Here is a 489,515-nt window from a genome sequence, read left to right as displayed (position 1 = left end):
TGTTTTTTCCTTCTGTTTCCTGCAGCAGTGTGTCAAAATTTTGATCTATCTCAAAATAATTACATATCCCAAGACGTAAAGCCACTAAAACAAAATTTTACAGTATACTATGTCAAAGTCATTATTTCAAGATACCAAGTCAACATTTTTGAAAAATAAGTGAATATTTGAACAGAATACATCACAATTTCAAAAAAAGGAATGTAATTTTTGGACGTACTGCTACAGGAAACGGAGAAGAGGGGGAAAACGAATTGGCACTTAGTCTCTTCTACTTGGTGGGAATGGGCTTCCATACAGGATTGTATAGCTGTTGATGGAAGTAATTATTCAAGTCCTATCAATCCTAACGGTGGGTTGATATTAGAGGTGGGTGATATAGCAAAAATATAATATTGCGATACTTTAAGAAATTTTCACCATATATGATCCATCACAATATTTATTTTTACAGACATCTGATCAGTTGGAACAGAGAAAAAAGAACCAGCAGAGCTACATTTTAAAAAATACTATCAAATGCTGTGAATATAATGATGATTTATACTCAATATTTAGCATGCCGTGTTGCACTGAATGTGGTTAAATGGGACTAATTTTGCTCTCTTTATAATGAAACATACAATTGGTCAGTGTTCTACAAGAACTGATATGTTCAGAAGAGCATATTGTATTGTATTCTGACATAATTTATCACAATAAATATATATATATTGTCATATCACTCAGCCCTAGCTGATATCACAGAGTGGGATTCTAATTGTTTAATAGGTGTTCTGTGACTGATACCACATGCATTTGATGGTTTCCTAATAGGATCTAAAAGTGTTATACAGGAAACTAGTCGTCTTTAATGATAACCGTAGAGTCAATTTCTAATTAGGAAGCAAAAACACCAGGTTTAAACCTACGGAGCCCCGCTGGTGACATAAATTAATAACATAAAGTAAATAAAAATAATGCATGGCCACTACTTAGTAAGGCATGGGAACGAGATCGTAATGTGTGGGCACGACTTAGTAAGGAATGATCTCATTCCCATTAAGTGGTGACGATGACTTAATTATCTAATTCCCAGGCTTTACCAAGTTGTGGACACGTATTAGGATTTTGTTCCCACGTGTTAATAAGGCGTGGCCACAACTTAGTAAGGCATGGGAACAAGATAATTAAGTCATGGCCACGACTTAGTAAGGCATGATCTCGTTCCCATGCCTTACTAAGCAGTGACCACGACTTAATTATCTCATTCCCAGGCCTTACTATCTCGTTCCCACGTGTTAATAAAGCGTGGCCACGCATTATTTTTATTTATATAGGATGTCACCATCAGGGTTTCGTATAATTCTAATGATTGTAATGTCTTGTTTTCAGCAGGGTGATCTACTTCAGATGAGTGGAAACGCAGGGCTTTTCAGGGCTCTATAATTTTTTCTCGTTCTTCTGCTGGAATACTTTCGTGTCAGATGAGTGTGGAGCTGTGTTGTTGTGTAACTCATACAGCCCACCACGCGTCCAGATGGCTGCTCTCTCTCACTGCTGCTCGGACACATAGATGCTGTTTTGCTGAGAGTGGAATGCAAGAAAAGCAACACATGCTTTTCTACTGTGTCCATCCCTCTCTCTCTCTCTCTCTCTCTCTCACTTCGCTTTTGGTTTTAGTTTTATTCTTTCTCAGGGTGGAGGGCAAGAAAACGCTTTTTTTGTCGTGGACGTTTGCAGCTTTTTCGTCTCCTCGTTGTGCGTTTGGTTTTTGACACTCATCTGGAGTCACTTTGTTTTTGACAGTTCAGCTGGATCCATTTTTGGTAGCCCGCCACGCTGCCGTCGACTTTTACTCGCTATAAAAGTCATGTTTTCACACGATTCCTGTGAAAAAAGATGAGGTTTTCCTCATGATTCGCCTTAGACCGAGCCGTGGAGCCCAGCTGGCCTCATCTGTGGTTGTTTCCAGTAGAGTCCCGAGAGCAGAATGGGCAGCGCTGCTAGCAGAGCAAAGAGAGTAGCACCTGCGCTCGTGACGGAAAACAGCAGGAATGTGGATGGAAGTCGCCTCTTCAGCTCGCACAAAGCTCAGACCTCAGATCTGAGAAGATCCCAGCAAAACCGTCGCAGACAGAGCCGAGAATCGGATTTTTTATCCGACGGGGAGAAGCTTGAGGAGGAGGTGGAGAGGATCCTCGAAGCGTGTGAAAGCACAGACGGGGGGCTGAAGAAGAGACTCTCTCAGAAAGGTCTCTTCAGCTCTGAGACCTGCGGGCTCTGCTACGGCAAACGCGGTCAGAATGGGAGCGAAACCATCCACAACAGAGGGAACATCAGACTGACTCAGAGTGAAGGAGCGAGGAGGGACTTTCATAACTCTGAGAGACACGGCATCAATCCTGTAAGTAAACCAGCCCAAAATAACCGTCAAACTACAGAGCCCTGCTGGTGACATCTCATGTACATAAAAATAATGTGTGGCCACGACTTAGTAAGGCGTGGGAACGCGATCTGGCTTAATGAAGCAATAATGAAATAATTAAGTCTTGACCACAGCTTAATAAGGTACGGAGCCCCGCTGGTGACATCCTGCATAAATTAAAATAATGAGTGGCCATGACTTTGTAAAACATGGGAATTAAATATGTGGCTATGACTTAGTAAGGCGTGGTCATGACAATTATCTCTTTCCCACACCTTACTATGTCGTGGCCACGCATTAGGATCTCGTTCCCACGTGTTAATAAGCCACACATTATTTTTATTTTTGTCACTAGCGTGGCTCTGTAAAAAGGCATGATCAATAGTATTATTAAGCTAATTGAGTTCCCACGTGTTAATATACATACATACATCATCTAAACTGCTTATCCTTCTGGGTCACAGTGGGGTGCTGGAGCCTATCCCAGCTGTCATTGGGCGGAAGGCAGGATACACCCTGGACAGGTCGCCAATCCATCGCAGGGCAGACAGACAGACATACACACTCACACCCCCTAGGGGCAATTTTAGCATGTCCAATCAGCCTGACTGCATGTTTTTGGACTGTGGGAGGAAACCAGAGTACCCGGAGGAAACCCACACAGACACGGGGAGAACATGCAAACTCCACACAGAAATGACCCTGGTCGCCCCGCCGGGAATCAAACCCAGGCCATTCTCGCTGTGAGGCAACAGCGCTACCCACTGCGCCACCGTGCCGCCCCTTACGTGTTAATATGGTGTGGTTATTTATGTGTCATGTCACCAGCAGGTCCGTATCAAGCTGATGTCAGTCTACATAATTACATGATATAATACAATTACAGTCAAATAAATGATTTATATTAAACATTTACTCTGGCCAAAATGAAAACTTTACCAAATTAAATATACAAGATTTTTTGGTTTAAAGACTACACTCTTAAAAAAATGGTTCTTCAAGTGTTCTTTATTCTATTTAGAACCAGGAGTTCTATACAGAATATACAGATTGACGGAGAACGTGTTCTGTGTAGCACCAATAAAGTTTGTGTTATTGTTATGATGTCAAGCTAACATTGGAAAACACTTTTTGGTGCTACATAGAACCATTTTTAAAAAGATTCTATATAGAACCATATACACCACATTCTCCATCAGTCTGAAGAACGATTTCACCATGCAAAGAACCATTTAAGCATGAAATGGTTCTGTATAGAACTCATGGTCCTAATTAGAACCATTCCCTTTACTAAAGAACCGTTGAAGAACCATCTTTTTGATGATGTATCTTGAAGGTGGAAGTAAACTTTGGAAAACTATAAGTGCTTTTGTTGGATACTTGTTTTTTTTTCAGCTGCGTGGCTTACTCTCAGAGCTTAAAAGTTTATAAAAAGTTTGTAAAAGTTTATTGACCAGTTGAGGTCAGTGCTAAATCAGTAATGCTAGCTAGCACCCCAGGTGTCTTTATTAGCCTCTATATTAGGGCATAGTGCCACAGGGATTCACAGTGGTTGAATGCTGTATTTCTGTAATGCATGCTGAATGCTGCATGAGAACAACAATGAATGAAAACACAAAAATAATAAAAAAGCAGTGAGGATGAGAGATGCAGTGATGTGCTACAAAACATAACAAACAACCTAACAAATAGGCCAGAGTGCCCTTTAAATAGGCAACTAATATAGGCCACTGTAAACCACATCCAGTCCTTCAGTCTACTTGCACAGTCTGGTATTTTTTTCTACTGGTCTAATACTCCTGATTCAGCTCCAGAAGGACTTGAGTATTAACTAATCATGTGACTCAGGAGCAGGGAAAACCTGAAACTGTAGTGCAGGTGGACCTCGGAAGGGAAATACTGATATAAGAGTTATCAAATTTTCCATGCATCTTATAAGCCTTGATGTAATATGCCTGGGAATTTTAAGAAGAGGTTAATTTGTAAAGATATGCTTTTCCACAGAAGCCAGTGATAGGAGATCCAGTGAGAGCAGATCCAGTGTGCACAAAGGCAGCTTCGTAAGTAGCCTGCTTTCTATTAATTATTGATCAGTCAAGCTACACTACCAACAATAGACTGGCCTTTGGCTAATGAAACCTCAGGTGTAGTATGACCAAAGCATGCTTGATTTATCTAAGCTTTTCAGGAGAGAATGATTGTAAAGGCTGATTCCCTACTAAATTCTCCATTGCTTTCCATTACATCTACCTTCACATGGTTTGGACAAACTGATGCAACGTTACTGACGTACTAAACAAAAAAAAAACTCATATTTTCTTCTTCTCTAGAATTCCCGGACTTTGTGACCACCCTTCTCTGGCAATGGCTGTCTTTTATGATGCCTCTGAAGAAGACTTAATGAACACAATAGAGAGAGAGTTTAGTTAACTTAATGATCCTTTGATGTGGTTTATCTTGGACGCAGTTCCTGTACACAAAACTTAACCAGAATCTTAAAGCAATATAAGCCTTTTTTATATAAAACATTCAATGCCATGTAAAGGGAGGAATTTCTATATAAAACTATATTTTCAGAGAAGTTACAAATGTCTTTTTTATATGATATTTGCAGATGTTTGCCAAATTTCTTGTATCCTGTATATATTTTGCGAAAAAGAGCAATAAATTCATTTATGTAACACCTTTGAACAGATGGCTTCCTATACAGGGAACAGTGTTTCATTCTGCCTTTAATTCATTGCACCGTGCTATACTTTTGATTTGCATTCACTATGGAACAAAAGATTCAGTATTTCCTTGCCTACGAGTTTGGCCATTTAAAGGAGGGGAAAATGTACAACGTCTGGAATATATGTTTAAGTTCCATTTCCTGGCCACAGTTTCTCTGCAGCCCTCCACCCAGCAGGACTGGAATGTTCATCAGCAGAGTTTGGTTTTAGTGGCTGGATGAAGGCCCCTTCAGCGCCCTGATGTTGGCTTACCAGATTGTAATTGTCTCCGCCCAGTGGTGAGGAGAGGGAATACAGCTTTGTGGTCAAATATTTAGTGGTTTGGCTATGAATATGGGTCCAGCCTCAGTTCAGAAGTGTACTCACTGTCTTCTACGAGTTTCCCCCTAATGTATCTCCTACTGTTGTTTTCTTCTTTATTTAGCAGGTCTAGTGGGGTATTTCGATTTACAAAGAATTTCTCAATTCCATTAGGAGAACAGGTCAGGGAACTTTTAAATGGAGAACCTTCAATTTGGGCTAAAGTCACTCAGGTTTACCAAGAAAGTAAAGCAGGTTAAAGGAGAATTCCATAGATGTTTCAGAATGTCAGTGTATGTAATTGGTTTAGAGAAGTACCTCTCCTTACTGAGTAATAACCAAAGTCACGCAGTGTATTTTAAAGAAAAATGTTCCATTCTAAAGAAATGTATTAGTATTGCAATATTATTGTTAAGAACACTGGTTACTTAGATAAGAAAAAGTAGTTTTTCGCACTGTTGACATTGTGACCAACTGTGTTTTTCTTATCACAACAAGCAGTGAAGCTAGATGTCGCATATTTTACAAAATAAGAAGATACTATTTACAAAAACAATATATTGTAAGTCAGAACTTTGTCATAAAACCTACATTGTCATAAAACCTACAGCATTAGGCAACATGTTTGTAACTGTTTACTGTAGTAATTTTCTGTGAAGTAGCTTGTAGAAGCTGTTGAGGCTGTGGTTTTTAGTCCAACCAAACAGGAGCACACCTGATTCTTTGTGTTTTTTTATTTGGTTTCAGTTAAACAATTGATCATACACTCACTGAGCACATTATACCTTGTATTGTCTATTTTATTATGTCCTTATTGTGTCTATTTTTACCCTGTTCTTCAATGGTCAGGACCCCCACAGACCACTGATGAAGAACTAGAGGATGACCAACAGAAAATGTGCTGCAATAGATGAGCTACTGTCTCTGACTTTACATCTACAAGGTGGGCCAACAAGGTAGAAGTGTCTGCAGTGTTTAAGGAGTGAACACAGTGTTTAAAAACTCCAGCAGCACTGCTGTGTCTGATCTACTCGTACCAGTGCAACACACACTAACACACAAACACTATGTCAGTGTCACTGCAGTGCTGAAAATGATCCATCACCCAAATAATACCTCTATGGGGGTCCTGACCTTTAAAGAACAGGGTAAAAGGGGGCTAATAAAGTATGCAGAGAAACAGATGGGCTACAGTCTGTAATTGTAGAACTACAAAGTGCAACTGTGGAGCTGATGAGTGTAGATATAAGGTAGGTGTACCCAATGAAGTGCTCAGTGAGTGTACTTGGTCCTGTTTTTGGATTGAAAACCTGCAACCACTCCAGCCCTTTGTGGATGAGGTTGGAACCCCTGCCTTAAATACTTCGGACCACGGGTACATGTCAAAGCCATTGTGAACGATTCTGAATCATAAGTTTCTGAACAAAACAATCTGAATAACTTTGTTTACTTCTCAACAAGGGAATTACACGGAGATTTCAACCAGTGCTACAATGATTTAGGACACCGCTGTGGCCTAGTTTCAGTACAACCCAGCCTGTTGCAGACTTTTTTCCTTGTAATCGTCAGAAATCATTCATGAAGTGATTATAAAACGCCTTCATATGAAACCAGCGAAGATCTGTAGAATACAGGCAGTTTCATTTCTGTCCACAGCGTGTCGCTGTTGCAGTTCTAATCCTAATCGTCTCGGCATGAAGCGCCGTTAAAACCGGGAGGGGCGGGAACCATTTAGAAAAGCTGATTGGTCGCGCCTCCCACTAGCCCGGTCAATCTCGCATTTTGATTGGTTCGTGAAGGCGTAGTTACTGGGCGTGTAATGCCTGCCCTCCCCTTTTTTCTTTCACCAAAGAGGAGGATGAACAGTTCGTCGTTCTATTCGCACGGCAGCCTGGAGCTCAAGGATGTTCTGGATTTCAGCTTCTTTCTTCAACTCAAATTTGTATTTAACCTACTGTGTTATACTTAAAAGTCGTGTTTTATGATGTCTCTTTATCTGTATTGACTGTGTGGCGGCCAGTGTTTATGAATAGTGTAGCTTTCATGAACATAAAAATGAATGGAGTCTACATAAATAACAACAGCAAAAAATGATAGACTCTGTTTTAAAACGAGTGTTTAAACACTATGTAAAACGCGGTTTACTATGTAATTATATTGTTTATTGTGTGTATTGTTTGCTTATGTTCCTATGTATAGCAGGACATGTGGCTCAGTGTTCGTCTAGGATAAAAGAGTCCAAACAGATCCAGTGGAAATGTGACGTCTCCACCAAATTTCCTCTGTCCTGAGCCCTGTCGGCTGTGAGTGGAGTGACTAATGTGGACTGGCCGCCTGATCTGGATTAGTGCTGAATGTGAGAACACAGATCCACAGCCCCAAGCACACAGGAAATACTCCAGAGCTGCGTCAGCAAAACTGGACAGGAAACAGCGTGACTACAAGAAGGCCTGGTGGCATCTCTTAACATCTTTTTTAACACCATGCTTCCTCTCTTTGACCCTGTTAAAATGTCAGTTTAATTTGGGAGGTTCCTCCCACAAAACCATCAGCAGTGAAGAACCACAAGAATAGAGTATTAATTTGTCATTTGTTTACTGAAAATGAGTATTAAATAAAAGAGAAGCAACAACATGATTATCACAGTGTATATAATTAATTCATAAGCTCATTTTAATCACAATTTCCTGTATTTAGGCAGTAAAGTATAGAATATTTATTTCTGAAAGAATATACATTAAAATATATACAGAACACAGATTAAATTTTAAGACAAACATGGTACAAAGACTTTGGCAAAAATAAGAGTGCATGAATCATTGTAACAAGTGAGTAAACAAAACATTGCATTCATTACAGAGTATACAAAAACGAGCAGTAGAAGGGAAGAGAAGAGAAGGAAGAGTCCAGTGCATGTTCACGTTTGTCCATGAGATAATTAGCAGCCTTGTCCTCCAATAGAGTCCCAGTATAAAATGAGCTCAGCTCCAATCCAGTTCAGTTTGAGGCTGGTAACAGCATGCTGATTGGCAAAGCTGAGCCTGCGGCCAGAGCCTTGGCTGTAGTTATCTTGTTGAGGTTCCGTACCTCTGTCTGCCAGGAGGGGACCTTCTTGGTGGTCATGTGTCGACGAGCATGCTTAGTAAGGTGGTCACTGCGCATGAACCTTCTGTCACAAACAGGGCAGACAAACTTTTTCTCACCGGTGTGTGTTCTCCGGTGGCGGGAGAGCTCATCAGAGCGTGCAAATTTTTTCTCACAGCCCTCCCAGTTACAGCTGAAGGGCTTCTCACCTGCAGAAAGAGTGAAAAACACTATTAGAGAAATGCAACACTTACAGTACTTGGTCTTCATCTACACCAACACCAAGCAATGAAGGCCAAATTCAAGTCTCCCCTACCTGTGTGTGTTCTGAGATGTGCCTTGAGATGAGAGCTTTTGAAATAGGTCTTTCTGCAGCCAGGAAAGCTGCATACATAGTTACGTCTGCGGGAGAAGTCCATTTGCGTGGCACTGCTTTGTCCTGATGGCACGTAGACAGGTGCAGGGGCAAGAGGCAGCAGCTTGGTGTTTCCCAGAGTAACAACTGTCTGCTGGGGACACTGTGATGTCTGAGACACTGAAGGCTGGGGCATCACCAGCATCACTGTGCCCTGGGTCACTGGAGAGCCCATGAAGAGCGGCTGTGGCAGGATGGACTTAACCCCAGAACTGGGCCTCGGAGCTGGACTCTGGATGAATGCTGCTGAGATGACTCCTGGCTGAGCCACTGGAAACATCTGGCAAATGATGGGCGGACTGGAGGTGGGAGATGGTGAAGAGGGAGATGACTTGGAAGGGGCTTTCTCATTAGAGGAGTGGGCGCTGCTGTTGGGACATGTGACTAATGCAGTGCTGTCTGTCTGGGGGCGGCAGGGTGAAGTGGCTGGTGATGGAACATCTGGCTGTGGTGTCTGTTGTGGTTGCTGCATCTGTGTAGGGGCTGGATTCTGATGGTGGACAGTTTGTGGAATGTTCTGGTAGAGGGAGCTGTCAGCTGTGTGGCGGATGACGCTGGTTGCCATGGCTCTGCAGGGTGGGGAGGACGGCTTGTCAGTAGCGGGAACCTGAAGGGTCTTCTCAGTAATGGAGGCTGCTGCAGGTCGCTGGAGTCTGGAGCTGAAAACACTGGGGCACTGTCGGGTCAAGGGAGAGTTTGGCACTGGCAGGGAAGTGGAGGTCTCAGCAAAGTTGGGGCTGTGAGGTGGGGTCATGCACTGTGCAAGAGAGAAGATGCAAAGTGTTAACCAGACAAAGCAAGATCTTCAATATGAATGAGGAACAGCAGTAGTACACTCAGTGTCTTCATGGATGTGCTGAAAAATTGCATTGTGCAATCTGACCTACGTAACAGACAATAAAAATTATCTCCACTGCTATGTCCTTGTTTATCTTGGGGTGTCAGTACTGCGTGGGTGAGCTTAGTAATTGAAACTCAGGCTGAAGTTCACCCAGGAGATGACGCTTATCTATAGAATGCCACCTGTCAGGGCTACCATAAAACCAACCCAAAGAGTTCAGCAAACAAATCAGACCCTGAAAAGAACCATAGTCTGCACACTATAACACATGAGGCCACCTGTCTTTCTATCTCGTCCAGCAAGTGTTCACACATTAAGGAGACCTTACAGATGATTATGGTTGGCTTACATTGTTTTCTTAAGCATGCTTGCATCAGTTCAGTTCCCTTACCAATGAAGAGAGTGAGACAAAGTCCCTGGGGGTCTCTGGAAGTTCAGGTTGCATTAGGGAGTCACAGGAATCGGATGCTGGGGTGAGAGGACGAGGTTTGAAGGTGTTGGGTCTTGGGGACACCTGACACCAAGAGCTCATGCAGACAAGGGCTTCGGCCGCCTCCAGGTCATTGTACTCCGGTACGCTGCATGAGGACTTCTCACTGTCATGCCTTCTCCTTTCCAGATATGCCCCATGGACCTCCATCTGAGCTCCCTGAGAAACACGAGAACACTCAGTAAACATGGTGTATTCTCCTGAAACAAAACTTTTTGTCCCTAAATAAGACTCTTTTTTTCCCCTGTTTTAACCCCTAGTAGTAGCTTGTGGTAAGAGTGAAAAGACTTTGAGGATACACCCTGCTCCGCATGGCCTTCTATCATATGCTTGTCTCCTCCCTTCGCCAAATAAAGCGCAAACAACATGCTCGCCAGCTAGCCATGTGAAGCAGTCATGAACAAAAAAAATCCCCTTTGCGCTTCGTGCCTCAAGAAGCCAAATTATTCCCTATGCCAGAAACAGTTATGATTCACACCAAGCCCCTCCCAAACTGCCTCACTACAGACACATTTAAGAACTGAAGAGTTGTTTACACACCACAGTTAATGTCAGTTTCAATTACATCAGGTCCACCTTTGTTTTTTATTGCAGTTGTATATGTAAATTTCATACACTTCATCACTATAAAGTTACAAATAACACTTAAAAATCACTTACATAAAGCCTGACACACCGTTATAAAAACAAGAACATGATGTATCATTTGGTTTAAGTTAGTGATAAACAACAAAAGGATGGTTTCGTTGTGCCAGTCCACAATAAACAGCAAAAGCAGATGTCAGTGTTGCAAAAGGGAAAAAAAACATAATAATAATAATGAGAATAATCATATATATGGTATACTGGTTCTTACCTCAGACAATTCTTCCATATTCTTTAACTGTCGTCTTGACATCCGTTCAAAACGTATGAAAAATAACCGTCAAGACGAGGAATAACAGAACAAAGGAGTGAGTGCTACTACGCCCGTTCAGTGACGACTGAGACCGGAATTCAAATTCCCTTTTTACCAGTAAGGTCCTGCCTCAGCTGAGTAAAACAAGTCAGGAGAAAAAAAAGAAAAACAAAATTCACAACAGAGTGGCGGGTGGCAACATGCTACCAATCAGAAGCGACTGTGTGTGAGAGCTCGACCAATGGCGTGGCAGGCGACGCGTGATCAGTGCGTGACTGCGGCACGATTGGCTGAGGCGGGGTGCGTGGCTGTGGGTGGGCGTGTGAGGGAGTCAGCGGTGTCGGAGTAAACCCGGTGAACCGAGCGCGAGGAAACTGGGCCAAAGGTCGTGTTCCCGAGCCTCGCGGTGCCTGCTGAATAATAAGGTTGGTTCGTCTGGTCAGCTGTAAACGAGGAAAGCACCGTTTCACACACACAAACACACACTTCCTCTGAGGGCGAAACGAGTGTTTTATAACCGCAGGATAGCGACTGGAACACGGAGCCAGCAGCGCTTAGCGTGGGACTTTAAAGTCTTCAAAACATGAGGTGAAACGGGTAATAATGGCGTGTCAAACTCTGACAACAGAGAAAGGCATGAAGCCTGTCTGCTCTATTTTAGCAACACTGTTGTACCTCCGGGAGGTAAACGGGTCTCCTGCTTGTTTTATATAAAGCGTCTGAAAAGAATTCTCGCCTCCAAAAACAGAAAATACACTGAAAGAGTAACGGTAAACACAGTTGTTGGTACTTCTTTTTGAGGCATGTGCCATGTAAAAAATGTGTCACGATAATTACCAAACTTTCCATCATGGTTTACACGGCAAACAAGAACACTCAGCCGACATAGCATTTCTTTTGAACAGGCAACAAAAAATGCCCAGCCCAACGTTACCCCACAGCCCACCCTCCCCGGACACAACCACTCCAACAAACACAACTTCTCTAACAACAACAGCAACTATAATTGTCCATTTTGTCCAGGAGCCTGGCACGCTCTGAGAGCCACTCTGCATGGCCACACCCCCGTAAGCTCCCCATGGCAGTGCAGCTTGTGGATGCCGCACAGCCCCCCCTAAAGGGTCAATGGTCCCAGCCATCCACACAGCACAAACATAGTTCCTGGGGCGTGCGGAGTCCTGGCCTGTCCACTGTCCCGGCCAGCACAAGTGTCGCGGTGTGCCCACTCCTTGGTGGAGTGACTCCTTATCTGACACTCGTGACACCGTAGCGGGAACTTGTGAAACCAGAGCTTCTCTGCTGGTCTAAGACATCTGTGGCAAAACTACAACTTGATTGTCTAAAATGCAGTGATGGTACAATATTGAGTGTGTTGAATGTCTTATTATTGCACACGTCTATTCTTGGTCTTCATCTAATCATTGGTTTTAATATTTTGCATCATGTTCTGTCACAGCTGTGATAAAAATATATTGTATACTTAAGGAAAGTCACAAGACCATGGCCAGAGGACCTCTTTGCCTGTTATTTGTGATGAGATAAAGACAGAAGTAGCTGTAACAACAAGGTAACAAGACAAAAACAAACCCTTTAGCAGTTTGCAACTTATATAGTAACATACACTACTTGCAAATGATGAAACATACATTGCCTGTTACCCATGTAGGAACCATAGCTTAACATGTGCATGTAGCATATTTAGAGACATTTACTGACAAGTTTAACTCAGCATCCCTTTGCTTCTCCTCTTAGCCGGATATCAGCCCAGCGACTTATCAAAATGTTTAGACCACCATTATTCTAGGAATCCCATGTTGAGCTTGTGGACTTATCTTTATTTATATTCATGGCTCCTAAATTAATCTGCAGTCTCAGTTTAAGATTAGAATACATAGTCAGTTACACTGCATTAACCTGTTGGCACTCACTCTGTACGCTTGGCAACAGCACTTTTTATGGCAGAGGCATATTCTTTATTATAGGCTATGAGTATATAAGGAGTAAGCTACCTAATCTGATATCACGTTATTCAGGTTTAGATAGTATACAGCACTCTGTGTTGTGCTGCATGCATTCCAGGAAGATGAAAGAGTTTATATGGTGAAGAGATGTCAGTCTTCGATTTGATTGTCAATATTTTATGTGGTAAAAATGCCATTATTCTACAGAGCTCTAATTATATACTACACAGACTGGTTCCGCTCAGAAAAATACAATTTTTATTTCAGAACAAAAGACTGCAGCATATCACATTTTTGTGTGCAGAGTAGTGATCTTATAAAACAATGTAACTGAGCTAGAAACAATACAAAAATAGATTGGAAGCAAACAGATCACAGACTGTGGTTTCCATGAAATGTAAACGAGTGACACTCAGATGAGATTGAGGGCCATACTGGCATATACGATTGTATCCAAAAGTTTGGGTACCCCTGGTAAAATTACATTTTTGTTGATTTTCTATGTGAAAAATAAGTTAACATATCCTCTACAGGAAAGAAGCTTCTGCACATATTTAATGCACAATAACTGTTTATTTGCTGAATTTAACATATATAAAAAGTTATGCCACACTGGATTGTTGTATTTTTTCCAATATGTTAAACTTAGCAAATAAATAGAGCAAATAAATTGCGCACTTAAATTTGCAGAAATATGGCATATTTAAGTTTACTCCCTGTAGAGGATGAGTTAACTTATTTTCACTCAAAAAATGAACAAAACAAGTACGTTGACTAGGGGTATTTGAACTTTTGCAGAAGACTGTAGTTTTAAATCCCCATACATTGTATGAAACATTGTTTTTTTATTTTTCAACACTGTTGAATTTACAGCTACATGCTTAATAAAAAGATTTGTTCACTTTTCAAAGCCTTGATGCCCTAAGCTGATGTAGATTATGTCAATACTTAGTGAAACAGATGATCAATTGTATCTTATTCCGGCTGTTTCTAAGAGGAGAACATATGGATGTGATATCTAGAAAAAAATCTGAATGCAATTTGGATACGTGCCTATCTATTAGTGCTACACAGTACATTGTTTATTAAATCTAAGGACAATTATGTCCCAATATGCAAATTTTCTTAACCATATGGGAAATATTGACCAATAGTGGATGTCCTGCGGAGTGTTCTCTGAATGTTTTGATGAATCAATGCATGCATGTGATCTAACAAACACAAACCATTCTGTCTTTAACAATGTCACATTAAATGTTTCTCAGTGTGATTTTATTATATTGCAAGGCACGTTGCCAACTTAGTATATAGCACACAGCCCTGCAGTCTGCTGTACTTCTCAAATTCAAAGTACAGATGTTTTCACTTTAATGGGTCTTTATTCCTGCAGATGTTGGTTTCTTGGTTCCTTGTTTATCATACATGAATTCTGTAAGGTTGTGACATCAAGTTTGTGCACTCTCTCAAAAGTCTGTGCTCAATAAAAAGGACACTATGAGGGTGGAAAAACCTTTGATCATAATTTTCTGTTCTACTGTTGCAGTCAAAGTATTATTTACAAACAAGGCATGTGACAACACTAGAGAATGGTATGTTCATTTAATATAAAGAATTTTCAGCTCTGTACATTATATATTTATATTGTGGTAACCTGTAGGCTGATTGTTTATAAGCTACATTGGTACACTTGTTGAATGGTCTCTGGTAGATTAGATTATTTGTTGACCCTTGCTGTCATCACCGCAGTATTTCCCTATAGCTAACCCAAGCCTAAGCCTCTAACCATTCATACATATTGATATTACCACCCATTACATATTGATGTTTAACAAGATAATTGGTTCATGATCCCATTGTCTGTACAGTGTCAACAACATTGGTTCTCCACATAATTGGATCCAGTCAGTTGCAGTAGGCAGAACATGGAGTCCTCAAAACGTGACTTGAGTACTGCTGATCTACTGGGATTCAACCAAACAATGTGGGCCTGCTGGATGCCACTGCTGGTGGTTAACCTTAACCCCTTAAAGTCTCAGGCTTATTACATACCCAGGCTTATTATTTAATGACCACAAGGACTTCAGTGCAAACAGGCTGAATTATTTTTAGGTTAGAGAATTGTGTGATAAAACGTTGGGCTCACCAGTAGGCCCTTGCCATGTAAGGGATTAAATAAGCTATTGTATTCTATGTTTTGCCATTTTTTCCATGTGTAATTGTTTCATTTGTTTCAGATGTTTTTGCTGTTTCCTGCCCAGTTTAAAGTTGGCAATGAACAAATTTGAATGAACAACTAAAGGGTGGGGCGGAAGATTGGTATAGTTTGGTGATTTTCCTGCTTTAACACATCCACTTAACCTGATATTTAACTAAAGAGTTAAATAAGGTGTGTTTGAGCCAGAAAACCGCCAAACTGTGAGGGACTCCTGTGGCACAAACTGTGAGTTGCCACCCCTGTATAGTAACATGTTAAGACCCAAAACAAAAACCAGTTACCTAATCACCTTGTTTCTGGCTTTCTGGACCTGTCTGAGTCAGTCTGCTTAGGAGGTGTGGTAGCCGTGGGGAGGCCAGTCCTCTTCCGGAGTCACGTAATCACATCGTGCAGAGCTAAATGGTGCAACAGTGTAAGAATGTTTGCAGGAACATAGCTATGAGACACATGCGAGGTGGACGCCATGGTGGTGATATAAGTGGGGCAAGTGGGCAAGGAAACTGGAGGAAAGGTTATGCTATGCACATCCCCTCTTCTACTCCAGGGGGGTCAGCAGAAAAAAAGAGAGAGAGCTATTCCCAGTATGGCTAAATTTAGGCTAGCACACTGCTTGTGACTCACATGGAGTGACAGCCTGAATTACCTGAATTACCTTTCTTCCAAACCCGTCCATATTGACAGCTTAGGTTGCAACGTCGCAGTTTTTAGAACTTTCCCTGGGCCCTGAGTTTGGGGGATGCTTGACCTTAGAATTAGCAGATGCCCAGAGGCAGCAGCAGTCAGTGGAAAGTGTCAGCCTGGGTCAGCGTTGGCAGCATACGTGCAGCAGGCCTGATGACAGGTTGATGTACTGATACTCCCGCAGTAGCGCCTTCCCTCGTGGATACATATGTGGGTGAAAGGGCAGTGCTGTGTGTATATTGTCGGAGGCTGAACTTGAGAGCAAATTTGCAGCCAGTCTTGTTCTCCTAGGTGAGGTGCACGTAGTCATTCTCTGAAGGCTACGTTGTTTAAACGTGCAGCCCGGTTAAATTTGTTCAGTTGAAATGGAAAACAATCACCTTGAGTTATCCTAACTTAATTTATGTAGTGTTTGTTGACTACAAGTCATACAAATAATCACACAGAAGGGAGTCGTTGCCCATAAACCATTTGAGCAAACTCAACAATCAGGTTTTACTGTGAGGCACTGTTTATATGAAAGAGAACTTCATAAGCTTTTCACTGAGCAATATTCAACATTCACGTCAGCTATATTTATCTTTCAGTACATATGCATTTGATTTAAAGAAAAGGAGGATCAACAAGGAAATAAATTAACTCAACATTGCAGTAAATTGTGATTTGAAAATGTATATATACAAACTATATCTAGCCATGAGCAATTGTTCACTTTAAGTAAGGCATTGTATTTACTTGATAGACACAATTTTGGCACTAACTGTTTTGATGGTATTGGTGTATTCATGGGAAAAAGATGTACATATCTAAATCAAGTAAAATCAGAATATTACATTTTTCATTGTTGGCCTTGTACCGAGTACATTTTTACATAGAAGACACTGTAAATCTTTGTACATTGAACTAGCACTGATATGTCACTGCACTCAATACCTCCTTTTCTCTCGTTTTCTTCACACTCCATGAGCCTTGACTGCTGCAATCGAGAGCTGTGTGTCATAAAAATCAGCTGCCGTTTTATGAGCGTTCACAAGGACATATGATAACAACATTAGGCTGTTCTGTAAAATGCTCCTATTTACATTAGGATAATAACTACTCACTCGCAAGAGTGAAAGGTGGTGTCCAAGTGGACTGACCCTTCAGTGGTTTAGTCAAATATGCCCACAGCATGACAGCAAGAGTAGATTAAATCTGTTAATTATTTTCCATTACTGTGGAAGGTGGGCTTGGTGCTCTGCCTGATCCTTATGCCTATCTTGCCTTAAACAGAGAGCATACTTTTTGTAATAAAGTTTAAATCTGTTTTATCTGTGCAATAACACAGAGTAAAAAAGAAGGGAATTTTAGAGGCTCTGCGTTAGTTGAGGCAGAGGCAAAAGCTCAAAGCACGGTTTCTCATGAAACAGGGATATGTCTCAACATGTCATGACACTATAATCAGAGCAGCCAGAGTGCACGCTCCTGGATAATGATCAGTTGTAGTCATTAAGCAGGTCATAAAGACATCACTTTTGTGACAGTTTATAAAACTGCAATCTTAGAACACTGTAGCCAGAAAATGACCATTAGCAAATGATCAATTAGTGGAGACAATCATGGTAATGCAGAACTTAAAAGATTAGAAAAAATGCTGACTTGAAACATACTTGACCAACTACCAATTGGCTTCTATTATAATTATATTTTGTCAATCAATATTCATAGTAATCTGCTGTACACTCTTTGCCTCAAAGTGTTCTTCAAGTGATGCTGTAGAAGAACCACCTTTGGTTCCCTAAAGAGCAGTGTTGTAAAAAGATTTGCGGGTCAAAAACTTTTTAAGGAAGAATCTTTACGTAATGGAAAGGTTCTATATCAATCTAAGAAGGAATTCACCCGATTTTTTAAATGTCTGCATAATTAAATCATTAAGATGTGTTCAAAGTCAGTCAGAGTGATTTGAAGGCTTACCAAGTCAGAATTGTTCATAATAGTGGTGATACACCAGATAACCTGAGTTCAATGCCTCTAAAAGCTCCCTCAAAGAGTGTTTTAATATGGATGATTAGACAGTCAAAAGCAACAACTTATGTAGTACAGATAGGTTGGAAACAAGTGTGTGTTGGCAGTAACTACATTCCAGTGAAAGATTTTTTAATGAAAAACATTTGAAGCTGATGTCGGCAATGGAAGTAGAAGTTGTTGGTAGTATATTATGAATGTCAACAAAACTTATTTTCCCTTTAATTTAGCAGGAAAAATGTTTGTTAATACACTGAGAAGACCTACATTTGAAATGTTTGTAAGGGGAAAATGCATTTATGCATACATTTGGTATGTTATTGCCAAAAGTGTATTTGATGGAAAAAAGTTGGGAAAAAAGTTTTCATTTTACAATTTTATAATTTTTGAAGAACGTCAGTGTTAACTTCTGAAACTTCTGATCAGTTTTCATATCTTCAACAGTTACACACCCTATAAGACCCTTTATATCAAATCATTTTCAGGTTGTGTTCATTTCATAACTTAATTATCAAGGCCTTTTTTGAGTAGTAACTTTGTATCAGCTCTCCTCAGTTATAAACCACCTCATCTGTTTGTGTGTTCTTAGCTTGCAAGCACAGCTTGTGTGAACCATATATAAACAGCTGCACTTTGAGTTGAATGTGGGGCAGTCCATGAGCCACAAGGACCCCAGGGGCACTGACACAGCAGAGAGGCCTGCATGTCATGTATATATCCCAGGCCCGATATAGCTCAGTCACACACAAAATGGCGTGCTCATGGACGAGAATGCTGTCAGCAGTGGGATTTCCCACAAGAGACTTACCAACAATTAAGGTCATGGCAAAAAAAGGAGGAGACCAAGATTCAGGCTATAATCTTGTATAGTATATTTAGTGTATAGTCATGTACAGTCAAAGCGGCTCACAGTCACTCTAATTACTGATTTGTCAAGTTTACTCAGATTATCTGTGGAAAAAAAACGCAGTTGCTTTACATTTAAGTTGCTAGAAGTGAAAGGGAAGGTCAGTTTCCCAGACATAGACTTAGACTGGCCCTAGACAGCGAAGAGTTTCAGTGAAGTCTGGGTATTTTCCATAACAATCCAATTCTGGAATAAACTGGGACAATTCGCATGAGTCATGACAATCTTTTTCCTTACCCACGAGTAAAGTCAGCCAAATTTGGCTGAATTTAGCCAAAGGTTTTAGGGCGATTTACTCTGTAATCTTTGTTACAGAGTAAAGCATTTGTTCAAGCAAGTAGGCCTACAAATCAACAAGTCAGTGTTGCTCAGCCATACAAATATAAATGTAGTAATCGCTGGGCTGCTTTGGGCATTGCGGGGTGTAGGGTGTGTCTGTGTTGTGAGGAAAAGTACTAGTATAATCCCGTATGACTTTACAAACTCCAAGAAACTCATTCAGTGGCATTACACAAGGATAATACCATTACTCTGCATGGACACGAATGGAAGGATAGACACAACTATGTTCCTCTATAGGTTGTTTTCTTTTTCAGATCATTTTACAAGTGAAGTGTTTTGACATTGCTCACCACTCTAGTCTGGCGAGGCCTGTTCCATTGTAAGGCAAGTCATGAGGCAGTCAGGTTTACATGTAACACAAACATACCATATATGCACTCCATATCCCTGCTGACCTACATTTGAAGCGCTAATTGTGTCAACTTCCCTACAGGTCAGAAACATTATGGCGTCTCTGAATGTGCTTGTTCCTCGTTACAAAAAACTGCCTCAAGCAACACTGACCACAACAAACCATTTCATGCAGGATCCTGTTGATGGTCAGAGACACCATTTTCAGCACATTTCCCATTGGAATTGAGTTATCCCAGAAATGTTGTATTAAAGTATTAAACAATTTTTTATGCTGTTGGTGAGATTTGTCAAAATAGGAAAGAACTTTAAAGCACAAGAAGAGGATTGGAGAAATGCTGCTCAAGCCTGCAAAGAAACAAATGGGTGGCAAATGATAAATAAAAAAGCTGGAGAGGGAAAACAGAAAACAGATGGCTAACCACAGAGAACCATGGCGTCAGGAGTTTGGCTGCCTGGTTAAAATCTAACCAGATCTCTCTCCTCATCTTATCTGAAGTCCATTGCTCATAGTAAGTTTGTAAACATTTGAATCCCCGCTCTTACCCACACCTTAGCTCACTGCCTTTGCACGAAATCACGCATCAAGTTATGTGGTTTTATGGGGGATGCCCAGATTAATGTCAATCTTCAACTCACCATAAATGGGCCTTACTGTACTTGTGTGCTGGTGTCATGCTCTAGTACAAATGCAGACACTTATATTACAACATGTAGTTACCTATTGTACACTGAATACATTAGTTTATTAGGTCTAACTGTCATTGGCCATTTTATCAGGTACACTTACCATATACAGTACTGTGCAAAAGTCAGAGACCACCCTCACACCTGCCATTAAATACCATGTACAAACACCATATTTCATTAGAACAGATGCAAGCATACATAATTACAGTAAAAATGAACAATTATTTATAATATGTAATTTAAAATGTTTTCAAAAAAGTAGAGCAAAGTTGATTCCAGGCACATAAACTTGTTAAATTCCAGCGCTAGCACACTTGATTTAATTTCAAGTATTGATCAGTCATCCCAGGTATTGAGTAAGGTATTGAGTAATAATGTTGAATAATATTAGTGATTTACTGAGCAGTTAGATGCTTACTGCCCAGATAAATAGCTTTTTCTTCTAGTTTTCTCAGCTGCCTAAAACTTTAGCACAGTACTGTACATTTAACAGGAAGTTACACATAAGTCTCAGTAATGAAATATTTTTCAGTCTTCGCTGTGTCCACCCTTTTCCTTTATTACAGCTTCCATTCTCTATCAAAAAATCCGCAGGGATATTTTTCCACACCTCCCAAGTTCAGTCTTAGAGCTTTCTTTTTCTGCTTCTTGCAATCCAAGTAATCCCAAAAACTTTCAGTAATGTTGAGCTCTGGACTCCTTTTTTGTGTATTTTCTTTTCTCAGTAATAGCTTCTAGACAGCTACACACAGTGTTGTGAATGAACGTGTTCAATGAACGCCGTTAATATTTTTTGTGAACGTTGAACTGAACAAATGAGTTTACAAATAACAAATTACTCGCGAGCGTGCACGCCACTCGTTCACGTGTGCCCTCAAGACAGCAGGTACAGAAAATGTTGGACAGTGCATTCGGTGAGAGTATTACTGACTTAAAGGCTGCGGTATAGAATTAATTTTTAATTTTAGAGTAGCAAAGATTTTGGGTTAGTGATGGGTAGAAAAAGGTTCCATTGAAAAAGAATAGTGGGCTATTTATTGAAAAAAAAACAAACCTGAACTAGTTCATTTTCATTAGTATGAACTGAACTTTGAACTAGTTCATTTTCAGTGTGAACCGGCACAACGCTATCTACACATCCTTTCAGACTCATAGTGTTGAGTTTCTTCTCACAGTGGAAGGAACAGAAACACCTGTTTTTTTCAGATCTGAGGCAAAAGTGGACCATGATTTTCTCCTTTCTCTCAAAAATTAAAGCTTTGTGCTGTTTATCTGATGGTGACAGTTCTACCGACGGATCTACCAGGTCTTGCACAGTTGGAGTCCAATTTTTTCTCTATTAGTTATTAACTTTTTGAACTCTAGTTTCAGATTTACTAATTTACCTTTGACTTTCCCCTTCCACAAGTGGATTATTCGGCATCTAATTTCCTCAGAAATGTCTTCTGAAAAATGATTAACTTGTACTTAATGGCTGTTTTGACTGGAAATTAAATGAAGAGTGGCAAGAGGCTCCTAATAAACAGAGGCAACTCAAGACACAAGATAGTTCAGGACAGAAAAGCTAGACTATGTTTAGATACATGTTGCTACAACAACAAGAATGTAAAAACTGAGCTTGTGTTAGAGAAACGGGCTACAAGTGTGGCAATGCAGCATTCTGTCCTTTTTAATGAATGCTTAGTGTGTGAATACTAGTTCTCTATAGCTAACGTGCTTTAAAGTAACAACTAGTATGGTGTTTTGGAGTGAAGGGATGTGGAGATAGAGGGGCATTTGAGGGCACTGCTGCTCTGAGCCTCTGTTTACACACCCACTTCCTGTCCTCCAGACAGATGGGCCATTGGATCACAGCCCTTGTTTCCACGACGACTGCTTTGGCTGCAGCCAATAGAGAACCACGCGACACATGGCCCATTACAAGAGCCAAGCCAAACTGGCTTTTATTGAGACTTAGAGAAAACGTGTGTATATAATACAGGAGTAACTTTGCTAATAACTAAAGCTATACAGCAGATAGTATTTGAACTTGTGTTCAGTTCAACTCTAATTAGTTGCCAAGTGACCTTAAGATCAATTCTTAGGTCATGTAGCTGTATGGATCAAAAGGCAAATTCCAACAGAACAACAAACAAACCAGGAGAACAACAAACAATAAACCCTTTGCATAAATACATGATAGTTTTATAGAGTTTTATACTGATTTCATATAAAAAAAAACATTCAGCATAGAACAGTATATCACAGAAATAAACATTTAGTTTGTAGAACAATGTAAAAAATAGCCCATCCCAGTATATCAATAAATATATAGTCAATAAGTACTTTGATATAAAAATCAGTGGATATGTATGTTTGAAAAATAACCCTGATGCTATACAGTTTGTAGTTAAAATTGGCCCCAAAAAGGGCGACTTGAGAGACTGTATAATAAAATAGGACTTTGGAGAAAGTTTAGCTCTAAAGCTAAGGAATAACCTATTTGACATTCTAAAATGTAATACTATCAACTTGACATTCTGCACTCAGAAATTCTTGCACATTTTGTCTTGCAAGGTGGTTTTTGGTTCAGTAACAGCAGATACTTTCCAGGAACAACACACTGCAAGCAATAACACACAGAATATGTACATATATCATGCTTTGTCAGAACATTTAGAGCCTTGGGCAACCATGGAGCTATTTTGGCAATTTCCAAACATGTTAATAGGACAACTGGATCAGAATTATGCAAATGAATGATGACCTGTGTTCCTGCACAAAAGAATGCATCAGGCTTGTCACATTAAGCATGATTTGTTTGACTCCTGTCAAAGATGGGGTTTACTCGTTTCTTCTCAGAATATCTTCCCTCTGTCACATGCAAGGATTGCACAACTCTGCTTTAAGACAGACTACCTGTTTTTCGGATGAAACTGATTTGTCCCAACAGATTTGTACACACAAACACTACACGCTCAAAGTCACATATGTACACAAACAACACTGGTGACACAGTACCTGACAGAGTTGCTGAACATGGGGTTATGCTGTACGCGCTAAATACTGCTCAGTGTTTTGTATAAATAAAGAAACCAATGAGAATGCCCCAGAGTCCCTCTATCTACAACAAGACCTGCACTTGGCCCCTTTTACTGCATGCATTCAGCTCTACAAATTAAAATTTCCAGTGCTGTGTCTTTCAGAGATGAATAATACCGACAGAGTATGAAGTGGACATCTTCTTTTAGAGTGACTCTGTTCTGCTTTGTTATTCTTACCAAAATATATCATATGGCTCATACAGGTGTTTACAACAAGATCATACGTTTTTGTGTTCAAGAGAATTCACTCACACTTATGCATAGATGTGCATACATATTACATCTCTTTAGCCATGTGTACCAAAGGGGTGTTGGGGTTAAAAAAAAAGGGTTCAAAAGCAAAGGCCTAGGCTACACATAGGAAAATACAGATGTGGAGTGCACAGAATAAGGCCTAAGGTACCTCCAAGGCCATAAAGACAGAGTCATGTAAACAAGTCCATGGGGTGGGGGGTGAAGACCTTTTAAATCTCAGTGAGGGTCAGCTTCACCATGCCCCCCATCTCCTCCATATGGATCTGGAAGGTGTCCTCATTGGAATAATGCTTGATGATGTTGTCGTCCATGTTCACCAAGATGCTGCCATGATGAAACACAAAATGGTAAGCTTAGTTTTCCTTTTTTTTTTAGCAGTAGAAACAGATCTTTTTCTGAAGAGATCCATGGACCTTACCCTTTTTTACACTTCTTGTAGACCTTCCCCAGCTTCTCGAGAGGAACTTCATACTTTTCTGAGATCTGAGAAGAAAGAAAAAAAGAACATTTCATCTCTTTTCACAAAGAAGACAGCATTAAAGGGTTTGATGACAGTACTACTCCAGCAGTTTCTTAAAAAGGAACAGCTACGAGTATTTGGTGAATTATGTGACCTCCCCACGCTATGACTTAATGGAACATTTGTAAACCAGAGCAAATGGGTGCACTGCCAACTCATATCATAGATTGTCTTATCTTGGCATGGAGGCTTATTATAGTGCATTCCCAACCCCCTGCCATCCCCCCGTCAGCTCCTTCTGCCCATTCTCTTCACTAATGCCGATGTAATGTGTGTGTAGAATGTCATCATCTACATGCACATACGCACAGACATGCACACCCATCCCCCTCACACCCACAAACAAATGGAGGCACGCCATTCCTCAGTTCTGGCCTGTCTGCATGCCATCTTGTTGGCAAGCCCTTTTCTATGACACCTAAAGCCATCTGTGTGCCCTGCTACCTAGATCCTTCTTCATAACAATCGTAAACAGGCCCAGCACCACAGAAAGGGGAGGGGGGCAATGCCCCCTTAGTTGGAATATTGCCACCCCTCAGTTTTGTGTTCCTAATTTGTCCAAGGTAGCCTGCCCTTAAAACTTGATTCACGGAAGTAATGTGGTCCTAACTGACCAAGCTGTTTAGACTTTCCAATCGATATTGCCTAATTTGAGATATGAGATCAGATGTAGCTGCATGCTATCGTTTTCAGGCTGGCTGACATCTATTTTCTGTTGATGTGTCAAAGCTTGTCATCCCAAAGATTTTTAATGGATCTGGCTGAGATCATAGTAAAGTTATTTTGCTTTTCATGATTGGAAATACTACATATTTTAACTTTAACAGTTGTTGTAGAATAGTAGGAAGTACTACTGGCCTCCAGGAAGCAAACTGGCAGTTTAATACCCCAAGCAAGCACACCACGCTACACCAATCCCTGGGCAAGACTCCTAATGCTATATTTATACATCTGTAACATGACTGCCAACATGAATAACTATACGTCACTCTATATGAGTCAAATGTATAATTGTAAATGTAATATTTGGTCAGCAGGCTCTTAAGGACAGACATGTTATATTATGGTTAGTTATGAAAACAGATACACCTGATATCCCCAGCATTCACTGAGTAAAGGTAATAGTGTGTGAAAGTTGTTTCCTCTTTTACCTAATTAAGCTCATATTAATCTATAGACCTTTAGGAAATGATTCAATGCATAGCGACATCTCTGAATCCACCTCAATTTGATGTGATTTTGGGGAATTTTAACTTTTGAAAATAGCCTTACATTCTTATTTTGGCCAAATAATGAGCACATACTTTACTGAATATGATTATAATTGGCTCTAACATTCTAAAATTGATGCTGTTAAAATCTTCAGATGAATGATTCATGATGCCTCAATGTATTTTTTACACCCATACTAATTACTCATTATTAATAAGAACCCTACACATTACTCATCCACACATATGCACACCCTAGTCTGTGCAGAAGGCTCCTTCAGTACGAGTTTGGTCTGTTCTGGAGTGTGGAGTTAGCGGGTTGTGGAGCCGTGCTGGGCTCTTATTGACAGCACTCCTCAAGCTGTCCTTTGAGCCTTCTGTTTTCTGTGGGTTCAGTGACCTGATTAGACCTTAGCCCCTCCAACCCCATGCCAGTGTGCCCCACACGTTGATCAGTGAGGGGTTTCAGAGCAGATCACACGTGTCAGTTACACTCCCCTGGACCCTGGCTCACACTCTGTCTCTTCCCGGGAACTGTTTGGGAGACGCTCTGCTGTATTACGATCTGAGCCATGGCTTTAGATAGCCTGTGTAATTACTGAGGAGATGGCAGCAAGGAGGAAAGAGGGATAGAGATAGTCTGTGTATGCACACGTATGCATGGTGGGAGATTTGACAACAAGGCCACCCACAAAGATTCTGTCCCACGGTTTAGACAGAAGTCTACCACTATACTTATTTGCCTCTCTCTAGTGGTGTGTCCTTACATGACCCATCTGCTGCAGCATTCTTTAACATTCAAACTACAGCTTTTCAGGGAGAGAGAGAGAGTTTTCATGTAAAAAACCACTGTGGTCATTTGTTTTGTTCACAGATGTACATATTTGAAACCCAAATCGCCAACTTACGCACTGTGTTCTCACCACTTTCTGCAGTATTGAATGGTTGTGATGCAATGTCAGTATGCTTTTGGAGGCTTGAACAATGCTAATACATTAAACAATGATGTCTGAATCCTCTCACCAACATTGTGAATAATTCTGACTGTAAGTTTCTCTAGAATGGGGCATTTGTTTGTTTACTTTGCTTACATCTGAATGATTGAATTATACAATTATAACTCTTAAAAAAAAGTAATTGGAATTCTTCCTTAAATCAATGAAATAAAACTTTTCTAAAGGTGCTTATACGTGAAATATCTTGCCACAGCCCTTAAAGTTGCATTTTTGTTATATCTGCAGTGGGGATTATGTTTACATTCTGTCCATAAACAACCTTGTATTTTGCAGCGAGGGAAAACTAATATGGCAGCCAAGAGGCTTCATGTTGCTATGCACAGAACAATGTGATCAGCTATCAATGCCTCTAATATGTACATTTATGGTTCTAATCCATCAGTGGCTTGCTCTGGTTCTGATGGTGGAGGTGGGCAACTTTTTTCAGTCTGAATCGGATAGTGACTGGAGCCTCAGGCTCCGCTTTGTCGCTGTGTAATGATGTGTTAGCTTATGTTCTGACACTACAAGAGATGAACTCACCGCTTCCACTAGTCCTTTCAGTGTAGGAGTCTTCAGCATGAGAGCATCAAAAACCTCCTCGCTCTCCTTGCGAACGTACAGCAAAACTGAAAGGGCCAGAAAAATGTGGTCAGATGTCATGACACACAAAGAGACAGGCACACAAACAGGCACGCACACACTTCCTCTGGACTTCTCGAAAATGAGGTCAATGCTACGAACCCAGAAAATAAAACAACAAAAACATTTACCAGCAAAAGTAAAGTCAATGTCATCTATTTTGCTGTGGCCAAGCCTTCATGTGGCTGGGCAGCATTTGATCTGCTCTGGGTGTCCTTGGCTCCAGTGATTCTGCACCTCACATACTGTTCCCTTCAGTTCGGGACGCTGCCCAAACCCACAGACTGACAGCAAATCCCCCCGTATTGCCTTTGACCCAAGACTGCAGGAGGAGAGGGCAGCGTTCCAATCGGCTAGGCTAGTGTGTTTGGGTGGGTAGTGCACAGAAAAGGAAGTGTTGTGGAGCTCGGCGGAGGGTACTAAAGCCGGGGATTACACACTCAGCTTCCCAAAGCAGAGACTTTGTGTTGGTTTTGGCATGAGGCCTGGCCAAACACACACACACACACACACACATACGCCCACACATACACACCCACCCCTCAGCCTCTAACCCGAGCCAAGGAGCAAATAAGAGGGCCAGAAAAAAGCCAACACGTGGGGAAGCCGGCAGGGCTCCTTTGACCAGCTACTGCTGCTCTTTTATTAAGCTTTAGCTCAATGACTGTTTGTTGCAATGTTTGCATGCATGGGTGAGGGATCTAAGCATGTACTGATGTGAATTTCTGAAAAACAACAAATCAAGTTCTTCAAATCCTTTATAACAGAAAACCAAATAACACTCAATCCCAGTCCTGGGGACATTCTGCGCTGCAGAATGTTTCCTTGTTGAAATGTTTATTCTAATATTATGTTGTATTTTCTATACTTCTTTGTTTATTACATTTGTTAAATATGCTGATTTCTGTAATGCTAGTGCAAGATTTAACCCTCAACCTCATCCCAGAGCTGAAAGGTAGAGAGATATTAGGTAGATGAGTGTGTTTCTTGGAAAAACCACATCATCAGCCATTGACCCAAATGGTGCCTCCACTTTTCCTGGTAGTGACACTTTTATTTTTTATCAATTTTGAGAAAACATGATGTGATAGGAATTAATGTATAAAGTTTCTAAGTTCTGTATAGCAAAACTGAAAAACATATATTGTTTCACAAACCCCATCAACATTAGCTGACCTGTGTACTTGGGGGATGAAAGAGAAAACATAAAACTGTGCAAAGCAGGGGGTCTCCTGGGACTGTGGTTTGAGAAACACTGTCCTATATCATTTTTTATTACTATTGAGATATTTATTCTAATTTATATAAGACATTAATTCTACATGTTTTGCCAGCACTTGATATTATTGTTGATATTGACCATGCAGTGTATATAAAAAGTTGAACTAGCATCAACTGCGCTTCTTTTGTGGGTCAAAGGTTGTAGCAAACACAACTGTCTGTTTGCTGAAGTGCAGCTATAAGCATGCAAGATTTAACCCTCAACCTCAATACTGTTCCACAAAATACTGGGTCCACATACATAAACAGAGGAATGGAGAAGCAAGCAAATGCATGAGACACAGATTATTTATAATGTGAGCTACCATCCTAATGGGACTGCACCATGGTGACAACACACACAAACACGCACACACACACACACACACACACACACACTTTTATTCAAAAGATTTGAAAGCACCTGTCATATTCAGTAATAACAATAATAACTTGTATCACTTGCATGTCTTACAATGCAGATTTAAATATTATAAACTAGAAGGTATTCTAGATTTTTTTGAGTTTCATTCAATTCAAGTATTTCAAGAACAAGAAGAAATTATTAAATGACAAATAATATACTATAATTGTCTGTTTACAAAACATTCAGTCAAGCTATGTACCTCGAGATTTAATCAGGACGATTGAAATATGACGTATTCTGGATATTAACTTTATTATATATTTTTCATTTAATATTAATGTCATTCTTGACACTGTATAGCTTTATCAGTCACTTTAAAATCATTTAAAGTGCTGTTCATCTCTTTTTTTTACTGCTTCCTACAAATTATTTGAAAACTGTGGAGCTGCGTAAGACTAAAATTTCATTTCCCTGAACTACGTTATCGATTTCAAACTTTTTAACCACAGTTCCAAACTTTTAAACAGTGGCACACAAAATTTATAACAGCAACAGAAAAACACAACACACCTCTCTTTGGTTCATCCACCCTGGCCAATTTACTGGGAGGAGATCCAAACTCCTCCTCTGAGTAGGGTAATCTCTTCATCCCAGAGCTGAAAGGTAGAGAGAGATTAGGTAGATGAGTGTGTTTCCTGGAAAAACCACATCATCAGCCATTGACCCAAATGGTGCCTCCACTTTTCCTGGTAGTGCTGAAAGTTCAGCTAAAGTTGACTTTTGCTCTACAGTACATATTACGAACCCTCCCCTTCTTCTCTTTAATGAACAAGCCAATATTAGCAGAGGGGGGGGGACTTACCCATCTTCTGCATCCTCAGGAGAGAAAGGCTGTAAGGAGGGAAGAAGACAGCAGAGGAAATATAACATTACTCAGTTGGCAGGGACACAAAAGAACATTAACAGTTAGCATGAAATGCATTGCCAGCTTGTACTAAAAGCATGATGAAGCCTCTAACTGCATTCACGTTTCATTTAAGGGTGCATTACATACTGCTTTAAAAAATATTTCCACACTCAAGAACCTTATGTTTAGGAAATGACAGAGAGTCAAGGGACAGTCAGTGAACAATATGAAAAGAAAAAGCTTTTGAATGCAGCTTGTTAATATTAAAACATCAGCATGCTACATTACCACATATTTGCTTTTTAATGGTTTTGATATTCAGCAGACAAAACAGTGACAGTAAACTCAAAGACACAGGCTATATTTAGAGCCAGGTAAGTTTGTTTTTTGAAAACATCATTAAAATGTTTGATGGGATCAGCAAGCATCACAATTTCCAAATTTAATCAAAATTGTATTTCTTAACTTTTACTTGAATTAATTTGTTTATTCATTCAGTAAAAAGGATCATGACATATTGTGATTTGCTGAATAATGTAAATGCAATTAGCTTTCAAACGTGTAACTAATCAGTTGCTTCTGCTTATTATTTCTGTTATTATATGATGTTACAGTGGAGTAGTATTTTTAAATAAAATGTAATCCTTTAATTAGCAGTCATCTTACATTTATTTTAATTCACGTGCCAGCTATTTAGGACAGATACAGGGCCAGAGATGATGAGGATCATAGCGTTCTCCTCTGTACACTAAACAGTAAATGATCGTGCCTCAGTGTGCACATGATGCAGGAGGAGGACTTCTTCACCAGCTGCTAGGTGACTGAACCCACTTGGGGTTCAGCGGGGTTGCCATTAGAACTGCATCACCACCCTGTGCTAAAACAAATATTTTTCTGCCTATGATAGGACAGCAAACAGGCAGGTTTATTTTTGGCTTCAGCCTGATCTGGGGGTCAATACCACATGAACCCAGCAGGAAAACTACGTTCTGACCTGCAAGTGTGTAGCCAGAGAAGTCAAAGGTCAATTTCAGGGAAGCCTCTCACCTGTGCTCTAATAGAGCACGTGACATCAGCAGTAGAGGAAGGGTTGAATCGAACAGATTAGGAAATTCAGTGTGGGGGAGATGGCAAGAACACAATACAGTGGGGCAAAAAAGTATTCAGCCACTGATTGTGCAAGTTCTCCTACTTAGAAAGATGAGAGAGGTCTGTAATTTTCATCATAGGTACACTTCAACTATGAGAGACAAAATGAGAAAAAAAAATCCAGGAAATCACTTTGTAGGATTTTTAAAGAATTTATTTGTAAATTATGGTGGAAAATAAGTATTTGGTCACCCACAAACAAGCAAGATTTCTGGGTCTCACAGACGTGTAACTTCTTCTTTAAGAAGCTCTTCTGTCCTCCACTCGTTACCTGTATTAATGGCACCTGTTTGACCTCGTTATCTGTATAAAAGACACCTGTCCACAGCCTCAAACAGTCAGACTCCAAATTCAACCATGGCCAAGACCAAAGAGCTGTCGAAGGACACCAGGAAGAAAATTGTAGACCTGCACCAGGCTGGGAAAAGTGAGTCTACAATAGGCAAGCAGGTTGGTGTGAATAAATCAACTGTGGGAGCAATTGTAAGAAAATGGAAGACAAATACAAGACCATTGATAATCTCCCTTGATCTGGGGCCCCACGCAAGATCTCATCCCGTGGGGTCAAAATGATCACGAGAACGGTGAGCAAAAATCCCAGAACTACACAGAGGGACCTGATGAATGACCTGGAGAGAGCTGGGACCAAAGTAACAAAGGCTACCATCAGTAAAACACTACACCGAGAGGGACTCAAATCCTGCAGTGCCAAGCGTGTCCCCCTGCTTAAGCCAGTACATGTCCAGGCCCGTCTGAAGTTTGCCAGAGAGCATATGGATGATCCAGAAGAGGATTGGGAGAATATCACTGCTCTAGAGGAGATCTGCATGGAGGAATGGGCCAAAATACCAGCTAGTGTGTGCAAACCTGGTGAAGACTTACAGGAAACGTTTGACCTCTGTCATTGCCAACAAAGGTTACGTTACAAAGTATTGAGTTGAACTTTTGTTATTGACCAAATACTTATTTTCCACCATAATTTACAAATAAATTCTTTAAAAATCCTACAAAGTGATTTCCTGGATTTTTTTTTCTTTTCTCATTTTGTCTCTCATAGTTGAAGTGTACCTATGATGAAAATTACAGACCTCTCTCATCTTTCTAAGTAGGAGAACTTGCACAATCAGTGGCTGACTAAATACTTTTTTGCCCCACTGTAGCTTTATACTGACAACAATATAAACCATGAAGCATTATTAAATGTAAATAAATCTTAAGATATTAGGCATGAAAAGCAATAAGCCTCTCCTCTGCAACCATGTTAACATTTGCATCCCTAAAAGCTAACTTAGCAACCTAGCTTATCTCCAAACATGGCTATCCGTGAAAGAAAAGAAGTCAAAGTATGCACACTTTGAGTTGCTACTCCTTACAAGCACCTGGTTTAAGATTCTTCACCAGAGCTATCAGACTCCTATCTGATAACAGCCAAAACTGTGCCATAAAGAGCTCACTCCATGACATGGAGAGAGCACGCAGTTCCTGCATGTTAGCAAAGAACAGCTCTCAGGTCACGGTGACCTGACTCCTGGTTTTGTTATCTCTAGTATGAGTTTGCAGGAACTTGTACTACTTACATGAAATCCACCAACACACTCACATAACACTCAGCGAGTAGCGACATCTGTAGCAAGAGTCAAGTTCATTTGATTCCAGTACAAGGCAGCTTTCTTACTGCATAAAAGCTAGGATCATTATATTCTACATCATAGCCAGGTTGCAAAAATCCATTGAAAATCACTACCTAATTAATGTTCACTACATAATTACTGTAGCACAAAAAGCATTTCATGTCTTTGCTATTGCAAATAACTCCTCTTGCATTAGTCAGACTCAAGAGACAAAGACCAATACGTGCAACACTGGAGTACATCATGATAATATTTGCTCTATCTACTATCTGCTCTCTTGTACAGTGATGCTCAGATACTATGTGTAGACAAATAAAGCTTATTAGGTCACAAATTCAAGACTTTTTGAGTCTTGTAAAACAGTGTTTCTCAGCCCAGTCTTCAATTATTTTCTCTAATCAAGCTAAAATCAGTGGTGGGAACAAGTCATTATGTTGCATGTAACAAGTAACTTTCAAATCTTTACACTAAAGTCAAGTCCCAAGTCTTATACTTTGAGTCCTAATCAAGTCAGACTGGTATACAGTATATAGCCTGACAAACTTTTGTTTATCAGGCTATATGCTGTGTTAGAGCAATAATAGTTGTGCTCAGAAGTGCATACAAATGTACACAAATGGGGGCAGATAATGAGAATGCGACTGACAATATTCTGAGTGTAGCCATGACATCTAGGCCTACAGGGCTGATTTTAGCTCCAAGCAGTATAACATTGCTGTCAGAACAAAACCTTGCATCTCTAAAATGCTAACTTTACAGGAAAAGAAAAAAACTTCTGAAAATTGTAATAGAAGTGCATGTAACAATTTTTTCCAAGCCATTTTGGGCCATTACAATTGGTCCATTCATCATTACATTTTCAAAAAGGCCAAGGATGACTGGACTGCATGACAGCAACGATAAGCAGTTGCTTAGGGCCCCTCAGCCTCCAGGGAGCCCTTCAATAATCACAAGACACAGTGAATTAATGATTAGCATGGTACAAGCAGTTGCATAGGTCAGAAAAGAACACAGAGTGCAACTGGAAAGGTGTCCAAGCAAAGATCTTTTAGAAGATACTTGTACACAAAATACTATGATTAAGTGGGGGGATGGGGGGTAGGTAGAATGTCACCTGTTCAAATGTTCAGTGCACATCAGATGGTCTGCAGGCTGAAACTAAGTGCTGTAGGCTGTTAAAGTTGTCTTTCTGATTTTGTCAAGTCATGCCTTAAGTCATCAAATGTGTGACTCAAGAATGACTCAAGTCATGTGACTCAAGTCCACAACTTTAGGCTTTAGGTACACCTCTACTAGGTACTCTCAGTTCATTATGGCTTGCTTCAGTTATGTTGGGAGCTGAGACAGAGCCAAAATGAGGACCACATGATGGGCTTTGATGACTGGGCTGAGGAACACTGCTGTACAAGTAAGAGAACGGTGCATCGTGACTGACTCAGATATTCTTTAGTGCTGTGTTGACCACTTATTTGATGCAGTGGCAGTAATGTGACTGCTTTCAGGAACATGTTAGTTTCGAGTGTGTCTTGGATAAGAGGAAGTTGCTGATACTCACATGACGCTGGAAGCTGGCAAAGTGAATGTCTGGAATGAAGAGGACAGGCTGTGTTTCCAAGTCTGTCATCATCTTGAAGGTGGTGATATCACTGCGCTTGTGCAGGAGGGGCACCTTGACATCCACGTCTGGAGAAGAATGAAACATACACACATATACAGAGAATTAACTCTGTAGAACAGTCAAAACTGCTGTCCTCTAGGGGTGTAAAAATGCAGTGATGCATTGTGATGCATTGATCTCAGGACATTGATTTAGTTGATTTTGAAATGGTGGAATTAATTATAATTATTTTTAGCCAAAATGTTCAGGACATTTTTATGAAAATCCAAAAAATTTAAAATTAAAGCCTCATGATTCATTTAATTATTTCCTATAGGACTGTAATCAAACTGTAATTGTAATCAAACCAAACTGTATTGAGGTCAGAAAAACTCCTTACTGTGCTGTACAGCTACTACCAAAGGAAAAAGAATGCTTAAAGAAACACTCCACCCAAAAACACTAATATGACTAAGGATGCCTCAAAGTTGGGAACCAGTTAGCATCGTCATTGTTTGCTTCTGAGAACAAAGATGACGCTAACTGGCAGCTGGAGGTCACACTCACAGGGAGCCAGTCCGGGGTTAACTTCAGGACATTTGCCCTTCCGACGTGACTGCTTGCGCTCCTCATCACGAATCTTGCGCTCAGCGCCCTTGTCACAGAAGACCTTGATCTGGCAGTATGCGCGGTGGATGGGCTTGTTGCTGCGGTTGTTGTAGCTGTAGGTGTCAATCTGCAGGTTGAGGGGGAGACCCTTCACCCCCTTCTGAGAGGAAAAGTCTGTGCTCAGGCAGTTCACCGAGATGAAGATCTGAGGAAAGTCAGGAGTTGGCGAGATATCAGGAGAAATTCTCAATGGAGCAACACAAATCATGGTAAAGAATACACTCAGCATTTGGTGTGCTGGACGGGTTGCAAGCTTAATTGAAATTTCACATTAGATTATTTCACTCATTTTACAATGGAACTGTATCTGGAAAGGAAACTATGAACTCCTTAAAGGGACATTCCACTGATTTTTCAGAATTTGTGCATAATTAAATCATTAAGAAATAACATAGTTTGTGGTTTTGATGTGAAATGCTCCCATCTAGAGAAAACATATCAAGTCAGAATTCTTAAACTTTCAGTGCCTCTAAAAGCTTCATCACAGGAAGTCATAACACAAAATGGTTACAAATATGATACCTGATGCCTGATACATTGTTTTATGATTGTTTTGAGATAAAGTTTAGGTCTAAAATGTAAAAATACACTCATGGCAGGGAGGTGCATGGCGGGCATTGTAAGGCAGAATAGACCCCAACTAAGAACGTTTTTTTAGATATATCACAAATTTAACCATTACAATCATACATGTAGAAACAGAGAGGACATATATAGGTTCACACTTGGTTTTGGATATTAAATTAAATTGTATATTATAGTATATGTGCATTGTAGACGTTCTGACTACTAGTTCCTATCACCACCACTTTAAAGAAATCTGACTCAGCATCCTTTTCTACTTCACATCAAACCACTCCACCAAGATAGAATTATACAGGAACGTAAAAAAAAAAAAAAGTGGAATTCCCCTTTAGTGTCATGCAGGCCTATCACTTGTTCCATCATTTACTCACTCACAAACAATTTTAAATTATTACTCACAGAATGTAAACATGTCTTGAGTCATGTTTTTATTTAGATGATGACGTACACTAGAGGTAGATGCATGTCTCCCTCTTTTGGCTGTTTTGTGCAATTACATTTTGCTGCCTGGTGCCATGTATGGCTGTTAGATGTGGAATATGTTTGAAATACTAATAATAAAGTTCAGAATATACACACAAGAATGTATGAACAACTGTAGCCCTTTATATAATAAAACCTATAATAAACTTAAATTATTGCAAATATTTCTACAACTAAGTTGACAAAACATATACTGTGCTGAGCAGAGGTTTTAGGCACCTGAGTAGTAAGCAGTAAGTATTTATTTGCTCAGAAAATACTCATATTAGAATGAATACAAATATCTAATACAAAAAGTAGTGTTTTATGTATGTCAATATGTTTAGCCATTTCCAAACATCCCCTTGTTGTTACTTTTTCAAAATATGCATTTTCTTGTTACTTTATTTTTTATTTATGTTTGTTTGCACCTATTCTAATGATAAGAGGCATTTTACAGGCAAAACATGCCAAGATAAACTGTTTTAAATGATGTGCTTAAGTGCCTAGAACTACTGCACAGTCCTGTAAATCAAGCAAAAAATAATAAAAAAATGTTGTAAATTGAATAGATAAAGTCTTCACAAAGCATCATAAAGAACCAGACAGAATGTCTAAAACTTCAACAGAGTTAAACATTCCAACAGGTGACCTGAAGCCACTGCCTGTTATTTCTGAAGTGATCATTAGGGGGCGCAACAGACATAATTATGTATATTCCACTTGACAAGTCAGTCTGTTTCTGTTACTGCATTGTGGCTGTACACAGGTAAGTCAATAATTCAGAGGACACAACAATCAATAGCATTTCATTTATAATTACTATCCAACATGAAGTCGTAATATGAGTGTTCTGTAATTATTACATTATCACATTAATAAACACGAATAAGAAAGATAATATCTCTGACTCACTCTCTCCCTCTGTCTCTCTTTGTCTGTTTTGTGCACACATAGACACACACAGTAAACAGACAGCACTCCAGTGCCTGTGCACACGGATGAGTATCCTATGACCCCATGCATATCTTATGATCTACATCCTGGATTTTAGCACACATCACATACTGCTTCATTTTGGATATGACTCATACAAATACATTTTGCATTATCCTACATAAACAAGGTTTGGGCTAAAAAGGACACTAGGCCACTGACCACTTCAGGAGCTCAAATCTAAGTCAAGCGAAAAGTGGCTGAGCTGATCAGTGGAGGAAGATTAAAGACAAAATCTGGCTGTCACTTTGTGACGAGTTGCAACAGACTCATCTTGACCTACTCGTTGAACGAGATTCCGTAAAAGCTGTCAGTGTCTAAGCTCTGGGTCTTGGCTCTTCTACTTTGTTTCCTCATTCTTGTTTGTGCTGTTGCATTAGTGAGCTGTGTCTCACCCAAACGTCTCTTTCTGAATGCATCACCTCAGCACACAATAGGCCTGACAGGTGAAAAGGGCTGAGAAGTGATTCTCACCAACTAGTGCACTAACACTCACACCCACATACACGTTTTCTCAGCCACACAATAAGTATCTGTCCAACACAACCAGCTATACTTTCTATTTCATGCATTCGGCATAAACTATTAGTCAGTATGAGAAAACGAATTTAAACAAAATACAAGGCTTAGAAATTCCCCAGTTTGCACTTCCTTGTTATTATTCACTCCTGATCACACCTTTCTAACCTGGAGAAAGAGCTTGCTGGGTGTGTTTTACCTGAATGACGCCCATTGTTTGACTAATCACAATGTCCCCTACGTTGCACTGTCTATTTTGAGTGTAAATCTCCACCATAGTCCTTCTTTCCTAAAAGGTCAGGCTTATTTTAGGATGGTCTTCTACATGCACGCTAACATGGCAACCTTGCAATTCAAAAAGAGGACACTTTTCATTCCGCTGTAAACGTCTGATGACCTGTTGGTCTGTAATCTGACTGAATGTGCTAGTATCTAACTTGCCTAAATGTCTTAAGGTAATGTGACGTACCATTAAAAAAGGCAAAGCAAGCATGTGGTACAAGCATACAGTACATGCACCATACGTATCAATCCTGAATCATGAAATTTGAAGGTCCAGTAAGTAAAAATTTTAAGACAAGTAAATAACACCATAGCTAATGACTGTAGGTGTGGAATTTCCCATAGAAATGAAAATAAAGGTTCATGACTGCTGAGCTTTTTACCAAACCAAAGGTGGTCAGTACAAAGCTGAATTTTGAACTTCAGGTTTGTTTTGTCACTTTGTTTCTTACCTGATTTGAAATTTGAAATAAAAGAAAAAAAAGGTCTTTACTAATGTACCACAATAAATTCATTCATAGTCCAACTACTTTTACAGTTCATCCCTGTTTTGGGGTAGGTAACAATGGAACTCTTTAAATTTGATACAACTTGCTCGACTTGTGAGTAAGCAGCAGATTTCTCCACTATTGCTATTTGTAATAGACAAAATGAGTATCTTATATCAAAGTTTGAAAGGTATAACACAAACAACCACAGAGTTATAGAGGCTGAGTACAAAAAGTACTACAACCCTCCCCAGACTACCTATCGGAGTGATAAAATTTGCTTTAAGCCCTACCTTTGCCTCCTCGTTGATGTCCCATGTGAAGGATATGGCATTGTAGGCAATCTCCTCGATGTTACTGATGGTATTGAAGCTTTCTTTGTAGTCAGCTGTGGACAACAGGAAATGCTATGGTTAGTAACAAAATTGGGAGGGATTGAAAGGCCAGAATGATGTTCCAGGAGAAAGGTGGAAAAATGTAGGGATAGACATGAAGTAATGCTGTGAAAGAATAACAACTTCTGCTAGACTTGGTGCTGTGAGCTATTAATAGGGGACAGGTAAAACTGGAGCCACTTCTTAAAGGGATCTTAGGCGTCTCTATAAACGGTGGAATTACACTGTCCAGCAATGTAAACACAAAAACTCATTCATCTTTGAGTCGTGTAATGATAGTGCCTATCCATCCATGTTTTAATTCAATGACATCTTTACTGTAACTAGAGCCAGACTAAAGACTTTTAGCCACGCTATAGACCACTTATATCTAAGTTACCAAAACCTGTATGTACTGAAAACAGTCTGCATTGACATGTAAATCTCCAAGTGAGCAAAGTTCACTGACAGTTGGAGCTAGCTACCTCACTGGAGGCAAAAACAACACAGAGAAGCTTCACAGCCTTCGGTTATGTTGTCTTCTGACCTTTGTTGTACGTTGAGCGTTTAGACTGATCGCAGGCTCTCTCTTTTTCCAGGTACATTTAGGCCGTTTGCCTTGTCCCCACCTGCTGCCCCCATTGACTTCAGTTTGTGGATGGTAAACAAATAGGATCATTAAGCTCTCTCAACCTCCACATCCCCCCTCACCCACCCATTTCCACTGTAGCATGACTGTCCTTTTTCATCTACAGAGGGTTCACTGAGGCAAACTGACAGAAATCACCTAATCACCTAGGGGAATCTCTATATGTTATTATAGAGATATATGCTTATGTTATTCATTTATAAAGACATCATATGCATAACTTGTACTTCCAATTTCACTTGAGTACTATGTAAGAAATTGTACCAAATTAAAGCGGTAAGAATGTGGTTGGGGTTTCTCTTTTGAATGTGGCAAGATTATTGTGAGGCATATGATTACGATAAAACAGAGACAATGGGACTGCTGGTGAATGGAAAATGGAAGTCCGGCTATGATGACTCTACTGAGTCGTGCTCTCTTGTTTACCATTTCAATTGAATGATATAAACCATGAGCAGGCTTCAAGAGGGTAAAGAAGAAAGAAAGAACCTCCTCACCAATGTCGATGCACCTCTGTTTGGCTGTGTGCTGTCTGGAGTGCCAGTACTTCCAGTGCTTCAACTGGTCATCCCTGCATTTCTCCTCACCAAATACTACCATCACAACACTCTAAAAAACATGGTGCATAGTGAAGGTCAGCTATAGGCAGTACAATGGTTCATGTTACCACAGAAATACAGTACTGTGCAAAAGTCAGAGACCACCCTTCATTTATTGAATTTCCAGCCAAATTTTTCTAGAGATATTTCTGAGAGTAACTTACAAAAAGGAGTAGGGATGCTAAATGAGTGAAGACCAGGAGGTTCCAAAACTGAAGTTCAAAAATGTAGTAAAAGATTTAGAAAATAACCATGTAGAAGACTAACAACCATACAGGACCTGGTAGACCACCAAAGTTGTCCCCTTCAGCTAAACACTACTTAAAGCTTTAATCTTTGAAAGACAGGAGAAAATCAAAATCTGACTTTGCACAGTACTGTACATACATACTCCACTCACCCTGACTTTACAGATGGGGTGATGCAGGACCTTGCTATTGTCAGTCTCCTTTAAAGTGATGGGGTAGAACTGTCCCTTGTTGAGGTACGTCATGGTGCCGTCACCTGACTTCTGCCGGAGAGACTTTGAGGCTTCCAGTGTGTATTCAAAGTTATTACTGTGAAACAAACAAAAACACATCTGTCTTATGACATTCAGTTAGCGAGCCCCATTGACACCAGAGTGCTCATAATTAAATACACTCACTGAACAATTTCCACTATGTTTGCTGAGATATGAAAATGGCCTTTTCATATTTGCTGGAGGTTTACATTCATTTGCTTGTAGGCTTCAATCATAACACTCTAACGGCCCTGTCTGATTTGCATAGGCCCTGACCGAGTCTGCTGACATAATCTGTTCACTCCCAGGGGGGCTGCCCTCAAGAGAGGTGTCTCTCTGGTGTCTAATGCGTGGTGGCTTACCCCGACACGGTGTCGAAAGTGGTGTACTCTTCCTGCGCCATCCGTAACTGGAGATCCCCTGGGAATGAGAACACCTGCAAAGCACAAAAGAGCGGGCGAGAGGACCCGGCATGAGTGCAAACAGCCACGCCGCGGCCCTGCTCCCAGCCATCTAGAGACGAGAGCCGCAGGACAAACAAAAAAAAATGGCTCTCCCCCACTCCCTGTGTGTGCAGGGTTTTGTTGGGGCTTTCTAAAGTAATCCCCTCCCCAATCTAGGTTTAATACAGAAAAGGGGAGAGAGAGCCAGAGAGAGAGAGCAAGAGAGAGAGAAGGCCCAGGCTATTGTTGAGAGAAAAATACAGCACTTTATTGTGCCAGCGAGACAATGGCATAATGACATGCTAGCCGCTATTCTGGCTATGTTCAAATAACATTACAAGCAGCGCACCGCCCCGCTCTGGAGTCTCCTGTAAATGCGATATCATATGAGGGTGGGAGACAGGGGGACTCTGAGTGTGAGAAAAGAAGAGAAGAGAAGGATGGAGCTGCTGGGACACAATGGGCAGCTAAAGGAATGATGGGATCGGCTCCATGACCTACCTCCTGAGTGCCATCCTTGAAGGTTTCTGGAAAGGTAGAATCGGGTGTGCGAGGCTGAGTGTTGGGGCTAAACTGATTGTGAGTGAGCTGCCGGTCAAAAACCACTGCATGATTATCCGGCTCTGAACAATGGTGGTTAGGGACAGTGATGGAGAAACCATGTGATGGCCCTTCTGTCTTGACCGGGTAGTTGGGCACCGCAGCGATGGACACTGTGACAGTGGTGTCAGGTGAGGGGAAGAGGGCCTTCTTGTCCTGGGCTGCAAGTTGGTTCCCTGGAAGGACGAGGTTCCCTGGAAGAACGACCCCCTTCAGCACCTGGATCCTGTTGTCGGCCGACGTCATGGAGGTCTCAGGGAGCTGAGCCATGAGGTTCCTGCTGAAAATGAACACAGACGTCAGACAACAGGAACAACTGTACCAGCCATAACCACTGCTTTGAAGAACACGTCACCTTTTGTTAGGATCCACATCAGAGCCCAGGATGTCAGCCTTTGGCTGGGATATTGTCCTCTTTTCCCGTGGCACCTGGGGAAGGCAAACACAGCCTCTGTCAAGCCTGTTATATAATCTGGTGGGCATACAGTGCTCTCTGTGCCCTAGTTACTAAATCGGAAAGTTGAAGTTATACTCTTACAGTGGCAGATCAGGCTAAATTTCATGCTTTCATTGTTAAATGCTAACCAAAAAATGAATATATATGGTCAGTTTTTTAAAATTAATTTTGTGCTTCTGAACCTTGTCTTGCCACTATGTCCGTGCATGGAAAATGGAATGGATCCACACATGAAGAGATCATGCAGGAGGTTGGAGGTTGTCCGTTGCATTTGAAAATACTGAGTAAAATACCTGGTCTTCTCTTTTCATAGCACATAACACAAATTCCATTGCTTGTACCACTGCATAAAACATCTGAATTTATGTTGTCACTTGTTTTACACCTTAACCCATTAGATTCCCAGGCCTACATACTAAGGCTTATTATTCAATAACGACAAAGATTTCAGTGCAAACTGGTGGAGCTATTCTTAGCTTATAGAAGTGTCCAATAAAACTTTGCGCCTGCTGATGCACCCTGGCAATTTAAGGGGTTAACAAAGGAGACATGGCATACTGAATCAGGCATAGCAATTAGCACTTAGTTAATGAGCACAGATTCAGTTCTCAGTTGCTGCCTGACCAGACACACCCAAGATTTTGCCCCTGGACATTATCAAGATCATTCACACCCAAAGATGTTGAGAGTTTCGAGGCTGTCCTGGGATCAGTATTTGCAATTTCCACCTTGACATATGGATACAGAGAAGCTGATCAGCAGTCTTCAAGATTCTTGATACATATGGGTCCAGGTCTCATACCTTGTAGTAGTCGTAAAGCAGGCCCAGAGCGGCTGCACTGTCTTCATCTCCATTGATGCTCATCATGGCCTTGGTGGCAGCAGTGAGAGGATTCTCCAGGAAGGACTTCCAGGCTTCATCCTCACTGGTGAAGGCACGGCGCTGGCTGTAAGCTGGATCATTCTGTAGCACCAGCACCGCCCGCTTACTGTTAAGAACAGAGAGGAGGATGAGAGAGAAGCAGCAGTAAACATTTGTAAAGGTATGTACCAACAGAGACAAGGGCTCAGGAGGAACCAATCAGAAGTCCCAGGTGAATATGGACGCCGAAGGAACAAAAGCCTTATTCAAGTGAAGGAGTCATACTGGCTTGTTGGTGTCACACTGGCTTATGGTAAACTAAAAAATGACAAACGAACATTGTTGTTGTGCAAAAGCAGTCAAAGGTCCTCTTTATCACTCTGATCTACCGCTAAACCTGTCCAAATGTGGAGCAAATCTCGGCAGCTTCCTGTCTGACAAGATGCTTTACTGGCTCTTCCAGTAAGACGGAAAAAGATCACGGTTTCTCACTGGTTAGCTGTCAGGAATCTTGATGGAGTGATCTGCCTTGACATTCCACAAACCACTGCTTTGCGTCAAAGCCCTTTTGTTTATTTTTTAAGAAGTTATTATTATTCATTTACACTGTCATTCTCCTCTTTCTCATCATCATCGTCACATTCTTCATCTACAGCTAGCTAATAAAATTTGACGTTGGGCATTTTTTCAGTCAATTAGCGTATTTCACTAGCATTTGAATGGACTGTACTGAGACTGTGTGCAGCTTATGAAGAGGTGAAGGGTGAAGGGAGGAGGTTACACAAATAACGCCTTCAGACTGAGATACACCTTCTCCAGTTTGATGCCTTTTCTTTTCTGATGAGCATAGAAAGAGAAAACAATTCACAACAAAGGGGACTGAGGATTTTCTTTTTATGACACAAATTAATGCATTTGTCTAAGATCTTGTAAATTGGTTTCCATTAAAATGATCAAGTAAGAGCTCAGTCATCTCTAAAACACAGTGTGACTTGTTGCTATGGTTCATTTTAATTGGATGTGTCGTGCTGACTGACAGGTCCCCATTCACGTCAATATTATAATCGTGATATCCAACGCTGAGTTGCTATGACGAAAAAACGGCGCGTCCATATAGGTTAAAGCGAACGGATTAGCGCGAGTAATCTGATAACTAATTGTGCCATTCTTTAACTTTCTGTTTGATTTTAACCCTGCAACCCGATAGATCCGTTATCCTGCGACAATGAGCTCTGAACGGACACGCAATCCCGCTACTAAAACAAAAGGGGCGACCAAGCGCGAAATGTGTAATGATGAGGTTTAAACGGCATCCTGACCAAATCCAGGAGGAAAAAAGTTTCTGCTGGGATTCCAAGTTACAGGATCTCACGGTCGCCTGAAACTTTGTGAAGAGAGAGAGCGAGAGAGAGAGAGAGAGAGAGAGAGAGCTGGTGCTCGAAGATCAGCGATTTGTGTGACAAGTGTAGTTATTTGCCTGTGTGTTGTCGTGGCCTGGTGGGCTACAAGTCATCCACCGTCTCTGTGACGATATGACATCGAACTGTGTTTATATGTGCGAGTTTTAAACAATGTACAAAAGCGCTTAAACACACTTTGTCCCCGACAAGAAACAGGCAACGCCTAACAGGTGTACAATTTCACTGGAGTCAACAGCCTCCCAGTCTGTGCCCTGGAATTCAAAAGCATAAATATACACGTTTAAAAAGTCTTAATGTTCATCCCGTCAGTCTCCAAATGTAAAGTTATTAAGTGCTGTGAGCTGACAGGCTCCGCGGGGCTGAATGACATCAGTCCCTCCACAAGCCAACGACACTGGCGAGGCGACTCCGTGACACAACACAAGACAAGCGGACTGACTCAAAACCAGACTCGTTCAGGCTGAACCTCCAGCTTAATTCTCCATTAAAACAACCAGAGCAGCTCTAGTGAGGCTGCACTGAGGCGCGCACTAAGGGCGCGTGGCCGAGCTGGTTCGCGCAGCAGGTGCAGCTCCACCTGTGAGGGGAACAGGTGAAGAAAAACCGAGCAGCTTCTCAGCCCCTCAGTCAGTCTGACGTTTGCTAAACAGCCACTACGCGCTTTCAGAGACGAAACTTCTCCTTAGAAAACAGCTCTGCTGATTGAGCCTCCGAGCTAAACCGACATTTTGTACAAAATACGTTCAAAACGCGCTCGCGCCAGTCAGCGGACGCGCTCTGTCTGTACAGTGGACCTCGGCTAGTGAGTGTAGACACTTACTTGTCATGCTCCTGTGACATCTCGCTCGGTCGGACTGGACTTTCTAGTTGGTACTGTAAATCCGACCCGTCTTCTTCTCAAGAGAAGCGAGGGAATGAGGGCTACCTTGGAGCTGCGTGTGTGCGAGAACGGGTTTTGTTGGCTTTTCTTGCTTTTTGGGATATACTCAAAATTTGGGGCCGGTTTTACCTGTGACTGGCCGTGGGATTGGGTTACACCTGAGGGGCGGAGCCTAATAATGCAACGAGCCTGGAGGGAACCTCTGATTGGTTAACAAGGTTCGATGAGCGCCCTAAACGCTAAGGCTGAGAGCCAATGAGGGGGCAGGACTAAATTATAGCGGGACTTCGTGGAGCTGAACTGTCTGTGATTCTCTGAGCATTTGACAGGCTGCAAAAATTATAGTTACTTTACCTAGTTATGCATACTCAAAAGGGGAAGTTCACCAGTGTTCAAAATTTCTGTCTGTGTAAATAAAGTCATTCAGAGTGGTTTGATGTGAAATATTCCATTCTAGAGAAACTTATCAACACAGAATGTCCCTAAATACTACCTTACAGAACATTACACAAAATAGTAATATGCTGTCTGATGCCTGATACATTGCTTTACAATTTAAGATAAAGTTTTGGAATAAAATGTATTTATTAAAATACTTTCATAACAGGCACTTGCAGTGTGGCAAAAAGTATCCAATGAATGATTATATTCTTGGATTTGCACCTATTTTCCCATGAACACTACATACAGTCATCTTAAAGAAAAAAATGGTCATATTTATAGATGTTTGCAACTCCTGGATCCAACCACTACCACTTCTGAGTAAGCTGGTATTCTGAGAAACTTTCTAGTTTCTCTACAATTTACCATTTAACATCAAACCACTCGTAATGACTTTGTTTCCATCTCAATGATTGAATAATGCAGAAATACTGATCTTTGAAATTCAACTTTCAGTAAAGCCCATTTCCAAATGATCAGTATTTCTTTAGTACTTCACTTGTACTCCAACTTCTATTCCTACTCAGATAATCAGGGGACTAGTGACCATTAAAGTAGTACAATCTGTTCACACAACTACAAAATCTATACAAACACAATACATGCATATTGTCGCTGTCCAAAGAAAAACATTTACATTTTTGTTGATTCTTTCTACGTCATTTGAACATGGCAGTTCTTCTTTACATTGTGTGAAAATTTTATGATAAATGGACCAATAGAAAGCCCCAAAATCATTTAGAATGTCTTTACATTAACTTACATTAAAAGTTAAGGGTGTTTTTGCCCTCTCCTGTAAAGTTACCATTTTGGAGATACTTGTTTTTCTTTGGACAGTGACGATATGTGTATACACACTTGTAGGCAGCAGGATCTCAGCCTTCATTGTGTAGACCTTTCAGCCTGTGTGATATATACTGTAATTCTATACCTTAAATTTAGTTTATCTTAGTTTGAGGCAGAGATGTGTATAACAGTAACATGTATAAATGCGCTAACTCCCATACTGTTTGACAAAAACACTTTATTATGGTATCAATTACTAAATTATAAATAATCACTTGTGCAATATTGCATGGGATATACAGTGAAAAAACATTTCCTGCCTGGAGCCAATGAATGAGTTTCACATTTCCGCCTTTCGACCATTGCATATGAAAGGGGGAGTCACTTTCTGCTGAAACCACAATTTAAAGAGGGGCTATTATGTGTTGGCAAAGGGAGGGGATCAAGTCCTTAATGATGCACAGTTTCCCTGAACTGCTACCAAATGTCATTCCAGTAGGTTTATTGTGTCAAACCCAAATAATCCACCTATAAAGTTAAAGATGATCAGTCTATTAGCCTTGAGTAAAAAGTATTTTTTGGGCCTCAATCTGAGTCATCGCCATGAAAGTGTGAAAAGTTCATAAATATGCCAAATCTTGCTGTGTGGCAGTTCTGAGTATCTGCTTAGAGGCGTAAATGAGAAATTCACAAATTAATGAAATCTAGTTGAAGAGTTTCTTTCCAAAATGCTATATAGTAATTTGTAACAATTTTTGATTAATAAATAATAGAAGTGGTATTTATTATTACATAGCACCAATATTGTATGTATAAAGCCCACTCTCAACAATGTATATTATGAAAAAAAAGAGTCTATAATGTATTTTGGAAGCAAACCCTTCAGTTATTAGTAAATTAGTCTTTTTGGCAACACTTTTGTCCAGTTAAGTCAAGTAAAGTGGTCTTTACTGTCATTCCTCAACATAACTTATATACATTATAATAAAATGTCATTCTTCAGACCACATGGTGCAACACACAGCAACAGTACATTACACAGAACTACACAGCATGCAGATACATGACAGTAGCCACGTTTACATGCAGCCTGATAATCCGTTAATAATCCGACTAATAGCTCAATCGGAATAGAACACGTCCATGTAAACACCTCAATCGGAATAGACTAGTCCGATTGAGGCCATTCGGAATACAATTTCTATCCGATTGAACGAGGTGGGTAAACTTCTAAATAATCCGTTAAATAGAAGAATAATAGCCATGTAAACGCCTGAATCCGATTACATTCCAATCGGAACGTGTAAGTATGTTCTGCGCATGTGCGTCGCGTCATGGCGAAAGTTTATACCGTTCAGCATGGCGGAGCAGAAACGGGTCTGCAGGGGAGACGAAGTTTATGCTCTGAGCTTTAAAAGACGGCGGTGGGACGGACGATCAGCTTCTGAGTCTCAGAACACGACGTCTTCCTCTCGCCGCTTCCTTTATAAGCACATGTGAAGCACGTCTGACATCATTTTAAAGCAATTAAAACACAAGCGCGCCAACTGGAAACTCATATCACGCGGACTGGACCTCACGTGATGTTCGTTGTCATGGTAACGTTTACTCTAAACGCTACTCCACGTATGCGCGTCATTTTGCATCGGATTACTTGTAGTGAGCGTGTAAACGAAGATTTTCCATCAAATCGTTGAATAGAGTGTGCATATAAACACCTCAGTCTGAATCTGTAATCGGATTGTATTCAATCGGATTGGCAAAAATCTTTGCATGTAAACACAGCCAGTGTGAAACGACTACAGAATATACAATAAGTACACCAGACAATCAAAACTAGACAGGACAAACAAAACAGTATGTGCGATTGGGCGTCATATATATGTATATACACACATACATTACATATGAATTGTCATCACGCAGCATGTTAATGATGAAGGAACTGGTGCAAACCTTGTCACTGTAAACTGTACAGAAAGGTTGAGGTCTCATAGCAGATTCATAGAGTTTAAGAATTTAAAGTGCAGCTGTACAGTGATGGTAAAGGGGTGTGTGAACAGTCTATGGAGGATGCTTTAAGGGGTCTAGATTAATCCAGGTATATGTTGTGGGGCATCAGTTCGTTCAATATTCTTACCACCTTTGGGACGAAACTTGCTGTTGAGACTGTTGAGTCTGGAGGTTTTAACATTATAAGGCTATCCCCTGTGGATGCTTTGTAAATGCTTACTTTACTTTGCGTTTAACTAAATATCCATTAAATTCTGCTTACTTTTTCCTAACACAAAACCTAACATTCACTCTCACCCTTAACCTCAACCCAAAACCCATTCCTAGTCCTAAACCTTCACCACAGTTTCACCAGAGAGTTGGGTAATGCTTTGAACATTTGTAGAGCATCTGTAGGGCACTATTCAAATAAACTGGGACCATAAATAAATATTCAAATAAACTGGGACCATAAATAAAATAGGACTTTTTTTGGTAACATTTTTATTTACTGATAGCTTTGGTGCTACTAGCTCATTATAATCTGAAAACTAACCTCCTAGAGAAGTGTGATGAACAGCATTAACTGATCTCAAAATCTTTTATTATGCATTATGTGCGATCAACAAAGTATAAATGAAAATGAGCAAACTGAAAGGACCAATTAAAAACGCAAATATTTTGTACAAACTGTATTCAAGTAAAAATGAATTGAACACATCAAATGACATTAAAAACCAGCTGTACTGAAAATGCAAGCATATATAATCTGCTACTTTCCACAGCACCTGCATGCAGCTTGAAGATTATTTGAGTCATGATAAGCAGCATATCTAGACTGCATTAGTGCACTTTCACTATTTTCTATGACAGGTAGCTACATTTAAAAGAAGTGTCATCACTCTCACTGAATGACACAGTAAAAGTACACAATTTATTGGGTATTTTTACTGTGTCATTCAGTAAATTAAAAAAAGAGAGATAGTGAGAAATGCAAAATACCTTTTCTTAGACATGTTGTCTTGAAAGCAATTCCTGCTCCTCAATATAGACAGGTAGAAAAAACAAAGCGTAAATATTAAAAGGGGTCTGTCAACATTGGTTTTACAACAACCACCTAATGTTTTTATTTCAATTGACTAGATTAAAGCAGAAGCAACAAGAACAAACAAAAGAAGACTAAACCACCAACAATGTTTATGTCATAAACATTTGCAAGCAAATCTACTAAAGAGCAGACAGAGTGGGATGCAATCCTTAGGGATCTTCAGGGATTCATTTGCATATGTTTTGAATTGGAAAAAACTTCTAGTTAAAAGCAGGAAGATGTAACTGTTTGACAGTTACCAACATGCAAGACATTCAAGCCTGCGCAACATGTAAAAAAATAAGCAGGAAAAAGTTGAGGACATTGTTAACCGAATTTACATCAGCTAAATATTTTTAGTTTTATTTCATTTTTATTTATGTACTGCATGTGGGGCATTTTTATGTATTGTGTAGGTTAGATTTTATTTAGCATGTGACACTTTTTTATTTGTGTATTTAGTTGCATATAGTATGTTTTTACTTGTGTAATTACTATATTGTACATTTTTATTTATGTATTTGCAATGTTGTACGCTTCGAACTATGTATTTGCTATGTTGTGTTCTTATTTACATTTCATTTATTTGTTTGTGGTGTGTGTTTATTTATGTATTTAGGTGTATGCGGTACATTTTTTGTGACCACAGCACTCCTCGTGCCTCATTGATGACCACTCTTCAGATGTTAAGAACACAGGGAGTTCTTTATTTGGAGAACTTCACAACATCCAGATTATCAGAGATTAAACCTTAAAAATGAGACACTGGTAAGAGAAAACAAACAGCATTTGCTCTTAGGAGAAGAGGGTTTTAGAGATAGTATCTAAAAGCCGAAACCCCCCAATTCAAACCCACACACACACACACACACACACACACACACACTTCTTCTCTTCAGTGTCCTTCTGAAGTGTTTATTTATCCCAACAGAAGGACACCTGCTTAAGCTGGCTGAGTGTTTATGTTTGCGCTCAGGTCCTGGGATGAGCTCTACCTACAGGAAATCAAGAGAAGCTGTGACATCACCTCTACACACCCTCAGGTTTCAGACTAGTGAGATGATTCACAGCATACAGCAGGTATAGTGTAGCTGCAACTTGAGTTTGAGTTCAATACAAGCAGTGTGCATTTTACAGTGGAGATTCTAGGGGCTACTTTAAAAGCAATGATAAAGTCATGACCTAAAGTCAATTGAACATAAACCAAACAACATACACCCATTGTTATTATTAAATTAGTAATAATAATAGTAATAATAATATTCTGGTCTGCTACCAGGGGTTGTTTGAATTTTAGAACCAATGAACATCAACAAACAAATAATGCCCAGTTAAGCCATCAAGGAAAGGATTCATTCGATCCTCAACCAGCAGTGAACAGATTTTATTAAAACATGTACATAAAAGACTGCTTTATTCTTTTAAAGGTGTTGGTATTCAATGATAAAAGAAACTTGGCTGATCTCAAGAACAGTTAAAGAGAAGAATAGTTAGTCCACCTTGCCCCGAGACCACGACAAGACTAAGTCCAAATGATGTCAAGACCAAGGCAAGACTGAGACCATTAATTTGGGTCAGAGACCGGACTCAAGTACTACTACACAAGTATTCTGAATACTTGTATTCCATTACACCCCAAGCCTGTTATTTAATAATTCTCCCAGCCATATCAGAAAGGCCACGCGTACAGTGGACTCCACCATTTCTCAACACTGTCACTGGATCAGCTCCCTCATTACATAGTTACATGGCTATCTGCTAATGGTGAGTTTAAGATCTGGGCCGATTCTGGCTAAGAGTATCCTGGACAAAACCAAGTACGGCTGCCTTGAACAAATTGATTTCACTGAACATCAGTAAGTTAACAGTAAGTTGCCAGAACAATAATTATATTGTTGTTGAATTAATATTCTGTTGACTTATTATTTCATTGCCACCCCAACATTGTATAGGTCAATGTATAGTGGCACATGGTAAAATTGGCAGCAGATAGTCGTGTGAAATGGTATCGAGATACAGTGTATAAGGTGGACTGTGACTGCATAAGGCATTTGTCTTTCTCTGGTCATCAATTATGATACTGAACTGCATGTATAAAAGAGTTCAACTTGTGGACCCAAGACATTCTTTTATGCATAGGCTCCTATTTTTTGTATTTGTCAACCCATATACAAAACCTCCTCCAACCATGTAGAAATATTCAGGAACAAGTGAGACAAACTTTGTAAGACATTATTAAAGTAACAAGCAACATAAGGCAACCAACACCCATGCCGTACACCCTACAAAGCTATGCTGTTATACACAAATGCACACACATACACACACACCCTTCATGATGCCCGGGGCACTGTGATGGTTAAGCCTAATGAAATGAAATCATACCGTTTAACAACAGCACTTTTCTCAAATGGACATACTGATATGATTGTGACTTGAGTTATTTCTACACATACTGAGCAAATCACAAAACCTGCCACAAACTTTAAGGACACTATAATTAAATTTTTTTTGTTGTTTTTTTTTTGTTTTGTTTTGCCAGTTGCAAAAGCCACACATAATGTAAATTTCTGTCCAACTGTACAATTATCACTCACGCTCCAGTATGAGTGGAGTATAAAAAGAGCAGACTAAGACTATGGGTAGCAGTGAATACAGAAATTCTTGGGATTTAGTGCAATTTAAGGTCATCGATTCATTACAGCATAAAAGTGGGATTAGCTATTGTAAATCACACTACCTCTTGTAATATTTGGTGAAATTCAATATATAGGCCATGTGCGTGCACAGCACATCGTGGGAGGTTTTAATCTAGTCTGAGCATCTTAGTTAGCCAGCTACAAAACCTGAATCGTGATAATATCTACCGTGCCAGCTGGTTAGTTGTTCTAAGAATAATGGCAGAAAACCAACAACAACAAAAACCACCAATTCCATCACCAACTGCAAGTGCCCACTGCCAAAAGCAAGAGAAAGAAAGATGGAAAAACACAAATTGTTCAGAAAAGAATTTAACAAATCTAGAGCAAAAATAGGAGGGAACATTAGTGTAGTTTTCGAATGTTTGAGAGACCTAGTGTAGTTTAAGGGCATGAAGAGTAAAGCCAACCTTGTTCTACATCTGCTAGATAGGCCATTATTTTGTGTAGCATGTGCTGTTCTAAGTGTAGATTAGAAAAACACATGCTATCTTACATCAGTGAGCTTATGGTTTAGAGCTAAGTTTAAAAATGGCAGCTAACAAGCTAACAAAACATTTACAGTGATAATTAAAGCTAAGCAGGTTAGTTAGTTGGCTGGCTAGTACAATTACCATACTTGGCTGAGTATACTTTTTCAGAATTGACGCAGGAAGCCCTCATTGTACCAGCATGCACAGCATTTCATTCTGTTGTAATCATATTGTACTAATATTGCACAATGACAGAAGGATTGAGTTGTGCCAATGCTACAAATTGGATGGTTGCACAAATGCACATGCAAACAGTCTTTCCAAAGACGCTTATAGGATTGAGATCGAGTGAGTAAGCAACGTTCAGATACACTGTAACGGTCAGCCATCCTTCAGTGAATTCACACAGTGGCAAACTGTGAGTATTTCAGTAGGACCTTCTGTCATGAATGTCAAAATATGGTCAAAAAAGGGAAAAATTCTGCTAATCATGCTGCTGATCATGCTAATTTCTGATAGCACCCATATGGGATGTTAGTGCTAGTATGTCAGTGTGTTAGCATTAAGCTAACAGCACCACACATGAACATTTTTTTGGCCGTTCTAGATTAAACACAGATATTTAAAGCTTGTAAAAGACATTCCATGTTTGACATGAAGCTTGTAATAGACACATTAACATACATTTTACCTTCCAGCAGTTTTAAAGTGACTCCTTCAGTAAAACGCGCTGTTGTAGAGCTGCAGCTGTTTTCTATTTCTTACATCTGACTGAAACACATTAGTTAGCCTACCACTCATACTGGCAGTCAGTAGTGTATTTAGGACAACCAGAAGGCCTAAAGTGACTTTTTTTTCACAAAATTGGTCCCTCCCATAGGAAAACACTGGTCGATTCCACTGTCATTTCCTAATTATGTTAGTGGTTAAAGGCTTTGAGGCAAATGTGTCTACACAATTTGTCCAGCATCCTATTAGCAATCGCAGAACTGCAGCTATGATATCTAGTGACCTCTAGCAGATAAAGAGATCTTTAGATTAATAGCAAGGCTCTCATTAACATTACAAAATATGGCAGGTTACGATACATGTTGTATGTTGGGCGGTTGTAAGAAAAACAAACATGCCCTTACTATGAATTTCTACGCAGTGGGTACACCCCAGTAGAATGGCTTTTGTGGTTATGGTTTTTCTTTTGGCAGTTAACAGTTCCCCTAGGATGTGCGATTCCTATCTATTTGTTCTGTCTGTTTACTCAATAGGATCCAACTGTTGATCAAGGAAAGTTTCTCTCTCTCTCTCTCTCTCTCTGTCTCAGCCCTCGACAGTCATGCTTAGTTGCTCACTCAGCACCTTAGCCTTGCTATGCTACACCAGGATGTCAGGAAAATAAGATGCAAATGGGGATCTCTTTCAAGGCTTGTCAAGGCTTATCATGACTGCCTTCAGGGGGCATTACCTACTGCCTCAAACTTGATCTTCAGAGCCAAATATCATGATCCATACAACCTAGCGTCACTCCACCAAAAGGCCATTAACCATGCTGCATCCTATTTGCACTATGTAACGGTGCTTCAGTCCCTGCACGCTATTTAACCAGTTATGCCCTCCAGACAAAAGCCAGCGCCTGGAGTCAACACAGAAACACAGGTGAGTCTTGATCAACTCAAAATGTCAATAGAGCAACCGCTCTCCCCGTTGTTGTGTATGCAGAGTGTGTTTTTTCAGGATTCAAGCGAATAGGCTGGCCTCAGAAAGAGCCTAGATGGGATGGACTATGCTGCTTTTTTTGAGAAGCTTTCCTGGGAAGATGTTATCAGCATGCTTACAGTGCAAACACAGCACGACACCCGTATGCTACCCACCCCCTCTTTTCCCCCCTTCCTTTAACCATGAGGTCAGCACTGTGCCGAGGCGTTCTGGGATTTTGAGCGCCTGGCCGCTGGTTTGTTGTGAATTTATACATGGCTGAGAATGACACTGCCTTCAGGAAGGAAAGAGAGAGGGGAGAGGGAGAGAGAGAGAGAGAGAGAGAGAGAGCATATAGTGTGACTAGTAGCCCAGCAGTAAGCCCATAATGGCCTAAATATGTTATGTGGTTGTGTGATGTTCTGTCAGGATATAATGAGACCTACAAGAGGTCTTGCCAACTGTGACTGGCAAATATTGACACTATTAATACACATCATCATCGGTTTAACCCTTGTTTTTTTCTTTTGGCTGTTGAGCAAATCCTGAGTTCTACCTTTCCTGCTGAAACAGCACAGGTCTAAACATGTGTTACGCACAAAGCAATACACTCACAAGTCTAATACATATCAATTTGGACAGATAATTTACTTAGCCTTAAAAATCACGCTCATTGCATGAGTACAGTTTGTGCATTTACTGTTAAATGTGATAGTTTTAATAGTTAAAGTACAGTCATAGGTTTGTGAGAGCATTGTTCGTGTATGTTTTTGATGTTCCTGACAGACCACAAGTAAAGGATATGCACAGACATAAGCCGCACATGCTAGCATAAATATATGTGTATTTGAATGTGCCGTATATTTGAATGTGCGTGAGAGTGCAGAATAGGACCGAATGAGTCAGAAATACATGCTGAAAAAGTGCTACAGGCCAAGATATTTTCATGCAGAAAATGTTAAACTGCAGCAGGGCATATCCAAATCATCCATCCATCCATTCATCTCTCTATCTATCTTCTTATCTATTTATCTATCTATCTATCTATGCTTGATTTTATATACCTGTTAGCAATGAGTGTGGCTGAAACACCTGAACTCAGTAATTAGGAGGGATATCCACATACTTTTGGCCATAAAGTGTAACTAAAATGTGATCAGATCTTCATTTAAAGCATTATAATAAATTAAGAGAACCCAATAAAATAAACAACACTGATAATAATATGGTTTTAATTTTTTTACTGAACAAAGTGATCCAATATTAAATGTCTTTCTTGGCCAAAGTATGTGAACCTCTGTTTTCAGTAGCTGGTGTGACCCCTTTGAGCAGCAATGACTTCAACCAAACGGTTCCTGTAACTGCTGATCAGCACTGCCCATTGACTTCTTGGCCCATTTCTCTTTACAGAACTACTTTAACTCTGTTACGTTGGTGGGCTCTCTTGAATGAACACCACACCTTAGGTTCTGTCTCAACATTTCTATTGGATTAAGGTCTAAACTTTGACTCATTCCCTCATTTCATTTTTACTACATTTCCTTTGCTTTAACAATTCTTTGTAGACTAACTTGTGTTTTAGTGTCATTGTCTTTCTGAAGAGCCCATCTCTGTTGGGCTTCAGTTCATGGATGGATGCTCTTACATTCTCCTCCATCATTTGATGGAGTCACAGCTCCATCAAATGATGCCATGCTGTCCAATAGCAACAAAAAAGCTCCAAACCCTGACACTGCCACCACCATGTTTCACAGTTAGAATGAGGTTCTTATGTTGAAATGCAATGTTCAGTTTTTGCCAAATATAGCATTTCTAGTTTAAGCCATAAAGATCAATTTTGCCTTGTTTGTCCACATAATATTATTTCAATAATCTTCTGGCTCATCCAGGTGATTTTAAAAAAACTTTAAACAGGCACTAATGTTCTTCTTTGGGAGTGGAATCTCCATGCTGTCATTCCATACATACAGTGTTTACCTGATTGTGGACTAATGAACGCTGACATTTGCTAGTTAAAGAGAGGCCTGCAGACCCTTAGATATTACCCTGGGGTTCTTTGTGATCTCCCAGAATATTATATGCCTTACTCTTGGAGTCATTTTTGTTAGTTGGCTGATCTAAGGAAGGGTATCAGGGGTGTTGAATTTCTTCTATTTGTACACTATCTGCCTGACAGTGGATCGTTGAAGTTCACACTCTCCAGGTGTTCTTTTGGAACCTCTTCCAGCCCAAAGAGTATTGGCAGAAATTTTTCTGAGGTCCTCAGAAATCTCATTTGAGATATGGTACGCACTGACAAATGTGTCTGGTAACGACCTGATTTTGATGGTGAAGGAGGGGTAGGGTAGGGTCAGAGTCACAACTCATTGTTATCCAACTGATTGACCCTCCAGACCCTAATTATCTCCTAAACCAAACTGATCATTCTAGAGGTCCACATACTTCTGCCAACAAAGATCTTTGATCTATCTACCCTACTTTTTTCTCTAACTCTCTCTCATCTCTCTCCCTTTTTCTCCCTCTTGTTCCCCCTCCCCCCTTCTCTCTCCCTCCCCCTCTCTCTTCCTCCTTTTACCAACACATCACATGATCCACAAAGAGCATTTCTCTGTCTTCAATGACCTGATTATTTAAAAGATAAAACAAAATCTATTGATGACATAAGTACATTTTAAATTATCAGCATGTAATCCTCTGAAATTAGTGTGATAAGGCAAAAGAAATATGCCGTTCTCAGAGGTCAGAGGACCTCACCAAGAAAATGTATTCGTGAATTTCTGAATGTGACACACTGCTGCTTGATGTCAGTTTGAGAGCTGATTCTGCTTTACAAGAAGTTTGTGGAATGCTGAGGAACAGAGCACACAGCATTCCTCTCAGTTTCCTTAAAACGAGCTTCTCTACATGCACCTGAAACAAGACGTGTGTGGAAAATTCAAGTCATTTAAAATAAATTTACCTCCAAAATATGGGATTATTTGTTAATCTTTACATAATAACATGCATAACATTTCATATTTCTTATAAACCTCATGACTACCTAAGGTTATACTGTATGTAAATATTCAATATTTGTAAATTCACAGAGCACTTTATGCCTCTTGTAGGTATTTTGTAAATACAGTCAATTTAATAGTTACTCTAATATACTCTTTCAGATATATGAGGTTCTTATGGCAGCAACGATCAATAGTACTGTAAAGTTTCCCTTCATTTATTTGCTTTCCAGTCAAAACTATCATCAAGTACAATTCATTCATTTTTCAGCATCAGGAAAAAAATCTGATATTTGAAAGACATTTACTCAGAAGCCTCAATTCTCAAATGTATATGTTTTTCAATATTTAGTGTGTCCACCCTTCGTTTTTATTATAGCTTCCTTTTTTACAACTTGCAGGGAGATTTTTCCACACCTCCAAAGTCTTAGGAGTCACATTTTCTGCTTCTCACAATCCAAATAATCCCAAACACATTCAGTGAGAACACCAGCAGGTTCTATGATTTTCAAACGCTCTTTTTTGTCTATTTCTTTTTCTCAGTAACAGCTTCTTGACAGCTACACATCCTTTCAGACTCGTAGCATTCAGTTGTCTTCTCACAGTTGAAGGATGGACAGAAACACCTGTGGGTTTTTTCAGATCTGAAGCAAAAGTGCAGCTTGATTTTCTATTTCCCAACGACAAACACTTTAAGTACTGTTTAACTGGCAGCTTTGGTGGTCTTTAAGAGTATTATTCACTCTTTATTACATTTTTTAACCTCAGTTTTTGAAACTCTTGTGTGTTTTACTCCTTTGACTTTGCCCTTCCTTATGCAAGTGGATTATCTTACATCTAATCTCCTCAGTAACACATCCCAAAGATGAACGGCTTGTAAGTAATGTCTGTTTTGAATGGAAATGAAAGAAATGATAGCTGGTCTTTGACTTTTGCACAGTTCTGTATGTGTCTGATTGGTGCAGCAGTGGTATCGCTTTGTATCATCCTTTGCACTTCCTGTGCACACGAGTGTCATTGTGAAGATAAGTATGAATGTGAATTGTTTTCCAAGGTGTCTGACTTCTTGTGAAACGTCTGTGAGGCCATGTTCCGCACACACCCACACATGCATGTGTGTACACATATGAACCCACATGTGCGCACGCACACACACCCACACACACTCCGAGCAGGTTTAAAGTTCCCTCTGACCACAAAACAGGTTCAAGTGGTAACCGTTTCGCTTTCTGAAAACACATACTTATACACAGTATACAATCCCTGCACTCCATCACGTTCAGCAAGCGACACATGACGCTGAAAGACTGGCGACATGATCCGAATATGGAGGGAAAGGTGCAAAAACAAGTCATCGCACGCTCAGGACACACCCTATCACTCCACTCAGAAGACGTCAACACCTGAACTGTCACAAAGTGTAACCCAGCAGAATCCCATCCAGGCTGAATGGAAGGACTGTGTGGGACATTCCTCCAGTGAAGGGCTGAGATTGTGGTCTGCAGAACAAGCCGCAGTGCAGAGAACGTGTTCCTCTGCCCAGCCCGGTTAAGCCTCTTTTACAGCCCAATCCAGTTCTGAGCCACCGCTGATTTATAAAGCACACACTCGCTCTGTTCATTGAGGGAAGATAACGCACTGGGTGACCATACTGGTTTGAAGAGTTGATGAATCCCTAACACATTCTGACTTTGGATAGAGGCCCTCTCGCCGAGTCCCTAAAGGTAGCTACTGATGGATGGAGCATATTGACTTATTTTGCTCATTGTATTCCACCATATTGTACTTCTGATTGTACTGTGCTTGCTCTCATTTATGCTGTTAAAAATTTTTTGTAAAAGTAAGTAAAACTGGTTGCCTTAAAATTTTGAGTTTACTGAACTTTTTAAAAATTACTGATATTTTCTTCTATTATTAACTGCACAAAATAAATAGAAAATGTTGGCACTTTTTGTAAAAGTATCCCTCAAATTAGCAGAATATATGTTTTCTTATACACACACACACGTTATCAAAGCCGCTTATCTTCCTGGTTCGGTGCTGTAGCCTATCCCAGTGGGCATTGGGTGTGTTATATTATAATAAGAAGAAATTCACATTGCTGCAGTCCAAAAAAACTTTACTGGACAGAGCAAAAACATTCTTTACTTTAATAGAAGTTAATATAAACATGTTTCATTTCAAGTAATTTTGGAGCATTTCTGTTGGGACACCCATCAACAAATTTTCCCACAATTTAAAGGTCAGTTGCTGTGCTTGAAAGATAAAAATTAGAGGTGCTTTGATACAGATACTGATACCGCGCTCATTTACTCGACTCGACTTCGATACTGATACCAACGTCCGATACCAGCTGATACCGTGTGACGTAAGCCAAGTGTCCACAGCCGCACTAATGAACAAACGACTCAAGCTGGCAGTGAACGAGGGCCTGTTCACACAGAGAAGTGTTACTGACTCCGTGGCGGCTGGACACATAGGCATCGTCACTTTTAACCTTTTTCCATGGTAGATTCCCGCCAGGAATTCACTGTGCCATTTTAGCCCATTTTTACACACACACAAACACAATCACTACTGTTTCCCCAGTATGGGCGGACACACGTGGGCTAGCAAAATGGAGGCAAAAAAGTCAACATTTGTGGAGCTAAAGTCAGTATATGCCGACTTCACTCTGTTTAACTGAACAGAGCCGCAAGGTATGAACATTAATACGTTGACATTTTAAACTGTCTTTGTAAAATAGGCTGTAGAGAGACCATATTGTCCTACCAAGTATCACCACTAGGTGTAGTTTTGGTGCACAGTATGGTTAGCCAAGCTGCTGAAGCTCAGTTTCTCAGCGTGTCTTCTCGGTACTCGGTGCACATTGTGTTTTTTTTTTTTTTAATGAAAGAAAAAGCTTTATTGGAAATTGTTCATAGACAGAGCTGTCTGATTTCTAAAATCACACAGTGTATGTCTGGACATTCAACTACAGTTCCTCAGATGCATGAGCCTCAGATGTGATTTCTGCTGTCACTGTGCTAATTGTTGTTAAAATAGACATGAGGAGCTTTAAAACTATGAAACGTACTTTACAGCTGTACAGAAATGCTTTTCTGATGTGGAACAGAACTCTCCTCAACTGCAGTGCTACTCAATCCAAGGTAACTGATGTAGCATATCTAGCTAATGCCCATCATTTAAAATTAGCTAGATTGTAATAAATTATATGTTAAGGTATAATGCACTCTGTTACACTAACAACTACTTATTTCTTAGTAGGTTACTCAGTATGATATCAGAATTGTGCTGAACTGAAAAAAACATGGGATTGGCTGAACTTGAATTCCGTACCAAGTGTATTTGGAAAGTGTGTGACACTGTAAAATCTGTTTAAGCCCTTAACAAGCCATGGGCCCTCCAGCGGCCCCAAAGTTATATCGCACACTTCTTTAACCTAAGAATAGCTTGATCAGTTTTCATTAAAGCCCCTGTAGCTGCTGAATAATAAGCTTTAGTACACTGTTAGATTTTTCATTCATCAAGGTACAAACAATGTAAAGGTACCTTCAAAGCTACAACAGTGGTTTTAACAGTGGTCCAACTGTGTACTGTAAATAAGCTTTTCCCAGGTGAAAAGTATGTATTTGTACCTTTTCATAACCTAATATCTTAAAACAGAACAATAAAATAAAAAGTCTGGAGACAAGACAGGCTGTGTGGACTCAGTACAACTTAGAAAATTTAGTTTCAATGGATTATGGTACAATTATAATTATAATTCCCTGACTAAAGGTACTGAGACGTACCCTTGAGAGTACCACCCCAGTGGCAAGAGGGGACCTGCCCCAGTGACAGTTCAGTACCTTTATTTCTGAGAGTGTATGCAATTAACCAGAGATTTCAATGGGTTAAACTTTATTTACTTATTAAACATTTTAAGCAAAACCCTTTTAGGGTGTATTATGTTGTTGTCACTTGTGTTCACTATATACATTTTATTTTATTTTTTATTTCACTTTATTACTTTATTTCAACTTAATCTATTCTACATTGTAAAAAATAAAATGGGGGAAAAGATTTAGATTTAAAAGCATTTTAATGTTTGAACTCTAAAACTGTTTAGAGCTAAATAGCTTGAAGTCTTTTTAAGGTATAAGAAAAGTACTTTACAAATAAATTGAAAAATGAAATAAAAAAATGAAAATGAAAAATAATATACTTAAATATAATTGTTCATTATGCTTTATGCACAGTCATATTCAAAAGTTTGAACACTGAAAGTAAGGGAACACATACTCTACAGAGAACAAACTTAAATATGGCTTTTTTCTGCAAATATTAGTGTGCAATTTAGTTAAAACATTTGGAAGAAAATAAAGCATAAAATAAAAAAAAGTGCCATAAATTTCGCACAGGTCACATTTGATATATATCAAATGTGACCTGTGCAATATTTTTTTTTCAACATGTTAAGTGCATGTTCTCTGTAGAGGATGTGTTAACTTATTTTCGCTTGAACTTACAACTGTAAATGTGTCAATAGTTTCATTTAGTGTAGTTGTGGAATGATGCTACACATTTCCACTACACACCATCATTACTCACACTCTTCTACGTATCACTGTTTCCTCGAGTCTGGAATTTTCTTCTGAGAATGACTTTTCTTACGGATGCCCAAAAAAGCAGCCACCAGCTTAAAAGCTTCCTGATGTGACCTTGAACCAGGGGAAGAGTTTTGCTGGTGGTAAATGCTGAGCTGGATTTCTAGACATTGTCACAATATCATACCAGCTTGATGAAGCTCATTTGTGTTCAGCTGAATTGCTGGACCCCAGATAAAAAGATGGAAACAACAGCGGTTACAGGCCCATGCAAATCTCACCTGGAGCAGTTAGATCCTTATTTGAATTGAAATTATATACCAGGGGAAAAAAGGGGATTCAAACAGTCCTCATTATCCAGACATAATAAAATAATCTACCCAAATAATCAAATGAAAATATGTACTGTCACGCTTTCATGCATGTTTTCTGAAGCTCATCACAAATAAAGATTCCTAAATGGTTCTTGACCTGGACTTATGGTTCCATTATGTGGAGGTTCTTCACTCATTTAAGAAAGTGTTTCTTTAAAGAACTGTTCATTGAAAGGTCACCAATAGTGGTTCTCCTATGAGAGATATAACAATATATCGTATTGTGTTGTATTGAACTGCATTACAGCATTGAATATTGTATCCTATTGTATTCTTTCCTTTTTCATAAATAATGCTACTTCTTTCAGTTTTAACAAAAAAATCTTACATCGTGCAGCTTTAAGGAAGAAAAATGCATTCTGATTCCCGTTTCACGTTAACTTTAACATATTAAGGTAATTTTAGCCCGTCTTTCTTTTTGTTGTATCGAATTGAATACCCCTAGTATTCCTTTTTAACAACATTGTGGCATTTTCTGCATATTTTATTACACAAGTTCCATTTATTTGCTGAGATCCATTTGATTTCCTTGTTTTCTGAATATGGTACACTTAGCAAATAAACAGTAAGTGTGCATTAAAAAGTACAATAAAATCTGTAGAGAATGTGCACTTATTTTCACTTAAATAAAATAAACTAATACGACTGTATGCAAATACATTGTTTTGTGACATCACAAATAGCTAAACCCCTTTAAATCCCAGGCTGAATACATACATTCATTATTCAGTAACTACAAGGGGGACTTCAGTGTAGACTGGCTGACCTATTCCTAGGTTATAGAAGTGTGTAATAAAACTTTGGGCCCGCTGGTGGGCCCTGGCCATTTAAGGGGTTAATTTCTATATATTGAGTGCTTGTACTGGGGAGTGAATGGAACATTTTAAAAATTTAACACTGTTTACATACATACTATGTCAAATTCTTTCAAAAAAGTGAGGAAATTATGTCTCTCTATTATATGGGTATTACAATATGGGTATTATAAGAGCATTATAGCAGAAAGGTGCTTCTCATCTAGGCCTATAAGGTTGAAAATCCTTCATGGTGCACATCAAAAGCCATGTTCTTTTAGGAGACCTCAACAGGTTAGTTATGCACCACAAAAATGTAACACTTCCTAAGAAACCTGTGCAAGACATTGAGGGAGGGTACCGCACAATAAGTTTCACACATGCAATCCAACCTCTCCTTTTCTTTTGGTACAATAAAGAGCAATAAGGAGAATCACTCAGGCCACAAAAATTCTTAATCCCCTCTTTCACAGAGAAAGAGAGATGCAGAGAGAACAAGAGACAGCCTGGAGCACCAGCACTGAGACACAGACCAAGCTGACCTGGTAAAAGTAAGACAGATTTATGTGAAGGAGAAAGAAGAAGAAACCTGCTGCCTTTTCTGCAGGTAGCAACATGCAGGCAGCAGTTTCACTTGTACAGCAGCCAAAGTCTTTGCACTGAGCTGATCATCGGCGGTCGCCTTGCAGAGAGAAGGAACAGGCCCTGCACACACACAAACACACACACCTGTCTCACCTTCCAGGCTGTGCGCCACCCCTGTGGGTGTAGCAGAGCAGAAGAAAGAAACTGTCAAAGGAGCTCTGCAAGGAAAACAAGCTCTCATAAAGAGCTCTTATAGAAAGCTGCTAACCACTCATCCATTATACTGAACTCAGACAGGAGGAACCGACTCTTTCACTTACTATTGTCATTTGTGAGGTCAGGTCTCCTCAGCCCACAGTACAGCAGTGGTTATAGGATTCAAATAAAAGCAAAATCCACTTGAGGCTGCGCGTTACAGTGATTATACCACTGTTAAAGGGCCCATATCCTACGTTTTTCATTTATTTTATTTTTCCACATGAGGTCCATATATCAGAATCAAAATCATTTTTTTGCCAAGCACCAGGTGTACAAGGAATTTGTGTTGGTGCAGGTGTCTACATAAAACGAAATCCAATAAAATATATATAGAAAAAGATGTAATATATAAGCATAAGACAGACAGTACACAAACAAACTGCAAGTAAAAGGATGTGCAATGGGAGATAAGTATAGATAATTTGTAGTACTACTGAGGCACATACATATAGTATGTGCAGCTAAAAGAACAGAGAAGCAAACATAAATGTAAATGTAAACATATTTATGAAATATATATTGCAACAAGTTGAGTGCATATGTGCACTGACTACAGTTTAGTGAGAAAGGTTTTTATTCAGATTGATTATAGTATGTGATATACAGAGGTTATGTACATTATCATGTGTGTAATAAAATGCATGTGCAGCAGTTTAAAGCAGAGGGATGTGATTAGGGTCCTTGTTCAGGAGGATGATGGCCTGTGGAAAGAAGCTGTGGTTGGTCTGAGTGTTCAGGGCTCTCACTCTTGGCCTCCGTTGAGATGGAAGTCGCTGGAAGAGAGAATGAGAGGGGCGTGAGTGGTTAGTCATGATTTCTCCGCCCTCGTCCTAGGTGAGTAAAGATCTTCGAGGGTGGAGAACCAACAGCCGCTGATGTTCTCTGCACATCGCACCATTTGCTGTAGATTACACTTGGTGTGTGAAGATGCCGAGCCAAACCAGAAGAAGATAGATTTTATGATGGACTCACTTTTGCATCAAAAACCATAATTTATTTTTACCTGACCAGTTTCAACCTCTCTTTATGTCTTTGAATTAAACAGGCTGTTTTTGCTACTGTGCCCTTAAGACTGACATATGTAAATTATCTTTCTCCTGATTGGCTACCCTATATTGTGTCACATTCTAAAAGCAGGCTGAAAAACTTCAGTGTCAGTAGGCGGGGCTATAGCCTTAAACAGTGAGGTCAAACAACTTTAATTAAATCACTGATGCGCAGCCTCAAGTAGCTTATTGTTTTTTAAAAACAGCAATAAAACACAACATGATAAAACGTGTTCAAAGAATAGTTACTTTATTATTGATATTAATCAATTGTTCTACCAAAGTTCATTAACAGTATGCTGTTATACGATATAGATTTAAATATTACAGATGAAAAAAAAAGTATTTTCAGATTTTTTATTCAACATTTCATGTGTTTTTGGAATACTCGAATTGAAATTGAAATAATACACAGTAATTAGCAATTGAGCCCTGGCAACGAAAAACTGTATCTATGATATTTTTGTAAAAATCACATAAGCATGGTATGTCACTGTATTGAAAATAAAGGGGTCAGTAAAACATAAATAAAGCATAGTTTGGCTTTTTAATGTAAAAGATTGTACAAAAAAATAGAAAGCAGAATATTTGTTAATATATGGCTTTTCGTTTCATTTGTTTTCATTTCATTTTGATTATTTAATTATTTATTATTTATTTAATATTGAGAAACGTATGCTAGAAAATTATTTTTATTCACTTTTTTTCCTTTTTTTCATTTGACTATTTTTTGTTAATTGATTCATTTGAATCATGTTATTTGAGTATGACCTAAAAGTAATAAAAAATTTGTTGATTGATAAAATGAATACAAATCTAGTAGTTATTGGGACTGTACTGCTTTATCAGTCAGCTTTTTTAACAGTGTCCTTGTTACCTACTAATCATTAAGTTGCATGTAACTAGCACATTAGCATAATTTAACAGATTTGTCTGTCACCACAGTTTTAAATGACAGATACAAAACTTTGAGTGGTGATTTCAAACCACTGAACAGCAGTGTACCAAGCAATGAGCAGAATGGTTTAGTAACTCAGCACAGAATTCAGATAATGTGTGCAGTCATATGTTTGTATATTGAGCAATAGATAACCACTGTGAGTGTGGCTCAATCATTCAGATTAGAGAACCAAAACCATCTATTTTAGTTTGTCGATATCTTAACAAGATGTTTTTTAATAGAAATCAGTGTGTTTTCTTTGCTCATTTACAGTAAATGTAAAGATCAACTAGGTTCATATTAAGGAAAACAATATCACACACAGTCAATTGCAAAGGTTTGGGTGAAATAACATGTTTTGTTGATTTTTTAATTAACAATAAGTTCAGCACATCTTCTACAGAGAACACACCTTCACCTTTTAATACAACATATTGTAAAATTAAATAATAAAAAATAATTTTCCATTTTATGTTTTTCCCTCAATATGTTAAACTCAACAAATGAATAGAAGTTGTGCATTGAAATGTCCAGAAGTGTGTTCTCTGTAAAGGATGTGTTAACATGCTTTCACTTAGAAAATCAACAAAACGTCATTTGACTGGGTGTGTTCAAACTTTTGCATACAACTGTACAAATGTTTGTAACAATACTTGTGACAGTGCTAGCTTGGGACTAAAGCCAAAGTCCACACAGTTCATTTTTGGTTGTGATGTGAGCACTCATCAGCACTCAAACTCTTCAGCTCTTTAAACCACCAGTGGAAGAAGATAAGGGGTCCCCAAACTTGTGATGAACAGTTTAAAGGTTCCTACACAAATCCTACAGAGAGAAGGCAAAAAGTTGTTGCAAGATTGCCTATCCGTGTCAGTCTGGGCTTGAGTTGATACAACATGTTAGGTCTCCTGAGTCATTTCTGGTAACCTGATGATTGACTTTCTTAGCATTAGAACACACTTACAGTAAAGATATAAATAGTCTAAACTCCTTCAACTGCAAGAACCTGTATGTGGATCCACACTCCTATAAATACTCAAAAAGGGATTCCAACACTTTTTCAAAATTTCTGCGTAATGTAGGTGCTGATAGTTAAACAAAGTCATTTGGAGTGTTTAGATGTGAAATGATGCATTATAAAAAAAAATGTACTATTGAGATTTCTTTATAATAGTGGTGATAGGACAGTATATGAACAGAACCAGGACAATGTGTATGTGTACAATGCAAACACAGCCATGTTATTTATTTATTTTCCAAAACGTCAAGAGAACCTACATATGTCTTCTGAGTTTTTGAATGTAATGTTAATAGTGATAAATTATTGCAAATCCAAAAAATATGTTTTCTTTGGGGACTGTTTTGCAACTCCTGGCATGTCAAATGAATCTTTAAAAAATAGGTTCAAGGCCAAAAGCTTATCTCAAATTATCATAAAACTATGTCTCAGGCATCAGGCAAAGTATCTGTAAACTTTTTTTTTAATAACTTCCTGTGATGTAGTTTTTAGAGGCTATTTAGATGTCTGGTTCTTATTACCACCACTGTGAACAATTCTGACTTGGTCAGTTTCTTTAAAATTGTGCATTTCAGATCAAACCTTGAATGACTTTGTTTATATCATAATTATTTAATTATGCAAAGATTTTTAAAAATTGGTGAAGTTGCCCTTTAACTTGCCTTATCAGTTTTACAGTAGTTACAAATTTATCTGTAGTAGTTTCTGAATAATAAGCTGATAATAATAAGTTTATGAGGTTAATACTTTTTGTCAAAGTGCATGGCAGCTCAAAAAAAACGTACACATTTTTAATGCACTGATTGACATCAGCTTGTTTGTTAAATAAAATCAACCATCTTTAGAAGAACTTTACTTTAAAGGCATGTACACAAACGTTGGTCCGCATGCTAGCATTATCTGTACCAGGCTAGTGGTTTAAGCACCTTCTTGGCCACTGATGAGTGGTGCAGTTCCTTTGTAACTCTGCTGTTCATCAGGATTTCTGGGTCATTTAACAAAGATGCTTAGAAAGTTGTTTTGCGACAGCGCAAAAACAAACAAGTTTCTGTTGAGCCAGTGCCAACTCTCTTTACCCTTAGGGGGAAGAACGCAGAGGTGGCGCATTAATAGCTCTGAAGGCTTTATCGAACATGTGATGATTCACTGTCATAATGACATGAGCACCTAACACGGATGAGATCATTCACCAACAGCAGGTGAGAACACATGACAGCCTGCAGTTCGGCAGCACGTCGTACTTGGCCTTCTGAAATGACTGAAAAAGTCTGTGCTAAACTTTGCTTAAACCAAATAACTTGTAGTCTACTTCCTTGTTTTCAGAAAGGCTGCATGTGGTAACAGTGGTGAAAGTTTTGATTGAATGGTACATCCAGTGCATCTAATAGACATATTGATCACCAGACACCAGTTGTTTTTTTTTAAATTACTTGAAGTTACTGTTCCTCATCTGTGCACAATTGTCAGTGTTATCCTACATAGCAAACGAGTGATGGCCCACTTTAATCCAGCCCACATACCTCCTTGATATAACAGCAATGACCTTGTCCAAATTCAGGTGCCAGAATGTTAACCTGTTTCTAGTGTTGAGGCAGATGTGTTGGACTACCCAATTTTTTAGGTAACAAAAAAGCTATATAGGCCATCATACTGCCACATCTAAGCCAGAAGTGGCCCAGATATTGCGGGCCAAATAAACATGTTTTAATATGAGCCACTTTTGGCTCACATGCAGTTTGCCAGCAACAAAAGTGGGCCAGCAGTGTCATACGTTTGCCAGAAGTGGCCCACATCCGCATGCTATCTGGGATGTTGAAGTTTGGGGAATTCCACCAGTTTTTTCAAACATCTGAAGAATTCGATCACTGAGATGTAAACAAAGACATTCAGAGTGGTTTGATATGATAAAACTCAAAACAATCCAAAATGATCAGTAAGCCTACATGTAATGTTGATAACAGTAAAATAGTGGTAAATCTGAAAAAATAAAAATTTCTTTGTGGACTATATTGCTTTATAACGTCCTACATGTTTCCCTCCAGCAAAAATGAACACAATACACTTTGGGCCAAAACTTCTCAAAAGTATCATATAACAGTGACAGTGTATTCGTAACCATTTCATGTAATAACTTTCTGTAATGTAGCTTTTAGATGCATTAAACCCCTCAGACGGTTCCCATCATCACCTCTGTGTACAAGTCTGACTAAATACGTTTCTCTAGAACATCAAACCACTCTAAATGACTGCATTATGTAACACTTTACTTGAAGCCTGCTATATAACATTGACACAACCATCTATAAACATGTCATAGCAGATGTCATACGCTGTCATGGGATGTCATAACAGGTTATGTTCAGTAATAAAACAGTGTCATGTGGCCATTTAAAGTAATTGTCATGACAGATGTTGTAATATTTGACACCACGATAGTTTACATCACATTAGTTAAATTAGTTAGATCTACTCTAGTTGGCTGTGGAGTTTCTTTAAGCTTAAAAAATGTTCTTCACACTCACTGATCTCACTGCAAAAATCGATCTCAAAAGAGCCATTCATTAAAGATTCCCTAGGGAGCCAAGATCGTTCTTCTTTAGTGCAAAGAACCCTTTTCTGAGCCTTTATATTTAAGAGTGTGCACCATGTTATAGCATGACTGCTGATACAGGATAGGAATAAACTTTTTTTGTAGAGTGTTCTGATCTGCAATGCACTTCCATTGTGATTAGTTCTGTGATTTGCTCTGGTTTGGATTTCATGATTTACAATAGTCTGTGACGAAAGGAAGTTGTTTTGTGAATCACTCACTGTAACTGTAGATGAACACTTACACAGTTTTACACAGCTTGTTTTAGCATTTATCAACAAATAAACCATGGTTGAATATTAATAATATATGAGACTGTAAAACATTTATATTTAAAGATCACAAAATTGGTACCATTACAAGAAAACCATTAAAGACAGTTGTGAGAGTCTTATCCTGAACTGATTTACAATGTTTTACAGTTTCATACGTAATTCATATCCAACCATAGTTAATTTTGTGATCAGCACTAAAACTAACTTATGATAGAACCTGTGTAAGACTAAGTGTTATTCTACAGTTACAGCAAGTGATTCATAAAAACATTCAGAGTAAATCGCTGGACTAATCACAATGGAAGTGCAATGTAGAAAAGTACATTGTACAGTGATCATTTATTCCTTCAACATTTTAAATGTTCAAAGAACCCTGTTTTTAAATAGTGCAAGCTGACATGAACCTGAATCTAAAATTCAAACCTAAAATGGCACATTTTAAACCTACAATCATCAAACTCGTGTTTAATTCGGAGTGATTACTCAGAGTGGGTGATATCTTGGGATAAAAAGCACAGGTGCTCTTTGTTCCTGAAAGAAGTCGTCTTGTCATCACTCAAGCAATAAACAGATGTAAATCTATTGTTACTGAGAGTGAACCAGTTGGACTTGTCAGGTACCAACCCCTTAACTGCTCCTAGGGCGATGCCCATCCCAAGATCAAAATCAAAGCTCTGCAAAAGACTTTCCTCAACTGTCAGACTGATACCAAGATTTTTTTTTCCACTGCTGACATGCTTCTTATTTTCCCGCTCTCAGAAAGGCTGGATGTTGTGGAGAATGCCAATGCATTTTGACAAAAAGCAATGTGAGGTTCCAGTATCACAAAGACACACACACACACACACACACACACACACACACACACACTCCAATCTTGATTATAAATTGGGGGTTTGCTGGTCACCATGGAGGCCAATGTTGGGGCATTACCTCTGACATACAGCAGGTGGAGCTGATGGTCATAACAGTAATACAGCAACACTGATCCAGTAATTAAATGGGACAAGATTTCCCTGCTGAAGCTCTTATTACGCTTCCAAGGTTTAATTACACAGCCTTAAATTCCAATTCTCAGTAAGATCCCTGCTGGAAAAATCAGAGAAACCAGTTTTTCTTGCCGTGTAAGACCTGCACAGTTCCCACGAAATCTGAAGTGTCCAGGACATTTATACTGACACAAAACAGTGATTTATTAACAGGAAATTAATATTTGTTACACAACTGTTTTGAAACAACAACACACATGCTTAAAAGCATATACATGCTTTATTGCAACATAAATGCAACTGAACTTAACACAAACATATTTGGGTTCTTTGTTTGAGTGTAACTAAGAAACATAATGTTAGAAAAAATCTGTTTGGAATAAATAATAGAATATATTTCTTCTTTTTTGATGCCCAGACTGCATTCCAAGACCCTCAGAAACACTGGTGGAAAAGAATCACAATTGACCTAATCAGTGATGATGATGTAGATGGGGGTTCTCAAGTATGTTGACGATAATGTTGATAGGGGTTCCAGTGTATGTAGTGACACCTCTTGGATTTCATAGTAGTAAACACATACTGCTGTGCAGGGGGTTTCAGCGTCAGCTCTATGGCTTTGTCCAGACTGCCAGCCCAAATCTAATTTCTGGCATATCCAGATTGATTTTTGATAGTCTGAACAGCAAAAAACCACATGAAATCTGATTTTTGCTAATGGATCCAAACCACATCTGAAGGTTGTTTGAAATGCGGTTTGAAAAAAAACGATTTAAAATGGTTTGAAAAAATCTGATTTGTACAGGTGCGTCTTAGTCTGGACGCTCTGGCCACTCAAATCGGATTTCAAAGTGTCTTTTGCGTCATTCACAATGTGACAAACAACGATGATGTCAATTCCAAAGAGGCGGAAGTGCTGGGATTGAAGAAGAGCACCAAAGATTTATGCTTATGCCAAAGAGTTCTTTAGAGTTTAGAGAGCGAGATGATGGACCTCCATCTCTCCTGCATCTGCGTTTAAAATCCACATCAGCAGTGTAGCTACAAAGTTATTTACGCCTACGTAATTGTAAAAAAAATAAGAAAAATAGTAAAAGTATTGTCTTCTTAACTTGCTTAATCCAGCTAGGGTCGCAGTTGCAATAGAGAAATGCAGAGAGGTCCAGACGACCCTGTTGGCCGCAACTTCTTCCAGCTCATTCTGGGGATTCCCAAGCCACTCCCAGGCCAACCTCGAGAAATAATCCTTCCAGCGGGTTCTGGGACAACCTCAGGGTCTCTTCCCAGTCAGCCATGCCGGGTAAACCTCTAACAGGAGGCCACCAGTGGGCATCCTAATCAGTTGCCCGAACCACCTGAATTGGCTTCTCTCAATGTTGAAGTGTAGTTGCTCTACTTTGAGGTCCTCCTGGATGGCCGAGGTCCTCTCCCCTTACCTGGAGGGGGCAAGCCAGCCTTTTTTGGGAGAGGACCATGAACTCAGACTTGGAAGTGCTGATCTGCATATGAACCTTTTCACACTCAGCTGCAAACCACTCCAGCGCACACTGGAGGCATCCATGTGATGGAGCCAAAAGGACAATGTCATCTGCAAAAAGCAGAGACGCCACCTTCCAGCCTCCACACACAATGCCCTCCTGACCTCGGCTATACAGAGATCGAATGGATATCTCAGGAACATGGTCATAAGCCTTCTTCAAGTCCGCAAAGCACATGTAGACTAGGTTTCCAAACCCCCTCAGCAAGGGTGAAAAGCTGGTCTATTGTTCCACATCCAGTTCCCAAGGTCCATGCAACATTGCAGAGCTGTGTCAGCCATGACAGCCCCACCACATCCAGAGCTTAAGCATTTCCTGGCGAATCTCATCCAGCCCCGGTGCCTTGCCATCGAGGAGCTTGTCAACTACCTCAGTGACATTACGGAATGTAATTGCTGCACCACTTAGACTGGAGTAGGAGAATTTGTACAAGAAGCTGGCAAATAGGATTGCTACTTCAGCTCATACTAATGTTAGCATAACTGTTAGCCTCTCTTGGATTGAAGTGAAGGCGCTATGTTAGCATATCTGTTAGCCTCTCTTGGATTGAAGTGAATGCGCTAGAAGTGCTTCAGCTGACACAAACTTGGTTGTTGTCCATTTTATTTTCAGAATAACTTAAAAATGAAACAAGGTTTTAGCTATAAAAAAGAATTATTTTAATAAAACAGCAGTGAATTATTATTATTATTATTATTATTATTATTATTATTATTAAATAGACCAGGAATGTCCTACAAATTATATTAACAGTAAATTATAATGATAAACTATAACTATCACTTCTATAACCTAGTATTAAAATTATTATTTAAATTATTATTTAAATGATCACAAAATACATAAAATGTGTGTATCCACCGTTAATATGGTAATTTAGAGCTGACCCTGAACTTCTCTACAAAATATATTCATTAAATATAAATATATTTATTTTCTCAATTTTTATGAATTTTAATGTTCAAAACTTAAACATTAAACCTTGTTACCAAATGTATTGTTCAGGAAAAAAAAAGAAAAAAAAATGCTGTACATTTCAGAAAAACAGCTCATATAGGGGGGCTCCCGAGTGGCGCAACCGTCCAAGCGTTGGCCCTGTCATCAGGAGATCGCGAGCTCGATCCCTGGTGATGCTACAGACATCCGTAGCCGGGAGTCCAAGAGAGCACAATTGCTCAGCTGTCCAATGACGCTGCGTCAGCGGCAGCTCGTAAAGATGCGGTGGCTGGCCTCACAGGTCTCGGATGAAGCCTGTGTTAGCCTTCACCCTCCTAGCGTTGATAGTATCGTGTGATTGGGGGAGTCCTAACTAGCGGGTGGAATTGGCGACGACGAAATTGGGGAGATAATTGGGTTAAAATACAAAAGAAAAAAAACAGCTCATATAGTATCTGTTTTGACAGCGTGAGGTGGGAAAATAACACTTCTGATAAGCACTTATTTTGATTAATACTTTGTAAGAAATCGTCAAAAGAAAAGGTACATTTTTAAAGAGTGGCACGGAAACTGCCTGCTAGCTAATGACCTGCAACCTCCATGTTTTTTGTTTACCTCCCACATGAATCACATGAACGCGACCGGTCATATGACCCAATTCCTTCTCTGACCGCCCGACTTGCACTTCAAAGCAGTGTAAGCAAAAGATTTCCCAGATTCCAGTCACAAGGACCAGCATGTGCAGTAGCCGAGCAGTTCTCCACTGGGGTCCTGCTGTTCACACTTTAATGTTATCCCCGTTTCAACACACCTGATCCAGCTAATCAGCTACTTTATAAACTCATCGTGAGTTAAGTGGGTGTGATATCGCAGGAATGACACTTAAGTGCAGGATAAAGTGCCTTCAAGGCCAGACCAGAACCAGTCTGCTGCAGTTTAAAATGCTGACGAGGTGAATTCGAGTAAATTGTGATGCTAGTGATTAACCACTAGGGGGCAGCATTTATACAATTCTCATCACACATTATCCAATTACTCAACTCACACTTCTTCTCTTCAGAAGATCTAAAGTGGCACTTTAGTACACGTTCCTCTTATTCTGAATAGGTTAATATAACAGCTGAACAGCAGAAATATCCACATCTTGCATTTCTAGTACTGACTAATTCAGGATAGCTGGCGGAGGCATCCACTAGGCCCAGACACAAAAGTGGTTTTGCTTTAAATAAAATCAGGCCTGTTTTCTTTCAAAATACAGCAGCATTGCTACCATTTGCTATCAGTACTGTGTGTATTAGTGTTGGATGTTGTGGTCTTATCAGCATCAAAAGAACACTGGCCATAAGGAGCACAACCAGCATGCAACTTAATAAACTACATAAAGCTGTATTTGCATGATGACACCTGCACCGGGTGCATCTGTTCCCACAGCTGACAGCAGCCTTCTGCTCAGAAGTGCTCCTCTCTGTGGAAACCTGCATCAGCCTGCATCATGCACTGTGCTGATGCACACTGCTGATACCTAAGATGTATAGACTGATAATGTCTTTGCAACAGTGTTCAATGGTAGATGGGAAAAAAAGTGCAAGGTTTGAAAAATGGTAATATGCTGGAACTGTTATATTACATGCATAATTACTTAACCTCTATTTGTTTATATGCACAAATGTGAGCGTTGGAGAGGAATAGCAGCTAAAGAGAGCTGATGTTTTTGAAGTCACCTAGCTGTGTCACTCTATTACCTCCTCAGTTTTGCCTCTACATGACCCCGTCTTTGTGCCTTTGGCTGCAGGGTTGCCTTTGGCTCCATGCCTTATCATAGCCTGCAATCTCCAAACTCCTTTCACCGATAATTATAGCCATTCTTTTGTGCTGCATGCTGAAAGTGCTTGAAGCACATGGAGGTGCTAAAGAGTTTATTGTCAGGCTTTTACAAATTGAACATTTCTTTCATTACTGTGTGTTTAGATGAGTTTTTCTAACCTATCAACCACCTTCATTTTCTTCTGTACATTAAACACCACACACGCACCCCCTGCTTTCCCTTCATAAACTGCCTGGTCACCATGGAGACCAATGCTGACTGGTAAACTCAGCCTGGCTCAGTTCATAAAATTCATAAAATACATAGACAACAGTAAACTGAAAAGGCTACAGTGCATCTAACAAAGTAGTTTAAATGAAAATGGGATAATATAGCCCCACGTAAACCTACATACAGTGAGGGGAAAATAAATAGTTCTGTTTATAGGGCAAAAAAGAAAAGCTTTAAAAGCAACAGCTTGCTGCGATAATAGGGTAAGAAGACCCCTACTCTAGGTAAGAAGTTTTTTAGAATGTATGTCAAATAATTTGTATACTTTGCTTTTTTTTTCCAAAAATTGTGGTATTAGTCAGAGTACAGTGCTAAAATATTATATTTTAAAATGAAATTGAGGCCTTTCTCAAGTAATGTCTCACTGGTTCCACTTCATTTTAATAAGTTTAATTTAGGCAAATTACAATAAAATAAAAACCTGAAATGTTCGGTTTGATTGTTAATTTACAAAGTTATATTATTTTCACGTAATTGAACATTATTATTATTATTATTATTATTATTATTATTGTTGTTGTTGTTGTTGTTGTTATTACAGCAATAATAATAACAATAATTTAATCAGCTGTGGCTGTGGCTGTTTTTTGTGTTTTTGTTGTGAAATCCAAAGTAAATATTACACAACTGAAGAAAAAAATATTAGACAAAAAAAAAAACAAAAACAAACAGCAACATTTTTTCCCAAAACCAAATGTACCCCCCCAACCCCCCATCACAGATTCCTAAAGCTTGTATCAACTTCTCTTTTTTCACCAAAATACCCTATAGCAGTTACCGATACTGTCTGTCTGAGAGATGAGTGGAGCTTAAAGTGCTTCTCACTAGAGTTCAGCATATGAAAGCAGACAATGCTAATTAAAGAAAACCAGTGGGGCTGCTTTATGCAAATGAGATTGTGACAACTGATCCCACTGTCCCTCATTTCTGAAGGAAATTTTAGCACTTCTTCTAGCCTCTCTCTCTCTGTGTCTTTCTCCCTCTCTCTGTCTCTCCCTCTCTTACCTTCTCTGACCTCTCTCTCTCCTTCTCTCTCTTTCTCACCTTCTCTCACCCCCTCTCCTTCTCTCTCTCTCTCTCTCTCTCTCTCTCTCTCTCTCTCTCTCCTTTGCCCTCATTCTCTCTCTCTCTCTCACTCAACCCCCCCCCATTGGAACAAGTGATTTCATGACTGTGATTCACTGGAGGAAGTGAAGCCTTCCCAAGCCCGCTTGTTTACAGGGAGTAGTAACCATGGCAACAGCTGATTTCCAAACAGCATGGCTAGTCTTGAAGAATGAATCCTTAGAGCTGCTCTGTAGAGAAATAGCCTTTAAAAATCCAGTCTGAGGGAGTTGTGTTTTGTCTTATTTCGATTTGGTTTTTACTGTTTACCAAACCGACTAGTTCAGTTACAAGAAGGAACAAAGCCTCCCTCTTGAAGAGTGAGAGTGCTATTTTTTATTTTATTTTTGTTGTTGTTGTGTTTTTGTATGTTAACTCCAGGAGTGATTGATACCCTTTGGACTTTTGGTTTTTACTTTCATTAATATAGAAAAATGTTTTTTATTCTATATTAACAAAACAATGAGCTGAGATTCAGTCTTTATCTCCCACATACAATCTCGACTTGTCATTACAAAAGAAGGCGTGGGTTGGCCGTCAGCATTGCTATAGTAACCAGTGAGGTGGTGCTTTGCCCACAATGAGAGGAGGAAGAAGGTAGGGAGGAAGTGAGGGTGGGATGAAAAGGAGAAATAGTAGTTGGACACCTTAGAAAGGTGCTTAGTGAACAGATTGCATAGTGTAGGAAATATTTCACACTCCACTAGTCAAAGGTTTGGACACAACTACCCATATTTTTTTTCTCTCTTTGTTTCTTTTGTTCTTTGTTTCTTTCTTTCTTTCTTTGTCAATTTCCTTTTTTTTATTTTTATTTTTTTTTGGGGTACATCCCAAAATAGTTTTGCCAACTCCACTTGATAGTTAGGTTTCCTCCATCACACAGTGCAACAACCAAGCTGGGAGGGTGAAGGCTAACGTGAAGTTCCATCGCATCATTTTGAACTGCTGCTAGCGCAATGTCATTTGACAGGAGAACACTAACTGTCAATTCTTTACATTAGCTCACCGACCCCTGCAGTGGAGAGGGAGGGCCGCAATCCTCTGATAAGGCCAGCACTTAAATGTTTTTTCTTATTTTACTATTTTATACATTTTAGAATAACAGTGAAAGCACCAACACCTTGAAATAACATGTGTGTTCTTAAACATGTTTAATTTGCAGTTAAGCATAAGCCTTTACATCAAAATGTCTCTAAGACTATGAAAAATACATATTAAATCCCAAGCAGAGCAGGTGTTTCCAGATGTGCTGTCCAATCACTTCTGCAGAAGCACAAAAGAACAGGCAAAGTTTTGGACCAGAAATGCAGTGGTCAGCCATGGAAACATGGAGTGCAGAAGATGTAAAGTACTTTAGGCTTCCTCTTCAAAATTGGAACACGTCCAGCGCTGCTCTCAACTCAGAACTGGCAAAAACCACTTGGACCCTCATATGCCCCGTAGTCCAGAGAGGTCTTGTCAAAAGTGGTCAAAGCCAAGCAACTCACCTACACACAAAAACACAAGGACTGCAGTGCAGGAGAATGGCAGCAGGCACTGACTGATGAGTCAAAACTTTAAATTTTTGACTTTAACAAAGGGCAGTTTGTCTGCCAAAGGGCTGGAGAGCACTACATTTATCAGTGTCTGCATTCAGTAGTGAAGCATGGTGGAGATGCCCTGCTGGTTTGGGCTGGATTTCTGTAAATGGAGTTGGTGATTTGATCAAAATGGATTTGATTAATGGCCCCCACACTGCTGGGAAGTACAGGCAGAATCTTATCCATCATGCAGTTCCACCAGGGAGGCATCTGAATAATCCCACATTCATTTACCAGCATGACAATGACCCCAAACACACAACTAAAGTCATCCAGAACTCCAGCAAAAAGAGGACCAAGGAGTCATACAGTAAGTGATATTGTCTCCACAGAGCCCTGATCTCAACATCACTGAGTCAGTCTAGGATTACTTGCAAAGACAGAAGCAACCTAGACAGTCAAAGTCTGCAGAAGAATTGTGGCAGGTTCTTCAGGACACATGGAACAACCTACCAGTCGTGTACCATAAAATTTAAAACTGCACACCAGTGTACTTTAAAAAATTGGTGTTGTTTTAAAAGCAAAGGGTGGTCACACTACATATTGATTTGATTTAGGGTTTTTTGTGTTTACTGCATTTTCCAGGACGTTTATTGTAACATAAAAACTACATATACTCAGATGTACTGATTTGATATTGATTCAAGTTCGTTTTTTCCAAAAGAAACATTAAGATCCTAAATATCAATTCTACAGCGTCAATCCATTCATCCTTACTGCTTACCATGATGATTCCATGAATCACTATCCATGATTTCATGAAGAATTTGTCTGTAGACCACCCAAAGACAATTCAGGTCAAAAGAAACAAGCAGCAATGAAGCACACTGACAAAAAGGGAAACAAAAATCCGAAGTTATGATGGTTTTTACCTCAGTGTAGGTGCATATTTAATGTGCAAGAACAAAATACGGGCCATTTTAATAAGAATTAAGACAAAACCATTCCATAAACCATGTGTGAATCCATCCCGCAGTGACAGCGATGGAGGAACAATGTTGAATGATTCATGAATGAAGAGTCAGGGTGAAATCACTACAGACTGCTTCAGCATAGTGTGGATAAGTGAGAGGGAGAAAATCTGCATGGACGAGTGTCCCACACACACATTAGCATGAGCCTGATCCCAGATGGGAGTCGTGACTGATGGGGGTGGATGGGAGGCTTGGAGTGGTCTCAGTCTGCGTGTGTGTTTTTGTGTGTGTGTGTGTGTGTGTAGTGTAGTGTTATTTCTCTTGATGTTTATCATGTAAACCAACAGCATGTGCTAATGACAAAATGAATCCACTAGACTGTTCAGAACACAGTGCAGCACAGAACATTATCATATAGACAGTTATAGTATCACTTTATTATGACGGCTCCTTATAGCTTATCTACAAATGTCTAGTTTATAACAAGTTAGAACCATTTTAGGACCAGTCAGGACCAGCGTGAGGGTTAAGTTTTGGGTTCAGGGTAAAGTCAACCCAAAATCAAAATTTTTCAGTTTGTTTTTCAGTCTCTGGTCATATTAACTATAATTTAATATACAGTTTTAGCAATAAGAGTTCTATATAGTACAAACCAAAGGTTCTAACAAGGTTGTAACAAAGCAGCTTTTTCAGGTGCACTTTATGCTGTGAATCTCCTGATCTAAAACATCACAAAGGTGTTCTATTGGATTTATATCGAGGAAGTGGGAGGGCCAACAAAGAACACTGAACTCACTATCATTTTCCTGAAACCAGTTTGAGATGACTTTGTGACATGGTGCATTATCATGCTGGAAATTGACATTAGAAGATGGTTACATTGTGGCCATGAAGGGATGCACATGGTCAGCAACAATACTCAAATAAGCTGTGACATTCAAGCAATGATACAAGTAAAGTGTGCCAAGAAAACATTCCCCACACCATTACACCACCTCCACCAGCCTGGACAACTGACATAAGGCAGGCTGGGTCCATGGATTCATGCTGTTGGTGCCAATATCTGAAACATCTATATGTTATATAATATTTGTCAGACCAGGGTATGTTTCTCCACTCTTCAGCTGTCCAGTTTTGGTGATCCTGCGCACATGGCAACCTCAGCTTTCTGTTCTTGACTGACAGCAGTGTGACCCAACTTCTGCTGTTGTAGCCCATCTCCCTCAAGGTTCAACGTGTTGTGCATTCGAAGTTGTTGTTTTGCTCAGCACAAATCTGAAAAAGTTTGATAAAATTCACCAGATAAATAGTCTGTTTGTGACTTGCAATAAAGAATCGACAATTTGCAAAATTATTATTGACATACCTCTCAGCCAATCATAATCACCTCTAAATATTCTTTCCTCTTTCAAGCAAAACAGTGTTGGTAACAGGCGTCATTCAGTGCAGCAATGCTTTACTGTTAAACCTTTATGACCCACTACTTTTATAAGGCTTCCATAGTGACAGGCAAAAAAACAAGGTGAATAAATATTGTGTGCATTAGTGTTCCTTGTCACATGCTATCAAAATTAGAAATAATCAATTAGCATAGTAGTTTGCATGTATCATTTTAATTGGCTGCATTATAGGAATGCACTGTATGTTGTGGGAAGACAAATCAGCAGATTTTCTTAATGAGTTGACCTTTGATGATTTGCCATAATATAGCACTCTTTTTGATTGTCTCCTGAATGAATTAATGTAGATTTCTCATTTATGTTTTGTCTAGCTTTTTTTATTCACTTATTTCCCTGGTTTGATTCATGTAAGAATGGTTTCCAGAATCCCTTTTTGTTCATTTTAAATTAGCCAACATTCATATTTTGTCAGTTGTCAAACATGTATGTCTGCATGGAAGATCTTTTGAATGAAAAATGTTTCAAATGTTTCTCCTCTGTGTGCTTCCAAAGTTTCCTTTGTATTACTCAGCTTTTAGTCTTGTTTGTTCAAGTGCTGCAGATGACCCCAAGTAGCCTGAACTGAACATTTGACGGATGTAGCAACAATGACTGAGGAACGCAGGACTTTCTCAGAATTTTGTAAACAAACAATTTCTCCACTAAGCAGTGCAGTTTGTTAACAGTGAGCTATGTTTGCCAAGCAGCAATATGATTAGGGATTATTCCGTGTTTTTTTAATGATGCACTAATACAGAATTCAGTTGATGTGTGTGTGGTCATATTTGTATATTAAGTCATTTTCAATGGCTTTAGTTATGGTTCAACTGATTGGACTTTAGTACTGTTTTATACTAACAAAGCCCCCATGCAATCACTCCCTCAACCATGGAGAAAATGAAATGATGGAGATGGTGTCTTGATATGCAGTGCCATCTGTCTCCAAATCAAAATAAAAATAAATTCTCGATACAAAGTTCAGGTGTGTCAGTTCTCATTGTTAGCTCTATGACCTTTGTGATCTTCTTCTGCCTTCTGCAGAATGCAGTGACGCAATTATTAAATCACCCTTCCATGGGTCATGTGACCCATGGCTGCAGGATCTCTGCAGAACAGCCAGTCTGGCCTGCCGATCAGTGTCAGCGGGTCATGCTCTCTTTATAGGCTGCAAGCACTGTGAGGAATTTGAGTGGCACTGTAAAAAGGAGTCAGTGAAGATTTAATAAACGTGGGGTCATTAGAGGTCATAACCTTTGACTGTTTCAGTTACCAGTTTCCAGTTTACCACACACACATACATACATACATACATACACACATACATACATACATACAAACATACATACATTCATACATACATACATACATACAAACATACAAACACAAATCCTCCATTGAAGACATATGTCTGCAAATTTTCATGCAGAGTACTGTTTATTTGCTGAATTTAAGATATCGAGGGAACAATACCCAGTTTATGGGCTATACATTACCCAATTTAGGGCTATCAATACAATTCATGACTAAGTATCCACATTAAAGTTTTTTTCATGACCTATATGAGCTAATCCTCTCTGTCCATTGCATAGAGATAAAAGTAGCTATATTAACATATATTCTAATATATAGCTTACTTTGGGTGTCTATAAAAAGGCATGTGTAGTTTGGAATAAAAAATTAAGTGAATTCTGTATTATCTTACAATTTTACAGTATCTTACAAGTTATTTTTTGTGACCTACAACTGTAGAGAAAGATATATATCTTAAAGATAAAAACATTTTGAAATCTGTGAAAATCAGTGCAAGGACAACAGGGAACGGAATGGTGTAGCTTTATGTCATGAAAAACACTGTAGCATGTTGCTTCATCTAATGCTTCAGTCAAATGACAATAACAGATGGGAAATCATAATCTGAAATCACAGTAAACGTGTAAAATGTGTTCAAAAACAAATTTAATTCTCTTTTTGCACGTTATGTAATGTATTGTATAATATATAACAATGTAACAATGTATTTAGTATTTAGATCTGTGTTATGTTGTTTTTTTGCTCAACTTCATGTAGATGAGTCATAACGTTCTTGTTCAGTGATCAATAAAGCATAACCATAAACATAACAATACATGAGCCATTCATGCTGTGTAGGGTGTGAAGTCAGTTTCGATAAGCAGTCATTGGGACAATAAAGCTATATAGGTCAGTGCAAAATGCACCACATGCCCCAGTCTACAGAGCGATTCTGCAGACTTTGCACATCAGAAAGCTTTTTTCTGCTACTTATTATATTACACAGGACTGTGAATCACTGCCTCTGCAGCTCTGTAAAGCATGCCATGGCTTTGGCTGGTTGGGTCTGTAGAAGAGAGCATTAAAGAATGGAAAGTTCTTGGCCACACCCTGCAACACTGTGTGGCTAACCCACAGTGGAGTCAGCGGCTGATTCGACTGTTGTGATTAAGGCCTTTTGAATGGTTATTAAATGGCCAGGCGTGTCCCCACTGCTGCCCAGAACTCCGCTGACTCAGCCGCATGCCGGCCAGTGGAATGCACCCAAGAAGCTGTCAATCAGAATGTACCACACTTCCCCCAAACTCAGTGGTGACATTCCTGTTCATAAGGAAGACGTTCACTTAAAGGGCCCATGTCTTGGAAAACTTTGCTTTTTAAATAAAAGAGTTTAATGTACTATGTATACACTGGTATTCAAAACATGTAGTTTGTTCCATTTTGAATTCACCATATATTTAAAAATGCACACACACACACACACACACACACACATATATATATATATATATATATACGACACAATATATTTTTGAAGAAAAGCGTAATAAGTGACTGCTGCTCCATTTAAGGTGGAATGAAACATTCCAATAACAAGCTGGCTATGCTAGTTCACATAGGGAGGGTATCAGCATGAGTATTTGTCAGAACACAATCTCCATTTTTTTCCTTTTTTTGTATGAATTGAAAAGGCCAGCTGATGTTTACATTGTGTCAAAATTTTATGATGAACAGACCAACAAAAATGACCAAAAAAATACTTTGAATAAAATCTTGTTACATTCAATTACATTAGAAGTTAATAAAGTTTCTGTTCTTATCCTGTAAAGTTACTTTCATGGAGATAAAAAAAACATCTCTAGCATAATGCTATTTAAAAATGAAATAAAAATGACAGCCATGTATTTTTTTTTATTTCACAGGAATCATAATGCCTTCTCTGAAGGCCTAGAAAGTCCTGTGTGTTCCCCACTAATATCATTCTTAAATGCACCTTAACAAAAACAGCCAGGTTAATTCTAAAGGGACAAAGAAAGGTCAGACAATGGTCAATGGTCTGTTTTTGGAACATAAAGCCACACAAATGTAATAGGTGGATTTTCAGGACTTCCTAAATAAATAAATATAAGAAAACTGTACAATATGAGCCCTAAAAGAGAACTGCAGTGCATTCCTAGAATTCAAAGATTATGGGTTACATAAAGCTAGAAAAGTTTGAGTTTACTTTGCATTGTTTGAGATGGAGGGTATTTTGCTGAGTAAGGAGGCTCCAAAATCAGAAATTATGGTAAACTGCTAAATCTGTCTCTTTAGTGCAACAAACCATGGGTTTAATGAACAACCTGTAATCCCCCATTCTTTCTTCTGGGCTCTAAGTCAGAGTCTTTTGCCTGCAATGTTCAATTTGTTTGTTTGATCTTGTACAGTGTTCACTTTCACTGCAAACTAGGAGTTACAAGCTCTCTGTACATTTTCTTCTTTAAATCCTTCTGCGATTTTTTAGCATTGCTGCTGACACAGCACTTAAATAGTTTCCAAGAATTCCTCTTGGGAAGATGTTTGTATGGCATGCTTTTTGTGTGTGTGTTATGCAAGTCAAGGTTAAAGTCAGTGTGGATGAGTGGGTGCAGAGATTTATGAGAAAAGCTGTGTGTGTGTGTTGGGGGGGAGAGAGAGAGTGAAGGAGAGATAGAGGGGAAGAGAGAGAGAGGAAGTGAGAGTGAGCGAGAGACACCGAGGAAAAAGAAAAGTGCTCAAACCTACACACCACTGTACTACAGTCAAATCCATAACGGCTGGTAGGAGGTCGCCCACCTGTTGTGTAACAGCGTTCCGCCTCCACATGGCCCAGCGACTCACTGCTCACACACGTTCTGCATCTTCCCACATGCTCTGGGCCGTATTCCGAAAGCATCTAAGAGCAGAAGAGCTGCTCCAGAGTCAGTCCAGCTCTTTAAGCTCGTATTCCCTCAGATCAGTCTAGACAGAATGGAATCTGATCCTGAATCAATTTTTGCCTGTATTGTTTCCTCTCACCCCATTCATACTTTGCAATCACAAACATTTCAGAACCTCGTAAAATGCAGAAAGCCATAATAACAATGATAATTCACTACTTATAGTTCAATCAACACTAAACACAAACTGCTTTTTACAGTTTTCTGGCTGTTTTGGAGGAGGACCTTCAACTGAACTATGCACAACATTAATAGAATGTATTTCAGAATATGTTTGGTGTACAAAACCAGAAGCAAATTGGATTTTAGCAACTAAGCAATCAAGTCAACATTTATAAAAGTATTTTTATGTGCATTGTCTTTACAGCAGCATTGTTTTCCCTTTCACCCTCATCGCTCGCTAGCAGGTCAACACACAGTCACAACATTTCATAGAAAGCCAAGTGATGGCTCAGTCAAACAACATAGTGCCCTAAGCTACATTCAAAAAATGCTGAATGAATGCACACCTACAACCTCCTCCAAGTGGATGTGGCTCTGAAAAAAACAGTTCAAAATAGCTGAATTCTGTATTATTTCGCCATGAACAAAGTATCACATTTTAAATGAAGCAAATGGCCTGTATTACTCATGCTCTACATAAGTTTCATTTAAAGCGAGGTACTGTCAACTTATTTTCTTAACAACTACATACAACCTGATCAGCAGAGAGCTAACAGGCTAACAGCCTCCTCTATTATTACACTGTCTTAGGCTTAGATAAGATGCTTTCGGGAAACTCCCACGACGCTGTGAAAAATCCCACAATACTACGAGCTCTGACGAAAGTGATCTCCTTCAAGCTAACCATCTGACGAGCTTTCACAGGGTAATTAGAGTGACCAATGTTGATATTCTATCTGATATGTTTGAGACTCTATCTCTCCCATTTGTATTGCTTTCCATGCAAGCAATCACTTATCTCCACTGGCCTAACCTAGCGAGTACATGGCTAGCTGAGAATGACGGAGAAGGGGTTTTAATATGCAGTCCTATCTGCCTTTACAAACAGTTGTGGGATTGTCAGGAGCTGCAGTCCAGCTCATCAATGACATGGAATAAGCCTTGGCAATGAACGTAGAGAGAAGGAGTGAGAAGCAGGGAGAGATATATTTCTGCTGGCATTTTCATGCGTAGGTTGTTACAGCACATTGACATTAATGAGAGGGCATACATGCCTGCATCTGTGTATGTGAAATAGACAGAGTTTGTTCAGAATGTTAATTCCGTCATCCTTGGAAGTGGAAAGGACATGCATTAGACATGCACACGCACTAATGGTGAAGAGGTGTAAGTCATTATTGTAAAAATTTAAGTAAACTTTAAGCAAACTGTCATCAGGAGAAATTAAAGCTGTCTATAAACCCATATTTTTTGCTTTGGTGAAATGAAGGAATATTATGTTAAAGTTAAAAATGTACTGTTCACATACATGGAAACTACACTGCAATCCAACAGTCTATTTTGAACTCATCATGATTGTGATGTCAAAACCATTTTGCGCAATCTCCCATTCAGTCTACAGCAGTTTAGCCCACTATTTTGCATTGAAGTGATAAAAAGTGTTGTTACTGCAGACTATAGATGGGCAACGTGACAATCTGTTATTACTATTGTGATAAATTATGCTACTATATGATGTTTTGAGCATACTGTGCTTGCCCTTCAGTGTTTTAAATTACTGATTATTGCATGTTTCACTAAAAAGAAGTAGATAAAAAAGCAGATAAAGTGGTGCTTGTCTAAGGTTTCACAGTATTGTTCAAATTCTGTCAATGCTAATGCTGATCCTGTGCCATTCCTTGCAGTGCTGTGTAGTATGTGAGACATTCAATAAAAAAAATAAAAACAATATTGCACTCATAGTTTTGATAGCATTTTTGAATGTGGCACTACTGTTCCAACTTCTGAAATCTAGTGTTGTAGACAGCACCACTAGAGATAAATCCAATCGAGACCTGGACACATTGAGTCTAGGTCATGATCAAGACTTTGTAGTACTCAAGTCTGGGTAATGAGACCCAGATCAAGATTTTTTAAGAATACGAAAATAGAAGGAAAAAAGGGGGAAAACTGCAAATTGTTTTCAGTTTATTGTACATTTCATTATCATTCATTATACATGGTATAAATAAATAGTAGCTTATTTTATGTTTTGAAATAATATATTATAAATATAACAGTAAATATATAATATATAGCCTAAAAATATTATTAATTATTATTATAGTCTTACTTCAACACACAAATTATCCATTTTTTATTAAATGAAAACACGGCAATAATGATATTCTGATCTGCCCTCAGCGGGTGTTTGAATTTTGGAAACAATGAACATCAACAAACAAATAATACCCTGTTAATCCATCATGGAAAGAAGATCCTCAACTAGCAGCAAACAGGTTTTATTTAAACATGTAAAGAAAGGACTGCTTTATTCTGTTCCTGACTGAGACAAGACTCAGTCCAAGTTATGTCAAGACTGAGATAAGACCATTAATTTATGCTCAAGATGGTACTTGAGTACTACAACACTAACCAAACCTTTGAAAACTAAATATTATGATATGTATAGCGAATCAGGAAAAAGTCTTCAAGTATCATGATATTATACTTGTGCCATGTTGCTCACCCATACCATTGTGAGTTGGTTGGAGAAGATTTGGAAAGTGGCCAAATGCTGAGCTGTTTCTTGCTGTGGGGAAGCCGATGTATCATTGCAGCTTTTCAAATGATCCAGGCATTCAAAAGGAGTGGCTGAAGTTTATTTTTTCCAGTGTCCCTCAGGAGTTCAGTCCGAGCTTAATAGTCTGTTCTGTACATTTCAGTTCTAAATACCTTTAGAATGTGGCGCGTGTCATTTCACTTGTGAATTAATCAGCCAGTCAGAACAGAGGCCATTTACATGTAGGCACAGCTGGTTTAATTTCAGTAAAGGTCAAAATGTATTTATATAAGCCTAGCGCTTTTTACAATAGCTGTTGTCACAAAGCAGCTTTACAGAAAATCTGGGTTCAAGCCCCAATAGCAAGCCAAGGGCAACAGTGACAAAAAATCTCCTTAAGAGCAAGACAAAGAAACCTTGAGAGGAATCAAGACGCAAAAGGGGAACTCATCCTCCTTTGGTAGCAAAACAATAATACAACAAGAGCAATATGAATAAAGAATAAGAATTTACAAAAAATTACATTATTCAGTATAGAAAAAAAGAAGAGAAACCAGCCTGTCATTGGACAGAAGTATTTAGATTAACCAATCAGAGTAACAATGAGAAATAGATCAATGTTCAATGCAAACCAGTGACTAATGTAGGAGCATATGACAGTGAAAGTGAGACTTAAATCCATGAACTTCAGTGACTACTGTTAGAAGCCTATCATGACGATAAGTTAGTATAAACATGTAAAGTTCTCAGTGTATTGTGAGGCAAGTGAAACTATGTCTATGATTAGTTCTAATGAAGTTTGACTATTTTTGGTATACAAACATTATACATGGACTATTTACAAGTAGAATATGGGTAACCAATAATAGAAGGTATTTTAGATTATTATACTATTGGGTAGGACTGATTTGGAGGAAATATCTAATTGCGATTTTTCTGACCAACATTGCGATTGCAATTTAAATGCTATTATTGTCTATAAGTAAGCTCCATTCCTTTTTCGTCAAGACAGCGATGCGCTACATTCGTAATGTTTCAAACTGCCATTTCACAGGCTCCACATTATTAAGACCAGAATACACTGACCGGACAAACACCAACAAACATGAAAACTCTAATGTTTGATGCCGTCCTTAGAATGTCCAGAAAAAGAACTGACAAGCCAAATGAACCAGAGTGAATGAAAAGATAATATTCTAGATTCTCTTTACGATCCAATTAGGCATGGCAACCAAGTGTTTGTGTTTGCTCATGTTTGTTTGGTTGGTATATTTTTACTTTTAGGTCAAATTTCCCTACATAAAACTCAATAAGACAGTGCTGAATAATGTAGGATATGGAAAATTGCAATAGTTCAATTTGCTATTTCAATATAAAAACCTGATTATTTGTTCAGCCATAATACTGGGGATATGGCCAAGTGAGTACCATCTAAAGGACTGCATCAGAATATTATACAGAGAGCCCTGTGTGTTCAGATGGGTGGGTAAGAAGCATGCACACTGAGAGAACTGAAGAGAAAGGATGTGGCTTTCGAGCAAGAAAGATTCGCTCGTATTGACTGGTATGACACAATTAAGTCATGCCGGCCCTACGCATAACCAAACACACACATGCATACAACCCCACTGTTTTGGCTTAAGTTCAACATGAAGTGCACCAAGCACTTGGCAATTGAATTATGTGCAAAGCCAATTAAATATTCATGATAAAATGACACAAGTGCTGCTGCTTCCTGAGTGTAAAAAGCGATACCAAGCACACAGAGCCTTTCAGAATTAGCCTAAAGGGGAAGGCTTTGTGATTAAATGAGGAGTAGAAAAAATGGAGACAAATGCTAAAGACAGTGAGAGAAATGAGTGATAAAATAAACAAATTAAACAAATTTTTATTTTGTTTTAGCACTGTTTGCCCAAAAAGGTGAGGCAAATTAATTAAAAAGGCAAGAGTGTAGCCCTTTTAGCATATACAGCAGAGCAGAGGGCTTACAGTAAGTTATGCTCATGGTAATTGAATGTGATTACAGTGGTGAAAGGGCAAAGAACTGAGGCAGAGTAATTATGGCCCATTCGCTCACACACACACACACACACACACACACCACGGCATGAAGACCACCCCCTGCTCATTGAGTCAGACTGCCTATGTGAACTCCCCAGTCCCATCAACCCACACATCTGCACTGCCCCCACCTCCCTACACACACACATCAACTCATGCTAGAAAAGCTTTTTGTCAGATGTGGGTAACGGTAACTAATTAGCTGCATAATAGCCCTTTCACCACTGCCTTTGATTTACCGTACAGTGCAAGTCTATAATGTAGTCAGTATAAAAGCAAAGCTAATCTGGGTAGCTCTAATAGTGAATACATCTTCTCACCCCTCATAGTCTTATCGTTCCTATGAATTTTGTAGGTTACACAAAACAATAGTATAAGACTGCAAAAATAGTAACGAGTTACATACTTAACAGATTAGAGGTGATTGTAATAATACTATACAGCCCAAAGCAGAAACATGACAAAGCTCACCATAAAGATAAAAAGCAATATAACCTACCTTCTATTGAAACTAAACTTTTTCACTTAACCCAAATGTAGTCGATCAACCAAGACGTATTTGGAGTCCTATAACTGGAGCTGCACAGTTAATGTTGCTAACAAACACTGGAACTTAGTAGTCAACCAAATAGCCCAAAACGTTTCTGTAAAAATACATTTGCAAAACTTCTCTCAACCTGCTCAAACCACATCCAGGTCTTTGTTAATGTCGCGCAGACTGATGTGGTTTAGAGCACAGAATGACTTACTGTGAACTATAAAAATGGACAAAAACTTCACCACTACATGCAACCATTTCAGGACTGGTGCTAGATCAGATTCCTCAGTGTTTAATGATGATTTTAAATCAGTACTCCTAGTTCTTATAAACACAGATTCTGTTTGGCTGCCTACAGTTTTGCTCATTTTCATAGTTTACAGTAAGTAATTCTAAGTCCTAAACCACATCAACAAGTCTACGTAACCTTAATGAAGACCTGGAGTTTTTACAGAAACAATGTGGGCTATTTGAGAGACTATTGAGTTCTAGTGTTAGCAATGTTAGCTTCATAGCTCCAGCTCTAAACTAAAGAAGCAAAATTTCTACTTTAAACATGTCTTGGCTGATTAACTATATGTGAGGTAAGAGGAAAATTGGGTAAATTACATTTTTTACTGACCATTCCTTTAATCCACTCCAGCATGTTTAGTGCTATACATCACACTTCATACTTAACCCGCACCTATGGAGGCTTAGTTTTTCTCCATATGTGTTTCTGGCAGCATTGTGTCAAAATTTTGACTTTGTAGCTAGAAATAATGACTTATGTTCTCAAAATATTTGCTTTGCCTCTTGACATAATTACTAATTCTCTCAAAATATTGAGTTAATATCTAATAATAATGCCTTAATATCTCTCAATAATATTGTACTATGTCAAAATAACTTATTTCCTCAAAATATTGGCTTAGTATCTTAAAATAATGACTTTATGTCTTGCAATAATTACTTAATATTTCAAACTAATGACTTATTTTCTAAAATATTGGCTTTGTATCTCAAAATAATTACTTAATATTTTGTAATAATGAATTTCGATGTTGAAATAATGACTTGTTTCTCAAAATATTGACTTTTTCTCCTCTGCCTGGTAGGAATGAGCTTTCATACGCAACAGCATCAATATCATGCAACACACTGCCAGCTTTTTATGTTCAAAATATCATGAGTGCATAATTACATGCTTATTGATTAGACTCAGAATACAGAGCAGAGTTGAATAAGGGTGAAAGCTGGCCAGGAAAAGGTAAATGCATCAACCCTACTGAATCTACAAATGCTCACAAATGAAATTGGGATGAGACACATACCACACACACTGATAACATGATGACTTAGCCTAAGCAGTCACGGCAGAGCTGACGTGTTTGTTTCTCTGCGTCAGCATGCTGATGTAGCCTATTGATCTCCTGCACTGCACCAAACTTCTATCCTCTAGGTCAGTACTATCACTGGTGACCTAACTCTGTTAGGACAACTGGCCTTACTTCAGAAAATTTACTGCTATATTTGAAGCGATAGTTCTGCAAAAAAAAGTATGAAATTTTCCACATACCCCCAAATACATATTAAACAAACAAGTACTTTAGCAGCTTTTGTCTGAAAAAGGTGAGGCAAATTAAACAGTATAAAGTGTAGCTCTCTTGGCATATAGGCTTACATTAAGTTATGTTCACAGTAATTAAGTGTAGTTCATCAGTAAAGATGTGCTAATAAAACAGATAAAAGCCCAGACAAAAAATGTCTACTATTTTTTGCTGTGTGACATACTTTTCTCCATTTTTTAGAGATAGCAGTGTGTTATACAGGGTCAAATAGACATAATCAAGTCTGATATATGTCCATACAGCCACATATCATAAACAATCAAGCATATATTTCAGTATATGTATGTATATTTTGTGTACATATATCTAAGTATCAAATGTTGTACATATATGCATAATATACATATGTCTGATACATTGTTGAATATATCCAAGTACAGTTACAATTGTTACTATGTTATCTGTTCACTTCTATATATTAAATTATTTAAATGTGTGATGGGACAATACATTACAAAGTGCATGTTTTAGATTTATGTAGCTATTATACTCATTTTCATTTCATTAGGAAGTATGTGGAAGAAACAAAGATGCATTCAAATTTGTATTCTATAATCCAAGCTGAAGATGGCACACATGAGTAATATAGGTCATATGAATAACACTTTCTATCATATTTTGTTCAATATATGTGTTAAACATTTATGTTTGGATATGTTGATGCATGATTGAAAGATTTGTCTCATAACTGAAAATGGCCAAAGTTGTCTTATATGTCACATATATGTCCAGGGAAAACCTTATGCTAATATGTGTCATATATTTTAAACCTATATATTGTCACAGATCAGATTTCTGCATGGGATATTTGAGAATTCTTGACACAGTTTGAGGCAAGTGTCTGGTGATTTTTCACAGTCTGCACAATGCTAATTGATGCTTCCATTCATTGCTAACTATATTAACTTTGTACCTCCAAACTAACTTTGGGCACCAAACAGGTCTTGGCTACATTTGCAAGGCAACTTTAAAAAGATATATAAAAGTTATTTTATATAAAAAGGTATTTATTTCAAATGTAAATTTGATTCCAAACTGCTCCAAACTATTGCTTCAATGCCTTCTTGCACAATTCAGATGTTCTGCTAGTACTCATAGCAATGAAGCATGCACCTTTCTGTCTAAATTTACAACCAACATGTTTAAGTTCCAATCCTTGCCTGTTCTTTATGCCTTTAAGACATGCTGTGTTGCTGTATAAATCATGAACTGATCCTCATCCCTTTGGATGGATCAAAGAAGCTTTAAGAGGGGCTATCCCTCCCCTCTTTCTGTGGGTTTTTGTCTGTGCTGACAGCAAGTCAGCAGTATTCTTCCTCTCTGAGTAAGAAGAGTAGCTGGACTCCAGCCAAACAGGGTGTGAACACACTGAGGCCAACAGAAGGTTGAGTCAAGCCAACAGATGTGATTAAATGCAAAAACCACTTAAGAGGCTGATGAATCAGTTGAATGAAAGGGTGTTACAGCTCACCATCACTTATGACATAGGTTGTGAGTGTGTTTTTGGATGAGGTTACAATATTCACAGAGTGTCTCAGAGATTTTGTATCACCATCTGAGAGAGTTACTTTGCTCTGACATGAATGGCTACGTGTTCGGACAACGTCAGGCTGTCAAACACTTTCTACGCATCCTGCCACACCCCCCATTAAACTAACACTGATCCCTCAGAGGCAGTCTGGGGAATCCGAAGCAAGCTTTGACTTAAAAAAGCAGATGTTCGTGTATTCCATTGTCACAACTCTTGAACAGGATTGACTGGTGGCTTATGAGTATGTTAGTGAAACAGTCCTGTCTGCTCTTCTGGGTAATCAGGCCGAGATCACCATTGTCCTCCTTTTGGACATCTGTGCCCTGCCACACCCGGCTCTGATCTGTGCCTTAACCATTATTCAGTGTGTCTGACAACAGAAAGCCCAGCCAACCCGAATGAGTCATTTCATGCTCACGTCTGTTCTCCTCTCCCTGCATCCCTTCCATTCACCAGAATGTTTCACTACAGCACCACTGTTCTTTTTTTTACTTACTTACATATTGCACATGTAAGTAATGAGTTATTCTAGGATATTTTGGATGATTTTTTGGTGGAGTTAGGAGGACATTGACTTGATATACAGTACTGTGCCAAAGTCAGAGAGCACCCTTTTTAAAATGTATTTGATTTCAAGTCAAAATCACCATTAAGTACAAGGGGTTTGTGTTGTTTTATTTATCACTGATTATGTATTTTGTTACTTTCTGTTTGTAAAGCGTCCTTAAAAGTGAAGATGAAGTTCTTCATTTTCACAAAATTAGAGAGAAAATTGGTCTCCTATCAGCTTGTGCAAGATCAAGTAGACCAAGCTCCACTCTTTAGATTTGAAAAAATCCACTGGTGTTTCTGTCCATTCTTCCACTGTGAGAAGACAACTCAGCGCTATTGGTCTGGAAGGACGTGTAGCTGTCAAGAAGCTCTTAGGAAATAGACAAAAACAAAAAAAAAAGAAAATAGTTTGCCCTAGAACACCAAAACTGTACATCTGAGATGTGGAGTAAGGTTTTATGGACTAAATTTATAAATGGAATTACTTGGATTGTGAGAAGCAGAAAATGCAACCAACTTGTACGACTGATATATTTAGTTGACTTATGTGTAATTTTCTATTAAATATGCATTTTCTTTTATCCTGACGCTGCAAAATGAATAACTTGCCGTTAAAGGTCATTCTATTTACAGTAATGTACCAAGAGATAATCCAGCACTGATGTACCACATAAATGAAGGCTGTGTAAGCGTCATTGTTTACCGATTGAAAGAGTTTATTCACTTGATTGTATACTGTATTGTTTGGTAGAACACAGGTTTAGAGCATGTTGGAGAGAAGAATTTGGCCGGTAAGTGATCTGATTAGTACTGTGTGTTAACTCTTTCAAAAATGTGACTTCTGAATGGACAAAGATGTTCAAGCATGTGAGAAAAAAAACACCATATAGGCTCACAGCATGATCTGTGGGGGGGATACAAACGACAATTATCACTCTCTCATATATCGAGGGTCACTGCCACGTCACACTCTCAGTTTCTGTTGCTCAGAGACATGAGAATGAGAAGCAGGTCCAGGCTGAGCTGATACACAGAAAGGGGAACTCAACTGATTTTTCAGAAAATGTACATAATTAAATGGTTGCGATGCAAACAAAGTCATTCAGAGTGGTTTGATGTGAACTGTTCTGTACTAGAGAGACTTACCGAGTCAGAATTGTTCACAGTGGTGGTGATAGGAACCAGACATCTGAAGAGTTTAATGCCTCCCTCACAGAAAGTTATTCCATGATATGGTTAGATATATGCTGCCTGATGTCTGAGACATTGTTTTATGACAGTTTTGTGGTCAAGATTTGTCTTAAAATGTGTTTTAACTGATTTTTAAAAATCCATTCAAGGTGGAGGGGTGCATGCAGGGCATTGTGAGGCAAAACAGTCCCCAAAGAAAACTTATTTTCTCAGATTTTATTTTACCATCATCAATATGACAAATAAAATTCAGTAGGTTAATTTGTAGTTTTGGATAGTAACTAAAATGGCTATATTTGTGTTGTCGACATTGTGACCCCTGGTTCCTGTCTGTAAGTTTCTCTAGAATAACTATTTCACATCAAACCACTTTAAATGCCTCTGTTTATATCCCAAGGACTGCATTATTCAGAAATGTTGAAAAATTAGTGGAATTCCCCTTTAACTTGGAGAGGTGAAAAATTTTACTTTCAAAGTAAAGCACAGTGTATAATTTAGTTACGTGTCGCCTCTGTCTTTTTTATAAGTCATACTCATGAACCTGCATTAGTATCTGTACAGTGCTGTACTCTCGGCTAAGCAACGCCCCAAAACCCATATTTGACCTTTCCTAATCACATCAACAACCAGTGAGCTCACAGGCCTCTTTGGCCTAAAAGGACAGTCTTGATTTCAGCGAACTGAGCTGTGGCAGGAGAAAACAAACACGAAACATCCATCTGAACTGAAGCCCATTCACAACAAGCAAGCCGTCTTCATTTCAAACGTTAAATTAACCCAGTCTTAGTTAAATGACCTACTGCAGAGATGAAAACCTGCTCCACTCTCCATTCCTCATGATGCTGATGATGCTGGACGGGGGAGGGGGTCGCCATGGTAACAGTGACGTTGTTCCCCTTGCTCTAATTGGAGGAAACCCCGTGTACGCACGGTCGCGGCCTTCACGCCAATCGAACATGAGCGCTCGGTCCCGCCCCCAGGCCCCGCGCTGAATGCCTATTGGGCGATATTTTGAACAATAACGGGTGACAAGGCGGGAGCGCGAGCGCTGATTGGGCAGGACGGTACGCGTAGCGACGGCCTACAACAACACTTTCGGTTGATGGTGACTAATGCGTTTTTTTATCATCCATCCAAGTCTAAAGAGGATCAATCCGGCGGAGCGGAAATCATCACTTCTGAGGTTAGGAGCTTTTTATCAGGTTATATCTAATGCTCATGTCTTCTGAACGATGATTATGCTGTTGTATAGCAGTGCCAAGTGTTTGTGTTAAAGGGCCGGAGAGCTGGATTCGCTAGTTAGAGTCAAACGTTAACGGAGCGTCTGCTTTGCTAACTCGGTGCTCAACAATGAAATTGAAGGAGGCTGCCGTCGAGTGCACGACTTACCCAGGCTGAGGGCTCGATACTAATGGAAACAGTTCGCTGTTCACCAGAATGTGCTACTGGCTATCGTTAGCTAAGACTATTCGGTAGTAAGCTTAGGCAGATATTATCCCTGTTAGCTGCCTGGCTAACTTAGCTGTGCGAGCCAGCAAACCAAACCAGGGCTCGCCGTGAGTGAAGACCGTATAGGTTAGCTGCTGGCTAGTCAGGTTTCTTGTAGCTGTAACGTTAGTTGTTGTCGTGGGAAGACCAGAGTAACTGGCCCAAAAGTGTAACATGTTAGGATTTTCGCTTAAAACGTCTTTGGTCGTACGTCTTCAAACTGCTTCATACTGTTTTACTGCTTTTCTAGTTAGCTTTATTGCTTTTTTTCAGGTGTCTTGGCATTTATAACGTTAGAGGGTAGTTTTCTTGGTTTACGTCTGTTACACAAGATGAAAATAAAACATTAGTTTGGAGTGCGCAAGTAAGTTAAGTTGGAAGTTATTTTTTATAACTGACCAAACAATCAGAAACCTTTACTGTCTCCAGCACTGAAGGGCGCGGATTTCACCTGTGTGAAGGACAGAGAAGAGATAGCTAACTAGAAAGGCTGGGTTTGGTTTCTGCTGAATTTAGTGTAAGGGTCCCTCAGTCACCACGCAGCACCTCACGTACTTTTCGGGTAATTGTTTAACTAAATGTAAAGGATTTTTGTTAAATGTGGGCACAGAAATGACTGAAAATTATATCGAATAGTCATATTTTCGTTAAACATTACCGTTTTACATACTGTAGTATACAAAAAAGAACTGGTTAGATTGGTTAGTGCAGCAGTCACAAATCCTCTGCCTGTAGCAACGGTTGCTACCTTCACTGACTCCAGTAACAGCATCACTTATGTTGGCTTTAATGAAAGTGAATAAGCAGGGGCATATTTAGGATGTTCATCCATGTTCTGTGTTCAAAACTTGGGGCCCCCCATTTACATGTTGACATTCTACATTTTTGCCAGTACCAAGTATTTGTGATCTGAACAGTAATTTAACCTAAAAACTTGGCTTTCCACGCAGTATATTCTGAAATCTGTATTCAGATCAAGGGCAGATGTGTAAAGTTATGGCTAGAGCTGAACTAAACTGCAGGACAGTATAGACCTGCAGGTGCAGTGCAGAGAACTCCCAGTTCATTTCTGCCTGTTCATGGCTGCTGATTGATCCAACTTGAATGTGTGGTCTGTACCAGTCCAATTCAAGTGTACCATGTGCCATCCATTGAAATATGGTGTGGTGCACCTACAGCACTCTTCATCTGAATCATCCAGTTTCATTGTCTGCTTTTATGAGTGTTTATTATTTGAATATTCCAGTAGCTACTTTACTGGCATGCACTATGTATGTGAATTTCATGTTTAGATTAGAAAGAAACCCAAAGTTACCAACATAATTTCTTTCTTTCCTTCAGCTTCTTTGAAGACTAAGAAGGAACGTTGTCCACTCCAGTCATTTGATTAGCCAACAGACCACTTCTACTCTCTCAAACAGCTGTTAGGCTTTCGTGGCCCATAGACTTTTGTTGCTCAAGCACAGATAAATTAAGAAAGCAAACACAGAATGGATAGAACAGAGCTTATTCAGAAGGCCAAATTGGCAGAGCAAGCCGAGCGTTATGATGACATGGCGGCTTCCATGAAGGAGGTGACGGAGGCTGGGACCGAGCTGTCGAACGAGGAGAGGAACCTGCTGTCCGTTGCCTACAAGAACGTGGTAGGTGCCCGGAGATCAGCCTGGAGGGTTATATCCAGCATTGAGCAGAAGACCGAAGGGAGCGACAAGAAGCTTCAGATGGTCAAAGAATACCGGGAGAAAGTGGAGTCTGAACTCAGAGACATCTGCAATGATGTATTGGTGAGTAAATGATGTACATATTTACTGTTAGTCTTTTGTGAAAAGCAAATGCTTAGATCAATAGGATCAAGCGTTTGTTCTTTGATTAAAGTTTAATATTGCTGAGCATTTTTACTTGCTGCCACTTTTTTCAAAGGCGCTTCCTCTTCCTAGCCTACAAGGACATGTATTACAAAAGAAGTGTCCTCTTTTTTTGTGATGTAAGAGCAGCCTAGTTTTTTCCTCTCACTTGAGAGTAATGCCTAAATTAAGTGGAGCTTGTCCTTTCTTGCTGTGGGGAGTCATTTAACAGCATTGTAACATTTGGTATATTTAGCGTTGTAGGCCTATTTTATGTTGCCTGAATGCTAGCATTCAGCAATACAAGCATTATTAAAAAAGAACTTGTATTCCCAAAGTAATTAAAGCACGCACTTCCCCAGGGGCTGTTATATTCTTGGCATTCATATCGATTGTTCTGAGTGAGAGGTCAAATGGCACGTTCCAGGTTTCTTGTAAATCATTCTATTTTTAGGGTCACTTCCCCGTAAAAGGATGTGTCTACCTCCAGTGAGATAAATATATGAAACGCATAATGTTCTTTGGAAGTCTGATTAGCTGTTGCTGTAAGTGGCTAAAGTTCATTTTTGTGGGTGTGTTCAGGTGAGATGGTTGGAACTGAACATTGATGACAAAATGGGTGTTGGTTTATACCAAATGTTCTAGTACCATGTCTCAAGTCCTTTTGCTCTTTTAGCCCTTAGAAATTTTGTTCAGCACATGTCAGGATTTCCTGTAGTGTGTATATAGTATAGTGGGGTGCGTGTTAGGGAAATTCCCCTGGTTCTGAAAAATGGTCAAGAATTTTCCCAAAGACTCATCTGATTTGTGTTGTAGGACTAGAGTGCATGTGGCTGTGCAAACTTGAAGCCAGTAGGTGTTGAGCATGATGCATCAGAGATATGTCCCACAAGATTTGTCTTGTCAGTGTCAGTGTCTGTCACTATGACTCTTTAGTCATGTAATTTGAGAGCCTTTAAGAAAGTGGAAGTAAATTATTGACAATTCAAAGGTCGTTAGTAAGATGATCTGTATTGAATGCCTCACTAGAGATTTGAAACCATTTTAGGTGATCTGTTTAGACTGCATGTGCTCTACACTTGGTAATCATCATTGGCTTTAGAACAAGCTAGATTTGATCCCCCTTTTTCTGCATGGCTTTGGTGAGCACTCGTGCTCATGTACTCCCTGGCCTCTGGTCTATGAGGCCTGAAGGGTGTGTCACTGACTCATCCTCAGTGTTGGCTCTGGGAGCAGGCCAGTCCACACCCTCCTCCTGTCCAGACAGCCAGCAGCATGCGTTCAGTTTTTACTCGCCCTTAAGAGCAGGACAAGGAATGCTTCAGGGCTATGTAGTTAATGCTGCAGTGGTCAGTAATGCGTATTAGTAGCTGATTGGTATGTCAGCAATAAGATGCTTGTTGCCAATTACAGGAACTTTCTCACTTTTTGGAGCAATCTTGTGGAATAACAGTCGCTCTCAATCTTCTCGGTCGTAGCCAAGGTGTGTGTGTGTGTGTGTGTGTGTGTGTGTGTGTGTGTGTGTAAGACCCCTATGGATCCTTACAGAGCAGGTACTATTTGGGTGGTGGATTATTCTCAGCACTGCAGTAACACTGACGTGGAGTTTTTAAACACTGTGTCCACTCACTGTCCACTCTATTAGACACTCCTACCTTGTCAGTCCACCTTGTAGATGTAAAGTCAGAGACGATAGCTCATCTGCTCCTGCACAGTTTGTGTTGGTCATCCTCTAGTCCTTCATCAGTGGTCACAGGACGCTGCCCACAGGATGCTGTTGGCTGGATATTTTTGGTTGGTGGACTATTCTCAGTCCAGCAGTGACACTGAGGTATTAAAAAACTCCAGCAGCACTGCTGTGTCTGATCCACTCATACCAGCACAACACACACTAACTTACTGCAGTGCTGAGAATGATCCACCACCCAAATAGCACCTGCTCTATGATGGATGAATGGACAATGAGCATAGAAACAAGGAGGTGGTTATAATGTTATGCCTGATCGTGTGTGTGTGTGTGTGTGTGTGTGTGTTACATTTCCTGATTTCTGCCTCCACAACTCAGAGGAGCTTTTCTCAGAACTAGCTCCAGGGGCAGAGTGAGTTTAACTTTCTCTGCTCTGGGATGATACCCAAGGTTGGGCATGTTTCCTTTTCCAAAATGATGGACTGGAATGTCATTGAAGTACTTGCCATTTAATGCAGAGATTTCACTTTTTAAAGGTGACATACCCCTTTTCCACAAGTTAGCACAGTATCCTTGGGTTCTCATTGAAATGTCTGTGACATACTTTGGTCAAAATACCCCAAGGATCAAGCACCACAGCACCCTTCTCACCCTGTCTAAACAGCCCCGTTCAGAACGGCTGGTTTGTGTGCCAGTTCCTTTAAATGATAATGAGCCACTGCTCACCCCACCCCCTCCGCGGGGAGTGCAGACGTGAGTACGGCTTCGCACTACCATGGAAACTGTTGAGCAAAGCTTGCCCATTTGCCAAAGTAAAGATGGATGGAAAGCATGTTTTCCTCTAGCACAACATGCTAACATTGCTAACCCCTGATTAGCTGAGTGGAACACAACTGTAACTTTGGCTGCAGACGACCTAAATGTGGGACAGGGGGCAGATGGCCTCAGTGATTCGTGACAAATCATAAACTTCTTGTGAATCTGTATAAAATCAGCAGCAAGAAACACTCCTGAGACATCTACACCCGTTCTCTCATTACGAGGCTGAAGTTGGCTTTCTGTTCGCTGGCTTCTTGTTCAAATTTTCAGGTACCAGAATGTAACTGCTGCACCTTTTAAGGTGGAAAATTCAAATAATAAGCTGGCGAATAAGAAGCTGACTTCTAAATAGCATCAACATTATTGTGGATCCTGCAGAGTAACACCAATAACGTGCTAGAAAATTATGTCTGCTTTAATATACTACCTCAGCTGTTGGCATTAGCTAGTGCTAAACTCCTAAATAAACACATAGTATAACTATTTTTTTAATAGTTACATTTCCTTCTTCTGCAGTTTTGCCATGGACAGTTTGTGTTGATCCCCTTTAGTAAAAGTTTAGTTGCTAGTCCTGCGTTGTACTGACCCAGGTTGGAAAACAAGTCAGACACAAAGTGGTTAGGTTTTGACGACTGTAGCCGGGACATTGCCATCAAAAATAAACTTTACCCACTCAAGTCTTCTGTCTTCTAAGGCTGGGGACAGTAAAATGAGCCTGCACTTGATGTAGGGAGGGGAGTCAAATCTGAATGGCTTGTTGAATCCCATGTTTTCTGACCTAGGCAGCCCACAGTTTGCTGGTAGACACTCCAGATATGCAAGTGTGTGTGTGTGTGTGTGCGTGTGTGTGTGTGCGCGCGCGCGCGCAAACACTGAAAGTAAGGTTTTTTTTTTTGTTTTTTTTCAAATGTTCACTTTAAACAAAAACATCTGAGAGTGCTATCCAGTCATTAGTGGCAAGCAGTTGTCATCACTGTAGGCACACTGTGAAAAAACAGCTGGTTTTTGTATCACCCTCAATTTCTTGACACAGTGCCTGAAAAATTGTTTTGAACTCTCTAGTACTTTTCCCAGTGACCATATTTCACCTTTCTGTATTATCAAGGTTTTTATTATAGCGAATTATGTTGAAGTACAAAAAAATCAAAAGAATAAGTGGGGAAAAGTGCAAATTAACAGTAATAATAATAAATCTGATTTATTTTTTTCAGTGAATTATTCAAATGAATCTTGCCTTGATCTTAAAATATTGATTAGTGGAGAACATTTGATAGAATATTTGAAAATGAAAGTATACAATACAGTTGTCATACTGCTGTTGTTGGTGAATGGATAGACTTCTACCTCTCTATCTAGTGATTAGAAGTAGTTTAAGCCTTTGTTACTAATACTGGACTGAGGAACAGAGCAACTGTTATTTTATTAAAAGTACTTCAAACATACATTACTGATATTGATCATTGGTCATTTTTGTTTAATTCTCCAGGCCTACCAAGAGGTATGGTGAGGGAAACCATGGTGAGCATACAGAGTATGTCTTATCAGTTGATTGAGGCAGAATCACACGCCTGTAAAATGAGTCTTTCCATTTAAGTGGCTAGAAAAAAGTGCAGGGGCAGCACACATTGAATTGTAGTCAGACTACAGTTGGAGTTTTTGACTCTGAGTGATGGTCTGAGCTACTGGTCATGCTTGGACTACTCTGTAGAACTGTTAGATGTTATCTCTAAAGTGAGCCTGTTCGTCGCTTGACCATGGCTGCCAGAGACAGCCATCTCAGTTTCTTCAGAATCCCATGAATGTGAAGAATGAAGGAAGTCTTATGGCAAACCTCCTAGACTCCACTGTACGAGATGGAACAAGTCTAAATATGCAACAACCTTTTTTTCCTCTCTAAGGACTCTTATTTCTTTGTGTGCTTCTGGTTTGACATTCAGGACCTGCTAAGGCTGAAAATTATTATGATGGTTTTCCATAATGTCAGTGGGGTCATGAAATGATAGGCCAACTCATTGAAGCTAATTTAGATGCAGTTTACTTGAGTGCACTAGCTGATTTTCTTGTTCAGAATTTCGTTGGTGCCCATGTTTGCCTTGTGGCTTTTATTTACAAGAATAGAAGGTGCTGCTTTAGTATTTCTTGAACTGTGGCATCCATTACCACTTAAAATTGTGTGTTTGTGGTGTCAGGGATTTTGTTCAATGACTCCTATTTTGGTTTTTCACCCATGCCACACCACTTAATCAAAATTTTCTTTTTTTTTTTCTTCATTATTTTCCCAATATGGGCAGCTGGAAAAAAAAATCAAATTTACACCTTTCCCCTTACCTTAAATGTAATGTAACTGCCGAGACATGTTTGGTGTCTCAAGTGTGCCTTTTTTTCTTTTTAATTATAATTTTTTAAGCTTTGCTAATGTAGCTTACAAGCAATGAGCTTATATCCCACCATTTACCATCATACGTGCCTAAATCTCAAACTTGCCTTAAACTGTGTTGAGTTTTTAGGTAATCATAAATAGACTTGCTTAAGTGGTTTCTGATACTTACTGTTATCTATAAAAGTGGGTAAGCTAAGAATAGCAGTCACAGCTATCTTGAAGCCTTATTCTTTGTAAATACTTTTTGAAGGTTTTTGTTCATAGATAACTGCATTTAATAGTATTAGAAACCATATTTTACTTTTTTATAGTTTAATACAGTTCCTTGTGCTTTTTGAAAGACATCTGTGAAGAGAACAAAACGCCTTAATTCAGACTTTGTATTAAGTTTTACCCAGTCATGTATTCTCTTTGGAGAAAACATAATTACTGACTGTTGGTTTTGTTTGCTAATGATCACTGTTCTTATTGATCAGTATTGATCTTATTTAAAGTTGCAGGGACACAGTAGGGGTTGTGTAGGCCAGTGGTGGAGAGTTCAACAATGGCTGCAGCACTGCTGTCTCTGATCCACTCGTATTAGCACAACACATACTAACACACCACCACCACCACGTCAGTGTTGAGAATGACCCACCACCCACATAGTATCTGCTCTGTGAGGGTCCATGAGGATCCTGACCACTGAAGAACAGGTTAAAAGGGGGCTGACAAAGTATGCAGAGAAACAGATGGACTACAGTCTGTAACTGTAGAACTACAAAGTGCACTTGCATAGTAAGTGGAGCTGATAAAATGGACAATGAGCGTAGAAACAAGGAGTGGTCATAATGTTATGCCTGATTGGTGTACTCATGCTGTATTCAAATATCTAAGCTGTTAAGACAGTTCACTAAAGAGGAAAATGTCTGTGGATACCAAACTCCTTTAAGGTGCAGTGTACACATGCTGTTAAGAACACATAATGAAAGCATAGTGCTCAAAATTAAGTTATTATTAAGGCTGGCCTGAACAGCATTTTATATGCTTTGAATACTAACCAGTACCTTCTCAGTACTAACTTTAAAACACTAAAACACTAATATTTACATTACATAAATAACTACAATTTTAAGTATGTTCCAGTCTGTATATTCCAGTTTTCAATTTGTAAAACACAGTTACACATACATCCCTTTTTACGATTTTCTGCTAGTTTCTGAGAAGGAGACCTGAGTTTTTGCTTGCCTAGATAGCGGTAATGATGCAAGTTCAAGATTTGAATCTTTTAAATTATTTGTTTAGCGGTGTGTTTTCATAGTCCATTTAGTTGCTTTAAATGAATGGATAAAGTTCATATACCATTGCTAACTTAGTGGTCCAAGTTCAGTATCTTAGCTGCAACATTGCTTTTGGAACACAGCTAAGGTTTGGTGTAAGAGTGTCATCCCTATCCTTCCTGCGGCAGGGGAGGTGCGTGTGTGTGTGTGTGTGTGTGTCTTGTAATAAAGAAATGTCATGAACTTCTGGAGGAGGGTGTGTAATACTCAGCTCTTGATGAACATTGTCTTCTAATTTCCCTTTCACTGAATGTAGAGGAAGGGGGGGTTGCATCTGAGATACTGGGCCTGCGTTGGAGTCCATGACGATCTGTCTCATCCTTGGGGTGTCTGTTAATTTCGTATTCAACAGTGCCTTAAAGCTGTTACGCTTCACTCTTGCCCTGATGGATAGACACATTTTGAATCTAGATCCTTGATTGTTGCCTTGAGTGACTAGACTTGATTTATCTCAGTGTAGATCCAGTAGTGGGCGTTGTGGTCAAAATTCGTCATTGTATAAATAAGATTACTGTGGTATATATGATTAGTATGTTGTATTTATGTATAGTTTTTCAAATCAAACAATTTTCTGGGCTCTGCAAAAACTGTGCTAAATGTTTTTACATCCAAAATTTCTCTGACATTTAGTGTTTATCTACGGCCATCAAGGCACTGCTGAAATTTGTTAAATATTACAAGCCATTTCCGTTATTGATATTAGCTGAGAGGCTGTAAAGGCTCTCTGCTTGTAGCCTGAGACTGTGGCATCACCTGAAGCAGCTGTCCAAAAGTCATTTCTCTCAGACATGCATCTCTTAAACTTCAGTGTTCAAAGAGGGTGCTGTAGGAGTTGCATACAGAAAGCCAGCTAGTCTCTGTGCTAGACTAATGGCTAACTCCAAGAGACCGGCTTTGTCTTCCACTTAGCTTTCATTCATTAACTCATTACAAGCTAGACTAAATTACCTTAGACTGCAGCTCACTACACAGAAAGTGAGGGAATTACCTTGTTTAGCATTATGTACATCAGTTTTACTAAATGTGTAATGATTCACAAAATTTATAATTCAGTTTGATGTGGTGTGTCTTAATTTGTTACTTCTGCCATGTATAGTAATGGAATCTGAATATTTCACATTTTCTTGTTCTTTCGCAATGGCCTTTATATTAGAATGTTAATGTTAATATATTAATGTTTCTGTTTTCAGTTTGTTAAACTATTCAACATAATAAAAGTACAATATTGTACTGGTTGCAACATAAAACACACAAAGGCTTTGCTTTATAGGGATGTACATGAACAGGTGTTCAGATTTGCTTTTCCCCCATTATCAGTAATATATAAGCGGTATTAAAATGCAATATGTTGTATTGTTACATGCCTAGGATATATTGATATGCAAACAGTCTTAACAGCTTTGAACATGGCATGTGTAGTTTGGAATAAATGTGAAATCATATTATCTGGTAAGTTTTATGTTTTTGACTGAGAACCATGGAAAATGTCATGGTTGAGATTAAGGTGGAGCTGTATATGAAAATATTTCCAATCCAAAGATGACAAATTTGTACAGTACAAGTTGTGAAATTCCAAGTGATCATTCTGTAGGCCGATAGTATGTTAAATCACATGTCTAAAACACAAAGATAAATCACCAGAGCAGACAAATGATTCATGCATATGGATCATCGTCTTTGCTTGCTGCACACCATAAATGTATGTGGTCTTTCCTTTTCTTGAAATTTATTCAATGTAAAATATTTTCTTGCAAGATTTAAATACCATTCAATAAAATATGAAAATGTGATTATTTAAATAGCAAAAATGCTTATCCCGAAGATTTGCTTCTCACCCTGTATTGAAGAATGTTCTCCTATTATGCAGAATACAACATTGCTCTCAGGTTAGCATGCAGGTTTGCGTGTTCTTTGTGCAGCGTTAGAAGGACAGTGTTTCTAGATCTGGGGCAAAAGCTGGGTCAAGCGCTCCGGAGGGCTGTAACTGCCAAGAGCGTAAGACAGAAGTATAGTGATGTACATCTGCAGTCCGTTGTGTTTTACATAATCGTACTTGTACACTCCATATGCTGCCTTAATTCTGTTAAGTACATTGTTGTGGTTCTTTTCTATTAGAAACTTTGACCTCGTTTAATTTAATCTTTCATGTCTTCTGCAGGAGCTGCTGAGCAAATATTTAATTGAGAATTCCACAAATCCCGAAAGCAAGGTCTTTTACCTGAAGATGAAAGGAGACTATTACAGATACCTTGCCGAAGTCGCCTCTGGAGATGACAGGAAAGGTAAGAAAACAAACCAAGCATTTTTCTTCATCTGTAATGTAGGTTATCACTCCTCAAACTATAGTTGGCTTTACAGGCACTCTTGTTTTGTTTTTGTGAGTAGACCATGGCCTACGGGTTGTTAAACAACAAGGATGCTATCAGAATCATATTTTGTTATTTGCCAGATGTTAAGATTTGACCGATATTTCAAACCAGTATTTGTTAATGTATTTATTGTATTCTGGAATAGCAGAATGTCTTGGTCAGTGGTTCTCAAACCAAGTCCTCAGGCCCCCCCAGACAGCTATCATTTTTGCTCTGTCCCTGTATGTTAAGTTATGTTGGGGCAAAAATCTGACCGTCTTGGGGTCGTGGAGAACCGGTTTAAGGACCATTTGTTTAGGAGGCGCATGGCCACTGCGCTAACGTGTCCGTTTTATTAATTTCTACATTTTTATGTATCAGTATTAGTAGATATGTACATGAAAAGTATATGGGGATATCTGCAGTGGTCTGTAATCCCCGTGTCAGTGCATCCCTAGTCCATCCTGAACAACAAAAAAGGGAAAGCACAGGGCTCCTAAAACTGGCATTAGTACTATAGGTACTACTTTATTAATACTAGTTTATTAATAAAATTGTTTGTTTATTTACACTGAATAGCAGTATAGAGATACCAACATATATAATATATGACAGGTTATATATACAATACACAATGCAAGTAGTTTAGAAATGATCAGGGTATACAGGGTTAATTTTTCCCCAGTATCTTTCCCGTTTTTCTTTTTGCAGTCTCAGAATAAAAGTCAACTTTTCCATACCTTAGTTCTTGATTAACGTTGATTTCTCTTTTATGGCTCATTGCAGCTGCAAGCTTTTGTTGAAAAGGCTCTAAACCTTTTGGGGTTATAGCTTAGAATAGTGCTTTTAAATGTGCCATGTCTAAGTCTTTTTAATGTTCTCCATTCACAGATTTAGCTGGTTGAATCATTTTTTGTTCCTTAAAAACTTGTTCATTAAAAGGCAAGAGTCAGCAAACTTGAACATTCTAATGCTAGGTCACTATGCCAACACCTATGAGTGAGACTTTGTGTCTCATTCAGCACCAAAAAGAAAGGAGACACTGCTAATTTTGTCTTGGGCAACTGCCTTGGGTAAATTTTGTCTGATATGACTCATGATTCTTCCCGACAGTGTTTTAAGGAAAAAAAAGAAACAAAAAAGGTCATGAACATTGTTTTTTCCTTTTTTCATGGGACAAACAACTTCTTATCCTGTCAGTCATTGTAAATGGCCATTAGTCCACTATAGCTGACTTTGTTTTTTTGTTCCCCAGCCACCATAGACAACTCTCAGGATGCGTACCAAAAAGCATTTGATATCAGCAAGACAGAGATGCAGCCAACACACCCCGATTCGCCTAGGCCTGGCCCTGAACTTCTCCGTCTTCTTCTACGAGATCCTGAACTCCCCAGAGAAGGCCTGCTCCCTCGCCAAACAGGTACACTAAACTCAGCCATAAGAAAGAAATCTCTCATGTCTGTGGCTTTTTGGGCAGCTATTTAGGGTGTGGTTTGCTTGCAGGCATTTGATGAAGCCATAGCAGAGCTTGATACACTGAATGAAGAGTCTTACAAAGACAGCACCCTCATCATGCAGCTGCTAAGAGACAACCTCACAGTGAGTGACTTCTCCCCCCCCTCTTTTTTTTTCCTTTTCTTTTCAGTACATGAATGGTCTGACTGTCTAGTTCTCAAAATTGGCCAGCTGTAAAAGGTTTTTAAAAGTTGGTTGTCACAACAATCATAGGGTTTCTATTCCTATCAATGGTTGCTGTATTGACTTACTCAGACAAATGAATGCATTTCTTTGTGCTTTCAATGGATTCAGACAAACAAACAGCAACATAATTTGACAAGATCCCACATCCCAATAAAACCGAGACATTTTATGTACAGTACTGAATACAGTATCTGAAACGGGGCAGTGGATTGTTCTTGGGTCACTTTGGCAATATGTGGCAAGCATATTCATACGCATATTGCTGCTGTCGGAACAAAACCTTGTATGTCCAAAACTGCAAGTTTTCAGAATAAGGAAAAGGCATTCTCAGCTTTCAGTGGATTTTAAAGTAAAAAGATTTTATTACAAGTAATTGTGGGCTGTTTCTATTGGTCTGTTTATCATAAACTTTTCACACAATGTCAAGGGCAGCAGGATTTTTCACATGATGTTTTTAAAAAAGAAAACTCTTAAAAACAACTACTTTTCATATTATTATTATTTGGGATTCCCATTGTTTTGTGGAGATAAGAACATCTCTGCTAATTATGAGCTGGAGGTTTTTCCTCATGAACATAACTTTATATACCACAATAAGATCATAATTATATCATATCCTCTGTTAAGGACAATGTAACAGCAAAGCTTAAAAAGAAACCATAACTAAGCAAGAATAAAATCCTAAGGACTTTCCACTGAATCACTCCCAAAAAAGAAGTGCCAGAAAGGGTCCTTTGCCCAATTTCTTAGAAGAACTACCTTTGGTTCCGTAAAAAAATTTGAATGAATGGTTCTGTGAAGAACTATTTTTTGTAAAGGAAATGTGAGTGTGAAGAAACATGTTGAAAAAAAAAGTTGAAGAAAAAGTTGAAAACCCCCACATAATATAAAGGTTCTATACCAGTTGAAGATTTTTCTTAGAACCTAAACTGATATATAATCTACTTTTATGTGGAGGTTCTTCAAACCTAGAGGGTGAGCTGGAGGGGCAACATGTTATTTGACCAGGGGTATTCATATCTTTCCATACACCTGTAGATAAAAGTGGAATTAAGTGCAGCATTAAGTCTTAATTTCCAGCTAAGCCTGTTGATTGACCTTGTTCCCCTCCTGTTTTTCCCTCGCTTTCTAGTTATGGACATCTGACAACGCAGCGGAAGAGGGAGAGGGAGGCGAAGGAGGAGAAAACTAAGGCTCATGAGGAGGAAAAAAACCTTTTTACACATCTCCATTCCTTATTATTCTACCTTAATTCTTCTAGTAAAGAAAAACCCACTGTCATTCAAGAGCTGTTTATGGAAAAAAAAATCCAATCATTTAGTCTTTTCACAGTGCAGCTTTTGGATGAGGAAAGATTAATTGGGGCGCAAGACCTTCCATTCCTTGGTTTGTGTTTGTTCTGGCCTTCTGTTGCGTGCCGTCTCTGCTGTAGAAAAGTATGACTAGCTTCGTTTTATACCAGCATCTTAAAATTTAGTTAAAGAGAGAGACATGCTTTTCGTTAGATTTTGTTCCAGTTGATTATGTTTAAGACTTGTTGCAGGGATATTTAATATTTAGATAACAGTTCTCTCACACACAATACTGTTCTCATATATCACCTCTCACGGTCGTATATCGCACCTCAGTACTGCCGTGTTATGGGTCATGCCACTGAAATCCATGGTGAGTCTCACTTCTAATACTGAGCAGACTCTCAAGACTGCCACGTACAGAAAATGGAGGTTTCTAATTTAAACCCTTGTGTAGTTTATGGATGCCATCAGATAATGTGTTTGCTCAGTGTGTTTGGTAAAATATTTACTCACTGTCATTTTCATGAGGCTGTTAACATTGGCGTGGTCACTTTTGCTTGTGTCCTTTCTTAAAGGGGAGGAATCAGGAGCACTAATTTGGTTGTTACATTGTGAACTGAATTGAACTGAGAATTAGAACTTTCTTTAAGTAGAATATTCAGAATCTATAGAACTGTGATTTGTAGTGATACTATCCCCATTGATACTAATTAATTTGTCTCTAAAACTGGTAGCACCCAATCTCTCAGTACTTGGGCGTGTTCAGCAGGGCATAATACCGCACAACACTTAGGTAGAATCAAGTTTTATAGTTTGAACTTGCTTATTTAGTGTATGTGAGCATGTGTGACCTGTTACTAATATCACTGCAGCATTTCACTACTGAACATGGCCAAATCAACTGACATCTCACAGTTTGGTGACTTTGTTATTATTATTTTTTTTTTATTTGCTTTGATGGCTGCTTGAATTCAAAGCTCACATCCCACTATGGTTATGATACACATTTCACCTGAAGCATGAATTGGAAAGGAAGCGGAAACAGCAGTTTGGCACTTAAGAGATTAAATGAATTGATGGAAGTTGAATAAGGTATGACCCATGCATGTCCTTGTTTAAGTACACCGGAATGGGACTTGGCATATGTGCCAAGATCAGGGTCCAGTTTAAGTACTTTTCATTGCAGATTTGTGCACGTGTGAGGGTGCGTGGTTGTCCAGTGAGTGTTGGAATAGATTTGGACCACTTATTGTGTTTTGCTAATCATCAATTGTAGTCTCCAAAAGCCTTGTGGACATGTTTTACTCCCTGTGTAACACTTATGTAACATGAATAAAAAGGACATTTTATAAACCAAACTGGCTTGACATTTGTGATTTGTTTAGAGCTGGTTCAAGAAAACAGGTTTTCTGCAAAATTCAAAATCACTGGAAGGCTGCTTCATTTACATGAACTAATATTTGTGTGGTCAGCAGCTGTAGATCGATGAATAGGATTTAGTATTTTCACCTCAGTGTCAGTACTTGGTTACAGTGATGCGCGTGCTTCAGCGCCACCTGCTGGACTGTTAATGGTGGCAATGAAGACAAAGGGACAAGAGTTCCTGTAAAATCTTCGTTAGTGTGGAACCTATCCATAGGCTTGTATTGACTAAATGAAAGTAACCGTCCACAATTCTGTTGATTGTAGTTATAGTACATATGATGTACTTACAATAATGAATGTTTACATAATGTAGGTTGTCATAATGATTTGACGTATCTCAAAATACAGTGCAAACAACAGCAAGAAATGTAAGTAAAATGTTTGTGCATAAACATACTATGTCTCCCATATGACCTGCAGTTTTGTTTTTTTTTATTTTTTTTTATTTTTTTTGTACCTTTTGTGTCCAGATGTTAACTGACACTAAACTCCTTTTCAGAGTAGACATCCGGTGCAATTTCTGCCTGTTTTCCAACTGAAGCGGTTCTTTGAACACTCATAATGGACAAAGGCAGTAATCTTTTATGCCTTGGTGGTAAACATTGCATTCATAAATGTGGAAGGTCTTTATCTGAATTTTTTTTAATTTGCACCAAATTAATTTATTTGCAATAGACTTTAGTGCACTGCTAGGCTCACTGACAGTTGTGTCCCTGCAAAAGCCAAAAACAATGAAGACATTAATCCAGATTATGGACGCTTTAAAATATTACTCTTATGTTTTTTGTGTTACTATGTGTGTTTTGTTATTAAACCAATAATAATAATATTTTTATCTGTTATTTTCACCTCTATTTTGAATTGTTATCTAAACAGGTTTGTGAACTGTACACTAATCAGATGTAATCAAACTGCGTGTACATCTGTTAACTAGAAAGGGCAAGTTTGTGAATGAACCTTAAGTTGGCTTGAAAAAGCTAATTGCGTTAAAACATTAAAATGGTGGAAGACTGTTGATGGTTGCTAAAATGTGTTAAGCAGATCCTGCATTATCCAAGGTGGACGATAATGCGTTGCCAGGTGCTAGAGTAAATGAAGCTCCACCTTAAATTCTGTGCCACCTTATTTTAGTGCTACCTTAAATGGAGTTCCACCTCAAATTCAGTGCCACCTTAAATGTAGTTCCACCTTAATTTTAGTGCCACCTTAAATGGGGTTCCACCTTAAATACTGTGCCACCCTAAATGAAGCTCCACCTTAAATTCTGTGCCACCTTAATTTTAGTGCTACCTTAAATGGAGTTCCACCTCAAATTCAGTGCCACCTTAAATGTAGTTCCACCTTAATTTTAGTGCCACCTTAAATGGGGTTCCACCTTAAATACTGTGCCACCCTAAATGGAGTTCCACTTTAAATTCTGTGCCACCTTAATTTTAGTGCTACCTTTAATGGAGTTCCACCTTAAACTCTGTGCCAACTTAAATGAAGTTACACCTTAAATTCTGTGCCACCTTAAATTCAGTGCTACCTAAATGCAATGTCACTTTAAAAACAATATCACCTTAAATTCATTATTTGTGCTGATATTGCTGTGTATTAGGCTGGAAGCGTGTGAGTCTGTGTGTACTGTGTACGAGTGTCTGTGTGAGAGATGTGCATTGTGACATCCCGTGTGGCAGGTAGATTTGAATGTCCCGAACATTCCGCCCATTCATTTACTATGGGAAAAATATCGTCTTTGAACGATTAATTTACCAAAACCGTACGGATCCCTTTACATTTTATATTTTGAGCGTAGAATAATAATAATAAGAGGATTGCGAAGAACAGTAAGTTGGATTTTTCAAGCCAACGTAATTCAAAGTAAAGCTGTGCACACATATGAAACACATATGAAGCCCTTTAGAAAAATAGACATACGTCCTTCCTCCGGTGGGTCTGAATGTTTCCAAGTTAAAATAAAAAATATCCTGATATACTCGAACAGGAGAGGTGAGAGGACTCTTATTTTGAAGTTAGGATCCCTGATCCTGACTCGGAAGTAGAATGTTGCTCACCCCGGTGCGTTGTTTTGCCGTTCATATTTGAAGCAGCATGTTCAACAAGAAAACACGGAGGAACTTCAGACAGCGCAGAGAGTCCAGCGAGGAGGATGAAGGACAAGCAGGAGGCCGTGAAGACAGTAACCAAACGGACTCGTCGAAGCATTTAAACGAGCCGCGTAGAGGGATTTGGTGCAGCTCTAAACCGAACACAACAGCTCCTCAGCAGAGCGCCAGATCAGACTCCAGCGGAGCGGAGGACTCGGAGGAACCTTCAGCCTCGGCCTCATCCAGGAGGAGCAGAGAGCCGCCCAGCACTCAGACTCTCAGCTTCACTGAAGATAAAGACGGTGAGAGTCAGTCAGCTGCTCCACCTCTCAGCCTCGCTCACTGAGCTCACTGAGACTCGTAGAGACACGGACGGCTAACGGGCTTTATAAACAAACAAACACCTTAACGTTAACTTCATCACTTCTTTAGGAGAGGCGTGTTCGTAAACACAGGTTCGCTCCCATGTTAAATGTAAATTTGTATAATTGTGGTCTCAGAACCACCAACTTGGTCCAGAAAGGAATTTATTAACGGAACTAGATCTGGACAGTTTGGCAGTATTTATCTGTACCGTGATAAATTACATGACAGTATGTCACAGTATGCTTTTCTGAGCATATCGTGGACATGGTCAGTATTTAAAAACACTTCCCAACTGCTTGTTCGACTAGAAAGAGAGCATAATTAGTCTTAGTTAACTGGATTTAGTGTACTGTAGTAGAGCTTGATCGATATCGGGCTTAAAAGTCCTATACCGCTTTCGATATTTGAGGATTTAAAAATCCGATAACTCTAATATATCCACCGATATTCTTTTTTTCTTCATTTGGGTAGAATAGTATGGGAGGCAAATCCAGCCAAAAAAGAAATTAAAATTAAAACCATAAAATGTAAATGCAAACCTCTTTTTGCCATTTCTTTTTCCAAACATCTGCGCCAATATCCTGCCATAATTGAAAATGAAATGAAATACCTACATTTGCAATTTCATTTTTCACATGAGCACGAGCCATTTATGACAAAAATAAAAAATAAATGTAAAACAGCTATTTGTCATTTCATTTTAGTCGTTATTCTGGTTTTTCATGGCCAAATCTAAAATAAAAAAGCTAATAGAGAAAAGAAAATCCAAGCTTCGCTTTGGCTTTGGCTTTTCTTCATGAAATGCAGAATACACATCAAAACTAAAATCAAAATGTAGTGTTTACGTTCATATTTCTTTTTCATTGCGACAGGCTGCATATCTGACAAAATGAAAATGTAAAATGGATAAATCAACAGCAAAGTGACGGTTTGCGATTCAGTTTTTCGGCGTTGACGCACCAGAATGAAAAGGCAAATGCAAACGAATGTCGGCGCCACCTGCTGAACATTTACTTTACATTTTCCACTTTTCTTTTTCGTTTACAAACTGACCAACATGCAAATATATGTTAATTAGCACTGGGCGGCGTTACGGGGTATATTTTAGGACGTCCTTAGACCTCCGAGTCAGAACGGCGTCATTCCTCAAGCTAAACGACTTCGAGTCTCGAGAAAAACCATCGGCATGACTCAGATCTGGTGAAACTGAACGTCAGCACAAACACCGTCAGACCAAACGGCCTCAGTGAAAAGGTATTAGACCAAACACAAGGCCGGTCGAGCATATACTGGTTCGTGTAACTTAGAAAACTATTATGTATCTCTATATAAATGCCAGTATAACATTACCAGTTTTTTTCTGACGGTGTTTGTGCTGACTGAGTCATGACGATGGTTTTTCTCGAGAATCGAAGTCATTTAGCTTGAGGAATGATGCCTTTCTGACTCGGAGGTCTATTCCCATAGAATAGCAGCAGGATAAGCTGCCGTATGTGCTGTTGCTAGAGACTTTATAGAAGTGACAAGCTAGGGAGAAAAGATAGGACAGTGGTTTGTTTACTTGATAGATCTGCCACACTGTTTCATAAATAAATCTACAGTCAAGTTAGTCAACAGCTTAGTCTACACCACTCACCACTCAACTACCGTAATGATGAACATAGGCTAATTGTGATGTTTGCCTGACAGCACTGGTGTTCTAACGTTGTCCTACCGAGCATGCACATATCAGTAGTATAGCATGGAGACTTTTTCATTTTAACTCGGAACAAACTTAGCGTCATATTATTACTTAACCCCACTGTGAAGGTGATTTAGACTATCAAAATATCCTCATTATTCTTTTAATCCTGGTAACATTTTCAGATAAGGACATTCGCCAGCCTCTTACTCATTTTTTCGGGAACATTTAAACAAGACACTCACTTGAGATTTTTAGTTTTAATACTGGCAAGATTTTTGGATATGGTGAGTTAAGCTGTTATCCTACCTAGAGGTTTTAGGGATGGAGGTACCTATAAATTTGCCCTACGGTAGGACATTTCGACAAAGTAGTGCAATTCGTCACATTACTGCAGCAAAAGCAGGCATGGCTGACATGAATGTTGCCAGGCTTATTAAGGCTAAGAGAAGACGTGATGGGGATATTTTTATTATTATTTAAATAATGCATTTTACACAACAGTTATCAACTTACCATGAACTTGCATGATTTCAGCTCGACTTCACTTGAGTCAGCTGATTGTGATTTGGGGCATTCTGAACATGTGTTGCCAACAGGGAAGTTGCAGAGCACCCTCTGATGGGCAGACTACACAATGACAACACACATAACATGGCTGAAGGATCTGACCTCCATCTTTTTATTTATTTTTTAATTGTCATTCATAGGTGGTTATAAACGCTAATCGTAATTTATCTGTGATTAGCTCATATCGGTTGGGCTCTGCACCGTAGTATGTGACATGTTCAATACAAATAATTTAATTTAATAGTTTCTGATATCATTGTTTAAATGTGGCACTACTTTGTCTGTTCCAACTTTTCAGATGTCAGAAAAATAAATAAGACATATTGTGAAAATGTGAAAAAGTATTGTGCCCACTTCTAAAAGGAACACAGTTTTAAATACTGTGTTTAAATAGACCCAACCTTGTTTACACCTACCTTGTTGGTCCACCTTGTAGATGTAAAGTAAGAGACAGTAGCTCATCTGTTGCTGCACAGTTCGTGTTGGTCATCCTCTAGTCCTTCATAAGTAGTCACAGTATGCTGCCCACAGAACACTGTTGGCCAGACATTTTTGGTTGGTGGACTATTCTCAGTCCAGCAGTGACACTGATGTGTTTAAAAACTCCAGTAGTTCTGCTGCATCTGATCCACTCAGACCAGCACATCAGTGTCACTGCAGTGCTGAGAATGATCCAGCACCCAAATAATACCTGCTTTGTGGTGGTCCTGTGGGGGTTCTGACCATTAAACAATAGGATGAAAGGGGGCTAATAAAAATATGCAGAGAAACAGATGGTCTGTAACTGTAGAACTACAAAGTGCACCTATAGGGTAAGTGGAGCTGCTCAGTCATACAGTTATCCAATCAACCAGTTGTCATGTGGCAGCAGCACAGTACATAAAATCATACAGACTCAGGTCAAGAGCTTTATTTCTTGTTCACATCAAACATCAGAATCAGGAAAACAGTGTGCTTTAAGTGACTTTGATCATGTTGTTGGTGTCGATTTTCTGCTATTTTTATACGCAATAGTCTCTAGAATTCACACAGAATGGTGTGAAAACCAATAGTGAGCAGGAGTTCTGTGGGAGGAAATGCCTTGTTGTTGAGAGAGGTCAGAGAAGCATGGCAAGATTGTTTGAGCTAACAGGATGGCTAAATTACTCAAATAACCACTTTTTACGACAAAGGTGAACAGAAAAGAATCTCTGAATGCATAACATGGCAAACCACGTCAGGTTCCACTTCTGCCTGCCAAGAACATGAGTCTGAATCTACAGTAGCCAAAAGCTCACTCAAACTAGACAGCTGAAAATTCAGAAACGTCATCTGGCTGGATAAATCTTAATTTCTGCAGTGACACACAGATGATAGATACAGAATTTGGCATAAACAGCTTGAATCCATGTGAATATTGTTACCAGTCGAGCATCATTTAAATGCCTCAGCGTATCTGAGTATTGCTGCTGCCCATGTGCTTCCTGTTATGGCCACAATTTACCCATCTTCTAATGGCTTCTTCACGCTTGATAATGCGCCTTTTCACAAAGCACAAGTCAAATCTCAAACTGGTTCCAGGATCATGACAATGAGTTCAGTGTATTTCATTGCGTCCCCAGTCAGATCTGAATCCAATAGAGCGCTGTTAGGATGCGGTAGTGTGGGAGATACTCAGTATGAATGTGCAACTGATAAATCTGTAGCAATTATGTGATGTAGTCATGTCAGCATTGACCAGAATCTCTAAAGAATGTTCCCAGCAGCTTGTTGAATCCATGCCACAAAGAACTCATGCTGTTCTGAAAGTAAAGAGAGCTTCTACCCAGTATTCGAATGGTGTTCCTAATATATACAGTCATATGCAGACGTTTGAGCACCCATAGTTAAATTACATTTTTTTGATTTTCTAAATTAGTAAATGAACACATCCTTTGCAGAGAGCACATTTCTACATATTTTAATGCACAATTACAGTTTATTTACTGAATTTAACATTTTGGGGGATTTATTTATGATTTATTTTTTCCAACTGCTAAAAAAAGCATATCGCTGCTGTCAGAAGAAAACCTTTTATCTCCATTTTTGTAGTTTTTCCGTTTTTGACATAATTTGAAAATACCTGTATATATACAGCTATATATACATATACACACACACTCGTTCATTCATTCATTCATAAAAGATTTAGAGGTTGCAGGGAAAATTCTAATGTAACCAATCCTGAATTTGGTCAGTTTCTCTTAACGCACTCCAATGATACACTTAATAATGCATCTGTTTGTATGACTTGTTCTTGCATAAGCTAAGTGTTTGCGCTTAATAGGAGCACTCTGTCTGAGTTGTGGTTTAGTGTGTGTTGCTAAAATGAACCTCTATTCCACAGGTAATGAGGAATGTGACTTCAAAGTGAAAAGGTCTATCAATAAAGCTGTGATTTTCCAAGCTCGCAAAAAAGAGGAATCGCCCATCAAGTTGACACCTCCACAGCAAAGTGTGACCCATTCCTGATTTAATAAGCAAAGCTATATAGTTCTATAACAAAATAGGCCTCTGTTTGGTTTTTATACACATTGCACATCCACTCTTTTTTAGGTTCCAGAGATGTGGATCTTAATGAGTGCTTGGCTAGCAGTGCTGGCAGTTCTGCTGAGGAGATGCCTCCAGATAGCGACAGCGACAGCAAAACTAAGTCTACGTCTTCCAGCTCTTCCAACTCTTCTTCTAAACCACAGAAAGGTACTGAAGCCAGTCTCATTTTTGGAACTTCAGGGATTACTGAATAAGCAAGTGACATAGCTTTCCATGGTGTGTCCTCTGTAGTTAACATCCCTGATGCCAAGCAAGTCCATGCAGCTAAGGAGCAGAGGAGGAGAGCCAGAACCCAGCGAGATTACATTCCACTGGATGGTGATCGGGAAAGCACTCCAGGGTCTGTAGACGGAGAGGAGGACCAGAGCGATAGGGAACATGACAGTGATGATGAGCCAGACGATCATGAACGCAGAATCCAGTTTGCACCCAAATCCAGAACGCTTAGAGAACGAATGGCTCAGAAAATGGGTAAGATATGGAATATAATATAATATACACAGACCGAGGAATCATAGTGTCTTTTCAGGTGTTACCTGTCATATACAGTAATAGAGCTTTGGAAAGTAAAGCCATTTATATATTTTAATATCTGTATTATATTTGTTTTGTTTTATTTTTTGTGTGTAGGTGAGAGTGGGAGTGAAGGGAGTGGCTCTGATAGCCAGGTGGAGGAAGACCAACACCTATGGGAGGAGCAGCAGATAGGGAAAGGAGTTAAAAGACACCAGGTAAATATCTTCATTCTGGAAGAAAAGATAACGTCAGATACTACTAAGGTGATATAGGGATTTTCCAAGAATTCAATCATAATAATGATTGTACTGACTGGCTTTTGTCTTTAGAAGCAAAGCAGAGATCATTTCAGGCCTCTCAGGCAGAAGAAAATGGTTGACATCCCTGAGACACTCCCACCAGTCAGCATTGATATTATAAAGAAAAGAATCACTGGAAAGTAGGTCCTTATAAATTCTTGCTTGAGCATATAATGATGGTTATTAAAACAGCATTTTTTGCACCCTGTATTTGAATAAAGGCTTCTCAAGGGTGTCATTCCAGAGTTATGATATTGCCAATGGTTGAGGACTCACTGTAAGGTAGTTTTTGTACTAAAGCCTTTCAGGCAGCAGAAAGATTGATCCTCAAAAAGGGGAAAATAAATCATGTAGCATCATTGATTCTTTGGAAAAAGAACTTCTCTAAGCCTATGCAGATGAGTTGAAGTACTTTTTGAGGGGCATTTTGGGCAGTATGGTTAGTATGCTAACATCCTGGACTCTTCATAACCTTGTCCATGACAGAACTTATCAAGTGCAGACAATAGCCAAAGTCTTCACCTGACATGACTAAATGGTTATTAACCTGTGGAACGAATTATCCATAACCTGCTGACTTTCATAGCATGTCTTTGCACTTCTCTAGACTGGAATGTTTGAAGGAAGTCCACAGGGCACGGGAGGCTGAGCTCAGGAGGATGCAGCTGGACATGGAGAGTGCCAGAAGCTCTCTAGAGAACCTGGAGAACCACTCTGCTAATGAACAGCTCCTCTTTTACCGCAGCATGAACGTCTTTTCTCGGAACCTGCTGGAGTGCCTGTCTGAGAAGGTCAGGAGAAGCATCCTTATCTCAGAATTTAGGAATAATTTTAAGCACTGTATGACAACTAGGAACTTTTCAAACTCTGACTTTTTACATTCCTAGTGCTTGTTTGGCTGTTATGTGCATGTAAAAATTTACTAAAAAGATTTTAAGCATTTATACAGAAATGAGACAGTTTTTTGGTTGTTGCAACATGTTTAAAAGTGGATGTATACTAATGGCAAATCACCATAGTGCCAAAAAGTGAAAGTGAAATACTGCTGTATATTACTTAAGAAGTAATAATACAATGAATACATCTGTCATCACGTCTCTGTCTTGGGCAAAAGTGTTGAGTTTTCAGGTAGTTGTAATGTGATGTATTGTGGTTTTTCAGATGGCCTCAATAAACTCAGTGGAACTGGACATGCACAGTCTGTATATTGACCAGGCAGAGTCGCTGTTATCTCAAAGTAGGCAGGCAGTACAACAGGAGTCCACACGCCTTCAGCAGTTAACCTGTAAGTGGAAGCATACACCATATGTCTGTTTCATCTGGGATTTAAAAAACATTTAATGCAGGTTGAAATTAGAAAAGTGTTTGTCATTCATGGAGATTATTAAGAGTTTTTATGCTGATTCTTGTGGAGCATTTATCATTGTTGCATTTTGGCCTGTCATGATCATGAAATATTCTTAAATGGCATATAAATAATTGAAATTAACGTTTGCTATATTTACTTAAGTTCTTTGCTATGTTTACTTAGTAGCTAACATTGATGGTACTGTCAAATCCACACTGTTGGGCACCCACACACTCACAAATATCTACAGTTAGACAGAATCGTGTGTAAAGTCCAGCAAAACTTATTTCTTGAGAGTGAAAATATAAGCAAAAAAATGGTTCTGCTAGCATACAAGCTAAAAACATTAGAATTAGCTACATAGATAACAAATAAAAACACGACTCATGCTGCCCTCTAAACATGTTAGAGCACCACGTTAGAAGTGTGAACTTTTTTGTTTGCATGATGTCTCAATGAATGCATTTACTGCTTTCTTTTGTTTACATGTATTTGCCTCAACCCAACACACACATTTGGGTACATACATATTTAGTTTGTTGCAGCTTAGTATTATTGTGAAATCTAATGTGGAAATAGATGATTGTAATCATCTCAAATAATTGCAATTATGTAATAAAGTCACAGGTATAGTTGCATTGATCATCTACTGCTGTCTTCTTGAAGATTTCACGTCCTTTATGTGGAAAATACTCAAGTTTTCTTCTCTTTCATTTGTTATAGACAGCACCAATACAAACAGTAACGGGGAGGCATTGGGGACTGGCCCACATAAAGACAGGTGAGTTAGCTTTCAGTCAGTTGATGTGCAGAACTAGCTGTCTTTTTGTGAAATGTTGTTTATGTCCCCATTTCTGTTCCTATTCTAGTGTGCGCTTAGAAGATGATTGTGGGAGTGTCCCAGCTGATTTGGAACCAACAGCAGAGCAAGAGGCAGAGCTGCAGAGCAAAAGAGGTGGGGCTTTTTAAAAGGGTTTCTTGCATTGAAACAAAACTGTCTCACATTTTCACATTCACATTTTCTCAAATCAAAATCTGTGGATCATAGCTTTAAAAAAAGGATTTGGATAACATATTTATTGTACTAGGGAAGAACAGTATGTTTAGGTGAGGCTGGGCTACCGCCTTAAAATATCTTAAATATCTTTAATGTATTCATTTTACTGCATTTGTATCCTGTATCCTGTGTGTGTGTGTGTGTGTGTGTGTGTGTGTGTCAGCTCACCATTCCCATACAAGTATACAGCTGTATGCAAAGGTTTGGGCATCCTTGTCACGCTGGTCAAACACTCCTGCACATTTTAATGCACATTTACTGTTCATTTTCTGAATTTAACATATTTGAAAAAAAAAAACTAAGATATAAAATGTGGCCTGTGTAAAATTATGGCACTTTAATGTTTTGTTTTTTAAAATATGTAAAATTCAGCAAATAAATAAAAATAGTGCTATGAAAATTGCAGAAAATGCCATATTTAAGTCCCTGTAGAGGATGTGTTAATCACTAAGAAAATCAACAAAACATATAATTTGTCCGAGTGTTTAAACTTGACTGTATGTACTGGGAGGACGTTCACTTGCAGCTTTATACTCATGTAATGAAACTGAGTGAAAATACTGTGTGTTCAGACAACAGATGTTAATGCTGAATCTGTACTGTTCCTCCACAGCTGACATACTAAAGAGATCTCAGGAGATTTTTGCTGATGTTCAGGAGGACTTCTCTGATGTGAAGAAAATCTTGTCCAGGTTTGATGAATGGCGGGTCTCCTTTCCAGAGTCTTACAACAATGCCTACATTGGTCTGTGCCTTCCTAAACTTCTAGCTCCTCTGATACGACACCAGCTTATTGGTTGGGACCCTCTGAAGGTATCTTCAATCACTGTTTTCTTCACTACTGCTACTTTCTGCTACTTTATTCAGTAGTTTTTGTTTTCATATTAGTTAATTTTCATTTATTTACCAGAAAAGCAAAGTTTTTTTTTTTGCTAAATACATATAGGAATGCACTTATTTGTCTTTTCTGGGCAAATAACAATAACTGAGAATACCTTTGGAAGCCAATGGTATTAATAATTTATAATTTTTCTTTAAAAGAAATTCACACTATAATCTCTATATAAAGTGCTGTGAGGTTAGATGATGGCTTATTACCTAATTTTACAGTGCTAAATCAGACATCAGATACGATCCTTATTATAAACATTTAAATAGTTAGCAAACACTCTTATCCACTGCAGCTTACAATGGCACACAAACATAATGTTAGGAATCCTCCCCAGGGGCTTGTATTGGTTTAGCAGTGGCATTTCTGTCTGGATGGGGAATCTCCAGTGTTATCCTTTATGCCAGTAGTCACCAACGCTGCTCCTTCAGATCTACCATCCTGCAGACTTCAGCTCCACGCCTGATTGTGGTGCATCAAGCTATCAGCTGTAATGATCGACTGTAGTTCCCATACCAGGCCAATATTAATAATAAGTCAGTTTTCCCATTTATTGACCAAAATCAACCGCTGATGTATTGTGCACCCATAAATCTAGTCTATTTTGTGATTTGTCAGTGCTGGACATGTGATTCTGAAAAACTTGCATGAGCTTTATAAATTATTCTCTCATAGGCAGAGGGCGAGGATTTTGAAGCATTGCCATGGTACTCTGCTGTGGAGAAGTTCTGTCATGGGCAAGGCTATGAGGAATCTGAAAATGCTGATAAGAAAACGCTGCCTGCTATCGTAGAAAAGACTGTCCTACCCAAAATTCAAGGTAAGTGCCTAATTTCCAAAGCTAAGAAGGGTCTTAAATCCAAGTATGTGATTTGTCACTCTGAATAGAGGGCACTCTCTGTCTTTCATTGTAGAACGTGTATCACCATGTTGTTTTCAATTGTCAAAAAGTGTTTTCAAATCAGTCAGTTTAGTTTGAGTTTGTTTTGAAGTATTGTGATGTTTTATTTTTGCCATTTTGCCCAGTCCTACTTTCTTCACATTTTACTTTAAATTCGTCAAATCTTCTCTAACAATTTAATTAATAATCCAGTATTTTAATGTTTTGCTTTGTACGCCCCCAAAGGTTTTGTGGAGCTTGTGTGGGACCCTTTGTCTTCGCAACAGTCCCAATGTCTCACAGCACTTTGCCAGAGAATACAAGAGGATTACTCTGTTTTTGCTAGTGGACAAAGCAAACCTGCCAAGGTATTATACTGCAGTTCTTTTTGCTGGTTTAAATGAGCTCTTTTGGAAAGTTTAACATAGTTTGATATGTTTCATATGATTCCCACAGGCCTTTATAGAAGCTGTTGTCCAGAGATTGAGGAGTGCTGTAGATAACGATATCTTCATCCCACTTTACCCAAAAATGTAAGCATACAAGAGGCCCTTGTTTTCTTTGGCATAGCAATGTTTAAATGGAACATTGAAACATTGGAGTTCATGCTGACATTTTGTTATTATTAATAGTTTGTATTGTAATTATTTGCATTGTTATTGTTTATATTGTGTAAATAAAAGGCTTTAAGGTTTATCTTTGCCATCTTTCCCTACTAGGTTATTACAATAACCCCTAATAGGTTAACACAATGTCCCTCTCTATTCCATCAATGCAAATATCAATTTGCATATATAGCATATGCCTGTGATAAGATTTGCTCTCTTACATTGATTTTTCTTATGCAGTAGAGGAGAGTTATTGATAAATTAGGTGGAAAATCAAATGAAATTAGTGAAATTAGTGGTGTTTTCATATACGACTACTGCAGTAATATCACTGGTAGTAAAACGTATTAGAATTTATGGTACCAGACATTGGAGGAAAATGGGAATTGTTTGGCTAATGTGAAAGGTTATTGTTTTAACATTGTGTAAGATCTTTTAAAATTAATTCTGTTTAACTATTTGCATCTTTCAGCTATTTGGACAACAAGTCTTCACTGCAATTCCAATTTCAGAACCGACAGTTTTGGTGGGCTGTTAAGGTACAACGTTTTTCTTTTAATCCTCCACTCAGACCAACAAACACAACAAATGAACTGACCTCTGTTGGCACTGAGTCCGGGGCACTTGAATATAAAGACCTTCTCTCAAACACTAGAAGTAGAATCAGAGACAAAGTCCTCATTCTCACTTATGAAAGACCCCAGCAAAGAACTAAGCAGTGCAAAGACAAAGATAAACAGGTCATCTGAAGTTGGTTAGATTACAGACATGTCATTTACTGGAAGTCATACAAGGAGACACAAGCAGCTACACTTATCAAGTCATGAATTACCAACTGAATAGTACACATTTAGGTGAATAGCAGTGTGATATTTTGCCATCTTTGTTAATTTGACAGATATTTCTGATAGAGTTTAATTTCTCGGCCATGTCCTTGCACTGACACCACCAACAGTTTAAAAATCAGATGCTCAAGTAAAGTTTAATGCTTGTATTATTTGCCTCAGATATTCTTGTTCTTTGCTTGTGTGATTACTTTGGATTATTTCAGGTCCAGATAAATATTGCCCAGACTTTTGTACTTTGTTGCGGTAGACATTATATTTTTGTTTTTTTTTTCAGCTGCTTGGAAACATGGCATTATGGGATGGTTTGGTTGCTCAGAGTGTTCTGAAGGAGCTGATGCTGGACAGACTTCTTAATCGGTACTTAATGATGACCCTTCTCAACGAGTCCAGTCCAAAGCACGTCATCCAGAAATGCAAAAAGGTACTTGTGCTATGTATAGCATAAAACAGATAAAAGCTGTTTTGAGCACATTAGCTTTTCTTGTTAGTAATTGCATCTGTAAAGTGACTGAATGTTGTCCAACAGGTCACTGATTGTTTTCCAAAGTCATGGTTTATGGATCTCAGTGCTGGATCATCTCTACCTCAGCTTCAAAACTTCAGCAAGCACCTTGTGCAGACGACACATTTGTTATGTAAAGACAACAAGGACACAGCCAGCTGCAGGTCTTGTGAAACAAGTTTGTTCTTTGACACTTTACAACAAAGGCTTTGAAAGGCACTTTCTAAGGAACCAAGAGAGAGATTGTGTTCTCTCGCAGTAATTTTGCGTTTCCTTACAAAACATTTGCATAGATTCACAAACCATTTGTTTGTGAAGCACAGCTCTTGAGACTATTGTAGCCGAAGTGAACTAACAATGTAAGATAGTGGTATGTTACAACACAGCTAGAGCTGCCTCCTTCCTAAACTTGCATTAACCCTTGCTTCAGCTCTGTATGTTAAAATCTTAAACCAGTTAAATGATGCTGCAGCCTGTTACCATGTTAATCTACATATTTATCATTATATGACTTTTTTTTGTTTGTTTTACTTATTTTAGCTCAAAGTGAGTTTTTTTTCCATGGTTGTAATTCGGCTCTTTGGGATGGGTCCCTCTATTTGTACGGACATTGCCAGTGTTTTATTGTTAGAGCTCTTCATATTTACTGGCCACTATTAAGCTGATTAATCGAGTATTAGTCAATTAACATGAATAATTGACTGTTGCGGCCTGATAACAGTTAATGGGAGCATAGATTTCACTCATATGTTCAGTAGTAGGTGTCATCAAAACTACTTGTATTCCATGGAAAGCAAAGAATTGGATAGCAAACGCAAAACATTGGCAAGAGAATCTGTTCTAAAGGAATGCAATGTCATATCGGCTCAGCTTTCTTACCTATTTCAATATAAAGTCAAGTTAAGAAACAGCCCTTTTCACTCATCTTCTCCCACATGATGTTCTAGACGTCACTGTAGGCTCTAACTCTGTTGTGGTTTCTTCTCCTACAGGGCTGTTCTATCAGATGTGGTGATTCTTCTTGGGACCATCAAGGCATTTGAGAGTATGAAGGCTATTGCACAATCCTACAACTGTCAAGATTTACTGGAATCACTTCATAAGTCGGAGTTGTCATGACGGTGTGACATGAAATATATTTTTATAACCAAGAAATAAATGTAATTTTGTGATGAATAAATAGTTTTTATTTATTTCATCTCTTCATTATGAAATTTACATAGGTGACAAACATCTGTTTTATTCTGTTTTCTGCTCAAAAAAAGGTCTGGCTCAATGTTTAGGTCTCAAATTCAAAATCAGCATTAAACTGTTACACTCTTTGTATACTCTTTCAACTCAGATTCATCCACTTGTTGGGGTCCAAAGCACACCAAACATTGCAGAATGTTTTGTGCAGTTACATATTTTCACCAGAGAGGTTTCCAATTCCCTAAATGTTACATAGTGCAGGTTTAAGAATAACCCAGTAAAGCACATTAGCTTTGATCTTTCAAGTACATTATTATTTCTACTCATAACTATAGTAAGGTGCACATAACGTGTAGTATTCCATTAACTGAAGCATTGAAGGAACAACTAAACCTATTACTATAACTTACATATAGCATAAAAAAATCACATTGTCTCGGCCTGCTGTACAGGCCACCACAGAAGTAAGGATGAGAATGTAAAAGTCCCCCTTTATGGTCACTGACCCTTACTCATCAAAGTTGCTTAGAGACAAGTGTGAATGATGTATAAACTCCTCCATGTCTGATTCAGAAAATGCACAGTAATTTGGAGCGCAGTTTATGAACCAGCTTCGGAGTCTTTATATTCAGCAAAATTTAAATATAATTTAGTTGTATTTTGTTCTTTGTGTTCTCAGGGGTGACTGAATGTAGGTGTGATAATTTTTCCACTTTTTTTTTTTCTTTCCATGAGAAAACCAACTTTACCGCTCTCTGCCCCACAGTAACTCTCCACAGTAAAGCTGGACTGCAGTTGATTAACTGAGGTGACTGAGCATCCTCTCGGCTGCAGGTGGTGTCAGTCCTGACTTGTGAATTCGGGTGACTTACGAGCTTTTTCTAAAGTTTAGAACTTCAGCAGCTGACCGCTCAGATGAATGAAACAGATTCAGACTGAGCAGGCTGATTGAGAACATGTTTACAGTCTTTATTCTATCTGTCTGCTCAGACTGCAAGCAGGGACGTTGAAGAATGTGAATAGGCATTTTTTTTACGTTGAAAGGTCATTTTCAGCACAAGTGCCCACAAAATCCATGAAAATTCACTTGTAAGCAGAGCTTGATGAAAAATTTCACAGAGTTTGGCATATTTGAAAAAGAGGGATAAAACCAGCTCAAATAAACCATACATGAGTTACAGCTTGGAGGACCCTCAGTAGCTTTTTATAATAATAAAAACATTCTTATCTTCACTTAAAGTAACAAGTTTATTTTGTCCATTAACAAATCCCTTATTTGCCAAAATCCTGATAACAGTAGCAGAATTTCTTGTTTATTTTAATGAAATAAGACAAAAATAGAAGCATTCTCACTTTTATTTTATGAAGCGAAAAAGCTGGGCTAGATGTCCATGTCCGTCTTCATAGTGAGGTGCAGAAAGTGTACACACTTAAAAAGATGGTTCTTCAAAGGTTCTTTAGTAAAGGGAATGGTTCTATTTAGAACCATGAATTCTATATAGCACCATACGCTTGATTGAATGGTTCTGTGCCTGGTGGAATGGTTCTTCAGATTGTTGGAGAATGTGTTGTATAGAGTTTCCCTGCTTTAAAAAAAAAGCACCAAGCCATGCAGTCTGCCTTCACAAACATTTGTGCAAAGAATGGGTCATTCTAAAGGGCTCCCTGAATTCAAGCATGGTACTGCAATAGGATGCCACTGTTGCAACAAGTCAGTTTGTGAAATTTCATCCCTCCTAGACATTCCACAATCAGCTGTGAGTGGAAGCGTTTGGGAACCACAGCAACTCAGCCATGAAGTGACAGACCATGTAAAGTTACAGAGAGGGGTCACTGAGTGCTGAGATGCATAGTGCATAAAAATCACCAACGCTCTGCTGACTCAATAACTCAAAACCTCCACTGGCATTAACATCAGCAAAAAACTGTGCATCGGGAGCTTCACAGCACGGATTTCCATGGCTGAGCAGCTACATGCAAGCCTTGCATTACCAAGCACAACGCCAAGTGTTGGATGGAGTGGTGTAAAGCACGCCGCCACTGGAGCAGTGGAAATGCTTTCTGTGGAGTGACGCATCACGCTTCTCTATCTGGCAGTCTAATGGATGAGTCTGGGTTTGGTGAACGCAAGAAGAACATTACCTGCCTGACTGCACTCTGCCAGCTGTAAAGTTTGGTGGAGGAGGGATAATGCTATGGGGTTGTTTTTCAGGGGTTGGCTGAGGCCCCTTAGTTCCAGTAAAGGAAAACTTAATGCTTTAGCACACCCAAACATTTTGGAACAATTGTATGCTTCCAACTTCGTGGGAACAGTTTGGGGAAGACCCTTTTCTGTTCCAGCAAGACTGCCCCAGTGCACAAAGTGAGCTCCATAAAGTCATGGTTGGGTGAGTTTGGTGTGGAAGAACTTCAATGGCCCACACAGAGCCCTGACCTCAACCCTATCAAACACCTTTGAATTGTAAGCCAGGCCCTCTCGTCCAACATCACAGTCTGAACTCACAAATGCTTTTCTGGATGAATGGGCAAAAATTACCACAGACACACTCCAAAATCTTTCAGAGAGTTTCCCAGAAGAGTGGAAAGTGTTATAGCTGCAAAGCGGGGACCAACTCATTGTATAAAATGCATTTCACAGCATCAGTGTAAAATGTATTCAGTAAGACTGAATTAACACTTACCGCATAAACTGCATGAGAGGAGGAATATGGCACCGGTATGTGTCTCCTTGTCTCCAGCAGAAGAAGTGAAATTTGTGGGCAGAGTTGGGTTTACACTGATCAACACTGTCAAATAACTCCAACACTGATTACCCTTTAAATCGTAACAGTAGAAGAACCCTTTTTGGTGCTACATTGAACCAGTTTGAAAATCACCCTTGAAAACCATATTTTTAAGTGTGTACACCTATAGGTGGTCTATTCTTTCTTCAGCTCTTCTTCTGTTTCTAGATCCCACACCAGCACCGGATGCGTGTTGTTGTCATCGAACACAATCTGGACAGTTTTCGTCTGCGCCAAGTCTTGTAGGTCAGCGTTGTTGGTGCTCTGCTTGAGCTGCTCTGAAACAGTCTTCTGGCAGAGTTCCTGGAGCTCTCGAGTCTGTGACGAGGAGTTCGACGTGTCTGGTGAGGAATCTCGCCGAGGACCCTCCGAGATGCACTCTCGGGGTCCATGAGCGTCTTCAATCACGGACACATCAGAACAGCACAGAAGGCAGAGATAGCAGCGCAAAAGCGAGAATTTCTCTATCAGTCCTCTCCCCATCATTGTCGAAGTGAAAAATGAAGTGTTGGCACTGCATCTATTTATATACTACTGGATTTGGGCTCTTGATGTGATGACGTCATAGTGTCGTTGTTTAAATATGGCGTCACACACATACCATTTCACTTAACAGCGCTGATATGTTCTTAATAGAGAGTATTCCGATGACGTCACAATCGCGAGGCCACCATTTAGGTCATTCAGCAGAATTGTGGCTGTTTGAAATCAGATAAAGCCATAAACAACCCAGCAAAGGCAGTGAAACGCGTTGCACCAATGAATTTGACTGTACTGACTCATGTGATGACAAATGAAAGATAAAATGTACACGGCTTATTTCCCGCGGCGTTATTATTTCGCGTTCCAAACCGCATACTAGCACACTAAATAGTATGCAAAATAGCGCGTATACGATAAGAAGTGCACTCATTAGTGTAGTAGGTGAAGTACAGAAATGTGTGGTTTGGGATAGATCAGCGTTAGATCAGCCTGGGAGACGCGTTCAGCAGCTCCAATTGCTGACTAGCTTCGCTGTGCTACTCGTTAGGTGCTCACTAAACGTCTCCAAGCGAAAGTTTGAGGTATTTTTTGATTAAAGACAATTTATTGAGGTAAAATGATGCATTTATTGAGGTGAGCCGATGCTGAATCCATATTAGCTAACTGTCGAAATTCGTTCTGCGTTTAAGGCACCTCAGTGTAACTGAAGCACTATTTAAGATGGAACGGAAGATTCAAACGAGGAGCTGCGAAGAGGAAGCTAACTAAAGCTTATATGTATGAGTTTATTATTTAAGAGCCTTGACAGCTTTGGTAGGCACTTTTATTAGTTTTTATAAAATATCACGCACTGTAATGTTCTGAACTCTGGAGATGTGCAGGCTATACAAATACAAATCTTCTCAAAGCGTTTTCTGGACACTGCATCTTAAGTGTTTACATGTCTTTAAATCTTTTTAGTCATTCTGGCCTATTTTGCTTGGTTTATATCCACCTGCAGTGTTCTAACTGCAGTAAAGGAGAGCTCTATCAGAGCACAGTCAGAGTTACAGCTCACCTACCAACATGGCGAGGTGGTCTTCTTAATGACCTAATCGAATACTATGAATATAGTATTAACAGACATAGTCTACTTAAAAAGGTGTATATTAAACAATTTTTAAAAAACAGGTGATTGTACAGAATCAGCTGATGAGAGAAGGGATAGTGGTGGTAAAGCTGATGTAACACTGTGAACTATAGTCGACATGCTGGTATTGAACAAAAGCTGTCTGGGTGACCAGAACAGAACAGTCCAGTTAAAATACTGGGGCCAGATTCATGAAAGCGTCTTAAGAAATAAAATCTTCTTAAAAGTGTATTTTCTCTTAACTTCATTCTTAAGAAAAAGGTTATGAGAAATTGTTATTCTTCAAATAACTTCTTAAGAATTATCTTTTCTTAACTATTTTCTTAAGAATAGAACAAGTGGTATTTTTGAAAATATTATGTTCTTAAATGTTTTCTTAACCTTATGAAAACCTCTCATTTGTCTTAGGCTGTACGAGTTCTAAATTTATCTGAATTTATTATAGACACTACTAGCTACTCTAATACACTAATAGCTACTCCTGTCCACCCTTGTCTGTCACCCCACAATTATCATATTTTCCAATGAGGATTTTTTTACCTGTTGGCTGTTTCTTCCACCAGTACCTCTAGTTCTTGTTTGCTAATTTTTTTGAACACTTGGTTTGATGTTTTTCCTCCATTTTGTTGTACTCTGAGTGGATTAAACTAAATAACGGAAATAATATCTTGTGTCATTTATGGTACATGGTAAAAGGCAACATAGCATACATAAGAAAACAGTGAACATTTTCTTAAAAATTCATAAGAAAATAATTAAGAATTGCATTTAAGATTCTTACAAACTTCTCAGTGTTTGTGTTAAGAACCTTCACAAGTTTTTTCTTAAGAAAGCCTCTGGAATGCAGCCATAAATTCATTCAAAATTGCTGTAAACTGAAAAAAAGTGTGCTAGATGTGCATGTGTCCATAGTGAAAAGTAAAAACCCTTTCCCAGCAGGAGGTGGCGAGCTCCTGGCAGTGATTCCCCTCCTCTCCTCTCACTGATGTGGTATTCTTTGGTACCCTGATGGTAAAAAAATTCTTTGAGTCTAAATCTGTCCTGGTAAGGTAGGATACATCAATGCAGTTCAAGGGACCTTGAAGAGAACCTTTGGTTCTGTTGTTGATCCTCCAGTGTTTCATGTGTCATTATCTGTCTCTGCAGCAGTGGTCCGTTCTTCTTTCTTCTTCATCTGTTTTTTTCTTCCTGTTTTGCCTGTAGATTCCATATGAGGACAGGACATGTGTTGTTGTTATGAATCACAATCTGTACAAAACTCACATGTATCAAAACTTATAGAGCAGTGCTGGTCTCCTAGCAGTAATCTGGAACTCTCCATTCACCAATGAGTAACTTCACTGTTCCAGAATCTCTCTGAATAAAGTCTAAAGAACCCTCAGTGACTTGGCCTTCTTGATCTTGGACGTGTGCTTGGGGTGTGCATTTTCATTCAAAGGTATGTCAGCAGAGCACAATAGAAGGCAGTGCCACCATGAGCTGTTTAATTGTAGTCATCTTACCTTCCTCTAGATCCCAAACCAGCACAGGGCATGTGCTGTTATCAAACACGATCTTGATGAAGCTCAGATGCACAAAGTCTTGTCCCTTGGCAGTGTTTTTCATGCTCTAAACTCAATGACAGGTACTTTTAGGTGCTATCCTTTAACTGCCTTGAAACAGTCTCCAATACCAATATCAATGCCATCTCTGATTACTAAGCTGTGTTTAAAACTAGCCGCCTAAATTCTCCGCTCTAACACACCAGACACTGAAAATTATTACAGACACACAATTTCACAGTAGCATTTTATTTTCTAGGACTATTAGGGAAAGCGTAGTTAAACAATCTACAGTTAACATAAGCAAAGTTGCTAAAAAAGAAGAAAACATGCTTTTTTTTAAAAAAAAAAAAAATGCAATTTTGCCTAGGTGTCGGCCAAATTACAGTTAGCCTAAACAGAGGTCATCACAATAAATAATGACAGTAACTTGATCTTCATAGAATCACACATATCTAAACAGTGTTATTCAATACTTGAGGCGTCTGCTATAAAACTGAATTTGTAAGTTATTTCAAACTCCCCTACGGTCAACTAAATAAAATGGCTTTGGACTTAATTCAAGACTATTTTATATTGATTAATATAGTTTGCTAATCCATAAGTCCAACTTTGCAGTAATTGTCCTTGTCTTGTGTTTTAAGGGGACAACAAACAGGTTAAGAGGAAGAGGAGGAGGAGGAATCCTCCTCCACTGGGCGAAGAGTGTGTCGTTTCAGGAGCGTCTTTAGGATCTCCATCTCGCGCTCAGCTTCTTTCAGCTTCCGCCGGAGGCCTTCATTGGTCTTCAGAAGAGACTGATTCTCCTGAGTACACAAACACACATAACAAGGATTACTAAAAGAAATGAAAGAAGCAATTATAGAATTCCTCTGCTATAAAAGTCTTCAGCTGTGTAGCCGCACAGGGCCTTTGTTGTCATATTTTGCAATTTCTAGTGCGCCACATGTTTTCAGTGGTAGACAGGTCTGGACTGCAGGCACTGTAGAGGGTGAAACGCCTAAAATCATTGCACTTGCTCATTGGCTCATTGAGGAACAATGTTCTTAAATTGTTGGGTTATTTGTTGAAGCATTTTTTTGTAAAGCGGTGAGACTTGACCCATCTGTGCTCATAAATTCCTGGATGATGAATATCTTTATTCTTATTAAGTGTGCTGTCCTTGACCTGCCATTATATATATATATATTATATATATATATATCACTGTTGTCTGAAGGAAAACCTCGTATCTCCAAAATGGTAATTTCACAGGAGAAGGAATGTAAGTCATGTAATGGAATGAGACTTTTTTCCAAGTCATTTTGGGTAATTTCTTTTAGTTAATTCATCATGAAATTTTCATACATTGCAAAGAGCAACATGTATTTTCAAATTATGTCAAAAACTGAAAAATGTCAAAAATGGAGATACAATACTATACTATATGTAAAAATGACAAGTCAAACATTTTCTTCAGCAAATTTTGGCCTATTATTAACTATTTGGTTACGAGTTAACAATAAGAAATACAGACAATATCATATCACCAGAGTGATACAGTTAGTGTTCATAAAAACCCTATGAATTACAATTCAAGGTCTACTTATTACTGATAAGGATAGATGTTTGTCATTTGAATTCATTACGTTACACCACCAACCTTCTCCAAAGATTCATAGGTTGACTTGTTCTCCTCTCCAGGGTTCAGGGTGGTGGAGGTCTTCTGGGCAGCTCGTTTCCGCTGAGGTACAGGGCTGGGGCAGGGGGTGAGTGATGTGGGGCTGGGGGACAGTAGGGTGGGCTGCAGTAGGCTGGGTGTTGAAATTGCCTCTGTCTGGGTACTCCTGTGCACTGTAAAGGTCCTCGACAGTGCATTTGCTACAGAGGGATTGTTATATGATGCAGAACTTGGGCTTAACTGTTTGTGCCGCTCAACGTTGTCTGTCGGAGCATCACATGCGTATATGAACTGTGTTTCATCTAAAACTACAAGAAAAAAAATTGTTTTGAGTCCTGAAATCAGTACAAAATTAAACTAAAAATGTTCAGATGTGGACTAACTCCTCAAGGTGTATCTAGTTATTCTGTAGCATATCATTTTTTTAGTCCTTACCATTTAATTCACAATAGAATACTAATTGTTTTTTTGTTCTTTTTATTGCTTTAAATGTTGTGCAAACTCACCATCGTGAACTCCAGGTGCTGTGGTGTCTGTAGTATTAGACGGGGGGCTCCATTCTGCATTGCTGCTGGTTTTAGCATTCTTATTACACTCAAATGCCACTTGATCTTTGCAGGATTTATGGCAGTTCATTCCACAATCTGCACAATCGGAATCAAGAGCATCAGGTGAAGTAAAAGACATGATATAAAGCTGTTAGACCTTGTGAATTGGCCTTGCGCTAAGCCCTACCCCCCTTAGGTCCTGCTGCTACATCTGACAAGCTTTCGAGCCTTGCATGTGAGCTCTAGGAGTTTCCTATGGCAGGGATAGATGATTTACCATATTAAATTCTTACTTATTTTAAAGCAATACATTCAAAATCTCAGGAGTTAGTATACAAGTTTCCCTGTACACATTTGAGGTTACATAAATAATATCATACCTCTCAGCAAGAGGACTAAAAGGATAAAAATACAGGTTAAAGCCTAAAGATCATAGTCAAAAGTGAAAACTAGTGAGTCTGTCTGCATTGTTCCACTGCTGAAAGACATATAAGCCTGTGTATGATTATATGCATTTTAAGAGTAAGGTTTAGTGTGTATGACCCATTGGCTTATTTAATACTCTGTTAGCTAAGCTAGCTAGCAAGCAGCAATACACATTTACAAAATGCAACAATGACACTGCCAATTAGAATGTTTTTCTACCTATCATATTAATTTAATTTCATTATCAGTGCTAAAATGACATCCAAATCCAAAGAGTTAACAATAACAAAAAAGACTTTGAGAAAGCAAGGGTTGCTAGTCAGCTAACTGTTATATGGTTAGATAGCAAGATGTCGCTGCTGTCGGAAGAAAACCTTGTATCTCTAAAACGGTAACTTTACAGGAGAAGGAAAAAATACATTTTAATTTTAATGTAAGTCAATGGAACCAGACGTCAGCCATGTCATTTTGAGTCATTTCTATTGGTTCATGAAAATGAAATTTACACACAATGTAAAGGACAACATGCACTTTCAAATTGTGTCAAAAACTGAAAAATGACAATAAATGGAGATATGAGGTTTTTTTTTCCGACAACAGCGATATACCAGTTAGGTAACTTAGCCATGTATTTTGGAGCAGATAATTTACTATGTGCTACATGTGATTTTTTTTCTTGGGTTTGACAGACTCTCTAAAGTCGTGCGTCATTCTCAACATCATGTCCACATTAGGAGCTCTGGGCCTAAACGAATTTTCTCCACGATAGTGTTTTCAGAATTGCTACTGTTGCATCCTGTGGTAAACTAAAATGTCCCCAAAGCCATAAAGTTTTGTGCTGTGTACATTCTTTTGTCAAGTGTCACTGGATTCTCTGAATTACAAGATCATTTAGCAGTCAAAATATGAATAATGCTACATGCATCCTCAAGCAAGCTAACACTCCTGTGCATCATAGGAAAGTAAATCTACTATTAAATTTCAATATATTTACCAACACCAGCTCCTTAAACTGCAGCCTAAAACATCATGTTGCTAGTCTTATTGTGTCAGTTTAGTGCGCAGTAATGATAGACTGCATGTGGCAATAGTTGTATTTTACACTCTTTAACAAACTCATAATTTAGGAAATCCAGTGACATTCAGAGGAAAAATGTCCAAATGGCAAGACATTTTGGCTCTGGAGTATTGTAGTTTACTACAGTACACAACAGTTGCGATTTTCCAAAATGCTATTCATTTCTGTAAAAGAGAATATCAGCTTGATCCAGAGTTCATAATATGAAGCCATCTATTGATAATACAGTTTTCCACACTGTTTAATCCAGATCTTACACTTACCACCTTGCTGCATATTGTAAAGTTCTAAAAGCTTGTCAGAGGTGCCTGGTCCTAGTTACAGTTGCTAAGCTACGATTGGATTAAATGGTATTTATGGGAGGGGCTTAGTGAAGGGTCAATCATGCTACATCTACTGTTTTATCTATGCAGGTATTTAATATTAAAGGAATGAATATCCACCTCTGCATCTGTATCCTTGTTTAATGACGCCCCACAACTATGAAAGGAAAAACAAACACATTACAGCAGGACTCAGCAAGGTCATTAAATTAGGATGCTACATGACCATTAATGTGTGTGAATGTGACTTACAAATCCAGAGCAATTATCACAGAAGGTAGGCCTCATGTATGTGGTCTCTTGGAAGTTGTGAGAGAAACCCAGGCCAAGTTTGGAACAGATAACACTGGCCCGCATGAAATAGGCTGTGATCTCCTCCCTGCTGATGAGCCCATCTCTGTGGTGAAGATACATCAAGGTAAAAAAAAGGGTGAAACAGCTTCTTTTCCGGTCCAGGTGTAACCATGGATCATTTATGAAAGCAAACCTTCTGGTAAAAGTCCTGGGCTTCAACATGTGTAATGTCTTCTTTACTGAGATTTATCAGGCCCAAATTTGATAGAGATCTGGGAAATTTGTACAGGTTTCCTTAAATTAGTAGCGTTGATAACTATAGGTAATCAGTTTGTTTCACTTTTTCACAACTGTATACATTTATTGAAAAATGACTCTGAACTTGTGTAGGATGCTATACCAATTAAAATGATGGTGTCGATGGTGATGTTAACATGTTCCAAGGTGAACTGTAACAGCTTAATGTCTAACAGCCTGTATGGCCCAAATCACTCCATGTAGCTAAATTAAATCGTATCCTTGAAAATGTAGTTTAGTCATAAATTATCTTTCAATATCATTTTTTTTCATCAACAGTAATTATGGCCTCATTTAGCATCTGTCATTTTAAACATACTTGTTTGTAGCATTGGCTCTGCTTTCATGCATTAAAGATTCCATGTTCACATGCACAGCAGGCAGCAAATTACAATTGTATCTGACACTCACTTATCCTTGTCCGTAACACAAAATGAAAAAGGAAAGCTTGCGGCGATTTTCTCAAAGTCTTCCTGGGAAATGAAGCCTCTTCCATCATGATCATAGTTTGTAAATACAGACTGCCAGAAAAGACAACAAGACCAAAATCAACATGTATTATACTTATAAGACATTTCTTGTTCTAATAAGAAAACAAAAACAGCCTCTTTGTAAACCCACATATTAATATAAACAGCCTTCAAAACCAATAAGGGCCTCTGTTCGAAGCCAGAGGACACTCAAAGAACTGACTATTTTGGGTGATGAACCACATACATCAACCATTCTTTGGACATGCTTGCTGATGGTCTTGGGGTCGGGTTTGGGAGCTACACCTGAAGCCCAGTCTACCACCACTGGAGGCCTGTAGGGGGTTGCTGGCTGGTGGAATAAAAAAAGAAAACAGATGCATGAAGTAATACACTGTATTGTGTATATATACATGCATTTTTAAGATGCTATACACTGTACAGTTTTATTATAGCTGTACACATACTGGTTGCACCTTCACTCACAGGAGCTCTGTAGTTCCTTGGCTCTCTTGCATATGACAGCTCATAGATTTCATCCTCAGTGTAATACAGGTCAAGAGACAGCTGTATGGGAGAACAAATAGATGTTTCTTGGTCATTCTTAATCTCATGAATTCATGTTATGGTATGAGAAACACTGCACATCAAGCTCTAGAGGAGTTTTAGGAAAATACCCTTAGTTTGAACAAGAAGTAGGATCAAATTCTAAAGTTCTCTTTTTTGCAAGATGAGACACTTCTGTATGTCACACTGCCCCAAATTACAAGGAAATGTTTTGAGTAAACACTGTTAGATTATCAGAATACTTCAGAAATTAGTTTATACGTCTGTAATTGACAACACTTAGCTTAAAATGCTCGATTTACATCTAGACTATACAATATTTAATTACCTGATTAATTAATTAAAACATTACATGAAATAACTTTTTTATACCACTGGGTAGTAGTTAATTCTGGTGATGATAAAGCAGATTGCAGCCTATGTAGTCTAATTTATTAAACTACTGACTCCATTTATCCATATAAACTTTGATATTGGGAAACAAAATGCAACCCCTAAGCCCATAACCTATAACTGTTCACTGTAATAGTGTAATGACTAAAGACAGTACTGACAGTCAGTAAGTGAACTAGGTCTTTGTTTGCATCCAGGAGAGGTGGGTTCTGCTGTAGCTGGACAAGCTCGTTGATGTGATTATAGAGTGCCTGAAGCTTCTGCACGTTGATCTTGCCGTTTTCCACGTAGTCAGTCATGGCCTCGTTCACAGCAATCAGGTCCTTGAGATGAACCCCTAAGATGGGGATCTTGAAGCCCGTGCACTTGCTGTACATCTGCCTATAATTCTCATAGTTTCTAGATGATGAGAGGAGATCAGTCATTTCATTCAGAACCTGTGGAGAACAACAACACCAACATCTTTGAGCGATTTAACTCCAAATCATGTGTTCCAAAAATGATACAGGACTGATGTTAACATTATTAATTATCGATACCATTTCTTTTAGATCAAATACAAGTACATGATTTTCAGCCCTCACCAATATCTACCTATATAAAAAAATATATATATATTCCAAATGTATTTACCTTTTTTTTTGTAATGAACCAAACCACATTCTGCACATATTACAACAGCATGACTCTGTAGTAAAAAAAGTTGCTGTGGGTGCTAAAACTGGCCTGCCTGCAGATCAGACCTGTCACCCAGTGAAAACATATGGCACTTTATGAAATGAGAAATATGACAAAGGACACCCCGAAATTGTTGAGCAGCTGAAATCCTGTATCATGTAAGAATAGGAAAATATTTTGCTTTCAAAACTACAGCAGTTGGTCTCCTCAGTTCCCAAACGACAGAGTGTTGTTAAAAGAAGAGGTGATGAAACACAGTGGTAAACATGCTCCTGTCCCAGCCTTTTTGGAATGTGTTGCTGGCATCAAATTCAAAATGGGCATATGATTTTCAAAAAACAATAACATTTCTCAGTTTTAGCATTTGATTTGTTGTCTTTGTACTATTTTCAAATGTATTGTTTAAATGATTTGCACATCATTGCATTTTGTTTTCATTTACATTTTGCACAGCATCCCAACTTTTTTGGAAATGGGGTTGTATTAAGACACTCACACAAAATGTTTTTCAAATAAACAAGATGTCCAATTACTGTACTGCATTTTCACAGTGTATCAATACCTACACAACACTTGCTTTTGCCATGTTACAGGTTCATTTGCTAATATTTAAAGTTTAGATACTGGAATACAAACTCATTTCGAAAGGTATTCGTCTAAGTGCATTAGACAAAGTATTTTGAGCTATTTTCATACATTTTCAAATGTATTTAGTAAATACATTTACATACATTTATTTTTGTATGGTACATTTCTATGTGTAATATTACCCCATATTTTTTAAAATAAACGTATTTTAAAGATCTTGTTCTTTGGTGACTCACACCATACATTGAATAAACCACTATGAAAGACAAAGCTTACGATTTATACACTTAGACTGTACGAAATGCTGACAGCCTATGTGAAACGCAGCCTCAACAGACAGCTCTGTCCATGAACAATTTCAAATAAAGCTGTTTTATTCAAAATAACACGCTGTGTACCAAGTACTGAGCAAAATATACTGAGCAGCGCTGCTAACACTGTGCACTGAAGCTAAAAGCCAGGCAAAGGTAGGACAGTACAGTCTCTCTACAGCCTATTTCACAAAGACATTTTATAAAATTACGTTTATACCTCACTATTCTATTCAGTCAAAAAGAGTAAAGTCAGCATAGGTGGACTTTGGTAGGAAATGTTGACTTTTTACACCTGCGTTTGGTCTGGCCTATGTGTCTCCATCTGTAGGAAGGCGGTTGTGATCTGAATCTGGTATCTGAATGTTGATATTGGTGAGGTTTTATGAGTATGAGTAAATGAGCACGGTATCGGCCTGATACCCAACGTCAGTATTAGTGCCAATGCATCCCTTATATTAATATAAACTAGAATTTTCAGACTCATGATTAAACATACGCCAGTCTGTGAAGTCAATATTTTTTAAATCTTCAGTTTTAACAACCCCAGAGACAGGTTTGTAACAATAGTTAAACTGTAGGAAAGCATTATAATTAGGGGTGTAAACCTCTTCACAGTGATTCACTTATGATTCTTTTGGAAATAATTCAGTGCATTATGATTTCATCTCAATTTCACCACAATCCAATTTGTATTGGCATAATTCAGAATCATTTATAAAGATGCACTGAATTGTAGCAGAATACAGACAAACAATAAATACATAAATAAATGAAGAGTAGTCCATTTTTCCCATTTTGGTCAAAAATTTAAACAAACTTGAACAAATATTACTATAATCAATATAATCTTTTCTTAAAGAGTTAAGAAATAACTAAAGGTTTGGTAGGAGAACCATGCCTGAATCTCCTGCTCCTACCAGTCTAATGTCATATAAATTTCCAGCTCTTCCTTCTGTTTTCCGAGATGAAGTTTCTGCACCCTACCACCAGTTTCTCAGTCCTCATTTAGTAACCAATTAGTCATCAATTAGTAACATTTCTTGTGGGGTCCTATAGGGTTCAGTTTTAGGGCCTTTGCTATTCTCCTGCTTTTCCACATGTTACATCTAGGTAAAGAAACTTTTTTAAGAAACAATTTTTAAGCTATGCTAATGACAAGCAATTATACCTTTCCATTCCAAGATGTGACCTTAAGTCTGCAGATGCTGGCTTTCTGCAAATACCTTCTATAGAGAAAACATTTTTCTATAGAGAAAAAAATACAGAAAACATGGAGAGGCCTCTTTCTATTTTCTATTATGTTTCTAAACTGTGGTACTTAATTTCACCTTTTATTAAACAGTAAAGGTCAATACACACTTAAGAAATTGTGGAAAAGGCATGTCTTTAATTCATCTTTAAATTCCATTTCTACCTCTTTTTTGTGTTTGTTTTTCAATTCAATCTGTCATTGCTTCATATGGTTTTAAATGACTATTCTTAACGTTTATTTATTTATTTCCCTTATATTGCTGTTACTGAACAGCACCTATAATAGAAGAAAATAATTATAACAGAAGAAAAATTAATTTCATCATCATCATCATCACATCACCATCATCACCATCATCAAGGGTCTGGTTTCAGTGCAGAAACCACTCAGAACTCCAGCCCAAGTTCTCAGAGTTCTCTCCCTTCCTATGATCAATCTCTTATCGTATTACCACCACATGTAGAAATAGCAAATGGTGTATTTGTGTATAAATTAATCAGTTACACATGGATGCAACTGAATGGTCATCTTCATAACGATACATCACAATGCACCCCTAATTACAGTCGTGAAACATATTATAGTATCCACGTCAATGAAAAATCTCACGAACCGTTACAACATTATGATAGTTTGCTAAAACAGACACATACCTTGGTGGTCTCATTTGGCACATATGTACAAGTGTCTTTCAGTCTAGAGATGGAGCTGTGACAGAGGCCTCCCACCACCGCCATTAGTGTGTTAAAGTTCTGCATCTGCTGGAGGTTCTGCAACAAAAACCTCAATGTCAGCTGGTGAACGAAATGAATTAGACTAAGTGGAGAAACACTGCAACAAAAACTATACAGACAGTGGCTTGGTATTTGGGATGGTGTGAGGATTTCAAGAGTACTGCCTGTTAGTGAACACTGCCTAGAACACTTGCAGGAAAACAGCTTTGTTAAAATGACCAGTGTACAAATACTAGGATGCAGCAGTCTAAGAAAAAGGAAAAAAAAACAAAACATAGTAATCTTTGAGATAAAACATCAGTGGCTACCAATGCTGAGTATAGATTATAATGTACTATTGTTATAATATAGGCCTATACGACTGTTTAATGACAAATACAGTGATCCTCAATCATGGTCCTGGAGCAGCATTCAGGGCTATATTATTACCCACTACACTTATTACTCCAAACTGGAAAGAGCTTGACAGAGCCTTATGAAAATCCCTGCTTTTTTTACAATAACCCTCAGTTTTAGTAAGTTACTTACTGCCGACATAACGTTTGATTGTTGTTCAGAATAACCAGTTTATAGAATTGTCTTATAGTGGTTATCAGTGCTTTATCAGTGGGATTTCCTTTATCAGTGGGATTCATCACCCATGGTGATGGGTGATGAATGCGGACAGGAGGTACTGAGGGGAAATCTCACCAGGGGGGGTGCCAAAGTGCGATGAAGCTCATGAAACCTAAAAGAGCCAACCCAAAAGCTCTTATTCCCAGTTATTATACACACCGACCAAGAGGACACTTGCACGGTCTGAGGGCAAAACGACAGGGGCTCAAGCCCCCTTGTGGTGTATCTGTGTATGTGCCTGACCACTGCCCTGCATGTTGGAGTATTTCCTTGCTCTAACACATCCACTTCAACTCAGGAAGGCCTGGTTATTAGTTGGATCAGGTGTGTAAGGAGCACAGGAAAATCTAAAATGTGCAGGACAGTAGTGCTATAGGACCAGAATTGAGAACCACTGGATAAATGTATTATGTTTGGTAAAACACAAAGATTGCGAGTGATATTGTCGATATGCTGAGCATGTTACCTGCGCAACATAGATGAACTTTGTGAAAACCTCAGCCCGGAGCTGAGCAGTTGGTCGACTGAGCACCATGAGTTGTACCCATGGGAGATACCGTTACACAGCGCAATGGAACGTTCCATCGTAGGGTTCTCTGTCAAACACTCATTTCGGATGTATTTCTGGTAATCTGCAAACTGGAATAAAAAATTGACTTATTATTTCAATAGTAATTATGTAAATATGTTGTATTCCTAGTAATGACTTACAAGGCCAAACTGTCCTATTTGGGGAAGATACATAAGACGAGCAATTCTCGAAATGGAAAATATCAAGGAATCCTGAAATGTTGTTGGCCACACAAGTACAGCATCATTAAGATGTAATGCTACATGAAAAACTGATGCTTTTAAAATGCCTTTTCACTCAGCCTTTCTGATTCTGATTCTGATTAGCCTTTCTGAGTGCTGGTAAACAACGTAGAAATCAACGTCACTGCAAGAGGACGAATCAGCTCGACTCCATCATTATAAAAAATCATGCAAGACCCACTTTAATCATGGTCTCCTAGTCACTGCAATCAGCTGGTTAAGGAAAACAATAATTATGGCCACTCCTTGTGAAGGTGCTACCAAAGAATAGTCCACTCACAGATATTCTGCAGAAGGATTTGAACTCCAAGTAAGTGAGATGTTCTGCTAACTCCACCGGCTCCAGATGGTCGAAAAGCAGAGACACTTTCCTCTTCTTACTACTGGCCTTGATTTTCTGACTGGCTTTGCGAGACCATTCTCTGTCACCCCTAAATCATACCAGGGTTTGTAAGTACATAGGAAGCTGTGGTGAATTAAATACTAGCATACATAAAACATAGAACACTTGATCAACAATTTACAATCAAAAATATACACATGTACCATAAAGACCCAGATACGCCCTTTTCAGTTTAGGGTTAGGTCTTAAAGGGTTAACTGGTAAACGTCTATACAGCAAACAAAAGTCACAATACATTGTGCAGAAACAAGGGTTAACATCATAATACTTACGTCCATTTAGTTTGCAGTAAAGGACACAGCTTCTCTTGCCCATGTTCTCTCATAAGCTCCCTGAACTGCTCTAATGACTCTGCCAGACAGCTGTGCAACCTGAACATAGTCCAGAACTCACTTATCCAGTACCTGTAGATAAAAGACACAGTGAGTTGACAGGTATGATATACATATGGTGCTAATAAAGATTTGGGTCTGTATTCTTCAGAGCTGCCTTTGTCTCTGAATTTTCAGACAGGGCCGTTGTCGTATATTCATGTCGTGTCCAAAAGTTTTAACACAGGACACAAGGTTCTCAAAACTGATGCCTGCAGTTTGTTGATGTGAATTGATATCCAGGCTGTTCTTAATTTAATTTATTCAACTCCTGTCATGAAATGAATCAGTAGTAACTAAACTAGTTATGCATTTAAGGGTACATGTTCTTGGGCCTACAACAGGTGAGGCATTGCACAATAGAGATAAATAATCAAGATGTCATTTCTAAACAGCATGTTTTGTGACATTCCTTGCTTCTGCAATTTTCTGATTTAATGTTGAGGATCTAAGTGAAAGGTAGTTCAAACTGCTGAATTAACTACACACTTGCAAAGATGGTTCCTCAAGGGTTCTTTAGTAAAGAAAATGGTTCTATATGGAACTATGAACACTAAAAAAACCCTTTGCATGATTAAAAGTTTCTTTGCATCGTGAAAGTGTTCTTCAGACTGTTGGAGACTATGCTGTAGATTGTAACAACAGAATTTAACTGTATAGAGCCCTTTTCAAAAATGTTCTATATAGAACTTTACACAAGACATTCTCCATCAGTCTAAATAACTATTTCACCATTCAAAAACCCCTTTAATTAATTATGCAGAAAGCAGAAAACCCCAAAGTTAATTTTATGTTTAAGAGGTAAACAAATCTATGTAATGGATACAAGTTTCTTTTAAGTGCAATATTTAACTAGCCTTCACATAAAGCAAGTAGGTAAAATGCTAAAAAGTGCAACAAATACAGCCCATTACTAGGCAATATTAAACATCTATGAGATCATACCTCAGAAAATCCTAAGGCTGAATCTCAAATGGCTCACTGCTCCCTATATAGTGCACCATGCGATTTTGGCCTTTACACCCAAATTTTACACTTTCCAATGTCCAGTATGAAATTGTGCACACACAGCTGAATCCAAAAAGGGTCTTTGTTGGACAGACTGTGCACTGTTTAGATGCAGTAATCATTATTTAAGACCTAGTACTGCACTTTGTAGGGAGAATTCGCCTAAAACAGTTGGCGGCAGTGTTGCGTCACCTGACCCGAATACTGCTCACTGATTGGCTGACCGGATTTATCAAGTTCCGCTCGAGAACATCACTGGCGTTTGACTGTTTTGCCGTAAAACGTGAACTTGAAACACCTTGACAATGAACAATAAAGGCTTTTGTGACAAAACATGTTTAGGGTTCAGACAGCGTTGTGTGTTAAACACACCACAGTCAGTTCATTTTTTAAATTATGTCGTTTATCATTCATGCAAACGAACCCCTCAATAGCTGTGTCTAGCTTATCAGAGGGCCTCGTTTTCCTGAGTATTCTCTGTTTTCAGAGAGAAGAGCAATACTTACCTAATGAAGTAGCACATTTTCAGACTTTCTGCAGACTTGTCATCCTCCAGTGTATTTTTGAAGGTAAGAGATAAAAGTTAAGAAAAAACAGCCAAGAAGTTGAGAACAAGTACAAACACACTAATAGCTACAGGTCTTAGAGAGCTGCAGTGTTATCTTGAAGCTCTCTGTGCTTCTTCTGCTCTGATACAGTGATTGTTGGTATGTTTTACTGTTAAAGGTGAATTAAGGTATCTTGCCTTTGGGATTATTGTATATGTGATTGTGAGCTGTTATTTTAAAGGGTGTGATTATTTTTGTGATTTGCTTAGATGTGCTTAAATCTCACACTGTGATTGAACATTAGTTTTAAACTATTGTTAGATTGGAACTACAGAAATCAGCAGAACAGAACAGTCAGGTTTTAGGAACAGAGCCCATGCTGGTATTAACGCATGAGAACAAGATCCTAATGCGTGGCCACGGCTTAGTAAGGCATGGCAACGAGATAATTAAGTCATGGCCACGACTTGGTAAGGCATGGGAATGAGATCTGTCTTATTAAGCTGTGGTCACAACTTAATTTTCTCGTGGACACGCATTAGGATCTTGTTCCCAAGCCTTACTAAGTCGTGGCCAACATTAGGATCTCATTCCCACACGTTAATACGTCATGGCCACGCATTATTTTCATTTATACAGGATGTCATCAGCGGGGGTCCATAATTAGGGGCCCTAATTATCCATTGAAATAAAGTCACTCTCACATTCTCACACATACGTTGACATATGTAAAAGCTGATCCCTTGTGAAAATACATGTTTTTTATAAACACATCCTCTACAGGGAACAAATTTTAATGACATTTATCTGCAGTTTTAGGCTGCAATGCAGTGACACTGACGTGGTGGTGGTGTGCTAGGGTGTGTTGCGCTGGTACAAGTGGATCAGACACAGCAGTGCTGCTGGAGTTTTTAAACATTGTGTCCACTCACTGTCCACTCTAGACACTCCTACCTTGTTGGTCCAACTTGTAGATGTTAAGACAATACTCCAGCAACTCTGCTGTGTCTGATCCACTCATACCAGCACAGCACACACTAACACTCCATCACCACATCAGTGTGACTGCAGTGATGAGAATGATCCACCTCCCAAATATCTGCTCTGTGGTGGTCCTGTGGGGGTCAGCTGATGAATGGGATAAAGAAAACCGAACAAATTATGCAGAGAAATAGTCTGTAATTGTGGAACTACATAATGCAATAAGGAAACCTGATAAAATAGGCAATGAGTTCAGATATAAGGTAGTAGGTGTACTTAATAAAGTGGCCAGTGAGTGTAAGAACAGTATAAGTAAGTACCATAACAAGAATGTGAAGGGTTTTGTTCCATAAAGCAAAATAGAACATTATTTTTTTTCATGATATACATTGTTGGAATGGGTTTAAAACATACAAGAAGTATCAGTGCTATGTTATAATTGTTATAATTAATTATGTTAGTTAATGTGTTTTCCATTTTACATGTACATCCAGAATTGTTACAAATGAATATACTGCATTTTGGAATGAAACTCTTCATGTTTTGTTTTCAGTAAAATTATCAATATGTTAGTAAGAAGAATACAGTTAGAAGAACACAGGTTTGGTTCCTGACTCCAGCCACTTTGTCTAACAAATAAACATTTACTGTCCAGATAAATAGCTTTACAGATCACTTAAACAAAGAAAACCTCTAATGGCTGAAAGGATATAGCACCACCAGCTTGTTCAGCAGTTCTTTGGAGGACAGCAGTAGTCTATGCATGGTGAGAGTGATGTTCAGTAAATGGCTGCTGTGGCAAACATTACCATCAGCATCTGTAGAGGGAAAGGCAGAGAGTAAATATTATGAATGAAATGTATAGATTTTTCAATATATGGACATGTTTGTATGTATAAATAATTACTTTCCTTGCAGATTTAAAGTGAATTCGACTGATTTTTCAGACATTCTCCAGAATTCAATTATTGAGATGTAAACAAAGTCATTCAGAGTGGTTTGATGAAATGGTGCATTGTAGAGAAATTTACTGACTCTGATTTCTGCACAGTGGTGGTGATGGGAACCAGGGGTCACAATGTCTACAACACAAATATAGTCATTTTTTTACTATCCAAAACAGCCAGTAAACCTACCTTCAGAGGTTTTATATGTAATGTCAAAAATGGTGCAATAGTAGTAAATTCAAATAGTTTTCTTTGGAGACTATTTTGCCTTACAGCACCCTACAAGTACCTCACCACCATGAATGTGCTTTTGAAAAAGGCATTTTAGGCCAAAACCTTACGGCAAAAGCATCATAAAACAATGTTTCAGATATTAGGCAAAGTAACGTAATTTCATGTAATAGCTTTCTGTGATGTAGCTTTCAGAGGCATCAAAACCTTTGGATGTCTGGTTCCTATCACTGGTAAGCTTCTCTAGAGCAGAGCCTTTCACATTAAACCCACTCTGAATGGCTTTGTTTACATCTTAATGATTTAATTATGCAGACATTTTGAAAAATCAAGTGAATTTTAATTTGTTGATTTATCTTTAATGTTGCTCAAGTCATGTGACCTATGTGTCAACATGCATGTGTCACGTTATTGTTTTGAGTTCATTTAATTCACTTTTCTCTGCACTCAGCTTGTGAAGTGTGGGGTTGGGGGGGGGCAGGGAATGGCGTCACTGTATTGATCTGGCCCCCTAAGAGCCTCAAAGGCTGACCATCATCTGAGGGGGCCCCATTTGGGGAAGTGACCTTTCTGAACAGAATGGCATCCAGGTAATCCTTCATATGGCCCTGATGTATTCTTTCACATTTCAAAAGGGACTCTGAACCACAGGGTCTCTGGCGTAACTCTCTGATGTGAGAAAGGAGCAGCTGGACTTATCATTACACATTTTGAACCCTATGACAATGTTATCAACAACAATGTTTTCCTTTTCTGAAAGATAACGTTATTAATAAGCTCTTTTTCACCTAATTTTGACATTATTTAAATGTATTTCTTGTAGTCACTCTGTCCTGAGACAATTTGTTCAAAAACAAGTCTCAGAAAAAAGGAAAGGAGGCTGTAAGAAATGCAAAGAATGGACACACTTAATACTGAAAACCTTGTTGCATTAAGTTATTGAGGCTTCTTTGTAATTTTCTGTTAAATATATTCTGTTAACATGGTGCTGAAAAATGAATAATGTGTATTTATTAGCTGTTCTGACTAGATTAAATAAATGAAGCGTGGTCTCCAATTTTTGCACAGTGCTGTAAAACATCTCACATTGTTTATTTCTGATGAAGTGCTGTAAACATTATCTGAAATTATGTTTGAAAGGTGTCACGAACTCCTAAAGAAAAGCAATACTAGCAGTGAGTCATGTTTTTTTCCTAATCTTCTTTCTTTCTTCCATTTTAGTGGGAAAAAAAAATCAAGCAGGTGATTCTATTAAACAGGTATCAATGTTCGTATGTGAAGATTTCAGTGAGAAGGACTTAATGTAAAAGCTACTTTATAATGCTTGACATATATAATATGATAATATCTCATGTAAAACAAGCCAAACCACAGAACAGTCAGAGCTACCAGTAAACTACTTACTATTTTTAATATGTTTGAATGTAGTCTGTCCCCTTTGTATAAACAGAATACATTTTAGATCAAAACTGAAGTATCAAGCAACAATGAAACAAGTAGGCCTTTACATTACCCAGTATCAACAGCAACACAAAACAGGCATGACTTTACTTACCAAAAGCCTGGATGCATGTATGAATGAGTTCCTCCCAGGTAGCTCCTTTGGTAAACTGGCCCAAAGCTGTCATGATCTGGCCCTCTGAGTCCTGGGCTTGACTGAGCTGGGTTGGATCCAGTAGCTGGTAGTGTGTAGAGCCTCCAACAGAGAGCCATTTAAAAGATCATTCAGTGGAGGGAATGTGAGAGTGGGGGGAAGATGTGTGCTTGCGCATGCGAGAGATTGAGTGAACAAGTGAGTTAGGTTATCCATCAATAACCTGCTGGTTTTAAATAATGTATCAGTGTTCACCAAAATGGCTTAGAAACATGTAACTAGAGCTAATATATTACAAAAACATGTTTATACAATTTCATGCATTCATCAATAACTAAAATGCATAAGTAGATGTATAATAAAACATGGGGACATCAATGTAATGTAAGAGTAAAAACTAGAAAACTGCATTTCTCTAAGAAAATGCAAAGTGATTGTGCAATTCCTCTGTATAGCGAGGGTGTTAGGAGGGTTAATATTGTATCCTCTGGTGGTTACTAGGGGTTTGTGTTAGGGGTTGCTATGGTATCCTAAGTGGTTGCTAAGGTGTTGAAAAGTAGGTGGTTGGTGTGGTACCCCAGGTGATTGCTTGGTGGTTGCTGTGGTATCTTTGAGTGTTCATGGTTCTATATAGAACCATTTTCTTTTCTTTACTAAAGAACCCTTAAAGAGCCATTTTAAATGTACAGCAGTCATCAAAGTCCAGCACCACCAAGTGCTCTAATCATATCTCAACACGACCATCAGTGTAGGCATCAGAATCCAAGGAAAGACTTGTTTGGACATCCACCAGGGTGTAGTTTAAAAGGTTATCACACACTTCACCAACAGTAAGAGAAACAGCTTCAGTCTCATCACAGAAAAGCTACTTAATAAGGATTTGGTAGGTTACTTTTATCTCCACTAGGGTATCTAAAGTCTAAAGCACAGGTCAGTTAGTCCAAAACTTGTTTTTAACTCTGACTTTGAACCAGTTGGGTATAATGATCCATATACATGTGCGATTAGGCACATCATGAAAAATCCTGGCTTAAATACATTGATAACTGTTACATGCAGTGGTGGTCATGACATATCACCATAGTAATAATGTGCTGTTAAAAGTGTCAGGATATGCCATAATGATATACCATATGTAACTGATTTTTCTGACCAATGTTGCGATTGAGATTTAAATGCAATTATTTTCTCAATTTTTTCATGGGCTGGATCCCCCCCTAATAAATGTGGCAGTTGAAGCTATTGATGGCTGCCATGTCACAGCCAGCCAACACATCATTTTCAAGAGACTGAAGATGATGGAAATCAGCACTCATGTGATGGTGCAGTCTTATGCTGTGCTGTGCCGCCACATTTGTGAGCGAATCCACACGTATAGAAGTCTAGAGCACCAGATGTCTCTGACTGTGCCAGGGCTGAAAAATTAAGTCTTTATATTGAAATCACAATTTGAAAGCATGCGATTTTCATATCGCTAAAGCTGCAATTTTAATTAGATCTTATATTATCAACAATGATGCCTTAAGTTTGGGACATTTAATCTAATAACATGGAGCTTAACATCTACAGAACATCTATGACAGAATATCTGCATGCTGTAAACGCAACAACACACCTACAACTAACTGGCATGTTCACCGTTGATGCCCCAAGTTACAAGAGGTGGATATGCTGGTTTTCTTGGCCAAAAAAGCTTAATTTATAGAAAATAATCACAAAATTAATTTTAAAAAGTGGAAATTATATACTTTCCCCAAATCATTCAGCCCTACACTGTACAGATGCATCTGACCTTATTCAAACAGACTGAGGTTTAGAAATGTGAAACAAAACTAATTAAAAGATGTTCAAAGAATGTACCATGTGACTGAGTGAGGAGCAAAAGAAATATTGAGTTCAACACTGATCTACAAGACTGGAATTTGAGCTTCGTTCAGGCTGAAAAAAAAAAACACTCAATCAGGAGCCACTTTCCAGCTACAGCACTAAAACAATGAAACAGCTGTCTAGCTATCTACTGGTTGCACTTAAATGTTTAAATATTAATATACCAGCTATAACACAAGCAGAACAAGGGTGAAGTTTAAAATAATTAGGATTCTGTAAAGCAGAAATATACAAATTATAAAATATATCTTCCCTGAATGTCTGTTACAAGCAGTTATGAGCTTTAAATGACTATATTATAAGCTTCACATCTCTGTGTACTGCTGTTATGGCAGCCCTGTTAGTTTGCCTCAAACATAACACTGCAAAACCCATAGAGTCCCTTTCTGGAAATGTTCATTTTTGCAATGGTGAAAATTGGATGAATACAGGCTTCTTGTGAAGCAAATTAAAATGTTTCTGCATGAAACATGACCACGTAATGACATAATCACAATGTGTCTGTATCTGACTAATAGGATAACGACTCTACGGGGCCTCCGCCTAGTACGTCACAACCACTTGACACAGAATCAAAGATTGGCTGAGTGAATCTACAGCTTGGGCTGGTTGCAATCAGCCCCATCTTTGGCAATTCTTATTTTATTAGGATTTTTTGATGGTGCTATTGCCAAAAAAGGAAACCTTACTTTGGTGCCTTTTTTCTTTGAAAGAGAGGGATGGCTTAGCCCCTCTAGCCTACTTATACTAGCCACCCCGGTTGACAGCATGGAAGACACTACAGTTTGTGTAGCAGGGGGTCTCCAGGACCAGGGTTGGGAAACGCTGATCTAGGCCATTAAAAAGAAAGCAATTTTGCATTTTTAGCGATTTGTCTGCACCAGCTACGATTTAGTACCAGCAACACTAAACACAAAAATAGTTAAGTAATAAAGGGCTTTCTGCAGTATTTTTATTGTCCATTCTGTTTCACTCCATGGGTACTAGCAACTGTGCTCATCTCAGTTTGCATCAAAATGCATCATATAATATGAGCTTTGAAACATTTTTTCCCCATCTAGGTTTGACTGTAAAATTATACTGTACAGCTTTTATACAGTCCTCTGTTCTTGCCAACAGACCAACTACTAGAAGAGCTAGAAACTGCTGAGTTAGGAGGCTAGCTCTGTTAAATTACAGTTACATTAATTCATTATTAGCTAGGTTATGATTTTGACCAAAAGCTCTCCTTTAGAGTACCCCCTTAAGGGTCTGACCATGGTATTTCCAAGCAAGACAGAATTTCATTTTAATCATGGCATGGGAGGATCAAGTTAACTTTGTATTTTTGTTAAATATGACAGCAAAAGAGCCCTAATCACTCCAACTCAGGCATACGAGCCGTACAGTTCAGATCACTGTTTGTGCAGGGTTCAAATTACTTTGTGCATAGTTTTTGGCATCACAGAGTCAGCCTCTAAAGAGGCAGAGCATTACATCCACACAACTCGAAAAGCTCACTGTTGTCTCATTCTTTAATTCCTTTTGTCACAATAAAAATAACCACTAACAAAGACTTCATTTGGATTACAATATTTACAGATGCAAACAAAATAATCAGTTACTCCTTCACCTCATATTGGCTCTTGTTCCAACCCCAGGAATGCACAAAAACATGGGCCTATTGCTGTCGTTAACTTTTCTGAGGTATAGAGACTACTTCAAAAGTATTAGTAGACGTGATCACTTAAAGTTCATCTTCATGATCATAACCCCTCAGGAGGAGCAATAGTTGTTCAAAAAGTGCACAAGATCCATTGATCGGAAGAACTCATCAGCAAATGCACACCATTCTCTAAAAGTCAATAGAATCCATGATGAGTTTCCACAGATTCCAGTGAAGAAGCCAGACTCACAAGAAGCATGTTTCTTATTCCAGAAAGTCGACATGAACGTACATCTGCTTAGTTTTGTGTGTGGATATGGTCCCTGAGGGGATATTCTGAAAGTGAGTCAGTTATTGTATGTGCATGTATTTATGTCCTGATGAAGAAAACGCAAGTTTGCTTGCTAGTCCACTGTTATGTCGTATGCAGTCATATACAGTACCCATTGTCATTCATTATGTACCATTATATTAACTGGTAATCATTATATTTGCAGGTGTAAAAACACATCATTAACATTATAGGGCATCATAAGCTAACTACACCTACAGTAGATGAAGCCAAAAAAAAACAAAAAAAACAAAAAAAACAAAAAAAAAAATGGACAAAGGCAATTAAAATGTATATCACAGCTTGTAACCCTGCATCACTTACTGCATATACTATTGTACTCTAGCGTATAAAACCAGCTGTATTTCTTCTGTCCAGAACCTCAGTGTGGGAACAGAGTTCACATTTTAGAAAAATGAAAAGTAAAGGATGACACTTACAGTCTTTTTGATCTCGATGTTCGAACTCTTTGTCACCTAGAGCCAGAGACTCTGAAGTTATGCACATAAGTGTAGCGACAAAACCAAACCCACCCACAAACCCACACCTAGAAAACCAGCTATCTGCTTATCTCTGCTGTTTTTTTCTCTTTACTTTTCCTTCTTCTGTAATGGGAAAAACTGTATCCTACCACCTCAGGCTCTAGTTCTGTAACAGCACCTTCACCATACAATAAATTCTCTGGTGTATGCTGTTTGGAGCATCCCTGCAAAATTAGGTCTCATTTAAAAAAGGGAAAAAGTAAAGGTGGATAACATGAGATGGTGTACAACTGGATGACCAGTGTTCCACAAAGACAGTCCACCATGCTGACCCGGCAAAGTCTACAAACTTAAATCAGGGTGATTTTGCTGTTCAAGGATGACCAGATAAGCACTGGCCTTAGGTCAAAGTTCAAAGTTACTTTTACGGTGAAAGTCTCGCATTTTGCTCTGTTCAAATCTACAGAGTACACTACCCAATAAAAAAAAAAGAAAAAAGCAAGATTGAAAATACTGCTACAGTACATGTTTCAGACATATTTAGTAGTAGTAGTTGTCTCTTATCTAGAGGTAAAATTCATACAATTTCACCAATAAATAATTTTTTTTAATTAAAATGACCTTTAGCCAACAGAATTATTATAGGACTGACAGTTTTTGTAGGTGGGTTGTGCTATGAAGTAGGGATGTGCATGGGCACTCGAGTACTCTGTGAACTGTTTGTTCAGGGTGGCAGTACTTGTGAACAGTGAAATCCCTATTTGGGTTCTCGTTCTGTATGTACGCATCATCAGTTCAGTAATACCCTGCTTTCATGTTTTCACAGGACTGTACAATGTTCTTGTTTTGAGTAGCGCAGCTCTATCGCTAACTAGGCTAGTTACTGTAGCTAATGTTCAGTCCAGAACAGAAAAAGTGGAAATATTTTTCTTTGGTAAACTAACATTTGGGCACATTGTCCACTGAGGAGAAAATATCTCTTGTAAGACACTGAGTCCTCATCAACATCCAGCTGTACCAGTTAGCTATAGCTTTACCTACATCTGAAGGGCAGAGTCCAATACTCGTCCAAAATGCAAAGCTAAGGACTTCTCTTAGATTTTCTGAAAAACAAAACATTTTTTTCAAACCTATTCATCTGTGTGCTGCTAAATTTTTGTGCTACTGATATTTTAGCTTCTCAACACCAGTGCTATCACTTATAAGAGTAAGCCTCCAGCTCCAGCCCACCGTTAATTCTGGATTTTGGCTGAGGTACTGTTTTCCTCTTCGCCGTGGTAAAACAGATATCCGTCCATTAACTCTTGCAGATACTCGAATATCAAAATAAATCAGAATGCACATCCCTACTGTGAAGTAGCTGAAATTGTATATAAAGAGGTTTTGCTGGGCCATGTACAGCCAAGTAACACACCCTGTATGTAAAACAGCATCTGCTTGCTGTGATGCTATACCTCAGCAGTGTGCGATTATCTTTATTTGAGTCATTCTGTTCTAAATGCATTAAGCCTGACTGTGGAGCTCACTATAAATGTGTTCATGAACTGCCTGAAGCGACCAACTGCATGGCAGGAACAGTTCTGTTTTTCAAAGAAAAAGCCTGAGTAGGTATTGAGGTTCAAAAACAGAGGGAAACTCACAGAGCCTGAAGTGAATATTGTACTCCAAGAAACTGGAAATGTAAATCAGCAGAAACAAAACAGATTTTCTTAATGCAGCTGCCACTGGCAGAGGATCTATGCTGTCGACATTTGGAAGATAGAGCGGCATGTTTTTAGATATGGCTGTCGGATCGGCTTCCCCTGAGAGACTGGGTTGAACACAGTGATCGCGATGCCATCCACTGTGTCAGTTTAGATTATTAGAACACATTATAAAATAAATTTAGTGCAGCAAGGCCATGGAAAGAGAGTTAAATAAAAGATTACCACTCTGCCTCTCAAGTTCAGACAACTGCAGAAAAACTTCTGTCACTGGACTTTTCAAAGTGCTATGCCCCACTGATCATCATGGCACATTTTGAAAAATGACCGGAAAAAGCTGCTTAGCATGGGGCAGTGACTGGAGAGGGATACCCGCCATGAAATCATGGAAAACACTCCTGAAGCGCCACATCATCCAACCAATCAGAAAACAGGGGCAGAACAAAATATTTATGGGTGTGGTCAACTTTCGAACAGCTAGCCTATTGGCTGGATGGCTTTGCGCTTTTGCTTGCAAAAGCTAGAGGACTTTGCGTATCCACTTGGGGGTAGCAGCAGCTCATTTCTCCTCAAATGTGTGAACACAGGATCACACAGACGGTGGATCACAGCTCCACGTTTACATTTCATCGACATTGTACATTGTCTTTATATACGGTTTCATTCAGATTCTATAAAGTCTTTGTTTTACCCTTAAAGTGATGGTTCATCCCTACCAACGGTGGCCGACGCCATAAAGCTACGACAAGGATTGAGACACTTTTCCAGGACAGGGATGGAAGGGTTCCATATGGCTCTATAATCACTTTATCACAGTCTCGGATTCAGGCTGTAGACCACCAGCAGGGGTGCAGCAGCAGTCAGGGGGTGGGGAGTCAATACTTGTCCTAGAGTCTGAAACAGTGTCTGGTGTTTGTCTGGCTGAATTAAGGGTTCTTCAGCTTCACTGGGTCTGACATTCAGAAGACTGGAGAGGTGAATTCTGATTTATAAACCACCTTCTAGTTTCTAGTAGCAGCACAGCTCTCCTGCTCCCCTCACTGCAGCAACCTCTGCTGTGGAGAGAACAATGAAGCACCATTAGAAACATAAGCAATGTAACAGATTTAGTAAAAGAGCCTGCAAATAGTTGCAATAGTTTTTGTTTTTGTTTGTTTTCTTTTTCTTTGATTTTGTCTTTGAGTTGGAGGCATGATTTATTTAAAAAACTGAAAGCAAGTCTCCTGAAAATAATGGAAGGGTGGACATAGTAAATGAAAAATGAAAAAAAAAAATTGTTATATTTGGTTGCTGAGGCTTCTGTGTATTATTTCTGTTAAATATATTTTCTACTTTTTTCCCTGCTGTTAAAAAATGAATAGTTTAATGACCATTTTAACTGGAAATTAGATCAAGAAAGTGTGGCCTATGACTTTTGCATAGTACTATCTAAAAAGAAACATCTCACAGCACATTGGTATTGTTAAACAAACCAGTACTACCAAAAAGGACAAGCCAATGATAAAGTAGGATATATTGAGAACAGTGTGTCCTACCTTCATGTCTCTGACGTCGCAAACAGTTGATTTAGACCATCTTAACAACTTCTTATCTGAGCAGGATGATAGACAGTACATCTGCTACTCATCTCCTTAAATGTTATCCCAACTCCTTTTTGGCGCAGTCATAATCCACATGACAAAGCACTGAGTTGACTTCATAAGTTCTTCACTTGCATTCCTTGGCAATTCCAGTGACATAAAACGCTACCAAACATTTTTTAAGTTGACTTCTGATCTTCACTGATTTTTACTTCTTGCTGTATTCAAGCTACGCTTTGTTATTTTTGTACTGTTTCGTTTTAACTTGAGTTCAGTTTCCTGGAAAATAATTCCAGAAATAAATCCGAAAGTCATATCCATCTGTTCCAGCGTTTGTAATGTACGATCATTTCCCTTCAAGGGAAAAAAATAAAATGAAAGGTTTCCTAAGGAAAAAAAACAGTCTGTTCCTATTTGCTCTCAATGTTTAAATAATAATAATAATAATAATAATAATAATAATAATAATAGCAATAACAACAACAATAACATCAACAACAACAGATCCATAACTTATTAAAAATGGTGTAAGCTGTCCAAGAAAGTTAACGCTTTCATATACCTTCTTTTTGATATAATGACTTGTGCTTTCCAATAAAGGGGAAAAAAAACAAACAAACAAACAAAACTTTAAAAAGTAAAAAGAAGCAGCAGAATTTTTGCAGGGGTGATGCGCTGTTTTTTTAAATAAGAGTTTAAAAAGACCCGCAAGTTATTTTCTATCTGCATTTTGGGGAGGCTTCGCTGCCGTTGGACAGAGGCTCTTCCAACTCATCCTCCTCAAAGCCATGAAATGTGGAAGTGTCGCTTTCTGAGGTTGTACCAAACAGCTCCTCGGCTCCAGCAAAAGTCTTCTCATCTTTCTCCTCATCAAGCCCACCTACCAAAAAACATCATAGAAATGTTGGATACTATTTTTACAATACTGTGTATTTGTTACACTGTAAAATATTTTCACATGAGTAAAGTGAATATTTTGCACAGTAGCAAAATTTCTGGCAAGATTTAAATGTTCTTGCTGCTTTTACTGACAACTGTAATAATGATATGTAATGATGCACTTTAACTGTAATAAAAGATGTTATCACAGCTGTATACCAGCTTTTTTTTAATATCATTAAATAAACATAATCCAATTATCATTGTTTTCCATTTGACTACGCTGAGCACAGATGCAATGTATGGGAAAATCTGTTATATACACATACAAATGTCTAATTACGTATACAGACATACGTAAATGTTTAAACACGTCCGGTTAAATGTTTCATTAACATGTGCAAATGTTTGTTCCCTATAGAAGATCACTTAAATCTACAAAACATGTCATTTGACCAGAGACACCCAAACCTTTGCATAAGACTGTCTATTATATCGTCTGATATTATTGTAAGAAATATAGATATATTACTGAAATGGAAACTTTTTTTTTTAATACTTATTTTATTTGATTAATGGACCATTTTTTGGTCATTCTGTCATGAAATGCTCACACACTGTAAAAAAATGTTATTTTCCCCCTCTCCCACAGCACTGCCACATATTACACCTGTTTCAGTAAGCACACAAAATTCCTCAGCAATAACAAAGGATGAAGAGTAGATGAAGTTGTAAGATCTATGAAGCATTGACTTGAATGCTGAAAACAGTGACAACAGAAACTGAGAAGGCAGAGGAAGCCAAAATTGGCAGATCTGAAAACAGAGAACTGCACCTGTAGTTACTGCAATAAACCTCTAAGAAGAAACGGCATAGCAATTTGAGGACATTTTACAGGGAGTAATCTTAGTCTAAATAGCTAGAATGGTACAAGTAACGTTTTCATAAAACCTGGACATGATGCATCTAGATGACGTGTTACGTACGACAGCTGGAACGGAGCCAACTTTGAATGAAATATTTTAACATTAATGCTTAGATTGGCACTAGAAATATGACATCTTGGGTCAGAGAGGCAGAAGCAGAACTGCATGCTGGCATTATTAAAAAGCACACATACCTGAGCGCCCACACTTGAGGCACTTGCCTTCTTTCATTTTGGAGCCTGGATTTACTTGACAAACGTCACAGAAGTTGTTGCGTGTGTGATCTGAATCTAGACTCTTTTGATCTAAGAGAGTGGAATGGAACAATTAGAGGAATACTTGTTTTAAAAAACCAAAAGGCACAATAGACATAACAGATATTCAGTTTACCAGATGCCACTATTACAATTAAACAGCTCATAAGCCTCTACTACAATTTACACAGCTCAATAATATGTCGGCTGCCCCAGCTAACGGTGATATTTATATTTGGTCAGGAAAGAAGACTCATTGTGAGAGATTACGTTTGCGACTGTGGGGACGGTGGTTGATAGGTGGAGACTGTGAGGGCTCAGAGTCCCTGGCCTGGGGCTCTTCCTTTTCAGCAATATGGGTGTGACCATAATGGTAGCTTAAGCCAGTGCGATTCCTATAGCGCTTGCCACATACTAAAACAAAGCAGAAAGAATTTATCAGCTAGAGCACACCATCACAAAGTCCTCATTGCATGCAAAACCTGTGGACTATTTTCTGATATCTGCAATGATTCTTGTGTGTCTAGGCCTAATGTGTGACAAACTGTTTATAAAATATACGAGAACACCATGCACGCTTATTAGGGCAGGCAGATGAAAGCCATATTTATACTTTCTGATCCTTTCTTTGAATCCAGCTTTCCAGACTGAAAAAACCCACATACCTGAGGCTCCAGCTTTTGAGTTATGCTTTTGTTTGTATCTGCCTGAAACAAAGACGACACAAGATAAATATATAAAACAAGACAAAATTTGAACAAACATGAGAAGAAACATGTTTAAGTTTATGCTTAAGCCCATTTGGCTCCTTTTTCCAACAAACATCCACTACATTACTGACAGTGACTTGGCTCCTTCAACATTTTGTTTAACTGCCAGGCATCAGGTCCCAGTATACTTTTCAATGAGCAAATGTTTTCACTTTCCTCAGAACTTGTTACTTACTTTCATAGACATATGGCTTGTCCTGGTCATCCAAGTCTGCCCTCCGACGTCCTGAACCTCGACCCTGCGAAGACAGAGAAGTAAAAGAGAAGATTCACATCTATAAAACACAGTCATCACAGATTAAGTCCACTGAAAGGGATTACTTCAGACCACAATGCAATAATATTTTTTTGATTCTCTGATTTGTTGAGTCTTTCTGTGCTTACCAGAACCCACTAAAAAGGTAAGTGCAGTTTGTCCAAAAATATATATATTTTTAAAGACACAAAACAAGCACTCAATTTCAACCTGTAAAAGAAGGGACCACAGACCTTTGACATCATGCCTTTTTTCTTCATCAAATGCATTATTAGCTCTGGCAGAGCACAGACACACACACACGCACACCGACTGGTCACTTCATACAGTACACCACTTTGTATCTACACTCTTCGTTCATTTTATCAGGTTATAAAGGTGCACTCTGTAGTTCTACAATTACAGACTGTAGTCCATTTGTTTCTCTGCATACTTTATTAGTCCCCTTTTACCCTGTTCTTCAGTGGTCAGGACCTCCACAGGACCACCATAGAGCAGGTATTATTTGGGTGGTGGATCATTCTCAGCACTGCAGTGACACCACATGGTGGTGGTGTGTTAGTGTGTGTTGCGCTTGTATGAGTGGATCAGACACAGCAGTGCTGCTGGAGTTTTTAAAACAGTGTGTCCACTCACTGTCCACTCTATTAGACATCTTGTTTGTCCAGCTTGTAGATGTAAAGTCAGAGACTGCACAGTTTGCTTTAGTCATGTTCCATCCCTCATCAGTGGGGACGCTGCCCACAGGATGTTGTTGGTTGGATGTTTTTTGGTTGGTGGACTATTCTCAGTGCACCAATGACACCCAGGTGTTTAAAACCACCGGTGCTGAGAATGAGCAACCACTCAAATAATATTTGCTCTGTGGTGGTACTGTGGGGGTCCTGACCACTGAAGAACAGGGTAAAAGGGTACTAACAAAGTATGCTCTGTGTGTATGTCTGTCTGACGGTTAAATTTTGTTCAATAATGATAATTCTTTGGCAAGTAAACTAAAAACTTAAATAGCGAAAGGCTACAATTTTTTTTTAGTTACAGCCCTTAAAAGTCACAAAACATCAAAAGGTGAGTTCCACTATGTGGTATACACACACTGACATTTGACTTAATGAATATAAGAGAGACCAGTCACTCACTCTGCCTTTGCCCCGATGTTTTCTTTTTGGTATGTCCACTTCAAAGTCCTCATCGTCATGGTAACCATCTTCATTGGCGTCAGCCTCCAAAACTCTCTGTAATCGATAATGAGGTGAGGGACAGAGTGAGAAAGAGAAGGAGTAAAAGCATGAGAGTGGTATCAAAAGACAAGGGCATTTTGCCCTAAACAAATATGCTAATATGGGATTTACTTTTGTCCCCATGAGATCCCATGTATTTCTGTTCACTTGGCCAATTCAACAGACAACAATAAAAGTATTTCCCCCTCAAGCATTTATAAACCAAAGCTGTCATAGGTGGGATGCTAATCAGCTCAGTTTGGATGAGAGTTGTGCAATTTTTCTCCACATTAATACAGTATGGAATTTATAACACACAACGGTGGACCACCTTGCCTAACCTTGGTTTCACATCCCACACATGGTTAGATACAGTGGTCAACTGTTTAAAACAGCCAAAACAATCACAGCTGAAGTAAACTAAAAGCTTGTGTCCCACTTAACAGTAAAAAGAACATAATTTAGTCCATGCTCTTCTGCAAGCTTGGGTTTCTACTTACTGCTTGTGAGAGCAGCTCCCTACCTGAATCTCCAGTAGGCTCTCTTCATCTCTCGAGCTGTTCCTCTTGTCCAGGCCATCTCCCCTCAGCAAAGCCTCCAGTGTAGTACTCGGTGTAGGCAAAGCCTCCTTACCTGTCAAGTCCCCACCAGGATTAATAGAAACAAAATTGTTGTCAGAACACATGCACAGAAATAAACTGCAAGTCTCACTCATGACACTCATGACAAAAGGTAGACTGTAAACTCACTCATCTGTAATCAAAGAGCTTCCTTTTACAGCAGACAGCATTAAGTGTCAATAACTTCCTGCAAGTAGTGGGTGGTATGACTAAAAAATTATCACGGTATAATTATACCAATATATATATATATATATATAGTGTGTGTATGTTTGTATGTATTTTTTTATTTATATCATAGTGTGCATGAATGTATTTTTTAATAAAACCAATTTAGATACTTAACAGGGGTTACCTGTGATTGATTTTCTAGGGTGTCAATGAGTCACTTATTCAACAACTTAAGTAAATCTAACCTTTTTTTTTATTGTGCAAAACATCAACAAGAGAACAATATATAGATAAATTTAAGTCAATATTGCTTTCTAACCATATTCGTAAGCACGTAGCAGCTTCTCTGTGCTTATGTATCTATGTCATCAAAGGCATTCACACTGATAAAACCAGCTACTGATAGCCGAGGACCAGGCCCTTTTACCCTCGATCATCTTATGCAGCTGACCGAATAAGAGAGCCCCGCAGGCGGAGGAAGGCTAAAGAGACTGGCCAGTCCTTTCATTTTACTCGCTCATGTCTTTGAAAACGAATTAGACTACTTAAGACTGTAACTGACTACACAGTGGGAGGTGATCTACTGACTGCTGCTTTTTTATTTTTACTTGAAACATGACAAACATCTCTGACTTTTAGTGACTCAACAAACAAGCTAATGTTAGCATGTTTTGCACTGTACTTTGTGCCTTGAAAAGGAGTTCAACTGGTACACCAGATGAACTGGTATAATGCTCAACAGTACTTCAGATACTTCCATCTTCAACAATTTACAAATCAATCACATGATTCCCAGTGATACAATGACACTGAAACATACAAGAATTTTCAGACATCTAAAGTTGGGACCATTTAATGATTTATTGATAACAGTGGAAACAATAGGCAGTTGTTTTTTGCAGTAATACACATTTTCTGCTCCAGTCTGTTACCTGAAGCTGAAGTTCTGCAGTTTTCTTAACTGACCCATACACAGCAGCGAGTTGTATTGTAAGCAAGGCTGTGAATGAGTGTCACACAGTGGTGCTAGCTGCCACAATACAACATTTTTCTTTCTCAGTTTTAGTTTAGTGGTCATGACTTTGCCAGGCTTTGCAACCCCCTATTTCCACCAAAATACTAGGCTTTAAAATAACTGGGCTATAAAATAATAAAAAATGATATTTATCAATAATTTTACCACAATTGATCATTTTTTTAGTCCCAGTCCTATAAGTGTCCAATTGTTAACTGAAGCATTGAAGCTTTGAAGCTGTATAAACTGCTTGATTTAACACACTGAAGACTGAACTACTGTAATCACAGGGGAGGACTACAGTGATGGCAGGAAGCTTTTACCTATATGTAGACCATAAAGATGAAGGCTTGAATCCATGGAAGTGTGCAATCTCCTCTTCTTTCTCCAGCAGCGGGCTGGGTATGTGTACATCTGGCCTGCTGCCAAACCTGAGGCAATCATGAAATAATTTCAAATTGCTTGATGTCCAACAGTAAAACATTAACAATATCCAGCATGATCAGTGAGGAGATTAGCATTCAAGTTCTGTACAAATATTCCACAAGACAATATTGTCAACATATAAACCTGAAGGTGGTGGACAATGATCTTATATTGTTATTAGTACTCACCTGGTCCGCGATGGTGACGCTCCATCCAGATGTAGCAGTTGTTCTGGGCAACACCAGTTTGTGAGTCGAGGAACGGCAAGCGGACGCTGCGCTCAGCACATAGTCGAGCATTATAGCTGCGACAGTGCTCAATGGCCTCTCTGTAGAACTGGTCACCCAACCTAACGAGAGACAGTGAACATACCTGGGTTTGTCTTTTGAAACCCAAAGTTGCCTTATGGCTGTGAATTGATTTCAAGAGTAACATCGTTTTATTTTAAATAATTCATTTTAACTTTGTTGAAACAACATACTGTGATACTTAAATTACATCTTCATTTCTTTTTCCATTATAACCTGAACTGTATTGTGTGAATAGTATTAAATAACATAGGTCTAGCATGTAATTTGATACTTTCATTTCAAACTATCAAATTAACATCACAGTAAAATCACAAATCTGGGAATAAAAATGTGCAAATGAAAAGGTTTTTCAACTTTGTTTAGCCAAGTACCACCATACAATAATACTAATATCTGCTAGTGCTAATGGTTCACATCCATCATTTAATATTACTTTAACTAAAACAGGAGGGGTCTGGACATTATTTATTTAAAAGAAAATAATTAAAAACACTCCAATGCCTATTCCCTCCCTGTTTTCATTCAGATGATTTTCTCTCATCTCTTCATGTATTTTCTCTGTCTCTGTGTATGTCTGAGCTGTTTGTAGACTGAGCAATTAATCAAAAAAGCAGAATCAGGTCCTCATTTAGAATGAAAACCTGCAACCACACTGGCCCTTTGCAGATAAGATTGGACACTTCTTGCCGAAACTACAATAAAATATTTCACACTGGAGCAATGAGGCTAATGTAGCTAAAAAGTAATGGAAGTGTAGGTCACCTAAAATGTTTTTTGTGACACAGACTTCTATTATATTAGCATTATAGCTCCAGTGTAAAACAAAGAAAGCAAACTTTGGACAGCAAACATGCCTTGTCTGACTGGTGCGTTTGTACATTCGAAATCTACAGAACAAAGCTGAAGATGAGACGAACACGTTTGACTACATGCCTCCAGACCTCTGTAGTTTGATATTTTACACAGATTCAGAGTCTGGTTTTTGCCAGAAAATTAAAAAGTTTAAAAAGTGAAAGAAAGCCTAAAGGATTAATCACATTTGTGCTCAGCAACCAATTAATTGGACCGATTGTGGATGTAAAAAACCACAAACAACAAAATTTACAATGGAAGCAGGTAACTTTAAAAAATGAAAACTTTTGCAAATGTTTTAAAATAAACATACACAGGGTCAATCACAAGCCCCACTTTCATATGTACATTCCAAATACCCATTAGCAGCATGACGACTGTCAAGTTTGAAATGAAATGTTTATTCACAACAAGGCCACAAATGTGCACTTCAATTAAAACTGGTATAAGGCATGATTACATGAAAACAATAGCTAATACTTGGTTCTGATCAAAATGATCTGAAAATCAAAATGAATTTATTCCATTGTTAAGTTAAATAAAATGTTTGTTCTAAACAAAGCCATGAATGTGCTGCACTTACAGTTATTTGTGATTAGACTTTTAGTAAAAAAAAGGTCCTTGAAATCATGATAAACCTGGTTCAAATCTATTTTTTCTATGGAATTTACTGTTTATTGATCTTTTTAAAAGGATTTTTAATGATATGAGGTCTTCATGTCTTTTGAAGCAACTTCTCATCATGTTTTGCGACACATAATAGCAACAACTGTATTAAATTTAAAATAAAATATCTAATTTCTGGGGCTGAAATGTTAATCGCTGATACGGTATGTTTGAGTTAATGGCTTTTTAAAAAAAGTTTTACAAGTTTTATGCAATATGCAGGAAGTCTGTCACTTCATTTAAGAAGGTGACTGTGACATAACAGAACAAAAATATGAGATTATTTATAAAACTCAAAAGTACTGCAAATGCTTTGTTTCTAAACAGTTTATATTACTGAGAACTTATAAAAAAAAAAGTTAAATGTGTCAAGGAAATGAATTACTTTTAAAATAAATCATGGTCGCACCACATTACGTTTTTTAAGGCCAGAGCCATTTCATCTAGATGAAAAAAACATTAAAATAACATTTGAAAGCCTGTTGAAAATGCTTATACATCACTGACCCACCAGCATTATATATCGGCTATAGGCCACTCTGCTCTCTAAATATCGGCATCGGTCATTGAAAAACTCATATTGGTCAACCACTACACTATACTCCCACAAGTATTATGATTATCCGATATAAATATCTACTTTGGCAGAGTCACCGTTTATGGTTTGTAATTTAACTAGTTTGAAAACAAGCATGTTAATGGCACAAGGTCAGTGTTTTGCTCATCCACACGAAAATGCCAATGCAGGTGCATGCAGGTTTAAAAAATCTCCACTTTGGAAAGTGTTTTTAAAAAGCATCATTTTCACGTGGATGCAAAAAAATAATAAAAAAAAATAAAAATAAAAATAAAAAATAAAATGTTTTCAAAAAACAAATACAGAACAAAAAAAATACAGAACACATATTTCAACATATTCCCACAGTTGTCTCTAAATTCATACAAGTGCTCCAAGTTTCACTAACTGGTGCCATCATGGCAGACAGTTAGGCTAATAGAAGGAAAACTGTCAAATTCAAAGAGAGGAAACACTACTCTGTGCACTGCTGTCAGCCTCCAGAATACCTGCACAAGCCAAGGGAAACCTCTTTAATAATAGAAACTTGGCCAGCTGAAGGGCAGACACTGTCCATTAATCTTTTCTACTGACGCTTTCAAGAGCCACCGTCACTTTAATGTCTGAAAGATCTCTCAGTGACTTAAAATTGTTTCTTGAAGAAGCTGCGTGATAGCTGCTAGGGTTAATATGCTGCCTCCTAGAAGTGCACCAAGACAGACAGGCTACATGAGTGAGACAGGCAAACTGAATGAATCTGCTGATTGTCTGTGGCCTCCACTAGCAGAGCGGTCTTGTCAACTGTCTACTGCGTCACATGTCAGAGTCCAATCTCTCCATGCTGGAGTTACATAAATTTGTTTTGCATGTTTGGAGGCGCACACCTACATGCTCACACACACCCCTTCGGACCATCCGTTTCCAACCACGGAACCACAAAGAACCAGCAGATAACGGTTTCCTTGAACAACCATTCTATAACATGTTTATACCTTTTTTTCACTATTCCTAGAACCTGGCTAACTATCCAATTATGAGAAAAGGGGTCAGAACACAGAGTGTGTCTATAAGAATTTGAAAGCACTGAACAGACAACAAAAGTACAGTTTAATCACATGAGAAACTGACACTTTCTGTATCAATGCTGGCGTATCTCCCACCAGTGAATTCACAGTCTGGGCGGTGAGACTCAGACTGTATCTCTTGAGACCGTGCAGGTGCATTCTGGCGTTTTAACAGGAAGTCAGTCTAGCTGCAGCAATGCAAGCTGAGGGATAACGCATAAAACGTCTCCAAATGCGAACACCAAAGAGTTCAGAAAGAAGTGCAAACCAAAAAAAAAACCAAAATGTAAACAATCTGGAAGAATAGTGCAAACTCTGAGGAGATTAGAACGTTTAAACAGTTAAAGCTTGCTATTCACTATTAAGCCATGCAGACCACAGTGCAACCTTGGTAGCTCTGCAACCAATTATTGTGATATGACTCAGCCAAACCCAGTGTGTCAGGGTGTTAAGGCTTCAATCTGATAGTGTCAACTCCATCCCCCACTCATACTAAAATAGACAGCAAACAAATCTTCATGTTCACCCATTACTCCATACGTACTACAAATTTAAATATGTTGTGTGTGTCTTAAATTGGTAATAAAAAACTGAACTTAAGTGCAACTGGATATGCCCACTGCAAGATCTGACTTTCTGTGCAAGGAAAGATCAGGCAACACTGCTATTTCTATGACGTTTGCTTGAGCGAGGCTGGAAGATAAACCAGAAAACAAAGCTTTGAATGCTAGAAGCCACTGGTAAAGTGCTTTCCAGCTGGGGCCGGCATGAACGGAGATAAGCATGAAAATGTGTGACAGTTAGGGCACAACTGATGCTGAAGCCTGCGTGAACAAAGACCTGAAGACTGCCAAAATCATCGGTCTGAACCATCTTGCTTTGCTAGTGCCTGCCTTTCCTACTGCCCACTCCTCACTTGTTTCTCCCTCCAGCTGACTGTCATTTTGAAAGTTACTCCCACTCTTACAACTCCTACAATTTATAGCTTTTCTTCATGACTGCAGTTGAAATCCGGATTAGATGACCTGGTCAATGGTGTGACCACTGGATCATAGTGCAAAAAGCTAAAGCAACTGACATCTTACACCAGAGCTGACGTCAATATGAACTGATTTTTCTGAATTTTTTTAGCCAAACGTTCTGCGTGCCTGAACACTGATGGTCTCTTTTGCAATTTTATGAACCTTCTAGAGTAGGGATGTCCCAATGCAGTGTTTGTTCTACCTCGGCCAATCCAAACTGACTACTTTAAATTTAAGTATCAGCCAATATCAATGCGATCTTTCTGTTTTTTATAATATACCGGTAATACAGCCCCTCAATTTAGACAGGATATGCTAGCCTGCCTATTAACACTGTGCACAGTGCGACTTTCTGAACTGATATTGTTTGTTTTGGTCTAATTTGTTTTTGCATTTTATATTACCTTTTTAGTGTGTGTAATTTTCTTATGATCCTGTATGACTGACCCCCCCAGATAATTTGGCTACCAATCACTTTAAAATTCTGCAGTAAAATCAATGATATAAACTCCAATATCAGACTTTTTATGGACTACTGCAAGACCCATTTTGATAGTAGTGCAGTGAATATGCCATCTCATAAAATTTCACATTGCTCTAACACGCAACGCAGTCTGCTCCTTTCTCTTGGGCCCTTGAACGAGCTGTTGCTGTTAATTTTAGTTTTAAATCAGAAATAGCATGGCCACCACGTTTGCTTCTATAGATATTTAGACCACTTTGTTAACACCTGAAAACGTGCCTCACTGCCGGAAATTGTGTACAATGTCCATTTTTGGCACCACTGCAATAGTGCCATAAATAGAACGCAAAATAAAAACAAACGATCAGAAGTGGGTTGTGTTTAACATAGTCGATACCTGGTCCAGTAAAATATACTAGGATCTGCTTTGGTCCCCATCCACTGAATTGGATTGGCACATCCCTATTCTACATCTATGTGATTTGCTAAGTTGCAAATTTTTACAGTTCTAAAAAGATTTTTCATGATATATCTGCACATTTCTAATTTCTGTGAACTTTGTAAACGTGCAAAGGAGTAATGAAGTTAACTGCTAAGTCCACCAGTTTATCTAGAATCCACTGCTACTTTTGACAATATGAAAGACATTCCTTCCAATGCAAACATACTCTCTCACACCATTCTAGAGCTTGCCTGCTTCAAACTGCACATCTTTTCTTTCCGTCTGTTTCCCCTTATCTTTTTACTACAAGAGCCGTTTACTTCCCTATCCTAAGGTCACGTGACCACAACTTCACAGCTCTCATTCCGTCCAGCTACGGAGTGCCTGGGGAATGCTGGCTAAATTCCAAACGTCTACACGTTTAAGAAGCACACTGAATTATGGACTTTGCGTGGAAGACTTTCATGTATGCTAGAGGCACCAAACTTGGTGCACACTTTGACAAGCAACTAACCCTGGAATTTAGCACTGAGATTTTAAAAGTGGATTCCACTTCAGAAATCATAATATGAAACACGATTCCTTAACATGAAGACAATTTCAAAGAGAGTCAACACAACAGGAACAGGAAGCAGGAAAAAAAACATTCAGCCCCTAAACCACTAAACCTAGCTCTTTACATCAACCAACCCTTTACTAACAGAACTTTCTCCTTGTCCAAAAACTCCTATGCAAACGTCGTATCTACACTGAACATAATGGGGAGAAGTGCAAATATTTACTCACTTATAATGCTGTTTGTAACACAATAGCAGGAATGAGAAACTCCCTCTGGAGCATGCCACTGGCTGGAGTGTTACTTTGCCTCATTCTGACTTGCCAGGTAAAGAGTCTGATGTGATAATGCCACTGAGGTTCTACTTCCTCAGAAAGACAGGGCCCGAGTTTCGGACAGTGCCAGCAAATGTTTATGAAATGAAAAAGTGCATGCAAGTACACAAATGCACATAACTACCTGGACACAGTGGATGACCATATTAGGTGGTATTCACAGACATAAATGTATCACACTATGCATCACGCTGGTGTTAGCAGATATATATGGTGTTCTAAACCAACAAAATGAAACCAGACTCAATCTCAATCTGACTCAGTCTTAGGCCCCAAAAGACAGATGCATTCATCAGTTCATTTTCATGAGCAGACGTTCCCTGTGGTTGTGCAGACATCTATTTTACTAACAGCAAAACAAGATATTTCACACTGTTTTTTATACAGTAAAGATATTCAAGGCACTTTATCTTAAGAATAAGTATGTTAAGCGCAAGCACTGTAAAATATGCTCACCTGCATTATTATCAATATGAACAAGAAAGTATCAATCATCGGTACTGACCCAGAATTTTCACATTGGTCCATGTTGTGTTGATGACGCCAAAACAACATAAGACTGAGCCTTGCCCATCTCTGTGTGAAGGGTATTAAATTCGGAGAAGACCCTGCCTTCACTTCGGGGAACACATCAAATGAATCTGAGTACCGGCCTTGTTTATTTGAGGCGGAAGGGAAGTGGTTTAGGATGTGTATTATGGTTAATTGTGATTTTTAACAGATGGACCTCCTGCCTGCCCTCTGCACCTCTATACAGCCGTCCAGTGACGGCCACAGCTCACGATAATCTACCGGTCCTCTAAAGCTAAAGGTTAGTCCTGGCCTGTCTGTGCCAATAATCTCATCACAGCAGTTCAATGATCATATCAATGATGACCCACAGCACAAAGCATGTCAGTCTTTTTCTCGTCCATAGGTAAAACAGATCCAGAGAGACTCTCCGGCTAAGAGGTAGTCTGCCCTTCTGAAACTACAAGCTAAAAGGACCACGTCGGTATTCTGCATTCAGGTATTCAGTTAATGCCTGGCATGCAATTTGGGCAACTACCAGAATGTAAATATCGGGAGGGAGAGATTATAACCTCCAAACTGCGAACATCACTGAGGCTTCAACAAACCTCCTACTCTTTGTGGCCAAATAAGACATAAACACACCGTCGACTGTAAGCTAGCGAGCTAGCTAGGTTAGGTAGCTAGCTGTGTTTGTTCGCTAGCTAGCTATGAACTTCATTCTGAAGGAAAAAAGACAAAACGCACGTCTGTCTGCAAACACACATCATCCCAGCGCCGCTTCAGACCCTAAATACATGTAAAGGCAAATTCCTCACAGCAGCCGTTTACGGATGGATCACCGGGGGGTGCCAATACTTCCATTAAGTCCTAAAATCACTCTCTGATAATGTCATTCCTCGGAAATGAAGCCGCTAACCTTATTCTACCATGTTAGCTACGACAACGTTCGGTTAAACTGCTGTCGGCTCTAATTTTGCGAGTCCTGTTTATTAAAAAACTGGAAGCCGCTGCTAAACAGCCACCAGACACACCGACTCGTCCGGCAGCGATAAAGAGCCCAATTTAAGAAAAACTGCACAGAGCACAGTTGCAGTGTCGAAAGCGAACGGCGACAAGCGTTCGCCCTTTTGCGCCGTCATTGCTGTACTTTTTTTCACGCGAGCTGCGCTGAGCCGTGCTGAGGTCTGGAGACTGTGCTCCGGTAAATAATCTCTTAATTACTTACGCGTTTAGTGGATTCTGAATGACAGCCGCCATTTTGCCACACTGTAACGGAATAGCAGCGTTGGAAACTCTCGCAGCGCTGGGGGGGAATCTCGAGGCCCGCAGCCAATCAAAAAGCCACTGGAGAAATTCCAACCAATCCACGAGTGGCATTTGTGAGCGGGGCGTGTCATTCGGAGTGAACTGTCAGCCACAAAGCACCGTTTCTGAGAGGCGTTTTTAAAGGGAATCTCTTTTGTGCAGTGAAACTGACTAAATGTGTACAGCAATTTACTGAACAGCGCTTTAAACGCTTTATCTATAGAAATAACTGTTAAGACAACATATCCGCAGAATACATCCACCAAATACAGTCTATAGAGTAACTCACTAGGAATATAATTAGACTGAAAAGTGAGATTTGGTGTATTTTTCAATCTAACTAACTCACACAACTACACAACTCAAATCAGATCTACTCTCTACTGTTCCAGCTGCTAGGCTGCTAAAGGGGATCCTGTACATATTTCAGTCCAACTAAACCTGCAGGGAGATTAATTACACTGATTTAAAAAAAGAAAGAAAGAAAAATCTGCATTATTTAGTAGTTGAGATGTAAACAAAGTCATTTGGAGTGGTTTCATGTGAAATGGTTCACTGTAGAGAAACTGGCAGACTGATATTTAGGGGTCACAATGTTTACTATGCAAATATAGCCATTTCATTTACTATCTAAATTGACCAGCGATGCTTCATGTATCCTCTAAGTTTCTGTAAGTAACTTTGATAATGGTAAAACAGTGCTAAATCAATCTAGTGTATTCATAACCACTTCATGTGATAACTTTCTGTGAGGGAGCTTGTAGAGTCACTAAATGCTTTGGACATTTGATTCTTACCATCACCACCGTGAACAATTCGGTAAGTTTCTCTAGAATAGCATATTTCACCTAAAACCACTCTGAATTACTGTTTACACTTTCACTATTGAATTACAGAGATGTTTGGAAAAATCTGTGTAATTCCCCTTTAAATGAAAGCTATCGTTCAGACTTTTGTCAATGAAATATTTGTGTACTGTTTCTCACAAGAGAATAAAACGACTGAAGAAAGATTAGGGCCACTCACCACTCACTAGGTATTTAATATGCCAAACTACAAAAAGGGATTAATTTGCTTCATCAACATAATTTTAAATTCCAAAATAGAAAAATGTTACATTTTGGCATGACGCAGGTAATATTATTTGCACTTTTGTGATTCTCCTGATAGGTATTAGACTAAATATACACCGATCAGGCATAACATTATGACCACCTCCTTGTTTCTACGCTCATTGTCCATTTTATCAGCTCCACTTACTATATAGGTGCACTTTGTAGTTCTACAATTACAGACTGTAGTCCATCTGTTTCTCTGCATACTTTGTTAGCCCCCTTTTACCCTGTCCTCCAGTGGTCAGGACCCCCATGGACCATCACAGAGCAAGTACTATTTGGGTGGTGGATCATTCTCAGCACTGCAGTAACACTGATGTGGTGATATAGTCATACACTATATGTCCAAAACTTTGTAGACACCTGCTTATCCAATACTTCTTGTAAAATCAAGGCTATTAATGTGGCGTTTGTCCTCCTTTGCTTTAGTAACATCCTCTACTCTTTTGGGGAGGCTTTACATTGGATGTTGGAACATTGCTGTGAGGATCTGATTGCATTCTGAGCATTAGTAAGGTCAGACACTGATGCTTGATGGTTAGTTCTGGTTCACAAAAGCAACTCATCCCAAAGATAAGGTGGAGCTCCGTCACTACAGAGAACGCACATGCTCTTCAGCCCATTGTTGGAGGGGCCTTATACCCCTTTAGCCGATGGTGATCTTAGGCTTATGTGCAGCTGCTTCAGGTGCCCCATTCTATTAGCAGCGCTTTTTTATATGGAGATTATTCAAACTGTGTGTGCGCAATTAAACACCTGTGTCAACAATGTGGGCACCTTAATGTAGCTGAATTTACTAATTAGAGGGGGGTGTCTACAGACTTTTAGTGATATAGCATAGTTGTCTAATCAGAATGAAAAAAATTGGATTGCTTTTTACATTCTGATAAATTTAATAGCTAAATAAATCAGACACAAAGAATTATGTGCACTAAAAAGTGTTGAGTGATTCTGACAGCAATACCATCAGAAAACCTGCAGATCAAGCAGATGATCAAAATATCAAAATATATTTTTTGGCTCGTAATATTTTAAACACACATATGAAAATGTGTTCATTCGAATTTACCCTTGATAAAAAGTGACAGAGTTGCAGTGACTGTGCGGAGCTGCATGATGCATTCTCCCCTCAGGGGAAACATGGATGACAGGAGAACAGTGAGAAAATTCTCAAGAGAGGAGGCACTGGGGAGAATCGTCTGGAACGACAGAGAAAAAAAGAAGTTCCCCCGCCTCTCTGTCTGATGACTTGTCTGTGGCTGGTCCACTGACAGAGAAGCCACAGTAGCTGATATTTAAGACACTTCTGTTAAAAATGTGAAGAAAAAGAGCGATTAGCAGTGGTAGTACATTGAGATTAAGATGAGTAACATCATGTAGATGAATGACTCACTTAAATGGCTAGAAATGAATGAATGACAGAAAAGTATTTACTTCTTCTTCTGAGCCAAGAGAGTATGGATGAGTCCGTACACCAGTAACAGTGCAATGTTACAGTAATTTTACATTCATCTATCAGTCTGTAGTTTAAGTCAGATAGATTTTTGTCAATCAACCCATGCTACACTAAATGTCCAAAAGTTTGTAGACACCTACCTATCCAACATTTGTTCAGAAATCAAGGGTATTAATCTGGATTTTGTTCCTCCTTTACTGCAGTAACAGCCTCTACTCTTCTGGGAAGGCTACAATAAACAGGGTTGGGGTTTAATGGAACAACAGGTATTGGGAATATGTATTCAGAATACAGAAATTAAGTATCTGTATTTCAGTCCAAGTTACATTTTGTAAAGGCAGTGTTCAGAATACAGATACTTTTTACATTTTCTGAGAATACTTTTAGAATACTTATCCACTAAAAGAAAAAAAATACAATCTTCAAAAGAAACACCATCAATGCCTGTTTATTAACTATTACAGAATTGGTGCACAGCATGTAGCAAACATGCTTGTGAGCCAAATTCTAAAGAATTTCAATTAACAGCTTCTTTACAAACAGTGAAGTTCCTATTAAAGCCTGAGTAGACTGATAAATCAATGTAATGAGCCAGTTATTAATATCAGCATTAATGAGCTCTTTTGAAGGATGATCAAAATAATAATTTCCTCAGAAGTAGACATGTTTGTGACAAAATAATTGCATTAAGATAATTGCCAACCACTAACAGTGAGGAACATTGTGAATTAATAAAAAAAAGTTATTCCCATGTGCCTCACCGATATGTAGCGTAAATGTATTCTAAATGTATTCTGAATACGTTACTTTTTAAGTATTGTAATGGAACTGAACACATTTAGGATAGCGTATTCAGTATTCAGTCCCCACTACTTTTTTAAACTATGACAACAGATGATCCAGATTGGAACATTGCTGTAAGGATTTGTTTGCATTAGACAAAACATCATTAGTGAGGTCACATAAATGATATTGGATGATTAGTTCTGCATCATCCCAAATGTATTTGTTAGAGCTCCATCAGTCCAGAGAATGCAGTTCCACTGCTTTACTATGCTTGGCACTGTGTATGGTGACCTTAGGCTCATGTGCATCTGCTCTGGAGCATCCCACTCTATTGCCTGTTGCAGGAGTGCCTGGATATTTCTGGACATATAGTGTAGAACTATATTTATCATTTGGATTATGACAGCTGAGCAGCAGACGGCCTCCGCTACCAAATAATCTACAGAATAAATCTACTTTATCTGGCCAAAAGTATACGGACAATTATTAAGTTTTAGTGTTTCAGTAACACCCACTGCTAACAGCTGTATAAAATCAAACACATAGCCAAGCAATCTCCTCAGACAAACATTGGCAGTAGAATTGGTCATACTAAAGAGCTTCGTGACTTTAAATGTGGCACTGTCATAGGATGCCAACTTTGCCACAAGTAGCTTTGTAAAAATTCTTCCATGCTAGATCTGTTCTGGTCAGTTGTAAGTGCTATTATTGTGAAATGGAAGCATCTAAGAGCAACAACAGCTCAGCCATGAACAAGTAGACCACACAACTCAGAGCAGGGCAGCCGAGTGTTAAAGTGTATAGTGTGTAAAATCACCCATTTATTTTATCACTCACTCCAGACTGCCTCTGGAAACAACGTCAGCACAAGAACGGTGGATCGAGAGTTTCATTAAATGGGTTTCCATGGCTAAGCAACTGCACACAAGCCTAAGATCTCAATGTGCAGTGCCAAGCATTGGCTGGCCTGGTGTAAAGCACAGCTCCACTGGACTCTGGAGCTGTGGAAACGTTTTCTCTGGAGTGATGAATCACTCTATACTATCTGGCAGTCTGAATGACAAATCTGGGTTTGCCAGATGCTAGGAGAATGCTACCCCCCCAGTAAAGTTTGGTGGAGGAGGGATAATGGTCTGGGGCTGTTTTTGGGCTCGCCCCTTAGCTCCAGTGAAGGAAAATTTTAATGCCACAGCATACAAAGACATTTTAGACAAATGGCTTCCAACTTTGTGGTAACAGTTTGGGGAAGGCCCTTTCCAGCATGACTGTGCCCCCTGTACACAAAGCAAGGTCCATAAAGACGTGGTTTAATGGGTTTGGTGTGGATGAACTCTGCTTCAACCCCATTAAATAGGCACAAATTTCCTCAGACACACTCAAAAATACATATTTAGCATCAAGTGTGAGGCACCTCTTGTTTTAATGCAACTCATTGCAAGAAAAGAAAAAGCTATTTGTTCTTAAACTCATTAATTCAGCAAACCAGCCAATGGCCAAGTACATAGTGAATAGTTACATGAATGTAGACACCCCTTTTAATTAGTGAATTCAGCTATATTAAGGTGCAAATGTTGCTGATGCAGGCATTCAATTATGCTCACGGTTTTTTCATCCCAACAGTCTGGAGCTGCACAAAAGCCTAAGGTCACCATGCCCAATATCAAGCATTGGCTAGAGGGGTATAAAGCCTCCCAGCATTGGGCTGTGGAGCAGTGGAACAGCGCTCTCTGGAGTGATGGAGCTCCATCAATCTTTTGGGATTAGCTGAAGTGGTGTTTATGCTTCAAAACTAATCATCCAACGTCAGTACCTGACCTCACTAATGCTTGTGACTGAATGCAATCAAATCCTCACAGCAATGTTCCACCATCGAGTGTAGACCTTTCCAGAAGGGTAAAGGATGTCACTGCAGTAAAGAGGGAACAAACTCCACCATTGATTTCAGACAAAATATAGGAAGAGCAATTGTCTACAAACTTTTGGACATATAGCATACCCACTGAGTTTACATTTCTGGTACTTCCACCGGAATGTAATACAATGTGCAGAACAACTGAAACAGGTTCTATCATAATATTTCAGTATAAAGTTTCTTTGCATTTCAAACCTTTGCCATCATCCCTTTATGATAGTCTTATTTAATGGCTCCATGGTTTCCAAATGTAAATCGTTTAAAAACCGGCTGAGAACAGCTTTAAATTTTGTATGGTCTGCAGGACAAAGACATTGTTTACCATGTTCTACACTTAAGACGTATCGCCAAGTTCTGAAGAAAGCACATGAAAATGCCCAAAATAGTTTTTAATGGAATAAATGTCTTTACACGTTAAAGGTCAAGGGAAATATTACAACATGCTACAGCACGTCAAAGAAGAAGTTTCCAACAGGAAAGAGGATCCAGTCATGTCTGTAGAGAGTACGGAAGATTCCAGACAACAGAAAATAAGCTCTATTAGGAGAGCAACAATTAAAATCAAAAGACCACTTTAAAGAAACGTGAACCGTATCTCATTTCAACAAGCACGATAACAAATGAGTTAACTTCCATGAAATAAAATCATCTTATTGGCATTTGGAGAGTTGCAACCTGGCTACAATAAAAATGAAGCAAAAGACATGAGACATTTTTTGGGTTTAGTAATACAAAATGCCAGTTATGAATCATTGTGGTTCTTATAGTCCAGTTCATGTGGCATCTTCAACAGATGGCAATGCTGTGCACATCCACAAATCAACAAAATGCAAAAACAATGAACAAAATTAAACCTTCCAGTTCAATATTACTTACAGAGCTCTGCTGCATCTCCACTGTCCGTACACCTTACGATGGTTTAATACATTTGTAAATGACTGTAACCAATAAATAAAGCTTTTTAAAATAGGTTTTCTTTTTGTATGGCAAATGTACAAGGGATGCCGTTTATTTATTTGTAGTTATACACAGTTCGATATAAATATTCACCATATGGCACCAAAGTTTTTCCTTTTTTTTTTTTTTCCATTGTCAGTAACATTTTTCTTTACATCAAATACCGCAAATAATATACAGAAGGTCATCTTACACATAAGGTTACTGATCAAATGTTTAATCGTAAATATTTCAGAGTGGTCAACTCAAATAACCAGTGGACTCTGGAGCATTACGGAGTCTCACCAAGCACAGGTACCTCCATGTTCAGAATGTCCTTGTTTTCATCCCAACACAAATACACAAAAATAAGTAAACTTTCTTAGACGTCAAATCTTCACTGCCATCAGAATTGACTTAGACAGAGATTATCTGAGGGACTGTAGTTCATCGTTTGCAGATGAAGAAAGAGGGACTTGTCCCTGAACCATTTCAATCATATTTCATCCAGTAGGACTCAAAAGTAAGACAGTTCCCTTTCTCAACCATTAATAAGCCAACACAACATTCAGCAAAGCAACCAATGGCCGTCTACATAACAAGTAGTCACATGAATGTACATACGTAGTTCCTTGTCTGAGTCTAAATTTCTGGTAACTGCCTAAAATAGTTTAACTCTAACAGGATGTGATCCACAATGACTTTTACTGGCATGAATTTAAGTCCCAAACAACTGGTGCCCTCAGCCGGGTTATCTTTAAAATAGTTTGTAAACAAAGAGCCTCTTTATATAGCTACAATCTACTGAACCTAGAAAATTCCTGAACTGTTCTCATTGGTGCTGGATTCATGTAGGTCTGTTACAATTTTTACATAACTGCTTGATCCACAGCTGTTTCAAAATTATATGTTTATGTTCCAACAAATATAATGTGAATTTGATGCACTTCCGTCAGCTGGGTTGAGACACATACAGAAAGCACATGTGAGACGCATCATGGGTCTTACAAAAACACCAGAAGTTAACTTCTTTTTTCCCTCCCCAGTGTAAAATCTACCTAGGTCTTCCCCAATCACACGATGCCACCAAGCTGACAGGGTGACTAGAGGAGACCTAGGTAGCAGCTGAAATGCCTCCTCCAAGACACCACAGTATCTTTTCAAAGTATAGCTAATGCAACATCATTGGAAAGCTTAACATACCTGTTGAAGAACACTATTTGCCAATTCTGCTACATTAGCTAACTGCTAACTGAAGCTTATGTTGGCCATCACTGTGCTAAGTGATTGGATGAAGGGAGGGCCATGAGTGAGGCCAATTATGCTCTCTTGGACTCACGGCCACAGATGGCTGTAGCATTGTCTGGAATGTTCCAACATTAAGGTCAACACTTAGACGGTTACACGACTTGAGAGCCACAAAAAATTCTAACTTGTGGTGCTGTAACATCTTTAGAGGGCAGCAGTGAGCAATGTTTGTCTATTTGATGTTTGTTCATAACACCTTTAGACCACAGCACTGAGGAATGTTTGTTTGAGCTCTGTCTGTTATCAACTTGGAGCTACTAAGTTTTCACAGCTAGGAAGCAAGATAGCTAATCAGCCAATTACCCCACTTCAGTACTTCTATAGTCTGTACCAAGATCCAAACATTAGGCCTCATTCACCAACCATTCTTAAAAAAAATTCTTCTTAAAACCCACTTTTCCCCAGTTTTTACAAAGATTCTAATATTCACCAGTGTTTCCTTATTTGTGATTTGTTCTTGGGTAAGAACAGAATCTACACACTCAAGAGCACAAAGGAGCAAACAGTTCTGTGCTTTAAGAACACATCATGATTCTGACAGACTTTTTTTAGGACCTCTCTCAATAACAAATTTAGGAAAAAAAGCAGGAAGATATTGGTGAATGAGGCCCATTAAACAGCAATTAAATGTCAGCTAAAATTTCAGGATTGTGACAGGCCTCGAAGCTTGTTTGACTCAAAAGATCCTCCATGAGTTTCTTATGATATTATGCCACTGGGTCAACTTTTAGAGACTGCTTCAGATACACTTTTGCATCAAGGCTATCAAATTAATAGTGTATTAGGACTTACCAATGAATAGATTCAGTGGTTTAATTTGTCAAACCTGTGTAAACTGTGCATACACATGTTTTTACGCATATAATCTAAGAAAACTGTTGTCTTGTGCGTGTCAACGTGTGTACATTTAGAAGTACTCATAATTACTGAAATTAAGTGCTGGGTCAAATGGCATCTCGTCTCCATTGTTCTGGTGGCTGTATGTTCTATGCCTACTCTGATAAATGAGGCCCCTGAAGAGGAGTGAAAAATTGTGACATGGGACAATGTAATGAATACCAAAAAGTGACAATAGCAATTCTTGAGATAAATAGAAACAATATTGTTTTGTCTGGTCAGATCGGGCACCATGTAAAATAGGGCCCAAAGCCCCTGGGTAACTAGAACACCGAGGCATGCGCGGATACCCGACCAGATTTCAGGAGATAAGGAGGACATGCAGGTCTCTTGTCATGACTCAGAACATTTCAAGTAACACACATGACTGTTTTCAGTCCTGTTGAATCGCCTAAATTCTGTGATTCGCTACTCCCCTGTGACTGAGTTTGCTCATTTTTAAAATCATACTGCGTTGTGGGTATTGAGTCAGTTCATGTCGATGGTGTTGAAAACCCACTCTGTGAACTTCTTGAGTTTAGCTGAAGCATTATGAGATTCCTCCTGCAGTCGCTGATTGTCCGCCCTCAGGCTCTGAATCTGGGCCTGCAAGGAGGCCTTAGCATCTTTCTCCTGAAAGAGTGATTGAGAGAGGAAAATATATGAAATCAGAAATTTCAGTCTACCATATGTGCAGTGCCCACAATGCAGAGATTATGAAGTACCTCTGGAAAGTAGGGAAGACTTATATAACATAGTCAAAGCTGAATTAGTCACTGTAGCAGCAAAAGTGAATGATGCACTGGAGTACTTTGGTACAGACATGGAATAACCCTGAAATTTTCTCTCTTTCACCTTTTTGAGGTCCTCCTGCAGCAGTTTCACCATAGACTCCAGCTGAGTGACCTTCCCAATCAGGCAGGCAGGACTCTCACTGAACAAGAGCAGAAAGACATGAGAATATTAAAATAAGATAAAATATTTGTTTTATACTAATATAAAATGACATTGCTTACTGCAATGGTTTCAAATATGCAACACGTAGTAAAATAACTGTCATACATAGCCTGACAAAAACCTTTAAAAAGCCAGTATCCAGCATTTTTCTTTATTTATTTATTTTTTTTTTAGAAGTCCACATACTACATTGGTGTGGATTTATATACCCAAAACAGTATCTTTAACTCTTAGAATTTAACAGATTATTTTTGTTACTGTGTCTTTAAGACATATGATCTACGTAAATGATCGGCTGTCCAGTGTTGTGCCTTTTTCTTATAACTTAAATGTGAACAGGTGGAGCTATAGGCTGAAAAGGCAGATATAAGTAAACAGATCGGTTTTTGTGAAAGAAATGAATACAGAACAGGCTGTTTTTGCAGCAAAGTTTCCATATATGGACATACTGAGTGAGATGGGAACAGTATGTTTCGGAACTCTTATTTGAAAATAGTGAGGAAAAGAAGATTTGGATCCCATTAAATATATAGTAATTCTAGGCCAACTGAGAAAAAATTAAAAACTATTTATCTGGGCAGCAAAAATGTTGTTACTTGTAAAAACACAATATAACACATGAATATCTGGCAATTAAACGCTGGGATAGGCTCCAGCAACCCCGGCAACCCAGGAGGATAAGCAGCTTAGATAAAGAATGAATGAATGAATGAATGAATGAATGAACACAGGAATATATACATTAACATATATATTTATAATATAATATATACATAATAATTAACACAGTAATAAGTGAACAAGAACGTTAATAAAAGTAAACAAGAATTTATTGTTATTTAAAAAAAAAAGTGATCTATCTTGTCAGATGGTAAGAAGAACACAGGTCTGGTTTCCTCCTCTCTTCGAAGCAGCTCCAGTTACTGCATGGAATTGGTGAGTTCCATCATAAAGATGCTCTATTTAACTTAATGCATCAAGTAGCTAAAGCAAGTATTAGATAATAACTTCAAATATTAAACATCATCGAGGAGAGATTTGAAAATGGCTAACACATTAACAGATGTAAAAAAACACAATTTACTATACATAAAGGTTCACTTAGTGTTTTATGTTCTTAGCAAATAAAAGAAAAAAACTTTCAATAGAATTTTCTCAGGCAGCTTAACACTTTTGCAGTTTTCTAGGTGTGACATATATACATTGTGTAATAGAGGGATTACATGAAGACCAAAATTTGCTGAGATGCACTGAATGTGAGATACGATGTATATGATATGATGAATAATTGTAAGGTGTAAGGCAGGCATGTACCTGGATGAGACGTGCTGCTGTGGAGCAGTCTGCAGCTCAGCCTTTTGGGAGCTGGAGGTGAGTGCGTCTGACCTGGAGCTGGCATCTTTGGCCGCCAGGAATGTGGCCCTCTGAACTGCAGACAGAAACAGAAAAATAAAAAAACAACTTCAGCTGCTGTGACAGTTCTTTAGAATTCTCAGCCTCCGCAACTGTCACCCTGTGAGGAGCACATCTCTTTGCATCAGCTCTGGAGGCTAAGAGAACTTTTCTTGTACGCAAAGGTAATTTTTTGGTCAGCATGCCAGCAAACTCTGAAGCAGTGTGAGCATCTAAGGTACACAAATATACAGAAGTATGACATTCCAGGTAATATGAAAGTATAAAAAAACAAAAATATGCCATTTGATCCATTATTAGATGTATTAACATGCTTCAAGATGGACATTCATTGATATAATTATCACAGTGTATTACATTGCCAAATATTTCTGTATTGTGTTTTCATATTTCAGATGTCCTTCAATTCATTTAGGACAGTCCATTACGCAAGTACATTTACATTCTTCTCCAGGCTGGAATTTATCTTGTATGTTCAAACAAAGTTGCCATGATTACCTTCAAAGGCCTTGGCTGCATCCACCAGGTCAGACCAGTCGAGGCCACTGTCTGCACTGGCGTCTGGAAGGGGGATGAGAGGGGGTTCCTGCAGGGGCTGTCTGCGTGGCTCTTGCTCAAAAACACTGCTGTCTGTGGATGTGAGGTCTCCTGGAGACAAAGAGCAGGAAAACCACCATCAGTCTCTCTGCCTGACCTAAAGCCCCTACAACCTACCACATACTCCAGCATGAATGTAGCTTAAAGCTACTCTATGCAAGTTGTACCTCTGTAGTGGAAATGTGAAAATGCACACAATGTGTGAAAGAACACTGTAATATTGTTTGTGCTTCAGACCCCCACAAGCAGATGAATCTGATGATTGCGAGTGCGTTAGAGTATTCGACAAAAACTCAGTGAACCGCATGCCTTCTGAGGATGTAAGTAAATTATCACCAGTATCATGTTGATTTTGCATTTGAGACCTAAACATCAAGCTAAAGTTGTTTTAGTGTGAAAAATTGTTAAAAACAGAACTAAACACTATCTAGATAAACCTGTGGTGCGAATGTGTAAGCATGTAGCACTTTCTCTGGTCAAATGCAGTGCTACATGTTGTTTCACATCCGAATTTCTCAAGTCATTTGTCTCATATGTGCTTCCTGTACACTTGCGCTTGCATCTCAGGGCATTAGACTGTGCTGTAGTGCAGTGAATATTACTGTTCTTCACTCTGTCAGTAGCAGCTGTTTTCAGCGTTCTGTGCTGACTTGATTGAAGCAACAGGCCGCAAGACCACGCTGCTGTTTGATACAGCTAACTCATGGAGGGGCACCCGAGTGGGGATAGTGGACACACTAGCCTGGCTAGCGGGCTGCTGTGCTGTAGGCTAAACCAAGTCTCACAGAGCCAGTATTGGTGCTGATACCAATATGCCGATACAATCCCCTTTTAAATCAAGCCCTGACAAAAGTAGAGTTAAAATAAGCAAACGTTAAAGAGGAGTCTGAAGTTGAGTAGTCAGGCTGCCAAAACATTTTCCCTGCTTTGATGGTTTTATAAGCATGAGGAAATATGGTTTCTCTAATTTACTAAAACGCTGTGTTCTTTACAAAGAGACCCAGGATTATAAGGCTTATGTGAAGAAGTGCTCCCAGAAGATACAGACTGAGCTGCCTTTAACCCACATAATCATAACCACGAGAGTGCACTGCACTAAATCCCAGTTTGACACTGAGCTCATAAATCTCAAGACTCAACATACAAAACCAGAGTGCAGGTTACTTATCTAGAACAATCCATTCAGAAAAAAAAACACATAGTTTGCATGCCCCCTGTCAAATTACGTTTTATTGATTTTCTAAGTAAAAATAAGCCAACACATACCTCAGAGAACGAATTAAATGTGGCATTGTCCTGCTCATTTTAGTGCACAATTCCTGTTTTTCTGCTGAGTTTAACAAATTGGATTAGAAAACTTTAAAATATAACTTTTGTACAGGCCACATTTCATGTTTTCCCCCCCAATATGTTAAATTCAGCAATTAAACAGTAATTGTGCGTTAAAATGTACAAAAGTGTGTCCTCTGTAGAGCATCTAACTGGAGGCCCCCGAACTTTTGCATATGACTGTATACATGACCCATCCACATTACACTGAAGAAATTCCCTGAACCCACAAGAGAACAGTAAAATTCTTTGTCAGTTTTAAAGCTTTGTCCTGTAGCTCACCCAGAGACTTTGCTCCCTGTGTGTAGGAGTTTTGCCGCAGTGGGGCGCTGCGTGTGGTGGGCGAGCGCGGCATGGTGGAGCGGCTGAACAAGCTGTCACTCTGTATGCCAGACACGGGCTCCCTCTGGACACTGAAGATGCTCTCGTCAGAGAAGGTGCGCTGCAGGGAGCGGGGATACGGTGTGGACGCTGAGAACAAAGGCTGAAGAGAGATACCAGCAAAAGTCATAATAGAGCTGCTGTATGTGTAATACTGTATGGTATTATGCTGATGTATTTTGTCTTCTATTTCAGTGCACCTCAAAAACAGACTTGCCAGTCCGTAATATATCAGTCAGTAGTGGTGTCTGAATAAGCGGGTACATTGTGCCTTCTTAGGGATTCCTATCCAACATGTGTGTATCTGTCCACAAATGGTGAACACACACCATTTGCCCATATCCTCTATAACTAAACAACCTAAATCTGCCCAAAAGGTCTTGTGTAAAACAAGCTGGAAAAAGATATAACTATGGCAACTTTGTTATTTTACCTAAGTGTATTAATTTACACAATACTGTCAGAGGCCACCACATATTTTATTTAATTTCCAGTCAAAACAGTCATTAAATATGAGTTATTCATTTTTCAGGAGATACTTCTGAGGAGATTTCACTTGCATAAATAAGGACAACATCAAAGAAAATTTAGTGAAAAGTTTCTAAAACAGTTTCCAAAACTATAGCTCAAAAAATAGTATACGAAAAAGTGGGACCCCTAACAACATTACAAGACCTGGCAGTCCACCAAAACTGTCAGCATCAGATAAACATACTTAAAACTTTGACCTTTCAGAGAGTGGAGGAAAAAAATAAATCAAGTTCCACTCTTGCTTGAGATCTAAAAAAATCCACAGGTGTTTCTGTCCATCCTTCCACTGTGAAAAGACAACTCAACAGATATGTAGCTGCCAGGAAATAAACAAAAAAGAAGAAAATTTGCTAATCAAACAAGGAAGCTGCTGGTGATTTCAGAACAGTGAACTGTCCATCGCAGAGTCCAGACCTCAACATCACTGAATGTGTTGGAGGTGTGGAAAAATATTCATGCATACTTCTTTCTTATTCTTATTACAGAAGCTGTAATAAAAGAAAAGGGTGGTCACACTAAATACTAAAAACTGACCTATTTGACATTTTCTCTTAAATATGTGTTGTGAAAAGTGAACATTTCTATTTAATGTTCTATTTAATGGTTTGGAAATATATATTAATATATTAAAATATATTAATAATATATATTAAAATCACTCTCTTCATAGGTGGGTATATAGCATGTATCTGTGTAAACTAGTGATGCATGTTGACCGATGCAAATATCCAGTATTTTTTAATGTACATCTGTCAATGCTGATACATAAACATTTACAAAATGCAGACAGTGGGGCAACAGCTACTTAGAATTAGCATTACAGATACACACTTTTAAAAACTTTAAAAACCTTTAATTCTATAGGATTACAAATGCAGTAAAATGAACAAAGCACAGATATTTTAGCACAGTAACTCAGCATCGCCCTCTGAACAATCTGCTACTGGAATACAATAAAATTTGAAAAATTTTAAATAGTGGTCATTTTGTTTCTGATCATTTTATTTTTCTAGTAATTATCTGCCAATGGCAATATGATTCAGATATCATTATGCATCCCCAGTGTCCACACACCACTACAACAGTGAATTTAGTTCCCAGATTAGCAGTAACTTTTGATGATGTCATGCATTAACAAATTAAATGCATTTGCACAAAACAGAACAAACAAAATTAACACAAAATGATACACACAAAAATAATGGCAGTATGTGCAGTATGATTAAAAATGAGCAAATCAAATTTAAATGATTCTACAGGCCTGATGATGTAGAATCACTAGTATTTTATTCAATAGCAATGCATACGTAAATAATATGTGTCAGAACTGCAAAGGATGTCGCAATAAACCACTTAATCACGGGTAGCTGGTTATACAGATAGATCACATCCAAATACGAGGACTTTCTCTAGACAAGCTATTGAGAACAAACACAAACATGCACTACATGTACAGAAACAGGAAATTAGAACAGCAGAAGTTACAAAAGTTTAACCACTGGCAAGCTCCAAAGAACTTCTTTAGGTTACTTCACAAAATGTTTAACAAAATGATCTTTGTTTCAGAGAAAAACACTTTTAGCACAACATCAATGATAGATAGACTCTTTGCATAGAAAAAGCCTGGAGAAGAACTGTAAACTAACTGCTCTAAGAGTACTGTAAAGCACAGAGGCAGAAACATCAAAGTCTGTAGCCGCTTTTCTTTCTGCTGTCAGTGAGCTTGTATTTATTGAGGGGATCAGAAGTATAAAGGCATTTTGAAGGCATATCTGCAAAGAAACGGTCAAACAATAACAAACTGAAAAACAGAAGCTGATTTTGAATGAATACTTCTGTGCTTTTTTTTTTGAAGAGTTTAGTATTGATAAAGAGATTAAAGTAAAAAATCAAATATGTTAATTAAGCTCTAATTTTTTTTTCCGGTGCCATCAGGAAATCCTACAAGAAATAGATCTATACTGGCATTTATAGTGCCCGAATATCCATTTCATACATGCTTCACCCTGGTGAAGGTGACGGGGTGAGCTAGTTGTGTCTGCTGCAGTACCTTAGCTTTGCTGCAGGTGGGTGGAGGGCTGTCTAGCGTGATGAGTTTCTTTAGGTCCTCCTCTACGGTGGATTTAGGAGCGTGTTGAGGGGACTGGGTCACCCTCATTGTGGCCCGCAGCTGGGGCTGCCCACCCAAATGCCCATCACTTTGATGCCGCCTGAATCAGGGAAGAGGAAAACAAAGCAAAAGGCCACTTATTAACAGCACTGCAAGCTTTTCATTGGCGTTATCAGGCTGATGAAGGGCAAGAAAAAATGTTGCTAGCGTACTGGAGGGTTCTGGCGGGCACTAAAGTGAACAAATCAATAACCGCAATGTCCTGTATGGCTGTTGAACCTGGAACAGCAGAGTGAAGTAGCAGTAAATGTTCTGCAGAGCCAGGGAAGGGTCCAGTATATGGATTTATGGTACATTGTGTGGTTACTAACAAATAGTATTTATCCCTAATGAGAAATGTTGCAAGCCACTACAATCATCCTCTACCAGGAACATGGGAAGTCGGGGCTGCAGCACCCCCACATTTCAGAACTGCAACTGCTAAAAAGAATTAAACAAAAATAAAATGAAGAAAAAAAAAAATCAGTATATAATACAAATTATTACAGTATATATACAAATAATTTGAGCAGTAAAGACCTGTGTGCTTGTTTTAGTTCCTTAGATTGTAAGGAATTTTATTTTAGATTTTATTGATATATTTTCAAAATCTGCAGTTGCCACGCACTGTTTAAATTGATGCTGCAATTTCATTACAGCTGAACTGCTTCCCTGGGCAACTGCTAGATGCTTTGAGGGAACAGAAGCAGTTTGAGGGCCTATAACCCAAGCAGTTTGAAGTGCAGAGAGGGAATTGTTTGTAGAGGTGTAAGATGGTTCTGAGCCAAAAAGCAGCCAATTTTTTTTACTTAAAGCAAGTATAAATATTTTAACAGTAAAGTTACGCAGTGGAAAGTTATACCCTTGTTTAATATCTCGAATATATATATATATATATATATATATATATATATATCGCTGTTGTCAGAACAAAACGTGGTATCTACAAACTGATAACTGTACACGAGAACGAAAAAATTACATTACTTTTAATGTAAGTCAATGGAACCGGACTCCATATATATCTTTATACACACACAAAATATATATACACACATATAAACACACACACACACACACACAATTAGTACAATAGTAGATAAATACTCTACAACTTCAAGTTGCTGCCTGCTCACAACTGTGCAGGCATGTCAAATTGCAAAAGTGCATAATAATGAACAATAGCATCTCCAAGGCAACGTAAACAACCTAGTGCCAGTGGCATGCTGAGCGACTCCACCAATTATGCTAGAAGTGTTATACACAGCAGGCAGGATCGGTGTGGTTTAGCCCATTTGATTTGAAAAACAGACCACTCTTCTCGACCGCTCTTTGAACGGTAAATAAAAAGTGCAAAACAGAGAACAAGCTGTCTAAGGGTCATTTTAGAGATCTAATCACATTTTGCAGTTAATGTTCAAGAACTGAGGCTTTCATCTTATAGTGGGTAGACCATGGTTGTTTCTTGTCTGATTTGAGCTCTCAGTAACACTAAGGTCATATCCGTAACTTATAGCTAACTAGCAAACTGCTGGGCTGTGCTTCTGAAACTGAGGTCACCCAAGTTTCAGTTTATGAGTCAGCACTGTCACATTTGTGGACACTGTGGAGAAATTTCTCATGTGCCTTATTGTACAACACACCTGTAAAGTATAACTGTGACACAGTAAGCCTTGATGTTGGAGATATCATCTTTCTACAGTTAAGGTGGACTGCTAGCTGTCATTAAATTTAAAAAAGCTTAAATAGCTTGCTGGGAGTTTTGGCTGGGAGAGCAGCGGGAGAGCAGTCACTTTATGTGAGGGAGAGGAACGCAAATAGATGACGTATACGTAATGCTAACTCTTACTGGTACTTGAAATCTCGTTTCACCTGTGCCAAATTTAGTCCCACTCAATTCAAACTGAGCTGAAGAAAACGTTAGAAAAAATTCTCACAACAGAAAAGACCAACAGTCAGTAAAAGCACCACAAAATCTATAGATAATAAGAATAAAATCATGAAAATGAATAAACAGGGACATTAAAAAATAATCTAATGTAATAATATCCCACATTTCAAACACATCATTTTTTAATAAAAAATATCATTAAATCAACTGTTATATCTACTGGCATACATTATTTTAATAAAAATCTGGTTGGTCTAGTTCATCCAGAATAAGCAGAAAGAGCAGGGAGTGCATCAGCAGTTTGATAAAAATCTAATGAAAAGAAGTGACTTTTCTAGCTGTTATTAAATGGTTTAATTAAGAAGTCAGCTTCTAGTAGAACTATGACTAATCTAAAGTATATTTGATTCATTTGTGCAAATACAGGAGTCACTGACAAATTTGAGCCACTTCATTTTGGACAACTTATAAAAAAAAATCTTAATGAATGTTGGCTCAGATGTTCAAAGCCCACACTAAATCACTCTAAACTGACTGAGAAGTAATGATCCTTAGCATGTCAGTGAATATAGCAAATGTAACAGCTAAACACTGACCATTCTACAGGTTTGGATCCAGTGAACCACAACTAAAATCTATCAAGTTACACAAATATAATCTTATTAAAGACGCTCATGTTTTCGGCTGCCAAACAATGCAATGACCCATCTGACCACTAGATGGAAACATCACAGCTTTAGCTAAACTTGAGACTACAGCATTCCCATTCATAAGTCAATGTTGATGCCCATCGGACTCTTCTTCATATGTAAAGCCTGATAATTTAACCTATACTAAGATAGTTTAACCCATACGTCAGGCAATAAATTGTGTAAAGTGTTACTTATTTGCCCTCTGCCTCTGAGGTTGGATTCTCATCTGTGAGAAGACTGAAGCAGCTACACATGCAACAGCTGAAGTGCCCTGAATGCATATACCTTATTTCCATCACTGACTCTCACTCTCGTAATAATTAGAGCCAAGGGGTCCTGAAGACTCTACGCTGTCACATACCAGATTCCATCAGAGGGAAATTCTTGCTGATTTTCCTCATGCAATGATTGCTGCATGATATCAGTTGTGACTGGCCTACATTATCTTAATTAAAATAATCTACTTTTCTTGGACTACATGAACATCTTGATTCCTCAACACACCATAGAAACCTGCATCTAGGATTGTGATGTTTACAGTACATAGTAAAAACTATTGGGGTTGGTTATAGAGCTCATATGCAGCCTTCTACATTGAGCATTGTGAGGGCAATATCACAAAAATGATGATATATTGTTCATATCTGATATGTGAGAAGGTGTCAAATTGGAGGTGCTGAAATTTTAAGTATTTATTATATGCAGCCTGATGTCCTGCTAAACACTATGCCACTTTTTCCCTATTCAAGTGAATCATTTGGATAATTTACATCAAGCAGAGCATGTCTTCAGAAAAGGAAACACTTTACTGTAGGGCAGCGTTCATAAGGCTACATGGCACCTACATAAGCCTTTCAAAACAACTGACACATACTTCTATAAACACTTAGAAAGTCTTATTACAACAAACATCAGTTGTTATATCACTCTCTGGGGTAAAGTGACATCAATATCTGACTAAAGCCAGACATACACTGCAATTTTAGAAATCTTGTTCTTTGGTGACAACTCTCACCGCACGTTTAAAAGCCTATAATACACACTCACCCAGCACTTTATTAGGAATAGTATACAAATACTGGGTATGGCCTTCCTTTGCTCTCAAAACAGCCTCAAATCTTTGCAGCATGGAATCCACAAAAATCTGTATGATTTTCCCATATCTGCATGATTTTATGCAGTTTTATACGATTGGCTGATTAAATACCTGCATGAATGAGCAGGTGTACAGGTGTTCCTGATAAAGTGCTCAGTAAGTGTACACGCTCAGACTGTACAGAAACGCTCGGTCTGACTGTAACGTGGGTGCTCACGCTGCACATGAAACACAGCCTCTACAGAGAGCTCTGTATACGGACAATTTCCAAAGAAAGCTGTTTCATTCATAACAACACGAGTACCAAGCAAAAACATTGGCTCAATCTCAAATGGCTCACTGATCTCTACATGGTGCACTACACAAGAAATTTAAATACTGGCTCCTGTACCCAAACAACGCATCATATGTCTAATAAAAAGCCATTTGGGAGCCAGAATTCTTTCATTACATTGGCATGTTTGTTTCAAGTGTTATTTCTTAAAACAAGCAAAACAATCTGCCAATACAGTGATATAATTTCACCTAATAAAATTACTTAAGTAAAGAAGTCCAGAAATAAGTTAAATACTCTAATAATATTCTCAAAATGAAAAATATTAGACGTCACTTGGGAGCCCATAGCCTTAACCAACTTAAAAATGTGTATTTTTAGTGCCCCATTCCTGTCTTTTGCCCCGGAATCACTAAATCTGGCCCTGGTGAGGCTGCTCAAACTACAAGACAAACGACCAAAATATCAGACGTTAGAAATCCATCTGATCATCTGACTGATCAATAGAAGCTCGTTTGGGCAGTTATGCAGGCATCGCTACCCTCCTCACACTGCATATCAAACGATGGCTGATAAAGCTGAAATCTGAGTATGAAATTCAATCAGCTACAACCAAATCGGGCTTAAAAACGAGCTAACAGACACAGTGTATGAATGGCTCCTAAGCAGGCTTGATGGAATAAACCTATAAATCAGGTGTCACAAGGCTCACGTGGGTGTCGGGGGTCTCACAAATGCCGCCCTTCAGTAAAGTGTCACCCATCTACTCATGACTAGAAGATATAGGATAATGATAATGCTATAATGAGGAGTCAGAGAAGCCCCGTCCTCTTGGTTACTGTAGCTATGCATGACAAGCTTTCCAGCCTCGCATTTCAACCGTGGAGTTTATAATGGCAATGGTAGGAATTTACTCTCTGAAAATTGTAGTGTTTATGGAGCAGTACATCCAAATCTTTAGAAAGGAACAGATTAAAAGGTTTGCAGCATACATCTGAAGGCTACATACATAACAATATGATTTCTCAGCAGTCTAATGCCACTAGAAGGGTACATTAGCATTCCATGTGGATTACAGGAAAATAAAAGAACAGAACAGTTCCTGTACTGCAAGACAGATAAATGTATGATTATATGATAACATGAATTGAGGCTTGTCGAATAGTTTCAGTTAGCTGAGCTGGCTAGCAAAAAGTGCTACAGAGTTACTGCCTGCTAAAATGCATCTAGCTTTTTCTACTTATGGCCTCATATTCATTTAATTTCATAATTTGTTTTAACTACATATAGTTAGCTAGGCAGTCTTGCTAGTTAGCACACCTTGCAGACTTGTTCTCTGTGTCTTCCGAAGTAAGTGCTTGTCAGAGGTGTCTACTTACAGCTGCTAAACTATGTTTGGACGATGCGTAATTATGGTTTAGCGAAAGGTCAGTCAAGGAACCGCATGACTGCATAACCACACATGACAATGATGAATATGATGATGCAGCTTTTGAAAACCAAAATAATACATAAAACAAAATACAAACTCAGGCATATACAGGTCTATTCTACATTAAAGATACAACATTTTAAAGTTCTTTTATTTGATTATTATTAGTAGTATTTAGTAGCTGCAGAACAGAACAACCATTACAAAAAGGGATGCTGCAGCACCCTCACGACACCCACGTCCTGCATCGCTGACACCAGCTCTCACTCATCTGGTTCAACTCTTCAGGTCATTTTCAAGCCGTTCACAAGCTGGGTCAGCTGGGGAAGTGCAGGGAAACCACAGAAATGTGTAATGCACTTGGTTCTCAGGACTCTGAGAACCACTGCCCTACAGGGAGATTCCAAATTGCAGTCTCACTCTGACTAGGCTTGGCCAATCATTTCAGACTTACTTGCGACTGTTCCCAAAATCGACAGAGTTGATTGTGCTCCCAGGTTTCTTCCAGCCAATGAGGTACTTGCTGGTGGCTCCTTGGCGAGGGTAGAAGCTCTTGGGTCCAGGCGAGAGAGAGGTATGGGTGGGTGACGAGGCAGAGGGGGCTGACTCCTCCTGGGTGGAGCTCAGTGGACTGCCTGAGTGAGCTGAACTCAGAGTGCTTTCAGAGATTGAGAGAGAAAGAGAGAGAGGGTGACTAAGCGCATCAATGTATTCACTCTCTTTTGTTCTATAAAGCAGACAGACCACAGCAACGTTCTTTGAAACTGACTGTTTATAAGGCGAAAAACACTATACTTTGATTATACAGCATAATAAAACACACTGGTGAACTGTTGATAAGACAGTTAAAGGCTGGCTAAGTGCCTATTAAACCAACACAAAGTATAATATCAAATATGTCAGTATTTAATTTTATATATATATATATATATATATATATATATATATATATATATATATATATATATAATCTCTGACTATTGCGCAGTACTGTATAATGATTGGCCAAGGTGCTCACAGCAAAAAAATTGTAAAAAGGCCTCGTGTGTACTCTAGGCTTCTGCGATATCTGTATTGCAAAATCCAATACTGTGATTCGCATTAACAAACAATATACTGTGCACCCCTAAAGGTCAATGGTCAGAGATGGAGAGCAAAGCTTCAAGAACAAAAGTGAAACTGCTATTGACCCTTAAACGCTCAAACACCACTTCTCTTTTTTTCAGCCGACAGATGCACAGCTACTGAGGTCACTGGAGTTCAGGAGAGTTTCAGAAGATGAGATTCTCTCATGCCGCACATTCCTGAGCGATTTGTGCGGTCTGTCCTCTCTCAGAGACAGAGGAAGCATGCACATCCTGCCAAGAGCAAGCTAGTGCTTGTTAAGCATAAAAATGTCCTAACCACAGTGCCTATGCAGAGTTCGTGTCGCATGGTGGGTGATATGTAGGAAGGAAAGGGCAACACTTTTTTCCAAAATTTCCAAGTCCTCATTTAGTACTTCATAAAACAATGAAATACTGGATCTCAAACTCAATATCAACATTTAGGAATGCTTGTGTCTACAGTGCCTGATATCAATATAAGAGTCAATAAATATGACATTATAAAGTTACAATCTTACACTACTGTTGGTACTGCTGATGTATTATTATGTAAAAGAAAAATCAAAACCAACAGAGTGGCTTAATAAGGTGTTAGGCCAACACAAGCCACCAGAACGCCTTGGCATAGATGCTACAAGTCTCTAGAACTGTACTGGAGAGAAGGAATTTCTTTCTTCCATAATCACGCTCAGGGAGTTGCAAACCAGATTTCTTTGTATTTGCACAATGAGAGTAAAGGTGTTCTATAATATTCCTTAAGTACAGACATTAACCTCATGTGTTATATCATACATTACGAAAGAATATGGGCTCAATTTTTTATAAGTGGATACATGAATGTGTACCTGGAGTGGGAAGCTACATCACTGAGCGTCTGGGAACTGGTGTCTGGACCCAGGGGGCTTTTAGACTGGTTTTCAGTGATGTCTGTGGGAACAGGAGACTCTGAAGTTTCAGAAGGAATCTCTGGAGCTGCCCGATCACTGATTTCAATCCAGTGAGCAGAGGCTTTCTCTTTGGGCTTGGAGATGATGCTGACCAGGACAGAGTCTGAGCTCCTGGTTGTGGGTCCGTAGGGCGAGGCGTCGATGCCACTGTCACTGGAAGCCCCTTGTAGGTAACCCACCGCAAACCCATTAAGGTCCAACTCCGGCTGAACGGCAGGCCTCCCACCAATATCGTACCACTTTTCCTCACTGTGGGTGGAGCTTGAGGCATTGCTGGAGAGTGTGTTGCTGCTGGATTGGCCGGTGGATGAAACATCATTCTGCAGTGTGTTGGAGAGAAGAGTTGTCAGAATTGAGCAGTGTTTAATCCCCATATAGATTGGAAAATGCACGTGAAAGCTCCATAAACCCACCTTAGAGCTGTTGGGGTACAGAGTTGTGTTGTGGTCTTTATGGTGTGCATCAGTGTGTGTCAAAACTGGCTTTGCTTTTGTCGGAGGTGGGTCTAAATCACAGGATAGAGGAAACAGCAAACAAATAAATGTTTACAGAGCAGACACTTTTACAGAATGTTCCAGGCAGTATTTTCACTGAAAACCTATATGCTCTTAAAGTAATTTCTTAAAGTAATTTCTACAGACTAGTACTTGGTAGAACCACTTTTTGCTACAGCAACAGCTTTTAGTCTGTAGGGGTAAGTTTGCACACTTTTGAGAGTGATTTTCATCTGTTCTTCCTGGCAGATTAGCTCCAGGTTGTTCAGGTTGGTTGAATTTTCAAATAAAGACACAGATTTTTGACTGAATTGAGATCTGGACTTTGACTTGGACATTGTAGAACATTTACCTTTTTACTGTTCAACCACTCCTGTGTTGCCTAGGCCTTGTGCTTGGGATCATTGTCCTGCTCAAAGGTGAATTTCTCTCAAGCTTTAGTTCTTTACCAGACTTAAGCAGGTTGTCTTGCAGGATCTCCTTGTATATTGCACCATCCATCTGTCCTTCAATTTTAACAAGATGCCCAGTCCCCACTGAAGAAAAACATTACCACAGCACAATGCTGCCACCCCCATACTTCACTACTGGGATGGTGTTTGTTGTGGAATGGGCAGTGTTAGGTTTGCGCCACACATAGCGCTTTGAACAGGGACGGTCTTGTCTTAGCAGTGTCTGGAGCCTGATCAGTGATGCAGCTTACATTTCCTCACAGTTGGTCCAACAGTGCTCACTGGGATATCCAAACATTTGAAATTTGGAAATTATTTTGTAGGCTTTTCCTTTTTCTTGTGCTTGTCTATAGCCTTTTTTTTTGGGGGGATTTTAACCCAATTTTCTCCCCAATTTAGTCGTTGCCAATTCCACCCGCTAGTTAGGACTCCCCCAATCGCACGATACTATCAACGATAGGAGGGCGAAGGCTAACACAGGCTTCCTCCGAGACCTGTGAAGCCAGCCACCGCATCTTTTCGAACTGCCGCTCATACAACGTCATTGGACAGCTGAATGCGCTCGGAGGAAAGCGCCAACCGCCAGATCTGTTACGTCAGCTAACAGACGCCTGCGCTGACTAGCATCGCGTTGGGTGATGGGGGAGAAGGAGGGGCCATCCTACCCACCCAGAGAAGGCGAGGCCAATTGTGCTCTCTTGGATGCAGCATCACCATCAAATAAAACTTACATTTATTGAAGTTTTGCGCCTGTCTAAATCTTTATCTCAAATTTTCTTAGAACGCTTATGTGTCAATTTTTTTTTTTTGGTCTTTTTAATTTTCTTACAGATTCATAGTCTGACTAATGGTACAGTAGTTAAAGGAGTCTTATCTAGAAAAGGTGAAATTTTTTTTTAAAGATTCACAGGTAGAGGCCAATTTTAAGGCAACTGCATCCTTGCTAGGGCAATATCTTTCGCTTGTGCAAACTAGGAGCTTCCACAGCACATTTAAGTTTGTAAGTATGTTTTATCACAGAATATCTTTATTCTTTATATAATCAATCTCATTTTAAGCCAAGTCAAAGTTCATTTATATAGCGCTTTTTACAACAGGTGTGGTCACAAAGCAGCTTTACAGAAAAATCCTGGTCCAAGTCCCCATGAGCAAGCTAATTAATTAATTTTGAGGGTCAGTCTTTTGAAATAAAATATAATACTGCACAAAGTGGCACTTGTAATCCAGACAAATCTGTTGCCTTAAGGGGGTTGAATACTTTTATATGTTACAAATAAGGCAGAATGTGAGATTATATAGAACATTCAGAATATATACAATCGCCCTACAATAAACAGAACATAGAATATTTCCATTCATTAAAAAAATGAAAAAAATAACACACCAAATGCAACAGAAGATGTATTCTGGAAAGAAACTAGACAGTATTTCTAATTACCTGATGTCCTATCAGAGCTCCTACTGGATCCTTCTCCCTCCACCACTCTGGCCCAGCTTGGAGGGACCCGTACACCATCTTTCAGATTCTGACGTTCAGCAACTAGTGGAGAGTTGCGGTTGGCATTAAACCTAAAGAAGGAAGAAAAAGCAGACAGAGTGGACTTAAAGCAGACTTACAGAAATATCAGGGCATCTCCTTCATGAAACTTTTCTAAAGATGAAAGTGAGTTTGTGTTCCTCCTGATTCACATGAATGCGAAAAATGTAATAAATTCTATTCAATTTTAATGGTTATGTGACTGCACAAAATAAATAATAGCATTTATCATACATCCATCCTGACATGAGATGCAAAACGAGATTGTGATGAACAAAACATGTAAATAAAATTGTGTTTTCTAGGTCCTTTGATGGCCTCACTTTGCTCTCCTTTACATTCAGTGATCCTGTTCCAACAGAACCCAGTTAAAACTCATTTTGGCCTCTATTTGCCCTATATATAAACAATAATGCTTCATTTAAGGCAGAATTCAAACTATAACACACAAATATTCTTGGCATATTTGCTACCACTCTGTGGTATCTTCTAATAATAAAAACGCAAACAGTCTTACTCAACAAATATCTCACAAGACTTTATACTGTCACATCTTTACTGAGCAAATAGTTTAAATCAAGATCACTGAAAACTATGCAAACCATAAAAAATACAGAAATAAAACAATAAAACAAACAATGAGGTCAGATGTGAGTTTTCATTTGCCCTGTTATTACAAATAGAAGGAATTCAGTACAGCTGCTGTTTTCACTTGCAGTGTGTGTCATTCACAGATTAGTGCAGGGGAAGAAACTCCATGACAAAGAGGAAAAAAAGCATTGCTGCCTCTTTCAAGTTTGCTGAAGACCACTGGTATTTAACTGGACAGATGAGCCAAAATGTGAACTCACAAAATGTATACAGCATTGTTTTCCAAACCCAAAACACTGCATACCAACATCTCAACTGTGAAGCATAATGGAGGAAGTATAATGAACAGTGTGGAGCTGCTTTGGGGCCTCAGGCCTAAGGACAGTCTGCAATCAGAGACCAATGAATTCAGAGCTGCATAAGGAGATTCAGCAGAAGAAAAGGAGGGTGTCTGTGATCTAAAACTTAAAGGAGCTCATGCAGCAGGACTATGATCTAAAACACCACAAATCCACACCAAATGACTCAAACACCACAAATTTGTATTTCACAATGACCAAATCAGAGTCCTGAACTCCCATTAAAATTCTTTTGCATATGAATCTGAACTCTTCAAGTAAGATATCTTAAAAATACACATGAACCCATTTTTTATTTTATTTTTTTTATTTATTTATTTATTTCAGAGAAATGAGTCAAAACACCTCCAAACCACTATGCAGGGCTAATTGAGAGCTATAGAAAGCATTTGATTGAGGTTAATGGCAATAAAAAAAAAGTCCACTAGTTCCTGAATACACGCATCCATTCAATTCATTCATGACTATGATTATTTAAACCATCTGAAGATACAGTACTGTAAAACTGCACATTACCAGGGTTTCTTCAGGTGCTCTTAAAACACCACTGGATAGCACATTTGAAATTAATCATCACTTTAAAGGCACCGAATGGTCAGTTTTACTTTATATCCACTCTTCTTTAGTACATTTAGAGCAAAGCTTAATTCAGCTGAAATTTGTGCCGCATGGCCAAATTAGTGAAAATAAAACCAGAGGCTGATCATATCTGTGATAAAATGCCATGAGGCATTCGCTACTCTGATCCACTTTGTACAGTTGAACTCCCTTCTGGCAATCTATAAAATTGACCGCTTTTCATCAGTAATGGATAAGCTTATTGAACCCTGTCCATTAGTCACTCTGTTTGGTCACTCTGGTCTGCACCCAGACAGTCTCAATTCCCAGCCTGATTCCTTAGCCTTTTGCACATTTTTAACCAGATGTCTGGAAAGACTTCACCCATCTGTCTTATGATCACTGGCAGAGGGAAGGGATGAGCTTTTTTTAACTTGGAAAAAGTAAGACATGTTTTAAAAGGTCATACAAAAAGCTGTTGTGCCTGCTAGTGTCTCTTATCTTTTTTCTCTGAAGTTAAGAATTGTGACATTTGAAATTGCGCCCTGCTTCACAGAGAATCTGAGGTGAAGTGATCGATTTTTTTTTATTTTTTTTTAAAGTCGTATGTATTGAAGTTAGCTTGCATGGATGTGTGTCTCTTATTCTTGATTGTATTTATGTAATTTATTTTTCAAATATCTTTCCTTATTAGGATGGATGATGGTGAATAGTTACTGTTACATATATTTTTATTATTATATATTATTATATAGGGTAAAATACTTAAGTAACATATAATGTATGTGTAATAAGTATATGAATAAGTATATAAGCAATTGACATTCAATGTCAATCTATGCAACAAAATTCAATTAACAAGGAAAAAAAAAAAAGTTTCCCTACTCTCACTCACTTGATGATCGACTATTATTGGAAAATCCCAAACCGTACAGCAAAGTTATGACAATCCAAAGCAGTACATTTTGTTCTAACCCAACAACAAATCAATGCCAGATACACATACAAACATACACTATATGGCCAAAAGTATGTGAACACCATCAGACCTATTTAAGCTTGTTGAACACCCCCATTTCAAAACCATGGGCATTAATATGGAATTGACCCCTTTGCAGCTACAACAGCCTCGACTTTTCTGGATAAACTTTTTGGAGTGTGTCTGTGGGAATTTGCACCCATTCAGACAAAAGAACAATTGTGAAGTCAGGCACTGTTAATGGAAGAGAAAGCCTGGCTTGCAATCAACATTCCAATTCATCCCCAAAGGTGTTCAGTAAGGGTGAGGTCAGGGTCTGAAACACAAATCATCACTAAAGAAAACACTGCTCCAGAGTCTGCGTGCTTTACACCACTCAAGCCGACGTTTGGCATTGCACATAGTGATCTTAGGTTTGTGTGCAGCTGCTTATTTATGGAAAACAATTTCATAAAGCTCCTGATGCACATCTCTTATGCAAATGTTACTTTTAGAGGCAGTCGGAGTGCAACAAAGGATAGTCAATTTTTACAGACTATGTGCTTCAGCACTTGGCAGCCCCACTCTGTGAGTTTGTAGTTTTGTCTAGTAATTTGTGGCTGAACTGTTGCTGCCCATAGACACTTCCATCTCACAATAATAGCACCTACCGTTTACCAGGGCGGATCTAGCACGGCAGAAATTTCACTAACTGACTTGTGGTAAAAATGTCATCCTATGACAGTGCCATGTTTAAAATCACTGAGCTCATCAGTATGAACCAGTCTACTGCCAGTGTTTGTCTGTAAAGATTGCATGTCTATGTGCTTGATTTTATTCACCTGCTAGCACCAATGGTTGTGGCTGAAACATCACAACATCCACACACTTTTGGCCTTATAGCATACATACAATATGCATTCATATGTGTGCATATTACATAGAGTTGGGTATCGATATTTGGCACCAGCAGATAGTCAAGGATAAGAGGCATCCCTAGCACTTACGCATCTGGAGCAGACTTCTGACGCCAGTGGCTGGAGCTCGAGCTGGTGTCGCTGGAGTATGACTGGTTGTTGGGGGAGTTGCGAGTGTGGGGGGAACGGCCCATCACGATGGAACAAGCCAGGGCATAGTTATCAGAACCTGGAGAGTACCTGAGAGAGAACAGGATCATATCAGCCAACTACAGATCCACAATGAACAGAGATTACTACAAGAAGACCAGAATAAACAGTATGATAATTCCAAGAGTAGAGCAGAGTTCAAGGCAGCTACAATTAACTTTAAGGTTTAGTGTCATTACTATACATTAACCGCTCATCTACAACTGAAGAGTGAGTGTTTTCTTTGGTGTATGTATTTCACCATAATGGATTCCCCATGTAAAGAAGCTATGCAAGACACTGAGCCATAAGTTTTTCGGGCATCAGACGATGTTTGACTAATATTTCAAATCGATATTTACTGCACTTCAAACGAGCAGAATGTTTAAGTGATTCTAGGCTACTGCACAAAAGTGTCTGCATGTTATTCATTTTACACCATTTGTAACCCTATACAAATAAATGTTACATTTCCCTGTAATGTTAATTCAGCTGTATTTAGTCTCAGTTTCAACATTTTATAGATGTGTATGTAACAGCATCAGCAAAGTACATGAAAAATATCGGACATTGGCATCAGCCGACAATCTGCCATATCGGTGCATCCTTGGTGTATTGCAGATAATTCAGAATATCTTAAGAGTCCACTTCGTCTATATACAATGGAAATTCTTTGCCACTGGTATATAAAACACTACATTAGACACACACACACACACACACGCACACACTTGTTTCCGTAAGGACAGAATTATTTTGAATTTAGATTCCATAATAACAGAGAAAGCTGTGTAAAAGTAAGAATTAAGTTATAATAAAATCTTGAAGTCTAACGTTTGAGAAGTGGCAGATAACTTGACAAGAATTTACTAAACGCAGATTATCATGGTATCATTCAATAACTTCTGCAAAATCATTCCTTGCAAAAATGTACCTTCTGGTGTTGTTACTAAATAATATAACATGAATCGCTAAGATTGTAAGTGATTCTAAACTTTCGAATACACGCGTGTGACACACATACTACAACCCAAACTGAAGAAGCCTCTAATGCTCTGATACTGAAGCTGAAAAACTCCTGAACCCATCATTTAACTGAACTCTCAGTACTTAGTCATAAGCCTTTCGGAGCTACCTTTTAGGGTTCAATGGACGTCCGTCGCTGGACACACTGCGTGGAATGAGTGAACCCCTGTTCGCGTAGTCTGAAGGCTGGGCTTTGCTGAGGGTCGTCCCCAGGTTTACATTACGGTTCTGGGAAGCAGAAGCCGCAGTCTGGGGAGCCGCGCTGGGCCGAGGCCACTTGTTGTTATTGTTGCGAAAGGGGAACTTGTACTCGTAGGGCATCCCCTCCTTGTGGTTTTTGTAGTCCACCAGCGGCATGTGGTATATCTCTGAACATCCTCTTTAGAACAAAGGCAAACAATCAATGAGTGAGTTACAGCAAACCACAGAAAGACAGTCAGGAACTACTGCAACTGTCAGACAAATCAGACACGATATCACTATAAATATAAATCAAATGTAATGCTATATGTAGTGTGTCCTAGTTTTCATTGCCTTTTCACAAACTTGTTTGTAAAGTTTGTCATGCATGATTTTTTCTCAAATTGAGTCCCTTCCATTTATTGGAGCAAATTCATATCATATTACTCAGTATCCGTTTGAGGCCTTTTATCAGATCAAAAACTGCACCGCGTAACTTCAAACCACAAATGAAAAGAGCATGTCATGCAGTACACACAACCTCAAACTGATTACAAAGTGAAAAAAATGTACATTAATTTTCCCCTTTCCCCCCAAATAGAGTCGATCAGCCAAGAAGCACTGTGCAAAAATCAGGTGAATTTGTTAGCAATAAAAACTAGAATAATAAAATAACACCAGAATAAATGCAAACAAAGATTCAGTAAAAAAAAATACACACAACAAGAATTACTTGTTTTTAAAATATTTGTCACATTTCATGTGCAGTACACCTGATTTAATTTAATATTGCATTACTTAGATAAATCAGTTATTGGATGCAAAGTAAATACTGGGCTTCCGGGAAGAGTTTGGAAAAGTAACCACTACTACTGTTTTAAATGTTATTTCCATTTTTTCTAATATGTCTGCTTTTCTGGGAAAATACACTCTTACTGCCCAGATAAACTCCTTTTTACAAAAATTTTCTCAGGTGCCAATCACTTTTGTACAGTACTCTTTCATGCCTGAAATTTGCTTCTTTAATTCTGTACTGGAGCTATAAAGCTAATGTAGCTAACAAATAAATATACCCCACCAATTAGCACAAATTAAAGTAAGTGATTTCAAATAGACACGCCAGTGATTTTAAATCGACGTTTCCAACACTGTATGACATACTGCCGTCTATAAAATTGCATGTACTGTTGCCCTTAAGACATCAAGTATATCTTGGCTGATTGACTACATCTGAGGTAAGGGGAAAATTGTGCGAATCTGATTTTTCGCCAGACAGTCTCCACAGGCTGACCTGCGTGGCGTGGAGTCCTCATGCGGAGGAATGATGACCACTCGAACTGTGACAGAAGTGCGCAGGAGGTCAATCATCTGCTCGTGTGAAAGTGTTGCCACAGCCACCTTGCAAATCTCCACCAATCGGCTGCCTTGTCTCAGGCCTGCCTGCCAGGCATAGCCGTATGGCTCCACCTCAGCCACAATGCCCTCAAAGTTCACATGGAAGCCCAGCTGGCCCAGAGCGTTTCTCCTTAGGGTCATCTCCTTAGTCTGACTGCCTTTGGTCACCAGCTGAAAAACAAATGGAAAGAAGTCAGAAACAAAACCTTCACTGCTTGGGCTGCTGGTAGATGGCCAGAGGCTTCCCTCAAAACATTGGAAAATTAACTAGTTGTTAATATTTATAGTTACTTATTCTTTTGATCTCCTAGGCTAGTCATAATTTTGAACTCCTGTACGGATTGAGACTGGATATTACTGTGGTATCTTTGGTATTCAAAGATGAGAATAAAGAAAGGATTTGTTGAATGAGACAGCACTGACATTGCCCTCAGACACTTGGTTCAATAAGAGGGATCACTGAAAAAGGATAAAATTCCTTGTCTCTTAAGAAAACCATAATGTACTGGTTTTCCCACCCAGGAAAAGTGAGTAGTCCAGTAACAACTATTCAACATCAATTTTTTTTTTTCGAAATGGAAAGATTTGGGACCAGGGCTGAGTATTGTAAAAAATATTCTGGTACTAAATATTTGGTATTAATACCAATATCGACACCTTGACTTGGATGCCGATCCCTTGTTTTCTTCTTTCAAAACGGACGTGGGTGTGGTTCAATCCAAAAATGAGTGTGAGGTTCTGCAAGTGGGTATATATTTACTGGTCAAAAACATATTAATGAAATGAATAACATTCATACAGAATGTATTTTAGACAGCAGTCAGTAGTCTAGATCAGAGGTGTCCAATGTTATCCACAAATGGATGGTGTGGTTGCAGGTTTACATTCCAACAAAGAAAGAGCGTTTGAGATATTTGTGTTGTAGACATTGCAACCCCTCGTTCCTATCACCACGACTTTAAAGATCTACAAGCTGCTCAATATCTTTACAACAAACCATTTCACATTACTCGCAATGACTTTGTTTACATCTCAGTCATTGAATCATGAATGAAAAATTTGGTGGAATTGCCCTTTTATTTGCAGTTGAGTCAAAGATGAGTCTTTGTTATACTTCTACACTATATGGGCAAAAGTACTGGGACACCTACACATTACACCCACAGAAGCTTTTATGTTATACCATTCCAAATCTATAGGCATTAATATGGAGTTGGCCCCCCATTTGCAGCTATAACAGCTTCCACTCTTCTTGGAAGCTTTCTGCAAGATTTTGGAGTGTGTCTGTGTGAATGTTTGCCCATCCATCCAGAAGAGCATTTGTGAGGTCAGACACTGATGTTGGACCAGGGTGCCTGGCTCGCAATCTCTTTTCTACTTCATCCCAAAGGTGTTTGATGGGGTTGAGGTCAGGGCTCTGTGCAGGCCAGTCAAGTTCTTCCATGCCAAACTCACCCTTTTCATGCCTTTATGGATCTTGCTTTCTGCACTGAGGCACAGTCATGCTGGAACCCACAAGGTTGGAGGCATACAAAAGCAGTACAATGTCTTAGTATGCTGAAGCATTAAGATTTCCCTTCACAGGAACTAAGGGGCCTAGATGGGACCCCTGAAAAACAACCCCATAGCATTATCCCTCCTCCGCCAAACAGGTAACATTCTGCTGGCATTCGTCAAACCCAGACTCGTCCATCAGACTGCCAAATAAAGAAGCACTCACAGAATACGTTTCCACTGCTCCAGAGTCCAGTGCCCACCCCAACTGTTGCAGCAATGGATGTGGCTGAAACATCTAAACTCAATAATTAGGAGGTGTGTCCCAATACTTTTGTCTATATTTGTTTATACTTTTAGTATTATAGAATAGTATTAAAGGCTTAATTTGTGGAAAATGAATAAAACCTCCAATACTGCTATGTCTAAGACTAGGGACCAATGAGGCACAAAAAACCCTATTGTAAATGATTCTCCCCCATAACTGATGCATTGTAATTCTAGTCCATCTGATACATGTAAAGACCTACTGCAAACAGTGGGGTTATTTAATATGTAAGGGATAGTATGTACACTTTAACAAAAACAAGTAGTCCTATGGTACTGTTGGCCTTCAAAATTGAATACTACAGCTTTTAATTAAAAGGTCTGTGTAGACGGGCATTAAATGACACCACAGAGACATTAAGCTGCACCAGTGCGAGACTGCTGATAGAACACTTTGCACGCGTGTGTATATATTTATCAACCACACTATTACTGCTCAGCTGTAAATAGCAATCAAACCTGTGCAGCAGCAACGAAACCTGTTTAAGCACTCAATGACAGATAGGATGTCTGCGTGACTGGTGTGAGACACGTGAACGTAACTGAACATCACAGCATGACAGATGAGTGACTGTTCTGAAACCACTACTGATAAAATCACAACATATAATTTTCAAAAGAGCGAAGTCATCAGTGCCTTACAAAACATGGGGATGGGAAATTACACCAAAAACAGAGCTCATGTAGCAGCCGGCTCAATGTTTTTTTTTTTTTGTTTTTTTTTGTTTTTTTAATCTGTGATGATGAAACTGTACAGATTACGGTTACGGTCCACATCATTAGGTAGTGTGACTCAAGTACACAGACGCTGGGTAACAGCCCATTCTGCTAAAAATGTTCACAGCAGCACTATGTGTGTGGTGGTGTTTAAGCTTGGCGCTCTCAGCATTAAAATGAATGAACCAACTAGTGAACCATTATCATTACTGTAACGTACGTTCTCAAAAATTGGCAAGCTTTTATTTTTATTTTGTTTAAAACAGAACACGTTACTATGAAATATCCATGATTGTGAATAATGAAAATACCAACATTTCTTTGTGATGCACCAAAATAAAACCTTGGCTGAAATGAAACTGAAATTCTGGCTACATCGAGTTGAAAATTCAATTTGAAAAACAGAAAAAAAGCTGACAACAGATACCTAAAATAAAATAACATATTACAGTATGTAGGACGCAGTTTGTGCCAAGATATCCAACGTTGGATATCCAAGGAAGTAAATTCCATTATTTTTTTTTACTTATACTTTACATTTTTGCACTTTTGACTTTTCTTTCTGCTTCTCTTTTGCTGTATTCTGTGTATTAAACAGGATGTTTTCAAGTGGTCTCAAATCTGCAGGTTTTTGATTCTCTGACAGAGATTATGAACTGTTTTTCTTGTGTCTCTTGTAGAAACTGTGAAATATATATATGATGTGCTAATTTATATTTTGTAAAATTGCTTTTTGGCCCAGCCATACTGATCTCAAAATGATATGATTAAGGAACCGAATCTCAAACTTCAGGATGATTTGTTTTGATTATTTTGGTGTGGTTATTAAAAATACACTAAATACACAAATGTGAATGAAAGAGCTATTTATAATATATACAATAGAAACAATTTTTGAGTTTTTTATATTTGAAAATAGCCTGGGAATGTTATTTTAGCCAGAAAATGAGAGCACATTTTACTGAACATTTACTGAACAATATGCATCAATGCATTTTTACAACCCTGATGTACACTGTCGGATCTAATCTAAATTACTCTTTGGTGGAGCCGACTGACCTCCAGGCGTTTGACCACCTCGCTGAAATCCTCCGTGTTGTTGTTGATGGATCGCAGTGAGACGCTTTCGCCGCGTTCGTAATAAATCTTCATTGAGGCGGGGCTACCCAGTGACCAGCCAATCACGTCCCTCACAGAGCAGTTGAACACAAGAGCTTTGGCTTCCTGGTCCAGTATGATGACAAACTCATTAGAGATGGCCAGAAGGCCCTCCCTCTCAGCTCCTGCGATCTGGTCCTCCACATGCACTGCCCACGTGATTGCACCCAGACTGCGGAGCTCCGCCCCCCCGTAGGGCCGACTCCTCTCCTTCCGCTTGTGCGCCAGAGAGATGAAGGGGAACTTTCCGGAAGACTCAACAGGGGTGCTGGTGACGTGGCGCTCTGCCAGGTCCCGCAAGTACTCCTGGCGCGTCCGAGTCGCCATGGCACCAAATTTGTCCGATTTGTGAGCTGCGTTCTCTGCGTTAATGACCTTCGTTAGGAGGAAATCTCTGAAGACGGTAGATTTGGGTAAGGTCACGTCTTTAGGGATGGGAGGACCAAAAGAGGGCACATCACTTGAGCGACTGACTGCCACACTGCAGGCAAAAAAGGAAAGATTTTGTGCATTTTAAAACAAATGGGTTTTGCAAGCAAGCTTACACATGCCATAAAATATATTCACGGCATACATCAATTTATTTTGTACGTACAATCAATCAAATTTACATAATTATGTGCATTATAAAATTAAGGTTAGAAAAAAGTGAGGAAGGACTCTGAGCATATAACTGGAATACTTTCCAAAATATTTAACGTTTCTCATAATAATTTTTAAGAATTTAGTTTTGTAAGGTTTAAAACAGACATGCACACGCAGACAATAATAGGTTTTTAAAGACATTCATTAAGCAATCTATTGTAGAAATATTCCTTAATTCAGGGGCATCATTAATATGATTGCAGCTTAAGCCCTCCTAGCAATGGACTCGTGTCACTGTAATTTGAGTGATTACCAACGAGATTTGTGATGTTATTCCACTACGAATCTAGTTTTTACAAGTCTGCTAAGTAATAATTCAGGAGCAAAATACCTTCTGTAATCTGACCAACCCAGACATTCTTTAGTAATAGTTCTGTTCAAACTGACATCATGGTAATTTAATAACAAAACCTGCCAAATGGACAACAGCACCTCTGTGTTTTGGTGGGCAAAATATTCTCAAAGTATCTCTCACGGCAGTGCAATTTCAGTCTTATTGGGTGGCCTTTGGTAAGCTGAATGAGCACTTTACTAGCTTAATGCTATTCTATCTGGCATTCATTTGTTTTTTGGCCCCGTTTAATTTTAATCTTAATGATGACATGAATGTCTGGACAACATGGCATTTCAATTCAGGCTGTCTGATGACATTACACAGATACTTTATCCTGTACAAATCGGCCACTTCAAATATCTTACAACTCTCCTGGCAAAACTAACCCAGCCAGAAGACGGCTTTTCAATTCAGTTGGAAAACTGTGTAAACAACTTGTAGAAGTTGAGATAATTGTAGGCATACTTTATCACATATCTCATGCTTTATATGTCAATATTAAAACATAAAACAATTATTAACAGGAATACTGGCAGAAGATTCTATCTTGTTGCCCATTTCAAAGTCTTTTTTTTTCTTTCCATGTTACACTAAAATGAATAATGTGCCACCGAATATGCAGCATAGAAAAAATGAATAGGAAAACAGCACTTCTCTTTAGGGATGCACTAATACAGGAATTGTGGGCTGCTACCCACATATGTGCCAATGCTGATGCACAAATATTTATAAAATGGTGAAATTCGGCTCTTCCAGAGAACAATAAATACCAATAAATATCGCTTTGAAATATCAGTCTGTCACATCTGTCCCATGCTGATCATCAACTATATCACCGTGCATTCCTAATTCTCATCTTTATACCTTGAGGGATGATTCATTCATGTTCAATTGATTGCATGGCGAAAAAAAGCTCGCAAGTTATTGCTATTTTAGGGTAATTTTGGCAAATACTGGAGAATCGCATGCTGCCTGAGGTGTTGTTCAAGCCCATGTTTCACCACAGAATTTAGCAAGCATCAATATTAAATTTGTAGTAGAAGTTTTGTAAAGCTCCTCTCGGTCAAATAATCAGACAATACATGATATATGTGGAAGCTGGTTCTTACTTTATCCAACAACATATCCAATGACAGTTCTTAAAACTATTAAACATTTTTAAAGACTGGTCTGGCAGCATGTCTATAACATTTTGAGTACCTACTTTCAACACACTGCAAGGACCATTTACTCAGGTTTCTTGTGTGGCATGCTTCACAGCGGGACAAAAGAAGTAGGTTGAGTGGATTCTCCCTTAGGATAGTTGGAAAGGAGTGCTAGGGAGGTCAGAGCGAGGGAAAGCAAGAAATCTAACATTCTTAAGTGGAGACTTTTCCTTTAGCCATTGTTCTGGCAAAGCCCTTTCTCGACCATGATACAAAAGGAGGGTGTGAGCTCTCCAGTGGCCAGGGTTTATCTTAGGTTACAAACCGTTCCATCTCCAATCTAAGTTGAGCTACTGCCCCCAGGGAGCCAAAGCAGTAAGACACAGCAAAAATATACTAGTCAGGTTTCGCAATATAGCCAACAATTCCTACCACAAGTCAACAAAAAAGATAACGAAGGGTTTACATCTGTGGGTTCTGGTCCCAACCATGAGAACCCACTGCCCTGCACAGCTTCATATTTTCCAACTCCAGGACAAGTGATTCAACTCATGTAAGGTTAGGACTAAACTATTTGGACCTCTATGCACGAGCCAAATTAGTTGTTAGACAAAGAAAAAAGACTATGCAGATCAGTTGGCTACCAAGTACTAAACCAGTAGTACAGAAAGATAAGTACGCTCTGGGAAGTTGACATCGTAAGACTTGACAAGGCAAAGCTCAGTTGCTATAACGTAATACGAAAAGCATGACCTACTACTAAAGACACTCTACTTGGTCCATGAGGCCAAGTCAGCCATTCAGGAACTTTACTGTTACTGACATGTGCACTCAGACGGGCGCTAGTCATTTGCAGGCAAGCTAGCCTAGCATTGCAGAGAGGGGTTCAGTGTTGAACACTCTTCTGAATAAGGCTCTGATTATCTGTCAGGACAGTCATGCTAAATCAACATCCACCACTGCTGCCAGTATCACAAAGCAAGCGGGTCATCAACACATCTACGATTATTTTTAAAACATCAAGATTTTGCTAAATGATAATAGCATAATTAGGATTGCATGGTAGAATGAAAAACTGGAATGAAAAAATAACAGCAGGATACTGCATCACTTTAAGGCTGCAACAAATATTCAATAACGTTTGATAAATTCGATAATTGAAATATTCGAAAACTGAGCTACTCGTATAACCGACAAATTTACTACCGTTAGACCCCACACACTTCTCTGGGGAAAGAAATGTTTATCAAGCCATTTTCTAGACCCTTTAGAGATTTGGCACAGCTTGTGAGACTCTCATTCTGATTCAAGGCGGCAGTCCAAATAAGTTTCCGACTGCTCCATGTTTTCATCTGTATTTATTACCAAGCATAAAAAGAGCATGCAGACTACATAGCTGTCCAGAGCAGAAGCACATACTACAGTGTTCTAATAATCTGACCCATCAAACACTCCTTCGACACATGCATATTATTGCTATAGTAACTTCATTTTCTCCAATATTTTATCGTGTTTTTACTGTTAATTCCACCTAACTTTAAGTGTATAAAAGTGTACATGTGATTTAGGCTATAAAAATATCCTACATATATTTTTAATGCTAGTAGCATTTTCAGATAAGGTCATTTAGGCTATCAAGAACATCCTGCTTTTAGTTTTATGTAAGGAATTGCCTATAAATACACGCTACAGTAGGACATTATATAAGGACACCTCTGTAAAGCGGGTTTTGAGCAGAGTAAAAGCCTTCAGCACTCCCTGTCCAATGACAAAAATGCCAACTAATTTTTGGTCAACTTTTAGGATGGTTAAAAGACAGTGTTTCCTCTTTTTTCCTGCACTACAGGACTCACTGCCATTCAAATAGAGCCAGCAACCTGTTCATGGCTGCCAGATTTGGCAAGACTCCTTGGTTTAGCGTTTTAATGCAACATACCATGAAAATAACTATTTCAAGCTAATATTCATTACAAAAATGAAAATATTTGCTAGCTGCAAAGTTACATCACTTTAGAGAAAATTCTTTGTTAATTGTTGTTTACTTAATATTAAATTATTTAATTAAGTAACAAAAATGTACACATTGTATGAGTTTCTGATGGTGCTATCCCATCCCATTTTCAATTTTCAGCAGAATCAAGGTAAACTTTCTTGAGCAGAAGATAATACTACAACAAATACAAACACTTTGGAGACTGCTTGGAGAGAGATCAGCTGACAAAAAGTGTGTGCCAACACAATAAACAAGGAATAAAGAGGGTTTATATCCAGTTGTAGTAGGTCCGGGTTAATCCACACCTCCAGGAAGAGCCCAGTGATGGTTCAGAGGGACAAGTGATGCCTCAGGGACAGCAGTGTGCAGCTACAGGACTGAAGCCACGCCAAGGACAATTGTAGCTGGCAGGCGAACACAATTGTTTTCCTTTCTGCTAAAGCTGACTCCTGGGTTATTTCAGAACATGCTTCCTCTTCTCCTCTCCTTCATTCCGGACAAGAACAAATTGATCGGAGCATCCCAAATGGACAACCGCAGTGAAATGGTCGGAAAAAACCTGGCTGTCTTCCCAAGAACAGTTACATGGTGATGTCAAGAGAAGAAAAAAATGAAATAAAGATTATAAAAAAAAAGTCTCCTGTCCCTTTATGAGAATCCAATTAGGTCCATCGTGTCCTGTGGGGGGCTATGAAATCCAGATTTCTTTCTGGCAGTGTGTTCTTCAGTACCTACATGCAAGAAGAAGAGAAAAAAAAATTCCAAAAGAGTGACTGTAGCTGAAGAAGCCACTCTTTGTGCAACTCTCACGCTCAATGGGGAAGAGGAGGGGTGCTTCCAAATAAATCAACCCTGTTAAAGTGTGACGCGAGCCAAAGCAGAGTCTCAAAAGCAGGTGTGTGTGCAGCATGGGAGAGAGCGGAGCAGTAATGTGAGCAGGGAGCTAGATGCACTGGTGAAAAACTGTACGAGCGTGTGCGTGTATGTGTTGGAGGGGTGGGAGGGGGGTAGTAGGGCTGCTCCTTGAGAGTCCTGCCACACTAACTTCTTCAGACTATTCCATCTCAGCAGCCTGCAGGCAAAGGAGGAAAGGAAAGTGCAGGAGTGGTGCATGTGTGTGCGCTCGCATGTGTACATGCACACGTGTTGAATCCATTTTTAATTTATTTGCGGAAAACTGCACTGAGACTCACCCCTTTTTTACATCTCCAACCTTAGCAAAAATAGAAGATTAATAGGGAAAAAAAACATTAGAATTTCAGGAAATGTGAAGAACTGTGAGGCAGAACAATGTGGACTGGAATCAGCGCCTCCATCACATTAGGCACCAACTCATGGGGCAATCTCTCAGTCAAGCATTATCAGAACAGCACATATATAAACACTGTACTGTACATTGCCTATAGTGTCTTTCTGAACTGCCTTATAGGCTAACTCATAGTGACACATGTACGTGCCATGCAGCGCGTTTCAGTAGCGGTAGGCCTGAAATGTCCAACAAACCTCTAAATAACACAGTTTAAAGGAACAACAAGGGGCTGCAGATTAACTCCATTATGAAACCATCTAACACTGAAGAATGAGGTTTACAGCTTACTAGGTATGTGCATGGGTACTTGAGTACTCTTTTCATCCGTTCAAGATGCCAGTATTTGAATACTGAAAATCACTATTCTGGTATCCCACACACTGAAAAAAACAATATAATACATTACATGGTTTCATTCTCAAATGTGTTTAAAACACTAAAGTACATAATACAGTTTTGGGCTGTTTTAATACATTTTCAAATGTATTTCATAAATACATTTTTCACACAGACTTTGGTGCGGAAATACTGACTTGAACAACGATCTTATATTTTAACAGTACTGTAAAATGTGGCAAGTTTGCTCATATTTGCGCATAAAGATCTATATTATATTATATTTTGCTACTCCAAAACATGTGCTTTTAAGTGAGTGCATTGCCCAGGATGCCTTGTTAAGGATGTGACTGAGAAGGCAAAGACAGCGCAGCTTTATTGCTAACATGGCTAAATAAATTACTCTAACTGATGTTATTTAGGCCCACAAACAGTGAAAATAGCTGACAAGCTTATATGTTTATAATAACACTGAGGAGAAAAGACCACCTGTAAGAAGATGACAGGTCACCATTAGCATTCAGAATTATACTGGTTAGTAGGGATGTGCACGGGTACTTGAATAGTCAGTTTACTATTCGAGGTGCCAGTAATCTAATAATGAAATCACTATTCAGGAATTCATTGTAGGAAGACAGGGAAAATACAGTCCAACAAATGACTGATTTTGATTTTACGTTTTAACAGAACTATAAAACAAAAAGGTTTTGCTTGTATTTGCTAGCAAGTATGATAATGTTATACTGTTTTAGTCCGAAACACGAGTGCTTAGAGCTGCTTTTATTGCTTAATAGGCTAGACAGATGTTAGGTAAAGAAATAGTTCAAATATATTTCTCTGACAAACTAACACACACAAATTAACACATCATCTACTGAAGAGGATTTTTATTATTATTCACTGTTCATAAAGTACAGAGACAAAATTCTCGTTCATAAACTGCTTGCAAATCGTGCACTATTATTAGGATCACTGGGGCTGCCCAATATATTGTTCCTTATTTGTTATCGTTATATTAGCATTTGCAATATTGATATCACAGAAGTGTACAATATGTGAATGAGCATTTAATCAAAAGTTTGGAGTCATGTGTAATATTGATCATTGTTGTTATTTTTTTCAAAAAATAACTTATGCAGTGCAGACTGAAATACTGAAAGACAGACCCCAGAATGCATTTTAAGACATTTTATTTAATATCCCAAGGTTTATTTTAGGAACACCAAAAATTGATTAAATGATAAATGAGTAGTTAATTATTATCTACATTGATTTCATGATACATTATCTGCCTGAGATTTGATTATCAGGTTTCAAATACAAGGAGCTGGATTTTAATTTTTTTGTGATTTTTGTTCTCAATGTTTTAGATTTCTGAAATCATTACAGAATCATCGGCAGCTCTCCATCATTCTATACACAGTGAAAATGTCCTCTTCTGTCACAACTTCCCACTAACTTATTTACTTCCTACTTTTATGTCTTCATTATAATAGAATTATTTCATACAAAGGTTCTAATATTTTGAAGGCTAGTGTGAATAATTTTAGTCAAAGTATAATTCAGGCCTGTCCTTAAACCACATCATACAAAAGGTTAATCAATGCATTTTCAGTATTTTGGTATATGGCAATCACAATATGTTGTAATAGAACTGCAATATGGCCCATACCACACAGGCTTAACCAGAACATCTGACAGCCTCAAGACAGTCATTGCTAAAGCGATAAATATCACCATTTGAGAATAGTTCTTCTGGGTAGATCTACTACTCAGCTTTAGTATTCCATAAATATAAAACTGCTTTAGGTGTGACATTAATGAGCTATTTTCACACATAACCAAAACACAAAGTAAACTCACCACTGAAAAAGGAATACTTATGTGTGTGCCTGACAAATACCTTAAATGAGCACTGTCATTCAACCCCAGTATTTTTACTGAGAACAGACAACTAATAAATCTTACGTCAGCAAGTTTCAGCCAGCATAAAAATGCTCTAGTTAAAAACATAACTGAACCAGCACATCTTTTTTAGTTCTGCTGCCTTTACCTGTAGCAGGTGTTGTCAGAGCAGGGATTATGGACACGGACGATGATGAAGACATGCTGGAAATGTGAGCGGATGTTCCTGGGAGTGAAGGGATGAGCTCCTGGCTCCTGGAAGACGACGGTGACGATATCGTTCCCAATGTGTCTTTTCCTCAACAACTGCATGAAAAAAAAAAGACAGAAATAAAACATGAAGTGTGGTGCAGTATTGTAAGTTCGGTTCACCCAGAAGATAACAACCAGGCAATGAAACAAATAGTTTTATATTTAAATATTAAGGGCAGAGACATGACCGTGTCTGTGACATGAAGCATTGTGCACACACACACACACACACACACACACACACACGGTGAGTACTCTAGAAGGTAAAAAGAGATGTTTCTTGACCTGCTGTTTGTTGTTTGGAGTGTAGGGCAGCATGGTCGACACATGAAACATGATTTCATAGTCCCTGTATGCCGTGTATAGGGAGTGCGTTCCAGTGGAATCCGCTGCAAGAGAAGTAGCAGTAGCAGTGTGAGTGTCAACCATTGTCATACTGAGTCATACTGTTTATTACTTCATCCAAGCACTGAATTGTGGTCTTAAAATGAGAAAAAACATTTTTGAGAGCATTCAGATTCTGCTTTAAAAACAAACAAAAAAACAAATTAAACATGTCCTAGTTCATCTAACACATTTAACAGAAAATCATACAGAAGCCTTTAACAACCAAATGTAACATTTTTTAGTATATAGTGTGTCCATTCTAACTACAGCTTCTGTTCTTTTCTGGAGACGTGCTTTCAGTTTTTCAAAGAAATCTGCAGGGATATTTTTCCACACCTCTGAAGATCAGTCTTAGAAGTTGGTTGCATTTTCGCCTTCTCATAACCAAAGTGATCCCAAGAGACTGAGAACACCAGCAGCTTGATTGATTTGATTATGTTTTTTCCCCATTTTGCTTTGACTTTCCCGTTCCTTACGTAAGTAGATTATCTTACATCTAATCTAATCTCAAATATCGCCTGAAAAACAAATTTCAATAACTGGCTATTTTGACTGGAAATTAAATAAATGAAGGGTGGTCTTTTGCCCAGCACTATATATTAGTATTAGAATATCAGGTTTTTATATAATAAGATTTATCAATGTATATAAACTGATTTATATATTTATGTAAATATTAAGACATCAAATAATACTTTATAGAAAAGTAACTAATAAGAACAGAACTTGCTCTCTTGACGATGTTTCATGAGAGTCAAAAATCCAAAATATTTGCATTTACTCTAACAGATTTGGTTCTCTGGTGCCCTTTGAAGTAAAATGCTATTTAGTCAGAGAGGGTAAACTCAGGTTATGAAACATAGGAAGGGCCAGTTCAAAGGATGAACACAGACATATAATTAAGTCTATGGTTAGAATTATCTGCCATTTCTTGTTTTCATTAGGAGCATAAAAGGTTCATTCAGGCAACTAAACCATGTGTACATGTGGGCACGGAGAACCGTCTGTGCTACTGAGGTTTATTTAAGGTCTTTTGGGCAAGAAGAAGAATGAGAGAGAGAGAGAGAGAGAGAGAAAGAAAATGCAGCTGCAGAGGAAGAAACACATTAAAGAGAGAGAATGCAGGGTTGAGGGAAAGGACAGTGACTGGCTCATCTTAACAGAATATGTACATTTTTAATCTATGTAGTTTTTTGCAGTCAAATAACTCAAAAAACTAAGTATGGAAAAAACTGAATCTTCAGCTATTAAAATTAAGACTTACGGAATCAGACATTAAAAAAGACCCAGAACACATTTGGTTTTTGGCATTCTGCAAACAGTATAGTTGCTTGTTGGCAGACATGTGACCAGGGTTATTATAGTTGAGCAAAACTATTACTAGAACGAAAACTAGCAGTGAAGAAAACCGCTTGTTAAATGTAATAAAAATGAAAACGTCAGTTTTCAAAAATATGAAAACCAAATCAAATGTCCAATGCAAAATTAACTAAAACTAAATGGAATCACTGAAAAAAAAGCTGTAGTTTTGATTTTTCAGTGTGTGAAAGAGTTTAGAAGTGGTCCTTTTCTGTGTTTTGCTGTCCTTAAGAAAAGCTGGAACCAAGCTGAGCTCAGTATACTGTTAATTTCATTCTACCCTTATTAAAATTCCTACTATCATGGCATTCATTATGATACTAAAGACTAAAAAAAAACAAACAAACAAAAAAAAACAAAACAAAATCATTACTTTTCAGAAAATAAAAACTAAACTAAAACTATCAATGCAACCTTAACACTAATCGAAACTAAACTGCAATCAAAAACCAAAATGAAAAACTAAATAGAAATTAAACTAGTAAAACTTTCATAACTGTAACAACCCGGCACGTGACTCATCACTCCACAGAAATACGATGTAATGGTCAGTATTGGCCCAACATTTCTACATCAAAAAGCAATTAAAGCTGCAACAACTTAGCAACAATATCAATAATGTTGATAATAAAAGTAATGATAATAAAAGGCAACAAATCATTTTACTAACGAGTTAACAATCATTACATGGTTGAAAGAAGGAAATACAGATAGCAGACTGAAATACAGGGTCATGCACAACCCAAAAAAATGTTACTGTTATCTGAAAACACAGTGTGCATGGCTACTGCTGTTTTACATGTGAATGAACCACTTCAGGTCAACGTATCTAAAATGGCTGAAGACTGGGCTGTTCGTTTGTGTCAAATTTCATTATATGATGTTATTAAGCACATATTTCAATTATTTTTGCTTTATCATTAGAGGAGGAATGCAGAAAACCAGTTGATCTTTGACTGCCAGTTTTCAGGAGCAACGCAGAAAATGTTGCTGTCCCCATGAAAAAAGGGCCTTTATATGAATATAAAGATAGGGTAGGTGTTTATGTTTTTTTTATAAACAAAGAATAACTCTTGTATTTTTAATCTGTTGAATGAAACATTATTGCCAGATTAATATCTGCAGGTTTTCGTTTCCCAAGTAACTGATTAATCAAATGTCATAATGAACCAACTAATCCATCAGGAAAACAGCCATTTATTGCAGCCCTACCTACAACATTTATTTATTTTCATTGTGCACTGTCCCGTACTTGCTAGCACTACAGTCATTTTTCTTGATATTTCATTAAGCCTTCATAGAACTCTCGGCTTTAGTATCAACAGTTCTAGCTGGCTATTTGGTTATAGTCTCGGAAGCCATATTTCTGACTATTTCCAGAGAGTCAGACACGTTTCGTCACTTAACGTAGCCAAAATGCTTCTGCTGTGAGAGGAAAGGGGACATTTGACTGACATGTGAACCAACCAACCATAGATCAGTGATTTGCATTGTTTTGTAAGGGCTGTGTAGGCATTACAACAAAAACAGAAGACATTAAATAAAGTTTTACCCGTCAACAACACACAAAACCTCATTTACTTTCTAATAACTGTGTCAAAAAAACTCATGAAAAACTTTTAAAATAGTATGCCATTAATTTCACAGACTTTTTAATCTAGTGCCTACATCTGGCTTCAAAAGGTTCCTTGTTGTGGTCTGCTGAGTAGGCAACTGCTTAGCACTAGTGAACAGCAAGGATTAAGCTTAATAAGTTTGTCTCCTGCTAGACCGAAAAAAACCCAGTTGCACAGAAATGTTAACACACAGCAGTGCAGACAGTCAATCAGATTGTAACTGACAAAATTCTGATATTTGTGATAATCTTAGCATGCGATAAATCAGTCTGTGGGCTAGCTATAAGTCTGTGCTTACTCTTGGTGTCCAGCTGGGCACGATACTTGGTGAATCCTTTTAATCGCACTTTCTCTCCCAACAGCTGTAGGAACTCCTCAAAGGCAGGACCGGCTGTTTCGTTGTTGTACATCTCTTCCTCCGTACTCTGGCCTGCGCGGCAGTACATTATCCCCACCTTCACCTGGAAGCTGAGCTGAAAAGAGTTAACAACCCACAGAAAAGGCTGAGGATTAGTAAGACTACAAGGACAAGATAAACTGTGCAGAAGTGCTACAAATGCAAGTCATTAATCTCAGGTCATTTAATCAGGCCTTGCTGAGAACCAAGGATGAAGTACCTGAAAGAATGCTGATGCAGCTAACAACAAAAGAAAACTAATGTTGTCAGATGATCCTCACGCCTCATTAGATTTCAATGGCACTTTTGATTAAAGACAATAACAGTCTGCTTTTTTGCCTACGTACCCCCTGTTCATCCAGTTTCATCAGTTGCTCTGTGACTTTGGGGGTATTGAGGGCAAGGCGCAGGCAGGAAATGTCCAGCTCTGGCAGCAGGTACTCCAGCACCTCTTTAAGGGGTAGCCCTCGAGTGGTACCATGCTTAGCACTGGAAGGCACTGCGTCCTCAAGTATAGAGCCACGTAAGGTGGTGAGCTAAACCAAGAAAAAAAAAGAACATTCATTAGTTCACTGTGTTCAATCAGCTATTAAACAATGTGGATGAGGAATGTAGATGAAGTGCATTGTCATGGCCATATAGTGCATTTAACCACTAAACACTTGACACATATGTTGCAATGTTGTGAAAATTTGCAATGTGCAGCACAATCCATGCCAATAACTCAACATTTAGTTGCAATATTTCTATGAATTGCAGCAGTATGTTTTGTCATTTCAGATTCTGTAATACGCAAATACTTATAACATAATTTTTTTTTCTGATGGCCTTTGCAATCTATATTTCATGTAGATACAAACAATTTGTAGTCCCCATTTGTAGTGATTACTTCCTGTAACACAAACACATGGCAGACAGAGCAGATATAAAATATAACACACATGCAGCGATCACTGGGCGGAAGGCAGGAAACACCCTGGACAGGTTATCAAATAGCAGTTAACAGTTTACTTAAAAAGAACACAGCAATGCAAAAGGCAGAAATACAAATGTGCTGAACTTAAGATTATGCAAACTGACTCAGAGGTGAAATTCATTTTTCATAAAACCTTGTTTAAGCAAAAAATTGTCTTTTTTTGTTTTAGTGTTGTTCTTCCACTGTGAAAGGAAGCTTGAGAGCATTTAGATTTATTATGCAACAGCACTGAGTGTTGAGAATGAGTGTTGGACTCCACCTCCTGCTCATGCTACTCTCCGCCTGTCTTGCCAGGACAGATAAATGCCCTGGAAAATTTGCTTTACCAAACAGATCTGACAGCATCCCACAGGAGCTGTACTGGATAAATTCCTGGGACAGGAGTCAATAAGCAGGGAATTAAGGCAATTTCTAAAAGACTACAGCAGCAAAGATAGTGTCTAATTAAGTAGGAATGCAAGGGATTCTAGTTTATAGGTCACAAGGTGACACTGAAATGCTAGCTATATCAATGTCAGCATCACAAGTGGGCTGATTTTCATGTCAGGTTGACAGTTTAAGGGGGAATTACTTTAATGCCTTTTCAAATCCTCTCCAACACACTTCTTTTCATTGTTGTCTATGGAGCAACACGCACCAACTGAAAAGCACTCCTCTAGTCTGCACAACATGCTTTGTGTTTTTAACTGCATGTTTAAAAGAGCCCTTATGATAGAAAGCTAAATTTGTGTTATGTTTTGTATTGCATGTAAACATTCCTATAAACATACATATAAGTTTAAAAATATACCATTCACTCTTCAGTCCACAGAGTTCATCTATAGAGTTTAAGCTGTTAAAACAGCCTGTTTGCAATTTATTGTTTTTATGATGTCACCAAATACAGAGCATTTCCATATACCCAAATCAGAACCGGGTATCTGGGTGCACAACCACACTCAAATGACAGGGCTTTTTCCCTAAAGTCATATATAAATTCTTATGGTTCATATTTATGGGGGGGTTATTTTCTTAGAGGGCAGCGTAGCAGGTGTTGAAAAGGTTCTATTGGAGAAATTGAATTAATATCTGAGCCAAACCAATATGTGTAGTTTATGATTAAAGCTCTGTAGAATCAAGACATTTTTAACACAAACTACTGAAAATGCTAATTGAATCTTGATCTCAGAATCCAAAATGGTACCAAACCTGAAAATGTGTACTGTTAAATCTTCTAGTGCAGCCGAAGCAATAAGAGAGGAATAAGCTCACCTCACTGGTTCTGAAGATAATGCGGTAGCTGTACTGCTGGCCATGATCCTTGTGGTCCTCCAACTTCTCTCTCCTTATGCTTACTGCCACAGGGCCCAATGCATCATCTAAGCCAAAATAGTTCCAGTGCTCTGAAAATGTAAAGGATGATGGACACAATATTTGATTAGGAAGGACAGAGAAAGATCCAGAAATGTTAACACCCTTGCTAGACCGCCCCAAGCGTCAGAAAGTCATCCCATGTGAAATGGCTTACCTCTAAGGTAGAAGAACCTCCTATAGTAATACGCCCCAAGATCCACATGTTCAACAACATACTGCTTGTCCCTGTCATTGAGTAGGCTGGATGCATCTTTGGGACCTTCGACAACAGCAACTCCTGCATTGTTGCAGTGTAGGCTCAGAGTAGGTTCTTCGCCTCCATGTACCCTAGAGTTTCCACTACTCACCTCACTTGGTAAAAAGAGTCCAAACTTGTTTCTAATGTCACCCCCAGTTTCAGTACAGAAACAAGGGCAATTCAGCACCAGTCCATTGCCCTCATCTTCAACTGTATCCAAAGAGGGACTGTCTCGAGCGTTTAATTCTTCCTGGCTGCCACCAGGGGAACTGTAGGGTAGACTGTGTGTTGAAGATAGGGTGGAGGTTGCTGAGGCAGAAAAAGCTGAAGCAGCAGAGGCACCAGAAGTAGTGTTTTTGCGAGTGGCTGCAGAGCTCTGTCTGTTCTGGATTACCTCATTTAGGTTAAACAGCATGCTCTGCACATCATAGTGGGCAAAGCCTTTCTGGCACATCCAGGGCTTTAAAGGGGGCTTAGAGTCTTCGAGACGTCCATCCTCCACATCAGAACCTACTTTTGGAGAATCCACGTCTGCCCTCACACTGCGAAGCTTCCTGAAAATAGACTCGCCCCCTGTCTCCGATTTGGACCGTCTCTTTGGGTGTTTTTCCCTCAGCCGACTAGAAGGGGGCCCATCTTTCATGTCCTCTCCTGAGTCCAGCAGTTCCTGCTTATGATTGACTGTTAGCAGCTCTGCCAGTCTTTCGGGTGCTGGACTACGCTGGTCTTGCTTCTCCCCTTGATAGCTCATCAGCATCTCAAAGAAACTGTTCCCTGAGACTGCAGAGGAGGAGACTCCATGTTGATCAATGGACGAGGTGCTGCCATACTCCCGGTGCAGCGGGGACCACTTGGTCCCCACAGAGCCCCAGTCTTCCCCACTGTCCCCACTACCATCAAGCTCGCTTAAGGTCATGTCACTGTTGCTACGCTGTCGGATGCGTCTAGTGCTCCGTTGCGAAGTATCCCTGTGGTCACTAACTGTGAGCAAATGTGCTTCTGTGGAGTTCCCAGAATTGGTTGGGTGCAACTTGCTCTGGAGAGTCCTGTGGATGTTGTGAAGCATAGAAGAGTCTTCTGGACTCAAAGGCCCAAGTTTGGGGTGACCACCTGAGCCACCTCCAACTTGGCTTGGAGTCTCAGTGTCTGAACTACCATGCCGCAAAGTTCCTCCATCTTTCCTAGGAGGCCAATCAGCGACCCGAGCTCGGACTCCCATTTTTGGTACACCAAGCATGCCCCCTATTTGATAAGGGTTCTCTGGCCGTAGTCCAGGTGCTCCTCCATTGGTCAGGCGTAGGGAGCGAGTGTAAAAGTCTTCAGAGGCACTGACCGTCCCCACAACAGGCCGATCAGAAGAGGGATGCTTAAGGCTCGTCATGGTGACTCCTCACCAAGCGAGCATCTCAGGTATGGCACATTTTTGCAGAAGGTGGAGAGATTGCAGGCTTTCATCCAACTGAGAGCAGCAAAATCGTCTTAATCCTTTGATTCCATAGCCTACAGCCACTAGGTTTCATGCCTGCATAGTGGTCCTTTAAAATGATGATGCCTCATCTCATTCCACACTTCTGCAACAAAGAAAAATACAGTAAGGACAATTTTACTTGGAAACTGAAAGATACATCTTTCACTTTTGAAGCCCCAAGCCAGTGTCTTTCTCCTGACTTTCTACAAGGAACAAGGGAAGCGTTACAGCTTACTTGACACTTATTTAATTTAAAATAGAAATTAACTAATTATATATAGTGTGAGACGCAAATATTGAAAAAGGATATACTCCAAGATAAAAAAGGAAAATAAAACAGACAAAACAAAATGTAAACCACCTCTCCAGGACTTTAACTAAATTGCAATCTTGCTCCCTCTCCACAAAATCAACACTCAGATGTAGGCTACTTTATCCAAAAATGTCTACAGGATATTTGTGACAGGTACGAATACCCTAGATTCAGCACGAAAAGCACTGACAGTCATTCCACTCAGCTTGACAAGAGTCTCAAGGTTATGCAAACCTGTTCGCTGTATTTGACAAAGCTTCCTCCATCCCTGTTATCAAAAAATAGTCTAGTCAACTAGACAAGAAAAGTTCCTTTCAAAATAATTTCAGCAGAAACATGAGAAGGTAACTGAGGACACTCTCAGTAACAGCAAGTGAAAATTAATTCTAAATTTAAGCTTTTTTTTTCTAATATTTTGCTACATATGTAAACAAGAACTTCTAGTACACATTCATGTTCGTTAATGCATTTTAATTCACTAATAACTCCTATTCCTATGATTTATGTAACTAATAATGCCTGGCTAATAGCTGGTCTCAAGCTTCTAACTGGCTATGACTTTAAACTTGTACTTGCAGTCTCTGTTAAGTCCCTTTACCCAGGGAGCTGTGGCATGCTCTCATTAAAAACACTCTGCTGCAGTTCTCTGATATCAAAAGAAGCTCTGCACACATCAGAGCCAGCAGGGGAACTAACTGACGTGTGCAGTGCAGTGCTTGGGCTAAGTCAGCACACATGCACACTCCCGAGTCATTAAGACCCTCCCTCAGAGCAGCAGCAGCAAGGCTGTCATCAGATTAGTCCTAAGCTGTCACCGCGTCGCCTTCGGAAGCCTTCACATTTGGCAGTGAAACGTGCCAGACATGATGGCGGCCAGGAATGATAAACATTATGTGACCCATAATTGGAATAACAAGAACATCCACAACAGACCATTCAATGGAGCAGGTCATGCGACTGCTTTAAAAAACAAAAGTATTTTTTGAAAAGATTAAAAAGTAACATAAGGAGTAAATAAGTAAATAAACAAACAAAGTAAAATTACTAATACAGCTGTGTTGCCTTTTACATAACCCTAGGTCTTCTCAGACAGAACAAGTCAACATGCGCTTTACTATGAATAAACATTGGTCACAGCTGTTATGAAGTTGCACTAAAACAGCAACAGCAAAACCCACAACAGCATGATCTGATCAGCATATCTCTGGCTTTGGGGAGCAAATCTGTCAAGATGCCAGCGTACTGTGGAGCATCCCTCTCACTGCACTTCTAATCGGATTTTGATCTGGTATTCCATACACTCACAAGAGATTAAATAAAACAACGGCCATTCCAAAAAGCAAGTAAACAAATAAATGATCATAATAGAATTCTCATGGATTCTTAAATTAACTTTAAATAAAAAAAAAAGAAAACAGCTGCACTTCCTGTTCAAAACTACTTTGTGAAAATTCAAAAGTAGTGGGTCCTGCTTTGGTTTAACAGAATTACATTGAGGCTCCCAGCAACCGTGCAAGCACTTAAACTGCCACCATCAGATAAACAGTATTTAAAGCTTTTCAAGACAACACTACGAGTCAGAAAGTATGTGGGAGACAAAAAATGTGCAAATCAAGCAAAGAAGCTGCTGGTGTTCTCAGAACAATGGACCAACCTCTCCAGAGTCCAGACCTCAACATCACTGAATATGTTTTGGATTACTTGGATCGTGAGAAGAAAATGCCATGAACTTCTAAGACTGAACTTTGGAGGTGTGGAAAAATATCCCTGCAGATTTCTTTCCTGAAAAAAAAATGGAACCTGTAATAATGGCAAAGGTGGACATGCTAAACACTGAAAATGTTGGCGTCTGTGTCGGTATTAAATACATGTTTCCTGCTTGTGTTCCTGACACTGACAAATGAGTTGCTTGCCCTTAATGGCCGTTTTGACAGGAAATTTGAAAAGTGGTCCCCAACTTTTGCAAAGCACTGTTATTTGTTTGTATATATGCTATTTCTGTAATTATAGCAGGGAGATGCACAATATTATGGATCCATAAAGGGCTGCTACTCCAATATTGTTTACCCATATAAATGCAAAGATTCTTAAATTAGAAGCTGACATTCTCTACATCAACTTTATGATCACTGTTTCATTTCAAATGCAGTGTGCTGGAGTACAGAGCCAAAACAACAAAAACTGTGTCACTTTCCAATTACTTACAGACTGCACCATAAATTCGCTCACTGCAGTTGTCTGGAATTGATGCATGGTTTTAGTGGCTTAGTATTTACCCAGTGCTGCATGTTTTTTTTTTCCAGCATCAATTAATATTTAACAAAAAAAAACAAAAAAAAACACAACAACAGGCACTGTTGTATGTGTATGTGTGTATATACATATATATATATATATACATATATATATATATATATATATATATATACATATATATATATATATATATATATATATATATATATATATATATATATACATATATATATATATATATGTGTGTGTTAAAATCTTGGGAAGAGCATTTAGGCCTAATGCTGACATGATCTTTAATATGGAGATCCTGCCTAATCCGCTGGTCTCCCTTGGTCATGCAGATTAGTTGCTGGACATGAAGCCAAAAAGGGCAGGGCACCCACAGAAAGGTTAACTCCACATAATCAGTTGGCTGACCTCCCAGCATCTCAGCAGCGGCCAGCAAATTGATTATGGAGCTGGCTGCTGAGCAACAACGGCAGCACAGAGGATCACATCCGGATGGCTGCCTCTAGGGGCAGTGCTCTTGTGCTGTTGTTGCATCAGTCACATAGGCGTGCATAATGCTTAAGTGTACCACACTCACAGGGTCCCAGGTGCTTTCGGCTACATAATCAGGGGAATGTGCACGGGGTTGCCAGGCAACAAACATCATGGAGTCGTACAGGCTGAGGCACTTAAAGCAAAAGTGCAAAGTGTTATTTTTCAGTGGTCTTTGTTAGATATCTATAAATAGAACTGGAGTGAGGTTCAGATATCCATTCAGTTACCTTTTCAGGTGAAGTAACTACTTCTGGACACCTCCATTTATGAATGGTGTGCTATTCTGTAACTACAGCACAGCTTCCTACCTGGTCTCTAAATAATTTAGTGCCTTGAAGCCTCGTTTACAACTAGCATCAGAAACATCTCCAAAACCTTTGCTGTGCTTGATATCAGGAAGAAGGTTTATCCTCTTAAACAGTCAGGCCTAAAGATGTTAAAGCCAAAGCCTAAAGATGTTAAAAACTCAGGATTATTACACGTTAAATCTAAAAGCCCAGCAAAGTATTTTTCCTCTTTTAAACAGTTATATTGGCAGGAAGTATATGATTATCTTCGTACATACAAATGCTACAAAGGCATTACACTTGGTTTGGTGTGATCTTAGATCTCATAGATAACACTAATTCACTACAGCAAATCATAAGCTAACTTATATTGTATATTCATGAACTGTCAAAAACAACTGATCCTCCTAGACTTCACACGCTCTAGTTTTAGCCACTAGAAGACGGCACACGGTTTTTGGACGCAAGAGGGAAAATGGTCACTCTCTATATTCTATTCCAAATAGTAAGACCAAATTAAAATGGCTCAAATTTCTTTCTGGGCTTGAAATGACACCCAGTATAAAAGTCTGCAGCAAGCATTTATTTCTGACTCATTAAAATTAGGCACAATAAAGCTCAGAATTTGCCAGCAAACTCAAGCTGAAAGGAACATCTTCTTTACACCAAGATTTTAAGTCTTTATTTTTAAGTAACAGTCATCATCTTAATTTGACAGTTCATTCAATAAGAATGTAGAAAACTGCGCAGGCTAACGTTAGCTAATTTTGTTATCTAATTTAGCTTGCTAACCTTACATTAACGTTAGCTACCTGCTATCAAATGTTTTGCATCTACGATGCTACAAATTTATTTTCATTACATTATATAATATGATACACTGACATAGTCAATAGTCATTGACTTTCCCACATTTAGCTCCTGCCATGCACAGTTAAAACCTGTTAGCTAGACCTGATTCACCACCTAGATAAAAGCTAGTTAGCTAACATTAACTAAGAGATGTGTATCGGTCAACAGCGGAATCCACACAGTGATTAAAAAGTGGCTGATCTAATTCTCTGGAAACTAATGTACAATCATCAGTATAAAAGAAATGCACATTCGTAAGTTCTTAACATATGAACGTCCTCTAATTTAATTCAACCAGAGAATTTGATTATTCTATTTTATCTTGGCATGAATTTTGCTGTTGACCAAGACCCTAACAGTCTTTCTCTCTTTCTTCTTGTTCTATTTTTCCCGTTCCACCTTAAATAGCGCAGCAATTATTATAATGACTGCTGCATCATTCAAGGTGGAATGGGAAAATTAGAACAAAAAGACAGTGAGAAAGGCTGTTAGGGTCTCGGTCAACAGCAGAATCTGTGCCATGATTAACAAGAAGCTGGCAAATTAGAGGCTGACTTCAGCTTTGTGCTGAAATGCAAAAAACCTTCAATTATCTGGCTAACAAACAGAGATCTAAGGTGTAGGCACCTCAGTATGGCACAGGCTGAAAATCAGATCACATAAACCTGGCCTTACTGAAGAGGGAGATTCTGAACAAAAACCTGGCCATAACCTGAAAATCACAGCTTTAAAGCAGCTTCTAAGGTTCTGCATAACTAAAATGATTTTTTTTTACTTTGCAGGGCAGTTACATCAAATTTCTCACTTACTAAAGTCAAGATAAAGAAGCTAACATAAACACGTGGTGACTACAGTCAGTCGGTTAACAGTTAAATATTAGTCCAGGCAACTAAATACAAAAGCCCAAAATAAAAAACATATCAAATATATACTGATAAACTGATTTACTTTGAACCCAATGAGTATTTTAATATTGTAAAGTTGTATAGCCTTTGGCTATTGTTTTTGTTAAAAAAAATATATATATATCCCAAGACATTTTTTGTAAGGTAAGTAAATAAGACAAAACAATCCTGTCAAAATATAAAAATTAATGTAAAAATATGAGTTTCGGGTTTATTTTATTTTTCCTCAGAATTGTGGGTGAGTTCATTCAAAGTGATTTGTGTGGGGGCACATCACGTTTCCACGTTTGACCAGCACCACGGACTCTGAACAGGTGAGACACAATCGTTTGCAAACAAACAGTGTCTTCACCGTCGACTTTCCTTTTATTTATTTATTTTTTTTAAACAAGCCATGTTGTAGCTTCACTACTCAGACCAGAAACAGTAAATGAAATTAAAAATCTACACAAGTGTGAGAAATTACCTGACCTGATATCTAGCCCTGTTTTATCGGTTCTGATGAGCTGCATTTGACAATGTCTTCACACGGTGGACATTGGACTAGGCCTTGCTGCTGACTGGATTTTGTATTTAATGTTATGCAATATCACAAACATCACAGTGAAAGGATCACATGGCAAATCAATATGAAACTTAGAACAGCGGATTAGTGTATCTGTTTTCCAACAGTGCGCACATGAATGGGCATTTCTCGTACTTGTAATATCTTTGTAATTTGTAGTCTAATTAAAGGGGAATTCCATTGATTTTTCAAAATTTCTGCATAATTCAATCACTAAAATGTAAACAAAGTAATTCCAGGTTTGATGTGAGATAGGCTTTTTTAACAATGGTGGTGATAAGACCCAGGGTCACAATGTTTACAACACAAATACGGCCATTTCATTAACTATGCAAATGACCTGTGATCCTATACATGTCAAGTTTTTACATGTAATGTTGATGATAATAAAACAATATTAAAATTTAAAAATAAAAAAGTTTTCTTTAGGTACTACTTTATCTTATAGCACCCAGAATGCACTTCTCTGCCATAAATGTATTTAAAAAGTATGTGTCTGGCCAAAACTGCATCACAAAACTGTAATAAAACAAGGCTCCAGACATCAGGTCATGTATACATAACCATTTCATGTAACAACTTCCTGTGAGAAGCTTTTAGAGGCATTAAAACACTTGAAAGACGTCTGGTTCCTATCACCACCACTGTGAACAACTCTGAGTGGGCATTGGGGCACTTCACATCAGACTACTCTGAATGACTTTGTTTACTTCTTAGCCTTTTAATTATGCAGAAATTTGGAAAAATATATTAAATAATTTATAATAGCATCATAAATGCATGCAAGTTTGTCTTCCCAAAAGAAGCGAGATCTTTGCTTTTACTGTATACGCAGTAAAACACACAAACATGCCATTAACAACCAAGTGCAGACTGTCTCTCAATCAATTATTGATCCTCATCCTGCTTGTTTCCCAGTACTCACTTGCTTACTTTGTGCACTTATCCTCTTTCACTATTGACAGCAGTAATGAACAAACTCAATACAGTACTCCTGCTACTAATATGTGCACTGCCCACTTAAAACTTCAGCTGCATAAAGGAATACATGTAGGGTCTAGAAATTTCTTGGTCTTGTTCCAGTTTATCAGGTTACTGGAAGAAACAGCTTTGTGACAGTAATTCTTAGCCTTCACAATAGAGTGAGGGACAACATTGTTGAGGAACAAAAACTGACATCGATTTGGAAGCTGTCCTTTGGAAGCTGTCCAGCATCACTACAGGCTATGGTGCGAACATCATGGCTAGAGCCGCACAGAACTGGCTACACTGCTTCAGTCAGCAGGCAAGCGGCTGTTACGCACCGAGTGAGGGGAGTGAGAAGGCAGGCACTTAAAGTAAGGGCCGCAAATGTGACAATGAGCTACACTCATATGGAACACATATTTCCATACATATGGAAAACATTTTTTGAAATCTAAATATGTGGACTAAAACTGAGCAACTACATCATTTACCAAGCTAAAACATGAAGAGTCAAGTCATTTTAAGATATTAGCTTTCATTTTCTAATGACTTTAGTAAAACATACAGTTTGCTGACTGCTACATGACAGTTCACTCATCTGATTCTAGACTCTAACACTGCACAAATATTAAATACTAAATAAGATAGCTTTTCTAAATAAACAAAAATGGCAACATAATTCTAAAAATAATTCTAAATTAAAAAAAAAATTATAACGGCAGTGTTCTCTCACATGAAACGAAAAAAAAAAAAACATTCCACTTCCACACAACAAAAAATTAAGAAATGCCATATATATATATATATATATATATATATATATATATATATATATATATATATATATAGGGATTGAAAAAAAGAATCAGTGATCAAAACTTTCTGAAGCAGAAATTTGCCATCCACAAGCTACGCCATATTAGTAAGAGGTTTCAAAATGCCAAGAGGTTTCAAGTGTGACCAAGAACTTTTTATTGATCTATTCAAACTCTTCTTTTCATTATTAACCCTTACAGTGTCAGGAAATATGTATCATGTCATTGTAAAATGCAGAAAAGGAATTTGTTAACCTGAGGCAACACAAGGTTACATTTGCCAATTTGAAAAGTAAACCAATTAGATTTTTTAATTAAACTAAAAAAAAAAAAATAAGAAGAAAATGTAAATCATCTAATATAAGCAATCTTTGTCTAATGTAGCTCAGGAAAGTTGCTGAAGCAGCTTTTTACCAGTTAGCAACATACATAACTTCTGGTGTCCATTAGCTTTGATTTGTTCTTTGTTTTTGTTTTTCTTCTTCTAGTGAAGTATACTTCTTTAACAGGTATGCCGTAGTGGTGCTGAGATGTGTTGGTCTTTGAGCTGGGAAAATACCTTTCTAATCTTCCGAGACCTGGCTGAGACTGGATGTTTCTTCCTGTTTCTAGAAATGTGGGCAGCCATGTGACTGGCATTGAGCCAGTATGTGCAATTTACAAGCAGCTGAGGGTGTTCAGTTGTAATTGAAACTATTCCTGAAGGCACTCTACAGATAGATGTGCTAAATTGACTATCAAAGAATTAAAACTGCACTAGATAAGGAATTGTGAATGAAAATAACTTGTGAAAATAACTTTGCCTTGTCTATGCCTCTCTCCTTTCCCCATGACTTCATGTAGTAGGGTCATTTTGCAAGTACACACAATATAGAACTACAAAGGCTTTTGTGAAGAAATACTGCAGGACTATGTCAAACAAAGATACTGAAAAGGGTTAAATATTCTGAAGGCAAAAGTACAGCTGTCCGTCTGAACAAACTGTGAATGTGACACCTCCTGGGGAACACACATGCCCCCTGGCAAGTAAACGAAGCCAGGGTGAAACTGAGTGGAATCTGTATGTCAAAGGATGTAACGGGGGTGAGTAAGAGGAGGCGGGTTCTGCAGGCCCAAACAAACTCAGCAAACTTCATAGGTAGAGAGATGTAAATTGTCTCACACTGTCTGTTTTAGAGGAACCCAAAACAAACACACCTTGAATCCAGAGGAATGTCTCAGATCAATAACAGGGGCGGCTTTATTGTGACATCTGAAACATCACCTTCAGAGTAAACGCGCTGAAAGTAATTAAAAGGAACACGCCAGCATTTTTCAAACTAATCTCAATCTTTTGCATATCTTTTGCTCTTTAGCATAGACACTTTAAAAACTTTACTTTCAAATTACTTCTCTTTTTAAAAAGTCATAATTAAAAAAAAGAAGAGAAAAATTTTAAACAAGACCTTTTCCACAAGAATTTAACAAACAGCAAACAGGAAACCATTTTATGTTATCTGCTGAGAACTAATTATCCGCATTGGACAGATGTTTAGGTATGGTTGATTTTTAAAATCAATATTTGACGAAATATTTATCGTACGCCAGAAGAACTGTGTTTGGAAACGCTACTGTGCTAAAATGTCTGTATATTCATGATTTTACTGCATTTGTAACCCTACAGAAAAAAAAGTTACTTTCCAACAAATCCAGACAAGTTGTTTCATTACCATATCGGAATTGGCATCAACATTGGTGGATCTTCAGTGCTCTTCAAAAGTCAGAGACTGCCTCTCATTTATTTAATTTCCAGTCAAAACAGCCATCACGTACAAGTTATTCATTTTTAAGCATCAGGCAAAAAAGCAGAAACTGTATTTTTAACAGAAAATTACACAGAAGCCTCAACACGTAAATCAGAGAAGGCGGAGACAGTGCACTGGTTGAAACAGGAATGAGTAAGCTTGTAACGCTCAACATGGTGTCTGTTTATGGGAAAAGTCTCATCCTTCAATAAAATTAGCCAAGCAGCTTGCTGTTTAAGCCACAAGCAGCAAAAGCCCCCTTCGTTATGGAGATCTGCACAAACATAGTGGCCAAAACACACTGAAAAATCACATTTTTGCATGTTATTTGAACCAAACGCTACGAACTATTCATGCTGTTTTGGACAGATTTTATCAGTGATTTCAAATATATATTTGAAACATTAATATGGCTTTTGGTTTTGGTTTTATAGGTCTCTCCCCATTTAAAGAGATCGTTGTCTGGTCTTGTATGACTGTAAATAACTGCCCAGTGGCGTTGCCAAAATGGCCGTCGAGTGAACAGACTTGCCTGACTTTCCTATAAGGACTTTGATTTAATACAATATCAAATTTTTCATTTGTCCACTCTTTGCCTTTATTACAGCTCCATTCTTTTCAGGAGACTTGCTTTTAGTTTTTCAAAGAAATTTGCACAATTCAGTCTTAGAAGCTGGTTGCATTTTCTGCTGCTCACAATTCAGATAAATCAAACAGTCCGTGATGTTGAGGTCTGGACTCTGGGGTGGTCAGTCCATTGTTCTGAGAACTTCAGCAGTTTCTTTTTTGACTTGCAAATGTTGTTCTTTTTTGTCTATTTTCTCTTCTCAGTAAGGGCTTCTTGACAGCTACACATCCTTTCAGACCCATAGTGCGGAGTTGTCTCCCCATAGTGGAAAGATGAACACCTGCAGATTTATTCAGACCTGAATCAAAAGTGGAGCTTGATTTTCTCTTATCTCTCAAAGATGAAAGCTTTAAGTGTTGTTTATCTGATTCCAGTATTGGAAACTGGGCTGTTGTTGTTTTTGCTGTGTTTATTTTCCTTATTTTCCTTATCTTATATGTAATCCCCCTTGGAAAAATATCTTCTAAAAAATGAATAACATGTACTTAATGGCCATTTTGACTGGAAATTAAATAAATAAAGGGATGTCTCTGACTTTCACACAGTACCATATGTACACAAAAAATGTGAAATCGGCCCACAGTTCTCACATCTGCGTCCCTACTGTCCACGGTAATGAATCCTGTGCTATAGTTCAAAATTGAAAAGCACTGAAGTATTCCTTCAATAATAAACAAGTAGACAGGTGCTGTGTCTGTATATACACACTGTGAGGCTTAGTTTGATACTAGAAATAAAATGCATTCCTCTCAATTAAAAGCATCTGTTCTCTGCATGGCTGTAAATGTGCCAAACTTGTGCTGCATTTATTTCCAGTATCAGCTTCTGCAGTTAGTGACAGATCGCTGCCTGTGGCTAAAAGAATAGAGTGGCCAGTCGCTTAACTGACTCCCATGAGAAAAGAGCTCTACACTGGACCAGTGCCAAGCAAACAGTACTCTGTGTCTGTCTCTCTCCCCCAGTAGCCTAGGCTTTGTTAATACAGCTGAGTGGTAACCAACTACATTTACTCTGGGGTTGTATGCAGGTTTGGATGCTTTCAATTTTGAACTGTGGCCAGTAGCATACCAGCAGGCACTTCAAGGCCCAAAATAGCAGAAAGAAATGGAAAATTAATGGGCCCATATAATGAAAAAGCAAAATGTCTCCTTTTTTTTAATACGAGTTGTATGAAGCATGTAAACATGGTTAACATTTCAAAATCTTACAATTTACCCCCATTTACCACCAGCACATATTTGGAAACAAATGCATGTTGATGTCGTACGAATTGCTTTTTAAATGGGTCACAATACAGGGCAGCCAATCAGAACATATATTATTCATAAAAGCACAGTGACAAAAACAGCCTTTGCTAAAGGATAAAGAGGGGTCAGAAAACGGACATGTCAAAAGGAATTCGAAATGTTTCTGGTATATAAACCCACAAAGATGTTACTGCTTGCCTGTTTACAAGGAACGAACAGCATTGGAACAAAGAACAAACAAGGTCTTTCCCCTCCAGCACCACATTAATAAGAAAACTAAGGCAAACTTTGAGACTATTATTACAGCGTCTCATTGAAGTGCCAATACAATTGGCCCATTCATTATGACTAATGAGTAATGTAAAACACAGATCAAGTTCTTGCTGCTATATAAGCCTATATCTAAACAGAAAAAGCTGTTTTTGTTCATTTAAAACTACAAGTATGTGTGTGCATGTCAGCTCAGTCTCCACAGTGGACCCACAGGACGTGGCTCAGCAATGTCCACGTCTGAATGGGGTATAACTGGTACATAGTACAAGCCCATGTAAACTTTGAGATTGGTCATTTCAACCAGAGCTTTTATTAGAGAAGTAAATTAGTGGAATGCAGGAGGTATTGATAAAATTCAGTGCCATGAGATTTTCCAAGTATATCACTATATCACAGAAGCAAATGATATTTAACATTTACATGTTAGATTTTTTGTTAAAATGCTAAAAGTAGCATTACTCAGTCAGAGGTGTCGGGTCGGATTTTTGCAGGTTTTTCGGACCACGTCACATGTCTTTATGTATTATTGTCACATGCACATGCTCAAAAAGAAGGCCTGGCTCGATGCTTAGATCACAAATGCAAAATCAACATTATACTAATGAAGATATGATGACAACAGAACATAATTTACTGGCATCCTCAGAAAACCCTTTACCAATGTTTGACCGAGTTCTCTTTGAATACTCTTCACAGTGGTTAGATTCATCCGCTCAGTGAAGAGTCTAAAGCACAGAACAAAGTTACAAAAGACACTCTTTGGGTGCAATTACATATTTCCACCAGAGAGGTCTCCAAATCCTTAAATCTTGCATAGTGCAGCTTTAAGTTTTCACTGATATAGTTAATGAACATAGGCTTCCTGAGGACTGCGCCTCCGTGCTAAAAGAATGTTTTACAAGCCTGATAAAGCTTGTTCAGATTGGACTCTTTAGTTCTGTTCTGCTTCTCTTGACTAAATTACACCAAAGGGAAGCTTATAAAGCATTGAAAACTTTAAACAGACAGAAAGCAGACTGTTTGAACTGTTCTTTTAAATCAATCTGAAACACTTGCAGGGTCTTGAAAGATGACCGTATCTAATATTCTACTATCAGACTACTGTTTGGTTATATAAGTCTCCACACAAGATTCACAGGACTGGTTTTTATTTTAATGTGCCGCACAGCTGGAATGAATTCCAGACAAACACTAAAACGCAGTCATTACTTCTGCTAGAAGATTTTAACTCTCTGGTAGAGGACCACTTCACAGAGCACTGTAAATCCCTTTTATAAGATTACACTTGTTTATAGCGCATTTTATAGAATTACACTTGTTTACATCTTACATGTTGTTTATTATGTGTTTATACTGCTTGCATGAGGTTTTATACTTTTGTGCCTGCCCATGTGTGTCCAACGCTACAGCTTCAGTTGGGTTCCAGGCATATGGAATGTGTGTGACTTCAACCTCAGGCTCCTGATAGCTAGCAATCTCCACTCAACTCTCAGCTGATATGCTCTGGGGAAAAAAAACGCAACTCCTTTATTCTCTCACTTTTAAGCAGTCGCCTGACTCTCCGGCTAAATTCCAGTATATTCTCCGGTTCAGTTCACATTCTATGCTTCGATTCCTCCTTTTCAGCTTCCTGTTTGCCTGAATAAAGTGTAGCAAGTGGCAACACAGCCATGTGTGTTAAAGCAGAACCACATGCACAGCTCTGTAATTAAGCTTATGAGTGAGAAGATGAATGACTGCGCATATGTGTGTAGTTTCCCATCAAATTGTATATTTCAGATACTAAGTGCCGCTGGCAGTTCAAGTGCCATCATACCCCAAATAAGCAGCCATCAAATCTCCTATGCAAAGATTTCTCAACGAGAAAAACAACAATCTGTGACGATGACTAGAATTCCTCCTCTCTTGCCACATCAGTCAACGTGCGGGAAAGTTAAAAAAAAACAACAAATAAATCAAACCTAAGACGGAACGGGGAATGCCAGAATGACCATTATGTGACTAACACAGTCCTAATAATAAAAGGTCTGACTGTACATTTTTTCCACATATTATTTTGAAACCAGTGCAGATGTAACCAATGAGTTTGTTTTGTTTTAACTGAGGGTGCCAGGTGATCGCTGGTGATAAAATGACCCTGGAGCAAGAAGGTCAAACAGATGGAACGTTAGAGTGGTGCAGCATTCAGATCCCCCATAAACCTCCTAGTCTGTTAAACAGTAGTTTAGGGCAAGACCCCAGTGGACTTAAGCAAAATGTTTTGCAAATAAACTCAATTTGAGATGCGCAATGCAAAGAAGGCAACAGAAAACCAAACAAACAAAGCAAGAAATCTGTTCTCATTTGTGGCTTAGGAGCAATATTATTAAACAAAGGAAGAATTTTACTAACCCGTCAAGCCAGATTGTACTACATATGTTTAGACAGTCTAGAAGTCAAGACCTCACATAGAATCTTGTTAATAAAATGAACACGCCTGCTGAAGCACAACAACTGGTTTACAAATTGCCATTTGGAGAGGCTTTATTCTGTTTTTCAGCACAGTACAATGGATAAACAACTGAGAACTAGAATGTGGGAGCCCCAGCAAGAGAAGAAACAAGTAAGGCTGCAGGTTTAAGATATTATGATGATCAAACCAAGGACTACAACTTGATCTAACTTGAAAACAACACATTGGCATTTAACATGGGACTTCATCATGGCTTAGAAAATACAAAAGGTGAATATGTAAGACTTTAGTACTATTCGAACAGGATTAGTTTTACATGGAAAGGTGGGTTAGTACCAATTTATCACAGAATGACCAGTTCACAAGGTAAGTGTGAAAATCTCAGCATAAATGAGGTCTTTTCTCCAGAAAAATCTAGTAAACATATCAAAACATTTAATTTAGCCATTATCCAGCTTGCCCTAACTGCCTGTCTTGCTGTCTAAAGTGAATGCACTGTGTCACTAGCGTTGTCATTAGTTTGGAAATTCACATCCAACAGTCAGTTTCACCTAATAAAATCAAATATTTTTCCTGTAATTTTTAGACTTCAATGTTCTGCGTTGTACTCTTGAGGTAGGACAGTACATCAGCTTGATTTTAGCCACAGAGAACAAAAGGAAATAGATAAAATAAAAAAAATCTGCAGTAGAAACATCTGAGATGTATAATAAAGCATTACAACTGATGAGCCCTAAATTTGTTATTGGGATTACTTGGGTTATAAGAAGCAGGACACACTAAATACTGAAAAATAGTATATATTTAGTTGTTTAGGCTTCTGTGCATGCGTGTTATATATATCGTCACTGTCCAAAGAAAAACAAGCATCTCCATTTTTCACACAATATAAAGGACAGCTGCTGACCTCAAATTACGCAGAAAACTAAAAATCACAAAAAACTGGAGATACTTTTTTTTGGACAGTGACAATATACTTTTTTGCCATGTTCCTGATGGTGACAAATTAATAACTTGCATTTAACGGGTGTTTTGACTGGAAATGAAATAAATGAAGGGAAACTTTCTGACTTCTGCAGAGTCCTGTACATGACTGCTTTCATCAGAGTATATTTTTAGCTATGTATCTATTATTATTATTATGACTTAAGTAATGTTATTTAATATGTGAATAATGTTATTATTCTTTCATTCTTCTTATTATTAATGTCATTATTACTTTTCTTTTGCTCTTGTATCTTTTCTCAGGACCATTATCTGTATCTGGGAAAAAACAGCCGTTAAATGTAAGTAAATAAATAAAACATCTAGATCATTCTGCCCCTACTTGCGTCCTTGTGGAGTCTTGTGCAGTCCCTCAGGAAGGTTGGTGTGAAGATACAAGGCGAACATGTTGGGACACATCTGCACAGAGGAGAGCGTGCTGCTCAGAAGTGTGATGCGTACAGAGGCCCTCTTTCCTTCTTCCAAGCCCCATGACACTTGTCTGGGTAGACAGAGGTCTGCCAAGAGCTAACTATTTTCAGATACAGTAGAGTTCAGGAAAACGACCGAGACAAGAAAACATGTTCCGTCTGGCCATGCTGTGGTTTTGGGTTCAACCACACTGTCCATTTTTTCCTCTGTGTCCACAAGGTTGAGATGATCATCAACGAAGTTATGAAAACAATATATACCCTTTGTGATGGAAAGCTGTGGCCATCTCCGTTTCTATTGGCCTTCATGATATTGTAAAAGTGCTTTGTTAACAACAGGGCAATTGAAACTAAAATTAGCAGGGTCAGACACACCTGTGTGTTACGGCTCTTGTAATTTAACACTTCAGCACCTACTAAATTCCTTTCTGAAGTCTGGTGGCAATTAATTATGTGGAGCAGCAGAGGTCACACAAGGCTCCGGAGCTGCACGTGCTACGCCCCCCGTCCCAAAAACAAATAAGCAAATAACCAAATAACCACTGATCATCACAGCCTGACAAATCAATGGAGAAACCAGGCTTTTCTTATCGATTTACCTTATTCGGATTCTGGGGGCAGACACAAAGACGATATTGGCAAGACTAGACCGCCAGAGAGCGGGGAAAGGAATCAACTCAGTTTCTGATGCACAAATTCGCTTCGTGAATGGCCACTAATTGTTTTGTGAATGCTGGTGAAATGCAACAGAGAAGGCAGTTTTCATTGTTCATGTGCTTTTCCTTCCACACGGCGCGCTGAAAAAGATGACATCACCTCCACTGAGATCACAAGGCTCTGTTCCCTCGCTCCATTGGCTGCTGCACAGTAGTTCTAGGTACACAAAGCTTTACCATTCCCAACAGTCTAACAGGAAGCACAGTCACAGGCATTATTAAAGAACACAGGCAAATTAATCAAACAATGGCCAGAGAGCGCACAGCCAGGCCATGTTACAGAAGGGCACATTGACTTGCAAATCCATTCCGCCACAGCCCTAGATTTGGCAGACCTGCAGACCTGTACTTCCAAAAAGGCAAAAATGCTGAGTCTGTTTTTCTATGCACCTGAGCCAAAGCGCCGCACAATACATTGCAAGATAATCATTATCCCAGTATTAGTCTTTACAATATGATAACTATATAAAGCTGCAATAATCACATTCCATTTATCTAGTGCATCTGAATTAGCAGGCCTAGCTACTAGGGATGCACTGAGACTAGTGTTGAGCACAAAAACCTGACCAACATCACGTATACAAGCCCTGCATGATAAAATCTACACATCCGTATTTCAAAATATGACATATATATTGAAGGCAAAGATGACAGTGACGTGATATCTTATATGAGGGAATATAGTAACGAATGTGATCCAATCCTGTAACAAATTTAGCCTGAAATATTGCACAATCACACTGTGATGTGATGTTATTAGCAATGCATTTCTTTCCGTGAGGATGAGAAGTTGGAGTATGATAGCCTCATTTCAAATCCTCATTTAAAGTGAAGTGCTTTGATTAAAAACAGCTCATTTTAAAGCTCCGAGTTTTTAAGGAAAAAAAAATAGTTTTAGCTTTAATGTGTAATGATGTAATAATATCAGTACTGTGCCATCTGTGTCTTATCATGTTATTTGCATTTATTAGCTTATTAAAAAGTAAAAAAAAAATGCATCACAGCCAAAATAATTTTTTAGAATTGTCTCAAATGTAAAATCCCCCTAAAATCTTGATGTATTGTTTTATTGTCTTTGTCACTACTGTGTAGATCATCAAATGTACTATCAAACAGCCGCCTGCAGGCCAGATCCAGGCAACCCATCCTCCATAACATTTTTTTTCGTTTCTCAAAACTATTATTCAGCTTATTATTATTAATATTATTATTATTACGTTATGTAGCATCTTTAAAAGGGGTAAATCATTGAGGTCTGTTCTACTCTCATAACCTCATCATCATAACCAAATGTTGAAGAATATATAGGGCAAATTCTAGCACATCTAACAAACAAAAAAGTGGATTTTTCCACAAGACATCATTTGTGATGAGGCTATGAGTCATGTCTGAAAGCCAGCTTTTATAAGAGCAATTTATAAACTAATGATTTTTTTTAAATTGTGGATAATGATAATTTTTTATGGGATTTACAATGTTATATTATTGCCAAGATAACAGTGGTGTATATTCACTGTTCCACACTGTGTTTAATACTACTTATGACAGCTCTAGTTTTAGCACAGACATTTAAAGCTTGTAAGAGACACTGATAAAGAACGTGTAGACATTTAAGGATCGATCAGCTACGTATCAGTATCGGCTAATTTTCAGCCCAAATACGCAATCGGCCGATTTTTCTCTAACTTACCCAATCCTGAGAGCTCCACTGATGTAAAACATATGAGCCATATTTTGCCTAAGGCGCCAGAATGTAACTGCTGCACCATTTAGGGTGGAGCGGGAAAATTCAAACAAGATGCTGTTGAACAGGAAGGCAACTTCAGTCTCATCATATGTACAAGTATATTTTCACATATTTGGCGCCTATTTTGCTGTTAACTTGATGCGTGAACATGCAGAGCTATAATGAATGCGGTTTGTCGTCAAAGCTTTGAGGATTCGTTTCTGTTAGCACATTAGCCTCCGAGCACTAATTTTGGCTTAGCTTACGCTACACTAGCTTCTTGACCTACGGCTTTGGCAGGGGATGAAAATGAAAAATAAGATGCAGAACTACAGAACTGACGGTGTCTGCCCTTTTTATCACATATTTAACAATCTATCTGTGAAACAGGAGGACTGTTTTGTCCTGTTATCTGTGCTGGTTGCGTAGACTCCGGTTATTACTATGGCTGAGCTTCATCGAGACTTGAAAGGCATGAAAAGGGTTGAAGAGGTTGCTCTGTTTCTGTTTGACAGGTGACATTAATAGGTAACATTAACCTATCTTTGCTGTTTTATAGAACCAATAGGTCAGTATTGTTTTGTCCTATTTGCTAATGTTTGTGACGGCTAATCCCAAATGTAGCAATTGTAGAGACAGTTTGCTAACCCACAACCTACCTAACGTTAGTTACATTACTCGCTTTAATGTTATTTCTTGGTATTTGTATGTACAATGTTTGTGAAGAGTTTTACGGCCACAAAATCTAAAAAAGCGTTGTTTGCTTTGGCAAAGTGCGTCCATGAATTTGGGTGTACTTGTTGGGGTGTATTGCTGCTGAGTTCAAATATCAATCTTTCTCCAGATTTTTTTTTTATAATTCTGAATCAAAGTAACCAAACTGTTTCTTAAAGACCTACAACTGAATTGAGTGGATGCGAGATACAGAGCTATAGCCCTAGTTGTTTTTTTTTTTTAGTTGTAAAGATATAATTTTTTTAATGTTTTTTAAAATTAAAAATAATCATACAAATTTATCTAATAGCAACCGTCATTAACGTTAACCATTAACAATAATAAGTTGACACTTTTCTTGCATTTGTATTGTAAGATGCAAAGACTACTGTGGTATGCACGGAATATTTATCACTGTTTCTTATTGCATGCATGGCTTTTGGTCTCTCTGAGAACCTCTTTTCAACATTTAAGAAGGCAAGAAACCAGAGAGCTGCAGGTTCAAACGCCCATGGCCTTCCTCTGACCACTGCAGCCCTGAGCTATTAAAAAATACTGCACTTCAGCATACTTTTAAATATATCTAATTATCAGCCAATTTAGAAGCTTACTTCCTTCACACATTCCCAGAAAACTACTGCTGCAGGTGAAACTGTAGAGCAACCCTTAAAACATGATTTAAAATGAGGCAGCACTTTCAAAAGAGTAAAAGTGAAGCTCTTTAGGAGCAGCTTTGCACATCCAGCACTTTTGTCCTACTTCTAGTCCATTCTATGTCTTGTGCAATAACAAACACCTGTGGTTATTCATGTAAATACACTACCAAACGAATTAAAGGCTCTTCGATTTTGGACAACAAGATTACTATACACAAGCCAAGCAGTCTGTCATCATGGCCTCAGTACTCATGATTTATTTATGGCTGACATTAATAACTTTATTCCTTTTTAGTCTAATAAAATGCTTTTTGTGGTCACAAATTGTGCTTCACTGCCTTTTAACTAACTAGTTAACTAACTAACTAACTAACAACTGGCAATTTATCTGATAAATGCGTGCACATACTGGTTCAGTCATTAATGCACAAACCCTGTGCAAAAGCTTTCCTCTGTATTCATTCCCATCTTACGCCCCAGCGTAAAATGCAGGAAACCCCAAGACACTCTAGGGATGTAGAAGCAGATTCCTGCCTCTCCAGTCCCTTCCCAGAAGCACACTTGCCTTTAAATAGAGCACTACACCTAAATTAAGGATTAAAAAAAACGGCACAGAGTGAGAGACTTGGGAACAATGGATTTTCCCATCAATTCATTCCATGCAGATGTTGGGCCTTATGCTGAAACTTCAAAGTGAATGGGAACCATCATCAGCATGCAAGGCAGGTGCCTGAACCAGGGATGAGTGTAAAGCACTAAAATGCAAGTCATGCTCCTCACACAGGAAGAAGAAGAATACTCAGCTGCAATCTGCTCGTCACTTAGCGCTGACATGAAATCTCTGAGGTAAACACTTTCTCTGTGTAATATGACGTAAAAGGTACTTAAGTAGCTGGCTCTGTTGTGCACACGTTTGGCGGATGCTTTCTTGGGAATACGACCTATGAAGAAGGAAAAAGTGCCTTAAGCACATAGTGTCTGTTTGTTCCAAACCCGCAATCATTTTGATCCACATTATGCAACAAAGAGATCTCAAATTGGAATCAAGTGGAGAGGGTATCAGATTGATTCTGGCTAGCACGAAAAGCAAGAAGTTGTTGGAGAAACCACAGGAGGCCCCGACAGCTGCTGATTCTGCATTTGTTAAAATAATATCACACATTTATTCTGCAATTGTTCAGGGCTAGCTCTAAAGCAGAGTTCATGCTGCGAGCCCAGGCAAGAAACTTGAGCTAAAGGTGGAAATGGTGTTTAAACTTAGCCACTTCACTGACACTAAGGACAGGGTGATACGGCAGAAAAACAACATCATTTTTAGACAGCATCACAATATATGGCATGCAATATGATATTTAGTTTTTCTGAGGTTTGACAAAGTTAGTCATTTTTGCTCAATATTTTGCATACTGCACTGAAATAATGCAATTAAACTAATTATGCTTTTTAAGTGACTGCAGAAAGCACTGGATGAATTATTTATAAGGTTAGCCAATGCATTATATAATCAGCCACAACCAGCCAAACGTTCCTTGGATTCTTACCTAACTGATCCCGAAAATGAAACAATGGCTGTGTCCGATGCCACTTTCTATTTTACACATAGTGCATTAATGAATGTACTGCAAATGGCAGTGACATGCACTTTAATACGCCAACACGCAGTTCTGGACGCGGCATGTGGGAGCAACCAGAAAATTGTTCCACCTCAGCTGCTAACTACTGCAACTGTCTAAGCTGACCTGAGAAGACCCTTACCTCTTACACACTGACACTTAATAAAATGGTTCTTCAATGGTTTCTTCAAAAATGGTTCTTTCATGCTTAAATGATTCTTTGCATGGTAAAATAGTTCTTCAGTTTGATAGAGAATGTGTTGTACATGGCTCTATATAGGCTATACATGCTTAACATCATAACAATAAAGGAACCTTTTTGATGCTGTACAGAACCACAGAACCCCTTTTAAGAGGGCAGTTAAGAGAAACTGTTCTGAGGAAAAAGGCGGGGGGGATTCACAATTCAAAGTTTGTCATCAACAAAAAGGCTGGGAAAATACCAGTGAGTGTTACTGGCTCAAATGAGCCCTTTCAAAATATGACCAGTACTAAATAGCGGCATTATAATAAGTGACTAGATACATGTAAGTTCTCTAAAAATAAATAAACAAACCTTTACTTTTACACCCTAAAGAACTAACATCCTTTTCCCCAAAAATGGAGATGACTTCAGTAAGGTAAAGGTATGAAGCTTAAATCAACTCCTGACAGTTCTGAATGTTAACCCTAATGTACCTTTCTGACCCCTTTAACTACCAGGAATTAACTCTTCTTATTTGTCTTCTTCAAAGTGTAAGGTGACCTATGCTGAGTGAAAAAAGGAGTAAAATACACTGAAATGACTAGTGTTAGTTAGTAGGAGAGCTCCACAGCAGCACAGAGGGACTGCAGATAGCTTTAGCTCCAGCTAACCTGGGCTCATTCCCCAAAACACGAGCACAACACAGCTCAGAGCACAGCGGCAGAGAGGCTATCACTCTGAACACTCTCTCTCTCCAAACGGTCAGTCTACCTCAGCCCTACGACGCTGAGGGGAAACTGGGCCCAGGTTGGTCAACAAGACTGGTAACACCTGAAATAACCCCTCAAAGAGCAACACAACTTGACAACCGTCTGAAACCGCACTTCAGAGCTCTGAGGTGGTTGAGTAGAGAGCAGCGCAGGCTGAGCAGATCTGGTTAGGCTGCTGTCGTCGAAACGTTTTCGTGCTGGGATTTTTTTTTGGAAGGGAAACAGCCGAGCCCTCATTCCGCATTGGAACTCCCCAGCACAGACAGGATTTGTGTTTTAAAAAGGAAAAAGAGCTGGTGACAGCTCTAATAAACGTACTCACTCACTGAGCGACTGTTTTCTTCCACAGAGAAACGATTTAAACGTTCACAGTTTCAAAAGCAGCATCAGCGTGAAGGGGGCTGTACTCCACTCACCTTTCCCCACTCCCCTCTTCTTCAACTGCTGCCTGGCATGATCAAAATACTAAGCAGCGTTTCCCCCGCCGTTTCGTTTCCGAGCAGGAGAAACCCCGCAGGAGCCGCAGCGTGCTCTCCCGGGATCCTCCGCCGCCACACGCGCTCCAAATCCCCTCTATCTCGCTCGGGTGGGAGTTGAAAGTTTGCTTCAAAGTTGCGACTCCGTCCAGCTGCACGGCGCGGTCGCTGGAGCGGTGAGATCACTGCGATCCGCTGAATCCTCCCCCTGCCGGAGTCTCGCGAGAAGCGGACTGGAGCGAGAATTGGGGAGAAAAAGCGCGATGCTGTGGAAGAAAACACAGCACATCCTCCACAGGCTCGGGTTTCATTGACGGCACTCAAAAATGTCCTTTAATGTTTCTTGCTATTTTAGTAAAGCATAACCCCTCCACCCCGCCCGAGCACGGTGCGTATGAGAGCGTGTGACTGAAATGCAAATTGTACGGAATGAACACGTCATGCCACAGTGCTGTGCACTTGTTCACCAGCAGTAGGGTGTGGTAGAGATAAACATTAAACTAATGAGAGAAAAAGCACTTTAACTTATAGCAAATTCAGTTCAAACCCTCGCTGGATCACTTGAACCTAAAGCTGTGTTCACAAACCCTCTTCCTGGAGATTTACCTTCCTGAAGGTTTCACCTCCAAACCAAATCTAAACCCTCTTCAGCTAATTAGGATTTCCAGAACCAATACTTAGATCACCAGTCCTGGTCCTGGACATCTTCTGCCCTGGAAAGTTAAGATCCAGCACATCCGGCTCTTTGATTCAGATGTCACTGAAGGCCTGCATTAACTGGAACCATTCATTAGACGTGGGTTGGAGCTAAACTCTGCAGGGTGGTAGACCTCCAGGACCAGGACTGGGCAACCCTGACTCAGATCTGTCAGTTCTGGTGGGGCTGGTTAGGGTTGGAGCTAAAGTCTGCAGGAAGGCAGAGCTTGAGGGGCAGGGTTGGTGACCACTGACCCAAGAGTCTACCAACTAGGAAACCTGGGAAAGTTCATGCTGTTTCCCAGGCCTGGCCCTGGAGCCACCCTGTCCTGCATAGTTTAGTGTTTTCCCTGCTTCAGATAAGCCTGATATAACTGTTCAGCAGATTTACTTATTTAGCTATTTCCTGAGTTGAGCAGGGTGTGATAGAGCACACAGCATAAAAGTATGCAGGAGAGGGGGAGCTCCAGGGTCATGGTTGAAAAGCTGAGCTCTACGGCAGTGGTTTTCAGCTGTAGTCCTGGGGACCCCCTGCCCTGCTCAGGTGTTATCAGGATTTCCACATTTCCTAAAATGTCCAGCATTTGGCTTTGTTTTTCATGTTGATGTTTGCTTTCTTCCCTATGCTGGCCTCCTGTCTGGGGTTGCTACCTCAGCTCCATAAAATTCCTGGACACTTGATCAGTAGCTTGATTTTTTTTACTAAATTTCACAGACAGGTAGCTACAGGCAGCTGTGCTCTCGATGCAAATAGACTGGTATCAGTTCAGATACAGAACCTAATCTTCTCAGTTTACATGCTGAAGTGCTGCCTAGAGCCTAAACATGTCACCAACAGTGAACTTTTCCCAACAGTTGTCTAAACAATGAGGGAAATCTGAACCAATTAAACACATTCTTTGTACACAAATGGTGTGATGGATAAAAAAGCAGTGGAAACATCCTAAGAAACATATGAAAGTGCTTGGTTTCCTAGACATTTTGCATCCAGGAATGGAATTAATTTTCAAAAACCTTGACAATCCAGGGAAATCCTGGACAGATGGCAACCCTATTTCTGCCTCCAGTGTCCTCTTTTTTGAAAATTAAAACATCGTCCCCTAACAGAGGGCTCACTGGACTTGAGTTGAAAAAAGGTCATGACATAACAAAAGTTTGGGAAGAAAGGACCATGTCCAAAGCTCTCTCTACCTTCCGTTTTCTGTGACAACATTTTCCACCCCACCACCGCCCATCTCTTCCCTGTTACTCAGTCTTATATCTTAGTCCTTCCTCCGTTGATCAAAGGGGGGCAGGCAGGGGGCACCCAGAACTCCAGCCCAGATCCTCAGCACTTTTTCTCCTTCTAGAGTCAAACAGGCACTTCTTGAACTACGAACATATGTTGAAGACATAGTCCAAACTAATAAACACTGCTCTACGATGATCTATTAAAAGAGCATTGACCAAATTGAGTAGCAGAAGTTCTAATGAGCCGTTTCATTCTGCTTTTAGGCACGTCCACAGTTTCCTTAAAGCTTCTTGTGCACTAGAGTGAACCTCCATGCCCGGTCACAACAGCAGATATCTTGATTCATTATATCAAAAACTATTCAGTGAACCTTCAGCCTTGCGTTTCAATTTCTGTACTTGTTCACTGAATGTGCCAAACCCTTTTTCTTCAAGAGTGCTGCCGACTGCCAGACTTCATCTGGCTATTTTTTGAATCCTAAAGCAAAGAAATTTCCACAGACGTCTGGTTATTTGAGTGCAGACCTCTCTGAAACAAAATTCCTTACAAATGTTTCAAATTTGTTTGGGTAAATGTGAATTTTGTGAATCCAGACACAGACTTTGTACTCAGCAAGGTCTGCAGGGTTAACTGGTGTGGCTTTTAACCCCCCATGATTCCTCCTGATTTCATTAAGAAGGCTAAAAAAGAAGGGGAACCTAACTTGTGATACACAGATGGAACAATTGAAAAATGTGAAACTGAACTGCAGTGAAACTTCTTACATCCAGCGTCTGTCAGCACAGGAACAGAACTTTGTTTGTCTCTATTAGTCTCTTTTTGATCTAAAATAAAATGGTAGAGTTTAAAAATGAGAGATGTCAACAACAGCAAAGCAGTCCAGATGCTCAACTATCAAAAAATAATGAAAATAAACGTGAAAAGGAATTAGGAAGTCAATGTGAAAAGCTTAAAGTGCTCATATAATGGAAAAACATATTTTTGTGGCTTTCTTGAAATAAAAGAGTGTAATGTAATATGCAAAGATTTAAAAAATTTCAAACATGCGGTTCACTCCCCAGTCTATTCAGACCGTATATTCAATGTAAGCTACTTACAAAACCATCTACATATGTCCCTTGTGCAAAATGTGCAGTGTGTTCTCTATAGAGGGTGTATCAACTTATTTTCATTTAGAAAATTGACAAAATGTCATGTAACCTCAAACCTTTGCATATGCCTTTAAGTGGAAAAAATATGTTCACTTAAGTACATATAATTAAGTGAATGTAACTAGTTACTCCCCATGTCAGCCTGCAAGTAATCGTCCTGATTTGGTTCTAATTCTAATCTCTAATACCTGTGTCCAATATTCAGAGTCTCATCAGTATCTGACTAAGTTGAGGCAGATTTATCCTGAACTCTATGCACACAAATCTGACTAAACTGAGGCAGATTTATGTGCATAGAGTTCAGGACAAAAGCTTGTGGAACCCAATGTGCGTAACTGCCTAGCAGTCTTCTGTATTATGGTAACCTCTTTTTCATGACCAATGGAGGATCCTGTCAACCCAGAAGCTCTAAATGTATCTCTAACTGAAAATATAAACTGCTGACATGTTACATAAACAAGCTGAGGTGACATATTATTGTGCTAATGCATTCTAAAATGCAAGTGAAGCTTTTTTTCTGCTGCTTTGCTTAATATGAAGAAAGATTATACTGAATCTAAACAAAGACATGCCACAATTTAAGAAGTGCAAAATCTTATATTACTTTCTAAATTGTCTGTCTGTATGTTTATCTTGAATTTGTTATAAATAGAATGTACATAGAAATATGATCACATGCAAATCATCATTGTCTGAACATTGGCATAAGATAAATGAGCTCTGTTCTGCTGGGCTGCTCTGTATTGTGCCTCATTCAAAAAGCACTTAGAGCTGAAACACTCCTTACAATTTCAGTGTGATTGGGTGGGGCTAAGCTGCTGGAGGCTGAATAGGTGGGCATATGTAAGTGAACTAGTTCTTGTGACATCACAGAAACAATGCATTCAAAATAGGTTGGTTTTGCAGTATAGTTTCCGTATATGGACTGAACAGACTAAGTAGCAAACCCTTTATTTCATAAAAGAAAGGGAAAATTTGTTTTTCCATAATATAAGTCCTTTAACTTTTAAAAGAAGTTATCGGAAAAGTTATTTATTAACCATCTTTGACAATTTCTAGTAGTCCATTCATCATGAAGTGGTGTAAAATGTAAAGGGCAGCTGCTATTTTAAAAAATATGTGATAGATCAATAGATCGACTGATTGATAGATAGATAGATAGATACATAGATAGATAGATAGATAGATAGATAGATAAGTGTTAAGTGAATGATTGGAGACTTCATTATTTAAAAGGAAGTTTCCAAAGAAAAGACCTTATTACCAAATACTAGCCTTTATTACTTAAAAAAGGACTAAGAATTTCATGTGAAAGAGTAATTTAATGTGTCAGTCAGTCACATAATCGAGAAGCTCCAACATGGACTTGCATGTTTTGGAGAGGCAGTGAGGAGAGTGAGAGAGAGGGAGAGAGAGGGGGAGGAATGAGGGATGGAATGTGAATCGCAGACAAAGATTAGGTAACCCCGATCATGTGATAGCTTGCTCTGGACAGAAAGGAGACAACAACTATCACCCTGGAAGACACTGGAGCAAATATTCAAGGTGTTTCTTCTGGTGTCCAGCCAAAAGCATATCTGACCGCAAACTGGACAGAGGTCATGCTCTGTCCTTACCCAGAGACAGAGCAGAGCTCAGAAATAGGTCTTCTAGTTTGCCAGCAAAAACTATTGGCTGTATATTACTGTAGAAAGATGTAGTGGCAAATGTGGGATGAAAAGTGACATTAAAGATCTTACCAGCTGTCACCAGCTTCAGGGAGACCACACGGAAGTGAATGCAAATTAAAGCTAATGAAAAGTTCCTCAGTTCAGAAACAGCACCCACTTCTGCTGTCAACAGGAGAGGCATCAGATATGTGATCTGCACCAGGCCTGAACAGACCTTGCCTCAAGAGCACTCTCTAATGGACAGAATGGGTTATCAACTAATAAACTCTAATGTATGGTAGGTTTGCCTAACACCTACTTTACTAAACAGGGTCCAGTTTGCCAAAAGCATCTAAGCCTAAAATCCTCGTAACTGGTGGAGAAAGTGTTCTACCCTTTATTTAAGGAGGAATTCCACAGATTTTCAACATTTCTGCACAATTCAGTGTTTTGATGTGAAATGGTTCATTGTAGAGAAACTTGCTGACTGATTTCTTCACAGTGGTAGTGATAAGAACCAGGGGTCACAATGTCTCCAACCTAAATATATAACAATTTTATTTACTCTCTAAAATGACCAGTGAACCTACGTGTGTCTTTTGAGTTTTTACATGTAATGTTGAAAATGGTAAAATTTGTTATATCTGAAAAACTGTTTTCTTAGGGATCTATTTTGCATTGCAACACCCTGCATGTACCACTTTGCCATGAATGGATTTTTAAAAATACTCTTTAGACCAAAATCTTTTTTATCAATGTCATCAGGCAGCGTGTTTGTAACCTTTTTTATGTAATAGCTTTTTGTGGCGTAGCTTTCAGCGGCATGAAATGCTTCAGACGTCTGGTTCTTTTCACCACCACTGTGGACAATTCTGACTTGATACGTTTCACTACAAAGGAGCATTTCACATCAAACCACTCTGAATGACTCTGTTTACACTTTAACAATATGACTAGGCAGAAATCTAAATCTTTTAACCTCATTATCCAGATTTCAGTGCCTGTACTATAGGCCTATCTCTATGTTAACAAAATATCCCATCACAAAACAAGATCAATGTCGCTTACTTTTTATTTTTTTATTAAAGCTTTTCAGCAGGTCGCTGTTAGCATCCTCTACATTTCTTTTATGTTTACACCATCTCAGCTGATACCCCTTGAGTTTAGAGCATCACCCTCATCAAGTAAAATAAGAGAAGGTAAAGGGTGCCACAGTGGTGCCAACGTTAGATGAAATACATTTTGAGGTGAAGTTGTGCAATGAGCTTAGACGAGATGGTTGGTTTGATTAGTTCTTGGTCAGCCTCAGCAACCTTTGAATGTCGGGTTCAATGGCAATGGTCTCAAACTTCTTGCTGTATCTCTTGAATGGCTCGCCTTCAGGGCCGATGAGGAACTTCTCAAAGTTCCACGAGATATCAGTCCGACTGATGGGACTCCAGATGAGGAACTTGGGGTCCTGCATGAAAGAGGTTGGGTCATCATCTGGGTACGGGAGTTTGTCTTTCAAGTATGCGAAGACGGGATGAGTGTTGGCTCCGTTCACATCACACTTCTCAAATATGGTGAAGCCAGGCTCATAGCCTCCCCCTGGGCGCACATGCTTCAAGCAGTTCAGGATTTCTCCATTATTACAGTTTTCCTGCAGGAGGAGGTAACAGAGCATGCACCACACTTCATTATGATAACTATTCCGTAAACATACAAAGCCATATTTTACAATATCTCCCTTGTATATAACAGATCTTGTGCATTTGTGGAGGCACTGTCTGTCTACTGTTGAATAAGAAAGCTCCCTCAGAAGTGGAGATTGCTGCACTGCAAAAGATGGTATCTTGTCAAGTGGTATGATCTAAAATCTAGTCAATATACCTAATATTTCTCTTGTTGAGATTGTTGTTCGCTATACAACTTGTTTCTAGACATTATTTACTTGTTTTAATTTTATTAAGTACAATTACCTCACTATATTGGCAGACAATTTTGTTAGCTTCAAGCATATTTCTTAAAACAAGCAAAAATATCTGCCAATATAGTAAGATAATTTTACTAAATAAAACCACTTAAAACAAATAATCTTAAAATTAAAAACAAACAACAAACTCAACATGAGAAATATTAGATAAATAGAATTTTAAGATACTTTCACTTGGCAAGGAACAGAGCTATAGACCACTTGTCACAAAGTAAAACTGATGATGAACGACCTGTCCCACCAACCTGGTAGCCGAACTGGTTACAGGGGAAACCCAGGACCACCAGCCGGTGCGGGTACCTGCTCTGGAGCTGGTTGAGCTGGCTGTAGTCCCGGGTGGTTGTCCCTCAGAGGGACGCTACATTCTCAATAAGCACCACTCGTCCTCGGAAGACATTAAAATCTACTGAATCCCCCTCCAGCGTTGTAGCACGCAGGTCATAAAACGTCTTGGCTATGAAGGTCATGGTCCAAGTTTGCCACAGCCTGGATGTGTGTCCCCTTCCCAACTGTCAGGCAAGACCTCCTTGTTGCCTGGCTTCCACTATAAAGGTTGGGTGTCAAATGACTTAGAAGAAAGCAGATATACAAGTGATACATGATACATCCATGAGGTGAAACACCAGAGGTAGGCCATCTCAGGTTTTAGTGTAAACCTGCACCAGTCTTTACACACCAGCCAGTATTTTCTATGAAAGGAAAATGAAAAAATGTTGAAAAGAAGCTGATATTGATCTTGAAGACACTGCTGGAAACTACAGTTAATATGAAGTTCACAACAAATGACTTGTACCTGAACAAACAAGTAATGACAATCTGAACAGGGGCATTTTTGACATTTTTATAGATGTGTACATTATTTCACCCATCTACTACCATATATAGTACAATACAGAGACCACGCTTCTACTTACTTTTCAGTCAAAACACCCAAAACACCCTCAATAACTAAATATCATGTAAAAAATTTCAGCATTTAAGTGATCTTTGTCTCCAACAGAGCTTCCATTCTTTTCGGAAGACTTGTGTTCAGTTTTTCAATGAAATATGCAGGAATATTTTTCCAGACCTCCAAAGTTCAGTTTTAGAAGTTGGTTGCAGTTTGGTTGCAGTAATACTCAAATACTTGGCTCTAAGCTCTGGGCGGTGATGTTCTGAAAACATCAGCAACTTCTTTGATTTGCAAATATTGCAATTTGACATCCTGACAGCTACACATTCTTTCAGACTCAAAGTGTCAAGTTGTTTTCTCACAGTGGAAGGATGGACAGAAACACCTGTGGATTTTTTCAGATCTGAGGCAAGAATGGAGTTTGGTTTTCTCCTCTCTCTCAAAGGTGAATGCTTTAAGTATTGTTTATCTGAGGGTGACCGTTCTGGTGGTCTGTCAGGTCTTGCATGGCTGTTATGAGCCCCGTTTTCTCCATATCATTGAATAATGTTTTAAGCTCTAGTTTTGGAAACTCCTGATTTTTCACTTATTTTCCTTTGACTTTCCACTTAATTGTGCAAGATAAATAACTTGTAGCTAATGGCCGTTTCAATGGAAGTTAAATCCATCCTTGCTATATGCTGCATGATAAAAAGGAAAGTTATTCTTACAATCTTCTTCAATGTAGCAGAATGTGAAGGGAGGACCACTGTATTGAACTCTGTATAAGCTTTAGAGACTGCATCCGTCTCTGAGCCATTAAACATTCAGCAAGTCATTACCTATGTTCCCGTGTCATTAAAAATGGATGTCTGTTCAATCTAATCCCCTTCAGTGGAGCTGGGCCTAAACTCTGATTCTGTTACACAGAATCTTTAATTTGACGTCACCGCTAATCTGCGAAAGAGCTACGGCACAAGCTGTCTAAAACATCTGACAATAATGATAGTCTGACTATGAACTGATCAGGCTTAACTGTTTGTTAGAGGGAGTTTTCACTTATCAAAACATGTTCATAATGAACACTAATTTAAAAAATATGCTACAAGTAAATCTTCACACTAATCACAAATCTTTTTTTTTCTACAATAAACAGTGCTTTAATATGTACATACATTCACACATACATTCAAAACGACAAGTATGGATCTTTGTTTTTTTATATAATTGTATCAAAATTATTTTGACTACAGCTTCAGTCCAATTCTTGGTCCTCTGTTATATGTTTAGACTATTCAGCTTAGTTTAGCTCAGCAGAGTTAAAATGTCAAAAACGAATCTCTCCAATGGGGCGGCTGTAAATATTTAAGGGGTGGAGGGTTTACCACAATGAAGTCAAAACACACCTCTCCAGTTTCATGGTTAGTATGAAGCCTTTTCACATGCAAAGCATTATAGGTAATTGGTAATTCAGTGGAACACAAACCTCTGAAGTTGTGTCATCATTTTGCCCAAAGAAAAAAAAAAAGGCAAAAATGTTCCAAACCTGATGGTTGGCATACATACAGTTTTCCCCCTGAATATAAATGGATCCTCTGAAATATGAGGTTGTTAAGGAATCAAAATAACTAACACTGTTGACAGCTCATCGCCAAAATACCTCACATAAACCAGCAAGTTTTGTCAAACATGGTGGTTAAAGGGGAATTGCACAGACTTCAAGATTACTGCATAATTCAATTGTTCAGATGTAAACAAAGTCATTCAGTGAGGTCTGATGTTAAAAGGTTCGTTGTAGAGTTAGAATTGTTCAGAGTGGTGGTGATAGGAGCCAGACGTTTGACTAAAAGCTCCCTCACAGAAAGTTATTACATTAGAAGTTATTATGAATTGTTATGAATACGGTGCCTGATGTGTGAAACATTATTTTATGATAGTTTTGAGATTAACTGTATTTTTTAAATACATTTGTGGTGGAGATGTGCAGGCAAAAGCAAAAAGACCCAAAAGAAAACATTTTTGTTTCTTTAAAATAATGGTGATTGGAATGATGTCTACAATGCAAAAATAGCCATTTTATTTACTATCCACAATGACCAGGTTCATTGAGCATCTCCTGAGTTTCTTAAATGTAATGTTGATGATGGTAAAATAGCAGTAAAAGGCTGGTGTGGCTGCAGGTTTTCACTCCAACGAAGCAGGAGATAACCTGATGAAATGTTTGAAGACTAAGACCAACTGATTAAACAAGTAGAATCAGGTGTGCTCCAGCTTGTTTGGAGTGAAAACCTGCAGCCAAACTGGCCCTTTGCGGATAAGCTTGGACTCCTTTGCTTTATGGTCTATTTTGCCTTTGTGCCCTGCACGCACACCTACGAATGTATTTAAAAAGATCATTTTGAGCTAAAAGATTATATAAAAACCATTGTAAAACAATATCTCAGATCTCATTCCTATCACCTCCACTGTGAACAAGTCTGACTCAGTTCTCTAGAATGGAGCATTTCACATCAAACTGCTCTGAATGACACTGTTTATGTCTTAAAGATAGAACTATGTAGAAATATTAAAACATCTGTGGAATTGGCAGTGGTAGCCTACAGGTTCAGTAGCCTGTGTTGGTATGTAACAATGTTAAAGCAAAACTTGTTGGTTTTCAAAACTATCATTAATTTTTCCCAAGGTCAAAACTAGCTTCAAACCCTGAGTATACAATGACATCCAACTTCAGAGATCTATCACAAAATTCAGTTTTCACACTTTCCAACTCATAACGCTGCCTGTTTTTTGCATTTTTTTTTATAGATCCCTCCAGTAGATCTTTTGCATGTTTTGTATTATGCTCCCAGCCAAACTGAAATCTAAAAGGGAAATAAGCAAAACTAGACCAAAGAAGTGGGATGTCATGACTTTTTTGCCTGAGGAATTATTTGCAGCTGTGAAACAAGATATGATTCACTGAGGACTGCCCTCTACTGGAGATGACCAGAAGTGCATTTTCCAAATGTTAACTGTTGCCCTTTGCTTCTGGGATCGAGCCACGAGACAAACCTTTCAAGAAATGAGGGGTAACACCACCTGATATCATGTGCAATTAAAGTAGGCGCATGTCCAAATGGTAACCATAACCACCTTATTTGCCTTCTTAACAAGTATGACATCTGTAGAAGTTGAATAATGATATCATGCGTCAGCACTTCCCCTAACATGAGCAGGTACTGTATTCATCCTCCTCCTCCTCCTCTTCTGGTTCAACAACTGCAAGGTCGTCTTCACTGGGCGGCAGCATGATATTAAGATCTTTCCTGTTGGCTTTCAGCACCAGCTCAGTCAACCGAGTGAATGACTGGGAATGACACAGCACAAACAGTAACACTAACCCTACATTAGTCAAATTACAGTGGAACTTCAATGGAATTGACACATATCTGCTACATGTTAGAAGAAGAGACAAGTATTCCAGCAAAGAAGGCTATGTTCTGACCTCTTTGATGTTGTAATTGGTACGGGCACTTGTCTCCAAGAAATCCATCCCATAACACTTGGCAAGCTGCAGTATGAAAACAGTTTGTGTGTCACACATTTAGCAAAATGCTTTTTCTAGCTGCCAGAACCCCACAATAAATAGATCTATGGCACTTAAGCTTGATTTCAAACTCTAAGGACAGAGACAACCTAAAGGCCATAATACAAGTAAGCCTCCTATATGTGAATAGTAAAATAAACCATGAAACAAATGAGTATGTTTAAAAAAAAGAGCATTACTCAATCTATGGTTGGCTTTACACAGGAAACTTTCATGCAACTTTAGTTGAAATTCAAGCATTGTAAGTGCTTTAACCTAGTGAAACAAGATTCATGAAACAGCCAATCAAAATGCCAACATATGTGATCAAGTCGAACAACATAACTTCAAAACGACTGATTTCCACACTATTATTTACAAGTGATCAGATCGGATTTGTGTCCAGACATCACCAACCTAATCCGCAAGGGTTGCTGTGGTAATGATGTAGGCATCAATAACTATGTAGCTATGCTGGTGATGCAGATTTCAAACGCAGATGCAGGAGAGATAGAGGTGCATCATCTCACCCTACAAACTATTCAAAATTCTCTGCCATAAGCATGAATCTTTGGTGCTCTCCTTGAATCCCTGCACTTCTGTCACTCCAGATTTGACATTGCCGTTGTTTGTCACATTCCAAGTGATGCAAAAGATACCTTGAAATCCAATTTGAACAGCCAGAGCATCCAGACTGAGACGCACCTGTAAAAATCAGATTGGAATCACATTTCAAACCACCTCAAAATGTGGTTTGGATCCGATTTGCAAAAATAGGATTTCATGTAATTTTTTACTCTTCAGACTATCAAATCAATCTGGATACAACCTGGATTTGCCAAAAATCAGATTTGGACTGGCAGTCTGAACACCTAACTGTCAAGTCACACAGAAATTATGTTACAGGCAACTCACAACATGCAACTTGTTGCATGAAAGTTTCACCATGTAAAGCATGCAAATTTGTTAGTTGCTTGAAACCAACTTTGAAACCAGCTTCTAGGACAGCATGGGTGAGACATCAAGTAAGCTAAAACCATAACAGCTACTTAAACATTAATTTTCAAAGGCTTGACATACACTTTGCAAATAAAAAAAAGTCAATTGTATAGCTAATAAAGAACACTGGATAGATAGATAGATTAAAGAAACATATATAGATACAGAAAAAAGGCAATGACAGCTAGAAAAACCACACATAGATGATGTTGCAAATATGTAAACTACACCTCACGGTTGACCTTCTGGTAAGAACGATATGGTGTATCAAAAATACAAGCTGCTAATTTAGTAACTGAATGAGTTACATGCAACTTTGGTTTTGAATTGCTTCATGTAACTGTCAAGTTGCCCAGAAATTATGTTACAGGCAACTCACAACATGCAGCAAGATGCATGGAAGTCTCACTGCATAAAGTCAGCCAAAGGCTTTCAGAACTGAATGAAACTGGCACCTTGCTTCCCTGCTCTGTGGCCACCTGTCTTCTGTGTTCCTCATCACTTTTGTTCCCTATGAGAATCTTCTGCACTGTTTGCGGTGCATACTAGTGAAAGAAGAACACCAGAGAAATAAAAACTGTTCTACCAAATGTAAAGGGTAGCATTACAGCACTGGAAAACAGAATCTTTGAATAGGGGAAGTTTATGAGAATGAGCCTCACCTCCTCCATGTCACTAGCCCACTTCACTACATTCTGGAAAGAGAGGGTGCTGGTGATGTCATACACAAGGAAGATTCCCTGTGAACAGAAAGAAAGATAATCATGCTGTATCTGGATGTAGAAAACTCAACAGTTGCTTTGAGTTACTACTCCTAGACAAATCAATCAGACAACAAAGATGAAACACTCAGGAATACCCAGCCAATGCAAAGACCTATACGCAAAGAGTTTTGTACACCTGAAGGTCTACACTTATGAGAACTTCAGTGATGTTTTACACATCCAGCATCATGTCCACATGATCCATACACTGACCTGAGCTCGTCTGTAGTACTGCTTCGTAATAGTCTGGTACCTCTCCTGCCCAGCTGTGTCCCTACGAAGGACAGATACACATTTTAATAATACTATGAATCCAGTGATTTGTATTCAACATTTCACTCACTGACCCAAGTCCAATGAAACATGACCATGCTGACCATTATGCTGTTTAATAAACCATGCAGTTGAGAACTGTTTTTTTTTAAATTGACAATATCCACAATATACTCAGAAAAGCATATTAAGGCATACTGTGATGCAAGTTATCATGATAAATACTGTCACACTGCCCAGCTCTTCCATTAAGTACAAGTTATTCATTTTTCAGAAAATATCCTTGAGAGGATTAGATACAAGATAATCCACTTGCACAAATAAGAGGAAAGAAAAAAACAAATGAAAAAACAGGAGATTCCTAAACTGATGTTAAAAAAATGCTGAAAGATATGGACACAATGGGACTCCTAATAACTGTGTAAGACCTGGTGAATCACCAAAACTGTCTTTATCAGATAAACAGTACTTGATGGGAAGAAATTAGGCTCCATTCTTGCTTCAGATTTGAAAAAATCTGCAGATGTTTCAGTCTATTCTTCAACTGTAAGAAAACTCAACGCTATGGGTCTACCACAAAGCTGTTTGAGAGAAAAGGGAAGAGACAAAAAAAAGAAGAACATTTGCAAAACCAAACAAAGAAGCTGCTGGTGTTCTCAGAACAGTGGACTGACCACCCCAGAGCCCAAACCTCAACATCTCTGGATGTGTTTGAGATTATTTGGATTGCAACCAACCAACTTCTAAGATTAAACTTTGAAGATGTGGAAAAGTTTCCTGCAGATCGCTCTTTTTAGGAGATGCAAGGTTGAACACACTACCGTAAACAAATTATATTTAGTTGCTTCAGTGTAATTTTCTGTTAAATGTGTTTTCTGCTTTTTCCTGATCCTAAAGAAAGGAATAACATGTACTTAATTGTCATTTTTACTAGAAAACAAGTAAATGAAGGGTGGTCTCTGACTTTACCATGGTACTCTATACACAGGTTTGGGCAAAATACTTTCAAAAATTGATGGCTGAATACTGAACACTGTCCAAAATGTATTCAGTTACAATATATAAAAGAGTGACATATTCAGAATACATACTGATAAGACACATGGGACAAATTCTGCTGTAATTTTTACTTAATTCACACTGTTCCTCGCTGTTACTGGTTGGCGGTTTTCGTCATGTAATTCCTCCGGTAATATGTTTCATGTAAAATTTGCTTATCATTTAAATTAAGTTTTTCTCTATCATCACCTGCTTTAGTCCACTGCTGCTCCCACAATCCCCCGAGCAGGAGTCCAATAAAACACTGATGCTGAACGTATCACTCGCTAACACGTCCACTACTAAAGGACTTATTAGTCTGATCATCCCTTAAACAGTTTTTTAACAATGTGATTAATAACTGGTTCATCACATTGATTTATCAGTCTACTCAGGCTTTAGCAAGAAGTTCAGTGTTTGTAAAGAAGCTGTTAATTGAGGTTCTTTTTGGAGTTCATCTAATGAGCATGTTTGCTACATGCCACACGCTGATTTTAAAACAGTTAATAAACAAACATTGATGGTGTGTCTTTTGAAGATTTATTTTCATTTAGTGGGCGAGTACTCTAGACGTATTCTGCTAAAAATATTAAAAGTAACTGTATTCTGAATACTGCCTTAAAAATGTAACTTGCACTGAATACAGATACTTAATTTCTGTATTCTGAATGTGTATTTCATTACATCCCTGCCTGTACACACGAGAAACTACTTAATCAAGTATAGACATTGAATATCATCCCATCCCTTACAAAAAAAAGAGCATTTTATGTGAACATGTTTGAAGAACCTAAAAAAACAAGTTCACAAGTAAACACGAGCTATAACGTGAAATGTGTGATCATATGACCTGATGTGAATAACAGGCCTGTGTGACCACGTGTGACATGTTACACCATGAAATTACACATGAAATTGTAAATTAATTCATCACGATGTAAGAAACCAATAATGGAAAATAAAGTGTGCGTTACATGTGAGAGGTCACACGTGGAAAAAGATGTAAAAGGGTCTGTTACTTCTTTGTAAAGAATAGGCTCACATTAGTGGGACTTCATTTACTCACCATATCTGTATTCGTACTTTGATCCCATCTATTTCCAGTGTTTTCATTTTGAAATCCACTCCTAGAAGAAAAAAGATGGCAAAACGTACAAACTCATTTACATGGCAGGACATCTGTTTATGCTAAAACACCGCAAAGGTTAAAAAACAAACACAACACTGCATGGGCTTTATCTGTAAAGCGGACAGCAGAGCCAAGATGGTGCCGGATAAAGAGCCAAAAAGTAACAGGCGCCAATACAAGAGAAATTCATGAATTCATGGATGTGTAATTATTTCATTAGGGTGAAAATTCAAAGTAAGCAGTTGTATCTTCAAGTTTCAGTAGCTCAAAGCCTTCCGGCAGGTGTCTGTAAGCTCTTCCCACGGTCTCCCTCACAGAAGAACGGTTACAAACTCAACCGCTAATCCCGGCGTCAATTTCCACAAACAGGAATCATTTCTTAGCATTTGCACTGCGTTTCTAGTATAAAAACATGCTCTTACCGATGGTTGAAACATGCTGTGAGAGGAATTCGTTGTCTGTAAACCTGCACAACAAGCAGGTTTTCCCAACTCCGGAGTCTCCTAAGAGCAGAAGTCTGTAGAGCACATCGTACTGCTTCGCCATAACCTGCAAGAAACGCCGCCAGGGTTATGCTAACGGTTAATGTTTCTGTTTTAGCTCCCCTCGGCGTCCCCGTCCTCCTTCATGTTTCCTATAATGAAGCCAACCGTCACTCATCAAACTTACTCTAAACTCTCAGAAGCCATTGTTAAACCGTCCAAGAGGAAGGAAAATAAGACTTTCCCCTCATTTCAGAGTTTTCTGTCCTCGGTGTGAGGGAGGGCAGCCATGAGGGCGTCCGTTACTCCTAATCAGACGTGATGCGTGGCAGCTTTTCCATCTCATGTTTGACATTTTCTTCTCTACTTTATTTTTTTTATATATATTTATGTTCATAGAAAGCCTTTAACCATGAGCGAAACAATATGCTGTTAATCAGATATGGTTACAGAAACTAAAATTAATTAAAAAATCACTAATTTTTATGAAATAAAGAGAAAAACACGTTTCTAATATACGATTACATTATATTAGGTTATGTGGTAGGTTATTATCCTGCTGAAAAATGGTTTAGCTGACTGAGCAGTATACTAGCATCCAAAACACAACATATGCTGGTTTTGCTGGTCTATGCTTATTTTTCTAGCAGGGTAGTGACACGTGATCAGGGATTTTCTTCTAAATAAACTGACAGTATATTTTTTAAGATAAAGATGGGTGGATCCGGGGTTGTCAGTGTAGTGTCTGCTGCTGATGTTGGCCTACAACTCAACCCTCCCCTAACTTTGGTATAACTATCATTAACACCACTGTCACTGAAGAAGCTCTAGATTATCTCTTTACTATCTTCCCATGTAATCTGGATTTTCTCTGTGGTTTGCTCCTGAGAGCTTTGCACTCTCGCATTGTGGCCTTTATAATTTTGCTGTTGTAGGCTTCTGGGACTGGTAATTGGTTGCTGCTTTGAAACATGACTTTCTTAACATCTTTGGTCATTTTATTCTGAACCACTTTTTCTTCAGTGAATCTGTCCACTGATGAATCCAGGCACACAGGTGAGTGGACACTCTCATTTTCACTGTTTAGGGTGCCAAACCAGGTTAATCCATAGCCAAAACTCCAGACTCACTGTTTTGTGTATGCCTGACTGCTTATGTATATCCATGTTAAAACTGTTCCACCCATCACATCCAATTTCCCTGAAAACTCTGCATTACAATTTCACAGATATTTTTACAGAATGACAAGTGGTTTAAAAATATCTTGCCAAATACAGAATGGCCAATGTACTTTGTGAAAAGTTTTAACATAAGAGAAAGGCCAAACTATCCATGAAGCAATACATTCTATGCTATGCTATTGCATAATCATAAGAATGCTATAGTGCCTTCAAAGTGATATACCCAACCCTTACCTGCACAATGACACCTGAAGATAAGGATAAAATAGTTTATTTGTAGTCTCATAGTAAAGGTATGCCTCAACTTGCAAGACAACTGTTGGCAGTATGTACAACATACCTGTAATTTCCATGGAATGGAATAAAAGCAATATCTATTTCATACACACTATCTCTTTTAAATGAAACAACTGAAAAGAGAAACATTCCCTAGCCAGGCAAAGATTTCCAGGGAAGGTTATTCGGTTGAGACGATTACATTTAAGAGTATACAGTGCCATGTACTACATACTGAAATGGACATACTTACCTGTACTTAAGAAGGAAAATATATAACTGCCTTAGAACTGCACTGTGTAACATTCAAATTCCTGCAGGGAATATTACCTGTATTAAAAGTTGTCCTCATTTGGCGCAGCAAATCAAAAATCAGAAGTCCCAAAACTATGAGGTGAGGATGCGTAAGAGTAGAGGCCATCTAATTCCACTTACAATCTCAGGCAAAACAACGTACTACACAATAACAGAATAAAGCCTCAATGTTACATTAAATAAACAAATTTTGCAACAAACATTTTCCAAAAAGGGGAGAACATCAGTCTTCTATACCAGTGAAGTGGGTTGCATGGCCACATACTACCTTTTTTTTTTTAATAAAAGCACCATCATATTTTTTTGTGGAAAAGTACAAATCTTACAAAGGTAAACTTTTTTAATTGACCGTTTTCCTCCTCACGTCTCCAAACAGGCTCACTTGAGAAATAACAATACAGGGCTGTTTTGTAGCTTAATGTAATTTGTGCATGACTATTGAGGAGGTTACAAAAGGTAATTGCAGTCTTTAACTGTCGAGCTGCCACGCTTCGGAGGAGTGTGTGGCTGGGCTTCATCCGTGTGCGGAGTTGGGGGATGAAAGGCAGAGACTTCAGAGCCTTTCTTGGGACCCTCCCCCAGTTTCTAAACGCACAAACAAGGGGAAAGCGGGAGGAACGGATGGTGGAGGGCAAGACAGAAAGGAGGACGACAGAGCAGAGAGTCTGAACAGAGGTCTCCTGGTGCTGGGAGGGGTGGGGTAGATCTAGCTGGGCTCCGCACGGAGCTTCTTCCTGGTGGGCGGGTCTTCAGGCTCTGACTCTGAGCTGGAGTCAGAGCCTCCGTCGAAGGCTGACACGGCGCTGCCCTTGGGGTTGGTGTACAAGCTGCTGTCTGAGGAGTAGCTTGCCTGGAGCTGCACGTTCCCCTTGGCCTTTTCCAGAGCACGGACTAGCATGACCGAAAAAAAAGGAGAATAAACAGAAAAAGCGTTAACATAATCAGGCATCAGCTGAAGCACTTTCATGCTCACTTCGTAGCCTCAAGATAATCAGTTAGGACTAGCGTTTTACAACCCAGTCCTCAGGGCCCACATTCTGCTCTGCCCCAGCCTCAACACACCCATCACAGGATCCTTAGCCTATCTGAGAAGAACTGCATTCACCTTGATGGTCAGCGAGAGTAGCTGGTTGCAGTCAGAGGAGGAGCTGAGAAAAGCTCTTTTTTTAAAGCACTTAAAAAGACATTCTGCTCAGTATGCATAATACAGCAAAAATAAAGCAGAAAGGAGTTTTTAAAAATGGAATCCACAGCCTTAAACGATGAACCATTATCTGAGGTCGAGGGCTTCAGATTTCATAGGCACTGTAATAAACTTGCTAAGTTTATTTTCTATAAAACGTTCTTCTGCTCAGTTCTGTCCTACTGAAAGTAGAAAGTGTATTTTCTTTATTACCTTATAATTATGCTCAGCATATTTATTCAAAAGCATAAATACAATCTCAAAGTTCATTGGCTAGATGTGTCTTGGGCTTGGACAGTTTCAGGCAAGAATTTTCATTTTTGTGCGCCAATCACTACACTGTTTTCTAGACTCTGTGCTGTACTCACTGTGTTTTTGCTGTGTTTTGTCAGCAGAGCTTCTAGCCAATGAAAATTATAGCTCTATTATCATCAAGCTCTCTCAGCTCACGTGGCCGTCTGAATAGGAACTGCAGCGTCTGGCTGAGAAAACTGCAGTCACCTCGCTCCAATTATATTGGAGACTTTAAGTCACGGTCTACTATGTCAGAAACAGCTTGCAGTAGTTAATTTCATGCTTTTCCTGTGTGTTGAATTAATTTTATTTACACTGGTTAACGTCGCTATTCCTTGAATACACTGAGTGCAATATTTACAAGACTGTTTAATTTACTAGATTTTTTCATTTTTCAGAACACGTCATCAGGCCAGCAAAGACAGTGAAACAGTCCGTTCCGCCATCATCGTCCGTAAGAGCTGCTGCTTAGTGACTTTGGTTTCCGTGGCTATGCCGTTAACACAGATTTATTTCCGGCTGCCAAAGCCATTTCTATAGCAGCCAGTTTGCTTACAGTTCCTAGCATGATGACCTATCATTGTGACAAGCCAGTTAGAAGAAAAAAAAAACAAAACAGATCCAGGTGATGATAAATCTGTTCAGTGGCGTTTTTAAGTCAAACAAACCTATTACTCCACTCTCAAATGCTGCTCTCGCAATCCTGCAGTCCACAACTTGACATGAACCCAAGGACCACAAGGCGTTTAGGGTGTCCCATTTCTGATTTTGCCAATCAAAGGGGTGCTCACTTGCAACTATGCACCCATACCGCGGCCTTCAGCTAGGACCACAACAATGCAACGGCCCGAAGGACCAGAGAGGACAGTTTTGCTTACAGCTACCTGGCCAGAAGCACATTCAGATGTAAGTAAAAGCACATTTGTTCATATAATTAACCTGTCATTGCACTGCATTATGCTTGTATGCCGAACTGAGTCACTGTATGAGCATGCCAAGTACCTCCTAGAGCAGGAATGGGGAACTGAATGCCAGAATCCAGCACAGTTTACTGATTTACCTTGATCTAATGCACAGGTTCCTAACCCTGGTCTACCCTGGAGTACCCCCTGCCCTGCAAATTTTAGTGTCCCTGGTGACAACACTCCCCCTTCAAGTCATGACAGGGTGGTTAATTAGCTGATTAGTTGAATCAGGTGTACTGGGAGCAGGTGAAACACTAAAATGTGCAGGGCAGGGGGTACTCCAGGACCAGGGTTGGGAACCACTGCTCTAACACATCTACTAAATCTGGTATTGAACTGCTGAGTTGAGTCAGATGAAAAAGCAGGAGAAAAAAAAATGATAATAATAAAAAACAAACTGTTGAGGAATCCACCCCTCCAGGGCCACTTCCTCACTCCTATCCTACAGGAATACTTGAGGCTAGGTAGATTAAAAACATGGACTGTTTAGTAGGCCCTGAAAAATAAGTTAAACAACAGGAGACCTTGCACACTTGCTCTCAACACCCACTTCTAAACATATAACTGTAGTGGGTTTTCCATCCACCAGTTTTTTGCAAATTTTGAAAATGTGGGGAAAAAAACCCCTTGAATTGAAGCCCCCAAAAAACAAACAAAAAAAAACAACAACAAATATCACAAAGATTTTTATGCAAGAAGGAAGTGGAAAAGTTAGAATATTGCTAAAGCAGAAATGTGAAAGTGATACAAAAGGGTGTTTCAAATCAACACTGACGTATCAAGCCATAAGTGAGAAATGCCAAATGTCCTATAGACAGTCCGGTTGCGATGCGTAGCTTTTTGAAAGGTGCTTTCAACATTCTGAAATGCCCAGAACTGTCTGGCGCGTTTGCGTTTCCAAATGTAAGGTGTATTTCGTTGGAGTGGCACAGAGATTTCCGCCCTCATTAGGTGTGCTACTGCTGAGCTGTAAACAACTCGGCCATAAAAAGACAGCAAATGCATGTTAAGATAATTCAACTTAAAGCAAAAAGAGTTAAATCTCTCCACCTTGCTCGTTTCGATGCAGCCCCTAATCATGGCAGCCCACATCATCTAAACTTTCTTCGCATAACTGCAGTAGTTGGACACACAACTTAATTCACGTTTTTTCTGTCAAAAGTTTGGAAATGCTCATCTGCGAAATGTCTGAATGGAAACACGGCCAGTAAAACATAGTGGAAAGGGTAGGCATGGGTGCAAGTGGAGCAGCGGAGCAGATCTTTTTTTGCATCAGGAGTCATGGCCATTCAAGTTCACAGAAGAATCTTCAGTGTTAAGATCCAACCACATGCCTTCATACTCAGTGAATAACCCTTCTCCTTGCACTAGGAAACCTATCCAAAACGTCCTACTAAAGCAGGGGTACCCAATCCTGGTCCTGGTGATCTAACACCCAGGAGGTTCAGGTCCAACATACCTAGCTCTAATATTGAGATGCCCTTCAGGGTTTTCATTACATAGATCAGATGTGTTACATTAGGGTTGTGGCCAAACACAGGGTAGCAGATCACCAGGACCAGGATTAAGCACTCCTGTACTAAAGCAACTATGAAATGCTCTCGGTTGGCCAAATCAAGCACCTAATCTGAATTCAACTAAACATTCATTTACTTCAGACAAGGCTAAAAGTCCCTGAAAGGGGAAAAACTCTCAGTTCCAGACTTCATTATTTGCAATCAAGTACTAAACAAAAGCTTTTTAGCTATCATAGTCATTGCCAAATTGTTAAATGTATGATAAGGGCAGTAATGTAAATACTTTCAAATTAAACTGACCATCTGCAGTTTAACTCCATATCTATGTTTTCATTTCAAACCCAATGTGCTGCAGTAAAGAGCGAAAAACAAAACTGTCAATTCCTGTCAATAAGAGATTTCACTGTGTGATAACCCAGGTAAATTACTATCCTCTGCACTACTCACCCTGCTGCTCCAGTAGAGCGTTCTGTTTCTTCAGGTCGTCAATGTCCTGCTGGTGTGTGTGGTTCTTCCGGCGCATGTATTGGATGTATTCTGTGGCTTTATCTAGAATCTGTGCTCGGGAAGCCTGTTTAATAGAGTGCTGTCAGCAAAGGATCACACTAAACCATGACGCAAGGTTGCACTGTCCATCATATACATTTACCAAAGAATCACTACTAAAAAGTTATAGGATAACCATTTTACCATAAGAATACTAGAATTCATAGATGTAATAATTATGCTTGAAGGCGCAGTATATGATATCAATCCAATAGACTATTTGTCAATTTCAGCGGATGTCTCCTCACAGACCACCAGCTCTCCATTCTGTGTGCATGCTGTAAAAAAAAAAAAAATCCAGTGTTCATACACAGCCCTGGCTCTGTGAAAGGGAAATAAACAAAGTGTCTCGGGCCAAGACACACAACACTATTCCAGCCAATCAGCAACAGGGGGCACTGCACGGGACGCGGGAAGGGGAAGGGCTACGTGCTGAACTCCACGCACGGTCAAGGAAAGGCGGCCGAGAAACAGCCAAAGAGGAGAAAATCTGAAGAACCAAGATTGAGAAAGAAGTTCTTAGATCAGGCAAGGACATTTCAGCGGCGGAGAGACCTCCAAGAGTTGACGGTGAGGCACTTCAAAGGTGGCGAGACCTCTGACAGGCTAAGCTGCCAAATTATTTATAGTTCCAAGAAATTTATAACAAGGGCAGTGATGTAAATACTTTCAAATTAAACTAATCTTCTGCACTTTAACTCCATATCTATGGTTTCATTTCAAAGCCAATGCGCTGCAGTACAAAGCCAAAAACAAAACTATAAATTCCTTAAGAGATTCCACTGTGTGATAACCCAAGTAAATTACTACTCACCCTGCTGCTCCAGTAGAGCGTCTGCTAATGTTTATGATAGCAACTGATCACCTTTGCAGCAGCAACTGTAGCAAGTTTGCTAACCCACAACCTAGTTAACATTAGTTACATTACTTACTATGTGGTTGCTTCCTCTAACACTATATCATGGCATGTGTCCGTTTGTGAAGGGTTAATGGCCAGAGAGATATTTATATATTTTTAAAAAATAATAATAATAATAAATAAAAAATAAAAAAATAAAAAATAAAAGGTTTGCTAGCCCAGTGTCGCTAGCCTTGGCAATGTGCACCATGAATTTGAGGGCAGAGCTTATAAAGGAGCACTGACAGGAGGTCTGTATGTTTTGCTGTTGAGTTCAAATATCAACAATCGTTCTCCAGAATCATATACTGCGCCTTCAAGTGAAAAGCACTTTAAAGAAGCTTTACTCTGCAGGACAATAACAATACCAAAACAGCTGCCTAGTAAACTATTAATTCAAAAAAACAACAGTTCATTTAGATAATTCAGTTGAACATCCCCAGTTATCTGACATTTTGTTGATTTTCTAAGTGAAAATGAGTTAACAAGAAACAAATACGGCATTTTTCTACAAATTTTAGTGCGCAGAGTCTATTTATTTGAAGCGTTTAACAGATTAAAATATAAATAATATAAAACGTGCCCTAACTTTTGAAAAAGCCACATTCTGTTTTACCCGCAATACGTTAAATTCAGCAAATAAACAGCAATTGTGCATTAAATGTGCAAAAGTGTGTTCTCTGTGTAGGATGTGTCAAATTATTTTCACTTAGGAAATCAACAAAATGTAAGCTAATACATACTAAGCTAATACTCCTCTGCATAAAAAAAAAGGAATCTCTGAACAATAATCACACGTGAGCAGTGACAAGTTCATGACTGATCAATTTAACATCTAATCTGGAAAGCAAACAAATAAGTGATTGAGAAATCTGAAATCCAACCTTCTCTCCTTGTAAAGAAGGCACGGAGTCACGTAAACTGTGAAAACTGTCTTTGATGTGGTCCCTGCGCTTGCGCTCCAGTGCATTGTGGTGTGCCCGCTTGTCTGCCTGAAATAGTCAACTCACATTTTAAAAGGATAACAGAACGAGTGTACTATACTTCCCCAGATGCCCCACATGCAACATTTCAGATCAAGTTCAAGACTCTACTGTCCAGAATTCCATCAATTTAAATCATTAATCTTGGGTCAAAATCCTAGAAAAAGAATTCTACACTGTCAAATTATTATTCTCTACTGAAAACAGCTATTAGACAACTTAAGCACACATACACATAAAACAGAGGTATGAAATGAAAACATGTAATAAAGAGTATTTGTCTCACTCTCTTCTATGTGCAAGTGCGCCCAAAACAAAATACCCAGTGTGAAAACGCTACAGACAGCATCACTTGATACCTCTCGTTTCTCTGAAGTGAACAAGAGCAGTCATTGACCACAAACTATTATTAGCCCGTCTCCTAGATGAGTGTTTCCAAGTCCTGGTCCTACCGTCTTACTGTACAGTTTAGTGTTTTCTCTATTTTAACAAACAACTTTTGAACTTATGGGCTTATTAACTGTCTATCACTTGTATTGGAGGAGGACCAGGACTAGTTGAAGAGGCTACAGAATAACTCATAATCAGAGTTTTCAAGGCCGTTTGGTGCTAATTTTACATCAGCATCTTTGTCAGAAACCAGGTTTGGATAAGGCTGCATGAAGGGGTGGGTGTATATTTAAAAAAAATAAATAAATAAAAAAAAGATTATATCACAATACTTTTTCACTATATTTTGACAATATCTTGACAGACAGGCATAATGCACTAGTAGTGCCACATTTAAAACAGCCATTAAAAAGTCTTGGCACATTTTTGTTTCAAAATTTCACATGCTGCATTGCACTAAATCCAATTAAACAGGATTATGCTCTCCTTTTTAGGAAACATGAATTTGGTCAATGTTCTTTAGTACTGATAATATCCACAATGCTCGTAGTAGGGCTGGGCAATTTGACATACACACACATATATATAAATATATATGTACACACACACACATATATATGTATGTGTGTGTGTGAATATGTGTATGTGTATGTGTATATATATATATATATATATATATATAATATATACACACATATATATATATATACACATACATATATATATATATATATACACATATATATATATACACATACATATATACATACACACACACATTAGTTATGGCAATAAAATGTCACAATGTAATGTTTTTCTGCATATCACCAGTATTGATCAACTGCATGTTTTATTATTAAGAGAGTAAAAAGTCCCATTTAACTAGATTTAGTCCAACACAGTATGCTAAATATTGAATAAAAGTCACTGTATTATATTACATACACAAGACATTACAATACATATTGTATTGTTTAATAGTATTTTAATGTAGCACTCCTGGTTCTTTTTTTTTTCCTGTGTTCCAACTGGTCAGATGTCTGAAAAAAATAAATACTGTGCATCGTGAAAATTTCTTGAAGTATCGCAATACTATACTTTTGCCATATCGCTCACCTCTACATAAAAGTATACTGTGTATCATGATATTGATAAAAGCTTGTCATATTGCTGACCTCTGCTGCATTATAAACAAATCATAGCCCTTCTCAAGCAATTTTAACACACAGCTAGGCCTTGGTGGTTTAGCAGCTTGACAAGTAACCTTTAAAAATACCGGAACGCACTAACGTTAGTCTGCACAGTGCACAGCTATCTCTGTGCACAGCGACGTGTTATTCTACCTTACGATGCCTTCATTTCTATTTTAGTGTATCAACTGTTCCTGTCGTATTTCTCATCATCTGCCGTGAAACAGTCGTAACGTTCACGTAAAAATGATAAATTAACGTCTCTATTTAAATTCCTTGCTTTATATTTCCTCCTCCACACGGAACCTCGTCTTACTCACTCGTTATTGCGCTGACATAAAAATTAGCAGTAAAAAATGTGCTTCTTTTAGAATAAGAGCGTTACTTTTAAACCCGTTCACAGGAGCTAAAATTCACAGAAGACGGTAGATAAACCTGATGTGCAAGACGAAGCTGAAGTCAGTTTCTTAATCGCCTGCTTGTTTTGTCGAATGTTTCCCGTTCCACCTTAAAAGGTGCAGCAGTTACTTTCTGGTGCGTCAGGCGCCGGAGTGTTACTGCTGCACCATTTAAGGAGGAACGGGAAAATTCGGAAAACAAGCTGGCGAATAGGAAGCCAACTTGAGCCTCGTCTGTGTATGCGGACTTGTGCAGATAGCTAGCAACCTTCAGGCTCCTGAAGCTCGGGCGTTTAGCTAACACGCTAAAGGCCAAGGAGCTAATGGTAACAGAAACGCTGTTGGAAGTCAAAAGGTAGCAAAACCGATACGTACCACTGGGTGAAACCTCGAGGATTCTTCCTACAAACAGAAAATAGAGTTAGGGAAGGATTACGACGCATAAAACGAATGTAAAGAGAAAGATGATGGAGATATTGCAAGCAAAAACACTGCTAGCTTTCTGCTGCTAGCGAGCCAGTGAGAGACACAGGGAGGCGAGCACGCGTTTTAGCTCATTTCACATGGTGCTCGCTCCACTACAGCGAGCGCTGATTATTTCTGCGCCAAATCAGTCGTAAGAGCCACCGCAACTCACGTCGCTGTCGACTTCGATGTCATCGTTATCGCTCATTCTCTGACTGAACCGAAAATGTGACTATATCGTGATGAGACGGCAGCTGCTCTGAGCCTCCACGGCGAGACAAGAGGGACCAGAGCGGAGCTGCACACGTGACTCCGGAGTTTCGTGAGAGCGCAAAGCACGCCGGGTATTGGAGTTCTTGAAGGAGGCTGCTCTCGTTTAGAAACGGGGATGGCGGTCATGCAGATGACTACATTAGAAATCTGGAAATACGTGCCAACGTCCATGTCAAAACTGAGGGTGCGTCACATGAGCGAGCGTGCCCAGAGCTGCACGTGTCACTTAAATCCTCCCTGACATCTGATATATTTATGTCCTCAAAACAATTTAATACGTCATATTAATATGTATATAATATAATATATATATATATGTTAATATATATATATATATATATATATATATATATATATATATATATATATGTATATATAATGGGTGAAGTGACTATTTGGATAAAATGAAAGGTTAACAAATGCAGTTTAGCAAACTCTTGTCATACTGGGAATATTTATTTGCAACGAAAGGCTGCATAAATTGTTTAATCTGAGCTCTTTTTCATTTTGATAGCTTATTTTTATAGCAACATATCAATCAAACATTCCTACTCCTCAGTCGTCCCGCTTACTTACTGTGGCACTGATCCTTACCTTCAAAAACTTAGCAGCAAAAATATCTTTCTAAATATCTAAAATTTTTGCTGGTGGACAACGTAACTAGAGCACATTGTTAGTGGTCCCTATGCACTTAAATGAACATATGCCTAGGCATTTGTTGGCCTACTGTATATTATAAAACAAATCTGAAGAAACACATTTACATATTACTGCCTACAGCTGTTTAACCCACCAATTCACCCTGCAGTGATAAGGTGTGTCGTTACTGTGTTTCTTGTCCACCAACAGACAGTCGGTGAAGAAGACAGTTGGTGGAGACTTTTCTTGTTCTCCCTTTTTCTGATTTTAGCTCATGTTTAATCATTTATCAATTCCCCAGTTTTCTTTTGTATATGATATGAATGGACGTGTCTTAAAAGGATGGTTGGCATCTGATTTATCACTGGGTAATTATTGTGCACAACAAATGCTGAACTGTTATTGTCTGTGAGTAGCACTATCATATTAAGCCAGGCTTTAAGTTCAAGTACTGAAGGAGTTACTGCAAAAATACAACACACAAAGTAAATAATGTGATTTTTGAATGTTTGACATGAGCCTCAAGCATCCATTTTTAAAGGGGAATTCCACAATTTGTTCAAAAAATCTATATAATTAAATGGTTAAGATGTAAACAACATCATTCAGTGAGGTTTGATGTATAATGTTCCATTCTTGAGGAACGGAGGTGGTGATAGGAACCAGACGTAACTCTCTTATAGAAACTTAGTATGTGAAATTGTTGTGGATACGCTGGAGCTGACATCAAATGTAAATATACAGCTTCTAGCTTGGCAGTAGCACAACATTGCAAAATATGATAGCTTTATCATAGCAGTGGTAATTGATAAAAAAAAAAGGGCTACTCAATGCATAGCAGTGTGAGAGTGGGAAGGGGGTGCATTGTCAATTTCATATTCAGATCTGTATAGTTCAGAAGACAGACCTTATGAGAGGAGCAGAGCAAAGCTCCTGAGGACTCCCCTAATGTTAACACTTTAAAATGTGATCCGAAGGACACATTGCCCTGAGCCTTTCGCTCTATCACCCTACATTTCCATCTGATGCACTGTTTTTAACACATAATTTTCAGGATCAGGTCTGGGAATGACTGCCACATGGCACATTTTATTATTTTCCCTGCTCCAACTCATCTAACTGAACTGAACAAAATCTTTGAGCTGAATCAATGATGTGCACTAAACTGTGCAGTGCAGCAAAAACAGGGCAGGAAAACACTGCTCTAGATGAAAGTTAGTAGTCTTGCTAAAGATGTTCCAGTATGCATATTAGTATTCATTAGTGAATATAGTTACATTTTTTAAAAAAATCTGTGATAGTAAATATACTGTCATAAACTAGAATAGTTTTCATTGTTCTATTGAAAACACTCCACAATCACAAATGTAAAAAAAAAGTCTGCCCCCAAACCCATTTACGCATTGTGTCTTCTATTAAAATGTACTTGTTTGTGTTATGCTAACCATACACTAGAAAACTTTGAAAAGACTTTTAAAAGACTAAAGTCTGAAACCCTTTCACATCTAAAGACAATGTCACAGAGTTTTTAGTCACAGACTATGATTTTACAAAGACTGGGACTCTTGCAGGGTCACTACTTGCATGACTGCAACTAGATTTTGAGATTATTTCCCATCATGCACCTGGTGGAAATTTACACGCAAAGAAACCCTTTTCCATGTCCACTCTGTAGTGGTACTAATGGGAAGACACATGGGCTGGGCATGTAAAGATCTGGGGCTCAGCCCAGTTCACTGTAGAAATATACCTGTAAAATGTGCAGTTACTTTTTTATTTAACATAAAGATTTATACATCAGCAGAACATGCAGTGATTCAGAATAGCTGATTGTGTGTTACAAACTGAGCCATAAAAAACAACCAAACAAAACAAGAAACCACTGTAACAGAAAGTTTAAAAAATGGAAGAAAAAACATTGATGCTTCCTCTGTAATGCCATTTTTAAAGTCCTCTGCACATTTCCTTACATCACTGTTGCAAGCTCAGTGAACCTGGAATATTAAAACAGATTACATATGATTATTGGATTAGAGTGGAGCAGATTTGCCGTTTTACAGAGATTTCAGGCACTCCCGCAGGCTCTCTCTCTCTCTCTCTCTCTCTCTCTCTCTCTCTCTCTCCGCGCGCCCCTGGCACGTCACTATTTGCATGAGCCAACACTTAAAACTTACGATAATATAAGACACGGTTAATTTTGTCGCAGCGTCAAGACGAGAAAAAGACTGACCCAAGACCGCCACCCTGACCACCTTACACTAACGATAGAGATGACGCGAGCGCGACGCGACTCTAGCAAGACTCTCATGATTTTATTCCGACGTTGGATATTTGTCTGCGACAGTGAAATCGCTTGAAAAGTCGTTTGGTGTAAGACTGGCATTAATTAGAGGGTGAGGCAGTCAAATTGGCCCTGTGTGTGTGTGGATGTCTGCCCTGTGAGGAACTGGCAGCCTGTCCAGGGTGTTTCCTGCCTTCTGCACAGTGAGTACTGGGTTATTGGGTGGGCTCCTGTGTGTGTGTTAATTAGAGTCAGGTCCATAAATATTTGGACATCAATAAAGTTATAGTTATTTTAGCTGTCTACCACAGCATGTTGGAGTTAAAATTAAATAATGAACATGAGCTCAAAGTGCAGACTTTCAGTCTTACTTTTAGGATATTCACATCTAAGTCAAGTTAACAGTGTAATGATTACAACACTGAGGTTGGGTGATAGACTTGGCCATTGCAGAACATTTTGCTTTCAAAAAGTCTCGGGCTGCTTTCGCAGTATGCTTCAGGTCATCGGGTCTGAATCTTAGCAGGTAATGTAGCTCTATACACTTCAGATTTCATCCTACTGTTTTGTTTAGCAGTCATATCACCAATAAATAAAAGGGAACCAGTTCCATTGGCAGACATGCATGCACCCCATAACACTACCTCCACCATGTTTGGCAGCTGAGATGGTGTGCATGTTGTTTTTTGCCAAACTCAAATCTGGTTCTCCTGTGTTTTAAGCTTACCCGTGGTTTACATCTTGTGATAAACCTGCTGTGTTTCCTCTGGTGAAGTCTTCTCTTGATTGTTGACTTTCACACAGATACGTCTACCTCCTGGAGAGTGTTCTTGATCTGGCCAACTATTGTGAAGGGGTTTTTCTTCTGTCAATAAAAATCGTTGTAATTCCAACACTGTTTACCCAATTTGAATATATATAGCCCTCAAATTAAAGCTGAAAGTCTGCTCTTTGAGGTTGTATTCATGATTCATGATTTTTGACATGGTAGACAGCAATAATAACTTTGTCAACATTCTAATATTTATGGACCTGACTGTATCTTTTCATCAGCCATGGCCTTGTTTTGCCCTTTAGAAATAAATAACATGAATATTATCCTTTCTTTTTACTTTTCTATCAAAAATGTATTGAATCCTGTTGCAAAAATCACAATACATATTGGCCCTTATATATTAAAATTGCAGGAAAAAGATGCAGGTTTGATCACTTATAAAGATGTACAAACTACTCAGTGTCTGATTCATGAAACCTTCGTGCAACATGGAAACAAGCAGAGATGTGAGTGCAAATGATCCCCCCGAACCATTTAAATTATTTTTTAAACCTGACCCACTTCGTCTCACCCCTCAGATGTGCGGATTATCTAAACAAAATGCACTCGCCCTCTGCAGGTTAGCCTCAGTGAGCTAATGGGCTAACCATGCAAACAATGCAAGACTTTTTTAAGAAGTTTGAGCGTAACAGAGCTACACAACGCGTGTGAGTAATTGCTTTATCTGGCTTGGAGTAAAACTGTGGTGTACTGCCTTTCTATTTAGCCTTTAGCATGCTAACGAACCAGCTAGCAGAGCAAAGCTGTTTCAGCAGTCAAATACAACAGATTGAGTAGTTTGTAACTTAAAGCCCTGCAAATCAAATGTTATGGTTTTGAAATGTTAAGGATTTTAAAGTTGATTAATGGCTGATAAACAGCTTTGTCTGACATTATTTTCAGATTTGAAAAGGGAAGTTTATCAGGTCTCAATGATTTCTGAGCAAGTCAATTCTGGTGTTCGCTCGATCCCTCACCCCCCGAGGGCTAATCTAACGTCTTTCACTTGAGCTGATAAAGTAATGGAATGGCCCTTAAGATGGCGTAGGGGATTCCCCCGAGAGGAAATGACTAGGCCAAGACAGAGAGCTTGTTAAACCCGTTATTGAAACGGGGTTTACGATGAATCGGCTTTAGTGTAAAACCAAGCCAGCCTACCAGCACCTCATTTACATATCATTTGCATGAAGCACGCCCTAACTCATACAGATGTTCAGGTAGGGAGCCAATAAAGACAGCAACCAGCAGCTCATGAGTCTGGCTGTGCTCATAGGCAGTCTGAGGTCGAGCAATGAGTGTATTGCTCCCCCCCTGCTGACCAAACGTCAAATTACATCCACTAAAAGAATGAAATAGGAAATAAGCAAAACGTCTTAGTTTGTAAAGAGGGTAGAAAGATGTGATTGAGTAGTTTAATTATTTTCCTAAAATAAAATGTATAGTATATTTAGTATATTTTAATATATTGATTTTATATATATATATGTATATATATATATATATATATATATATATATGTATATATATTTACAGTGCAAGTAATATAATTTAAAAACTCAATATGTCTTTAAATGGAACATGGAATAAGTACACCCACTTTTGTACTGGATTGCCATGTGCACAAATTATTCTTATTGTTACTTTTTATTTGTATCGTTATTATTAGTATCATGTTCTGATATTGATAATAGTTTAACAGCCTAAAACTATAACACTCAAATTTGCACACTCTCCAGACGTGAATTTGATTGTGCAGATATACCAAGGATGAAACAGATGAATCACAAAACTGTCAGTGAAATTTTATGATAAGGTTTGACCCTACACAATTTTGATGAATAAGGGCCAATTTATTGTTATATTTGTATGTTGTTACACCCATAAATACACATACACTTACTGTGGTAGTTCATTACATAAACACAACAGAAAGCTGTGGCACACTTCCTGGAGCTGCCTGCAGGATCAGGGATTAGGAATGATGGTCTGCAGTCAGCTGACCAACTGGCCTCGAGGCAGCTGACCAGTTTAGTCTGTTGCAGGAAAAACAGTCTTCTCTCCTAGAGAAATGACTGCTAACAAGCACATGCTGAGAAAAACACACTTCTTCTTCTAAGTTCTTCTTTTTTGTTATTATTGAATTGTAGAGATCAGTGTTGGTAAACCAAGCTGTTCTGTCTACACACACACACACACACACGCACATATATACACCGATCAGGCATAACATTATGACCACCTCCTCGTTTCTATGTTCACTGTCCATTTAATCAGTTACATTTACTACATAGGTGCATTTTGTAGTTCTACACTTACAAACTGTAGTCCATCTGTTTCTCTGCATAATTAGTAACTTTACAGGACAAAGACAAAACCTCCTTTTAATGTAAGTCAATAGAAGCAGAATGTTATCCAAGACATTTTAGGTCATTTCTTTTAGTCCATTCATCATGAAATTTACACACAATGTAAAGAGAAACAGGCATTTTCAAATTATGTAAAAAAACCAGAAAAACGATACATATACATATAACTGAACAAATAAATCATAAATAGTTCTTATGCTAATGTTGCTTCCGGAGTAACCTTTTTCGTGCTATGTGGTTCAGCACTTAGTGGACTATCTCCTTGTGGCCGAGCTGTTGTTGCTCTTAGACACATCCATTTCACAATAATAGAACTTACAGTTGACCAAGGCAGATCTAGCAGGGTACAAATTGCACTAACTGACATGAGGCAAAGGTGGCATCATGTGACAGTGCCACATTTAAAGTCACTGAGCTCTTTAGTACGACCCATTCTTCTGCCAGTGTTTGTCTATGGAGATTGCATGGCTATTTGCTTGATTTTACACATCTGTTAGCAATGGGTGTGGCTGAAACACCTGAACTCATTATTTAGAAGGGGTGTCTGCATACTTTTATAGAGTATGTTGCAGTCCCATGACAAATGAATAAAAAAATGGCAACAGAATGTGCTGAACAAAAAGATTTTAATTCAAATAGCAGGCATAATTTTAAACACAAGTTTAAGCAGGCTAATCCAGTTTTTAATTTTTTTATTAGAATTTTTCTCATTTTCTTCTTCATATCATATTTCTGTTGAAGCATTGGCTATAATGAAAGGCTGAGGAAGAAGCAGAGAGCCTGTAATTAACAGCTACTCAATTATTATCTTTCACACAATTCTCATTGATTGTGTCCCCCTGAACACAATCATAGCACGTCTGAGCGGACACACAGCGATACAGAGGCACGTACTTGGTGATCGCCTTGAATCTCTCTTTGAGATCTTTCTTCTTGTCAAACTTCCAGATATCTTTGAAGGCAAAAGCTTTCAGGCCTTTGCGTGTGCTCCAAATTTCAAGCATCTTCAGGATGCTGAAATTGCTCTTCTCATTAATGCAGGTGTCGACACAGGGCGAGTTGTAGGTGTAGAACACCACACAGCCGTCCTTTTTCTTGTTTAAGAGGTTTGTCATGGGGGAGATTTTAGGAGGGTTCATTAGAATGGACTCTGAGTGTCTTTTGTATTTCCCTCTGTCAAGTGTTCCTGCAGCAATAAGCTCTGAACCTTGGTACAGAGCTACGGTCTCATTATATGTCTGGTTCTTCACAGTGTCTGCCTCTTCGTTCTTTAGGAACTTGTTCTGGTCAGGAACAAAGTCCTTTTGGCACTGCTCTTCTGGGACGTTAATGGCTACAGCATACTGGCGCACAGCACCACTTGTTTCAACTTTCTGATAACTGTAAATAAACCAAAATAGTAGTAATTAGATTAGATATCAGGTCTGTTATTGTGTGTAATTTTGTACTCAGCGACATGCCTAAATAAGGAACCCCAGGTCTAAGCCATTTTTCTCTGTGTGAAAAATAAATGCTGTTAAAAACATGCCGCCAAAATGTTTCAAACTCTCTACATTATTATGTAACAACACCAACTACTCAAACTGTAGTTACTAATGAGCAACTTAACTACCACATTTGATAAAGCATGTTGGTTTGCATGGGGTATTTTTTAAGGTTGACAGCCTTACACGCTTTACTTTTGCCTCATGAAAGCTAATAATGATGCACATAGAATTAACATCATACACACTTAAAAAAGATGGTTCTTCCAGGGTTCTTCAGTAAAGGCAATGGTTCTACATAGAACCATAAGTTCTATATAGGACCATTTCATGCTTAATTGGTTCTTTGCGTGGTGAAATGGTTCTTCAGATTGGTGGAGAATGTGTTGTATATGGTTCTATTAAGAACCTTTTGATATAACACCAAAAAGGTTCTTCTATTGGTCTGAATGCTTGTAACAGTAGAAGAACACTTTTTTGGTGCTATGTAGAACCATTTTGAAAAAGCTTCTATATAGAATCATACACAATACACTGTACATCAATCTGAAGAACAATGTCACTATGCAAAGGACCATTTAAGCATGAAATGGTTCTACAGAGAACCATTGCCTTTACTAAATAAACCTTGGAGAAGTTTTTTAAGTGTATATGATGTTAATTCTATATGCAGCAGTATTAGCTTTCATGAAGCAATATTCATATGTCGACTCCTTAACAACCTCATAATTGAACATTTGCATGCCAGGAAAATCTTTCAGCCATTGAAGAGCAGCACATTTTACAACAAATAAAGAGGATTTTCCTTCAGATGAAACTACAACTAAAACTAAAACTACAGCTAATGCTAAAGCTAAAAATCTCATCTCTACGTTGTTCTGTAATGTTAATTACAGTATTAACCATTTCTAAATTATTTTTCATACAATAATAACTTATTCACTGTGGATTTAAATATTACAAACTGTTTGTCTTTTTTATTTTTTATTTCATGCAAGTTATTTTAAGATATTCTGTTGAGTATTTTTTAAGCATCCTGTGAACAAGAAGGGAATTAAAATTATAAGTAATGTACTGTAATGATGCAGTATAATATTAAATATTTACATTCATTTTTTTGCCAAGTTATCTATCTCGAGATCTGAACAGGTTTTCACAGTTACCCAGTGAAAACAGTTGCACAAAACATTAAAATCATTTTATACATACAGTTTTGTTTTGATATTGAGCTGTGAGTGTGGCACATAAATTAGTTTCATCAAAACTTCTCCTGCATCAAGAATGAAATAAAAACACCACCATTCCCTGATCATCAGGATAGCTTGTGTCTGAATTACATGTTCCTCAGGGCCACCTTTCTTTTAGCCTAATTATTCAGACTAATTAACTGCCACCACCGTTCTCACTGCAGTTTGTTGTCGTGATTGGCTTGTTATTTTGCAAACAGTCACTTCGGAGGATCCAGTGATGTTCAGAGGAAAAATGTACAGAAAACAAAACATATCAAGTTTGGAACACTTTGTTCACCGCATTGATTTTTGAAAATGGCATTCATTTTTCCCATTGAGAAAAACTTAGAACAAGAGTTTTATGGATTTAGACCCCTGCTTAGACCTCTTATATGGACATGTCAACAACTGAAAAACTGCATGCAGTTATGTGAAAGTTTGGGTGCTCTGCTCAAATTCCACATTTCATTTATTTTATGAAAAAAAAAAGAATAAAATGCAACATCTGCATGGAATAAATGCAAAATATATATCATACATTTCTGCTAATTTCAATGCACAATTATAATTTAGTTGCTGAATTAATACATTGAAAAAAAGCTAAAATAAAATATGGCATGCACAAAGGTTTAGGCAGCCTTTCAGTTAAACCACTATTTTTTTTTACAATGTCTTATAATGTCATGTGATCTCCCAAAGAGTTCTGGGAACTGGAGGCTTTGCAAATGCCAGAGCCAGAGGACGTGTGACACATAGGCTCATCTAAGCAGCTGATTGAGGGTCTGAATCTTACAAAGCAAGAGAAGAATATAAATGACATCTAACACTTTCTGCTTGTAATTTTCACTGTCCGAAATGTCATTAAGAAATGGAAATTAAGGAGAACTGTTGAAGTCAAGACAAGATCTTGGAGACCAAGAACAAATAAAAAAAAAAGCTTATAGACTGGACAGGTATGCAAAGCAGAACCCCCACATCACTGCCAAAGATCTACAGAAAGATTTGGCTGGCATAAGAACAATGATGTAGTGGTCCACTCTGCAAACATTCATCTGCATGGAAAGGTATCCAGAAGTTAAATGTGATCTCATCACAAAAATCAATGTCTGACGTCTGCAACACTTTTATAAACCAGAGGTATTTTGAAATCAGGTGCTGTTTTCTGATGAAATGAAAAAGATTTCACTGAATATCAGCAAATCTGGAAGATAATGTTCCACAATCAGTGAAGAAATAGAAGAAGGAAGGAGGTTAGATATTACAACAAGACAATGATCCAAATCATACCTCAGAATCCATATCGAACTATTAAGGCTTTGAAATGGCCTTCACAGTCCCCAGGCTTGAACATGCTGTGCATGCAAGACGTCATAAGTATTTCTGAAATAAAAGCGTTTTACAAGGAAGAGTGGAACGAAAAATCTAAATCAAGAATAGAAAGACTCTTAGCTGGCTACAAGAAACATGTGAGTTCAGCCAAAGGGGCTCTTACTATGTAGTAACTGGAAGGGTGCCAAAACTTATGCACATGCCACATTTTATATTTTCTTTTTCCAATATGTTGAATTTAGAAAATAAATAATAATTGTGCATTATAATTGACATAAATATGTCAAGTTTGTTTCACACAAAACTGATGTTAACTTTTTTTCACAAAAAAAATCAACAAAGTGCATTATTTAACCAGGGTACCTAAACTTTTGCACACTACTGTACAAAAAAAGGAACAGTTGTAAACAATTCTTTGTAACTCAGCTACATCCTGAACACTGCACACTGTGTGGTAGTGTGTTTGTGGGTGTGTTTTCTTTAGCCAAGCCCAGGTGAAGAAGTTGTGAAATATATTTTACATCTGCTCAGTTAATGTAAAATTATGCGCTTGAACAGCTCGTCCCATAAGATATATATTATATTCTCTTTGTTTTACAGCGATGCTGGAGCTACCATACTTACTTGTTGTTAAAGAACTGGATAATGCGGGCAAGAGTGTTAACATCCACGTTGTTACCTTCAACACTTGTGCAACCAAGAACAAGGAGGCAAAGCAGAAAGACTGTCCTCAGTGAGCCAGGCAGACCCTGGAGAAAAACACACACACACGAGCACAGGAAATAAACCAATACAATCAGAGATATACCAACCGCAGCAGTGTTAGGTGTAGTCCACTGTAAGATCACTGAAGACTTGCAAAATCAGTATTACAACACCTAAGCCAGCCTCAGTTACTATTACTGCTTGCTGGTATAACAGGCTATCAGGCTACTCTGATTAACATGGAAGGGTTTGCATGCATCATATTGTACTGGCTGCATTTTAGGGATGCACTGTATGTTGTAGGGGTGTAACGGTGTGTGTTCATCCCGAACTGTCACAGCACGGACATTATGGTTTACAGAGAATACGCGGTAGCCCGTGTGCAAAGATTAATGAACATAACATGTGAGTTCCACCCGGAAACCTTAAGTTCTAAGCCATTAGCAAGTTAGCAACATGCCATGCTAAGCTGGGCTCAAGCTGAGTCAGTCACACTATGGTGAGTGCAAATGACACACAGCAGCTTGAAAACCTGCCTGCTTCTTTCAAAGTGGAAAAATTTCAGGTTCCCAGTGAACTACAAGAGCGTATAAGAAAGTCTGCCCCCTTCAACAGCCATCTTTGCAACGCCACCGGGTAGTTATTTCCACTCACAGAAGACCGGCCTCCTATTTCTTTAAATGGGGAGAGATCTATTAAGCCTAAACTACAAGCCAAATCAACATTTCAAAAACATATTTGAAATCAATGATAAAATCTGACAAACACAGCATAAACATTTTTGGCTACTAATTTCCATGCGCATGTCTCCACAACGAAGGGGAGCTTTTCCCGCTAGCGGCTTAATCAGCAAGCTGATTGGCTCTTTTTATAGAAAGCTGGAACTTTCCTGGTAAACAGACACTATGATCAGTTATATGAGCTTTCTCATTCATTTTCCAGCCAGTGAACTGTCTCCTCCTTTATAATGTCTCTGGCAAAATGCTACCTGGCTGCACGTGCTGTCCCTCCCTTATAGCCTAATAGTTTTCCTCTGTCTTTTTGTTTGGGAGGGTTGGGCCTAAGCTTTGAATGTTTAAATATAGCCTAAGTGGAGCAAATTGAAACACTCCTCCTAATGCACAAGTGCTATTTTTTATGATGTTCATTTTGTACTTTTATAACATAAGAGTTGCTTTCAGTTTTGTGGCCAAATGTGACCTGTTACCTTTTCTGTTTTGTTATCAGGCCTACATATACAAATATGACCCATGCAAGAGTCTACAGGCTCCAAACTCAACATAACTTGATTTAACTCATACTACAACCTCTATCTGAATAAATACATATCAAACATACAGAAAATGCTGATAGAACTTGTAGGATTTTTAAGGAATCTATTATGGCATGCCAAAAAGTATAGGAGACACAAAAGATGCCAGCAAAGAAGAGCACAGAGATAAAGAGATAAACCTATATATGAAAATATTAACAAGTAAGGGTAAAATTATATAACTTGCCATATTGGCTGTCAGGAACCTTGAGGCGAGCTGCACGGAGACAGAGAGAAGTTTCTCAGCAAAGTCTGACAGGAAAAGGAAGTGTTTATTGAACCTAGTCCAGAAATACAATGCACAAACAGAGGCTCACCACAAATGTGACTATTGCTAAGAAGGAAAAAAAACTTCTTTAGTCAAGAAAGAGTGGCCCTACATAGAAAGAACACAGGAAGAATACGTGAACAGTGGCACTTCAGCCAAAATAAAATATGTGTGTACAATATGTCTACACTTAAGTAAATTGAGTAAATTGAACTAACTCCATTCATGTTGTTGACCTCAAAATGAGTGTTTTGACATATAATAGTTGCACTAACTCAATATAAATAGGTCACTGTGACTTATGGGAATTTTGTCACAGTAACTGAAATCCACTACCTTTGCACAAATTTGCCCACTCAAGTTAAACTAACTCTATTAGTCTTTTATTAGCCCAGCAACTTTTTTATCTATTAAAAAGCTAGGCAACTCAGTTGTGACAACTCAGCAGGTTATTTCAATTAAAGGTACAGTGTATAAGATTTATGAGGAGCTTTTAGCAGAAATCGAATACACACGCATATCATATAAACCGCTTATCCTTCTGAGTCATGGGGGGTGCTGGAGCCTATCCCAGCTGTCTTTGGGTGGAAGGCAGGATACGCCCTGGACAGGTCGCCAGGCCATTGCAGGGCAGACAGACATATACATCACACACATTCACGCCTAGGGACAATTCAGCATGTCCAATTGGCCTGACTGCATGTCTTTGGACTGTGGGAGGAAACCCATGCAGACACGGGGAGAACTTGCAGACCCTGGCTGCCCAACCACGAATCGAACCCAGGCCCTTCTTGCTGTGAGGCGACAGCACTACCCACTGAGCCACCGTGCCGCCAGATATTGAATATAGTTTACAATTGGTGTAAAATCACCTGTAACTATGAACTGTTGAATTCTCCTTAGCTTAGAATGAGCCCTTCATACCTACATAGGGAGCAAGTTCTCTTCCAACAGACACCTTCCAATCTTACACACTGCACCCTTAAGGAAAGGAACAATTTTAACAATTTAACTTCATACTACTTGTCAAATGCTGACACAGTGCAAAGGCAGTCACTGCAGTGACCGCCACAGATTATTTGGGTGATCACTGACGTGGTGGTGACGTGTTAGTGTGTGTTGCTGCTGGAGTTTTTAAGTACTGTGTCCACTCAGCGTCCTGTCTATTAGACCCTCCTACCTTGTTGGTCCACCTTGTAGATGTAAAGTCAGAGATAATAGCTCATCTGTTGCTGCACAGTTTGTGTTGGTCACCCTCTAGTCCTTCATGAGTGGTCACAGGACACTACCCACAGGACACTGTTAGCATGTACCGTCTGTACTTTCCCTCATATGAAGCAAAGGGAGCAAAGTGGTGTAAAGAGAAGAGCGGCAAAACATTGTAGCACCAGAAAGACGTCTCTCACAGTCTTAAGATTTTATTTGAATGTAGAGAACAGTAAAGGGTAAAGTGATTGCTTGAGGTTTATTTGCCGTTATTTGAGGTTTGCCATCAGGTATGAATAGCAAGCAATCTAATCTTGCAGACTCATTTGAATATCCCCCAAGGAAACTCTGCTGCATGGCTGCTCAGCCACCACCATTCTATTTACTGAACTATAAATCAAAGTGGCAGTATAATTTTGTTTCTTTGCAAATGTATGTTCATTTAATGTGAAGATCACCACTTGAATTTGCAATTAAGTGTTAAAACAGTACAAAGATGAATGAAGGCCTAACAGTAAACTGATTAAATTATTTAAAAAGAATTGGTTTCCCAAAACAACATTAAGCCTAATCTTAGACTGAAAAGAATTTCCAGTAGAGGTTTACCACTGGCAATGCAATTTAGTCCAAGACTAGGCTTAATCCATGTCTGGGAAAGCAGTCCTAAATGTATTCCACAAATCCTTTCATTTGACTTTCAGTTCAATACTAACCTCACATTAATTTCAAGTTCACTGGGTAAAAATAAGGCAACCAGTTGTCCAACTCTTTTTTTTCTTGAGTACACGTACCATTAGAATTAACACACTTCTGAGAAGAACAGCAAGGGGGACAAACTGGTCAGTTTTTCAGACTATTGAACATGTTTTTGTTCTGTATTGCGGATCCTTTGTTTTCTCTCTCAGGCAAAAATCAAAAGGTGGCCAGCAGTAAAGATGACCTCAACAAAGAGGCCCATTGCCCCTGGCACAGGTCCAGGCTTGACTGCTCCAAGAACATGGGGAGTGAGCAGCACAGCCAAACAAAGTGCCAACATCACAATTAAAGACCACTTACACAATCAGCTCTAACAATATTGTGGGGAACCTTTCCCACGGTGCTCAGGTCCTGCACGAAAACAGACAAGCTTTATGCTGAGGGAGTATCTCAGTGCTGGAATGCTCAGCACAAACGAGAGGCACTTTGTTGACCAAGATGAATGCCAACAGGGACTACTTTAGTCCAGCAATCGTAAGTGTGGCCAGTTTGCCAGACATGCTAACGGTGGTAAACGGGGGTGAGACTTGAAGCCTAATGTGAGGCTTGAAATGTAGCAAATTCACTTAACTGAGTGACATCAACTATAGCCCAATCCCATTTCACCCCTTGCCCCTACCACTTAGCCCTTAGCCCTCTGTTTTGTGCGTTCACGCTTAGGAGTAGGGTGTCCTGATTTTTGTTGAGATGGAGGGGTAAGGCGAAGTGTTAGGGCAACATGGCCCTCCAAAGGGAGGTTTTTCAGATGCACACTTCAAACGGAGTGTTATCAGAAAAAAACGAAAAACAGTCAAGATGGCTGCGCGAGCGACCAAAGAAACCCACAAATGTGAGTATTTTCTCTGTTAAAAATACGATAACCGTTGTATTGTTGTAGTTTAATATTATTTTAATATATTATGGTCATTTTCTTCATAACAAGTGTAAAAATCCGCTAGTAGAATGCTAATGTCCTGGTGGCTAGCTAGCTAAATTTCCCATTCCACCTTAAATAGTCCAGCAGTACCGATGCCTGAAGAATGTAACGTAACTGCTGCACCATTTAAGGTGGAACGGGAAAACAAGAAGCTGGCGAATAGCTGACTTCAGCTTCATATCACCAAAGAATTAGTGGTGGGCAATAATAAATAATAATCGCATTCCCCCCTCTTTGAAAGCATATGATGCGCTAATTTAACTAAAGATTAGCAGCGAGGTTTCTGAACTTTACCGCTCGTCTGCTATTACTGCCTGCAGAGCAGCGCTAATAGCCTGTTAGTGAAGTCATGTTCTTTTGTGTTTGAGGGTTGTCCCATTTTGTAGGGGAAGATTTCAACCACTACCCCTTGTAACTCAGTTGACAAAGTGACATTTGAAAACAAGGGGTAGGGGTAAAAATAAGAAATGGGATTGGGCCATGTTCAAATGTTTGTAGACACCTTCCCATACAAGTGTTTCTCAAGTAAACAAGGTTATTAGTAAGTAGTTGGTCCATCTGCTGTGGCTACTCTTCAGAGAAGGCTACACAAGATGTTGGAACGTTGCTGTGATGATTTGATTGCTTTCAGCCATAACAGCATTAGTGAGCTCAGATACTTATGTTGGATGATCAGTTCAGGATCAGAAATTCCAACTCATCCCAATGGTATTGGATAGTGCTCCTTTACTTCATACAAAACCATACTGCTGCTCCACAGCCAAATGCTGAGGGGCATACACCCCTCTAGCCGATGATTGGCATTGGGAGTAGTGGCCTTAGGCTCATGTGCAGGTGCTCCAGAGAGTCCCATTGGCATTACTTTTCTATAGAGATGATACCAGCTGTTGACCTTAGAAGGGGCTTCTGGATTCTTCTGGACATACAGTTCAAGTGTTGGATGTTCATGAATTATGTCTTATCACAACACTTGAATGACAAAATGTCAGATAATTTGGTGCTTGGTGAAACAGCTGGATGTGTATGCAACATGCTCAGGAGTGTTGATACAGTTGCATGTTTCACAGAAGGAGGCTTCACCTCATGTGACTGTAAAACAGCATGTGACGGAGATTGCGGAGCAGAGAGCAAAGGGGTTAAGTAGAAAAATTCTGGATGAGAAAAGGGGGCCAGAAAATGTGTTTGTGCTTGAGAGCAAGGGGCGTGAGAGGGGGAGAGACAGTGAGAGAGAGGGGGAGCTAAATAGAGAGAAATAGTCTGGTTAAGTAGTATCAGAGATGCATCAGTGCTACAACTCGTGTTCACAACAATGACGGTAAGAAGGACAATGTACAGTATTTATAATGTAGTAAATGGTCTTGTATTGGTAAATTCTAGCATATACTTCATATTCTGATAAAGCATCAGGTTACAGAACATTGTGATATGCCTTTCAACAGAATTTGAATAACTGAGAACTTTGCATACCAAATGTCAGGATGTTAGCAGTAATGTAAGCAATGTGTACTTTCAGCACTCCGCTGTTTTAAGTTTTGTCTCTTTTGTTATGCTATGTTTATTTACAGCTAAGTAAGTACCTTAGTTTCATTTCAAAAGTGACTACAGTAAATGAGTGTTGGTGACACACGTTGCCCAGAGATGTTTTCATTATCCTAGGAGTTATCAATAAGATGATCAAATTTCTTTGACTCTTTTACGGCATGATTGGTGCCCAAACATATTGAAACCATTGTTACTGTTTTTCATCCTTCTCTGTATTTGGAAGGAGTATGTCAAAATGTTGACTTACTAGCTCAAAATAATGACTTATTTTCTCAAAATATTGACATAGTACATCAAAATAGTGACAGTACTTCAAAATAGTGATAATTTCTCAAAATATTGACTTACTATGTCAAAAAATGATTTAGTATCTTGTATAGCTTACTATATTGGAATAATGATTTATTTTCTTAAAATATTGACATGTTGAAATGATCACTTTCTGTGTTGAAACAATCACTTATCATCTTGTAATCTTACTTACTATATCGCAAGAATAACTTATTTTCTAAAAAATGTCAACTTAGACTTGGTATCTTGTAATAATGGCTTATTATGCCAAAATAATGACTTACTTTCTTGAACTTTAACAACTATTTTGACAGTAACTTAAAATCACAAGAATATCAGTCATTATTTTGAGATATTAAGTCAATATTTCAAGAATTTCAGTTATTGTTTTGAGATATTAAGTCAAGAATTCTCAAGAAAAGAAGTCATTGTTTTGAGACAGAAAGTATTTCTACATATTGCTGCCAGAAACTAAAAAAGGGACAATTTTTTTCTCCTCTATCTGGTGAGAATAAGCTTGCATACATGTGTATCCACATAAACATTTGCCACTTTTTTTCTGTGGTATGAGTAGAACCGATCAGAGACTACGCTTCTAAGTATCCCGGGAAACAGCACTACACTATAAAGTTGCAAAAGGTCTTAACCACTTGCTACATTTGGAAAGTGAAACTATAATGTAAATCACAAAGACACAGCAGGCAGGCAACACACTGAACACCAAGTGTGTCCAGGAAAGTAATCTTTCAGGAAATGAGTTTGCCGGGGGCTAAAACTCATGTAATTTCCCGCTCCTGACCAAAGTTTTATTTGTCTTCTGGCTTGCATTCCTTCTAACAAGGAGACTGGCTTTTAGAGAATGTTTAAGCTCCTTTTTCAGTTTCTCTAGCAGCTGAAAGTCACAAGCTCTTTTAGAGGCTCCTCAGGCCAGCAGGGATTCAACTAAGTGACAAATAAGGCCATTATACTTTGCCAAAAAGCTCTGATGATACTTGCCTAAATCATTCAAAATTCTAGTTGACCAAACTATCATTTGGTATCAAGGTGTTTTTTCCCTCAGCATGTTTCATGTTTTTTTGTTGAGGTTTTATTTCTGTTTTCCTATTCTAGGGCACAACGAAAGAAGGATAACAGCTTTGGAGTGAATGAAGGAGAAACGACACGGACAGAAAGGTCAGAGGTCTTTTGAAAAGCTCACAAAACTTTGAAGTTACAGTACATTTAGAATAGTGGCATAACTAAAATCATGTGAAAAAAATTCTCTATGAATAAATTTAAAAAGAAACTACAAGTACTTTCTTTACTCATTACTGCTATATCTTCGCCTCTTTTCACAGAAGCATAAAATGCAATTGCCATCAGTTTTGGAGGTCCCTCATTTTTTGTACTATGCATTTTTTCCCCTTCAGTAACGCTCAATAACGCTGTCTTTGTGCAGATGTGTGAATCATTTTCCCAGCAGGGGGATCTGCTCTTTCATTCCTCATTGCTCGTTAGCAGCTCAACACAGATTCACAATATATAACACACAGAGAGCCAACAGTGTCCGGGTTAATCTGATAACAGTATAATGGGGGAAAATGTTTTATATGATTATATTATTTAAAAATATCTAAGTCAATTTTCCATTTTGCTGGTGGATGGCCACAAGGTGGTCTTCAGAAAGTGTTCAAACATGTTGCTGCTCTAATGTTGGCTAAAAGTATTATGTTTTTACAATTTCAGTTCAGTTTATTTACTAGTAATATGTTGGTTAACACAGGGTCAACAGTACAGTGAAATGTGCTACATAAGAAAAGCAGGTCAGCTCAGCACTGCAACAAGTCACATAAAAAATACAATATAAAAGAAAAATTTAAATAATGATGGAATGATATATAAATAAAACAGAATCTTACACTATAAACATAAAGAGGATTAATGTCAAAAAGTAAAGTGACAAGTGTTGCATGTTGGGTATGTGTAATGTAACAGCAATCATGTCCTGGTTCAGTAACAGTCATGGTTGATTTTGATGTAAGCGGTGTGGTAAACAGTGCAGTGAGTAGTTGACAGTGCAGATGTAGTCAGTGTAGACAGCAATATTTAGATTATGAGTTGAGTGCAACTCAATCAGTGAAGACAGGAATATTTAAATTATGAGTTGAGGAGCCTGAAGGCATGAGTCTTGATGCATAGGTCATGGGTCATAAGTCATAAATTAAGATCCATAAGTTGTAAGTCATGACACCTAAGTCATGGATGGCAAAAATGTGTAAAAAGCAGAGGATAAGAGGTCCTTCAAAGACATTAGCCCTCCATGACCCCCACCAGCACAGCCAGTAGTTATTGCTGATTTCTAAAATAATATAAATACATTTCTAATTCATTTGTGTTTTTAAATTACAGGTAGGGAGGACCTAAGGCAATGATGAACGTGACAGAAGATTACAGAAGAGTTGTCAGCTACAGCTTCAGCTATGGCCTCTTTAACATCACCTCAGAAAACACCACAATCACTAGTGGATTCCAGCACCCCATCTCTCAAGCCATGGACAAGGCCATTAACATCATCACCATCATCATCCTCTTCATCACCATGATCTCCCTTGGCTGCACCATGGAGATCGCCAAAATCAAGGCCCACATCCTCCAGCCGAAAGGTGTACTAATAGCTCTGGTGGCTCAGTTCGGCATCATGCCTCTCACTGCCTTCTGCCTGGCCAAGGTCTTTCAGCTGGGGCCCATCGAGGCGGTCACTGTGCTGATCTGTGGATGCTGTCCTGGTGGGAACCTCTCCAATATTTTTGCTTTCGCTCTCCAGGGGGACATGAACCTAAGGTAATTTGAACAGACTTACTTCAGTGGTTCATATTTATCAAGGGCTTTATGGAAGGTCTTCATTAGGACTTAAAAGGCACACATAACACTGAGTTGCCAGCTTATTGGTTATGCTTACATGGGGCATATTTTAATAATTACCTTTTATCACACTATCACTTTTATCACACTTTACAATAATAGGATATTATTTAAGAAAAAAACAATCTATGTAGTGTTCGGAAGTGCTGATGGTAACACATCTTGGGAATTTCTGTCTTTGAAAAAGCATCCCTAATGGGCTTTTGTATAATGGCACAGCAGTATTTTGGAAGTCTTAATGTCCATCATGTCTTTGGTTCTCCCAAGAGTTTTTTTTTTTGGCCAGGTGGTAGACGCTTGGTACTCCAGCTATCACATTCAGTTATGCAAGGGAAGGATAGTGAACTGTTACAGCCAACTGTGAAGATGCTCAGAGCAATAACACACAAAAAAAGCTGTACAAACAACAAATAAAATGTGGGGTCTCAGTGGGACAGTGTAGTGTGAGCTTGTGAAAGCAAAGCTACTCTGCGGATCTAATAAATCTCTGGCGAAAATGTGACTTGTTTGACTAAAATGCAGTGATCGTATTTCATTGTGTCCATGACAACAACATCAGAGTTGAATTTATTGGCACATGTCTAACCGACATTCATTGACCATTTTATCAGAAACACTAACCATGTAGGAGCATTATGTAAATTTACAGTTACTGATTTGCTGTACAATTTATCAGCCCCCTCTACACCATCCAACAGAAAGGAACCATTGGACCACCACTGACCAGTTTATTTTTAATAGTGGACTATTCAGCATAACAGTGGGATAGGAATAGCGGTACTACAGTCAGTAATTGCATACCTACAAAGAGCACCTACAGTCACATGCAAAAGTTTGAGCTCCCCTGATCAAATGATGTTTTGTTAATTTAAGTAATCTAAGTGAAAATATGTCACACATCCTTTACAGAGAACATGTGCACATGTTTGCATAGTTACTGTGTACTGAATGTAGTATACTACACACAGTAAAACATAAAATGTGGCTTGTGCAACAGTTATGGCACATTTTATGTTTTATGTTTTATTTCCAGTGATACCAAAACTCTCTCTTCCACAGTATTGTGATGACCACATGCTCCACAGTCACGGCACTGGGCGTGATGCCCTTACTCCTTTATCTATACTGCCAAGGGTTCTCTGGTCTGGAGAATGCTGTTCCCTATGCTGGTATCATCATTGCCCTCATCATGACCTTAGTGCCCTGTGCCATGGGCATTGCCATCAACCACTGGGCTTCACGTTACTCACAAATGATAATAAAGGTATGTAAGTAAATCAGAGGGGGGGCAGATGTCCATCTGTTTCTTGGACATAGGCTTTTATCATACGACAACCTGAGCTAGGCATAAAGTTATATTAAAGGGTAAATGTATTGCTAGCGATAATTTTCACTGTGGTTCCTGCTTAAAGGAGAATTCCTCCCATTTTTCAAACTTTCTGCCTAATTCAATTCTTGAGATGTAAACAAAGCCATTCACAGTGGTTTGATGTGAAATGGTAGAGAAAGTTACCAGTTCTTTGCAGTGGTGGTGATGGGAACCAGGGGTCACAATTTCTACATCTCAAATATAGTAATTTTATTTACTAAAAAAACACTCTCTAGAACGATACCAATGAATATGCAGAATTCCACTTTAAAGAATTGCTTAAACTTCAAGCAGAATGTGATTGCATGTAGGAGGACAGAATGAAGGATACATGATGTTTATGTCTTCTACAGGTTGGCCTTAGCATCTTGCTAATAGCTTCTGTGGCGATCGGCGTGATGTCCGGCGTCGCTCTTGGTGGAATGGTGTGGTTAGTGCTCTCTCCACAGCTCATGGCAGTGGCCTCTCTCATGCCTTTAATAGGCTACCTGCTCGGGTACATCTTGTCAACTCTCTTCAAACAGAACGGCCAGTGAGTACTGAGTATGTCTTTTTAGAAAATCTGAAAATGTAAGTTTTCAATAATGCACAACTAGGTTACTTAAATTAAAGGACGCATTTAGGTTGTTTAAAATGTCTGAAAGCAGGGGTGTACAACTCTGGTCCTGGAGAGCTGGTGTCCATAGCTTGGTAGTTTCCCTACTCAAACACAGCCACTAAACCTGGTAATTAACCGATGAGTTTGACTCAGATGTGTTTGAACAGGTAAATCATCAAACTGGGCACCCCTGTCTTAAAGTGGAGCTCATTTACATATATCAGTCCTAAAGGCACAGTAACAAAAAACAGCCTTTTTAATTATAAGGATTAAAGAGAGGTTGGAAAATGGCCACTTTTGGTACATACAACCACACAACTGTTATAAATGGCTCCTTAACGCTCCCAATAAACTGCATTTTGAGCATTTTACATCCGCTTTCAAATCCAGCTTTCATACATAAGTCACTCTAAATGCTAAATCTAGCATGGTTGACCAGTTTGATTACAAAGAAAGGCAGACTGGACAATTCCAGTTTCTGGGTCTCTCTCCAGGTGCAAGAGGACCATTGCTGTGGAGACCGGCTGTCAAAACATCCAGCTGTGCTCCACCATTCTGAAAGTGGCATTCCCTCCAGAGGTCATTGGGCCGCTGTTTCTCTTTCCCCTAATTTACATCATATTCCAGGGTGGTGAGGCTCTGCTCTTCATCATCCTCTTCAGATGCTACCAAAGGTGTAAAGCCACAACCGAAGGTAAGTTATCCTGTCTGTTAAAGGAACATATAAGAGTAGAAAAAAATAGAGGCTGGCCTGGAAGGACTTTGAGTACTCCATCTACAGACGTAGCCTTTGTCTGGTCAACAACTGAAGTGGGCTGATGTAATTAATATTTTAATTTAACATTACCTGAAGGATGCATCTCTGATACACTACAGTTCAAAAGCTTGGGATATAGTTTTAACGATATTAAACTAAACTGGTTGCAGACAAAGCTAGGAAATGACTGAGCTTCACAGGTTCAAATAATTAGCAGGACACTAGGAAGCCATAAAAACACATCCAAGAAATGTTAGATGTCTCCAGAATGATAAAGAATTGTAGATGATGCTAAATTGAAAGAGAAATCTGTATAGCATTAATTTTCATAATTAAGCTGAAAGAAATTATTAATGACAAATAACATACTGTAATGATCTATTAATATAGAAAACTACAGTGTATTATTTATTATTTAGTAAGCTCTTGGTCCTGAAATATTGAATAACACTTCTAAAATATACTATATGTCCAAAAGTTAGACACCTGCTCATCCAACGCTTGTTCTGAAATCAAGGGTATTAAAAGGGAGTTTGTCCCTGTTTTACTGCAGTAACAGCCTCTACTCTTCTGACAAGGCTTCACATTAGATTGCTGTGAGACTTTGATTGCATTTAGCTACAAGAGCATTAGTGAGGTCAGGCACTGATGTTGGATGTTAGTTCTTTTCATCCTGAAAGTATTAGATGGAGCTCCATCACTCCAGGGAATACAGTTCCATTGCTCCCCAGGCCAGTCTGGGGGGGCTTTATATGCTTCTATACTCAATATGCTCGGCATTGAGTATAGTGACCTTAGGCGCTTGTGCAGCTGCTCCAGCGCGTCCCATTCTATTGATGATGCATTGCTATGAAGATTAAACAAGCTGTGTGGAATTGAACCCCTGTGTCAGTAATGGTTGCTGAATAAACTCTTTAGAAGCGGTGTCTGAACTGTAACATTGAATCAATGATTTTTATTATCATGTAGTTATTATTGTATATAAAATAATAAAAATGGTTAATGTGATAAGTGGTTCCAAACTTTTGAATGGTAGTGTATACTCATGATCTTCAAGAAGCCATATATTAATAGAGGTAGCTGCTTCAGTCATCAGACTAACACCATATGCTGGTAATGTGTTTTCTTTGGCATTTCTGACAGAAAAAAATGCATATCTGGCAGTTGACAAACCTGAAGAGACAGTCCACTGAACTTGAAGGATTCTGCTTCTGACCACTAAAGATGACCAAACGCAACAAAAAAACAAGCAATAAGAATTCAGAGAATGTAGAGCATGTGAAGCAACCACAGTACGTTGGTTTCAGTATCCTGTTAAAAGCCTTTGTACTGACTGATGTGATGTGTGATTTGAAAACCCTCTTTGGGCATTTTGGAACTTTTACTTTAATTGTTACAAAAATGGTGCAGTCTTCCTTGTAGTATTCTACAAAACCAGGGTTGTATTAGACACTTCCTTTCTTTTTGTCTTAAGATCTGACAGGTCAAGATAAGGTGTTTCACAAATCCATATTGTAGAAGCTAAACTTATCTTTATTTTTTATTATACAGCTAAGCTATGCTATTTAATTTAGCAGTGCTATTTGACAAGTGTAAAACTTGTGTAAATAACACTGATTTTACCAACTGAAACCACAAAGAATATATAAATGTTAAATGCAGTATTTTCACTATGAAACACATTGTCAACTGTTTGTGGTTTAATTGTCATAAAATCCAATAAAAGTGGAAGTTAAGAATATTGTGTTCCCCCTTGCTGTTTATCAGTGTCACCGTTCAGTTTCAGTTTCCATTTCCCAAATGCTTACAGACACTTTCAGCTCCATCTCCTTATTATTCACCACCATCACTGTAAATTTTTATTTGATGAGTTTTCATCATCATTAACACATTGAAGGTAATAAGAGAGGATGGTGGAGATCATGTCTGCAGTGTCTCAAAACCACAGTTTTGCAATATAGATTATGTGTAATGTATGAGTTGCCTCATAAACAGATGGTTACAACACATCTGGAATTGTCCTAGTCAGGACAGTATTTAAGAAAATTTTGTCTAGTTAGGATGTTTCTGTAATACTGTTTTGAGTTAACAGGTAAGATTACAACTTAACAATTGTTGTTCTGTTATAGGTCCTGACCTGAATTCAGTCCTAAGTGAAGTTGTCATGGTGACTCAACAGATAATATAGGTGAACAGAGTTAGGATATTTTTGTAGTACGGCCTCTGGACTATAAAATGGATGCCCAAACTTTTTGTCTTGGGAGGCCAAAGTGCAATGTTTGCACAAAAAATTACACAAATGGATCTGCTGACATTACACTATAATTTTATACAAAATTACTTAAATACAAGTTTATAAGGAAAATTAGACTTTGATATATATAGAATAAAAATGTTTGTTCTCTCTTTGGGTGCAGAGTTGGGGTTAGGGAAACGTTGTGGTGGGCCAAATCAGACATCCTCACAGGCTAGCTTTGGCCAACACAACACATTTAGGGCAGCCCTGCTAAAAAGTATCACACCTGGAAACCTACTTGCAATCAATTCAATTGCGTTTTTCCTATATTCTTGTCTACTGAATGTTTCTGTAAAATAATAAGGTGTTGGCATTGATTGGTGTCGCTGAAAGAACAATGCAAAGCCGTAAACAGATTTGCACAATTAAAACAATATTTAATCAGAAATCATCACAAGTTATTTACAATGCAGAGATAAATTAAACCTTTGTACAAACATAAAATACTACGCCTTGCAAATCACTTCATTCTGTTCCAAAAGAAAAGCATACAGTACAGAACTCCACTTTTTTGGTATTAAATAAATCCATTTACATTAAGTTATGCGTTTGCTCCTGCAAAAGTATCAGTTTCTCCTTCAGCGAAGCTAGGAGACATTACAGCTCACTTCTCCCTGCACAAATACAGATGTATACAAAAGTTTTGACACCCCTGGCCAAATTACATATTTTGAAAAGAAGCAACAATCTCTACAATCACCAAAGGTACATTTGGAGGAAAAAAGGAGCAGCATTTGATGAAAAGAACACTTTGCCAACTGTTGAGCATGGGGTGGATTATGCTTTCAGGTGATGTGGCAGCCAGTGGCACAGGAAACACTGCATGAGTAGACAGAAGAATAGATTCCACAAAATATCAGCAAATTCTGGAAGCAAATGTGACACAGCCAGTCAAGAACCTGAAGCTGGCTTCTACAGAAGGGCAATGATCCAAAACATACCTCAACATCCATTATTAACTACTTCAGGAAACAAAATGGAATTGCAAAGACCCTCACAGTCCCCTGACCTGAACTGAAAATCTGTTGGTAGATCTCAAACGTTCTGTGGCTGCCTCAAGATTGCTTAAGAATACTGCTGCAGAGGTTGTGTGTACTTCTTTTCACTTCTAAAATCAGCGAAAATTGCAACTGTGCCAGGGGTGCCAAATGTTTGCATACAACTGTACAACATAACTGTACAATGCTAATCAATAGCACTTCATGTACAAAGCCCATTTTTTTCAGATCACTAAATAAATTTCTCAAATACACAGTAAAATGCAAAGGTAAAACATAAAAAACAAAGCCTGCCGTATTGTCAAATCAAGCACACTCACCCGTGCTGTAAGATGCTATGAGAAAAGTAAACATTTGTTTAACGTTATGCAAATCCCTACACGAATGCAGCCTAACTGCTTATACAGCTAGTTTATAGATGACTGCCGCAGAGAAACGTCACTGTGCCATTCAATAGTCCAATTTGCATCTTTTCACCCTCCCATAGTCCCATCCCAAGCCTTTTTAAACATAAGTGACAAATGACATGCGTTATTACTTAATCAAGAGAAGATTTTGATAATGCATGCTAAATTGTCACGTGTCCAGTAGCCAATTATCAATCAGAGAGAAATTTACTCTTAACTAACGGCAATGACAAATGAAAAGACGGGGAAAACACTGAGGGTAGAAATAGCCCTTTTTACGGTGTGGCAGGGTGTATCACCATAAAGATTTTTTTTTTCCAGATGCGACTAAACAGCTAGAATAGAGTGGGATGAAACATTCAATCAAGTCTTTAAAACAAATTAACAAAAAAGAAGAAGAAAAAAAACCCTCAGTGCTAGCAAGAGTGTCCATGCATCATTTACAAAGTCAAGTGGTAGGGCCATTCGATCCCAGAAATTCTGGGGTTGACTCAGATTCCAAGTGACGGGAATCGAAAGAGTCAATTCCATGAGTTGATTCCACAAAATAATGTTCTTGATTTTAAAAATGATTCCAAAAATCAGCACATAAGCCTCTTTTCAGTCAGTAATTATCAGAAAGGAGTGAAGTGTGAACACAAGCCAGAGAGAAAATGCTGGTAAGACTGATGAGGCAATTTACTTGCACTACATCCAGTACAATTACCGTAAAAATGACCAGGAGGGCTCATAACTAAACAGAAGCTGAAACAGTACTGGGACACTCAAGATTTTCTTGACTGATGCCAGGAAAGCTGATTTATGATGCTTTTGTTTTTACAATATTGAGTTTTCAGGTTTTGCAAATGAAAAACATCACGGGAGTGTATCCTATACATGATTATAGGAGCATACTGCTTGAGGGAAGCGGGAAAAATCTGCCCCTTGAGCGTGCATGGCTGCTACGGCACAAAAGCGACACAGCATGACCAGCAAAGCGGAGCATTTCTGTGTGGCTTATTGACTGTAAGCCACTTTTTGGCACAAATTTTACACTTTTTCCACATTGTTCAAAGTACAATACAGACTACTGACTCATGTGCTGGAAAGCTGCTTTTTTTTCCCCCCATAGAGGCTGTTTAGACAGCAACAGCAGAATATCTCACAAGCGTGCACAAGTGCACACAAATTTATCCAAAGCTGTGGAATAGACTCTCAATTCCCAATTGAATCGGACTAGAATCGGAGAATCGGCTCTTTTTTGGGATCGACTCCCAGCCCTATCGAGTGGTGTTCTGCATGTGCACACACGTGGTGGTGGTGGTGGAGGGGGCGTGTATGTGTAATTTCTTCAAAATGTGATAATTGTGGTCTTCGTTTCAGAACATATAAAACCCCACAGAACAATGTGTTCAATAACAAAATAATATTTAAATGCCAAGTAAGGCCTTTCATAAATCTTTCACTCTCTGTACAGTGTTGTGTCTCTCTGCTACGTGTCCAACTTTGTAGACCTGAAGGATACAAAGCAAGCGTCCGAAATGGTGCAGGATTTGACCATGTATGATGTATATGCAAAAATATGGGAGTTCTTGACAGGACAGTATTGGAGGTGCCTGTTAGGCATTGGGCCTGCCTAGTTGAATATCACCTGAGATGGGCTGGGCTGTGGTAGGGGTGCAGCACAAAAGGGGATCACAGCAGTCAGGTCTGCAGGGTTGCAGCCTTTGTGGTCCCAGCATACAGACTGTGTGGGAACCTATGGGAGTCCAGGAGCTCTCACGATTCCTTTAATAGGGGAATGTCTGCAGGGAAGAATGTAGAAATATCAGTCATTTGTCTTGACAACATAGTGTTTTACAAACCCATTTCCAAAAACCATTGAGACACTGTGCAAAATGTAAGAAAAAACAGAATGCAATGATGTGCAAATCATTTAAACCCTGGAAATAGTACGAAGACAACATACGAACATACGAAATCACTGCATGGGCTCAGTAACACTTCCAAAAAGTGTTTGTCAGTTTGTCACCACAAATGCAAGTTAAAACTCTGCAAAAACCCTTACCGTGCAAAGAGAAACCATATATAAACAGGATCTAGAAACACTGCTGCCTTCTGTGGGCTCGATCTCATTTAAGATGGACTAAGGCAAAGTGGAAAAGTGTCCTATGGTCTGACAAATCAAATTTTGAAATTATTTTTGGAAATCATGGACACTGCATTCTCCAGGCTAAAGAGGAGCAAGACCGTCCAGCTTGTTATCAGCACACAGTTCAAAAGCCAGCATCTGAGATGGTATGGGGGGCATTAGTGCACATTCTAGCATCTGTGCACAATCTGTGAAGGCACTATTAATGCTGAACAATGTACACTGGTTTTGGTGCAACATATGCTGCCAACTAGATGACATCTTTTTAGGACGGCCTTCTACATTCTGCACCTAACATGGCTCTGTAGTAAAAGAGTCCAGGTGCTAAAATGGCCTGTCTGCAATCCAGATCCATCAAACATTAGAAACATTTATGAAACATTATGAAACAAAACATGACAAAGGAGACCCCGAACCATTGAGCAGCTGAAATCCCTTATCATACAAGAATTGGAAAACATTTCACTTGTTAAAAGAAGAGGTGATGCAACACAGTGGTAAACTGTCCCAACTGCCATCAAATTCAAAATAGGTATATATTTTTCAAAGAACAATAACAGAATGAATTTTTCAGTTTCAACATTTGATGTGTTTTCTTGGCACCATTTTCAATTACATATAGGGTTTAAATGATTTGCCTATGATTGCATTTGTTTTTATTTACATTTTGCATTGTGTCTCAACTTTTTTGGCAACAGGGCTGTTGTTGAGATACAGAGCACAGACAGAAAGATGCAGAAAAGCATGCCTACCATCAGCCAGGTCCTGCTCTGGACTGTGTAGAGACAGCATATTGTTATGCTGACTGTTTTCAGGGTTCTGGTATTGTAATGCTGTGGATGCTGCTGTCGCCCCTTGCACAGCATCCAAGGACCAGGAGGAGGAGGAAGATGAAGAGGAAGGTGGCCGATGCACCACTGCGATCTCTGCGTGCTCAGTGTGCGTGGTTGAGGCCTGGGCTGAAGGCTGCTCCAAAGACTCCAGCTGTGCATGTGGGTGAGGCCGGGGCAACACCATACCACCAACTCCAGACACAGCCTCCTCATAGGATGGCAATGTCACCTGAACACCCTCCACCATGATGGTTACGGGCTGCCCAGGGCCTCCCTGCTCACGGCTATAGCAGGGGAGAGAGAAGGCATTACTATTTAAAGACTTCAAAACAATCTGATAAAGAAGAAATGAACAAAAGGAGAACATAAATATAAATAAGGTAAAATAGCTGACATTTTATCTGCATATTGCTGCAAGGATGTACTAGTTACTCATGGCAAGAAAGCATGAAAGTAAAAAGGGAACAGTTACACTGACATTTTACTTGCACTGGGACCACTGGTCATAACTTTTCTAGCCCCCTCCAAACTTATTCCACTGTAACTTAATTTACAACACATGGCATTTCCAGAGAGACACTCTAATCATGTTTCAAAGGAAGGTAGTGAGTCCTTCCCAAAGCAGCCTAAAATGTTGCCATTTGTGGGAATTACCAGTGTATAGGGCTGTGGCAACAACCACTATACTATAGAGGGCTTTTAAAAGGTCCACATTGTCTGGAAAAACGTTGTTCTAGTTCTGTTTCAGTTTATGAAAAACTTCGTTTAACAAAATCTACAGCTCCAGGAACTCAAGCTGACCTCTAGCTCCACTCCTGGAGCAAGTATAGTTAACTTTGCCTGACCAAACTTGAACAATAATGGAGGCTGTATATAATACCCACTGACAAAGAAGACACTTTGAAAGGGCAGGGTGCTCAAGATCCTTCTTGGGTCTATCTATGCACATGCCTGCCCCAGACAATAGGTAAACAGAGCAAAGGAAAAGCGATGACAACAGCAAAAATCTGATGAAACATTTCATCATCTACAGTAATTAAAATACATGCTAACCTAAATAAAAAAAACTCCAGTCAACAAGCAACCAATATAGGACACTTGAAAAATGTCCTAATGCTATTCCCTGTATATTGTGGTGTGGCCTGTTATAATGACAGAGAAAAATCCTGAAACAAGTAGATGGCTCACCGTCCGTGATGGAAAGACTTCAGTTTGGCTGCAGTAAGACAAACAGGACCACCAGCAGAAGGACCAGTGCCACAGAGCTGGCAGTGGAGGCCACAATGGACAGTGTGTTCATTCCCAGCACAGGAGCTGGATTCATTTCTGCTCAAAAGAGATTTTGAAGAATCATCAAATTTGGCACAGATATAACCTCCCCCAGTGAGAATTTCTTGGCAGTGGCACATTTAGGTCTCAGGGGTGGACTGACCCCTAATGAAATCCAACTATCCACTCCTTATCCAAATCTAGATATTAATATTGGCTGTCTTCTACAATATGCTGGAGCCCAATCATTTTAGCAATAAATACTGAAGAATGTAAGTGCAAAAAAAGATTCAAAACAATATTGATTAGGAGGGAAGCAAGATTCAGTAGGAGAAATGTAGGTAGATTAGGTGAGCTTAAGCAGACATGGTGTTGAACAGAGTGTTTCACTTACCCTGGCTGAGAACACAGCTGATCTGCATAGGGCTGTCCCACTCGCCATTCTGGCAGGTAAGGTATTTGTAGTCCCCCTTCAGTGTGTAGCCCTCATCACAAAAATATTCAACCACTGTTCCATGAGTCAGGCGTTGACATGGAGATGGGTGGCAGGTATAACCTCCGTTTTCTGGCTCAAATGGAGTACTGCACACTGGAACACAAATGGTTACAGAAAATGATGCTAAAAATTATGCTCAACATAATTCAATATAATTTTACTAATTTTACATATTTTAACACATTCCAAATGAATGGGAGTGAATGGAACATCTCTGATTCACACCACAGGAAAAACTGCTATCTGCTGTACAGCCCAGGAGAAAAACAACAATTCTTAGCCATTTTCTCCTGCTTTAAGATTGAATTAGCATTACTGTAGGCATTTTAGCATTCAAAAGGGACTCTACAAGGCCATGTCCACAATTAAAATTATACTGGGAACAGAGGTGGGCAATATGACCATATTTTATTGTTGTTGTGATAAACAATACACTTTTCTGAGCATATCATGGATATTAATTGTACTTAAGAAACACTGAATAATTGCATATAGAGACCTCACATAGCCCCATTTAATTATATTTAGTGTGGTGAAATGTCTGAAGCACTGAATAAAAATAATTCTATTTATAGTTTTTTAAAGACCGTTTTTAAATGCTTGTGCACTGTGTCTGGTCAAAATATTGAGACGTATTAAGAAAATGTCCTTTAAGGAACACTGCACAATGTTATTTATGTTATTTAGAGTGGTTTGATGTAACATAGTTTGCTGTACAAAAACCGAATGACTCAGATCTCTTTGCAGTGGCGATAGGAACCAGGGATTGCTATGTCTACAATGGCATTTACAATCCAAAATGCAATGCGGATAATGGTAAAATAATGAAAAATCTAACACACACACACGTTATAACTTTCTGTGAAGTAGCGTTTAGAGGTATTAAAACCTTCAAACATCTAGTTCCTATGACCACCAATGTGGACCATTCTGACTCAGTAACGCTGTACAGCAGAGCATTTCACATCAAACCACTCAATGATTTTGTTTGCGTCTTAACCACTTAATTATGCAAAAAGTTTGGTAGAATTCCTCTTTAAGAGACATAATCTGATATTTTTGACATATCGCCCAGCCCTAACTGGGAACTCACAGTTATTATGTAGACAGCGCGGTGGGCCTGAAGACCAGAGACCCTCTCGGGTGCAGATGACGATGCTGGGACCATCCACAGTGTATCCTGAATCACAGCTGTACTGGAGCACAGTGCCCACAGGGAAGGAGCCTCTGTTGGCCTCTGTCACATTCACTTGGCCATACTGGATGGGGAATGGCCTCACACAATCTGATAAAAACAGATAAATGTGACAATTAGGAACATTTACTTTTAGGTGAAATAGTGCTCTTGTAGAAGAATCATTTGAAAATACCAAAGAGGACATCAAGCTTAAGTGAAGCTGAATAGTACAGGAGATCTCAGCAATACCCTGAAAGTGAAGTGCTGAACTAGTGACTTGACAGGTTAAGTGAACTAGTGGTTACCTTTATTCAATGGATTCAAATGTCTATTAAAGTGCATGCTTGAGATTAACAGGCGATTTTTTCCAAATACATAAAATATCCAGGACCAAAGGTTGAGTACTCTCATACTGAATATCCACAACAAAATTATCTGAGCCTGAATAAAAGTGTAATATGCTGATTTTAAATTAATAATGACTTGCAAAGACCAAAAGAGAAGTCTGTGCTTTCGACATAAGGCTACAAAAGGCTGCTTGAGGATGTTAACATGCATTAATGTGCATTTGCTCCTCTTTTAAAGACTTTTTGACACACACTCATCAATGTTTCCAGTATCAAATTTATTCAGTTCATGCAGTAATGGCTTATTTGCTTTATCTTATTGAAGACAGTCTTTACAGTTCTCATTTTCCAGCCATTGCATATTAAACTGATAGAACTGTGACTGATATTTAGTCTGACATTTTTTTGATTTTTTATTTTTCAAGGAGAATTCAACACTGGATTTTGGCACATTTATTTTCCATGACTCTAAGTTTTCCAGGACCTGTACAAACCCTGATTAAAGAATTAAGCTGAACTCAAAAACATTCCCTATTAGACAAGAGGTACACAATATAACATATTAGCCATGTAGTGGTGGAGTCAGAATTCTCATCAATAAATCTTTCTTCGTTGTTGTTCTTTAGTCATATTGTCAAAAAATTATACTAAATAAAAATAATCTCTGCATCATTGTCTCAATATAGAACAGATGACTGCATTTCTGTCATACAACAACACATTGTCATTTACTCATAGCAGGGAAGACTGCAACACTAAAGACAAAACAGGATCATTCTTCAAAAAGGAATCAGAAACCACAGAAATCAAGCTCAGTCCACAAAAGAACTCATGTCTATGGCTGGGTATCAAAATTTCATACTTTTATGGTACCAACCACAATCTTCAACACTACTGAGTACCAAAGAATTTCCTAAGAATACCTAAGTAGTTAGTCTGTTCAGCATCATTAAGTCAAAAACATGCATCTTCATCTGAACAGGTGACTGGCTTTCTAAATTCTATTCAATCTGCATGTTATTAACATCAGCTTCTTGATTAGTCTGCAATCTGTTGCACACATAATAAATACAGTACACTAAAATATAGTGCATTTAGTACTCTTCCAGCACCTTACATTTTTGTGTTTAAGCCACATCCACTTTCAGCTAGTAATTTAAAAGACATTATCGCAAAACATGGCAAAATACAGGGAAAACAAAGCTAGAAATCATATTCTGGCACTAAAAAAATTCTGAATGATACCCAGCACTATTCATGTCAGGTTTCTGTTAATATAAAGATCAGGCTACAATGCAGCAGCACCATTTAAACTACAACCAGTGCTGGTTACATTGATACCCTACTCCTATTTGTTTAAAAAAAAAGAAAAAAAGAGAAAAAACCTATTTCATAAAATATTTATGAAATATTTTCTTCGGCCACACTCCAGAGAAAATATTAGGCCATGTCCTTATGTTGACTGAATGCATTGCTTAGCAACTGATGTTTTACACCACACAGCTTCCAATCATAGACATGACTAGAATGGTTACGAAGTAATCAGATTCAGTTAAAATGATGGATTCAAGTGACTTGGTCAAAAAAAAACAAATGGGTTCAACAATGTTCTTGAAGTGCATGCAACTGTGTTGGCAAATTATGCAAATTACTTAATTTGTTTAAACTATCAATATTAAGCAACTCTTTTGAATTTTCACATGATTCAGTAAACAAATGTGTTGCATACTTGCGATGCTCATTTGGATAATAATTCTGACAAGTTACAACTAACAACAAACAATATTTTTGTCATATTGCCCACACCTAACGGGGAACTCACAGTTATTATGTAGACAGCGTGGTGGGCCTGAAGACCAAAGACCCTCTCGGGTGCAGATGACGATGCTGGGACCATCCACAGTGTATCCTGAATCACAGCTGTACTGGAGCACAGTGCCCACAGGGAAGGAGCCTCTGTTGGTCTCAGTCACATTCACTCGGCCATGCTGGATGGAAAACGGCCTCACACAACCTGACGAGGAAAAGGCGTCAGACATGTTCCGGACATTAGAGACGCTACGGAATAAGGATGGTGTTTGAAGTACTAGTTCAGAGCTGTAGGCAGAGGCAGCGTGATCATTACCTACGGGCCTTTGAAAAACAAGCCCAAGTGGGTGTGATGTGGGATTATGTAACTCTGGTGAATCACAGAATCGGTGGGCTGTTTTACGTTCTGTACAATACTTCCTACAAGCAAGTGACTTCAGCTGGAAACAAAATATGCTGTTTGATATTGAGACTGGTGTATTCTTCAAACAGCACTGCATTTTGTTGGAGGTGGGTCAGCTCAGTTTCAACACTGTCAATTCAAGGTATGAATTAAGCACTTAAACTGTCAAAGTCCGTATAGAAATGCTCCTCCACACCACTGATCTTATATACATCAAAAGAAGCACATCCTTACTTCACCCTCCCAGACTGGTGGTAGTGCTGTAAGTCAACTTTATGGCTAACTGTGTAACGCAATCATAAAATATCTCAAAATACCAAGTGCACCATAAATAGAAATGCCTCACAGAGAAACGCAAAATACTCAGTACCCTTTGCTCAACACACAACATCTATCGATTAGCTGTAGCAGATGATTTATTTTCCCTTTGAGCCCAGTGTTTTCCAAATCCTGCCTACAAGATGTTACAACATAGCACATAAAAGGAGGAATCTGGTTGCAAGGAACTTACTTGATGCATGTGAAGTAGACAGCAAACTCAAGAAGATCAACAGAAACCAAGGCAGGCTAGAAAGAGATGCTGTGGAGATCCGGAACGATGAATACCTCTCATTAATTCCTTCTGACATCTTACCCTTCACAGCAGGGCTACTGTCTCCTGTAGAGGATTAAATTACATTCAGCCCATCACATTAAATTTACTTTGAGGCACCACAGCATAACTCATAATGCAATAAAGAGACTTATGTCGTGAGGATCATTAACCATTCAATATGAAGGACTACAATAGCTTGAGATGGTTGCTTGGCATTTTCAGGACCTTAGCTATATTTTTTGTTTGATAATTATAACAACTACACAGCTGTCCAACACTCCCTGCAGCAACTCCAAAGGTTAGTGTTCAGTTCCAGTTACTGTTCCACGCCTACTGCGGGAATCGAGAAAAAAGAACTTCCTTGTTTTGTTTCCAAATGTAGAGCAATGTGACCCAAAGCTGCCATTAACCCGTAAATGTTAACGTGGGAATTAAAATGTTGCGCTTTATTCACATTTTTATAATATGATGAATTGCGTATCACGATCCTCAACGCTAGCAGAAATATTCTCTAACACCGGACACGTAGTTATCGAGGCAGTTAACCGAGGTCGAATGTTTACACGAAGCTGAAGTCAGTGTCTTATTCGCTTTTCCCCGTTCCACCTTAAATGCTGTAGATGTTACATTCTGGAGCCTGAGGCGCAGAACGCAACTGCTGCACCATTTAAGGTGGAACGGGAAAATTCAAACAAGAAGCTGGCGAACAGGAAGCCAGCTTCAGCTTCGTAGCTAATGTTTACATCTAAGATAGTCAGCTAACTAGATAACGATGTCTAAATTGCAACAATTGTAACAAAACGCGTCTTTGAGGTGTCTTCAATAGTGCTATTTGGCCATGTTCTTTATTTTTATGGTTTGTGTAAGCTAAATGTGTGAATTACCGTTTCCGCTCAATACAAGATTCATAACGTTAGCACAGACAATAGCTAGCGAGCTAACGTTAGCTACCGTTAATCTACGTCCGCTGTTTCAGAGAAAAGATGTTCATAACACTGATAGCTGTTTTACCTTAGCTAGTCGATTGACAGCTGTAATCTCAACATTCAGGGAATGAGTATCGTTCAGTTATGCTTGCTTTTTACTATCGAGTTAGCTTTTTGGTCTTTAACATCGTTTAGGTGCTTCTCGATTATGGTAACTACCTTACCTGCTTTGACAGCTAGCAGCTAGTCAGTTAGCCAGCTAGTCTGACTGTCAGCCAGCAATAAGCCAGTGAACGTTAGCTTCTGTACATATGTCAGTTGGGTAAATGGTACTTCACTCATAAAATACGGATGTCACATCGCTAGTCCACTATCAAAGCACTCGCGCTGAAGGATTGTGTTTTGCGGACAAACTGACCTTTCTTCGGGATACGTAGCTAGCAAGCTAGCTATGCCTCCGCCACAGCTGTCAGGCTGGCAGCTCTCTGAACAGATGACCTGTCCGTCCGCCTGCGGTCCGCTCCGCTCACTGCGCTCCGGGAAACGGCACCGCTAAAACACCCTGTCAGAATAAAAGTACTAAATCAGACGGTTTAAAGGTGAACATCACTGATTTTCAAAACGTCTACACAGATTAACCGGTGCGATGCACACACAGTCGTTCAGTGTGGTTTGATGCGAAATGGTTCACTGTAGAGAAACCTGCCGCTCTTCACAGTGGTGGTGATAGGAACCAGGGGTTGCGATGTCTAGTGGAATATTTTGCTTAATAACTCCCTGCTGATACATCTCTGCCATTAATAGATTTTTAAATTTACATTTTAGGCACAAATCGCATCTCCAAACTATCGTAAAACAATGTCTCAGACATTGTTAATTAACTCAGTTAATTAAATTCATTTAATATTTTGAAACGCTTCAGACGTCTGGTTCCTATCACCACCACTGTGAACGATCCCGATTTCTCTAGAACGGAACATTTCACATCAAACCACTCGGAATGACTTTGTTTACATCTTGGCCATTTAATTATGCAGAAATTTTGAGAGATTGGTGGAATTCCTCATTAAGCAAATAACATTGTGGGGTCTTCTGCGCGCTCTGCGTTTCGAGAGGAGCTCAGGGGGCGTGGCACACAAAGGGGCGCCTGCACGCGCCTCCCATCTCCGTTAAGAAAGGAGGTTTGTTGTTGATAATGTCGTTATTGTTGTTAATATTGTTGTTTCTAAGTTTAAGATGTGTTTAGATGTTGTCTGTGTTGTACTGTGTTCTGCTGTGAGGTATTCAGTGTGGTTTTAGTGTTTACCGTTAGTAGATGCTGTGTGACTGAAGTTGACCTGACCCCTTATTCTCCGTTATTCAGTGGCCTGTTCTGCTTTGTTCAATAAAAGAGCATTTCCTTCAGCGGAAAATGGTATTTTCTGGTTCATTTCGATACATTCAAAAAATCTCTAATGTCTGTGCACGCGTCTACTGCTTCACCTTTTGACAGTGAGTATTAAACTGCCTCACATTCACCACATATATACATCTGATTTTACATGCGTTCACATTTAAAACAGCCAGACAGGAAATATATGGAAAAATACTTTCTAGTATAATGACAATGTCAGACAAAATGGGAAATGTCTTCTCCTGGTTGGGTCAAAAAAGAGTAATTTACGTTCACATCATTCTTAAATTTTGCCAGAAAAGTTTCTGTAGAGTAAATCTTATTTAACATTTTGAAGTGGGTCTCCCTTATCCTATCAACACGGTCTTGTAAGGAGTCGCCTGATTGGTGCAGAGCGTTACGCCTACATTGTTAATGTCAGGATCCAGCGGTATTCATGAAGCGTTTACGGTGAATGTTGACTCTCCAGCCGTAGGGACCCATTGTCGAAACACATAGACTACGTTAAGTACGTTACGGTTTTCTGAGAGTGAAAGGTGTCTGCTGAAAAGTGCTGGTGGAAAAGTTTAGAAGCAGACAAGTTCATTCTCCGTTAAGAGAGCCCACAGCAGCCAGGATGTCAGCCCAAATCATCAGCGGGAAAGAAGTCTCAGCGTAAGTTTTTCCTCATGTTTCCGTTTCGCGCTCTGCAGTGGCAGCTCGGCTATGAAGTGTGAGATAGCTAGCTGCGGTTCACAATGCAGGAGAGTCGTTCAGAGGTCTTTTACGACCAGTTTTCCTAAATGTGGAGAAAATAGACGCTGTGTTAAACGAGATTTAAAAGCCTGGAGTTGTGTGAAGTCTGTGTATTTAGTTAGATGTCTGAAACAAAGTGAAGAGGAGAGAGAAACTCCACAGCCACGTGCAGCGCTCATGCGCGCTTGATTATGAAGGTGGTGCGTTCAGATTAACTTAACTACTGCATAAACCTGCAGCGTCCAGATCGAGTCTATGTCACTCAGAGGTGCAGTTTTCACCTCTTCTGTCTAGTAAGGGCGTGAGTGCAATCCTTGTATGCGTCCTTGGCCTGCATATGCGCCCTATTTGTTTGCCAAATAGGGCACATATGTTTGTCGTTATAATCGGAGTTTATGTCACTGTCATTTTGTAGTCTGTGTTTTATAGGCTTTATTGCAGGCTGATTGGATAGCACAATCTGGCATGGATTCGCCAACAATGCAAGGCCTAAATTTTCCCAAGAGGCTGCTGTTCGTTGAAACTAGCTTTCTAAAAAGAGGGCAAGTGTATTATGGACAGACTTTGTTCATATTTGTGCAGGACGACGGAGAGAGAGACCAGTGAATCTTTCAGACTGTCTCTGGCCAGTTTGGCGTTAATGCGCCCTCTGGTGGATACAGAGAAAATTAACCCACAAATGTAAACATGTAGAGATCGAGTTTTTGTTAAGTGATGTCCAAAATCTATTCATTTATTTATTTGCGGCAAATTGAGTTCATAAAAGTTAAATGAATGAATAGTACTGCTTGTAAGCACAGACTGAAATCTATCAAATAGGCTGCCTTGGCTTTGAAAGGGTAATTCCACCAATTTTTAAAAATTTCTTTATAATTAACTGGTGAAGTTGTGAACTAAATCAGTCAGAGTGGTTTGTTGTGAAATGCACCATTCTAGACGTAAACCAGTTAGAATTGTTGACAGTGGTGGTCATTGTTGATGAGAGAATATTTTGGCCTAAAACTGTTTTTGTAATGAATTCAAGGTAAAATTGTACCCAATGAAAACTTTTTTGTCAGATATATACGCTATTTTACCACTAAAGACACGTCTATGATCATGATTAATTTTGGATAGTAAATAAAGTGGCTATATGTGCGTTGTAGACATTGTGACCTCTGGTTCCTATGGATACCACTGTAACAAAAGGTTTTTCTACAATCCACCATTTCACATCAAACCACTCTGAATGACTTTGTTTACGTCTCACTGAGTGTATTATGCAGAAATTTTGATAATTTCCTGGAATTCCACTTTGTCAGCTGACCAGCCTAATAGTTTAATAATATCACAGGCCAGTCTTTAACTATGCCACACTTCTGGTTTGTCAATAAATTTTAAGACATACGACAGTCAAAATAGATGTCAATATAATCACAGTTTTGTATTTTCTTATTTCTTTGTGGCCCTGGAGTTTTTGATTAGTTTCAGTGGTCACAATTGTGTCAGTCACTTTCGCTGGTCACAAGACTGAGCAGCTCATGCTTTCCTTATTTGGTCTCTCGCATGACTGATTTGGCTGTAATTACACAGCAACTGACCCACTAATTCAACACTTAAAGTTCCCCTGACGTCTTTCGGCTTTTGGTAATTAACTATGACTCTGTTGAAAGAAATGGAACCTGTAAAATTTATTATTGATTGCAGAATGTTTGCATGCACTGTGTATTGTGACCTTTTGGTTGCAGTCTGACCTTTGTGCTCATCAGGTTTTAACAGAGAGATAAAACAGAATCAATGAACCTGATTTGGTCTCATTGGCTACACCATGGCTCTGATCAGAGTACAGCGCTTCCTCCTCTTGACTGGGTTTGAACAGTGATAGTTGAATGATTTCTTAGATCATTGAAACAATGACCCAGTTTAGGCTGACTGAGCTCAGTAATGTAGTTATGTAATGTCAGGCTTACATGGGATTTACTATGAGGTTTCTTTAAAGTGGCCAGTATGCACTTCAGCTGAGTAACAGACCATTGCAGAACCTACAGGTAGACCAGATTCAGCTGTGAAGATCAGAATCAAACTGTCAATATTAATTTCACAGAATCAGCCTCCTGATCTAATGTTGATTCTTAATCACATTTGCCCCCTGAATTAAAACTAAAATGACATGGAAAGTTTAACAAAAATTCAAAACATTGTCAAGCATTGTGATCGTGTTTTATCTACAGTCAACTGGCCAAAACAAACAACAAAAACTCTCCATTCGTTTCTTTATTTAGTTGTATTGAACAACAATACAGAAATCCTTTAAAATAACTTTTCTAGTGCAAAAATAGTCACATACTCAAACTGTGAGCAATTCCTGAGCATCAAATTACCAGTTTACCACACAAGATCTCCTTTCTCCTCAGGTGCACTGAAAATAAAAGCAAGAAATCAAGCTGTGTTTTTAGACAGTTGTTGTACAAGAAGCATAAAAGTAAAATATTCTTTTTGTCTGTCTATAATTTCAAAAGCCAGCTGTATTGTTGTTGTCAATACAAACTGAACAGCACACACCCGTTTTATTTTTAATTGAAAACATGGTAATAATAACTTTCTGCTCTCAGGAAATGTTTGATAAACAAATAACACCCAGTTAAGCCATGATGGAGAGAATCAATTAAATCCGCAACCAGCAAACAACCTTTATTTAAACATGTGGAGAAAAGACTGTGTATAAGTTTTGTTTGTTTATTATAATAGTAGAAAAAAGATCAGTTTGTATTTACATCAGACGGAGGCATTGCACTCAACTGCTCTTTAGAACAATTTTCCAGTCCCACTTAACCCAAATGATGTTGAGATGGCGATATTAATTTTATACTCTTGAAACTGGGCCTGAGTAGTACCTTGCATGCCATTTTTAAACTCAATAAAACACTTTTATAAATGTAGACATGCTTGCTTGCTGATGAAGTTGGCTTCTGGTTTTGTAAATCATGCCAACTTCCATAGAAATATATTTCATCAATGTTACTAAAGTTACAAAATGCATAATAACTGAGAGGCCTCCTCCAAAACAAGCAGAAATGACTTTTAAATCTACTGTGAAAGAGTTACGTAGGGCTGGGCAGTATGACAATATGACGTTATTAAGACATCACAGTGTCTCACAGTATGCGCTTCTGAACACGTTATGGATATTGTTCATACTTAAACACTTTTCAAGTGCATGTTTGATTACAAAGAGAGCATCATTTGTCCTGTTAAACTGGATTTAGTGCATCACAGGAAGTAAAATATTAAATACACATCACTACAGTATCTGTAGTATTTAAATGTGGCACTACTTTGTCTGGTCCAACTTATCAGATGTCTGAAAAATAAATATTGTGACATCATGAATTGTGAAAACGTCTTGAAGTATCGTGATGTTACATTTTTGCCATATTGCCCTGCTCTAGAGTTAGGAAATCTGCAGTGACCTTTTCCATGGAGACCTTCTGGCTTTTATCTGGACTGTAGCCCTGACACAGGCCCTGATTTGAAATCCTGAATTTCAAGTCAAAATCTTGTTTTTACCTGAACAAATGTGACTCACAAATGATCAGACGTGAGCTTTCTTATGTTTGACCAAAGGAATCCACATTTATTAGCCATCGTTCTGTGTGCAGAGCAAGTCTGATGTGTTGAGTAAATGGTTTGCAGTGGGGATGTTGAAAGAGGCTTGAAGCAAACTGAGGGTCTTAGTTTGTTTAGAACTCATCTGCTTTTATAGCCACAGAAACTAAGGAACATTTTGACCCCAGTTGTTGATCTTGAACAGTTAATTGCTATGCTTTCGCCATTGCTCCGTAGTATGAGAGGCTCTATTGCTACATTGGTGTCAGGGAACTCTGTGTAAGAGCACTGACCTGGTGGTGTGACATTGTTTAAACTGTTGCTTGTTTTTTTTTCCAATCCAGCCAGGTAAGGGAGAGGCTGAAGAAGGAGGTGGAGGCCATGAAGGAGAAAGATCCAAACTTCAGACCAGGCCTTGTGGTGCTACAGGTCAGTGAGAGCAAGTTCACTTGGCACAAAAGGCTCCTAGTAAAAAGAGGAAAGTGTGATGTCTCGGGAGATATTTTTATAAGATGCAAAAATAAATAATGTTTCTTTCTTAGTCATCATCACAGAGATAATAGACAGGGTGAGGTCATACAGCCTCTTCACACTAAAATGGGACGATTTTGCAGCCTTCCTACCAGCCAAATTGTCTTCCTAACCAGCTATTTTACAGCAAAAGTTTTTATATAGAAAAATTGGACATAACTCACCTTTACATGATCATTTTCCAACCTCTCTTTATCCTTTAGGACCAAACAAGCTGTTTCTGTTGGTACATTTTAATACATAACAATGAACAATGTTTACATGTTACTTCAAACTCCTTTATTTCAAAAAGCAAGTGAAATTCAGATTTTCCTGATATATCCATTTAAAGGTTTAAAAGGGAATTTTCAAAATTCTGCATAGTTCAATCATTGAGAAAGTCATTCAGAATAATTCAATGTGAAATGTTGCACTCTTGGAGCTTACAGACCCAGATTTCTTTACAGTGGTAGTGATAGGAGACAGGGCTTTTGATATATGCAGTGCAAATGTAGACACGTTATTTGCTGTCCAAAACTACCAGTGGACCTGCATGTGTTTTCGGAGCTTTTGTATGCAATGTTGATAATGGTAAAATAATAGTAATTTTGGATAATAAGTTTTCTTTGGGTGCAGTTTTGTTTTACAGCACACTGCATGTACCTTCACATCATAGAAGTTATAATGTCAATACGTTTTCTTTAAGTTTTTTCAAACCTAACCAATGTCTCAGATATCAGGCAGCACGTTTGTAATGACTTCATTCAATAACTTTCTGTGATGTTACTTTTATATCAGTTCTTCATACACATTTACAAAAATGATCCATTCATTGAAAGGTTCTTTAGCGATCCAAAAGTGGTTCTTCAATCCTTTATGGCACCTTTATTTTGTGTAAGTGACCTGGGCTTTTACAGTGCCTTTTAAAACAGTGCCTTTTGTGTCTATCCATTGCTGTTTTTTTTTATTATTTTTTTTTATTACTGTGTTTATGGGCCTTTGGCCTTGGTGCAGGTATTTTAAATTTGTTGAGGGAAAAAAAAGATGTAACTATTAAATTAGACTCGTTGTATTTAGTATTGGCCTACATGCTTATTTCAGAAGCCATTCACAGCATACAGATTTTTCCTTTTTTATATGTCATGTCAGTGTTGGGTAAATCAAATTCTTTAGTTAGTTAAGTAAGAGATTTTCACCTTTGTCCCTTTGCTGACGTTAGAGTTTAGTTGGCAAGAACCTCGAGTACTTCTCTTGTCCAAAATTCTGAGCTTTAGAATCCATAATCATAAATATTGCAAAATGATGTAAGACTTATTGATATAATCTTTATGGATCTGTATTGTTGTAGTGATCCATGAGCTCAGTGAGTGTTTTTCTTTCGACATCTTGTTTCATTGTGATGTCTTTGAAATGTTCATTTAGTGTAGCTGTGCAGGTTAAGATAGTGTTACTGCCTGATAATCGTCCAGTAAGTTCTTATTAACCATTTCATACTAGCATCCAGATAGCAGAACAATACTCAGCTTGGCTAACTGTGTTCTTTTTGCATGTTAAATTTAGAGTTTAATGAGGACGTTTGGGCGCCCCTGGTTTAATGACATGTATTGCTGATTTTCTAAGTGAAAATACGTTTACACAACTTCTACACATTTTAATACACAATTACTGTTTTTTGTTGAATTTAACATATTGGGATAAAACATAAAATTTGGCACATTTATATTTTGTTCTAGTTTTTTCCAGTATGTTAAACAGAAATCAGAAAAGCCTGTGATTTTAAACTTTTGCATACAGGTGTAGCTAGTAGAGAGGTTATGTGTTGAACAACACCAGAAACATACTGTGTTAAACATCTGAGGGACATTTTATTTTTAAATTTTAGTAATCTACAAGTACGTTATTGCCATATTTCGGGAAAAAAAAAGTTTTCGGTTAACACAGCTGCATATTAACTAGGTATGCATCTATATGGGAATTCTGGGCCGATGCTGATAACTTATATTTTTATATACATTAGCCGTCAAAATGAAATATGTGCTATGCGTTAGAATTACAGTTGATTTTGGATGTAAAGTGTTGGAAAATTATATCTTAGTTATTTGTAGCCAAGCTTTCCCCAACACTGATCACTGCGTCATGTTTGTGTTGCAGGTGGGAAACAGAGAAGACTCCAACTTGTACATCAGCGTGAAGCTGAAAGCTGCCGCTGAGGTAACAAATTGTACAGGCAGAAAACGTCCCTGTCCATGCTTCATCAATAAATGATTATTAATGAGAGGGAGATACTCAGATTCTGAATACTCAACATTGATGTGCTGCAATTCCCTGCAATTTTTGTGTTGAATTTAGATTGGAATCAATGCCACACACATGAGGCTTCCCCAGACTGCTACTGAAGATGAGGTGAGTAAACCCCTTAAAAATATCAGCTTTTTTTCAATGGTCGTTAATTTGATATAGAGATTAGTTTGTCTGTTCATGCTGTAACATATTGTGGTGCAGTCTAGTTACTAAGAAGCCTATAGCTCCATATAAGGTAAATGGTGACTGTCAGTTCTCTCTTTAATAACCACACATTCAGATCCTGCAAAGCATCAGAGACATCAACGAGAACTCCAGTGTTCATGGGCTCATTGTGCAGCTTCCTTTGGACTCCGTTCATCGCATTAACACAGAGAAGGTGACCAATGCTGTGGCTCCAGAGAAGGATGTGGATGGGTAAGGAAGGACACCCTCTGGCTTTGTACACTTCAGTGTCATCATACCTTACCGTCGTATGCCAAAGTTTGGACATCCCCTGGTCAAATGACAGGTTTTGTTAATTTTCTTAAAAAGAAGTTACACATCCTCTACAGAGAACACACTTCTGCACATTTTAATACAGAAATACTGTTTATTTGCTGAATTTAACATATTGAGAAAAAAAAATATATAAAATGGCCTGCGCAGAAATTATTGCACATTTTATATTTTATTTTTTCCCATGTTTTAAGTTAAGCAAATAAGTAGAAATTGTGCACTGAAATTTACATAAAAATGCCATATATAAGTTTGTTTCCTGTAGAGGAAGTGTTAACTTATTTTTACTAAGAAAGTCAGCAAAAAGTTTGATTGAAGGTGTTCAAACTTTTACATATTACTGTGAGCGTGAGAAAATCTTAATAAACAGCTGTCTATGTTCGCATATGTGTGCACAATGTACACAAATCAAGACTGGGACTTTTTAAATGATGAGGACATTGTTTAAACTGGTAAATAAAAAATACCTTTTTAATATAATATTGTACATTTCAATACTATAGTATGTAACATTATAATATAGAATGTAACATTATAATAAAAGTAATAATAATAATAATATATGTGCATTTTATAGTTTAACTAGCATTAATGCAGGGAAGCTGGCCCGTGGTGATCTTGGAGACTGTTTCATTCCCTGCACTCCCAATGGCTGTATGGAGCTCATTAAACAGACAGGTAGGTGGCAGTTCCTCTGTTTGGCGCTACTTCATCAAAACAGCTTGTGATTGAGGGGTGTTGCTGATGACTCCTTTGTAAGTCATCAGTAACATCTTTATGCGCCGTAAAGACACAGCCATATGTCATTGCCATAGGCTTTCCAAACATGGATGCTCTGTAGCATAAGATAAAAATCACGTTATGTTTATACACATATAATGTAGTGAAATAAGCTGCTGGTTTAGCTGCCTAGCTAATGAAGATGAGTACGAGTCATGAAAGTTTAAGAAAATGAATAATAAACCAGGATTTTCAATATGCAATTAAGCTAGTCTGTAGCATTATACATATATCTTAAGCTCTGTGCTCCACCAGAGGGCAGTGTAGAGCCAACATCTTACATTTTGGTCAGAGTTTTTTATCTGTTTACTCTAAAGAAGGAAACATAAAGAGTTCTAAAGCTGGCTAAAGAGTACTGCACACCAGACAGGCTCCATGTTGCTCCAGCAGAGGTTCTCCTGCACCAGGTAGCAGACAAAGCACATCTACAGTACGTAGAAAGTGTTGCAGAAAAATGCTGGTACACTTCAAGCTCGAGCACATTGTACACTTCACTCGTATAGATTTCATAGGATAAACATTTAGCATCAGTTAGTGAATTTATCAGGTTTTGTATCAGCTAACTACACAAACTTGCTGTTTTCAAGCTAAGTATCAGGTGAAATACGATATGGCTATGCTAATAACATTAGCTAAGGTAAAAACAGGATTAGAATATGCTATCTTAAAGACTTTAGTCACCTACTATGGATTCGTGGTCTGGGTTTAATATAGTACAGCAATAGTAAGATGCTGAGTGTCGTCACTGTCTCCTGATTGGTCTGGTGTGCAGTAGATTCCTCTTCCTCTTTTTATTGTTAACTTAGACATAGTTTCTCGCATCACCGTTGCTGCAGCTACAACCCTGCAAGTAGATGAAGTTCAAGCGAAGTAGCCAGAATAACTGCAAAAAGATGGAGACGTGGATGCTTTAGATGCAAAACCCCAAGAGGAGAAGATTTGCTTGATTGTTAGACTGGATCGATTTTACAACAGTTAATAAAATGGCTATATTATATTACATTATATTAAATTATGTTATATTATTATAGAGAAGTTTAGCTCAATAAATGTAGTAGTTTATCTCAATAAATGGATCCTTAATCAGGAAATAATAAGCAGCTAAAGAGCCAAATAGCAAAGCTGTAATCAGCTGCTGGAGCTGCTAGACCACATGTGTCAAGCTCCAGTCTTTGCACGCCAAAGCACTGCAGCCTTCAGCACGGATTCAGCTCATCAGCTCATTAGCAAGGCCTTCATATCCACAGCATTTTGGCTCAGAAGGTCCCCAGTTTGACATGCCTGTGCCTCACTGGCTGATCTAATGCTGTGTCCCAAATCACACATGTGTATATGTTACCTACTACACTAATGAGTGCACTTGTAATAGTACTGCACTATTTTTCACATACTACTAATTGTGCTAGTATGTGGTTTGGGACGCAGCAGCAGTAATGCAGTGGAAAATCTCAGCCATTAGCTTTTATTTGTTATCACTATGGCAACAAATAAAAAAACAAATCAAAGCACTCAAATACATTATTTACTATGCTTTAAAATGAGATTTAAACTGAGTATTGCAAAAAAAAACATTTTACTGCCTTTGCTGTATTGGTTATGGCTTTCTTGTGTCATGTTGTTTGCAACGCGATTGTATAACATTAGAATACTGTGAATATTTATTTTTTTTGGGTGTGTTATTCAAATATTTATTGAAGGTGCTTGATATTTGAGTGACCACTTAAGAATTTAAGACTGCTGTTTACCGCAGGAATGAAGTATTTAAATGTTTAATATATACGAATGCTTGATAAACAAACTAAGTGAAATTCTAACTTAATTTCTCAGCTGAGTTGACAGCCCCAATAGAAGAAAAAGTTTTACCAGTACCATGAAATACATCCATTAGAATTTAGATGAAGCTCCAGTCAAGTTTAATAGCGATTGTGCCGTCATTTGGGAATTTGTGGTTGAATAATGTTTGCCTTCTTGCAGGCGTGTCTGTGGCAGGAAAAAGGGCTGTTGTAATTGGCCGCAGTAAGATTGTGGGCGCACCTATGTATGACCTCCTGCTCTGGAATCATGCCACCGTGACAAGTTGTCACTCAAAGACTGCTGACCTGGCTGCTGAGGTAAACATCAACTGGTCCAAGATTCATGCAAAGGAGAATACACCAAAAAGAATACTTCACTTAAAACTGATTTGCTCAGATATAAGCATTGCATCCTCATGCAGAACCCAACACATTAAAAAAGATTTATAAAAAATAAGTAAAAAAAACTCATTAAAAATATATATTAAAAAAAAACAGGTGTTGAAATATTAATCTAATACAGTGTTCCAGCTGGGTAGTGGCAGAACAGCGTGAGCTGCCTACATATTACATATTCTGGCTACATATTTTAGCTTTCTTTTGCTGTCAAGAATTGTCAGCTAACCTGTTGGCTGAAAATGCCTATATTCTCACAATAACTATATATTATAACATGGAAATGGAGGAACAGTAAGATTTATACATGTATGTAAACCACTTCACAGGTGGGAAAGGCAGACATTTTGGTGACTGGGATTGGAAAGCCTGAGATGGTGAAGGGAGAGTGGATTAAGAAGGGAGCGATAGTCATCGACTGTGGTATTAACCATATTCCAGGTGGGTGTGGTGGTAGAAAGCATGTTTCTGGAACATGCATAATTCTTTTTTCATGTTTCCATGTGTTTTGTTTTGTTTCTTGTATCTTGGAGGAGACTTAGGGATACCTTGATACGAATGCTGGTATTGGGTGTTGTCTGATATTGCTCATGAGCTGCCATACTCGTACTCATAAAAATTCACCAATACCAACGTTCCGATACCAGCCGATACCATGTGACGTAAGCTGAGTGTGCACTGCCGCGCTAATGAACAATCAGAGTGAAGGGGGCTCTGCACGTACAGAGCAGTGTTACTGAGTCTGTGACAGTCAGACACAAAGTCGTTGGTCACTTTAAACATTCCACTTTGGCAGATTCCCACATCACTGCCTGCTTTAGTTTCAGTGCACAGTGTTGGCCAAGCTGCTGTATCAGTTTCTCAGTGTATTTGCTCAGTACTCTGTTTGCATCATGTTATTTTGAATGGTTTAAATGGAGTGTCGAGCTTTATTTGAAACTTAATAGACAGAGCTGTCTGTAGAGCTGCGTTTCACCTAGCATGGAACAAGCATTTTTGTACAGTGTGAATGTGTAAGTCAGAGGCTTTGCCCGTACACAATGGTCACCAAAGAACAAGATTTATAAAAATCACAGAGGATGTCTAGCCAAACAAAAGATTCTGAGAAAACATAAATTCCACACGTGAGCTCCTCAGATCTACTAGCCTTGGATGTGATTCCTGCTGATGCTGTGCTACAAAGACTGTTGTTGAAAGACACAAATGAAAAGCGCTTTTCTCGCTCGTTTCCACTGTAGCGCTACTCGATCCAAGGCATATATAGCACAGATAGCAACACGTTTCATTTAAAAAACAGCTAGATTTTAATGTTGTAACTGTTAAGGCACATCACACTCATTTACACTAAAAAATACTTAATTCTGCATAGGTAATTCAGTATGGTATCAGACTCTGTATCAGAGAGTACTCAAAAAAATGTACTTTGTACTTGGTCTGAAAAAAATTTTATCAGTGCATCTAAGGAGAGTGCTAACTGCCCGATTATGTTTACTGTAACTATGTACACTTAAACTAACACTAAAAGCCAGCCATCAGTGCTCAATATTAGTGATTGCCTGGGGCAAGTAAAACAAAGTTGGGACAGAAGGGAAAATTCTGTGAGCAGTGTACTTGATATCGCTTTCATTTGCCTTCATTTTGAAACACTGCCCAAAAAAAAAAAAAGGAAAATTCAGATCTTTTTGAATCAGTACTAACCCACCTATACCTGTTTCGCTCGCTTTATAGGTCTTACACTAACAAAACAGAAAAAAGGCACTGTGTTTTGTCGACACTGTTGTTAATTGAAAGCTGTCATGAGAATGTTAAGTAGAATTCCTCTGGCATTTTGGAGCACTAGACTTGTGTGTGTATCTGATGAATGCATACCACAGTAGTTCTAATTAATACTTTAATGCACAAGTGCATAGGTAACCTCTGTTTGTTAAATGTAATGGCTGTTTTTGCACAAAGACTGTAAATGTATATATAAAATCATGGTTCCCACATGCTCTGGAAGACATTTAACGGTTATAACAGCTCACTTTTGTTAGAACTGCTTATAACTGCTTGTGATTTTTAAAATGTTTATGCCCTAATTATTAACCATTTAATAAACTAATTTTAAATCTTTAATAAGCCCTTTGTAAGGGTAGTCTTACTGTAAGGTGGTACCACTGACATTTTAGTAGAACTTGTCATGAAATGCTTGAGTCAGAGTGTCACTCAACAGTTTCATTGTTGACTAATGTTAAGAATGTTGTCCATTGTGTGTCATTTTAAGATGACTGTTCGTTAGGAAAAGGTGCTTTTATGTCATGGAAATTGTCGTAGATTTGTCCTGGAATATACTTTCCTAAAAAGAGTTTTTTTAAATAAAGCATTTGTATAAACTCTGCTTCGGATGTTCTACTTGCCCATTCAGACAAGTCTGTGGAAAAATGAATGTCGAGCCCAGGCCTTGATTGGGTAGAATTGATTTGTTAGGGCAAGAGCATTCTATCTACTGTACTGTTACACCCATAAAAAACATGCCCATTTGTGCTCTCGTGCATGCTTGGCTACAGATGGCTATGACACAGGATGCAGCTTTCTCAGTGAAAGATTCCCTGTCCAGGCAGGAATGCTACTGCTTTACCAGTAGAAGTCTACGAGCAAGTCTCTTAATGCTATGTTCACCTAAGAATATCTGCTAAATACGTAAATGTTTCATATGTAACAGACAGTGTTTTACTGCATATATAAATGGATTTGAGTCAGTGTTTCAAATAGGCTTAACTAGTTCACATTCTGACAAAGAATTGTATGAGGTGAGGAGTTTTTGCTTTTATTGGGTGCCTTAAATGACATTAAAATGTAGTTGAATAGTGGTTACCGTTGCTTGATTTTCTCTCGTTCACCTCTTTTGCATGTGTTTGAATCTTCTCACAGACAGCACTAAGGCGAATGGGAAGCGGGTGGTGGGCGATGTTCATTTCGCCTCAGCTAAAGAGCAGGCAGCCTTCATCACACCAGTTCCAGGAGGAGTCGGTCCCATGACTGTTGCCATGCTCATGCAGGTATACCTCTCATCTCTCATAGGAACTGTGTTTAAATACATGTACATGCATCTTGATGACTCCATGTTTTTACAAAGGGCAAATTTATTGGACTCTAAATTCTGCTTTGACTTTTTCATAGAAAGAGTTAATTGTCTACCACAACTGAAGGAAGTGAAACACAAAGTTGTTATTGTTTTGAGTGACTGTTTAGTTGCCTCAAGTTTGTCTTATTTTTAGTCTCTCTTACTTAACGTTCCAGGATGGAGCTGGATCTACACCATGCTTTCTCCATGTTTTTCACTTAAGCTATATGTCCCTTGTTTTCTTTCTATTCTCATAGAATACCGTTCTTAGTGCTCAGCGCTTCCTTGAAGCACATGAACCAGGCAAATGGAACATCTCTTATACCAAACTCAACTTGCAACGACCTGTTCCAAGGTTTGAGTCTTTCTCTCTCTAAAGCAGCTGTTCCTCCAGAAAAAGCAAACTACCAGAAAATATCAGTCGGACTGATGGCAGCACCTGTTGGCGGACATTAATAGTAATACTGCCTCTCTTGTGCTAAAACTGACCTAATACTTCTGCTGAGTCTATAAAGTATTTTCTTTAATAAAATAATTTTGTCTTAAATCCTTCTTTGTGACACAGATTACCTTCTAGGCAATTCTGGAGTGTCCCCTAGCTGTATTTAGCCTAATTTTCCCTTTGTTTTTTTAGTGATATTGTCATCTCTCGCTCTTGCGTGCCCAAGCCAATTGACCGTTTGGCCAGGGAGATCGGGCTGCTCTCTGATGAAGTAGAGCTCTATGGCAAGACCAAGGCTAAAGTACAACTGGAAACTATTGAGCGACTGCGGGCCCAAGCTGATGGCAAATACGTAGTTGTTACTGGGTAAGAAATATGACAACCTTTTTAGATCAAGTATTACCTTCTGATACGTATGTATAAATAGATACATACATTAGAGTTGTGCATTGTGCAGAGCAATTTTCTTCAATTACTGGTGCATTATTGTACATATTACAATAAATTGCACATGGTTTGGCACCATTCACAAAGACCTATCATCATTCATTTGTAAACATGATACAATTGTATGCTAAAATTTGAGCAACCATAGGTAGAAAAACGTTTTGTAGTCAAGTAAAGTTTTGAAAAGGCCACATTTAATGTTTTATCTTTTCCCAAAGTGTTAAATTCAGCAAATTAAGAGTAATTGTGCATTACATTTTGCGGTAGTGTGTTCTCTGTAGAGCATGTGTGAACTTGTTTTTACTTAGGACATCAACAAAACATATAACTTGGAACAGGAATGCTCCCATTTTTGCAACGACTGTGTATAATTCAAAATAATTTGATCTTTGCCTTTTTAGAATTACTCCTACACCTCTTGGAGAGGGAAAGAGCACCACTACAATAGGACTGGTGCAGGCGCTTGGTGCTCACCTTAATCGCAATGTGTTTGCTTGTGTACGCCAGCCATCTCAAGGCCCAACGTTCGGCATCAAAGGTGAGTCAAGTCTTTCGGTCATGCTGCAGGGTTTGCTAGCCGTAATGCTGTCCTCATATATCTTGGAGCGTGCTACAATATTATTATTGTTCAACTCTGATGTTTTATCAATAGGTGGTGCTGCTGGAGGTGGTTATTCTCAAGTTATTCCCATGGAAGAGGTACTGTGGCTTTTCATGGGCTGTTTTGCCAAATTCCAAAACATTGTTAATATAACATTTAAGATACAGTGTTTTCTTGTTTATTTTAGTTTAATCTTCACCTCACTGGTGATATCCATGCCATCACAGCTGCAAACAACTTGGTAGCTGCTGCCATTGATGCCCGTATGTTCCATGAGGCCACTCAGTCTGATAAAGTAAGAGCTGTCATTCTTCAGTTATAGTCCACAGGTACTGTGAAAACAGCAGTAATGTTTTATTTTCTATGGTATTTCTATCTACTGTACGCAGGCACTTTTCAACCGCCTTGTGCCGCTGAGCGAAGGCCAGAGGAAGTTTTCTCCCGTGCAGATCAACAGACTAAAAGTATGAATAATTTTATCATTTGTGTCCTTTTCCCAAATAATGAGCTCCCAAAAATGTAATTGAATGTACATTTAAACTGCATTTTCCCATATAATTTGCAGTTAACTCTCCAGTCTTTTGTTTATTCCTAATGTTGTTCCATTGCTTGTGTGTAATGTTGTTTCTTGTGAATGATGTGTGAAGAAACTGGGCATAGAAAAGACTGACCCCTCCACGCTGACTGAGGAGGAGATCACTCGCTTTGCCCGGCTGGACATTGACCCTGAATCCATCACCTGGCAGAGAGGTATAGAAGACTAGTGGCTCAGAATGTAGTATTGTGTGCAATACAGTTGCAGTGCATCGATTTCTCCTTCTTCCTCTTTATACCTGACGATGAAATATGCAGGTATCTTTGCTGTCTAGATGTTTCTACCCTTGAACTTATGTTTTCCTCTTTATTTTACCCTCAATGCAGTTTTGGACACCAATGATCGTTTCCTGCGGAAAATCACTGTTGGCCAGTCTCCCACCGAGAAAGGCCATACCAGAACAGTGAGTTACACCTAGCCACATCTAATAGAAATGACAGCATGCAATTAAAATCATATATTGCCATGTAGGGCCATAGTTATTTTAATAATGCAAGATATACACTGTCCAAAAGTTTGTAGACACCTGCTCATGCAATGTTTCTTCTGAAATTAAGGGTATTAATAGGAAGTTTGTCCCCCTTTTGCTTCAGTAGCAGCCTATTCTCTTCTGGGAAGGCTTTACACTAGATGTTAGAACATTGCTGTGAGGATTTAATCACACAGAGCCACAGGAGCATTAGTGAGGTCAGGTACAGATGGTGGATGATTAGTTCTGGATCACAAACGCTACTTCATCTCACCCCAAAGTTGCTGGAGCTCCATCACTCTAGAGAACGCTGTTCTGCTGCTCCACAGCCCAATGCTGTTGAACTGTATACCCCTCGAGCCAATGCTTGTGTGGCTTGCAGCTAAGCATCCCATTCCATTAGCAGTTCTTTTCTATGGAGATCATGGAAGCTGTGTGGGCGCAATTGAATGGCTGTCAGTAATAGGTGCACCTTAAAGTGGCTGAATTCACCGGTTAGAAAAACCGGATGCAAACTTTTGGCCATGTAGTGTACATTGATATCCAGGACCGTGGTCAGTTAAACAATATAAAAAATAACTGTCTTATTATTGCTGTTGAGCACTAGAGTGGTTTTTGTGGATCCAGTGAGCCAAGTGTTGTTTGTTTTTGCAGGCTCAGTTTGACATCACGGTGGCCAGTGAGATCATGGCTGTCTTGGCTCTCACCAGCAGTATGGAGGACATGAGGCAGAGGCTTGCTAAAATGGTGGTAGCCACTAGCTGTAGTGGAGATCCCATCACTACTGAAGACTTGGTGAGTAGTACAGTAGAAAAGAACAGATGTAGCTTGTGGTGATTTCCAGAAAAAACTAATGCAATTCTATTCTATTCTAGACATGTGTGAAGTGTAATTTTAGAAGGGAAAAAAAAGGAAAATTTGAAATGTCGCTCAGCAATAGCGTTTTTCTCTGTATGGGAAAACTAGCCTTGAGAGCCTAAATGTTGCACATAGAGAGTTACAGTGTTGGGCTTAATTCCCTCTTCATCTCTTTTCAGGGGGTGTGTGGAGCGCTGACAGTTCTAATGAAAGACGCCATCAAACCCAACCTAATGCAGACATTAGAGGTATGAAAACCTGCACTTTTTACATTAATGTGTTTATTTGCTGAATTTAACAAAGCATGAAGTTAACATAAAATGTGGCCTTTGCAAACATTATATGCATATTTTACATCTTATATTTTATATGTGTACAAACACACATTTTATATATATTTTTTTAATTCCAGATATTTTAAACTCAGCAAATTAATAGTGCTAAAATTTTGCTGAAAAGTGCAATATTTTAGGTCACTCCCCAAATAGGAGGTGTACTTATGCGCTGGTTCCTGTCACCACCACCACAAGTTTTGACCCTGAGTAAATTTCTCTGTAATGGGGCATTTGGCAGCAAACCACTCTGAATGACTTTGTTTACTTCTTAACCATTGATTTATGCTGAAATTTTGTGTAAATAGGTGTAAATAATTGTTGTAATTATGCTGATATTTTAGGTTGAGATTTAAAGAGGAGCTAAACATTTAATATTTAATTGGTCAGACCCTGGATGGGAGTTACTGTTCATTTTACTCATGTTGATCTGTAATAGTATTTTTAAACAATTGTAGGTTTTATGTCATTCTCTTAGGTACTTTACATATAGAGAAGAAAGAAACAATTAGTGAATAATTATTTGACTCCCACTCCACTATGTATTCCCACCTTTTTAGGGAAACCCTGTGTTTGTTCATGCCGGACCCTTTGCCAACATTGCGCATGGGAACTCCTCCATCTTGGCTGATAAAATTGCTCTGAAGCTGGTGGGGCCTGATGGATTTGTAGGTAAGCATGAATTAATAAGTGCCTGAAACTCACAGGTTCTGCTACATGTCGTACTGGCGCCACCTGTTGCACATAAACATAATTGCCTGCTTTGATATATATGTTAATATTATAGTAAATAGAATAGAATATGGTGACCAAGTTAAGCTTGTTTAGTAAATTACTATATTGAACCACATATTGTATTAGTTTCTTTAAGGATAGAAAATTAGCTGTTGTGTATTTCTTATCTTGTTTCTGTTGTCCTTTCCCTCTGTTAGTGACTGAGGCAGGCTTTGGTGCAGACATTGGAATGGAGAAGTTTTTCAACATTAAGTGCCGTTATTCTGGGCTGAGGCCTCACGTGGTGGTGCTGGTGGCCACAGTCAGAGCACTAAAGATGCACGGTGGAGGACCAACAGTAAGTGGACTACTACTGGGCATTTAGTGAACTGTATTTGATGTTTTAATTAGCACAAAGTTTAAATGCATGATGAAGTGTTATTGGTCTAGATGGCTATAATGAAAACAGCTATATTAAAAAATTTAATTCTATTATTTTTTAGTCTTGATGAGTAATGATTCCAGTTATTCAGATTTCAGAATTTTTTTCATTCTCTTTTCTGGTAATGAAGGACTGGACTGTGAGCAAAGGGTTGTACTATAAAATAATTGACCAGTCAAAATGCATTTCTTTAGTTTGATAGATACTTTGATATTCTGGGGTGTATTTGAAGTATTTGTCTTTTTCTGTAGGTCACAGCTGGAATGCCTTTACCGAAGGAATACACCGAAGAGGTAGAAACATTTTATATGTGTGCAATATATACCCCAAATGTATTACATGTGAAAATTACTTCTGCATTTTAGGAAATAACTTCCAAAAATTCTGGATGTTTTTCAGAATTTTGAGCTGGTGGAGAAAGGCTGCAGCAACCTGAGGAAACAGGTGGAAAATGCCAAGCATTTTGGGGTACCAGTCGTTGTAGCAGTCAATGCTTTCAAGTAAGAAGCTATGGATGTATAAAAACCTCCTTTAGACCTCTTTCCATGTTAAGTCTTAAGCCCTATTTGAGCTGGATTAGGTTTATCTGGGTAAATTAAAGGTGTAGGATCGACTACAGGCATCATGACACAATATTATAATGATGATTTATATTGAAATTTTGAAAAATTTGCGATAAGATTGAATACAAACTACTCCTTCAAAAGAAAATTTTCTGTACCTAATAAAGTTTTCTGTTTGTGCATCTCACTTCAGAAGAACTCTTGCAATTTTAGCACTAAGAAGACAATGGATTGTGGTGTCCTATTAGACTACAGATTTAAATATATGAATTTAACCTTTTCAACTCCTTGAGACCACCGGTGGTTCCAAAACGCACTTTGTCATATTCTTCATAACTTTCGTATTTCATAAGCTACATTCAAAAGGTGGGGGTCATATGAGAGCTGTAACTGTATTCTTTCCAGTCAAATAGAAGAGTAATGTAATTTTAAACCCTTATAGTAGAAGAAGCTGAACTCAACACTGAATTTTTTTGTCTACTGAAAGTCGACCCATTTTTCCACAAATCTGGGCTATAAACTATAAACAGATGGCATCTCTTCAGTGATCTGCTCTGTACAAATTATTTTTATAAAATAATTCAAAGAGTGTCTAAGATTTTTGGCTTTCAGCAGTAAATTGTAAGCATATAGCAATATGTGTATGATCATAACACATTTTCTGTTTTTTTGAGGGGAACTTTTACAAAAAATAAATAAAATAAAAATGTACATTTATTTCATGCAGTTACTGAATAAGATGCCTTACGATTTGGTCATGTAAATTCAGATGGAAAGACCAAAATATACCCTGGTGAATAAGAGGTTAATTAATTTAGTGCTGAATCATCAACATGTGGCTTTACATGTGTATATATGTAAAGCCACATATAGATGCTTTTAATTCAGTGAACATCTGTGATATCTGACAAGTAATTCAGGAGTGAATTATTTTCTGTAATGGGCTGAATACCTTAGTAATAGTAAGCCTGTTTGAATGCACCTCTTTGAAATGCAACAACAAATCCAGTTCAACAGACGTGGCTAGGCATTCACCTGTCGTGTAATGCTGACACATACATCTGGGCTATGATGTGATAATTTGGGGATGATTGGCCTGTCAGATCCCATACACATTACATTATAGAACATACTGTGGTGAAACTAATCCAGCTCCAGTAGTGCTTTAGATGTTGTCTTACTATCATGCTATTGCAGTAGATCTTTTGACTGTAAACTGAAGTGCATATTCATTGTATTTGATGACGTCACGCAATCATGCAGCCATCATTTTGGTTAGGCAACTTCAAGTTCAATCGGCAACACAGTGATTGAGACATAAATGATCCAGCATTAAAAACTCCATAAAACTCCACCATGTTAGTGTCAGTGCAGTGCTGAAAGTGATCCACCATCCAAATAATATCTACTCTGTGGTGGTCATGTGGGGTTCTGACTGTTAAAGAACAGGGTAAAAGGAGGCTAACAAGGTATTCAGGGAAGCAGATGGATTACAGTCTGTAATTATAGAACTACAACGTGCTCCTATAAATGTAAGTGGAGCTGATAAAATGGACAATGAGTGTATGTACAAGGTAGGTGTACTTAATGAAGTCGCCTGTGGGTGTATATGTATATTATTTAGGAGCTAATCCTCTTCTTGCAGCATTTGCTGTAGACTGCATCTAAAGTGTTCACGTATCTTTTCATCTTTTTCATGGTCATTCTGGCTATTTTGCTTGGTCTTCATTCACCTGCAGGCTTGTAGCTGCAGGAACTGTGATGAGGCACCCTATGTCTGAGTTGCAGCTTGCCTACCAAAGCGGTGGCGGGGTGTGCTTAATGACTTAACTGAATACTATGAGTAGACACTGAGCGCGTAAGACACAGCATTCTCTCTACAGGACAGACTCTGAAGCCGAATTGCAGCTGATCTGTAAGCTGGCTAAAGAAGCTGGAGCCTTTGATGCGGTGCCCTGCACTCACTGGGCAGACGGGGGCGCTGGAGCTGTTGAGCTAGGAAAGGCTGTGCAGAAAGCTGCAGACGCCCCAAGCAACTTCAGCTTTCTCTACGACACTGAGGTAATAACGTTTTCACTTGCCATGACTTGCTGTTTGTCATATTGCTTAACATCACTGTGTACACCTTTTGTCAGTAGTGTCTATAAAGTGATTCTTTCTGCTGTGCCTCCTTGGCATATTTCAGCTGCCCGTTGTTGATAAGATTAGAATCATTGCACAGAAGATTTATGGGGCTGATGACATCGAGCTCCTCCCAGAGGCCCAGCATAAAGTAGACCTGTACACCAAACAGGTAAGACCATGTCTGTCTATCATGAAGTTAGGCAATAGGGTAGATGCCTTGTGTGAACACCTAAACCAGAAACGCTTGTTTAATTAGTCTGTAAACAAGCATGATTGTGAGCTCTTTGCACCAGATGCTTGTTTTTTTGTTTCCGTTTAAATAATACATGCATACCAACATACATACACCTTTAACCTTTTCCTCTCTCTGTAGGGTTTTGGCAATTTGCCAATTTGTATGGCAAAGACCCACCTATCACTTTCTCACGATGCTGAAAAGAAAGGCGTGCCCACCGGCTTTGTTCTGCCTATCCGGGACATCCGCGCCAGTGTGGGCGCCGGCTTCCTCTACCCCCTGGTTGGCACGGTAAGCACGGAACTTCTACAGGAGAAAATTGCTTTGTGTGCTCATTAACCCTTGCAAGAGTTTAGATACCTTATGTCTTGGTTCAGTCCAGTTTCATCCAGTTTGGACTAAGAACTTAGTTTCTCTATTGTGTGCATGTAAAATTAGCCAGTGAGAGCAGACAGTTCTCTAGCTCACTTTTAGATTTTGCTATTGTATCGTTTAACATTTATTAGTCATGTTAAGATTGTTCATATAGGTTGCAAGCTAAATGAAGGAAGTTAGATAGTTTACCAGTTTACCAAGAGGGGTGGCCAGAATAATACACTGATTACTTATACTGATAATGGGCTACAATTTGCTTTCATTCACCATAGATTCTGTCACTTATTCTGTCATTTGCGTGATTGACGCATTGCAACAACCAAGTGAATTAAAGAGGCTCTCTGACTGCAACTAGCTGGCTAATGCAGAAGGGTAGACAGATAGCTGATGTTACTGCTAGGAAGCCGAATATCATGTCTGTCTTTATTAGAATATACATGAGTGACTACGCTAGAAATCAGGATTTCTTTATCACAGTGAGGAGAGTCTCAGTGGTTGTATGACATATTTGCATAATGCATGCTCGGTATTGTAGTGAGAGAACACTGATGGACAGAAACATGAATACAAAAATTGTGAATTCAGTCAAACCTAAGAAGCTGAGGGATATAATGCTATGGTAGAATATTATATAGCATGACAATATATGAAATGCTACTTGTAGGTTAGAATGCCCCTTCAAGCATTACAATAAGCAGCAGACAGATGTGGAACAAAAAGGACAAAAGATGTTTCTCTTGCTCTGCATTACATGCATTCATGCATTTGCCTTTGTTTACAGAAATGAAGACATTGCTAATTGTTTATATCATATTTACTAATGCATGAACAGAGAATTTCACATAGAAAACATAGTATAATCATTTATTAATGAATGGAAATTGCAAAATTTTCACTTTAATCTTTTTTCAATACAGATGCCGACTATACCAGGCCTACCAACACGTCCCTGTTTCTATGACATTGATCTAGACCCAGTGACTGGAGAAGTCATCGGACTCTTCTAGAGGAGAGCCATACCGAACCTGTACTGGATGTTTTTTTTTTTCCCCCCATCAAATTAGGGAGATGTACTGTTCTAATAAAACTCTTGCATAGTTTTAAGATGGTCTTCTTAGTTGTCATAAGAGCTGTCTCCTGTTGTTAGGTGTTACTGTTATAAGCTTCAAGAAGAACGGTGGTTTAAAATAGACATAGAAACTGCACCTTACACCTTTATGATTTCCGTTTATGGTGATGCACGTAGTTTTGTCTATTTTGCAAGTCTGAAGCATGATTTTTCTTAAATTCCATTACACAAGTAATAGTACAAATAACACCCCTGGCTATGTGCTTGAAATTGCACAAGAGCATGAGTAAAGCTGTGGTTATGTTCATAGAACACAAGAGTGCAAATTTAGGACCTGTTTTTATTAACAGATGTTGTTATGTTGGCACTCTTCCTCTTTAATATTGTAGAAATAGCCTACGGCAGTACGTCCTCACAATAGCCACCTTAGCAACCTGCAGGTCCACATAGTTTCCTCTGGAAACTACCTGTAGTAAACATGAAATGGTTGGAAAGTCCCTCTTTTGCCTTTTTTCTGTGAAACTTTGTAGAGTGCCTCTAACATCACACTACACCTGTTGCATTCAAAGTGTAAATGAATGAATTCTCTTGTTAACTCTATAGATTGACATTTCAGGATGTTTCCAGTGCTGTTATTAAAATATGAAAGGCAATCATTTTCTAGCTGTTAAAAAAAGTGTGCCTTTCTATGTCTTAGCAGTGGCAATAAGGACACTGCAGAGCTGTGAAAGATTAGAAAAATGTGAATCACTTTTATATTCAAGCCTGCTGGGGCAGTCTTTTTCAGATTGATTGTGATATCATAAAAAATGCTCTGAAAATAACCCCCAGCTGTTGCTATTAGAGGCTGTGTAACATACATTCTTCTAAATACTGTGATTTGGAAAGTTGTTCTAGATTTATTAAATTGTAAAAATGAAATTAGTTGTTTACTGTATCGACTATTTTTGTCTTAAGTATGATTCATACTCTATTGCTGACGGTCCTGGTCTGGTCTGCTTCAGTCTGCTTCATGTATTCAGGCTCATGCTTGGTCTTTCTGTGGTATGTCTTGGCAATTGGTATGTAACATAACAATGGAGTGAGACTAAGTAGGCCTGTCTGGGATGTAGACACTGCAGGTAGCTGTGGATGTTCAATATTACATCATTTTATTCAAACAGACTGGACGGGATCAGCAGCTGTCAGCGATGTACTCTAATACTGTGACATCTGATAACTGATGTTTATGATTATGCTGGAAATTTTGACATGACATGCCAAAAAAAAAAGTCTGTTTCCATCTGTTGCCTTTTGTTTAATCTTCTTTTATAAGATCATTCAACCTGAAACTGACAAGTATGTCTTGTTCATTTAATAAAATCTTTATTACCTTTGGTACTGGCCATAGCCTTAAAAGACTTTCTTACTATGTGGTGCCACACCTACACTACCATTCTCATGCTTTTATTATAGTCGTACTCTCATGTGGGCTGTTTCTTTTTTTGGCAGCAGTTTCGGTGAAGATAAAAAAACTTGGAATGCTGCTTCCTCGAACTCTTTTAAAGAAAGCTTTTATTACGTCAGATTTTAACATGAAGGCTCTACTAAAAGAAAACAGTCAAAGTCGTTATTGTCGTGACTGCAACAAGGAGATTCTTACGAATGTTGAGTTTGAAAAGTTGTACCTCTAGCTGTAAAAATGAAAAAGGTTCCACACTAGAAAAGCCGTGTCTGTGTTACACGTGTAAAATTCAGGTCCAGAAAGTAAACATATGACGCACGGTCAGACTCCTGTCCTGGGAGTCTGTTTACTGTTTAGTGTGGTAAACACCTCTGATACACCAACTAATTAGACCTTCTCGAGTTGAATTCGGAGTGTTGAGCCCTGTGGTCACCAATGTGCAGACCTGCAGGCCTGGCAAGATTATGAAATCAGCCATGCTCATTTTTCAGTTTCCTGAGCCATAATAACAAATAGGAGTATCTGTATGCTAATATCTGTAACCTGCTGATTACACACAACAGATAAATAAAACTCAAATATATAGTAGAGAACCTTAGATAGATAAAAGACGTCAAAACAGCTTTAGAAAACAAGATGAAAGATGAAAAAAATGCTGCAAATTTGTAAATTACACCTCACGGAGGGAGAACCACAGGGTGTATCAACAAAGTATCAACAATGCAGTTTTGATTGTCTTTGACTTGCCTTGTAACTCGAGTTGCATGGAAATTATGTTGCAGGCAACTCAAAACATGGATTGCGTGCAGCTATTTCACTGCATAGGCAGCCAAAGGCCACACTAAGGGCACTTGGCGAGTGCTCTTGAACACCTCACTGAATGACAAAAAAAGAAATTGTACGCCCTACCAGAGCCCAACCACTTCCTGGTTCTCCCGTTGGATCAAAAGCATGACTGCTAAACGCTATAATGTGCGCATGCGCGCGAGTCCTCAACAAATAGGAGTAAATGGCGAGAAATGGCAAAAAGTGAAACATTAAAATCATTTCTGACCACTTATCCAGGGCCTTCCTTTAATTTTGGAACGTATAAGGAGTACTTCACCAAAAAACAAAGGAAACTTACCAATATTTTTTTTTACAGAAAAGTTTTTTTGTGCAGTAGATAGCGTTACTGTTATTGTTACCGAGAGCCGATTGGTTGGTGAGCGGAGCAGCTCATTGGCTGAGTGAAGCGATTCGCGCTCACTGACGTTATGAACGTATATGACGCACCATTATAAACTCTTACAATGTTAACACAAAAAATAAAATAAATAAATAAATAAGTAAAGTCCTATAACGAGTTCAAAAGTGTTAGAAAATATAACAGCAGTGTCAAAATTTTGTGTGCTGTTGTTCAGGAAATTAATTAATTATTTTATATAAAAATGTTTCAAATTATACAAACTATGATTTTGCTCAAATGCCCCTCGCTTGGGAGTGCCCTGTAGTATTTGACAAGTCTGGAAGACGTTACTGAATGGCAATTCTCCACACTACACTTTCTCTGACCCTACAGCCCAGCAGTCCTTGACCCATATTTCTTTCTCTGTCGTACAGAGTTATTCAACATTTTGATAAGAAAATAAGAACAGAGTAGCTAGAAAAGTAACAATATTATGGATGACCACCAGAGGGCAGAATGTTCTAGATGCACTCCTGCGTGTATGTGCATGTGTGTGTGTATGTGTGTGTATGTGTGTGTATGGGCGTGAATTTATACAACTAAACATATCATGTACATGTATAGAGAAGCCCACATGTGCAAATGCACCTAACAGTTGTGACGCAAAAGGCTCTACTGTGTCCCAGACGAGCCAGGAGCTCAAGCCAGACATTCCTGCCAAAACCTACAAAGCTGATGGTTAAATTCATTAACTAATAAACTCAGTTTGGAAAGAGATTTGTCATTGTCTTTGTTATGCTGAGTTTCATATCTGAAAGCAGTGATGGGAGTTTTATAGTCTTTCTGTTGTTTTCTTGCTCTTGAAGTATATAGGAAGAACATGATCAGACTGCATTCATCTATCTTCATTATGATCAAAACACTGAATCTCTTTAATGCAGCTCCATTCAAGATTAGACAAGTGGCTTTTGTTTCCAGGCCCCAGTTTTGTTAAAGCAGGCCAAACCTTTTGCAATAGTATGTTTGAACCTGCAAGATCGCCCATTCCGGTATGGGTTCTCACAGCCTTTGTAACATTTTGTTGGATTTTTGAGAGCTGTGCTGGCTCAGTCTTTCAGAAGATTAGCAGGTTTCTGTATATCAGACGAACTGAGCTCTGGGGAGCCTGCAGCACTGCGCTGCTATTTTCCTTGTTGTAGTATGTTAATTGAAGTCATAAAATCAGGAATAACGATATCACCTGCTGTGACTTTATAAGATTGGAGTGACTTCTCTGATGAAGTTTAATTTAAATTTAAACTGATAAATTTATATGGGATTAAATTAGTTCTATGGTTAATCTGAGGTTTTGCTAAACCACCATGTTAACCACTGCTAATTACTCACAGTTGGTAGGCCAAACACTGTGCTGTAGGCACAGGACCATATGGATACTAAGTCAGGTATGCCGGACTGTGGCTGGAACAAGTTTCAAGAATAAAAAGAATATAGGATAAAACAGGGAATTTTGGTAAGGCTTTCTTGGTATCATTGCAATATTTTAATATACTGAAATTTTTTAGAAAGCACTTATACATAGTGGTGATCAATATATATGATATATCATGATACTTAAAGACATTTTTACAATATGTTACTTATCATGATATTTATTTATTTGTTGATAGTTTTTTTCATAAGTTGGAACACAAAAGATCCTATCCTACCACATTTAGAAAATACAATCAAAAACTATGAATAGAATGATTTTTATTCAATGTTTCACATAATAATTAGGATAAAACATTGATGTAATGTAATTTTTTTCCCTTAAAAAAAAATATAAAGAGATTATTTGAGGTTGGAAAAATCAATTATGTTTTTGATGCAGAAACATACACAAATGTTATAAATGGACCTCAGGGGAAAAATTAAACACAAGAAAATGTAAGATATGGGCCTTTCAAGTACTGATTAAAGTGTATGCCTGCTCATACAAATTGAAATAATTTCACAACACAATTGTTGATTAGCCCGTTTATTGAACCTCTACATCATTAAAATCGGTAAAGCTCCATTACATACAGCTCCATTATGTACAGGCTTCACCTTGACACACCCACCATGTTCTGCCCACACCCATTCTGCTGCACAATGTTGACGTTCTAACCTTAGTTTTGTGCATTCGAATGCATTGAAGGCATTCTTCAAGCCCAAAGCCATTCTTTAGAGATATTTTCTACAAAATGAAGACAAATACATAGTGATTGAGTAATTATATTTTTTGATTTCATTACTTTAATTCTGTTTAATTTTCCATTACATATGTTCAAGTGTGAAAAAACAAGTAGCTCCCATCAGGACTTCAGAGGCGTTCAGCAGCGTTACTTTCCTCCTTTTGCTTTGCCGTGTTCTCCGTGGTCTTTGCCATGTGCGTGACCCTGGCCTTGGCCTTGACCATGTCCATGTCCATGTCCGTGTCCATGGCCGTCATTGCCTTTGCCTTTCCCCTTTTCTCCGGGGCATCCCTCTCCCTTTCCTCCTGGCTTCCCTGCCTGCAGCAGTCATACACATGAATGATAACTTTTCTTGCTCAAAATAAATAGTGTTAATAATAACATTTGTTATGGTAACGTTTGTTATCACACATCAATAGCAATCATTATCAGTAAAGTTTGTTATGCATATATGATTAGCAAATAAGGTGGTAATGGACACATCATTAGCAGTGATGTTTGTTATACATCTATATGTCTAAGAAAGGGACTTGCAACGTTACCTCTGGCTTTGCGTCTGTTCATGTAAAAGAAAATAAAAGTGCAGAAAATCAATTTTGAACCATTTGTGTAAAAGCTCAAATATTCATGAACGGTTGCTGAACATATAAAGCATTATAAAAATTGCTTACCTGGTTTTGGGTCACTCATCGTGAAGCTCTCAGGTTTAACAGGATCGACACTGCACGATGAAACAGACCAGCAACTCATCAACACTGTTTAAAGTCATGCATCTCTTTGCACTGTTCTGTTATCACACACTTAATACAGGCACTTAATTCTTCAGTTTGCATAGTACATCACCAATAACCAGATATCTCAAAATAATACCAATCACCAATAAACATTATCTTTAAAAATCTCCCTGTAGAGTGATTACCTGTCAAAGCTCAGAGTTAGTGTAGCGTGTCTTACCTGATGCCTCGACAAGTCTACCTCTGAGGGAATGCTCCGCTCTGTGTGAATTTATGATGCAGCCACACCCTGGAGTAGATAAACAGGTATAGACAGGTACAGGTGGTTGAGCAAGTGAAGAGAGAAGCTGATGAGAGCCTTAAGGTTGGATACAGCTCATCCAGATGAATGGAGATGTTTGGAGATCATGTGGATTATTGCCAGAAATGAGTGAAACAAAGATACAGTGGGGTCCAAAAGTCCGGGACCGCTAATGAAAGTACTTCTATTTGCATTCCTATCCAATTCAATACAAAGTTTTTCATTACAAAATGTATAATCTTTTAATTTTTTTTACCATGAATTTTAAATTTGTTTAGTATTTGGTGGTATGTCCCCCCTTTGTTTTAATTACAGCATGCTCTTGAGCAGGGATGGACTCCACAAGTTTGTGCAAAAGCCTCTGATCAAATCCACCATGATATCGTCTGAACACGAGCTTTAGCGGAAAAATTAAGTGTCAAAGGTGCAGTCTGACCTTTTTCTACAAAGGCCTTAACATGGTCAGTGTCACAAATTAACTTAAATTTGAGTAGTGATCTAGATATAATACAAGAGCTTGAATATTTTTTCTTCATTTGACTTGTCATGACTTTTCTGTATTTAAATTTTTTCAAAAAATTTTTAAACCTTTCTGCTGTTTATTTTCAAGTTTAAATGAAAAATATCCCAGATTTTCCCAGATTCCAGAACTATGTTCTTTGTTTGATAAGATGCACTGGCTACATTGCATTGAAGCCCATCTAATGCCCTTAAGTGTTATTAGACAGTTTTTTTTGAGCTTCATATTGGTAGCTACAGTAGAGAAAAAAAAATCATTACTTTTGATGTAAGTATGTAAGTTAATGAAAAGAGTCATTTTGGAGCAGCATTATTGTTCCATTCATCATTTTTGGACAGTAAAGATATGTTAAATTCTCTTGCTGGTCTCTCTTAGAGTATGGAACAGAGCCTGACTGACACACTCATTTTTTAAAAGTCTTTGTAAGGCTTCCTAATTTTTTTCCCAAAAAGGTTTTTTGGAATATTTGAAAGGCATGCTTTAGTGTTAAGGTAAGTCATTTTTTCAGTTATTGTTTGCCCTTATTTCTAGGTTAAAACTCTAAATAATCATCACAATGATTGGTGGATTGCTTATATAATAGACAGTGAAAGGTTTGTATAAACCTTGTGCTTGATAAGAACAAATGTTTATTTCCCATTCTATAATTGCAAACTGAAGCATGCAGTACATAGACAGAGTAGGTCATGTGATTGCTTCTAGTTCAAATGTGTCATAATGCTAAAGTATTAGGCCTGTAATAAGGTGCTGAATTCTAAATGGGTCATGTGATATAAGGAAAAGTTAGGGATATGAGTTTAAATAATGTGACAAACACTTTGTACATTAACCTCGGCAATCATTGTCTCATTTAAAGCCCAGTGTATTAAAGTGCGCTGCCAAAAGCACAAAAATGTGTCCAAATACATTTGGATCTGCTCAGTAACTTAAATCTGGAAGACGTGAATCATGTGAAAAGTGTACACTTTGGGAGGGAGTGGTCTTCTGTGGTCACTCTGTTTTAATTGGAGGAAGGTAACGCCCTAGAATGATTGTGCAGCAAAGCTGTCAGTTCGAGAAAGGAATTTTAATTATGGCTTGTGTTTACGCCAGCATACCAGACAAGCAGACACCTGCTGGAGTGAGGAGGCTGATGTTTGGGCACCTTACATCTGTGCTGGGATTACGACACCAACAAAACAACCATGACTCCCAACAGAAACCGAGTGAGAGTGGGAAGTTCTTCTAAGTCTATCTAAATTGTAGGCTTAATGGAACAAATGATAACTTGCTAATGATCTTTCCTTTTTGGTTTACTATAGAGCATCAAAACTGACCTACTGTGCATTGACCAAGCCCAAGTAGAGTTGTGCAACATGGGTGCTCTGGGCCCCAGTGCAAAAAAATGAATGGCCCCCTATAGAAAAATTACTTTTTGTAAAGTAATTTATTTGTTTACTCACTATTGTTAGATCTCAAACAAGTGCAAGTTGCTCTCAAGGCTTGTCAGTCCACCCACTAGCACCCAAGTTTAACCAAATTGTTCACGTTAGGTTATTATTTAGGATGTTAATATTGTAAATTATTAATATATTGTGATGTCCCACTACTGGCTTGCATGGCTGTTGATGTGCAGAGCCTCTTGGGAGGCTATTTGTCTAAGATGTGTGTGTGTTATTTGTGTTAATCTGTGTAGGGCTGTGGGGTATTTTGTGTGGTTTTACCTTCTACTGTGAGTGGGCCATGTATGGTTAGAAGTGACTTACCTGCTGTCATGACCATTTCAGCAGCGCTGCTGCTGTTCAATTAAAGAGCATTCGCTTAAAGCTCTGTGTTTCCTATGTCTTCTTCTTCGCCGATGCCACAGTACCATGTTGCAGGTTGTGAAGGATGCCTTTGGAGACACCAAGGATGAGCTGTATTGTGAATAAATAAAGGGGGTAAATAGATGTGTTTCTGTGTTGAAGGAACCTAACTGGTGAGGTTTGTTTTTTTGTCCTTATGAGGTGCCCAATAAAGATTTTAAGGGGCCTGATTGCAAGAGCCTCCCGTGCCATGGGTCCCCCTAAACCCAGTAGTTAATGCCTTTTGCATACCTAAAACTATTGCAGCTACTAGTAGCCTTTAGCTGGTTTGTGGTTGGAATGAAATCCAGCAGTTCAGTTACCAAGTAATCATCATCATCACAGTGCTGCACACCTGCATCTTCCTCATATTAACATTCTCCCTGTCTTGCCAGTGCAGGTTTCTCCTATATCATGTCTTTCTAAAGTGTTGGAGAAATGTATGGAGCATTTCTATTGGTCTGTTCATCATAAATTGTTACACATTACATGTGTTGCAAAAGCACATTACATATGTTAGCTGGAATGTTTCACAGAATGCACTGTGTAAAGAAAGACTGGCTAAGTATGTCTCTAAAATGTATTCAACTAGCTCATCTCTGAGCTTTTTCATTACTCTCATGGATCAGAATAGACCTTCTATCCCTTAATAATAGGATGGAACTTCAAATAAAGGAGGGTGTGTTTTTGTTTATGCATTTATGTCAATAAAACCTGACATATGTAAGTGCTAATATGCATAACTGTAGTATTGTAAAAAGATTTTGACATTAGCTTGACTTGTGTCCACAGATGAACAGGTGGGTGCAGTAGAAAGGACAGTGGCAGGTAAGTTATACATCCAGCCTTTGCTTGAAATCTGCAGAAAATGATTTTACAAATGATTTTATAATTGTGCACCCCTCATAGTTTGTGTCATACACTATAAAACAATAAAAGTCAGGTCAACTTGAAATTTTAAGTTAATCTTCTCTTTTTTTCTATCCTTTTTTCAGCTTTTTATAATTTGAAACCTGTGTAGTTGCTCTAATGTATTAGAATCAATTTGTACATTTATCTGCAACCAAATTGGTCTTACTCCAAACATTTTTTACGTTGATACTGTCTTGCTGTTTTCTTTTATACGAACTTTCAGAGAAGAAGCTGAATGAAGTATGTTGTGAAGGCCCTACCCTGTCTGTCTGTCCTCAGGGCTTGTTTGTGTGTGTGTTAGGAGGTAATGTGTACAGGGCAGATTCTCTTGAGTGACACAAAGGTCAAAACTGAGAATCAACTTTAATACTAGTTACAGTGTCAAATGTCAAATGACAAACCTGTCTGGGTGGGACCATGGTCTGAAAATGTTAGTATCTCAGACTTTGTGTACAGTGTGTCTCTATAAAGGAGGCTTGTCTGATGTAGATCAAGTCTGCAGAAACTCCCATTTTTCCAGCTCTTTCACTGAAACTTCAACTATTTTTTTATTACAGTTTGGTTCTTGTTTTTGCTTAAATAGTGTTCAGAGTCTAATGGCATTCTAATGCTTTTAATCCCTTTGTTAATTTGTATGTTTTTGCAATTAGCCTTATAGTTTTATAATTTTATAGTTCTAATTTTGCCTTATAATTTGCCTTATTATTTTTACTGTCCTGTGTTGTGTGAGTGCTACAGGCTGCTAAATTTCCTTCGGGATCAATCAAGTATCTATCTATCTATCTATCTATCTATCTATCTATCTATCTATCTATCTATCTACCTACCTACCTACCTACCTACATACCTATCTATCTAGTCCAATTTAAACAGAGGAAAATTTAGGGGGGGGTGGAATGCCCCCTTTAAGAACAATGTCCGTTTGATGTAAGGCTAAACCAAATCAGTGTAGGATGTACAGGATGATGATGTGTCAACCTTCACCCAGTGGAGTAAAATAAGCTGGAACGGTTCTATTTTTATAGCACAAAAACAAATAATCTTTGAAAAATGTAAGACCTGGGGTAAGAAGTACTCCCAAAAAACTCATATGAACCTCTTCAGTAAACAACTTTGTAACTTTATGAAGAAAATGTACTGAATTAACTAAAAACTAAATATTTCTGGGGCCTTTTGCCCCATGCCTGAATGGGCTTCTTACAGCAAATGTCTCATTTTACATTTTCACTCAAAACTGAATGCACTGTTCTCTCCACAACCCCAAATCCCATAATCATGCATTTTTTGCACCTTTTCTTGTGCAACACAATGCTTAATACAAACTCACAGATCACTATTGTCCAAAGACAAATGAAATCAACTGACCCCAAAAATGTCCTAGGCAATCAATCAAATGATACTTCAGAATTGGTAAATGTGTCAGAATTAGATTTGGGCTCATCATTTGATCAGGTGAGAAAAAAGGGAACAATTTGTTGATTGAAGTTGATCATTTTTGATCATTTATCAGCAAATCTGGTGTGTATTGTCATTCCACTGTTGACATCAGACTTACGGGGCTAAATCAAAGCCATTTAGAGAATGAGGAGGTGCGTCTTACTTGTATGATGCAGTCTAGTAATAATAATAATAATAATAATAATAATAAATTATTGTTATTATTATTATTATTATTATTATTATTATTACTACAATGAATGTACAACAAGTACAAATAATGTTGTGTCTTAAAAGTGATATGCCAAAACACAATAAATAGATATAACAATAGTAAAAGAAGGCTAGCACTAGATGATTTTAAGACATTTGCAGCATAGTTTATCAGGCATTCAGAGTTGTATGAGGGTGCTGTACCAATAAGAGACTTCCCACACTTGACAACAAGCCATTTCAAGATGTAGTTTAAGTCTTTTGTTTTGACTGAAATGCACTCAGGTTTTTGGACTGCCTGATGTCTGCAACCAACACACATCTCCAGATGTTTGACATCATGTGGTGATGCCTTGCCAGGCCTTTGCTGAAGACATTCAGTTTCCATTTGTTTCAGGTTCTTTTTGCCCTCAGTCTTGTCTTCAGTGAGTGAAATACAAGCTCTACAGGATTCAGGTTAATTGACTGACTTGACCAGTCAGGAACATTCCCCAACAAGGTCGTAAACCCCTCTAAGTTAAAGGTCATTGTCGTGCTTCAAGGAGAGGAGCCATCCAAAATGTTCTGAGGCCGTTGGTCGGATCTGGATCTTACTTTGGAATTTCTCTTGCTGTCGGTGGCAGTCACAATATTAATAAAGGCCATCAGTTCAGTCCCACTGGCAGCTACACTGCCCCTACCCTATGTACTACAGCTGAGGTAGTCTACTAGTGAAAAAAATACCTTATGACCTTATGTAGTTGTATGCTAAAAATATTTTTTAAATGAGAAGTTAAAGACTTTTGCACTATGGCAGATTAAAAAGTGAATCTCATTGAATCTAATTTTTAATTTCATCTGAAGAATTCCTTAATGTTGCATTAGATATCTGCTTTTTTTTTTGTTGCGGTAGCGTTGCTTTGTTTTATTAATCCCTTCTTCCCAAGACTTAATGCTTTGAAATGTTTACTGTGTGCATTAGTATAAGGCCTTTTGTTGTTCATAGTAATCTGAGTTTGACTGTCAGGCTCTCAGTTGTAATCCTCAGATGACAGACACTCCCTGCTTTTAAACATGATCCAACCACTTTAAAAGTCATAGCTGATAGGCTGCCATTCCTCGTATGACTATTCACAGGCTGAGATACACCTATTTTGGCACCACTGTTATTTACAAGTTAGTAGACTTACTGGAACTCGTCTGGTTATGTCTGCGGTTCCACTGGGTGTTTTCTTTTTTTAATATACCCTCAAAGAAAAGGATTCTCCAAGCTCTGCCAAGCAATGGGAACATTTTTGATTTATTTTAATGGCCCACAATTAATAAGACTAAATCAAAGACTATGATTCCACTGTCCACTAATCTCAAATTCTAATAGCTGACAAAACAGCCTATTTTACACATGTAAGTCTTACAAAGAGCTTTACTATGGAGGTTTACTGGACACATGCTTACACATAAAACCATCAACACGATCATTTATTCTGTTAATCTATACAGTTTTGTATTGGTTGTATCTCTCTGTATTACTACTCAGGGTAGGTTCTAACTTTTCATGTTGATATAGATACACACAATATGGGCCACTGAATTCAAGCAACTTTCAGCACATTTGATTTTCCTCAACACAGGAAGTTGGCTCCATAATTATTGGCTAGCTCCATAATTATTGGCACCCTTGGCAAAGATGGGTTTAAAAAAGTCATTAAAAATGTCTTTGTGATGAATCAGCTCAACCTCACACTGAAACGTGAAATCTAACCTTCAGTTGAAGTGAATCTTAGAGTCAGAGCTGAAAACTCAATAGGACTTTTTTTAGACTAAAAATTGAAAAAATAAAAATTAAAAAAATATATTAAACATTCCAGTTTCTCTTTGAAATGGAGAGACACAAAATACTCAAAACTGAAGGTCAAATTACCATCTCAAAAACCTATTTGAATTCTCTGATAAAATCTGACAAAAACCTTATAAATAGTTTGTAAAGGTGAGCTCACATAATGCACAAAAATAATGTGTTGTACACACATGCCTGAACACCAAAATTTGGTAGAAATATTATGCAGGAGCCAGTATTTAATTCCTATGTAGTGCACTAAGAGGGAGAATGGAGCCAATTGAGATTCAGCCCCCATGTGGGGGAAGAGAGATGTACAATGCTGTTAGCTTAGCGCTAATACAATTTAGCATTGTCATTGTGGTGGTAATTTGGCAAGCAAATACTACTTACAGTCCCATGAAAAAGTATGTGCTCTCCTGATTTCTTCGATTTTTGCATATCTATCAAACTTAACTGTTTCAGATCTTCAAACAATCTTCAATATAATATGGGACAAAGTCTTAGTGGTATTAGTGTGATAGTGTGAGGATGCTTGGCTGCTTCAGGGACAGGGCGACTTGCCATAATCAACCCATGAATTCTGCTGTCTACCAGAAAATCCTGCAAGAGAATGTCCAGTCATCAGTCCAAGATCTGAAGCTTAAACACAAACTGGTTATGCAGCAAGACAGCGATTTGTAGCACAAGAGCATGTCCACCTCTGAATGGCTGACAAGAAAAATATAAGGTGTGGCCTAGTCAAAGTCCTGCCTTGATGCTGTGGCAGGACCTTAAATGGACAGTTCATGCTGGAAAGCTCTCCAGTGTGACTGAACTTACCTCTGAAAATCCCAGTCTTATTACATACTAACGCTTACTATTCAGTAACTACAGGAATTCAGTGCAAACTAATTGAGCTATTCTTAGGTTACAGAAGCCAGTAGGTCTTGGCCATTTAAGGGGTTAAAGCAATTTTGCAAAGACAAGTGGGCCAGAATTCTTCCACAGTAATGTGTAAAACTGATCTCCAGTTACAGGAACTGTTTGGTTGCAGTTGTTGCCGCTAAAGGTGGCACAAACATTTTTGAGTGTAGGGGGCAATTACTTTTTCACAGGGTGAAAAACTGTATTTCATCACTTCAGTTTGCAATGTGTCTATTAGTACCCTTACCCCTGATTTTGTCACTGTGTTGATGAAAACTGGGAGCTTGGAAAATGAACAACTAAGAACCTCCTTCTTCCCTAAAAGTGTTCATGAAACCTCAACTGTGCCAACCTCGAAAAATGGAGCTCACTGTAAGCTATCGCTGTTTAGTTGTCTAATGTTATTTGGCTGCTATGCTGTAAAGCTCTATAAAAGCAGTACATTTGAATTACAGTATAGCTTTTTAAGTGCTTCATTTATTTTAACCATGAATGTAGGCTGTACAGCTCTGAAAATGGCATGAAAGTGATCAAAAAACATAACACAGAACAACTTAACCTTCATGATCTCCCTGGATTCAGCAGAAGCATAAACAAAACACCCAAAAGTCTGTTTAAAATCCTTAACACACACCGTCGCTTCTTGTTCTATGGGTGCTGCCATGTTGAAATGACCTCATGGAATAGCAACTTGGAGAAAGTCTGACCTTCTGAGCAGAAACTACGAGTTGGAGGGACGTTCAATTGCAATGGATTTTCCCCATTTGGAGGATGGAAACTTCCCACTTCCCTCTTGGTCATGAACGCAGCATATCTCTCCATGATTAGAAACACATTTGGGCTCAAACACGCCATCTAGTCAAAACCAGAGACCCAGCAGGCAAAAGAAGTTGTGTTTTGAGGCATTTTTCAATCCAAGCTTTTGGTCAGCTGAACCCCTCCAACCCAAATTTACCTATTGTTAAGTTTTGGCAATAATCCCGTTATACTCACAGGGTTGGGCAAAATAATTGTAAAAAGTAGTGATGGCTGAATACTGAATACACTGTCCTAAATGTATTCAGTAAAGTATATAATTACAGCACATGAAAAGTCCATGGAAAAAAACGGTTGTATTTTTTATTTAATTCACACTGTTCCTCACTGTTACCGTTTGGCAGTGTTGTTCATGCAATTCTTCTGTTAATATATTTTTTCAAAATTTTAATTATTCGAATGAATACTTTTAAATGAATTATTTTGGCTCATATGGCCTGCTTCACTACACTGCTGCTCCCACAATCCCACTGTCATCTCATGGAATAAGCAAAGAATTCACCATATCCCAATAACAAAATCTTTTAAATCTAACTATAAAGTGAGCAGATATATGATTTTCAGTTAATGATGTCTGAAACTTGCCACAGAATGCATGTACAAGTCCAGTACAATACCAAAGCTGGGTGCACTACTGAGGAGACAGTTCACTTCAGTCATTCCTCGAAACAGTTTACTAACATTCAGACTAATAACTGGCTCATCACAGTGTTTCGTCAGTCTACTCAGGCTTTAGAAGGAACTTCAGTGTTTGTAACAAAGACATTTTTTAATTCTTCTTTAGAGTATGTCTGTACATCTTGTTTGCTGATTTTATAATGGTTCACAAGATTGGATGGTGTTTCTTTTAAAGATGGTCTATATGTTCTTTTAATTCAGCAGGTAAATATTCTAATATATTCTCCTACAAATGTAAAGGTAACTATTCTGAATACTGCCTTTTCAAACTGTAACTTGGACTGAATACAGAAACCTAATTTTTGTATCCTGAATATATATTCCCAATATCTATATTCCATTACATACCAATCCTGTACATACATTCATTTCAGTATGACAGTATTAAATCATGACAAAGCACAGTAATACAGAGAACACACTTATTGTGGTATAAGCACTCCAAATCTTATTTTTTTCCACAGTATAAGATGACATCTTATAGAGAGCAAAGAGTGAATGAGTAACCAGTGGATTTAAAGAAAAAGTCGGCTAAGTTTTTCCAAAAACATTCAGAGATAACACATTCAAAAAACGTTTCCTCACTTTGCCAACAGAAGGACAGACACTTGCTGCTGCTGGGTGCGCTTTATGAAGGAGCTTAAAATGTTTTTTCTTTAGCATTATTACTATTGCAGGCAACAGAAAGGCCTTAATTCCAGATTATGTTCTTAATATGGGAGTTCCAGAAAAATATTCAGTTCACAGTGCAGTGAGTGTGAACTGCTTCACTCAGCCAATGAGTTGAACAGCTCACCAAACAATCAGTATGCAGTAGTGGTATTTCTAGCATCCTACCGACAAAACATGTTTACTGTAGACACTGGAAATAATTCACTGGTTTTAACAATTTAGCTCCATTGACGGTCGTTTATTGAGGACTAGTGTTCTGCACTCATATTTTTGGTGTAATGAGAGGAGTAGGATGTGGCCAGAATCCCCTAAACTAGCTTATGCTCCTGCTCTATAGGTCCCGTCTAACATTAGCAGTAATGTTTGCACAAAGGTTGGAGGGGCCTTTAATGGAAATTCCACTGATGTTTCAAGTTTTCTGCATCAATAAATAGTTAAGATGTAAAAACAAGATCATTCAGAGTGGTTTGGTGTGAAATGCTCTGTTCTAGAGAAACTTACTGAGTCAGAATTGTTCACAGTGGTGGTGATAGAAACCAGACGAGTTAAATGCCTCTAAAAGCTACATCATAGAAACTGTTACATGAAATGATTATGAATATGTTTCCAGTTGCCTGATACATTGTTTTCTGATCGTTTTGAGATCAGCTTTTGGCCTAGAAAATGTTGTTTAAAAGTCCTTTCATGGTGGAAAAGTACATGTACTTCACCACCAGGAAAACATTATTCAGACATTTTACCATAATCCACATTACATATAACAAACATAAAACTCAAAAGAAAGGTAATAAGTTTCTTTACAATTAATTATTTCACATCAAACCACTCTGAATGAGTTTGTTTACATGGCATTGGGGGAGTTCACCTTTAATAGGCCCATGTAGAACTAAGCAGGTGAGGCCCACCATAAATCAGTGATGTTGATTAGTTTTATGACCAGTGACGACTAGTTGCTGTGGTATGACTAGGTCTGGCGATGCTCAGCACACGCCTCTGTTATGATTTATGCTTCCAAAATCTTTTCTGTAGCCACAGGAGTGAAATTCATGGTTCAGCCCACCCACAAATGTGCCATGCCTATCCTAAACAGCAGGCCAGACCCAGTTTAAAGAGGAATTCCACCAATTTTTCAAAATTTCTGCATAATTCAATAATTGAGAAGCAAACAGTAATTCAGGGTGTTTTACTGTGAAATGGGGCATTTTGAAGAAACTTATTGACTTTCCTTGAGATTTTCCTTACAATAGTGGTTATAGGAACTAGGGCTCACTAGTGTCTATTATCTAAATGACTAACAAATGACTATCCATTCTTCTGCTCAGAACAGAAGTGAATCTACACGTCAATTTTTACATGAAATGTTGATAATGCTAAAACAGTGATAAATCAGGAAAAATCTCAAAATTTTCATAAAACAATGTCAGATATCAGGAAATGCATTGGTAACATTTCATATAATAACTTTCTACGAGGTAGCTTGTAGAGGCATTGATGGCTTTGGATGTCTGGTTTCTGTCACCACTATGAACAATTTTGAAGTAGTAAGTTTCTGTAGAATGGTACATTTCACACCAGACCACTTGAATTACTTTGTTTACATGTCAGTGATTTAATTTTGCAGAAATTTCCCATCATATCAAAAACACGACTGAAAAACGCCCACGAGCGAGTCCTCACTGAATGAGAGTGAATGAAGCTAAATGGCTAAATTAATGCAATTAATGAAGGAACTTCCTTTAATTTTGCAAAGCAGATGGATTTAATACACTAAAAATCAGTAACATTTTTTTTTCTTTTACAGCATACAGGTTTTGAACAGTAGGATAGCTTTACTCTGCTCATAACTCTCCACCATAAATAGATTGAGAAAAAAAAGGCCAAAACTCAATGTCAAGGCCATCTTCTGCCTATTTCAATTAACAGTTTTCTGTGAGGTAGACTTAGAGCCATAAAAATGTCAGACATCTGGTTCCTATCACCACCACTGACACATTTCACATCAAGCCACTCTAGATTACTTTGTTTGCATCTTAACACCTTAGTTATACAGAGGCTTTGAGGGTTAGAGGAACTTCCCTTTAAAGCAAAAAATTTGAGACCCTCAAAAAGCCCACAGAAATTGGGGCACTAGCCTAACATCCAGGCATTGGTCGTTTTAAAAACTGAATAGTCATTAGTGTTTTCAGCTATGTATCCAAAGAAAATAAGCATTACACTTGAAACAATGGAGCCATTAGCTCAGACTGTAAAGATGCCTTATTTGTGTAATGTTTTATATCATTGACTGTGCTGGCAATCTGAAAGAAATCTTCACGTTTTGTTTTTGAAAAAAAAAAAAAATCATATAAATGGAGAATGAGTTGAATATGACAGCAGTATTTAAACATTTTATACTGTTCTGTGTTGAGAAACTTAGTGCCCTGTATGATCTGAAATGATTACTCATATAAAATTGCGATTTTGCATTAAAGCTCCATAGGAACCCATTCATATTGGATTGTCTCTTGAGCGCCATCTACTGACAAGCCGGGAAACATCAACAACTTTACAAAATCTGCGTCAAAAACGCATACTCACGTACTAAACAGTATTTTTAAAATAGTACACCACCAGTAGAAGTCCATTTGTAAGTGTGGTATGTGTAGTGTAGTAGTATGTGGTTTGAAAGCAGCTAAATTCTCTGGGCAGACATATACTCTTCTACTGAAGTGAGAGAGTACTGTTAGATTTGAGACGCAGCCCTGGTTTCCCGTGAACGCGCACGTGAACGCGCCATCTAGTGGTTGACGCCTCACATAAAAATGTTCACATGCTGATGAGTGAGAGGAGTGAAGTGTGATGGTGATGCTCTCTCTGTCTTCGGCTTAAGCTATTTAAGCTAGTGTCGTAGTAGTGAGGTTGTTGCACTAGTCCTCTTGAACAATTCCTTCCCAGAGTTACAAAGTAAAATCAGTATTATTTATGCTGCACTGAGGCCTAAACTACTGCAGCCTACAGCCTGAAACAGACAGGGTCTCATGATGGCGCACTACATACCGGGTAAGCCTTGCTAATGTTTATAACCATTGAATTGCATATGTTTTAGTCTACTAATATGAGACACGATGACGTGAGTGAGTCTGGTAGTTTCACAAGTTTTACAATGTATAATATTTATAACTGACAACAGCCATTAATACCGCTTAACGTAATCTGTGTTCCTCAGGTACGATGGAGAGCCCCTGGTGTCATGTTTCCTCAGGCCTGTGGGAGGACATCGACTACTTTGACATAGATTTAAACTACAACATCACCATAGAAGATTATTTCCAAAATCTCGACATCAACGAAAAGGTCAGTTTAGAGGTGAGAATGAGTTTACTGGACAAATACGAGCGACACTTTGCCTTTGTAGCTAGATTTTAATATGAATGTACAATGAATTTAATGCAGTAACAGTTAATGTTAGCTAGCTGGCTCAGGTTTGTCCTTGAGAATTAAACTCCAAATAATTCTATATTATAGACATAAAAATGGATGTTAAGTTGAGTGAAGCAACCGGGTGCAGCTATTTATCACAGACGAGAGATGTGCAAAATTGAAAAGCAAAAAAAGTGGAAAAGTGGAAAAATGTGAACAGCAATGCACACATGACAGTTTTCCATATTGATGTGCAGAATATGTGCTAAAATGAAAAAAACAAAACCTCTATTACATTGTTTTCACCTCGTTTGACCTCTTTACTGAAAACCTGTGCATGAGGGTTTGCAGGAGAAAGGAAAGGCTGAATTTGTGCCAGAATTGAATACAATCCACATTGAAATGTGATGAAGGCTTAGCTGTATTGCTTTCAACTGTGCAGTGCTTTAAATGGATTTGCCTTGTTGTGATGCAACCAAACCGTTGAAGTACAATGCACTTGACATTACTTCTCCATTGGTGACGTGCAGAATAAGTGACAAAAAGAAAAGCAAAACATCTGCTACAATGCTTTTGTGTTGCTTGAGTTCTTTTTTTCGGTCTTCAAATACATTTGCCTCCTGGAAATGCAACCAAAACAGTGAAAATGCAATGTACACACAAAATAGCATTTATTCACTTCAACATGTAGCAGACGTTTTAAAATGAAAAGTAATGGACGCATTACTGGTTTATAATTTTTTGAAGTACTACAAATGGAAAGCTTTACCTATGCCTTCATTACACCATCTCCATATTGACCAAGCCTGTCAGCAATCCTAGAGGTGTGGTTTTCCAAGGTGTCAGAAAGTCTTGAACTTTTGCACCAGAAAGGAAATGATGGGAAAAGTTTGTGTTTAGTCTCACAGTTAATCTCAGGTGTAGTACAGACACCTGACATGTCCAAAAGTATCCATTTTAGTGATTCCCTTGCTCCCAGCTGATCTACTTCAAGTAATGAAAGGCTTGTTGATGAGCTGATTTGCTGGGAGCAAGGGAAACACTAAAGTGTGCAGGGCAGGTTGGGAACCACTGCTCTAGAGTGATGGAGCTCCATCCAGTACACTTGGGATGAATTGGAGTGGTGTTTGTGATCCAGAACTAATTATCCAACATCAGTGCCTGACCTCACAAATGCTTTTGTGGTTGAATACAGTCAACTGCTCACAGAAATGTTCCAACATCTAGTGCCTTCCCAGAAAAAAACCCATCAATATCATTAATTTCAGAAGAAGTTTTAAATGAGCAGGTTTTTACAAACTTTGGGACATATAGTGTAGAGCAGGGATGTCAAACTCAGATCACCTGAGGGCCACCAGCCAGGTGGTCTTCTCCAAGGAGGCTGGTTGGGAAAAAAATATAGGGAAAAAAGTATGGGTTTTAGCTATGTAAAGTTTTTCATCAAATGTTTTAGCAGACGTTGTAAACTAAAAAAAGTCTCCAAATATGAATTTCTTACAGCGCAAAATATACATTCATTTATGCACATCTTAGTCAATGTTTATTAGATAAACATTAACAGTGATAATTATTAGCTCAACATCTAAACAAGTACAATAATCTTGTCACCACAATCCACAACTACTGCTCCGAACAACAGCACGATAATTCTTTCTTATTATTATTGTTATTATGATTATGATGATGATGATGATGATGATTATTATTATTATTATTATTATTATTATTATTATACAGTATTAGTGGTAAGATTATAAATACATAGCGTTTAATAAATATTTAGTGTTAAATCAAGTAAATCTACATAATAGTGAAATTATATGGGATACTTATTGTGATAGCACTGTCATTCTTGCTGGACGCGAATGGAATTGTTGCAAGAGTGTTCAACAAAACTAGAGGTCGAATTTGCCTTCTCAGTGGATTTATATGATAGTTCCATTCATTTTTTAATTCTGACAGATATACATCTCTGTCTACCGCTATGTCATGAATGAATCCACAAAGGGAAATGTAACTAACTTTCATTCTAGATTAGGTCTAAATTAGAATAATAGCGAAGTTAGTTCCAGATAATTTAATCATGCCTGCTCAGTGTTCAGCGTTAATGCTGCTTCTGGTTTTCATTGGAATGGTTTCTAAACTCATCTTATTTTGGGTAATCAGCCACACTGTCTTGTGGGTGAACAAAATCTACCCATCAGATGTAAATATGTAGCTGCAGAAAAAATACAGCCTGGATTTAAGAAAAAAACTGAATATGCGACAGGCTTTATGAAGCTGTCTGGGACTGGGCCTATAGTTTGTGATTTCTGGCGTAGATAAATAGATGTACTTTATTAATCCCACTTTATTTTTATTGTCCTGTATAGATTATCTACATATGCTCAAATTGTTAACTATTTAACAGTAATCTGGTGGAACTTAATATCAACAGCATTAGGATTAGGACCTGTGTCATGTTCAAGGTTATGTTTAGGTTTGGAGTGAAGTTAAGATGAAGTTCAGGGATGGAGTGAGTGTTGGAGTTAAACAGAATTTAATAGATATTTTGTTGAATGTAAGTTAAAGTCGGGAAGTATTTGCAATCATAAAGTATTTTCCTTCTGTTTTGTGACACATGTCTGAGTGAAACACTATCAGCGAGGGTCTCTGAGCTAGCTGAAAGTTTTCGCTCTAGTGGGAGGGGTGGTGAGAAGTGATGCATGATATTATTTAATAGTATTTTTCCTGCCTGCTGGTACATGGTAATGTAATAAAAATAATCAGATGATGTTTAAGATGCGGGCCAAAGTCATCACACTTTGATCAAAGATTACAGGAATATATTATTTTTGTCTTTTAAATGTTATGATTTGATGAATCACAATTAATATGAAAAGGGACATGAACTAAGGTCAAATTTGCATCTGCAAACTCATCTACAGTGGATCATCAGAATAAAGTTTTTTTTTTTTCTACTTGGCAGTAAGTAAGATTTCTTAGTCTTATTATTCTGTGTGACTTTTGTCATTTAAACCAGCAGTTACCGAACACGAAAGTGTAAATAACATTTTGTGTGTAACTTCTAGGTTTTAGGTTAGCAGTAGTGAGTGAGTAGTGGGCTGCTTTGTTTGGGAGTGTGGGGTGTTGGCCAGCACCATGGGAGCAGAGAGAGGGGTGGGGTGTATGGAGGGTAAGTTTAACTGTGACTGAGTGCTTCAGAGAGAGAGAGAGGGAGAGAGAGAGGGAGAGAGGGGAGTGTGTGGGGGGGGAGGAGTGGCAGAGAGAGAGCGAGAGGCAGAAAGTGTGTGTGTGTGTGTGCGCGTGCGGGTAAGTGGGCCGCTGCTGTAAAATTTGGTAGCGGGGCTCTCTCTCTCTGCGTTTGTTGAAGGTTTTGGCTCGCAGCCCGACAGGGTTTTATTTGTAATCGAGGCATGCACACGCACTCCATGCAGTTCACCGTGCCTTCTCGGCTGCCTTGCGTTTGGAAGCAACCCAGCATTCGCCGCTGACATGGACAGAGCTGTGAGTGCATTTGTTTCTCTCTCTCTCTCTCTCTCTCTCTCTCTCTCTCTCTCTCTGTCTGTGCGTCTCTCGTCTCTCTCTCTCTTTCTCACTCCTTCCCTCCCTCTCTCTCTCTCTCTCTCTCTCTCTCTCTCTCTCTCACATTTGCTTAGCTGTCATCTGCGCCTCTTTTCTTCTCTCTCTGCTCTTCTGTCTCGTTCTCTTCTTACATCTCCCCCTTTCTCTCCCTCTCTCTTTCCCTCTCTCTCTCCCTCTCTCCCCTTATGTCCAGCTAAAGATGGTTGCTGAGTGCAGTGCAGTGCTGTGTTCACCCCTCCGCTATCAGCCACACACCCCTGTCCACATGCGCAGCAGAGCTAACAGAGGCTGCTGGAGAGGAGGCCTGTGTTTTGGGCAGGCAGGCTGCTGTCAGCTGATCGTCTGGGGCTAATATGTTTGGATATTTGCCTTGTGACATTCAGAGAAGGGGTAGGTTGAGGGGGGAGCAGTTGAGAGAGTGTAATGCTGGGATTATCATGTTCTCTATTTCTTTTTTTTTCCTGCATTAGTGGCTTGTTTTTGGCACCACCACTGGGACATTCTCTGCTTTCTGTTGTGTGGATTTGTGCGCACTCCGTGTTTGGTGGTGCAGTGGGGTTTATTTGGGTACTCTGACAACCAAAGCTTTCCCAGCCTGCTAGACACTCTCCACCTCCAAGCCTCAGCCTTCATGATGTAAGCTCCTATGTATTGGAAGCTATGCCTTTTGAGATTTTGAGTCATGTGCTGGTCTTTGGCCATTCATTGGCTGCGCAGATATGTTTTTCTTTTTTTTCCATTCTCGCTGACGCCTCGCGTAACATGCTTACTAAGCTGTCAATCTGTCTCGGTATGCTAAGACAGCCAAGAATGCAGGGAATCCTAACAAAGTTAGATATTCTGCATATGGCGGGGCTAATTCTGTTAGAGCCAACCAATTAAAACCCATGGCCTTAAAGTAAGGAATTTCAGCAGTTTAGTGCTGGTGTTGTGCTGGTTTTGGTGTTGCACAGTGGTATTGATTTTTAGTTTCAGCAGTATCAATGGATAACAAACTCATTTAACTGCAAGTAATGTTATTTGCTTGAAGTTGGAAGGAACTTGTAAAAACCTGTAAATAGCTGTAGCTGTTTTTGGGTGGATTTCTGAGAGTGGGCTGTTTATTGATTTATTTTTTTCCTGTTAGCTGGCAGATGCGAACCGAAGCCTGATAACTAACATTACATATAGCTGGCCAAATATCAAATGTTATGTATCAGCCTCAACATCATTGTATTTATTGGCTTGAACATTATCCTTAGTGGATTTCTTTATTTTCTGGAAATGGTTGTACGATGCATTTGTGTAATGAATGCTGGGTATTTTAGTGAGAACACTGATGGATGGAAAACCAAAAAAGATACAAAATAATGAATTCTGTCAACCAGGTGAGGCTGAACAATGCAGTGCTACACTCTACAACATTACATAACACAACAAATAATTGTAGTTTTAGACGGGAATGTCCCTGTCAGTTTCCTTTCTGGAAATCTCCCGTCTGTCTGATTACGTTCTATGCGTTCCTTGAGGTTTTCAGAGAAGAAAATGGAACTAAACAACCTGATGAAAACAAACTGTCAGGTTTGTTAGATATTCTTTTAGTAAAGAGTAACGGTACTCAGGAAGCATGAGTTCATTAACTTGATTTAAGCAAATTTATTTAAATTTCATCAAACCCCATGAAACTGTCATGTATTTGGAAAATATGAATTTTATCAAAACCGCCCAGCACTACATTAAATTAGGAATCCAGCTAAGAGCTTGCAAATGTAATGTGTCAGAAGGGTGGTTTCTGCAACTCCTGGCCTGCAGCCTTTTTTCCAGGCTGCGTTGGCAGAGGTAGCCCTCACAATCTGCTGCTGTGTGTGAGTTGTGACTCATTATTCTGCTTTGAGAGGAATGTCACATGGACCAACAAGGATTCTCTTATGTCATCCCTGACGCGACAGTGGGCAGCCAGCAGCTTTTTCGTTGATGCCCAGCCTCCATCCCTCCTTCCGCTCTCTCTCTCAGTCTCTGTCTCTTGTTTGCTGACTGGCAGATGACAGAGAGACTGCGACTGAGACACTTTCACAGCAGGAGCTAATTGCGGCCACTGTGGTGGGAGTTCTCTGCATTCTCATCGATGACATAATTGGCAAATGTTCTCTTTGCTTTTGCTCATGACTGCTTAATAAGTGCTTTCTTAGAAGACAGGAACATAGCATTTCCCCGGGACTGTGTTCTTTGACTGTTAAAGAAGTAGTTGAGTGAAAAATTTGGTCTAGTAGTTTAAATTTTGTTTGTCCGTTTGTCCACTTTTATTTTATTTGTCTTGTCAGAAGCCAGATAAGTAATGGCTTATCAACCCGACACAGGTTGAGGCAAGTGTGTAATGACTGAGGCATGCAGTGTGCACAATGATAATTTTGCAGTGTACATTTCTGTTACATGCTGTTAACATTAGCTGGTTTAGAAAGACACAGCTGTAGAATTTTGAAACATAATTAAAAATGATCAAAACAGGCCTTCAGCGATGACCTTTGAAAGCAGTGGAATGACCACAAAGTTCCAATTTGTTTTGACGATGAAATAACATTGGGGTGCACCGATATGGGAATTGTGCGCTGATGGCATGTCTGATATTTCTCGTGAACATATCTTCTGATGCCGATACATAAACACTTTTGCTAATTGAGTTGAAGCTTTCTGAATCGTTCCACCTCCAGTATCTGAGTTACGCGTATGTGCTTTTGTGTGGGTTATATGTCTGTTTACAGAAACTTTAGGTGATGCTTTATTTACCAAAGTGAAAGAATCTTGTGAACCTGAGGGATTGCATTCCCTGTAAGTTAACTCTACAGCAAATGGGATTTGACTCTTGGCTTTCCCTCTCTCTCTGATCTGAGGGCGCTTCTTTTGAGCCTGCTTCACACTGTGTAGGTGTCCTGAATCGGTTCCTGTGGCAGCGTGTCGCTCACTTGTTGTTTGTCTTTTGAGAGAGTGCTCAAAAGCAGCGTTTGAAGGACATTACACTGCATATGTCAGAGATGAGGGCCAGCAGGGTAGTTCTTGGAGCAAACCAGCTTCAGAAGCCCCCTCCCCATTGATGTCATCTTCAAAACTGTACACCACAGTGATCATCCGCTTTTCAGTTGGCTCAGGGTGTGCAGTGAACTCCTTGTGCCCTTTAGCATTGCTTGGAGCCATTTAAAGAAACGACATTACTCTGCCGTGACACGTAGCCATAACTGAGGCTCCCTGAGGGGATCAGGAGCACAGTGCCGTTTCAGACAAGGTTCCATAAGCACGTGAAGACAATTCTAGTACAGAACACAGCTGAAGTACAACACTACTGTAAAACGCCTCAAAAAGGTACAATTGATCAGGGCATTTATTTGATAGTAATGACTTTTATTGTGTGTACAATGTCAGTTATTCATATTGCCATTACTCTGTGATCACAGATCATTATTTAGAAACTTTATTAATCTTAAAGGAAATTGCCAGTTACAACTGCAACAGGACTGCAAAACTGTACCCACAGTATTGTGCAAAACGACCCTTTTGTTTGTTTGTTTTCCATTCAAAACAGCCAATAAATACAAATTTTTCAGTGTCAGGAAAAAAGGCAGGCAATATATATTTAACAGAAAATTACACAAAAGCCCAACACTAAGTATATCTGATGATCTATCAGTATTTTAATTTGTCAGCTCTTCACTTCTGTCCTCTCTACTGCCAAACAGCGATTAAAGCTGTGTCCTCCCAACAAAAACTGTTCCCAAAGGTGACCTGATACAACAGCAAAAAACTGGCACAGTCAGATAAACAATTTTGAAAGCTTTCGTCTTTCACAAATAGGAGAAAATCAGAAAATCAAGCTCAACTTTTGCTTTGGATCTTGAAGAAGTCACGAGTGTTTCTGTTCATCCTTCCACTGTGAGAATACAGCTCAACACTATGGGTTTGAAAGGATGTGTAGCTGTCAAGAAGCTGTTACTGAGAAAACGAAAATAGACAGAAAAGAAGAACATTGCACTAGAACACTGAAACTGGATGTCTGAGATGTGGAGTAAGGTTAGTCTGAACATGTAGTTGGGATTACTTGGATTGTGAGAAGCAGAGAATGCAACCAGCCTCTAAGACTGAACTTTGGAGGTGTGGAAAAATAAATTTGGAAAAATACATTTCTTTGAAAAACTAAAAGCAAGTCTTCAGAAAAGAATAGAGGCAAAGAATGGACACAGTAAATACAGAAAAAATAATATTTCTAGTTGCTGAGGCTTTTATGTCATTTTCAGTCTAAATATATGCTGTCTGCTTATTTTGATGCTGAAACATGAATAAATTGTACTCAATGACCATTTTGACAGGAAATTAAATAAATGAAAGGGGTCTCTGACCTATGCACAGTACCGTATAGTAGGAACAGCTATACATTTAACAATTTACAAGATATGAGGTACAAAGTGTGTTTGAACAAGTGTTCTTGCAACTTGAGGTAGTCATTAATGAGATTAAGTGTGCACAAATATTATACACATTACATATTATGTACTGATTTTAGTTTAGTAAAATTAAACGTATGTTGAATATATAATTAAATATTTATCTGTCATACAAACAGTGGCTGTTGTTGTTGTTGTTGTTGTTGTTATTCGTATTATTAGTATTATGCCCTTGTCAATTGGTCATTGTTGTGCATTCCAAAGTGTTCAGTAATCTGGAAATGCTGCAAACTTATGTTAAAAAAGTGCCTACCAATTTTTAACCACACAGAAAGTGCTAAAATAGGATAGGACAGCTTACTGATGATGGTAATAACGAGTGGAGACATGACTCATGTAATGGATGTCTCACAGGATCTGCTCACCTGGGAGGCACACACTTGTCCTCTGGAACGTAATAATCTGTCTGATGATATTAGCAATATAAATAATTCTAAAACTACCATTGACTTTAGCTGCAAACAGGGATTTGGACATAGAAAAAAAGCTTCAGTCTCTGAATTGAATTTTCTATTAGGAGGACTTTGTTGTTGCCAACAGGAGACAGAGCTTTGAGTGCTTGGAGTGGAAGAATGTTTGTGAATAGTGAAATTCCAACCTCTAATATTTACTCTACATGATTTGGAAAATCCTGCAGCTCTTCAGTAAAACAGTGTTAAGATACTGTATGTTATAAATAAAATGAAACTTAGCAGAATGCTCAAGTGAAGCTGAATGATGAAGGATCACCTAGATTTGCAGAAAAAATATAATTTACCTTCATGAAGAAAACATGATAGCTGTGTGCTAATCAAGTATGAATTGAAGTGTGAACTGTGGTCATTTGGTCATTTTTTTGTGCTGATGATGTCTGCTACTGCTCTGTGTGTGCATGTGTAAGGGGGAAACCCTGGAGAACGTGGTTGCATGTGGTGCTAATGCTGACAGCGTCAGAATGTTTAGCCTGCAAGCCTATCATGTTGCATCTTTGAAACTGAACCCAGTCATGGTGCGTCCATATGCAGAGGATTGCATAGTTGAACCCTAGTGCTGGTCAGTATGAAGAGGTTCATGCTCTGAAGAAGCCTTGAGAGAAGAGTCTGGTATACAGCATTATTTGGAGCATGGATTTGGATTAACTATGTGGTTTACAACGGCTAAAGCTGTAGAATGTCATGTGTTGTAATAGTTGGAAATGGGTTAAGAAAGAAGCACATGGACACACATGCTAAATATGAGTGAAGAGCACATTCCAGATGGTAAATATATATAAATCTTGGAGCGTTTATGTATATATATTTGAATGAGAGCTCATGACGTATAAGAGTAATGGGTTTTAGTCTAAATATACACTTGATGAGAGTCCACTTATGTTAGCAATTGTGTCCGATGTTGAAAGTATGTTTGAGAGACTGCAAAAAAGAATAAAATGGTCTTGTAAATCCACAGAGCCCCACAGACATGATGCTGCTGAAGAAGGAGCAGAAGGATGCTGAACTGGACAAGAAGATTGAAGCTTTGCGCAAGAAGAATGAGGCCCTTATGAAACGTTATCAGGTAAAAATATCATGTTATTTCTCTAAACTGTACAGCGTCTCTCAAACTTACGTTTTTCTTCAGTACCAATATCAGCACTCATTTTTCCTTCATTTTATGACTGAAGGTTTGTTTGTAGTTGCCTAAATGACCTAACAGGGAATTAGGAGTTTTCATGAGATGGGTATATGTTTCTTTTCTCTGAATGAAAGTTTTCCGTGTTTTTTTAATTTTTTCCCTTTTAATTAATAATTTTTCAAAGAGTAACAGCCAAACCAACATTGTTGTTAGTTTAGGTGTAATTTAGCATTGATATATATTGAGCTTTGTTATATAACCAGTCACTATTTGTTGCAATCATGTGCCATAAAATTAGCAAAGTTAGATGTTAATCTTTTTCATTTTAATCTTATTAAACCATAAGTAAGACATGCGTGTTGTAAAGGGAGGTGCTTCCAAGTTCCTTGCAAATTCAAAGGTAGGATAACAAGGAGCATTTCACCCAGAAAAGCTTATATGGCTGTGAATTAAAGCCATTGGGACGTAGGACTGGGTAGCATGCTCTAATTTGCATAAAGCTAACAGGCTAATAAATTGTTTCATCCTGTGTTGTGTACCTCAGGAGGTGGAGGAGGATAAGAAGCGGGCAGAGCAGGAGGGCATGGCCCTGCAGAGCCGTAAGGGAAAGGTTGAGGACCTGACCATCACCATCAACAAATCCCCCACTGTGAGTGCCCCAATTTCTCAACCAGTTAAATTATTCATTATTTGAACTACCTGCATTAACTGAGATGGTGTATTATTGTTCTGTCTTGTTTATCTTGTACTCTAAACTTTGCAAGATTAGCCAACCTTGCCAAGAAATACTTAAGTGGCTTAGGATGTATGAAAGCTAGTAGAGATTAGTTATGCAAGTGGAATCATGCTTGCGTTTGTTGTTATGCATATTAGTTTTTATAAAATATGCAAATTAAAATGTACAAGTTGTCCTTTGAAGTATTACTTTCTGTGAACAACCGATCGAATGTGTTTATCAGGTTTAAAAGCAAGTTAACCATGTAATTAACTGCTGTGTTCATAATGTGGGAAATGACAGCTGGAAAACTTTCCTCTTTTTCTTTTCTTTCTGGTGCAGGAGAAGCGTGTAGTGACCAAGAAGGGCTCAGGAAGCACAAGCCCTAAAGGGTTTCAGGAGCAGGGAGAGGGAGTTTCTGCCATTTTCAGCAGCGGCCGGGGAAAAAGGAGGCAGCTTCTTGTCACCACACCAGGAAACACCAAGGCAAGCTTGGGACATGTCTTTGTTTTTCGATATGTGTTTAACTTTGAGCTGCCATCGATATAAGCAGTGCTGTCTAATTAAGTATTTTCCTCTTCTTCTTCTTCTTCTTCTTAGTATTATTATTACCATTACTAATATTAACTGCTTTTGTGATCATGGTTTAATACACTATGTGAGTTGTCAGGCAGACTATATAACAGAGTCATAAAATTCTTTGATTCACTGTTTTTCCTCTGCCAGAGAACATTAAAAAAGCCTGTGGTTTTCATGCTTTCAAATAAGACCCTCTGACAGGCTGTATGCAACAAAGATGGAAGCTAAAATGTGAGAAAATCTGATGTGCAGATAAAGTGTTGTATTTCTAAATAAAAGTCGTAGTATTATTAATATTTGTTTGTAATGAACATACCCAAATAGTGTTGCAAACAAAACGCATGGGCCCCCCATCCACCACCCCCAGCACCAAATAATATTTCACACCTGTGGGAAACACTTGAGTTTGCTCATAATTGTTGGCAGTTGCTGCATGCTCTGTGGAGTTCTCACTGTGGGATCTGTCACTACAGGGGAAGAGGGTGGTCAGTGAGAGAGTGGACAGGAGGAGTCCTACCAGCCCAGCAGGGACAAAGCACCCTACTGAGGACAAAGAGGAGCTGCTGGACACTACTGCAGGTGGAAGGAACTGTCTGAACACCAGGAGAGCCACAGGAACCCAGGTAAGGCGGCTTTTGAAGGGATGCAGAGGTACAACATCATGATGCTTTATATTCAGTGTTGTCCAGGTTTTATTTGGTGAGGTACAAAGAATATTAAGGAGCATTACTCTGATGTTTTCACCAGATACAGTCAGTTGTGTACAGAATATTGCGTCAAAGCAGCTGTACACTGGTGTGACAGATTTAGTGTTAGCACCTAAATAGGCTTCGTGCTCTGTCGGTATTTAGACCAAAATGGTGCTCCCCTGTTGTTCTAGTATGGCCAACTAATATATCTTTAATTAATTACAGATTATGGCATTTTGTCGCTGTTGAGAGACAACTTTGTATCTCAAAAATGGCAACTTTATTGAAAGAAAAACATTGATAATGTAATATTACAAGATTTAATTCCAAGTACTTCAAGACCACTGTGTAGTGAATGAATAATGTAAAGCTTTTGTGGTACTTTGGGGTTACAATGAGGACAACCTTTAAAAAATAGTAACAGTGCAGCATATAAACAATGATTAAATTAAACAACCTTAAGAGCTGTGCTTTGAGAATATTATCAATAGATCCCCACTGTGAGCTATTTTAGTTTCAACTAAAGTGATAAAAGCCCCATATGCAGCCCCAGGCTTGAACCTAAGCAAGGTGCTTTGTGCCTCCCTAGAGTAGTAGAGTTGGGTCTTAGAGGGGTGTGAAGTGGCTTGGTGTGGGTAGGCTGTGTAGATGAGCATAGGGCTGCAAAGTTCATAGAGCTTAACAATTTGGGGAAAATATGTAATTGTAGTTTTTGTGATGGTCTTTGTGATTTAAATGTGATTTATTTCCTATAAATTTAACTCCAGGCCTTTTTTTGTCAGCAAGAAGGCCAGCACATCCTTTTTTTTCCAGAGTACAGTGTGCCACACTACCAGTGCACGAGCTCTGAATCATTAGGTTAAATTTCCTCACTTGGCTGTTTCCATATACTGACTTCTAAAGATGCGTATTCCAAGACACCTCACAAGTCACAAGTTCATCTGTTTCTATGGATACCACCACGGGACACCAGTGTGTTTGAATCTTCTGCAGTCAGTCACAGACATGATTTGATTTCAGTTAACAGTAGACACAGTCACCCTTATTCATCAAAGTTGCGTACAGTTGAATCTGAGTGCATGCAGATTTCACCAGTTTTTACTTAAACTGAGCTCATACACACTTCGCTGATGGTTTTGTTGTTCCGTCTGCATGATCAAATTCACATCTGGTAGGAATGCGTGTTAATTTTACCGTAATAGTTTAACAACCTCAAAAAAAGCTTGGTTTTCAATTAAGTAACAAATCTAGTATCAGTATCATCTGTAATACAAATAATCGGGATAAATATAGAAAATAACAGGAATAATTTTACATTTTATTCTTTTCAGTCATTGTAATTTGAACACTAAAAGGTTTGGTCAGTAGAGGAAGCAGTGCCACTTTGATGAATAAGGACTGCTGTGATTGAAAACTCCTGACTTCAAAGTAAGACCAAAGTATTCGCAAATATTTATGAATAAGAGGGCTGTCACTGATGTCAGCCTTTAAAAGAAATGAGGTTGTAAACAGATAAATTCTGACATATAGCCATTTATTTTCTAATTTTGTTTCCTTTAGCGAAGAGAGAGGCAAGAACAGAGAAATTGTTTCTGACCCACTGCCACGGCAGTGCAAACCCATAAAACACCAGTGTTGTACAGTGAATTTTATGCATAACAGATGAATAACTCTCTTTCAATATTTCATTTTCATTTTCAATATCTACACTCTTTCCATTTCTCTGTATAGCTTTGCACACAGTCACCTTTCTCTTTCTCTCTCACTATACCCACTTTTTTCTTAGGACTACACCACTGACAAAAATGTTTGTTTTATTGATGAGTAGCAACGTGATGTCAGTACTTAATACAGGATATACTGACCGGCTTAGTGAGAGATGAGAACTGATTGGCTCTCAATACTGCAAGTTGATGTGTTCTAGGTTTTAATCACAAGTACTGCAGGGCTCGTTTACTTCTCAGAAGGCTTTCCTTCCTTTAATGGGAAGGCAGTGAGAACTGCCACTACTTCTTTTGGTGCACTGGGCAGAGTGCAGGCTGCACATTAGAACCCACTCCCTGTGGACACTCATTGTGAAGAGCTCCATATGGGCATGTTACAGCCCTCTCCACTTCACCCCTCTGCTCTCTTGTTTTAAATTACTACCTCTCTCTCTTTCACTGTGTCTTGGTGTCTGGATTGTCTTGCTCTTTGATTTTTCGGTGTCTCATGCCCTGCTGTTTTGAATAGACCCCAGACATGAAAGCATGCCCCTCCCCTAACTCTCAGGAAAGCCAGACTGTTGCACAGAGGGACGGCCTGTTACTGATTGACATGGAGGCAGACGCTCAGATAGCCATTCACAGTAGTTCATTGCCTGGGTCTTTTGAATATTCATCAGGGCTAAATGAATATTCAGCAGAGCCTGTTCTTTTGTCTGGGTGCAGGAAAGCAGTGTTTCAGCTGTTCCCAAGAATTACACAACTCTTACTACTAAGCCTAGGCCTTTTTGTTTCTATACTGGCTCCACTGATTGGTCCCACTGGGATTTAGCAATTCGTTAGTCACACAATTTGATGCAGAATCAGCCAGGAACTTTTTGCTGTGTTAACGTATTACAGTCTTCTTATTGAGGAAAAATAAGATCTGCATTCTGGAGAACAAACTAAATTATGGTTTATTTACAATCCAAATCACAGCAAAAACGGTCAGAACAGTTTTCTCCAGATATGAGCATTGGCTTACCTTTAACATTAGCTGATTAGCACAATTAGCTAGGTGACAAGCACTTGCAATTCAGTATATAAGCTGTATAGAAGCAGTGAACCACCATTTGCCTGTAGCAGTGCGACACATTTCTAGGAAAAAAAGAATTTATCAAACTGCTGTAAGATGGAAGCAAAACCAAGTGTTGCATTTATATTTTTGTTTAGTGTGGAGTAGAACTGCAGTATCTTTGTTTACACTATCTTTTACAGTTGTTTTGCTGTGTTAAGCGTATGCTGTGCTTGCTATGCTGACACTTTGTCAACAACAGTGTGGGCAGCCAACAACAGTTATGAATCACTCTTGAGTATGCTAGCATCTCAAAACATGAAACGAGAGAGAACTGTATTGTTCTTAAAACCATGCATGTCCCCTTTGTCTGCTTGTTGACGTTTTACTGTTGAAGTTTGTGTGGCCGCACACAGTAAAAATGGGCACGCTGCAACAAAATGGCATGTCACAAAAAGATGGGTCACGTGATGCTCATGCTTTCTTCAGATCTGTGTAAGTGGTCCAAATATTGGGGACCGAATATTTTTTTAAAAATGGTTTGGCAAAAAAAAAATATAATTTAGACAGTTATTCCCTTAGCTGAAAGCTCCGACACTGATGTTAAAAATGGAAAAAAGTACGGACAAAATTGAGCTTTGAGATTTGCTGCTTCTAATTATGTGATGCACTTTTTATGAATAACATTGCGTCACAATGACAGAAGCCACATAAACAAACCTATGTGATGTTACTAAACAACTTGATGCAGATTGACATAAGTGTGTCATTATTTAGGCTTGTAGTTTGATACAAATTGGTGAGACATGGGCTATTCTACCGAATTAGTTCAAACTTTGGTCCCACAGTTAAAAAGTATTAAAAAAAAAAAAAAGTATTCAGACCTTAGATATTTACAAGTAGATGGTATGATCTATTTAAACTCAAGGCATTAATTGAGATAGTAATAAGCTGAATATATTCAAAACCTTTTCAGCTCTTTCTAGTAGAAGGTGGCTGTCCTGAACCGTAACACCTAAATTTCAACTTTAAATAATTATATGTTTATTTATTTATTTTTTAAAGATCTAAGTCTAGCCTTATTTTAGCCACAACCCTGCATTTTAGAGCAAGAACTGAGACCACATCCCTGTCCCTCATGGCCACATAGGGAGAAGTTAGATCTCACTGTTTTGAATTACAGTCTGAAAATCAGTGTACAACCTCAACAATTGTCACTTCTGAAACACACATTTTCCTGCAATTGTTTTAATAAAAAAACACAACGATTTTATGTGTGTACAGCTGTTCTAAACTGTGTTTGCTAGTTATATACTGGCTAGCGTTTTTGAGTTATGCTCAAACTGAGCTAAAATTGTCACTATCGAAACGGTCTCTACTGAAACATTATAGTAGTGACAAAGTGGAGTATTCAGTCATGTGTTTTAATAAAATAAATATAATTATAAACATAATTAAGGAATAGTGTCACTCAAAGCAAAGGATTTTAGTCTGAAGTCCAAGTCAGTTAAAAGTCCAAAATGACTTTTCAGCTCTGACTTTGCACGAGTATGGTAGAAAAATCCATATAAGCTTTTATTACTTATTAGCTGTAGCTCCAGTGTAAAACTAAAGAAAAACTTCAAACACTAAATATGGCTCGACCAGTAAACAGCCTTTGGAGTGAGGAGATAAATTGTCAGTTTTTTCCCCCTTATCCTGAGTTTCTTTACAGATAACAGTATTTGTGTGGAGTGGAAACTCAGACATTCTTGGTGTTGTTTGTGCTGCGTTGCTTAGCAGTGTGTGTAGGCTGGAATCTAGAAATCTATCCAACTGATAGAGAATTAGCATTAGTGGGAGCAGAGCTGAGTCATAAGGCAGCGAAGCTCACTGAAGCTCAGTGATACGTCAGTGTGCTGTGAGCTAATCACTGCAGGATGACTTGACGATCGTGCCAGAATGCTGCAGTCTGACAGTAAACACCAAGTTTGTAGCACCGTCGCTTCCTCTCATCATAGCCAGAGCACAGAGGCGATTTACAACACACGCTCAGTGAGAGCACAGCGACAGCGCGCAGCGAACGAGGGAAAGAAAAAAAAAGCTGACAGTCTGAATCAGTTCTTCTTCATAGTGCGCTCTCCTCTCTCTCTCTCTCTCGCTCTCTCTCTCTCTCTCTCTCTCTCTCTCTCGCTCTCTCTCTCACTCTTTCTCTCTTGGCTGCATTGTTTCCTAGAATAATAAATGGTAGATTTTTAATGTAATTAACATTTAGCACCTCTTTGTTCTGAAAGGCCAAATTATGCAGCAGTTGAGAGAGCCAGTCGGGTGCCAGAGTTGCAGGAGTGTTTTTGTATGTGTGCGCATCTGTGTATCATTCCTGACACACTCAACCTCCATTTGCTGAGTGTTTGTTTGTATGTACCAGTTCAAAACTCTGGCCTTATCTACTCATAGTCAGGCTTTTCTCATTTTTGCTATTTTCCACTTTTTTGAATATTACTGAGGACATAAAAACTATTAAATAATACAAGTGGAAGCACGTAGTGAGCAGTAAAAGTGTTACAGATGAGGGCTCATGTATTTTAGATACTTTTGGAATAAGCTCCTTTTGCATTCATGCAGTTTTGCACAATCCTGACGCAGATGTGCCTTGTTGTTTTTTAAAGTCTGTTTTGGAAATAATTTTGTACATCAGGTCAGCTTCTCTGTCTGTTTAAGTCTTAGAGACCGATTTTATTTGCATTTAAGCATAAGCTTTTAGATCAGGGTTAGGGGTTGCCAGGTGCCCCTGCTGACAACAGAGCCTGTAGTTCAGGTGTCCACTTCTCTTGGTGATTTCTTTGCATTCTTTTTTTCTTTTAACAAATCTTCACACCAGCTTCATCAAAAATTACACGTTAACCCGAGTTTAAGTATCAGGAATTGGTATCGACAGAGAAAAAGTCAGATTCCTAGTACATTCATAGTGACTGGTCCCCATTGCTGAGCTGGTCTACTTGGTGTCATAGATCCTGTTCCATTGCCTGAAGTTTGCTAATATTGTTCTGTGAAATAAAGTCTTGATAAAACAAGGTGTTAAATAAGCTGGCATAACACTGAAAGGCTATCACTGCAGTAGCTAAACAGTGCTAGCAAAATTCTAAATAATTTTGCCCACAAAATTCATTGCTGTGGTGGCCTAAGTAGCAAGTGGCAAGTATATCTGTCAACCCGAGCGTTAAGTGAAAATATCTGAGATTATTAAAAGTGTTTAATTAGTTCTGGTCAGCGTGGATCCAAAGTGGGTAGTCAGTGTTCAGTTGTCAGCTATTTTTAAATATATGACGGCCGTTGTACTTCAGGTCTCCCTAGAGGAGAATTTTACTGACACATTGTTTTTTATTTTGTCCAGTTGAGGGCAGTATAGCTCTGTCTTTACACATGCCCCTTTAACCCTCAACTCTTCTGTAAAGCTTGTTTTTAAGTAATGATGATGTGTTCATGTACTCATTAGAGTTAAACGATTTCAGCACATATTACAGTAGAAATATTTAGTATCTTAGATCTACTAATGTGTACTGTGTATGTACGAAACATTAAATGTATTTGCTGCTGTTCCTTTACTTATTTTCCATGTATCTTTTTCTCAAGGTTGGGAGGAAGCAAGAACGAAAGAGTCGAGCAGATGAGGCTCACGGATTCACAGAGTGTGACACCTATCTACAGGTAGTCTCTCTTCTAATGCTCTCTTCTGAGTATGAAATGAAATACAGCTTTGAGTGCGCCGTGCAACTTTGTAGATACAGAAAGAGAGAAACTGGCCCAATAAGCAATGGTAGAGAGCAAAGGACAAGTGGGGTTTAATTTAAAAAAAAAGTCAAATTTATGACAAAAGACATGATTCAGGCTTTCAGCTTTGTTGACTCAGTGAATTGACTGTTAAGCTGAATGTGTCTTTAATGTGTCAAATTATTTTATTATAATTTTTTTTTGCCTTTAATTCCACTAAACAAACACTATTAAAATATTATGCTATAATCAGTAATACTAAAGCCTTATATATTAGCAGTCAGGGCACGTGAAAAAGCTGTGCTGTATTTTAATGCTGGGCACAGCTGCAGTGCCGATGCAGCGTTGTAGCAAATCTGCAGTCAGTACCCAGATATCAGTGTGATTCACTTTTTTTAATTTAACAACACAAATAACAGCCAAGCTCAAAGTCCAGCACTAATATTAGCTTCCTGGATATGTCTCTTAGGATAACAAAAGAAATATTGTTCAGTAGCTTAGTGATACCAGTAATATAACCAAGAATAAACTGCTGCTGCTGCTGCTGAAGTTGGAGTAGGACTGCTGCTAGTTCTCTTGCTAATGTTTATAAAATGATGTTTTATCAGGATGGATTAGGTTATTAGGTGGATACTGTGAATTTACAATACACTAAACATGCCCTAAAACTGAAACTGGCTAAACTGGCCGGTCTGTGATTTTAAATGTTATGAAGGTCCAATTTGAAAATTGGATTTCTGATAAATTTTCAAAATTTGAACTTAAATTTGCCTCACTTGGTTATAAATTTGCCTCACTTGATTATCACCTGCTAAGCCTTACTTAAGATGGTATTCAAACTTGGTATTCTTTTTCTTTGTTCTTCATTAACTGTGTAGTTGTGATTCCAGAATTTTGAAATGGAGATGCTCAGATGGATGTATGTAGTCCTTATGTTGAAGGTTTATTGTAATCAGGCAACTTGAAGGTTGTTTAAAGTTGAGATTATGGATCTGTAGCCTTCTGAAATAATCCTCATATAAAGTCTTTGTTTGACAACATACACACTCACCCATCTCATATTTTTTTCCTGTGTATTTAGGTTTTTGATGTTCACTGAAGTAAATAAACTTCAGCTTGATATGAGCACACCATAAACTGAAATTACCAGTTTGGGAACAGTAGTTGCAGTCTGGTAGTAAACTGTTACAAGGCCATAAAACAAAGAGGCTGCAGAGCCTGGTGCTTTTTTTCTAGGCACTGACATTTACAGGGAATCACTTTCTTGGTCTTGGACTTTTATTTCAAATATACAGTAAGTGACACAGTTGATCAGAAACAGTAGGAACATTTGGCTTTTGTTCTAACACCAGTCACTTGACTTTGCACTCTGAGCTGTCCTCTAAATGGCTGTCATTTTAGCATCAGTACACTGGAATCAAGCCTGTGCTATTGTGTATGGCATGTTTAGCCTGCTAAATAAGCTATACCTTAGTTTAGCCAAATCTCTACAGTCCCAAACACCACAGAACAGGTTTGATTTCAGCTTTCTGTCACTCCAACACCAGTCACTTGATCCTTTCTCTCTCAGACATTAGGTTTTATCATCTAAAGGTGTTTAGCAGAGCTTCAATTAGTCAGAATAAAGCCTGTACTGTGGCGCGTGGCACTGTTTGAGTCTGTAACCTGCTCGCTAAGCTAACGTTAAGTTAGCTTACAGATCCAAACACCACAGAAGAGGTTTAGTTTCGCCTTTGTTTTTTTTTTTAGTGCCCAGTTGCTCAACTCACTCTCTCAGATGTAAATAATTATTATCCACACTTGTTGGCGCTCTAGTTAGCCAGAATCGAACATGTTGTTGAGCAGAGCAATTTCATGCTAGCTAAGCTAATGCTAACCACCACCTCTCTCCTAGTTAGCAGCACTGCTTAACATTGAGCATTTGTTAGATGGTTTGACATTTATTGAATGATGGTTTGAAAAGTCACTTATTTGCTGACTATGTAAGCGAACTAAACGTTTTGAGCATTAGTAATACTGTAGTCGCAGTCATATTTGGTGACTAAAGGTAAGAAACGAGGGGACACCGGCCAACCCTAATCCAAATAATTACCAACTTTCAGTTGAAATAGCACAGATGCGAGTGGGGTTTTGCTTGCTTTAGGATGTATTGGTAGGACTACTCACTGAAGAAAAGTTGTGGTAAAAAGGGTTAAAGGTGACCTACATGGGCAGTATTTTGTATTGTTTTCCCAGTAGTTGCACAAATAGATGAACATACCAGAGTTTATTTGAACAGAAAGAAATGACTGATTTGATTCATTACAGTAGACTAGAAATAATGAGAACGATTGAAAATGAAAAATATGTGAGCGAGTGCTTCCAGACATGAATAACGTATTGAAGCAGATATGTTGTGGGATCAAATGTGATTGAAGATATTTGCTTTGCTTTATGACAGATGTTATGAACTTGGCTTGCGCTTTTTGAGAAATTATTCTAGTCAAATAAAATTACTGCTGCATTTCCCCTGGGCCTGCGCCCACACCATGATATAGGTTTATCAAAATGTGAACAGATACATGGACGATCTGCCAGTTTCAATCAGGAGAAATTGAGAAACAGGTGTGATTTTAGAGACGAAACGCAGTCTTACAGCTAGACTTCCGTGTCCCTGTTGAAAACACATTGAAATACTTGTAAAGAAAGAATTCAGCTCTTGTAAAGACTGCACTTTGAAAGCTCTTGGCTGATCTTGTCTAAATTATTCCAAGTGGATCAAGTTAACGAGATTATATTGAAATTCATATTAAATTTACCTACAGTCTGTTTTTTTTAAACGAACAAATAAGCGTCACAGGAGGGCAGTATCCATCAATCTGAAGGTGGTGATAGATTTTGCAATATTAGCATCTTTTATGATTAATCATAATAATATTCAATAAAGTATGTGCTCATTTTTTGTGGTACAGTGTAAGAAAAAAGGAAACAATATATTGATATATGGTATATTGTTTTTTTTGTATGTTTTGGGCAATGGTTTGGGCAAATTACATGTTGATTCTCTAGGTGACAGTAACACCACAGAGAACACACTTCTGCACATTTTAATACACAACTACTGTTTATTTGGTTAATTTGACATTTTATATGTTAGACTTTTTCCCGATATATATATATATATATATATATATATATATATATATATATAATATAACTCAGCAAAAAAAATTAAATTGTGCACTAAAATTAGCAGAAAAATACCATACTTAAGTTTGTTCTCTGTAGAGGATGTGTTAACATGTACTTTGTGGTCAAATGTTTGCATACAACTGTATAGTAAATCACATTTGTTCATTTAGTGTATATTTACAAGCACAAAAATCAATCAAATCAAACAAATCAAATATATTAAACCATTTTCTACATAACTGTAATCAAATTAATAAGTCATGATATCAGAGATTTAATCAGAGTATGCAGTTACGTAAATGAATTATGGAGTTGAGAACAGTGACTCCTGCTCTGCCTTGTGTCTGACATCCCGTGGCTCTGGTCCTGAGGGAAGAGTACATGTCTGTCTCGAATGTTTTGTTCTTCACTGCACCCAAAGGAGGGCTTCCTGTTTACATGCAACTCCTTTCACGTCACAGCAAAACAGGACCGGCTCACTTACTTGCTTTGGTCTGATGTGCATCCAACACTTGTTCATCACCACCAACTTGTACATTTAGGACTGGATAGATGTGACTCAGGAAGTCCCAGCATGCATAGATAACATAATATACATATATACAAACATGATATGTATGAATTGAAGTGCAGTGCTGTTCTGAATTACTGATACACCTAATATGAACAGAAGGCTATAAAATTATATTAAAATTGACTTACTGAATTGTTCAGCAAATCTCTTCTGTACTCGACACCATGTGAAAATGATGTTGTCTTGTAATTAGAGTTGGCACGATACCACCTTTTATTTTTATATCAAAACCTTGACTATCGGCTGATGCATGTAGGATATTTCCTTTTTATAAAACTGCTAAGCTTAAAAATAGGCTTTGGTGCTCAAACTACTCAAACACACATTTTATTTCTCCCTAGCAACATAAGCTTCCTGGCCTTTCTAATTCATCTTTTCTAGTGGGCATTATGTATTATGGAGGTATATTTGCACTGCTGCAATGCCATTGTTGCTTCATTGTCAAGAGAACAAACAGAGCCTGTTTGTACAAATAGAGCTCCTTTATTATTATTACTAAGGTTTATTGAGTTGAGCACATCATGCAGTCTCATTGAGTGACTGAGGAATTTATTTGAGGCCACATTCACTGCCTTCTTATTCTTTTTGTTCAACATATATGTGCTAAATGGCCATCACTGCTAAGTGGATCTATAACGTGTACTTGTCTTGTTTGATCACAAGAGAGTTACCCTGATCTCTATGAAAATGTTATTTTGTACCATTTTGCTACTATACAGGAACCTTATTGTCTCAGTTAGAATTCAGTATTCGTGTCTATGTTCACATCGCCCATCAAAATTATGGGGACACCCATTTTAATAATTTTTTCCCCCACAATGTTTACACTACTGTTCAAATGTATGAGATCAGCAAATGATGGTTTAAGTAATGCAAAACTAATTTGGTTGCAGGTGAATGCATAAAATGATTATAATATGTGAGTCCTGTGCAATTTCACAGTTTTCAGATGATGAGTAGGACACTAGGAAGCTGTAAATAAAACTGAAAAAAATGTAGATGTCAATGATGAGCAGAGTTGTAGATTATTCTGAAATGACTGAAAAAGCCATGTAGCATCAGGAATCAAGTTATTATACATTTAATTCCAGAATTCATCATATTTCAAAGGTGGAGATTTAAAAATAATGTAAATAGATAATTATGGGATATTATTTACCATTTAATAACTCTAATGAGAGAGTTCTCGAAATGTTGAATAAAAAATAAAAATCTTTTGGTGAAAATGTAATAAAATTTTAAATCTACTTTTGTAGAAGTAATTATTGTATAGTATGTCTTGTATACTTTTGAGTGGTATTGTATGTTTAAATGTTAAATACAGTTGTAAGCAAAAGTTTAACCACCCTCAGGCAAATTACGTTTTGTTGATTTTCAAAGTGAAAATAACATCCTCTACATGGAACAAACATAAATATGCCATTTTTGTGCAAATCTTAGTGCACAATTTATGTTTATTTGCCTGGTTTAATATATTGGAAAAAAATAAAACATTGACTTTTTCCTTATGTTAAATTAAGCAAATAAACAGTAATTGTACATTAAATGTGCAGAAGTGTGTTCTGTGTGGAGGACGTGTTAATTGAAAAGTGAAATTTGACCAGAGGAACCCAAACATTCGCTTCCACCTGTAAGAAGTCATTGGTGGTAACATTAAAGACCAGGTTTATTTTCAGGAAAACAGTATTACAATAAATGAACAAAGCATAAAGGTTTTATTTGTTCTTCACTCCATTTCAGCAAACAGAGCTGTCCGATGCACTGCGCCACATTGACCTGGACGCCCCCACGTCCAGCGAAGAGCAGCTGGAGTACCTGCGCTGGAAGAGGGAGCGGGAGGAGATTGACAGAGAGCGCGTTGCCCGCCATAAAAACTCTCAGGGCCAGTGGAGGAGAGCCTGGGACATGGACAAACCGGAGCTTATGTAAGCTGTCGCAGCCGTCCTTCGCATGACGCATGCTCTCTATCTGCCTCACATTTAATTGTGATTAACTCACTTGCTTTGCATTGATTTGGCCCTTGTTTTGATTTGTACTTGTTGTGATATATTTTTTGCTGTGTATGTTGAGCTGTTTGTCTCTCCTTATTGTCTCTCCTTATTGTCTCACTCCCTCTTTAACTGAATGATAAATCACACTTTATTGTGGAAGCAGACTCGAGTCATTCTTGTGTGCTTGTGCCTTCTTCTTTTTTGGCTTTGCTCATGCAGAAGATTACCAAAAGATGTGGCTGATAAAGGAGTAGTGCTTTCGGTGTTTGAATTTATCTTTTGTAGGTACAGATACAGTTGTGTGCAAACATTTGGGCGCCCCTGGTTGAATTACATTTTGTTGATTTTTCTGAGTGAAAATAGGTTAACACATCCTCTACAGCCAACACACTTTAATACAGTTACTGTTTACTAACTGAATTTGACACACTGGGAAAAAATAAAACATAAAATGTCAGTTGTGCAAAAGCCATGGTACGTTTTATATTTTATGTTTTATTTTTTCCAGTGTGTTAAAATCAGCAAATAAATAGAAATTGTGCACTAAAATTAGCAGGAAATGCCATATTTATGCTCTATAGAGGATGTGTATTTATTTTCATTTAGAAAATCAACAGAACATACAGCTGTATTGCCTGTAGCTCTAATGGTAATTTGGGCAACAAGAGTTGAAAACAGATATTGCTATTTATTTGAAGGCAAAGTAGTCCATACTTGAAAGCCTGAACATTGAGCCTTTTTAAAATAATTATTACAGCAACATACAGAAGTAAATGAATGAATAGATTGAACGAAACGATTTTTAGTCCTGATATTCTTCCATAGCTGATCTACTAGCACTATCAAATACTGTACTGCTCACTGGCTTTCACCTCTTCAGTTTCTTGTGGTATCAGCTGCTGGTATTTTGCTGAATGTGCTGCAGTTGTTGGCTGATTGTGCTGTTGTCCATGCTCACAGGAACGTTGCATCATGTAGTCTGTCAGCAAAACATTCTGCATTTGCTAATGTGTTTATTTATTTGATCAATCAATCTGATAACATTTCTAATTTAATTCTGCTTTTCTAACAGTGACTACATAGTTTATCCTGAATCACATAGTGGATTTGATAAATTTAAGAGTAGCCAGGCTATGCATTTTTGTTGCATTGTGCAAATTTCTGACAGGTCTTGTCTGAGATACCACTGTACAAGTTCAAAAATGTTCTTTTTAAAGGTTGTGCTGTTAACTTTTTCATGTGAGTCATGTAGAAATCCCTTGCTGATTGCTCCTATTAGAATAGTGAAAGGAGGTTTTGTCCCTGCCCAAGTGAACAAAAGGATGACGGCAAGGTTTTATTGAATGCCCTTGTTAATGGAAGAACAACAGTGTAAAGTATAATGATCTTCCAAGGAAAGACACTCCAACAGAGATTTCTGTACAGTCACAGGTAACCCATGGAACACTAATCTGCATAGAACAACTGAAATATTGTAATGGTAGTAAGAACAAGGACATATTTATAATGCCGTAGCAGTTGAGAATCCATCAAAAACTGATCCTTTTCAGGTTCTAGAAGTGGTTCTTATTGGTTTACCACTAAGCTTGTAAAAATAAGAAAGGAAGTAATTCTTCCGGTTCCTCCACAGTTTAACATTGTCAGATGGTCTGCAGGAAAAAAATGATGATGCAGTATAAATTGGAAGCAATTAGAAGGCCTGACTGCAAAACAATAAACAAGCTACTGATACTGTTAAAACAGGAGAAACTTGAGGGAAATGTAAAGGTTGATGAACCATAGTTTTTTTTAGTCTATATTCCCATTTAACAACCAGCCTTGCCACATTCCCTCATACTGCTTGTAGCAGCCCATAGTTTGAAGTTGTTTTGTTGTTTTTGAAAAATGGATGATTCGATTAGGAGAGTTTATTTGACAAGACTGGTAGCTTGTGCTGTTGATTGTTCTATCACAAGACTTCAGTCTAGCGATAAAACAAATTACTTTGACGTAAGAAACTGAACCAAAAAGGTCAAGGGTTGGAGATAAATGAAATTTGGAATGAAAGGTCAAATTTTCTTTTTTTTCCCAAAATGTTGATTAATTTATGGTTCTAGACACACCCATGTAAAGGGGGTAGAAGATTTTATCAATCTGTAATGTTTCAAACCTTGTGCATGGACACAGCAGAAGTATTTTGCATCGCCTTTCATGTGGACAGTAGGTCTGTCACAGTTGTGAAATCTTAGCAGATGCTGAATTTTCATATTGCTGATTAACAGTTTGTTTTTGTTTATTATATGCAAGTACAATCCTAAAGTGGCCAAATTAAATGATAAGCTCTCTTGCTTCTTAGCTGTTGATACTTAGTAGCTCCCAACTGGCGACAGATACACTTTAGCTCAAACAAGCATTACTCACCACTGCTCTCTAAAGGTGATATTAACAAACATAAAATAAAGAAGCATTACTCACCACTGCTCTCTAAAGGTGTGAACAAACATTAAATAAATGAACATTACTCACTGTCACTCTTTAAAGGTGTTAACAGACATCAAATGAACAAACATCACTCACCACTCCCCTCTAATGGTTGATTAGAAAACATCAAATAAACAAGCATTACTCAGCGCTGCCCTCTAAAGATGTTATTAACAAACATCATATAAATAAACAATACTCAGCGCTGCCCTCTAAAGATGTTATTAACAAACATCATATAAATAAACATTACTCAGCGCTGCCCTCTAAAGATGTTATTAACAAACATCATATAAATAAACATTACTCAGCGCTGCCCTCTAAAGGTGTTATTAACAAACATCATATAAATAAACATTACTCAGCGCTGCCCTCTAAAGGTGTTATTAACAAACATCAAATAAATAAACATTACTCAGCGCTGCCCTCTAAAGGTGTTATTAACAAACATCATATAAATAAACATTACTCAGCGCTGCCCTCTAAAGGTGTTATTAACAAACATCATATAAATAAACATTACTCAGCGCTGCCCTCTAAAGGTGTTATTAACAAACATCATATAAATAAACATTACTCAGCGCTGCCCTCTAAAGGTGTTATTAACAAACATCAAATAAATAAACATTACTCAGCGCTGCCCTCTAAAGGTGTTATTAACAAACATCAAATAAACGTGATGTGTAAATGTAACTGTGAAAGCTAACAACTGTGGAGAAAAAATGCGATAACCTCTAATAATTGCGATCAGGCCATTATGTGAAAATTGTGACAGGCCTAGTGGTCACCAGGGGCCTCTAGGGCCTCGTTTATAAGACATATTTCAGTCCAAATTTGTTCTTAACCTAAGTTCTTAGCATTTGTGCACAACTGATTGAGAAAAACAGTGCCCTACAATTATCAAGCATTTAAAAGTAAGAACACTGATCTGAGATCAGGTTTCATCAGTTCATGTCATTCTCTTCAGTGTTGTATCGAAGCTGTAAGCTGACCCTAGATCAGCTTTCTCACTGCGAGATGTTTCATAAATGTGGGCCAGTGTCTGTAACGCACTGATACTGCCCTTCATAGATCAGATTAGAAACTTGCCTTCATTTGTGCACACTTTTATATCGAATTTAAAGTTTATAAGTCACTGCTTAAGATTTATACTGCTTGAATCTTCTACTACTTGAATGCATACAGATCTTTTATAAATCAGGTCGCTAGCCTGTAGCCTATGCTTCACAGTGCTTTTGTGGTCTTGGGGTGTGCAGTAGGGTCTTTTCTTTCCATGTGTACATGGGAATCTTTAAACTGGGTTGTGTAGCAGTACCGTACCCAATGTTTTTTAACACCCCCACGTCTGGAAGTGCTCAACTAAATAGCATCTGAGATACTGAAAAGACTCCCTTGTGAGAGAGGCACTGAATGTGGATGAGAACATGAGCCTATTTTTAGGGCTTAAAATGCCTTGCCTTATTTGGGAGAGTTTGCAAACATACCATAAACTGAAGGGAGCAGGAAATGTGAAGGTTTCAGGAGTGAAATGTTTAGTGAGTAATGTGCACACGCACAGAACGTCTTAACGTTTGACGATTGTGCAGGTTTTATTTACAAACCTTTTTAGGAACATTGCTTTGAGCCAGGTACACCTGTAAAAATAAATCTTCCAGAAGGGTTCTCTGGAGCGATGCCATAGATGAACCGCCTTTGGTTCCTTAAATAACCTTTCTGTGGATAGGTTTTAAAAGGAATAATCCAATGTTTTTTTTAAACCTAATCTCTATTTGCCACGTCTGTAAACATACTACTGGCAATAACTTTCAGTTCTTTTCTTTGTAGGAAGGGCTTAAGCTAATGCTTGGTAAAATGTAACATGGAGATTTCATGTAGTTAAACAGGCTCAAATAGAACTATGCTTTTAATCTTCTCAATCAACATAGCAATATCATCTGTGGAATTTGACAGCAATCATACAGATATTTCTGAAGATGCACCCTGAAGACTGTTTTGGTACCATAAAAGTAATTTAATGCTTTGTTTTTGTAGGTTTTCAGTCAGAGTTCACACCTATATTATTTTAATTATCCTCTTGGTGGCTGTGATTTAGCACTGTTTGGAAGCATGTAAATAACTCGGTGAGAACTAGCCAGGCTAAAGTACAGCCACCACACGGCAAGGTTAGTTGTAACATTGTGACTAAGGCCTTGTTCAGATAGGCAGGGCAGTTATTTCGTGTTTTTTCCGTCATTCGGGATGCGGCGGGTCATGTTGTCAGAATGTGCGACAAGAAAGTCAGTAGTGCATATTTACATATTACAGCTTAACCTATAATATGTAGAGAGGAGCTTTTAAAAGACATTTGGAATTTATTTATGTTGCATGTTGTATTTTTCAGCTTCACTAAAAGATTTGAATATTACTGCTAATGCCTGCAGCTTGTTAGCAGTCTGGTAACCAGATCAGCCTACATTCATGTTGTCTTCTGTTTGTGCTGTGGTTAATATGAAGTAAAAATGCTGTTGTGAAATATAGCATGAACATTCTATTAGGTAGTTGTCGTTGTTAGGTTTGCTAAGTTTTGCTTCTACCTGGTCAGTGTATGCACACGTGTGGCGTTACTATGGCAACCAAGGTGGATCAGTGGGCAAATGCAGCTACAGTCTGACTGTACAAATTAGAAATTTGATCTGACCAGTCAAACTGAGTCACATATCCTGAAGTCCCATTTGAATCAGATTCAAACCGACCTACAAATGTGACTTGAATGCAGTTGAGAAAAAGTCTGCTTTCATGTGGCTTTTTGCTGTTCAGACAGCAGAAAATCTCTTTCCTACCCAAATTGAATATTCCAAACATGTTGGATTTGATCTGCCTGTCTGAGCAAGGCCTAAGCCTCCCAAGGGAAACAATGGGACCCAGTCCATATATCCCCCCAGACAATCAAGTTTTTATGCACAGATTCATCAGAAATGTATAATAGATAATAAAATACATTTGAATTGTATCATGCTGATATTAGCTGCACTACATTGTGGTCAAAATTAAAATTGCTGGTGTTTAAACCACTCTGTTCTCATCATTTATTTTGCTGAATATCTTTGTGTGTATTTAAATACCCCATTCCAAATTTGATGCCTGCAACACATTCCAAACATTTTGGGACAGGAGCATTTTTACCACTGTGTTACATCACCTTTCCTGCTAACAACACTTAATGAATGCTTGGGGACTAACTACATCGACTGATTCAGCTTTGAAAGCAGACTTTTTTGTCATTCTTCAGTTAGCCTTTAGCGGTGCAACTGTATGGGGCCTTTATTGTCATTTTTTTGCGCTTTGGTGATTCATCTATGACATTGTCCAGAGAAACCTTTTGGCACCTTTTAGCTTTTAGCAGTTTCATAGAAATAACAAAAACTTTCCTGAAGGCTTTGGCTCTAACATCTGAGCTTTGCTTGCACCTGTGTATTTGGCAGTGTGGCACCCAGTCGTACGTACTATTGATTGAGTAGCTCCACCTGTACCTATTGGGTTTGTTTCCATGTCAATAAATTCTCTTTGCAGGTTTTCTGAGAAAGTGCAAGGGGTGGCAGAGAGAGGAGCACAGAACAGAGGTGAGAAAATCTATATTAACCAAACCTCTCTGTCTTACCCAGATAATCAGCAGTAGAAGTGAAACAGGTATAATTGCTAATAACAAGACATAAGAAACCAAAGAGGGAAGTCGAATTTGTTTGTCATGTTCCATTTGCAAAATCTTTCACTTATTGATGTTTTCTGTGGGGTAAAGAAGGTCTTAATTCGTAGGTGTTTATATTTTGGAGGAAGCTGATCACCTGAAACGCTTAATGGGGCTGTGGGGTTCATACATTATGTAAGAATTAATTTATTATTATTGAATTGTTAATAATTTGCTTGATTCACTCAATTTACAGGTGGCAGAAATGGCAGAAGAGGACATTTAAGATCTTCACCAGCAGAATCTCGAGGTAGGCAAATTTTATTAAGTCTGTAACTAATAAAGCTGTTTACTTTTAACCCATGAATTCAGTTTTTGGCTGCTCTCTGCTTCCCTATTTTTTAATACAATATTAAAAGAATATTTTCCTCCAGTTGTTCCTCAGATTTCACAGTCAGCAATACTTGGGGGTTCCTAATGAAAGCTTTTAATGCTCACCTTTCAACTAAAAAGTATTCATGTCTTTTAATGAACTGCGGTGTTAAATCACAGGTAAAAACAAAATGGAAGAGCATTAATAATACTTTCTTTCTTATCCATTACTTATAACTTAGGCACTTATCCATAAAACATTGACTAGATATATAAAACTGTAAAATCCCTTACTTTTAACATTTCTAAAATATAAAACCACTGAAACAGAATTTTCTATAATGAGGCCAAATGCGTTAAATCCTTCACTGTCATTTATTTTGAAGGTAACCCAGTTCGACAGCGTGATAAAAGAGGGAAGAATGTTCCTGTAGTTGGAAGCAAAGCAAAAGGAAAGGATCGTCTGACGGGCAGAGCCAGGAGGTGAGAGGATATTGCAAAGGATATGGCAAAAGACATTCTAACATACATTAGCCTTGGACTGCTTTCTTATTCTTTAGTGATGCCAATATGGACCATTCTACTATCTTCAGACTTTAGATTTTTATTTACAGGGATTATGTTATGATCTATTTATACCCAAGGTGTCAACAGAGATGGTAATAAGCTAAATAGATACAAAATCATGAATTATAGGGTACTTACTATTGGGAGGTGGTTGTCCCAAACCTTAATCCCTAAATTTCAACTTGTGGAAAAGATACTTACAGGTTTTTTGAAGATCTTTTTTATTTCTATTAAGTGTGTAATAGAACTTGACTTGTTAAGGGGTAATTAAAAAAAATGCTGTCCCATGTTTTCATGTGGAGTCTTATATTAGCCACACCCCTGCATTTTAGAGCAGGAAGCAAGACTGCATCCCTGTCCCTCGTGGCCACATGGTGAGCAGTTAGATATCATTGTTTTGAGTAAATGTGTCTGAGAATCAGTGTGTAATATTAAGAATGGTCACTACAGAAACACATATTTTCTGCAATTGAGCAAACTTTTCTGCGTTTCAATGAAAAATATTATGATTTTATGTGTACATTTGTTCAAAACTGTGTTTGCTAGTCATGTACTAGCTAGCTTTTTTGTGATCTGCTCAAAATGAGCTAAAAGTATTGCTTATTACTACCGGTAAACATAAACATAATTAAGGTACATAATCACTCAAAGCAAAAGGATTTTTGTCTAAAATCCAAGTCAGTTAAAAGTCTCTGTTTTTAACTCTGAACAACTCTGACTTTGAACAAGTCGAAACTTGTAATGGTTTATGTTAAAGAGGAATTCCACAGATTTTTCAGTATTAATGATTCAGTATTTGAGATGTCGACAAGGTCATCCAGTGGTTTGTGAAAAATATTATTGTAGAGAAATTTACCAACTCTGATTTCTTCACAGTGGTGTTAATGTTTTACTATACAAAATGCGAACACGTGGTAGAGGTCTTCTTATTTGTAAGATTAATAATGGTAAAGTAGTGGTAAATTAAAAAAAAAAGGTCTCAGGCATTAGACAGCATATCTGTAACAGTTTTATGTAATAACTTTCTGTGAGGAAGCATTCAGAGGCATTAAACTTGTATGGTTCCACCACTATCACCACCACTGTAAGCAATTCTGACTCCTCAAGTTTGTCTAGAGTGGCACATCTCAAATAAAACCACTCAGAATTAATTTGTTTACATCTTAACTATTTAATCATGAACAAATTGTGGAAAAATATTGAATTTCTCTTTAATTGTGATGTTTTCCCACACTGGCAAGTCTGCCGCTAACTTGACATGTTCTCAGATTTATATAACTAGACCTTCAAATGAGGCAAATACTTTGTGTTGTGTGACCTAAGCTAGCTAACTGGATCTGTTGAGCAAAAGTAGTAGCTTCAGAAAATGTTTTAATCGTTTGTACCTTGAAGGTCAATCCAGAGACACTTCCAGATGTGTGTTTCAAAACATGCCATTCACTACCAAACCCATTTTGAACTAATTCTTTCTATTATCTTATGAGAACCAACTCACTTACAAATATCCATCTATTTAGCCTACAGCAGTTTACCCCTGCCCATTCACACTGAAGTTATAAGCAGATTTTCACCTTGAGTCCAGCACAGCACAGGACAGCCAGTCAGAACAGAGCTTATTTATCTTATATCAGTCTCAAAGGCACAGTGACAAATACAGTTTCATTGTAAGGGATAAAGAGATGTTGGATAATGGTCATATAAAATGAATTATGACCATTTTTGGTACATAAAACCACACACTTTTTTTTCTCATTTTTCTTTTTTCAGATGGGATACTAAGGTGGAAGGGGAGCAATTACAGGTAAGCTTTGGGCTGAGAGAAAAATACATTAAAATGTCCTTTTTGTCAGTGTTCCCAAGGAGTTTAATGAATAACATTTTGATCTAGCTAAGTTTTCATCATATTGGCTATAACTGCTACAGTCATCTCAGCTCTAGCTGGTCACATCACGTAACAGTTGTATTAGTCATTCTGCCGTGTGGTCGATTTGGAATTAAAATCAGTTTTAGGCTTGAAGAATTGTGTTATGTAGACACACCCAGCAATGTGAATCCCATACACATCAGTTTAATAGCGTTAAGTGGTCTAACTGTACACTTATGGTCACTTGCATAAGCTTTGGCCTTAAATTGTCCCTTTTTCTTAAGTGAACTCCATAACCTCCATAAAGCGGAAAGTTTTTGACAGTTGCAAAATTTAAATTAAAATTTACAGCATTTTAAATTTAAATGTATCCCTTATGCTAGTGGCAACTAGTGACTAAGGTGAACCAAAAAGTGTGCTTTATTGCCTTATGCTGAATTTCTCATTGAGGCCCACTTGTGATGGATAGTTCTAAACCTTCTAATCTCTTATGAGCCAAATCTGCAGGCATGCCCCGACACTAGCTTAGAAGAGTTTCTGGAGGAGCTGGATGCACTTTGTGAACCTGAGGCTGACAGCAACACTCCAGACACGGAGACCCAGGATAGACTCAGGATGGACGCCTCTGTCGATACAAAAGCAGAGAGTCAACATAATCCTACAGAGTCAAACACAGAGACATCCGGCTCCAAAAGCACTGAGAAGAAGGTCCGTTTTTCAGAAGACCTCATTCAGGGAGCTTCCGAGAAGAACACTGGCACAACTGAGACCAAGGCTAGTTCTTTAAAGAACACATCACAGGCCACAAGAGCAGCTGGAGAAGAGGATGCACACCAAGCCTTGGAGCACAACCAGGATGGCATCAGTAATAACCAAGAAAAAGAGGTCACAGGCATACTTCCCACAGATGTCCAAACCAAATCGCCAGGTCAGGAAGATGTGCAGGAGAATGTTAAAGAACTTCCAGAGCCACCGGAAGGCTTCCTTAAGGAAGGATCTGAGAGTGAAGCTAAAGAAGCATCCTGTAACAGCCTCAGTTCCCAAAACAGTAGTAATGCCTCTGAGTCCACTGAACAGGAACTACTTCACCCTGTGGAACATATGAAGAGTAGCACCTCCAGAAGCACTGGTAGGACAGAATTCATGTTCAGCTGTAGTCTTTGAAGGGTCTGATAGAAAAGTGGCCTTTGGAGATGTATAGTTGTTTCTTTGTCATTGACAAAGTCAATTACTCTTGTTAGATTTATTTAAGGCTCCTTTGAAAAAATAGTTCTATTGAGAAGTATCGTAAAACAATGGGTCAGACAGAACATAATGTACTTGTAACCATTTCATGTAATAACATTGTGATGCAGCTTTCAGTGACATTAAGTGCTTTGGATGTAATCAATTTGCGATTAATTCTGATTCAGTGAGTTTCTCTAGAATGGAACATTTCACATCAAACCACTCTGAATGCCTTTGTTTACATCTCAACCATTTAGCTATGCAAAAATTTTGAATATTCCCCTTCAACTTACATAAAGTGGTAAAGAGATATAAGGAGATATATCTTTTACTCCATGTATCTTCTCCAAATATGAGAAACCAGTCCGGTTTGTTCAAAATGTCTACATCCATGACCACATTGTTGAGTAAAAATAGACTTTAGCAAACTGTTTAGTATCATCTTGTAGGCAGAGGAGGGTAGCTAAAGCCCATAGCTCAAGTAACTCACTCAACTTCAATGAAAAAATTACTCAAGTACAAGTAAAACTTAAAAAATCTCATCTCAGTTTTAAAGGCACAGTATCAAGCCTGTTTCATTTAGAGGAATAAAGAGCAGTTTGATAACGATCATGTGAAAAGAAAAATGCAAGATATGGGTTCTTTTACTGTGAATGAGTAAAGTGGAACTAAGATTTCTTTCCTTACAAACATAGTGCCATCATTTGAGTAAGAATTCTCATTAGAAAAAAAGCTCTCCAAATCCATCACATTTTGGTTCATGAACACAATTCATATAGCTGAGTAAATGTGACTAGCTACTACCCACCTCTACGTTGAAGACTAATAAAGCTGATTATATGGCCACTGTCAGCAGTGAGATACACTATACTATATAAAAGTATGTGGACACCTCTCCTAATTACTGAGTTCAGTTGTTTCAGCCACACCCATTGCGAACAGGCGAATAAAATCAAGCTCGCTTCAAGCACAAAATCAAGTAGCTTCTTGAAATGAGTTTCCATGGCTGAGCAGCAAAACACATGCCTAAGGTCCCTATGCGCAATGCCAGGAGTCAGAAGGAGTGGTGTTAACCATATTGTCACTGGACTCTGAAGCAGTGGAAAAGTATTCTCTGGAGTGATTAATCACTCTCTCTTTTGACTGAATTCCCACAGAGACTCTCCAAAATCTTGTGTAAAGCCTTCCCAGAAGAGTTGAGGCTATTATAAATGCAAAAGGGGGACCAACTCCATGTTATTGCCTAAGGTTTTGGGATGGGATTTCAAACAAACTCATATAGGTGTGATGGTCAGGTGTCCACATACTTTTGGACACATAGTGTACATAACTGATTAGGGTTCCTGGAACTATAATCTGTAATAAGGTCATCTGCAATCTCTCTCTTACAGAAGAACTGATAGACTCCAGCCTCTCCGTCTTGAGTTTGGAATCTGGAGACCCTCTTCCTGACCACAGCACTAGCACTGATAAGGTAAGAGCAGGTTTAAAATGGATCTTTCATAAAATAATAACCGATAGATAAAATTGTAGATGCTCTACAGTATTGATGTGTACATCTCAGACAGTAGTATCACCTTGAGGTTGCGTCACTGATTTGAATTGACCCTTCTCATTGTAGGGAAGGCGTTGCAGGTATAAGAGCTAGTTGGTCATTTTCTTTCAGTGAGCCATGAAGAGGCTGGATTACTGAAGCCCTGGCTGCATGCTGATGAGAATTAGTTATTTGACTTGCAAATTTGAAGTGGCTCAGCCTTGTGTGGCTGAGCAGCTCACTGAAGCTCCATTAGAGGGTTCAAGTGATTCAGCAAGAGGTTTAGAAGTGGCACTATGCATGTTCAGAGGCCCACTTCTTTATGCACCAAAAAAGACTGTTCCACCAGGATCATGTTTTATGCACCATGACCTAAAACCACCTGGAGATACCTAATGATGGTTTCAAGAAAATTCACGTTTTAATTTTGCTGCCTTTGAGTTGTGTAGACAGTGCAGGCATCTGTTGTGTGAATCTGGCAGTAATTTTGTATAATAAATATAAATACGTAATGATAGTGACATATATGCATGTAAGTTCCATTGATCTTCACCAGAAATCTGGAGAGGCCTAAGGGCTGCATACAGCTGAGTACAACTGAGGAACGTGACTGCATCTTTTGGAGATGCTATAGGACCTTTCATACCCAGAGTGTTTACATACAGTTCTGTGCAGTTCTGAAGTCAGAGACTTCCCTTCATCTATTTAATTTCCAGTCAAAACAGCCATTAAGTACAAGTTGTTCAATTTTCAGATGTTTCTGAGAGATTAGATATCAGATAATCCACTTGTACAAGAAAGGAGCAAGTCAAAGGGAAAAAAGGAGTTTCTGAAACTGGAATTTAAAAATGATTAAAAGATTTAGAGAAAATAACAACCATGCAAGACGTGGAAGACCACCAAACTGACACCATCACTGAAATAGTATGTAAAGCTCTCATCTTTGCTGTGAGAAGACAACTCAATGCTATGGGTCTGAAAGGATGTGTAGCTGTGAAGAAGAGACTGTGTGAAATTTTTTGTCTAAAATATTTTTGATGCTTTGATGATAAGCAGCACAAAAAGAAATTCACAAATGACACAGTTTGCCCCCTGATGCCATTTAAAAGAGAAAAATAAACTAAACTAAGAGCTATGAGAAGTAAACTGAAAACAGAATTCAATGAAATTGGCACATCTGCAGCAGTGTAAAGACTTTGTATTTGTATCTGGGGTCACCAACACTGTGTTAAGTTTAAATTGCTTTAGGGTGGCCAGCTAAGGTTTATAACAAAACTATGGATTAGTGTAAAAGCCAGCATGTGTAATTAAAAAAAATCTAATTCCCAAACTGTCAGCAGTAATGTAATTAATCTTATCTTAATCTATGTATAAACAGAGTAAAATAAGGATTAGGAGTGCAATTAAAGAATATCATTTTAAAGGGAACATAGTTTTTTGGTAGTATTGTCTAATATCAGAAATGCACATATAATGTAATGAGGCTATTACACAGACTGTTAATATTGATTGTGGCTGGAGAAGAGGGTCTGGTTGGAAAATAGAGAGAGAATGGGAGGGGAAATAGTGATCCTGAGGGAGAAGTGGGAGCGAGAGCACATGACTCTAAAAGCAAGGAGAGTTAGAAGATAAACAATAAGATTAAGTAAAATGGTCCAGAAGAGCCTTGAGCAAACTGTGAATGTTTTTATATCTCTTGACTGTTTGTGACTGTACACAGATTTTCATTTGTCATTGAGAGTCAGAAAAAAGTAATGTAATGTTAGTAGCTTTGAGGACTCATGGGGAAAAAAGGTTCTTCTGTTGTTACAAGCTTGACATCATAACAGTAGAAGAACCCTTTTTAGTGCTATATAGAACCATTTTCAAAAAGATTCTACATACAACCAAATCCAACACATTCTCCATCAGTCTGGTGGACCATTCAACCATGCAAAGAACCATTTAAGCATGAAATGGTTCTATATAGAGCTCCCTCTACTAAAGAACCCTTGAAGAACCATCTGTTTAAAGTGTGTACTGTAGGTTATGTTGCTTGTGTGAAGCTTTGAAATGTGAACTAACATTCAGTTCTCTCTCCTTCTCCCCCATCCAGGCTAGAGAGAACGGCAAAATAGTTTAAATGGAGCCTTCCTTCACATTCGCACCTGGATCGAGACTTAAGACTGCAGTTTGCCTGTTTTCTTTTTTTCCATCTGTAAGAATGGCTCTGTGTGGTACTAACGCAAAATTAGCACAATGATTGCTTTTACCTACTGTATTTAACTCCTTTTGCTAATTCATAGGTCATCGGGGTAACTTGAAACTGTGTGTTTTGACTGAGAAGGATAGATGAGAACAGGTGATAAAAAGAAATAGAAAGATATCTGAAAGTAATGGTAGCGTTTGGCTAGCTTGAAATGATTCTTTAATACTTTCTGAGGTAGATCTACTTTTGATTTACTCTCCTCTATGTGACTACAGTCTAAATGCCTAACTTCTACATCAGCCTGTGTTTTGTGGTTTGATGGATTTGAAAGGAAATTAGGCTAAAAGCACTAAACAGCATATTGAATGTCTAACTTAAGTGTCATTTAATGGAGTTTCTTGAAAACTATGTATATGCAACTGAAGGAGGAAATTCTACAATGCACTAAATAATCAGCTTACAAATTGGCAGTCAGTTGAACACGTCCACTCTACACACGGTTGCGCCGATACACATACATTAGAAATATCAGTCATTTGATACCGTATGGAAGCCTCCTTGTTTTCCATTAGAGACTCTATTTATTTTTGTAAGCACATGTTTTCAGGCTTGAGGGAGTGGAGTTTTGGAGCGACGATAGTTGAAGCAATGTTTACTGCTTTATGGTACGTTTATAAGCACTTTATTTTGTATGAATGTCAACAATCAGAAATGTTCCAGTTGTTGAATTTTCATTTGATAAATACTGTATGTTGACATACAAAACCCCTTTAAGACTGAACACTTTTGACAGCTAACATTTTTGTCCAGAATTGTGTTGCATCAGCAGAATCTTGTTCAATTGTGAAAGATGATGAAGTGCTTTTTGTAATTGCACATCTTCTGAAATAGGCCTGGAACGATACACTTGATTCACTTAATCTGACATATATTTTGATATAGAAATACATGAAGGTGAGTAATATGGCAATAATGTAATATCATGGTACTTCAAGAGGTTTTCGCAATATAACAGCATGTTATGGTTCACAAATATGAGTTCTCTATAGAACCATTTCATGACTATGAAAAAGGAAAACTTGTGCTTAACGGCTGGTTTAACTAAAAATTACATAAATGTCAATGTCAGTTTAATAAATGTAATATTTTCACAATACAATATGATGAGCTGTAAAAGAAACAAATTAGTGCCACGTTTAAAAAATACTATTAAAAACTATGAATACAAATAATTTGTTTCACATACTGTGCTGCACTAAATCCAATTAAACAGGACTAACATAAAAACATGAAGTTGGTCAGGATTTGTAAGCACTGACAGTATCATAAGCTTAGAAAAGCTGTGACATAATTTGTCACAATAGCGATAAATATTGTCATATTGCCATATTTCACCTACACTTTTAAAAAAGATGGTTCTTGAAGGGTTCTTTAGTAAAGGGAATGGTTCTATTTACAGCCATGACTTATGTATATAACCATTTAATGCTTAAATGGTTCTTTGCATGGTGAAATAGTTCCTCAGATTGATGGAGAATGTCTTGTGTATGGTTCTGTATAGCACCAAAAAAGTTGACGGTCAAGTAACAACAGAAGAACCCTTTTTGTGCTATATAGAACCATATACAACACATTCTACATCACTCTGAAGAAGCATTTTACCATGCGAAGAAAGCATGGAATGGTTATATAGAGAACTCATGGCTGTAAATGGAACAATTCCCTTTACTAAAGAACCCTTCAAGAACCATCTTTGAGTGTAGATGTACCTGAATAGTAAAATTAGGCTATCCTGAATGAAGAACAGTACATCTAGAGTACATTACTTTCAGTTTCTTGTTTCACAGTAAAAGCTCTGATATGGGTTCTCCGCCACTAGATTTCACTACAACAATATATTGTTACAGGCCTATTCTGACCATTTCAGTGTTAGTAGAACAGTATTAGTAGAGATTTTAACTTACATATTGAATTAAAATAAATTATCAGTATTTGAGCATGTAGTAAGTGGGTAATTTAATATTTAGTTTATTTGGTTTTTTGTTGTAAATCTTGTTATAATTAATATTTACATTGCCACTGTTGCTTTGTGTCCATCAAGGTTTGAAATAAACTTTGTGTACTGCGTATTAAAGAGACTTAGGCTGACATTTCTGAGCTTGTTCTCATTCATTAGTATTTATTACAGCTTTGTTTTGTATGCTTCTTTATGCATTGTTATTTTAACTCTTTAAACTGGACAAAACATGCTGTGAAAGGCTACACCATTCAAAATACACCTTCACAAACAATTCTGTTATTTATCTCTTGCATTTTTTCCAAAACATCAATAGAACAATGAAAAGGTGTTTAAGAAGAATTTCATATTTTTAACTAAATCAGAGCCGGATGTGGTTAAAAATGGTGTGGCCAACAAATGTATACAGGCAGGTTGGGGAAATAAAGGAATGCAAGTATTCAGAATACAGAAATGAAGTACATGAATTCAGCCCAACATATATTTTGTAAAGGCAGTATTTAGTGTACAGTTTTTTTTACATTTACAGTACTTTTACAAAAGTACAGTACTTGTTGAATTTTTGGAGAATACGTTCAGCCTACAGTTATTAATCTCAGTACTACTAAACTCCTTTGAGGAATGATGGAACTGAACAGTCCCCTCAGCAATAGACATGTTCATGAGTGATAAGCTTAGCATCAGTGTTACGCTGAACTCGTGTATGTTACACACGTCATTAAATAAAAATCACATAGTGACCCACTTTATGGTCATATTTGCAAGATTTTGTTGATAAGGCCAATCGTTTGCTTAGTTCATGAGACAGTTGGGGGATTATGGGAGCAGCAGTGGACTGAAGCAAACAGTGAGAGCCGAAATAATATTGAGAATTTTTAAACTTCACTTAAATAATTATATTTTTTCTTTAAACATTAGCAGAACAATTACATGAAGAAAACTGCCAACCAGTAACAGCAATGTGTGTAAAAAGTAGGAAAAAAAAAGGTTTTCCCCCCGTGCCTTATCAATATGTATTCTACATGTATTCTGAATATGTCATCTTTTCATGTATTGTACGCTGCTGAATACTTTTAGGACAGTGTATTTGGTCTTCAGCCATCACTACTTTTTCAAAGTATTCTGTCTAACCCTGTATATGCTGTGCAAACATCAGAGACTATGTTTAGCTGATAATCCACTTGATTAAAGGAACATCAAGTGGAAAAAAGCTGGAGTTTCCAAAACTGGGACTCCTAGCAACCATGAAACTCCTGGTAGACCACCAAATGTTCTCTATCAGATAAACAGTACTTTCATCTTTGAGAGAGAGGAGTAAATCAAGCTCCACTTTTGCTTTAGATTTGAAAGAAATCCACAGGTCCATCCTTCCACTGTGAATATGTTACAACGTAATATGTGTTCTGATTTTTTGTTGATGCTGAAAAATGAATGACATCTTGTTTTGACTGGAAATGAAATCAATGGAGGATGGTTTCCAACTTTTGCACAGTACTTTAGGCTACAGTAGGTGAGTATTAGTGTATATTTGTGTGTTTGATAGTGTGGTCACATTTTTTTTTATTGTCGTTTGACCTGATATGCTGTGAAGCTTACACGCATTGCCTCATCATGTGGACTACAGTGGCTATAAAAAGCCTGCCATCACAGTGAATCAATAACTGCAGCTCCTGCAGTCTTAACAGCAGCAATAATGTACGCAATGCAGGCATTGTGAACTAGCAGAGAGGTCCAGAGTGCTTAGCAGAGCTTAGCTGCCTTATAGCTCGGTTGTGAGAACAGCTTGTGGAGTGAGAAGAGAAGGTGAAAATGACACCCATATATTTCTTGTTTTGTTACGTTTTAAAGGAGATTTTTTTCATTTCTCATCATTCATTTTTTTTAAATTCAGTCATTAAAGTGTAAAGCTTGGTGTGAAATGCTCTGTTCTAGAGAAACTTACAGAGTTTAATGCCAGTAAAAGCTCCCTCACAAAGAAACAATGTAGCATATTGTTACAAATATGTTACCTGTCTGACATTTTCCCTGACATTTTTGTGCAAAATAGTACCTAAAAAAATATTTTTTTTAAATTTACAGCTATTTTACCATTAGCAACATTACATATAGCAACTCAGAAGATGTGTAGATTCACTGGTCATTTTGGATAGTAAGCAAAATGGTTATGTTTGTGTTGTAAACATTGTCCCCTAATTCCTGTCACCACCGCTGCAAAGAAAACAGAGGCTGTTTCTCTACAATGAACCATTTCACATCAAACCACTCTGAATGACTTTGTTTACATCTCAGTGATTGAATTATGCAGAAATGTTGAAAAATCTGTGAAATTCCCTTCAAGTAATTGCATAATTTCTCTTTTCCTCTCCTCAATTTCTTCTCTCTCCTCACACTGTAGCACAGGAAACAATAGAAGTTTGAGGAAGGAATCAGACCAAATAAATTACCTTCTTTACCGGCATCTTTACTCGAAGATGAATCCTGTGACTCTGCTTAGATATTGTGAAACGGCCACTCATTTGTAAGCGTGAGGTAATAAATGAGAAGAGAAGTGGTTGCTATGAAATGGGAATGCACCAGAGAGAAAGATCACAGTGCGCCGCTTAATGTATTCCTGAAGTAAATAAAACCACAAAGATGTTTTTGAAAAACGGATGCCTGCTGCCTAGCGCTGGCTGCGTTAAGGGAGCCTTCATTAGGGATTAGTCTCTTATTAATCTTGAATCAGCCCTCCCCCAGGCCTGTTGCTCTGGAAATGGCTCCCTGCGCCTCCTGAATGGCGCTTTCCCTTCTGTTACTCTTTTAATTACGTTTTCCAACAGGCCCTCTCTGGGGCAGGCGGGTCTCTTGGGGGACTCCATGCAGCTCTGTGTTCCACAGCAAGGGCCCCAGGTCACATGACTGGGTGCGTGTTGGGTAAGGATGAAGGTGTCACTTTGATCTTCTCTGTCTCAATTTAGCCACTATTAACCATATTCTCACACTATACAGTATGTATTTTTAGTGTCTAGTATGGTTCATATATGGACCATTCTACCAAATTAGTTCAGCCTCAGTCCCACAGTAAAAACAAGAACAATCAGTTCAGACTTTAGACAAACCAGGATATCGCTGTTGTCAGAACAAAACCTCATATATCTAAAATGATAACTTTACAGGAAAAGGAAAAAAACCTACTTTACTTTTAATGTAAGTCAATGGAACCAGGCTTTTTTCCAAGTCATTTTGGGCCGTTTCTGTTGGTCCATTCATCATGAGCAACAGGTATTTTCAAATTATGTCAAAAACTGAAAAATGTCAAAAAATGGAGATAAGAGGTTTTCTTCCGACAGCAGCGATATGTTGTGTTCTGGATGCTTGTATGCTGGTCAACCAGCATGACCACACCAGGTGACCAGCTAAACCAGCTAAACTAGACCAGCATGAAATGCATGCTGGTGTATGTTGTTTTTTCAGCAGGGTTCAGTATTCTAGCTAATTTTGAGCATAACTCAAAAGCACTAGCCAGTACAGGACGAGCAAACAAAGCTTTGAACAGCTGTACACACATAAAATCATAATGTTTTTCATATTTCTCATTATAACACAAAAAGCTTACCTAAATGCAGAAACACTGTGTTTCAGTAGAGACAATTCTCAAGGTTACAAACTGATTTTCAGATTTTGAGACAAATTTACTTCAATACAATGAGATCTAAGCACTCGCCATGTGGCCATGAGGGAAAGGGATGCAGTCTCACTTCCTGCTTTGATCTACGTTTGAGCTAATCTGGTAGAATGATCCATATATGTATGTGATATGACAGTACCATACAGTACCGCATGTCATTGTCTTTTGGAACACAGACGAATAGACTCTACACAAACAATTGGCAATTTGAAAACTAAAATGTTCAGAGGATTTCTGTTGGTGGTCTTACCTGGTTTTAAAAATTTCAAACTACTGCAGCTTTGGATTGCTCCTCCCCTCCGGCTTTACACGGTGGCCTTTGATTGTGAGTGCAAATGCTGTACAGTAATAACATAATGTTTTCAATACAATAATGAGAAATCAGAAAAATGAACGTTCAAAGCAGCGTATCAGAATTAACAAATGTGTATTGCCGATCCAGCACTTGGTTCCCTCTGAAGGTCTCTCATTTCATGTTATCCTTGGGAATTTCTGTGAATGGTCAAAACAAGACAGCTGGGTGCATCCTATCAGAGTGAAGTGGGTGGGGAAAGGGGAGGGGCTAATGATATGTGCACGCCCACACTTAAATGACTCGGCTTAAAGATTTTTGGGGTTCTGATTTTGTTACTGAAAATAAAATAAAATCGTGACCTCAGAATCAAAAATCATATTGAACCTGAAAGTGTTTGTATCGTTAAACCCTTTACACAAGATGACTTTGTGAGTTAGATGGGTTGAAGAATTTTGCTAGATAATGTGTAGTATAGAGTTTTTATTTGTTTATTTCAATGATTTTTCAAAGTTTTAAAGATTTTTTTGACATTTAAGTCAATTTGCTGGCAACCAATACAGCATATTAATAGATCTATTTTGCCTGATTTAAATTTTTTTCAATGCTTTGCATTCATTAATTCTTAATATAATGGAAAGCATTCATGCTGTTTGTTGAAAACAATATCTTACATTGACACCTGATTCAGTCTATCAAAGCTTCAGGAGCTCAAAATTAGTAATAAGTGAATATGATTTGATCTGCAATAAAACTGCAATCACCACATGCACAAACAAATTAGGAATCAGTTAGTTGTCCAGTATAGTTTCAGTCATTTAGTCAAACCCCTTTGTTGCAGTTTAATAATCATATTACAGTCAATTTTCCCTTGATATACAATAACAATGCGATTTTCACATTCATTTTTACAAGTTATTAGTGTTGCTTCCAAACATTTACCCTGTAGTGTCTGTAGATAGAATGACTTACAGTCCTAAAAAAATTACATAGTTATTGGCTGAGACTTTATTTCAAGGCAATTCCACCGATTTTTTTACATTTCTAAATAATTACGTGGGTAAGATGTAAACAGAGTCGTTCAGAGTGGTCTGATGTGAAATGCTCCAAGTTTAATGCCTCCAAAAGCTCCTTCTCAGAAAGCTGTTACATGAAATGGTTATGAATATGCTGCCTGATGCCTGAGACTTCGTTTTATGAAAGTGTTAAGACAAAGTTTTGGGCCAAAATGTATTTTATAAAAATATGCTTATGGTGGAGAGCTACACAAAGGCATTTCAAGGCCAAAATAGTCCCCAAAGACAGAAGACTAGTCATTTTGGATAGAGCATCATTTCACATCAAGCCACTTTGACAGACTTTGCTTACATCTTTATGATTGAATTAAAAACCAGTGGAATTCCCTTTTAAACATATGCAGGTTCTAAATATGGACCAGGGAATGTCAAGACTGCTTTGATTTTAATCTCTGACTGAAAGTAACTGCCAGATACTCAGTGGAAGTGAGAGGCTTCTCCATATGTGGGATTTTTTCTCCTTCATATCTAACTTTTTCCTTTGTCACCATGCACTCTTACATGACCAATAGGTGCACCAGAATGCAAACTAGAATGGTATGTTGATTACTATTTTTAGAATTAGTACCATAAGGAAATCTCATATATGGCAATATATGGGTTTCAAATATATGACACATTAGCATATGCGGATTTCCCTTATGTCCAACGTACATTAGTCAAATATGGACATACATGTGACATATATGTCAACTTATTTTCAAATATGGGGGATATAGGGTGTTTTCTGCCTTCTACTCAATGACCACTGGGATAGGCTCCAGCACCCCCCGTGGCCCAGAAGGATAAGCCGTGTGTGTGTGTGTGTGTATTTATTTGTAACACATATTTAACAATGTATGATAGAAAACATCGAATGAGTTAATTATAATTAGCGAGCAAAGTGGGTTTAGCCAAATTTAACACTTTAGCCATAAAATGACAAAAAGCCAACAAATTGACTAATTGTGGTTATTATAAATAGTTCCAGTTTTCTCTCCAGTAGGTGGAAAAATAAACTTGAACTAAAACTCAAACTGTAAATTTGATTGGTTCCCGTTAGGGTCAGTTCTTGTTTTTGAATGTGCAATGGAAAAACGGCCAATGTGGCTAGTGAATGGAAGCACTCGGCAGGTGTTTCTGATAAAGTGGATGGTGAATATATAGTATTAAGCACTGATATAAAACTTATACATAGAGTACATATGAAATGCCAGTGCACAAGGAGCAGAAGGGGATTATTACATAGAGCATTACTCACATTAGCACCTATTAGCACCTTCTACCTGCAAGGTTTCAGCAAAGCGACTTCCATCTGTATTTAAAGATCTTCCGCTTAATTCCTCCATTCACTCCATATAATTCCTCTATAAAACTGCTTACAAGGTTGACAAAGCGAGAAATTTGCAGAGGCCTTTCTGCCTCAGAGCCCTTTGCTCTTTTTAATGGAGCTTTTTGCTGCAGTATGTTATAAAATGGCTCCCAAGTCTCTTGACGCATAGCACATTATATCAACTGCACCTGGGTCCTGCTCTGACACCGTGAACTCACACAGAGCGCAGAGCTGCTCCTGTACTTCAGACAGCCTGTCGTCATTTCTGCTAGCGGTTTGGCTGAAAGTCATGTTTGGGAACACAAGGTTGTGTATGTTGGGGGAGGGTCTGTATGTGGCTGCACTTTTCAGCATCCCCCACTGGCCACATTTCTCTCTCTATTGCTTATTAGAATCTATAATGTAGCTTTGTCTTGGGTCTCTGAAGCTGAAAAGGCCCACTATGACACTGGGCCCTAACTTTTCCTGTTTAGTGTATCTTTTACCAGTAGTCTGTATGTTACACTATAAAGAATGTCTGTAATTTCTAGAATTATGTACTCTGTTCAAACCAATATCATACACTATATGGCCAAAAGTGTGTGGACACCCCTCCTAATAGTTGTTTCAGCCACACAGCCACACCCATTGCTAACAGGTGTATAAAATCAAGCACATAGCCATGCAATCTCCATAGACAAACATTGGCAGTAGAATTGGTCGTACTGATGAGCTCAGTGACTTAGCACTGTAACAAACATTGCACTGTTTTAGGGTGCCACCTTTAGCACATTTCTGTCCTGCCACTCAAGTATTACTGTAACAATACTGTAATAATACATCAAAGCATACAGTTTCATCAGCTTTACTGTAAAACAAGGCACCAGAAGTACTTTTAAGAAGGATCATTATCTTCACTGCTATTTCATTTAGTTTCTCAGATTCCATTATTTAAATGTTATAAGAGATAGCTAAGGTAATGTTATGTAACATTAGCCTAGCTAGTTAATGTGAGCTAGCAATAATAACAAGCTAGCTTACCTAGCACAGCATATACCAACATAAAATAAAGCGTCAGATATTCAAGTGAGTTTGTGTTTGGTCATATATGTCATTATGTAGCAGACTTTCATATAGAAACTTTCACTCTGCATGTATTTGTCTTTTATAAGCATCTGATCATTACTATACTATTTAGGCTTCATGGGACTTGCAGTGTCATGCTATTTGTTGGGTACAGCTCTAGTTTCAACACTTGTAAGCTTGTAAGACATGCATGTAAAATATTTTACTTTGTATATTGCAGTTTTTGATTGAACCCTTTAGTAAATCCTTCAACGTAAGCCTAACTGTGAATGTTAGTGGAGGCTGCTAGCTTTTGAAAGAAAAGCTGTTTGTATTTTTGAAAAGTAAATGAATTGATTCTTTTTTTGAATCTTTAAAAAGCATTTAAGACACAATTTAACAGCAATTTTAAAACTGCTATTTTTAACACTTTCATTTCCTAATATCTGTGTTCATCTATATTCAGAAATGAGGATATGATGATAGATATCCTATATATCAGGGGTGCACAACTCTAGTCCTGGAAGGCTGATGTCCAGCATGGTTTGGTAGTTTCCCTACTCAGACACTCCCACTAAACCTGGCAATTAACAGATGAGTTGACTGAGGTGTGTTTGAGCAGGTAAATCCCAAACTGCTGGACACTCCTGTAAAAATACAGTTTACTGCATTTATAAATACAGTACAATGTCATTATTGTAAATAAACATGATACAACAAGTACTGTAAACATTATTTACAGTAACTATAAGGTATAGGGATGTAACGATATGCAAATTTTTCTCTTGTCATTTTTGCATCACAATACTTTTTTTTTTTGGCAATTCCCCCAATTTTTGTTTTCCACTGTTGTCTCTAAAAACAACAGCGCTTGTAACAACTGGCACAAGTAGTTTTCTTAGAAGCCATAAATTAAATAAAAAGGATATGAACAAAAGTACAATATCTATGAAAATATAAACAAAAGTGTGTGGATTACATCTCAAAGATAAATGAACTGAGCATTACAAATTCATTTACAATCTGATCTTGTGTTTGTATATTCAGTGTGGCTGTTTCCATCTATGGAAAGAGTGTGAGAGGGGATTTTCTGACCTGGTTCAATCACTCCAAGCAAACTACAGAATCCACAACTGAATGGAGATGAACTCTACAGCCAAATAGAGTTGGACTCTACAACAGAATAGATGAACTCTACAGCCAAATAGAGTTGGACTCTACAACCGAATAGATGGACTCTACAGCCTAACAGAGATGGACTCTACAGATGAATAGAGGTGGAATCACTTAGCCAATACTTGAACCCTGTGGGGAGACGTAGCTGCTGAGACTACAGAGGTTTTTATCTTTCCTATGTTTTACTTATATTCTTGTCTAAAGCACACTGAGATTTTGAAACTAAAATACAGATAATTAACCTTTAATTATTAATTATTCCTACTATTAGTAATAGTAGGAACAATTAATATCTAATTACACCATGCTTTTGTTATCACCAACTTTTTAAGGGTTAAAATATGATGTGCGTCAAAACAGGGAGAACACTAAAATGTGCAGGGGAGTGCGACTCTAGGACCAGCGTGTTGGGAACCTTTGGCCTAGTAGAATAATCAACACGTCATCATCATTAGGCCAAATGTGAACAGAAGGGTAATGAGAGGAGACACACTGATGAGAATGTGCTGCTTCATCAGTGGCAACAATGTCCACAGGGACTGTACATCTCTCTGCCCAATACAGTACATCAGTTCAGACACACTCAGTGTCCTGATAAAGGTTCTGCGCTGGATCACTCTTGTGTCATTGTGTTTTGTCAGCAGTCTCTGTGCTGGGTTACCTGTTTTAACCATGCCAATGCCATTTCAACACACGCAGAACTGACAGAGCTCTGCAGACATCAGCAAATTGGAACCATCTGAATCGCTTCAAAGTGGTGGCTCTTGATTTCAATTGTCTTTCTTTGTCAGAGGGCAGATTGACAGACTGAATGAAAGAAGCCCCCTGAGACACCTTGTTTACAAGAAGCAGCTGTCTCCATGGTTACTGTATACCATACATAAGGGAAGAGTAAACCACGCAGGATGTTTTGACTGAATTATTTACTCTTATTTAAGAACGTGTACACACACATGCAGTCTTCATCCTTTTCTCTCTTCCTGTTTCTCTCCTTCTGTTCTCTCTCTCCCTTCTATTCTTTCTCTCCATCCCTTCTCTCTGTCTCTTTCTCTTCTCTCCCTCCCCAGTCTTTCTTTCTCTCTCCCTATTCTCTGTCTCCCTCTATTCTCTTTACCTGTTTGTCTCTCTTTCTAAACTCTCTCACCCTCTTCTATCTCCTTCTCTCTCATTCCTTCTCTCTTCTCTCTCCTTCTACTCTCCCTCTCTTCTCTCTCTCACCCTCTTTTCTTTCCTTCTCCTCTCCCTCTCTTCTCTTGCCTTCTATTTTCCCTCTCCCTCTCTTCTCTCAGTTGCTTTCCCTCTTCTTTCTCTCTTTCTTCTCTGTTTCTCTCCCTCTCTTCTTTCTCTTCTGTTTCTCTTTTCTTTTCTCTCTTCCTCTCCTGCTCTTCTCCCTCTGTCTGCCTGTTTGTCTCTCTCTCTCTCGTCTGTTCTCTCCTCCTATTTTCCCTCTCTCTTATCTCTGTTATTCTCTCTCTTCTCTCTCCCCCTCTTCTTTTTCTTTCTTCTGTTTCTTTTTTCTCCCTTCCTCTCCTGCTCTTCTTCCTTTGTTTGCCCCTGTCTGTCTGTCTGTCTCTCTCTCTTCATCTATTCTCTCCCTCTTTTCTCTCTCTCTTTCACTTCTCTCTTTCTTTTTCCTTCTCTCTCTGTCTGTCTCCATCTCTCTTTCTGTTTCTCACTCTGCCTCTCACTGTCTCTCCCTCTATCCTTCTCTTCTTTCTCTCCCTTTCCCTTTTGTCTCTGTTTCTTTCCCTCTGGTAATGTTTCTCTTTCTCTCTCTCTCTCTTTTCTCCTTCTCTCCCTCTCTATCTGTTTCTCTCTCTCTCTCCTGTGTATATCAGAGCGTATGATGAAGAGAGCTGTAAATAGAGCAGTAGCTGGATTGTGTAATGCACTTCTCTGTTCCTGTGTTTAACTTCACAGTACTCAATCGATAACCCTCCAAGCGCTAGAGAGAGTGAGAGAGAGAAAGAGAGAGAGAGAGAAATGACTAGAAATGACTCAGAAGATGAACGAGCTCTCAACACTGCGTCCTGATAGAGGCCCATAAACACTGCGCTCCATTACCACGCACACAGGGAGGTACAGGCCTACAGATCTGAGGGGGATGACCAAGAAAGGTCCAGTAATAACACTGCTTAAGAAAAGGAATCTATCTTGAACGCCCAAATTTAGACATTCTGTGTAATTCATGTGAATTAAAAGTCTCAGGCAAACGCCTTTCATCATTTATAGACACTTAGACACAGAGGAGGCAGCCTGTCTTAGGTTGGGTCATTTATATAGACTTTAGTGATAATATCTGAAGCCTGTCTTAACCCTTCACAAGGCCAGGCTGAGCTGGACAAAATGATCTTCAAATGCGGTGCCCCACACTTATTATATAACATTACATAACCCAAAAATGTTCACTTTTTCTCATCGTAAATATCTGCCCACTGTGTTTTTATCCAGTAGACTTTTCACTCATCTACAGCTTCACGTTCAAAGACCCTTTCCCTTCAGGTGACCTTGCTTTGGCTCTCTAAGTTCAGGTTGGAGCATTTCTTAATATGGAAGTCAAACAAATGCACTTGTAATACTTGTAAATAAAGTCCTTTCTCACAAAATATGGAAGTCATGTGTTTTATTTTCTTACAAGGGCATTTATTAGCCTTTGTGGTGATTATATATATATATATATGTACTCATTTTACATTATTCTTGTAAAAATTCTTGTATCTATGCAAGTTCAGAGCATGTGCCCTATATATTTATATATATATATAATATATGTACATGAGCAAATACACATCTGCTTTTACATTGGCATGAATATCTGCACATACCTGAGCGGAACTGAACACAGGCTCCTCTGATATAGGCCTCCTGATTAATTAGTACGGCTATAGGGACACAAACCCTCTTCCTTTCATATTTTACCACCCAGAAAAAAAAAAAACATCCGTGTCCTAAAGGAAAAAAAAACAGTAGTTCAACCTGCAGTTCATATTAGAAGCAGGCGGTTAGCTAATGCTCTTTAAGGATATGCAAGCACACTGACGAAACTGGACAGTTTAATGCTTCAGACAGGCCCGTGTGCCCTTACAGGCGCTTCCATTGCAGGTCTGAGTCTTAAGGCAAACCCAGTAAATGAGAGGTTACATTCTTGAGCGTTTTATGGTACAAACAGAGGAAGAGGCAGACACTATCCAAGGATTTGCTGTGTTGTCCACTGGGGCCCTATTTCCGTCCACTGCTTTCAAAGGTGGCCAAAGGCGCACAGTTGGTGTCCAATTGCATCCACTCAGATCATAAGGTGCCCACTGGTGTCCAGTAATGTCCATTAAGATCTAATGATGCCTATTGGTGTCCAACTTATGTCCAGTGGTGTCCAAAAGTGTCCACTAAGATCCAAAGGTGTCCTTAGTTGCCCACTGGGATCCAATGGCGTCCATCGGTGTCCAATGCACCACAGCCTAGAGCGTCTGCTCCTCATGCACCTCCTTTTTCCTCCTCCTCGCGCTCCTGTTCCTTTCTACACCCACTCTCTGTCACTCCTCTTCTCTATTCTCGAGCGCTGCTCCGTCCTGCGAGCCTCCGCTCCTGCTGCTGCTGCTGTTTGTGGCACCGTGAACGAGCGTCGAGCGCGCGCTCCAGCGCTCGCGGGCTCGCGCAGCATCCGAGCCGGTCGCGTTCAGGTTCCCGCTCCCGTTTCCGTCGTCGTTCGCGCTTGTGCTGTTGCCCAAGGGCGCCCAGGGGCTCGTGTTGTTGCCGTTGCCGCTGCCCATGTCCGCGTCCGTAGTGGCGTTAGGCGGAGCGGAGGTGCCCGGCTTCGCGCCCGACGACGGCGAGGTTGAGGCGGCCGTGGGCTTCCAGATGAGGCTGTAATACACGGCCAGGATGATGGCGGCCAGCGACACGGAGAGCACGTAGGCGAAGACGGTGGCCAGCCTCACCCACTTCTTGTTGGTCTTCGCGGCCATCTTGGCTTTCTTGTCCCCCGTGTAGGTGGCCGGCTTGCCCCGGTCAGCGCCCGGCGCGAAGTCCCTCTCGCGCATGTTGCCCCGCTTCTTGCCCCGATGCTCCGCCGCCCCGTCCGTCTTGACCGCTTTTGGTTGGCTTCTGTTTTAATTCGGTATTTTCTTCTCTCTCTCTCAGAGTCTCAGTCTTCAGGGCCTCCACCTCTTCTCTCCGCTCTAAACTCGTCTCTCCTCGTCCATCTCGCGCCTCAGAGATCCGTCATGGCCGTGTAGCTCCGCTTCTCGAGCTCCTCTCCGCTTCTCGATCCAGCTGTTTCCAGCTGAGGGTCAGCACAGCAGTGGCACTACAAACACATCCGACAACTGACACATCCACGTTTATAATAAAGGACGATGCTCGCGCGCTGACACACACACACATACAAAACACACACACACATACAAGCACACACACTGCTGTTAATGTTGTTCACCAGCTGGAGAGGCTTTGCTCAGCTAAAAATACAGCAGAGGGGGCGGGCGAGGGGCTCTTAAAGGGACGGCCAAGCTGCAGCCAATGAGCGTTCAGGGATGGAGAGGATACAGATACAGGGAGATGATGCTCAGGTGCTTAAAGGGCATGTGAGGTGTTTAGAGAGGGGTTTGGACACAGAAGCGTTGGTAGAGGTCGTTTTGAGGTGAGGAGTAAAGCTACAGTAGAGGATTTATGAGCATTTCAGTTAGTTCAGCTGGACGGACAGACTGTTTACTGTAGAAGAGAGAAGAAAATCATGGCTTTGTTTGTCTAAATGAGTCAAAATGAAGATGAAGATTGTCATCAGTACTGATCACTGGGCTGAGGGGTCAATTCAGCACCTTGGACAGCAACACCTACACACCTAAAAAAAGATGGTTCTTTAAAGGTTCTTTAGTAAAGGAAATGGTTCTATAGAACCATTTCATGCTTAAATAGTTCTTGAGATTGATGGAGAATGTGTTGTAAATGGTTCTACACAGCACTAAAAGGGGTTCCTCTTTTTTTTTTTTACAAGCCTTTTTATTATTATTTCTGCAATACAAAAAAAAGTGTGTGCAGGAAAAGTAAAAAAAAACCCCATACATTGTAACAGTAGCAGAACCCTTTTTGGTGCTATATGAAACCATTATCAAAAGAATCATATACAACACATTCTCCATCAATCTGAAGAACCATTTTACCATGTGATGAACCATTTAAGCATGAATTTGTACTGTACTGAAGTATATATTCAGTCAAAGTCAATAAGTATCTATATTTAAACATCCTCCAATATTTAAAAGTAAAAGGTACATATTTTAACAGATAACATTGAGTTACTACATCCTTTTTGGTTGTTTTATAGGCTCATATGCAATATTTATCTATATATATGGACACACATGTGGACTGTGTTGACTGAGGATTGAGGCATTTACAACACTGTAACAATTATGCAGCTTTAAAACTTATGAAAGTAAGTAAACTGGGTTAACTTGAAATTTTGAGTTCATTGAATTTAATAAGTTGACAAATGTAAAACCATAACTCTTGTGTTAACTTTATATTGGAAATTCAGTAAACTCAAAATTTCTCAAGTTAACCTGGTTTACTTAGTTTTTTTAAGTTTTATAGCTGCATAATTTTTTACAGTGAATGTTTACATTCTACATCAAACTATTACTTCCTACTAAAAAAGCAAGAAAAAACTTTTTCCATGATGTGAACCACATAACATTAAAGTAACTTTACTAATACACTCTTAAAAAAGATGGATCTTCAAGGGTTCTTTAGTAAAGAAAATGGTGCTATATAGAACCATAAACACTCAACAAACCCTTTTCATGACTAAAGGATTCTTTGCATCATTAAATGGTTCTTCAGCCTGATGGAGAATGTGTTGTATAAGTTTCTTATAGAACCTTTTTGAAAAGTGTTCTGTATAGCATCCAAAAAGCTCTTCTATTGTAATAATGTCAACGTTGTAGCAACAGAAGAACCCTTTTCAAAAAGGTTCTGTATTCAGAGGTGGGATGCTGAAGACCCCAGCCACTTTCCTGACATGCTTTGCTAATAACAGCTAATTACTGTTAAGTCTGACATTTGAAATTCTTTGATAAGAAGCTTGACCTGTATCTCCCAGAGTGAACCAAAAAACTGCACTACTCTTGAAATGTTCTGCTGAATAATTTATCACTTCTAAATATGTCATGAATATTTAATAGCTGTTGTATTCAACTGTAACCACATAATGTACAAGATGCATTTGAATCATTTTTCATGTTTATTTAATGATGTGCAGGCACAATAGCCTACTAAGCATGCATAGAAATGGTTGAAGCCCCTTCTTTCACATATTTTAACCTTCCTCCCAAAAAGAAAATCTTCTGTATCCTTGTAGAAACGATCCTGCCGCTACATAAGCCAATATATGTGCCCCGATAGTTTTACTGAACTGATTACATTGATAGTATGTTTTGTAACAGAGACTGGCAAATTTCAATCATTCACAAAAAGAGTTCTTTACTGGCCTGTGCTGGGTTTCCCAGATCAACATCATCCTTAAATGGTTGAGTGAGCATCACACTGCACACTCTCTCTACCTGTTGAGATGATCTTAACATTAATATGCTTTTGGGAAACTGGGCCCTGAAAGATAAAGCTGTATTGCATTTTCAGCTTTTGTTTTCTCTCAGTAAACTGTGGCTACGTTTACACAGCAGGTAAAAGTGGCCCAAATCCGATCTTTTTCCTTAAATGTGACACAGATGTGTCATCTGTGTGGCTGTGTGAACAACAAAAAACGCATTGAATCTGACATTTTCAATTCCGATTTGAGACGCTTTCATATGCGGTACTGAAATCCGATACGTATCCGATCTGCGGCAATGCGATTCAGTCTGAACGGCCAGATCGGAATTCATGCGACTTTTACGTCAGTTCAACTCGACATTCGTCATAATTTCGCGCTGCTGAGACTCATAAACATTTAGTCTGATGTTTCTGTACCAAAACATTAGAAGAGACTCATCAAACCGCACCGTGTTTAAACGGAACGGCCGAACGCGGCCGGAGGAGCCCGAGGCTGCAGCGTCAGAGAACAGTTTAAAGAATCCGAGGACACGAACCAAAGAAGCGGCCGTGCCCTTGTTCGGCGAACTCGAACACGTTGTGGGTGATGAGTCCAGCTGTCAACCACTGGAACGTTATACTCGCCCCTGTGATGCTGGCGAAGACGAAACTGAAAGCTGCGGGAGCGACTGGCGTTCGCCGGCCGTCATGACTGTTTACCTCTGGACGAGCCGCCAGGTGAAGCACTTTTGCGCGTGTGGGTCGGTTTAGGAGCGTGATCTGTTCAGACTAATGTCGCATACAGATCACATTTAAAAGATAATGTGAACAGCCAAACAAAAAATCGGATTTGGTGAGAAAATCAGATTTGGGCCACTTTTACCTGCTGTGTAAATGTAGCCTATGAGTCAAACTGAAAGAAGACCACCTACCACCATTCACTGTAACCAAAAAGATTTTAAAGTTGAGTCAATCAGATGCAGATTCAATCAGTAAATAATATTATTCTTATTATTGTTTATGATGTGTATATTGTCGTTATTGGTAGAAAACCTTGTATCTCCAAAACTGTCACTGAATTGGGTTTAGTGAGAATTTTTTGGACGTTGTCATATATCATTATGTATTAAACTCACACACACAAATAAATTGTCAGTCTCGATGTTCAGCAAAATCAATATTATAATAGTGAAAATATGATGACAATAGTAGATAATTCACTTACATCCTTGCGAGACACTTTTTTTTGCCAGCTTTTGACTGAGTTCTCTTTGAATACTCTGTTAAAACACTCACAAAAATCAGATTCATCAGAACAACCAATGTTATAAAACGTTCTTCTGCACATTGAGTGCAATTACACATTTCCACCAGAGAGGTCAGATCCCCAGATCTTACATAGTGTAGCTTTAAATGTAAATTAAATGTGAAAATATTTAATTCAGAGCAAATTTGGATTATTTCTACTGGTCCATTCATCATCACACACTGTAAATGGCAGCAGGCAAATAAATTAAAATTGTCAAATTATAAAAATAAATAAATAAATAAATAAACATACAAGGTTTTGTCCCAACAGTGACTATTTGGGTAAAACCCCCCTTTGTTTTCAGAACAGCTTAAATTCTGCATGGGTTTAGCAAGACGCTGGAAACATTTCTGAGAGATGTTGGTCCATGTTGACATGATTACATCACATAAACGCTGTAGATTCTACTGCAGTTCTTCCACATCCCAAAGATGCGCCATAGGATTCAGATCCGGTGACTGGGGAAGCTATGGAAGTACACTGAACTCATTGACATGATCACGGACTTGTGCTTTGTAACAAGGTGCATTATCGTACCGGAAGCGTTGGAAGATGTGTAAAATGTGACCATATCAGCTGTGGCATTCAAACAATGCTTGATTAGCATTAGCGGCCCAATGTATACCAAGAAAACATTCACTGAACCATTAAACCACCCCAAACAGTTTGAACTGTTGACACAAGACAGGTTGGGTCAATGTATTTTGCGTTGTCATGCTTTTCTGATCACTGTTGAAAAAAGTGGCTGTTCAAGTTCCTGTCAGCTTGAACAAGTCTGGCCATTCTGCTCTGACCTCTCTCATAAAAAGATGTTTCTGTCCATTGAACTACAGCTTATTAAATATTCATTCTTTCAGATTCGTGTAAATTCTAGAGACTGTTACATGTGAAAATTTTAGGAGATTAGCAATTTCTGAAATACTCAGACCACACCATCAATTACCATGTCACAAAATCACTTAGAAAGCATTTTTTCCTCATTCTTTTGTCTGATGTGAACATTTACTTTAGCTCTTGACCTGAGTCTGCATGATTTTATGTACTGTGCACCTACCACATGATTGGCTGATTGGATAATTGCATGACTGAGTAGCACTGCTGTGTCTGATCCATCTGCTGAGAATGATCCACCACCCAAATAATACCTGCTATGTGGTGGTCCTGTGGGGGTCCTGACCATTAAAGAACAGGGTAAAAGGGGGCTAACAAATTATGCACAGAAACAGATGGACAAGTCTGTGATTACTGAACTACAAAGCGCACCTATATGGTAAGTGGAGCTGAGAAAATAGACAATGATAATAATATAATGAAAATATAATATATATATACATATATATCGCTGTTGTCTCCAAAATGATAACTTATAACTTTACAGGAGAAAAAAACATACTTTACAGGCATTTTCGTATTATGTCAAAAACTGAAAAATGACAAAAATGGAGAAATGAGGTTTTGTTCTGACACACACACACACACACACACATATATATATATATATATATATATATATATATACATACACACACACACACGCACACATATAGTCAAGTAAAAGAACTTAGGTACAGTAACAAAGTAATGACGTACTGTCTACCACTGTAATTCTAATTATATAATTATTATTAACAAGCAGAACCTTGACAGATAAAGCAAGATAAATAACCACAGATAAAACTACCTAGTCAACATGAATATTAACTCAAACAAATACATGCACCTGACAAGGAACAAAAACACACAAGGGACCACAAAGGCATAAATAACACACAAGTGGCAACACACAAAGGAGGAGATAGAAGGAAATGATGACATGAAAGGGCGGAGACCAGAGAGGGTGGAACGAGGACAAGGAAACCATGACAAGCACTGAACCAGGTGTGGCCAAACAAGAAAAACTGATGAAAATATGGTGCACCTCTTGCTTCAGGCAGGTGGTGGCAGAGTGATCTCATCTGAAAAGCTGAAAAGCTTTTTGATTTCAGTACAAAAAGTGCAGTAGATAGATGCAGGTTCAGGAACTCTGTTGCTGACTAACCACCACATAGAAAGCATATCTACATAAAGTAGTTAAAACATGTTCGTAATGAGCATGGTGAAGCCTACAGATGTTGTGATGTCTCTGTGCTGTTCTTCAGAGTCTTTGACATCAAATGGATTTAAACTAAGTGCTTCAATCTATTCATTGTCATTATTTTATGCTTGCCATCTTTATCTATAATGTTTTGCAGATTTGTATGTTATAATATGTGAAATGTGTACAAACTTTTGCATAAAACTGTGTACTGAAAATAATGTACTTAGATACATGTACTTAGATGAAAAAGTGTGCTTATAAATGTACTTAGATCTTTTTAAATGTATGGGTCTGCTAACTATATGATTTTAAACAACAATTGCAGCTCCTAATAAATGTGAGTTTAGCTTTGCCTGCCTGCGAGGTCTAGAGTTTGCTAACACCTGTCTCCAGGATTTACATGTGTTATTGTTGGGCTAGCTGGCATTTGACTATTACCCAAACTACCCCAAGGGCGATGTCTGAGATGAAACCTATTAAAAGTGAGCTTACGCTGTTTCAAATACTCCTGCAAAATGTTTAAGTTAAGCCTCTGCATATGAAACAAGTGCATTATGTTTACTTTATGGCTGTAAAAACCTGTTTTGGAGCTACAGATTGTAACTTAAGATGTCCTGGTGAAGTAGCCTCCTGCATTGACAGTGCACTTAAACACTTAACCCATTCAAACTCTCAGCTTATTGCTGCATTATAAACCTTAAGGCTTATCTTTCAGCAATGTCTATAAATTATTTGGCAAACTACTACAAAACTAACATTTAGGACATGTAAAGTGTATCTTACGAACACAGTATGAAAATACTGTAAGTACACATCCTCTACAGGTGACAAACTTAAATATGGTATTTTTCCTGCTAATTTTTGTGCACAGTTCCTATTCACCTCCTGAGTTTAACATATTGGACAAGAAGAAAACAAAATATAAAAAGTGTTATTATTTTAGCACAGATCACATTTTATGTTTTATCTTCCTTGTCCTTTTTTCTTTTTGACGAGAACACCCAAACTTTTGCATAGAACTGTATTAACAGTGCTGTGAAAAAGTAATTTGCAATAACTTGCAAGTCTTTCACATTGCTGTGGAGGCCCACTCTTCTTTGTAGAATTGTTTTAATTCAGCTATGTTGGGGTGTTTTTGAGCATGAACTGCCTGTTAAAGGTCTCACAACAGCAGAAGCGAAGCAGTCCCAGATCATCACACTACCACCACCATGTTTGACTGTTGGTATGGTGTTTTTATGGTGAAATGTGGTGTTAGCTTCACACCAGAAGTCACGGGACCCATGTCTTCCAAAAAGTTCCACCTTTGACTATGAGTCCACAGAATATTATCCCAAAATCTTAGGGGTCATCTAGATGTTTTTTGGGAAAAAAGCCTTTGTGTTCTTTTTTGGTCAGCAGCAGTTTGGGCTTTGCATCTCTCTCATGGATGCCATTTTTGCCCAGTACCTTTCTTATTGTGGAATTGTGTACATTGACCTTAACTGAGGCAAATTAGCCCTGCAGTTCTTTAGATGTTCGCCTGGATTCTTCTGTGACCTCCGGGATGAGTCGTGGATAAACTCTTGGTGAACTTTTTGTAGGCTGGCCACTTCCGGGAATGTTCACCACTGTTCCAAGTTTTTTCCATTTGTGGATAATATCTCTCACTGTGGTTCACTGGAGTCCCAGAGCCTCAGCAATGTCTTTGTAACCCTTTCCAGACTGGGTGTTTCCATGCCTGGGTGTTGCTAATGAAACTGAAGCCAGTAGTCAATTGAATTTGGTTAACTGGTAGATTTAGTAGTTAAGAGGACAATTACTATTTCACATAGGCCAGGTAGGACTGGATAGTATTTTTGTTCAATAAATGAAATTGCCAATTTGCCTTTATGTTTATTTGGGTTATCTTTGTCTAATATTAAAGGTAAATTGATGATTTGAAAGAAATAGGGCTGAAGCAACAAAAAGTGTGAAATGAAATGATTACAAATATGATGTTTTATGATGGTTTTACAGAAGGTTTTGGTAAATTTTTAAATGCATTAATGCAGAGGGGTACAGGCAATGAGTTATGAGGAAACATAGTCCCCAAAGAAACTTACTCTTTTGGATTTACCACTATTTTACCATTATCAACATTACGTATAAAACGTGTAGATTTACTGGTCATCTTGGTTAGTAAATAAAATTTCTATATATGTGCTGTAGATCTCAAAACCCCTGGTTCCCATCACCCCCACTGTAAAGAAATCTGAGACAGTACGTTTCTCTACATTAAAACTATTTCACCCTTAAATGGCCAGGACCCACTGGCAGGTCCAAAGTTTTACTATACACCTCTATAACCTAATAATAACTTTGCATTGCCAGTTTGCATTGTAGTCTAAATAGTTACTGAATAAGTCTGTGATTTTAAGAGGCTAGCAGGCAGACTTATGCTGGCTTTATAGCTAAACTTGGTTTGACACTGTATTTCCTAATACACATTTTATGTAATGTGTTTCAAAGTTAGCTAAGTTTAATAGTTAGCTTTGGTCAAGTTAGCTGCTGATGGTTAGCTTGATAAACCAGTCAGATTAAACAGGACTCTACGGTGTTCATACTTATGATTAGAAACATTGTGCGTAATGCACTCATACATGCCATCACTTCACAAGTCCTCTGACTAGCCTCCTCTGCTCTGACTAGCTCCAGTGTTAGCTGTAGCATCAGCTCAGCTGAACAGGCAGCTTTCTTAGCTCAAATCTCTTTCTTATTAGAGATGAAAACCTACAGCATTACTGTTTGGTCACAAAAACATTTCCCTGGTTTGGTTATTATGTACATGGTTTCCAGAATCCTTTTTAGTTTAATTTGATCGACATTCATATGGTCAATCCTTTGTTTATTTTTGAGTAATCATTTTCAGAGGTGCTCTGTGTGTGCTTCAAACATTTCCGTTGTGCAACTGAGGTGGTCTTAGCACAAATGCTGTAGATGCTAAGTAACCTGAACTGAAAGTGTGACGAAGGAGGTAGGACTTCAAATTTTTCAAACCATCATCATCACCCATGTCCTCGTATTTCTTGAGCTTCTGCATAGACGTGTGCAATGCTTTGATCATCATCTACTTTGGCTTCTTCTAAAACTATTTTTGTTTAATCAAATGAAGCCCTTAAACCTTTAGGGCCCTGGATATGCAGCCCACGCATCACTTCCTCATTCTCCTATCTAGTTTACATGTCAGTTTCACCCAGTAATTTACAGAAGTTACTGAACACAACAAGCCTTCAAGGATTAAAGCCCTTATAAACTATCTAGAAAGGCCCTTTTTTGTTCCCAATCACTGTTGGGTCCTCCCTCAATGCACTCATTTGCAATGCATATCGAAGGCAAGGTAGTTTTAGTAGAGTCACCTGAGCGTCCACTGCTGTCAGTGTGCACATCCGCCCCGATGCCCCATCACTGTGCGCTGAGCTGACCAGGCAATGATGATCAGGAAGCGCTACACTCTGAAAGAGCCTGAGGTCAAAGACTATTTGATCAAAGGAGAGAGGTTCACCAAATGGAAAGAGGTGAGTATTCAAACTGCCATTTTCATAATCAGATATGACCTTCCAGAGAAGGCTTTGCTCAGTTTCCTGGAAGTTTAGCAGGTTAGTTTTGGCTGTCACACTCACGTGGCCTTTCTGGCTCGTGTCCAGCTGGTGACTTCTTTTGCCTTTGCAAATAGAGGGGAAAGCAGGTGTTCAAGTGAAGGGCAAAATGACCTTGTTGTACTGCTTTATTTGCTGGGAACCAAATGAATGAATGAAGTCAAATGAATAGTTAAATTCTGCTGGAGCCGTGTCCGTCTACATTTTAAAATGTCTTTATTGACCATGAAGACCTTTCAAAGCATAGTATAAAACCTAAAGATAAAGGACCTAATCTTTACATACAGCACTGTGCAAATGTCTTAGACATCTAAGAAAATATATATATATAGGATATGTATGTATATATATCCTACATTCATTAAAATTCTACAGCACACATGATTTTATAAAGCATATATATGCACAATTTGTATTTGCTGGGTTTCTCATATTATTAAAAAAATGATATGCGCTGTAACTTTTATTCAGCACATAAACAGTAATTGCATATTAAAATGTGCAGAAGTATGTTCTTCTTAGAAGATGTGTTAACTTATTTTCACTTAGAAGATGAACAAAAACATATATCATTTGACCAGGTGCACACGACTGTAAAGATACACAGTAAAAAGATTTGGCACCTGAGAAACTTTTTAAGTTTACTTGAAAAGCTTATTAATTGGCAAGAAGTGTTTATTTGGTCAGAAAAACTTGAATATTTGAATAAATATAAATAATACTAATACAAAAAGTAGTCATTTTATGCATGTCAATGTGTTCGATTAATCTTTCCTTTAGTAGGCCCAGTATTATTTTAAATTATCGTCTAATACTTGGTTTGGCTAATCTGTGCTTCATTATGTTAAGTCAGCAGTGCTGCTGATGGAATTTAATAAATCTATGTGATGGCCAGCGGCATCAAGAAGAAATCTAAAACTGAACTTTATTTACAACTTAACTATAAGAAGGTAATTTTTCTAAATAAGCATTTCTTGTTACTCTTTACCGCATTTATATTTATTTGCATGTACTCTAATGGTATCTGATGTTTGTACAAGCACCTTTTGCCATAATAAATGGTTTTAAGCTTTTAAAATCTCAGGCTTATTACATACTAAAGCCACTACCAGGACAAACTAGCTGAGCTATTCTTAGGTTATAGAAGTGTTTAACAAAACTTTGGGCCTGCCCTGACCATTTAAGGGGTTAAACAATGTGCTTATTTGTCTAAAACATTTGCACAGTACAGGCAGTACAGTATATAGTCGCTGTGGTATCAAAAACCTTTTATTTTTCAATTACTTTTTTTTATTTACTTCTGTTTTAAAACTGACAATAAAAAAGTACAGCTGCCATTTAAATTCTGTGATGAATAAACCAATAGAAATGGTCCAAACATTGTTAGTACAGTAGAATCGATGCAGTGCTCTGCTCTGATTTCCCTGAAATAAAATTAGCACCGTTGTCTGATTTCAGGACTCCACACGCACTTCGCATGTCACCATGAAGATGGACCCAAAAGGATTCTACCTGTACTGGATCAACCAGAGCAAAGTAAGCAGGAGGATCTTCTTAGAACTGTACAGTCAAACTCTTACTTGCTTAAAAGGCAACATAGCCACTCAAACACTTGCTTGCACTGCCAGTTTTCTGTTTGATTACATTTTGTACATTTGTACAATTACATTTTTACATTTGGAGAATCACTACCATTACATAATCATAATAATCACATGAAAAATTGTGAAAAGTGATTAATGTTGTTATTCCATTAAACCACAGTATTATTATAATGATGTTATTAATCATAAAGTGTATTATTCAGTAACTAGGCCTGATATTGATTATTAGTCTATTGTAAGTAATAGAGGAACTGAACTGTGAGCTCACATACGACAGGGTTTAAGGATTTTATCTTTTATATCATTCAACTGAAAAAACCTTTTCCTCACATTTTACTCTTTGTTCCTCTGTCTCACTCTCTTATTTTGGTTCTCTTTCGCTCTCTCTCTCTTTCTCTCCCTCTCATTCTCACTCTTGGCTCTCTTTCTCTCTTTTGCTCTCTGTCCCCTCTTTCTTGCTCTATCTTTGTCTTTTTTCGGTCTTTGTTGCTTTCTCCCACTCTCTTTTCTTTCTCATTTCCATTCTCTCCCTCTCATCCCCCTTTCTCTCTCTGTCTCACTTCCTCCCTTCTCTCTCTCTCTCTCTCTCTCTCTCTCTCTCTCTCTCTCTCCCTTTTTCTCTCTCTCTGTGTCTCTCTATTTCTGTTTCTCTCTCTCTCTGTCTTTCTGTCTCTCTCTCACTATCACACCCTCTCTGTCTCTCTCTCTCTTCCTCTCTTGCTCTCACTCTCATTCTCCCTCTGCCTGTATTTCTCTCTCTCTCTCTCTCCCTTTTTCTCTCTCTTTGTGTCTCTCTATTTGTTTCTCTCTCACTCCGTCTTTCTCTGTCTCTCTCTCACAAACACACACTCTCTGTCTCTCTCTCTCTTCCTCTCTTGCTCTCACTCTCGTTCTCCCTCTGCCTGTATTTCTCTCTCTCTCTCTCTCTCTCTCTCTCTCTCTCTCTGTTATTGATCTGAGGTGTTGTTTGCAGAGCTGTGCTGAAGTGTTTGTTGCTCAGTGATCATTAACTGTCTCTGCAGATTGTGGAGCTGACGGGTGTAAAATCCCTCTCAGCTGACTGCATCTTCATGATTCACAGTGACGTTAGCATTATACATTCATAAACAATCTGCACATTATGGAACATCTGGAGCATCTGTTGCTAACAGTAAACCTGCTCAAATAAGCAGTTCAAATTTCCACTCAACACAGATGGCGTCTGGGCCAACCAGAACAGGAAAACTGTTACTAATGGTCCAGAATACTGAGGAACATCCATAATGTGATAATATGTGAATGATCAAATGACTAAATTACCATCTGCCCACAACAACATAATAAATTCACATGATAAAATTCTTTAAATGGCGCTGAGGTCACTTCTATTTGATTTTACACTTGATTGTCCTTCTCATTGCTGCATTTGACATGTTCTATTACTCTCACTTAGTTTAATCTGAGATCATCATATTATGTTCTTAGTCTGACTGTGTTATTACTCTTTATTGTAGGAAATGGAATTCCTGGACATTGCAACCATTCGGGACACGAGAACAGGGAAATATGCCAAACTGCCCAAAGTAAATAACATATTATTTTGATGTATACAAATGTTCTTTCATATGTGCACTGCTTGCAATATCTAGTAGTTTCTAATTGAGGTATTTGTATAAATTTGCCTGACAAACAGTGGCGATCAGAAGAGCAGTATCATGATCTAATGCTGTGATCACATTACACACTCATATGTACAGAGAGAGAGAGAGAGAGAGAGAAAGAGAGAGAGAGAGAGAGAGAGAGAATTATTGATCAGGTCATCCATTAGAAGACTAAATGACTTGCACACTGTGAGTCCTCCCCTGAGAACTGCTGTGAGCAATCAGTGTTTGTGGAAGGAAGAGAAAATAGAGACAGAAATGAGGGATGTAAACTGTAGCTCCATTTTTGTCATTTTTCAGTTTTACACATAATTTAAAAATGCCTCTTGTCCTTTACAGTATGTATAAATTTCATGGTGAATGGACCAAAATTACTTGAAAAAAATTCTGGTTCCATTGACTTACATTAAAAGTAAAGTACATTTTTTCCTTCTCCTGTAAAATTATTATTTTGGAGATATGAGGTTTTGTTCTGACAGCAGCGACAAAATATTCATTTTATTCAAAAATTAAACAATGTAGCACAAATTAAAACATTGTAGTATTAAAATAAAAACTACATAAAAATACTTCTAAACATTTTTTATCCCAATTAGTGAAAAAGTTCAGCATTTGTGAACATTTGTGAAAAAAAACAACAAAAGCAGCATGTAAAAGATTTGAATTTTGTGAAATATGCAGAATTTATTTTCTCCACAGAAATTCCCATCAGCACTCGATTCTCTATTAGCACTTAAATAGTGTTTTCTGCATCATTAAGAGAAAAAACCCACACCTTAATCCACACCAGAAGGATTGTGTGTATGGTTGCTGATTTCAGAACTGGTAGCCAAGTAAAGGATTCTAATGGCTCAGTCCCACGTCTAATGTGACGTGGGACTGATTCCATTTGGCAGTTTTCTAAAGGGGTTTTTACTTGTCCAATAGCAAACTAGTGGTCTCTAAAGGTAACTATTATCAGCAGGGATGTAGTGAGAATAGATCACAAATTATATACTCGACACCAATTACCACAAGCACAGGGATGTTTATTTGTTTATTTTTAGGATCCCCATTAGCTGCTATTGTGATAGCCGCTATACTTCCTAGGGTCCAGTAGACATATCATACGTAACAAAAATAGTGCAGTAACAATTAACAATACAAGTCATACAAACACAAGAAAAAAAAACAAAGTAGACAATGTAACCATAACATAACATAGGGATGTTTGAATGAATTTATGTAGACACTACGCATAAAGTTCTTTCACATGTGTGCAACTATGATCTTTTTTGTTGTTACTGTCTAGGGCTGCAACAAATATTCGTAAACAGATAACTGACACATTTACCTCCTTTAGGAACCCAGAATCATCCCATGATGGGATCATCTCATGTTTGTTTTTATGGGCATGTGTCCAGGGCCCCGAGCCACTAGAGGCCTCCGAGAGCAACTATAACAAAAGCTAAACAACTGTTTTGACTCATGATGGGAGCTTTACTAGCAGCACAGTGGAAAAACTCTGTGTTGTTCCAAAATGTCCACTTCATTTTCTTTTCCAATCACTGCTTAGCAACTGTTGCACCATTGGTCAAGCTTTCAGATTTTATTTTATTTTTTTTGGCAGTAAGCTAATTTAGTTACTTTGAATGTACTGTGAAGTTGAAGCTCCAGATATTCAAAAGATGTGTCTGGAGACGGTGTCCAAGCTAAACCTCATACCCTATCATAGTATAGGATGCCTATTTCCAAAGCCAAATCTAATGGCACCCAAGTTAAAGGAAAATGTTACATAAACTGCCTACTTCTGCACATAAAGTCACCACGTTCCAAGGTAGCAGTATCTTTTACCTTAAGTTGCTTGACAGCTCCAGATTCTCTGGATTGCTAGCTAGTAAGCTAACAGGCAAGAATAAATGAAAGTGTACTGGCTAATTAGCTGCCCCAGAGCTGTAGGAAAATGATCAGACTGGGTTTAGCATATTTCTCCAGTAAAGTGGATTTGAGCAGCCTAAAAAACTTCACCACTCCCAGGTCCACTGACAAGAGTTGAGCAAACAGCTATTTTCGTTGTAAAGATGATGGTTAAAAAGACATTGTTTCCACTCTCTGCACCACTCACTGCCGTTCAAACAGTGCCAGATCAGGGTTGCCAGATTAGGTAGGATCAGCAACTTGCTAAGAAACAATTATTTAACAGTTTTTTTCATTACCTTGTAGTACTTCAACTGAGTGCAATTAAAAAGCAAAATAAATAAACACAGTTTATCGAGTAGTGCAAAAATGAAAAAACGAAGCCAACAATAAAAATGAAAAATTATTTTCTATTGAATTATTATTATGAAGCAGATTTTGCGTTATTGTTACAGAATGTTCAAATATTCAAGTTAATACTTGAAAATGAAAATATTTGACAGTTTTCACAGGATTAATGGCTCTTAGCACAAGTGACAATATTGTCTGTACAGCCCTGAAACTGGATGTTTCCAGTGATGACAAAGAGTTGTATGCGCTGCCTTAGTTTCAAATATATGTGTTTCCTTTGGTGGAACACACCCCTCACAACATCCCTCCCACACACACACATACATACATACAGACTTGCAAGCAGCTGGCGCTGTCTTGTGTTGTTTAAAATTTGCATTAAGCCAGATTTGCTTGCTGGGCTTGGTTTGTACTCACAGATGTCCTTCGTATGGAAAGCAGAGGCGAGGGCGTTTAGAGTTTAAACACTTGAAGCCATGATTGTGTGATAGTGATTTCAGGAGCCAGATGGAAAGATAGACAGCAGTGTTTGCAGTAATTATACTCCTAATAGTCACATTTGCTAATGTAATAATCTTATCGAATAAAATCACATCTTATAAAGTCCTCTAATTATGAGTTAATGATGCGAACATACTGTGTAATGGATGTCCTTATTGGCAAATATTAATTACATAAAAATATGGTTACCACAACATTGTGCTGTTGATATTTTTACTTATCTGATCTTGTCAAACTCTGTAAATGGAAATGTTCCATATTTGTCATAAACACAGTGGACATGATTGGGGCATTTAATTATTCTGGCCCCTAATGTCTTAGACAGAACGTTAGTCCTTACAGATCATTACAGTTAAAAGATGTTAGGTCTTTGAATTTGAACCTCAAGGCCTGACATGGGCCACTTTAAATGATTACATGCTCTGAATGTGAATACGTAAATGAACATTTAAACTGAATTGAATATTGACTCTCTGATGGAAAACGGATCTTGATTCACTGTGTCGTTTAATGACAAGCAAACACATTCGAATTAATATGTCTACTCATTCACGTAATCATATACACAGTCATGTCTTTCATATGAAAGTCAGAAGGCTTTCATTTCACATTCATGGTTTACTCATGTGTCTGTGATGCCTTTACCCTGTTAACAGCAACCCAAAGTTCGTAATGTGTTCAACATGGACTTCCCTGACAGCAATCACTTGGCCAAAGCCCTGACCATAGTGTCTGGCCCTGACATGGTCAATCTCACCTACCACAACTTCTTTGCAGCCAAAGACAAAGTAGTCCAGGTAAGACTGCTTTACTGCCTCTCACAGTGATAAGCAGTTAGACCTAATCTGAATACCTCTTTACTAACTGAGCTAGTTCAGTGACATTTTAGACTTGACCTTTGGCCTCCTACTATGTCTCTATGAGGTGCCATGGGAAAGGTGAGGGGTGTGTATGTGTGTGAGTATGTGTGTTTGTGAAAGAGATCAGAAAATCATCTTCTAATTACAAATTGTGAGAAATATTGTTTGGTTTCAATAATTAATAGTAATATACTATATACTCACACATATATATGGACCATTCTACCAAATTACTTCAAACTACAAAAACAAATAAGTATTCAGACCTTACATATTTACAATTATGTTATAATCTATTTAAACCAAAGCCATTAATAGAGATATTAATAACCTGAATATATACAAAATCATAATTTACTGGGTACTGTCTACTGGGAGATGGTTGTCCCAAACCCCAACCCCTAAATTTCAATTTGCGAAAATAATATTTATATTGTTTAAAATGTTTTTTTGAAGGTCTTTTGGATTTCTTTTAAAGTGAAGTTGAAAGATTTAGATTTATCATGAGTTTAATTTTTAAATAAAAAAAGCTTTATTCAGAAAATGGTGTTCCACATTTTAATGTCACTACCGAAACAAAGACTTTCAGTCTATATGTGGAGCTTTATTTTAGCCACACCCCTGCATTTTAGAGCAGGAAGTGAGGCTGCATCCCTGTACCTCATGGCCTCATGGTAAACAGTTAGAGGTCATTGTTTTAAAGTAAATGTGTCTCAAATTCTGAAAATCAGTGTGTAACATTAATTGTCACTACTGAAACACACATTTTTGCAGTCAAGTGAACTTGACTCTGATGGTTCATATGAACCATGAGTGTGTTTACATTCACTTATTAATCAGAGTTTGTCAGTAATTCGATCAACACGTTTACATGCACTTGGGTAATCGGATAATGGGAAATTCTGTGTCTACATGAGTCAGGCAATAATTGGATTTCTGCTTTGCAGCTAGCCAATAAACTCACAGAAGAAGATGTGACGTAAACATAACACAAAACTCAAACTTAATACCGTGGGTTTTAACACATCGAGCCATTTTACCTGTGAATATGAACATACATTGTCTAGAAGATGAAGATTAAATCCTTCATTACATTATGTAATTGGTTTCAGCTTTTCTCCACAAGTGTTTTGTTGCCGTCTCATGGGTGCTGTTTTATGCTGCTTGCTGTTTAAGGTAGTGTTTTCACACGTGCAGACTGTGAAATCTGAAAGAAATCCGAGTAAGAGTATACACGTACTGAGAAATCTGATTACTGAGCTAAAATTCAACTCTCTTCTTTCTATTTCTTAGTCAGATTTCTTGCCCTTACTCTGGTCTAAAAAATCTGAGTATGCTGTTTACATGACCATTTGAATAATCAGATAACTGCAGAAATCCGATTATTAAGTGCATGTAAACGCAATGATTGACGATTGATGATATCAAACCTCCATATCTTATCTTTGCATTTTTTTTCTGAAACATAAACCCTTCAACTCTGAACACAACACTGTTCAGACCTTTATAAATCATGGCAGTTTAATTAGCTCCTATCAAAGCCATACGTGGCTCTTAAATTCATATTCATCACTGCTTGACAGTCATGCACCAGGCCCAAGGACAGCCACTAATTCATTAGCTGTAATGCTCTATACAAAGCAGCCGTGGTTGCTGAGGCTAGGCAAATGCAGTTTATGAGTTTATGACTCCAATATCCGGCTCACTGGTGCAGATCAGTGTTGCCACATGGCTTTGAAGGAACCCACAATGCTTTCAGTGCTAACAGTAAATGGAGGCTGGTGGCACTGGTTAGCCTGGGGTCAGACTACTCCTAATGCTTTTTTGAAAAGAATATTTTTTTTATATAAAAAACCCTCTGAAAATCAACTAAACATGTAATTTGACCGAGGGTGTTCAAACGTTTGCATTTGACTGTATACAAACTAAATCAGCCTGTTCTTGGGATAATGATAGGTTAGAAACTGGTCAGGTGAAAATGAGTTCTGACTGTTTTGGTACATAAAACGGCACAATAATTGTAAGTATTTTTTTATTTTGTACTTCAGGGAAGGAAAAACAGAAAACTGCAGAATATGGGCTCTTTAAAGCAAAACCATACCTTATGCCCTCTGGTGGCTGAAAGAGTGAACAGAGAGAAAGGGTAGTGATGTCATATTGGTAAAAAACAATCCCACATACCTTTTTAAAAAATGTCCATGTTTTTCTACTTAGTAAGAACTTTTCTGCTGGAGCTTCAGGCCCTGAGTTTTAGACTGATATCCCAGTTGATCAACATGATCATTGTGCATTTCTCTAATCAAGTAACTGTTAGGGTGGCCAAAGAGATGCACTTTATCTGTGGTCCTACCATGAATAAATAGCAGACATACAGAAGGCTAAGGCCTCAGAAACTAATCTGTGCTGTTTTTCTGTCTAGAACTGGGCTGATGACATCCTGGCCATTGCTTACAACCCTCAGAGGGCCAATGTCTGCAGACAAGTCTTCCTAGATAAACTGTAAGAAAACAAGACGTCATGATTTTGTTTCACCATAATTTTGAAGAAGAAGCATGTGATCCTGTCACATGTGTTCATTTGACCAGTCATTCCAACTGTGTTTTTAAAATGAGGGATGTGGCTTGTGTACAGTTTCAGTATTTAATGCTATAGCACATATATTTCATTCACTGTTTCATTCAATGTTTAGCTACTATACTTATCATAAGAGCTCAGGTGTACTTACAAGCGCTTACAAAGTATTTTAACCTCTTTCTGGTTCTAAATATTTCTCCTAGTGGCCATTCCATCAGTGGAAAGCAAATCAACATATTTTAATAAAATCAAATGAAATATTTCTTCCTGTAACTCTCTTATCAGATTAATTAGGACACTTTTGGCTCTCTGTGTTGAGCTGCTAGTGAGCAATGAGGAATGAGAAGAGTGGGATGAGAACCCCTTGCTGTGAAAACATTCACAACTCTACATGAAGACGGCCATGCCGAGATAAAACAGACTACACAACTGCAGCTTTCTTCATATCAAAAATTAAACTGCCACAATTAAAAAACATTTAAACACAACAAAAACCCTTTTATAAATATTAATATTGACTTTCTCTCACCTATGAAGACAAAAATCTAGTTTTCTTCCAGTTTTGTAATCCTGTACCTTTCCATTGAAATGTATTTTATCAACAATATTTAGAAACCAAATATTTATGGTTCTGAGAGACCTCCAAAACAGGCAGATATTGCTTTTTATGACTACTGTAAAAAAGGGTTAAGTACTTTCAGGACATAAATATTTTAGTACTTAAATATTTTAGTAGTTAAAAATTACAAAAAAATATTGATCTCTATTAATTAACAATTCACATACGCAAAACCATCCAAGCTGCATACTTTGTGGATGGTATATTAGTTAATGTGTTTCATCTTATCTACATTTCCATGTGGTTCAGGTATGTTCGCCTCTCGCTGCACACCAACAAAGATGGCAAGATCCCTGTGAAACAGTAAGAAAGAGGAAAAACATTATGATTTTTGGTGTGTTGGAATGCATGTTGCATTGAGTTTTATGTTGTATATCTTATAATCTTATTATTGTTCCGCAGTATCTATAAGATGTTTCCAGCAGACAAGAAAAGAGTGGACAGTGCGCTGGCAGCTGCGCACCTCCCCAAAGGAAAGGTGAGAGAGCTAATGCTATAGTTAATGTAAAAACATACTCACTGCCCACACTGATACAGCCAAAGGAACACACTCCAACCACTTTATTATAATCATTGTTACCCTGTACCAGGTCCACCTACTGTATAGGTCACTATGTCGGTGTACAATTATAGGTAGTACTCATTCCAGTCATAAAATTTGATTGGGTGAACCATGTTCGAAGCCATTGTAAAATACCCCATATATGCACCTGTTCTGCTGTTTGCATGGACACCTTAGAATGAAAGATGAAGTAAAAACCTGGTTTTGTTTAAAATGAAGGGCTGAAAACTTTTTTTAAAACAACTTGGCTAAATATAGCAGGCTGAACAGACTAAAAGATAGCTAACAGGGTAAACTGCTCCTCCATTAATATTCAGTTTTAGGCCCACTGGATGATTCACTGTAAAACTGCAAAATAAAAGGTAAAAAATGTGTTACTTGGATGTCTTGCAAGCTTCAGATGTCTGTGTTTTTGGTAGATTTGTCATAAGTAATGTTAGTATTTACCACGGAGTGGGGAAACAATGTGGCACTGTTAGCTTGATGCTAACACAACCCTGGAAATTGAGGCGCTAATAGAAATTAGCATTACCATTGCTGTGGCAAGTTAGCAAACAAAAATAATTTATAAGGTGTGTTCTGCATTAATATTAATATTATTAATATTATTAATATTATGATATTTTTTATTATTATAATCACAAAAAATGTAAAAGTTAATAAAATGACTGCAGTATACAGTGATGGCCACTGAAAGTTCTTCTCTTCTTCAGCAGTCCACAGCTGGTTGGTAACGATAACCTACTCCTGGAAAAATTGTTTATTGTAATTATTATTCGTTTTAACTTAAATTATTTATTGAAAATTGTATCATGTTATATTACACATACACAAAGTTGTAAAGCAATATGTCTCTTGAGACTACACATTACAGTGATTTTACCAAGAAGTAAGGGAGTTTTACGCCACTTCACATCACGGCCACAGTCTATGGTCTTGCCTAAGATCACCACAGAGCCATCATAAAATCACACGCACAGGCTGTTCATTATACTGTTATACTGTATATTAATTGAATGTTTGCATTTTCTTAGTTTGACCACATAAAGCCTGATGTGTTCACTGAAGCTGCATTCAAGACTTTCCTAGCAAACCTGTGTCCAAGGCCAGAGATCTATGAAATCTTCACCTCCTAGTGAGTCTCTATCCGGTACTCATATTCCTCCTTTATGTTACTGCATGTTATGTTGCATGATGCCATGGAAACATAATATCCATGATATCTTGTTATGACCATGATGTTTGATGTTATCCTCAGCTCTGCTAAACCCTACATGACGAAGGAGAACTTCACCAAGTTTCTGCATGAGAAACAGCGGGACTCGCGACTGAATGAAGAGCTTTACCCTCCACTTAGGCCTGAACAGGTGAAGGCTCTGATAGACAAGTATGAGCTGTCTTCCAACGCTAACCGAGGTGGGTGGACAACTGAGCAGCATGCCTCACTCAAGGACATTAGAACAGTGGTAGCCATTAGGGCAGTAGGCCTATTCAGTAGGCTGAGAAGTGTTTAATCTGCAGTTGTTTTTACACCTAGTGTGTTAATAAAACTCAAGAGCCCAGTGTTTTACGGGAGCATCACACTCTTGTGAGGAGATGGGAGCAGAGCTTCCAAGCATTCCTTGCAGTTTTTTAAGTAACTTTCATTTCCTTACACAAAATTCATTTCAGACACATCTTTCTTTTATCACACCATAAACATTACATTCCAATGCATTTTACATTTTGATATGCTAAATATAACATGTTTTGTGTTTTAGTTACTTAGTCCATTCTGTAGTGTTGTAATAAAGCCAAAAACTGAAGTCTTTATAGAGTCTAGCATATGTGCATTTGACTTCTTCTAAAAGAATGTTTTGCCCTTTCAGAACTGATTGATCATTGCATTATTAAATCATTGCATTATTAAAGAGAACTCCATTTTCCAACATTTTTGCATAATTCAGTCTCTAAGATGTAACCAAAGTCATTCAGAGTGGTTTGATGTGAAACACTCCATTCAAGAAACTTACCAACTCTAATCCCTTTACAGTAATGGTGATAATACTCAAGTGTCTACAACAAAAATACAGCCATTTTATTTACTATCCAAAACCAGCAGAGTATCTACATGTCTTCTAAGTTTTTACATGTAATATTGATAATGTTGAAATGGTGGAAAATATGATAAAATAAGTTTTCTTTGGGGACTGTTTTGCCTTACCACACTCTGCATTTCTCCACCTTAAATAGATTTTGAAAAATACATTTTGAGCCAAAACTCTATCTGAAAACTATCATTAAACATCATCTCAGGCATCAAGCAACTTGTTAGCAATTGTTTCTTGCAATAGCTGTCTGTAATGTAGCTTTTAGAGGCTTCAAACTCTTCAGATGTCTGGTAACTCAGAATAAGTCACATTGTGTCTCTAAAATGGAACACTTCATGTCAAACCATGAATGACTATGTTTATTTCTCAACCATTTTATGTGCAGAGCACATTAACATCATACACTTTACAGTCTTCAATTTTTTAACACTGAAAGTGGTGTAAGCTACCAACAAGTATGAATTGAAATTGAATTGGTGTGAATAACATACACACTGAGAATGTGTCTACTGATTTGCTGCTTTAACCACAAGCACAGTTGACTCAATCTTCCCAGCAGAAGACTGGAGTTCATATTAAACGTCATTACTCAGGGTGCATGTTATTACTCGCATGATGCTCAAACTAGCCTAATCAATCAGAAGAACTCTGCCTGTCTCTGATATGGATAGTCTGGCAACAAAGGGATCATACTATAACAAAAATGTGAGTTTTTTACTTCAAGCACTGGTAGAAACAGCACTGAAATCTGGATGTTTCCTTCTTTTTATTCCCATAAACTGTATTTAAATCAGATTGCAGGAAAATGGTTTATTTTGCATGTGAACACTGCGTATTTGCTGTAAAAGTCTGATCAGGACATTATTCTACATTCTTGCAGGTCAGATATCCCCCGAGGGTCTCCTCTACTTCTTAATGGGGTCTGAGATGTCACCTGTGGTGTTAGACAAACTGGCCCAGTGTCATGACATGAACCAGCCCATCCCTCACTACTATGTTAAATCTTCACACAACACCTATCTCACTGGTAACACAACTCCAGCATTTGATGTGTGCACTAAAGGCTCTATAATGCATTTTCTTTTGTATTTTTTTCCTACAGGTAAAATTATTACTTTTTTGACTGGAATGTGATTAAAATTGTGGCACCCATTAAATAGACAATTGTTGTCTCATTTTATTGTTAACCATAGACAATACAGTCATTTGTCAGTTATTTTAGGCTCCAGCATTGTATAGTAAACAATGAACTTCAACTGTAGGCTCATAATGCAAACCATGCTTCTATTTTTACTCTGGTCTATTGTACTCTAATACAATATGAAGCTTTCCCTGCTAAGTCACTGATCAGTGTGTGTTTGTTTGTGTGTGTTTGTGTGCATGCAAAGCTGGTCAGTTCTCTGGCGTCTCCTCTCCGGAGATGTACAGGCAGTGTCTGCTTGCTGGCTGCCGCTGTCTGGAGCTGGATTGCTGGAAGGGCAAACCTCCGGAGGAGGAGCCAATCATCACCCACGGCTTCACCATGACAACGGAGATCCTGTTCAAGGTCAGATTTCCTCCAATCAGAGTGGCAGCTGTAATTGTGGGATAAATGGTGGAGGAGGCATGACAATCACAAGCTAAGAGGTGTCAGTCTGAATACCTGTCAGTATAAGACATACATTAAGAGCGGGAAAAGCAGGTGTGCTATGAGTCATTTGAATAAGCATCAGGCAGTTTCAGTGGTTTATGGGAGATCAAGGGAACAATGGAAATAATGGAAAATGTATAGATGAATATACATGATGGCCAGAGGTGGGAAGTAATTTGTTACATTGGCTCAGCTGCATATACATAAATAACATTTTGATGTTTTTTTTTTTCAAATCTCTTCGATTAACAGGTATTTTGTAGGCAAGTATATTTGTTGCTCATACATTTTGCTTTTTAAAACTTGAAACCAAGTGTATCCCAAAAGAAAAGATAAGCTCAAAACTTTGGGTTCTGCACATACTGATACTCAATGTACTAAGAAGTTCCACTTTAGTTCTATAGGAAAGTTAAGTAGATTATTGACCTGACTTCTTTGTACTTTTATTTTAGTCTTTTTTTAGGTAGATATATGAGTCATTGCATTGTTAAAGTAACATTGCTTTTACTCAAGTACTGTTTTATGCTCTTCCCTCCATGTCTGAAAATAATCTTATATATGTTTGCTGCAGATCTCATTAAGAACGGAGCTCAGTCTAGCAAACAAATATATTTGTCATATAGTATTGACACAAACATGTAGCCATTTGTTGCTTTGTTACATCTAATGCCTTTTAGATGAGAAGCACCTCAAAAACTTGTAATCTACACACTCACTCCCTCATGTTTAGCAGGCTGAAGAGTCTCCACAAGAGGGCGCTATTAACACTAAAATGGTTTTGGTGCTTCACATCAGTGACACTGTGTGTCCTTCTTCTGTGGTAGGATGTGATTGAAGCTATAGCAGAGAGCGCATTCAAAACTTCCAAATATCCGGTCATCCTCTCCTTCGAGAACCATGTGGATTCGTAAGACACTTTTGCTATACACCACATCTCTTACTACTATTTTACATCATGGTGTTTCTCCTGTGTTTGTGTAATATATTGACTGAGATCTGTGTCTTGTCTACTTAGAGTGAAGCAGCAAGAGAAGATGGCTAACTACTGTAAGACAATATTTGGAGATGCTCTACTCACTGAACCCCTGGAGAAGTATCCAGTATGTGAAATCCACTGTTAGCACTGTGATGCAGTTAAGATATCAGTCACAGATTTTTATATATAATGCTTAAGATCTTTTGTTTTGTATGTTATACAGATGTATTTAAAAGTTGAACACAGCTGGTCAAATTACATATTTTATTGATTTTCTAAGGGAAAATAATGTCCTTAATGGCAAAAAACAATAATTTTGAATTAAAATGTCCAGACTTGTTTTCTCTAGAGAGGATGTGTAGTTATTTTCTCTTAGAAAATCAACAAAACATACATACAACTTTTGCATTCGACTGTATACATTTACTGGCCACTTTATTGGAAACTCTACTTTGAAGGTCCACCTTGCTGGTCTACAATTAAAGACAGGCTCATCGGTTGCTATGCATGATGTACATTAGCCATCCTCTATTAAATAATTGACAGGATCTCAATAACAGTATCTCATCTCAATAGTACCTCAATAAAATCTGGTCACTATTGGTTTTGTGGTCAGGTGATGAACTGGGTAGAACTGGGATGAACTGGCTGGTTGTACTTGAGATGGGTTACACTCAGTCTGCGATTATGCATCTACATTGTCGAAGTTGGAACAAAAGCTTGTATCATCATTTATGTCTTTTTTTTTACATTTTTATGGAATTTGAAAATAACTGTATACTTTAAAATAAAATACACTTTACGTTGTATTAAAATTCATCTGATGATTAGACCAATAGAAATATGCCAAAATTACTTGAAAAAGGTCTTGTTCCTTTAGCTTCCATTCAAAGTTATATATTTTTTTCTTTCTTCTGTAAAGTTGCCATAATGGAGCTTATGAGGTTTTGACACGCCACAACAATGATATAATGGACCTATAAGGTAGATGACCTCACAAAGTGGCCACTGAGTGGAAGTAGAAATTAGATATTTTTTATGAGGTTGACTATGTACACAATTGTAGACACGTTTTACCCCAATTAAGGTAAAATTGGATTTAAATTGGTACTACATAAAACATACCTTTTGATTGGGATTTGCGGACTGAGAAAGCTTGTCTAATGGGTTGCATTGGGTATGTCTTTCAGTTGAAATCAGGCCAACAGATCCCCAGTCCAGCAGAACTGATGGGAAAAATCCTGATCAAGAACAAGAAGAACAGCGCACCTCAGGCTAAAACAGGCCAAGCCAATGTGAAGAAAGCCACCAGTCAGGATCAGCAGCAAGGACCCTGCAGCTCAGCTGATCCCAACCAAACTGCCCAGACCAACCAGGAGAGCCAAGGTGAGAATTCAGCACCCCGAGCACATGGTCTCAGCCCACACAAACGTCAAAACAAGTGCATCTGTGATAAAGCTGTACTTTGTTTTCTATCACTGGTTTCATTTTCTAGAGGCTTGAGTGAAACTAGGATCAGCTAAGCCATTAAACAGCAATGTAGTCTAAAGTTGATTTTGTTAAGACATATTCCATATCGGCTCTTTAGGTCATATTCTGGCATTAAAACTTAAAATGGTTGTGTTCTTTGCCGGCTCAGATCCATCAGGCCCCTTCTCTTGACAGTTCTTCAAATTTATGTGATACATTTCTTGAAAGGTGAGGCAACTGAGGAGCAGGAAGAGCAAGAGGAGCAAGACGAGCAAGATGAGGAGAAGATGAAGAACTCAGATGAGGTACTGTAATGTGACACCTTTTCCTCACTGATCATTTGCTGACTTCCATTAATTATACCCTGATGTGCATTTTCCTGTATGAGTATTTGGGTTGTAGAGGCCTCCTAGCTTTCCACTAATAGTTGTTATAATCAACATTTTACCTGACATTTAGGCATGAATCAAACAGAATTTGACTTTCTTTTGTGTTGCTGCTTTCCTCTCTTCATCAGGGTACTGCTGGGCAAGAAGTAACAGCCTATGAGGAGATGTCTGCGCTGGTCAACTACATACAGCCAAACAAGTTCATCTCCTTTGAGAATGCTAAGAGTGAGTCCCAGTGTGGATTTTTTATATACTTTACATATATGCAGTACTGTGCAAAACGTTTAGGCACCTAAGAAAATTGGAATAAAAACATTTATCTGGACAGTAAGCATTTTATACTACATAAAACACTAATATTACAAATATAAATAATATTAATGTAATAAGTAATGATAATATGTATGTCATTATGTACAGTTAAATAATTATGTACAGTTAAACAATTCCAAAACTCTCCAGACCAGTATTATATTATATTAGATTAGATTAGATCAGATTGGATTAGATTAGATTAGATTAGATTCAACTTTATTGTCATTGTGCAGAGTACAGGTACAGAGCCAATGACATGCAGTTGGCATATAACAGGAAGTGCAAAATACAATATTATTTACATAGAAAGTGCAAGAAAGTAACCGACAACTGACAGTTACAATATGTGCAATTAAGGATGGAGTACTAAAAAAAATAGATGTTGCAAGTACAAATATAAGATATATATAAACAGAGTGAGTGGAGAGAATGTGAGGTAGTATGTACTGTGAGAGCAGCAAATGTAAAAAGTATGCAGAGGAAAACATGTGCAGTAACTGCAAATATGAATAGTGCAGCAATAGCCTTTACAAATATGAATTGTGCAATAATGCTAGGATATAAAGTACAGTAACAGTGCAGTGAGTGCAAAGATACAGTTAAAGTGGCGATGTGGAGTTCAGCAGGGTCTCAGCCTCTTCCTGAACCTGGAACCATGTTTTTTTTTCCCTCAAAAAGACAACCATGCTTGGTAAAGGGATAACTGGCACAAGTCATTTTCGTAGAAGATATAAAATAAATAAAAATAATACAAATTGCAAGATGTAGATTGCATGTTGCACATATGTGTTTTTATTATTGTTTTGTTATTGTTATGGCTCATAATAATAAAAGTAAACAAAGAATGTGTGTGCTGTCATTTCACAATTAAACAACCTGAGCTTTGCAAGTTCATTTATGTCTGTTTACAGTCAGATCTTTTACTCTAACACAATAACACAGTTAATGTATATAAAGTGTGGCTGTTCTATCTGAAATGAGCATGAGAGACTAATCTGGCTCAGTCACTCCCAGCAAACTGTGGAATCTAGGACTCTCTACAGCCGAATAGCCTTCGAAAGCTATAAATATCTGTGTGGAGTTTGTATCACAGTGTGTTTCACAGAATTACAGTTTTTCCAGTTCCAAAAGCTGTTCAGAGAAGTTTTTTTTTTTGTTGATGACTATTACTTTTAGGAATATCATGGATTATGTTAAACAGAACTATAGAACCCATTTGCACTACTGCACATTTTATAGCATGAAATCTAACTGTACCAAACACACAGTCTCAAAAAAGAAAAAACAAAGAACATTAACACATGTATCATGACACTCCTACTCTACTCTAATGATGTATGATGTTTTTACAAGCAAAAACACACTTACTGCTGAGATCATATTAAACAATTTGCTTATGTGCCTGAGATTTTTGTACAGCACTGTATGCCACTTATTTCCAACTAGTAAAGTCAGCCTATTCAGACTTTGTTACCTCAACATAATGCAATTTTTTTATATCTTGGCATATGTTCAGTGCACATCAAACAACATTTGAACCTGTGGATAAGTGCATTCAACTTTGCTAGATTGTCAGCTCATTGTTTATCTATGAATGCCACTATTAATGGTGATTTATTTCAGCTTACGCCGCTTCTGCTGTGTTTTAGGCTTCCTTTAGGAGCTCTGATGACAAATTTCTGAACTAATAACTGATTTTTCAAACCTCTTCCAAGCGTAGAAAAGAACAAGAGCTACGTGATCTCCTCTTTTGTGGAAACAAAAGGCGAGAGTCTGATCAGCAAGAGTGCTGTGGAGTTTGTGGAGTATCCTTTCAGTACATTGTTTACCAACAAGTTTATATTTTTGGAGTATTTCTACTGATTTCTATTTTAGTTTAGCCAAATGTGGTTCTACCTACAGCTAAGTTCAGGAAGTGAGAAAAAATCTTTTTGCTCCTTCACTTTGTCAAATAAAACCTTCCTTGTTTGTTTTCCCATAATCCTGGCTACATCTGGTCTTCATAAAGATCATTTGGATGTTAACTGGTCACATGAATGTGGGCCCTCAAACCAGCGATGCTGAGATGAGGTTTGCTGTATTTTTGCCATTTATCTTCAGCTAGCATGTTAGTGCCTTCCTTTACTCCATAATTCAGATATAACAAGAGACAGATGAGCCGTATCTACCCTAAAGGAACACGTATGGACTCCTCCAATTACAATCCTCAGCCCTTCTGGAATGTAGGCTGCCAGATGGTGGCACTAAACTACCAGACCATGGGTAAGAGCCATTTTACTTGGTGTTGGAGTACTTATCTGGCTGTGTGATTTACTGTATGTGTTTTACCATGTATTAACAGTAAATTACTCTAAAGCATATCCAAGAACAACCCATGGAGGTATTATTATATTCACATGTTATGATTAAGACAGACTTAAAGCTAGATCTGCATCCTGGAAATCATTTTGTATGCCTTATGTGCAGTCACATGCAAAATTTTGAGCGCCCCTGGTCAAATTACATGTTTTGTTGATTTAAGTGAAAAAAGTTTACACATCCAGATAACATACAGATAATCAACAATCGATGCAATTTGATCATGTTAACACATCACATTGATCTACAAGTGTGCTTGCTGTAGAGGATGTGTTCACTTATTTTCACTTTAGAAAATCAACCAAACATGTAATCTGCTATAAATGTCATATAATTTATATTCATTTACAGGCAACTGAAGTATTTTTTGTACCTAACTTCATTGCAGTTGTGCATTCTGAGAACCTTTTAGTATTTCCTATGGAACAATCTAAGTCATTGTACAATGCAAGCTCCCAAAGGCCAAAATGTAATGGTTTTAACTGATGGTGTTGGGCTGGTCAGGGTCCAGATATAAACCCTATAGAGAATATTTGGTCTCACATTAAATTTAAACTAGCTCAGCAATGTTTTTCAACTGTTCAGAGTCATCAGTGCTGAGTGGAAAAATACTGACTCTTCTTTTTGTTAAAGGCAATCTGCAAGTTTACCCACAAGACTTTACATTTAAAGAAATCAAAAGGAAAAGCTATCCCATACTGACTTGCTTTATTCTTTTGCTTAATGATTCGCTGTTAAGACCATTAAAAGCTTAGTCGTATTGTATACTCCAAGGCAAGGATTAAAAGTATCGGTAAATAGATAAATGTGAATCTGAATTTAGTATGTACTTCAGTTGGACACTGTTTGCCTCGAAGTTCATGTCTCTGTTCATACTGCCGTTACGATCTACAAGAGGTCATTCTCTTGCAGCAGATATCAAAATCAAATTCTTTGCTACTGTCAACAGGAAGCAGTAAATAAACACAGAGCAATCTGCTAAACTTCATTTGTGTTTAATGTACAGATTTCCCCATGCAGCTGAACATGGCACTGTTTGAGTTTAACGGGAGAACAGGGTATCTCCTCAAACATGACCTGCTGCGGAGAAGCGACAAGAAGTTTGACCCCTTCACTGACAGGATTGACACCATTGTGGCCAACACGCTCACAATTAAGGCAAGTCGGTTAACCCTTTAATCCACTCATGTCCAGCTATTAAACTTAATATATTACTATTGTACATTATTGTTTGACGCAGTGGGTAGTGCTGTCACTTCACAGCAAGAAGGGCTTAGGTTCAATTCCCTGGCCAGGCGACCAGGGTCCTTTCTGTGTGGAGTTTGCATTTTCTCCCCTGTGTCTGCGTGGGTTTCCTCCGGGTGCTCCGGTTTCCTCCCACAGTCCAAAAACATACAATCAGGCTAATTGGAGATGCCAAATTGGCCCTAGGTGTGAATGTGTATGCCTGTCTGTCTGCCCTATGATGCTTGCTAACTTCCACACAAAACTTCTTGTACATTTTCACTCTTTCCCACCTATCCGTGTCCATCCAGGTCTACTCAGGCCAGTTCCTGTCTGATAAGAGTGTGAAGACAGCAGTGGAGGTGGAGATCATTGGCTTGCCTGGAGACCCCAAACGCAAAAACCGCACAAAGTGGTCCCCAATGCCCAACGCCATCAACCCAGTGTGGAACGAGGAGCCATTCGTGTTTGAGAAGGTATGTGATCCATCTAAAATACATGGCTGTTAAGCTGCTGTCAGCACAAAAAGCTTTTCTGTGCAAAAATCAATACATTATTATTATTATTTTTAAAATGTGCATTAAATCAGTATTGTGCATTTTAAAATCTGATTGAGTTGCGCATGTTTGAGTTGGAGTATGTGTTTCAGTTCTAATGGTTTGTGAACAGATTCTGTGCCCAGACATGGCTTCTCTCAGGATAGCAGCCTATGAGGAAGGAGGGAAATTCATTGGTCACAGAATCATTCCTATAGATGCCATTCAGTCAGGTAGGTCCAACACTGTTTAGAGCTCTGAAAAAAACAGTGTGGTTATAGTGTGTATGATAGATGTGCGTCAATTACACACACACACACAGAGTGTGCTTATTTGAGAATAAGCAGGCAGCATGTTTCTTCATAAAAAAGACCTTGATAGTGCAGTGTCAAGGCCAAAAGACCTTTCATAAATCTTGAAAAATTGCCATTTTTGAGTCATGAATAGGCTGGCTCATTTGACCAAGTCAGCTGGTGTGACCCTAGGAACATCATGGAAATGTGTAACTATTATAATGATGTTTATTTATTTGATAAACAGCTCAACACAGCAATGCAGCTGGAGATTTTAAACACTGTCCACTCACTGTCCACTCTATTAGACACACCGACCTTGTTGGTCCACCTTGTAGATGTAAAACCAGAGACAGTAGCTCATCTGTTGCTGCTGTTTGTAAAGTCTAAAAAGTCTTGTACATGTATTATAGGCATATTTGATATACAGATGAATGTGTGTGTGTGTGTGTGTGTGTGTATGTTTGTGATCTGCAGGATTCCAGCACATTTGTCTGCGTAGTGAAAGTAACATACCTCTGACTCTACCTGCTTTATTTGTCTACATTGAGGTGAAGGACTACATCCCTGCTGCTTTCGCTGGTACTCTCAACCACACACACTGAAATCTTTCTAAAAGAATTATTTTGGGTTTTTACAAGCTTTATTAGTCAGTGTTGTAATCTTATGCCCATGTTTGGCTTCTCAGATTTCACAGATGCTCTCTTTAATCCAGTGAAGTCCACAAAGCCGGCAAAACAGGAGGCGAGTTTTAAATACAGCACAAAGTTACACAGAATACTGGCATACTTTCTGCCTTTGAGAACCCATACAATAGAATTCAGCCACAGGAGTTAAAAAGATTTTAATTTATTGTTTCTAAAAACTATTTTAATAGTATGTTGTTTTAACTAATGATACAGCACCTACACAGAGACAGTAAATCTATTAGGAAGCAGCTTATGCCTATCATTACCAGTGAAAACAGACATAAGCCATTTCCATTTATACTTTTATACCCCTGTGTTTGTGTCTGGCTTACATTTATCTGAATGGTGATAATCAGTTGTATGTTTTCAGAGTGCTACTTATGTAAGCCCATATGAGCTGCCTCATGCAGTAGCACCTGTCCCTGCACCTGCTCCTACCACAGGTAAGTTGCATCCATTAATAATTTCTATTAATCAGAGCTGAACATCATGTATGTAAATGCTGTGTTTATGGTCTTTCTGTAACAATACACTTACAGAACCTGATGCTACTGATAGTCCAGTAGAGGGCGATGCTAATCCTCCAGATCAAAACGGAACTTCTGCCCCAAACTCAGGCAGCACTGACACAGACTCCAACTCACTCGCCCCAGAACCCACCGACCCGGAGCCCACCGACCCAGAGCCCACCGACCCAGAGAATCAGAACCAGCCAGCACCATCTAATCAAGAAGCAGAGCCTCCTGAGACCCAACCTAACCCTGAGGAACCTCTAGCCGCTAATGAGCCTGGTGAAATCTCTGAAACCTCTGAGGTAGAAGCAGCTGCTGAGTCTACTCCTGATCCTAATGGTGAAGTAGAGCAAGTTGTGGAAGTAGAGCAAGAAGCACAAGCAGACCCAGCTCCAGACACTGAACAAACTTCTGAACAAGTTCCAGACTCTGAACCAAACCCCAGCGAGCAGCAGGATGCTGGAGCGGAGTCTAACTCTGTATCTGACTCTGGATCAGCTGTAGAAGCTGAAGAGGTTACTGTTCCTGCTGAAAGTTCAGACACCACCACAGCTTCGGGTGCTGCGGGTATGGCATCCTACTGTTACCATTCCTATTCCTGCTATTCCTATCCTGAAATGGAAAAATGATCTCACAGCACTGGTTTAGCTGTGTGAGATATAAACCAGCAGAATAAGAGATATTCCTACTAGGGCTACACAATACATCACATACATTCCAACTAGGGCTGCCAGTCACATCACATAGGGCGCAGTGATGTTATGGGCTTCAATATGCAAACTATCCCTTTAACTAATCAGAGATTTGCTGTGACCTTCATAACTAAACCTCAAATGTTCCAGAAGAGTGTTTCTGTGGGTGTTTTGTTGAATCACATTAATCACAATTATAGTATTTGCTCAAATATGACCTTAAAGAAAGATTTTTGTTCATTTACATATCAGGACAGTTTGTCATAGCTATATTTGGGGACAAAATAAGCTTAATAAGAATGATTGTGTTACTTTGGATTATTTAGTTATTTTCACCGTAGGAGCTTAGGGTTCAGCCTTAACATTAAAATCACATGATATCTATAAGGAAAAAGTAGTTTCCATTTTTCATTACTGACATGCAGTGAGAGCCACAGTGGCTGAAAGTTTCAACCAATAAGTATTTATATCATATTTATGCAACAGGTATAGCAGGTTTGTAGGTCTGATCATTCTTAGATTTTTTTTTACCACACTACTTTTTGGCAAAAGCAATTGCCAGTATTAAAAGCACATTTGATATAATATTCAGGGCTTATTTGCTTTACATGTAATATAAAATTCAAGGCTTGCTTTACATTTGCTATAATGGTCTGGGCTTCATTGATGCTTTTAAGTGGCTTTCAAAGTGATACCTTCAGCACACTACACTGGACAGTGTTCTTGTGGATAAATCAACAAGCAGCAAACTAACAAAAGCAAGAGCAAATTGGAAAGTGCCTAAAAAGCCTGATCCTGAAGGCCCACTACAATGCACAGTACAATTTTAGTGATTTCACTCCTCCCAACACAACTGACCTAACGATCAATTCATTAACAACCCCTTACTGAGTTAAAGTAGGTGTGCACTGAAAAATAGTCCTGGGCCTCCAGTACCAGGGTTAGGAAAAAATTATCTATGGTACTTGCCCTTGGTTTGTCCTTGTGGCCATGCCACAGATTGTAGATTCTTGCTACAGTGGAGACTCTTGAGGGGAACTGTTGCTTTCCACTTCACTATTTGCTTTTATTAGTTTGCTGCTCATTGATTTATCCACAAGTCCTCCGTGAGCAATGTCCAGCATGGTCTACTGGAGGTATCGCTTTAAAAGCAATATAAAAGCACACAAGCAGCTGGGCTTCAGCCTACACTTCTACAGATACTGATTTGAAGGGTCAAATTAATAAACTGCATTAATGGCATAAAAAGTTAATCAAAATCAAATTAACATGTTATTAACATATTAGTAATGAGTTATTAATGGATTATTAATGCATTGAATTTGCCAGGTCTAAAATACATGTTACATAGATTAAAATATGTATTTTCTATATATTTTACAAAGTATATTGCAATCATAATGTGCAGGATATCGTAATATGGTATTTTATTTATATTGTACAGCCACAAATCTGACAAGGTTAGTTTACTGGTGTACCTGTGCACAAAGGCAGCACAGAGCAGACAAAAATATTGTGTCAGTTCAAGCTAAGAATGTACTTCAAGTGGTAATGAGTAGTTGAACTACATTTAATCAAGTCAGATAACCTTTGATTAAAATGAAGCACAGCAAAATAGCATTTCATATAAATAAACACATAATTCTTTATCTCACAAGCTCTTAAAATCAACCTCTGCCTTGTTCCATTTTTACAATGAACACATTACACTTTACACATTACACTTTCTGACTCATGCTTTTTCTCTGTCACACACAAACACCCCCCACACACAGAACCGGCCACTGTCACCTGTGAGGAACTGCTGCGGCACAAGAGCTACACCAAGGTCACCAAGAGGCAGGAGAGGGAGATGAAAGAGCTGGAGAAGAAGTTCCAGAAGAAGGCTGAGGAGCTGATTCAGAAATACAGTGACCTCTTCAAATCCCTCAAGAAAAAGACGTCCATCAAGAAGAAAGAGTAAACAAGAAACTTACTGCTGCTTTTGTTTTTGCTGAGCAGATTTCCGTCGGTGAATATGTGGTCTAGGGCACGTATAGATTTCTTTAGAAATCCATGCCTTTGTGAACTCATCTGTTTTCTGTGTGATGTACGTCACTGAAGGTGGTCAGAAACCAAATCCTTGGTTAAAAAGTAGCATAATTAGAATGACTTAACAGTTATGGTAATCCAGTAGGGGGCCTGGGCATCATGCTATGGGGAGCTGCTAGGTGCCCAGAAGCCCTAGCGCAAATCAGTGCTGACTGGTTGCACCTGGGGAACGCTGCATAAAAGCTTGCACAAACTGCAGCTCAGCTTTAGCCCAGGTGGTTACAAAGACAGTAATAAATAAACTAGTGAATAAAGGCCCAAGAGCTCTGTGCTCAGGCCCACCACCATCCTGTCCCGTGACATATACTGACTTAAACTGGAATAATTTATGCTAGTCTATTTGAAAACACTATTAGTGACATTTATTCTGCAAGAGACAATGACAAAAAGAAAGAAAATCTATTCATGTGCTGTACACACAACTATTTGCACTTCGTGTGCATTTTAATATACTTAGTTTAAAGTTACTTACTTTAAACTAATTTTATGTTTATTACGTCTTGAAAAGGCTTTGCCAAATTTCGCTGTGGCCAGTTCCCAACTGCTAGCTAGGCCTCCCCCTATCATGCTATGCTACCACCCTGGGAGAGTGAAGGCAGCCACTGCATCCTTCAAACTGCTGCTATGCAATGTCATTTGGAGGGGAGCACTAACTTCACCACTTCTTTTTAACTGACAATCATGTTAGCAAATGCTGTGCTGAATGACTGGGGAGAGGGAGGGCCATGCTACCCACCCAGAGAGAGTGAGGCCAATTATGCTCAATTATAATGAGTTGAGAATGGTACACCACCAAAAATATTTAGCCAAGAGCAGTTCTGTGGTCAGAAACTGACTATTGGTAAAGGGCTAGAGCAGGGTTCCTCAAATCTAGTCCTGGAGTGCCGGCTCCCAATACAGTTTACTGATTTCTATGCTCAAACACACCTGATTGAACTCCAGACCAAATTTTAGGTTCCCTGGGCTACAGGATGTCTAACAAATGACACCAACAAAGTGAAGTAACAAGGCATGGGATTCTAAATTGCCAGTGAGTACATATTTCTCGTCTATCATCTGATAAACCTGATAGTTCTGACTAGGCATGTTTAAATGAAAGGCACAAGCATTCATTTATTCTCTTGTTTGGCGTTATAAAAAGCAATAAGTCAGTGTTATTACAATGCATGGGATCACTGACTATAGATCAGTTTTCTCAAGCAATTTGGTCAGAAACCCACTCTAAGTCATTCTGTTCTAGTAACATTGACTATTTCTGTTGCTGTGTAGGGCAGGAGCTGAGGGGGCATATACTGGGCCCAATGCGGAGCGAATCAATGAGCTGAAACAGAGTCTGCAGGTGGAGCTTCGAGCAATGTGGGTGGAGCAATATGATCAGCTGAGGAAGAAGAAAGAGCAGCATTCGACTGAGGTAACAGTAAAATCTGAATCTTTGTGTCACACAAGATTAGATTAGTCTCATTAACTCGTTAAAATACCAGACTTATTACATAGCATGGCTTATTATTCAGTAACTACAGAGACTTCAATGCAAACTGTTTGAGCTATTCTTAGGTTATAGAAATAAATAAATAAATAAAACTTTGGGCCAATGGCCATGTAAGTAGTTAAGGATTAGGATGATTAAGTGTAGCATCAGTTATACGAAACTATTTGAAAAAATGCTTCATCCAAAAATGCTCATTTTCAGAATAACGAATGAATGAATGCTAGTTGGAGTCAGTTAACATTAGCATTTCGCACCTGCTAATTGGTCCGTTCTAGTTTCCAGTGATGTTGGCCTTTTTTTAACTGCATTGAAGTTAGTTGAAGAGAAAATTAATCTGAAAGTTTCACTGAACATCTAACATCCAATTTGACTCCCTAATGCTGCGAAGCAGCTGTGTACTTAGCCATCTGCATTTATCTGCATCAGCAACCCTTTTGAGAGGGCACTAATCATCACATCGGCACAATCCCCTCACCACCAACTCTAGCCGTGTGTAATTTATGGGTACGAAATCCCACAAGGCCAGCGATATCTACAGCAGGGTTCTCCAATGCTGAACCTGGAGAACAACAGTGATGCAACAGTGTAGTTGATAATTAGTAGATGGCTGATTCAGGTGTGTCTGAGCAGGAAAAACAGCACCAATTTTCCAGACTCCTGATCTAAAGGTACTCCTTCCAACTACACAACACCTGAACTCATTAATTTGGGATAATGTCTTTGGAGACCCCATTAGTAAAACCAAGCAGGAATGCAATTCTACTTATCAGCTAATTACCAAACCCTTCATGAATTAAATAAGGTATGGTAGAACAAGGAAAACGCTAAACTGTGTAGAAGCTGTGGCCCTACAATAGTAGAGCTAGAGCTGTGAATTTTCTTGTTTTAAACACTGAAAGTTAATATAGGTTATTACATTTTTATTAAAACATACAAACAAGGACAGTCTTAATAACCTGAATTTCTGTCACAATGAGCTCTTTTAAATATGCTTTTACTCTGCTCCTGATTCCAAAACTAAAAGCCTGGTCCAGATGTGTGGCCTCCATGTCTTTCTTACCATGCTGTGTTAATGCTGTATCAGACTGGTGATAATTCTGGTAATTCTGGTGATTGACATTTGCTTAGACCTATTGCACTCAGATATCAAATAAAAATGTCACAACACGAGTGGCACTGTGAATTAATGTTATGCTTATAGTTTTTTATATTCAAAAGAATTAAATTTATAGAGCATATTCTCGATCCTACCACTGCCCTGCACTTTCTTACAGCTTCTCCTGCTCTCAACTTGCCCAATCTGACCAATGAACTAATGAACAAGCAGTAAAGTGACAGTAAAAACTCATTTACTTCCTGTTAAAATAATTATAATAATTATAATATTTCCACATATAAATGTAAATTAACTTTCAAACAAGGTAGGTGATATTCTACATCCATCTAGCTAAAAAGTCCCCTCACTGTCTCAACAATCTGTCATTGAACCTTATTCTAATTAACCCCAGCCCAACCACCCTTCTTTGTATCACCCTCTTGTGTTCTTTTTCCTTTACCAATTCAGATTTCTTTCTTTCTGTTTCAGCACAAAATGTATCTAAATGTAAGTTAATTCAACTGGAAAAGTAGTACAAGCCCTTTGAGCTTTTTTTGTTCTTTTTCTGCGCTGTTTTATTATTTTATTTTTTTGTATCCTAATACTCACTATGTCTGGCTATGTTTGGTCTGTTGTGACAGCTTGTGAAACGCCAATTAAAACAAAACAATGATTAGTGAATTTTGATTGACCTGTGTTTAACTGAAAACAGTACAAAAACACAATATTTGATGTTTTACCTTATGAAATTTAATTGTTTTTTTAAATTTAATTGTTTTGTAAATATATGCTCTTTCCAAATATGATGCCATATCAAAATTGAAAGAACTGATGTCCCCAAACATTTATTAATTTCTGTTAAAAGGAAAGCACCATGAAACTTTCATGCAACTTTAGTTTTAGCATTTTAGTTGAAGTCTCAAGCTGTTTTCTGATATGTCCACGATTTGTTCACATTTGATATGGCACCATATCAAAATTGGAAGAATTGGTGACTTCAGTTCCCAAACCTTTATTAGTTTTTTATTTTTATTAGTTTTATTAGTTTTAAGGAAAGGTGATGTAACAAAGTTGAAAACGTGCACCTGTCCCAACTTTTTTGGAACATGTTGCAGGTATCAGTTTCAGAATTATCATATATTTATAAACAAGGACAAAAAGTGTCATTGATGCAAAGCACAGTAAAACTTTTTCTTGAAGTCTCAAGCTATTTTCTGCTAGGTCCATGATTACGCTTTGGCTAGACATGAAGGCTTTGCAATGTAATGTGATACCATATTTGAACGTTTGCTTGCTGTTAGGACACAGTGTTAGAGTGTCTGATTTGTCCTAAATAAGCATAAATATATGCTCTTTCCAAATATGATGCCATATCAAAATTGGAAGAATTGGTGTCATTAGCCCACAAATGTTTAATAATGTCTGTTAAAAGAAAAGGTGGTTTAACATAGTTTCTTGGAATGTGTTGAGGTATCAGTTTCAGAATCAGCATATATACAAACAAGGACACATAGTACATACACACAGGCATGTAGTACCCCAAAAGTCCTAGAAAGCAGACACTTCTCGCTTGTTCACATTGCTCAAAAGACTCAGCCATTTCAGCTAACACAGACTTGTTTTCACTCTAGTTACTAGAGTGCCAGTAGCTCCCCCTTGTGGACATGCTAAACATGAGTGAGTGAGTGAGTGAGATAGATAGATAGATAGATAGATAGATAGATAGATAGATAGATAGATAGATAGATAGATAACAGGTCTATGAAGTGCTTTGCATCTAAAAACAATGAAATTGATAAGATAAAAGCTTAAATTAAACCTTAATTCTGCTTTCTGTTTTGTTTTTTTTTATTTGCATTTTACATACAGTACCAACTTTTTTGGAATTGGGTATGTAAATGTAAATTTGTAGTCCCATCTGTATGGGAGTGAAAACTTCTACCTTCTCAGACTTTTTGTGCTAAATTTGCTATGGACACCAATATCGTTATTATCACATTGTTGTCAAACCCATCTGTGGCTCTTCATCCTCCTGTCGATTGACAGTTTGTGAAGATGCTGTTTTATGCTCAAGCTCAGGGCTCACACCAAAACTAGTCTTCGCCAGCATCTGTCACTGTGGGGACCTGTGCGCTTCAATTCATTATCAAGAAAAGTTTTGAAATAGCTGTCATCCATGTGATTGCCATCCATTTGAGGGAGCAGCTTCAGAATAAATGCCCATGACCTGTTCCAAGAAAAAAATCAGATCTTTTCACATTATGTAACAGAACTACAGAGCAGTTTCTGTCTCACACGTGGCAACCGAACAACCATCCGCAGTAAGTCTAGAAGCACTCATTAAACCTTTCAGGCAACTTCTGAGAACACTAACTTACTTCAGCTGAGTCACCAATAAAAACCTGAAATAGTTGTAGTTTTTGCATGCTCCTGTAGGGCCAATTACTGAGCTCTCCATCTCCACATGGGCCAGGAGCTGTTTGTCCTGAATTCACCCAGTGCCCCATCTGATTGGCATTTCAGCTAACAACTCTTAGTTTGGTGTCGTCACGTTCTGCATTGTTGCCATCCAATACAGCGATGTTCCCTCTTCTCAGCTCCTCTGGCAGTGGGCCAGGCTTGTCGCCCGCCATTGATCCCCCATTAGTGTGGCTCTTCTTTGAGCTGCCCCTTCTAATCAGATGATCTGCATGGATCAAGGGAGTCAGACAGGCCCCCTCTTCTGGGTGCACACCGGCCCTGGCCCACTGCACTCACTTAACCTTGTATCGACCACTCACAGTCACTTCCAGCAGCAAAAAGGCACAATAGACCATTTGTATGTGTTGCACTTTTCACTTTTTGTGGGACCTATCTTAAGATGCTAACTCACTGGGTCTTAGTTTCTTCTGAATTTTATGAGAACACAGTAGAATATTTAGATAGCAAGTGTTTAATTACTGTGCTCGTTAGTACTCACTGTCTACTTTTTCAGAAAATACCTACCTTCCACTTCAGTCAATGGCCACTTTATAGGTTGATGTTTGTCAGTCAAAAGGAGATGAACTAGCTATCATAAAATGTGCACTTGATATCATCACATATTTTCAAAATGCACTCACCAGCCACTTTATTAGACACCTACCTTGTAGGTCCATCTGGCTGGTGTAAAGTAGACAGTAGCCCATCTATTGAGTGCTCTCTAACCCCTTCATTATTAGTCAGTTTTTGACCACAGGACTGCTGTTGATCAGATTTTTGATTTTTGGGTGATGGTGAGGCTGACACGGTAGCGGCATGGTAGTGAATTTTATGTTCTGGTAGTATGGTGTAGCACACATTTGTTTCATTGATAGTCTACAATCTGAAAATGTCCAGCCCAGGTGATGCTTTCATCAGAAACTGACCATTTATGAAGGACTAAAGGCCGTGAATGAGCCAAGACATTGAAATGAACTGTAGACAGATGTTTATACTACAGTGGACAGTAAGCGTATTTTAGTTTTTTTACTATAAGGCTAGTCATTAGGATCAAGCAGGTGCTCTAAACTACTTTATGTCATAATACCACATAATTTAAATATGTCACCAGGTTGAAAAGAAACAATTTTTTGCCTGGTCCTAGATCAGATACAGATGTGATTCGTAGCCATGTGACCTTAATAATAACGGTCAGATCAGAATCCATGTGTTTTTTCCACTGTGCATACACGTACTAGTGTCATCATTCACTATGGTTAGTGTGTCACTAGCAGCAAACTTAAAATTTCTGCCTTCTCCTTTAAACATGAACAGCTCAGAACTGATCAGAGCCAATGATCTTTGCGATGAAGACTTTAGTTTATTCATTCAGTGTTGTTGATGATGCATGTGAATCAGTCACATCAAGTTATAGATTAGGGTGTGCATAGGTGGTTTCAGGGCACAGGTTCTGTCACACTTAAGACAAATCAAGGCCTGAGCAGAAATTTAGGACTGAGCAGTAAGGCTTGTGATGTGAACATGGTCTTACATGACTAGTTCTAATGAGTACATTCTCTAGTCAGTACTAAACAATCCATTTTTAGTTTTACTTTTGACCAAGCGTAGACAAATTTGCACTGGCCATTCGTGCCACCTAGCCAATGAATCTTTTTGCCAAAATTAGGAACTTGTATAGACAGAGGGCCATTTTCATAAAAGTAGACGGTAACAGTGCTACGCTACACAAAATGTATGGTACAGTAAATAAGACCCATTCATAAAGTCACAGTGATGCTGATTAACAGTATTTTTTTGTTCTACATAATTAAAATTAAATCGACATGCTGAAATTCTGATTACTGAAACTACTGTTTTAGCTTTTATTTCCTATTTTTCTTGATCTTAGATTTTAATTTGCACAAGTAAATATTAAACTTCGACTAGTATAAATTATTTTTTTACTTGTACGTCTATTAGTTAAAATGTCATTTATATACACATGTGAAACTGAATACCTTCATACAAAAAAAAAATGAAAGGTGTTGCTTTGAATAGGAAATATTTCTTAAAAAACTTCACTTTAAGAACTTTGCTGTCCTTTTTATCCATCACGGTGGTTACTGCTTGAGAATGAAATCTAATTTGATGCAGTTAGTTTTGTGTCTGAAACAAAACGAACAGGCTGTGGATCTTGTGCAGGAGGGTGAGAAGTAATTTTTTTTATTAATTGTGGATATTTGTGAATGTATGGACATTCAACTGCTCTGGTGGTTTGTTAAATAGGAAAAAAAAAGAAAAAGTGACCACTCAGGCCACATTCAGCATCTTAGTGGGCAATAATTGAAATGTTGTGGCTAGAAACACAGGGCAAGAAGCCATGCTGGCCACTGCCTTTGACCCAGTGACATAAATGAAATCAGTGTGCTAACCACAGAATGGCTGGAACTCACATTCTGCATCGATGCTGTAAGGAAATGAAAGTGTCTTTCTTACTGTATGGCTGAGCTGTAACGTTCAGACATGGCAGCTGGTGTGTCCTGTGTGTGTGTGTGTAAGTGCAACTTCCTGTGTTCTGATTTCTGCCTCCTGTGTTGCAGCGTGTGGCCAAGCTGCTGGAGATGGCTACAGAAAGACACTGTATTGAAATGAAGGCACTGAACAGGTCTGTATGTGTGTGAGTGTGTGTGTGGGTTGTGTGGCTGCGTGGGTGTGTGTGTGCCCTTGACCTTTTGCACGAAAGAAAAACACACAAATGAGTGATGAGTCACCTTGTGTTGCAGGCTATTTAGCTTTCTCATTCTCCTAATGGATCAGAGTGCTGTGTGTGCATGTGTGTGTGTGTGTGTGTGTGTGTGTGTGTGTGTGTGTGCGTGTGTGTGTGCGTGTGTGCTGTTACCTCGTGCTGAAAATATTTTGATTATGAACGTCTTTTTTGTGATTTGATGTAGCGACTCAGCACAGTTGCATGGTCAGTGTGATAAAACAAAAGTGTTGCAGTTGGGTTGCAGATTTTATCCTTGACCCTGCTTCTGGCCTCTCAATGCAAACAAAAGCAACAGTTGAAGCTTGTGTAAGCCTAGTTTATCATTTGAGTCCCATGTCAGTAACGTCTCATACAAAGACACATGCAATCGCTAAAAGATGCAGAGAAACTAGTTGATGCTTTCATAGCTACTAGATTAGTCTCCTGTAACTTGTTACTGGCATGTTGTCCTGCTGTCCCTCTAAACGGCTCCAACTAGTTCATAATGCAACAGTTTGCTTACCAGGAAAATAAAGTCTGAGCGTATTACTCTGGTCTCATTCAGTTTACAATGGGTTCCTGTTCAGTTCTGCATGGACCACAAGGGCTTGCTTGACATTTAAAGTCCTTAATGTATGTCTAGAAATATTCTCACTCATTTTTTCCTATTAGCAGTTGTGTTGTTATTTTCATTTAAAGCATAGCGTCTCCCTTTGAGATTTCATTTATTTAACTATGAAAGGGATATATAAATGTAGATTGTTATTAAATTATTTTACTTATTTTTATTTAGCTATTTTTACTATAAATTCAGTTGTCATGGCAAAATTCCTGCCGGCTTTGCTGTTTGTTCCTGTGTGGGAGTGCATGAGTTTGCCAATGCTAACTAGTGCTACCAGTCAAATCTAAGTGTGTGTGTGTATATGTATGTGTGTGTGGTCCAGCTGATGGAGCTCAGTATCAATGCCATGCGGTTTTCCTCTTTTCAGTGAGAATAAAGAGGGAAAGAAGAAAGAATCAAAGCGGTCATGTTCCGAGAAGGGCAGGTGAGGTGGCCACACACACACACACACGCACACACACACACACACACGCACATATTTTCTATATGTGTCTTTATGGTAGCTAATACCGCCAAATTGGTTTTATATATTGAAAAGATTGATTCTTTTGAACAGCAATTGCAAACCTTTGAACAGTAATGTAAGTAAATAGGTTAACCCTTAAAGTCTGAGGACTTTAAGACTGTTTCCAAAAAAAGTTGGAATGCTGTGCAAAATTTAAATAAAAAGAGAATGCAATGATGGGCAACTCATTTAAATGACAATAGTACAAAGACAACATATCAAATATTGAAAGTGAGAAATTTTATTGTTGTTTTTTTTTTAAATATGTGCCCATTTTGAATTTGATGCCCGCAACATGTTCCAAAAAAGTTGGGACAGGGCAACAACAGACTGGTGAAGTTGTATAATGCTAAAGGAAAGCAACTGGTGGAACATCTCACTACTAATTAGGACAATTGGCAACAGGTCAGTAATATGACTGGGTATAAAAGAACATCCCAGACAGGTTCACCACGCTGTCAAAGCCTGCACAGGCAATTAGTGCAACAATTCAAAAAGAACATTTCTCAACATAAAATAACAAAGAACTCTTCATCTATGGTACATAACATCATTAGAAGATTCAGAGAATCCAGAGAAATCTCTGTATGTAAGGGACAAGGCTCAAAAATTTTTTTTCTTTGGGTCCTCAGATGGCACTTCATTAGAAACAGACACGGTTCAGTAGTGCAAATCACTCCATGGGCTCAGGAACACTTCAGAAAACCACAGTCTGTAAACACAGCTCATCACTATATCCAAAATGCGAGTTAAATCTCTAAAATGCAAAGAAGAAACCATTTATAAACAGGATCCAGAAACGCTGCCACCTTCTCTGGGCCCGAGCTCCTTTAAGATGGACTGAGGCGAAGTGGAAAAGTGTCCTGTGGTCTGATGAATCAAAACTTTACATTTTTTTTGGAAATCATGGACAGTGCATTCTCTGGGCTAAAGAGGAGAGGAACCATCTGGCTTGTTATCAGTCACAATTCAAAAGCCAGCATCCATGATGGCATGGGGTGGGCATTAGTTCTCATGGCATTGGTGACTTACACATCTGTGAAGGCACCATTAATGCTGACCGATATATACACAGATTTTGGAGCAACATGTGCTGTCGTCCAGACAATGTCTTTTTCAGGGAAGGCCTTGCTTATTTTAGCAAGACAATGTCAAACTACATTCTTCACGTATTACAGCAGCATGGCTCTGTTGTAAAAGAGTCCGGGTGCTAAACTGACCTGTCTGCAGTCCAGACCTGTCACCCACTGAAAACATTTGGGGCATTATGAAGTGAAAAATATGAAAAAGGAGACCTCGAACTGTTGAGCAGCTGAAATCCTGTATCAAGCAAGAATGGGAAACCATTTCAGTCTAAAAGAAGTTGTTAAAAGAAGAGGTGATGCAACACAGTGGTAAACATGCCCCCGTCACAACTTTTTTGGAATGTGTTGCTGGCATCAGATACAAAAAACAATAACATTTCTCAGTTTTAGCATTTGGTATGTTTATATTTAAATTAAATATGAGGTTTAAGTGATTTGCACATTGTTGCATTCTGTTTTTATGTACATTTTGCACAGCATCTCAACTTTTTTGGAAACGGGATGTATTTCTCAGTAACTACACACACTACAGTGCAAAGTTTTTTTTTTAAGTTATAAAACTGTATAGCATGTTTGGATCAACTGGTGGATCCTGGACATTTAGGCATTTAATTAAGTTAGTAAGTGTGTCAAAACATTCCATCCTGGAGGCATTTGGTCCCCATTAAAGGCTAAATACATAACCCCCTCACACATACACTGACACAATTGTAAATAGTATGTTAATTTTGCTCTCTCTGTCTGTAAAGACTACCAGGCCAAAACATTAACAGCAATGCCCTGAAAAAACTCCAGACAATCTGCTTGCTTTTCTGTTAAAGGATTAAAAAAATCCTCCTACTTTTTATGCTTTCACAGCTGACTGCACTCCAAGGGCAAACAAGCTAGAGCTCTTTCTTTTTTCTCTCATTGCTTCTCTTCTTTTGTAACTGAAAAATGCGATTGGAGTCTGAGAAGTCATTTGTTTGCATGGGTCAAGGCCTTGACCTGCCTATTCATGAAAACAAAAGCAATGACTTATCCAGGAGGCAAGAAAAGCTGAGACATTATAGCTGAGATTCAGAATGCTTAGTTATCCACGGCTCGTACAGGCCACTTCAAAGTGAATTCCAGACTGTTTTGTTTGCATAGATTGAAGCTATTTACATAAAGCCAAGGGATATTGCAAATATCCTTCACATTTGGATTACATACTGTTTATTTTGTGATAGTGTTTATCTTGTGCCTATGCCTTTATTATTTGTTGGTCATTTATGATTAAACACTGAAACTCAGTTACTCATTTAAAAAATAACATATTAAAGGTAAATTCCACTGATTTTTTTTCACAATTTCTGCATAAGTCAATCGTTGAGATGTAAACAAAGTAATTCAGAGTGGTTTGATGTAAAATGGTGCACTATAGAGAAACTTGCCAACTTAGATTTTCTTTACAGTAGTGGTAATAGAGGAGTTCCAACATTTACACAAATGTAGCATCTTTGTTTACTATCCAAAGCCTTTAGCGAATCTACACATATCTTTAGAGTTTTCATAAGTAAAGTTGATAATGGTAAAAAAATCATAGATGTGGGGAAAAAAAATTTTACTTTGGGGACTATTTTGCCTTGTAACACCCCGCATGTGGCTTTCCACCTTGGATAGAATTTAGTCTAAAACCTTCTCTAAATTATCTAAAAAATATTAAACAAGCTACTAAATATGAGTGTTCAAGGCAATATGATAAATCCACAGGACCTCATTGTCAGCCATTATTATCATTACAACCGTTACAGAACCATTCTACCCAGTTAGAAACTGCGTTTACATGGTAAAAACAAAAAACAAAACAAAACAAAAAAACTATTATTCAAGTATTCAGACCTTAGATATTTGCAAGGATTATATCATAAGCTATTTAAACCCAAAGCATTATTTGATATATTAATAAGCTAAATACCTATCCCAGCTGTCATTGGGCGGAAGGCAGGATACAGCTGGGATAGGCTCCAGCACCCCACCGCGACCCAGAAGGATAAGCGGTTTAGATGATGTATGTATGTATAAGCTAAATACATACAAAATCATCATTTATAGGATACATGCTATTGGGAGGTAGCTCTCTCAAAACACTACTGGTTTTGGTCCGTGGGCGGAGCTTTATTTTAGCCACACCCCTGCATTTTAGAGCAGAAAGTGAGACTGCATCCCTGTCCCTCATGGCCACATGGTGATCCCACTGTTTTGAGTAAGTGTGTCCCAAAGTCTGAAAATCAGTGTGTAACCTGATTATGTTTTGACATTTTCTGCAATTAAGTAAACTTTTTTGTTTTAATGAAAAATACTATGATTTTATGTATGTACAACTGTTCAAAGCTGTGTTTGGTGTAAAAGTCCAAAATTGGGTCCTAGTAAGCACTAGTTCCACCAAGACGGATGCCTTGTATGTACAGATGTCCTTGGCCAATAAAGTGATTCTGATTGTGATCAACTTAAGCTTTGTGTTTCAGACTGAAGAAGAGCATGAGTTGTGATCAACTTGATGAGGACGACACACAGGTAAGCCAGGCTGTCAAAGCCAAAGACATGGGCGAGTGAGAGAGTGAGTGTGTGAGTGAATGAAGGAGTGAGTTAGCGAGTGAAGGAGTGAAGGAGGGAGTGAATGATGGGCAGACACGAAGAAAGAACAGGAGAGAAAGGGCGAGAGGGAGGGCAGTGGAACTGGAGAGAAAGCAATCGAGCTAACAAGTGGCAGTAACCATGGCTACTGTGGAGAGCTTATAGACAAAAAAGCCTCAGATCTGTTCAAACGTGCACACTCACAAACACACATACACACACACAGCGAGATCAGGGCACCCTGACTAAAGAGTGGTTCTCTCTTAGTCATGCTGTTTTCAGCTGGTGTGGACTGCGAGCATGTGGGATGTGACTAATTCTCCTTCACATATTGGCTCATCAAAATTCATTCAGTGTTTTTGTGTCACCGGCCCATCACATGGAAATCTGGGGTGTGAGCAATATGGCCCTCACGGTCTGGAGAAGAAAGTTAAAGTGGAGAAGAAAAGGCATTTCGGCCACTTTTGAGTGTCAAATCAGGCCCGGTGAGGTTCTCAGAAAACAGCGCAAATGAGACTGAACAGAACGTTCTCTTTGTCACGTGACAACAAACACTGCATACTGTGAAGCTAATATTAAACACTTATCTTGTGTATGGAGAGAACACGAATACCCTCTTAAAAATAAAGGTGCCAAAAAGGGTTCTCCTTGCATGATGCCAGAGAAGAACCACTTTTGATTCCCTAAAGAACAGTTAAATGGGTGGTTGTAAGTGACATGTGTGAGTGGGCCTGTCACAATTATTACATAATTGCCTGATTACAATTATTTAAGATGACCACAATTATTTTCCACAGTCACACCTTTCAGAACTTTTTTATACATCTGCTCGATGTGTTAAGCAAAGCATTCACTTGTCCTGATATCTTGGCCCGCGAAATTATCTTAAAACTAGTCAAAATATCTACTAGTTCTTACTGAGATCATCTTAACAAGATTATAAGATTATTTTACCTACAGACATATTTTTTTAAGTCACTTTACAAGTGAAACTCATTGATAGAGAATTTAGCTTGTTTTGCTCCTAAAACAGATAAATTGTCTTTTAATATAGGGAGATATTAGTCATTATTCCAAATATTGACTAGACTGAAGACGATTTCACTTGCCAAGGTACTGTTTTTTTGCAGTGTAATTCCCACATATACACATGGATGCATCTTACACATCCTACAGTCTTAGCAAAAAGGTTATATGACTTGTAACAATAGTGGGACCCTTTTTAGTGCTATATAGAACCATTTTTAAAAAAGCATGCAACTATTTATGCATCCAAATGATTCTTTGAACGTTAATGGCTCTGTATATAACCATTGCCTTTACTGAAGAACCCTTGAAGAACCATTTTTAAGTGTGTTTGCTGCGCTTGAAGTCTGAAATAGTACAGGCTTGTGTGTTGTGTGCTTGCATTTGAGTAAAGTGCTTATGTTCAGGCATGCGGGAATGGTAGTGTTGTGGGTTTGTGTGGGTGCTTGTGGGTTTGTGCATGAAGATTTTGGAGATGCACTGAGATTCAATTCACAGCTCAAATTCCCCTGACCAACTAGAAGAAGAAAACTTGCACATTTCTGAGGGAAGTGGTTCATATAGCCAACATTACCAACATTGTCTCAACAAGTTTTCAGTGCGGAACTAACCTAACAACACTGAGCTTGTGAAAAACCTGTCGAGTTTGACCAGTCAGAAGCAACACCCACATGTGCTGTACATGACCTCACAACCACAACTAACTGACACTACATTTAATGTTCAAGCCTCAGGCAAGAAAAAAATGAATATGGTGGTCACTATGCATTACTGATTAGCATTGATTAGGATTAGCATTACTGAGTTAGGAGAAAAAACACACTAAAATATGATGTTCATGCTCTGCTACGAGTCAGCCTGTAAGTCTGAAACATTAATTTAAATTTTTTAAAGAGACCTTTTTGGACCAGGTCAGACATCTTCACATATCAATGTCACAGACTCCAAAAGAAGATCTGGCTCTATGTTTAGGTCTCAAATGCAACATTAACATTATACTGATGAAGATATGATGACAATAGTAGATCATTCATTTATATCCCCAGAAGACTCGTCCTTCACCAAGTTCTCTTTGAAAAGCTCTTTCAGTGCTTGCAATCCTCAGATTCATCCACTCATGAGGGTCTGAATCACAACCAATGTTGCAAAATGTTCTTATCGCATGTTGCATGCAATCACATTGTCACTAGAGAGGTCTCCTAATCATAAAACCTTCATAGTTTTAAGTTGCAATTACAATATTGGTCAGAAAAATTGTGCTTAGATATTTTCTGTAAATCATTCAGCCTTACTGTTTAGGTTGTTTTCATACTTCACCTCTTTGACTTCTTTTCCACTTTAGAGCCAAATAGTTCTCAGGGCTGTACTGTGCAGTTCTGCACTGGTGCATACTAATAAAACCGTTACAGTTTCTGTGCTGCTAAATCAGAACCAGGAAATACTGAAGACAACTACACACAAGAGTTGCTCAGCAATGGTTAACAGGCTAAATGCTACAGAACATGTTTGATTCTGGCTGTCACTCCAACACTAGTGACTCAATTTTGTACTCTTGGCATCTGTGGCCTCTAAATGCGTGTTACTTGAGCATCAGTTAGCTGGAACAGAGCATGTATTGGAATGGGTGGAACCTTTAACCTGCTAAGTAACATTACACTAGTGTTAGCCTAGCCCAGCAGGCTACAGCTCAAAACACAACAGAACAGGTTTGATTTTGGTTTTCTGTCACTCCAACAGCGGTCTCTCAACTTTGCTTTGTCAGACATTAGTGTCTACACTTGTAAGAGCAGAGAAAATGGAGCCTGTACTGTGATGTCCAGATCTGTAGGCAACCAGATAAGCTAACAGGCCTAGAGGAGCTGGTTAGCATTAGTCTAACTAGGAAGCTACAGATCTAAACAATTTAAGGAGCAGCCTTAATTTCAGCTTTCTGCTCCTCCAACACTCAACACTTCTGTTCCTCCAGTTCTCAGATTTGAGTCACTATCATCTAAAGCTTTTGTTAGTCACAACTAAGCCTGGTTTGTGTTAGAAAGAACTGGTAGCATGCTAAGCTAATACTAACCAACTCCACTCTACTAGCTAGCATCACTGCTTAACATTTGTTGCTAGCTTAATGCACAATTAATGTTTATTTAATACTTTCAACAGATCGAAAGATAAACATAAAATGTGGCAGAGAAAAAGACATTGCACATTTTATATTTTATATTTTATTTTTTCAATATTTTTCTCTGTCAAGGATGTGTTAACTCTTTTTCACTTAAAAATTGACAAAACAAGTCATTTTACTAGGGGTGTTCAAACTTTTGCATATGACAGTACATACATAAACAGACATGAAAAGGCTACATTCCGTCCTCTGTTTGTACAGTGCTCTCAGAACTGGCTATAGAAAAAAAAGCCTATAAACAAAATGTCTTGTTTTTAGCATGGTCTTACTCTGAAAATATATGCGAATCTAACCTTTAAGCAAGGCAGACTTGTTAAAAAAAATCCTTACAGAAACATAAACATGTGCATGCATGCAATTTCATGAGTGTAAATGTGAGAAATATGTATGAATCATATTGTGACATTAACGTAACGGCCACTTCACAACACAGTCCACAGGCAGCAGTGGGAATCTGGAGCAGGAGCAAAGGCTGAGGAAGAAGCAGGCGTGCACTCTGGCTGATATCAGAGCAATGAGTGGCCAGGTAATCTAGAACCTTCACACTACACCACCCGGCCTGTATTAAGACACTGTAGGGCCCTGAGCTATATCACAGTGCAGTCAAGTCAGCAGGAAACATACACAAGATCATTTAACATTGACATACATCAGAATAAAACAAACTAGGACTGCACAAGACATCATTTTGTGATTTTATTGCCATAGGCATTGATAAACCCTTGATAAGCTGCAACTGACATTTGTTAGATCATGTAAATGCCTTGATTCCTCCAAACACCCATAGGAATCTGTTTGACAAAATGCAGTAAAATGAACTGGATATTTAAGATACTGATATTTTGGCACAACAGCTCAGCGTCGCATAAATATTTTGCTCTTCTAGAGTACAATAGATACATCATCAAATCGAAACATCTGTCCAAATCTTAACAGTCAAATCTGTATAGTTATACCTAATAATGTCCAACAGTAGCTGGTTTATGTATAATTTTCAGTGTATTTTATGTAGTTTTGACAGAAATGAAGACTGAGATGGCTTTTTAGCTATATTGTATAATTAATTTTAAATTTTTATTCAGTTTTGTGTTCAGATAAGCTCAGAGAACATATGGAGCAAAGAAAAATTAGTTTGACAAAAAAAAAATTAACATGATTTATCACTTACCCCAGATGCAGTCAATCAGCCAGGACATGCTTGGTATCTGAAGTTTGCTTCTTATGTTTACAAAGTGTTTACAAAACAAACACTGTACCGCTTGTCATCAAACTCATCTCCGTAAATACTTGCCCATAAACATCTCTCAACCTTACTTTGGTCTAAAAAACATACAAAAAAACTGTCACATAGGTGAATGGTGGTGCAGCCACTGTGAGTAACCAGAACTGCTTTTACCTCAGCACAATGTGTGATATCATCCCACGCAAGACGACCAAACATGGGGCTACACAAATTCCTAAACACACAGATGCACTGTAAGGTAACTTGGCAGAGAAGCTAAGTGTATTTGGAAAATCAAAAAAGTTTTATTACACATTTCTATAACCTAAGAATAGCTTAACTAGTTTGCATTGTCCCTGTAGTTACTGCATGATAAGTCTCACTATGTAACAAGCCTGGAATTTTAAGAGGTTAAATGTATAAATAAGGTCTGTCTATGTGGTTCTAATAAATCGTTTTGTTTTAACTTGTTCAAGTAGCTTTTTGGTAGATTTTGGCATGTATTTACTCTGATGAGGTCGGTGACAGTCTTCTTAGCAACCTGGAACACATCAGATATCTAACATATCTTGGTCTATTGGCTGCATCTGGGGTAAGTGATAAATCATTTTAATTATGTTTTCCGGTGAACTATTCCAACCCAGCTGCAATATTGTAACAATATGGTAAAGCTAGCTGCAAAGCCAACTGGCTGATTTTTGTGATCAACAGCACATTATCAAAGCCTAAAGCCATTTTTTGCCAAAAATACAATGAGCGTTCTGGTGTGGTAAAAAGCTGGTCTGTTTCTGTGCCTTCAGAGGTCGTCTGTTCTTGAAAAGAGATAAAGCTCCATGGTCTTGTTAGTGCTCTTTTACTGAACAATTTGCTTAGTCTTTAACTTAATGGCTCATTCTTTAACAAGATTCCACGCATCACCCCTAAACTCAGACCTGGATCATCCCATGGCTTTTATGGGTGCATGTCCAGGGATCCAAGCCACTTGGGGCCCCAACATGAGCAATTATGACAAAGTCTAAACAGTGTTTAATTAACTCTGACGCTGCTCATTTAAGTCCAGCTGGACACAAATAAACCCAGCAGGTGTTAATTCAGTGCTAGTTAATTCAGTGGAGATTTTACTGTGCACCTCCTCTCCATGCCCTTTAATAATCTTCATAAAATATGAGGTGCACCAGCAGAGTTAAAGTGAATCACATGCAGCGTTCTTTTGTAAGTGAATGTATTCATAAGTGCGGCTTGACTGTGTTGACTGCTCTACACAATGTTCTCCCGGTTGATTTGGAGGCCAGGATGTGTCTCGACAGGTTCAGGTTTTGTCCTTGTTATTTCACTGAGAAAATTATGATCCAACGTGAGATTTTAAAGAATATGTCAATACAATGTAATTCACGTCAAATAACATCTTATGTCATCTTGCAAATAATAGTAGGAGCTGTTCATAAATACTTAAATATTGCCTTACAAATATATTATTCAGTGCTTATGTATGTGTTATGAAGTTACTATGAAGACAGCCTACAAATAAAATGTGATGAAATCTATCTATCCTTCCATCCATCCATCCATCCATCCATCCATCAAAATATACCTAAATTGTTTGTACACAGATGTTTTATGTTAGCATTTTTTTCTGGATTGAAAAGTTACACTGAAAATTAAACATGCCATCAAAAATCATGATGGGCAGCATATGTGTCGTGAAGCTAAAGATCTGTGAGTAAACGTAAACCTCTCACTTTATCAACTCTGTGCTTCCTCAGTTGCATCAGGAAGCCATGTCGGATCATGCTAAGAGGATGTGGTCGTTGCCCTGTGACCTCCGGGAGGCTGTCAATGCCTGCGTTAGCCCTCACTTCCCTGAGCAGGTGGAAAAGACTGGGGAATCCAGGCCGGAGCACGGCGGCCATGGAGCACACTATGGCCACGTTTTCCTGGGCTGAGATCTGCTCTGCTCCTTCAACTGGCTGAAATTCTCCAGAACACTGCACTATATAAAACGATAAGTCAGCTCAACTTATCATTATAAGGTAACTTGGCTTTTTATATGGCTTTTTGAGTTAATTCAACTTGAGAATGCTTAAGTTCTCCCAAATTAAACTTTTAGCCAAAACTCCCTTCTTTAGTTCTGCATCTCAGTTAGGTAAACAATATAGAATAAACAATATAGAACTTTTTTTTACTTAATTTCCCCACCTATCTGGGACTTACACTATTCAATCAGTCATTTTCTCCTCTTGAGCTTCCAGATATAGGCTTCAATCTCACAACCTCTTGATGTTGGGATGAATTATTAAACAGTTGCATCACATATTACCATGCTACTTCTCAAAGTTAAAACAACAAATATTTTCTACAGTGTATTAAATATTTATTGACACAAAAATCTTTAAGTGTTCCTGGGTGGTGCAACAACAGGAGATTGTGAGTTTGATGCATAGTGATGCCACAGCCATCCATAAGTGAGTACCCAAGAGGAGGAACATCCTAGTGGAAAAATTGAACAACAATTTCAAATATTCAAATATTATTTACTTCAATGAGATGCAGAACTAAAAAAGTTTGACTAAGGTAAGAAGTAAGAAGAACCATGTAATCAGTTACCTTATAATTTTAAGTTGAGCTGACTTTCATTTTTAAACTTATTCTTAAGTTTCACTTTACTTGGCAAGCATTGAATGTGTTAAAGAGATAGTTTGATCAATTTAAAAAAAAATCAATTTACACAAATTCCCCCTCACCCCAGATGTAATCCATCAGCCAAGACATGTTTGATGTCTTTCACTTGCTTCTTTAGTTTTGCAGTGGAGCTAATGCATGCCTAATGTAGCTAACAAGTACTGGAATTTTATCACCATAAACCCTCACACATTTGCCTCAAACCCTGACAAGTTCATAAGTAATCTCAAATAGACGTGTTTATATTTTTTCTGACCTTATATGTTATACTGTTTTCTAAGAAATGGCCAAAAGTTTATCACAGAGGATTTCGAATCTGGACATTAAACTGGTTAGTGAGACAGGAAGTGGCCAAATAGTTACATTAACAGGTCAGCTAACTACCAGTGATTAAAAAATACAGAACCAGAAACTAGATTCATGGTCCATATTTGAAGATCTCTGGTATTTTATGTAACTAAAACAGTACTGACATTCATACTGAAGCCTGAATTTGGTCATGCATTTGTTAAACATATGTAGTGTGCCATAACTTTTGCACAGGCCACATTTTATGTTTTATTTTTCCCCCAATGTGTTAAATTCAGCAAATAAAGAGTAATTGTGTAAAAAAAATTGGTAATTTGACCAGGAGTGCCCAAAGGTTTTCATATGACTGTAAGTTTAGGGTAAGAGGAAACTGTGTAAATTAGATTTTTGGTCCAGCCATCGCTTTAATACGGTCTTGGAGGGAAATGTTCTATTAACAATGTGCCAGAATTTCTTCTCAGACATTTGTTGTGGCAGACACTGTTTGCTTTGGATGCAGGGGCTCCAAGATTTGTGACAGCAGAGTCGATGTAACACAGAGTCAAACACTAAACCTAACACTAAACTAACACTAAGCTCAGTTGTGTTTTTAGCACCTAGGGAGAGATTGTTACAGAGACATACACTCATTATCCACTTATTAGAAATCTTAGTAAGTATGTTGTAGTTCTTTTCACTAGTCACTTTATGACATCCATCTACCTTATAGGTCAATGATAAATGTGTGCAGTTAGTAATCGAGTAAACTGTTTTTACAATTTTGTGACAATATTTTGACAATTAATTTGACACTTGATTTTTAAGGCCAGATTCTTCAGTCACTTAGTAATTCTGCTGATAGTTCATCTAACAGCTCTTGAAGTTCTCACCAACAGGAGAGATCACTTAGCTGTATATATCTAGATTCCACACAGAAAAACAAGTCCTGATAGGCCAACTTTCCATTGGACGGTTCAAGAATTTAACTTTTTGTTTCCATCCAAAATTTTTTTTAACAATGAAACAAGAGTCATACTGTTATACTGATGAGTTTAAATGACTGAGTTTAGATACAGGCATGATTTTATTAAATATAAGTCAACAAAAATGACAGAAATGTTTGTTTTTTTTTAGCTGCGAGAGATCATGAGTCCCTCTCTGAAGGCCTAGAAAGCCTTGAAAGTTCCCCTCTGCATCTCCTGTGCCTAAAACCACATACTACTATACTATACTTACTATACTAATGCATACTGCTAATGGTGCTGTACTATTATTTATGTTCTATTTAGTATGGAAGTAGGTGGTTTTGGATTGGAGTCTGACAGCTCCAGGGCTCTCTGGAGCTATGGGGTAGGTGTTTCTAATAAACTGGCCAGTGCGTATAATCAAATCAAATCAAATCAAATTTATTTGTATAGCGCTTTTTACAACTGATGTTGTCACAAAGCAGCTTCACAGAAATCCGTTTAGAACAAAGTTTCAACATGAAATGTAAATCCTCCGGGTGAGCAAGCCAGGGGCGACAGTGGCAAGGAAAAACTCCCTCAGAGCTGAGGAAGGAACCTTGGGAGGAACCAAGGCTCACATGGGGGGACCCATCCTCCTCTGGTCAAACTACGTACAAAATTATTATTCTACTAATATCAATAATAGTAGTAGTAATAGTTAGGAGGTAGTAATAGTTAGGAGACTTCAGTGTAGAGTGGGCAGCCAGTCCAAGGCAGGTGGCGGTGACTGGGTTGTGGGTAACTGGTCTGAAGCGGGTAGCCGGAGAGCTCTACAAACAATCATCCAGCAGTGTCCGGCCGGACAGGTGGGCAGTCGTTTTCTCGGAATAATCAAATGTTCTCCATTTTTAATATATATTGTGTTTCTCATTGAGTAATGAATAAAACTGAATTTAGCAGAAAGAACACAGAAAATGCATTTAATTGCACTATTTCACTTTGTGCTCATGTAAAATGTAAAAATATCAGGTTTACAATTAAGGCAACTATGTATATCGTATTTATTTTAACGCAGTTTGAAAATAAAGTGATTGTGAAAGTGAAATCTGTGTATGTGCTGGCAGTAGTGTGGTAAAGACTAAAGGATATGGTCTACGTATGATTTTTATGTAAGAGTTATGAGAGCGGGTGAGAGATTAAAGTTGCCAACCCGACTGAATGATGGAAAACATTCTCAGAAGTGAATGCATATTACTGTAATCCTTAATGCCTCCATCTGCTCACACACTTCACACTCAACAAATGGCCCAAACTATTATGGGTAATAGTCAAAGTGAAGGAGGAGCCTGCAGCGCTGATAGCGCTTTCACAGAACACTTACTGAGTGCAGACACTCTGTTAGTTCATCACAGTTCAAACTGGACTCACTCTGTGAAAACATTCCAGACACCTACACATGTTTCTCAAAGGTCTCAGTCTCTCAACTGTGCAATTATCAATCCATTTGGTTAAGAGTGGATTCCAGATGCAATGTGGCTAGTGTATTATGAGCTACAAAGTTGACCAAGTGACAGTGAAAAGTTTCAGTCCGGGATGCTTTATGAATATTAAACACGTTTTCACATGCTATTCTGATTCTAATGCTGCTAATCAAAGTCACAGTCTGGCAAAAAAATCCAATTTCCCCATGTTTATCCTTAATCCAAATGTAGTTGATCAGACAAAACATGCTTGATGTCTGATGTTTGCTTCTTTAAGTGTTTTTTCGTCTTTGTTCTTCTTATATAATACAATGAGAAATGTTGCTTGATGTTCAGGTTTCAGATGACACCTTTTTAAAAACAAATTGTGTCACGTTTTGTGCTTAAAAAGAAGCAGAACACACTTCTTAGGGGATGGGATAACACATTTGATCATCAAGTAGGTAAACATGAATGTGAAACATGAATCTTTTGAAAGTGACATATACATTATAGAAAAGTTTGAATGCCCCTGTCAAATTACATATTTTGTTGATTTTCTAAGTGAAAATAAGTTAACACATCCTCTACAGAGAACATAATTAAATATGGTATTTTTCTGTATAGTTTCTTTTTGGTTTACTGAGTTTAACATAATGGAAAAAATAAAACATAACATTTTATGTAGCAACATAGCAAAACATAGCACATAGCAACATTTTATGCTTTGTTTTCTATGTTAAATCCAGTAAATAAACAGTAATTGTGTATTAAAATGCGCACAGCTGTGTTCTCTGTAGAGGATGCACAACTGATTTTGACTTAGAAAATTTACAGAACATAATTTGTCCAGGGGTGCCCAAACTTTTGCATACAAATGTATAATTTTCAATAGAAAATGTAGCTCTTTCTATAGCATGCGTGATAAGTGACTTGGAATCCTCAGTTTGATTGGTCAGGTCTGGATGTGCTTTTTGTGGGACCTCAGCAACATGTGGGTTAAAAACTTTACCTGTGGTTTTGTATCATTTCAGGCAAACAACATGTCTAAATCATCACATACTTGCCTGAAACCATGTCAAGTTATATAACCTTAAATAGAGTTGCTTGTGTAGTTTATCACAGTGTATGGCACTGTTATCTATAAAAATGGACAAATGAATGGAAAAAATTCAGACTTAAGCTATTAAATTAGCCATCTTGTTATTACAGCTATTGAGCTATGTATGGTCTTGGATGTTGTAACATAATGAACATTAACAGAAATTTAAGTAAAGATACTTAACATTACAAATATACTAAAAGCATTCAAAATAATGCCAGAGTAAAATTAGATAGCATATTTGTGCAAGTAGATAAGACTTTTAGTTGTGTTGCCTTGTGCTAGCTAGGCTAGTGTTGCTAATAGCTAGTCACAGAATGTTTACTACTTCAGACTAGACTGCACCACTGCTTATGTGCATGTCTGCATAGAGATTGTTGTTTGAGATTAACAACTTTATACAGTTTAAAGTGAGTGTGTAATGATTCAGCAAGCAGTCAAATGACATATTCTTCTGATTTTGAAAAATACATTAGCACATCTTCTGCATGGAACAAACTTAAATATGACATGTTTTTGCAAATTTTACTGCAGAATTTCCATTTATTAACATATTGGAAAAAAATATAAAACATAGAATCAGAGGTGGGTAGAGTAGCCTAAATATATGCTCACATGCAAATATGGACATTTGTGTAAAATAATGACTCAAGTGCAAGTGAAAGTACCTTATCAGAAAACAACTTGAGTAGTATCAGGTCAAAAAGCTACTTAAGTACAAATTGTCTTCTAGACCTGCAGTGGAATGTCTTAGTAAATCCAGCATCTATTAGTCAAGAAAATGAAGTTTGCACAGCTCTATTCTTCTGTTTTTGGTCTAATACTAAAGCTACAATATATAGAGGTGTAAACAATAACAAAGCACCACAGATGTTGTCACCAAAAACATAAAAGAAATTGATAACTAAACATGAAAGTCTAAAATGTAAGTGCGTACAAAGGAGAGTATTTACTAACCTACTGGAGTAGAAGTGAAAGTATTATGATTTGGAAATACTCAAGAAAGTACAAATCTTGAGTATTTCCAAATCATAATGCAAAAGTTATGGCACACTACATATGTTCAACAAATGCATGACCAAATTCAGGCTTCAGTATGTAATCACTGGTAGTTAGCTGACCTGCTAATGTAACTATTTGGCCACTTCCTGTCTCACTGACCAATTTAATGTCCAGATTTGAAATCCTCTGTGATAAACTTTTGGCCATTTCTTAGAAAACAGTATAACATATGAGGTCAGAAAATACAAGTCTATTTGAGATTACTTAAGAACTTGTCAGGGTTTGAGGCAAATGTGTGAGGGTTTATGGTGATAAAATTCCAGCACTTGTTATCTACATTAGCCATGCATTAGCTCCACTCAAAATTTTACCTATGTACATGTACTTGAGTAAATGGAATTAAAACATGTGCCATAACTTTTGCACAGGTCACAGTTTTCATTATTTTTTTTCCAAAATGTTCAATTCAGCAAATAAACAATAATTGTGTATTAAAATGTGCAGTGGATGTTTTTCTTATTTTCACTTAGAAAATCAATAAAACATCCCCAAACTTAGTAATGTTTCACCTAACATGAAACTTTAACAAGTTTGAGCCCAAAAAAGTGTCAAGTTACCAAAAAAGGAAAAAAAGGAAAGAAAGAAATTAACCCCTTAAAATCCCAGTCTTATTACATACTAGGGCTTATTATTCAGTAACTACAGGGACTTCAATGCAAACTGGTTGAGCTGTTCTTAGGTTACAGAGGTGTGTAATAAAACTTTGGGCCTGCTGGCCCTGGCCATTCAAGGGGTTAAAAATGCTTGGAATCAACACTGAAGACAGATGGTGGTGTGCACCAGCCACTCACTGCAGTTATGCCAAAGATGTATAAAGAACACCCCAATAAACACATAATGAGCTGTTGCGTGTGGTCATGTGTGCATACATTAATAATGTATTTATACAGCATGACCTTTCCCTTCTAAAATGTAATAACAAGCTTCAACATACTTATCCAGCATGCTGACCTTTCTTAATACATCAGGTCTGCTTTTCATCCTGACGCCTCACTTGGAAATGCAAAAAACCATTAGGCTATGTCTAGACTGAGGCAGTTCTTGTTAGCTGGGCAGAAAAACAGCCTGTCTTTTGTTTTGTGGCTTCAGTAATAATTGGCACGTGGCTGGCCTACTGGTCTCTGTCACATGGCGTGAAACAGTGATGTGCGAACGCGTTCTGCTCCGTGTTGGAAGAGGAGAGAAGAGGAGAGCTGTTCTTAGAGCCCCGCTGAACGCACTCTGCAGCACTGCTGTGTGCAGCAATTTGAGTCACAATGGCAGATTCGGCTCTAATGTTCCTTAATTACTGCTGTTATGATTTCAGAAGGCCCGAAATGGATCGCTCTCTTTAAATAACTGAGGTGAGTGAAGAGCTTTGACACGTGCATGGAGGAATATAGGCAGCCCCAGTCCTGCATATCTGAAAGCACTTTCCTTCCATGCGGGGAGAATGTGTGATAGAGGGCAACATGTGCAGCTGAGAATTCAAATACACGTTTCATCAGCATGATGTATGGCTGAAATTTTGTAAACTCATTCCCACTACAGCCTTGACGGCCGGCAGATTGCATGCTATATGGCTAAGGTTAACAGTCAGGTGCAACAAAAACAGAAACAGTTTTCCCTTTCAGCCAAGCGCAGTAGTTGAAGGAATAGTCCAGCAAATAAAACAAACTAGTGTGATTTTCTTCTTACCCCAAATGCAGTCAATCATTTTGCAAAAAACAGAATAAAGAAATCTACAGGTAGTGTCGTACATTCCCACACATTTCCTACAGATGCAGACTGTGGCTTTCGGCAAAGAACCACAAAATAGCAAGAGAGACATTCAGTACAGTTAATCCGTAAAATCCCAGGCTTATTACGTACTAAGGCTTGTTATTGAATAACTACAGGGACTTCAATGCAAACTGATTGAGCAATTCTTAGGTTATAGAAGTGTATAACACAACTCTTTTACTGCTTCATTTAAGGTGGAATGCAAATTTCAAATACGATGCTGGCAAACAGAAAGCCAACTTCTGCCTTGTTCTCTTGGCTTCTTATGGCTTGGCAGTAAGTGAACACAACAAAGACGACAAAAAAGTAAACGCATACCTTGGATTCACCTCTTTGAGGTGTCATCAGTAGCTGTAAATTGTAGGTTTTAGGTACCTCTGGAAACCTGTCATGTAAGGGGTTAATGTGCATAATGGTGGGTTCAGCTTTCCAGAGGAACCTTAAATCTACAATTTACAGCTACTGATGACACCTTAAAGTAGTGAATGCAAGGTAGGTTTACTTTTTCTCTGTCTTTGTTGCATTTAATGCAAGCTATATATAATAGGAAATGCAGTATGGAGTTACGTTAGCTAGCCAAGTGAAATTTGTCTCTGAAATTTGTTTTTATGCCATGATGATAATTTGATGATTTATTCTTTTCAATGTGGATCATTGTCATGACATGCATTTTTTGTGTCCAAATCAATTATTTTCCCTAAAAAATGAAAAAAAAATTCATATCATTTTTTAAACAATAGCTCTTTTTTGTGAAACAATTTTACTGCATTCATATAAAATTCATTTTAGTTTCTTTTTGCCTCCAAAAGTCTAAAAATGTCAGTAAGGGTAATTTACTTATAAAAAAAGTTTAAATAACATAGTTTGTCATGATTTTATTTTTGAAAACTTCTAAATAAAAAACATTGCAAAATTAGGCAACTTTAAAAGTGCTCAACTCAATGAAAACTTGTCCACAAAGTTTTTACTTCCGCAAATGTCAGGTGGCACAACCAAAAGCCAAGAACTCTTATTTTGACCTGCTTTTATGAAAGAGGCGCCAGGGTACTGCATCATAAAGAAGACCGCAACTGACCTTCATTGTGCAATACTTTCACAATTTTTGGAAAAAATATAATTTTTGAGTTATTGTTAGAATTATTCAGTTTACAGCGTCAGGTGGTCTGACCTCAGGAAAACCATGAAAAGCTTTACTATATTCACTATATTTAAGATCTAAAAAAATGTCAAACCATGTCTTTATGGACTTCACTTTGTGCACAAAGGGACAGTCATACTGGAACAGGAAAGGGCCTTCCCCAAACTGAAGCCACAAAGTTAGAAGTCTTTGTATGCTGTAGCATTAACATTACCCTTAACTGGAACTAAGAGGAAAGGTCTGTATCCCCAATATATGCAGCCTGACCTCATCCCTCTTCCACCAAACTTGATTGTTGGCATTATGCATTCTGGTAAGTAGTGTTTTCCTGGCATTCACCAAAACCCAGACTGCCCGACAGAGAAGCGTGATTTATCATTCCAGAGAACACGTTTCCACTGCTCCGGAGTCCAGTGACAACGGCAGTTCCAGAGACAGTTTAGACCACTCGGCGGCCCTGCTCTGTGAGTTTGCGTAGTCTACCGCTCCCTTGCTGAGCTACTGCTGCTCCTAGACTCACAATAATAGCACTTACAGTTGACTGGGGCAGATCTAGCAGGGCAGAAATTTCACAAACTGACTTGTGGCCCGAAGGTTTAAAGTCACTGAGCACTTGACCCATAACGCTGCCAATGTTTGTGAAGATTGCATGGCTATGTGTTTGATTTTATACACATGTTAGCAATGGGTGTGGCTGAAACACCTGACCTCAATAATTAGGAGGGGTTTCCACATATTTTTGACTATACTAATGTACATATTGCAGTTGACTGTTGTTAACTCCAGAAAGTAACTGAAATTCATTTAGAACAGAGCCAGAAATAGGCTAGAAGAGGTTAGACCGATTTTATGGTGAGGCACATGAATTGTGCTAAGACATCTGAGGACACATTGGACAACCTTAGTTATTTGCTTAGTTATGTGTTTGTTTATTGGTGTTCAGCTGGGTAACCTTGGAGGATTGTTTTTTTTTTTATAAACATGGTAGCCAACTGAAAACTAAAATATTCAAACAATGAAGATGAAATGTTTCGTTTTTGCGGTCTGTTCAAGCAAGGACATGCAAAGAAAAGATAAATGTGCTTTTCATACTTCACTATTTATGAATATGTGTGTTTCATTGTTTTGTAATGTCACATTCTGTGATCATTTTTTCCTGCTTCAGGTATGTGTAATCTATTATGTCTAAAGCAGCATAAGAATAGTGTTAAGAGAGTTTTTGACTTAGTCTCTTTTTGAGCAACAAAATACATGCATGCTTGATTAGATATTGTGCTGAAATGCCATTATTCCGCAACGATGAAGCCCCTATGCCAGAAATACCACAAACAATAAAAGCTAACGTTCTGTTCTTTAAAAAAAACTTTAATTAAACCTTCTTGAGCGTAACGCAATTTTTGACTTTCACTGTCCCGGCTACTGAGTGCCTACCAAAATGGTATGGTGTTGTATGTTATTGTGAAGTGTCTTCAGTGCTCTGTGCTTTTCTCAGCTCTCTGCTAGTCTTTAGTGCCCATTTTCTGTAGCAGGCTGGCCAATGTGTGATTGCTATGTCCTCACACACCATGATGGGTGCGAGGGGATGAGTCAGTCATTGTGAGTCACTTTCAGTCTTGATTGAATCTCTATCTTCCACAAACGCATGGACATCTGAGCATCTCACCAGGCTGGGGGCGAAGGAGTCTCCCAGTCCTGTCCGTCCACACAGAGTTAAATAATGTGCTAATGAGGATTGTTCATGTCTGTGCATATGAGCGAAGACGTGAGGACGTGAAAGTAATAGGGGAGACGTTTGAAAGTATGAACTAGACGTGTAATACTGATACTAACTTTTCTACTGCTAAACAGAACATGTTCAAATGCAGTGTATTCCCACTTGCATAAATATCCAATGATTAACCCTTTTCATAGTAGCCATAAATTTCTGCCTTTTTTGGAGGAGGTCCCACAGATGAACTATGTATTTCATTTCTTCAATAACATTATTAATTATCAGCGAACAAGCAACAACATTTATGAATGTGTTTTTAATGATAATTTCTATTATGAAAGTTATACAAGGTTTCTTGATATTAAGGGAGCTGCAATCGTACTGCCACTTTTATCTTGCCACAGCCGTCTTTGTGGAAAGGTTGTTTTCACAGCAGGGGGTTCTCTCCCTCCCCTTTTGACCCTCATTGCCCACTAGCACCTCGACACAGTCACAACATTTCACACACAGAGAGCCAACAGTGTCCTAGTTATCCTGATAACAGAGTTATAGGGAAAAACATTTTATTTGATTGCATTAACTAAAAAAATATCCAAGTCAATTTCCATTTTGCCTGTGCAACACCCTCAGTTAACCTAAAATGACTTTTCTCCAGTTGTCAATGAAAGGTCCCACCAAATAAAGTTAAAATATCTTTATGTTATTAATTATTATTACTGGTACCTCATTGCCATTGTTTAATATTGGCAAATTTCAGTATTCAATAATAGAGCCTGACCAACATTTCAGTTGGCCAATATTATAACCTGTGGCTTTATCGGTATCTGCAAAAGCATTGGCAGTAATGCAATGATTATTAGAGACTTTTTTGGTTGCAATATCAGTAGGATTTAAACATACAATCTCCCAACAGCAAAGACACAAACATAACATAAATCATTACATTGGTTAGGCCCTATTTAGTAAAACTGGTATAGATATCATTATCACTGGGACTGACGTCATCATTTTCAAATAAAAGAGTTGCTACTTCAATTAAAAAATGACTTAAGTGATAAAATAGATAGCCAAAAATGTCTCTGGACTATTCTTTGCTTTTGGGATGTTTTCGTATAAAATAAATCTAAAAATGAGACATGTGAGCGACAGCATCACAATCCAGGTGCTAGCAGAACAGAAAGAAGCTATAAACAAACAGGAATTAGGATTTATTGAGACTGAAATGGACATGAGTAAAAAAGTGGATTCCTTTTCTCACAAATATACTTGAGTATTAGTAAAAATCTTAGAATTTGAACATACTCATTTCATAAGCAATCAGGTTCACCAAGTGGCCTACCTGTAAATGAGTAATTGTACCTATTTGCCACCCACCCTCATACCAGCTACATGTTTCATGTATGGCCTCTATATTTGTGTGCTCAGTCCCTTGGGTTGCTCTAAGAATCTCAGTTGACCAGTTTGGCTCGCTTGATATTGACAGAGACTCTGGTTTCCAAGGTTACATAAATCTAAGTGGGCGCTAAACCAGCAGAAGCAGCCTTTGGCTAGCAGTTGCTAGCAATAGCTAGCAGCCTCCTAAAATTAGGCCTGCTGCCTCTTGTTCACTGTTTGTACCTAAACACAATATATTGCTCTGCCTATGTGTCTGATGCTATTCCATCATGTTCATAATAAGAATAGTATTTCAGTACCTTTTTGTGTTTGAATTTGTGCTACCAAAGTTGACTTTCATGCTTGTCTCACAACTCTTTAAACAACTCTTTAAAATATGGATATACTGGCTGTTCAGATTTTTACATTAGCCTACGACTGAAAGATAAGTGCTGTCAGCAGGTGATACTGTTTGAGTGTTTTTTGCCGATCTCTTAATGCCGGATGTCGAAATGAGAACGGAACATTCACTGAGTGCAGCATGCAGAGACAGGGGGTGGTTAGGAAACTGCCTACAAGAGGGGGAATCAGCCACAGGCGGCAATCCACAAAACACGTCATGTGCCTATATTTTCCTGTGCAGAAACCGGCTTGGCTCATGGGGTTGCCATGTGCTCTGGGACACTAGCAGTGTGATGGTGGGAAGAGTTGGCCTACAATAGCTGCCCCCGCTGATGTGTCCCTTTAGAATGGCCTAATAGGCGAGCCAGGCTGGGTCATCCACCTAACATGAACACCTCATAACAGTGAACAGTCCGTCCGGTCCTCAAGCCTGTGAATTGTGAGTCAAGTGGCAAGCACTGATAAGGCACACACTGTACAACACAGTGCCAGTGTCACTCTCAGCTGATGGGCCTACTGAGTATATGACACCTGCAAGCTTGCAGATGATGATTATTACCTTTGACCTATCCCTGCTCTGCCCGCAAATGGGTTCTTTCATAGCCACTGATACAAGGCTGAACAAGCTCTACAGAAAGTTTGCAAAACACCTACTCAACTTAATGAGAAACTGTAGCAATCTTCATAATGTCGCTACCTAAAGTTGAGTTTCCAAGTTAAAATGCTACACCAACAAGCTGGTATGTTGGTGTAGCTCAGTAGTTCTCAGACCTGGTCCTGGAATGGCACTGCTCTGCATGTTGTAGTGTTTTTAATGCTCTAATGCTGGATTCATGGCATATATGAGCCTGGAATTTTCTAGCTCAGAATCTCCTGCTACCCACCTAAAAGTTTTCATGCAACTTTAGTTCTTTAAAGTTGTAAAAAACTGGATGCTAAAGAGAAGCTAATGTTGTTTTGGCTGCAGTGCACATAGTAAAAGCTCTCAAAAGTGTTCATGTTTGGATTAAGGAGTTATTTATTTAGCACTTTTAAAAGTTAGCTATGGCAATTCACTATTAAAACAGCAATGAAAATGATGCAAAAATGAGCAGTTTGGTCAAAATGTTTGCACTAAATAATATAACTATTAATGGTATTTAGCAATGGTACTTAAACAAACAGAGACTCAAATGTGAGGCATGGCTTTATCGGTATCTGCAAAAATATCAGTGGTAATGAGACGATAATTAGAAACTTTTTTGGCTGCAATATTACTAGCATTCAAACATGCAGTCTCCCAACACCAAAGACACAATACAGGCATGGAAATGACATGTAAATTGCATCCAAACTTAAACTTTGCATTTGAATAACATGCAATAACACAAAAGCACCTTTTTTACTCTGCAAAGAGACTCAGAAACAGTCATTAATATAAGCAAAAAACTTGAAATGCTACAATACTTTAAATTTTATTTTATTTTTATATTTAAATATATAAAATTATTTCAGCTGATATTATTAGTAAGTGAATTTTTATCCTTTTTATTGGTAAAATTGTCATATTGTTTGGGACCTATTCAGTAAAACTAGTACTGACGTCACATACTGATGTGACCATTTTCACACAAACAATTGTTTAAAATGGTAAAACACACCTTTATTTCTTGCTCTACTGGTGGTTTCATGTTGAAATGACTTGATAAAATAGTTCTTGAGAAATTCAGAATTTCCAAATAGTAGCTATGAGTTACAGGAATGCTCAAATGAAGTATTCCCATTTGGAAACCATGAATGCAGCATTTACACATTCAGTTCACCTCAGAAAGAGCTTATTAGTTAGTTGATTAGTTGGATTAGATGTGTTTTTAGAGCAGAGAAAACTCTAAAATGGGCAGTGGTGTTACATGGCTAGGATTGAGAACCAGTATTGTAGCTAATCAATATTGTTGTGTGTAGCTAGTCAAAACTAACTAGGCTGGAAACTACAAAAACATACTTGCAACCATGCTAACATTAGTTCAATTACATGAAAAAAATGTATCCAGTATGTGTGTGACATTCATTTTTAGGATTTGGATTGTGTATTTTGTTGTGTGCAGCTTGCAACAGTTTGAGAACAGGTTTGTAGGCAGAGCATGGACAGGTCAATTATCATGACATATCTGACTAAAGAATGACTCTATACAACCACAGCTGGTCAATAAGCAAGTCCTGTGGCTGCAGCAAGCATACAAACAAGCTCCCCGGGGGCCAGGCAGGTCATCAGAGTCCAGTTCACCCCTTGTCTGGGTTGAAGCGGATTAGAATGCCTTCTTCACCGAATATAATGCCTTCTATTTTGGTCAGTGAGGCGAGGCACAGCCAGGAGCGCTGAGTCACCAAGCTGCCTGAACTAGTCCAGTAAACACATGCGATCTGGAGCTCCTGATGGCAACATAGCCTCCCAAATCTCCACCCCCAGGCCTCCTCCCCATATCCCTCTGCCAGCCCGAGCTTTCCGCTCTTCCCTCAGGCCCTCTGGGGTGCTGCCGCACGAATTCTGATGAGGTGTCACTTGCCAGGCTGCACAGTCATAGTGGCGTATGCCGGCAGGACTGCCCGCTCCATTAGAGCTCCCCTCTCCTGCCGCCCCTGGGCCATCTGGCCAACAGGTTGTTTGCTCCCTGATCGTGTTGAAATGACCCTCTGCCAGGGTCAAACCCTTCTGTTGGAAGCTAAAAATTCAAATGTCAGATTTTGTTCACCAATACAAGGACATCTAACAAACAATGAAGGACGTGAGAAAGGAACAAGAGAAGAATGACATTTCTAAATGCTAATAAATTTCAGTTAACCAGTAGTGGGATTAGGGTTGTTTCATTTAAGTTAGTGCTTTGTCTAAGTGTTCTGTCAAAGTGTTGTTTTTTGGAGTTGCATGTAGTCCTACATAACACTACCTGGAATTTTCAAGCTAGTGTTTCTAGTAGGAGTAAGTTAAGGAGGCTTGAAGATATTTTGGCACTCATGTGAATGATTCGATCACTTCAAATCATCATTTCTTCAATGCTAAACCACAAGTCTGGTAACATTCACTTGCTACTACACTCTTAAAAATAAAGATTTCTAAAAGGTTCTTGGCTAGGATTCTATAAAAAGCCCTTAATTGGTATCTATTGTAAATGATAATATTTTACTTTACCATAAAGGTGTAAGCAGGTGTACTTATTTTACAATAAATTGACATTTCCTGAAGGAATGTACACTGAGCCAAAGCATTATGACCACCTGCCTACTATGCTTTTAGCCCTCTGCATGTCTCTAATCCAGCTCTGAATCATTGAGGCATGGACTCTACAAGACCTCTGAAGGTGCCTTGTGATATCTGGCACCTGCACAGTGGCAGCAGATCCTGTAAGTCCTGTATGTTGGGAGGTGGAGCCGCCAAGGATCGGACTTGTTGTTTCAGCACATCCCACAGATGCTCGATTGCGTTGAGATCTGGGGGATTTGGAGGCCAGAACAACACTTTGAACCATTCTCAAACACTGTGTGCAGTGTGGCAGTGTGCACTGTCCTGCCGAAAGAAGCCACCGCCATGGGGGAATATCCTTGCCATGATGGAGTGTATCAGGTCCGCAACAGTGTTTCGGTAGGTGGCCCGTGTCAAACTGATGTACACATGAATGCCCGGATCCAGCAGAACTTTGCCCAGAGCATACATCATACACCTTCTACCGGCTTGTCTTCTTCACCCAGTGCATCCTGGTGCCATTACTTCCCTAGGTAAACTACACAAAGTACCTTGTCATTTATATAAAAGAAAATTGCTCCAAGGTTAAGTTCTGATACTCACATGCCCACTTTAGGTGCTTTCGACAGTGGAAAGATGTTAGCATGGGCACTCTGACTGGTCTTCAGCTACTCAGCCCCACATGCAGCAGGGTGCGATGCACTGTGTGTAGTGACACATTCCTCCTGTAACCATCTTTAAAAATGTTTGTGACTTGTTTTTCCACGGTAGCCCTTCTGTCAGTTCAAACTATACAGGATAGTCTGTTGTCTTTGCACATTTAAGAGACTTGGGTGCCCAATACCCTGTTGCCGGTTCATTCTTTGGTAGGTACCCTGCTGACTGGGAGCACCCCACAAGCCTTGCCATTTGCTCTGACTCCATAACAAATTGTCCAACTCAGCACTATACTGATGACATGCTGATAACAGAAAATAGTTCACTTACATCTTTTGAAAACTTTTAACATACTTAAGATTCATCGGCTTGGGGCAAGGGGTCCTGACCAAAGTGTTCTTCCACTGGTTGTGTGCAGTTACACATTTCCACCAGAGATGTCTCCAAATCTCCAAAATCCCCCTAAACTTACATAATGCAGCTTTAAGAAACCCAATGTTTAACATTTTACAGTGTAGAACCACACTTGCAGATCTAATTTACCATGCATTGAAATGATCTAAATTTTTTTGTGGTTCTTCTATGGCATCTGTCCAAAGAACCTTTTTTGCCACCTATATTATTATGAGTGTACTAGATAATTTAAACCCTTGGCCAGGGCCCACTGGTGGGCCCAAAGTTTTATTACATATGTCTACAACCTAAGCTCAGTCAGTTTGCATTGAAGTCCCTGTAGTTACTGAATAATAAACCTTAGTATGTAATAAGCCTGGGATTTTAAGGGGTTAATGACCTGGATGTGTATTCAATTATGGTTCTGTAGGGCCATTTTTTGACACAATTAGGTGTTTTCCCTGCTCACACCCACTAAACCTGGCAATTAACAGATGAGTTCAAACAGGTGCTTGAACAAAAATATCATCACACTCATGCTATAAACCTTTGCAGGCTTATTCCAAGCTAAGTGAGCTTGAATTAAACTGTGACAAGCCAATTCTACTGAAGGAAACAATACTGGCAATAAAGGTAACTCCAATGAAATCTTATTGTTATGGGGAACAGTAATTGTATGGTAGATGTTCAGTAATTCAACAATCATTGCTTACATAGATTATTAACTTTATGGTAAACTATAATGCAAAGCTTTGGATAGGTGAGGTTTATGATGAATTGTTTGTTTTTTAATTCTTAACACATGCTGAATCCAAGATTTCTGTTCAAATATGGAATCAGCCAATGTTTATCCACTAATTCATGTCTTTACTGTCATTCTCCTGATCACAGGCAGGTTGTTAATGAGGAAAAAATATAAAACAGTGCAAACAAGCCAACATATGTCTCAGACCTTGTGCTAGTGCTCCATTATCAGTCAGAAAAAACATTTGAATTTCAAAAAATATTAACACCCTGCAATGCTAATCAGCAGCCTTTCATCAAACCACTTTTATGTCTTTAGAAAACAGCCGAGTTTAGAATATTTTGAGTTCAATTGTATGCCTGCTACTGAGGCAAAGTGTAGATGTTAAAGATGAAAAGGTCTGAAAAACATTAGAGCTGTTTTTCTCCCAGCCAAGGTCTGTTCAAAGCTCTTTCGAATTGTGATAGAGAGTGTTGGGCTATATTAAGCAGCACACTTTTGTGCTCAAACTGCTTGAGTGGCTCTCTTGAGAAGTAGCCACAGAATCGAGCCATGGCAAGCTCCAAAATACAGAAAAAAAATGCTACTAACAACATGTGAACATCTCGCTCCATGACAACGCCATTGCTGAATGATCTAAAAATACCAGTGTGTTGATTGTCACTATATATTTTCTTTCTCTTTGAAGCAGCAGAAGGCAGGTAACAAGGCTGTTAGGCCAGTGCATATCAATCATTTCTTAATAAAGATACTGTGATATGGCCTTGCAGTTGCTGGTAAAAATGCAACAGGAGGCTCACTCAGGTGCAGAGAGTGTTAAATATTACATTTTCAGAGCTACAATACATGTAAATTCATACTTAATTTTGATGCTCCATTATAGCCTATCTATCTGATGCCCAAACTGTTAACAATCTATCCAAATGAATGTGGTTGGTTATCAACAAAATTTAGTTTTGGTTGAAAACAAAAGTGTTTATTCTAGAAACGGCCAATGAAAATTATCATAAAGGATTTTTTCCCTCTGTGGTGTTTAGGTAGATACAGCCAAGTTAGCTCTCCCACTGGTTAGGACTTCAGGAACTGAAGAACTGATTATCCACCAACATAATTAGGAACTGACAGTGGAATCAACAAATCATATTTTTGTTTCCAATGGATTGGACAAATTTAATGAGGCAAGAAAGTCACTGTAGGCCTACTGGAAGTCCTAGATACATAACTGACTGTGAGTACGAGTGGTAGGCTGACCAGTGCTCTCCAGTCAGTTGTTAGAAATGGGAAACAGCAGCTCTATGCCAGGAATGTTTACTAAAAACAAAACTGCTACAATAAGTTAATGTCTGTTATAAACTTAAAAAAATAGCAAATGTCTTTTACAGGCTTCAAAAATGGCACAAAAATGCTTATGTGAATTACTGCTATCTTAGCGTTAACATCAGGCCTTTGCACTGACATTTTTAAGGGAAAAGGGGAAAAAGGGCAATATGAACATGAATTACACTAATTTACAGAATATTGCAGTCAATCTTTATCAAAAGGGACAGTGTAATCATGTTTCAGATAAAAGCAACGGCAGCATTAAGAGCTTCTCCGAAGGCAGCCAAACACATTAACATTAATATCTGTTTTGATGTGAAGGCCATAGTGTTATTTACTACACTGTTTAATCACACCTAAGGTTTAGTGTGGGAGCTCCATAGTGTCTTGTATTGGTTTAATTATTAATAGGGCAAAGGGGCAGGGGGTCCCCCTGGGGTCAATCTAAGCATGCACCTGGCTAACACACTAACACTAGAAGTGGCTTATTTTCTTGTTTTAGATAGAGTTTTGAATTTACAGCCTAGCTCTAATAGTCACTGTTTGCCATCGGGTTTTGGGTTGAGGTTAAAAAAAGTCTTGCGTGAGTGGCAGATTTAAGTGTACGGAAAAAGTTAAACTGAATTTAAAAGACATTCAGTTGAACAAAAGTAAAAAAAAAAAAGTGATCATCTGCAGACCATTCACAGTGGAGCATAAAAATAAAGCATTACTATTCAGTTCTGGATGAATAATGGCCATTGTAAATGTGCACTGAGAAATGTGGTGGGCTGAGTAGCTGAAGAGAAAGAAAATGGAACAAAATTGGAAATCAATATAACAATTTGTTCTATAAGCATTCAAAAGCATCTGTTGATGTATTGTTCTCTAATCATGCTTCTCCCTTAAGTCTTAATTTCCAGTTGCATCAGCGCCTGCGTTTTCCTTAAAAACAACTCAGCATCCCACAGGTAATAAGAACAAAACAGGCCAGGAGGTTCAGCGAAGCTCGGATAGCTTTTCCATGTAATGATATTATACATTAGCATCTATAAATGGCGCAGACACGAGTTCCACATTATTTACGGCATGTGTGCAATTGTGAGGAGTGGTGCTTGAGGTATATGTTAGCTATGAAAAAGCCATGTGATTCATTTCATTGGTACATGTCTGACTGTCGAGCGCTTGAACTGTCACTCTGGGTTCTTTGGCTGCAGGGTGAAATGGATAACCTTGGAGATTTGATAGAGCCACCCACATTGCAGAGCTTTTCACATTTAAACAAGACAGTTAACAAAGTCTCATGTACTGACTCCAGAATGTTAAGCTTCACAGATGCATAGTGTAGAGCTGTGGACATAAGAACTGACAACCAGGAGATAACATTGAAAAAGTGGAATGCTAAATGTAATAAAAATATTCACGACTGTGCAAAAGTCAGAGACCACCCTTTCATTCCCTTAATTTTCATTCATAACAGCCTACATTTTTTAGCACCAGGAAAAATGAGAAAACATATGTTTAACATACGAATTACACAGATGCCTCAGCAACTATATATAACACCAGATTTTTAGTATTTAGTGTGTCCGCCCTTTACTTTTCATACAGCTTCCATGCTTGCTTTCTTTCTTTCAGGTTTTTGAAGAAATATGCAGGGATATTTGCCCCACACCTCCAAAATTCAGTCATAGGTGTATCTAATTAACTAGAAACTGTATAAATATACGTGTTGGCTTTCCAAAGTTTCATTTTGATTCTCATGTCCAAAGCTCTTCTATATCAGCCTACGCCATTTGTTGCAATGAATGATGGTTGTTTTAAGATGCCTGACAGGAGCATCCTCTCTCTCTCTCACTCTCACTCAGCCGGGCTGGACCCGAGGCGACTGATGTAACCGCCCCAGCAGAGCTCAGTGAGACAGGCCGGCCATCAGCACAGCTGCTCCGGAAGAAGTGAGCATGCCTTGGCCCGACGTGGGCGTGCGAGAAATACATCTGTTATCCTATCAGCCAATTTATTGAGCTGTCAGTGGGCTGAGCTGGGAGGGGGGGGAGACTCTGACCGACGGGCTGTTTGGGGGTGTGGGTGGAGGCATGGCTTGGGGGACTGAGCAGTGGCTGCCCGGAATTGTGTTTCACAGCACATCCAAACAGCCAAACCACCAGAGAATTTCAATCAGGTCGTATAGCTGATGCCGTGGCTCAGGGATATGGGCACAGGTGGCCATGCTCACAATCCTGGTCATTCCTTTTTTTCATTTTGAACGTGCAGTAAATGTTAAAGCTGCTGTTTCTTTCTGATGAAAAGTAAATGATAGCGGAAACATGCCCAGATGGTCTTGTCTGCAAACCAGAGAAACAGAAAACATGAAAATATTGATTATTATGAATATTGAAATCTAAAGAAGATTTAGAGATTTATGCATATCCCAATATGAAAATTGCACTATGTATGATTTTTTAGTTAAAATTGAAAGAAGTAGCATTCAAGTAGAACACTCTAAATTAAAATAACTAAAATACTGTGTCTGTGCAATGTAAAAGTGAAAATAAACATTTAGAAGTCAGAGCTATGGGGTCAGATTTCACTTGAGTTTACAGTAGTATCATATATATTATATATAGCAGTATAATAAAAGTAGTATCATTCACTTAAATCCTCAGGAAGATCCTTCACTAAGTTTTACTGAGTTCTCTTTGAATACTCTTTTGACATACTCACACTCAATACATTCATCTGCTCAGAGAAGGTGTCTACAGCACAACCAGCATCATGTTCTGCATGCAATTACACATTTCTACCAGAGAGGTCTCCAAAGAGGTCCTGAAATCTTACACAGTGTAGCTTTAAAGGCAAAATGCTTTGTAACTAAGTCATGTAAACAGCAGTTTTGAGAACCTATTTTGAATATTGGAGGTATTTTGTCTACATGTACATAATGGAGATAGGGAAGGTTTCCTCTGCTCTGAACTGACATATAACTGAAGGTAGAGATGGGAATATATGGGGTGTTAGATTGGAAGGAGACGGGGTTTCTAATTTCAGTTATTCCATAACTACATTTCATTAATCTGAAATCACTGGTCTAATAATTAGGCCCACTTAGGTTCTTTTTTTATTACTGTTCTCATAACTCTTAATGTATACACTAATTAACCTAATCTTGGACTGTCAGTGTCAATGGTAAATATCCAGTTGGAAATTCTTTTTCAGCCTAAGTGTGGGTTTAATCTGGGTCTGGTTGGCACTATCATCAAGACTGAGAGTTTGATCCTCAGTGATGCCACAGCCATCTGTGTCTGGGAGTCCAATAGAGCACAAATGGCCTCACTGTCTCTGGGCAGGAGGTTAGCTCTCACGCTCCCCCTCAATGCTAGCCATTGCAGGTGTCTGTTAGCTAATGTAAAACAATTAGTAGTCAGCATTTCCTCCAAGCATGTTGAGCTGTCCAATGATGTTGCATCAGCAGCAATTTGAAAAGATGTGGTGGTGCTTCACATGTCTCAGTGGAAGTGCTAGCCTTCACCCTCCCAGCTTTTTTGACGCTAAGCCAGTAGGTGGAATTGGCAATGACTAAATCGAGGAAAAAATTGAGTACAAAAAATATTAAAAATATTAATATATTAATAATAAGAATTCTAGACATTTTTACATGTTTTACAAAATCAAATCTAATGAAAGTGTCTTTTAGCAGAGAATGTTGCTTATTTCAAGTATTATTTCTTGAAAAAATCCAATTTATCTGTATTATTTCTAGAAATAGGTAAAATCATTGTTAACAGAATAAGATATTTCTCTAGATAAAATTACTTAAAACATCTACAACAAATAAACATCTAGAAATAAGTTAAATAATTTGATGATATTTCTACAGTCTCATAATGAGAAATGTTAGGTATAATAATGAGATTTAAGATAATTGTATATAATTATATTTATACAATTACATACAATCATCTTATATATTATAAATATATTGTCAGTATATATAACATAATTTTTTGCAGTGTAGTTATGCAATTTTTGCTCTTGTTCTCAAGGCTGACTCTGTCTAATTGCATACTAAAGCACAACCTCCTAGGCAAAAACACATTGTTCATTGATGATTACAGTTCCAAATGTTGATGTCGCTCCCAAAACTAGGTTTTCAGCCATTATCCTCTTGAAGGTTCTTGAAAATCATTAACCTTGATGACTTTTGCACCATTTTTAAAATGTCTGTATAGCAAAAGAACAAGCAGTGCACGTAAAAGCAAAAAAGTGTCTTACTGATGTGGAATAGATAATATTGAAAATATCTCTAGATGTTCTTGTTTGTACACAAGAGAAATAATGAGAGCATGCAAATACTGACCGGAGGGCTGAAGAAAGTGGATAGAGATGTGTGCATATCCTGTCATAACAGGCAAACTGTTTGCCTTGCTTGATCAATTGTCAGTGTTGTGCAATAGTTGGCCATATATCTTAGGGGCAGACTGAAGCCAATCATTTTCACTGGTGCACATAAGCTTGCAAACTGTTTGACTGCTGTTAGCTAGTTGTCTGTACTGTGTCTTATAATGTGTTATTTGTGTTGGAAAAATGGTGGAACAAGCAGAGTGGTCTCATTTAGCTGCTTAATGAGGCTCACTGTCTTTGCATAAAAACAGGGGTATTAGGTATAAAACTGCCTCATCAGTGAGTCTGTAAACAGCATTTACGAGAATATTGCCTTATTCTGAATATTGGCTGTTTTCAGCTTATTGTGTGCATGTAAACAAAGAGGATAGGGCAGGTTTCCTGGAAGGTGGTCCACAAAGGGGATTCTAAATAAAGAATCAACATTAACATTTTAATACGGCACAGAACGTGGCTTAATTTGTGTCTAGGAAACAGTGCATAGTATATAATGTCTGTATACAACTGTACACGGACTAGATACACATCTCTGTTATGATTTTGTTTTTGTTTATTATTTCTTTCTTTCTTTATGTTTTTGCTGTTGTTCTGAAGCCTGTCTGTGTCTACTTGCATAATACAGTACAATCCACTGGGCAAAAAGCCAGTGTTCTTTGTTGATGCATGATTGAAATTCGGATGTTGTTTTGCAACTTAAAGCTGCACCATGTGAGATTTTTTATTAAAGTCGAAAGCAGTAGCATTACTGAGGCAGAGGAGAAAAACACATTAAAATATGGTGTGTTGCAAGTCACTTTTCAAAGCCTGAAATAATCATTTGAAAGTCAGAGGCTTCAGATTTCGTGGGAGTTTTTCAGACTATGTCATATGTCTTTACATATTAACACAACATGCAGAATCAAAAAGAAGGTCTGGCTTGATGTTTAGGTCTCATATACAAAATACTGATAAAGATGTAGTAACAATAGTACAGTAGTTTTCAACCAGTGGGCTGCAGTGGTACTGCCATGGCGCTGAAGCATTGTTTTTTGATGTACAGATGTTTAACCAAATTTTTTTGTTTTGTTGTTTTAAATATGACAAACATGTACATTGTGATACTTATTTGCAAAATATGTAGAACTGTGTAACTGAGCCAGAACTCCCTTCGCAACTTTCCTTTCTTCAGCCTGGCACACAACACTTGCCAAACAACATTTCATTAGGTCAGTTAGAATATTTTCAGGTATTTTTTGGTGTTTATTGTGTTGGGTTATAGTATAAAATCAAGTAAAATTTGACAGGTTACATAGACTATTATATTATATTTACATATTAAACAATTAGGTCACCCACAGAAGCTTTTGTGGTTGGTTGTATGGGCAAGAACGGCAAAATTTTGTGAACCTCTGCGATACTAGGTGATTCACTTACATTCTGGACATTATTCAGTGGATGCAAACAAAACTTAACATGATGCATTACTGAACAAACTTAAAATATCATGAATACAATTACTATTGCACAATTAAATGATTTAACAATCATTGTTAACAACATTTTCATTATTTTCATCCAAGTGCAAGGCAGAGGACTGTTACCACTTATTTGTCTGCAGGTCAGGGGTGTAGCCATGAGTAGGTCTGCAGACTGATCACATCAAATGGGACAGAATATTTATTAACCCAGTTTTTTTTAAGATGAAATGCAACTTTGTTTTCTGTGAGTGCTGTCACCATTTTATGACCAATCAAATGATTACACTCTTTGCCAAGTTCTGCCTTATTTTCTCAGTCCTCCAGTCACTACATAGCAACAGTTGCTATCAGCCATTGCCTCAAACCTTCAGTTTGTTATCAATGTGTCGATGTTTGAATCAGAAGATTGAGTTGCTGTTAACAGACTAACTGAGGATGTTTAAAAGTGAGATTCTGTCCCGTAGAGTATGTAGTTTTCTCTCATCGTCAGTTTTACTACAAAGGCTGAAATAGGCTTTGTGAAAAGGTCAAACCAAACATCTAACATTAACATTATTTCAATGAATCAAAGGTAAGACATAAATGGATTATGAACATTATTATTGCTTGCTCTAGCTGTATGTTTTTGGCTGTGATGGTTACATTCAGGTTTTCAAGTTTGCTGTGTTGCTTTTCCTTGTCTTTGCACATCTCAGCTGTCTGATTATATCCTACTCATAGCATCTTCTTTGAGTTTTTAACATAACTTAGTTATGTTGTCTTCATCAGGCAAATGTGCCTGTGGCAAGCAGACACTTGTTTATGGTCTTGGTAGTGAAGGGTGTTGCAGTGTTGGTTGTGGTTGATTGCAAGAATATGATAATGTTACCATAGGGGGCAGAAGCATTGGAAAAGGTAGGGCAATGATTGCATGACTATCAGGAATAGGCTAAAATATGATGTTATGACACTGTGGGACATTAGTGAGTTTGGAAATGGTATCTATCAAAGTGGCCTACACAAATTAGGCTTACCTAAAACTGCATTTCTGCCTACGCCACTGCTTCAAGGAAAAATTCTCCAGTTTTTCAAAAACTGGCTTGTCACTGTTCACTAGGCACTTGTCATGGACCATGTGTTCTTTCAGAATTGTTACTTTAAGAATTTAAATGCACTACAATAAACTGCAACTTCATTGATATAAGAAGACATATAATTAGCCAGTATTTTAAAAACTTGTTCTCCACTAGTCAGGGTATAAAATGTTGGTAATATTCAGAAAACTTGGTGAAGCTCTCATTTAAAGCTGTCTACAGAGCAGCTAGTATTTAGGTCTGTAATGGTTGATGCCTCCTTCTAATTATCATGTGCCATATACATGGGGGGTAGGAGTAGTTAATTGATAGATGCAAGGGGAAAAGAAGGTCTTTGAGACGCTTAGTTCAGGTCCAGTGACATTTAATCATAGTACACGCTGTGCCATAGCAATTCTACTGAGATACTGCCTTATCTCCCAGTAGCCTTAAAAAATGATTTTACTTGAAGATCATTTAATACCAATTTTATAACCTGCCCTAAACTATACACCAACTGGCCACTTCATTAAATACATCTCCTTGTTTCTACAGTCCATTTTATCAGCTCTGCTTACTATATAGGAGAACTGTGTAGTTTTTTTACAGACTGTAGTTCATCTGTTTCTTTGCATACTTTGTTAGCCCCTTTGACTCTGTTCTTCAATGATCAGGACACCCACAGCACCACCACAGAGCAGGCATTATTTGGGTGATGGATCATTCTCAGCACTGCAGTAACACTGACATGGTGGTGGCATGTTAGTGTGTTGCGCTGGTACAGGTGGATCAAACACTGGAGTGCTGCTGGAGTTTTTAAACACTGTGGCCACTCACAGTCTACTCTATTATACACTGCTACCTTGGTCCTCATTGTAGATGTAAAGTCAGGGACGATAGCTCATCTAATGCTGCACTGGTTGTGTTGTGAATGAAGCACAAACAAGGCAGCCAATCAGAACAGAGGTCATTTGCATATATGAGTCTTAAAGACACAGCAACAAAAACTGCATGTTTTATTCTAAGAGATAAAGAAATGTTGAAAGATGGTTATGTACAAATGCTTTACGACTGTTTTGATACCTAAACATACAAAAATGTTATAGGTGGATCTCAGGGACAAGAATAAAATACAACATATAAAATAAGACATATATAATAAGACATATGTAGGATATGGGTCCTTTAAATAATCAATCAATCAATCAATCAATCTCAAAATGATAAATATTAAATATATTATTTAGATCATTTCATTTGCCAAGATATTATTTTTTGCAGATTGCGCCTTTTGGGAGCCCAGAGCCTCAACTAATTCACAAATGTACATCCAGGGGGCCCCATTCCTGTCATTTGCCTAGAGCCATTAAATCACTAAATCCACCCCTCTATGTGGTATCATCATGCCTAGATCAAAAAGCTCTCTGAGGCCTTCAGAAAGAAGGTTGTAGATGCCTATGAGCCTGGGAAAGGGAAATCAATCATTCCACTGTCTGGAAGATCATCTACAAGTAGAGAAGTTTTAAAACCACTGCCAACTTGCCAAAAAGTTCTCCCAGTAGATGTCAGAAACTAGTAGACAGCTATATGAAACGCCTACATAAAGTTGTTTCTGCCATAGGGGGCAGTACCAGTACTGAAGTAACATGTACTTAAATAAGGTGTACTTAGTTTTTCTACAGACAAAAATTACATAATTATTTGTTTTAAATTAAAGTAAAATTTTGGTTGTTTTTTGTTCTATTACATAAGATTTATCTATATATGCTGTTTAACTGAAGATCAAATACTAAGATGTCCACATATGTCACAAAGAAACATTTCATAAGGTGTACTTACTTCTTCACATGACTGTATATGGTAAATGGAGCTGATAAAATGCACAAGGGCTATAGATATGAGGACATGTATTTAATTAAGTGAAGTTAGTAAAATCTTTTTTAAATCTATTTTTCTCCATGAAAAAAATATATTTTGTAATATTTCTCCATCTGTGGTAAATTATATTTAGAAAACGTTTGTTTTGTTTTGTTTTGTTTTTACTATTTCAAATAGCAACTGGAATTATTTTTGCACTTACAGATAATAGCGCTTCCTTTGTGTTTACATCTATAAATATAATTTCTCTTAGTTTGCCATCCACAACAGGCCTTGGGCTGATAAATGATATTAGGGAATATTGTGATAATTTAAATAAGTGCAGATGTTGTGCAAATTATCATTTTTTGTTCTCTTTATGTGCCATGTTTTTGTTTTGCTTTACCTTTATTTAAAGCTACACTATGTATGTTTTGAGGATTTGGAGACCTCTCTGGTGGAAATGTGTTATTGCACGTGTGGAAGAATATTTTGTATGGCCAATTATGCTTTGGAACCTTTTCCCACAGCGAATGAATCTCATGATTGCAAGAGCATTTAAAGGGTATTCAAAGAGATCTAAAATTCAGATGAAAAACATGTCTTTCGCAGATTAAATGATTAAAATAGCTAATTAAATTAAATTAAATCTACTATTATTATCATATCTTCATCAGTATGATGTTGTTTACGCATTTGAGACCTAGAAATAGGGCCAGACCTTCTGAAATCTGTACATATGATATTAAAACATAAAGACATTTGATTGGTCAGAAAAACTCCCTTGAAATCCAACATGCGGCATCTAACTTTATATTATTATTTCAGGCTTTACAGCAGCAGTGCCCATACGTGATATTTTGGCAATGGCCTTTCCAGACATACTTGTTCTCTATTATATTAGACAATGATGAAATTGCTTAGTGAATATATACATATATTGCATGTTTTGTTTGCATTCCAATCTGTATAATGTGCCTTAAACCTGTGTGTTAAATGTTTCAGTGGTTGTGTATCCATGTACTAATGCAGTAGTGCTCCTTTCATTTGCATGCTTGATTTGCATATTACTCGATATCATATCTTTGAAAAAGTATGTCACGCAGCAAAGACTGACCTACTGACATTTGCAGTGTCTGCTGCAGGGACTGTTCAGATAAAGATGGTTCTAAAAAGCTCAGTTTTCATCTCCATTTTGGTTTTATGTGGCGGTGCAGGATCACAGTGTGAGAGATGGCGAGTATACATCTAAATGAGGACAAATGTCTGTTGTAGCAGAGCCAAAGATGCTCTGTCAGTAAAGAGCCAAAGAACGTAACAAAAATGGAGCATTTGGAATGCTTCTGTTATACTTTTGACGGTACCAGATCATGCTAAAACAAGCAAGATGCATGCCATCTGCCAGGCAAAACATGTTCATGTCCAAATTCTGCCTGCAGGCCACAGTTAAGCAAATAGCTGAAAATGAGTTTCCTGCTATGGACAGATCTGTCATACTGATGTGGTAAAGCCTACTTGGTGTTAATGAATGCATTACACTGAGTTGCAGTTTATTAAGCTCTATTGGAACTGGATTAGTTTTAACAGAGGAGGTCCTGTTATGTAACTCGTGTGCTGGGCTGAGTATAGAAACGAATATTTGTAACGGTGTTACGTAATCAGCATACAAAAAAGGTAACTGTATTCTGTACCTGCATACTGCCAATCTAGAGAAAATGTAGTATTTTATTTTTATTGGCCGAACTGAGATCTGCAGCATTTTCCAAGAGATTTGTGAATCCAGCATTTAACCTGGATTTCCACATCCCAAGATTCTACAACAGCAAACTTAAGTGAACTCTTTATACTCATTTGTTGCTCCATAAATTTCTACAGTTTCACTGGATATAAAACAAACCTTTGATAACCTTAGCCTGCCAGGTTCTAACTGACAGTCTAAAACGTAAAAAGAGAGAGAATTAAGTCTGGTGAGCAGCAGAGTTAGTTTCGTTTTCACAAGTATGACTTCCTTCTTCAGTAGTTTTAGAATGATGGGTGTAAAATGTTAATCTGTGTAAATAATTATTATTTGATATAAGTCAATCAGCTTCCTTTTAGTTTTCACATGAAATTAAAGCCTTTTCAAACTTGTAAATCATGTTGATTTCTATGAAATGTTGAACCTGCTGAGAGCTGATCAAGGAGCCTTTACAAATTACCATCATCAAAGTCCGAGCACGATGCAGCATCATGAAACCTTATGAGCCAGTAAAGCCTTTTAGCAGATACAACACAAATGATGGACAGACAGAGCTTAGAATGACCTCTATTTATGATTACTGTTGATGAGGGGTCTCAAAATAAGATGTATACCAGACTGGTGTTTTGACTTTGTCAACAGACTTTTAATAAAATAAGGCAAATAAGGGAAAGTCCCAGGAGAGCAGTACAGTTTTAACTATATTGCATTAAATCCAATGTACTGAATCATTTTACAGTGATTACTTGTTCCCTTGTGTTTTAGTCTCAGAGCTTTTAGTCTCAGTGTACCGATTTTTGGCAGCACCATTTTCTATTACCCAGTTTTGCTATGACATTACTGTAATAGTGGTCTCATTGGTAATTATTCACATTACAGCACCTCCCCAGGTAAAACTAATCCTACTTGAATAGGGCTTTAAATATACTTACCTTGTACTTAGACTTATTTGCTCTTTTATTAGACTCATACCATATTTGTAGGGTTTGAATGACTGATTGTAGCCTGTCGGTTGCTATATAATTTCTCAGACCCCCTCTAACTCATCCATTGATGGTCAGGACCACCACTGAGCAGGTATTATTTGGGTGGTGGATTCTTCTCAGCACTGCAGTGACACTGACATGGTGGTGGTGTCCCAGATACATTATAAAGGAGGAGGAGACCACCATTTGAAAAATTAATGGGATGGCACATAGCACTCAACATGACAGCTGTTTATGGGGAAAGTCCTGTACTTCAATAAAAACAGCCAAGTGGAGAAAGCTCTGTGAAAAAGCCATTGTGCATGAGCAGTAGCTAAAACAATCAGAAACACCTTTTTTAAGGATTTCCACTATCAAAGTACTGTAAAAATAAATTTAATGGTCAAAAGGTTAAATGCATGTAAATAAACTGTACATATAATGTATTTTATTACTGCTGTTATTTTACAGAAACAAAGTGTAAATTCACGAAAAGAAATGATGACTTTTATTTCACAGACATTTGCGTTTGTTTTAATGGTTGTTACTTTTATTATTTTCATGGCAAAATACTGTCGGTCAGAATAACTAGCAGTAGTGAAAGTAGTGAAACTATTGAATTACAGTAAAAGGCAGTATTTCTAAGAAATTAAATGACTGTAATTTTACAGATTGTCTGGCTGCTGCTGCCTAACTTTTTTGCTATTTTGTTACAATTATTTTTCAGTGTATTCTGTCCAGTTCTACCAGTGATTTCAAATATGCTTTGAGATGTTAATGTAGCTTTCAGTTTCAATTTTAGAAGTCTCTTCCCATTAAAAAAGAGCCTGCTCTTCTGCTCTTGTATGACTGGAAATAACTATCCAAGTCTTTGCCACAATGGCCACGATTCTGAATCGATTCACAAATGTCAAAAATCGATTTTCTAAATATTTAATTTATAACGTAATGTTGACGGAACACAAAAGGAGGAACTTGGAAGTGGGTAAGTGCAGCGCACGGACAGTCTGTGGTGGCACACAACAAAAACACAACTGGATGAGCGAGAAATCCGACCGGTTCCCTCTGCGTTAAAGCCAGGTTAGATCAGGAGTCACAACACAAATGATAAGAAGAGCCATTTTGTCCTTTCAACAAAAATCTTGGGAGCCACAACATTTAATGTCCAGTATGTCTCAGTATGTGCTGATCTCCTAGTATAGACTAAACAATATAAACGAAAACGCAGATTTACTTCGCTCTGCTTTAAGCTTCACCTACAGCCGCTTTCCTCTCATCTCTGCGAGAAAACTTTTCCTCTGAAGTTGATCAGTTAAATGTCTCTCAACGTTCGACTGTTTTACGAGGCTGAAGTCGCTTCTTATTCTCCAGCTTCTTGTTCGGATTTACCCGTTCCACCTTAAATTCTAACTGAGGTGCCGAATGTAAATGCAGCACCATTTAAGGTGGAACGGGAGAATTCGAAAGAGAAGCGGCTTCAGCTTCGCCACTTTTTAGTGTTTGACAGTCTCTCGATGCAGATTTAACTTGCCAGGAAACCAACTGCAGTGCTTATAAATGCGAATAACGCATTGTTGCTATGTGACCTGCAGTCTGCACGCCGGTTCTCAGTTGTTGCGAAACAGGGCTTTTGCGCTATGTTGCACACGTCCCGTCTCAAAGATACTTGACTGACACAGCGATCCCCCCCGTC

General features: G+C 38.4%; 16 protein-coding genes, 2 long non-coding RNA genes and 1 pseudogene across 32 annotated transcripts; 7 read left to right on the top strand and 12 right to left on the bottom strand.

The window, feature by feature from the left end:
- Positions 1-7,083: 7,083 nt before the first annotated feature.
- LOC118823480 lies at positions 7,084-8,076 on the top strand. The gene is made up of 2 exons (XR_005008531.1): positions 7,084-7,381; positions 7,639-8,076. It is a non-coding gene; the product is annotated as an uncharacterized LOC118823480 (long non-coding RNA).
- Positions 8,018-11,339, bottom strand: klf11b (Kruppel-like factor 11b). Its single transcript, XM_036593146.1, has 4 exons — positions 11,126-11,339; positions 10,171-10,428; positions 8,840-9,695; positions 8,018-8,732 (listed from the first exon to the last, which is right to left on the bottom strand). Exons 1-4 carry the CDS (start codon positions 11,165-11,167, stop codon positions 8,437-8,439), a joined length of 1,452 nt encoding a protein of 483 aa, XP_036449039.1. The 5' UTR covers positions 11,168-11,339; the 3' UTR covers positions 8,018-8,436.
- Positions 11,340-22,477: 11,138 nt separating this feature from the next.
- On the bottom strand, positions 22,478-44,775 carry grhl1 (grainyhead-like transcription factor 1). 2 transcript variants are annotated; one of them, XM_036593361.1, is made up of 15 exons: positions 44,664-44,775; positions 42,363-42,549; positions 41,459-41,532; positions 41,005-41,383; positions 40,423-40,496; positions 39,959-40,115; positions 39,457-39,568; positions 38,230-38,324; positions 34,503-34,749; positions 33,894-34,021; positions 29,514-29,542; positions 29,222-29,307; positions 26,926-27,011; positions 24,075-24,139; positions 22,478-23,980 (listed from the first exon to the last, which is right to left on the bottom strand). In XM_036593361.1, the coding sequence occupies exons 1-15, from the start codon at positions 44,681-44,683 to the stop codon at positions 23,866-23,868; spliced, it is 1,854 nt and encodes a 617-aa protein (XP_036449254.1). In that variant the 5' UTR covers positions 44,684-44,775; the 3' UTR covers positions 22,478-23,865. The 2 variants fall into 2 exon arrangements, with proteins under 2 accessions (XP_036449254.1, XP_036449256.1); XM_036593363.1 differs by having other exon boundaries at positions 41,005-41,380.
- Positions 44,776-95,454: 50,679 nt separating this feature from the next.
- Positions 95,455-110,620, top strand: ywhaqb (tyrosine 3-monooxygenase/tryptophan 5-monooxygenase activation protein, theta polypeptide b). The gene is given in 7 exon segments (XM_036592737.1): positions 95,455-95,564; positions 97,211-97,653; positions 106,077-106,200; positions 107,522-107,595; positions 107,597-107,686; positions 107,770-107,865; positions 109,100-110,620. Coding segments are annotated over 6 exon segments (738 nt in total). The 5' UTR covers positions 95,455-95,564; positions 97,211-97,359; the 3' UTR covers positions 109,160-110,620.
- Positions 110,621-112,729: 2,109 nt separating this feature from the next.
- On the top strand, positions 112,730-126,099 carry gcfc2 (GC-rich sequence DNA-binding factor 2). Its single transcript, XM_036592736.1, has 18 exons — positions 112,730-113,079; positions 117,760-117,867; positions 117,969-118,112; positions 118,197-118,436; positions 118,596-118,696; positions 118,811-118,920; positions 119,388-119,571; positions 119,942-120,065; positions 120,852-120,909; positions 120,998-121,083; positions 121,799-121,998; positions 122,750-122,894; positions 123,201-123,322; positions 123,411-123,487; positions 124,035-124,101; positions 124,685-124,831; positions 124,937-125,076; positions 125,905-126,099. The coding sequence occupies exons 1-18, from the start codon at positions 112,782-112,784 to the stop codon at positions 126,029-126,031; spliced, it is 2,478 nt and encodes an 825-aa protein (XP_036448629.1). The 5' UTR covers positions 112,730-112,781; the 3' UTR covers positions 126,032-126,099.
- A 6,330-nt stretch (positions 126,100-132,429) lies between these two features.
- On the bottom strand, positions 132,430-149,220 carry LOC118824094 (RAS guanyl-releasing protein 1-like). The gene is given in 17 exon segments (XM_036594030.1): positions 132,430-132,845; positions 133,682-134,001; positions 134,206-134,343; positions 136,195-136,231; positions 136,327-136,471; positions 137,077-137,186; positions 137,383-137,487; positions 137,622-137,702; positions 138,257-138,532; positions 141,581-141,697; positions 142,743-142,825; positions 142,828-142,915; positions 143,370-143,520; positions 143,765-143,896; positions 145,378-145,440; positions 147,113-147,218; positions 149,134-149,220. Coding segments are annotated over 17 exon segments (2,172 nt in total). The 5' UTR covers positions 149,207-149,220; the 3' UTR covers positions 132,430-132,698.
- Positions 149,221-155,857: 6,637 nt separating this feature from the next.
- Positions 155,858-171,401, bottom strand: LOC118823643 (zinc finger protein DPF3-like). 2 transcript variants are annotated; one of them, XM_036593368.1, is made up of 11 exons: positions 171,340-171,401; positions 163,523-163,683; positions 163,232-163,339; positions 161,626-161,735; positions 161,022-161,117; positions 159,805-159,868; positions 159,525-159,566; positions 159,130-159,273; positions 158,800-158,910; positions 156,756-157,680; positions 155,858-156,275 (listed from the first exon to the last, which is right to left on the bottom strand). In XM_036593368.1, exons 1-10 carry the CDS (start codon positions 171,369-171,371, stop codon positions 157,520-157,522), a joined length of 1,029 nt encoding a protein of 342 aa, XP_036449261.1. In that variant the 5' UTR covers positions 171,372-171,401; the 3' UTR covers positions 155,858-156,275; positions 156,756-157,519. The 2 variants fall into 2 exon arrangements, with proteins under 2 accessions (XP_036449261.1, XP_036449260.1); XM_036593367.1 differs by lacking the exon at positions 171,340-171,401 and adding an exon at positions 170,107-170,900.
- Positions 171,402-176,665: 5,264 nt separating this feature from the next.
- LOC118824131 (signal-induced proliferation-associated 1-like protein 1) lies at positions 176,666-245,019 on the bottom strand. 7 transcript variants are annotated; one of them, XM_036594090.1, is made up of 21 exons: positions 244,765-245,019; positions 221,117-222,771; positions 220,861-220,991; positions 218,981-219,169; positions 218,535-218,709; positions 215,160-215,263; positions 214,771-214,928; positions 206,857-207,436; positions 203,156-203,430; positions 201,794-202,063; positions 200,560-200,709; positions 196,988-197,118; positions 195,017-195,108; positions 194,502-194,923; positions 193,005-193,208; positions 187,067-187,226; positions 184,387-184,588; positions 182,677-182,826; positions 182,080-182,194; positions 180,664-180,742; positions 176,666-180,441 (listed from the first exon to the last, which is right to left on the bottom strand). In XM_036594090.1, exons 2-21 carry the CDS (start codon positions 222,579-222,581, stop codon positions 180,298-180,300), a joined length of 5,196 nt encoding a protein of 1,731 aa, XP_036449983.1. In that variant the 5' UTR covers positions 222,582-222,771; positions 244,765-245,019; the 3' UTR covers positions 176,666-180,297. The 7 variants fall into 7 exon arrangements, with proteins under 7 accessions (XP_036449983.1, XP_036449987.1, XP_036449985.1 ...); XM_036594094.1 differs by lacking the exon at positions 244,765-245,019 and adding an exon at positions 244,671-244,760; XM_036594092.1 differs by lacking the exon at positions 244,765-245,019 and adding an exon at positions 244,667-244,754.
- Positions 245,020-250,268: 5,249 nt separating this feature from the next.
- gpx2 (glutathione peroxidase 2) lies at positions 250,269-252,021 on the bottom strand. The gene is made up of 2 exons (XM_036592662.1): positions 251,772-252,021; positions 250,269-251,193 (listed from the first exon to the last, which is right to left on the bottom strand). The coding sequence occupies exons 1-2, from the start codon at positions 251,991-251,993 to the stop codon at positions 250,840-250,842; spliced, it is 576 nt and encodes a 191-aa protein (XP_036448555.1). The 5' UTR covers positions 251,994-252,021; the 3' UTR covers positions 250,269-250,839.
- A 3,480-nt stretch (positions 252,022-255,501) lies between these two features.
- On the bottom strand, positions 255,502-260,976 carry LOC118823230 (ras-related protein Rab-15-like). Of its 2 annotated transcripts, none has more exons than XM_036592661.1 (8): positions 260,588-260,976; positions 260,103-260,163; positions 257,939-257,999; positions 257,624-257,701; positions 257,417-257,506; positions 256,622-256,667; positions 255,882-255,947; positions 255,502-255,743 (listed from the first exon to the last, which is right to left on the bottom strand). In XM_036592661.1, exons 1-8 carry the CDS (start codon positions 260,709-260,711, stop codon positions 255,724-255,726), a joined length of 546 nt encoding a protein of 181 aa, XP_036448554.1. In that variant the 5' UTR covers positions 260,712-260,976; the 3' UTR covers positions 255,502-255,723. The 2 variants fall into 2 exon arrangements, with proteins under 2 accessions (XP_036448554.1, XP_036448553.1); XM_036592660.1 differs by lacking the exon at positions 256,622-256,667 and having other exon boundaries at positions 260,588-260,714; positions 260,835-260,970.
- A 1,107-nt stretch (positions 260,977-262,083) lies between these two features.
- LOC118823232 (protein max-like) lies at positions 262,084-271,566 on the bottom strand. 2 transcript variants are annotated; one of them, XM_036592663.1, is made up of 5 exons: positions 271,421-271,566; positions 271,159-271,185; positions 268,707-268,814; positions 266,826-266,964; positions 262,084-263,310 (listed from the first exon to the last, which is right to left on the bottom strand). In XM_036592663.1, exons 1-5 carry the CDS (start codon positions 271,454-271,456, stop codon positions 263,126-263,128), a joined length of 495 nt encoding a protein of 164 aa, XP_036448556.1. In that variant the 5' UTR covers positions 271,457-271,566; the 3' UTR covers positions 262,084-263,125. The 2 variants fall into 2 exon arrangements, with proteins under 2 accessions (XP_036448556.1, XP_036448557.1); XM_036592664.1 differs by having other exon boundaries at positions 266,826-266,949.
- Positions 271,567-278,080: 6,514 nt separating this feature from the next.
- On the bottom strand, positions 278,081-283,959 carry LOC118823753. Its single transcript, XM_036593539.1, has 3 exons — positions 283,868-283,959; positions 282,288-282,412; positions 278,081-279,001 (listed from the first exon to the last, which is right to left on the bottom strand). The coding sequence occupies exons 1-3, from the start codon at positions 283,868-283,870 to the stop codon at positions 278,419-278,421; spliced, it is 711 nt and encodes a 236-aa protein (XP_036449432.1). The 5' UTR covers positions 283,871-283,959; the 3' UTR covers positions 278,081-278,418.
- A 4,076-nt stretch (positions 283,960-288,035) lies between these two features.
- LOC118823933 (sodium/bile acid cotransporter-like) lies at positions 288,036-296,023 on the top strand. The gene is made up of 7 exons (XM_036593801.1): positions 288,036-288,141; positions 289,770-289,832; positions 291,048-291,479; positions 292,620-292,824; positions 293,283-293,461; positions 294,022-294,221; positions 295,428-296,023. The coding sequence occupies exons 3-7, from the start codon at positions 291,067-291,069 to the stop codon at positions 295,475-295,477; spliced, it is 1,047 nt and encodes a 348-aa protein (XP_036449694.1). The 5' UTR covers positions 288,036-288,141; positions 289,770-289,832; positions 291,048-291,066; the 3' UTR covers positions 295,478-296,023.
- Positions 296,024-296,932: 909 nt separating this feature from the next.
- LOC118823932 lies at positions 296,933-308,566 on the bottom strand (annotated as a pseudogene).
- Positions 308,567-309,793: 1,227 nt separating this feature from the next.
- On the top strand, positions 309,794-333,716 carry mthfd1b (methylenetetrahydrofolate dehydrogenase (NADP+ dependent) 1b). The gene is made up of 27 exons (XM_036593799.1): positions 309,794-310,018; positions 314,029-314,113; positions 316,346-316,405; positions 316,544-316,597; positions 316,776-316,912; positions 317,571-317,671; positions 319,748-319,884; positions 320,292-320,403; positions 322,873-323,000; positions 323,323-323,420; positions 323,700-323,873; positions 324,356-324,492; positions 324,607-324,653; positions 324,743-324,850; positions 324,945-325,019; positions 325,203-325,305; positions 325,477-325,553; positions 326,274-326,414; positions 326,657-326,725; positions 327,370-327,481; positions 327,742-327,881; positions 328,217-328,258; positions 328,365-328,465; positions 330,412-330,589; positions 330,714-330,821; positions 331,026-331,178; positions 332,180-333,716. The coding sequence occupies exons 1-27, from the start codon at positions 309,981-309,983 to the stop codon at positions 332,267-332,269; spliced, it is 2,805 nt and encodes a 934-aa protein (XP_036449692.1). The 5' UTR covers positions 309,794-309,980; the 3' UTR covers positions 332,270-333,716.
- Positions 333,717-336,944: 3,228 nt separating this feature from the next.
- LOC118824137 lies at positions 336,945-338,184 on the bottom strand. The gene is made up of 4 exons (XR_005008575.1): positions 338,114-338,184; positions 337,831-337,880; positions 337,702-337,715; positions 336,945-337,477 (listed from the first exon to the last, which is right to left on the bottom strand). It is a non-coding gene; the product is annotated as an uncharacterized LOC118824137 (long non-coding RNA).
- Positions 338,185-354,610: 16,426 nt separating this feature from the next.
- Positions 354,611-390,599, top strand: LOC118823677 (coiled-coil domain-containing protein 9B). Of its 5 annotated transcripts, XM_036593422.1 has the most exons (15): positions 354,611-354,893; positions 355,165-355,361; positions 360,869-360,976; positions 361,578-361,682; positions 362,091-362,234; positions 362,801-362,950; positions 369,386-369,460; positions 375,009-375,193; positions 381,269-381,318; positions 381,640-381,693; positions 382,142-382,238; positions 384,090-384,123; positions 384,682-385,315; positions 386,805-386,887; positions 389,043-390,599. In XM_036593422.1, exons 3-15 carry the CDS (start codon positions 360,881-360,883, stop codon positions 389,067-389,069), a joined length of 1,734 nt encoding a protein of 577 aa, XP_036449315.1. In that variant the 5' UTR covers positions 354,611-354,893; positions 355,165-355,361; positions 360,869-360,880; the 3' UTR covers positions 389,070-390,599. The 5 variants fall into 5 exon arrangements, with proteins under 5 accessions (XP_036449315.1, XP_036449314.1, XP_036449311.1 ...); XM_036593421.1 differs by lacking the exon at positions 355,165-355,361 and having other exon boundaries at positions 354,612-354,893; positions 384,694-385,315; XM_036593418.1 differs by lacking the exon at positions 355,165-355,361 and having other exon boundaries at positions 354,612-354,893.
- Positions 390,600-401,453: 10,854 nt separating this feature from the next.
- Positions 401,454-404,159, bottom strand: LOC118824163 (putative transmembrane protein INAFM2). The gene has a single exon (XM_036594131.1). It carries the CDS (start codon positions 403,754-403,756, stop codon positions 403,250-403,252), a length of 507 nt encoding a protein of 168 aa, XP_036450024.1. The 5' UTR covers positions 403,757-404,159; the 3' UTR covers positions 401,454-403,249.
- An 8,918-nt stretch (positions 404,160-413,077) lies between these two features.
- On the top strand, positions 413,078-458,141 carry plcb2 (phospholipase C, beta 2). Its single transcript, XM_036593737.1, has 32 exons — positions 413,078-413,166; positions 414,706-414,783; positions 416,345-416,413; positions 419,896-420,036; positions 422,519-422,598; positions 423,542-423,595; positions 423,695-423,770; positions 424,889-424,989; positions 425,113-425,270; positions 426,825-426,971; positions 427,333-427,490; positions 428,399-428,481; positions 428,590-428,674; positions 429,741-429,936; positions 430,249-430,325; positions 430,538-430,634; positions 432,445-432,529; positions 432,862-432,986; positions 434,089-434,240; positions 434,618-434,782; positions 434,976-435,075; positions 435,613-435,717; positions 435,824-435,879; positions 436,195-436,267; positions 436,364-436,903; positions 438,804-438,987; positions 440,389-440,530; positions 446,744-446,808; positions 447,879-447,935; positions 451,591-451,639; positions 455,332-455,424; positions 457,884-458,141. Exons 1-32 carry the CDS (start codon positions 413,080-413,082, stop codon positions 458,061-458,063), a joined length of 3,858 nt encoding a protein of 1,285 aa, XP_036449630.1. The 5' UTR covers positions 413,078-413,079; the 3' UTR covers positions 458,064-458,141.
- Positions 458,142-489,515: the final 31,374 nt, after the last annotated feature.

Source organism: Colossoma macropomum, unplaced genomic scaffold (assembly GCF_904425465.1).
Source record: "Colossoma macropomum unplaced genomic scaffold, Colossoma_macropomum, whole genome shotgun sequence".
In the NCBI taxonomy this organism is placed as follows: domain Eukaryota; kingdom Metazoa; phylum Chordata; class Actinopteri; order Characiformes; family Serrasalmidae; genus Colossoma; species Colossoma macropomum.
The sequence above is the reverse complement of the archived record's forward strand: the minus strand, read 5'-3'. Positions and strand labels throughout refer to the sequence as shown.

Coding starts and splice junctions, on each gene's coding strand:
- klf11b (XM_036593146.1), bottom strand. CDS start 11,167: ATGTCAAGACGACAGTTAAAGAATATGGAAGAATTGTCTGAG. Junction 10,429..11,125: donor ATATGGAAGAATTGTCTGAG/GTAAGAACCAGT, acceptor CGTGTTTCTCAG/GGAGCTCAGATGGAGGTCCA. Junction 9,696..10,170: donor TTGTCTCACTCTCTTCATTG/GTAAGGGAACTG, acceptor TCTCTTGCACAG/TGCATGACCCCACCTCACAG.
- LOC118823232 (XM_036592663.1), bottom strand. CDS start 271,456: ATGAGCGATAACGATGACATCGAAGTCGACAGCGAC. Junction 268,815..271,158: donor CCTCGAGGTTTCACCCAGTG/GTACGTATCGGT, acceptor TGACTATTTCAG/GCAGACAAGCGGGCACACCA. Junction 266,965..268,706: donor CTTCTTTACAAGGAGAGAAG/GTTGGATTTCAG, acceptor CTTTGCTGACAG/CACTCTATTAAACAGGCTTC.
- mthfd1b (XM_036593799.1), top strand. CDS start 309,981: ATGTCAGCCCAAATCATCAGCGGGAAAGAAGTCTCAGC. Junction 310,019..314,028: donor AGCGGGAAAGAAGTCTCAGC/GTAAGTTTTTCC, acceptor TTTCCAATCCAG/CCAGGTAAGGGAGAGGCTGA. Junction 330,822..331,025: donor TAGACCTGTACACCAAACAG/GTAAGACCATGT, acceptor CTCTCTCTGTAG/GGTTTTGGCAATTTGCCAAT.
- plcb2 (XM_036593737.1), top strand. CDS start 413,080: ATGATGATCAGGAAGCGCTACACTCTGAAAGAGCCTGAGGTCAAAGAC. Junction 413,167..414,705: donor GGTTCACCAAATGGAAAGAG/GTGAGTATTCAA, acceptor GTCTGATTTCAG/GACTCCACACGCACTTCGCA. Junction 425,271..426,824: donor GTCTTCCAACGCTAACCGAG/GTGGGTGGACAA, acceptor ACATTCTTGCAG/GTCAGATATCCCCCGAGGGT.
- LOC118824131 (XM_036594090.1), bottom strand. CDS start 222,581: ATGACGAGCCTTAAGCATCCCTCTTCTGATCGGCCTGTTGTGGGGACG. Junction 194,924..195,016: donor TGTACCCCAACAGCTCTAAG/GTGGGTTTATGG, acceptor AACACACTGCAG/AATGATGTTTCATCCACCGG. Junction 187,227..193,004: donor GATTTTGGGAACAGTCGCAA/GTAAGTCTGAAA, acceptor TCCCTGATTCAG/GCGGCATCAAAGTGATGGGC.
- LOC118823753 (XM_036593539.1), bottom strand. Junction 279,002..282,287: donor ATCCAGTTCTTTAACAACAA/GTAAGTATGGTA, acceptor GTTTATTTACAG/TTATCAGAAAGTTGAAACAA.
- LOC118823230 (XM_036592660.1), bottom strand. CDS start 260,711: ATGGCGAAGCAGTACGATGTGCTCTACAGACTTCTGCTCTTAGGAGAC. Junction 260,164..260,587: donor ACAGCATGTTTCAACCATCG/GTAAGAGCATGT, acceptor TTTTTCTTCTAG/GAGTGGATTTCAAAATGAAA. Junction 258,000..260,102: donor AAAGTACGAATACAGATATG/GTGAGTAAATGA, acceptor TGTCCTTCGTAG/GGACACAGCTGGGCAGGAGA.
- LOC118823933 (XM_036593801.1), top strand. CDS start 291,067: ATGATGAACGTGACAGAAGATTACAGAAGAGTTGTCAGCTACAGCTTC. Junction 292,825..293,282: donor ACTCACAAATGATAATAAAG/GTATGTAAGTAA, acceptor TGTCTTCTACAG/GTTGGCCTTAGCATCTTGCT. Junction 293,462..294,021: donor CTCTTCAAACAGAACGGCCA/GTGAGTACTGAG, acceptor GTCTCTCTCCAG/GTGCAAGAGGACCATTGCTG.
- grhl1 (XM_036593361.1), bottom strand. CDS start 44,683: ATGTCACAGGAGCATGACAA. Junction 38,325..39,456: donor ACAGAGGTGCATCGACATTG/GTGAGGAGGTTC, acceptor TGTTGTCCACAG/CTGACTACAAAGAAAGCTTC. Junction 24,140..26,925: donor TGAAAGGACTAGTGGAAGCG/GTGAGTTCATCT, acceptor CTTTCTTCTCAG/ATCTCAGAAAAGTATGAAGT.
- LOC118823677 (XM_036593418.1), top strand. Junction 385,316..386,804: donor TAGCACCTCCAGAAGCACTG/GTAGGACAGAAT, acceptor TCTCTCTTACAG/AAGAACTGATAGACTCCAGC. Junction 386,888..389,042: donor ACAGCACTAGCACTGATAAG/GTAAGAGCAGGT, acceptor TCCCCCATCCAG/GCTAGAGAGAACGGCAAAAT.
- LOC118824163 (XM_036594131.1), bottom strand. CDS start 403,756: ATGCGCGAGAGGGACTTCGCGCCGGGCGCTGACCGGGGCAAGCCGGCC.
- gcfc2 (XM_036592736.1), top strand. CDS start 112,782: ATGTTCAACAAGAAAACACGGAGGAACTTCAGACAGCGCAGAGAGTCC. Junction 113,080..117,759: donor CTTCACTGAAGATAAAGACG/GTGAGAGTCAGT, acceptor TCTATTCCACAG/GTAATGAGGAATGTGACTTC. Junction 120,910..120,997: donor ACTGGCCCACATAAAGACAG/GTGAGTTAGCTT, acceptor TTCCTATTCTAG/TGTGCGCTTAGAAGATGATT.
- LOC118823643 (XM_036593367.1), bottom strand. CDS start 170,156: ATGTTGTTTTGGCGTCATCAACACAACATGGACCAATGTGAAAATTCT. Junction 159,567..159,804: donor CAAGCCATATGTCTATGAAA/GTAAGTAACAAG, acceptor TCTTTGTTTCAG/GCAGATACAAACAAAAGCAT. Junction 159,274..159,524: donor CTCAAAAGCTGGAGCCTCAG/GTATGTGGGTTT, acceptor GCTTTGTTTTAG/TATGTGGCAAGCGCTATAGG.